The 573,995-nt window shown below is 48.5% G+C and overlaps 5 protein-coding genes and 1 non-coding gene across 9 annotated transcripts in view; 1 reads left to right on the forward strand and 5 right to left on the reverse strand.

The window, feature by feature from the left end:
• Positions 1–59,392: 59,392 nt before the first annotated feature.
• On the reverse strand, positions 59,393–59,465 carry trnak-uuu (transfer RNA lysine (anticodon UUU)). The gene has a single exon. It is a non-coding gene; the product is annotated as a tRNA-Lys (tRNA).
• A 33,967-nt stretch (positions 59,466–93,432) lies between these two features.
• On the reverse strand, positions 93,433–96,846 carry coa4 (cytochrome c oxidase assembly factor 4 homolog). The gene is made up of 2 exons (XM_078222886.1): positions 96,713–96,846; positions 93,433–94,407 (listed from the first exon to the last, which is right to left on the reverse strand). The coding sequence occupies exon 2, from the start codon at positions 94,385–94,387 to the stop codon at positions 94,136–94,138; it is 252 nt and encodes an 83-aa protein (XP_078079012.1). The 5' UTR covers positions 94,388–94,407; positions 96,713–96,846; the 3' UTR covers positions 93,433–94,135.
• Positions 96,847–106,346: 9,500 nt separating this feature from the next.
• LOC144499481 (uncharacterized) lies at positions 106,347–110,521 on the forward strand. The gene is made up of 2 exons (XM_078221471.1): positions 106,347–106,403; positions 109,244–110,521. The coding sequence occupies exons 1-2, from the start codon at positions 106,347–106,349 to the stop codon at positions 110,519–110,521; spliced, it is 1,335 nt and encodes a 444-aa protein (XP_078077597.1).
• Positions 110,522–117,085: 6,564 nt separating this feature from the next.
• Positions 117,086–274,927, reverse strand: LOC144499945 (beta-arrestin-1). 2 transcript variants are annotated; one of them, XM_078222661.1, is made up of 15 exons: positions 274,722–274,927; positions 175,220–175,250; positions 159,364–159,424; positions 158,792–158,836; positions 155,677–155,873; positions 150,723–150,782; positions 146,440–146,507; positions 145,906–146,041; positions 144,330–144,414; positions 140,882–140,954; positions 137,700–137,837; positions 135,675–135,758; positions 126,386–126,456; positions 125,003–125,054; positions 117,086–121,326 (listed from the first exon to the last, which is right to left on the reverse strand). In XM_078222661.1, exons 1-15 carry the CDS (start codon positions 274,739–274,741, stop codon positions 121,215–121,217), a joined length of 1,233 nt encoding a protein of 410 aa, XP_078078787.1. In that variant the 5' UTR covers positions 274,742–274,927; the 3' UTR covers positions 117,086–121,214. The 2 variants fall into 2 exon arrangements, with proteins under 2 accessions (XP_078078787.1, XP_078078788.1); XM_078222662.1 differs by lacking the exon at positions 125,003–125,054.
• A 10,722-nt stretch (positions 274,928–285,649) lies between these two features.
• LOC144499943 (autophagy-related protein 16-1-like) lies at positions 285,650–394,856 on the reverse strand. Of its 3 annotated transcripts, none has more exons than XM_078222657.1 (18): positions 394,731–394,856; positions 377,366–377,444; positions 370,487–370,571; positions 365,143–365,216; positions 360,431–360,682; positions 356,820–356,885; positions 349,362–349,448; positions 345,777–345,839; positions 339,997–340,090; positions 334,643–334,748; positions 327,386–327,456; positions 319,305–319,376; positions 315,210–315,330; positions 302,799–302,904; positions 298,300–298,449; positions 297,619–297,666; positions 289,324–289,425; positions 285,650–287,582 (listed from the first exon to the last, which is right to left on the reverse strand). In XM_078222657.1, exons 1-18 carry the CDS (start codon positions 394,834–394,836, stop codon positions 287,489–287,491), a joined length of 1,776 nt encoding a protein of 591 aa, XP_078078783.1. In that variant the 5' UTR covers positions 394,837–394,856; the 3' UTR covers positions 285,650–287,488. The 3 variants fall into 3 exon arrangements, with proteins under 3 accessions (XP_078078783.1, XP_078078784.1, XP_078078785.1); XM_078222658.1 differs by lacking the exon at positions 394,731–394,856 and adding an exon at positions 380,353–380,448; XM_078222659.1 differs by lacking the exon at positions 345,777–345,839.
• Positions 394,857–413,385: 18,529 nt separating this feature from the next.
• pde2a (phosphodiesterase 2A) overlaps positions 413,386–573,995 on the reverse strand; it is a 284,382-nt gene continuing 123,772 nt past the window's right edge. Inside the window, 27 exon segments of the mRNA XM_078222653.1 lie at positions 413,386–414,021; positions 420,835–420,941; positions 421,787–421,825; positions 441,280–441,389; positions 446,000–446,099; positions 447,093–447,167; positions 460,846–460,893; positions 463,473–463,560; positions 476,431–476,553; positions 484,035–484,105; positions 490,485–490,607; positions 493,939–494,016; positions 497,871–497,983; positions 503,929–504,106; positions 505,414–505,492; positions 507,837–507,900; positions 512,818–512,857; positions 520,621–520,732; positions 537,427–537,557; positions 538,607–538,675; positions 542,886–542,927; positions 551,738–551,812; positions 561,360–561,412; positions 563,215–563,356; positions 565,310–565,369; positions 569,251–569,306; positions 569,691–569,800. Of these exon segments, the coding sequence (XP_078078779.1) occupies positions 413,793–414,021; positions 420,835–420,941; positions 421,787–421,825; positions 441,280–441,389; positions 446,000–446,099; positions 447,093–447,167; positions 460,846–460,893; positions 463,473–463,560; positions 476,431–476,553; positions 484,035–484,105; positions 490,485–490,607; positions 493,939–494,016; positions 497,871–497,983; positions 503,929–504,106; positions 505,414–505,492; positions 507,837–507,900; positions 512,818–512,857; positions 520,621–520,732; positions 537,427–537,557; positions 538,607–538,675; positions 542,886–542,927; positions 551,738–551,812; positions 561,360–561,412; positions 563,215–563,356; positions 565,310–565,369; positions 569,251–569,306; positions 569,691–569,800 (2,515 nt within the window). The 3' untranslated portion in view covers positions 413,386–413,792.

The following is a 573,995-nucleotide window of genomic DNA, read 5'->3' on the forward strand; positions in this document are numbered from 1 at the left end:
GGGCCGAGGAATTCTCTCTCTGGCGTCCTGGTCAATGTTAATTTTTAAAACATTTCTCTTCAACGGATGTGTGTGTGACTGGCTGGCTTTCTGTGGCTCTGGAGTGACACGTAGACCAGACCAGGTAAGGAAGACAGATTTCCTTCCCTAAAGGACATTAGTGAACCACTTGGGCTTTTATCCAATCAGCAATGGTTTCACAGTCACCATTAGATTCTTAATTCCAGATTATCCCTCAGTTCAAGTTAAAGTTTATTTATTAGTGTCACAAGTAGGCTTACATCAACACTGAAATGAGGTTACTGTGAAAACTCCCTAGTCGCCACACGTCAGCACCTGTTCGAGTACACTGAGGGAGAATTTAGCACGGCCAATGCACCTAACCAGCACGTCTTTCAGACCATGGAAGGAAACCGGAGCACCTGGAGGAAACCCACGCAGACACGGGGAGAATGTGCAAACTCCGCACAGACAGTGACCCAAGCCAGTAATCAAATCCAGGTCCCTGGCACAGTGAGGCAGCTGTGCTAACCACTGTGCCACTGCGCCACCCCTCAGTGTACCCGAACAGACGCCGGAGTGTGGCGATTACGGAGTTTTCACAGTAACTTCATTGCAATGTTAATGTAAGCCTACTTGTGACACTAATAAGTACACTTACGCACACTTGGTTCGACACCACCCTGAGCCGCCTTGTGTTTGTGAGAGGCTCTGTGTAATGCAATTCACAACCTCAATATCTTCTTTGATGTCCCCCCTCCTACCCCCAGCTCAGCTGCTTACCCCAAACCCTCTCCCTCGCAAAGACCCCAAACCCTCTCCCTCGCAAAGACCCCACACCCTCTCCCTCGCAAAGACCCCATACCCTCTCCCTCGCAAAGACCCCACACCCTCCCCCTCGCAAAGACCCCACACCCTCTCCCTCGCAAAGACCCCACACCCTCTCCCTCGCAAAGACCCCACACTCTCTCCCTCACAAAGACCCCATACCCTCTCCCTCGCAAAGACCCCACACCTTCTCCCTCGCAAAGACCCCACACCCTCTCCCTCACAAAGACCCCATACCTTCTCCCTCGCAAAGACCCCATACCCTCTCCCTCACAAAGACCCCACACCCTCTCCCTCGCAAAGACCCCATACCCTCTCCCTCACAAAGACCCCATACCCTCCCCCACGCAAAGACCCCACACCCTCTCCCTCGCAAAGACCCCACACCCGCTCCCTCGCAAAGACTGCCACAACCTCACCTCCCCTGCAACCCTCGCCTACGTCTTTGTCAGCATAATGCACTCCTGCGCCATCCTCTAACCCGTGCCAACTCGTGTTTAACTCACTGCCACTTCTCTTCTTCAGGGAATGTGTTCCTTGAAGAAATACTGCTCTGCTCTCCAACAGAATTGCCGTTTGTCTCTCTCACCCTATGCACCGTCACTGCTTTCCGTTACCCTCTGGGAATTTGACAAGGTGTTTACCAAGACTTGTTTTCCTTCTGCACTGTAGAAACCCTACAGTGCAGAAGGAGGCCATTCGGCCCATCGAGTCTGCACTGACCACTATCCCACCCAGGCCCTATCCCCATAACACCATGTATTTACCCTGCTCGTCCTCCTGACACTAAGGGGCAATTAGCATGGCCAATCAACCTAACCCGCACATCTTTGGGAGGAAACCGGAGCACACGGAGGAAACCCATGCAGACATGGGGAGAATGCGCAAACTCCACACAGACAGTGGCCCAAGCTGGGAATCGATCTGGGTCCCTGATGCTGTGAGGCAGCAGTGCTAACCACTGTGCTACCGTGCCACCCTCTGTACCTCTGTCCTGCCATTCTCACTTAATGGACACTTTTTAAAATTCATTCGTGGGACATGGGCGTCGCTGGCTGGTCAGGATTTATCGCCCATCCCTGGTTGCCTGAGGGCATTTGAGAGTCAACCACATTGCTGTGGCTCTGGAGTCACATGTAGGCTAGACTGGGTAAGGATGGCAGATTTCCTTCCCTAAAGGACATTAGTGAACCTGATGTGTTTTTCCGACAATCGACAGTGGTTTCATGGTCCCCTTATCTCCATTCTACCTCTGTCCCATTTCCCCCGCAACATCGCTGTCTCAGTTTACAGCTTCTTTGCTGATTGGCCATTCACACACTTTATTCTCTCTGTGGACAGATTTTAGCAGCCATTTCCCCTGGTTTCTGTGGCTATGACTCATCTTTCATTTCCTCTCCCTGCAGTATAAATATCTCCCACTTTCTCTGCCTTTTAGCTTTGACAAAGGGTCATCCGGACTCGAAACGTCAGCTCTTTTCTCTCCTTCCAGATGCTGCCAGACCTGCTGAGATTTTCCAGCATTTTCTCTTTTGGTTTCATGGTCATCAGTAGATTCTTAATTCCAGATATTTTTTATTGAATTCAAATTCCACCATCTGCCGTGGCGGGATTCGAACCGGGGTCCCCAGAACATGAGCTGAGTTTTTGGATTAACAATCTGGTGATAATTCCACTAGGCCATCGCCTCCCCATAGCACCTTTTCAACCTTCTGTATCCTCATTTACATTCCTTTTGTCCAATTCCACACCCCCTCCCCTCCAACCCCACCCCAATAGTGTAAATCTCTGCTCCTTCTCAGCTCTGACAAAGGGTCATCTAGACTCGAAACGTTGGCTCCATTCTCTCCCCACGGACACTGTCAGACCTGCCGAGATTTCCCAGCATTTTTGGTTTTTGTGTGAACTTCTCGCTGCTGGCAGGGCTGTGAACACCTCCATACCCCTTCCCTGGAAGCAGGAGACGGACAGAACAATCCCAACCACCTCCGACAATAGATTGTAGCACGCAGTCAAAAGCAACTGAGAAACAAGGCTTCTCTGAGCCACAATGTTGTTGTAGCGTCCGTAGGATAATGCAGAGTGAGTGATACTGAGAGTGCTGAAGTAGCAGTTTGGGAAGTTGTTATTTCAAAAGCAGAGAACTCTTACTGGCAAATGGTGAAAGCAATTCACGGAAACGCGGACACTGTTTGTGTGCAGTGACCTCTGGATTGCTACCAGGTTTATGCTGCAGATGGAAAGCAGATGGCATGTTTAATGGTCAGGGTTTCAATGAGTCATAATATCAAGTATTGGCCAATCAGTAACGAGCCAGGATCGGGGGGGATGGCAGAGTGGGGGCAGAGGGGGGGAGGGGGTGGATGGGGTGGATTATAGCAGCGATAACCGGGAGCTGAGGTGAGTCCTGTGAAGAGAATCTTTGAAGTTTTTTTTCCAGTTTATTCATTAGGTAGGCTTACATTAACACTGCAGTGAAGTTACTGACATTCTGCGCTTGCCCAATGACAGCTGGTGATTGTGGGAGCAACTCCCCTCCAGTGTGAAGTGGGAGGCTGGGAGGTGGGGAGGGGGTGGACAGCGGAAGCGAAGACCGGATGGCTCCCACACTGTTGAGATCATAGAATCCCTACAGTGCAGTAAGAAGCCATTTGGCCCATCAAGTCTGCATTGACAACAATCCCACCCAGTTCCTATCCCTGGAACACCACATATTTATCCCCCTAATCCCCCTCACAGTAAGGGGCAATTTAGCATGGCCAATCCACCTAACCTGCACATCTTTGGAGTGTGGGAGAAAACTGGAGCACCCGGAGGAAACCCACGCAGACACAGGGAGAATGTGCAAACTCCACACACAGTTACCCTATGAAATTCTATGATTCTTTGAAATCAAAAACCAGTGTATGGGGTGGCACAGCAGCACAGTGGTTAGCACTGCTGCCTCACAGCGCCAGAGACCAATTCCGGCCTCGGGTCACTGTCTGTGCGGAGTTTGCACATTCTCCCCGTGTCTGCGTGGGTTTCCTCCAGGTGCTCCGATTTCCTCCCACAATCCAAAGATGGCCATGCTAAATTGCCCCTTAGTGTCAGGGGAGGTTAGCAGAGTAAATGTGAGGGGTTACGGGAATATTGCCCGGCTCCTGGCGGTTGGGTGAGGTCATGTGATGGTATGGCCTTGTTCTGCAGACAACTGCCTGAGAAGATAAGCTGAGTCCAGCTGCGATCACTTGTTATCATGCGAGTGTTCTGTGTTGCAGCGTCTGTGCACAGAATGTGACTGGCCAGTGAAGGTCAGCACGAGGAGCGCACAAAGCATTATTATCCTCTGATTGGTAACGAGTATATTGGGGCTATAGCTGGGAGGCTATCGGGTCGCTTGCATGCGTTAGAAAAAAAGTATTTGTATTGTACCGAAACAAATAAGTGTGTTCAGTCTCCCCTGAGGGGTGCAAGCTTTGTCAGCCTGCATCATTAAGGAAGACTGACTCAACGTCGTAACATAATGAAATAAAGAGGTTGATTAAACATCTGGAGTTGAATCGATTTGTTGTCGAACCAAGCCTGATAGAGTGAACTTTGAGAGTATCACCTTGGCCAATACGATCCCTTCACTGAAAGAGTTTATCTGATGCATTATCCATAAGACCATAAGATATAGGAGCAGAATTAGGCCATTCGTCCCATCGAGTCTGCTCCGCCATTCAATCATGGCCGATTGTCAGCCCCATTCTCCTGACTTCTCCCATAACCCTTGATCCCCTTATTGATCAAGAACTTATCGATCTCTGTCTTCAATACACTCAATGACCTGGCCTCCACAGCCCTCGGTGGCAATGAGTTCCACAGATTCAACACCCTCTGGCTGAAGAAATTCCTCCTCACCTGTAGTGCAGAAGGAGGCCATTTGGCCCATCAAGTCTGCACCGACCACAATTCCACCCAGGCCCTATTCCCGTAACCTCACATATTTACCTTGCTAACCCCCTGACACTAGGGCCAATCAACCTAACCTGGACTGTGAGAGGAAACCGGAGCACCCGGAGGAAACCCACGCAGACACTTGGAGAATGTGCAAACTCCACACAGACAGTGACCCGAGGCCGGAATTGAATCCGGGTCCCTGGCGCCTGTGGGAGCTTGCTGTGCACAAATTGAGAGCCCTGTTTTCTGAATTACAACAGGTGCATTATGTACTTCATTTGCTGACAAATGCTTCAGGATGTCCTGAAGGTGAAAGGCGCGACACAAGTGCATGTTTGCTTTGCGATTAGCTTTGCAATTAGCTGACAATGGATTTCCAAGCCTTGTCGTGGAACAAAGCATTGTGAGCAGCTTGTCTTGTGACGGGAAACTACTACAGCTGTGAGGAAGCGTGGTCACCCCCCCCCCCCCCCCCGGTCACCCCCCCCCCCCCCCCCCCCCCCCCCCCCCCACCCCCCGGTTCACATGGTATCCGCTTTCCTTCCTGTTCAGAGTCTGGCACCAGTTCCAAGTACCTTCGACCGAAGACAGTAACATAGAAATGGCTTAGCTCAGTCCCTGTGAGGTGTTTTTCCAATCTGTACCGACAGGCTTGGTCAAAAATTGGATATTAATCACTCGGAATCAGTTTGCTGACATGAATGCTGTAGTCTTCATGTTGTGTGCAGAAGCTGAAAACTGAGAAATTGAGATAAACAGAGGCTGCTATTCCCAATAATATACACAGGGACTGCTATTCCCCATAGTATACACAGGGACTGCTATTCTTTATAACATACACAGGGGCTGCTAGTCTCTATAATATACAGAGGGACTGCTATTCATAGAACATAGAACATAGAACAGTACAGCACAGAACAGGCCCTTCGGCCCACGATGTTGTGCCGAGCTTTATCTGAAACCAAGATCAAGCTATCCCACTCGCTATCATCCTGGTGTGCTCCATGTGCCTATCCAATAACCGCTTAAATGTTTCTAAAGTGTCTGACTCCACTATCACTGCAGGCAGTCCATTCCACACCCCAACCACTCTCTGCGTAAAGAACCTACCTCTGATATCCGTCCTGTATCTCCCACCACGAACCCTATAGTTATGCCCCCTTGTAATAGCTCCATCCACCCGAGGAAATAGTCTTTGAACGTTCACTCTATCTATCCCCTTCATCATTTTATACACCTCTATTAAGTCTCCCCTCAGCCTCCTCCGCTCCAGAGAGAACAGCCCTAGCTCCCTCAACCTTTCCTCATATGACCTACCCTCCAAACCAGGCAGCATCCTGGTAAATCTCCTCTGCACCCTTTCCAGCGCTTCCACATCCTTCTTATAGTGAGGTGACCAGAACTGCACACAATATTCCAAATGTGGTCTCACCAAGGTCCTGTACAGTTGCAGCATAACCCCACGGCTCTTAAACTCCAACCCCCTGTTAATAAAAGCTAACACACTATAGGCCTTCTTCACAGCTCTATCCACTTGAGTGGCAACCTTTAGAGATCTGTGGATATGGACCCCAAGATCTCTCTGTTCCTCCACAGTCTTCAGAACCCTACCTTTGACCCTGTAATCCACATTTAAATTAGTCCTACCAAAATGAATCACCTCACATTTATCAGGGTTAAACTCCATTTGCCATTTTTCAGCCCAGCTTTGCATCCTATCTATGTCTCTTTGCAGCCTACAACAGCCCTCCACCTCATCCACTACTCCACCAATCTTGGTGTCATCAGCAAATTTACTGATCCACCCTTCAGCCCCCTCCTCTAAGTCATTAATAAAAATCACAAAGAGCAGAGGACCAAGCACTGATCCCTGCGGCACACCGCTAGCAACCTGCCTCCAATCCGAAAATTTTCCATCGACCACCACCCTCTGTCTTCGGTCAGACAGCCAGTTACCTATCCAATCGGCCAACTTTCCCTCTATCCCACACCTCCTCACTTTCATCATAAGTCGACCATGGGGGACCTTATCAAACGCCTTACTAAAATCCATGTATATGACATCAACTGCCCTACCTTCATCAACACACTTAGTTACCTCCTCAAAAAATTCTATCAAATTTGTGAGGCACGACTTGCCCTTCACGAATCCGTGCTGACTATCTCGGATTAATCCGCATCTTTCTAAATGGTCGTAAATCCCATCCCTAAGGACCCTTTCCATCAATTTACCAACCACCGAAGTAAGACTAACCGGTCTATAATTACCAGGGTCATTTCTATTCCCTTTCTTAAACAGAGGAACAACATTCGCCATTCTCCAGTCCTCTGGCACCATCCCCGTGGACAGCGAGGACCCAAAGATCAACGCCAAAGGCTCTGCAATCTCATCCCTCGCCTCCCACAGAATCCTAGGATACATTTCATCAAGCCCAGGGGACTTATCAACCTTCAGTTTATTCAAAACTGCCAAGACATCCTCCCTCCGAACATCTATTTCCTCCAGCCTATTAGCCTGTAACACCTTCTCTTCCTCAAAAACATGGCCCCTCTCCTTGGTGAACACTGAAGAAAAGTATTCATTCATCACCTCGCCTATCTCTACTGACTCCATACACAAGTTCCCACTACTGTCCTTGACCGGCCCTAACCTCACCCTGGTCATTCTTTTATTCCTCACATAAGAGTAAAAAGCCTTGGGGTTATCCTTGATCCGACCCGCCAAGGACTTCTCCTGTCCCCTCCTAGCTCTCCTAAGCCCCTTTTTCAGCTCATTCCTTGCTAACTTGTAACCCTCAATCGAGCCATCTGAACCTTGTTTCCTCATCCCTACATAAGCTTCCCTCTTCCTTTTCACAAGACATTCCACCTCTTTTGTGAACCATGGTTCCCTCACTCGGCCATTTCCTCCCTGCCTGACAGGAACATACCTATCAAGGACATCCAGTATTTGTTCCTTGAAAAAGTTCCACTTTTCATTAGTTCCTTTCTCTGACAGTTTCTGTTCCCAACTTATGCCCCCTAATTCTTGCCTAATCGCATCATAATTACCCCTCCCCCAATTGTAAACCTTGCCCTGCCGTACGGCCCTATCCCTCTCCATTGCAATAACAAAAGACACCGAATTGTGGTCACTATCTCCAAAGTGCTCTCCCACAACCAAATCTAACACTTGGCCCGGTTCATTTCCCAGTACCAAATCCAATGTGGCCTCACCTCTAGTCGGCCCATCCACATATTGTGTCAGGAAACCCTCCCGCACACACTGCACAAAAACTGCCCCATCCAAACTATTTGACCTACAGTACATTCCCCATAGTATACACAGGGACTGCTATTCTCTATAATATACAGAGGGACTGCTATTCCCCATAGTATACACAGGGACTGCTATTCTCTATAATATACACAGGGACTGCTATTCTCTATAATATACACAGGGACTGCTATTCTCTATAATATACACAGGGACTGCTATTCTCTATAATATACACAGGGGCTGCTATTCTCTATAATATACACAGGGGCTGCTATTCTCTATAATATACACAGGGACTGCTATTCTCTATAATATACACAGGGACTGCTATTCTCTATAATACACACAGGGACTGGTATTCTCTATAACATACAAAGGGGCTGGTATTCTCTGTAACATACACAGGGACTGCTATTCTCTATAACATACAAAGGAGCTGCTGCTTCTCTATAATATACACAAAGGCTGGTATTCTCTATAATATACATAGGTCCCGATTTTACCATTGCGTCATGCCCATTTTCGGGAGCGAAAACATGGTAAAGTTGGATGAGAGGCCATTAACGCGATCCGCGCCCGTGTCCACGCAGATTGCCACTTTACCGAAACCCGAGAATGGCCGCGATCCGATTCACAAACGGGTGCAACGGTGATTTAAATGTATTTGCATGCATTTGAATTGGATTAATGAACTGCCCGCCCGACTTTATCAGCATTTCCCCCTTTACCACCGCGTTCGCCGGTCCGGAATCGCGCCAAAATGAACCTGCTGAATAAAAGTCTGTTTTCGGCGCTCCAGCTGCTGAAGAGGTAAGTTCAGCGCTTCCAACGGCTCTCTGACTCAGATCGGTGGTAGAGAGGGGGGTTGGGGGGGGGGGGGGGGAACAGGCGGGCCAGTTCATTCTCTGGTGAGGGGGGTGAGGGAGGAAGGAGGCCCGATGATTGTCTGGTTGGTGGAGGGGAGGAGGAGGGCAAATCGTTGTCGGGTTTGGGGGGGCGAGGGGAGGAGGGCAGATCGTTGTCTGGTGAAGGGGTGGGGAAGGGGAGGAGCCGGGTCAGATGTACCTCTGGGGGGGTGGGGGTTGGGGGCGGGGAGGGGAGTGAGGCCAGATCGTTCTCTGGTTTGAGAGGGGGGGGAGGAGGAGGTGGGTAAGATGCATCTCGGTCGGGGGGGGGGGGGGGGAGGCCTGATCGCTTACTGATGGGGGGGGGGGTGGAGGCCAGATGGATCTCTGATGGGGGAGTGGGGGGGAGGGGGGTCAGGGGGGTCCGCTGCCACTCTGCGGGCAATCGGTGTGGGGGAAGGGGACAGGGGGTCACGATCGGTCTGGGTAGTGGGGGGGTGGCTGGGTGGATAAGGGGGACAGTGATGTCTGTGGGGGTCATCGCTCCCGGACCGCTTTCTCCTCTTTCTGCGGCCCGGGATCGATCTGACACAGGCGCGCTTTTTGAAATTGTTTTCCTCACTGCTCATGCGCAGTTCAGAGCTCCAATCGTTTTGGGCGCGATAAGCCCCGCCCATAGTGCGATTCAGCCCTGTGATTTTTTTTTTCAGGCTAAGTGCGCATGGGGGCGCCTGAAAGCAGATTTCCAAGTCGCATCTGAATTGCGCCCCGATTCAGCACTTAGGATGAAAATGGTAAAATTGGGCCCATTGAGACTGCTGTGCTCGATAATATAGAGAGAGGTTTAGGAAAAGTGAGAGGGAGAGGTATTGGGAGAGGCACCTCACCTTGATGCTGAACCAGTGTTTACCATAACATCCTCGCTCTTGTACTCTGTGCTGCTACTAATAAAGCCCACAATGCTGTGTGTCTTATCAACTGTGCTCTCAATCTGTCCTGCCATCTTCAATGACTTTTGCACGTATACACCCAGGTAAAGTAAAGTAGAATTTATTTATTAGTCATAAGTAATCTTACATTAACACTGCAATGAAGACCCTCGTCAGACCCCACTTGGAGTACTGTGCTCAGTTCTGGTTGCCTCACTATAGGAAGGATGTGGAAAAGATTGAAAGGGTGCAGAGGAGATTTACAAGGATGTTGCCTGGATTGAGTGGCATGCCTTATGAGGATAGGCTGAGGGAGCTCGGTCTTTTCTCCTTGGAGAGACGAAGGATGAGAGGAGACCTAATAGAGGTGTATAGGATGTTGAGAGGCACAGATCGGGTGGACTCTCAGAGGCTTTTTCCCGGGGTGGAAATGTCTGCTACGAGAGGACACAGGTTTAAGGTGCTGGGGGGTAGGTACAGGGGAGATGTTAGGCGTAAGTTTTTCACATAGAGGGTGGTGGGCGAATGGAATCGGCTGCCGTCAGTGGTGGTGGAGGCAAACTCAATAGGGTCTTTTAAGAGACTCCTGGATGAGTACATGGTGCTTAATAGGATGGAGGGTTATAGGTAGGTCTAGAAGGTAGGGATATGTTCGACACAACTTGTGGGGCCGAAGGGCTTGTTTGTGCTGTAGTTTTTCTATGTTTCTATGTTTCTAAGTTACTGTTAAAATTCCCAAGTTGCCACACTCTGGCGCCTGTTCGGGTACACTGAGGGAGAATTTAGCACGGCCAATGCACCCTAACCAGCACGTCTTTCATGGGAGGAAACCGGAGCACCCGGAGGAAACCCGCACAGACACAGGGAGAACTTGCGAATTCCAACAGAGAGTGACCCAAGGTAGGAATCAAACCCGGGTCCCTGACGCAGCGATGTAGCAGTGCGAACCACTGTGCCACTGTGCCACCCTTCAGGTCCCTCTACTCCTGCACCCCCTTTAATATTGTACCCTTTAGTTTATATTGTCTCTCCATGTTCTTGCCACCAAAATGAACTCTACCTTGAACTCTGCTTTTTTACTGGGAAGACAAGCGGAACTCCCTGAACAATTCCTCACATCACAAAGCCAGGAAGCGCAGTTAAAACACTGCATTAACAGTTGTACTAATCCCTCATACTCTCCTAAGGGCTTCAGTCTCCTCTGGCCCATTCTTGGTTTACATTGGCTGATGATTACATTCATGTCTTTCTGATTATTCAGAAATACTGAGAAAAAACTTGGACTTGATTTTATTTCCCACAATAAGTGCCATATTGGGCCAGATGCTTTAAAATTCATGGAATCATTGAATCACTACAGTACAGAAGGAGGCCATTCAGCTCATCGAGTCTGCACCGACAACAATCCTACCCAGGCCCAATCCCACATAACTGCATGTATTTACCCTGCTAATCTCCCTGACACTAAGGGGCAATTTAGCATGGCCAATCCGAGGAGATTTACCAGGGTGCTGCCTGGTTTGGAGGGAAGGTCTTATGAGGAAAGGTTGAGGGAGCTAGGGCTGTTCTCTCTGGAGTGGAGGAGGCTGAGGGGAGACTTAATAGAGGTTTATAAAATGATGAAGGGGATAGATAGAGTGAACGTTCAAAGACTATTTTCTCGGGTGGATGGAGCTATTACAAGGGGGCATAACTATAGGGTTCGTGGTGGGAGATATAGGAAGGATATCAGAGGTAGGTTCTTTACGCAGAGAGTGGTTGGGGTGTGGAATGGACTGCCTGCAGTGATAGTGGAGTCAGACACTTTAGGAACATTTAAGCGGTTATTGGATAGGCACATGGAGCACACCAGGATGATAGGGAGTGGGATAGCTTGATCTTGATTTCAGATAAAGCTCGGCACAACATCGTGGGCCGAAGGGCCTGTTCTGTGCTGTACTATTCTATGTTCTAATCCACATAACCAGCACATCTTTGGACTGTGGGAAGAAACCGGAGCAGCCGGAGGAAACCCACACACACAAGGAGAGAACGTGCAAACTCCGCACAGACAGTTACCCGAGGCCAGAATCGAACGCGGGTCCCTGGCACTGTGAGGCAGCAGTACTAACCACGGTGTTACCATGCCACCCATGAGTTCTTCAGGAGTCCCTTAGCAGTTGGAATTCAGGGAGAATTACTACAAGTCAGGATTGGAATACAGGTAAAATATGGGTGATGCAGCTAGATTACATTGAATTACACAGTATGTACAACATCAGAAGAGCCCATTCAGCCATGTCCGTGCCTTTGCTGCTTTTATACATTCTCACATCTTTCCTCATCATTCCCCATCAGAACAACTCTCTATCCCCTTCCCTCTCATGTGGGTCTCCAGATTCCCCTTAAATTCATCTGAACTATTCACCTCAACCAATCCCTATCGGAGTGAGTTCCACACTGTCATCACTCTCTGGGCAAACTCTGTCTGAATTCACTATTTGGTTTACTGGAGACACTAATCATTCTGATGCTGTTGGTGTACAGTCCAGTTCTCACTACAGTACAGGTTGTGATGACAACAGCATCGGAGGCAGTTCAGAGGAGGTTCATAGATTGATTCCAGAGATGAAGGGTTTGTCGTATGAAGAGAGATTGAACAGTTTGGGCCGATACTCTCTGGAATTTAGAAGAATGAGGAGAGATCAAATTGAGGTATACAATTTGATAAAAGGTATGGATAAAGTAGATGTGGAGTGGATGCTTCCTCTTGTGGGGCATTCTAGGACGAGAGGTCATAGTCTTAGGATAAGGGGTAGCAAACTTAAAGCAGAGTTGAGTCGAAACTACTTCTCTCAAAGATTTGTGAATCTGTGGAATTCGCTCCCCCAAAGTGCGGTGGATGCTGGGACAGTGAGTAAATTTAAGGAGGACTCAAGTGAGAAGGAGTACAGGTGCTAAATGCATGCATTTGTAAAGAAGCTAGGGGCAAGTCGACTTATAAGTAAAGTTTAGAAATTTGCATTAAGAGATAGAGAGGGATTTGGCTTTTTCAAAAAATCATAGAATCCTACAGTGCAGAAAGAGGCCATTCGGTCCATCAAGTCTGCACCAACCACAATCCCACCCAGGCCCTATCCACATATCCCTACATATTTACCCACTAACCCCTCTAACCTATGCATCCTGGGACACTAAGTGGCAATTTAGAATGGCCAATCAACCTAGCCCGCACATCTTTGGACTGTGGGAGGAAACCGGAGCACCCAGAGACACACGCAGACATAGGGAGAATGTGCAAACTCCACACAGACAGCGATCCGAGCCGGGATTCGAATCCAGGTCCCTGGAGCTGTGAAGCAGCAGTGCTAACCACTGTGCTACCGTGCCGCCCATTAAATTCAGCCATTAAATATCAAAGTGGAGTGAAAGGCTTTTAAAGTTTGCAACTGTTTCAGGAGTAAACAATGGAAGGTTATTTAAATTTTATTTGACCCAAAAGGGGAGGCAATCGGGAAAACAGGAAAGATTTTTATACTTTGGAAAAGTTACATTCAAAGAGTTGCTGGTGGTGAAAAGGAAAAAAGGGGACTTAAGGAGAGATGTTGAGCTGAGCTGGGTTGGCCGTGTGGGGAAGAGGTTCTGGGAACAGCTCTGTGCTAAGAGCAGATGCAAAGTTAAATTTAGCTATCCAATCGAGACAGAAAAGCCTTGAACTTCAGATGCTGTTCTTGAAGGGCACAATTGAAATGTGGAACTTGTTCAAGAAACAGCTGCTACGCTGTTTTGGTAGAAATAATGTAGGGAGGAGCTATACAATAAATGGCAGAACCATAAAGGGTGTAGATACGCAGAGGGACCTGGGTGTGCAAGTCCACAGATCCTTGAAGGTGATGTCACAGGTGGAGAAGGTGGTGAAGAAGGCATATGGCATGCTTGCCTTTATAGGACGGGGCATAGAGTATAAAAGTTGGGGTCAGATGTTGCAGATGTATAGAACGTTGGTTCGGCCGCATTTGGAATACTGCGCCCAGTTCTGGTCGCCTCAGTACCAGAAGGACGTGGAGGCTTTGGAGAGAGTACAGAGGAGGTTTACCAGGATGTTGCCTGGTATGGAGGGGCTTAGTTATGAGGAGAGATTGGGTAAACTGGGGTTGTTCTCCCTGGAAAGACGGAGGATGAGGGGAGACTTAATAGAGGTGTATAAAATTATGAAAGGCATAGATAGGGTGAACGGTGGGAAGCTTTTCCCCAGGTCGGTGGTGACATTCACGAGGGGTCATAGGTTCAAGGTGAAGGGGGGGAGGTTTAACACAGATATCAGAAGGACATATTTTACACAGAGGGTGGTGGGGGCCTGGAATGCGCTGCCAGGCAAGGTGGTGGAGGCGGACATACTGGGAACGTTTAAGACTTATCTAGATAGCCATATGAACGGAGTGGGAATGGAGGGATACAAAAGAATGGTCTAGTTTGGACCAGGGAGCGGCACGGGCTTGGAGGGCCGAAGGGCCTGTTCCTGTGCTGTATTGTTCTTTGTACGCGTCCTTGATAAATATGTACCTGTCAGGCAGGGAGGAAGCAGACGTGTGAGGGAACCATGGTTTACGAAGGAGGTTGAATCTCTTGTGAAGAGGAAGAAGGAGACTTATGTAAAGGTGAGACATGAAGGCTCAGTTAGGGAGCTTGAGAATTACAAGTTAGCCAGGAAGGACCTAAAGAAAGAGTTAAGAAGAGCCAGGAGGGGACATGAGAAGTCTTTGGCAGGTAGGATCAAGGAAAACCCTAAAGCTTTCTATAGGTATGTCAGGAGTAAAAGAATGACTAGGGTAAGATTAGGGCCAGTCAAGGACAGGAGTGGGAAGTTGTGCGTGGAGTCTGAAGAGATAGGAGAGGCACTAAATGAATATTTTTCATCGGTATTCACACTGGAGAGGGACAGTGTCGAGGGGAGTACTGAGATGCAGGCTGTGGAATGGATGGGATTGATATTCATAAGGAGGAGGTGTTAGCAATTCTGGAAAAGGTAAAAATAGATAAGTCCCCTGGGCCGGATGGGATTTATCCTAGGATTCTCTGGGAGGCTAGAGAGGAGATTGCAGAGCCTTTGGCTTTGATCTTTGGGTCGTCATTGTCTACTGGAACAGTGCCAGAAGACTGGAAGATAGCAAATGTTGTTCCCTTGTTCAAAAAGGGGAGTAGGGACAACCCTGGTAATTATAGACCGGTAAGCCTTACTTCTGTTGTGGGCGAAGTATTGGAAAGGATTATAAGAGATAGGATTTATAATCACCTGGAAAGGAATAATTTGATTAGGGATAGTCAGCACGGTTTTGTGAAGGGTAGGTCGTGCCTCACAAACCTTATTGAGTTCTTTGAGAAGGTGACCAAAGAGGTGGATGAGGGTAAAGCGGTTGATGTGGTGTATATGGATTTCAGCAAAGCGTTTGATAAGGTTCCCCATGGTAAGCTTTTGCGGAAAATACGGACACATGGGATTGAGGGTGATTTAGTGGTTTGGATCAGGAATTGGCTAGCTGGAAGAAAACAGAGGGTGGTGGTTGATGGGAAATATTCATCCTGGAGTTCAGTTACTAGTGATGTACTGCAAGGATCTGTTTTGGGGCCACTGCTGTTTGTCATTTTTATTAATGACCTGGATGAGGGCGTAGAAGGATGGGTTAGTAAATTTGCAGATGACACTAAAGTCGGTGGAGTTGTAGACAGTGCGGAGGGAAGTGGCAGGTTACAGAGGGACATAGATAAGCTGCAGAGCTGGGCTGAGAGGTGGCAAATGGAGTTTAATGCGGAAAAGTGCGAAGTGATTCACTTTGGAAGGAGTAACAGGAATACAAGAGTACTGGGCTAATGGTAAGATACTTGGTAGTGTGGATGAACAGAGGGATCTGAGTGTCCATGTGCATAGATCCCTGAAAGTTGGCACCCAGGTTGATAGGGTTGTTAAGAAGGCGTACGGTATGTTAGCTTTTATTGGTAGAGGGATTGAGTTTTGGAGCCAGGAGGTCATGTTGCAACTGTACAAAACTCTGGTGCAGCCGCACTTGGAGTATTGCGTACAGTTCTGGTCGCCGCATTATAGGAAGGGTGTGGAAGTGTTGGAACGGGTGCAGAGGAGATTTACCAGGATGTTGCCTGGCATGGTGGGAAAATCGTATGAGGAAAGGCTGAGGGGCTTGAGGTTGTTTTCGTTAGAGAGAAAAAGGTTAAGAGGTGACTTAATAGAGGCATACAAGATGATCAGAGGATTAGATAGGGTGGATAGTGAGAGCCTTTTTTCTCGGATGGTGATGGCTAACACGAGGGGACATAGCTTTAAATTGAGGGGTGATAGATATAGGACAGATGTTAGAGGTAGGTTCTTTACTCAGAGAGTAGTAAGGGCGTGGAATGCCCTGCCTGCAGCAGTAGTAGACTCGTCAACATTAAGAGCATTCAAATGGTTATTGGATAAACATATGGAAGATATTGGAATAGTGTAGATTAGAGGGGCTTTAAATTGGTTTCACTGGTCGGCGCAACATCAAGGGCCGAAGGGCCTGTACTGCGCTGTAATGTTCTATGTTCTATGAAGTCTCTTGGATTTCCACATTTTGATTTGATTTGATTTGATTTATTATTGTCACATGTTTAGGTATACAGTGAAAAGTATTGTTTCTTGCATTCTCTCCAAAGCATACCTTACATAGAGAAGGAAAGGAGAGGGTGCAGAATGCAATGTTACAGTCATAGATAGGGTGTAGAGAAGGATCAACTTAATGCGAGGTAGGTCCATTCAAAAGCCTGCTGGCAGCAGGTAAGAGTGGAAGAGAGTTATAGATATTGTGTGGTATATCTTTACTACAGTAACAGCAGTTTTCCCTCAGGTAATATTACAGCATTTTTATCATTAAACGTCTGTAGGGAGTGTTGCCTGAATGGTGTTTACCTGGGGGTCTGACTAAGTAGGGTTGTTTGAGGGGTGAGAATGTTTATAAGACTATTTTAACTGTGTAACTGTAATCTTGTGTGCTTATGTTTTCTTTTAGCTATTAAATCATTTGAAATTATTATTAAATCATTAAAATCTCAAAAAGTGGTCCAGGAATTCTATGCTGCTGAGACCAGTAGGTTTCTTCGCATTTTCAGAATATGGAAAAAAGGTTATGATCCATGAGTCAGGTTTCCCGCTGGGATTTGGTTTCAGAATCATAGAACCTTACTGTGTAGAAGGAGGCCATTCAACCCATCGAGTCTGCACCAACCACAATCCCACCCAGGCCCTATTCCCATAAGCCCAAACATTTACCATAGCTAGTCTCCCTGACACTAAGGGACAATTAAGCATGCCAATCCACCTAACCCACACATCTTTGGACTGTGGGAGGAAACCCACACAGACACAGGGAGAATTTGCAAACTCCACACAGACAGTGACCCAAGTCGGGAATCGAACCCGGGTCCCTGGTGCTGTGAGGTAGCAATGTTAACCACTGTGCCACCGTGCCGCCCACAGCAATTAACATCTACTGTGGTCATAACAATTGACAATGGTTTCATGGTTGCCATTACTGAGACTAGCTTTATATTCCAGATTCATTCATTGCTGCGGTGGTGATTTGAACCCGTGTCCCCCAGAGCATTAGCCTGAGCCTGTGGATTACTAGTTGAATGATATCATCACCACACCAGCATCACTCCTTACCTTGTCGAGCTCTTTCTTGTCAATCACTGCTGTAATTTGTAGAAGGCTAATGTGGCACAGCTGATCTGGTGAGGGGATCTCCTCGTCAATGGTGGCCTTTTGACAGGCCAGGTAAGGACAGCAGATTTCCTTCCCGAAAGGACATAAAGGAAATTTGGCATGTCCGCTACGACTCTCACCAACATTTACAGATGCACCATAGAAAGCATTCTTTCTGGTTGTATCACAGCTTGGTATGGCTCCTGCTCTCCCCAAGACCACAAGAAACTACAAAAGGTCATGAATGTAGCCCAGTCCATCACTCAAACCAGCCTCCCATCCATTGACTCTGTCTACACTTCCCACTGCCTTGGCAAAGCAGCCAGCATAATTAAAGACCCCACGCATCCCGGACATTCTGTCTTCCACCTTCTTCCGTCGGGAAAAAGATACAAAAGTTTGAGGTCCATGGACGAGATCCCCACACTAGATCAGCTTTGCCACCTCAGCCTTCTACAAACTACGTCAGTGATTGACAACAAAGACATCCACAAGATAAGGAAGGATGCTGGTGTGGTGATGATATCATTCAACGAGTAATCCACGGGCTCAGGTTAATGCTCTGGGGGACATGCGTTCCAGTCCCACCATGCCAATGAATGAATCTGGAATATAAAGCTAGTCTCAGTAATGGCAACCATGAAACCATTGTCGATTGTTATGACAGTAAGAAGTCTCACAACACCAGGTTAAAGTCCAACAGGTTTATTTGGTAGCAAAAGCCACTAGCTTTCGGAGCGCTGCCCCTTCATCAGGTGAGTGGGAGTTCTGTTCACAAACAGGGCATATAAAGGCACAAACTCAATTTACAAAATAATGGTTGGAATGCGAGTCTTTACAGGTAATCAAGTCTTAAATGTACAGACAATGTGAGTGGAGAGAAGGTTAAGCACAGGTTAACCCAACATTCCCATCATTATTTTGTAAATTGAGTGTGTGTCTAAGTGAAAAAACTGCCCCATTGGACCCTTTTGTAATTCTCCCCTCTCACCTTAAACCTATGCCCTCTAGTTTTAGACTCCCCTACCTTTGGGAAAAGATGTTGACTATCTCGCTGATCTATGCCCCTCATTATTTTATAGACCTCTATAAGATCACCCCTCAGCCTCCTATGTTTCAGGGAAAAAAAGTCCCAGTCTATCCAGCCGTTCCTTATAAATCAAACCATCAAGCCCCGGTAGCATCTTAGTGTTAGTCTCAGTTTCAAAAATTTCAGTTCAAAAACTTCAATCTCAGCAGCTTATTTGGGGGAAGAGAATTCCAATTTCCCAATATCCTTTGTTTGAGGAATTGCTTACTGCTGAATGTTCTGCCTCTAATTTTAAGGTTATGTGTCATTGTTCTCGACTCTTCTCCCTTCACCTAGTAGCAAAGGTGGTCTTCCTACCTGCGAGAAAATCCTTGGACAAAAGTGTAGGTTTTAAGGGGCATTACAATGGAACGGAGGGAGGTTCAGAAGTGGAGAGGTTCAGAAGGGAACATGATGTACTCCACGCCCTCAGTTTTATCAGGAGAAGTTGGATAAACTTGGTTTGTTCTCAATGGAACGACAGAGGTTGAGGGGTGACCTGATAGAGGTTTACAAGATTATGAGTGGCATGGACAGAGTGGATAGTCAGATGCTCTTTCCTAGGGTAGAAAAGTCAAGTACTAGGGGACATGGGTTTAAGGTGCGTGGGGAAAAGTTTAGAGGAGATGTGCAAGGCAAGTTTTTTACACAGAGGGTGGTGAATGTCTGGAACGCGCTGCCCGGAGAGATGGTGGGAACAGGTACGATCGCGGAATTTAAGGGGCAACTAGACGAATACATGAGAAGAATGGGAATGGAAGGATACAGACTCTGTAAGTGCATTCGGTTTTAGTTTAGGCAGGCATCATGATCGGCGCAAGCTTGGAGGGCCGAAGGGCCTGTTTCTGTGCTGTACAGTCCAAAGATGTGCAGGTTAGGTTGATTGGCCATGCTAAATTGACCTTGGTGTCAGGGGGATTAGCAGGGTAAATGAGGGTTATGGGAATAGAGCCTGTGTGGGATTGTGGTCAGTGCAGACTCGATGGGCCGAATGGCTTCTTTCTGCACTGTAGGATTTTATGATTCTACTGTTCTTTGTATTTTGTTAGGAGAGCTGCATGTGTGAGAAATCAGGCGAAGAATGCAACTCATCTAATCAACCAAACAGTGAGTCATTTAATCTAGGTGTTGTGAAATGATGCAGGTGAATCATAGAATCCCTACAGTACAGAAGGAGGCCATTTGGCCCATCAAGTCTGCACCAATCACAAACTCACCCAGACCCTATCTCTGTAACCCCATGTATTTACCCTAGCTAGTCCCCCTGACACTAAGGGGCAATTTAGCATGGCCAATCAACCTAGCCTACACATCTTTGGACTGTGGGAGGAAACCAGAGCACCCGGAGGAAACCCATGCAGACACGGGGAGAACGTGCAAACTCCACGCAAACAGTGGCCCAAGGCCGGAATTGAACCCGGGTCTCTAGCACAGTGAGGCAGCAGTGCTAGCCACTGTGCCACCATGCCGCCCGTGACTAAAAGCCAAGTAGTCTGGAACAAGACATGTTAATACATTGGAATCAGTTCAGTTATGATAAGGTTCACTAATGGAATGATGCAGATGAGGGGCTGAGGTGATAGACAAAGAAATGTTTGCATTTATATAGCACTGTTCAAGAAGGCTGGGTTCCCAAAGTGCCTCTCAGCCAATTCCACACAAGTGCAGTCACTATTGAGCCGTGGAAGATCCTGAGGGGATTGGACAGGGTGGATGATGTTCCCTTATTGAAGCCAAGAACTAGGGGGGACACAGTTTAAAAATTGGGGGATTCCCATTTAAGATGGAGCTGAGGAGAATTTTATTTTTCTCTCAGAGGGTTTTTAGTCTGTGGAATTCTCTAACCCAGAGAGCAGAGGATGCTGGGTCACTGTGTAACTCAGTCTTAGATATATTCAGAGTTGTGATCTACAGGGGAGTGCAGAGTTATGAAGGACAGGCAGGTAGGTAGAGTTGATACCACAAATACAAAGAACCACAGATCTGTTCGCTTTCCATCAGGGAAAATGATAGAATCTATTATAAAGGATGTGATAAATGGACACTTGGATAATAATGATTAGGAAACATGGATTAAGGAATGGAAATAATGTCCAACAAAACTGGTGAAGTTTTTTTGAGAATGTCTCTGACAGGATTGACAGATTTCTCAATGTCAATGAAGGAAAGGGAGGTGGGGATAGTGTGGGGCAGAAAAGACATTGAAGTGGGAGATCAGTCATGATCTTATTGGATGGCAGCACAAGCTCGGCTGAATTACCTACTCTTGCTCCTATCTTCCGTTGATTTGATTTGATTTATTGTTGTCACATGTATTAACATACAGTGAAAAGTATTGTTTCTTGCGCGCTAAACAGACAAAGCATACCGTTCATAGAGAAGGAAAGGAGAGAGTGCAGAATGTGGTGTTACAGTCATAGCTAGGGTGCAGAGAAAGATCAACTTAATGCAAGGTAAGTCCATTCAAAGGTCTGACAGCTGCAGGGAAGAAGCTGTTCTTGAGTCGGTTGACCTCAGACTTTTGTATCTTTTTCCCGAAGGAAGAAGGTGGAAGAGAGAATGTCCGGGGTGCGTGGGGTCCTTAATTATGCTGGCTGTTTTGCCGGGGCAGCGGGAAGTGTAGACAGAGTCAATGGATGGGAGGCTGAATTATGGCGCAGGTTTGAGGGGCTAAATGGTCTATTCCTGATCCTAATTGTCAGGAACTTGAGGCTAAATCTTACCAAAAAATGATGTGGAGATGCCGGCATTAGACTCGGGTGGGCAGAGTAAGAAGTCTCACAACACCAAGCTAAAGTCCAACAAGTTTATTTGGAATCACGAGCTTTTCGAACGCCGCTCCTTCACCAGGTGATGGATCAGGGATGAAGGAGCAGCGCTCCGAAAGCTCGTGATTCCAGATAAACCTGTTGGACTTTAATCTGGTGTTGTGAGACTTCTTACTGTTACCAAAAAATGGCAGGGCGGTGTTTCTGGCGCAAAAACCGGCGTGCTTTTCTCTAGAGAAACCAGCAAAGCCCGACTGCCAGCGATCAGGATGCCATTTTTAAACGGTACCCCAATCATAACCTGCATTAAACCCCTTCCAACTCATCACGGAGGGTTAGGTTGATTGGCCATGCTAAAGTGTCAGGGGGACTAATTAGGGTAAATGCATGGGGTTATGAGGATAGGGCGTGGGTGAGATTGTGGTCGGTGCAGGCTTGATGGGCCAAATGGCCTCCTTTTTGCACTGTAGGAATTCTATGGTTCATTGATTCGCCTACATCATCTCCCCACCCTGATTGGAGTCGTCCCCTTCTCCCAACCCCTCCCACACAATCCGAGCCAGCACCCACCTCCCCCTCCTCCTCCACCCCACTCCGCCCTCAGCATTTGCCGGCATCCCCAGCTCCCCTGTCTGCTTTTGGCCACCGCCACATCTAAAGGGATCTCTCCTTTCCCCCATGAGGCTCCCACTGGAGCCCTCCCCTTGGCACAGGTTAGCACTGCCAAGTTGGTATGGGCATGAGTGCTGGGTCATTGCCACGGCACTACCTGGCCATGCCGCCCTCCCCCAGGGGCTATACTTATGTTTACACCCCTGGGAGGGGTCCCCACGATAGGTTCCTGTTTGTGTAAACCTATTGTAAACCACGTCAATGTGACGTCACACCAGCACGGTGTCAATATCGAGCGGAGTTGGGGATAGGTATCAGAATTTGGTGAGAGGTCAGGCTAATAATTTTTAAATCCAATCAAATTCATGTGCAGTAGGTTCATGGCCGTTGTGGATGTGAACCTAACGACCCCTCAACGAGGGGCAAGCAAGAACTGCAACTTCCAGATCTTCAACTGCTGGAAGCATTTGCACGGGCAGCAAACGCATGGGCTCAAGATCGGCCCCTTGGCAGCCAATTTGCGCACAGTACTATCCCACAAACAACAATGAGTCAATGAATGCATGGTCTGATTTATCAATGATGTTGATTGAAGGGATAAATATTTGCCCAGGCAACAATGAGTCAAGCACGTCGATATGGTGTGCAGTGAGAAAGTAAAGTTGGCAAATCTCAACCACTCAGTCAACACAACAATTTCTATTATGTTCCCAAGTGTTAGTCATGTCAACCTGCGGGCTTTCTGCCTGAGAAAAGTTTCATTGTTTTGACAGCAAACCAACCTCTCATTCATTGACTCTGTCTGCACTTCCCGCTGCCTCGGAAAAGCAGCCAGCATAATTAAGGACCCTACGCACCTCACACATTCTCTCTTCCACCTTCTTCCTTCGGGAAAAAGATATAAAAGTCTGAGGACGCGTACCAACCGACTCAAGAACAGCTTCTTCCCTGCTGATGTCAGACTTTTGAATGGACCTACCTCGCATTAAGTTGATCTTTCTCTACACCCTAGCTAAGACTGTAACACTGCATTCTGCACTCTCTTGTTTCCTTCTCTATGAACGGTATGCTTTGTCTGTATAGCGCACAAGAAACAAGACTTTTCACTATGTTAATACATGTGACAATAATAAATCAACTCAAATCAAATCAAAAGATGTACAGACCTGAATTAACCATTTACTCCCAGGCCTCTTCCATCGAATGGACAGCAGAGGAACAAATGCCAGAATTCCCATCTGATATCAATGTCCATGTTATTCTCTCTTTAAAAAAAAACTTACTTAAAAAAGAACAATTTATATTTATATGGCACTTTTAATTTAGTTAAACTCCCCAAGGTGCATTCCGAGAGCATTGTCCAACAAAATTTGGTGCTGAATCGCAAAGGAAGATATTTGATCTTCAGAATCGGCTGAAAAGGTTCATTTTTACAGAGTCATAGAGGTTTACAGCATGGAAACAGCCCCTCCAGCCCAACTTCTCCATGCCGCCCTTTTTTTAACCACCAAACTAGTTCCAATTGCCCGCATTTGGCCCATATCCCTCTATACCCATCCTACCCATGTAACTGTCTAAATGCTTTTTAAAAGACAAAATTGTACTCCCCTCTACTACTACCTCTGGCAGCTCGTTCCAGACACTCACCACCCTCTGTGTGAAAAAATTGCCTCTCTGGACACTTTTGTATCTCTCCCCTCTCAACTTAAACCTATGCCCTCTCGTTTTAGACTCCCCTACCTTTGGGAAAAGATATTGACTATCTAGCTGATCTATGCCCCTCATTATTTTATAGACCTCTATAAGATCACCCTTAAGCCTCCTATGCTCCAGAGAAAAAGTCCCAGTCTATCCAACCTCTCCTTATAACTCAAACCATCAAGTCCCAGTAGCATCCTAGTAAATCTTTTCTGCACTCTTTCTAGTTTAATAATATCCTTTCTACAATAGGGTGAACAGAACTGTACTTAAAGGGCATCATGAGAATAGAATGGAGAGAATTCCAGAGATTAGGAATCCAGGCAGCTGCAGGTACAGTTGACAATGGAAAAACTCAGCAGGTCTGGCAGCATCTGCGGAGAGAGAAACAGAGTCCCTATAACTCATCTTCAGAGCTCTTTGGAACTGGATCAAAATATTAACTTGCACAGATAATACCAGACTAAGTGAGGAGTTAGAAGGTGCAAGGGGGAGGGGGACTGATTCAGCAACAGAGCGTCACTGACTCTGAAACAGACCACCCCTCATGTTTACTAAAAACCAAACCAGTTCAGGCACAAACTGGCCAACAGCAAGCACTCAGGGCTGCTGTCTCCAAAAGTAGGCACAGTAAAAAGTCTCACAACACCAGGTTAAAGTCCAACAGGTTTACTTGGTAGCAAATACCATAAGCTTTCGGGGCGCTGCCCCTTCGTCAGATGGAGTGAAAATCTGTTCTCCAACAGTGCACAGAGACACAGAAATCAAGTTACAGAATACTAATTAGAATGCAAATCTCTACAGCCAGCCAGGTCTTAAAGGTACAGATAATGTGGGTGGAGGGAACATTAAACACAGGTTAAAGAGATGTGTATTGTCTCCAGACAGAACAGCTAGTGAGATTCTGCAAGATCAGGGGGAAAGCTGTGGGGGTTACTGATAATGTGACATAAATCCAACATCCCGGTTTAGGCCGTCCTCATGTGTGCGGAACTTGGCTATCAGTTTCTGCTCAGCGACTCTGCGCTGTCGTGTGTCGTGAAGGCCGCCTTGGAGAACGCTTACCTGAAGATCCAAGGCTGAATGCCCATGACTGCTGAAGTGCTCCCCCACAGGAAGAGAACAGTCTTGCCTGGTGATTGTCGAGCGGTGTTCATTCATCCGTTGTCGTAGCGTCTGTTGGATGTTGGATGTTGGATTTATGTCACATTATCAGTAACCCCCACAGCTTTCCCCCTGATCTTGCAGAATCTTACTAGCTGTTCTGTCTGGAGACAATACACATCTCTTTAACCTGTGTTTAATGTTCCCTCCACCCACATTATCTGTACCTTTAAGACCTGGCTGGCTGTAGAGATTTGCATTCTAATTAGTATTCTGTAACTTGATTTCTGTGTCTCTGTGCACTGTTGGAGAACAGATTTTCACTCCATCTGACGAAGGGGCAGCGCTCCGAAAGCTTATGGTATTTGCTACCAAATAAACCTGTTGGACTTTAACCTGGTGTTGTGAGACTTCTTACTGTGCTTACCCCAGTCCAACGCCGGCATCTCCACATCCAAAGGTAGGGCCAGTAACCTCGACCTTGGCTGGAAGGATACACTTGAAAGAATTTCTCCTTCTGCTCCACCCCTCCAACGCGATGGGAAAATGCCAGTGCGTGATCACACGAACGAGGAGGCTACAGGACAGAGGAAGAGAAGCACAGAAGGAGGTACGAGGAACTGTGAAGAAGCATTGTCTTCTCTTGGCAGAAACCTGGGCCAGGCAGGAAGTTGACACCAAGAGGGGACAGCGCAGTGTGCTGTTTTAATTGAAATCCCAGCTCTGCGACTGCTACATCAGGTGCACTGGGAGGCTGACAGTGAACCTTCGCGTCCTCTCCTCCTGTACAGATGAGCGCCATCTTGTCGAGCAATGTTTGGAGAGAGTGGAGGCAGCGATTGCGTCCATGTGAATTCGTAACTGAGTTTGTTTGCTTGCTGCAGCGTAACAGGTGCCTTGGGAAGTAACTCAAGACTCTGAGTAATACAAGGGAGCTTCTCACAGTGAAGGGGTTCCCTCCTTTCCAAGGCAATGGTGGTGGGAGACCCATTGGGTGCACTGGTGGTAATGGAGGCCACCGGCAGTTAGTGAAAGTCAATTCGGACTCCTCCATCACCAGCATCCACAATTCTGACCCCAACTCCATGAACAATGTCTCTCGGGTATTGTCAGGCTTTCCCGGGGCAAAGCCAACCACCGCAGATGGTGCTGCTGGCACTCAGCTGGGAATGTACCATACATTTGTAACACCATCACATCGCTCTTAAAGCACAATATCCTTTGTAAAATTCAAATAAAATCATATTGAGGAAGAAGCCAAAATGTTTAAAGTTTATTTATTAATCACAAGTAAGGCTTACATTAACACAGCAATGAAGTTACTGTGAAAATCCCCTAGTCGCCACACTCCGGCGCCTGTTCGGGTACACTGAGGGAGAATTTAGCACGGCCAATGTACCCTAACCAGCAGGTCTTTCAGACTGTGGGAGGAAACCGGAGCACCCGGAGGAAACCCACGCAGACACGGGGGAGAACGTGCAGACTCCACACAGACAGTGACCCAAGTCGGGAATCGAACCCGGGTCCCTGGCGCTGTGAGGCAGCAGTGCTAACCACTGTGCCACCGTGCCGCCCCTAGTGTTTGGTAGCAACTGGCATTTATCATAAAATACTCACTGACTTCTTTTTATTATCTGTTCATGGGATGTGGGTGTCGCTGGCGAGACCAACATTTATTGCCCATTCCTAATTGCCCCTTGAGAAGGTGGTGGTGAGCTGCCTTCTTGAACCCGCTGGAGTCCATGTGGTGTAGATACACCCACAGTGCTGTTAGGGAGTGAATTCCGGGATTTTGACCCATCGATTGCGAAGGAACGGCGATATATTTCCAAGTTCGGAGAGTGAGTAACTTGGAGGGAAACCTCCAGTTGGTGGTGTTCCCATGTATCTGCTGCCCTTGCCCCTCATGATGTGGAGATGCTGGTGTTGAACTGGGGTGGACAAGACGAGAGGTCACATGACACCAGGTTATAGTCCAACAGGTTTATTTGAACTCACACCTGATGGTGTTGTGTGACCTCTCATCTTGTCCCCCTGGATGGTAGAGTGGAAGGCGCTGTCTAAGGAGCATTGGTGAGTTCCTGCAATGCATCTTGTAGATGGTGCACACGGCGAGGGGGTGGAGGGAGTGGATGGTTATTGTGGTATGTGGCCAAACGGCCCACCTAAGATGGTGGTTTGCAAGAGCACGCTGGGATAATTGGACAGGCACTGAAACAGACAGGCTGCAGCCTCAAAAGAAATTGGACAGAGAGAAACAGGCTGCAGCTGCAGGCACTGGAATACACAAGATATCGGCCATCTCCAGGACAAAGGACACTTTCTGGTCAAACTGGGTTGTTTACTGGACAAAGGGGTGCCTTACCCCCTTACTTGGGTGGTTGGTATGTGACCTATGTGCCTCCAGCACCTACAGGCATGGCCGTTGGGGACGCGGTAAGAAGTCTCACAACACCAGGTTAAAGTCCAACAGGTTTATTTGGTAACAAATACCATAAGCTTTCGGAGCGCTGCTCCTTCGTCAGATGGAGTGGAAATGTGCTCTCAAACAGGGCACAGAGACACAAATCAAATTACAGAATACTGATTAGAATGCGAATCCTACAGCCAGCCAGATCTTAAAGGTACAGACAATGTGGTGGAGGGAACATTAAACACAGGTTAAAGAGATGCGTATTGTCTCCAGACAGAACAGCTAGTGAGATTCTGCAAGCCCAGGAGGCAAGCTGTGGGGGTTACTGATAATGTGACATAAATCCAACATCCCGGTTTAGGCCATCCTCATGGACGCACCCAGAGATCGGTGTGGCAGCACCTGATCGGACTTTATCGATCAAGCTGATCAAGTCCTGATCGATTGATTGGCAATGGCCAAAAAGGACACGAAACCAGCGGGGTATAAAGGGTGTTGTGCAACAGAAGAATCTCTCTCCCTCTCTCTCCCCATGAACGAATGACAACAACGGTGACCATCACCAGCAACCACCAGCGCGAGGAGAGCCACCCCACCCAAGAAGGAAGAGCCAGGGTGTCAGACCAGACCGAAGGATCAGACTACGCAGAGGACTACGGAGACCAACACGTGGATAAAGGCCAATATCTACCTGGGCAGTTGCCAGTCACGCTAACATTAAGTCAAGGTCGAGTATTGGACTTGAACTTTAGTATTCTGTAAGGTAACCTATTGTCAATTGGGTGGGTGACTAATAATTGTGTGTGAATAAATATTATTGTATTAACAAGAGGTCTATTCGCAATTCTTTGTCCGCCGTACAAGGGTTAAAACAAACTGTGCAGCAGGCGCAGCAACAGGTAGGGGGAGTGCCAATCAAGTGGGCTGCTTTGTCTTGGATGGTGTCGAGCTTCTTGAGTGTTGTTGGAGCTGCACCCATCCAGGCAATGGAGAGCATTCCACCACACTCCTGACTTGTACCTTGTAGATGATGGACAGGCTTTGGGGAGTCAGGAAGTAAGTTACTCTCTGCAGGATTCCCAGCCCCTGACCTGCTCCTGTGGCCACAGTGTTTATATGGCTGGGTCCAGTTCCGTTTCTGGTCAATGGTAGCCCCCAGGGTGTTGTTAGTGGGGAATTCAGCAATTGTAATGCCATTGAATGTCAAGGGGTGATGGTTAGATTCTGTCTTGTTGGAGAACTTCTCTGCTGAGAAAAATGAAACATTAAAGTTACTGAATGAAAGTACGCCTTGAATGAAAATGCACTTGTACAGCTGTGAAAATTCTTGACAGTCTGTTTCTCAAGTGATAAGCCTGAGGGCTTGAAGAAGTCTGGCGGAAATCCAATCTGAGCTTTTCTTAGTAAAATATTGTCATAAAAATTAAATTGAAGACACGTTTTAAATGTTTCCATGGCTCTTGACGTGAAGAGGACGAAAGGATATGGGGGGGAAACAAACTATTGAGTTGGATGATAAGCCATGATCATAATGAATGGTGTAGCAGGCTCGAAGGGCTGAATGGACTACTCCAGCTCCTATTTTCTATGTTTCACTGACAAATGTGTTTAAGCAGCGAAATTTGCTTTAAGGAAAACATAGAACATAGAACATTACAGCGCAGTACAGGCCCTTCGGCCCTCGATGTTGCGCCGACCAGTGGTACCAATCTAAAGCCCCTCTAATCTACACTATTCCAATATCATCCATATGTTTATCCAATAACCACTTGAACACTCTCAACGTTGACGAGTCCACCACTGCTGCAGGCAGGGCATTCCACGCCCTTACTACTCTCTGAGTAAAGAACCTACCTCTAACATCTGTCCTATATCTCTCACCCCTCAATTTAAAGCTATGTCCCCTCGTGCTAGCCAACACCATCCGAGGAAAAAGGCTCTCACTATCCACCCTATCTAATCCTCTGATCATCTTGTATGCCTCTATTAAGTCACCTCTTAACCTTCTTCTCTCTAACGAAAACAACCTCAAGCCCCTCAGCCTTTCCTCATACGATTTTCCCACCATACCAGGCAACATCCTGGTAAATCTCCTCTGCACCCTTTCCAACACTTCCACATCTTTCCTATAATACGGCGACCAGAACTGTACGCAATACTCCAAATGCGGCCGCACCAGAGTTTTGTACAGTTGCAGCATGACCTCCTGGCTCCGAAACTCAATCCCTCTACCAATAAAAGCTAACACACCGTACGCCTTCTTAACAACCCTATCAACCTGGGTGCCAACTTTCAGGGATCTATGCACATGGACACCCAGATCCCTCTGTTCATCCACGCTACCAAGTATCTTACCATTAGCCCAGTACTCTGTATTCCTGTTACTCCTTCCAAAGTGAATCACCTCACATTTTTCCGCATTAAACTCCATTTGCCACCTCTCAGCCCAGCTCTGCAGCTTATCTATGTCCCTCTGTAACCTGCCACTTCCCTCCGCACTGTCTACAACTCCACTGACTTTAGTGTCATCCGCAAATCTACTAATCCATCCTTCCACGCCCTCATCCAAGTCATTAATAAAAATGACAAACAGCAGTGGCCCCAAAACAGATCCTTGCAGTGCACCAGTAGTAACTGAACTCCAGGATGAATATTTCCCATAAACCACCACCCTCTGTTTTCTTACAGCTAGCCAATTCCTGATCCAAACCACTAAATCACCCTCAATCCTATGTGTCTGTATTTTCTGCAAAAGCTTACCATGGGGAACCTTATCAAACGCTTTGCTGCACTCCATATACACCACATCAACCGCTTTACCCTCATCCACCTCTTTGGTCACCTTATAAGGGATAGGATTTATAGTTATTTGGAGAGTAATGAATTGATAGGTGATAGTCAGCATGGTTTTGTGGCAGGTAGGTCGTGCCTTACTAACCTTATTGAGTTTTTTGAGAAAGTGACCAAGGAGGTGGATGGGGGCAAGGCAGTGGACGTGGTATATATGGATTTTAGTAAGGCGTTTGATAAGGTTCACCATGGTAGGCTTCTGCAGAAAATGCAGATGTATGGGATTGGGGGTGATCTAGGAAATTGGATCAGGAATTGGCTAGCGGATAGGAAACAGAGGGTGGTGGTTGATAGTAAATATTCATCATGGAGTGCGGTTACAAGTGGTGTACCTCAGGGATCTGTTTTGGGGCCACTGCTGTTTGTAATATTTATTAATGATCTGGATGAGGGTATAGTTGGGTGGATTAGCAAATTTGCTGATGACACCAAAGTCGGTGGTGTGGTAGACAGTGAGGAAGGGTGTCGTAGTTTGCAGGAAGACTTAGACAGGTTGCAAAGTTGGGCCGAGAGGTGGCGGATGGAGTTTAATGCGGAGAAGTGTGAGGTAATTCACTTTGGTAGGAATAACATATGTGTTGAGTATAGGGCTAACGGGAGGACTTTGAATAGTGTGGAGGAGCAGAGGGATCTAGGTGTATGTGTGCATAGATCCCTGAAAGTTGGGAATCAAGTAGATAAGGTTGTTAAGAAGGCATATGGTGTCTTGGCGTTTATTGGTAGGGGGATTGAATTTAGGAGTCGTAGCGTTATGTTGCAACTGTACACAACTCTGGTGCGGCCGCACTTGGAGTACTGTGTGCAGTTCTGGTCCCCACATTACAGGAAGGATGTGGAGGCTTTGGAGAGGGTGCAGAGGAGGTTTACCAGGATGTTGCCTGGTATGGAGGGGAGATCCTATGAGGAGAGGCTGAGGGATTTGGGATTGTTTTCGCTGGAAAGGCGGCGGCTAAGAGGGGATCTTATTGAAACATATAAGATGATTAGAGGTTTAGATAGGGTGGATAGTGATAGCCTTTTTCCTCTGATGGAGAAATCCAGCACGAGGGGGCATGGCTTTAAATTGAGGGGGGGTAGTTATAGAACCGATGTCAGGGGTAGGTTCTTTACCCAGAGGGTGGTGAGGGATTGGAATGCCCTGCCAGCATCAGTTGTAAATGCGCCTAGTTTGGGGGCGTTTAAGAGATCCGTAGATAGGTTCATGGACGAAAAGAAATTGGTTTAGGTTGGAGGGTCACAGTTTTTTTTTTAACTGGTCGGTGCAACATCGTGGGCCGAAGGGCCTGTTCTGCGCTGTAATGTTCTATGTTCTATGTTCTATGTTCTCAAAGAACTCAATAAGGTTTGTGAGGCACGACCTACCCTTCACAAAACCGTGCTGACTATCCCTAATCAAATTATTCCTTTCTCAGTGATTATAAATCCTATCTCTTATAATCCTTTCCAATACTTTGCCCACGACAGAAGTAAGGCTCACCGGTCCATAATTACCAGGGTTGTCCCTACTCCCCTTCTTGAACAAGGGGACAACATTTGCTATCCTCCAGTCTTCTGGCACTGTTCCTGTAGACAATGACGACACAAAGATCAAAGCCAAAGGCTCTGCAATCTCCTCTCTAGCCTCTCAGAGAATCCTAGGATAAATCCCATCTGGCCCAGGGGACTTATCTATTTTTACCCTTTCCAGAATTGTTAACACCTCCTCCTTATGAACATCAATCCCATCCAGTCCAACAGCCTGCATCTCAGTACTCCCCTCAACAACACTGTCCCTCTCCAGTCTGAATACCGACGAAAAATATTCATTTAGTGCCTCTCCTATCTCTTCAGACTCCACGCACAACTTCCCACTCCTGTCCTTGACTGGCCCTAATCTTACCCTAGTCATTCTTTTGCTCCTGACATACCTATAGAAAGCTTTAGGGTTTTCCTTGATCCTACCTGCCAAAGACTTCTCATGATAAATGCGAAGTGATGCATTTTGGTGGGAATAATGTAGGGAGGAGCTACACGATAAATGGAAGAACCATAAAGGGTGTAGAGACGCAGAGGGACCTGGGTGTGCAAGTCCACAGATCTTTGAAGGTGACGTCACAGGTGGAGAAGGTGGTGAAGAAGGCATATGGCATGCTTGCCTTTATAGGACGGGGCATAGAGTATCAGAGTTGGGGTCTGATGTTGCAGATGTATAGAACGTTGGTTCGGCCGCATTTGGAATACTGCGTCCAGTTCTGGTCGCCACACTACCAGAAGGACGTGGAGGCTTTGGAGAGAGTACAGAGGAGGTTTACCAGGATGTTGCCTGGTATGGAGGGGCTTGGTTATGAGGAGAGATTGGGGAAACTGGTGTTGTTCTCCTTGGAAAGATGGAGGATGAGGGGAGACTTAATAGAGGTGTATAAAATTATGAAAGGCATAGATAGGGTGAACGGTGGGAAGCTTTTCCCCGGGTCGGTGGTGACGTTCACGAGGGGTCATAGGTTCAAGGTGAAGGGGGGGAGGTTTAACACAGATATCAGAAGGACATATTTCACACAGAGGGTCGTGGGGGCCTGGAATGTGTTGCCGGGCAAGGTGGTGGAGGCGGACACACTGGGAACGTTTAAGACTTATCTAGACAGCTATATGAACGGAGTGGGAATGGAGGGATACAAAAGAGTGGTCTAGTTTGGACCAGGGAGCGGCGCGGGCTAATTGTTCCTTGTTTCTCGTTTCAAGGCTTCATTCTACGATTATCTTGCTGGTGCCAGTACAGAGTGAGACTGCGGATAGTTGGGAACCTGTCTCGGGGGCAGGGAATTCATATGGTGTTCGTGGAAGTGGAAATGACTAGGGTTGGGAAGCATTTTCCGATCGGGGCCATTGTGATCTCCTGGACTCGTTTCGATCGCCTCAGGGGGTCGGAGAGGAATTTCCCAGATTTTTTTTTCCTCATATTGGCCCTGGGGTTTTTCACTCTGGGTTTTCGCCTCTCCCTGGAGATCACATGGTCTGGAATGGGGGGGTGGGGGTAAGTTAATAGGTTGTAATGAACAAAGCATCGTAGCTGTGAGGGACAGCTCGGTATGTAGATAGGCTGGAAAATTGGGCGGGGATCCTGGATTCAGGATTCAATCCTGGACCGGGGAGCGGCGCGGGCTTGGAGGGCTGAAGGGCCTGTTCCTGTGCTGTATTGTTCTTTGTTCTTTGTTCTTTGTTCCCTCCTGGCTCTTCTTAACTCTTTCTTTAGGTCCTTCCTGGCTAACTTGTAACTCTCAAGCGCCCTAACTGAGCCTTCACGTCTCATCTTAACATAAGTCTCCTTCTTCCTCTTCACAAGAGATTCAACCTCCTTAGTAAACCACGGTTCCCTCACACGTCTGCTTCCTCCCTGCCTGACAGGTACATATTTATCAAGGACGCGTAGTAGCTGTTCCTTGAACAAGTTCCACATTACAATTGTGCCCATCCCCTGCAGTTTCCTTCCCCAACCTATGCCAGCTAAATCTTGCCTAATCGCATCATAATTTCCTTTCCCCCAGCTATAACTCTTGCCCTTTGGTATATACCTGTCCTTTTCCATTGCTAAAGTAAACGTAATCGAATTGTGGTCACTGTCACCAAAGTGCTCACCTACCTCCAAATCTAACACCTGGCCTGGTTCATTACCCAGTACCAAATCCAATGTGGCCTCGCCTCTTGTTGGTCTATCTACATACTGCGTCAGGAAGCCTTCCTGCACACACTGGACAAAAACCGACCCCTCTAAAGTACTCGAACTATAGCTTTTCCAGTCAATATTTATAAAGTTAAAGTCCCCCAGTACAACTACCCTGTTACTTTCGCTCCTATCCAGAATCATCTTTGCAATCTTTTCCTCTACATCTCTGGAACTTTTCAGAGGTCTATAAAAAACTCCCAACAGGGTGACCTCTCCTTTCCTGTTTCTAACCTCAGCCCAAACTACCTCAGTAGACGAGTCCTCATCAAATGTCCTTTCTGCCACCGTAATACTGTCCTTGACTAACAATACCACACCTCCCCCTCTTTTACCACCTTCCCTGCACTTACTGAAACATCTAAACCCCGGAACCTGCAACAACCATTCCTGTCCCTGCTCTATCCATGTCTCCGAGATGGCCACAATATCGAAATCCCAGGTACCAACCCATGCTGCAAGCTCACCCACCTTATTCCGGATGCTCCTTGCGTTGAAGTATACACACTTCAAACCACCTTCCTGCCTGCCAGTACACTCCTGCGACCCTGAAACCTCATCCATGACCTCACTACTCTCAATCTCCTGCACACCGGAGCTACAATTCAGGTACCCACCCCCCTGCTGAATTAGTTTAAACCCTCCCGAAGAGCATTAGCAAATTTCACCCCCAAGATATTGGTACCCCTCTGGTTCAGGTGCAGACCATCCTGTTTGTAGAGGTCCCACCTACCCCAGAAAGAGCCCCAATTGTCCAGGTATCTGAATCCCTCCCTCCTGCACCATCCCTGTAACCATGTGTTCAACTGTTCTCTCTCCCTATTCCTCTCCTCACTATCACGTGGCATGGGTAACAAACCAGAGATAACAACTTTGTTTGTTCTAGCCCTAAGCTTCCACCCTAACTCCCTGAATTTCTGCCTTACATCCCCATCCCTTTTCCTACCTATGTCGTGAGTGCCTATGTGAACCACAACTTGGGGCTGGTCCCCCTCCCCGTTAAGGATTTCGAAAACACGATCCGAGACATCGCGGACTCTGGCTCCTGGGAGGCAACACACCGACCGTGAGTCTCTCTCGTTCCCGCAGAATCTCCTATCCGTCCCTTTAACTATGGAGTCCCCAATGACTAATCCTCTACTCCTCTCCCCCCTTCCCTTCTGAGCCACAAGGACAGACTCTGAGCCAGCGACCTGTACACCATTGCTTACCCCTGCTAAGTCATCCCCCCAACAGCATCCAAAAGTGTACTATCCCCAATTTCTACGACATTTTTTGTTTCTCCCCCCACTAGGACGGCTCCCTGTACCCTGGTGCTGTGGTCAGTTTGTTCACCCTCCCTTTCCCTCCCCTTCTGAGCTGCCGGGCCGGACTCTGTGCCGGAGGCACGGCCACTGTTGCTTCCCCCAGGTAGGCTGCTCCCCCCAGCAGCACTCAAACAGGAGTACTTATTTTTAAGGGGCACAGCCACTGGGGTACTCTCTAGTACCTGACCTTTCCCCTTCCCCTTCCTAACCGTGACCCACTTGTCTGTCTCTCGTGGCCCCGGTGTGACCACCTGCCTCTAACTCCTATCTACTCCTAAAAGTATAAATAAGAGCTGGAAATCTGTAAAATATATATTATTTAAAAAAGTGACACTATTGCATGGCCAATGCACCCTAACCAGCACGTCTTTCAGACTGTGGGAGGAAACCGGAGCACCCGGAGGAAACCCACGCAGACACGGGGAGAATGTGCAAACTCCACACAGACAGTGACCCAAGACGGGAATCGAACCCGGGTCCCTGGCGCTGTGAGGCAGCAGTGCTAACCACTGTGCCATCCCATTAGGTAGCCAATGAGGTTAAACTGAGGCTTTACCTGATGCATTGTTTCAAAGCCATTACAACCTTTTGGCTAAGATGAAGCTTAATCAGGCCCAGGAAGGGGTGCATTGCCTCATCCTGTCAGCTTGGACCTGGTTTGTCCCTCATGTGGGAACCACGATTGGACTTAATTTGAACTGGCTTTTTGATTAGAAATAAATTACTGTGTGGTAGCAAAAAAAGAGCATTAGTGAACCAGATGGGTTTTTATGACAATGGTCATCAGTAGATTCTTAATTCCAGCTTTGTATTGAATTCAAATTTCACCATCTGCTGTGGTAGGATTCGAACCCAGGTCCCCTAAGTATCAGGCTGGGTCTCTGGACGACTAGCCTAGCAACAATATCACTAGGCTATCACTTCCCCTTAAACTGCTGCTTCTTAACAAATTTGAAAAAGAACCTTCAAATCATTCGTGAGTTCTGGACTGTCGACTTTGGGTGATCTGTTACTCACAAATCATGAAAACATATGGAGAATCCATCTATCCACGCAGATAGTCCAAAAGGATCATGGTACTATTACAGACTGGAACGGAGGAGTTCTCCGCGTTGTCCAGTTAATGTTTATCCCTCAACGTGACTGAGAAAACACGGATTATCTGGTCATTATTACATCGCTGTTTATGGGATCTTGCTGAATGTGTGCAAATTGGCTGCCACAATCCTGCATTACTGCAGACACTACACTTCACGAGCACTTCATTGGCTATAAAGAATTTTGGACATCCTGAGGTCCCAAAAGGTGCTACATAAACGTAAGTTTTTTCCTTCTTTGATGCTAACAAAGCATGAACCTTCAAATTATATCTGCCCTATCAAACCCCGTCAATCGATAGTGACCTCTCTCAGGTCACCTCACAGGCTAAAGAAGTCAGGTCCAGCAAAAGTCTTTCTGAGGTTGTTCAAGGGCCAAGCTGAGTAAAAGTGAAACCCCAGCTATAATTTAATAGTCGACTGAAAGCCAAACACAGCTGACAAAGAGACTAATGGGAAATGTTCCAGATTTAGACAGATTCTGGTCTGTGTTGCAAATCTCCCGTAAACACACATGAGACTCGTTCAGCAAGGAGCTGGCAAATTATTTTCAAAAGGAGGGTTTGCATTGATTTGACAATTTCTGAGGGTCCCAAAGTGCTTTTGAATCTCACAGAATCCCAACTGTGCAGAAGGAGGCCATTCAGCCCATTGAGTCTGCACCAACTCTGACAGAGTATCTTACCCAGGCCCTCTCCACTGACCTATCACTGTAGCCCCACACATTTACCACGGCTAATTATCCTAACCTACACATCTTGGGACACTAAGGGGCAATTTGGCATGGCCAATCCACCTAACCCTACGCATCTTGGGGCCCTAAGGGGAAATTTGGCATGGCCAATCCGTCTAACCTGCACATCTTGGGACACTATCAACTGGTCACAATCAACTGGTGCATTCTCCATGGCAACACCTCTACCACTCGGACTCCACTTGGCAACCAATCAACACTCTCTTCTCCTGACATTGGCATTCTTGTGATTGTCTTGATGAGTGCAAGGTGAAAAGCTTTGACGAGATATAATTCTTCTGCAATACTAAAGCTTACTGAAGAAACAATATAATTGCAATGGAAGCTGTTCAGAAGTGATTCGCGGGACTAATTCCTGGGATGAATAATGAAGATCGGTTGAGTCTGTATCCATTGGAGTTCAGACGCATGAGAGGGTACTTACTGAAACATTCAAGATCATGAGGGGACTTGACAGGGTGGATGCTGAAAGGATATTTCCCCTTATGGGTGAGACCAGAACTGGGGGGGTGGTCGGGGGTGGGGGTGGGGGGGGGGCACATTTTAAAAATAGGAGATTCCCCATTTAAAACAGAGATTAAGCAAAATCTTTTCTTTCCGAGGGTTGTTAGTGTTTGGAATTCTCTTCCCCAGAGAGCAGTGGAGGCTGCGGTCACTGAATATTTTTTGCGGTTGAGATAGATAAGGTCTTGGTTGACCAGGGGGTCAAAGGCTTTAGGGGAAAGACAGGAAAATCAAGTTGAGGCCACAATCAGCTGTGCCATAGTCTGCCACACCAGATGGCACGGTGGCACAATGGTTAGCACTGCTACCTCTCAGTGTCAGGGACCCGGGTTCGATTCCGGCCTTGGGTCACCGTCTGTGTGGAGTTTGCACATTCTTCCTGTGTCTGCATGGGTTTCCTCCTGGTGCTCCGGTTTCCTCCCACAGTCCGAAAGACCGTTCGGTGCATTGGCTATGCTAAATTGCCCCTTAGTGTACTGGGATGCGTAGGTTAGAGGGATTAGCGGGGTAAATATGTGGGGTTCCAGGTTAGGGCCTGGGATTGTTGCCAGTGCAGACTCAAAAAAATGCTAAATTGTCCAATAGTGTCCAAAGACGTGTGGGTTCGGGGGATTATTGGGGTAAATGTGTGGGTTACAGGGAAAGGCTGGGGATGAGGGTCTGGGTAAAATGCTCTGTCAGAGATTCGGTGCAGACTCAATGAACCAAATGGCCTCTTTTGCACTGTAGGGATTCTATGATTCTATAGACTAACAACCTCAAGGGACTGAATGGCCTACTCCTGATCCTAATTCGGAGTATTTATGTTCGTAAGCCATGCTAAACCTTTACAATTTCCTGGTTCATGTCAATTCTTGGAACCGCGCTTTTGGGGTGGAAAGGGGTGAAAGAGGAGATTTACCATGGCTGAGTAACTTCAGTGTGTGCTTACCCCAGTCCAACGCCGGCATCTCCACATCATGACTTCAGTGAAGCAGAGAGATGACCATGAAACCATCTTCGATTGTCGTAAAAACCCATCTGGTTCACTAATGTCCTTTAGGGAAGGGAATCTGCCGTCCTTACCCAGTCTGGCCTACATGTGACTCCAGAGCCACAGCAATGTGGTTGACTCTCAACTGCCCTCGGGCAATGAGGGTCGAGCAATAAATTCTAACCAGCCAGCAACGCCCATGTCCCATGAATGAAGAAAAAAAGTGGGTCTAATTGAGTCACTCCCTCAAAGAGTTAGCACTTCCACAATGGGCTGAATGGTCTCTTTCGGTGTCATAAAACTTTGGGATTCCATTACTCTAATAATAGTGCAGTCACTGCTGTAATGTAACAAAACAGATTGCACAAACCAGGCTCCTACTGTAGTAATTGGATAATTTGCAGACAATCTGGTTTTCTGATGTTGTTTCGGGAGGAAGGACGGGGGGGGGGTGGATTTGGATAATATCCAAACAGCTGTGGCATCTGGGATTGGGGGAAGTAATGACATGTTCTGTTCTGTCGTTTGAAATGGCTGTTACCAGTCACATCAATAACATGCGAACCAGCAGCCTCACAGAGCTCGGAGTCAGCAACAAGCACTTGCAGATACCGCACAGAGAGGAAGCAAAGCGCTTTCACATTGACCCCAATCTTGGAAGGGCACTTTGAACTGTATCACTTTCCAAAAATCCCCTCTCCCACATCATTTCGTGATTGTTTGTTGCAAATAGTCACATATATTTCAGCTTGGGATGTGGGCAACGCGGTGTTTACATAGCGTTTTCAACCTTTCAGGTCATCGCAAAGCATTTTACAGCCAATCAAGTGCTTTTGAAATGTAGCCACTTGTTGTAATAGACAATAGAAATCATACAATGCTGAAGGAGGCCATTCGGCCCATTGAGTCTGCACCAACCATAATCCCACCCAGGCCCTTCCCCCGTAATGTAAGAAATAATGTCGGGAGGAGTTATACAATAAATGGCAGAGTCATCAGGAGTATAGAAACACAGAGGGACCTGTGTTTCTATACTCCTGAGGTGTGCAAGTCCACAAATCCTTGAAGGTGGCAACACAGGTGGAGAAGGTGGTGAAGAAGGCATATGGTATGCTTGCCTTTATAGGACAGGGTATAGAGTATAAATGTTGCAGCTGTATAGAACGCTGGTTAGGCCACATTTGGAGTACTGCGTCCAGTTCTGGTCGCCGCACTACCAGAAGGACGTGGAGGCGTTAGAGAGAGTGCAGAGAAGGTTTACCAGGATGTTGCCTGATATGGAGGATCTTAGCTATGAGGAGAGATTGGGTAAACTGGGGTTGTTCTCCCTGGAAAGACGGAGAATGAGGGGAGATCTAATAGAGGTGTACAAGATTATGAAGGGGATAGATAGGGTGAATGGTGGGAAGCTTTTTCCCAGATCAGAAGTGACGATCACGAGGGGTCACGGGCTCAAGGTGAGAGGGGCGAAGTATAACTCAGATATTAGAGGGATGTTTTTTACACAGAGGGTGGTGGGGGCCTGGAATGCGCTACCAAGTAGGGTGGTGGAGGCAGGCACACTGACATCGTTTAAGACTTACCTGGATAGTCACATGAGCAGCCTGGGAATGAAGGGATACAAACGATTGGTCTAGTTGGACCAAGGAGCGGCACAGGCTTGGAGGGCCGAAGGGCCTGTTTCCTGTGCTGTACTGTTCTTTGTTCTTTGTAACTCCACATATTTACCCGGCTAATCCCTCTAACCTACGTGTCCCGGGACACTAAGGGGCAATTTAGCATGGCCAATGCACTTAACCCGCACATCTTTGAAGTGTGGGAGGAAACCAGAGCACCCGGAGGAAACCCACGCAGACACGGGGAGAATGTGCAAACTCCACACAGACAGTGACCCAAGCCGGGAATCGAACCCGGGACCCTGGCGCTGTGAGGCAGCAAAGCTAACCACTGTGCCACCGTGCCACCCTAAGACAATAAGATATAGGAGCAGAATTAGGCCATTCAGCCCATCGAGTCTGCCCTGCCATTCAATCATGGCCGATATGTTTCTCAACCCCATTCTCCTGCCTTTTCCCCATAACCCCTGATCTCCTTACCGATCAAGAACCTGTCTATCTCTGTCTTAAATATGCTCAAAGACCTGGCCTTCACAGCCTTCTGTGGCAAAGAGTTCCACAGATTCACCACCCTCTGGCTGAACAAATTCCTCCTCATCTCTGTTCCAATTTATTGTGTGGATAAATTGTGTTCTCCTGCGTGGGAATCCAGAACAAAGGCATAACCTTAATATTAGGATAAATTAAGTTCAGATACAGATGATTTATTTCCTTGAATGACGGAACAGGCTTGAGGGGCTGAATGGCCTGCTCCACTTCCCTTATTCCTTTTACAGGTCAGTTACCTTTCATCAGAAGTTATCTGCTCTTGTCAGAATGTGAAGTTAAGGAGAGTCTTTAACATTCAATTTACTCAATTCACAGGCAAGAGATCAAACATGCAAAATCTCAATTTACCAGCTGAAAAAATATTATATTCAAATGTTATTAATGGCTATGTCGAGACATTAGCAGCTAATGTGAACCCATTAGCGACCTTATCCTAATACATTCGGAGCCAGAGATAACATTAGTGTGTGAACCCATGATGATACTGCCATCTAGTGTATTAACTAACGTCTGCCTTCCAACACTGAGAATTTCAATTTATCTTTTAAACTGAGTCTAGTTACACTAGTTAAACTAGTTCAAAAAGGCCAAGTTCAAAAAGGCCAATGTTGTATTGAGGGGTACAAAGAGTGAGAGAAAAGGTGGAGAAGTAAAATTAAAAATTAAAGTAAAGTTTATTTATTGGTCACAAGTAAGGCTTACATTAACACTGCAATGAAGTTACTGTGAAAATCCCCTAGTCGCCACACTCCGGTGCCTGTTCAGGTCAATGCACCCTAACCAGCACGGCTTTCAGAATGTGGGAGGGAAACCGGAGCACCCGGAGGAAATCCACGCAGAAGAGACGACTTCAAAGTGGAGGCGTAATGGAATTGGCACATGTATGCTAAAACGGGGTGGGTAACATCAAAGGGACAGAATGATACATCCATAGCACAATGACTGGAGAAAGCGACACAGTAGCAGCAGCTTTCATCACAGCCACACCCAATCACAGAGAACAATCTCCCCTGAAAACAAGTTATTCCCAAAAAGAGCAGTCGATGAAAATCCAAAACTCGAACTGAGAAGATTTTGCCTTAGCTTTTTTAAAATTCATTTGTGGGACATGGGCGTCGCTGGCTAGCCAACAATTATTGCCCATTCCCAGTTGGCTTTGGAGAGCAGTTGAGAGTCAACCACATTGCTGTGGCTCTGGAGTCACATGTAGGCCAGACCGGGTAAGGGTGGCAGATTTCCTTCCCTAAAGGACAGTGAAGAAAGTTATCTCCAATTGCAATGGGATCTTGACCAATTGGGCCAGTGGGCTGATGAATGGCAGATGGAGTTTAATTTAGACAAATGCGAGGTGATGCATTTTGGTAGATTGAACCAGGGCAGGACTTACTCAGTTAATGGTAGGGCGTTGGGGAAAATTATAGAGCAAAGAGATCGAGGGGTACATGTTCATAGCTCCTTGAAAGTGGAGTCACGGGTGGACAGAGTGGTGAAGAAGGCATTCAGCATGCTTGGTTTCATTGGTCAGAACATTGAATACAGGAGTTGGGATGTCTTGTTGAAGTTGTACAAGACATTGGTAAGGCTACACTTGGAATACTGTGTACAGTTCTAGTCATCCTATTATAGAAAGGATATTATTAAACTAGAAAGAGTGCAGAAAAGATTTACTAGGATGCTACTGGGACTTGATGGTTTGAGTTATAAGGAGAGGCTGGATAGACTGGGACTTTTTTCTCTGGAGCATAGGGGGGTGAGGGGTGACCTTATAGAGGTCTATAAAATAATGAGGGGCACAGATCAGCTAGATAGTCAATATCTTTTCCCAAACGTAGGGGAGTCTAAAACTGGAGGGCACAGGTTTAAGGTGAGAGGGGAGAGATACAAAATTGTCCAGAGGGGCAATTATTTCACACAAAGGGTGGTGAGTGTCTGGAACAAGCTGCCAGAGGTAGTAGTAGAGGCAGGTACAATTTTGTCTTTCAAAAAGCATTTAGATAGTTACATGGGTAAGATGGGTATAGAGGGATATGAGCCAAATGCGGGCAATTGGGATTAGCTTAGGGGTTTTTTTTAAAAAAGGGCGGCATGGACAAGTTGGGCCGAAGGATTTAACTATGGTATAACTCTCTATTCATTTTCTTTTCATTCATTCGTGGGACATGGGCGTCACTGGCTGGGCCAGCATTTATTGCCCATCCCCAGTTAGAGTCATAGAGTCACAGAGTCATAGAGGTTTACAGCATGGGAAAAGGCCCTTCGGCCCAATTTGTCCATGATATCCTTTTTTTTAAACCCCGAACCTAATCCCAATTGCCCGCATTTGGCCCATATCCCTCTATACCCATCTTACCGATGTAACTATCTAAATGCTTTTTAAAAGACAAAATTGTAGCTGCCTCTACTACTACCTCTGGCAGCTTGTTCCAGACACTCACCACCCTCTGTGAAAAAATTGTCCCTCTGGACACTTTTGTATCTCTCCCCTCTCACCGTAAACCTATGCCCTCTAGTTCTAGACTCCCCTACCTTTGGGAAAAGATATTGACTATCTAGCTGATCTGTGCCCCTCATTATTTTATAGACCTCTATAAGATCACCCCTCAGCCTTCTACGCTCCAGAGAAAAAAGTCCCAGTCTACCCAGCCTCCAACCATCAAGTCCCGGTAGCATCCTCGTAAATCTTTTCTGCAATCTTTCTAGTTTAATAATATCCTTTCTATAATAGGATGACTAGAACTGTACACAGTATTCCAATTGTGGCCTTACGAATGTCTTGTACAACTTCAACAAGACGTCCCAACTCCTGTATTCAATGTTCTGACCAATGAAACCAAGCATGCCGAATGCCTTCTTCACCACTCTATCCACCTGTGACTCCACTTTCAAGGAGCTATGAACATGTACCCCTAGATCTCTTTGTTCTGTAACTCTCCCCAACACCCTACCATTAACTGAGTGGCTTGCCAGGTCATTTCAGAGGGCAGTTGAGAGTCAACCACATTGCTGTGACTCTGGAGGCATATGTAGGCTAGATCAGGTAAGGCCGGCAGATTATCCTTCTCGAAAGGACATTAGTGAACCAGATGGGTTTTTCCGACAATTGACAATTGTTTCACGGTCATCAGTAGATCCTTAATTCCAGATTTTTTAAATTGAATTCAGGGCGGCACGGTAGCGCAGTGGTTAGCACTGCTGCTTCACAGCTCCAGGGTCCCGGGTTCGATTCCCGGCTTGGGTCACTGTCTGTGTGGAGTTTGCACATTCTCCTCATGTCTGCGTGGGTTTCCTCCGGGTGCTCCGGTTTCCTCTCACAGTCCAAAGATGTGCGGGTTAGGTTGATTGGCCAGGTTATAAATTGCCCCTTAGAGTCCTGGGATGCGTGGATTAGCGGGTAAATATGTGGGATTGTGGTCGGTGCAGACTCGATGGGCTGAATGGCCTCCTTCTGCACTGTAGGGTTCTATGATTTCTATCTGCCGTGGTGGGATTTGAACCCGTGTCCCCAGAACATGAGCATATAATCTGGATTAATAGCCTAGCAATAATACCACTCGGCCATCACCTCCCTCCTCTGAACCTAGCTAGCCTCCTGGTAAATACATTCACTTTGTTGTGGACTGGATGGATATGGGGATATTGCGGGTAAGTGGAAGATCAGCCATGATCACGTTGATTGGCAGAGCAGGCTTGAGGGGCCGAATGGCCTTTTCCCGCTCCTGTGACTGAAGTCCTTTGGCAGCAAGTCCCGCACTCTCACCCCTCTCGGGATAAAGAGATTTCTTTGGAATTTCCTACTGGATTTGATTAGAAGGTTTAATGGTCTTTTTTTAACTCACTGGTTCTTTATGTTGCTGTTGTTCCATCAGTTAGCACTGTGACATCAGCACACTTCCTGATGGCATGTAACATTGGACTCTGTTTAATGTTGGCTGGCCTTTCACCAGGGACACAGTGGAAAATCGTTCAAGGTCTCTCCAGCTCTGAACAATCGCAGAAATCTCCAGAAGAGATTATTGGGAAATAAAATGCGCTCTGGGGATTTGGACACATTTCTTTTCCAACATTCCGACAGCTTTTTTTTCTTTAAAAGACATTTCTGGGAATTCAGATACAAACTCTGCAGCCAGTGTGACCGAGTTAAAGGCAGAATTTCATCGTAAACTGACAGCTCTCTGGGATAAAATAGGTGGTGGCTTCTCCGAAACAGCAATTGTGGCTCTACAGACTGTTCCTTTATTGTGGGGCGGCACGGTGGCACAGTGGTTAGCGCCGCTGCCTCACAGCGCCAGGGACCCGGGTTAGATTCACAGCTCGGGTCACTGTCTGTGTGGAGTCTGCACGTTCTCCCCGTGTTTCCTCCACGTGTTCCAATTTCCCCCCCCTTCACAGTGCTGGTTAGGTGCATTGGCCGTGCTAAATTCTCCCTCGGGGTACCCGAACAGGTGCCGGAGTGTGGCGACCAGGGGATTTTCACAGTAACTTCATTGCAGTGTTAATGTAAGCCTACTTGTGACATTAATAAATAAACTTAACTTTAAAAAAAAAACTAAACTGTACCACCATCTCTCACTACACGGGCCAATCACTTTGCTGTGGTCTGGAGTCACATATATGTTCAGGCCAGGTATTGAAGGGAAGTTGTCAAGATATTTCACAGTAACTTCATTGCAGTGTTAATGTAAGCCTTACTGTGTCTAAGAAATAAACTTTAACTTTAACTGTAAAACAAGCCTGTTGTTTCATGCTCACATCACTGAGACGAGTTTTATATGAGAGATTTCATTTAATTAACTGGATTTAATTTGCCTCGGTGGCATTTGAACGCATGGGCTAAAGTTTCTCAGCATCATGGAAGCCCTGATGCCGGGACTGAGGAGGAGAGGTAATTCCACACTGGCGGGTGAGGGGCTGCGTCCTGTCAGCAGTGGCAATTACTGCCTGAGCTTTGTGCGTACCATTCTGAAAGTCATCACCATCTAATTAATCAGTCAGTCAGGATCGATTGAGTTTAAACAGAGTTTCAAGATGGGCTACAGCACACTGGTTACACGGTAGTACAGTGGGTAGCGTCACTATCTCGGAGTCAGACACTCCAGGTTCAGGTCCCGCTTCAGCACTTCATGGCTGTGGAAGGTGTGTTCACAAAGTGGCCAAAAGGATTGATTATCAGCCTGTCAATCCTTCCAGCACTGCCTAAACAGGAGAGTTTCCAGGTCAGCCACACTGCAGAGGGCAATGGCAAACCACTGCGGTACTTTGCCAACCATTGGATTGGCCCATGGGTGGTTATGATTGGGCATGGTGCCTGAAGGAGGAAGAGTTATACCGACGCACAGTGGCAGCCGTGTGTACCATCTACAGTATGCACTGCAGCATCTCACCAAGGTTTCGTAGGCAACACCTTCCAAATCCACAACCACTACCCTCTAGAAGGACAAGAACAGCAGACACATAGGAACACCACCACCTGGAGATTCCCCACCAAGCCATTCACCATCCTGACTTGGAAATATATTGCCGTTCCTTCACTGTTGTGGGGTCAAAATCCTGGAACTCTCTCCCGAATAGCTCTGTGGGTGTACCTACACCACAGGGACGACAGCAGATCAAGGAGGCAGCTCGCCACCACCTTCTCAAGGGGCAATTGGGGATGGGCAATAAGTGCTAAACTGACCAGCAACACCCACATCCCGTAAATGAATAAAAAATTCTTGCGCTGAAAATAAGGAGCCTAACATGCTGGCTGCCCTGGGGGTGAGGTGCTCCAGCAATGAGCTCTCACTCCTCCTCCCACATGCCTCTCATAGGTATGAGAGTGTGGTGGAGACAGATTCACACAGTGAGTGGTTAGGATCTGGAATGTACTGTCTGAGAGTGTGGTGGAGACAGATTCACACAGTGAGTGGTTAGGATCTGGAATGTACTGTCTGAGAGTGTGGTGGAGACAGATTCACACAGTGAGTGGTTAGGATCTGGAATGTACTGTCTGAGAGTGTGGTGGAGACAGATTCAATCATGGGTTTCAGAAAGGGAATTGGAATGTTATCTGGAAAGGAGTGTGCAGGGTTACAGAGAGAAGGTGGGAGAATGGCACAAGGTAAATTGCCCCTTCAGAGAGCAAGCATGAATGGGCTGAATGGCCTCTTCCTGTTTTGTAAACATGCTAATCATTGTGTATGAAATGGCAGTGTACTCCATCTGTGAGACTACAGAATGGGGCAGGCATGTTTAATATCAGGAAATGTGCTGGGAAGCTTTGTATCGCATTATTCAATAAACCAACAGTTGACTCTCACAGCAAGGGATAATCCTATCAAAGGTTATTAACTCCAAAACAAAATAGCACAGAGAATAACATAATGCACAATAATCAGGCAGCAAATGAGTGTGCAGCTCCCTCAGTAAGCAGACTTTGCATGATTCACTGACTCAAACAGCACAGGCTCAGTTTAATTCTCAATCCATTTGTGTTGTGTCTGATTGGATTATTGGTACAACACACCTCGTTATTGGGACAATTAGATCTCTGACAAATGCATCAACAATTGTTTTCTGCTAATCGCCATCTGTAAACTCTCAATTCCATTTCCTTCCAGGAGGTATCTAATGCGATGTCCCATTTCCATTTTCCAGAACCTTCTGTCTGACACACAAAGCTCCTAAACACAGAAGAAACAGGAGCTGAGGTTGGCCATTCGGCCCCTCGAGCCTACTACACCATTCAATAAGATTATAGTAAGAAGTCACACAACACCACCAGGTTAAAGTCCAACAGGTTTATTTGGAATCATGAGCTTCATCAGGTGAGTGGAGAGTTGGGTTCACAAGCACGGCATATATAGACAGAGACGCAAGCGCAAGATAATGGTTGGAATGCGAGTCTTTACAGGTAATCAAGCTTAACCTGTGATTATCCCTCTCTCCACTCGCATTGTCTGTACCTGTACTGGCATTTTCACATCAGTAAGATCATGGCTGATGTTTTACCTCAACTCCACCTTCCCACACTACCCCCATACCCCTCAGAGTCCAAAAATCCTTCGACCTGAATCTACTCAATAATTGAGTATCGCTCTGGGGTAAAGGATCTCAAAGATTCACAACTACTTGAGAATGAAGAGATTCTGCCTCATCTCAGTCCGAACTGGCCTTCCTCTTATTGTGAGACTGTATCCCCTGGTTCCAGACTCACCAGCCAGGGGAAACAACCTCTCAACATCTGAGTCACAATAAACTCAAAACGTTAACTCTCATTCCTCTCTCCACAGATCTGCTGAGTTTTTCCAGAATTTTGTGGAATTTTTTATTGCAGTGTTAATGTAAGCCTTGGGCGTTGGGGAGAGTTACAGAACAAAGAGATCTAGGGGTACATGTTCATAGCTCCTTGAAATTGGAGTCACAGGTGGACAGAGTGGTGAAGAAGGCATTCGGCATGCTTGGTTTCATCGGTCAGAACATTGAATACAGGAGTTGGGACGTCTTGTTGAAGTTGTACAAGACATTGGTAAGGCCACACGTGGAATACTGTGTGCAGTTCTGGTCACCCTATTATAGAAAGGATATTATTAAACTAGAAAGAGTGCAGAAAAGATTTACTAGGATGCTACCGGGACTTGATGGATTGAGTTATAAGGAGAGGCTGAATAGACTGGGACTTTTTTCTCTGGAGCGTAGGAGGCTGAGGGGTGACCTTATAGAGGTCTATAAAATAATGAGGGGCATAGACAAGGTAGATAGTCAATATCTTTTCCCAAAGGTAGGGGAGTCTAAAACTAGAGGGCATAGGTTTAAGATGAGAGGGGAGAGATACAAAAGTGTCTAGAGGGTGGTAGTGTCTGGAACAAGCTGCCAGAGGTAGTAGTAGAGGCGGGTACAATTTTATCTTTTAAAAAGCATTTAGATAGTTACATGGGTACGATGGGTATAGAGGGATATGGGCCAAATGCGGGCAATTGGGATTAGCTTAGGGGTTTTTTTTAAAAAGGGCGGTATGGACAAGTTGGGCCGAAGGGCCTGCATCCATGCTGTAAACCTCTATGACTCTATGACTTGTGGTTAGTGGTTAGCACTGCTGCCTCACAATGCCAGGGACCCGGGTTCGATTCCCAGCTTGGGTCACTGTCTGTATGGAGTCTGCATGTTCTCCCCGTGTTTGCGTGGGTTTCCTCCGGGTGCTCCGGTTTCCTCCCACAGTCCAAAGATGTGCGGGTTAGGTGCATTGGCCATGCAAAATTGCCCCTTAGTGTCAAGGGGATTAGCAAGGTAAATATGTGGGGTTATGGGGATAGGGCCTGGGTGGGATCGTTGTCGGTGCAGGCTCGATGGGCCAAATGGTCTCCTTCTGTACTGTAAGGATTTTATCTCCAGCACCAGCAGCGTTTAACTTTTATCTCAAAATTTTAATTTGCAGAGCTGTCTTGGAACTTTAGATGCTTCAATGAGATCACCTCTGATTCTTCTAAACTACGGGGAACATAGTCTACTCAATCCCTCCTCCTCAAACAATTTGCCATCCCAAGAAACAGTCTGGAGAACTATTGTTGCTCCCTCTGGAGCAACATCACAACGTGGATGTGTCATCAGGGGGAGTAGAGGTGAAGTCATAGAGGTTTACAGCATGGAAACAGGCTCTTTGGCCCAACTTGTCCAAGCTGCCCCAGTTTTAACCACGAAACTAATCCCAATTGCCCACATTTGGCCCATATCCCTCTATACCCATCTTACCCATGTAACTGTCTAAATGCTTTTTAAAAGGCAAAATTGTACCCGCCTCCACTACTACCTCGGGCAGTTTGTTCCAGACAGACTCAAAAGTAAAAGTTTATTTATTTATTCGTCACAAGTAAGGCTTACATTAACACTGCAATGAAGTTACTGTGAAATTCCCCTAGTTGCCACAGTCTGGCACCTGTTCAGGTCAATCCACCTAACCAGTATGTCTTTCAGAATGTGGGAGGAAACCGGAGCACCCGGGGGAAACCCACGCAGACATGGGGTGAACGTGCAAACTCCACACAGACAGTGACCCAAGCCGGGAATCGAACCCAGGTCCCTGGCGCTGTGAAGCAGCAGTGCTAACCACTGTGCTACCGTGCTGCCTCATGCCTCCACTCCCTGTGTGAAAGAATTGCCCCCCTGGACCCTTTCGTATCTCTCTCCTCTCACCTTAAACCTATGCCCTCTAGTTTTAGACTCCCCTACCTTTGGGAAAAGATATTGACTATCTACCTTGTCTGTGCCCCTCATTATTTTATAGACCTCTATAAGATCACCCCTAAGCCTCCTATGCTCCAGAGAAAAAAGTTCCAGTCTATCCCGCCTCTCCTTATAACTCAATCCATCAAGTCCCAGTAGCATCCTAGTAAATCTTTTCTGCACTCTTTCTAGTTTAATAATGTCCTTGCTGCATGAAATAGGTGATTTCAGACTGGACATACATCTGTCCTGATTTTCATCCCCGTCAAGGACCGTGGCTTCACGGCTGGTCCAAATCGACACCATGTCAGATTGGCAGGTTCTCTTTGCACCATTGGTGTATCGGTCTCACATGGCGATGGTTGCGTCACATCAACATGGAGCCGACCTCAATTTTAAAATTGCTTTCCGATTCCTCTGCAGCCTCCTCCACCTCCCCTCCCCCTCTGTGTTCCTCCAATTCCAGACTCTTGCACAATTTCGATTTTCATGACCACTGCATTGGCAGCCTTCAGCTGCCGAGGCCCCAAGCTCTGGAATTCCCTCCCTAAACCTCTCTAACTCCCTCTTCTCCTTAAGGTGCTCTTTCAAGTCTTCAACTGAGCTTTCATTCCCTAATCTTTCCTTCTGTGACTCAGTGTTAAATTTTATCTGATAACTCACCTGCAATGTGCCTGGTAACGTTTAGCTATTAAAGGTGTTATATAAATGCAAGTTCTTGTACGATTGTGCAGTGATGAAGTCACTGGGCTGGTAATCCAAGATATTAACACTGAATAGCCAGGGAACTTTCAGCTGGAATCCCACCCACAACATCTTGAGGTCAGTTTACAAGTCTGGACATGAAAGATCGACCAGAAAATTGTTTGATTATTGTAAAAAAAACAAGGGCTCACTCCAGAAATGTGGTTAGCACTGCTGCCTCACAGCGCCAGGGACCTGGGTTCGAATCTCCGGCCTTGGGTCACTGTCTGTATGGAATCTGCACGTTCTCCCCGTGTCTGCATGGGTTTCCTCCCACAGTCCAAAAGACGTGCTGGTTAGGTGCATTGGCCGTGCTAAAGTCTGGACAGTCCGGGGCTGCACGGTAGTACAGTGGTTAGCACTGCTGCTTCACAGCTCCAGGGTCCTGGGTTCGATGCTCGGGTCACTGTCTGTGTGGAGTTTGCACATTCTCCTCGTGTCTGCGTGGGTTTCCTCCGGGTGCTCCGGTTTCCTCCCACAGTCCAAAGATGTGCGGGTTAGGTTGATTGGCCAGGTTAAAAATTGTCCCTGAGATGTGTAGTTAGAGGGATTAGCGGGTAAATATGTGGAGGTAGGGCCTGGCGTGGGATTGTGGTCGGTGCAGACTCGATGGGCCGAATGGCCTCCTTCTGCACTGTAGGGTTTCTATGTTCTATGTTAAATTCTCCCTCAGTGAACCCGAACAGGCGCCGGAGTGATTTGATTTGATTTATTATTGTCACGTGTATTAACATACAGTGAAAAGTATTGTTTCTTGCGCGCTACACAGACAAAGCATACCGTTCATTGAGAAGGAAACGAGAGAGTGCAGAATGTAGTGTTACAGTCATAGCTAGGATGTAGAGAAAGATCAACTTGATGCAAGGTAAGTCCATTCAAAAGTCTGATGGCAGCAGGAAAGAAGCTGTTCTTGAGTCGGTTGGTACAAGACCTCAGACTTTTGTATTTTTTCCCGATGGAAGAAGGAGGAAGAGAGAATGTTCGGGGTGCGTGGGGGTCCTTAATTATGCTGGCTGCTTTGCCAAGGCAGCGGGAAGTGTAGACAGAGTCAATGAATGGGAGGCTGGTTTGTGTGATGGACTGGGCTACATTCACAACCTTTTGTAGTTTCTCGCAGTCTTGGGCAGAGCAGCAGCCATACCAAGCTGTGACACAACCAGAAAGAATGCTTTCTATGGTGCATCTGTAAAAGTTGGTGAGAGTTGTAGCTGACATGCCAAATTTCCTTAGTCTCCTGAGAAAGTAGAGGCGTTGGTGGGCTTTCTTAACTAAGTGTGTTGACTAGGGGAATTTCACAGTAACTTCATTGCAGTGTTAATGCAAGCCTACTTGTGACATTAATAAATAAAATAAAACTCAAGAAATTTGAACAGAACAGTCTCGGTTGATGCTCCAGTGCAGTACTGTAAAGGGTTAATGTTAATTTGATAAACAGAGTCTACATCATCAGTGATGTAAGATCACATGACAGCAGAGCTTGCTGAGAGATAGTTCTATGTGTAGCCTCGTGTTAACCTTGTGTAATAATTCGAGGGAGACTCGATGTGGCCTCAAGTATAAAAGGGTTTATAGCCAATGATAACTAATTATTTACAAGCAAGGGTGTGACAGAACTATCTTTGTAACTATTCTCCACTCGTCCAACTGAGGATCCATCCCGACCCGGGACACACCCCCTTGCTCCCAATTGGCTCAGCTTCATACAAAGAACAAAGAAAATTACAGCACAGGGACAGGCCCTTCGGCCCTCCAAGCCTGCATCGACCATGCTGCCCGACTTAACTAAAACCCCCTACCCTTTCCGGGGACCATATCCCTCTATTCCCATCCTATTCATGTATTTGTCAGGACGCCCCTCAACGCTCCATATTGTCCGGCCCAATTACATGGCCCTCGGGAATCGCCCCCTTAAAGAGGCCGCACTACCACACCTTGTATCAGCAGAATGTTTAATAAAGGTTTAGTAACAGCCTGGCCTCCACGACGGCCTCAGCTCAGACCCTCAATGACGACAGCAGACTGTTGAGGGAGTGCCGCACTGTCAAGGGTTCCATCTTCTGGACAATGCGTTATGCTGGGACCTTGTCTGCCCCGTCTCAGGAGAATATAAAAGTTCCCATGGCCTCTACCATCATAGAATCCCTACAGTGCAGAAGGAGGCCATTCAGCCCATCGGGTCTGTACCGACAACAATCCCACCCAGCCCCTATCCCCACAACCACACATATTTACCCTAACTAGTTCCCCACACTAAGGGGCAATTTACCGTGGCCAATCCACCTAACCTGCACACCTTTGGACTGTGGGAGGAAACCGGAGCACCCGGAAGAAACCCATGCAGCCACGGGGAGAATGTGCAGACTCCACACAGACAGTGACCCAAGCCGGGAATCGAACCCGGGTCCCTGGTGCTGTGAGGCCCGCTGTGCCACCGTGCTGCCCTTGGAAGAGGAGCAGTGAAGTTCTCCCGTGGTCCTGGGCCCAAGATTTATCCCTCAACCAATGTCACCGAGAAAACATTTATCAGCCGGCTGTTTGTGGGATCTTGCTGTGCACTAATTGGCTGCTGCGTTTTCTCCCTTGCGGCATGTTTTCCCTTAAATCCACTGTACTGTTTTCATTGGGGTTTCATTGGGGTTTCATTTGAGTTCCAACTTCTCTCTAGCATCTGGGGTAAGGCAACTGATTTTCTCAGTGGTTAGCACTGCTGCCTCACAGCACGAGGGACCCGGGTTCGATTCCCGGCTTGGGTCACTGTCTGTGTGGAGTCTGCACGTTCTCCCCATGTCTGCGTGGGTTTCCTCCGGGTGCTCCGGTTTCCTCCCACACTCCAAAGATGCGTGGGTTAGGTGGATTTGCCATGATAAATTGCCCCTTAATGTCAGGGGGACTAGCTAAGGTAAATGCATGGTGTTATGGGGATAGGGCCTGGGTGGGATTGTGGTTGGTGCAGACTCGATGGGCCAAATGGTCTCCTTCTGCACTGTAGGATTATATGGATTCAAAGGGGAATACTGAGTGAGGGAGGGGTTACTGAGTCGAAAGTAAAGAATTATATTGTCAGAACACCGTGAAGCACTTTGCTTCCTAAATCTGAAAGTAAATTGCTTTTAAAATGCCCAACTCTGTCTTCTGTGAACCTATCCTGTCCAGGCAATGAGGCCCATTTCTCACACGCAGTGCACTGCACTGACACCCCAATTCATCAACATTCCCAGAGCGACCTTGCTGTGCGTTGGGAAGTGCAGGAATCCAATTTCCTGGGCCGCAAAGATTCCAAACACTGAGAATAAAACCTCACAGCACAGAATGAGGCCGTTAGGCTCATCGTGCTTGTGTCAACCCTTTGAAACAACTATCCAATCATTCCCTCTCTCCCTGCTCTTTCTCCCACAGTCCTGCAAATGTTTCCTATTTGAAAATTTCTCCAATTCCCTTTGGAAAGTTATTATTGAATCTGCTTCCGCCGCCCTTTCAGGCAGTGCCTTCCAGAACAAGGGGAACTTGTGGATGTACTGTATTTAGATTTCCAGAAAATATTTGATGCAAAATCGGGCAACTGGGACTAGCCTAGTCATTAACAAAATAGGGGGGGCATGGGCAAGTTGGGCTGAGGGGCCTGTTTCCATGCTGGAAACCTCTATGACTCTATGAACTCGCTGTGTAAAGAGTAACTTTTTCCATGAATCACCTTGAATCCGAACTCCTTGGTCACCAATCAGATGAGCAATGTTTCTGCTTACCTTATCAAAATGCTTCATAGAATCCCAACAGCACAGAAGGAGGCCATTCAGCCCATCAAATCCGTACCGACCGCATCCCACCCAGGCCCTATTCCTGTAGCCACACATATTTACCCTCCTAATCCCCCTGACACTAAGGGACAATTTAGCATTTCCGATCCACCTAACCCGCACATCTTTCGGACTGTGGGAGGAAACCGGAGCACCCGGAGGAAACCCAACGCAGACACAGGGAGAATGTGCGAACTCCACACAGACAGTGACCCAAGGCCAGAAATTGAACCCGGGTTCCCTGGCGCTGTGAGGCAGCAGTGCTAACCACTGTGCCACCGTGCCACCCTGAGCAATTAGATTCTGAGCACCTCTAATAACTCTCCACTGAATCTCTTTTGCTCTAACATACGATTTAGGAGCAGGAGTCGGCCGTTCGGCCCCTCAAGCCTGTTCCACCATTCAACAAGATCACAATTGATCTGATTAGTTTAATTAGTTTTTTTGTTTATTTTGTGTCACAAGTAGGCTTACATTAACACTGCAATGAAGTTACTGTGAAAATCCCTAGTCGCCACACTCTGGCGCCTCTTCGGGTACACTGAGGGAGAATTTAGCATGGCCAATGCACCTAACCAGCACATCTTTTGGACTGTGGGAGGAAACCGGAGCATCCGGAGGAAACCCACACAGACATAACAAAGAACAATACAGCACAGGAACAGGCTCTTCGGCCCTCCAAGCCTGCACCGATCATGTGTTCCTAACTAGACCATCCGTTTGTATCCCTCTATTCCCAGTCTGTTCATGTGGCTATCTAGATAAGTCTTAAATGATCCTAGCGTGTCTGCCTCAACCACCTTGCTTGGTAGTGCATTCCAGGCCCCCACCACCCTCTGTGTAAAATACGTCCCCCGCATATCTGTATTGAACCTTGCCCCCCTTACCTTGAACTTGTGACCCCTTGTGTTTGTCATTTCTGACCTGGGAAAAAGCTTCCAACTGTTCACCCTATCTATGCCCTTCATAATTTTATAAACTTCTATTAGGTCGCCCCTCAACCTCCGTCTTTCCAGGGAGAACAACCCTAGTTTACTCAATCTCTCCTCATAGCTAATACCCTCCAGACCAGGCAACATCCTGGTAAACCTTTTCTGCACTCTCTCCAAAGCCTCCACGTCCTTCTGGTAGTGTGGCGACCAGAACTGGACGCAGTATTCCAAATGTGGCCTAACCAACGTTCTATATAACTGCAACATCATATGCTAACTTTTATACTCTATGCCCCGTCCAATAAATGCAAGCATGCCATATGCCTTCTGCTGCCACCCTTAAGGATCTGTGGACTTGCACACCCAGATCCCTCTGTGTGTCTATACTCCTGATGGTTCTGCCATTTATTGTATAGCTCCCCCTTACATTAGATCTACCAAAATGCATCACTTCGCATTTATCTGGATTAAATTCCATCTGCCATTTCTCCGACCAATTTTCCAGCCTATCTATATCCTGCTGTATTCTCTGACAATGTTCATCACTATCCGCAACTCCAGCAATCTCTGTGTCATCCGCAAACTTATTAATTAGACCAGCTACATCTTCTTCCAAATCATTTATACATATCACAAACAGCAGAGGTCCCAGTACAGAGCCCTGCGGAACACCACTAGTCACAGACCTCCAATCAGAAAAAGACCCCTCCACTGCTACCCTCTGTCTTCTATGGCCAAGCCAGTTCTGTACCCATCTAGCTAGCTCACCTTTGATCCCGTGAGATTTAACCTTTTGCATCAGCCTGCCATGAGGGACCTTGTCAAATGTTTTACTAAAATCCATGTAGACGACATCCACGGCCCTTCCCTCGTCAATCATTTTTGTCACCTCCTCAAAAAACTCAACCAAATTTGTGAGGCATGACCTCCCTCGTACAAAACCATGTTGTCTATCGCTAATGAGACTATTCAGTCCTAAATGTGTATAGATACTATCGCTAAGAATCGCCTCCAACAATTTCCCTACCACGGACGTCAAGCTCACTGGCCTATAATTACCCGGGTTACCCTTGCTATCCTTCTTGAATAATGGGACCACATTTGCTATCCTCCAATCCTCTGGGACCTCACCTGTGTCCAATGAAGAAACAAAGATTTCTGTTAGAGGCCCAGCAATTTCATCTCTTGTCTCTCTTAGTAATCGAGGACAGATGCTATCTGGTCCTGGGGATTTGTCTACCTTAATGCTTCCTAAAACACCTAACACTTCCTCCCTTGTAATTGAAATTTGTTCTAACAGGTCTGCACATCCCTCTGAGACACTACCAATCAATGTGTCCCTCTCATTTGTGAATACTGATGCAAAGTATTCATTTAGGATCTCACCTACTTCCTTGGGTTCCAAGCATAATTCCCCTCCTTTGTTCTTGAGAGGTCCGACTCTTTCTCTGACAACCCTCTTGTTCCTAACGTATGTATAAAATGCCTTGGGATTCTTCTTAATCCTGTCTGCCCAGGACATTTCGTGACCCCTTTTTGCCCTCTAACTCCCTGTTTGAGTTCTTTTCTACTTTCTCTGTATTCCTCCAGTGCTTCATCTGTTTTTAGCTGCCTGGACCTCATGTATGCCTCTTTTTTCTTTTTTGATTAGACCCACAATTTCTCTGGTTATCCACAGCTCTCGAATCCTACCTTTCCTGTCCTTCCTTTTTACAGGCACATGCCTGTCCTGCACTCCTATCAACTGCTCCTTAAAAGACTCCCACATGCCAGATGTGGATTTACCCTCGAACAGCCTGTCCCAATCAACAGCCACCAAATCCTGCCTAATCCGGCTGTAGTTAGCCTTCCCCCAATTCAGCACCTTACCCATAGGACAACACTCATCCTTTTCCATGACTATCCAAAAGTTTACAGAATTGTGGTCACTGTTCACCACATCTTCCCCCACTGAAACTTTGATGACCTGCCCGGGCTCATTCCCCAGTACTAGGTCCAGTATAGCTCCCTCTCTAGTTGGACTATCAACATATTGTTCCAAAGAACCTTCCTGGACACATTTTACAAATTCCTCCCCGTCCGGGCCCCCAGCCCTAAGGGATTTCCAGTCTATATAAGGGAAATTAAAGTCTCCCACTACAACAACCCAATTTTTTCTGCACCTGTCCAGAATCTCCTTACATATCCGTTCCTCAACTTCCCGTGGGCTGTTGGGAGGCCTGTAGTATACCCCCAGCATAGTGACTGCGCCTTTCCTGTTTCTGAGCTCTACTCACAATGACTCGTTACATGATCCTTCTAAATTGTCCACCCTCTGTACCGCTGTAATATGCTCCCTAACCAGTATTGCTACTTCCCCACCTCTTCTAGCCCCTCCTCTGTCTCGCCTAAAACACTTATACCCCGGAATATTCAGCTGCCAGACCTGTCCTTCTTTTAACCAAGTCTCCGTCACTGCAACCACATCCAAGTTTCGCACAAGCATTAAGGCTCTAAGCTCGTCTGTCTTGCCCGTTACGCTCCTTGCATTGAAGCAGATGCACTCCAGTCTTCCAGGCCCACTGAGTTCATCCTCCCCCAGATTGCTCTTCCTCTTAGATAGCCTTGTCTTGGCCCCATGCTCATCCTCAGTCTCTACGCTTGTTGACCTATTGTTCTGATCCCCACCCCCCTGCCACATTAGTTTAAACCCACCCGAACCACACTAGCAAAACTCCCAGCCAGGATATTGGTGCCCCTCCAGTTCAGGTGTAACCCGTCCTTCTTGTACAGGTCCTATCCTCCCCGGAAGTCTTCCCAGTGATCCACGAATCTGAAACCCTCCCTCCTGCACCAGTTCTTTAGCCACGTGTTCAGCTGCACAATCTCCCTGTTCCTAGCCTCACTAGCACGTGGCAGGGGAATTATCCAGAGATTGTTACCCCAGAGATCCTGCTTTTTAGCCTTCTACCTAACTCCCTAAATTGTTCTTGCAGAACCTTCCTGCTCTTTCTGCCTACGTCATTTGTACCAATGTGGACAATGACATCTGTCTGGTTACCCTCCCCTTTTAGGATGCTTTCTACCCGCTCAGAGACATCCAGGACCCCGGCACCAGGGAGGCAGACTGCCATCCTGGAGTCTCGTTCGCACCCACAGAACCGCCTGTCTTTCCCCCTAACTATTGAGTCCCCCACTACTATTGCTCTCCTATTCTCCCCCTTTCCCTTCTGAGCCACAGAGCCCGACTCCGTGCCAGAGACCTGGTCACCGTGGCTTACCCCTGGAAGGTCATTCCCCCCCCCCCACAGTATCCAAAACGGTATACTTATTTTGGAGGGGAACAACCACAGGGGATCCCTGCACTGACTACTTCCTCCCCTCCCCTCTCCCAGCGAGCATTGTTTCTAGGTGATACCACTTCCCGATAACTGCTACCTATCACCCCCTCTGCCTCCCGAATGATCTGAAGTTCATCCAATTCCAGCTCCAATTCCCTAAGGTGGTCTGTGAGGAGCTGGAGCTGGGTGCACCTCCCACAGGTGAAGTCAGCAGGTTCACTAATGGTGTCCCTTACTTCCCACATCCTGCAAGAGGAGCATTGAACTGCCCCAACTGCCATCCTCTGCACCCAAACTCCCAACATGGGGAGAACGTGCAGACAGTGACCCAGTTTAGTGCCACTTTACCTTCCCGCTCCTTTCAGGAGCTGCTTGTTCCCCCTCTGGCAAGGTGGCTTTAGCCTCCAACATGGCCGCCACATTCTCTTTCTGCAGGCGTCAGGCTAGCAGCTCCCGCCTCCCCACGGTGCATGATGACACTGATTGGCCACCCTCCTAGCTTCCTGTCCAATCAGACCATTCACATTTAAAAACAATATCGCCAGCACGATGACGTCCAGTTGGGGCCTTTGAAATTTGACATTCTTGCATCTGTCCTGATGTGTTCAAGATGAAAAGATTCAGCAACACGTCTCATTTCTCAGTGATAAGGCAGAAAGCTTCCTTATGGAGGAGGACAGGTGTAATATCTCCACGGAGGCAAAGGTCCCATCACCAAGTTACTTTATTTACACCATACACCTGTACACAGCCAGCTCTCCAGTTGCTCCCTGCTGAATGCAGGCTGGGAGTCTGACACACCTGCTTTAAATAGGGAGCATGAGGCTCCCTGATTTAACCATCAATTAGGACTCATCAGGTATCTCTTTTTATGAGCTGGACCAAAAGCATCGCCCGAACAGGGACTTGAACCCTGGACCCTCAGATTAAAAGTCTGATGCTCTACCGACTGAGCTATCCGGGCTCATGGGACTTATCAGGTAGTTCGTCCTCTAGCAAGCCAACCTCATTAGCCTGGCTGAAGTCATCACAACAGGATCTGTGGAAATCTGCAATTCCCTTCCCAATCGTTCAAAACCCCCTCCCAGTTAAAATCCCCAAACATACGAGTGAGAGAGAGGGAGAGAAAGACACCGAGATAGACAGGGAAACTCATTCTCTACTTCAACCCTAGTCCTTTTCAAGAATTATTGACTAACTCAACCATCGCCAGTAAATTGTGCCCAGTTTGTGTTAATAACCCATTCTATTCCACCTCTGTCACTCTGCTGGACAGAAATATGGAGACAGTACAGCAGTCACTGATAACACAATCACCCCGCTGTTTGAACCAAGCTTTGAATTGCCAATCACCCCGACTCTAATATATTAGAATGGAGCAACGATAAAAAATATTTATTACAAAAACCTCAGAATGATTTCCCTCTTTTAATCAGTCAGCAGGCCAGAGAGCGTATCTTTCAGAATAAACCCAGACCAGCGCAGTCATCAATAAACACCGCAACGCTGCCTCAGTGACCTTGACGAGGTTATAACAGAGTGTTCGAGGGTAATGATTTATCCCCTGTCACTGAGCCGACCACATGCCTCACTCAGTGACATTGGTGCCACATAAATCATCTCTCGATGAGTGTTCAGCCGGCGTCCTGGCTGTGCCCGTGTCAGTCGTGGCTTGGTGGAGAGCGCACTCACTTCTCCAGAGACCGCAGCCCACATAAACGAGGCTGGCCACCCCATCACCGGTACGGAGGGAGCCCTGCACTGCCTTGCAGATGCAGCATTAAACCCCGCCTGCCCTCTCGGGTGGATGAAAAGATGCCACTCTCACTGAGGGGTGGGGTTGGGGGGGGGGTGCTCTCCCCAATGTCCTTGACTAAGGTCTGTGACTCAGTCAACACCCACCAAAGACAGATCTGACCATTATCACACTGATGTTTGTGGGTGCTATATATTTAAAAGGTTGCATGATTGCTTTAAGAGCTGATCACATGATTTGCTGGTGATGTCATTAGACTGTTTGCACAGGCTGCTGTTTTACTTTCAGCTTGGACTGGGAATAGGCAAGGCCTCCTGGAATAAATCTGCCGCGTGTTAGTTAAATCCATGTGTGCAAACCATGTTCTTTTCTTTTTGTTAAAACCCACAACCCCGCGCATAGTTGGTACATTCCACAAAAGAGGGAGCTTGCTGTGTGAAAATTGGCTTCCCTGTTTCCCACATCCCAATAGCCATTACACGTCAAAAGTACTTCATTGGCTGTTAAGCAATTTGGGACATCTGAGGGTTTTGAAAGGTGCTATAGAAATGCAAGTTCTTGCTCTCACATAAAGAGGGAGTCAGTTTGGCAGTATTTCATAGAATCCCTACAGTGCAGAAGGAGGCCATTCAGCCCATCAAGTCTGCACCGACCACAATCCCACCCAGGACCTATCCCCATAACCCCATCCATTTACCCTGACACTAAGGGGTAATTTAGCATGGCCAATCAACCTAACCCGTACATCTTTGGACTGTGGGAGGAAACCGGAGCACCCGGAGGAAACCCACGCAGACATGGGGAGAACGTGCAAACTCCACACAGTGACCCAAGCCGGGAATTGAACCCGTGTCCCTGGTGCTGTGAGGCAGCAGCGCTAACCCCTGTGCCACTGTGCCGCCCAGGTGGGGATGAATAATAAAATATTTATTATTCATCCTCAATTGCCCTGAAAGAATGATGATGGCCTTTCTCCTTGAACACTTAGACCATAAGACCATAAGATATAGGAACAGAATTAGGCCATTCGGCCCATTGAGTCTGCTCAGCCATTCAATCATGGCTGATATTTTTCTCATCCCCATTCTCCTGCCTTCTCCCCATAACCCTTGGCCCCCTTGATTGATCAAGAACCTATCTAACTCTGTCTTAAAGACACTCAGTGACCTGGCCTCCACAGCCCTCTGTGGAATGAGTTCCACAGATTCACCACCCTCTGGCTGAAGAAATTCCTCCTCACCTCAGTTTTAAAGGAGCGTCCCTTCACTCTGAGATTGTGTCCTCGAATTTTAGTCTCTTCCCACTAGTGGAAACATCCTCTCCAGGTCCACTCTATCTGGGCCTCTCAGTATTCTGTAAGTTTCAATTAGACCCCCTCTTCATCCTTCTAAACTCCATCGAGTACAGACCCAGACTCCTCAACCACTCCTCATATGACAAACCCTTCATTCCTGGGATCATTCTTGTGAACCTCCTCTGGACCCCCCTCCATGGCCAGCGTATCCTTATGGGGCCTTATGGTATGGGGCCCAAAACTGATCAGAATATTCCAAACGGGGTCTAACCGGAGCGTTACAGTTGAGTGGCCTGCTAATTGGGCCAGAGCACATTCGGTGCAGGGCTGGAGTCACTTATCGTCCCAGGCTGAATAAGAATAGCTACTGGGAGTTAAGAACTGATTCATGGTGTAGACATTTTTGAGCATTGTATCAAAGTCTGCAAATAAAGTTCCTGCTTCCTCAGAAACTAATGTCATCTTTGGCATTGATTGCTTTCCCGAAATAAACGAGAGAACCAATTAAATTTTTACAACAGTTCCTGCAGCTTCATCACCGCTTTTATTGATTCCAGCTGTTTAACTTCCAGACCTTTAAAACCAGAATTCAAATTACAACGATGGGATTCTGAATGCACATTGCAGGTTTTGTAGTTAGCACTGAAGGAGGTGGTTACCATGGTGACAAATCCCGTTGGTATATTTTATATGTCTGAATTTCCTTATTTCAATGCCAAGATGACATTAGTTTCTAAGGAAGCAGGAACTTTATTTGCAGACTTTGATACAATGCTTTTAAAATGTCCACGCCATGAATCAATTCTTAACTTCCAATAGCGCCTGTGTATTAATAAGGACATAAGAACTAGAAATCATAGAAACCCTACAGTACAGAAAGAGGCCATTCGGCCCATCGAGTCTGCACTGACCACAATCCCACCCAGGCCCTACCCCCATACCCCTATATATTTTACCCACTAATCCCTCTAACCTATGCATCTCAGGATACTAAGGGCAATTTTTAGCATGGCCAATCAACCTAACCCGCACATCTTTGGACTCGGAGCAGGAGTCGGCCATCTGGCCCCTCGAGCCTGCTCCGCCATTCAATAAGATCATGGCTGATCTTTTCATGGACTTAGCTCCACTTACCCGCCCGCTCACCATAACCCTTAATTCCTTGACTGTTCAAAAATTTATCTATCCTTGCCTTAAAAACATTCAATGAGGTAGCCTCAACTGCTTCACCGGGCAGGGAATTCCACAGATTCACAACCCTTTGTGTGAAGAAGTTCCTCCTCAACTCAGTCCTAAATCTGCTTCCCCTTATTTTGAGGCAATGCCCCCTAGTTCTAGTTTCACCTGTCATTGGAAACAACCTCCCTGCTTCTATTTTATCTATTCCCTTCATAATCTTATATGTTTCTATAAGATCCCCCCTCATTCTTCTAAATTCCAATGAGTATAGCCCCAGTCCACTCAGTCTCTCCTCATAAGCCAATCCTCTCAACTCGGAATCAAAATAGTGAATCTCCTCTGTAGCCCCTCCAGTGTCAGTATATCCTTTCTCAAGTAAGGAGACCAAAACTGTACACAGCACTCCAGGTGTGGCCTCACCAGCACTTTATACAGCTGCAACATAACCTCCCTGTTTTTAAGCTCCATCCCTCTAGCAATGAAGGACAAAATTCCATTTGCCTTCTTAATTTCCTGCTGCACCTGCAAACCAATGTTTTGTGATTCCTGCACAAGGACAGCCAGGTCCCTCTGCACTGCAGCATGCTGCAATTTTTTGCCATTTAAATAATAGTCTATTTTGCTGTTATTCTGACCAGGATGGATGACCTCACATTTACCAACATTGTACTCCATCTTGCCCACTCACTTATCTATATCCCTCTGCAGATCTTCAGCGTCCTCTGTACACTTTGTTCTACCACTCGTCTTAGTGTCATCTACGAACTTTGACACACTACACTTGGTCCCCAACTCCAAATCAGCGATGTAGATCGAAATTGTCTGTTTGGTTTTCTCTGAGTCAACATCCGGGCTTAACCCATCAACACTCACATAATCAAACAGAGAACAATTGAACACTACATACCTACAGACTTTTAGTTGAGCTGTGAGCAGCCAATTATTTCACCTTGCATCTGATCCAGTATAATGTCTGATCTGGTGCAGAGTGTGATCTGGTGCAGAGTGTGATCCAGTGCACAGACTGATCCAGTGCATAGATGATCCATAGAAACATAAAAAATAGGAGCAGGAGGAGGCCATTCGGCCCATCGAGCCTGCATCACCATTCAATATGATCATGGCTGATCATGCACTCTCAGTATCTCACTCCCACTTTCTCTCCACACCCCTTGGTCCCTTTAGCCACAAGGGCCACGTCCAGCTCCCTCTTGAACATATCTAACGAATTGGCCCCAACAGCTTTCTGTGGGAGAGAATTCCACAGGTTCACAATTCTCTGAGTGAAGAAGTCCTTCCTCATCTCAGTCCTGAATGGCTTACCCCTTATTCTTAGACTGTGAACCCTAGTTCTGGATTTCCCCAACATTCTTCCTGCATCCAGCCTGTCCAGTCCCATCAGGATTTTGTGTTTCTATGAGATCCCCTCTCATTCTTCTAAATTCCAGTGAGTACAAGCCCGGTCGATCCAGTCTCTCTTAGTATGTCAGTCCTATCACTCTGGGAATCAGTCTGGTGAACCTTCGCTGGACTCCCTCAATAGCAAGAATGTCCTTCCTCAGATTAGGAGATCAAAACTGCACACAATACTCAAGGTGTGGCCTCACCAAGGCCTTGTATAACTGCAGCAAGACATCCTCACTCCTATACTCAAATCAAAGAACAAAGAACAAAGAACAATACAGCACAGGAACAGGCCCTTCGGCCCTCCAAGCCCGCGCCGCTCCCCGGTCCAGGATTGAATCCTGAATCCAGGATCCCCACCCAATTTTCCAGCCTATCTACATCCTAATATCCTATCCACCGAGCTGTCCCTCACAGCTACGATGCTTTGTTCATCACAACCTATTAACTCACCCCCACCCCCCCATTCCAGACCATGTGATCTCCAGGGAGAGGCGAAAGCCCAGAGTGAAAACCCCAGGGCCAATATGGGGAAAAAAAATCTGGGAAATTCCTCTCCAACCCCCTGAGGCGATCGAAACGAGTCCAGGAGATCACACTGGCCCTGATCAGAAAATGCTTCCCAAATCCTCTTGCTATGAAAGCCAGCATGCCATTATCTTTCCTCACCGCCTACTGTACCTGCATGCCAACCTTCAGTGACTGTTCCACCATGACACCCAGGTCACATAGCACTTCCCCTTTTCCTAAACTGCCACCATTCAGATAATAATCTTCCTTCCTGTTTTTGCCACCAGAGTGGATAACCTCACATTTTTCCACATTATGTTGCATTTGCCAAGTATTTGCCCGCTCAGCCAGCCTGTCCAAGTCACCCTGCAGCATCTCAGCATCCTCCTCACAGCACACACTGCCACCCAGCTTAGTGTCATCTGCAAATTTGGAGAAATTGCATTCAATTCCTTCATCCAAATCATTAATGTACATTGTGAATAGCTGGGGTCCCAGCACTGAACCCTGTGGTACCCGAGTATCACTGCCTGCCACTCTGAAAAGGACCTGTTTATTCCCACTCTCTGCTTCCCGTCTGCCAACCAGTTCTCTATCCACATCAATACGTTACCCCCAATACCATGAGCTTTAATTTTGCTCACTAATCTCCTGTGTGGGACCCTGCCAAAAGCCTTTTGAACGTCCAGATATACAACATCCACTGATTCACCCTTGTCCACTCTACTGGTCACATCCTCAAAAAACTCCAGAAGATTTGTCAAGCATGGTTTCTCTTTAGTGAATTCATGTGAACTTGGACCAATTCTGTCACCGCTTTCCAAATATGCAGTTATTCCATCCTTAATAATTGACTCCACTAATTTCCCCACCATCGATGTCAGGCTAACCGGTCTATCATTCCCCATTTTCTCTCTCCCTCCTTTTTTAAAAAGTGGGGTTCCATTAGCTACTCTCCAATCCACTGGAACTCTTCCAGAGTCTATAGAATGCTGGAAAATGATCACCAATGTGTCCACTATTTCTGAGGCCACTTCTTTGAGTACTCTGGGATGCAGAGCATCAGGCCCTGGGGACATGTCGGCTTTTAATCCCAGCAATTTCCCCAAGAAAATTTCCTGACAAATAAGGATTTCCTTCAGTCCCCTAGTATTTCTGGAAGGTTATTTGTTTCCTCCTTAGTGAAGACAGATCCAAAGTATTTGTTCAGCTGGTCTGCCATCTCTTTGTTGCCCATTATGAATTCACCTGATTCAACTGATCCAGTGTGGAGCGTGGTCCAGTGCGGAGCGTGGTCCAGTGCGGAGCGTGGTCCAGTGCGGAGCGTGATCCAGTGCGGAACGTGATCCAGTGCGGAGCGTGGTCCAGTGCGGAGCGTGGTCCAGTGCGGAGCGTGGTCCAGTGCGGAGCGTGGTCCAGTGCGGAGCGTGATCCAGTGCGGAGCGTGATCCAGTGCGGAGCGTGGTCCAGTGCGGAGCGTGATCCAGTGCGGAGCGTGGTCCAGTGCGGAGCGTGGTCCAGTGCGGAGCGTGATCCAGTGCGGAGCGTGATCCAGTGCGGAGCGTGGTCCAGTGCGGAGCGTGATCCCGTGCGGAGCATGGTCCAGTGTGGAGCGTGGTCCAGTGCGGAGCGTGGTCCAGTGCGGAGCCTGATCCAGTGCGGAGCGTGGTCCAGTGCGGAGCGTGGTCCAGTGCGGAGCGTGATCCCGTGCGGAGCGTGGTCCAGTGCGGAGCGTGGTCCAGTGCGGAGCGTGGTCCAGTGCGGAGCGTGGTCCAGTGCAAAGTGTGATCCAGTGCGGAGCCTGGTCCAGTGCAGAGCCGGATCCAGTGCGGAGCCTGATCCAGTGCAGAGTCTGACCCAGTGCGGAGTCTAATATACCAACAGTGATCGTTAATAGACTCGATACTCGTTCTTTCATCGCCTGTTCTTCTCTTCTTGTTCCATGACCTCACAAGTATGGGATTTTGTCTCTTCTTTGGTCTCCCCAAAACGGTGAGAGGGATGAGGAACCTCAGTAAATGTGGAGAGACTGGAGAAGCTGGGACCATTCTCTCTTTGGAGCAGAGAGGTTTAAGGGGGAGGTTTAATAGGTGCCCAATTAGGAAGAGTATTGATAGAGTAAATAAGGGGAAACCTCACTGTATCTGGAGGCTGAGTTAACCAGAGGGACACAGATTTAAAGTGATTGTCAAACAAACCAGAGGGAGACAAGAGGAGAGTATTTTTCTGCGCAAGTTGTGCTCTGGCACACGCTGTGTGAAAGGATAAACAGGTTTCATGGCAACATTTGAAAGACAATTGAGAAAATATTTGGAGGGGAAACATTTACAGTCCTAAAGGGAAAAGGCAGAAGAGTGGGATTGGTTGGATAACTCTTTCAAAGAGCTGGAACAAGAATGATGGGCCAAATAGCCTCCTCCTATGCTGGATGAAGGTTCCTTTCCTCATACAATCTGTAGGTTTCGAAAACCCAAGCTTGGTGTCAACTCTTGCTTCCCCTCGTCCTTTCTCTCCTTTTCTTCTTCTTCCAACATTTGTGGTATTGCAGAAAAAGGAGACATGCTGTCAAAGTTTTTCACCTTGTACTCATCAGGACAGATGCAAGAATATCAAATTTCAAAGCAGCAATAATGTAGGCTGCATGTAAAAAAGGTGCTGATTGCTTGATCTGTTTGATGTGTTACCATGGAGAATGCACCATGTAATTATTGTCCTGAATGCTTTAGTTTAATTCAACAATGCTGCAATGCCCGTACATATCCCTTTAGCCTGCAGAGGACAGGTGCTTGCATATGAATAGAAGTTACATGTATGGAGCAACAATCGGAGTTGACTTGCCAACCAATCAACACCCTTTTCTCATGCAATATAAATTGTTGCTCCCTTTGAAATTTGACACTCTTGCACCTGTCCTGAGGAGTGCAAGGTGAAAAGCTTTGACAGCATGGCCAGAATTCTCTGGCCGTTCACCGTTATGGGATTCTCCAGTCCTGCCGGCAATGCACCCCCGCCTGCGGGTTTCCCACCAGCTTGAGGTGACATCAATAGCAATTCCCATTGACAGTGGTGGGACCAGAGAATCCCACCACTGGTAAACAATGTGCCCCCTCCTGTCGGCAGGAAACACACAGCTGGGAGGCCGGAGAATCTCGCCCTATGTCTCTCTTTTTCAGCAATGCTCAAGGTGTGTACTATGAAGTACTTTCAGCTTTTGTTGAAGTCTCACTCTGATTTCCTCAATATCATAGAATCCCTACAGTGCACAAGGAGGCCATTCGGCCCATCAAGTCCGCACCAACCACAATCCCACCCAGGCCCTATCCCCATAACCCCATGCATTTACCCTAGCTAGTCCCTCTGACACAAAGGGGCAATTCAGCATGGCCAATCAACCTAACCCACAGGTCTTTGGACTGTGGGAGGAAACCGGAGCACCCGGAGGAAACCCACGCAGACACGGGGAGAATGTGCAAACTCCACACAGACAGTGACCCAAGCCGGGAATCGAAACAGGTCCCTGGCGCTGTGAAGCAGCAGTGCTAACCACCGTGCCACCGTGCCGCCCCGTGTCTGTCTGCTGGGTTTGTCAATCTTTTCAAAAACAAATGCTGTTTATTTGAGCCTGGACTGCTGCTGATGAACAACTGGAGTTCCAAGGCTAAGACCGTCTCTCCAATCATCGATGCCCCTTTGGGTGACTCGATGCGTTTCCAATCTCTGATTTAGATGCGAGATCACCTCAATCGATCTGGCCCGGTGCAATGGGAGGAGGCTTGACTCTCTGACATTGCTGGGGAATTTATCGGTGGCTGTGATTTGGCAAATCAATGTCCCGTCATTAACCTGTCACCAGTGGTAATGAGTCAGTTGTGCAATCTGGTACCAGGATGCAAAATACTGCCAATAGCATCTTGTAATTACTTTTGGCATCACAAAGCAATCCTGGAAGTGAAGTTGCATTAGACTGTGAGAATGTTGAAATGATAGCTTGGATTTACCATTGCCTCCATCCGCTATATTGTTGTTGTTGTTTCAGATTAATCCTGGATCCACAAGCCTTTTTATTTTCCCAATCCATTGGCAAAGACAAGTTAATTATTTTTTAAAATTTGTTCATGAGATGCGGGAGTGACTGGCTCGGCCAACATTTGTTCACCATCCCTAATTGCCCCTTGAGAAGATGGTGGTGAGCTGCCTTCTTGAACGGCTGCAGTCCCTGTGGTGTAGGTACATCCACTGTGCTGTTAGGGAGGGAGCTCCAGGATTTTGACCCAACGGCAGTGAAGGAATGGCCCAGATATTTAGTCAAGCTGGCGAGTGACTCGGAGGCTGTAATATCCGAACTGTGTTTGGTGTTGTGGGTTTTAAACATGATGTGGAGGTGCCGGCGTTGGACTGGGGTGGGCACAGTAAGAAGTCTCACAACACCAGGTTAAAGCCCAACAGGTTTATTTGGTATCACGAGCTTTCGGAGAACTGCTCCTTCATCAGGTTTTGGGTTTTAAACAAAAAGGAAAAGATGTAGTTTGCACAGGTATTTTTAAAATAAGAACATGACAGGTTTATTGATCAAAGTGTTTCCTACACAGGGCAGAAACTGAAACTAACAGCAGCTTGCGAATGACATCACCATCAAATCATGTGATCAGATCTTAAGCCAATCATACAACCACTTAAATATATAACAGAGGGGAACTTCAAGATGGTGGTATCTGCTGCCCTTTCCTTTCTAGATGGTAGAGGTCGTGGAAGGTGCTGTCTAAGGAGCCTTGGTGCAATACATCTTGTAGATGGTACTCATGGCTGTCATTGTGCGTTGGTGGTGGAGGGAGCGAATGTTTGAGATAATGATGGAGTAATTTTATTTCTTTCCTGATGCTATTGACTCATTCGGAATAAGAGGAGGCCATTCATCCCCTCACATCTGTCCTGTCATTTAGTTAGACTATGGCAGGCCCTTACCATGACTCCATTTACCCACCTTAGCTCCTTTTTATCTATTGAGTGTTTGGAAAGTGGAACTTATTACCACAAGGAGGCGACCAGCACAGATCCATTTAATTTAGGTTAGCACACTCAAGAGGAAGGAATCAAGGTGGCACAGTGGTTAGCACTGCTGCCTCACAGCGCCAGGGACCCGGGTTTGATTCCGGCCTCGGGTCACTGTCTGTATGCAGTTTGCACGTTCTCCCCGTGTCTGCGTGGGTTTCCTCCGGGTGCTCCGGTTTCCTCCCACAGTCCAAACCTGTGCAAGTTGGATTGATTGGCCATGGTACATTGCCCCTTAATGTCAGGAGGACTAGCAGGGTAAATACGTGGGGTTACAGGGATAGACTCTGGGTGTGATTGTTGTTGGTGCAGACTCGATGGGCCAAATGGCCTCCCTCTGCAATGTGGGGATTCTATTGATTCAATGAGGGTTACACAAGGATGGTTATTTGTATGGAACAGAAACACTGACATAGACATGTTGAATGTTCCTGTGCTTCACATATTCGCCTTGCTTTCGGAAAAATGTTATTAAACTGGAGAAAGCGCAGAAGAGATTTTCAAGGATGTTGCCAGGACTCAAGGGACTGAGTTATAGGGAGAGATTGTTCAGGCTAGGACTTTTTTCTTTGAGGCGTAGGAGACTGAGGGCTGATCTTATAGAGTTGTATAAGATCATGAGAGGCATGGATAGAGTGAATGCACTCAGTCTTTTTCCCAGGCTTGGGGGAATCGAGAACCAGAGGACCCAGGTTTAAGTTAAGAGGGGAAAGAATTAATGGGAACCTGAGGAGCAACTTTTTTACACAGAGGGTGGTGCGTGTGTGGAATGAGCTGCTGGAGGAAGTGGTTGAGGCAGGGACATTGACAACATTTAAAAGGCATTTGGACAGATACATGGATAGGAAAGATTTAAAGGGATATGGGCCAAATGCAGGCAAGTGCGGTTAGCTTATATGGGCTTTTTGGTCAGTATGGACCAGTTTGGGCCGAAGGGCCTGTCTCCGTGCCGTCGATTCTATGATTATGTATCCTTAAACAATCAATATCTATAATGAAAGCTCCAACTGACCCCCCCCCCGGCACTCAGAGACATTTGGCAAAGAGAGGTACAGATCTCCACCACCCTGTGGGTGAAGACATTCTCCCTGGTTTCTCTCCCAAATGGCCTGGTTCTCAGTCTAAGATAATATTCATCATTGTTGATTTTCCCCATTATTTGAGAGGCTCTGCTTGCACTAGAAGGCCGACCTACATTTATATCGAGTCATTAATGTAAGTGCTTCACAAGCATGTACTTAAACAGAAATTGGATAAAAGCAAATTACTGTGAATACTGGAATCTGAAACCAAAAGAGAAAATGCTGGAAAATCTCAGCAAGTCTGGCAGCATCTGTAAAGAGGGAAAAGAGCTGACGTTTCGAGTCCAGATGACCCTTTGTCAATTAAAGTAAAGATTATTTATTAGTGTCACAAGTAAGGCTTACATTAACACTGCAGTGAAGTTACTGTGAAATTCCCCTAGTTGTCACACTCCAGCGCCTCTTTGGGTCAATGCACCCTAACCAGCACGTCTTTCAGAATGTGGGAGGAAACCGGAACACCCGAAGGAAACCCACGCAGACACGGGGAGAATGTGTAAACTCCACACAGACAGTGACCCAAGCCGAGAATCAAACCTGGGTCCCTGGTGCTGTGAGGCAGCAATGCTAACCACTGTGCCACAGTGTCCCAAGATTGAAGTTGATTTAAAGTTTTAGGAGGGAGGGTGTCCAAAAACCTGGCCACATAAATAGATTTAACACACGTCTTAAAGGAGGAGAGGTTTAAGAAGGGATTCCAAATCCCTCTGAATGTCTGAAGGAACCTCTGCCAATAACTGCATGGAGTTACGTCGACAGCACAGTACCAGGCCATTCTGTCCAACTAGTCCGTACCAATGTTTATACACCTCATCAATCTCTTCCCATCAACTATCAGGTCTCAGCAGTTTCACCATATCTTTATATCCCCTATTCTCCCATCCAGTTTCGTTTTGATAGCATCCATACTTTTTATTCTGTCATGGGCCATAGGCCTCGCTGGCAAGACCAGCATTTGTTGACCATTTGAATTGAGTGTCTCACTCAGCCATTTCAGAGGTCAGTTAAGAGTCAACCGCATTGCTGCGACTCTGGAGTCACCTGTAGGCCAGACCAGGTAAGGACGGCAGATTTTCTTCCCTAAAGGGACACTAGTGAACCAGATGGGTTTTTACGACAATCGACAATGGTTTCCCAAATGGCCTGGAATCTGAAACCAAAAGAGAAAATGCTGGAAAATCTCAGCAGGTCTGGCAGCATCTGTAAGGAGAGAAAAGAGCTGACGTTTCGTCATCATTAGACTTTGAATGCCAGATTTTCATTATTAAATTCAGATTTCACCCTCTGCTGTGGTGGGATTCAAACCCGGGTCCCCAGAACACTGGCCTGGGTCTCTGAATTACTAATCCAGTGACAATACCATTGCACCAACACCGCCCCTAAGGGAACCAGATTGCTTTTTACAACAATCAATGATAGCTGCATAGTCACAATGAGACTAACTTTATATTATAGATTAATAAATAGAATTTAAATACCCCAGTGATAGTACTTGAACCCAGACCAGAGCCTCTAGATTACTAATCCACTGACATGACCAGTTGTGTCATCATCTCCCCAGTGGTCGTAAGTCGCAGATCCTAAATACTCTGAGTGAAGAAATTGCCCCACTGGAAATATCAGTAACCTTCTTGTATTCTTGGCTCCAAAGTTTTAGATCTTCCAAGAGGTGGAAACATTGACCTTGTCCAATCCATTCCTGAATTTAAAGACCTCGTTTAAATCTCCTCCAAGGGATGGCACAGTGATTAGCACTGCTGCCTCACAGGGTCCTGGGTTCGATTCCCAGCTTGGGTCACTGTCTATGTGGAGTTTGCACATTCTCCCCGTGTCTGTGTGGGTTTCCTCCCACAGTGCAAAGATGTGCGGGTTAGGTGAATTGTCCATGCTAAGCTGCCCCTTAGTGTCAGGGGGACTAGCTAGGGCAAATGAATGGGGTTATGGGGATAGGGCCTGGGTGGGATTGTGATCGATGCAGACTCAATGGGCTGAATGGCCTCCTTCTGCACTGTAGGATTCTGCGATTCTAAGTCATCCTCTTTTCAAAAGAAAAATACCCCAACCTCTCCAATCTTTCCCAATTGCTGTAATCTCTCTGTTATATTAACACCCATGTTACTTTATCCACTGTTATTATGTCCATCTTATAGTCTGGAGACCAGAACTGTGGACAGAATTGCCAGCATAGTTTAACCAGAGTCCACAATATGCTGGAAATTGGTTCAGTGACATAGAACAATGCCGCTTTATGTATTTTTGCAAACTATATAATCCCTTGCTTGCTATGTTCATGAATCGCAGAATGTCGGTAGGCAGGTGCAGCACGTAATAAAAATGGCAAATGGGATGTTGGCATTTATTGCAAAGGGACTGGAGTATAAAAGCAGAGAAGTGTTGCTGCAATTGTTTTGGGTGTTGGCGAGGCCACATCTGGAGTGTTGTGTCCAGTTTTGATCTCCTTATTTGAGGAAGGATGTTGCGGCATTGGAGGCAGTTCAGAGGAGATTCACCAGATTGATTCCGGGGATGAAAGGGTTGATGTATGAGGCGAGATTAAACAGTTTGGGTTTGTACTCGCTGGAGTTTAGACGGATGAGAGGGGATCTGATCGAGGTATATAAAATTTTAAAAGAGATTGATAAAGTAAATGAAGACCAAATGTTTCCCCGTGTGGGGCAATCTGGAACAAGAGGTCACAGGTATAGGTTGGGAGGCGGGAGATTTAAAACTGAGATGAGGAGGAACTACTTCTCGCAGAGGGTGGCGAATTTGTGGAACTCGCTGCCCCCACAGCCCAGTGGAGTCTGAATCATTGAATGGCTTCAAGAAGGAGATAGATATATTTCTAATAAAAAAGGGATAAGGGGAACAGGTGGGGAGGTGGATTTGAGACCAGGGAGAGATCAGCCATGATCTGATTGAATGGTGGAGCAGGCTCGAAGGACTGAATTTGCCGACTTCTGCTCCTAATTCCTATGTTCCGAGGTGTCACTGACGAAGCCAGTATTTATTGTCCAACCCTAATTGCCCTTGAGAAGGTGGTGAGCTGTCTTTTTCAACAGCTGCAGTCCATGTGGTGTAGAAACACTCACAGTGCTGATACTACTCATCGCAGTCTGTCCTCAGCTCACTGAATGCTCCCACATTCATAATGAGACCCGGGGGGGGGGGGGGGAGAGAGATGGTGGTGTCATATTAATGCCACTGAACTAATTACCCAGAGGCTCAGGCGAATGCCCTGGTGACATGAGTTAAAATCCCACTGTGGCATTAAGTTTAAATTCAATTAATAAATCTGGAAAATATATCTTTTTTTAAAAGCCAGTTGGTAACCATGGAACCATTGTCGATTGTCATAAAAACAGAGGCTGTATAAGGCTCTGGTCAGACCCCATTTGGGGTATTGTGAGCAGTTTTGGGCCCCATATCGAAGGAAGGATGTGCTAGCCTTGGAAAGGGTCCAGAGGAGGTTCACAAGAATGATCCCTGGAATGAAGAGCTTGTCGTATGAGGAAGGTTGAGGACTCTGGGTCTGTACTTGTTGGGAGTTTAGAAGGATGAAGGGGGATCTTATTGAAACTTACAGGATACTCCGAGGCCTGGATCGAGTGGATGTGGAGAGGATGTTTCCACTAGTAGGAAAAACTAGAACCAGAGGGCACAATCTCAGGCTAGAGGGGCAATCCTTTAAAACAGAGATGAGGAGGAATTTCTTCAGCCAGAGATTGGTGAATCTGTGGAACTCTTTGCCGCAGAACATTGTGGAGGCCAGGTCACTGAGTGTCTTTAAGACAGAGATAGATAGGTTCGTGATTAATAAGGGGATCAGGGGTTATGGGGAAAAGGCAGGAGAATGGAGATGAGAAAAATATCAGCCATGATTGAATGGGGGAGCAGACTCGATGGGCCGAGTGGCCTAATTCTGCTCCTTTGTCTTATGGTCTTATGGTCTAACCCATTCATTAATGTCCTTTAGGGAAGGAAATCTGCCATCCTTACCCGGTCTGGCCCACATGAGACTCCAGAGCCACAGCAATGCCCTCAAGGATGGGTAATAAATGCTGGCCCAGCCAGCGACACCCACAACCCCTGAACGAATAAATGAAAAAAACAATTAGATCAGTTCATAGCAATCAAGTCAGTGCAGACTCGAAGTTGAGCCCGGGAGATCCTGGTCCTCTCGGCCCCTCCCAACTCTTTAATCTTCGGCTCGATTTAGTTTGAATGAATGGATAATTTTAAATTTATCAAAACAAAATGCAAAAACATTCACATTGATGCACCTGCTCCCTGCATCATTTTACAGCCACTTTTAATTAGTCTAAATACGACGAGTTGCACTCACATTTACAACGAAACGACATGGTGGCCGGAATTCTCCGATCTGGCACACCCCGCCATCGCTGCCAGCGGGGGACAGGAGAATTTGGTGCTCAGCCCCATCGCCGTTCACTGCAGCGGGGCTGGAGAATCCCAGCTGCGGGTGAGGTCAGAGAATTCCGGCCAGTGTGTACAATTACCTAACGACTAATGCAGCTTCAAAACGCACCACAGCTCTGTCAGTATCTGTAAAGAGAAAAGGTTATTTAAATGCTGCAAATACCAAACTGTGCTCCCACATCTACCCAGTCACCTCTGTTCAAATGTCCATGGTTTTCTTTATTGCCATTGGTACTTAAGTAACTTTAGTGGGGGGAGGCGATGGCCCAGTGGTATAATCACTAGACTATTAATCCAGAATGTTCTGGGGACCCGGGTTCGAATCCCGCCACGGCAGATGGTGGAATTGGAATTCAACAAAAAATATCTAGAATTAAGAATCTACTGATGACCATGAAACCATTGTCGATTATCAGGAAAAACCCATCTGGGTCACTAATGTCCCTTTAGGGAAGGAAATCTGCCGTCCTTACTTGGTCTGGTCTACATGTGACTCCAGAGCCACAGCAACGTGGTTGAGTCTCAACTGCCCTCGGGCAACGAGGGATGGGCAATAAATGCTGGCCAACCAGCAACGCCCATGTCCCACGAATTAATTTTAAAAAGTCACATTTTCAAGGATCTAATGGGAGTCAGCAAATTCAATAAAACGCAAATGCTTTCGAAAATGAAGAAATGACTGATAAATCCTGAGATGTTGCCTGGATCAGTTGGTAACACTCTATCTGAGTCATATGATGCTGGGTTCAAATCCCACTCCAAGGCTTGGGTACGAAAATCCACGTTGACACACCTATGCAGTAGTGAGTGGGTGCTGTACTGTTGGACGTGTTGGCCAGAATTTTCCCATCCTGCTCGCCACTGGAATTCTAGCGGGCGGGGGTCAGACCATGTAAAGGTCCATTGAAGCCGATTGAGGGTGACTCGGTGGCACAGTGGTTAGCGCTGCTGCCTCACAGCGCCAGGGACCCGGGTTCAATTCCCGGCTTGGGTCACAGTCTGTGTGGAGTCTGCACGTCCTCCCCGTGTCTGTGTGGGTTTCCTCCGGGTGCTCCGGTTTTCCTCCCACAATTCAAAAGGTTAGGTGCATTGGCCATGCTAAATTCTCTCTCTTTTAAATCCACTTCAGAGTGGAGATAGCATCTCATCCAAAAGATGGCATCGCCAACAGTACAGCGCTCCCTCAGTCCTGCACTGGGAGCTTCAGCCTGGAGATTATGCTCAGGTCACTTGGGTTAGACATAAGCCCACAGCGTTCTGACTGAGAGGTGAGAGTGCCACACACCATAGAATCGTAGAATCCCTGCAGTGCAGAGGAGGCCATTTGGCCCATCGAGTCTGCACCGACACCAATTCCACCCAAGTCCGATCCCCGAACAGGCGCCGGAGTGTGGCGACTAAGGGATTTTCACAGTGACTTCATTGCAGTGTTAATGTAAGCCTACTTGTGACGAATAAATAAACTTAACTTAATTAAGTCAGGTGGGAATTTGCCAGTTTTCAAGCGAGCGCGGCCAGAGAATCCTGCCCGTTATCTTTAGGAAGAGACGTTGAACCAAAGGCCCCGTCGACTTGCTTGTGTGGGTGTGAAAGGTCCCATGGTGCGATTTCAAAGTGTCCTGGCTCAATAGTTATCCCCCAGTCCCCAAAACAAACAGATCATTCAGTCATTATCACATTGCGGTTAGTGGCAGTATGCTGTGCACAAACTGGCTGCTGTCCTTCCTACATTAAGTATTTCATAGCATGTAAAGTGCTTTGAGACATTGAGTGCGAGATCAAAGCAATTCTTTCTTTTCTTCCTTTAGTCATTTGAAATATTTAGAAAAGTCTCCAGGCCACAGCAAATGAAACATCAATGCAAAGAACAAACCTGCATTTATATAGCACCTCTCACAACTCGAGAATGTCGCAACTGAAGCATTAAAGTGTGGTTGCTGTTGTAATGAAGGGAACGCTACAGCCAATATGTGCACAGTAAGATCCCACGAACAGCACCGTGATACTGAACGGTTTAGAGGTAACACTGGCTGGAACACCAAAGAGAACTCGACTGCTCCTTGTGAAGTAGTGACCGTGGGATCTTTTAAATCCACTTCAGAGTGGAGATAGCATCTCATCCAAAAGATGGCATCGCCAACAGTGCAGCGCTCCCTCAGTCCTGCACTGGGAGCTTCAGCCTGGAGATTATGCTCAGGTCACTTGAGGTAGACATAAGCCCACAGCGTTCTGACTGAGAGGTGAGAGTGCCACACACCATAGAATCATAGAATCCCTACAGTGCAGAGGAGGCCATTTGGCCCATCGAGTCTGCACCGACACCAATTCCACCCAGGTCCTATCCTCGCTTAGCTGCCCTGCTAATCCCTCTAACATCCCGGGACACTAAGGGGCAATTTAGCATGTCCAAACAACCTAACCCGCACATCTTTGGACTGTGGGAGGAAATCAGAACACCGGAGGAAACCCGCGCAGACATGGGGACAGTGACCCAAGCCGGGAATTGAACCCGTGTCTCTGGAACTATGAGGCAGCAGTGCTAACCACTGTGCCACCGTGCCACCCAAAACCACAGCTAACACAAAGAAACAAGTTATCAACTCAGGTGGGATTCATCGATGGAACTACTGAGGGGTACCGAATCGTGCGATCTCCTCAAACATTGAGGCGGCACAGTGGTTAGCACTACTGCCTCATAGTTCCAGAGACACGGGTTCAATTCCGGCCTCGGGTGACTGTCTGTGTGGAGTTTGCACATTCTCCCCGTGTCTGCGTGGGTTTCCTCCGGGTGCTCCGGTTTCCTCCCACTTTCCAAATATTTGCAGGTTAGGTGGATTGGCCGTGATAAATTAACCATCGTGTCGGGGGATTAACAGGAGGGGTTACAGAATAGGGCCTGGGTGAGATTGTGGTCGGTGCAGACTCAATGGCCTCCTTCTGCACTGTCGGGATTCTATGATTAACCTGTCAACACCTGACTGGCCACCTTTACAATCCAGCATTTATTGCATTTCATCAGACCTCCAACATTCAACACTTATTTTTTTTTACATCTTCTTAACGTGAACAAGAATTCAGTGTCTCAGAGCGTCCTCTTGTGAGGCACGAAACAGTCAAACTCTTCATTCCAGTTTTTTTATATTTAACAGGAGCAGCAGACTGAATGCAGAAATGGATCTGTTGCTGTACACAGGCCAGGCGAGGGAAAATCATCCAACGGGAAGACCTCCTTCTTTTGTTTCCAAAAATCAGAATATTTCAGCTGATCCCTGAACCTCACAAAGCCACAAATCCTCCGCTCTGTTTACAGAGCTGTTAACACCCCGTGTGCTTGCAGTATTGTTGACACAGAGTGCACAGGAGACATCTTAAAGTACCCGATCACATTATTCACAAAGCTGAGATCTAGAAAGCGTTGTTGATGCAGAGTGAGTTGAGGAAACAGGCTCCACACCCTGCCGCAACAATGAAAAACAACCAGGCTAAAACACATAATTGTAGCCGTCATCAACATGGTAAATTGAAAAATCTCGCAAGTTCATTACATGCACCGATCCATATATTACACAATAATACCTTAGCGAAAGCACAAAGTTTGTTGGTGTTGTTTCGACCTTCTTTGACCAATTGAAACATACTTGATTCTTTGTTGGAGTTTGTAGAGAGAACAACACTTGCTGAGGAACACCATCAACCCTTCTTCTTGTGACCAGGCTGGGCTAGACTACAGTGGTAACACTAGTCAGCCTGGACCCAGAATCCAGCTCGTATCTGTATTCGTAACCTTCCATCGGATCATGGCAAGCCTCTCGGAAAGTTCTGGCCCATCCCTTTATACCTCTCCTGTTCAGGTACAAGACCATGACGAAGGTGGCTCCAATGAGAGCCAGGACAATGCCAAGGAATACGTAAGAAGCAGCCGTATCTTCCAGGCACTCAAGGTCTTTGAGTCTCAGTTGGTCCAGGATGCTTCCGTTCAAGGCCTCTGGGCCGAAGCAAGTGAGATGTTGCCCATCCCCAATCTGAGATGTGTTCTTTAGCCACCAGTACACGGGCTGCAGCTCACAATCGCACATCAGTGGGTTGGAGGACAAGTAAACTTTAAGCTTATCGTGGTTCTGCCAGGTGGAGATAGTTCCTCTCCCAATACGCTGAAATAAGTTGCACCTTAGATCCAACAGTTCCAAACCGGAGCTCATGGATGTTCCTTCTGAAAGGCGGGTCAGATAATTCCCGACCAGCTGGAGCTGGCTGAGGTTGGGGAGATTACTGGGATGCAACGCTGTCCAGAGATGGTCCTCCAGTGATGCCTCAAGGGCATAGTTCATACTTAAACTGTGCAACTGGAAAAGGCCGAGGAAGGCATCAGCGGCAATGGACGCCAGTGCGTTGCCGCTCAAGTTTAAGGTCCTGAGGTTGGCTAAGCCTTCAAAGGCGCAGGGCCCAATGCCTCGGATCTGGTTACCCTGGAGAGAGAGGGTTCCCAAGTGAGCAAGCCCGGAGCCATTACCCGTGAAAGCTGACTCCCTCAAGATCGAGATGTTGTTACCGGTGATGAGCAGGTTCTGAGCCCAAAGCGGGATTCCTTGTGGGATCTGGGTCAGGTTTGTGTTCCTGCACTCCACCAGCCTCGCCTTGTCCGTGCATCTGCATTCCGGTGGGCAGGGGCAGACCCCAGCCCAGGACACCAGGACGCCGAGCACGGCTAGGGAGACGGGCCATGTCATTGGAGGTGCCCTGTCTCTGTCGCAGTAATTGCTCCACTGCTTAGTTCCACTCATCCTTCAACAAATCCAGCACGGTAAACAACAAGCAACCCTGATACACAGGGGGGAAAAAAAATCCTCTTTGCCTTTACAGATTGAGTCCCAGAAGGCAAACGATGAAAACTTAACCCAAGTCAGTCTGTTACTGACTGAGGCTAACTCTGCAACACCTAACCGCCAATCAGTCACCTGCCCGACCCAACGACTCGCCCGCTCGGCCACGGCTCCTGCTAATTTTGTCGGTACAGGTTTGAAAGTCTCGGCGGCCGCATTGAGATCACCTCACGCGTTAGACCACTCGATGCTGAGAGCCTTCCCTTCAAAGGGGTTGAATGTTGCCAGCTTTATTTCCAAGGCTGTGACAGATTTGCTCCTGCAAGTGTTTTGTTGTTGTTGAACAGATTACTGCCTGCTTGATGACCCAGCTCCACCTCCTGCAAGCCATTTATCAGAACTATTAGATTTCCTCCACAATTGATTTATTCACTAGCATTTCCCCTGATGCACATTCTCAGGATTCATCACCAGCAGCGTTCCAAGTTGGGTAATAGACCACACAGCACAGCACAGAAACAGGCTCTTCGGCCCAACTGGTTCCTGCTGGTGTTCATGCCCAACCCAAGTTTCCTCCCTCGCCCTCTCAGTATATTCTTATATTCCTTTATCCCTCGTGTGTTTATCCAGTTTCCCTTAAATATCTCTCTTCAATTCACCTCACCCACTCCCCTGCTGGAGCGAGTTCCACTCTCCCTACTCTCTGGGTGAGGCAGTTTCTCCATTCTTTATTGGATTTATTAGTGACTATCGCACCCTCAAGTAGAAACATCTTCAAGTAGAGCACAAAGTGGAGCTTTCTCAAACACTGCTGCCTCACAGCCCCAGGGACCCGGGTTCGATTCCGGCCTTGGGTGATTGTCCGTGCGGAGTTTGCACGTTCTCCCCGTGCCTGTGTGGGTTTCCTCCGGGCGCTCCGGTTTCCTCCTCCCAGTCTGAAAGATGTGTAGGTTAGGGGAATTGGCCGTGGTAAATTGTCCCTTAGTGTCCAAAGATGTGTAGGTTAGATGGATTGGCCATGCTAAATTGTCCCTTAGTTTTCAAAGATGTGTAGGTTAGATGGATTGGCCATGCTAAATTGTCCCTTAGTGTTCAAAGATGTGTAGGTTAGATGGATTGGCCATGCTAAATTGTCCCTTAGTGTTCAAAGATGTGTAGGTTAGGTAGATTGGCCAATAGTAAATATGCGCAGTTAAGGGGATAGGGCCAGTGAGGGGTTGGGGAGCCTGGATAAGATGTTCTTTAGGAGAGTCGGTGCAGACTCAATGGACCAAATGATGACCTCCTGCATTGGGGGGAAGCTATGGAAAAAAAGAGTAGATCCCAACTCTATGAATTATTTCAAATTGGAAATCAAGATGCTTAAGCTAACTCAGGAAACCAGCAATAGAGCAGGTGATCAGCCATGATATCATTGAATGGAGGAATGGTCTCAATGGGCTGTATGGCCTCCTTGTGATCCTAAAAGGGAAAGACTTGCATTTATATAGTGCTTTAGTGAATTAAGTACTTTGGAAGTGTATCCACTGTTATAATGTAGGAAATAACACAATAAATTTGCGCACAGGAAACTCGCACAAACAGCAATGTGATAATGATCAGATAACTTGTCTTGTGGCATTGTTTATGGGATAAATACCTCACTAAATCTCTTTATCATTTTAAGACATCAACTAGTTCACCTTCCCAACTTTCGTTTTGGTGGTCGACAATTGAAAGTTGTTCCAAAGGATTTCTCTCACAACCTCCCTCTCCAAACCCTGGGTTTCTTCTGACTCAAGCAAGAAAACAGCCTGAAATAAAGACTTATTCAGTGGCAATATTGCATCAGTTCTGGGCACCACACTTTGCGAAACATGCAGAGGCTTTCAGAGTCTACAAAAGATTCTCAAGACTGGTTCCAGGAATGAGGAACTTCAGTTTTGTTGATGGATTGGAAAAGTTGGGACAGTTTTCCTTGGAGAAGGTTGAGAGGAGATTTGACAAGAGGTGTTCAAAATCACGAGAGAGTGTGGGAAGGTGGAGGGGAGGCAAGTTCAACCAAAGAATTCAAGAAGGAATTAGACTATCATGAAAGGAAGAATGGACAGGGCGACAGCGTGATGGTGCAGGGAGTGGCACGAGGTGAAATGCTCCTTCAGAGGGACAGCATGATAATGATGAGGGCCGAATGGCCTCCTTCTCTGCTTTAACCATTCAATGATTCTATGATTTATCCAACACGACCATGTTTTGTGGTTTTCAGACTCTTCCTTTGATCATTGGACAACACCCACGTAAAATAAAAGCCAAATACTGCAGATGCTGGAAATCTGAAATAAAAACCAAGAGTGCTGCAAAAATGCAGCAGGTCAAACACCAAATGTTAAGAGAGGAACAAAATTAACGCTTCAAGTCGAATATTGCTCTTCAGAATGAAATAGTAAACGCAAATTGAATTTTTCATGCTTTAAAAAAACTCCAACAATAACTAAATTCTGAAGGAATGAGACTCTACACTTGTAAAATTAAAATGTCAGGGCCAGAGAGGTTGTATGGCAATAATTAAGACTTATCACATTGGGGCGGCATGGTGGCACAGTGGTTAGCACTGCTGCCTCACAGCACCGGGGACCCGAGTTCGATTCCCGGCTTGGGTCACTGTCTGTGTGGAGTCTGCACATTCTCCTCGTGTCTGCGTGGGTTTCCTCCAGGTGCTCCGGTTTCCTCCCACAGTCCAAAAGACGTGCTGGCTAGATGCACTCTCTCAGTCTACCCGAACAGGTGCCGGAGTGTGGCGACTAGAGGATTTTCACAGTAACTTCATTGTATTGTTAATGTAAGCCTACTTGTGACACTAATCACGAAACAGTTACAAGTTCACTTACACTCAGGTACACCAGCCCGATCTTTATCTGGCCTGTTTCGTGGATATCTACCATAGCTTCGTGCCTTTTGTTCTTGATTGGTAAGGGGATTAAGGGTTAGGGGAAAAAGCAAAAATGGGTTTGTGAAACCTATCAGCCACGATTGAATGGTGGAGCAGACTTGACAGGCCGCATGGCCTAATTCTACTCATATATCTTAATGTGTTACAATCCAAATCTCTCAACCTGATACCCGTCAAGCTTGGGGAAGAGCAAGGCAACTTGAATGCCAGCTTGCTGACTTCCATGGTTCACTGCATATAAGTGGGTGCCAGGGTTGATGCCTGATTCATTCCTTAATAACAGTCAGCACTCAATCTCACCGTTGTTCCTCAGTTTATTTGATTTATTTTAATTGGTTATTCGACTTGCCTCAAAATAGGGGACAACCTCATCATTATTGACACAAGGTCTGGTCCATTGTATAACTGTCCATAATCATACATTCTGTGCCTTGCAAAACCCTCAGCAGCGATTTCTCAGCCAAATCAGGACTGTTCAGCAGGATTGTGAATGACTGGTGCAGGGAGATATCGAGGGTTCTGGGTGCAAGGCAGGTGGCTGGAGTTAAGGTAAAGATCATCCCCTGATATCATTAAATGGCAGAAGAGGCTCGAGGGGCTAAATGGCCTCCTCTTGTTCCTATGGGCCACTGGGTTATGGATATTGGTTTGATTTGATTTATTGTCACATGTATTGGAATACAGTGAAAAGTATTGATTCTTGCGCGCTATACCAAGCATACTGTTCATAGAGTACAAAGGTTTGTGGCTCCCAGATACCTGCAGATTAGAGCAGTTCAAGAAAATGTGATAAACAGGGTGGGACTGTAGCTATAAGTTACAAGAAACTAGAAGGGATAGAATGTTCCTCTCACGAGCTGTGACCTACTGCATCAAACCATCTTCTGTAAAATGTTGGGTAAAAGCTTAATCAACATGCAGACAGCACCACACCACCCAACTCCAACTCATCATCTGCACCTTTGTTAACTCCAGAATTCACCATTCCAGCTATAATAACTCCAGGAGTCAGTATAAAGGAAGTGCTTTATTGCACAAAGTAAAGCAAAAACCACATGCCTGTGGCGAACACAAGATAATGGATCTACTCAGGGGCTTGCTTTATACAGGGCTCCATGTACGGGCTCCACCTGGTTGGTTAATTACTAATTCCCAGGGAGCTCGTATTCAAGGAGTAGGGAGGTCAGTCAGCGATTCCCCAAGTCATGGGGGTGATTACACCAACACACTCCCAGCTCCTCTCTTAATGTTCCACTCTCCGTGAATTTATCATCTGAATCTCTGCTGCCCATGTCTCCCCTCACAACAAGTCCCACTCACCCGTCAACCCCTGCGCTCACTGACCCGCATCGGCTGCAGGTTCAAGTAACACATGGATTTTAAAATTCTCATCCTTGTCTTCAAATCCCGCCACAGCCTCACCTCTCCCTACCTCTGTAATCTCTGCCACCCCACAACCGTCGAGATAGCAACACGGTGAGATGATAGTAATGTCGCTGTCCAAAGATGTGCGGGTTAGGTTGATTGGCTATGTTAAATTTCGCCTTAGTGTCAGGGGGATTACTGGGGTAAATACATGGGGTCACGGGAATAGGGCCTGGGTGGGATTGTTGTCAGTGCAGACTCGATGGGTCGAATGGCCTCCTTCTGCACTGTAGGGATTCTATGAACTAGTGATCCAGAAGTTTATGCCCTGGGGACAGGGGTTCAAATTTCACCAAGGCAGTCGGGAGAATTTAAATTCAATCAATAAATCTGGAATATAAAGCTAGCCTCAGTAATGATGACCATGAAACCATTGTCGGGAAAACCCATCTGGTTCAATGTTGTCCTTTAGGGAAGGAAATCTGCCATCCTTACCCGGTCTGGCCTACATGTGACTCCAATGTGGTTGACTCTTATCAACCCTCTAAAATGGCCGAGTGAGACACTCAGTTCTAGGGCAGTTAGGGGTAGGCAATAAATGCTGACCCAGCCAGTGACACCCACACCCCATTAAATAAAGAAAAAAATCATCTAATTCTGGCCTGTTGAGCATCCCCGATTTTAATCGCTCTGCCATTGGCGGCCGTGTCTTCAGCTGCCTGGGCCCCCAAGCTCTGGAATTCCCTCCCGAAACCTCACTCCTCTTTTCAGACACTCCTCCTTGACCCATCGTTTATCACCTGACTGACCTGTCTCGGTGACAGATTTTGTTGAATAGTTCTCCTGTGGAGAGTGCCCAGGAGGCTTTACAATGTTAAAGGTTCTGATATAAAACACATTGTTGGTGCTGCCACTGCCAGCATTTGACTCAAATTCATGTTTTGGCAAACAGAGGGCAGGAGCTTTCAAAGTTTAAAAGTTTAAGTTTATTTATTAATGTGACAAGTAGGCTTACATTAACACTACAATGAAGTTACTGTGAAAATCCCCTAGTCACCTCACTCCGGCGCCTGTTTTGGTACACTGAGGGAATATTTAGCACAGCCAATGCACCTAACCAGCACGTCTTTCAGACTGTGGGAGGAAACCGGAGCACCCGGAGGAAACCCAGGCAGATACGGGGAGAATGTGCAGACTTCGCACAGTGACCCAAGCCGGGAATCGAACCCCGGCCCCTGGTGCTGTGAGGCCATTGTACCAGCCTCTTATGTACATGGCAGCACAGTGGCAAGCACTGCTGCCTCACAGCGCCAGGGACCCTGATTCAATTTCCAGCTTGGGTCACTGTCTGTGTGGAGTTTGCACATTCTCCCCATGTCTGCGTGGGTTTCCTCCGGGTGCTCCGGTTTCCTCCCACAGTCCATAACATGTATGGGTCAGTTTCTTGTAAATTGAGTTTGTGTCTATATGTGCCCTGTTTGTGAACACAGCTCCCACTCACCTGATGAAGGGGCGGCGCTCCGAAAGCTTGTGATGTGTGCTACCAAATAAACCTGTTGGACTTTAACCTGGCGTTGTGAGACTTCTTACTTAATTTGATTGGCCGTGCTAAATTGCCCCTTAGTGTCAGAGGGATTAGCAGGGTGGATGCATGCGGTTATAGGGATAGAGCCTGGGTGGGATTGTGGTCGGTGCAGACTCGATGGGCCGAATGGCCTCCTTCTGCCCTGTAGGATTCTATGATTCTATGTAGTTGGCAAACAACTCAAAACGAAGGGTCGTGGAGTGGGTTAAAATGTGAATGCAATGCCTGCTCCCTGAATGATCCAGTAGGTAATGGAATTGAGAGCCGAAGGTCCCACAGCTGAACTGAGGGTGAACCGATCGGCTCAATAATTAAATTTCAGAGTCCACGAGTGAGTGGAGAAAGCAGCCGGTGTCTTTAACTCACGATCGCCATCCGGTGGTTATCTCCGGACTCTCACCCACCACCTCTGCTCTACAGGCCCAAATCACTGGATTCAACCCTGAACCCAGTCAATGTTTTTTCGGTCTCCAGAGTTCTGCTCTCCATGAACACACTGAGGATACTAGCTCCACCTCACCAACTGATCCACCCCACCAAGTTGTGGATGAACCAGTTTTTCAGTTGGGATAATTTTTCTGGTCGTTGCTGGTTTAGACGGCACAGTGGTTAGCACTGCTGCTTCACAGTAAGAAGTCTCACAACACCAGGTTAAAGTCCAACAGGTTTATTTGGTAGCAAATACCATAAGCTTTCGGAGCAATGCTCCTTCGTCAGATGGAGGAATAAAAACCTGATTTAAATGGTGAAAGATTGAGGTGCAGAGGGATCTGAGTGTCTGAGGAATGAGGGAAGGTTGGAGAGGTTAGATTTGTATCCACCAAAGTTTGAAAGAGTAAGAAGCGACTTGATTGAAACCTATTGGGCACTGACGGGATGGATGTGGAGAAGATGTTTCCTCTTGTGGGAGAATCTAGAACGAGGGGGTCACTGTTTAAAAATATGGGGTCACCCATTTAAAACCAGAATTAGGAGAATTGTTCTCTGAGGGTTGAGGGTCCCTGAATACTCTTCCCCAAAAGGCAGTGGAAGCAGAGTCTTTGAACAGGTCCCTGAACGACGTAATCAACACAACCCTATCACCACGGTGAAGGTGATGTATATTTGGTGCGTGTGATTAGCTGTCGTTACGTTTTTTTTAGAATCCCTACAATGCAGAAGAGGCCACTCGGCCCATCAAGCCTATACCGACTCTGACAGAGCATCTTACCCAGGCCCTATCCCCGTAATCTCACATAGTTCCCATGGCTAATCCGCCTAGCCTGCACATCTTTGGAGTGAGAGAGGAAACCGGAGCACCCGGAGGAAACCCACGCAGATGCGGGGAGAACGTGGAAACTCCACACAGACAGGGAATTGGAGCCGGGTCCCTGGCACTGTGAAGCCGATGGTAGTCATGATGTGGAGATGCCGGCGTTGGACTGGGGTAAGCACAGTAAGAAGTCTCACAACACCAGGTTAAAGTCCAACAGGTTTATTTGGTAGCAAATACCATAAGCTTTCGGAGACCGAGATCCAAGTGGCCTCTTCTGCATTGTAGGGATTCTAAAAAAAACGTAACGACAGCTAATCACACGCACCAAATATACATCACCTTCACCGTGGTGATAGGGTTGTGTTGATTACGTCGTTCAGGGACCTGTTCAAAGACTCTGCTTCCACTGCCTTTTGGGGAAGAGTATTCAGGGACCCTCAACCCTCAGAGAACAATTCTCCTAATTCTGGTTTTAAATGGGTGACCCCATATTTTTAAACAGTGACCCCCTCGTTCTAGATTCTCCCACAAGAGGAAACATCTTCTCCACATCCATCGCGTCAGTGCCCAATAGGTTTCAATCAAGTCGCTTCTTACTCTTTTAAACTTTGGTGGATACAAATCTAACCTCTCCAACCTTCCCTCATTCCTCAGACACTCAGATCCCTCTGCACCTCAATCTTTCACCATTTAAATCAGGTTTTTATTCCTCCTGCTAAAATGGACAATTTCACATTTTCCCACATTATACTCCATTTGCTAAATCTTTACTCACTCACTTAACCTATCCATGGGGGTGGCACGGTGGTGAGTACTATGGCCTCACAGCGTCAGGGTCCCGGGTTCGATTCCCAGCTTGGGTGACTTTGTGTGTGGAATTTGCACGTTCTCCCCATGTCTGCGTGGGTTTCCTCCGGGGTGCTCCGGTTTCCTCTCACACTTTAAAGATGTGTGGGTTGATTGGTCGTGCTAAATTGTCCCTTAGTGTCAGGGGGATTAGCTAGGGTAAATGCATGGGGTTATGGGGATAGGGCCTGGGTAGGATTGTGCTCGGTGCAGACTCGAGAGGCCTTTGTAGCCTTCTTATGTCCTCTTTCACAACTTCCTTTCCTATCTAGCCTTGTGCCATCAGTAAATTTAGCAACCATACCTTTGGTCCCCTCATGCAGGGCATTGATATAAATTGTAAACAGTTGAAGTCCCAGCACTGATCCCTGTAGCACACCACTCATTACATCTTGTTTTCCAGGTTGTCAATTTTCTATTCACACCTATATGTTACCTAAACTTTTATTTTCTGCAAATCCTTTGATTTTGCATCTCATCAAATGTCTTCTGGAAATCTAAGTACAGTACATCCACAGGTTCCCCTTTATCCACAGCTTGGTTACTCCTTCGAAGAACTCCAATAAACTGCTTTAACATGGTTTCCCTTTTACAAAACCATGTTGACTCTGTCTGATTATCATGAGTTTTTCCAAGTGCCGGCTATAACATTAGTAATAAAAGCTTTTAACATTTTCTCTGTGACAGATAGAGCAGTGAAGGCAGGTCATTGAATCCATTCAATGGGCGGCAGGGTGGCACAGTGTTTAGCACTGCTGCTTCACAGCGCCAGGATTCAATTCCGGATCCCTGTGGCACGGATTCAATTCCGGCCTCGGGTGACTGTTTGTGCAGAACTTGCATGTTCTCCCAGTGTCTGCGCGGGTTTCCTCAGGTTTCCTCCCACACTCCAAAGATAGGCAGGTTAGGATGATTGGCCATGCTAAATTACCCCTTCGTGTCAGGGGGATTAAGAGAGTAAATATGTGGAGTTACGGGAAAGGGTCTGGGATTGTTGTCAGTGCAGACTCAGTGGGCCCAATGGTCTTCCTCTGCACTGTAGGGATTCTACGGTTCAACGTTTAGTTAGACCGACCATTCATTGACAAGGGTTATGGAGACATCAGGAAAGCTGTGTTAAAGTCACATTAGAACAAAGAACAAAACAGCACAGGAACAGGCCCTTCGGCCCTCCAAGCCTGCGCCGCTCATGTGCCCAACTAGACCATTCGTTTGTATCCCTCTATTCCCAGTCTGTTAATGTGGCTATCTAAATAAGTCTTAAACGATCCCAGCGTGTCCGCCTCAATCACCTTGCTTGGCAGTGCATTCCAGGCCCCCACCACCCTCTGTGTAAAATACGTCCCCCTGACATCTGTGTTGAACCTTGCCCCCCTCACCTTGAACCCGTGACCCCTTGTGTTCGTCACCTCCAACCTGGGAAAAAGCTTCCCACTGTTCACTCTATCTATGCCCTTCATAATTTTATACACCTCTATAAGGTCGCCCCTCATCATCCATCTTTCCAGGGAGAACGACCCCAGTTTACCCAATCTCTCCTCATAGCTAAGACCATCCTGGTAAACCTTTTCTGTACTCTCTCCAAAGCCTCCACGTCCTTCTGGTAGTGTGGCGACCAGAACTGGATGCAGTATTCCAAATGTGGCCGAACCAACGTTCTATACAGCTGCAACATCATATGCCAACTTTTATATTCTATGCCCCGTCCAATAAATGCAAGCATGCCATATGCCTTCTTCACCACCCTCTCCACCTGTGCTGCTGCCACCTTTAAGGATCTGTGGACTTGTACACCCAGGTCCCTCTGTGTGTCTATACTCCTGATGGTTCTGCCATTTATTGTATAAGCTCTCCCTTCACATTTATCTGGATTAAATTCCATCTGCCATTTCTCCGCCCAATGTTCCAGCCTATCTATATCCTGCTGTATTCTCTGACAATGTTCATCACTATCCGCAACTCCAGCAATCTTTGTGTCGTCTGCAAACTTACTGATCACACCAGCTACATCTTCCTCCAAATCATTTATATATATCACAAACAGCAGAGGTCCCAGTACAGAGCCCTGCAGAACACCACTAGTCACAGACCTCCAACTGGAAAAAGACCCCTCCACTGTTACCCTCTGTCTTCTATGGCTAAGCCAGTTCTCCACCCATCTAGCTAGCTCACCTTTTATCCCGTGAGATTTAACCTTTTGCACCAGCCTGCCATGAGGGACCTTGTCAAACGCTTTACTAAAATCCATATGGACGACATCCACGGCCCTTCCCTCGTCAATCGTTTTTGTCACCTCCTCAAAAAACTCAACCAAATTTGTGAGGCATGACCTCCCTTGTACATAACCATGCTGTCTATCGCTAATGAGATTATTCAGTTCTAAATGCGCATATATCCTATCTCTAAGAATCTTCTCCAACAATTTCCCTACCACGGACGTCAAGCTCACTGGCCTATAATTACCCGGGTTATCCTTGCTACCCTTAAATAACGGGACCACATTTGCTATCCTCCAATCCTCTGGGACCTCACCTGTGTCCAGCGAAGGGACAAAGATTTCTGTTAGAGGCCCAGCAATTTCATCTCTTGCCTCCCTGAGGAGTCTAGGATAGATGCCATCTGGCCCTGGGGATTTGTCTGTCTTAATGTTTCCTAAAAAACCTAACACTTCCTCCCTTGTAATTGAGATTTTTTCTAACGGGTCAACACATCTCTCTGAGACACTACCAGTCAACATGTCCCTCTCCTTTGTGAATACTGATGCAAAGTATTCGTTTAGGATCGCACCTACTTCCTTTGGTTCTAAACATAATTCCCCTCCTTTGTCCGAGAGGTCCGATTCTTTCCCTAACAACACTCTTGTTCCTAACGTATGTATAAAATGCCTTAGGATTCTCCTTAATCCTGTCTGTCAAGAACATATCGTGACCCCTTTTTGCCCTTCTCCCTGTTTGAGTTATTTTCTACTTTCTCTGTATTCCTCCAGTGCTCCATCAGTTTTTAGCTGCCTGGACCTCATGTATGCCTCTTGTTTTTTTTTGATTGGACCCACAATTTCACTGGTTATCCACAGCTCCCGAATCCTACCTTTCCTATCCTTCCTCTTTACAGCCATATGCCTATCCTGCCCTCCTATCAACTGCTCCTTAAAAGACTCCCACATGCCAGATGTGGATTTACCCTCGAACAGCCTCTCCCAATCAACAGCCACCAAATCCTGCCTAATCCGGCTGTAGTTATGCTTCCCCCAATTCAGCACCTTACCCACAGGACAACCCTCATCTTTTTCCATTACTATCCTAATGTTTACAGAATTGTGGTCACTATTTGCCACATGTTCCCCCACTGCAACTTTGATGACCTGACCGGAATCATTCCCCAGTACTAGGTCCAGTATAGCCCCCTCTCTAGTTGGACTGTCAACATATTGTTCCAAAGAACATTCCTGTATGCATTTTATAAATTCTTCCCCGTCCAGGCACTCAGCCCGAAGCGATTTCCAGTCTATGTGAGGAAAATTAAAGTCTCCCACTACAACAACCCTGTTTTTTCTGCACCTGTCCAGAATCTCCTTACATATCCGTTCCTCAACTTCCCGTGGGCTGTTGGGAGGCCTGTAGTATACCCCCAGCATAGTGACTGCGCCCTTCCTGTTTCTGAGCTCCACCCACTGTGACTCGTTACCTGACCCTTCTAAATTGTCCACCCTCTGTACCGCTGTAATATGCTCCCTAACCAGCATTGCTACTCCACCTCTCCTCACCCCTCCTCTGTCTCGCCTAAAACACTTATACCCCGGAATATTCAGCTGCCAGTCCTGTCCTTCTTTTAACCAAGTCTCCGTCACTGCAACTGCATCCAAGTTCTGCGCAAGCATTAAGGCTCTAAGCTCGTCTGTCTTGCCCGTGACACTCCTTGCATTGAAGCAGATGCACTCCAGACCTCCAGGCCCACTGAGGTCATCTTCCCCCAGAATGCTCTTCCTCTTAGATAGCCTTGTCTTGGCCCCAACCTCGTCCCCAGCCTCTACGCTTATTGACCTATTGTTCTGATCCCCACCCCCCTGCCACATTAGTTTAAACCCACCCGAACCACACTAGCAAAACTCCCAGCTAGGATATTTGTGCCCCTCCAGTTTAGGTGTAACCCGTCCTTCTTGTACAGGTGCCATCCTCTCTTGAAGACTTCCCAGTGATCCACAAATTTGAAACCCTCCCTCCTGCACCAGTCCTTTAGCCACGCGTTCAGCTGTACAATCTCCCTGTTCCGAGCCTCACTAGCTTGTGGCACTGGGAGTAGTCCAGAGATCGCTCCCCTAGAGGCCCTGCTTTTCAGCCTACTGCCCAACTCCCTGAATTGCTCTCTCAGGACCTCCCTGCTCTTTCTGCCTACGTCATTTGCACCAATGTGGACAATGACGTCTGTCTGGTTACCCGCCCCTTTTAGGAGGCTTCTTACCCACTCAGAGACACCCAGGACCCCGGCACCAGGGAGGCAGACTACCATCCTGGAGTCTCGTTCACGCCCACAGAACCGCCTGTCTGTGCCTCTAACTATTGCATCCCCACTACTATTGATCTCCTGGTTCCCCTCTTTCCCTTCTGAGCCACAGAGCCCGATTCCGTGCCAGTGACCTGGTCACCGTGGCTTACCCCTGTAGAGTCATTCCCCCCCCCCCCCCCAGTATCCAAAACGGTATACTCATTTTGGAGGGGGACAACCACAGGGGATCCCATCACTGACTGCTCTCTCCCCTCCTCTCTCCTGTCTGTCACCCATCCCTTACTGTTAAGGGGGACAACCACCGGGGTACTCCCTGGTACGTGACCTTTACCCTTCCTAACCGTGACCCACGTGTCTTCCTCCCGTGGCCCTGGTGTGACGACCTGCCTGTAACTTCTCTCTATTAACTTCTCATTTTCCCTGACTAGACTAAGGTCATCGAGCCTATAGGGGATGAAGCTATCCCCAATAGGATTAGCTCATCCTATAGGGGATGAAGGGCACACTGCTGCTCTTCTTTCCATAATCTTGTGTTCTGATGTATCACTTCACACTTCCAGCCTGAATAACCAGGATTTGACACACATTCCAGAAACATGATGATGATGCGTCTTCCAAACCCATGATCACTGTCATCTCGGACAAGAGAAGAGATACCTGGGAACACCACCACCTGCAAGTTCCCCTCCAAGTCACTCACCATCCTGACTTGGAAATATATCGGCCATTCCTTCGCAGTCGCTGACACCACATGGACTGCAGCGGTTCAAGAAGGCAGCTCACCACCACCATCTCCAGGGCAACTAGGAATGGGCAATAAATGCTGGCCAGCCAGCAACGCCCATGTCCCACAAATGAATTTTTTAAAAAAGCAACGTCAGCTCAGGCACAGAATGAAGACAGCACAGGACAAATTTTGGAAACATGATAGAGTTTTATTCACCACTGCAAGTCTTGGCATTAAGTTGTGTGTTTGTAAAAACCAGCTCATGGATATTAGGTGGTCTCTGTTGGTGCTGAGATTTCCAGTTCTCATAGAACAATTTCCAATCACTGACACCCTCGTTTTCCATTTGCCCTTGTCCAAAGAAAGGTTGAATCGAAGGCAACCTTAATCCTGACCAACTGGAAACCAGGCCTCCACTCAATCCACCTGCTTTGGACGTCTCCCTTTACCAACGATAGGCCTGTAACCAACAGGATTTCATCCCTCATGTTCTGAGCCTCTCTCCAAACAAGCCAGGTTGTGAGGGGCAGAATCTAGCAGTACAAGCTCATAGTGCCGAATTCCACACTTCAAGCTTTCCTGAAAGGCAGTAGGCATGACTCGTAGCTCCATTGGAACAGGGAGACATTACTGAATGAGGTCTTGAGTTCATGTTCCATGTACTTTTTAAGCAAAAGGGGCTGGAGTGCTGCTTACAGAACACTGTTGACCAGTTGAGTTGAGTGGATTGTTTCTGAGCCGAACAAGACACCAACATTCACAGCTTCAGCCAAGGTTCTTGCAAAATGTTTCCCTCATCACTTCATGAAACTTCACGAGCTTTTATTACTTTGGATCGAAAGGGGCAAAGAGGAGGGGGTTGGTGATCCTCGAAGTGCGTTGCTCAGATTTCAGCTCGCGGCCGGGCTGGGTTTGTGTTTGCCAAGCTGGTTGGCTCGCCCTCGCTGGTATTCTGCCATGCACTGCTGGAAGTCGTGCACAGACTGCTGGCACTGGCGCCAGTCCTGGTGTTCTGCCATGCAATCCTGGACGGCGTGGTGGAAACTCGCACAGCCCGTCCTGGAAATCATCTGATCCACCGGATCCTCCTCCTCCTCTGACTTTCTGCTCCAGTTGTGGCCCTGGGAGGGAGGAGCCGACATTTCAGAAACACCCACCTTAACTGCAAGAGAGAAAGACTTTATTTGTATTTCAAACAGGGGCATTGCAGAGTTCGACCTTTCCAGTTCAACTTCTTCCCATTTCTCACTTCCGACAGCAGCAGGAGATTGTGGACAGGGGCCATGAGTCAATTAGGGTGAGAAGAAGAAAGGAGTATGGGAGTGGTTGGGGGGGGGGGGGGGGGGGGGAGTGGTTGGGGGAGGGGAATAGAGAAGAGATTTTAAAATTGGTGTCAGGAGTTGAGCTCCACTGGACCCATCACCCATGGACACCCAGGCTAACGCTCTGGGCTCAAATCCCATCATGGCAACTGGTGGAATTGAAACTCAATTACTAAATGTGGGAGATAAAGTTAGCCCCAGGGGGCTGTAATTGTGGCCGAGAGGTTAAGGCAGTGGCTGTAAAATCCACTGAGGTCTCGCCGTGCTGCTTCAAATGTTCGAGGGGTTGTCACTATTCCTGAAATGACCCAGTTGCCCACACAATTAATTATTGCTTCAATAGAAGTGAAGCTAGTCCAAGTAATGTTGACCAGGGCAACCATTACTGATTGCTTTAAAGACCCATCTGGGTCACTAATGTCCTTTTGGGAAAGAAATCTGCCATCCTTACCCGGTCTGGCCTACGTGTGATTCCAGAGCCACAGCAATGTGGTTGGTGCCCCCACCCCCGCTTCACTGACCCGAGGAACAGCTAACTTCCTGTGTCGCGTCAAAATCCGCCCCAGGAAGCTGAAGTGTGCAACACCAGAAACGGAACCGGTGTGAGAGGGCACGTGCGCGGGGGAAGGATAGGAATATTCAGACCTCCAACTGTGTCTGTCGCGCTTTTGTTATTCACAACCCAACGCGCCCATTTAAATCCGTACAGCCAGGTGGCTGAAGTCTTTATTGCTGCCACCAATACCCGGGATGGATGAACAAAAAAACAGCTAAATTAACAAAAAACACGAACGATCGCAGGTGGGAAATCGAGCAAAGGCAGAGCAAAATTTACTTTTATGTTTCCTGTGCCTTTGGCTGATTCCCGGGCAGCTGTATGTTAAGCTGACCTTTCTCTACACTGTAGCTGCAACACTATATTCTGCATCCTCTTCTTAAAAAGCATCCTTTCTGGATTATTAAACAGCTTTTCGTGGCTCCTGCTCTCGAGCAAGAGGCAAAGGTTGTGAACGAGGACCAGTCCATCACACAAACCAGCCTCCCATCTATTGACACCGTCTACACTTTCCGCTGCCTCGGAAAAACAGCCAACATAATAATCAAAGACCCCCACGCACCCTGGACATTCTCTCTTCCACCTTCGTCCGTCGGGAAAAAGGTACAAAAGTCTGAGGTCACATCCCAACCAACTCAAGAACAGCTTCTTCCCTGCTGCCATCAGACTTTTGAATGGACCTACCATATATCAAGTTGATCTTTCTCTACACCCTAGCTATGACTGTAACACTACATTTGGCACCCTCTCCATCTCCCGTATGTACTCTATGCTTTGTCTGTACAGTGCTAGAAACAATACTTTTATAGAAACATAGAAACTAGAAGCAGGAGTAGCCATTCGGCCCTTTGCACCTGCTCTGCCATTCGGCCATTTTGATCATGACTGATCATCAAATTCAATATCCTGATCCCCCCCTTCCCCCCATATCCCTTGATCCCGTTAACCCCAAGAGGTATACCTAATTTCTTCTTGAAATCAGACACACATTTTGGCCTCAACTACTTTCTGTGGTAGTGAATTCCACACATTCACCACTCTCTGGGTGAAGAAATTTCTCCTCACCTCAGTTCTAAAAGGTTTACCCCTTATCCTCAAACTATGACCCCCTAGTTCTGGACTCCCCCACTATCAAGAACATTCTTTCCAAATCTCCCGTTAAGTTTCTATGAGATCCCCTTTCACTCTTCTAAACTCCAGTGAATATAATCCTAACCGATTTAGTCTCTCCTCATATGCCAGACCTGCCATCCCAGGAATCAGCCTGGTAAACCTTCGCTGTAATCCCTCTATAGCGAGGACATCCTTCCTCAGATAAGGACACCAAAACTGTACACAATATTTCAAGTGTTCACTGTATCTCAATATACGTGACAATAATAATTCAATCTTTGTCCTGGCCTCTCAGACTCTCAGGGGCTTTGGGGCCGGAATGGCGGCAGCTGCTCCCAGGATGCAGCGCGGCTGGGAAAGTGCCCTATCCCGGGAGCCCCCACGCATGCGCCCATCCTTCCTCCAGCAAAATACTCCAGCGGCCTCCCCTTTTCCCGCCGCGCTGTGAAACATCGCCGCTCGGAAAGAAAACTAACTTTTCCAGCCTCAGAAACACGAATCGATTCCTTCCACCAACTTCTGGCTGCGCGCCTGCCCACGACCCGCGTCCGGACCGGCCGACAACAAGATGGCCGATCAGGCAACGGCTTCCGGTGCGTGCACCCAACCCCGTCCTCCCCCACCACCGGAAGCGCGCGCAACCGGTAATGAGTCCGGGTAGCAGAGTGCCGAGAGTTCCGCTTACAATAAACAGCAGAGCAGACACAGGGAAAGAAAGACCCTAAATTACCCCCCTCTTTCTTAGCAGGCACTCTTTAGATTTAAATAGCACCTTCATGTCATAAAGAGTCCCAAGGCGCTTAGAATCATAGAATGGAATCATTACAGTTCAGAAGGAGGTCATTTGGCCCATCAAGCTTGCACCGACCACAATCCCACCCAGGCCCTATTCCTGTAACCCCACATATTTACCCTGCTAATCCCTCTGACCCTAAGGGGCAATTTAGCATAGCCAATAAACCTAACCTGAACGTCTTTGGACAGTGGGAGGAAATCGCAGCACCCGGAGGAACCCCATGCAAACACCTAACTCACTGGAGAATTAATAACACGAAATTTGACACCAAGCCATATAAGGAGAATGAAAGCTCTTGTCAATAAATTGTATTTTAATGCTGTAAGGGGAAAAATTCTAATAGGTTACATTTTTAAACCATTAGACATTAAGACACAGACAGAACTACCAGCATTGAGTTAAATGGCTTTAAAACAGATTTATTAGCTAACAAGAAAGCGGTTTACACACATATGAAATGCAGTAAGAGATTTAAGCAAGTGATTATGATTTAAAAACACGTGCTGATATTTTGAATGTATTAATGTATTTTTAAGAATTATTGCTCATTTCGCCAAAGGCAAACTGCCGCAAAGCATCATGGTAAAGGGCATTAGAGTTTTAACAACACCAGGTTAAAGTCCGACAGGTTTATTTGGTAGCAAATACCATTAGCTTTCAGAGCGCTGCTCCTTCGTCAGTTGGAGTGGAAATCTGCTCTCAAACAGGGCACAGAGACACAAAATCAAGTTACAGAATACTGATTAGAATGCGAATCTCGACAACCAACCAGGTCTTAAAGATACAGACAATGTGAGTGGAAGGAGCATTAAGTACAGGTTAAAGAGATGTGTATTGTCTCCAGACAGGACAGCCAGTGAGATTCTGCAAGTCCAGGAGGCAAGCTGTGGGGGTTACTGATAGTGTGACATAAAGCCAACATTTTGTGTCTCTGTGCACTGTTTGAGAGCAGATTTCCACTCCATCTGACGAAGGAGCAGCGCTCCGAAAGCTAATGGTATTTGCTACCAAATAAACCTGTTGGACTTTAACCTGGTGTTGTTAAAACTCTTACTGTGTTTACCCCAGTCCAACGCCAGCATCTCCACATCATAAAGGGCATTAGGACAGAGCCATATTGTAAGGTGGTGTAGGGGGGCTAGAATAGGCTAACAAAATACAGAACATTGGGTTTAGGAATACTATCACAATAGTGACTTAAGAGTGAATGATCTTAGGAAATGGAGAGCGCTGACAAGGGGCTGTTGCTATAGAAGACAGCTCTATATGAATAACAAGTATTTCTCAATTAAAACATATATTTTGAATTTATAAAGTGGATACAGTTTGCTTTTAGTGACATTTTGTGAAAGATTCAGCCAATGGCAAAATGTATCAGTGTACAGTGAAAAGTATTGTTTCTGCGCGCTGTACAGGCAAGGCATACCATTCATAGAGAAGGAAATGAGAGAATGCAGAATGTAGTGTTACAGTCATAGCTAGGGTGTAGAGAAAGATCAACTTAATGCGAGGTAGGTCCATTCAAAAGTCTGATTGCAGCAGGGAAGAAGCTGTTCTTGAGTTGGTTGGTACGTGACCTCAGACTTCCGTATCCTTTTCCCAATGGAAGAAGGTGGAAGAGAGAACGCCATTCCTTCACTGTTGCTGGGTCAAAATCTTGGAACTCTCTCTAACAGCACCACGGGTGTACCTACACGACATGGACTGCAAACGGTTCAAGAAGGCAGCTCACCACCACCTTCTCAAGGGCAATTAGGGACATCTTTTAGAGGGGCAATAAATGCTGGTCTAGTCAGTGACACCCACATCCCATAATTGAGTAGAAACACTGTTGGATAAGCAGTCTGATACTTTTGAGAGAGTGGAGGAGTCTGAGCTGGTGGGGGGGGGTTCAGCATACGTGTGAAAACTAATCTGTGCCTCAGATGATGTCACTGAGGAGCAGCGTGTAAACGAGAAAAAGGAGGGTCAAGGATGGATTACCCAGCTTGACCTCACCAGCAATTCTCCTCCATTGTCCCTGAATTGTCAGTCTCCTTATCCAACATCCAGTACTGGATAAGCAGAAAATTCCTCCAATTAAAGGCATTGCTTTCAGTCCTCACTCCATTCCCTAGCAACCAACACCATTCCCGACCCTGGCAACAGTCTGATATTAAACAAAACCTTTTTGAATCGGGTTGTATTTGTCCTATTTTTTTGTGTACAGGACATAGTTGGGCAAGTTTCCACGTTGCCAGGTAGATGCCAGTGTTGTAGCTGTATTGGAACAGCCTGGTTAGGGGCGCGGCAAGTTCTGGAGCACAAGTCTTCAGTACTCTGCAGCATCCAGTGCCTTCAGCCATTCCTCGATATCACGCAGAGTTAATCAATTCTTTAAAAAATATTCTTTCATGGGTGTCGCTGGCTGGGCCAGCATTTATTGCCCATCCCTAATTGCCCTTGAGGAGGTGGTGGTGAGCCGCCTTCTTGAACCGCTTCAGTCCATTTGGTGTAGGTACACCCACAGTGCCGTTAGGGAGGGAGTTCCAGGATTTTGACCCAGTGACAGTGAAGGAACGGCGATATATTTTCAAGTCAGGATGGTGAGTGACTTGGAGGGGAACCTCCAGGTGGTGGTGTTCCCATGCGACTGCTTTGAGGCTGAATTGGCCAAAGACTCTGTGATGCTGGGAACCTCAGGAGAAGGTTCTGTGCCATCTTTGATTGGTTATGTATTGCTGTTTGTCTAACTCTCTGTCTCTTTTTATCTTATGAACATACAAACATATGAATTAGGGACAGGGAGTAGGCCACCCAGCCCCTCGAGCCTGCTCTGCCATTCAATAAAATCTTGGCTGATCTGATTGTAACCTCAACCCCCACATTCCTGCTGACCCCAAATAACCTTTCACCCCCTCGTTAATCAAGACTCTATATTGCACTGCCTTAAAATTATTCGAAGACTCTGCTTCCACTGCCTTTTGAGGAAGAGAGTTCCAGAGACTCACAAACTTCAGAAAAATTTCACCTCATCTCTGTTTTAAATGGGTGTCCCCTTATTTTTAAACAGTCACCCCCAAGTTCTAGATTCTTCCACAAGAGGAAACATCCTCTCCACATCCAACCTGTCAATACCCCTCAGGTCTCTCTCTGTCTCTCTCTCTCTTTCTGGGTGGCACAGTGGTTAGCACTGCTGCCTCACAGCGCCAGGGATCCGGGTTCAATTCTGACCTCCTGTGTGTGTGGGTTTCCTCCAGGTGCTCCGGTTTCCTCCCACACTCCAAAGATGCGCAGGTTGATTGGCCAAGATAGATCACCCCTTAGTGTCAGGGGGATTAGCAGGATAAATATGTGGGGTTACTGGGATAGGGCCTGGGTGGGATTGTTGTCAGCGCAGGTTCGATGGGCTGAATGACCTCCTCCTGCCCTGTTGGGATTCTGTGATCTTAAACGTTTTGATCAAGTTGCCTCTTACTCTTCTAAGCTCTCTAAACATAGCCTGTTCACCCTTTCCTCATAAGACAACCCGCCCAATCCTGGTATTAATCTAATAAACATTCTCTAAACTGTTTCCAACACATTTACATTGTTCCTTAAACAAGGAGACCAATACTGTACACAACACTCCAGATGTGGTCTCACCCTGTACAGCCCTGAAGCATAACCTCCATACTTTGATATTCAATTCCTCTCACAATAAACAATCACATTCTCTTAGCTTTCCCAATTACTTGCTGAACCTGGATACTAGCCTTTTGTGATTCAAGCACCAGGACACCCAGATCCCTCTGCGTCTTTGCAATCTTTCCCCATTTAGATAATAATTTTTCATTCCTCCTGCCCAAATGGATAATTTCACATTTGCCCACATTATTCTCCATTTGCCTGATTTTTGCCCACCGACCTAACCTCTCTCTGTCCCTTCGTAGCCTCCTTATGCCCTCTTCACAACTTAGTTTCCACTTATCTTCGTGTCATCAGCAAATTTAGCAACCAAACCTTTGGTTCCTTCCTCCAAGTCATTGATATAAATTCTAAACAGTTGCGGTCCCAGCACTGATCCCTGTGGCACACCACTCATTACATCTTTCCAACCAGGAAAATACTCATTTATGCCTACTCTCTGCTTCCTGTTAGCCAGCCAATCATCTATCCATGCTAATATGTTATGCCCGATATCATGAGCTTTTATTTTCACAATAACTTTTGATGTGGCACCTTATCAAATTCTTTTCTTCTCTCTCTGTCTCCCTGATCTCTGTCCTGCCATCACTCACTTCTCTGTCTCATTATCTCTCACTTGGTCTCTCCCTGTCTGTCTCTATCTATGTACCTGCGTGTCTCTCTCTTTCCCTCTCTATGTGTCTTTCTCTCTCGGTCAACCTCTCTGTCTTTCTCTCTCCAGTACTGTTGAGTTTTATTCAGCTCTCCCTGTTTCTCTCTCTTAATTTCTCTCTATGGCCCACTCTCTCTCTCTGTCTCTATCTCTGTGTGTGTGTGTGTCTCTTTCTCTGTGTTTCTCTCTCTGCCTCTGGGCCTTTCTCTATATCTATCTCTATCTCTGGGTCTCTATGATGTGGAGATGCCGGCGTTGGACTGGGGTGAACACAGTAAGAAGTACTTTAACCTGGTGTTAACAAAGAACAAAGAACAGTACAGCACAAGAAACAGGCCCTTCGGCCCTCCAAGCCTGTGCCGCTCCTTGGTCCAACTAGACCAATCGTTTGTATCCCTCCATTCCTAGGCTGCTCATGTGACTATCCAGGTAAGTCTTAAACGATGTCAGCGTGTCTGCCTCCACCACCCTACTTGGCAGCACATTCCAGGCCCCCACCACCCTTTGTGTAAAAAACGTCCCTCTGATATCTGAGTTATACTTCGCCCCTCTCAGCTTGAGCCCGTGACCCCTCGTGATCGTCACCTCCGACCTGGGAAAAAGCTTCCCACTGTTCACCCTATCTATACCCTTCATAATCTTGTACACCTCTATTAGATCTCCCCTCACTCTCCGTCTTTCCAAGGAGAACAACCCCAGTCTACCCAATCTCTCCTCATAGCTAAGACCCTCCATACCAGGCAACATCCTGGTAAACCTTCTCTGCACTCTCTCTAACGCATCCACGTCCTTCTGGTAGTGCGGCGACCAGAACTGGACGCAGTACTCCAAATGTGGCCTAACCAGCGTTCTATACAGCTGCATCATCAGACTCCAGCTTTTATACTCTATACCCCGTCCTATAAAGGCAAGCATACCATATGCCTTCTTCACCACCTTCTCCACCTGTGTTGCCACCTTCAAGGATTTGTGGACTTGCACACCTAGGTCCCTCTGTGTTTCTATACTCCTGATGACTCTGCCATTTATTGTATAACTCCTCCCTACATTATTTCTTCCAAAATGCATCACTTCGCATTTATCCGGATTAAACTCCATCTGCCACCTCTCCGCCCAATTTTCCAGCCTATTTATATCCTGCTGTATTGCCTGACAATGCTCTTCGCGAGCCGCAAGTCCAGCCATCTTCGTGTCATCCGCAAACTTGCTGATTACACCAGTTACACCTTCTTCCAAATCATTTATATATATCACAAATAGCAGAGGTCCCAGTACAGAGCCCTGTGGAACACCACTGGTCACAGACCTCCAGCCGGAAAAAGACCCTTCGACCACTACCCTCTGTCTCCTATGGCCAAGTAAGAAGTCTCACAACACCAGGTTAAAGTCCAACAGGTTTATTTGGTAGCAAATACCATAAGCTTTCGGAGCACTGCTCCTTCGTCAGATGGAGTGGTCTCTGTTCTCAAACAGGGCACAGACACAGAAATCAAATATTTGATTTCTATTTGATTTCTATTTGATTTCTGTGTCTGTGCCCTGTTTGAGAACAGAGACCACTCCATCTGACAAAGGAGCATTGCTCCGAAAGCTTATGGTATTTGCTACCAAATAAACCTGTTGGACTTTAACCTGGTGTTGTGAGACTTCTTACTGTGCTTACCCCAGTCCAACGCCGGCATCTCCACATCATGACTCCTATGGCCAAGCCAGTTCTCCACCCATCTAGCCACTTCTCCTTGTATCCCATGAGCCTTAACCTTCTTAACCAATCTGCCATGTGGGACTTTGTCAAATGCCTTACTGAAATCCATATAGACGACATCCACAGCCCTTCCTTCATCAACCGTTTTTGTCACTTCCTCAAAAAACTCCACCAAATTTGTAAGGCACGACCTCCCTCTCACAAAACCATGCTGTCTGTCACTAATGAGATTGTTCCGTTCTAAATGCACATACATCCTGTCTCTAAGAATCCTCTCCAACAACTTCCCTACCACGGACGTCAAGCTCACCGGCCTATAACTTCCTGGGCTATCCCTGCTACCTTTCTTAAACAACGGGACCACATCCGCTATCCTCCAATCCTCAGGGACCTCACCCGTGTCCAAAGAAGCGACAAAGATTTCCGTCAGAGGCCCAGCAATTTCATCTCTCGTCTCCCTGAGCAGTCGAGGATAGATGCCATCAGGCCCTGGGGCTTTGTCAGTTTTAATGTTCCCTAAAAAACCTAACACTTCCTCTCTTGTAATGGAGACTTTTGTAACACAGTAACACAGTAAGAAGTACTTTAACCTGGTGTTGTGAAACTTCTTTCTGGGTCTCTATACATAGCAGTCATGATGTGGAGATGCCGGCGTTGGACTGGGGTAAACACGGTAAGAAGTCTCACAACACCAGGTTAAAGTCCAACAGGTTTATTTGGTAGCTACCAAATAAACCTGTTGGACTTTAACCTGGTGTTGTTAGCCTTCTTACCGTCTCTATACATAGAACAGTACAGCTCAGTACAGGCCCTTCGGCCCTCGATGTTGTGCCGAGCTTTGTCCGAAACCAAGATCTCTTTCTATCTCTCTCTCTATCTCTCTCTCTATCTGTCTCTCTCTGTTTCTATATCTCTGTCTCTCTCTGTGTTACTCTCTTTGTCCATCTATTTCTCTCTTTGTGTCTCTCTACAGTCCACCCAGCTCTGTCTGTCTCTCTCTGTCTCTATCTATCTCTGTCTCTCATTGTCTCTCTTTCTGTCTCTCTCTCTCTCTGTCTTTCTCTATCCATCTCACTGTCTGTGTGTGTGTGTGTGTCTCTCTATGTCCTCCACGCCTCCCACAGTCCGCAGCAGCGCCGGGGCCGGAGAACAAAGCGGAGAGACCGAGACCGAGACAGCGGCGGAGCGCAGAACCAGGAGTCCAAGAACCGTAACCCAGTCCCGGAGCCTCGGGAACAGCTTCAGAAGCTCAGGCAGCGGAGAGAACAGCCTGGAATCTGGGTAATAGATCCACAGAGAGAGAGAGAGAAATGGAGAGAGAGAGAGAGAGAGTGAGTGTGAGAGAGACAGAAATGGAGAGAGTGAGAGAGACAGAGAGAAATGGAGAGAGAGAGAGATAGAGTGTGAGAGAGACAGAGATGGAGAAAGAGAGTGTGAGAGATACAGAGAGAAATGGAGTGACATTGTGACAGACAGAGAGAAATGGAGAGAGTGTGAGAATGGAGGGAGAGTAAGAGAGACAGAGAGAAATGGTGAGAGAGAGAGAGAGAGAGAAACAGAGAAAAAATGGAGAGAGTGTGAGAGAGACAGAGAGGCGCTGTGGCACAGTGGTTAGCACTGCTGCCTCACAGCACCAGGGACTCGGGTTCAATTCCTGGCTTGGGTCACTGTCTGTGCGGAGTCTGCATGTTCTCCCCGTGTCTGCGTGGGTTTCCTCCGGGTGCTCCGGTTTCCTCCCACAGTCTGAAAGACGTGCTGGTTAGGGTGCATTGACCCGAACAGGCGCCAGAGTGTGGCAACTAGGGGAATTTCACAGTAACTTCATTGCAGTGTTATTGTAAGCCTTACTAATAAATAAACTTTACTTGAGTGTGAGAGAAATGGAGAGAGTGTGCAAGAGTAAGGGAGGGAGACAGTAAGTGTGTGAAAGAAAGGGAGGGACAGAGGCAGAGAGATGGAGAGAGTATAAAAGAAGGGGAGACAGAGAGAGAGAGATGGAAAGGTGTGAAAAAGGAATTCAGAAAGACAGGGTGAGAGAGACAGGTACAGAGTGAGAGATAGAGGAAGTGAGATAGACTGGGATATAGAGAGAGACAGAGTGTGAAGAGAGAGACAGAGTGTGGGAGGGAGCACAGAGTGTGGGAGAGAGAGACAGAGTGTGAGAGACAGAACAAAACAGAATGTGGGAGAGAGAGACACAGAGTGTGGGAGAAAGAGATGGAGAGAGACAGAGCGGGATAGTGTGGTGGAGAGAGTGTGGGAGAGAGAGATACAGAGTGTGGGAGAGAGAGACAGAGTGTGGTGGAGAGAGATACAGAGTGTGGGAGAAAGAGATGGAGAGAGACAGAGAGGGATAGAGTGTAGGGGAGAGACGGAGAGAGAGACAGAGAGAGACAGGGTGTAGGAGAGAGAGATACAGAGTGTGGGAGAAAGAGACGGAGAGAGACAGACAGAGACAGAGTGTGGGAGAGAGAGACAGAGCGATACAGAGTATGGGAGAGTGAGACAGAGTGTGGGAGAGAGAGACAGAGCGATACAGAGTATGGGAGAGTGAGACAGAGTGTGGGAGAGAGATAGAAGGGGTGGTGGAATATGGGTTGTTGGAGCGTGCAGGGCTTGGTAGAGGGCCTGAGCAGCAGAGTTTAGAATGAAAGTTTACAGAGAATCGAATGTGGGAGAGCAGGCAGGAATCCACAGGAATACTCAACTCTGGAGGTATCAGAAGCAACAAAGAAGTTTCAGTTAGTGAGGAGCTCAGTGGGGTGGAGTAGGATAACGTCGCAGTGGTGGGAATAATCTGTCTTTGTGACAGGTCTGAAGCTAATCTTGGCAGGGTCAAATATTACACCAAGCTACCAGGAACAGGGAGTGGAGTTAGTTGCTCTGGGGCGATGTTTGAAGCAGGGACTGAACACAATGGCTTTGGATTTCCCAATATTGAATTGGAGGAAATTTCCGTCCATCCAGTGTTGGATATGGGATAAACAGTCGGATCATTGAACAACAGAGGAGAGAGGTGGGGGGGAGGTAGAGCTGGGGGGGGGGTTCAGCATCCGTGTGAAAACTGACGCTCTGCTTTCGGATGTTGTCACTGAGGGGGCGGCGAGTGGATGAGGAATAGGAGGGGCCAAGGATGGATCCTTGGGGGACTCCAGAGGAAATGGTGGGGGTCAGGGAGAGAAGCCATTGCCAGTGATTCTCTGGCTGTCATTGGACAGAGAAGAATGGAAGCAGGGGTGGGCAGTGCCACCCAGCTGGGCGACAGGGGAGGGGGGGGGGCGTCGTAGGAGGATGGGGGGTCACCGGGTCAAAGGCTGCAGACAGCTGGAGAAGGACAAGGAGGGAAAGGTTCTCCCTGTCGCCCTCACATAGGGTGTCAGCTGGGAGTTTGATAAGAGCCCTTTCCACACTGTGACAGGAATCTGATTGGAGGGATTCAAACACGAAGTTCCGGAAGAGATGGGAACGGATTTGGGAGGTGACAACACTTCCCGGGGAGGAGAAGGAAGGTGGAGATGGGACGCTGGTTTCCAAGGTCGGAGGGGCTAAAGGTCAAAGTTTGAGGATCGGGATGATGTCATGATTTAAAGGAGAGAGGGACAAGACAGGAAGAGAAAGAACCGTGAACAATATTGGGGAAGATGGTGACCGGGAGAGAGATTGGGGATCAGCAGCTCTGTGAGAATAGGATCGAGAGAGCGGAAGGTCAGACTCATGGACAGGATAAGCTCAGAGAGGATATGAGGAGAGATGGAGAGAAATAGAGAAAGATGTGAGGTCAGGGTTATGGTGGGGTGAGGGAGCAGGGGGGGGGTGGGGCGGGGGGGCGGGGGGGTGGTGGCATTAATGGAGGTTTGACCTGGTGGGTGAGTAGAAGGGAGGGAAGTGACAGACATGGCCATCTTATCCATGTAACTGCCTAACTGCTTTTTAAAAGACAAAATTGTACCCGACTCTACTACTACCCCTGGCAGCTTATTTCAGACACTCACCACCCTCTGTGAAAAAGTTGCCCCTCTGGGCCCTTTTGTATCTCTCCCCTCTCACCTTAAACCTATGCCCTCTAGTTTTAGACTCCCCTACATTTGGGAAAAGATATTGACTACCTAGCTGATTTGTGCCCCTCATTATTTTATAGACCTCTACAAGGTCACCTCTCAGCCTTCTACGCTCCAGAGAAAAAAGTCCCAGTCTATCCAGCCTCTCCTTATAACCATCAAGTCCTGGTAGCATCCTAGTAAATCTTTTCTGCATTCTTTCTAGTTTAATAATATCCTTTCTCTAATAGGGTGACCAGAACTGTACACAATATTCCAAGTGTGGCCTTACCAATGTCTTGTACAACTTCAACAAGACGTCCCAACTCCTGTATTCAATGTTCTGACCAATGAAACCACGCACGCCGAATGCCTTCTTCACCACCTTGTCCACCTGTGACTCCACTTTCAAGGAGCTATGAACATGTACCCCTTGATCTCTTTGTTCTGTAACTCTCCCCAATGCCCTACCATTAACTGAGTAAGTCCTGCCCTGGTTCAATCTACCAAAATGCATTACCTCACATTTGTCGAAACTAAATTCCATAAGTATACACTCCATGTAGTGTTACAATCACAGCTAGGGTGTAAAGAAAGATCAACTTAATATAAGGTAAGTCCATTCACAAGTCTGATGGGAGAGATTGGAGGTGTAGTGGACAGTGAGGAAGGCTTTCAAAGCTTGCAGAGGGATTTGGACCAACTAGAAAAATGGGCTGAAAAATGGCAAATGGAATTTAACGCAGACAAGTGTGAGATATTGCACATTGGAAGGACAAGCCAAAGTAGAACGTACAGGGTAAATGGTAGGACTCTGAAGAGTGCAGTTGAACAGAGGGATCTGGGAATACAGGTACAGAATTCCCTAAAAGTGACATCACAGGTGGATAGGGTCGTAAAGAGTGCCTTTGGTACATTGGCCTTTATAAATCGGAGTATCGAGTATAAAAGTTGGAGTGTTATGGTAAGGTTATATAAGGCATTGGTGAGGCCGAATTTGGAGTATTGTGTACAGTTTTGGTCACCTAGTTACAGGAAGGATGTAAATAAGGTTGAAAGAGTGCAGAGAAGGTTCACAAGGATGTTGCCGGGACTTGAGAAACTGAGTACAGAGAGAGATTGAATAGGTTGGGACTTTATTCCCTGGAGCGTAGAAGATTGAGGGGAGATTTGATAGAGGTGTATAAGATTTTGATGGGTATAGATAGAGTGAATGCAAGCAGGCTTTTTCCGCTGAGGCTAAGGGAGAAAACAACCAGAGGGCATGTGTTAAGGGTGAAAGGAGAAAAGTTTAAAGGGAATATTAGGGGGGGCTTCTTCACGCAGAGAGTGGTGGGAGTGTGGAATGAGCTGCCGGATAAAGTGGTAAATGCGGGGTCACTTTTAACATTTACGAAAAACTTGGACGGGTTCATGGATGAGAGGGGTGTGGAGGGATATGGTCCAAGTGCAGGTCAGTGGGACTAGGCAAAAAATGGTTCGGCACAGACAAGAAGGGCCAAAAGGCCTGTTTCTGAGCTGTAATTTTCTATGGTTCTATGGATGAAGAAGAAGCTGTTCTTGAGTCGGTTGGTACGTGTCCTCAGACTTTTGTATCTTTTTTCCGACAGAAGATGATGGAAAAGAGAATGCCCGGAGTGCGTGGGGTCCTTGATTAATTGAGGGGCAGTGCAAATAACTTTGGATGAATAGAGGAGTCTGGTCATGGAATTAGTTTGAGATTGTGATTGGGATTTAGTTTGAGGTGGCACGGTAGCACAGTGGTTAGCACTGCTGCCTCACAGTACAGAGACCTGGGTTCGGTTCCCGGCTTGGGCCACTGTCTGTGTGGAGTCTGTACGTTCTCCCCGTGTCTGCATGGGTTTCCTCCGGGTGCTCTGGTTTCCTCCCACAATCTGAAAGACGTGCTGGTTGGGTGGATTGGCCATGATAAATTCTCCCCCAGTGTACCTGAACAGGCACTGGAATGCGGCGACTGGGGGATTTTCACAGTAACTTCATTGCAGTGTTAATGTAAGCCTACTTGTGACTAATAAATAAACTTTACTTTAAAGGATTGTGGTGAGAGAGGGCCAGCATTGATTCGATGGGCTGAGTGGACTCGGTCTTTGAGCATACTCTATTTCTCGGTTTTGTTTTCATTTGTTGCAGGGACCCCTGACCCATGAAGCAGTGATGGAGGGAGAGGAGGTTGCAGAACGTGGAGAAGAGATGGCGAGAGATCGAGAGGAGGATGTGATCACTGGAGGTGGGGAAGAGATTGTGGGGAACGGTGGAAATGAGATCAAAATGGCTGGATATGGAGATGAGAATGTGAGAGCAGATAACGGAGAGAAAATAACCATCGCTGGATGGAGAGAGGAGATCGTGATTGGAGGATGTGGAGGAGAGATTGCGATTGGAGGACATGGAGGGGAGATTGCGATTGGAAGATGTGGAGGAGAGATTGTGATTGGAGGATCTGGAGGAGAGAGGCCTGGATTGGTTGAGCCCTGTGCTGTATCGTGTCCCCTCCCAGATTCTCGACCTTTCAAGTGCTTTGCCTGTGAAAAGAGCTACGCGCAATCCTGGCACCTACGGACGCACCTGAGAGTTCACACCGGAGAACGGCCTTTCCCTTGTGTCCAGTGCGGCAAGGCCTTTTCCCGCTCATCCTCACTGGTCATGCACCGCAGGGGACACACAGGCGAGAGACCGTTTCCCTGCGCCCAGTGTGGCAAGGCCTTTGCCACCTCGACCCAGCTCCTGTATCACCAGCGAGTCCACACGGGCGAGAGGCCGTTTCCCTGCACCCAGTGTGGCAAAGCTTTCACCAAATCCTCGCACCTGCTGTACCACCGGCGCACACACACGGGCGAGAGACCGTACCAGTGTGGACAGTGTGGCAAGGGATTTGCCCAGGCCTCCTCGCTGACTGTCCATGGACGCACCCACACAGGGGAGAAACCGTACGGCTGCAGGCAGTGTGGCAAGATCTTCAGCTGCCCATCGTCACTGGCGGCGCACTGCCGGTTACACGCTGGGCTCCGGCCCTACGGCTGCTCCGTCTGCGGGAAGTCCTACACCCGCTCCTCACAGCTCCGTCACCATCAGCGTGGCCACACGGGACTGCGGCCCTACCGGTGCCCGCAATGCACCAAAACCTTCGCTGACTCCTCGGCGCTCCTGGTACACGGGCGCACGCACAGCGGCGAGAGGCCATTCCGATGCCATGACTGTGGCAAGTCCTTCGCGCACTCCTCCTACCTGACGGTCCACCAGAGGCGGCACAGTGGGGAGAGGCCCTACCCCTGCCTCATCTGCGGTAAAACATTTGTCTGCTCCTCCTCACTCACCGTCCATCAGAGAGTCCACGCAAAGAACCAACTCCACACAATGAGCCAAACACTGCCACAACCACCCACTGGCACCAGGTCCTCAACACCCTGAAATAACCAGTAATCAAATCACGAGAGACACCAGTCAGTGTACAGATATCTCCCTGAGAGAGAGGACTGAGAGACACCAGTCAGTGTACAGATATCTCCCTGAGAGAGAGAGAGGGGACTGAGAGACACCAGTCAGTGTACAGATATCTCCCTGAGAGAGAGAGAGGGGACTGAGAGACACCAGTCAGTGTACAGATATCTCCCTGAGAGAGAGAGAGGGGACTGAGAGACACCAGTCAGTGTACAGATATCTCCCTGAGAGAGAGAGAGAGGACTGAGAGACACCAGTCAATGTACAGATATCTCCCTGAGAGGGGACTGAGAGACACCAGTCAGTGTACAGATATCTCCCTGAGAGAGAGGGGACTGAGAGACACCAGTCAGTGTAGAGATATCTCCCTGAGAGAGAGGACTGAGAGACACCAGTCAGTGTAGAGATATCTCCCTGAGAGAGAGGGGACTGAGAGACACCAGTCAGTGTACAGATATCTCCCTGAGAGGGGACTGAGAGACACCAGTCAGTGTACAGATATCTCCCTGAGAGGGGACTGAGAGACACCAGTCAGTGTACAGATATCTCCCTGAGAGAGAGGGGACTGAGAGACACCAGTCAGTGTAGAGATATCTCCCTGAGAGAGAGGACTGAGAGACACCAGTCAGTGTAGAGATATCTCCCTGAGAGGGGACTGAGAGACACCAGTCAGTGTACAGATATCTCCCTGAGAGGGGACTGAGAGACACCAGTCAGTGTACAGATATCTCCCTGAGAGGGGACTGAGAGACACCAGTCAATGTACAGATATCTCCCTGAGAGGGGACTGAGAGACACCAGTCAGTGTACAGATATCTCCCTGAGAGAGAGGACTGAGAGACACCAGTCAGTGTACAGATATGTCCCTGAGAGAGAGGGGACTGAGAGACACCAGTCAATGTACAGATATCTCCCTGAGAGAGAGGGGACTGGGAGACACCAGTCAGTGTACAGATATCTCCCTGAGAGAGAGGGGACTGAGAGACACCAGTCAGAGTACAGATATCTCCCTGAGAGAGAGGGGACTGAGAGACACCAGTCAGTGTACAGATATCTCCCTGAGAGAGAGGGACTGAGAGACACCAGTCAGTGTACAGATATCTCCCTGAGAGAGAGGGGACTGAGAGACACCAGTCAGTGTACAGATATCTCCCTGAGAGAGAGGGACTGAGAGACACCAGTCAGTGTATAGATATCTCCCTGAGAGGGGTCTGAGAGACACTTGTCAGAGTACAGATATCTCCCTGAGAGAGAGACTGAGAGACACCAGTCAGTGTACAGATATCTCCCTGAGAGAGAGGGGACTGAGAGACACCAGTCAGTGTACAGATATCTCCCTGAGAGAGAGGGGACTGAGAGACACCAGTCAGTGTACAGATATCTCCCTGAGAGGGGACTGAGAGATACCAGTCAGTGTACAGATATCTTCCTGAGAGAGAGAGACTGAGAGACACTAGTCAGTGTACAGATATCTCCCTGAGAGAGAGAGAGGACTGAGAGACCCCAGTCAGTGTACAGATATCTCCCTGAGAGAGAGACTGAGAGACACCAGTCCGTGTACAGATATCTCCCTGAGAGAGAGGGGACTGAGAGACACCAGTCAGTGTACAGATATCTCCCTGAGAGAGAGAGGACTGAGAGACACCAGTCAGTGTACAGATATCTCCCTGAGAGAGAGGGGACTGAGAGACTCCAGTCAGTGTACAGATATCTCCCTGAGAGAGAGGGGACTGAGAGACTCCAGTCAGTGTACAGATATCTCCCTGAGAGAGAGAGGGGACTGAGAGACACCAGTCAGTGTACAGATATCTCCCTGAGAGAGAGGGGGGACTGAGAGACACCAGTCAGTGTACAGATATCTCCCTGAGAGAGAGAGACACCAATCAGTGTACAGATATCTCCCTGAGAGAGAGAGAGAGACACCAATCAGTGTACAGATATCTCCCTGAGATAGAGGGGACTGACAGACGCCAGTCAGTGTACAGATATCTTCCTGAGAAAGAGAGGACTGAGCGACACCAGTCAACATGCAGATATCTCCCTGAGAGAGGGGGAACTGAGAGACATTCCTTCAGAGGGTTGTGAATCTTTGGAATTCTCAACTCCTGCGAGCTTATGGATGCTCACTCATAGAGTCATAGAGGTTTACAGCATGGAAACAGGCCCTTCGGCCCAACTTGTCCATGCCGCCCTTTTTTTTTAAAGCCCTAAGCTAATCCTAATTGCCCGCATTTGGCCCACATCCCTCTATACCCATCTTACCCATGTAACTAACTGCTTTTTAAAAGACAAAATTGTACCCGCCTCTACTACTACCTCCAGCAGCTCGTTCCAGACACTCACCACTCTCTGTGTGAAATAATTGCCCCTCTGAACCCTTTTGTATCTCTCCCCTCTCACCTTAAACCTATGCCCTCTAGCTTTAGACTCCCCTACCTTTGGGAAAAGATATTGACTATCTAGCTGATCTGTGCCCCTCATGATTTTATAGATCTCTATAAGATCACCTCTCAGCCTCCTACGCTCCAGAGAAAAAAGTCCCAGTCTATCCAGCCTCTCCTTATAACTCAAACCATCAAGTCCCGGTAGCATCCTAGTAAATCTTTTCTGCACTCTTTCTAGTTTAATAATATCCTTTCTATAATAGGGTGACCAGAACTGCACACAGTATTCCACGTGTGGCCATACCAATGTCTTGTACAACTTCAACAAGACGTCCCAACTCCTGTATTCAATGTTCTGACCAATGAAACCAGCAAGCTGAATGCCTTCTTCACTCACTGAGTAAATTCAAGATTGAAATTGATAGATTATTGTAATTGAAGGAAAACAAAAGATCGGGGTTGGGGGGAGAGGAGTGGGAGAGGTGCTGAAGGGGGCTGGTGTGGGGGAGCAGTGTTGGGGTGAAAGATCAACAGAAGAGGCTAAGGGACAAAATGGTCGACTGCAGCTCCACTTTCTCTCACTCACACCTCGGCTAACACAACTGGACACATTGCTCATAGAAACTAGAAGCAGGATTCGGCCCTTCGAGCCTGTTTCGCCATTCATTTTGATCATAGCTGATCATAAATTCAACATCCCGATCTCCTCTTCCCCCCATCATCCTTTGATCCCTTTAACCTCGAGAGCTATATCTAATTTAGTGGCAGCTCAGTGGTTAGCACTGCTGTCTCACAGCACCAGGGACCTGGGCTCGATTCCCAGTTTGCGTCAGTGTCTGTGTGGAATCTGTACGTTCTCCCCGTGTCTGCGTGGGTTTCCTCCGGGTGCTCCGGTTTCCTCCCACAGTCCAAAGATGCACGGGTTAGGTGGATTGGCCGTGCTTAATTGCCCCTTAGTGTCCTGAAATGCATCGGTTAGTGGGATTATAATTGGGGGTTACGGGGAGAGGGCCTGGGTGGGATTGTGGTCAGTGCAGACTTGATGGGATGAATGGCCTCCTTCTGCACTGTAGGGATTCTATGATTCTATGAATTTCTTCTTGAAATCAGATAATGTTTTGGCCTCAACTACTTTCCGTGGGTGTGAATTCCACACATTCACCACTCTCTGGGTGAAGACATTTCTCCTCACCTCAGTTCTAAAAGGTTTACCCCTTATCCTCAAACTATGACCCCTAGTTCTGGATTTCCTCACTATCGGGAACATTCTTTCTGAATCTACCCTGTCTAACCCTGTTAGAATTTTATAAGTTTCTATGAGATCCCCTCTCACTCTTCTAAACTCCAGTGAATATAATCCTAACCGACTTAGTCACTCCTCCTATGACAGACCTGCCATCCCAAGAATCAGCCTGGTAAACCTTCGCTGTAGCAAGGACATCCTTCCTCAGATAAGGACACCAAAACTGCACACAATACTCCAGATGCTCGCGAAAGCATTGCAGCGCACACAAATGAAGAGAATCTCAAAGATAAACTATGATCATTTATTATACTTCAAAGAGGTTTCGTACATCACAGTTCATGTAAAACCATGGAGGAAACAAAGATATGACATTGGTGAATGGGACTGAGCCCTAACAACCCAGCGTACAAAAAGACGTCACATTCAAGATACAAGTGTCCCACAGGCGGGTAGAAGTCTGACATTGGGAATTCATTAACACTAATACAGATTGTGTTATCAAACAGGAATTACATAAAGTCTATCTGCATAATAAATTAAAAAAAACAAGGCATTCATTCCATCAATAAAAATGAAGGTGATGTTATTAATAGACACTGCTAAAGGAGGCTCAAACATCCTTAACTGGCAAAGGATCTTTATTAAAAATACAATCACTGTCCTTTGAGTTGATTCAATCACTTGGTCCCTGGTGTAGCTGCACAGCCACATGTTCAACGTTTGATCACCTTGGGCACTGAGTCACACACGGGGCACTCAGTTAGAAATGTCTCCTCACACTGCTCATTAGACCACGGGCTCGAGAGATTCGTCTTTAGGTCAGGCTTGGGAAAGGGGGCCTGGCTTTGAGGCCGGGGCTTGGTGCAGCAACTCTGTACCTTCTTTCAAGAAGCATCAACGGTCACGGAACCTAGATTTACACTCCATGTGCAGACAGTGTAAACCAAAGGGTACAAGTCTGAAGAGGGTGCGGGAACTGGGGAAACTTTATGGCTGGAAATTCACTGGCACGCCCACTCCGGAATTGGGGCAGGCAAGGCTCACTGAACAACATTCCCTGAAAATTCCAGCATATATATTTATCGTTGATGTAATGTGGATGTCACTGGCAAGGTCAACATTAATTACCCATCCCTAATTACACTTGAACTGAGTGTCTCGCTCGGCCATTTCAGGGGGCAGTTGAGAATCAACCACATTGCTGTGGCTCTGGAGCCACATGTAGGACAGACCGGGTAAGGGCGGCAGATTTCCTTCCCTAAAGGGACATTAGTGAACCAGGTGGGTTTCTCCGACAATGGTTTCACGATCACCATGAGACTGGGTAATTCCAGCTTTTTATTGAATTCAAATTTTCCCTTATCCTAAGGTGGGATTCGAACTCGAATTGCTAATCCAATGGCAACACTACTGCCTCCTGCCCCCTCCGCCCCCCACCCCCCCACCCCCCTGCATGTGCAAATCATTGGAGGTTGCAGGGCAGGTACAGAGCAGGGTTACTAAATATATTTAAGGAGGTATCAAAGGGTATGGGGAGAGCGCTGGAGTACGCTGTTGATATGGACAATCAAGCTTGATTATAATGAATGGCGGAGCAGACTCTAAGGGCCGAATGGCCTACTCCGACGTTCCGTGTTTAATAAGGCAAACAGAATATTGGGCTTAATCATAACATAGAGCAGCAAAGCAAGGCGGTTATGTTAAACTTGTATCACTGTTTCATTCTCAGCTGGAGCATTGTGTTCAGTTATGGGTGCAGCATTTAGGAAGGATGTGAAGCTATTGAGACAGAGTGCAGAAAAGATTCACAAGAATAGTTCCAGTGAGAAGGAACTTTGGTGATGTAGATAGTTTGGAGAAGTATGGACTATTTTCCTTAGAGAAGAGAAGGTTAAAAGGTTTGCGGGAGGTGTGCAAAATCATGAGGGCTCTGGATAGAGCAGTGTGGTGAACCATAGATGGTTACCACTATGGGTACTGAACCATAGATGGTTATCACTATGGGTACTTGTACATATGTTACTCTTGTTACTGTTGGGGTTAGGGTTGGGGTGTTCCACCTGTTGGTATTGTTCTGTGGTACACTCCGGTTGACTCCGCCTATCTATAGGAGTATAAAGGTCACTGCACTTCCTAGTGACCCTTTAGTCTGGGATTGTATTGTTAAGCAGTATGCTCCATTCTTGTTACTAATAAAAGCCTTTATTTCCCGGGTACGATCCAGCCTCCTGAGTGAATTAATCGCGCATCAAGCAGATAGAGAGAAATTCAATTAATTTGGCAAAAGAAGCAATGGAGACACGAGGAGAACCATTTCCACACAGTGAGTGGTTAGGATCTGGAATGCACTGTCTGAGAGTGTGGTGGAGACAGATTCACACAGTGAGTGGTTAGGATCTGGAATGCACTGTCTGAGAGTGTGGTGGAGACAGATTCACACAGTGAGTGGTTAGAATCTGGAATGTACTGTCTGAGAGTGTGGTGGAGACAGATTCACACAGCGAGTGGTTAGGATCTGGAATGTACTGTCTGAGAGTGTGGTGGAGACAGATTCACACAGTGAGTGGTTAGGATCTGGAATGTACTGTCTGAGAGTGTGGTGGAGACAGATTCACACAGCGAGTGGTTAGGATCTGGAATGTACTGTCTGAGAGTGTGGTGGAGACAGATTCACACAGTGAGTGGTTAGGATCTGGAATGTACTGTCTGAGAGTGTGGTGGAGACAGATTCACACAGTGAGTGGTTAGGATCTGGAATGTACTGTCTGAGAGTGTGGTGGAGACAGATTCACACAGTGAGTGGTTAGGATCGGGAATGTACTGTCTGAGAGTGTGGTGGAGACAGATTCACACAGTGAGTGGTTAGGATCTGGAATGTACTGTCTGAGAGTGTGGTGGAGACAGATTCACACAGTGAGTGGTTAGGATCTGGAATGTACTGTCTGAGAGTGTGGTGGAGACAGATTCACACAGCGAGTGGTTAGGATCTGGAATGCACTGTCTGAGAGTGTGGTGGAGACAGATTCACACAGCGAGTGGTTAGGATCTGGAATGTACTGTCTGAGAGTGTGGTGGAGACAGATTCAATCGAGGCAATTAAAGAAGAATTTAAAGGAAACTGAGGGAAAGAAATGACATGGCTGCAGATTGCCGGAGGATGGGAGGGACTTGTTAAATTGCTGTTTCTCAGACTGGGCACAGACGTGATGGATCGAATGGCCTTACTCCGCTGTCACAATTTTGCTGTGCACCATAAATGATGCTTGGCTGTCTGCTGTTCCACCCTTTCAGCTGGGTTGTGATGAGGTAAGGATTGGAAACTCTAGTCAGATGACTGAATAGTGCCAGAGACTCAATGTCACAGGGAGTTAGACTCGGGTTTAAATTTCAGCAGGAGACTCTCCACCGCTCCCTCACGCAGATGGAATTAACGTACAGATCCGTGCCAATCCAACTGGCTGGAGGAATGGGCTGGATGGGCTGAATGCCCTCCTGCTTTTCTTATGTTCCTGCAAAAGCCAAATGCTTAATCTGTTTTCCTCGTTAACTGCTTAGCGTGACTTTCTACCCCATTGGACAACCCCGATTTAGTTGCCTCCTAAGAGATTTTCTTTCAAACACCTTGAGGCTGCGGGTTCTGCGCTTTGTAAACCATCCTCCTACTGAGTGAATTAACCAGAATGTTCCATGCTCATCTGAAAGTGAACATTGTTAACCAGATCCCACATAAAAACAGTTCAGGCAGGATGATTTCTTTAAACAATCATTCTTCGGAATTGAGTGTCACTGGCTGGGCCAGCGTTTATTGACCATCCCTCATTGCCCCTTGCAAAGGTGGTGGTGAGCTGCCTTCCTGAACCACTGCAATCCATGTGGTGTATGTATACCCACAGTGCTGTTAGGGAGGGAGTTCCAGGATTTTGATCCTGTGACAGTGAAGGAACGCCGATATATTTCCAAGTCAGGATGGTGGGTGACTTGGAAGGGAACTTGCAGGTGGTGGTGTTCCCATGTGTCTGCTGCCCTTGTCCTTCTAGATGGAAGTGGTCGTGGGTTTGGAAGATGCTGTCTACGGAGCCTTGGTGAGTTGCTGCAGTGCATCTTGTAGATGGTACACACTGCTGCTACTGAGCGTTGGCGGTGGAGGGAGTGGATGTTTGTGGATGTGGTGCCAATCAAGCGGGGCTGCTTTGTCCAGGATGGTGTTGAGCTTCTTGAGTGTTGTTGGAGCTGCACCCATCCAGGCAAGTGGGGAGTATTCCATCACACTCCTGACTTGTGCCTTGTAGATGGTTGACAGGCTTTGGCGCAGTCAGGAGGTGAGTTAATCTCTGCAGGATTCCTTTGACTTGCTCTGGTAGCCACAGTATTGATATGGCTGGGTCCAGTTCAGTTTCTGATAAATGGTAACCCCCGGGATGTTGATGCTAATTGCGAACCGACCCCTTCCCCCGCCCCCCGCCAACTCATAGCAACAATCCCTCTTAAAAATGGTCAAGAGACAACCCAGGTGACCAGTCAACTTAGTGGAGTGTGCAGCCACTGAATCTCTCTCTTTATAAGTACTCAGGCACAATCTATAGCAACTTAAAATCATGATCGCTCTGACAGAGGACATGGAAAAGCCAACAGAGAAGAGCATGCTCAGTGCGATAGTAAACAGTTAGCTTGCCACTAAATGACAAAGATGGCACTATTATAACGTTCCCAATAAACTGGTACAGTGTGATCTCACGTTGCTTAACTTCAAATCCAGCGCTTTTGGTTTGAGAAAGCAAAGTTTTGATTTGCTTGTTAGTGCACATCAATGTGAGTGATCTCAGGTGTGACAAGCTTTGTTGCATCACGTTTTGATATCGTGCATCCACACATTGGGAAAATGTAAAACTCCCTCAACACACTGTCCCCCATCAAACACTCCCAGGACAAGTACAGCACAGGGTTAGATACAGAGTAAAGCTCCCTCTACACTGTCCCCATCAAACACTCCCAGGACAGGTACAGCACGGGGTTAGATACAGAGTAAAGCTCCCTCTACACTGTCCCCCATCAAACACTCCCAGGACAGGTACAGCACGGGGTTAGATACAGAGTAAAGCTCCCTCTACACTGTCCCCCATCAAACACTCCCAGGACAAGTACAGCACAGGGTTAGATACAGAGTAAAGCTCCCTCTACACTGTCCCCATCAAACACTCCCAGGACAGGTACAGCACAGGGTTAGATACAGAGTAAAGCTCCCGCTACACTGTCCCCATCAAACGCTCCCAGGACAGGTGCAGCACGGGGTTAGATACAGAGTAAAGCTCCCTCTACACTGTCCCCATCAAACACTCCCAGGACAGGTACAGCACGGGGTTAGATACAGAGTAAAGCTCCCTCTACACTGTCCCCATCAAACACTCCCAGGTCAGGTACAGCACGGGGTTAGATACAGAGTAAAGCTCCCTCTACACTGTCCCCATCAAACACTCCCAGGACAGGTACAGCACGGGGTTAGATACAGAGTAAAGCTCCCTCTACACTGTCCCCATCAAACACTCCCAGGACAGGGTACAGCACGGGGTTAGATACAGAGTAAAGCTCCCTCTACACTGTCCCCCATCAAACACTCCCAGGACAGGTACAGCACGGGGTTAGATACAGAGTAAAGCTCCCTCTACACTGTCCCCCATCAAACACTCCCAGGACAGCTACAGCACAGGGTTAGATACAGAGTAAAGCTCCCTCTACACTGTCCCCCATCAAACACTCCCAGGACAGGTACAGCACGGGGTTAGATACAGAGTAAAGCTCCCTCTACACTGTCCCCATCAAACACTCCCAGGTCAGGTACAGCATGGGGTTAAATACAGAGTAAAAGCTCCCTTTACACTGCCCCCATCAAACACTCCCAGGCAGGTACAACACAGTGTTATATACAGAGTGAAGCTCCCATACATTATCCCCATCAATTACTCCCAGGACAAGTATACACGGAGTTAGATACAGAGTAAAGACCCCTCTACACTGTCCCCAACAAACACTCCCAGGACAAGTACAGCACGGGGTTAGATACAGAGTAAAGCTCCCTCTACACTGTCCCCAACAAACACTCCCAGGACAGGTACAGCACGGGGTTAGATGTTAAAAGCTAGAAGGAGGAATATCTCCAGCTGGAATTGGAAACATTACTATCTGGTTGGCAGAAAGGTGTGACTCTGAAAACAAACTGGGGTGTCAGGCCTGTGAAGGAAGTGGATGAGTTCAAGCCCTAATGTCACCCTTAATCACTTCACCCACAACTGACACAACACTGTGTGATATGGATGTCACTGGCAAGGTGGACATTTACCACCCACCTTGACTTGCCTTTGGGAAAGTCTATTTGGCCGTGAATTAGGATCATTATATCCAGTACTTGGCGACTGGCGGAGAAGCGTTTGGTGGAGAGAAGCAAATCTTGAACAAAGGTATAGCTTGCTGAGAATTATCGTGTCTCTCTCTGCTTCATAATTTTGGCTTTTGATTGAGAATATTCAATTTCAGCTCAGACTGCTCATGGGAATGAGCTTGGGTTGAGTGGGTTGTCAACTCAGTTTGGACCCCTGGAGGTTAACCCTCCAAAAGCCCTGGGAAAATTAACAACCTTCCAGCCACCCCCACATTTCCAATACTTCTACAGTTAATAAACAGAAACAAAATTGTCGATAGAAAATGCTTCAAGCTCCCTGTGATTATTCACAGCCGGGTGTTTTGGCGTCAGCATGCAGGTTAATCTGGAAATTCCTAGGCGCCTTCAGCAGGGCAATCCTGGAGAAAGTCACCCAATACCGGTGAGGCCTACGGAAGGCTTCACTCCTGAAGAGGCCGTGAAGGAACTGACATCATCATTGTACCAGTCTACAGCTTGGTTTAGGCTCGAGATCCTCGAGAATCCTCAGTCATTTTATCCCCGAACAGAAACAAGAAGGAAAAATAAACAAAACAACAGCAGCTTTCCACGGACCCAGAAATCCGCCGTGTTTCCGCGGCGACCAGAGGCTGTGGCGGTTTATCGGTCATTGTGCTGCGGGGAGTTCACCCCGTCCTCATCTTCGTCATTGTCGTCCTTCAATCCTTTCAGCCTCTGACGAGCAAAATCCTCAAAGACAATATCATCGTCACTGGGAAAGGGAAGAGGATTGAGAAGGGAGTGAGCTGGCCTAGCGACCCATGTTACACCCAACCTCAGTTCATTCATTGAAAGCCTAGAGACACTGGGGTGGAAAGAGATTGGCCGAGGCCCAGAGGGTTTGGATCAGAGAGAAGATGTTTCCTACTTGATGGCGGCGAGGGGAATGTGAGAAAGCGAATGGGCATCGAGAGGAAGGTCATTAATAAATCCTATAGTAGTTACGAGGGAGCTGGAAGGAAAGGAAGCTGGAAAGGGCGGCATGTGGCACAGTGGTTAGCACTGCCGCCTCACAGCGCCAGGGACCAGGGTTCAATTCCGGCCTCGGGTCACTGTCTGCGTGGAGTTTGCACATTCCCCCCGTGCCTGCATGGGTTTCCTCCGGGTGCTCTGGTTTCCTCCCACAGTCTAAAAGAGTTTAAGTTTATTTATTAGTGTCCCAAGTAAGGCTTACATTAACACTGCAATGAAGTTACTGTGAAAATCCCCTAGTCGCCACACTCCAGCGCCTGTTCAGGTACACTCAGAGGGAATTTAGCACGGCCAATGCATCTAACCAGCATGTCTTTCGGATTGCGGGAGGAAACTGGAGCACTCGGAGAAAACCCATGCAGACACGGGGAGAATGTGTAAACTCCACACAGACAGTGACCCGAGCCGGGAATCCTGGCGCTGTGAGGCAGCAGTGCTAACCACTGTGCCAAAGTGAACCATGGGGAGGAGTGCGCAAAACTTCAAAAGACAATGGACAAGTTGGTGGAATGGGCAGATAGGTGATAGATGATGTTCAATGTGGAGAAATGTGAAGTGATTCATTTTGATAGATGTGCGGGTTAGGTGGATTGGCCGTGCTAAATTGCCCTTTAGTGTCAGGGGGACTAGCTAGGGTTAATGCATGGGGTTATGGGGATAGGGCCTGGGTGGGATTGTAGACGGTGCAGACCTCGATGGGCCGAATGGCCTGCTTCCGCACTGTAAGGATTCTTTGATTCTATGAAAGGGGATTGCCATCCTGATCCCGGGCTTCAGGCCAATTCGAAAGCTTTGCCGTTTTAGCAGCACCAGTTTGAGCAGTGGCCGCAATAGGGACTGCAGGGTGGGATTTTCCGGTCTTGGGGCAAGCGTGGCTGGAAAATCCTGCCCACGGAGGCTGGACTGAAGAAAGGACCAGGGTACTGGTGGGGGCTGCCTGGCTGAGTGGAGTGAGGGGGGTGAGGTGCGGAGTGTTAATGGGGTGTAAAGCCTTGCGGGGGTGGGTAAGGGGGGGTGGGGTGTCTCTGATGGGCACAGGTAACCCCCCTAAAAGGAGATACACCTCCGATTTTGCCCATGCAGCCAAAGCTGCCAAGCTAACCACCTGCCAGGTGCCTGCCCCTGCCACAGGTAACATAGCAGCAGAGGGTTGTTTTTTATTCATTTGTGGGACATGGGCATCGCTGGCTGGGCCAGCATTTATTGCCCATCCCTAGTTGCCCTTGAGAAGGTGGTGGTGAGATGCCTTCTTGAATCGCTGCAGTCCACGTGCTGTGGGTTGACCCACAATGCCGTTAGGGAGGGAATTCCAGGATTTTGACCCAGCGACTGAGAAGGAATGCCAATATACTTCCAAGTCAGAAGGGGAACTTGCAGGTGGTGGTGTTCCCATGTATCTGCTGCCCTTGTCCTTCTAGATGGAAGTGGTCGTGGGTTTGGAAGGTGCTGTCTAAGGATCTTTGGTGAATTGCTGCAGTGCATCTTGTCGATAGTACACACTGCTACTACTGAGCGTCGGTGGTGGAGGGATTGAATGTTTGTAGATGTGGTGCCAATCAAGCGGGGCTGCTTTGTCTTGGATGGGGTCAAGCTTCTTGAGTGTTGCTGGAGCTGCACCCATCCAGGCAAGTGGGGAGTATTCCATCACACTCCTGACTTGTGACTTGTAGATGGTGGACAGGCTCTGGGGAGTCAGGAGGTGAGTTACTTGCCGCAGTATTCCTAGCCTCTGACCTGTTCTTGTAGCCACAGTGTTAATGTGGTGAGTCCAGTTGAGTTTCTGGTCAATGGTAACCCTAAGGATGTTGACAGTGGGGATTCAGTGATGGTTACACCATTGAATGTCAAGGGGTGGTGGTTGGGTGTCCCTTATTGGTGATGGTCATTGTCTGGCATTTGTGTGCCGTGAATGTTATTTGCCACTTGTCAGCCCAAGCCTGGATATTGTCCGGATCTTGTTGCATTTGAACATGGACTGCTTCATGGTCTTTCAGGGGATTTAATTGGCTACTTGAGGCCCCAATTGGCCCAAGGACAGGCAGGACGCTTCATGCCTCCCCCAACCCCTTGTGAATTTCAGAGGGTTGGTGAGAGGTGGGGAGGTGGCGGGTTATCTGCCACTGTGTTTTACAAGCTACCCCTGTTGGTGGGGACTGTACAATCCAAACCCGGCATGGGCCTGCAGGGCCGAATGGCCTGTTTCGGCACTGTAATATTCTTTGACTGTCTCTAATACATTTGAAGTATTTTGCTGCACTTTACACCCAGTTTGCAGCAGTCCAGGAACCGTGTTGAGCCAGGGAGAGCTCTGTGTACAATCCCTGCCAGGGAGAGCTCTGTGTACAATCCCTGCCAGGGAGAGCTCTGTGTACAATCCCTGCCAGGGAGAGCTCTGTGTACAATCCCTGCCAGGGAGAGCTCTGTGTACAATCCCTGCCAGGGAGAGCTCTGTGTACAATCCCTGCCAGGGAGAGCTCTGTGTACAATCCCTGCCCGCAGCTCAGGCACAACAGGGGGTTGTAACTGGACAGGGGACTCATCCCAATCCAGAGAAAAGGGGGGATGGGCACAGAATGCTGCAGCCAAAAGTAACTTCCATTATCCTGTAAACAAAGTCAGGACAAACACACACACACACACACATGTACACATACACGCATACACACACTCTCTCACACACACACATATACACAAACAGATTTACACACATACATGCAAACACATGTATACACACACACACACACACACACACACAGGGACCCGGGTTCGATTTCCGGTTTGGGTCACTGTCTGTGTGGAGTTTGCACATTCTCCACGTGTCTGCGTGGGTTTCCTCCGGGTGCTCCGGTTTCCTTCCACAGTCTGACCCAAATTGACCCGAACAGGTACCGGTGTGAGGCGACGAGAGGAATTTCACAGTAACTTCATTGCAGTGTTAATGTAAGCCTTACTTGTGCTAATAAATAAACTTTAAACATACACACATTCACACACACAAATTCACTCACACACACATATACACACACACATACACACACACACAGATACACTCACACACATATACATACATACACACACACACAAATTCACTCACACACATATACACACACACATACACACACAGATACACACACACATATACATACACACACACACACAAATACACACACAAATTCACTCACACACACAGATGCACTCACACACACACAAATTCACTCACACACATATACACACACACACAAACACACACACACATACTCTCACACACACATGTACATACATACACACATACACACACAAATGCACTCACACAAATACACACACAAATACACTCACACACACACACACATGGAATGTTGAACAAGAACATGCAAGAACACGGCATCAATTTCATGCTTAAATGAAGGAGGACCTACTTGGTGTCAAACTCAATCAGATTGGTGTCGATGGGAACCTCATTCTCAGGAACTGTAAGAAGAACATTCACACGTCAGGGAGATGTCTCCAGCAGAGCTTCAAGTTTACTCATCACCCTGGACAGACTCTCTTATCCTTGTTATTGCTGGAACAGACCACTAGAGGTCACTTCACCTCCATCTCTATCCCTCCCCTCTTGCCTTCCCTCCATCTCCCTCCCACTCCCTCTTTCCCCTACACACCCTTCGTGCCCCCTTCCCCTCCCTCTCTCCCTCCCTCCTTTCCCCCATTGACCACCTTTGCTCCCCCAATTCCCTCGCTCCACCCTTCTCCCAACCTCATAGAATCATACAGTGCAGAAGGAGTCCATTTGGCCCATCGAGTCTGCACCGACCACAATCCCACCTCGGCCCCATCCCCATAACTTCATGCATTTACCCTAGTTAGTCCCCCTGACACTAAGGGGCAATTTAGCACAGCCAATCCACCTAACCTGCACATCTTTAGACTGTGGGAGGAAACTGGAGCACCCGGAGGAAACCCATGCAGACATGGAGAGAATCACCGCAGTCAGTCACCTGAGGCCAGAATCGAACCCAAGTCCCTGGTGCTGTGAGGCAGCAGAGCTAACCACTGTGCCACCGTGCCGCCCCAAGCCCTCCTTCCCAATCCCTTTCCTCCATCCCTCGCCCTTTGCCTTTCCTCAACTCACCAGGGTAAGGGTACTATGGAAGTCATTAGAACTAAAAGCTGACCAGGCCCCAGATCCTAAAGTAAAAACAGAAGGTTCTGGAAAAACTCAGTGGGTCTGGCACTATCTGTGAGGAAACATATTCTGCACCCTCTCCTTTCCTTCTCCCCTCTGAACTCTATGAACGATATGCTTTATCTGCATGGCGTGCAAGAAACAATACTTTTTGCTGTGTCCTGATACATGTGACAATAATAAATCAAAGCAGATCAAACAGAGTTAATGTTTCGAGTGTGTATGATTCTTCTTCAGAGCAAGTCTTGGGGTCTTGGTGGGCTTCACCCTTGCGCCATGGAGTCATAGAGTCGCGGGGAGGAATATTCCAGCCACGCTCACCCCAAAGCCGGAAAATCCCATCCATGGTCCGTCTCCCGCCTGCTATGATTCCCGTGGAGGGTGGGACGGGAAAATTCTCCCCATGGAGTTTGACGGAAAGAGGCCTTTCGGCCCAGTGTGACTGTGTCACCCATCAAGACCTATCTATTTGTTGTACTTCGGGGAATTGAAGTGGTTGCTCTGATAATAGACGCTCTGGTTTGAATTTTCCAAAAGATACTGTGCGTCTCTAAGCCTTTTCTCTGCAGAGAGCTGTTTCTCTCCATCCTCAATTGTATCCTGTTGATATTCTTACCTTCTCTGTAAAAGGCCTCTTCCTCGGGTTTTGCGTGCATCAGCGTGAAAGGCAGCTCAAGGATCACATCACTGAAAGGTAGTTGGAGACAGGATCATTCATGTGGATGGGTATGTTTGCAGCAAGTCCTTCCCCAACCCCTCCATCGCACCCTCACAAGCAACCCCCCCACCCCCCCCCACCCACCCCCCCACCCCCCCACCCCCCCCCCCCCACCCCCCCCCCCCACCCACCCCCCCACCCCCCCCCCCCCCACCACCCCCCCCCCCACCCCCCCCACCCCCACCCCCCCACCGCCCACCCACCTCCCCGGCTGGTGCCCACCCACTGGCCTGGACGGTTAAGTTTATGTTTAAGTTTATTAAGTTCAAGTTTACTTATTAGTGCCACAGGTAGGCTTATATTAACACTGCAATGAAGGGTGGCACGGTGGCACAGTGGTTACCACTGTTGCCTCACAGCGCCAATTCGCTGTGTAGAAACATTCTCCCTCACATTCCCCCTGTATCTCTCCCTCAAAACCTTAAACCTGTCTCCCCCTGAGCTCCTGGGAACAGTTTGTCTTTGTCTACCTTACCCAATCCTGTCATTATCTTGTCCACCTCGATCAAATCTCCCCTCACTCTCCGTCGCTCCAAAGAGAACAACCCCAGCTTCTCCAATCCCAACCTTGTAACTAAAATCCCCTCCATCCCTGGAACCATTCTGGTAAATCTCCCTCCACACCCTCTCAAAGGCCCTCACATCCTTCCTAAAGTGTCGTCATCTAGAACTGGACTCAATACTCCCATGGGGGCCTAGCCAGAGCTTTAGAAAGGGGTTCGATTCCCGGTTTGGGTCACTGTCCAACATCCCACTTTTATACTCAATGTCTCTATTTATGAAGACCAGGATCCCAGATGCTTTGCTAAGAACTCTCAACATGGATTTCAGCAAAGCCTTTGACAAGGTCCCACATGGGAGACTTGTAAAGAAGGTAAATTCACATGGGATACAGGGTAATTTGATCAAGTGGATTCAAAATAGGTTGAGTTGTAGGAGACAGAGGGTGATGACAGAAGGTTGCTTTAGGGACTGGAGACCAGTGTCCAGTGGCGTACCACAGGGATCTGTGTTGGACCCCCTATTGTTCGTCATTTATATAAATGACATTGATGACTATGTGGGGGGTGGGATTAGTAAGTTTGCGGATGACACAAAGATTGGCCGGGTGGTTAACAGTGAGGTGGAGTGTCTTGGGCTATAAGAGGATATAGACAGAATGGTCAAATGGGCAGATAAGTGGCAGATGAAATTTAACCCTGAAAAGCGTGCGGTGATACACATTGGAAGGAGTAATTTGTCAAGAAAATACTCAATGAATGGTAGGACAGTAGGAAGTTCTGTGGAACAAAGGGACCTTGGCGTGTTTGTCCACAGGTTTGTCCACGGAAGGGTGGTGAAAAAGGCATATGGGACACTGGCCTTTATCAATCGAGGCATAGATTACAAAAGCAGGGAAGTCATGTTGGAGTTGTATAGAACTTTGGTGAGGCCACAGCTGGAGCACTGTGTGCAGTTCTGGTCACCACATTATAGGAAGGACGTGATTGCACTGGAGGGGGTGCAGAGGAGATTCACCAGGATGCTGCCTGGGATGGAACCTTTAAGTTATGAAGAGAGGTTGGGTAGGCTTAGGTTGTTTTTCTTGGAGCAGAGAAGACTGAGGGGCGACCTGATCGAGGTGTACAAGATTATGTGAGACACGGAAAAAGTGGATAAGGAGCAGCTGTTCCCCTTAGTTGAAGGGTCAGTCACGAGGGGACATAGGTTCAAGGTGAGGGGCAGGAGGTTTCAGGGGGGATGTGAGGAAAAACTTTTTTACCCAGAGGGTGGTGAGGGTCTGGAATGCGCTGCCTGGGAGGGTGGTGGAGACGGGTTGCCTCACATCCTTTAAAAAGTATCTGGATGAGTACTTGCCACATCATAACATTCAGGGCTATGGGCCAAGTGCTGGCAGATGGGATTAGGTGGGAATTCAGGTGTTTCTAATGTGAGAAAGTACAGTTCAGATAGAACAGTACAAAGAACAAAGAACAGTACGGCACAGGAAACAGGCCCTTCGGCCCTCCAAGCCTGTGCTGCTCCTTGGTCCAACTAGACCAATCGTTTGCGTGGCATGCCGCAGGGATCGGTACTCGGGCCGCAACTATTTACCATTTATATAGATGATCTGGAGGAGGGGACGGAGTGTAGGGTAACGAAGTTTGCAGACGACACAAAGATAAGTGGAAAAGTGAATCGTGTGGAGGACGGAGAAGATCTGCAGAGAGATTTGGACAGGCTGAGTGAGTGGGCGAGGATATGGCAAATGGAGTATAACGTTGATAAATGCGAGGTTATACACTTTGGAGGAAATAATAACAAATGGGATTACTATCTCAATGGAAACAAGTTAAAACATGCTACCGTGCAAAGGGACCTGGGGGTCCTTGTGCATGAGACGCAAAAGCCCAGTCTGCAGGTACAACAGGTGATCAAGAAGGCAAATGGGATGTTGGCCTATATTGCGAGGGGGATAGAATATAAAAGCAGGAATGTCTTGATGCACCTGTACAGGGCATTGGTGAGGCCGCAGCTGGAATACTGTGTGCAGTATTGGTCCCCTTATATGAGGAAGGATATATTGGCATTGGAGGGAGTGCAGAGAAGGTTCACCAGGTTGATACCGGAGATGAGGGGTTTGGATTATGAGGAGAGGCTGAGGAGATTGGGTTTGTACTCGTTGGAGTTTAGAAGGATGAGGGGGGATCCTATGGAGACTTATAAGATAATGCGGGGGCTGGATAGGGTGGAGGCGGAGAGATTCTTTCCACTTAGTAAGGAAGTTAAAACTAGAGGACACAACCTCAAAATAAAGGGGGGTCGGTTTAAGACAGAGTTGAGGAGGAACTTCTTCTCCCAGAGGGTGGTGAATCTCTGGAATTCTCTGCCCACTGAGGTGGTGGAGGCTACCTCGCTGAATATGTTTAAAGCGCGGATGGATGGATTCCTGATCGGTAAGGGAATTAAGGGTTATGGGGATCAGGCGGGTAAGTGGTACTGATCCACGTCAGATCAGCCATGATCTTATTGAATGGCGGGGCAGGCTCGAGGGGCTAGATGGCCTACTCCTGCTCCTATTTCTTATGTTCTTATGTTCTTATGTTTGTATCCCTCCATTCCCAGGCTGCTCATGTGGCTATCCAGGTAAGTCTTAAACGATGTCAGCGTGCCTGCCTCCACCACCCTACTTGGCAGCGCATTCCAGGCCCCCACCACCCTCTGTGTAAAAAACATCCCTCTAATATCTGAGTTATACTTCGCCCCTCTCATCTTGAGCCCGTGACCCCTCGTGATCGTCACTTCTGATCTGGGAAAAAGCTTCCCACCGTTCACCCTATCTATCCCCTTCATAATCTTGTACACCTCTATTAGATCTCCCCTCATTCTCCGTCTTTCCAGGGAGAACAACCCCAGTTTACCCAATCTCTCCTCATAGCTAAGACCCTCCATACCAAGCAACATCCTGGTAAACCTTCTCTGCACTCTCTCTAACGCCTCCACGTCCTTCTGGTAGTGCGGCGACCAGAACTGGACGCAGTACTCCAAATGTGGCCTAACCAGCGTTCTATACAGCTGCAACATCAGACTCCAGCTTTTATACTCTATACCCCGTCCTATAAAGGCAAGCATACCATATGCCTTCTTCACCACCTTCTCCACCTGTGTTGCCACCTTCAAGGATTTGTGGACTTGCACACCTAGGTCCCTCTGTGTTTCTATACTCCTGATGACTCTGCCATTTATTGTATAACTCCTCCCTACATTATTTCTTCCAAAATGCATCACTTCGCATTTATCCGGATTAAACTCCATCTGCCACCTCTCCGCCCAATTTTCCAGCCTATCTATATCCTGCTGTATTGCCCGACAATGCTCTTCGCTATCCGCAAGTCCAGCCATCTTCGTGTCATCCGCAAACTTGCTGATTACGCCAGTTACACCTTCTTCCAAATCATTTATATATATCACAAATAGCAGAGGTCCCAGTACAGAGCCCTGCGGAACACCACTGGTCACAGACCTCCAGCCGGAAAAAGACCCTTCGACCACTACCCTCTGTCTCCTATGGCCAAGCCAGTTCTCCACCCATCTAGCCACTTCTCCTTGTATCCCATGAGCCTTAACCTTCTTAACCAACCTGCCATGTGGGACTTTGTCAAATGCCTTACTGAAATCCATATAGACGACATCCACGGCCCTTCCTTCATCAACCGTTTTTGTCACTTCCTCAAACAACTCCACCAAATTTGTAAGGCACGACCTCCCTCTTACAAAACCATGTTGTCTGTCACTAATGAGATTGTTCCGTTCTAAATGCACGTACATCCTGTCTCTAAGAATCCTCTCCAACAACTTCCCTACCACGGACGTCAAGCTCACCGGCCTATAATTTCCTGGGTTATCCCTGCTACCCTTCTTAAACAACGGGACCACATTCGCTATCCTCCAATCCTCAGGGACTTCACCCGTGTCCAAAGAAGCGACAAAGATTTCCGTCAGAGGCCCAGCAATTTCATCTCTCGTCTCCCTGAGCAGTCGAGGATAGATGCTATCAGGCCCTGGGACTTTGCCAGTTTTAATGTTCCCTAAAAAACCTAACACTTCCTCTCTTGTAATGGAGATTTTCTCTAACGGGTCAACACCTCCCTCCGAGACACTCCCGGTTGACACGCCCCTCTCCTTCGTGAATACCGATGCAAAGTATTCATTTAGGATCTCCCCTATTCCCTTGGATTCTAAGCATAATTCCCCTCCTTTGTCCCTGAGAGGTCCGATTTTCTCCCTGACAACTCTTTTGTTCCTAACGTATGAATAGAATGCCTTAGGATTCTCCTTAATCCTGCCTGCCAAGAACATCTCGTGACCTCTTTTTGCCCTTCTTACTCCTCGTTTGAGTTCTTTCCTACTCTCTCTGTATTCCTCCAGAGCTCCATCTGTTTTCTGTTGCCTGGACTTAACGTACGCCTCCCTTTTCATTTTAATCAGATCCCCAATTTCCCTGGTTATCCACCTTTCCTATCTTTCCTTTTTACAGGCACATGCCTATCCTGCAGCCTTATCAATAGTTCCTTAAAAGACTCCCACATGCCAGACGCGGACTTACCCTCGAACATCCTCTCCCAATCAACATCCACCAATTCCTGCCTAATCCGGCTATAGTTAGCCTTCCCCCAATTTAGCACCCTGCCCGTAGGGTGGGACTGGGACACTGACTGTGTCAGTGCAGACTCGATGGGCCAAAGGGCCTCTTCTGTGCTGTATGATTCTGTGATTCTATATGTCCTGCCACCTTCAAAGATCAAGTCACACACACCCCCAGCTCCCTCTGTCCCTTTTTGGAACTGTGCTATTAAATTTATATTGCCTTTCCCTACCCTTCTGTCAAAATGTATCACCTCACATTTCTCTGTATTAAATTCCATCTGTCACTTGTCTGTCCATACCCTGAGTCTTGTTAGAATGTAACCAATGATAACATTGGATCTGCTGTCGTGTGACCAATGGTAACATGCTGTAAGGGTCAGCTGACCCAGTAAACTATGTAACCAATGGCAAAATGTATTTGTTCATTCGTGGGACATGGGCGTCGCTGGCAGGCCAGCCTTTATTGCCCATCCCTAGTTGCCCTTGGAGGGTAGTTGAGAGTCGACCACATTGCTGTGGCTCTGGAGTCACATGTAGGTCAGACCAGGTAAGGATGGCAGATTTCCTTCCCTAAAGGACATTAGTGAAACAGATGGGTTTTTCCGACAATCGACAATGGTTTCATGGTCATCGGTAGATTCTTGCAGATATTTTTTATTGAATTTAAATTCCACCATCTGCCGGGAATCGAACCCGGGTCCCCAGAATATAGAACCCATAGAAGCATATAGTTCAGAAGGAGGCCATTCGGCCCATCGAGTCTGCACCGACCACAATCCCACCCGGGCTCTATCCCCATAACTCAATGCATTTGTTCAAGCTAGTCTCCCTGAGAATAAGGGGCAATCCACCTAACCCGCACATCTTTGGACTGTGGGAGGAAACCGGAGCACCCGGAGGAAACCCACGCAGACACGGGGAGAATGTGCAGGCTCCACACAGACAGTGACCCAAGCTGGGAATCGAACTCGGGTCCCTGGCGCTGTGAGGCGGCAGTGCTAACCACTGTGCCGCCGTGCAGAGTTTCTAGATTAATAGACGGGCGATAATACCACGAGGCCATCACCTCCCCTTGCTTCTCTAGACTACAGTTCAGGCATTGACAGGGAGGGTGATGTGTAGGAGAGCAGTGCTGCCAAATGCAAGGGGAAACAAGGGCCAATTCAAGATGAGGCAAAATTGCGAATGAGTGATGGTCAAAATCGTCACCATTTACCTTGTGGCAAGATCTCCCAAAAGGCTGGCATTAAAATAAAGAGTGAGAGAGAGAGAGGTTTGACAACAAATCAGCAGCTTAGTGAAGGAAACACATCCTATATAAATAGAGAGTGTAAAACGATCAAACAGTATTTAACTATGAACTCCTCTGACTCAAGTTAAAGTACAATGTTAGCATCGGTTCAGTGGCTTGAGTCAGAAGGTTGTGGGTTGCCAAGAATTGGAGCTGTAGCTCAGACTGCCACTGCAGTACTGAAGGAGTGCCACGCTGTCAGAGGTGCCATCTTTTAGATGGGATGTGAAACCAAGGTCCCATATACTCCGGGAAAGATCCACTGTTTCGAGAAAGGGCAGGAGGTTTAGCTCTGGTATCCTGACAAATCCCTCGCTCGAGGTGCCTAAAGCCAGATGATGTGACAATTATCACATTGCTGTCTCCAGTATCATGCACCATGTATTTTGATTGCTGAGTTTCCTACACCTCAAATTGTCTGTGAAACACCTCCCGCAGTGGTGACAGAATCCACAGACTCCGTGTCGGATGCTCAAGCTTAGAGCGAACCAGCTGGGGCCAACAGCGAGGCGATGGTAAAACAGTAAACCTCAGAGATGAAGAGGGTTTAGAGCCGGGATGGCTATTCCATAGGGGGGACGCCATGGGTCAGTGATGGGACAGGGGCATCTCCATTGGTTAGTGATGGACGCCGTGGGCTGGGTTTGATGGCTGAAAATGGGCAACCCCTGAGCCCCCACCCCCCCCCCCCCCCCCCCCCCGATCCCACCCCATCGCACCGCTCCCTCCCCTCCCCGCTCCTCACTCCCCTCCCCGTCACACTAATGTAAAATATGGCTTGGTGATACCAAGTTGGCAACTTGATGTCATCTCGCCAAACTCTGATATTACAGAAGGACGGGCAGGTGCCAAAGCGAAAGCCCGTCAGGCCGATGTTTAACAAGGAGTTGACCATGTTAAAGACCCAATTTCCCAGTGCCAGCCCCTGTTCCAGAGATTGGACAGGAAAACGTTTGGGAGTGGCTTATAGCAGGAGGCAGCACGAGGGCAGAAGCAAGAGTCTGTCGCAGGGACCACGGCTGCATGGAGCAGCAGATTCTGCTGGTGAGGGTGGAGGTGTCCGAATGCTTCTAGACTTTATTGATTCACTGTTTTTACGCTTCCATCAAAAATAAAGAGCGAGTGAGAGGGCCTTTAAACTGGAAACTGTGACTGACCTCTGTCCCAACCTCTGTCCCAACCTCTGCCCCAACCTCTGCCCCAACCTCTGTCCCAACCTCTGTCCCAACCTCTGCCCCAACCTCTGCCCCAACCTCTGCCCCAACCTCTGCCCCAACCTCTGCCCCAACCTCTGCCCCAACCTCTGCCCCAACCTCTGCCCCAACCTCTGCCCCAACCTCTGCCCCAACCCATCTCCCATCTGACATCCCGGCCTAGTCTCCTGATTGGGCACTGAACCTCTTCCTTGCACTGCAAATTGGACATCCTCCCAATAGTTGGATTCGAGTTTCGAGTTTATTTGTTGGTGTTGTCACATTTAGGCTTACATTAACACTGCAATGAAGTTACTGTGAAAATCCCCTAGTCGCCACACTCCGGCGCCTGTTCGGGTACACTGAGGGAGAATTTAGCACGGCTAATGCACCTAACCAGCATGTCTTTCGGATTGTGGGAGGAAACCGGAGCACCCGGAGGAAACCCACGCAGACACGGGGAGAACGTGTAGACTCCGCACAGACAGTGACCCAAGCCGGGAACTGAACCCGGATCCCTGGAGCTGTGAGGCAGCAGTGCTAACCGCTGTGTCACCGTGCCGCCCCACAAGATGGTTGCTAATTGGCGGTCCAGCATTTGATTCGCCAAGCTGAGATGGGGGCGGGAGGGGGGGCTGCGAGAGCAAGCGGACCACTCACTCTCTGTTCCACTACCCTCAGCCTTCCAAAAACCATAACATCCAGCCCGAGGGATTCTATGGGTTAGTGACAGATTCTCAGGGTCAGTGAGATATTTGGGCATCCTCACCACCCCATGTCTCTCCCCACATCCGATGTACTCTTCCAACCCATTGGTTACTCAGTGGCAAGGAGCTTCCCCACACTCCTCCTGCCTCAACCACTAGCCTTGGGGCACTGAGGCCAACTCTAGCAGGCCCCATCTCCATTTGACAGAGATAAATTCATTCAGAGTAATTAACTCAGAGACAAAATCTTGGCCCAATAGCAGAGTGGGGGGAGAAACTACCGACTTAAACCATCAAGTGATGTGGAGATGCTGGCGTTGGACTGGGGTGGGCACAGTAAGAAGTCCCACACACCAAGCTAAAGTCCAACAGGTTTGTTTGGTACACAAGCTTTCGGAGAGCTGCTCCTTCACCAGGTGAGTTAACACTGCAATGAAGGTACTGTGAAAATTCCTGAGTCGCCACACTCCGGCACCTGTTCGGGTACACCGAGGGAGAATTTATCAGAGCCAATGCACCTAACCAGCAGGTCTTTCCGACTGTGGGAGGAAACCGGAGCACCCGGAGGAAACCCATGCAGACACAGGGAGAATGTGCAAACTCCACACAGACAGTGACCCCACTCACCTGATGAAGGAGCGACACTCCGAAAGCTTGTGCTCCCAAATAAACCTGTTGGACTTTAACCTGGTGTTTGTGAGACTTCTTTCTAAAACCATCAAGGAAGACTGGACCATCATCCCCACGTGACAGCTGGATGGTGGTTCTTTGACAAACACTCTTTCTACTTGACCAATCCAACTGCAATACCTAACAGCGATACAGCTCATGGAAATAGTAACGCTGCGATGTGAAATCTCTGCACTCACCCCCCTCTCGAAACCACCAACTTCACTTTGACTTTGTACGACACCATGATGCCAAGAATCTCCTTGCTTGCTCCATCTCTCAGTCTGTGGGGAAAGAGCAATACCAAAGTCAGTGGGAAACTCACTGGCTGGACTCACTCCAATAACACAAGTTCATAAGTTCATAAGATATAGGAGCAGAATTAGGCCGTTCGGCCCATCGAGTCCGCTCCGCCATTCGATCCTGGCTGATATGCTCCTCATCCCCATTTCCCTGCCTTCTCCCCATAACCCTTCAACCCATCACCATGCAGCCGAGGAGGAGGAATTGGGGACACTTACTCTCTGTCTCCGCCTGGAATCCACGGGCTCACCAACGCTGGCGACGCACCAGTCTCAATATTTTCTGGGATCTTCCTGCTCCTTAGGATTCCACAGGTGAATGTTGAAAGGGGGAGAGACACGCTTATACATACCTGATGTAGCCCAAATTCCTCAAGTCATCAAATCCATGGGAATAGATAAATCCAGAACAATGGGGTCTAAATTAGAGCTAGGTCAGTCAGGAGTGAATCAGGAAACAGTTTTCACAAGAGGGAATGCAGAAATCTGGAATTCTGTCCAGGCAGTGGACACAGGGTGGGGTGGGGGCGCTCATTCTCAAGGCTGAGATCAATAGATAGATCAGCATTTATTGCCCATGCCTAATTGCCCCTTGAGAAGGTGATGGTGAGCCAACTTCTTGAACCGCTGTAGTTCCTGAGGTGTAGGTACACCCACAGTGCTGTTAGGGAGGGAATTCCAGGATTTTGACCCAGCAACAGTGAAGGAACGGCGATATATTTCCAAGTCAAGATGGTGAGTGACTTGGAGGGGGACTTCCAGGTGATGGTGTTCCCAGGTATCTGCTGCCTTTATCCTTCTAGATGGCAGTGGTTGTGGGTTTGCAAGGTGCTACCTAAGGAGCCTTGGTGAGTTGATGCAGTGCATCTTGTAGATGGCACACACGGCTGCCATTGTGCGTCGGTGATGGAGGGAGTGGATGTTTGTGGATGGGATGCCAATCAAGTGGGTTGCTTTGTCCTGGATGGTGTCAAACTGGCAACTAGAGAGTATTCCATCGCACTGCTGACTTGTATCTTGTGGATGGTGGACAGGCTTTGGGGGGTCGGGAGGTGAGTTACTGACCACAGAATTCCCAGCCTCTGACCTCTTGGTAGCCACAGTATTTGTCTGACTAATCTAGCCAATGGTCTGGTCAATGGTCTTTCTGCACTGTAGCATTCTATGATTCTAATGGTAACCCCCTGGATTTTGATAGTGGGGGATTCAGCAATGGTAACACCATTGAATGTCAAAGGGAGATGGTTATATTCTCTCTTGTTGGAGATGGTCATTGCCTGGCACTTGTGTGGTGCGAATGTAACTTGTCGCTTATCAGACTAAGCCTGAATGTTGCCGAGGTCTTTATATTAAACCTCCTGTGACAACAGTGAGTGAACAAGTCCTCTTGTCTCATTTTCCTACAACCCCTGACAATTCATCCACTGCAGGAAACCCAGACTGTTGTGCTTGAATTGACTGTGTTATGATGGCCACGGGGGACCGTCAGTAGATCTCCCTGTGGGTCTCATGGAATACGAGCAACCTTATGAGGTGAGTGGAGGCTCCCCCAATGGGGAAGGAGCAGCCGGAGGTTTAAAACCAGCTGGCTCCTCTCGGGCCAGCGGTTGAAGGAGTTTGGGACTTTAGCCACTGAGCAGCACTTTGAGCTCGTTGTAATAAAGGATGATGGTGACGGGAGACTGGCCTTGGCGAGATCATGACAGACTGCCTACCATCAGGTTATCCAAGGGTAAAACCAGCAATGGGCCGAATGGCCTCCTTCATGCTGCACCATTTTCTTATTTGACACTGAATATTGCAACAAATTGCAGCACTCACAAAACTTTTCAAAATCAACGTGAGACTTTTTTTTTGCTTTCCAATTTTGATGCAGAAATGGATGTTCAAACATCTTACGAGTGATATGTCCAGTATGCTTACAGGGTGCTGGAGGCAAGGTTAGTGTCCTCATGCTTCAGCTTCCCATCCAGAGCCAGGCCACGTTTCTCTCGGTTATTCGCGAGGTACGGCGTCAGTGTGTACACTTTGCAAAACGTAGAACTCGGAGCCACAATGTCACTGGAAGCACAGAGAGAGAGAGAGAGAGAGACAGAAAGAGACAAAGAGAGAGAGACAGAGAGAGACACACAGAGAAAGAGAGACAGAGACAGAGAGAGAGACAGAGACAGAGAGAGAGACAGAGAGACAGAGACAGAGAGACAGAGAGTCACAGAGAAAGAGAGGCGGAGAGAGAGAGAGAGACACAGAGAAAGAGAGACAGAGAGAGAGAGAGACAGACAGAGAGACAGAGACGGAGAGAAAGAAAGAGAGAGAGACACAGAGACACAGAGAAAGAGAGACGGAGAGAGAGAGAGACAGAGACAGAGAAAGACAGAGAAAGACAGGGACAGAGCGAGACAGAGAGAAGAAGACCGAGTGAGACACAGAGAGAGAGACATAGAGAGAGAGACAGAGAGAGAGAGAGACCCAGAGGGACAGACAGAGAGAGACAGACAGAGAGAGAGGGAGAGAGAGTCAGAGGGAGAGAGGTTTACTTTTCTCCAAGTCAACACACAGGCTTTATCAATCAAGCACAGTGAGCATAGACTAGTTACCAGATAAACATGATCAAACACAGAACAATTGACCATTGAACACCACAAGGAGAACTGTTTTGATCTGAAAAGGTGGTGGAAGCAAATTCTATAAATACTTTTAAAAGAGAGATGTGCCTGAACTTCTGGGGGACAAAAAGCATTGGGTGTTGGACTAAGCACAACTGCTCTTTCAAAGAGCCAGTACAGCCATGGCAGACTGTAAGGATGCACTTCCACAAAAGATATTTATTGATAAGAATTGTACAGAAGCCTGTTAGTGTGCCGGACCAAAACCCCAAGGTATATTATGAAGCCAGACCAGATCCCAACAATTTATTAATTTGGCATTAATGTGAAGACAGGATATTTCCTCCAGGAATAATTCCACTGACAAGATCAGCCATGATCTTACTGAATGGTGGAGCAGGCTCGAGGGGCCAGATGGCCAACTCCTGCTCCGACTTCTTATGTTCTTATAAATTAAGGACCTTTTACAGTGAAACAAACACCATCACTGGTACACTACCAGCCACAGATTAGTCTTCTCTGCAGGGGCAAGAGAGCGGGAGAGATGGCTGTAGCTGGTAGTGTACCAGTGATGGTGTATCCCTTTACAGGCCCAGCTTGGTCCTTCTCCAGTGTCTCCTCTTAGACTTGTACTGATCTTGCAGCCGGTTTTCATGTGGATCCACTGTGGAATCGGCCGGTTCTGCTCCGTCTTCTTAGCGAGGAATCGCTTCATCCTGAAGGTTTTGTGGGATGGCATGGCCGCACGTCCACTCCGGGAGGAGGGATCGGCCGCAGACTGGCAGCGGAACCCCCCCCCCCGACCAGAGGATGAGACGTCACTCCCCCTCTCCTCCCCACCCACCCATCCCCACCCCCCCAGGGGATGATCGGTCACACACCCTCTCCTGCCACCCCGCCCCCTCTCCCAGGGGATGAGACGTCACACCCCGTCTCCTCCTCCCACCCCCCTCCACCCCCCAACCCCCCCCCCAACCCCCCGACTAGAGGATGACCTGGGTCAGAGAGCCGTTGCAGTCTCTGACCCCACTATTCGGAGGCTGCAGCGGTGACTTCGGACTTTCATTCGGCAGGTCGGTTACAGCGCGGACGTGGATCGGGACAGAAGACGGTAAAGTAGGATTTGGCGGTAGAGTTTGGCGCGCGGTTCATTAAATCAATTTAAATGCATGCAAATGCATGTAAATTGTCGGGCCGCCTGATTCGGGCACGGGCCGGACCCGCGCCCGAATCGGGTGTCGGTAAAGCTCGGATTCGGGTGCAGATCGCGGTATAGGCCCGACGCCCAACTTTACCGTGGTCGGGCGCGAAGCTTTGGTAAAATCAGGCCCATTGGCTCTATTCTCTCTCCACAGATGCTGTCAGACCTGCTGAGATTTTCCAGCATTTCCTGTTTTTGTTTCAGATTCCAGCATCTGCAGTATTTTGCTTTTATCAGGCATAAATCAAATCCACTTTTAAATCAACAGTGAGCTGACTCGAGCACACTTGCTTTAACATTTGTTAACAGACTTGAAGCTTTCAGAGAGCGATAGAGTTCCAGAAACCTGGAAAATCCCTCCAACTTCAACCAGGCCACAGCTGCAAACTAAACTGCTTTCTGCAAAAGCCTTTTTCCCTCTGCTACAGACACAGGACTGCACATTAACCACATCATCACATGACCCTGTCAATCACTCTAATCATAAATCCTAAGGGATCTTAAGTCAACAAAAGTCCATTAGCTCGACTTAACATAATCACTTGCGAGGTTGAAATGAGTAATTATCCTGCTCTCACAAAATCTGAGCTTTTTTAGTTCTTTTTCTATTCATTCGTGGGACATGGGCATCGCTGGCTGGCCAGCATTTATTGCCCATCCCTAGTTGCCCTTGTTCAGAGGGCAGCTGAGAGTCAACCACATTGCTGTGGCTCTGGAGTCACATGTAGGCCAGACCGTGTAAGGAGGCAGATTTCCTTCCCTAAAGGATGTTAGTGAACCAGATGGGTTTTTCCAACAATCGACAATGGTTTCATGGTCATCAGTAGATTCTTAATTCTTAATTTATTGAATTCAAATTCCACCACCTGCCATGGCAGGATTCGAACCGGGATCCCCAGAGCATTAACTGAGTTTCTGGATTAATAGTCTAGCGATAATTCCACGAGACCATTGCTCCACCACCTCGCCCCATGGCATTCCCGCCAGACAAACCGGCTGCCTGTAGCATAAAGCTAAAGTTTTAGACACTTCCCCTTAAATACAAATATATATCCATATCAATTGCACTCCTATCATCACAAGCCTCATGGCTGTAACTAGCTCCCAAAATGTCTCTGCCTTGGAGCCCTATCACCCTGGCATGATTCCACACTCTGAATTGGTCACCCTGCCCATGTGACCCTTACTCTGCTGTGTTGCCCTCAAAGGGACAACGGCCTTACGGGCCAAACAGCCTCCTTCTGTTTTATAAATTCTTATGATTCCATGATTGCAAAGGCTGGCAATGTTGTACTCACTCTGCTTCTGCCGTGGCGACTGGGCACTTGTACTGGGCTGTGTTAAACAGGCAGATGTCTGCATACTGTCGGACTGTAAAACAAGAGGCACATGTTTGAGCAACAAAACGTCAAGTGGCAGCTCTGGGCATTTGATGCAATTCAACAACCCAACATCAGTTGGTGCAGTGAATCCCTTCCGATGTGGGTTTTGATTGTCTCGAGATTGCCCTCACCTCCTGCTCTAACCCTGACCAGATTCCACTGGCATCAGTTAGATAGACACATCCCTGAAGTGTCTCAATCCTCGCCTGGCACTCTTCAAGGCCATGCGTGCTGGCACATTGTTGGAACGTAAAGGAAGGGCTCACAACTCAACCCCATCTTAATATTACAACTGCGGCCTTCTTACTTATTGGCGTCATACAACTTAATCATTAACTGAATTTTGCAAAAAAGAGAGGCACATTGTTGAAGCTTTTAGTCTTGCACTCATCAGAACAAATGCAAGAATGTCAAATTTCATAACAAAAAGAAAGATTTATTTGAAGTTTATTTATTAATGTCACAAGTAAGGCTTACATTAACATTGCAATGAAGTTACTGTGAAAATCCCCTAGTCATCACACCCCGGTGCCTGGTCATAAGAACATAAGATCTAGGAGCAGGAGTAGCCATCTGGCCCCTCGAGCCTGCTCCACCATTCAATAAGGTCATGGCTGATCTTTTCGTGGACTCCGCTCCACTTACCCGCCCGCTCACCATAACCCTTAATTCCTTTACTGTTCAAAAATTTATCTATCCTTGCCTTAAAAACATTCAATGAGGTAGCCTCAACTGCTCCACTGAGCAGGGAATTCCACAGATTCACAACCCTTTGTGTGAAGAAGTTCCTCCTCAACTCAGTCCTAAATCTGCTTCCCCTTATTTTGAGGCTATGTCCCCTAGTTCTGGTTTCACCCACCAGTGGAAACAACTTCCCTGCTTCTATCGTATCTATTCCCTTCATAATCTTATATGTTTCTATAAGATCTCTCCTCATTCTTCTGAATTCCAATGAGTATAGCCCCAGTCTATTCAGTCTCTCCTCATAAGCCAACCCTCTCAACTCCAGAATCAACCAAGTGAATCTCCTCTGCACCCCCTCCAGTGCCAGTGTATCCTTTCTCAAGTAAGGAGACCAAAACTGTACACAGTACTCCAGGTGTGGCCTCACCAGCACCTTATACAGCTGCAACATAACCTCACTGTTTTTAAACTGCATCCCTCCAGCAATGAAGGACAAAATTCCATTTGCCTTCTTAATTACCTGCTGCACCTGCAAACCAACTCCTTGAGACACCCAGGTCCCTCTGTACAGCAGCATGCTGCAATTTTTTACCAATTAAATAATAGTCCATTTTGCTGTTATTCCTACCAAAATGGATGACCTCACATTTACCAACATTGTACTCCATCTGCCAGACCCTCGTCCACTCACTTAGACTATCTATATCCCTTTGCAGACTTTCAGCGTCCTCTGCACACTTTGCTCTGCCACTCATCTAAGTGTCATCTGCGAATTTTGACACACTACACTTGGTCCCCAACTCCAAATCATCTATGTAAATTGCAAACAATTGCGGTCCCAACACTGATCCCTGAGCCACACCACTAGTCACTGATCGCCAAGCAGAACAACACCCATTTACCCCCACTCTTTGTTTTCTGTTAGTTAACCAATCCTCTATCCATGCTAATACATTACCCATAACACCGTGCACCTTTATCTTATGTAGCAGTCTTTGGCGCGGCACCTTGTCAAATGCCTTCTGGAAATCCAGATACACCACATCCACAGGTTCCCCATTGTCCACTGCACATGTAATGTTCTCAAAGAATTCCACCAAATTAGTCAAACATGACCTTCCCTTCATGAACCCATGCTGCATCTTACCAATGAAACAATTTCATATCCAGATGTCTCGCATTTTCCCTACTACAGAAGTTAAGCTAAGCGGCCTATAGTTACCTGCCTTTTGTCTACCTCCTTTTTAAAACAGTGGCGTCACATTTGCTGTTTTCCAATCTGCGGGAATCATCCCAGAGTCCAGCGAATTTTGGTAAATTACCACTAGTGCATTTGCTATTTCTCCTGCCATCTCTTTTAGTACCCTGGGATGCATTCCATCAGGGCCAGGAGACTTGTCTACCTTTAGCCCCATTAACTTGCCCAACACTACCTCTTTCCTGATAATGATAGTTTCTAGGTCCTCACCTGCCATAACCTTCCTGTCATCAATTTTTGGCATGTTATTTGAGTCTTCCACTGTGAAGACCGACACAAAATACCTGTTCAATGCCTCAGCCATTTTCTCATTTCCAGTTATTACATCCCCCTTCTCATCCTCTAAAGGACCAATGTTTACCAATGTTCGGGTACACTGAGAATTTAGCATGGCCAATGCACCTAACCAGCACGTCTTTCGGACTATGGGAGGAAACCGGAGCACCCGGAGGATACCCACGCAGACACAGGGAGAACGTGCAAACTCGGCACAGACAGTGACCTAAGCCAGGAATCGAACCCAGGTCCCTGGCGCTGTGATGCAGCAGTGCTAACTACTGTGCCACCGTGCCACCATACTATAAGAGATTAGCACTCTTTTCTTCTGTTGTCCAAATTGTTGTGATTGTTTGAAACTTTGTATTCTTGTGTTTGTCCTGATGAGTGCACGATGAAAAACACTGACAACATTTCTCTCATTTCAATGATAATCATCACGTCTTTGCACGGTGGCACAGTGGTTAGCACTGCTGCCTCACAGGGACACGGTTCGATTCCCGGCTTGGGTCACTGTCTGTGTGGAGTCTGCACGTTCTCCCCGTGTCTGCGTGGGTTTCCTCTGAGTGCTCCAGATTCCTCCCACAGTCTGAAAGACGTGCTGGTTAGGTGCATTGGCCATGCTAAATTCTCCCTCAGTGTACCCGAACAGGCGCCGGAGTGTGGCAACAAGGGGATTTTCACAGTAACTTCATTGCAGTGTCAATGTAAGCCTACTAATAAATAAACTACCCTAAGCCCTGTTTGTGTGTCCAAAATAGTAATCTTGTATACATTACATTTAAAGAAGCCTCACAACTCCAGGTTAAAGTCCAACAGTTTATTTGGAATCACGAGCTTTCGGAGCGCTGCTCCTTCATCAGGTGATGAAGGAGCAGTGCTCCTAAAGCTCGTGATACCAAATAAACCCGTTGGACTTTAACCTGGAGTTGTGAGACTCCCTACTGTGCCCACCCCAGTCCAACGCCAGCATCTCCACATCACATCACATTTAAACAGCAAATCTGTGTCAAAATCGCAATTCTGCTCCCATCAGTAACATAACCTGATGAAGTACACATGCTTGTTAATATTGCAGTAAAATGATCCAACTCCCATCGGAATATTGAGAGGCAGGGAGCTGAGGTACGATACACATTTCCCTACCTGCAATCTTTAGCTTCTTGACAGTCTTGTTGGTGTTATTGGTGACGTGAACATTGACATTTATTGCTTCTCCGTGATAATAAATCTGGAACGGCAAAAATGTTCACAGCTTTTAAAACACAGAACCCTCCAAGATACAGAGTCACCCAGATCCCAGGGAGGATCACTGGTTGCAAAGGACATCGCTGTGTTCAAACAATTCTTTGATAACTCCGTTCACATGTGAAATGTACCTTTCAGTCGGGGTTTACAGTTCAAACAATTTCCAATCAAAGGTCCTCCACTATTCACACTTTTGTCACTCAAATGAATGTGGAAGTCACAAAGGCACAGAACATAGCTTAAAGTTCAGACTGCATCTAATCATGGAGGTGGCACGGTGGGTAGCACTGCTGCCTCACAGCGCCAGGGACCCAGGTTCGATTCCCGGCTTGGGTCACTGTCTGAGCGGAGTTTGCACATTCTCCCCGTGTCTGTGTGGGTTTCCTCCGGGTGCTCTGGTTTCCTCCCACAGTCCGAAGATGTGCTGGTTAGGTACATTGGCCATGCTAAATTCTCCCTCGGTGTATCCGAACAGGCGCCAGAGGGGTTCGGGGTGGTTTATATATAGGGGATATTCACTCTGGCGCCTCTGTAACCTTGTTGCAGTGTTAATGTAAGCCTACTTGTGACTCATAAATATACTTTAACAGAAACCCAGGAAATAGTTACACACTGAAATCTAATCGAGAAGTTTATATGTAGAATAACAGATACCCGGAAGTGAGCTACAGACTGGAATCTAATCGAGGGGTTTATATATAGAGTGACAGATACCCGGAAGTGAGTTACAGACTGGAATCTAATCAAGGGGTTCGGGGTGGTTTATATACAGAATAACTGATATCCGGCAGTGAGTTACAGACTGGAATCTAATCGAGGGGTTCGGGTTGGTCTATATATAGAATAACAGATACCTGGGAATGAGTTACAGACTGGAATTTAATCGAGGGGTTTGGGGTGGTTTATATATAGAATAACAGATACCCGGGAGTGAGTTACAGACTGGAATCTAATCGAGGGGTTCGGGGTGGTTTATGTATAGAATAACAGATACCCGGGAGTGAGTTACACACTGGAATCTAATTGAGGGGTACGGGGTGGTTTATATATAGAATACAGATACCTGGGAGTGAGTTACACACTGGAATCTAATTGAGGGGTACGGGGTGGTTTATATATAGAATAACAGATACCCGGGAGTGAGTTACACACTGGAATCTAATCGAGGGGTTTGGGGTGGTTTATATATAGAATAACAGATACCCGGGAGTGAGTTACAGACTGGAATCTCATCGAGGGGTTCGGGGTGGTTTATATATAGAATAACAGATACCCGGGAGTGAGCTACACACTGGAATCTAATCGAGGGGTTTGCCTAGTTTATAGAACAACAGATACCCAAGAGCTAATAAAAGCAAACCTTTGAGTGAGATTACGGAGTTTTGCTCAGACAGAAAGCTGAAGCTAAAGTGATCCTTTTGTACCTCTGGCTGGCGATGCCTTTGTGCGACTCACCTCTCCCACAGACCCTCACCTCTTTGTCCAGTGATGCCTCCAGGTGGAGGGGTTTGTCAGACATGAGGAACTGTCTCGTGGTTTCCGCCATGGGTTGTGGTCCAGGTTTCTCTGGGGCGTATTGCACCTTACGAATCACCAGCCTTACTGAGTTCCTGCCAGCACAGGGTATGAAGTGTATGATAAGATTCATCCTAACACCATCAACAATAACCAACAGAAGCTCAGGACAATGCCCAGTAAATTGGGCAGAATTCTTATCTCCGAGGTAGAGGAGAAGGAGTGATAATTTGGTGGCGTGGTGGACATTCCCTTTTTTGGAAACTCCCTGGACCCACCTTCTCTACTTGACACATTCAATATCCAAGCAAGTCCATGCTAGTTCCCCTCCAAGGGCAACTAGGGATGGGCAATAAATGCTGGCCAGCCAGCGACAGCCATGTCCCACGAATGAATAACAAAAAAACTTGCTTGACAATGTGTTTCTGCAACCCCACCCTCCCCCACACCCAACGTTCATTTTCCAGAGTCAATGAAGAGGAAGGGGCTTTACCTTTTATGAATTTTCTCTTCCAGGTTCTCTGCGCAGTATGTTTTCACCTCAAAATCCACCCCACAAGCCTAGGTGAAGATAAAGAGGAAAACCATCCGTGAGTATCAGAAAATGGAAGCTTCACCCAAATAGAATGAGGCAAGGTGGTTGGTTAGCGGGTCCATCAATGCCAGTCAGTGCAGGGAGCTAACTCCTTTACATAGAGGCAATGAACGTCGATGGAGACGGGAGAGGTGCCGGAGGATTGGAGGATTGTGGATGTGGTTCCTATGTTCAAGAAGGGGAATAGGGATAGCCCAGGTAATTACCGACCGGTGAGTCTAACCTCAGTGGTTGGTAAACTGATGGAGAAGATCCTGAGGGACAGGATATATGAGCATTTAGAGAGGTTTAGTATGCTCAAGAATACTCAGCATGGCTTTGTCAAAGGCAGATCGTGCCTTACGAGCCTGGTGGAGTTCTTCGAAAATGTGACTAAACACATTGACGAAGGGAAGGCGGTAGATGTGGTTTATATGGATTTTAGCAAGGCGTTCAATCAGGTCCCCCATGCAAGGCTTCTAGAAAAAGTGAGAGGGCATGGGATCCAAGGGGCTTGCTGCCCGGTGGATCCAGAACTGGCTTGCCCAAAGGAGGCAGAGAGTGGGTATAGATGGGTCTTTTTCTAAATGGAGGTCGGTCACCAGTGGTGTGCCCCAGGGATCTGTTCTGGGATCCTTGCTGTTTGTCATTTTCATAAATGACCTGGATGAGGAAGCGGAGGGATGGGTTGGTAAGTTTGCCAACGACACGAAGGTTGGTGGGGTTGTGGGTAGTCTGGAGGGATGTCAGAAGTTACAGAGGGACATAGATAGGATGCAAGACTGGGCGGAGAAGTGGCAGATGAACTTCAACCCAGATAAATGCGTCGTGGTCCATTTTGGTAGGTCAAATGGGATGAAGGAGTACAATATAAAGGGAAAGACTCTTAGTACTGTAGAGGATCAGAAGGACCTTGGGGTCCGGGTCCATAGGACTCTAAAATCGGCCCCACAGGTGGAGGAGGTGGTTAAGAAGGCGTATGGTGTGCTGGCCTTTATCAATCGAGGGATTGAGTTTAGGAGTCCGGGGATAATGATGCAGCCATATAAGACCCTCGTCAGACCCCACTTGGAGTACTGTGCTCAGTTCTGGTCGCCTCACTATAGGAAGGATGTGGAAAAGATTGAAAGGGTGCAGAGGAGACTTACAAGGATGTTGCCTGGATTGAGTGGCATGCCTTATGAGGATAGGCTGAGGGAGCTCGGTCTTTTCTCCTTGGAGAGACGAAGGATGAGAGGAGACCTAATAGAGGTATATAAGATGTTGAGAGGCATAGATCGGGTGGACTCTCAGAGGCTTTTTCCCAGGGTGGAAATGGCTGCTACAAGAGGACACAGGTTTAGGGTGCTGGGGGATAGGTACAGGGGAGATGTTAGGAGGAAGTTTTTCACACAGAGGGTGGTGGGCGAGTGGAACCGGCTGCCGTCAGTGGTGGTGGAGGCGAACTCAATAGGGTCTTTTAAGAGACTCCTGGATGAGTACATGGAGCTTAATAGGATGGAGGGTTATAGGTAGGTCTAGAAGGTAGGGATGTGTTCGGCACAACTTGTGGGTCGAAGGGCCTGTTTGTGCTGTAGTTTTTCTATGTTTCTATGTTAACTGGTGCCAGCAATACACATTGTTCATCATTTCCATGGAATCTAATACAGAGAGGTGTGAGGCCATGCATTTTTACAGAAAGGATAGAGAGAGGTAAGATAGGCTCAATGGGCAGAATCCTGTGCCCTTCCCGAGTGGGTAATTTAGTCAGTCTGGTGGCTGGTGATGGAGCTCCCACCACCTCCCAGTGCCTGACCCCAATTAGCCATTGGTGGGAAGATCCTTGGATGGCCTTGCTGCCCCTCTGCCAATAGAGACCAGAAGAGTGGCACGATGGCACAGTGGTTAACACTGCTACCTCACAGCTCCAGGGACCCGGGTTCGATTCCCGGCCTCGGGTCACTGTCTGTGTGGAGTTTGCAAGTTCTCCCCGTGTCTGCGTGGGTTTCCTCCGGGTGCTCCGGTTTCCTCCCACGGTCCAAAGATGTGCGGGATAAGTGCATTGGCCGTGCTAAATTGTTCCTTAGTGTCCCGGGATGCGTAGGTTAAAGGAATTAGCAGGTAAATATGTAGGGATAAGGGCTTGGTGGGATTGTTGTTGGTGCAGGTTCGACGGGCCGAATGGCCTCCTTCTGCACAGTGGGGTTTCTATGATTTCTATGAGCCAATTAATACCCACCCAAGAGATCTCATCCCAGTATTAACCCAATGGTAGGCAGTGGGCTGACCACGTGGGGAGCATGGCAGGCAAACCCTGGCGTGTTATTGAGGGCTCGCAAGTGAGACGGGACTAAGTGCCTGATCAAGCAGCATCAGGAAAAGGGGGGGTGCTGCTGGGTGTTACCACTCTGCTCTTGTTGCTCACCCCCCCTCACACTCCCCATCCATCGTGACCCCCCAATCCTGCAACCTTCCCTCTGCCATCATTCAGCTATACTGGGGTCCGGGGCCTAGTGTGTGTCAGATCAGCAGCAACCACCGCCCTCCCCAAGAGAAGATCTGTTGGCCTCTTATTGGCCAGCTCCTGGGGCCCTCGATCCTGGTAGTTGGCCCAGTCACTGCCTGAGTGGTACAGGATGTGACGGACCTTCCCAAAAAGAGGCAGCAAAAGGTCTTGACAAGCTCTCCAGCCAATGGCTGTGATTCCTGTGGCCTCTAGAAGACTCAGGGCTGAGTTTTTAATGACTCTGAGGTCAAAGGGTGGGAGGTGAGGAATGATCAGTAGCGTCACGGGGAGCCTGATCAGATTGACTCCCCGACATGATCCCCCTTTGTCGGGGTATTTTGCTGAAGTGGATGGTCTGCCTGCCCCAAGTAGGTCGATAACTAATTTAAATATGTAAATGAAGATCTTGTCAAGGATCATTAGAATCATAGAATCATAGAACCCTACAATGCAGAAGGAGCTCATTCAACCCATCGAGTCTGCACCGACCACAATCCCACCCAGGCCCTATCCCCATAACTCCACAGATTTACCCTAGCTAGTCCCCCTGACACTGAGGGAGAATTTAGCATAGCCAATCCACCTAACCAGCACGTCTTTCAGATTGTGGGAGGAAACCGGAGGAAACCCATGCAGACACGGGGAGAATGTGCAAACTCCACACAGACAGTGGCCCAAGCCGGGAATCGAACCTGGGTCCCTGGCGCTGTGAGGCAGCAGTGCTAACCAGTGTGCCACCGTGCTGTCCACAATTTTGACCCCGATTAGAATATTGAGCCCAGTTCTGGTCACCACACTGAAGGAAGGATCTAAGGGTCCTTGAGAGGGAGGGAGGGAGGGAGATTTACTAGAATGGTTCCAGGGATGGGGGATTTTATTGGCAAGGTCAGGTTGTAACTATTCTACCCTTCAATACTATCTTTCCAGAAACAACCTCAAGTTGTCTATTCATTTCTCTCTATGCAGTTAGAAAATGGGTGAGTGTCTTTCACTGTCTCTACCCACCCAGTTACAAAGCAGACCTTTGTAAACTTTCAGCAAAACCTCCCTGCTCTCATGCTCAACACCTTTTGTACTCAGGTACTCCAATGGGGAGATGATGGGTGAGATTGAGGAAATCTAGGGGATGATGGGTGGGATTGACGGATATTGGCAGAAGGTGGGGACAGGTTGTTGAATCACTCAGTCAATGTTTTCCATTCCATTCTGTGAACACAGGACATGAACAAGAGGAACAAACGACATCGAGAAAAAACAGTGAACAGGGGAGGAGGCTGAGGGGAGAGAAGGAGCAAGAAAAAGGGAGAAAGAAGGTAGGAAATAGAGGACAAAAGAGACAAGGAGAAAAAGAGAGGGTATAAAGGAGGATAAAAGGGTTGGGGGATCGAGAACTAGAGGGCATAGGTTTAAGATAAGAAGGGAAAGAATTCATGGGAACCTGAAGAGCAACTTTCTTTACACAGAGGGTAGTACATCTGTGGAATGGGCTGCCGGAGGAAGTGGTTGAGGCAGGGACATTGACAACATTTAAAAGGCATTTGGACAGATACATGGATAGGAAAGGTTTAGAGGGATATGGGCCAAATGCAGGCAAACGGGGTTAGCTTTAGATGAGCTTTATGGTCGGTATGGGACAGTTTGGGCCGAAGGGTCTGTCTCCGTGCCGTAGATTCTATGATTCTTTGACAAGAAATTGCAGGGAGGATGGCAGTTATACCTTTCCTGTGTCTTCCGGTCCTGGTTGCAATGTGACTGAACAAGGTAAGTTGGGAGGAATCTGGAAAACAAGGAATAAAAATCTCCCGATCAGTAGCAGCATCTTCACTGTGTCTGTGAGAACATTCAACTCCTCATCACCTGATCGACAATCACAGCACCATTGTTGTCAGTTGTAGCTGAGAGTGGAGCACACTCTGAATCACAAAGACTCCAAATTCAAGACCCACTTCAGGACTCAAGTGTAACAAATCAACACTGACACTCCAGTATTCTGGACAATATTACTCCTTCAGCCCTCAGTCAACATCATAACTCTGGTTATCTGGTCATTATCGCATTCTTAAACACGTTCATTAAGAAATGGTGGCAGAATATGGATGCTAATTTGTGGTGGCAACACAACCAAAGCAGAAAACAACTGATACAAAAACATAAAAATGCTGGAAAATCTCAGCAGATCTGACCTTCTCAGAAGATTAAGGAAATTTGGCATGTCCGCTACAATTCTCACCAACTTTTACAGATGCATCATGTAACCAGCATTCTTTCTGGTTGTATCACAGCTTGGTATGGCTCCTGCTCTGCTCAAGACCGCAAGGAACCACAAAAGGTCGTGAATGTAGCCCAATCCATCAGTCAAACCAGCGTCCCATCCAATGACTCTGTCTACACTTCCCGCTGCTTCGGCAAAGCAGCCAGCATAATTAAGGACCCCACGCACCCCGAACATTCTCTCTTCCACCTTCTTCCGTCGGGAAAAAGATACAAAGGTCTGAAGTCACGTACCAACCGACTCAAGAACAGTCTGCTGCTGTCAGACTTTTGAATGGATTTACTTCGCATTAAGTTGATCTTTCTCTACACCCTAGCTATGACTGTAACATTACATTCTGCACTCTCTCCTTTCCTTCTCTATGAACTGTATGCTTTGTCTGTATAGCGCGCAAGAAACAATACTTTTCACTGTATGCTAATACATGTGACAATAATAAATCAAATCAAATCAAACAGCATCTGTGGAGAGAGAGGAGAGCCAATGTTTCGAGTTTTCGTCAGAGCTTTGACGAGGTGTCATCCAGACTCGAAATATCGGCTCTATTCTCTCCCCACAGATGCTGTCAGACCTGCTGAGATTTTCCAGCATTTTTCTGTTTTTGTTTCCGATTCCAGTGTCCGCATTATTGTGCTTGAATGTTATTATTACAGAAACAGTTGATGAGTGGCGCACAAGTGTGTCGACAGCACTCACCACGGCTCGTAGCAACATCCGTGAAATCGGGAGGTGTTTGTCCATTAAGTCACCACAGATTCAGATTCAGATTCAACCAAAGCAACAATTTGGCTTCAGCAAGGATACAAATCCAATCAATTACGTTTTGCACAAACATATTGATATTTTACGGGAATAATTAACTGAACTGGGAAGCTAAACTCAGCAGGAAAGATCAGCAATTTTAAAAATCTCATCCTTCTTTTCAAACTCCCTCCATTCCCTTGTCCCTTGTTCCCAACGCTGGGGGAGTCCAGAACCAGGGCTCATAGTTTGAGGATAAGGGGTAAACCTTTTAGAACTGAGGTGGGGAGAAATGTCTTCACCCAGAGGGTGGTGAATGTGTGGAATTCACTACCACAGAAAGTAATTGAGGCTAAAACATTGTCTGATTTCAAGAAGGAATTAGATATAGTTCATGAAGCTAAAGGGATCAAGGGATATGGGGGGGGGAATCAGGATATTGATTTTGGTGATCAGCCATGATCAAAATGAATGGCGGAGCAGGCTCGAAGGGCCGAATGGCCTCCTCCTGCTTCTAGTTTCTATGTTTCTTTCCATCACTGTAACCTCTGAGATCTTCATTCTCTTCCAGTCCAGGCCTCTTACGCATCACCAATTTGATGCATCTTATGCATCACCACTGACCCGATGAAGGAGCAGCGCTCTGAAAGCTCGTGATTCCAAATAAACCTGGTGGACTTTAACCTGGTGTTGTGAGACTTCTCACTGTGATCATCAGCCTTCAGCCGCTGGGTCCACATTTCTGGAATTCTCTCCCAAAATCTCTCCGTCTGTCTCTCTCCCTCCTTTATTTGAACCTCTCAAACCTACTTCTCTGACCAGGCTTTTGATCAGTCCCTAACATTTCCCCACGTGGTTTGATGTGAAAGGTTTGTTTGATCACGTATCTGTGAAGAACTGTGGGATGTTTCAAAATGTCCCGAGGCACCTCACAGGGACTGTTAATGAAACAGGGATTAGACACTGAGTCAAATAGGGAGATATTAGGGACAACGTCTGAAAACTCAGTTAAAGAGTAGGTTTTTTATTTATTAGTCGCAAGTAGTCTTACATTAACACTGCAATGAAGTTACTGTGAAAATCCCCTAGTCGCCACACTCCCATGCCTGTTGGGGTAGCACTGCTGGTTAGCCCTGCTGCCTCACAGCACCAGGGACCCAGGTTCAATTCCGGCCTTGGGTCACTGTCTGTGTGGGGTCTACACATTCTCCCTGTGTCTGCGTGGGTTTCCTCCGGGTGCTCCGGTTTCCTCTCACAGTCCAAAGACGTGCTGGTTAGGTGCATTGGCCGTGCTAAATTCTCCCTCAGTGTACCCGAACAGGCGCCGGAGTGTGGCGACTAGGGGATTTTCACAGTAACTTCATTGCAGTGTTAAAGTAAGCCTACTTGTGACTCATAAATAAAATTTACTTCACTGAGGGAGAATCTAGCACGGCCAATGCACCTAACCAACACGTCTTTTGGACTGTGGGAGGAAACCGGAGCACCCGGATTAAACCCAAGCAGACACGGGGAGAACATGCAGACTCCACACAGACAGTGACCCAAGCCAGGAATTGAACCCGGGTTCCTGGCGCTGTGAGGCCGCAGTGCTAACCACTGTGTGCTGCTGTGCTGATTTTAAGGAGAGTCTTACAGGAGGAAAGTGAGGGAGAGAGGATGAGAGAAGCTGAAGTTCTGATCACCAACGGTGGAGTGACTATAATTGGGAATGCACAACAGGTCAGAACTAAAAGTTCATATTGGAGGGCTCTGGGGCTGGAAGAGTTGGGGTGAGGGGGAGGGGGTTGGATTTGACACTCCTCGTTGCTGGGTTTGAAGGTGGAGGTGGCCTTCCGGCTCAGGTGCTAGTTAAGACAGAGACATCCAGAGTTTTTCGATGATCTCTAGCTTACAGAGGATAGAATGTTGTAGAGCAGTCTGGGGAATGTTGCGATGGTGCTTAATTGGTGCCACATCCACAAACATCCACTCCCTGCACCACCGACTCTCAGTAGCAGCAGTGTGTACCATCTACTAGATGCACTGCAGCAATCCACCAAAGATCCTTAGACAGCACCTTCCAAACCCACGACCACTTCCATCTAGAAGGACAAGGGCAGCAGATACATGGGAACACCACCACCTACAAGTTCCCCTCCAAGCCACTCGCCATTCTGACTTGGAAATATATCGCCGTTCCTTCACTATCACTGGTTCAAAATCCTGGAATTCCCTCCCTAACGGCATTGTGGGTCAACCCACAGCACATGGACTGCAGCGATTCAAGATGGCAGCTCACCGCCACCTTCTCAAGGGGCAACTAGAGATGGGCAATAAATGCTGACCAGCCAGCGACGCCCATGTCCCACGAATGAATAAAAAAAAGTCCAGTCTGGAGATAAGAAGGTCAGGATGAGGGCTTCAGCAGTCGATGAGCTGAGGCAGGATTGAAGCTGGGTGAAGTTATTACAGAAATGGCAATAGGCGGTCTTAGTTAAAGGTGCTATATAAACACATGTTGTTGAATAAGTCTTGCATAATTATAGAAAGAAGTCTCACAACACCAGGTTAAAATCCAACAGGTTTATTTGGAATCATGAGCTTTCGGAGCGCTGCTCCTTCATCAGGTGAGTGGAGGATGAATTCACAAACACGGTATATATAGACAAAGACACAATTGCAAGATAATTACAGATTGGAATGTGAGTCTTTACAGGTAATCAAGTCTTTACAGGTATAGACAATGCGAGTGGAGAGAGGGATAATCACGGATTAAAGAGGCGTGAATTGTCTCAAGTCAGGACAGTTAATCTGCAAGACGTGCCAGATCGTCGACATGGATGCCATCATTTCACGTGAGAACACCATCCACCAGGTACATGGTACATATTCTTGCGTCTTGGCCAACGTTGTCTACCTGATACGCTGCAGGAAAGGATGTCCCGAGGCATGGTACATTGGGGAGACCATGCAGACACTACGACAACGGATGAATGGACACCGCTTGACAATCACCAGGCAAGAGTGTTCCATTCTTGTCAGGGAACACTTCAGCAGTCATGGACATTCAGCCTCTGATCTTAAGGTAAGCGTTCTCCAAGGTGCCTTCACAACACACGACAACGCAGAGTCGCTGAGCAGAAACTGATAGCAAAGTTCTGCACACATGAGGACGGCCTCAACCGGGATCTTGGGTTCATGTCACACTATCTGTAACCCCCCATCATTTGGCCTGGGCTTGCAATATCCTACTAACTGTCCTGGTTTGAGACAATTCACACCTCTATAACCTATGATTATTCCTCTCCACTTACACTGTTTGTACCTGTAAAGACTTGATTACCAGTAAAGATTCTCATTCCAACCATTCTTCACATTCCAATCTGTAATTATCTTGCAGTTGTGTCTTTGCCTATAAGTGCCATATTTGTGAACCTACCTCTCCACTCACCTGATGAAGGCTCTGAAAGCTGGTGATTCCAAATAAACGTGTTGGACTTTAACCTGGTGTTGTGGGACTTCTTACTGTGCCCCACCCGAGTCCAACACCAGCATCTCCACATCATTGCATAGTTATGGATGCAAGATGGTCTCTCTTATTCAGCTCACATGCTTGTCTCCGCAATAAACTCCACCCTTAGTGTTTGGCATCAGGGCTGTAAATCAGGGGACTAACCTCGAAGGTGAAAGGATAAGCGTGTTCACCCAGCTTTTTGATCAGACGTTCCTGGAGGCGAGTTAAGGGTTTCTTCTCCTCGGCCACTGGCGGAAAAGCTTGGACATTAGCGACAAAGAGATCCTTCCGGAAGGTCAACCCCAGCACATCCAAATCCTCCCGACCGTACCGGAAGGCACAGGTCAAGGTGACAAACACTGCGAAGATGGGGAAGAGTTATCAGTTGGTTACACTGTCCACCTGTAAACAGGGCTGGGCCAACATGTCTCTGCAGCAGTCACTCCAGGGCAGCACAATGCTGACAATCCATCGCCAATATCCAATTTGCAACTTATTCTGATGTTGTGACAGAGCAGAACAATTTTGACACGAGCCCTGTCATTTCTTCACTCCCTCCATTCTGATCTACGCTCACTCCACTCCCCCATCACTGACTCAACGCACACATATAATCCACTCCCACACCCCATGTACACTCCCGCCCTATCACTGATTCTACCCACCCATTCCCCCTCCCACACCCCATGTACACTCTCCCCCATCACTGACTCTACCCACCCATTCCCCTCCCACACCCCATGTACACTCTCCCCCTATCACTGACTCTACCCACCCATTCCCCCTCCCACACCCCATGTACACTCCCGCCCCATCACTGACTCTACCCACCCATTCCCCCCTCCCACACCCCATGTACACTCTCCCCCGATCACTGATTCTACCCACCCATTTAATCCCCTCCCACATCAAGACCGCAAGGAACTACAAAAAGTTGTGAATGTAGCCCAATCCATCATGCAAACCAGCCTCCCATCCATTGACTCTGTCTACACTTCCTGCTGCCTCGGCAAAGCAGCCAGCATCATTAAGGACCCCACGCAACCCGGACATTCTCTCTTCCATCTTCTTCTGTCGGGAAAAAGATACAAAAGTCTGAGGTCACGTACCAACCGACTCAAGAACAGCTTCTTCCCTGCTGCTGTCAGACTTTTGAATGGATCTACCTCGCATTATGTTGATCTTTCTCTACACCCTAGTTATGATTGTAACACTACATTCTGCACTCTCTCGTTTCCTTCTCTATGAATGGTATGCTTTGTCTGTATAGCGCACAAGAAACAACACTTTTCACTGTATGTTAATACATATGATAATAATAAATCAAATCAAATCAAATAAAAGTCACACCCCCATGTACACTCTCCCTATCACTGACTCTACCCACCCATTCCCCCTCCCACACTCTCATGTACACTCTCCTCTATTTAACCAATCACGTCTTTGTATATACGCTTGCTGATCTTCAAACAGATTTGAGACTGGCACGGGAATAAGAACATAAGAACATAAGAACATAAGAAATAGGAGCAGGAGTAGGCCATCTAGCCCCTCGAGCCTGCCCCGCCATTCAATAAGATCATGGCTGATCTGACGTGGATCAGTACCACTTACCCGCCTGATCCCCATAACCCTTAATTCCCTTACCGATCAGGAATCCATCCATCCGCGCTTTAAACATATTCAGCGAGGTAGCCTCCACCACCTCAGTGGGCAGAGAATTCCAGAGATTCACCACCCTCTGGGAGAAGAAGTTCCTCCTCAACTCTGTCTTAAACCGACCCCCCTTTATTTTGAGGCTGTGCCCTCTAGTTTTAACTTCCTTACTAAGTGGAAAGAATCTCTCCGCCTCCACCCTATCCAGCCCCCGCATTATCTTATAAGTCTCCATAAGATCCCCCCTCATCCTTCTAAACTCCAACGAGTACAAACCCAATCTCCTCAGCCTCTCCTCATAATCCAAACCCCTCATCTCCGGTATCAACCTGGTGAACCTTCTCTGCACTCCCTCCAATGCCAATATATCCTTCCTCATATAAGGGGACCAATACTGCACACAGTATTCCAGCTGCGGCCTCACCAATGCCCTGTACAGGTGCATCAAGACATCCCTGCTTTTATATTCTATCCCCTTCGCAATATAGGCCAACATCCCATTTGCCTTCTTGATCACCTGTTGTACCTGCAGACTGGGCTTTTGCGTCTCATGCACAAGGACCCCCAGGTCCCTTTGCACGGTAGCATGTTTTAATTTGTTTCCATTGAGATAGTAATCCCATTTGTTATTATTTCCTCCAAAGTGTATAACCTCACATTTCTCAACGTTACCATTTGCCATATCCTCGCCCACTCACTCAGCCTGTCCAAATCTCTCTGCAGATCTTCTCCGTCCTCCACACGATTCACTTTTCCACTTATCTTTGTGTCGTCTGCAAACTTCGTTACCCTACACTCCGTCCCCTCCTCCAGATCATCTATATAAATGGTAAACAGTTGCGGCCCGAGTACCGATCCCTGCGGCACGCCACTAGTTACCTTCCTCCAACCGGAAAAACACCCATTTATTCCGACTCTTTGCTTCCTGTCGGATAGCCAGTCCCCAATCCACTTTAACACACTACCCCCAACTCCGTGTGCCCGAATAGTTGTCCATTCTCACACCACTACCAATGACTCTTGTTCCCGGGTACAGGAACCACCATACTCTGTGGAACACAAACAGAAAATGCTGGAAAATCGCAGCAGGCCTGAAAGCATCTATTAGGAGAGAATAGAACCAACGTTTCGAGTCTGGATGACCCTTCCTCGGAGCTTATAGGAGTCTACAAGATTATGAGGGGTATGGACAGAGTGGATAGTCAGAAGCTTTTTCCCAGGGTGGAAGAGTCAATTACTAGGGGGCATACGTTTAAGTTGCGAGGGGCAAGGTTTAAAGGAGATGTATGAGGCAAGTTTTTTTTACACAGAGGGAGGTGGGTGCCTGGAACTCGCTGCCACAGGTGGTAGTGGAAGCGGATACGATAGTGACTTTTAAGGGGTGTCTGGACAAATACATGAATAGGATGGGAATAGAGGGATATGGTCCCCGGAAGGGTAGGGGGTTTTAGTTCAGTCGGGCAGCATGGTCGGTGCAGGCTTGGAGGGCCGAAGGGCCTGTTCCTGTGCTGTAATTTTCTTTGTTCTCTGTTGGCTATTTCTGTGCTTTGAGGTTGGTCTCTGGTCACAGATACCAGTCAGAAATCTCCATACCTGTGAGGGAAGTGTTCTCAATCCCTACCTTTCCTTTCCTTCAGATATTCTGGATCCACCAACACAACGCCATCTGTGGAAGGAGAGAGAGGAAACTTGACATGACCCAGTGTTGACGCTTCAAGACTGGTGTTCATAGTGCTGGATTTTACATTCCTAAATTAGGCCCATTACTGCCTCCACCCCCACACCCACCCTCACGCCCACCCCACCCCCATCACCACCCCCACCCTCAACCCCTGCCCCAAACCAAAATCCCGACAGTGCAAGAGTCTATTCGGCCTATCGTGCCTGCACCGACAACAATCTCACCCAAGCCCTATTCCCACAACCTCATATATTTACCCTGCTAATCCCCCTGACACTGAGGGGCAATTTAGCCTGGTCAATCCATCTAACCCGCACATTTTTGGACTGTGGGAGGAAACCGGAGCACCCGGAGGAAACCCGCGCAGACACGGGGAGAATGTGCAGACTCCACAGAGATAGTCATCTGAGGCAGGAATCGAACCCGGGTTCCTGGCGCTGTGAGGCAGCAGTGCTAACCACTGTGCCACCGTGCCGTGATTCTTATCGGTAGAAATTGCAGTGGCCACTCACCAACGGGTTCCACAAAGTCCACATGGTCGACAAAGTCCCTTTTTCCAAGGTAGACGGTGAGCTGGGGAAGGGTAAGAGAAGCAAGAGATTGTGTTTGTTTGGTCATACAGAGCTCAAGTGTTGCTGAAAATATAAACATGCTGTCAAAGCGTACGTCCCATTGCCTGGTGCATTGTGCCGAGCAGCCTGCCCCATCGGCTGTTCACAATAGGCTATGTTCCCCCACTGACCATAACTCAATCAAGCCTGAGCCTGCAAATCTCTGAACTTAATGTCCAACGCCAGGTGTGATTCTGCTATTGTGCAGCACTTGCTGAACATTCCCGAGTGTGCTAAGAATCACACTAACAACCAATTTAAGATTATCAATTGGACTCATAAACATAGAATCCCTACAGTGCAGAAGGAGGCCATTCGGCCCATCGAGTCTGCACTGACCACAATCCCATCCAGGCCCTCACCCTATAACCCCGTGCATTTACCCGAGTTAGCATGGCCAATCCCCCACATCTTTGGACTGTGGGATGAAACCAGAGCACTCGAAGGAAACCCACGCAGACACAGGGAGAACGTGCAGACTCGACACAGGCAGTAACCCAAGTCGGGAATCAAACCGAGGTTCCTGGAGCTGTGAGGCAGCAGTGCTAACCACTGTGCCATCGTGCCGCCACTGTGGCCCACTTATGCTTGCTGGAAGCTTCGTATATTCATATGTAGGGAACTGTCCGCTGCAGACAAAAGGAATATGTCTGGGTATAAATGAATAAATTGAATTAAGAAAAAGCATGGTGGATCTGCTGCATTCTCTATGGCAAAGCTTTAACCAATCAGAGCCAACTTGCCAATTTTTCAGCACCACTTTCTCCTATATTATAAATTGCTGCTCCTTTTGAAATTTGGTATTCTTGTGAATTTATCCTGATGAGTGCAAGGTGAAAAGTTTTGACAGCATGTCTCTTTTTCAGCAATATTCAAGATTATATTTGATGCAATAATTACGTAGCATTTCACAGCATTGGCACCAGAAAAACAGGCCATTCAGCCCGCCTGCTTCCTGCTGGTGTTTAATCTTCACATGAGCCTCCTCTCACCCCTCTTCATCTCATTCGTTCACAATATCCTTCTATTCCTTTCTCCCTCAAGTGTTTACCCAGTTTCCCCTTAAATACATCCATACAATTCTGAGGTAACGGGTTCCATGTTCTCACCACTCTCTGGGTAGGGAAGTTTCTCCCGAATTCCTGACTGGATTTATGAGCGATTGTTTTATGTCTACGGCTTTCCTGGTTCTGGTCTCACCTGATAAGTGGAAACATCTCTCTGTCTACCCTCCCAAACCCTTCCATGATCTCGATTACCCCTTCCAGAGGAAAGAGCCCCAGCCTGTTTAATCTTCCAATTAATAAAAAGGAAACAAAATTGATGCAGGTTCTGTTCAGTGTGATTCTGTTTGATCTCCTGTGGCATTGTTCATCATTACAGCAGCAGACATCATTCTGTGTATTGCACCCTGTATTATTTTGTTTCTAAGATCTATCTCTCTTTAACTGGTGTATCTGTTTAAGGTCCCAGGTGGCATTGCCACTTCCCTAGTTTTCTCATGTTTCAGTTGCCACACTCAAATTTCAGTGTTGCATTTGTCTAATTTCACATTTTGTCAAATTTCACATTTCAAAACCAAGAATAAACATTTGGAATACAAAATGGAGGAGCTGGAACCCTGCCTCTTAATATCTGCAACCTCCTCCAGACCTTACAACCCTCCATATCTCTGTAACCCCTCGAGCCCCTCTCTAACTCTGTAACCTCCTCCAGCCCCTTCACCCCCTCCCTATCTCTCTAACTTCCTCCAGCCCCTAGACCTCTCCCTATCTCTGTAACATCCTTCAGTCCCTACACCCCTGCCTATTGCTGTAACCTCCTCCAGTCCCTACACCCCTCCCTATCTCTGTAACCTCCTCCAGTCCCGACACCCCTGCCTATCGCTGTAACCTCCTGCAGTCCCTGCACCCCTGCCTATTGCTGTAACCTCCTTCAGTCCCTACACCCCTCCCTATCTCTGTAACCTCCTCTAGCCCCTACACCCTGCCTATCTCTGTAACCTCCTCCAGTCCCTACACCCCTGCCTATCGCTGTAACCTCCTCCAGTCCCTCACCCCTCCCTATCTCTGAAACCTCCTCCAGCCCCTTCACCTCTCCCTATCTCTGTAAGCTCCTCCAGCCCCTACAGCCCTGCCTATTGCTGTAACCTCCTCCAGCCCCTACACCCCTCCCTATCTCTGTAACCTCCTCCAGTCCCTAAACCGCTGCCTATCGCTGTAACCTCCTCCAGTCCCGACACCCCTCCCTATCTCTGTAACCTCCTCCAGTCCCGACACCCCTGCCTATCGCTGTAACCTCCTCCAGTCCCTGCACCCCTGCCTATTGCTGTAACCTCCTCCAGTCCCTACACCCCTCCCTATCTCTGTAACCTCCTCCAGTCCCTACACCCCGCCTATCTCTGTAATCTCCTCCAGTCCCTACACCCCTGCCTATCGCTGTAACCTCTTCCAGTCCCTACACCCCTCCCTATCTCTGAAACCTCCTCCAGCCCCTTCACCTCTCCCTATCTCTGTAAGCTCCTCCAGCCCCTACAGACCTGCCTATTGCTGTAACCTCCTCCAGCCCCTATACCCTTCCCTAACTCTGTAACCTCCTTCAGTCCCCTACAACGCTGCCTATCTCTGTAACCTCCTCCAGCCCCTAAACCCCTCCCTATAAAGAACAAAGAACAAAGAACAATACAGCACAGGAACAGGCCCTTCGGCCCTCCAAGCCGATGCCGCTCCCTGGTCCAAACTAGACCATTCTTTTGTATCCCTCCATTCCCACTCCGTTCATATAGCTGTCTAGATAAGTCTTAAACGTTCCCAGTGTGCCCGCCTCCACCACCTTGCCTGGCAGCGCATTCCAGGCCCCCACCACCCTCTGTGTAAAATATATCCTTCTGATATCTGTGTTAAACCTCCCCCCCCTTCACCTTGAACCTATGACCCCTCGTGAACGTATTGAACCTATGACCCCTCGTGAACGTATCTCTGTAACCTCCTGCAGCCCCTACACCCTCCTTATCTCTGTATCCTCCTCCAGCTCTTTCAAGTTTCCCTGTCTCTGTGACCTCCTCCAGCACCTACACCCATCCCTAACTCTGTAACCTCACCAGCCCCTACACTCCTCCCTACCTCTGTAACCTCCTCCAATCCCTACATCCATCCCTATCTCATAACCTCCTGCAGCCCCTAAACCCCTCCCTATCTCTGTAACCTCCTGCAGCCCCTAAACCCCTTCCTATCTCTGTAACCTCTGCAGCCCCTACGCCCCTCCCTATCTCTGTAACCTCCTGCAGCCCCTATACCCCTCCCTATCTCTGTATCCTCCACTAGCCCCTACACCCTTCCCTAACTCTGCAAACCGTCCTCCCCTTTAGAATCTGAAACAAAAACAGAAAATGCTGGTAAATCCCAGCAGGTCTGACAGCCTCTCTGGAGAGAGAATGAGGAGGCGATGGCCTAGTGGTATTATTGGTAGACTATTAATCCAGTAATTCAACTGATGTCCTGGGACCCTGGGTTCAAATCCCGCCACGGCAGATGGTGAAATTTGAATTCAATAAAAAATATCTGGAATTGAGAATCTACTGATGACCATGAAACCATTGTCAATTATCAGAAAAACCCATCTGGTTCACTAATGTCCCTTTAGGGAAGGAAATCTGCCGTCCTTACCTGGTCCGGCCTACATGAGACTCCAGAGCCAAAGCAGTGTGGTTGACTCTCAGCTGCCCTCTGAAATGGCCGAGTGAGACACTCAGTTCAAGGGGCAATTAGGGATGGGCAATAAATGTTGTGAATAGAACTCCCACTCACCTGACAAAGGAGCAGCGCTCCGAAAGCTAATGGCGTTTGCTACCAAATAAACCTGTTGGACTTTAACCTGGTGTTGTTAGACTCCTTACTGTGTTCACCCCGGTCCAACGCCAGCATCTCCACATCAATAAGTGTTGGCCCAGCCAGCGACGCCCATGTCCCATGAATGAATTTTTTAAAAGTAGGGCCAAGGTATCAAGTCTGGAAGACCCTTTATCAGAGTAGAGACTTGACTAGGGATGGCCACTGGATATCTGGAGAGAGGTAAGTTGGCGATCACAGGGAGAGGGTCGCCAGTGATGAGGGGCGGCGGGGTGGGTGTGAGGTTGGAAGCTCTTAGCAGGCGTTCTTCACCCCTCCTTGACCCACTACACAATGTCAGGTGAGCGCCTGTGAATGAGGAACAGTTTGGTAGGCCGCAGGAAACTCAAGAGGCAGCCTTCTGAATGCAGAGGAGACACAAGCAAGTCTGGCTTCATCCCTCAATGTGGTGGACTTAGTCATAATTGGTTTTAAGTGGCTCATTAACCAGTCTAGTCCCTTCCTGCCGCTGGTGGGTGGTTTTCCTGCCTTGCCCCTTCCCACCGCTCAGTAAATTCAGAACTGTTTTCCCACTGCCATGAACAGGATATGGGGCCTCTCCGAGCAGAGTCCAGCCCTGTTCACCATCTCAGCTCTCCCGGCCCTGCTGAATTCCATCCCACACATGGGCTTCTCTCCAAAATATTTCCTGATTTTCAGACAGGGAAATCCATTCAACTCTGGGCAGAAGAATAACGCGTTGAGTTTCTCCTGTGGAAAACAAAACATTCTCGGACTGACTGTGAACAGGGATTGTTCCAATAACCGATTATAAATGATGCATCTGTGCAGGCAGTGGCGAGAACAGCACACACACTCCAGGTGGGCTCCACAGTTCAATGCATTTGAAGCACATCCTTTCCTTTTGTATTCCAACTCCCTCGAGAAAAAGGCCGACATTCCATCAGCCGCTTTGACTGCTTCCCACATTGTTCAGTAACTTCCAGTGATTTATGTACACAGAACTGAGTCCCTCAACTTCACAATGGATTCTCATCCATCTTTGTCTGTTGCCCTTTGTGACATTCTGCACCTCCAAAAGTAACTGTGCATGCAATGCGAGGCTACTCACCCAGGGGAAGTCTCGACCTGAATTTTTACTCTGCAAGAAACTTGAATTACAACTTGAAAAGAAAGCTAGACTCCACATTTAACCCCATGCTCTACCTGTCATGGGAGTGTTTGATGGGTGGCTGTCCTGTCTGGAGACAGTACACATCTCTTCAACCTGTGCTTAATGCTCCCTCCACTCACATTGTCTGTATCTTTAAGACCTGGCTGGCTGTAGAGATTCGCATTCTAATCAGTATTCTGTAACTTGATTTTGTGTCTCTGTTTGAGAGCAGATATCCACTCCATCTGACGAAGGAGCAGCGCTCCGAAAGCTAATGGCATTTGCTACCAGATAAACCTGTTGGACTTTAACCTGGTGTTGTTAAAACTCTTACTGTGTTTACCCCAGTCCAATGCCGGCATCTCCACATCAGTGTTTGATGGGGATAGTGTAGAGGGAGCTCTACTCCGTATCTAACCCCGTGCTGTAACTGTCCTGGGAGTGTTTGAGGGGGACTGTGTAGTGGGAGCTTTACCCTGTGCTGTACCTGTCTTGGGACTGTTTGATGGGGACAGTGTAGAGGGAGCTTTACTCTGTATCTAACCCCGTGCTGCACCTGTCCTGGGAGTGTTTGATAGGTATAGTGTAGAGGGAGCTTTACTCTGTATCTAACCCTGTGCTGTGCCTGTCCTGGGAGTGTTTGATGGGGACAGTGTAGAGGGAGCTTTACTCTGTATCTAACCCCGTGCTGTACCTGTCCTGGGAGTGTTTGATGGGGACAGTGTAGAGGGAGCTTTACTCTGTATCTAACCCCGTGCTGTGCCTGTCCTGGGAGTGTTTGATGGGGACAGTGCAGAGGGAGCTTTACTCTGTATCTAACCCCGTGCTGTACCTGTCCTGGGAGTGTTTGATGGGGACAGTGTAGAGGGAGCTTTACTCTGTATCTAACCCTGTTGGTTTTTGATTCTATTTGATTTGATTTATTAATGTCATGCGTATTGGGATACAGTGAAAAGTATTGTTTCTTGCGCACTATACAGACAAAGCATACCGTTCATAGAGAAGGAAAGGAGAGAGTGCAGAATGTAGTGTTACAGTCATAGCTAAGGTGTAGAGAAAGATCAACTTAATGCAAGGTAGGTTAATTCAAAAGTCTGATGGCAGCAGGGAAGAAGCTGTTCTTGAGTCAGTTGGTACGTGACCCCAGACCTCTGTATCTTTTTCCCGACGGAAGAAGATGGAAGAGAGTCTATAAAATAATGAGGGGCATAGATCAGCTAGATAGTCAATATCTTTTCCCAAAGCTAGGGGAGTCTAAAACTAGAGGGCAGAGGTTTAAGGTGAGAGGGGAGAGATACAAAAGTGTCCAGAGGGGCAATTTTTTCACACAGAGGGTGGTGAGTGTCTGGAACAAGCTGCCAGAGGTAGTAGTAGAGGCGGGTACAATTTTGTCTTTTAAAATTTTTTCTCCCAGAGGGTGGTGAATCTCTGGAATTCTCTGCCCACTGAGGTGATGGAGGCTACCTCGCTGAATATGTTTAAAGCGCGGATGGATGGATTCCTGAGCGGTAAGGGAATTAAGGGTTATGGGGATCAGGCGGGTAAGTGGTACTGATCCACGTCAGATCAGCCATGATCTTATTGAATGGCGGGGCAGGCTTGAGGGGCTAGATGGCCTACTCCTGCTCCTATTTCTTATGTTCTTATGTTCTTAAAAGCATTTAGACAGTTACATGGATACGATGGGTATAGAGGGATGTGGGCCAAATGCGGGGAATTGGGATTAGCTTAGGGGTTTAAAAAAAAAGGGCGGCATGGACAAGTTGGGCCGAAGGGTCTGTTTCCATGCTGTAAACCTCTATGACTCTGTGAGAGAATGTCCGGGGTGTGAGGGGTCCTTGATTATCCCGATACAGAGAAAATCTCCCTCTACACTCACTCTTGGTTGCCTGTAAAGTGCATTGGAATATCTGGAGGCTGTAGAAGGTTATAAAAATATTTCTGTCCTATTTAATCTCATTGGATTAATAATTATATTCAAACTCGGAATAGAACATAGAAAGATAGAACATAGAACAGTACAGCACAGAACTGGCCCTTCGGCCCACGATGTTGTGCCGAGCTTTATCTGAAACCAAGATCAAGCTATCCCACTCCCTATCATCCTGGTGTGCTCCATGTGCCTATCCAATAACCGCTTAAATGTTCCTAAAGTGTCTGACTCCACTATCACTGCAGGCTGTCCATTCCACACCCCAACCACTCTCTGCGTAAAGAACCTACCTCTGATATCCTTCCTATATCTCCCACCATGAACCCTGTAGTTATGCCCCCTTGTAATAGCTCCATCCACCCGAGGAAATAGCCTTCGAACGTTCACTCTATCTATCCCCTTCATCATTTTATAAACCTCTATTAAGTCTCCCCTCAGCCTCCTCCGCTCCAGAGAGAACAGCCCCAGCTCCCTCAACCTTTCCTCATAAGACCTACCCTCCAAACCAGGCAGCATCCTGGTAAATCTCCTCTGCACTCTTTCCAGCGCTTCCACATCCTTCTTATAGTGAGGTGACCAGAACTGCACACAATATTCCAAATGTGGTCTCACCAAGGTCCTGTACAGTTGCAGCATAACCCCACGGCTCTTAAACTCCAACCCCCTGTTAATAAAAGCTAACACACTATAGGCCTTCTTCACAGCTCTATCCACTTGAGTGGCAACCTTTAGAGATCTGTGGATATGGACCCCAAGATCTCTCTGTTCCTCCACAGTCTTCAGAACCCTACCTTTGACCCTGTAATCCACATTTAAATTAGTCCTACCAAAATGAATCACCTCACATCTATCAGGGTTAAACTCCATTTGCCATTTTTCAGCCCAGCTTTGCATCCTATCTATGTCTCTTTGCAGCCTACAACAGCCCTCCACCTCATCCACTACTCCACCAATCTTGGTGTCATCACCAAATGTACTGATCCACCCTTCAGCCCCCTCCTCTAAGTCATTAATAAAAATCACAAAGAGCAGAGGACCAAGCACTGATCCCTGTGGCACTCTGCTAGCAACCTGCCTCCAGTCCGAAAATTTTCCATCCACCACCACCCTCTGTCTTCGATCAGATAGCCAGTTACCTATCCAATCGGCCAACTTTCCCTCTATCCCACACCTCCTTACTTTTATCATAAGCCGACCATGGGGGACCTTATCAAACGCCTTACTAAAATCCATGTATATGACATCAACTGCCCTACCTTCATCAACACACTTAGTTACCTCCTCAAAAAATTCAATCAAATTTGTGAGACGCGACTTGCCCTTCACGAATCCGTGCTGACTATCCCGATTAATCCGCATCTTTCTAAATGGTCGTAAATCCCACCCCTAAGGACCTTTTCCATCAATTTACCAACCACCGAAGTAAGACTAACCGGTCTATAATTACCAGGGTCATTTCTATTCCCTTTCTTAAACAGAGGAACAACATTCACCACTCTCCAGTCCTCTGGCACCATCCCCGTGGACAGTGAGGACCCAAAGATCAAAGCCAAAGGCTCTGCAATCTCATCCCTTGCCTCCCAAAGAATCCTAGGATATATTTCATCAGGCCCAGGGGACTTATCGACCTTCGGTTTATTCAAAATTGCCAGTACATCCTCCCTCCGAACATCTATTTCCTCCAGCCTATTAGCCTGTAACACCTTCTCTTCCTCAAAAACATGGCCCCTCTCCTTGGTGAACACTGAAGAAAAGTATTCATTCATCACCTCGCCTATCTCTACTGACTCCCTACACAAGTTCCCACTACTGTCCTTGACCGGCCCTAACCTCACCCTGGTCATTCTTTTATTCCTCACATAAGAGTAAAACGCCTTGGGGTTTTCCTTGATCCGACTCGCCAAGGACTTCTCATGTCCCCTCCTAGCTCTCCTAAGCCCCTTTTTCAGCTCATTCCTTGCTAACTTGTAACCCTCAATCGAGCCATCTGAAGCTTGTTTCCTCATCCCTACATAAGCTTCCCTCTTCCTTTTCACAAGACATTCCACCTCTTTCGTGAACCATGGTTCCCTTACTCGGCCATTTCCTCCCTGGCTGACAGGGACATACCTATCAAGGACACCCAGTATTTGTTCCTTGAAAAAGCTCCCCTTTTCCCTGACAGTTTCTGTTCCCATCTTATGCCCCCTAATTCTTGCCTAATCGCATCAGAATTACCTCTCCCCCAATTGTAAACCTTCCCCTGCTGTACGGCCCTATCCCTCTCCATTGCAATAACAAAAGACACCGAATTGTGGTCACTATCTCCAAAGTGCTCTCCCACAACCAAATCTAACACTTGGCCTGGTTCATTTCCCAGTACCAAATCCAATAGTCACTTGAATTGTCAGAAAGCTTGCAGCATGTTTCCAATTAACACATTCTGCTCAGTGCCGTGTGTGAGAAGGTGCTGTTACTGTGTTCACATTCCATAAAAGGTAGTGAGAACGCACTTGTAGGATGTTGTTAATGAAACAGTCAGACACAATCTATGGGTGTGAGATTCAGGCAGAATGAGGTGGATAAACTTGTTTCCCTGCTCTGCCTCCCACCTGTAGCTCCCCCACCCTGAGCTTGTCCAGAGCCCTGCTGCCCCTGTTCTAACCTGCACTAAATCCCGTTCCCCCCCCACCCCCTGTGCTCACTGACCCACACTGCCCCCCCGTTTCCCCCCCCCACTCCCTGTCCTCACTGACCCACACTGCCCCCCGTTTCCCCCCCCCCACCCCCTGTGCTCACTGACCCACACTGCCCCCCGTTTCCCCCACCCCCTGTGCTCACTGACCCACACTGCCCCTCGTTTCCCCCACCCCTGTCCTCACTGACCCACACTGCCCCCCGTTTCCCCCCCCCACCCCCTGTGCTCACTGACCCACACTGCCCCCCGTTTCCCCCCCCCACCCCCTGTGCTCACTGACCCACACTGCCCCCCGTTTCCCCCACCCCCTGTGCTCACTGACCCACACTGCCCCCCGTTTCCCCCACCCCCTGTCCTCACTGACCCACACTGCCCCCGTTTCCCCCCCCCCCACTCCCTGTCCTCACTGACCCACACTGCCCCCCGTTTCCCCCCCCCACCCCCTGTGCTCACTGACCCACACTGCCCCCCGTTTCCCCCACCCCCTGTCCTCACTGACCCACACTGCCCCCCATTTCCCCCACCCCCTGTCCTCACTGACCCACACTGCCCCCCGTTTCCCCCCCCCACCCCCTGTGCTCACTGACCCACACTGCCCCCCGTTTCCCCCACCCCCTGTCCTCACTGACCCACACTGCCCCCCGTTTCCCCCACCCCCTGTCCTCACTGACCCACACTGCCCCCTGTTTCCCCCCCCACCCCCTGTGCTCACTGACCCACACTGCCCCCCGTTTCCCCCCCCCACCCCCTGTCCTCACTGACCCACACTGCCCCTCGTTTCCCCCACCCCCTGTCCTCACTGACCCACACTGCCCCCCGTTTCCCCCCCCCCACTCCCTGTCCTCACTGACCCACACTGCCCCCCGTTTCCCCCACCCCCTGTCCTCACTGACCCACACTGGCCTTCAGTCTAACAATACCTAGATATTGAAATTCTCATTGTCTTCCAAACCCCTGCACCCCTCCCTATGTCTGGAATCTCTTCCACAACAACAACACTCCGAGCTCTCTGCCCTCTTCCACTGTTGGCCTCCCGAGTATCATTGAGAAAGATGGCGGACATCGATGCTGACAGCTGAGCGATGGTTATGACCTTGGAGAGGTGGACTGTTTGGAAGAGCATTGGGAGGGGGAAGGGGAAATGGTGGGGAGGGGCAGCACGGTGGCACAATGGTTAGCGCTGCTGCCTCACAGCACCAGGGACCCAGGTTCGATTCCCGGCTTGGGTCACTGCCTATGTGGAGTCTGCACATTCTCCCCGTGTCTGCGTGGGTTTCCTCCGGGTGCTCCGGTTTCCTCCCACACTCCAAAGATGTGCACGTTGGATGGATTAGACATGCTAACTTGCCCCGTAGTGTCCCAATACGTTAGGTTATCGGCATTAGCCCCACAGTGGCACAGTGGTTAGCACTGCTGCCTCACAGCACCAGGGACGCAGGTTCGATTCCTGGTTTGGGTTACAGCCTGTGGGGAGTCTGCACATTCTCCCCGTGTCTGCATGGTTTCCTCCCATAGTCCGAAAGACGTGCTGGTTAGGTGCACTGTCCATGCCAAATTCTCCCTCAGTGTACCCGAACAGGCGCCGGAGTGTGGCGACTAGGGGATTTTCACAGTAACTTCATTGCAGTATTAATGTAAGCCAATTTGTCACACTAATAAATAAACTTTAATTAAATTGCCCCTAAGTGTCCAACGACATGTGGGTTAGGGGGGATTAGTGGGGTAAATGCATGGGGTTACGGGGAAATGGCCTGGTGGGCCTGGGTAAGATACTCTGTCGGTGAGTCGGTGCAGATTCATTGGGTGGAATTTTACCGGCACGTCCGCCCAAGGTTCATACGACTCCGCCCGAAGCCAACGGAGAATGCCATTCTCCGAGCCTTGCCCACCCCCAGAATCGGGGCCGGCATGCCAGTAAAATTCCCACCAATGGGCCAAATGGCCTCCTTCTGCACTGTAGGGGTTCAATGAAAGACTCAACTGGTCAAAAGGAGGCCCAGAGAGACCAGGAGCCAGGGAATCCTGCACCCACTCAGCGCACCTTCTTCCTTTGCAGTAAATGCCGGAGTGAGTCCTTTTACAAGGATGTTGCCTGGATTGAGTGGCATGCCTTATGAGGATAGGCTGAGGGAGCTCGGTCTTTTCTCCTTGGAGAGACGTAGGATGAGAGGAGACCTAATAGAGGTGTATAAGATGTTGAGAGGCATAGATCGGGTGGACTCTCAGAGGCTTTTTCCCAGGGTGGAAATGGCTGCTATGAGAGGACACAGGTTTAAGGTGCTGGGGTGTAGGTACAGGGGAGATGTTAGGGGGAAGTTTTTCACACAGAGGGTGGTAGGCGAGTGGAATCGGCTGCCATCAGTGGTGGTGGAGGCAAACTCAATAGGGACTTTTAAGAGACTCCTGGATGAGTACATGGGACTTAATAGGATGGAGGGTTATAGGTTGGCCTAGAAGGTAGGGATATGTTCGGCACAACTTGTGGGGCCGAAGGGCCTGTTACTGCTGTAGTTTTTCTATATTTCTATGAGTCCCCTGAGTGGCGACACAGTGTAGACCACCAGGCCGCAAGCCATCACCTCACGTGACAGGAGGAGCTAGCTGCCACAAGGTTGGGGAGGAGATGTGTCGGCCTTTATTACTCTTTGCGAATGGTGGCGTATATTTCTGAACCACAGCTGTTTCTCTCAGCTGTGTGCTTCTTTGAAATAGCTCTCGGTCCATTACTATCCTCCCAGATAAAACCTTCCCCGTGTTAATACATAAGAGTACAGCCAAACTGAGTCAGCTGAAATTCACAGCAGTCAAGAGGCATTAATAAATTATAATTCAGGCACGGCATGCCCTAAAATCTCTCAATGCTACGTCTGAGTGATTATCAGAAATAAAAATTAATATCAGCTCACTGCTGACAGTAAAATATTCCATGTGTTAAACTTGTATAGAAACTTGGTCAGACCATATTGAAGAGTTGGATATAGTTAGAATTATAGAATCCCTACTGTACAAAAGGAGGCCATTTGGCCCATCGAGCCTGCACCGCCAACCCACCCAGGCCCTATCCCTGTAACCCCACACATTTACCTTACTAATCCCCCTGAAACTAGGGTCAATTTAGATTGGCCAATCCGCCGAACCCACACATCTTTCGGACTGCGGGAGGAAACCAGAGCACCCGGAGGAAACCCATGCAGACACGGGGAGAACGTGTAGACTCCACACAGACAGTGATCCAAGCCAAGAATTGAACCCGGGTCCCTGACACTATGAGACAGCAGTGCTAAAGGAAATCCCTATTACTCAGGAAACTGTACCGGGGAAATTGCTGGGATTAAAACCCGATCAGTCCTCAGGGCCTGGTGCTCTACATCCCAGAGTACTCAAGGAGGTGGTCCTAGAAATAGTGAACACATTGGTGATCATTTTCCAGCATTCTATAGACTCTGGAAGAGTTCCAGTGGATTGGAGAGTAGCTAATAGAACCCCACTTTTTAAAAAAGGAGGGAGAGAGAAAATGGGGAATGATAGACCGGTTAGCCTGACATCGGTGATGGGGAAATTACTGGAGTCAATTATTAAAGATGCAATAACTGAGTATTTGGAAAGCAGTGACAGGATTGGTCCAAGTCAGCATGGATTCACTAAAGGGAAATCATGCTTGACAAATCGTCTGGAATGTTTTGAGGATGTGACCAGTAGAGTGGACAAGGGTGAACCAGTGGATGTCGTGTATCTGGACTTTTGAAAGGCTTTTGGCAGGGTCCCACACAGGAGATTAGTGAGCAAAATGAAAGCTCATGGTATTGGGGGTAATGTAGTGAGGTGGATAGAGAACTGGTTGGCAGACGTGAAGCAGAGAGTGGGAATAAACGGGCCTTTTTCAGAGTGGCAGGCAGTGACTAATGGGGTACCATCGGGACCCCAACTGTTCACAATGTACATTAATGATTTGGATGAAGAAATTGAATGCAACCTCCAAATTTGCAGATGACACTAAGCTGGGTGGCAGTGTGTGCTGTGAGGAGGATGCTAAGAGGCTGCAGGGTGACTTGGACAGGCTGGCTGAGTGGGCAAATACTTGGCAAATGCAATGTAATGTGGATAAATGTGAGGTTATCCACTCTGGTGGCAAAAACAGGAAGGAAGATTATTATCTGAATGGTGGCAGTTTAGGAAAAGGGGAGGTGCTACGTGACCTGGGTGTCATGGTGGAACAGTCACTGAAGGTACAGCAGGCAGTGGGGAAAGATAATGGCATGCTGGCCTTCATAGCAAGAGGATTTGAGTGTAGGAGTGAGGATGTCTTGCTGCAGTTACACAGGGCCTTGGTGAGGCCACACCTTGAGTAACGTGTGCAGTTTTGATCTCCTAGTCTGAGGAAGGACATTCTTGCCATTGCGGGAGTCCAGTGAAGGTTCACCAGACTGATTCCCGGAATGGCAGGACTGACATGAAGAGAGACTGGATCGACCGGGCTTGTACTCACTGGAATCTCCTATGAGGGGACCTCATAAAAAACATTCTCCCACAGAAAGCTGTTGGGGCCAGTTTGTTAGATATGTTCAAGAGGGAGCTGGAAGTGGCCCTTGTGGCTAAAGGGATCAAGGGGTGTGGAGAGAAAGTGGGAGTGGGATACTGAGAGTGCATGATCAGCCATGATCATATTGAATGGTGGTGCAGGCTCGAAGGGCCGAATGGCCTACTCCTACACTTCAAGAACAAAGAGCAGTACAGCACAGGAACAGGCCCTTCGGCCCTCCAAGCCTGTGCCGATCATGATGCCCTAACTAAAAAAAAAACCTTCTGTCCTTTCTCGGTCCGTATCCCTCTATTCCCTCTCTATTCTTGCACCCATCCAGATGCCTCTTAAATGTTGTTAATGTTCCTGCTTCCACCGCCTCCTCTGGCAGTGCGTTCCAGGCACCCACCACTCTCTGCGTGAAAAGCTTCCCCCGCACATCTCCCTTAAACTTTTCCCCTCTCACCTTGAACCTGTGCCCCCTGTAATTGACACTTCCATCCTGGGGAAAAGCCTCTGACTCTCCTATTTTCCATGTTTCTATGTAACCAGTGTGCCACCATGCGCCCACATCACCATCGTAGGCCTACTCACTGTCCTATATTTGGGACATTTCAGTACTGGAGAAAAATAGACAGATTGGCAAGGACAGAAGTTTCAGAAAGCAAAAGGGAAAATGCTGGATAATCTCAGCAGGCCTGGCAGCATCATAACTCAGTCTACACTTTGCCTCGGCGAAGCAGCCAGCATAATTAAGGACCCCACGCACCCCAGACATTCTCTCTTCCACCTTCTTCCTTCGGGAAAAAGATGCAAAAGTCTGAGGTCACGTACCAACCGACTCAAGAACAGCTTCTTCAGATTTTTGAATGGACCTACCTTGCATTAAGTTGATCTTTCTCTACACCCTAGCTATGACTGTAACACTACATTCTGCACCCTCTCCTTTCCTTCTCCATGGATGGTATGCTTTGTCTGTATAGCGCGTAAGAAACAATACTTTTCACTGTATACTAATACATGTGACAATAATAAATCAAATCAAATCAGATCAAATCTGTAAAGCGAGAAAAGAGACAACGTTTCAAGTCCAGATTTTCAGCCCTTTGCCAACACAGAAAATGGGGAAGAAAACCACAGAGATCCTGGGATGCTGTTCAGCCCATCATGCTGGTGCTGGCATTGAATCATAGAATAGAATCCCTACAGTGCAGAAGGAGGCCATTCAGCCCATCGAGTCTGCAACAAAAACAATCCCACCCAGGCCCTATTCTTGTAACCCCACATATTTACCCTGCTAATCCTTCTAACCTATGCATCCCAGGACACTAAGGGGCAATTTATCATGGCCAATCAACCTAACCTGCACATCTTTGGACTGTGGGAGGAAACCGGAGCACCCGGAGGAAACCCACGCAGACACAGGGAGAATGTGCAAACTCCACACAGACAGTCACTCTACCTGGGAATCGAACCTAGGCCCTGGAGCTGTGAGGCAGCAGAGCTAACCACTGTGCCACTGTGCATTGAGCTATCTAAACTAATCCCATTTCCCCTTTCATTGGCACCCATAAACATGGGAGAAATGTTTATTTGTTGGCAAACTGGTGAATTGGGTATGTCTTACCTTTCCATTGGGGCTGGACTTCTTAAAGACTCTGCAAAACAGAGAGAGAGGGAGAAAAGAATGATTGTCAGTATGCACAGAGATACAACCAACTTGCATTTCTACCATTTACAGAATACCTTCGGTCCATCCGCAAGCAAGACCCAAACCTCCCTGTCGCTTGCCATTTCAACACACCATCCTACTTATCAGCACTCTTCTTAAAAATGGGCACCGTAAGAAGTCTCACAACACCAGGTTAAAGTCCAACAGGTTTATTTGGAATCACGAGCTTTCGGAGCGCTGCTCCTTCTTCAGGTGAGTGGAGAGTTAGGTTTCACAAACACGGCATATATAGACAAAGACACAAGATAATGGTTGGAATGCAAGTCTTTACAGGTAATCAAGTCTTTACAGGTACAGACAATGTGAGTGGAGAGAGGGATAATCACAGGTTATCGAGGTGTGAATTGTCTCCAGCCAGGACAGTTAGTGAGATTTTGCAGATAGTGGGTTACAGATAGTGTGACATGAACCCAAGATCCCGGTTGAGGCCGTCCTCATGTGTGCGGGACCTGGCTATTCTGCTCGGCAATTCTATGTTGTCGTGTGTCTTGAAGGCTGCCTTGGAGAACGCTTACCCGAAGATCAGAGGCTGAATGCCTGTGACTGCTGAAGTGCTCCCCTACTGGGAGGGAACACTCCTGCCTGGTGATTGTCGCACGGTGTCCGTTCCTCCGTTGTTGTAGCATCTGCATGGTCTCATCGATGTACCACATCTTGGGACATCCTTTCCCGCAACGTATCAGGTAGACAATGTTGGCTGAGACGCATGAGTATGTACCGTGTACCTGGTGGATGGTGTTCTCATGTGATGGTGGTATCCGTGTCGATGATCCAGCACGTCTTACAGAGGTGGCCATGGCAGGGTTATGTGGTCTCTTAAAAATGATCACCAGCAATTATATTCCCTTTGTCTTTATGTCCATGGCATCTTTGTCAATGTCTCCCTTGCCTCCACTGGCCTTCTATCTAACTTGCTTCACCCCAATCTGCCCAACAACAGTACAAATCTCATCCTATTTCCAATTTTCTGATGAGGGCCATTGAGACTCAAAATGTTGGCTCTATTCTCTCTCCACAGATGCTGTCAGACCCGCTGAGATTTTCCAGCACTGTGTTTTTGCATTTACACATCATCTTGAGCACAGGGAAAATCTCCAAAGGCCTTTCTCAGTAACATTATTGAATAAAATCTGACACCCAGGCGTGGGCGGGATTTTCCAGCTGTGCTCACCCCGAAACCGGAAAATCCCACCCGAGGTCAACGGACCTTTCCACAGTCCGTCCCTCACCTGCTCCGACTCCCGGGGTGGGCGGAACGGGTAAAGTCCCCCCAGGATGTTAGCAGCAAATACTCTCAGTTTAGTTTGGGGAAGGGCCACATTTTCCACTTATTAATTCAGGAACATGAGGCTCTTTGGCAAGGGCTGAGGTTTACTGCCCCTTGCAGTAGTTGCCCCTTGCGGAGGTGATGGTGAGCAGCATTCCCCAATCCCCGCGGTCTGTGTGCAGAAGGTGCTGTGAGGGAGCGGAATCCAAGGATCACAGACTCACCAAAGGTGATGGAACAGTCCATATATATGTCTATCACTGAGGGGAACTTGCTATCAGTGGTGACACTCTCACGTTGCTGTTCTTGACCTTCTTGGTGTGGGAGTTGACTCGGATATCTGGCTGCAGTCAGTGCAGTCAGAGCTTGACTTCCTTAAAGTTTACTTATTAGTGTCACAAGTAGGCTCACATTAACACTGCAATGAAGTTACTGTGAAAATCCCCTAGTCGCCACACTCCGGCGCCTGTTCGGGTACACTGAATCATAGAATCATAGAATCCTACAGTGCAGAAGGAGGCCATTCAGCCCATCGGGTCTGCACCAACCACAATCCCACCCAGACCGTATCTCCATAACCCCATGTATTTACCCTAGCTAGTCCCCCTGACACTAAGGGGCAATTTAGCATGATGTGGAGATGCCGGCGTTGGACTGGGGTAAACACAGTAAGAAGTCTCACAGCACCAGGTTAAAGTCCAACAGGTTTATTTGGCAGCACAAGCCACAAGCTTTCGGAGCGCTGCCTCTTCATCAGGTGAGTGGATAGACACAAACTCAATTTACAAGATAATTGTTGGAATGCGAGTCTTTACAGGTAATCAAGTTTTAAAGGTACAGACAATGTGAGTGGAGAGAGGGTTAAGCACAGATTAAAGAGGTGTGCATTGTCTCCAGACAGGACAGCTAGTGAGATTTTGCAAGCCCAGGCAAGTCGTGGGGGTTACAGATAGTGTGACATGAACCCAAGATCCCAGTTGAGGCCGTCCTCATGTGTGCGGAACTTGGCTATCAGTTTCTGCTCAGCAATTTAGCACGGCCAATGCACCCTAACCAGCACGTCTTTCAGACTGTGGGATGGAACCGAAGCACCCGGAGGAAACCCACACAGACACGGGGAGAACGTGCAAACTCCACACAGACAGTGAGCCAAGCCGGGAATTGAATCCTGGCGCTGTGAGGCAGCAGTGCTAACCACCGTGCTGTGTCTTGTTGAGAGTTGCAGGGTTTACTGGGGTAAGGCGGGATGGGAAGCGGTAGAGGGAGTGGGAGTGGGGAGGGGGGGCGGATTTGGGTTTGACTGATGCACTATGGCAACCATTCACGTGCTTTGTGCTGGGGGACCTGGGGAAGCCCTTGCATTCCCACAAGACCAGGTCCCCCCAGACTCCAGCTGCAGTATGTCGATTCTGGGGAGGGTGGAAATCGAGTCTTCTGGCTGGTGTTAGTGATGAGGGGGCGCTGTGGGTGGACAAGTTGTTCAAACAACTCAGCCACTTGTTCCTGGATGATGTCGAACTTCTTGAGTGTTGTTGGAGCTGCACTCGGGAAGTGGAGAGTATTCCATCACATTCCTGACTTATGTCCTGTCGATGGTGGACAAGCTTTGGGGGAGTCAGCAAGCTGTTTAAGTGCTTTGTTTATCTCACAGTACGCTTGCCATCTCCTTCATATCCTGTCTCGACATGTTGGATCTGATTTACTTCATTCTTTATCCTGTGTATTGTCCAAACTGGACACATAATGGAACTGTGATGAATGGCACAACATAAACGGATTAAGACATCACTTGCAGAAGCAGAAAGTTAGATCGTGTTGCGTTGTTCAACTTCCCAATTCAACAAGCGCAGTCAACAAGAAGTTCCATTTATATAGCGCCTTTAACATCAGCAAATGTTTAAGTCTATTTATTCGTGTCACAAATAGGCTTACATTAACACTGCAATGAAGTTACTGTGAAAATCCCACAGTTGACACACTCCGGCATCTGTTCGGGTACACTGTGGGAGAATTTAGTATGACCAATGCACCTAACCAGCACATCTTTCGGACTGTGGGAGGAAGCACCCGAAGGAAACCCACGCAGACACGGGGCGAACGGTGGCACAGTGGTTAGCACTACTGCTTCACAGCGCCAGGGACCCTGATCGGTAAGGGAATTAGGGGTTATAGGGATCAGGCGGGTAAGTGAAACTGATCCACTTCAGATCAGCCATGATCTTATTGAATGGCGGGGCAGGCTCGAGGGGCTAGATGGCCTACTCCTGCTCCTATTTCTTATGTTCTTATGACCCAGGCTCAATTCTGGCCTCGGGTCACTGTCTGTGTGGAGTCTGCACGTTCTTCCCGTGTCTGCGTGGGTTTCCTCCGGGTGCTCCAGTTTCCTCCCACAGTCCAAGGAGGAGCAGGTTAGGTGGACTGGCCGTGCTAAATTGCCCCTTAGTGTCAGGGGGATTAGCAGGGTAAATATGTGGGGTTGAGGGGATAGGAACTGGGTGGGATTGTGGTCGGCGAAGTCTCAATGGACCGAATGGCTTCTTTCTGCACTGCAAGGATTCTATGACTCTCTGATTCTATAAACGTGCAAACTCCACACAGACAGTGACCTAAATTGGGAATTGAACCCGGGTCCCTGGCACTGTGAGGCAGCAGCGCTAAGCACTGTGCCACCGTGCCACCGTTCCAGGGTGCTTCACAGCATCAGTACCAATCAAAATCTGACATCAAGCCACAGGACATCGAATCACACTGAGTCAGTCCGACTAGTCCATGCTGGTGCTTGTATTTCACACTAATCTCCTCCGATCATATCTAATTTATCAACATACCTTTCTGATTCTCATCTGCTGAGCCTGTGTGTGGTTTGCTTTATTTATGCGAAAGACTTCACTTTAAGATATTTCTGCCTATGTAACTAACTCTGCTAAGCTTTAACGCCATCTTAGCCACATTTTAAAACTCAGCTGGGATGCTGAGATTAGCTTAGAAATTGACTGCATTCTTTGAAATTGCAATGCTAGCAGAAACGGCTTTCTCATCAGCCGAAACAAAGCCTTCATGGCCACAGCTGCAAATTGTTTATGAAAGTTAGAGACACTGCTTGTACCAAGTAATTTCATAACACAGGTAACTGAAAAGTTCCAATGCCCTCCATAGCTATGTGTGGGCAGTGTAAGGTTTAGATCAGGTCTGTGTTAGGACTAACTTTTGCTGGGATCTCTCTCTCTCTTCTCCCTCTCTCCCAGTAAATCAGTTTTTTGCTTTCTGCAGTGGGAGTGGGAATGGAGAGATACAAAAGAATGGTCTAGTTTGGACCAGGGAGCGGCACGGGCTTGGAGGGCCGAAGGGCCTGTTCCTGTGCTGTATTGTTCTTTGTGCAACGTGTTAATTTTAAGTGCTGCTCAATAAAAGGGGTTCAACTTCCTATCAGTGCCTTCTACGTCTATACTGAGGAATGAACGGACCCTACATTATCTCTCCTGAACCTATCTGGCTTCCTCCTGAACCTTTCATAGAAACCCTACAGAGCAGAAAGAGGCCATTGGGCCCATCGAGTCTGCACCGACCACAATCCCACCCAGGCCCTACCTCCATATCCCTACATATTTACCCGCTAATCCCTCTAACCTACACATCTCAGGACACTAAGGGACAATTTTTTTAGCATGGCCAATCGACCTAACCCGCACATCTTTGGACTGTGGGAGGAAACCGGAGCACCCGGAGGAAACCCACGCAGACACGAGGAGAATGTGCAAACTCCACGCAGACAGTGACCTAAGCCGGGAATCGAACCCAAGTCCCTGGAGCTGTGAAGCAGCAGGGCTAACCACCGTGCTACCGTGCCACCCTTTCTATTCTATTTACCTTCATTACATAAACTGTAGGTGGAAAAGACTCAATGTGGAAATTTGGAGACACATTCATCAGAACACAGAAGGATAGGAAATAGATAGACAGCCAGACTGGAAGGGGTGGAATGAATTTACTACAAATAGTTTTTATTCTTTGATGGGATGTGGGTGTTGATGTCAAGTCCAGCATTTGTTGCCCATCCCTAATTGCCTGAATCGAGTGTCTCGCTCGGCCATTTCAGGTGGCAGTTTAGAGGCAACCACATTGCTGTGGGTCTGTGTGAGTCACATGTAGGCCAGACCCTGTAAGGACGGCAGATTTCCTTCCCTAAAGGACATTAGTGAATCAGATGGATTTTTACAACATTGGGTCATTATTGGTCAGTGATAGGGGGAAAGTGTACATGGGGTGTGAGAGGGGATTAAATGGGTGGCACAGTGGTCAGCACTGCTGCCTCTCAGCGCCAGGGACCCAGGTCCGATTCCCGGCTTGGGTCACTGTCTGTGTGGAGTTTGCACATTCTCCCCGTGTCTGCGTGGGTTTCCTCCGGGTGCTCCGGTTTCCTCCCACAGTCCGAAAGACGTGCTGGTTAGGATGCATTGGCCATGCTAAATTCTCCCTCAGTGTACCCGAACAGGCGCCGGAATGTGGCGACTAGGGGATTTTCACAGTAACTTCATTGCAGTGTTAATGCTAGCCTTACTTGTGACTAATAAATAAACTTTAATAAACTTAAACAAAATTTTAGAGTCAGTGACAGGGGAGAATGGACTCCGGAAAAGTAGGATTGTTGAGTGGTTCTAATGTTAAGTCTCACAGTAATGGTTGTCAAGGTAGCTCAACAGATAAATACAAGGCAATGACTTCATTACAATGCACTGGCAAATGGAAAAGTTTTGTTGAGTTTGCAGAATGGTCCTGAGTTGGTGATAGTCAGCCAGACAATGTCCAGTTGAAATTGCTGCTTCGTATATTTTCATAGATTTATGGGATGTTTGCAGAACACACTCACTTATCTTTGAGATGAATGATTTAGATACTGTCCTTCAAGTTACCATCATTGAAACCTTTTTGTCTGAGCCACATTAACTGCTTTCTGTTGTTTTGCAAATCTTTCACCCAGGCTGCCAGCAAAGGAAGAAAGAGTTGCATTTATGTAGCACCTTACATGACCTCAGGACTCCTCCCCAGCTCCTCACCCCATCAATGCTTTAGGCCCCACGCAATACTTTCGATCATTGTTGTAAAGTACGCAATGCAGCAGCCCATTTCTGCGCAACATGGCCCTACAAACAGTCAGATAATCTTCCTGGCACCAGTTACTGCCACTCTTTTGTCAGCGTTCTGAAGGGACCCTCCCCCCTGTGATATCCTGGTGCTCTCCTCGATCGGCCCCCACATCCCATCCTCACTGCGCCTTCCCATGCAAGCACAGGAGCTGCATCAGCTGCCCTTCGACCCCCTCAAGGGCGGCACGACGGCACACTGGTTAGCATTGCTGCCTCACAGCGCCAGGGACCCGGGTTCAATTCCTGGCTTGGGTCACTGTCCATGCAGAGTTTGCACGTTCTCCCCGAGTGGGTTTCCTCCGGGTGCTCCGGTTTCCTCCCACAGTCCGACGATGTGCAAGGGGAGGCGATGGCCTTGTGGTATTATCGCTAGACTATTAATTCAGAAACTCAGCCAATGTTCTGGGGACCTGGGTTCAAATCCCGCCACAGCAGATGGTGGAATTTGAATTCAATAAAACATATCTGGAATTAAGAATCTACTGATGACCATGAAACCATTGTCGATTGTCGGAAAAACCCATCTGGTTCACTAACGTCCTTTGGGGAAGGAAATCTGCCGTCCTTACCTGGTCTGGCCTACATGTGACACCAGAGTTACAGCAACGTGGCTGAGTCTCAACTGCCTTCGGGCAACTAGGGATGGGCAATAAATACTGGCCCAGCCAGCGACACCCATGTCGCATAAATGAATAAAAAAAGGTTAGGTGGATTGGCTATGTTGAATTGCCCCTTAGTGTCAGAGGGCATTAGCAGGGTAAATATCAGGGGTCACAGGGGTAGGGCCTGGGTGGGATTGTTGTCAGTGCAGACTCGAAGGGGCGAATGGCCTCCTTCTGCACTGTAGGGATTCGATGTATCTAAGAGGCAGCACGGTGGCACAGTGGGTTAGCACTGCAGCCTCACAGCTACCAAATAAACCTGTTGGACTTTAACCTGGCGTTGTGAGACTTCTTACTGTGCCTCACAGCGCCAGGGACCCAGGTTCGATTCCCGACTTGCGTCACTGTCCGTGTGGAGTTTGCACGTTCTCCCCGTGTCTGCATGGGTTTCCTCCGGGCGCTCCGGTTTCCTCCCACAGTCCAAAGATATGCGGGTAAGGTAGATTGGCTGTGCTAAACTGCCTCTTAGTGTCAGGGGGACTAGCTGGGGTAAATGCTTGGGGTTATGAGGATAGGGCCAGGGTGGGACTGTGGTTGGTGCAGACTCGATGGGCCGAATGGCCTTCTTCTGCACTGTAGGATTCTATGATTGACTGTCTCCCACCCCCACCCCAACCCCCACCACTCCTTCCATTAGAAGCATTCATTTACTTCTCTCCGCTTTGTTTCCCGTGTTGTCTGCCACCTCCTTTCACCCTGGGGAAACAAGGAGCAGATTGGGTCACCGCCGTTCAGTGCACCAGCATCGGCCCCGAGACTCCAATCGCTTCTCATTTTAATTCCGCACCTTGCCCTCGAGCTGACGTTTCTCCCTCCGGCCCCGCTGCTGCGGCATTCTAACGAAGCTCTGTGTAAGCTCGAGGAACTGCATCTCACCATTCACTTACACATTTCACAGCCTCGAAAGCTCACCACTGAGTTCAGCAACTTCCAAACCAAACCAGTGCTAACTTTTCAGATGCTGTGACGGTGCAGCGGGGTTATTTGAACTCCTGATCGCGACCCATCGTTCTTTCTGTCCGCCCCCCCCGCCCCGCCCCGCAAAGATATAATAAAATTGGTAACAGCACATTGTTAAAATATCTCAAATGGGAAATGGCGGAGAGTGCAGCGAGATGTAATTTCTCACGGCCTGAGCTGCCATTGGAACTGCAATGTTCTTGATATTCAGAATGTTAATTCCATGTCAGGCATTGAGCCTGACACGAGGGGTTCGACACAGTTACTATCCCCTTGGTGTCCTGTGGCTGGACAGCGACCTTCCCCCATTGTTTGATTTGAGGACCAGGGTTCGATTCCCGGCTTGGGTCACTGTCTGTGTGGAGTCTGCACGTTCTCCCCGTGTCTGCGTGGGTTTCCTCCGGGTGCTCCAGTTTCCTCCCACACTCCGAAAGACGTGCTGGTTAGGGTGCATTGGCCGTGCTAAATTCTCCCTCAGTGTACCCGAACAGGCCCTGGACTGTGGCAACTAGGGGATTTTCACAGTAACTTCATTGCAGTGTTAATGTAAGCCTACTTGTGACACTAATAAATAAACATAAACTTAAACACCATCCTTTCTTGTCAGTTCAGCAGTCTTGCTGCCTGCCTTGAGCCTGTCACAGTGGTGTTCATGTGTCACACATCACCCAGGCACTCTGAGTTGCTGCAGCACCATGGATATTGCGGTTTGTAGTGATCAGAGTGGTGATAGAGGCTCCAACTTGCTTTCCATTACCTGGCTGACCAGGAATCTCTTGGATCCTGGAGAATCTGCAGGAATCTCTCCAGTTTTTAACCGCCTGTCATTGGCACGTGTTGGAAGGATCTGCAGATTAATCCACATTTTGCTTGGCCACATTCTGAAAGCATCTTCCTTGGCATCTTCCTTGGCATCTTCCTTGGCATCTTCCTTGGCCAACCAGTCCTGAAGTGGAGCTTTTGACACCCGGAACTTCTGGCTCAGAGGCCGGGACATTACCCATTGTGCCACAGGGACTCCCATCGAGCCTAAAGCCACAGAAACCCTACAGTGCAGAAGGAGGCCATTTGGCCCATCAAGTCTGCACCAAACACAATCCCACCCAGGCCCTACCTCCGTAAACCCATGCATTTACCTTCCTAATCCCCCTGACACTAAGGGGCAATTTAGCTTTGCCAATCCACCTAACCCATACATCTTGGGACTGTGGGAGGAAACCAGAGCACTCGGAGGAAGCCCACGCAGACACGGGGAGAACATGCAAATTCCACACACACAGTGACCCAAGGCCGGGAATCGAACCCGGGTCCCTGGTGCTGTGAGGCAGCATAAGACCATAAGACCACAAGACATAGGAGCAGAATTAGGCCACTCGGCCCATCGAGTCTGCTCCGCCATTCAATCATGGCTGATATTTTTCTCATCCCCATTCTCCTGCCTTTTCCCCATAACACCTGATCCCCTCATTAATCAAGAACCTATCTATCTCTGTCTTAAAGACACTCAATGACCCGGCCTCCAAAGCCTTCTGTGGCAAAGAGTTCCACAGCTTCACCACTCTCTGGCTGAAGAAATTGCTCCTCGTCTCTGTTTTAAAGGATCGTCCCTTTAGCCTGAGGTTGTGCCCTCTGGTTCTAGTTTTTCCTCCTAGTGGAAACATCCTCCCCACGTCCACCCTATCCAGGCCTCGCCGTATCCTGTAAGTTTCAATAAGATCCCCCCCCTCATCCTTCTAAACTCCAGCGAGTACAGACCCAGAGTCCTCAACCATTCCTCATACGACAAGCTCTTCATTCCGGGGATCATTCTTGTGAACTTTTCAAAGCCAGCACATCCTTCCTTGGGGTCCAAAGCTGCTCACAATACCCCAAATGATGCTAACCACTGTGAAACCGTGGCGAACAACTTTCATCCCGGGGCAGAACGGGGCCCAGATTGAACATCTGATCTGAATGGTGACAGATCCGACAGTGCGGAGCAATCTTCAACTCAACCATTCTGACTCAGATAGGGCACCACTGAGCCAAGGTCAATTAGAGGGCAGCAAAATGTTCATCACAATTAGCCGCTTACATTCGAGACACTTGATAAGATCTTGCTTACGCAGAAAGCATATTTACAGCTTCCTGTTAATTGGCAGCAAACTGGAGGCAAGAGGTGTTGAATCAGGAGGAATACAATCAAATCGTAATGTCTGCAACATCCTCCAGGTAACTGACAGCTACCAGAGTGTCATAAAATTACAGCCACCTTGTGAAAGGCAGAAAATACAAAGCCAGCTGCCTCTTCATTTTCACTTATTTTCAGTGTTATCCACCACCCCGCCCCCTCCACTCCCCACTCCCCCCTCCCCCCCCCCCCCCCCCCCCCCCCCCCAACCATCACTACCACCATCTCTGAGAGATAAGACTTAGTGTTGAGAACGTTACCACATCAAATGCTCCCAGGACAGATACATAGAACATAGAACATTACAGCACAGTACAGGCCCTTCGGCCCTCGATGTTGCACCGACCAGTGAAACCAATCTAAAGCCCCTCTAATCTACTCTATTCCAATATCATCCATATGTTCATCCAATAACCATTTGAATGCTCTTAATGTTGACGAGTCCACCACTGCTGCAGGCAGGGCATTCCACGCCCTTACTACTCTCTGAGTAAAGAACCTACCTCTAACATCTGTCCTATATCTCTCACCCCTCAATTTAAAGCTATGTCCCCTCGTGTTAGCCATCACCATCTGAGGAAAAAGGCTCTCACTATCCACCCTATCTAATCCTCTGATCATCTTGTATGCCTCTATTAAGTCACCTCTTAACCTTCTTCTCTCTAACGAAAACAACCTCAAGCCCCTCAGCCTTTCCTCATACGATTTTCCCACCATATCAGGCAACATCCTGGTAAATCTCCTCTGCACCCTTTCCGCCACTTCCACATCCTTCCTATAATGCGGCGACCAGAACTGTACGCAATACTCCAAGTGCGGCCGCACCAGAGTTTTGTACAGTACAGCACGGGATTAGATACAGAGTCAAGTTCCCTCTACACTGTCCCCATCAAACACTCCCAGGACAGGTACAGCATGGGGTTAGATACAGAGTCAAGCTCCCTCTACACTGTCCCCATCAAACACTCCCAGGACAGGTACAGCATGGGCTTAGATACAGAGCAAAGATCCCTCTACAATGTCCCCATCAAACACTTCCCGGACAGGTACAGTACAGGGTTAGATAGAGAGTAAAGTTCCCCCTACACTGTCCCCCATCAAACACTCCCAGGACAGATACAGCATGGGGTTAGTTACAGAGCAAAGATCCCTCTACACTGTCCCCATCAAACACTCCCAGGACAGGTAAAGCACGGGGTTAGATACAGAGTAAAGCTCCCTCTACACTGTCCCCATCAAACACTCCCAGGACAGATACAGCATGGGGTTAGATACAGAGCAAAGATCCCTCTACACTGTCCCCATCAAACACTCCCAGGACAGGTACAGCACGGGGTTAGATACAGGGTAAAGAACCCTCTACACTGTCCCCATCAAACACTCCCAGGACAGGTACAACACAGGATAGATACAGAGTAAACCTCCCTCTACACTGTCCCCATCAAACACTCCCAGGACAGGTACAGCACGGGGTTAGATACAGAGTAAAGCTCCCTCTACACTGTCCCCATCAAACACTCCCAGGATAGCTACAGCACGGGGTTAGATACAGAGTAAAACTCCCTCTACACTGTCCCCATCAAACACTCCCAGGACAGTTACAGCACGGGGTTAGATACAGAGTAAAGCTCCCTCTACACTGTCCCCATCAAACACTCCCAGGACAGGTACAACACGGGATAGATACAGAGTAAAGCTCCCTCTACACTGTCCCCATCAAACACTCCCAGGACAGGTACAGCACGGGATTAGATACAAAGTAAAGCTCCCTCTACACTGTCCCCATCAAACACTCCCAGGACAGGTACAGCACGGGGTTAGATACAGAGTAAAGCTCCCTCTACACTGTCCCCATCAAACACTCCCAGGACAGGTACAACACGGGATAGATACAGAGTAAAGCTCCCTCTACACTGTCCCCATCAAACACTCCCAGGACAGGTACAGCACGGGATTAGATACAGAGTAAAGCTCCCTCTACACTGTCCCCATCAAACACTCCATACTGCCTCCATAGCCGAGAGGCTGCAAAAGTTGCGCTATATTTTGGGCTATATATGGGTAGGTTTTCCACCCCCCCCCGCCCCCCCCCCCCCCGCCCCCCCCCCCCCCCCCCCCCCCGCCCCCCCCCCCCCCCCCCGCCCCCCTGCTTAACGTTTAACTCTTATTTCTTCCCCTGCGGAATCTGAGGAAAAAGGGATATATAGATGTGAAGCCAGCTTGCTGTGCTCAGTGCTGGATGTGGGAGGTCGTGGAGTCGCCTAACCTCCCAGAGGTGCATATCCGCGCTGGGTGTATTAGCTGCGGCTCCGAAGGGACTGAGTTAGGGAACTGGAGCTGCAGGTCGAGGGAAAACGTCTGGTCAGGGAAAACGAGGAGGTGATAGATAGGAGTTATAGGCAGGTGGTCACACCGGGGCCACAAGGATCAGGTGAGTGGGTCACAGTCAGGAAAGGGAAAGGTCAGGTGGTAGAGAGACCCCAGTGGTTGTGCCCCTTAAAAATAAGTACTCTTGTTGAGTACTGTTGGGGGCGACAGCCCACTTGGGGGAAGCAGCAGCGGTCGTGCCTCCTGTGCGGAGTCCAGCCCTGTAGCAAAAAAAGGTAAGGAAGGAGTAGGAAGGCAGTGGTGATTGGGGACTCCACAGTGAGGGGGTCAGACAGGCGTTTCTGTGGAAGAAGTTGAGAAACGCGGATGGTGGTTTGCCTCCCTGGAGCCGGGATCAGGGATGTTTCCGACAGGGTCCAAGAAATCCTTAAGTGGGAGGGAGAGGAGCCACAGGTCATGGTGCATACTGGTACCACTGACATAGGCAGGAAAGGGGAAGGGGTTATGAAAAGAGAATATGGGGAATTAGGTCGGGAGTTAAGTAAAAGGAACGCTAAGGTAGTAATCTCAGGATTGCTGCCTGTGCCATGAGACAGTGAGGGAAGGAACGGAATAAGGTGGAGGATGGATGAGTGGCTGAGGGATTGGAGCAGGGGTCAGGGATTCAGGTTCCTGGATCATTGGGACCTCTTTAGGGGCAGGTGCGACCTGTACAAAAAGGACGGGCTTCAGGGGGACCAATATCCTGGCGGGAAGGTTTGCTAAGGTTACTGGGGAGTGTTTAAACTAGAATGGTTGGGGGGTGGGAATCAAAATGTGGTGACTGGGAGAGAGGAGGTTAGAGTAAAAATAAGAGAGGCTGGTCGGCAGTGTGAGAGGGAGGATAGGCAGATGACGGAGAAGGGGAGCGCTCAGACCGATGGGTTGAGATGTGTTTATTTTAACGCAAGGAGTGTAGTGAACAAAATGGATGAGCTAAGAGCGTGGATCGCTGCTTGGAAGTGTGATGTGGTGGCCATTACAGAGACTTGGTTATCTCAGGGTCAGGACTGGGTACTTCAAGTGCCGTGTTTCAGATGTTTTAGGAGGGACAGGGAAGGAGGCAAAAGAGGTGGGGGAGTGGCACTGTTGATCAGGGATAGCGTCACAGCTGTAGAAAAGATGGATGCCACGGAAGGATTGTCTACGGAATCTCTGTGGGTGGAGGTTAGGAACAGGAAGGGGTCGGTAACTTTACTGGGTGTTTTCTATAGGCCGCCCAACAGTAGCAGGGATGTGGAGGAGCAGATTGGGAAGCAGATTCTGGAGAGATGTGACAATAACAGAGTGGTCGTGGTGGGAGATTTTAATTTCCTAAATATCGATTGGAATATCCCTAGGGTAAGGGGTTTAGATGGAGGGGAGTTTGTTAGGTGTGTTCAGGAGAGCTTCCTGACACAGTACGTGGATAAGCCTACAAGAGGAGAGGCTGTGCTTGGTTTGATATTCGGGAATGAACCTGGGCAGGTGTCACATCTATCAGTGGGAGAGCATTTTGGGGATAGTGATCATAACTCTATCTCCTTTACATTAGCATTGGAGAGAGATAGGATCAGTCAAGCTAGGAAAGTGTTTATCTGGAGTAAAGGCAACTATGATGCTATTAGGCAGGAAATTAGAGGCATAAATTGGAAGGAGGTTTTCTCAGGGAAATGTACGGAAGAAATGTGGCAAATTTTCAAGGAAAATTTGTCTGGAGCTCTGCACGGCAACGTTCCAATGAGACAGGGGAGTTATGGTAGGTTACAGGAACTGTGGTGCACGAAAGCTGTAACGGATTTAGTCTGGAAGAAAAGAAGAGTACAAAAGGTTCAGGGAGCTAGGTAATGTTAGAAATCTAGAAGAGTATACGACTAGTAGGAAGGAACTTAAAAGGGAAATTAGAAGAGCCAGGAGGGGACATGAGAAGGCCTTGGCAGACAGGATAAAGGAAAACCCCAAGGCATTCTACAAACAAGTGAAGAGCAAGAGGATAAGATGTGAAGGAGTAGGACCTATCAAATGTGACGGTGGGAAAGTCTGTATTGAACCGGTTGAAATAGCAGAGGTACTCAATGAATACTTTGCTTCAGTATTCACAATGGAAAAGGATCTTGGCAGTTGCAGTGCAGACTTGCAGTGGACTGAGAAGATTGAGCATGTGGGCATTAGGAAAGAGGATGTGTTGGAGCTTTTGAAAAGCATCAAGTTAAATAAATCACCGGGACCAGATGGGATGTACCCCAGGTTACTGTGGGAGGCGAGGGAAGAGATTGCTGATCCTCTGGCGATGATCTTTGCGTCGTCAATGGAGACGAGAGAGGTTCCGGAGGATTGGAGGATGGCGGATGTGGTTCCGTTATTCAAGAAAGGGAGAAGAGATAGCCCGGGAAATTATAGACCGGTGAGTCTAACCTCAGTGGTCAGTAAGTTGATGGAGAAGATCCTGAGAGGCAGGATTTATGAACATTTGGAAAGGAATAGTATGATCAGAAGTAGCCAGCACGGCTTTGTCCGAGGCAGATCATGCCTTACGAGTCTGATTGAGTTTTTTGAAGATGTGACTGGACACTTAGATGGGGGAAGAGCGGTAGATGTGGTTTATATGGATTTCAGTAAGGCGTTTGATAAGGTGCCCCATGCAAGGCTTATGGAGAAAGTGAAGTGGCATGGGATACAAGGGGACATTGCTTTGTGGATTCAGAACTGGCTTGCCCACAGAAGGCAAAGAGTGGTTGTAGATGGGTCTTTTTCAGAGTGGAGGTCGGTCACCAGTGGGGTGCCCCAGGGATCTGTTCTGGGACCCTTGCTCTTTGTGATTTTTATAAATGACCTGGATGAGGAAGTGGAAGGATGGGTTGGCAAGTTTGCTGATGACACAAAGGTTGGTGGTGTTGTGGATAGTGTAGAGGGATGTCAGCAGTTGCAATGAGACATAGATAAGATGCAAGACTGGGCGGAGAAGTGACAGATGGATTTCAACCCAGATAAGTGTGTGGTGGTTCATTTTGGCTGGTCGAATAGGATGGAAGAATATAATATTAAGGGTAAGACGCTTAGCAGTGTGGAAGAACAGAGGGATCTTGGGGTCCGGGTTCATAGGACGCTCAAAGCGGCGTCGCAGGTAGAGGCTGTGGTTAAGAAGGCGTATGGAATACTGGCCTTCATCAATAGAGGAATTGAGTTTAGAAATCGGGAGATAATGCTGCAGCTGTATAGGACCCTGGTCAGACCCCACCTGGAGTACTGTGCCCAGTTCTGGTCACCTCATTACAGAAAGGATGTGGAAGCCATAGAACGGGTGCAGAGGAGATTTATGAGGATGTTGCCGGGATTAAGTGGTATGCCTTATGAGGATAGGTTGAGAGAGCTCGGTCTATTCTCCTTGGAGAGGCGAAGGGTGAGAGGTGACCTGATAGAGGTGTATAAGATATTGAGAGGTATTGATAGAGTGGATTCTCAGAGACTTTTACCCAGGGCTGAAATGGTTGTCACAAGAGGCCACAGGTTTAGGGTGCTGGGGAGTAGGTATAGAGGAGATGTTAGGGGTAAGTTTTTCACTCAGAGGGTGGTGGGTGCGTGGAATCGGATGCCGGTAGTGGTGGTGGAAGCGGATTCGATTGAGTCTTTTAAGAGACTTTGGATAGGTTCATGGAGGTTAGTAAGATAGAGGGTTATAGATGAGCCTAGAAGGTAAGGAAATTGTTCGGCACAACTTGTGGGCCGAAGGGCCTGTTTGTGCTGTAGCTTTTCTATGTTCTTTCTATGTTCTATATTCTCTGGAGTTAAAAGAATGAGAGACAATCTCAATGAAAGGCAAAGTTCTGAAGGAGCTTACTATGGCGGATGGTGAGAGGTTTCCGCCTGATTGGGGAATCTAGAACATTCTCTGGATAAGGTCCGGTCATTTCAGATTGAGATGAGGAAAGATTTCTTCAAAGGGTTGTGAATCTTTGGGATTCCCTATCCCAGAGGGATATAGATGCTCCACCATTGAATATATTTTCTGCTGGGACAGACAGCTTTTTGGGTTCTCTGGGAATTATGGGATATGGGGAGTGTGTGGGAAATGGAGTTGAAAGCCCAAGATCGGCCATGATGGTATTGAATGGTGGAGCAGGCTCGATGGGCCGAATGGTCTACTCCTGCTTCTTCTCCTTGTGGTCTTGTGTACACTGTCCCAGTAAATGTTTTTTTAACTGAGCCATCCAATTCACAATGGAACGCAACAAAAAATTAATCACTTTGGTTAGAATCACTTTGGAGGGATACAAATGATTGGTCTAGTTGGACCAAGGAGCGGCACAGGATTGGAGGGCCGAAGGGCCTGTTTCCTGTGCTGTACTGTTCTTTGTTCTTTGTAATCACAGAACCCCTACAGTGCAGAAGAAGGCCATTCAGCCCATTGAGTCTGCACAACTACAATCCCACCCAGGCCCTCTCCCTACAAAACTATGTATTTACTCTGCTAACCCCCTGACACTAAGGGGCAATTTAGCTTGGCCAATGCATCTAACCCGCACATTTTTGGAGTGTGGGTAGAAACCGGAGCAATCCCATGCAGACACGGGGAGAATGTACAGACTCCGCACATGCATTCACTCAAGCCGGGAATCGAACCCAGGTCCCTGGTGCTGTGAGGCAGCAGTGCTAACCACTGTGCCACCGTGGTTTATTGGTTGCTTCCAGCTCTGTTCATGGCAATACATCAGCTTCCCAGACCTGGTTCTTTGGTCCACACTAGAAAGACAAGGATAACTATCTCCCAGGTTCCCGTCCCGTTCACCATCACCATCTCACTTTGGACATATATCGGTGATTGCTTCATGGTCACTGCGTCCAAAGGCCTGGCATTCACTATCTTCACCATTACAGCAGTTCTTTTTCTTCCTTTATTCTTTCATGGGATGTTGGCATTACTGGCGAGACCAGCATTTGTGGCCCATCCCTAACTGCCCTTGAACTGAGTGTCTCACTCGGCCATTTCAGAGGGCAGTTAAGAGTCAACCACATTGCTGTGGCTCTGGAGTCACATGTAGGCCAGGCCAAGTAAGGATGGCAGATTTCCTTCCCTAAAGGACATTAGTGAACCAGATGGGTTTTTACAACAATCGATGATAGTTGTCATGGTCACCATTACCGAGACTAACTCTCATTTCCAAATTTTAGAATTGAAATTCCACCAGCTGCCGTGGTGGGATTTGAATCCATGTCCTCAGGGCATGATCCTGGATTACTAGGCCAGAGACATGACCACTACACCACCATGATGCAGGGAGGATGTTCCCGATGGTGGGGGAGTCCAGAACGAGGGGGTCACAGTCTGAGGATTCGGGGTAGACCATTTAGGACGGAGGTGAGGAGACATTTCTTCACCCAAAGAGTGGTGAGCCTGTGGAATTCATTACCACAGGAAGTAGCTGATGCCAAAATATCGAATGTATTCAAGATATAGCACTTGGGGCGAATGGGGTCAAAGGTTATGGGGAGAAAGCAGGATTAGGCTATTGAGTTGGACGAACAGCCATGATCGTGATAAAAGGCGGAGCAGGCTCGAAGGGCCAAATGGCCTCCTCCTGCTCCTATCTTCTATGTTTCTATCTCCCCACTAGACTGAAAGGGCCCACCAGCACCTTCCCATGGGGAGGGGTGGTGGTGGAGGGAGGGGGAGGTTCCAATGGCAGCGTAGCCTGGATTAGGACAAGCAGCAAAAGCAAAAGTTTTTGAAAATTATTTGTTCATGGGATGTGGGCGCCTTTAGCTTTTAGTGCCTGCCCCTGTGTCGCAACAGGCAATTAAAATCGATCGACAGATTCGGGCATCAAAGGGCCTGGCTGTTTCCCTCTCTAAGGGATTTTGAGAATTATCTAAAGAGGGAAAGCAGGAGGAGGGGTGGGGGGAGGGGAGGGACGTGATGGCTAAAAGCGAAGAGTGGGCAGTTAGAGTTGCCCACGTACAGACACCACACACACAGCACACGCACTGTGTGTAGCCACTCTCTCAATCCAAGGTAATCAAACATTTTGGTCTCACTCTCAAGATCTCTTGGTGCCAAATCAGAGTGATTCGAATGTTTCTAATTGTTCCTTTACTCTGATGAAAATCGAATGTTTCAACAAAAGGAAACTGATGGCGATCTCCACTGTGGAGCTAAAAACCTCTCACTCAGATCTCCCTGCTTTGATTTGCTGTTGTCTTAGCAACGCACGGCCCACATCAGGCGCTGCTCACTGACAAGGGTTCAGATTAATTACAAGAATCCCTTTGATGCCCTAATGCTTTGGAACTGAGTTAGCTTCAAAGAGCGCTCAGCTGTGACTGGGAGTTAGCTGCATTCTCCAGGTGACATGACCTCACTCATAGGGGCGTTTGTGGGTGATGTGGGTCACATCATGATTAGGGAATGTCGTACGTCCACCAGAAGGATAATCTACATCGAGTTACTTTGCGTCTAAAGCACAGAAACAGGTCATCCGGTCCAACTGGTCCATGTTGGTATTTATGCCCTTCACAAGGCTCTGATCCCTGTTCATTTAAGTTCATCAATAAATCACTCAATTCCTTTCTCCATCTCTTAAATACACTTACACTATTCATCGCAGCCACTCCTTGTGGCAACGAGTTCCACATTCTCGCCACTCCCTCAGTAAAGTAGTCTCTCTTACATCCATAGGTGGATTTGATCCATAACTAACTTCTATTTGTGGTCTGTAGTTTTGGGCCTGACATTCCAGTGCAGTATTGAGGGAGTGCTGCACTGTCAGAGGGTCAGTACTGAGGGAGTGCTGCACTGTCAGAGGGTCAGTACTGAGGGAGTGCTGCACTGTCAGAGGGTCAGTACTGAGGGAGTGCTGCACTGTCAGAGGGTCAGTGCTGAGGGAGTGCTGCACTGTCAGAGGGTCAGTACTGAGGGAGTGCCGCACTGTCAGAGGGTCAGTACTGAGGGAGTGCTGCACTGTCAGAGGGTCAGTACTGAGGGAGTGCTGCACTGTCAGAGGGTCAGTGCTGAGGGAGTGCCGCACTGTCAGAGGGTCAGTACTGAGGGAGTGCCTCACTGTCAGAGGGTCAGGACTGAGGAAGGGCTGCACTGTCAGAGGGTCAGTACTGAGGGAGTGCCTCACTGTCAGAGGGTCAGTACTGAGGGAGTGCTGCGGTGTTGAATGAGCTGTCTTTGGGGTTAAAAGGTGGCCCCATCACGACCATTATTACTTGGGTAAAAGATCTCCTGGTCACTCAGGGAGTTCTCCCTGCTGTCCCATCAGGCCGCTGTTCGAGAGACCTTGCAAATTGGCTGCCGTGTTTCTTATGCTGCAATTGCAAACATTTCCAGAAGTGGCCGTAAAAGCAAATGCAAGACTTTGCTTTTTTTTTTAAGACAAGTGGAGACATTACCTTCAAGAAAATTTTAGTCTCACCCACGGTGGCCAGGGGTGGCACGGTGGCACAGTGGTTAGCACTGCTGCCTCACAGCACCAGGGACCCGGGTTCGATTCCCGGAATTCAAATTCAATAAATAAATCTGGAATATAAAACTAGTCTCAGTAATGGTGACCATCAAACCATTGTCAATTTTTATTAAAAACACATCTGGATTCACTTTAGGGAAGGAAATCTGCCGTCCTTACCCAGTCTGGCCTACATGTGACTCCAGACCCACAGCAATGTGGTTGACTCTTAAGTTGGTTGAGGCTAAAATACTCAACTCATTTCAAAGGAACCTGGATGTGTATCTGAAGAGCTGGAACCTGCAAAATCTACGGACCAGGTGAAGGAAAATGGGATTAAAGTGAGCGGCGAGTTTCTGGGGAAGACATGATGGGCTGAATGGCCTCTTTCAGCACTGTAACCTCTCTATGATTCTATGGTTTAATGGTCTCACAAACCACTCAGTTCAAGGACAAATAGGGATGGGTAACAAATGAAGGCCCAGCCGGTGACGCCTACATCCCATGACAAGAACAAATAAAAAGTACCAATGAAATGTCTCTTTCCACCATCGCTCTGTTCTGCGCTGGAATGAGGTGATCACAAGTGTGTATTTCACACTGGATCAGTTGCACACATTGAGCTAAAGATCGCGATGCGGTGTGTCAGCTCTGACTTCTTGAGCTGAAGGTTATGGATTCAAGTTCCACTCCAGAGACCAGAGCACAGAATCTTGAGGATTCCTGGTGCAGTACTGAGGGAGTGCCGCATTGTCAGAGGGTCAGTGCTGAGGGAGTGCTGCACTGTCAGAGGGTCAGTGCTGAGGGAGTGCCGCACTGTCAGAGGGTCAGTGCTGAGGGAGTGCCGCACTGTCAGAGGGTCAGTGCTGAGGGAGTGCTGCACTGTCAGAGGGTCAGTGCTGAGGGAGTGCTGCACTGTCAGAGGATCAGTACTGAGGGAGTGCCGCACTGTCAGCGGATCAGTACTGAGGGAGTGCCTCACTGTCAGAGGATCAGTACGGAGGGAGTGCCTCACTGTCAGAGGATCAGTACTGAGGGAGTGCCTCACTGTCAGAGGATCAGTACTGAGGGAGTGCTGCACTGTCAGAGGGTCAGTACTGAGGGAGTGCTGCACTGTCAGAGGGTCAGTGCTGAGGGAGTGCTGCACTGTCAGAGGGTCAGTACTGAGGGAGTGCCGCACTGTCAGAGGGTCAGTACTGAGGGAGTGCTGCACTGTCAGAGGGTCAGTGCTGAGGGAGTGCCGCACTGTCAAAAGGTCAGTACTGAGGGAGTGCCGCACTGTCAGAGGGATGTACTGAGGGAGTGCCGCACTGTCAGAGGATCAGTACTGAGGGAGCGCCGCACCATCAGAGTGTCACTACAGAGGGAGTGCCGCACTGTGAGAGGGTCAGTACTGAGGGAGTGCTGCACTGTCAGAGGGTCAGCGCTGAGGGAGTGCTGCACTGTCAGAGGGTCAGTGCTGAGGGAGTGCCGCACTGTCAGAGGGTCAGTACTGAGGGAGTGCCTCACTGTCAGAGGATCAGTACTGAGGGAGTGCCGCACTGTCAGAGGATCAGTACGGAGGGAGTGCCTCACTGTCAGAGGATCAGTACTGAGGGAGTGCCTCACTGTCAGAGGATCAGTACTGAGGGAGTGCTGCACTGTCAGAGGGTCAGTACTGAGGGAGTGCTGCACTGTCAGAGGGTCAGTGCTGAGGGAGTGCTGCACTGTCAGAGGGTCAGTGCTGAGGGAGTGCTGCACTGTCAGAGGGTCAGTGCTGAGGGAGTGCTGCACTGTCAGAGGGTCAGTGCTGAGGGAGTGCCGCACTGTCAGAGGGATGTACTGAGGGAGTGCCGCACTGTCAGAGGATCAGTACTGAGGGAGCGCCGCACCATCAGAGTTTCACTACAGAGGGAGTGCCACACTGTCAGAGGGTCAGTACTGAGGGAGTGCTGCACTGTCAGAGGGTCAGTGCTGAGGGAGTGCTGCACTGTCAGAGGGTCAGCGCTGAGGGAATGCAGCACTGTCAGAGGGTCAGTACTGAGGGAGTGCCGCACTGTCAGAGGGTCAGTATTGAGGGAGTGCTGCACTGTCAGAGGGTCAGTGCTGAGGGAGTGCCGCACTGTCAGAGGGTCAGTACTGAGGGAGTGCTGCACTGTCAGAGGGTCAGTACTGAGGGAGTGCCGCACTGTCAGAGGGTCAGTACTGAGGGAGTGCTGCACTGTCAGAGGGTCAGTACTGAGGGAGTGCCGCACTGTCAGAGGGTCAGTACTGAGGGAGTGCCACACTGTCAGAGGGTCAGTACTGAGGGAGTGCCGCACTGTCAGAGGGTCAGTGCTGAGGCAGTGCCACACTGTCAGAGGGTCAGTACTGAGGGAGTGCCGCACTGTCAGAGGGTCAGTACTGAGGGAGTGCCGCACTGTCAGAGGGTCAGTGCTGAGAGAGTGCAGCACTGTCAGAGGGTCAGTACTGAGGGAGTGCTGCACTGTCAGAGGGTCAGTACTGAGAGAGTGCAGCACTGTCAGAGGGTCAGTGCTGAGGGAGTGCAGCACTGTCAGAAGGTCAGTACTGAGGGAGTGCCACACTGTCAGAGCGTCAGTACTGAGGGAGTGCTGCACTGTCAGATGGTCAGTGCTGAGGGAGTGCCGCACTGTCCGAGGGTCAGAGCTGAGGGAGTGCCGCACTGTCAGAGGGTCAGTGCTGAGGGAATGCCGCACTGTCAGAGGGTCAGTACTGAGGCAGTGCCACACTGTCAGAGGGTCAGTACTGAGGGAGTGCTGCACTGTCAGAGGGTCAGTACTGAGGGAGTGCCGCACTGTCAGAGGGTCAGTGCTGAGGCAGTGCCACACTGTCAGAGGGTCAGTGCTGAGGGAGTGCAGCACTGTCAGAGGGTCAGTACTGAGGGAGTGCCGCACTGTCAGAGGGTCAGTGCTGAGGGAGTGCCGCACTGTCAGAGGGTCAGTGCTGAGGGACTGCAGCACTGTCAGAGGGTCAGTACTGAGGGAGTGCTGCACTGTCAGAGGGTCAGTGCTGAGGGAGTGCAGCACTGTCAGAGGGTCAGTACTGAGGGAGTGCAGCACTGTCAGAGGGTCAGTGCTGAGGGAGTGCAGCACTGTCAGAGGGTCAGTACTGAGGGAGTGCCGCACTGTCAGAGGGTCAGTACTGAGGGAGTGCTGCACTGTCAGAGGGTCAGTGCTGAGGGAGTGCTGCACTGTCAGAGGGGCAGTACTGAGGGAGTGCCGCACTGTCAGAGGGGCAGTACTGAGGGAGTGCTGCACTGTCAGAGGGTCAGTGCTGAGGGAGTGCAGCACTGTCAGAGGGTCAGTGCTGAGGGAGTACCGCACTGTCAGAGGGTCAGTGCTGAGGGAGTGCTGCACTGTCAGAGGGTCAGTACTGAGGGAATGCTGCACTGTCAGAGATGCCATCATTCAGATGGGATGTTGAGCTGTGGCCATCCATGGTGGTAGATGTTAAAGATCTCAGGGCCACTCTTTCGAAGAAGAACGAGAGCAGCAGCCACGGGCAGTCCCGCCCAACATTCATCCCTCAGCCAACATTGCAAAAACCGATATAGAAGCATCCAAAGTCGGCCATGTTCACCTGGCAGGAAGGATACTCCAGTTGCAAGCAATAAAAGAACTAACTTCACAAAGTAATTCAAAGAGCAGTACAGCACAGGAACAGGCCCTTCGGCCCTCCAAGCCCGTGCCGATCATGATGCCCTAACTAAAATTTAAAAAACCCGTCTGTCTTTACCCGGTCCGTATCCCTCTATTCCCTCCCTATTCATGGCTGGAATTGCGGATAGCGAAGAGCATTGTCGGGCAATACAGCAGGATATAAATAGGCTGGAAAATTGCGCGGAGAGGTGGCAGATGGAGTTTAATCCGGATAAATGCGAAGTGATGCATTTTGGAAGAAATAATGTCGGGAGGAGTTATACAATAAATGGCAGAGTCATCAGGAGTATAGAAACACAGAGGGACCTAGGTGTGCAAGTCCACAAATCCTTGAAGGTGGCAACACAGGTGGAGAAGGTGTTGAAGAAGGCATATGGTATGCTTGCCTTTATAGGACGGGGTATAGAGTATAAAAGCTGGAGTCTGATGATGCAGCTGTATAGAACGCTGGTTAGGCCACATTTGGAGTACTGCGTCCAGTTCTGGTCGCCGCACTACCAGAAGGACGTGGCGGCGTTAGAGAGAGTGCAGAGAAGGTTTACCAGGATGTTGCCTGGTATGGAGGGTCTTAGCTGTGAGGAGAGATTGGGTAGACTGGGGTTGTTCTCCTTGGAAAGACGGAGAATGAGGGGAGATCTAATAGAGGTGTACAAGATTATGAAGGGTATAGATAGGGTGAACAGTGGGATGCTTTTTCCCAGGTCGGAGATGACGATCACGAGGGGTCACGGGCTCAAGCTGAGAGGGGCGAACTATAACTCAGATATCAGAGGGACGTTTTTTACACAGAGGGTGGTGGGGGCCTGGAATGCGCTGCCAAGTAGGGTGGTGGAGGCAGGCACGCTGACATCGTTTAAGACTTACCTGGATAGTCACATGAGCAGCCTGGGAATGGAGGGATACGAACGATTGGTCTAGTTGGACCAAGGAGTGGCACAGGCTTGGAGGGCCGAAGGGCCTGTTTCCTGTGCTGTACTGTTCTTTGTTCTTTGTTCATGCACCCATCCAGATGCCTCTGAAATGTTGCTAATGTGCTGCTTCCACCACCTCCTCTGGCAGCGCGTTCCAGGCACCCACCACTCTCTGCGTGAGAAACCTCCCCCACACATCTCCCTTCAATTTTATTAAAGAAATATCATTCCACCACCACTTGTGCCACACCCTGGGCCACACAAGCTCCCCACAATCCCCATCTGCTTTCTATTTATACCAGGTTCAATTCCCAGCTCGGGTCACTGTCTGTGTGGAATTTGCACGTTCTCCCCGTGTCTGCGTGGGTTTCCTCCGGGTGCTCCGGTTTCCTCCCACAGTCCAAAGATGTGCGGGGTTAGGGTGCATTGACCTGGACAGGTGCCAGACTGTGGCGACTAGGGGAATTTCACAGCAACTTCATTGCAGTGTTAATGTAAGCCTTACTTGTAACTAATAAATAAACTTTAACTTTAACTTTACATTGTCTACCGGGTCAGCTGACCCTCACGGCATGTTATCATTGGTTGTATTATAAAAATAATAGACCACTCGGCCTCTCGGGGCTGCTTCGCCGTTCAATACGACCGCGGCTGATCTGATTGTAACCTCCACCCGACATTCCTGCCGACCCCCCGATAACCTTTCACCCCCTCGTTAATCAAGAACCTATGTAGCTCTGCCTTAAAAATGATGTAACATGACTGTGACACGACATTCTGCACGCTCTCCTTTCCTTCTCTATGAACGGTATGCTTTGTCTGTATAGCGCGCAAGAAACAATACTTTTCACTGTATGTTAATACATGTGACAATAATAAATCAAATCAAATCAAATCAAATTGTACCCGCCTCCACTACTACCTCTGGCAGCTCGTTCCAGACACTCACCACCCTCTGTGTGAAAAAATTGCCCCCTGGACACTTTTGAATCTCTGCCCTCTCACCTTAAAAGAACAAAGAAGAAAGAAAATTACAGCACAGGAACAGGCCCTTCGGCCCCCCAAGCCTGCACCGACCATGCTGCCCGACTGAACTAAAACTCCCTACCCTTCCGGGGACCATATCCCTCTATTCCCATCCTATTCATGTATTTGTCCAGACGCCACTTAAAAGTCACTATCGTATCCGCTTCCACTACCTCCCCCGGCAACGAGTTCCAGGCACCCACCACCCCCTGTGTAAAAAAACTTGCCTCATACATCTCCTTTAAACCTATGTCCTCTAGTTTTAGACTCCCCTACCTTTGGGAAATTATATTGACTATCTAGCTGATCTATGCCCCTCATTATTTTATAGACCTCTATAAGATCACCCCTAAACCTCCTACACTCTGGTGAAAAAAGCTCCAGTCTATCCAGCCTCTCCTTATAACTCAAACCATCAAGTCTGATCTTTGTGGGAGCTTGCTGCGCATACATTGGTCCCTGGCCTTCCTATATTCCATAAGGAGTCTAACAACACCAGGTTAAAGTCCAACAGGTTTATTTGGTAGCAAACGCCACACAAGCTTTCGGAGCGCTGCTCCTTCGTCAGGTGAGTGGGAGTTCTGTTCACAAACAGGGCATGTAAAGACACAAACTCAATTTACAGAATAATGAATAATGATTGGAATGTGAGTCTTTACAGCGAATCAAGTCTTAAAGGTACAGACAATGTGTTCCAATATTCCAACAGTAACTACTCCTCAGAGGTTTCACATTAGTCCCAATGCCGAGAGGTCACGGCATTGACTGAAACTGCTATTTCTGCTACTTTATGACTACATTCCTGGAAATTTCAATTATTTTTGTGTAGAATGATTAAAATGGAAAATACCTCACCTAAGCGAGCTGAATAGTATTTCATATCAAATGCTCAATTAATAGTCTAGCAGGGTTGCATGAAAAATTAATGGCTCCAGAATCAAATTTTATGCCTTGCAGTCTCCACTGCAACCACTGAAAGCCAGCCTGGGTCGTAATCTTTAGTTAGAATGTCGATATTGCGTAGCGACTGAATCTCAGCAGAGCAGTGTGGTTAGTCCATGGACATGACAGCTTTACTGAGCCGCGGTGAAGGAATGCTTGCTTATATTCGCTTCTGCCTCCCAGTTCGGACATGATGTGGCGATGCCGGCGTTGGACTGGGGTGGGGCACAGTAAGAAGCCTCACAACACCAGGTTAAAGTCCAACAGGTTTATTTGGAATCACGAGCTTTTGGAGCGCTGCTCCTTCATCAGGTAAGTGGAGGTTAGTTCACTAACACGGCATAAATAGGCAAAGACACAATTGGAAGATAATCCAATCTGTAATTATCTTGCAGTTTTGTCTTTGTCTATATATGCTGTGTTTGTGAATCTACCTCTCCACTCACCTGATGAAGGAGCAGCGCTCCGAAAGCTCGTGATTCCAAATAAACCTGTTGGACTTTAACCTGGTCAGGTTAGGACAAGCACAGGTGGACACTGCAATCAAGCTCAGTGGTCTCCGTGCTACCTTGAGTCAGTGGAATGGAAATCCATTTACTGATTTAACAGGCTCGACACCATCCTGGACAAAGCAACCCGCTTTATCAGCACCCCATCACCACCATTTACATCCACTCCCTCCACCACCGACACTCAGTGGCAGCCGTGTGTACCATCTACAAGATGCACTGCAGCAACTCACCAAGGCTCCTTAGACAGCACCTTCCAAACCCACGACTGCTACCATTTGGAGGACAGGCGGTGGTATTGTGTTATTTTCACTGGATTAGTAATCCAGATACCCTGGGCAAGATCTGGGAACCGGGGTTCAAATCCCACCACAGCAGATGGTGATATTTGAATTCAGTAAAAATCTGGAATTAAGAGCTTAAGGGTGACCATGAAACCATTGTCGATTGTCGGAAAAACCCATCTGGTTCACTAATGTCCTTTAGGGTAGGAAATCTGCCGTCCTTAACTGGTCTGGCCTACATGTGACTCCAGACCCACAGCAATATGGTTGATTCTCAACTGCCCTCTGAAATGGAGGGTAGTTAGGGATGGGCAATAAATGCTGGACCAGCCACCGACACACACATCCCATAAATTATTTTTTTTTAAAGGCAGTAGATACATGGGAACACCACCACCTGGAGATTTCCCTTCAAGTCGCTCACCATTCTGACTTGGAAATATTTTGGCCGTTCCTTCATTGTGACTGGGTCAAAATCCTGGAACTCTCTCCCTAACAGCACCGTGAATGTAAGTGTATCTACACCTCAGGGACTGCGGCGGCTCAAGAAGGCAGCTCACCACCGCCTTCTCAGGGGCATCTAGGGATGGGCAATAAATGCCGGCCTAGCCAGCGACGGTGAATGTGACCCCCATAAAGGCCGTTGGTTTTTTTCACTTGCAGTGGTAGATGGAAGTCCTTAAATGGCCATTCAGCCATTAGTTGTCCCAAGGCCTGGCTGGCTGTGTTAGCTCCCAAATCCTAGTATCTTGCACTCTCTCTGTTCACTCACTGCTGTTTCGAACTGTCTGCTTGTTTTACTATGATAACTTTATTTCTCTTTGGCACTGTAACCTCTGCGGTGTAAGCTTTCTACAAGTATGTCAATTCAGGACAAACATCTCACTGAAACATTAACACTCACTCATCTGAGGAGGTTAGTGATGGGTCAAGGCCCATTAGCAACCATTTTGAAACTACTCCGTGTAGAGTATCTTGCAAAAACCGATGTGTTCCTGAGGAAACCTTTGCAAATACAATTACCCTCCTGAGGCAGAGATTCCCTGTAAATATTGATACTCTCCCGAGGGAGATTCCTTGTAAATGTCAATATATTCCATGGGAGAATTTCTGGTTAAATATTGCGACATTCCAGAGGGGCAATCGCTGCAAGTATCAATACAATCCAGAGGACAGAGAGGGTTCTTGTAAACATTAATACACGCATGAATGAGACTCCAGTCAAATAATAATCAACTCACTGGGGAAGAATCAACTACAAAATATTGATAACACCTCAGGAAATGCTCACTGGTAACATTGAAGAATGATGTGGAGATGCTGGCGTTGGACTGGGGTAAACACAGTAAGGAGTCTAACAACACCAGGTTAAAGTCCAACAGGTTTATTTGGTAGCAAAAGCCACACAAGCTTGTGTGGCTTTTGCTACCAAATAAACCGGTTGGACTTTAACCTGGTGTTGTTAAACTTCTAACAACATCAAAGAATGACAGGTGAGAATCCTTGCAGATATTGAGCTATGGAGGAATCCGAAAAAATATTGATACTAATGAGCGGATCTTTTAAAATTCACAATTGAAACTACCTCCACCACACTCTCAGACAGTACATTCCAGATCCTAACCACTCGCTGTGTGAATCTGTCTCCACCACACTCTCAGACAGTACATTCCAGATCCTAACCACTCGCTGTGTGAATCTGTCTCCACCACACTCTCAGACAGTGCATTCCAGATCCTAACCACTCACTGTGTGAATCTGTCTCCACCACACTCTCAGACAGTACATTCCAGACCCTAACCGCTCGCTGTGTGAATCTGTCTCCACCACACTCTCAGACAGTACATTCCAGATCCTAACCACTCGCTGTGTGAATCTGTCCCCGCCACACTCTCAGACAGTACATCCCAGACCCTAACCGCTTGCTGTGTGAATCTGTCTCCACCACACTCTCAGACAGTACATTCCAGACCCTAACCGCTCGCTGTGTGAATCTGTCTCCACCACACTCTCTGACAGTACATTCCAGACCCTAACCGCTCGCTGTGTGAATCTGTCTCCACCACACTCTCTGACAGTACATTCCAGATCCTAACCACTCGCTGTGTGAATCTGTCTCCACCACACTCTCAGACAGTACATTCCAGACCCTAACCGCTCACTGTGTGAATCTGTCTCCACCACACTCTCAGACAGTACATTCCAGACCCTAACCGCTCGCTGTGTGAATCTGTCTCCACCACACTCTCTGACAGTACATTCCAGACCCTAACCGCTCGCTGTGTGAATCTGTCTCCACCACACTCTCAGACAGTACATTCCAGATCCTAACCACTCGCTGTGTGAATCTGTCCCCGCCACACTCTCAGACAGTACATCCCAGACCCTAACCGCTCGCTGTGTGAATCTGTCTCCACCACACTCTCAGACAGTACATTCCAGACCCTAACCGCTCGCTGTGTGAATCTGTCTCCACCACACTCTCTGACAGTACATTCCAGACCCTAACCGCTTGCTGTGTGAATCTGTCTCCACCACACTCTCTGACAGTACATTCCAGATCCTAACCACTCGCTGTGTGAATCTGTCTCCACCACACTCTCAGACAGTACATTCCAGATCCTAACCACTCACTGTGTGAATCTGTCTCCACCACACTCTCAGACAGTACATTCCAGACCCTAACCACTCACTGTGTGAATCTGTCTCCACCACACTCTCAGACAGTACATTCCAGATCCTAACCACTCACTGTGTGAATCTGTCTCCACCACACTCTCAGACAGTACATTCCAGACCCTAACCACTCACTGTGTGAATCTGTCTCCACCACACTCTCAGACAGTACATTCCAGATCCTAACCACTCACTGTGTGAATCTGTCTCCACCACACTCTCAGACAGTACATTCCAGATCCTAACCACTCACTGTGTGAATCTGTCTCCACCACACTCTCAGACAGTACATTCCAGACCCTAACCACTCGCTGTGTGAATCTGTCTCCACCACACTCTCAGACAGTACATTCCAGATCCTAACCACTCACTGTGTGAATCTGTCTCCACCACACTCTCAGACAGTACATTCCAGACCCTAACCGCTCACTGTGTGAATCTGTCTCCACCACACTCTCAGACAGTACATTCCAGATCCTAACCGCTCGCTGTGTGAATCTGTCTCCACCACACTCTCAGACAGTACATTCCAGACCCTAACCGATCGCTGTGTGAATCTGTCTCCACCACACTCTCAGACAGTACATTCCAGACCCTAACCACTCACTGTGTGAATCTGTCTCCACCACACTCTCAGACAGTACATTCCCGATCCTAACCACTCACTGTGTGAATCTGTCTCCACCACACTCTCAGACAGTACATTCCAGATCCTAACCACTCACTGTGTGAATCTGTCTCCACCACACTCTCAGACAGTACATTCCAGATCCTAACCACTCACTGTGTGAATCTGTCTCCACCACACTCTCAGACAGTACATTCCAGATCCTAACCACTCACTGTGTGAAGACGTTTCTCCTCATGTCTCCATTGCTTCTTTTGCCAATTGCCCTAAATCTGTGCCCTGTGGTTCTCAATCCTTCCACCAATGGGAAGAGTGGGCCAGCGTTTGTTGCCCATCCCTAATTTCCCTTGAGCTGAGTGGCCCGCTCGTCCATACCAGCCACATTACTGCAAGTCTGCAGCGGCTGGAGGCCAGACTGGGTGAAGGACGGCTGATGTATTTGCCTCAAGTGACATCAATAAACAAGATGAGTCTTTACAACAATTAATGACAGCTATCATGGTCACAGTTGCTAAACCTAACTTTAAATTTCACCAGCTGCCGTGGTGGGATTTGAACCCATATCCCTGGAGCATTAGCCTGGGCTACTGATCATCACTGCTGTGCCACCGCCACCCCTGTGTACTCTGCGCCTCAGTTACAGAGCTCAGGTTCATTATGCTTTCTTCATGACTTTCTCAACCTGCCCTGCCATCTTTATTGTTTTGTACGCAGGATGGAACGCTGACACTTGGATACAATTCTGGGCTGTCCCTGCCATGTCCCTCAGGTGTACTGATTCAAGTACCATAGAACTATAGAATCCCGACAGTGTAGAAGGGGTCATTTGGCCCATTGAGTCTGCACCAACTCTCCGAAAGGGCATCTTACCCAGGCCCACCACCTCATCAATCCCCATGACCCCACTCATTTACCATGACTGACTAATCCACCTAACCTGCACGTCTTTGGACATTAAGGGGCAATTTAGCATGGCCAAACCACCTAATCTGCATATCTTTGGAGTGTGAGAGTTCGCAGACAACACAATAATTGGTGGAGTTGCGGATAGTGAAGAGGATTGTCAGAGGATACAGCAAGATATAGACCGGTTGGAGACTTGGGTGGAGAAATGGTAGATGGAGTTTAATCTGGACAAATGTGAAGTAATGCATTTTGGAAGGTCCAATGCATGTAGGAATTATGCAGTAAATGGTAGCACCCTTACAGGTATTAACAGGCAGAGAGATCTGGGTGTACAGGTACACAAATCACTGAAAGTGGCAACGCAGGTGGACAAGGTGGTCAAGAAGGTATACGACATGCTTGCCTTCATCGGTCGGGGCATTGAGTACAAAAATTCGGAGGTCATGCTGCAGCTGTCCAGAACCTTAGTTAGGCCTCATTTGGAATATTGTCGCCACACTACCAGAAGGATGTGGATGCTTTGGAGAGGGTGCAGAAGAGGTTTACCAGGATGTTGCTTGAACTGGAGGGAATTAGCTATCAGGAGAAGTTTGATAAACTCGGTTTGTTCTCACTGGAAGGATGGAGGTTGAGGGGCAAGATTACGAGTGGCACGGACAGAGTGGATAGTCAGATGCTCTTTCCTAGGGTAGAAAAGTCAAGTACTAGGGGACATAGGTTTAAGGTGCGTGGGGAAAAGTTTAGAGGAGATGTGCGAGGCAAGTTTTTTACACAGAGGGTGGTGAATGTCTGGAATGCGCTGCCCGGGGAAATGGCGGGACAGGTACGATAGCGGCATTTAAGGGGCATCTCGACGAATACATGAATAGGATGGGAATGGAAGGATACGGACTCCGTAAGTGCGTACGGTTTTAGTTTAGACAGGCATCATGATCGGCGCAGACTTGGAGGGCTGAAGGGCCTGTTCCTGTGCTGTTCTTTGTTCTTTGAAACTGGAGCACCCGGAGCAAACCCATGCAAACACAGGGAGAACATGCAGACTCCACACAGGGACCCACATCAATAACTCCATGTCTATTTCCTCAGGCTGATTGACAAACATACCAGAGGCCACACGAGGTCACACATTTTAATGCAAAATGAATCGTTACAATGTGGAGTGCACGTTGAATAATAGTTTAAAAAAGGGAATTTGAGTTCTGGGGGGAGGGTGGGAGAGTGGGGTTAATCGAATGGCTCTTTCGAAAAGGCTGCACTACCACAATGGACTGAAAGGTCACCTTCTGTGCGGTATTATCCTGGGTTTTATGTCATAAAACAAGCAGGGATCAGCAGGTCCCACTGAAAGTCAATGGCCCTTTGATTAGGCCCCAAATCTCCCACAGAGGGGCCCACCACCATGGGGCTAGAATATTCCGGCCTATGACTTTTCCATGACTTGAAACTCGGAGAGAATTGCGGGCTCAGTAAAGGTTTGAGGGTATTGGATATTACTGACTGTATCACCATACTCGGCCAAAGTGTCCACAAAACCTCTTTAGATGGCTGCAACAAAGCATGTGACTTTGGACAGGACAGAGATAGAGAATCTGGTGCAACGACAATAATCTCTCCCTCAAAGTCAACAAAACGAATAAGATGTCATCGACTTCAGGAAGTATAGTGGACAACATGCCCCTGTCTACATCAATTGGGATGAAGTAGAAAGGGTCAAGAGCTTCAGGTTTTTAGGTGTCCAGATCACCAACAACCTGTCCTGGTCCTCCCATGCTGACACTATAGTTAGGAAAGCTCACCAACGCCTCTACTTTCTCGGAAGGACTAAGGAAATTTGGCATGGCCGCTACAACTCTCACCAACGTTTACAGATGCACCATCGAAAGCATTCTTTCTGGTTGTATCACAGCTTGGTCTGGCTCCTGCTCTGCCCAAGACCGCAAGGAATGACTAAAGGTCGTCAATGTAGCCCAATCCATCACCCAAACCAGCCTCCCATCCATTGACTCTGTCTACACTTCCCGCTGTTTTGGCAAAGCAGGCAGCATAATTAAGGACCCCACGCACCCCAGACATTCTCTCTTCCACCTTCTTCCTTCGGGAAAAAGATACAAAAATCTGAAAACACGTACCAACCGACTCAAGAACAGCTTCTTCCCTGCTGCTGTCAGACTTTTAAATGGACCTACCTTGCATTAAGTTGATCTTTCTCTACACCCTAGCTATGACTGCAACACTACATTCTGCACTCTCTCCTTTCCTTCTCTATGAATGGTATGCTTTGTCTGTATAGCGTGCAAGAAACAATACTTTTCACTGTATGTTAATACATGTGACAATAATAAATCAAATTTAAACTTGGACAGAATTGGATTCTGTGTCCAATATTTAGTTCTGATTGTGGAGATGCCGGCGTTGGACTGGGGTGGGCACAGTAAGAAGTCTCACAACACAGGTTAAAATCCAACAGGTTTATTTGGAATCACGAGCTTTCAGAGCGCTGTTCCTTCATCAGGTGACTCAGGTGTTATGAGACTTCTTACAACATTTAGTTCAACATAGATCTGAATAGGGTACTGGGCAGCCACATCTTAATTTAAACATCTCACTGTGTAAGGATAAACAAGCGTTTGAAGATTATGAGACCTTTAGACTGTTGGTCCAGAGAGCCATATTGAACAAATGAGACTATGTGAGGTCATTGGGACAGAAGTAAGAGTGAATGATCATTGCCAACTGCTATTGCATCAGGCTGGCCTGGACCCCGGGATCATTAACCCTGCATCATATGACTGAAACTGACTTTCAGAAAAGATATTCTCAACAAAACATGTCAAGCAACACATAGGGGAGGCAATGGCCGAGTGACATTATCATTATCCAGAAACTCAGCTCATGTACTGGGGACCCGAGTTCGAATCTCGCCACGGCAGATGGTGGAATTTGAATTCAATAAAAAAGGATCTGGAACTAAGAATCTACCGATGACCATGAAACCATTGTCAATTGTTGGAAAAACCCATCTGGTTCATTAATGTCTTTTCGGGAAGGAAATCTGCCGTCCTTACCCAGTCTGGCCTACATGTGACTCCAGGGCCACAGCAATGTGGTTGACTCTCAACTGCCCCTGGGCAACAAGGGATGGGCAATAAATGCTGTCCCAGCCAGCGATGCCCATGATCCACAAATGAAGAAAAAAAACCAAAGAAATGTCAGAAACATCAGAACAGAAAGTCTTCTAATATTCTATTTGGAATACTGCGTCCAGTTCTGGTCGCCACACTATCAGAAGGACGTGGAGGCTTTGGAGAGAGTACAGAGGAGGTTTACCAGGATGTTGCCTGGTATGGAGGGGCTTAGTTATGGGGAGAGATTGGGTAAACTGGGGTTGTTCTCCCTGGAAAGACGGAGGATGAGGGGAGACTTAATAGAGGTGTATAAAATGATGAAAGGCATAGATAGGGTGAACGGTGGGAAGCTTTTCCCCAGGTCGGTGGTGATGTTCATGAGGGGTCATAGGTTCAAGGTGAAGTGGGGGAGGTTTAACACAGATATCAGAAGGACATATTTTACACAGAGGGTGGTGGGGGCCTGGAATGTGCTGCCAGGCAAGGTGGTGGAGGCGGACACACTGGGAACGTTTAAGACTTATCTAGATAGCCACATGAACGGAGTGGGAATGGAGGGATACAAAAGAATGGTCTAGTTTGGACCAGGGAGCGGCACGGGCTTGGAGGGCCGAAGGGCCTGTTCCTGTGCTGTATTGTTCTTTGTTCTGTTCTTTGTAATACAGCCAGAGCGCTGCACTTGCTCACAGATTCCAAGTCCACCTGAGAACCAATCTCCTGGCAATTTGTCAACAAGTGGCTTTACAGCTCCATGTTAATCTTTTGTTTCTTAAGGACCTGCACTCCAACTAAAGGGTCAATTCAACCGAGGAAAACTATCCGGCTGCACCAACATGCAGCCTGAGTGATGAAACCCGAATTTATAATAACTGCTTTCACCACAACTGTATCTCACCTTTGCATGTGTGAGAGTGAGATTGCACATTTGTTTTCTACAGCCAGGGCAAGTCTGTGGTAATAAATAACCTTCTTCATTTCTAAAGTTACCGCAAGTTATTTGCTGGCAGTTATTATAAACTATGAGAATCAGTCTGAGGGTGAGGAAACATGCAAACTGTATATACAAACATCCTGTGGATGAGATGGAAGGGACCACACAAACTCAGCCTGTAACAGAGTCATCTGATTTCACAAAGATTGCGCAAATACTTGTTGTCTAACATTGTTATAAAGTTTAAAGTTTATTTATTAGTGTCATAAGTAGGTTTATATTATCACTGCAATGAAGTTACTGTGAAAATCCCCGAGTCGCCACACTTCGGCGCCTGTTCGGGTACACTGAGGGATAATTTAGCATGGCCAATGCATCCTAACCAGCACGTCTTTCGCACTCTGGGAGCACCTGGAGGAAACCCACGCAGACACGGGGAGAACATGCAAACTCCACACAGATGGTGACCCAAGCCGGGAATCGAACCCAGGTCCCTGGCGCTGAAGGCAGCAGTGCTAACAGTAAGCTTACATTAACACTGCAATGAAGTTACTGTGAAAATCCCCTAGTCGCCACACTCTGGCGCCTGTTCGGGTACACTGAGGGAGAATTTAGCATGGTCAATGCACCCTAACCAGCACGTCTTTCAGACTGTTTATTTATTAGTGTCACAAGTCAGCTTACATTAACACTGTAAAGTTACTGTGAAAATCCCCTAGTCGCCACACTCCGGCAGTTGTTCAGATATATTGAACGAGAATTTTCTATGGCCAATGCACCCTAACCAGCACGCCTTTCAGACTGTGGGAGGAAACCGGAGCACCCGGAGGAAACCCATGCAGACGCGGGGAGAACGTGCAGACTCCACACAGACAGTGGCCGGGAGTTTACAACCTTGGTCGGGCGAGGCTCGTAAAATCCCACCCGAGGCCAATGGAGAATTCCGTTCTGCCAGCCTCGCCCGCCCCAATTCCGGGCCAGGCGTGCCCGTAAAATTCCAGTCAGTGACTCAAGCCAGGAATCGAATCCTGGACCCTGGCGCTGTGAGGCAGCAGTGCTAACCACTGTGCCACCGTGCCGCCCCAACCACTGTGCCACCGTGCCGCCCCAACCACTGTGCCACCGTGCCACCTGTCAAAACAAGGGAGACTCCTTTTAGTTCCTGCCTCCACTTAACCTAATTCATGGCAAGGTTATTGTGGAAAATAAGAGCTGGTGTTGTCGGGATAACAAAGTGACACAGTTAAAAGATTGGCTAGCTAAGAGGAAACAGTTGGCACAAATGGATCTTATTCTAATTGGTCAAATGTAATGAGTGGTGTGGCACAGGGATCAGTGCTGGGGTTTCAATATTATATAATTTGTATAAATCACTTGGATAAAGGGACTGAAGGAAATGGTTATAAATTTGCTGATGACACAGAGATGGGTAGGAAAGTGAGTTGTGAAGTGGACATAAAGGGACGATTCTCCCATCCCGCTGCGTTGCTTTTTTAGGATGTGGAGATGCCGGCGTTGGACTGGGGTAAACACAGTAAAGAGTTTTAACAACACCAGGTTCTTGGTGGATATTTCTCCACTCCACCTGACGAAGGGACAGCCTGTTCCGAAAGCTTGTGTGGCTTTTGCTACCAAATAAACCTGTTGGACTTTAACCTGGTGTTGTTAAACTTCTTATTGCTTTTTTAGCACAGCGGGCCGTGAGACTCGAGCGGGGGCCGTTTCACGGGCTCCCCGCTGGATGCCCGGGCCTGAGCACGTCTCCCAGCGCTAGATTTCCGACGTCATCAGCGCCACATAATTTATGGTAATGTGAATTTAAATATAATTTAAATGTCATTCCTGGGCCCAGGACTGAACCCAGGATTGGTTCAGTCCAGCGGGGATTACTATCGCTTCCCACTTGTGGGGAGCTGGTAGCCCGACCCCGCTGGAGAGAAGGGGGCCAGTCGAGGCCCCCCAGGGGGTGGGGTCTCTGTGGGGAATCGTTGGGTGTCCCGTTACATCAGACTGCATGATGCATGTAGCCACAGTCCCGCTGCCACTCTGCAGTTGGGCTGAGTGAGGGAGGGAGGGAGGCCAGCGATCGGGACTGGCATATATGATACTTTTCATTGTATACTAATACATGATAATAAATCAAATCAAAATCTAAAAAATCAAATCAAAGAAAAAAGGAATGTCTGTAAATGTTGGCACCACCACGGGAGACATCACTGTAAATATTGATATTTTTGAGGGGGATTTCCTGCAAATATGCAAAGATATGCAAATTTCCTTTTGGGGATTGCTTCTGAATATTGATACATATCCGAGGGGAAAATTGCTGTTTAAAAACTGACACAACATGGCACGGAATTCTGCAAGTATTACCACATTTCCGATTAACCTCCTTGCAAATGTCGATACAGTCCCAAGGGGAATTCCTGCAAATACTGATACGACCTCAAGGGACACTCCCTGCAAGCATTAATGCAGCTTGGGAGGGAATGTCCCCAAGTACTGACAAGGGCAAACATTGTACTTGGAAAGGAATCAATCCCTGCAAATACTGATTTAACCCTGAGGGGAAATCCTTGGAACTAACCGGGAGTGTCTCGGAGGGAGGTGTTGACCCGTTAGAGAAAATCTCCATTACAAGGGAGGAAGTGTTAGGTTTTTTAGGGAACATTAAAACTGACAAAGCCCCAGGGCCTGATGGCATCTATCCTCGACTGCTCAGGGAGACGAGAGATGAAATTGCTGGGCCTCTGACGGAAATCTTTGTCGCTTCTTTGGACACAGGTGAGGTCCCTGAGGATTGGAGAATAGCGAATGTGGTCCCGTTGTTTAAGAAGGGGAGCAGGGATAATCCAGGAAATTATAGGCCGGTGATCTTGACGTCCGTGGTAGGGAAGTTGTTGGAGAGGATTCTTAGAGACAGGATGTGTGTGCATTTAGAATGGAATAATCTCATTAGTGACAGACAGCATGGTTTTGTAAGAGGGAGGTCGTGCCTTACAAATTTGGTGGAGTTTTTGAGGAAGTGACAAAAACGGTTGACGAAGGAAGGGCCGTGGATGTCGTCTATATGGATTTCAGTAAGGCATTTGACAAAGTCCCACATGGCAGGTTGGTTAAGAAGGTTAAGGCTCATGGGATATGAGGAGAAGTGGCTAGATGGGTGGAGAACTTGCTTGGCCACAGGAGACAGAGGGTAGCGGTCGAAGGGTCTTTTTCCGGCTGGAGGTCTGTGACCGGTGGTGTTCCACAGGGCTCTGTACTGGGACCTCTGCTATTTGTGATATATATAAATGATTTGGAAGAAGGTGTAACTGGTGTTATCAGCAAGTTTGCGGATGACACGAAGATGGCTGGATTTGCGGATAGCGATGAACATTGTCGGACAATACAGCAGGATATAGATAGGCTGGAAAATTGGGCGGAGAGGTGGCAGATGGAATTTAATCCGGATAAATGTGAAGTGATGCATTTTGGAAGAAATTTTTTTTTTAATACTTTTCCAATTCAATCAAATCAAGTCCAATTCAGAGTCTCAACAAGTTGAGACATTTCCGATCCAGGCTGGCAAGACAGGGCATGCAATCCTCTACCCTGTCTTGGGCCTGATCTACAGGAGCCAAGCTGATTGGAGCAGGAGGAGAATTCCTCCTCCAAGGCTTGATCTCATTTGCATCTTAGCCAAAAGGCCGAGATACCGCTTTTAAAAATTGCTTCACATGAAACATATGAAGCTTATAATGTGACCCAATGACCACTACCAAGCGCAGCATCAGCAGACTACACTTGATCTTAGCCAAAAGGCCGAGAAGAAATAATGTAGGGAGGAGTTATACAATAAATGGCAGAGCCATCAAGGGTATAGAAACACAGAGGGACCTAGGTGTGCAAGTCCACAAATCCTTGAAGGTGGCAACACAGGTGGAGAAGGTGGTGAAGAAGGCATATGGTATGCTTGCCTTTATAGGACGGGGTATAGAGTATAAAAGCTGGAGTCTGATGATGCAGCTGTATAGAACGCTGGTTAGGCCACATGTGGAGTACTGCGTCCAGTTCTGGTCGCCGCACTACCAGAAGGACGTGGAGGCGTTAGAGAGAGTGCAGAGAAGGTTTACCAGGATGTTGCCTGGTATGGAGGGTCTTAGCTATGAGGAGAGATTGGGTAGACTGGGGTTGTTCTCCTTGGAGAGACGGAGAATGAGGGGAGATCTAATAGAGGTATACAAGATTATGAAGGGTATAGATAGGGTGAACAGTGGGAAGCTTTTTCCCAGGTCGGAGGTGACGATCACGAGGGGTCACGGGCTCAAGCTGAGAGGGGCGAAGTATAACTCAGACATCAGAGGGACGTTTTTTACACAGAGGGTGGTGGGGGCCTGGAATGCGCTGCCAAGTAGGGTGGTGGAGGCAGGCACGCTGACATCGTTTAAGACTTACCTGGATAGTCACATGAGCAGCCTGGGAATGGAGGGATACAAACGATTGGTCTAGTTGGACCAAGGAGCGGCACAGGCTTGGAGGGCCGAAGGGCCTGTTTCCTGTGCTGTACTGTTCTTTGTTCTTTGTTCTTTGTTCTAACCGGGAGTGTCTCGGGGGGAGGTGTTGACCCGTTAGAGAAAATCTCCATTACAAGGGAGGAAGTGTTAGGTTTTTTAGGGAACATTAAAACTGACAAAGCCCCAGGGCCTGATGGCATCTATCCTAGACTGCTCAGGGAGACGAGAGATGAAATTGCTGGGCCTCTGACGGAAATCTTTGTCGCTTCTTTGGACACAGGTGAGGTCCCTGAGGATTGGAGAATAGCGAATGTGGTCCCGTTGTTTAAGAAGGGTAGCAGGGATAATCCAGGAAATTATAGGCCGGTGATCTTGACGTCCGTGGTAGGGAAGTTGTTGGAGAGGATTCTTAGAGACAGGATGTGTGTGCATTTAGAACGGAATAATCTCATTAGTGACAGACAGCATGGTTTTGTAAGAGGGAGGTCGTGCCTTACAAATTTGGTGGAGTTTTTGAGGAAGTGACAAAAACGGTTGACGAAGGAAGGGCCGTGGATGTCGTCTATATGGATTTCAGTAAGGCATTTGACAAAGTCCCACATGGCAGGTTGGTTAAGAAGGTTAAGGCTCATGGGATACGAGGAGAAGTGGCTAGATGGGTGGAGAACTGGCTTGGCCACAGGAGACAGAGGGTAGCGGTCGAAGGGTCTTTTTCCGGCTGGAGGTCTGTGACCGGTGGTGTTCCACAGGGCTCTGTACTGGGACCTCTGCTATTTGTGATATATATAAATGATTTGGAAGAAGGTGTAACTGGTGTTATCAGCAAGTTTGCGGATGACACGAAGATGGCTGGACTTGCGGATAGCGATGAACATTGTCTGACAATACAGCAGGATATAGATAGGCTGAAAATTGGGCGGAGAGGTGGCAGATGGAATTTAATCCGGATAAATGTGAAGTGATGCATTTTGGAAGAATTTTTATTTATATACTTTTCCAATTCAATCAAATCAAGTCCAATTCAGAGTCTCAACAAGTTGAGACATTTCCGATCCAGGCTGGCAAGACAGGGCATGCAATCCTCTACCCTGTCTTGGGCCTGATCTACATGAGCCAAGCTGATTGGAGCAGGAGGAGAATTCCTCCTCCAAGGCTTGATCTCATTTGCATCTTAGCCAAAAGGCCGAGATACCGCTTTTAAAAATTGCTTCACATGAAACATATGAAGCTTATAATGTGACCCAATGACCACTACCAAGCGCAGCATCAGCAGACTACACTTGATCTTAGCCAAAAGGCCGAGAAGAAATAATGTAGGGAGGAGTTATACAATAAATGGCAGAGCCATCAAGGGTATAGAAACACAGAGGGACCTAGGTGTGCAAGTCCACAAATCCTTGAAGGTGGCAACACAGGTGGAGAAGGTGGTGAAGAAGGCATATGGTATGCTTGCCTTTATAGGACAGGGTATAGAGTATAAAAGCTGGAGTCTGATGATGCAGCTGTATAGAACGCTGGTTAGGCCACATTTGGAGTACTGTGTCCAGTTCTGGTCGCCGCACAACCAGAAGGATGTGGAGGCGTTAGAGAGAGTGCAGAGAAGGTTTACCAGGATGTTGCCTGGTATGGAGGGTCTTAGCTATGAGGAGAGATAGGGTAAACTGGGGTTGTTCTCCCTGGAAAGACGGAGAATGAGGGGAGATCTAATAGAGGTATACAAGATTATGAAGGGTATAGATAGGGTGAACAGTGGGAAGCTTTTTCCCAGATCAGAAGTGACGATCACGAGGGGTCACGGGCTCAAGGTGAGAGGGGCGAAGTATAACTCAGATATCAGAGGGATGTTTTTTACACAGAGGGTGGTGGGGGCCTGGAATGCGCTGCCAAGTAGGGTGGTGGAGGCAGGCACGCTGACATCGTTTAAGACTTACCTGGATAGTCACATGAGCAGCCTGGGAATGGAGGGATACAAACGATTGGTCTAGTTGGACCAAGGAGCGGCACAGGCTTGGAGGGCCGAAGGGCCTGTTTCCTGTGCTGTACTGTTCTTTGTTCTTTGTTCTTTTGTTCAAAGCCTCAAGGAAATCGTTGAATCACACTGCACTGAATGAGGCCAATCAGCCCTTCTTGTCTCTTCTGGCCCTTTGAAAAATCTACCATGTTCTTGGCCAGTCCTCTATCCGGCAACTTTCTCCTTTCAAAGTATTTCTCCAACTGCCTTTGGAAAGTTATTATTGAACCTGTTGCCACCGCCCTTTCAGGCAACACCTTCCAGATCACAACTCCAGCATAAAGAGTCACTGTTCAACATGCAAATTCTGTTTTGATTTGCTTTATTATTGTTACATGTATTGGTATACAATGAAAAGTATTGTTTCTTGCGCGCTGTACAGACAAAGCATACCATTCATAGAGAAGGAAAGAAGAGAGTGCAGAATATAGGCCGTTCATAGGCCGGAATTTTACCACCCCGCCCGCCACGGGATCAGAGTGGGCGAGGGGCGGACAATGAAAAGGTCCATTGATCTCGGGTGGGACTTTATGGTTTCGGGACGAGCGAGATCGTAAAATCCCACCCATTGAGCACATGGGGGGAAGGAAAGGAGAGAGTGCAGAATGTAGTGTCATAGCTAGGGTGTAGAGAAAGATCAACTTAATGCAAGGTAGGCCCATTCAAACGTCTGACAGCAGCAGGGAAGAAGCTGTTCTTGAGTCGGTAAGAACGTGACCTCAGACTTTTGTATCTTTTTCCCAATGGAAGAAGGTGGAAGAGAGAATGTCCGGGGTGCATGGGGTCCTTAATTATGCTGGCTGCTTTTCCGAGGCAGCGGGAAGTGTAGACAGAGTCAATGGATGGGAGGCTGGTTTGCGTGATGGACTGGGCTACATTCACAACCTTTTGTAGTTCCTTGCGGTCTTGGGCACAGTAGGAGCCCATACCAAGCTGTGATACAACCAGCAAGAATGCTTTTTGTGGTGCATTTAGGCCTGGATTTTGTGCCCGCCATTCGCCCTGGACGCAAATGGCGATGTGGGCACAACTTCCCTTCAGAGTCAGAAAAGGAGAATCTCGCCGGCCATCAGATTTAACCCCCTCCCCACCAACCTCCACCAGTGAAGTCACGATGTTTCTATCCAGAAAGGTCGTGAACCTCGTTTATATAAATTATGATAACATTAAAGGGCTTCCCCACCGTACCGTTCCCACACATTGGGATCTCCCCGCTCACCGATGTAAAGTCACATGGGGGGGGGGGGGGGGCGGAGGTGAGGTGGGGGGTGGCGGGGGGGTGGAGGGGGAAGGAGGCTTTGCCCATATACGTGGCAGGATGCTCCGACTTTGTTTTGTTAACAGAGATTGGGATGCCCTTTAAAAATGGAGCTGCACTGCTTGTGTAATCCATAGCCAAGAGGAAAGAGAATGGTATCCTCATTCCCAGGAACATCTCGGGATGGACTTTCACAAGCTCAAGGGGAAGACATTCCTCATTGATTTTGACTGTTGCTCCAGATGGTCCGAGATTAAATGTCTTAGTGTTACCTTAGAGTCAGTCATCAACTCACCGGAAGAAATGTTTGCCTCTCATGGCATTCCGATCTTGTCATTTCAGACAACAACCACAATTCATCAATGAATCGTTCAGCAAATTGGCAGAAGACAAAGGATTTGCCCAAACCATTTACCCAGCAAATGGAGAGGGTGGGAGGGGAGTAAGGACAGTGAAATGCTTTGTTGAAAAGAAAATGATGTTATCAACTTAGCACTGTTGACTTACTGTCCAACGCCACGTCAGAATGGATTGGCACCGTCAGAACTTCCGTTGGGAAGAAGGCTCTGACCTTAACTTCGGGCGGCACGGTGGCACAGTGGTTAGCACAACTGCTTCACCACGCCAGGGACCCAGGTTCGATTCCAGCCTTGGGTGACTGCCTGTGTGGAGTTTGCATGTTCTCCCTGTGTCAGCGTGAGTTTCCTCCTGTTTCCTCCCATAGCCCAATGATGTGCCGATTGGGTGGATTGTCCACACTAAATTGCTCCTCAGCGTCCCAAGATATGTAGGTTAGGGGGATTAGTGGGGTAAATACGTGGGGTTATGGGGGTGGGAGCCCAGGTGGAATGCTCTGTTGGAGAGTTGGTACAGACATGATGGGCTGAATGGCCTTCCTTCTGCAATGTAGGGATTCTATGGTTCTACGTCTAAAAGCAGCAGATGAAGAGAGAGTGAGTGAAAAGGAGAAACATGGAAATTGAAGCAGAAAGTACAATGAATGCCATCACGTTCATGATCGACCAGGTGAATGAGATTGGAGATCAGAGTCGAGAAAGTCAGGTACGGGAAAAGAGAAAAAACAGGATCTTCTCTTGTTGGGTGAGAAGGAACAGAAATGCAATTATTTCTACAAGAAGAAGACTATCGGTGGAATGGACTAATGATCCATTTGACCTGAACAGAGAACCAACCGTCTCTGTGGATTCACACACTATTCCACTCAGTGTCAGAGAGAACCGGGAGAACTTGAATTCTATGCAACCTCCAAGAGAGATGAGAACAAGGAGATTGTTGGAACCACCACAAAGCCCACCTTTGCAATCCAGGAGTGAAGGCAGAGACTTTGGGGGAAGATGCAGGGTAACACATACAGTATTTATGGGAGTTGTGGATTGGGGGAGATGTAGTATAAAGGGTTCATGTTGACTTTGTATATATAGCCTACATTATCAGTTTCATAAGATCACATGACAAAACCGCATGGAGAGAGGTAGCTCTATGTAAAGCCTTGTGCAGAGTCTGTACTGGACATAGCAGAATGTTCAATGAAAGGTAAGGTTTTCCACCAGTCTTGCCTCCAGCAGTATCTTTAAGTGCAGGTCATGAACAACTCCATCCAAGACCCCAAACAACAATAGCATTAAGATCTCACATTAAGTTGATCTTTCTCTACACCCTAGCTATGACTGTAACACTACATTCTGCACTCTCTCATTTCCTTCTCTATGAACGGTATGCTTTGTCTGTATAGCGCGCAAGAAACAATACTTTTCACTGTGTACTAATACATGTCACAATAATAAATCAAATTAAATCAGAACAACAATTCACTGTGCAAGTATTATTCTCCACATCTTCCCTCTCATTCTTTTGTCAGTTACTGTGCCTTGTGTCTGTCTGGTCACCTACCCTCGACACCCCGATTTACTTTGTCAAACTCTTCATCATTTTAAATATCTCTGATTTGATTAGAATTGAACGTCTGTCCTGCTGGAGCAGAGACTGTGGGCCGAATTTTCCTGGAGGATCTCAGGTTCTGCTTTTGAGGTCACAAGAAACACCAGCTCCCCACGTCCCCCCCACACATGATATGACGCACCCATCAGAGGAAAATCGTGTGATTGGCTAACTCCACATTTGGCGTCCCTTTGAGAACAGCAGGGGGCCAGGGAAGCAGGAAGTCCAATGGAAGGGTCCACAGCGGCACTGTCGCAAAGGCAGCCCCACCAGGAAAGGTGAGCACCGTGGGAGGAGTGGGGGTGCCGAGGTGAGTGGGGGGGAAGGACCTCAGAATTTGCCATTTATGTAGCCTCCCTCTTCATTGCTGAATAACAGGGCTAATTACAGCAAGGGAGCCTCAGAGGAGGAGGGTTAACCCCTCGGGAAGAATGTGGCACATCCTGCACCCCTTGATTTTGTGGGCACACCAGACTGGGTCAGCATTTATTGCCCCTTGAGAAGGTGGTGGTGAGTCGCCTTCTTGAACCGCTACAATCCATGTGGTGTAGGTACACCCACAGTGCTGTTAGGGAGAGAGTTCCAGGATTTTGACCCAGCGGCTGTGAAGGAACGGCGATATATTTCCGTGTCAGGGCGGTGAGTGACTTGGAGGGGAACGTCCAGGTGATGCTGCCCTTGTCCTTCTAGATGACAGTGTTCGTGGGTTTGGAAGGTGCTGTTGAAGGAGCCTTGGTGAGTTGCTGCAGTGCATCTTGTAGATGGTAGACATGGATTTGAATATTTTATGGTCACTATCACTGAAACTAGTTTTATTTTGCAGCTTTATTCACTGAAATTAAATTGCACCAGATGCCATGGTGGGATTTGACCTCATGTCCCGGGAAGATTAGTCCTGACCTCTGGATACTAACCCTGGGGTATTAGCACGACACCACCCTCTTATCCAATCTAAAGGGACAGGGGATTTTCGACTTGAATATTTTTGTCAATCCTTGTCCTCCTCCCAATCCACACATCCTTCACAGTGAAGTGTACTGGACTATTCAACTCCAGAGGAATCATAGCACCATTCGATCCTTTCCTCACCTCTTGTTCCATGGTGGGTTTTCTGAAAATTGAAGGGGGGATGACGGATTATTTGTGGCGTCAGCCTTTCCTCCTCAGCATTCTCGCCACGTCATCAGAGTGTTCAAATGCCACTCCAGCGCCCCAGCCCAATGACACAGGCTGATGTTCCCAATGCACCACTGAGGGAGTGCTGCATTGTCCGAGGTGCCACCGTTTGGATGAGACACTGAACAGAGCCCCTAGCTGCCCTCCGAGGTGCTTACTGGAAAGAAGAGTAAGGGAATTCTCCCCAGTGTACCAACCAAAGAACAATTCCTCAGTCAACAGCACTGAAATCAGATGTGTCTTTGTCACATTGATACTTGTGGGATCTTGCTGTGCACAGATTAGCTGCTGAATTTCCTACGTGACGACGGTGACCATACTTTAATAAGGTTATTCATGAAGGCCATGCCATCTCAACCTTGCCTCTTGCCCCGTCATCTAAACCTTGCCCCTTACCCTGCCATCTAAACCTTGCACCTTGCCCCGTCATCTAAACCTTGCCCCTTACCCCGTCATCTAAACCTTACCCGTTGCCCTCCCATCTAAACCTTGTCCATTGCCCCTTGCCCCGCCATCTCAACCTTGCCCCTTGCCCCGCCATCTCAACCTTGCCTCTTGCCCCACCATCTAAACCTTGCCCCTTGCCCCGCCATCTCAACCTTGCCCCTTGAGTTGGTGATCCTCAAGTTAAATCGCCATCAGTCAGCAACTTTACCATTGCTTTTTATTTTAATAAGTTAATAAGTATTTCACTGGCAGCACAGTGCTTTTGGAGGATGGAAAAGGTGCTGTATAAATGTGCAGCAATGTGACCTGATCTCAGTCCTCATCCATTTGTGACACCTTGGATCAGAAATCAGAGTGGGCAGAGCTGTGTTTTCACTGCTGGGAACGCAGCACTGAGCACACGTTTCCTCCTTACAATGCAGCGAGAGTGTCGCTGTGATTCACTTCAATTAGCCCCTTGTAAAAGAAATGGTTATTGCCTTTTATCCAGCTGCCATTGAGGGGGATACGGGGAGATGGTGGGTGGGAATGAGGGATACGGGGAGATGGTGCGTGGGATTGAGGGATACAGAGAGAAGGTGGGTGGGATTGAGGGATATGGGGAGAAGGTGGGTGGGTGGGGTTGAGGGATAAGGGGAGAATGTGGGTGGGTGGGATTGAGGGATATGGGATATGGGGAGATGGTGGGTGGGATTAAAGGATACAGAAAGAAGCTGGGTGGGTGGGATTGAGGGATATGGGAAGTGGGTGGGTTTGAGGGATATGGGGAGATGGTGGGGGAATTGAGGGATACGGAGAGAAGGTGGGTGTGTGGGATTGAGGGATAAGGGGAGAATGTGGGTGGGTGGAATTGAGGGATATGGGAGGTGGGTGGGATTGAGGGATACAGAAAGAAGCTGGGTGGGTGGGATTGAGGGATATGGGGAGATGGTGGGGGAATTGAGGGATACGGAGAGAAGGTGGGTGGGTGGGATTGAGGGATATGGGGAGATGTTGGGGGAATTGAGGGATATGGGGAGAGGGTGGGTGTGTGGGATTGAGGGATACGGAGAGAAGGTGGGTGGGTGGGATTGAGGGATATGGGGAGAGGGTGGATGGGATTGAAGGATATGGGGAGATGATGGGTGGGATTGAGGGATGGGGTTTAAAGTTGTAGCGTGTGAGGTTTGAAGGTGCCCCCCCCCCCACCCTCCCCCCTCCCCACCCTCCCCCCCCCCCCCATCTGACCTGGAACCAGGAAAGCTGTCAACTGCAGCAACATGAGGCTAAATTTGATTAAACACTCGTGTGAGATGCTGGGGCGTTGACCGCTGTTGTTGCTCAGAGGGTAGAACCCTGGCCTTTAAATCCCATGATTCTGGGTTCAAGACCTACTCCACGGACCTCAGCACAAATTCCAGGCTGACCAACACTCCCATCTCCGCACTGCGGGAGTGCTGCAGTGTCAGTGACGGAGTCTTCTGGTTGAGGCATTAAACCAGGGTTCCATCTGCTTGCTCAGATGGGGTGGAAGGTCCCATTTCTCGTTCCCCCAGTGTTTTGGCCAATATCCGTCACATGACACCCCCCCCCCCCCCCCGACATACTGAAACCAGGCTGTTTGGTCATTTATCACCTTGCTGTTTGTGGGATCTTGCTGTGTGCAAATTGGCAGCTGAGTTTCCTCAATCTCAGCATTGAAATTGCTGTGAGATGCTCTGGGGCAGCCTGAGGTTGCGAAAGGTGCTTTGGAAATGCAAATTCTTCCTCTCTTTTCAAGGAACTGTACCCTGGAGAGGAGTGGGAAATATGTTCTGCTGAGAGAGGAGACTGTGCGTAAACCTTGTGGAGGCAGTGAAATGGCCCACAGGAGATGGAGGAATTGAAGCGTTTAGTCACTAGCTCAGCGGGAGGGAGACGTTCTGATTGCTTCAGTCCCTAATGAAAAGTCAAAACACTCGGCTAACGCCATCGCAGCGCTGCTTTCACAACCTCTGCTCCCAGTTCTCTTCATTTGTATTCACTGCAGCCTCCTGAATCGAGGAGGCCTTGTGGTTACCCCTGGCAACCAATCTCACCGCTGGTAAAAGATCCATTCCCTAAACTGAGTGCTTGGATGGAGTTCTACCCGAACATTTCTGTGGCCTCAGCATTACTGCCACACATTGCTCAGTCGAAGGCCAACCAGAGGATTGTCGGGTGTGGGGTCCAGCGCCCAGAGGGCATCTTCACAACGCCATCTCAGAACTGGGCGCTGAGAGACAACCAACCCCAGAACAGGAGCGGCAAGTCATTCACGAGCGGGCTTGGCACACGCCCACTTGGATTGTGGTTAAATGGGACTAACAGGGTTAAAGTACGATGACAGATTGCATCGACTGGATTTGTACTCCCTGGAATATACAACAACGGAAATAATAACTTATATAACGCCAGGAATGTAATGAAATGAAAACAAAACAAGATTACGAAATGAAATTTGACAACAGGAGATAATAGGAGCGGTGTGCAAAAGCTTGAGGGATTGTCTAATTGAAGTGTTACAGATGATTATAGGAGTTGATAGGGGAGATTGAGATTTTTTTGCCCTTGGTTGGGTTCAGTCCAGAACAAAGGTGCATAATCTTAAAATTAGCACCAAGCAGTCTCAGGAGCGATATCGAGAAAGACTTCCTTCACACAAAGGGGAGTGGAAATAAAACATGGTCTGTTGCAACACATCCGGAGGACATTCAGCCTGACATGTCTGTGCTAGCCCTCTGAAGGAGGAATTTACCGAGTGCCATTCCCTCACCCTGGGTGGGATTTTCCGGCCCTGTTCGCTGCAAGACCGGAAAATCATGCCAGAGGTCAACAGACCTTTGCATGGTCCGTGTCCCGCCCGCTGTGATTCCCGTGGCGGGCAGGGTGGGAAAATTCCACCTCTTCTCTCCATAATCCTGCACATTCTACCTTTCCAGATAACAATCAAATTCCCTTTCTCATGTTTCAATTAACCCGTGCTCCACCACAACCTCAGACAGTACATTCCAGACCCTAACCACTCACTGTGTGAATCTGTCTCCACCACACTCTCAGACAGTATATTCCAGATCCTAACCTCTCGCTGTGTGAATCTGTCTCCACCACACTCTCCGACAGTACATTCCAGATCCTAATCACTCACTGTGTGAATCTGTCTCCACCACTCTCAGACAGTACATTCCAGACCCTAACCAATTGCTGTGTGAATCTGTCTCCACCACACTCTCAGACAGTACATTCCAGATCCTAATCACTCACTGTGTGAATCTGTCTCCACCACACTATCAGACAGTACATTACAGATCCTAATCACTCACTGTGTGAATCTGTCTCCACCACACTCTCAGACAGTACATTCCAGATCCTAACCACTCGCTGTGTGAATCTGTCTCCACCACACTCTCAGACAGTACATTCCAGATCCTAATCACTCACTGTGTGAATCTGTCTCCACCACACTCTCAGACAGTACATTCCAGATCCTAACCACTCGCTGTGTGAATCTGTCTCCACCACACTCTCAGACAGTACATTCCAGATCCTAATCACTCACTGTGTGAATCTGTCTCCACCACACTCTCAGACAGTACATTCCAGATCCTAACCACTCGCTGTGTGAATCTGTCTCCACCACACTCTCAGACAGTGCATTTTGGATCCTAACCACTCGCTGTGTGAATCTGTCTCCCCCAAATTCCCCAGGTCCCTGGTGCTGTGAGGCAGCTGTGCTAACCACTGTGCCACTGTACTGCCCACTTCATTCCTGAAATCTTTCCCATGAATGTTTTCTGGACTTTCTCTGAAACCTTCACATCCTTCCGAAGGTGTGCTGCCGGGAAACCCACGGCGGGGGTGCGCTGACGGCTGGACCACAAAATGGTGGAAGATCTCGTCCATCGGATCTTGCAGCACAGGAGGTGGACATTCTGTCCATCATATCTGTGCTGATACTTTGAAAAGCTGACCAATTAATCTCACCTGCCACTCTTTCCCCATAACCCTGCAAATTCATTCTCTTCAAGTACATGTCCAATTGCGTTTTGAATGTTCCTATAAAATCTGATTTTACTTTCCTTCAAGCGGAGGCAGTGGTATTATTGCTGGACTATTAATCCAGAAACTCAGCTAATATTCTGGGGTACCCGAGTTCGAATCCTGCCACGGCAGATGGTGGAATTTGAATTCAATAAAAAATATCTGGAACTAAGAATCTACTGATGACCATGAAACCATTGTCGATTGTCGGAAAAACCCATCTGGTTCATTAATGCCCTTTAGGGAAGGAAATCAGCCATCCTTACCCGGTCTGGCCTACATGTGACTCCAGAGCCACAGTCTTAACTGCCTTCGGGCAACTAGGGATGGGCAATAAATGCTGGCCAGCCAGTGACACCCATGTCCCATGACTGAACAAAAAAGCTTCCATTTTAGGCAGTGGATTCTATATATTAACAACCCTCTGTCTGAAGAAATTTCTCCTCATTTCCCATCTATTTCTTTTGACAATTATTTTAAATCTGTGGACTGCTGTATGGTTGTACAGTCCTTGAATGGATCTGAAAAAAGAGACATGTTGCCAAAGTTTTTCATCTTGCACTCATCAGGACAAATGAAAGAATGTCAAATTTCAAATGCTCGCAACACTTTATACTAGAGGAGAAAAGAGTGCTGATTGTATAGCAAGCTGACTCTGATTGGCCGAGGATCCTGCAGAGCCTATAGTTTCCCATTGCTTTCCCCAAGGCAAACTCGGCCAATTAGAGTCAACTTTCCAACCAATCACAGCACCCTTTTCTCCTGTAGTAGAAGATTGTTTTGATTGTTTGAAATTTAGCATTCTTGCACTCAGTCCTGCTGAGTGCAAGATGAAAAACTTTGGTGACACATTTCTCTTTTCAGTAAATTGAAAACTATAATATCTAATAAACAGCACTTGCCGGAGGAAACACTTTCACCAGAATTTTCCCGTCCCGCCCACCACGGGAATCGCTGCAGGCAGGGGTCGGACCATGTAAAGGTCTGTTGACCTCGGGAAGGATTTTTCAATTTTGGGGCGATCACGGCCAGAAAACTCTCGCCCTTTGGCCCAGGTTACTTCATCAAAAACACCCTCAACATTCTGGACAAATCTCCCCCATGTCCTCGAAGGGGAATAAATCCCAGCTTCTTCGGACACTATGGATACGTGTGGGGGTCACAGGGTAGTTGTCATGGGGGACTTTAACTTTCCAAATATTGATTGGAACCTTTGTAGGTCGAATAGTTTGGATGGGGCACTTTTTGTGCAGTGTGTGCAGGAGGGTTTCCTGACACAATATGTGGATAGGCCGACAAGGGGTGAGGCCACATTGGATTTGGTACTGGGAAATGAACCGGGCCAAGTGTTAGATTTGGTTGTGGGAGAGAACTTTGGAGATAGTGACCACAATTCGGTGTCTTTTATTATTGCAATGGAGAGGGATAGGGCCGGACGGCAGGGCAAGGCTTACAATTGGGGGAGAGGTAATTATGATGCGATTAGGCAAGAATTAGGGGGCATAAGATGGGAACAGAAACTGTCAGGGAAAGGCACTGATGAAAAGTGGAACTTTTTCAAGGAACAAATACTGGGTGTCCTTGATAGGTATGTCCCTGTCAGGCAGGGAGGAAATGGCCGAGTGAGGGAACCGTGGTTCACAAAAGAGGTGGAATGTCTTGTGAAAAGGAAGAGGGAAGCTTATGTAGGGATGAGGAAACAAGGTTCAGATGGCTCGATTGAGGATTACAAGTTAGCAAGGAATGAGCTGAAAAAGGGGCTGAGGAGAGCTAGGAGGGGACATGAGAAGTCCTTGGCGGGTCGGATCAAGGAAAACCCCAAGGCTTTTTACTCTTATGTGAGGAATAAAAGAATGACCAGGGTGAGGTTAGGGCCGGTCAAGGACAGTGGTGGGAACTTGTGTATGGAATCAGTAGAGATAGGCGAGGTGATGAATGAATACTTTTCTTCAGTGTTCACCAAGGAGAGGGGCCATGTTTTTCAGGAAGAGAAGGTGTTACAGGCTAATAGGCTGGAGGAAATAGATGTTCGGAGGGAGGATGTATTGGCAGTTTTGAATAAACTGAAGGTCGATAAGTCCCCTGGGCCTGATGAAATGTATCCTAGGATTCTTTGGGAGGCGAGGGATGAGATTGCAGAGCCTTTGGCTTTGATCTTTGGGTCCTCGCTGTCCACGGGGATGGTGCCAGAGGACTGGAGAGTGGCAAATGTTGTTCCTCTGTTTAAGAAAGGGAATAGAAATGACCCTGGTAATTATAGACCGGTTAGTCTGACTTCGGTGGTTGGTAAATTGATGGAAAAGGTCCTTAGGGATGGGATTTACGACCATTTAGAAAGATGCGGATTAATCCGGGATAGTCAGCACGGATTTGTGAAGGGCAAATCGTGCCTCACAAATTTGATAGAATTTTTTGAGGAGGTAACTAGGTGTGTTGATGAAGGTAGGGCGGTTGATGTCATATACATGGATTTTAGTAAGGCGTTTGATAAGGTCCCCCATGGTCGGCTTATGATGAAAGTAAGGAGGTGTGGGATAGAGGGAAAGTTGGCCGATTGGATAGGTAACTGGCTATCTGATCGAAGACAGAGGGTGGTGGTGGATGGAAAATTTTCGGACTGGAGGCAGGTTGCTAGCGGAGTGCCGCAGGGATCGGTGCTTGGTCCTCTGCTCTTTGTGATTTTTATTAATGACTTAGAGGAGGGGGCTGAAGGGTGGATCAGTAAATTTGCTGATGACACCAAGATTGGTGGAGTAGTGGATGAGGTGGAGGGCTGTTGTAGGCTGCAAAGAGACATAGATAGGATGCAAAGCTGGGCTGAAAAATGGCAAATGGAGTTTAACCCTGATAAATGTGAGGTGATTCATTTTGGTAGGACTAATTTAAATGTGGATTACAGGGTCAAAGGTAGGGTTCTGAAGACTGTGGAGGAACAGAGAGATCTTGGGGTCCATATCCACAGATCTCTAAAGGTTGCCACTCAAGTGGATAGAGCTGTGAAGAAGGCATATAGTGTGTTAGCTTTTATTAACAGGGGGTTGGAGTTTAAGAGCCGTGTGGTTATGCTGCAACTGTACAGGACCTTGGTGAGACCGCATTTGGAATATTGCGTGCAGTTCTGGTCGCCTCACTATAAGAAGGATGTGGAAGCGCTGGAAAGAGTGCAGAGGAGATTTACCAGGATGCTGCCTGGTTTGGAGTGTCGGTCTTATGAGGAAAGGTTGAGGGAGCTGGGGCTGTTCTCTCTGGAGCGGAGGAGATTGAGGGGAGACTTAATAGAGGTTTATAAAATGATGAAGGGGATAGATCGAGTGAACGTTCAAAGACTATTTCCTCGGGTGGATGGAGCTATTACAAGGGGGCATAACTATAGGGTTCATGGTGGAAGATATAGGAAGGATATCAGAGGTAGGTTCTTCACGCAGAGAGTGGTTGGGGTGTGGAATGGACTGCCTGCAGTGATAGTGGAGTCAGACACTTTAGGAACATTTAAGCGGTTATTGGATAGGCACATGGAGCACACCAGGATGGTAGGGAGTGGGATAGCTTGATCTTGGTTTCAGATGAAGGTCGGCACAACATCGTGGGCCGAAGGGCCTGTTCTGTGCTGTAATGTTCTATGTTCTATGTTCTATGTTCAGTCTCTCCACATCAACTGAAGTGTGAGACATTACGTTGGAGAAAAATCAACTCCTTCACGAGATGAAGATTGGTGAGAAAACTGATGCAAAATGGAACGGGTGTGAGGCAGTATTTTTGGGTACAAATTAATCACACTGCGCTGTGCTCGTAATATCCAGAAAGTATTAACCAGACATATTACAGAAGAGGCAAGCTGTACAACAAAGTGGCAGTCCAATCAAGTTTCACAGTGAAAGGACAAGCTTACAGAAGCGATAGCAACCTTGCATTCCATTATCCTGTCTCCTTCTCATTAATTCTCCCTTGAATAGCACTGACAGCGACTTCGACAGCAACCTTGGGATATACCAATAGTTCATTCACTAAAGGCAGTAGGGCCTGAGACTTCAGCGCAGGCACTGGAGAATGGCATTCAAAAGCGAAAAGAAAGCAAAACAGACTGGCATTTACACAATGCCACAGCGTGATAGAAGAAATCACTGTCCCCATTGCATCATCGCAGTGTGAAATCAACATTGCAAAGTGCTTCAACAGAGACAAGAGTCGGAACTCAGGAATCCAGGAGCCTTAGTCGAACCATTCAGCCCCTCGAACCTGGTTTTTTTAAAGTTTATTTATGAGTAGGCTTACGTTAACACTGAGCCTACTAAGTGTCAAGTAGGCTTATGTTAACACTGAGGTGGAGGTGCCGACGTTGGACTGGGGGGGGGGGGGGGTGGGGGGGAGGGGAGGGGGGGGTACAGTAAGAAGTCTCACAACACCAGGCTAAAGTCCAAAAGGTTTATTTGGAATCACGCACTTTCGGAATGTCGCTCCTTCATCAGGTGAGTCATGAGCTGAAGGCTGAAAGCTCGTGATTCCAAATACCTGGTGTTGTGAGACTTCTTACTGTACATTAACACTGCAGTGAAGTTACTGTGAAATTCCTCTAGTCGCCACACTCCGGCGCCTGTTCGGGTACACTGAGGGAGAATTTAGCACGGCCAATGCACCCAATCAGCACGTCTTTCGGACTGTGGGAGGAAACCGGAGCACCCGGAGGAAACCCACGCAGACACGGGGGAGAATGTGCAGACGCCGCACAGACAGTGACCCAAGCCGGGAATTGAACCCGGGTCCTTGACGCTGTGAGGCAGCAGCGCTAACCCACTGTGCCACCGTGCTGCTCTGCAATTCAACAAAGTCATGGCCAATCATCTACTTCAACTCCGCCTCCCCACATTATTCCCATATCTTTTACCACCCCCCCCCCCACCCCGAAAGATCTATTGAACTCAGTCTTGAATATATTCAATGACTGAACATACGGCCCCTGGAACTGGCACAGTGGAATGGACAGAGTAGATAGTCAAATGTTCTTTCCGAGGATAGAAAAATCAAGTACTAGGGGACATCGGTTTAAGGTGTGCAAGGCAAGTGTTTTACACAGTGGGTGGTGAATGTCTGGAACGCGCTGCCCGGGGAGGGGGTGGGAGCAGGTACGATAGCGGCATTTAAAGGGGCAACTGGACAAATACATAAATAGGATGGGAGTGGATGGATACGAATTCCGTAAGTGCAGTTAGTTCAGGCGGGCATCATGGTCGGCGCAGGCTTGGAGGGCCGAAGAGCCTGTTCCTGTGCTGTACTGTTCTTTGTTCTTTGTTATCGGGCAAAGGGGTGGGATGGGGGTTTGGGTGGGATGTGAATAACATGAGGGGGATTAGAGGAATTGCCTGGGTATACTGTGAAAGGGATAGAAGGGCGAAGCAGTGAAGATACTGATTTCACCTCAAATAGTTTGAGACTCGAGTGTATTAAGAATGACATTTTTTTGCTATGAAGCCATGGTTTGTGACTGAACTTGCTCCAGGGGAAAGAGCCCATTAAGTGAAGAACAAAATGAGATTAGGGCAATTTCTCAACCTGGCACCTTTTCTTTCTGACATATTTTTGCCCAAGCAATGAGAGCAGCCTTCAATTCACATTAAATCCAGGCGAGAAAGTGTCAAGATTTTATACTCTAACCTCAGGCAAGGTGAGTCTTCCAAACTGCTTATCTGCCCCTTTGCAAACATTTATCTGAAAAGACTATCATCCCAACCACTATCAGCCCCCTCACCCCCAACCTCCCCCCCACACAGCACCATCCACAGCCAAGCGTCTTCCCATATCCTTACACAGGGGTAGGTTGAAAGAAGTTATCTCCAGCCCCATGTCTGAATGCATTAAGCAGCTACATTGAGGTAAGTAGTGTGTCATCTGGTCATTACAGATCATTGAATCAAGGATCCCCACAGTGCAGAAGGGGGCCATTCAGCCCATCGAGTCAGCACTGACTCTCTGGCAGAGCATACCACCTCGGCTCCATCCCCGTAGCCCCATATATTTACCCCACTAATCCCCCTAACCGACACATTTTGTTTGAAGTTTATAACACTGCAATGAAGTTACTGTGAAAATCCCCGAGTCACCACACTCCAGCGCCTGTTCGGGTACACTGAGGGAGAATTTAGCATGGCCAATGCACCTAACTAGCACGTCTTTCGGATTGTGGGAGGAAGCTGGAGCACCCGGAGGAAACCCACGCAGACACGGAGGTGACATATACTGTAACACCGTGCCGCCCCTTGGAATGTTTGGGGCAATTTAGCATGGCCAACCCACCTAACCAGCGCATCTTGGGACAATAAGGGACAATTTAGTCAATCTACACATCTTGACCTAACCAGATCAGTTTTAGAATCTTACAATACAGAAGGAGGCCATTGAGCCATTGTACCTGTCCTCTCCCTTTGAAAGAACCAGTTAATCAATCCCACATCCCTGTTCTTTAACCTTAAACATCGTCCGACAAATGTTTCTATTTCAAGTTATGTATCCAATTCCCCTTTACAAAAGTTAAAATTGAATCTGCTTCCCGATCAGGGACCACAACAACTCGCTGTGCTAAAACATTCACCTCATCTCAAAACTTCTCCTCGTCTCCCCCTCTGGTTCTTTTCCCAATTCTCTTCAATCTATGCCCCTCTAGTTACCCAGCCTCCTGCCATTGGAAACACTTTCTTCCTATTTACTCTACCAAAGCCCTTCATAATTTTTAAGATCTCAGAATCATAGAGTCATAGAGGTTTACAGCATGGAAACAGGCCCTTCGGCCCAACTTGTCCATGCCGCCCTTTTTTTTTAAACCCCAAAGCTATTCCCAATTGCCCGCATTTGGCCCATATCCCTCTATACCCATCTTACCCATGTAACTATCTAAATGCTTTTTAAAAGACAAAATTTTACCCGCCTCTACTACTACTTCTGGCAGCTTGTTCCAGACACTCACCACCCTCTGTCTGAAAAAATTGCCCCTCTGGACACTTTTGTATCTCTCCCCTCTCACCTTAAACCTATGCCCTCTAGTTTTAGACTCCCCTACCTTTGGAAAAAGATATTGACTATCTAGCTGATCGATGCCCCTCATTATTTTATAGACCTCTATAAGATCACCCCTCAGCCTCCTACACTCCAGAGAAAAAAGTCCCAGTCTATCCAGCCTCTCCTTATAACTCAATCCATCAAGTCCCGCTAGCATCCTAGTAAATCTTTTCTGCACTCTTTCTAGTTTAATAATATCCTTTCTATAATGGGGTGACCAGAATTGCACACAGTATTCCAAGTGTGGCCTTACCAATGTCTTGTACAACTTCAACAAGATATTCCAACTCCTGTATTCAATGTTCTGAGCAATGAAACCAAGCATGCCGAATGCCTCCTTCACCACTCTGTCCACCTGTGACTCCACTTTCAAGGAGCTATGAACATGTATCCCCAGATCTCTTTGTTCTGTAACTCTCCCCAACGGCCTACCATTAACTGAGTAACTCCTGCCCTGGTTCAATCTACCAAAATCCTCGCATTTGTCTAAATTAAACTCCATCTGCCATTCGTCAGCCCACTGGCCCAATTGATCAAGATCCCATTGCAATTGGAGATAACTTTCTTCACTGTCCACTATGCCACCAATCTTAGTGTCATCTGCAAACTTACTAACCATGCCTCCTATATTCGCATCCAAATCATTAATATAAATGACAAATAACAGTGGACCCAGCACTGATCCCTGAGGCACACCGCTGGTCACAGGCCTCCAGTTTGAATAACAACCCTCTACAATCACCCTCTGGCTTCTGTCAAGAAGCCAATTTTGTATCCATTTAGATACCTCACCCTGGATCCCGTGAGATTTAACTTTATGCAACAACCTACCATGCGCTACCTTGTCAAAGTCCATGTAGACAACATCAACTGCACTGCCCTCATCTACCTTCTTGGTTACCCCTTCAAAAAACTCAATCAAATTTTTGAGACATGATTTTCCACTCACAAAGCCATGCTGACTGTCCCTAATCAGTCCTTGCGTCTCTAAATGCCTGCAGATCCTGTCTCTCAAAATACCTTACAACAATTTACCCACCACAGATGTGAGGCTCACTGGCCTGTAGTTCCCAGGCTTTTCCCTGCAGCCCTTTTTAAACAAAGGCACAACATTTGCCACTCTCCAATCTTCAGGCACCTCACCCGTGACTATCGATGATCCAAATATCTCGGCTCGGGGACCCGCAATTTCCTCCCTCGCCTCCCACAGTGTCCTGGAATATACCTCATCAGATCCCAGGGATTTATCTACCTTGATGCGCTTTAAGACTTCCAGCACCTCCTTCTCTGTAATATGTACACTCCTTGATTAAATTTTTTCTTTGTTGGCCAACACAGACTTGATGGGCTGAATGGTCTCCATTTGCATTGCTAATTTTCTTTGGTTCAATAATTCTCTGGTTTAAATCTCCACCTTAACCTTCTCTGCTCCCAGGAGAAAAATCCCAGTTTCTCCCAGTCTCTCCACATTGACTGAATCCCCTCATCCCTGGACCCATTTGAGTGAACCTCCTCCGCACCCTCTCCAAGATGTTGTCACCCTTCCGAAAGCGTGGGGCCGAGGATTGGCTCCAAAAGAGATCTGCCCATTTACACGGGATTGCCAACATTTCGGCTGAACCTGTTGTAATGTGTGGAACACTGCAGCAGCCAGTTTACACACAGCAAGCTCCCAGATCGTCTGCGTTAGTGACACTGGCTGAGGGATGAATATTGGTCAGAAAAGTTCTACCCTGCTCTTGGTCTAAACAGTAGCAATGGGATCTTTCCCAGCCTCCTGAAAGATGGAGCCTGAAAGGTGGCACATCTGGCAGTGTTGCACTCCCTCAGTACTGCACTGACGATGCCAGCCAAGATGATGTGGTCAAATCTCTGGAATGTTCAAATCTCTCACCTCAAATTGTGAGTAAAGGGAGGGAGGGAGGGAGGGAGGGAGGGAGGGAGGGAGGGGAGGGAGGGAGGGAGGGAAGGAGGGAGAGAGGGAGAGAGGGGTAAAGTGCTGCTCTCGGGAAACAGCATGATGGACGTTCCTGGATAATGGATAAGTAATTAAGAAGGACAATGCAAATTATTGATTTATTTATTTCCCAAAGACCAATTACCGCAAAAAAAACGTGGCTTGTAAACTCTTAGCACATCTTTCCCAATCTTCTTCCTCACTCTCACCCAATTCACTCCCCTCCATTCTCACCACTATACCCCTCACTCACCGCCTTTCCCCCACCCCTCCCCCCTACCCCCCACTGCCCCTCCCCCACTACACCCCTCGCTGACTGCCCCCCCCCCCCCGCTCCTCCCCCACTACACGCCTCGCTCACTGCCTCTCTTCCCTGCCCCACCCCCACTGGCCCTCCCCACTGCCCTCCTGCCCCTCCCCCACTGCCCCTACCCCACCACCCCTCCCCCACTGTCCCCCCCACCGCCCCTCCCCCACTGTTGCTCCCCCACTGCCCCTCCCCCACTGCCCCTCCCCCACTGCCCCTCTCCCCACTGTCCCTCCCCCCACTGCCCCTCCCCCACTGCCCCACCCCCACTGCCCCTCTCCCCCACTGCCCCTCTCCCACTGCCCCTCCCCATGGGCCCTCCCCCATTGCCCCTCTCCCCCACTGCCCCTCCCCCCACTGCCCCCCTCCCCCAACTGCCCCTTCCCCCACTGCCCCTCCCCCACTGCCCCACCCCCACTGCCCCTCTCCCCCACTGCCCCTCTCCCCCACTGCCCCTCTCCCCCACTGCCCCTCCCCATGGACCCTCCCCCCATTGCCCCTCTCCCCCACTGGCCTCCCCCGCTGCCCCTCCCCCGCTGCCCCTCTCCCCACTGCCCCTCCCCCACTGCCCCTCCGTCACTGCCCCACCCCCACTGCCCCACCCCCACTGCCCCCTCCCCCACTGCCCCTCCCCCACTGCCCCTCTCCCCACTACCCCTCCCCCACTGCCCCTCCCCACTGCCCCTCCCCCACTGCCGTTCCCCCACTACCCCTCCCCTCACTGCTACTCCCCCACCGCCCCTACCCCCACTGCCCCTACCCCACTGCCTCTCCTCCCCCACTGCCCCTCCCCCACTGCCCCTCCCCCACTGCCTGATCCCTGCGGTAACTCACTAGTCGCTGCCTGCCACTTGGAAAAAGACCCGTTTATTCCTACTCTTTGATTCCTGTCTGCCAACCGGTTTTCTATCCATCTCAATACATTTCTCCCAATCCCATGCGCTTTAATTTTACATGCCAATCTTTGTCGAAAGCCTTGATGACCCCTTCCATCGCTTTACTGATGATCATGAGCAGACGGATAGGGTGGTAATTAGGCCGGGTTGGATGTGTTCTGCTCTCTGTCAACGGGTCATAGGTTGGGGAAGGAAACTGCAGGGGACGGGCACAATTGAAATGTGGAGCAGCTACTGCGTGTCCTTGATAAGTATGTACCTGTCAGGGAGGAAGTGGTCAAGCGAGGGAACCGTGGTTTACTAAAGAAGTTGAATCTCTTGTGAAGAGGAAGAAGGAGACTTATGTAAAGATGAGACGTGAAGGCTCAGTTAGGGCGCTTGAGAATTACAAGTTAGCCAGGAAGGACCTAAAGAGAGAGTTAAGAAGAGCCAGGAGGGGACATGAGAAGTCTTTGGCAGGTAGGATCAAGGAAAACCCTAAAGCTTTCTATAGGTATGTCAGGAATAAAAGAATGACTCGGGTAAGATTAGGGCCAGTCAAGGACAGGAGTGGGAAGTTATGCGTGGAGTCTGAAGAGATAGGAGAGGCGCTAAATGAATATTTTTCATCAGTATTCACGCAGGAAAAAGACAATGTTGTCGAGGAGAATACTGAGATACAGGCTATTGGACTAGACGGGATTGAGGTTAATAAGGAGGAGGTGTTAGCAATTCTGGGAAGTGTGAAAATAGATAAGTCCCCAGGGCCGGATGGGATTTATCCCAGGATTCTCTGGGAGGCTAGGGAGGAGATTGCAGAGTCTTTGGCTTTGATCTTTATGTCGTCATTATCAACAAGAATAGTGCCAGAAGACTGGAGTATAGCGAATGTGTCCCCTTGTTCAAGAAGGGGAGTAGAGACAACCCTGGTAATTATAGACCAGTGAGCTTTACTTCTGTTGTGGGCAAAGTTTTGGAAAGGATTATAAGAGATAGGATTTATAACAATCTAGAAAGGAATAATTTGATTAGGGATAGTCAACACGGTTTTGTGAAGGGTAGGTCGTGCCTCACAAACCTTACTGAGTTCTTTGAGAAGGTGACCAAAGAGGTGGATGAAGGTAAAGCAGTTGATGTGGTGTATATGGATTTCAGTAAAACGTTTCATAAGGTTCTCCACGGTAAGCTATTGCAGAAAATACAGACGTATGGGATTGAGGGTGATTTAGCGGTTTGGATCAGGAATTGGCTAGCTGTAAGAAGACAGAGGGTGGTGGTTGATGGGAAATGTTAATCCTGGAGTTCAGTTACTAGTGGTGTACCACAAGGATCTGTTTTGGGGCCACTGCTGTTTGTCATTTTTATAAATGACCTGGATGAGGGCGTAGATGGATGTGTTAGTAAATTTGCAGATGACACTAAAGTCGGTGGAGTTGTGGACAGTGCGGAAGGTTGTTGCAGGTTACAGAGGGACATAGATAAGCTGCAGGGCTGGGCTGAGAGGTGGCAAATGGAGTTTAATGTGGAAAAGTGTGAGGTGATTCACTTTGGAAGGAGTAACAGGAATACAGAGTACTGGGCTAATGGTAAGATACTTGGTAGTGTGGATGAGCAGAGAGATCTTGGTGTCCATGTGCATAGATCCCTGAAAGTTGGCACCCAGGTTGATAGGGTTGTTAAGAAGGCGTACGGTGTGTTAGTTTTTATTGATAGAGGGATTGAGTTTCAGAGCCAGGAGGTCATGTTGCAGCTGTACAAAACCCTGGTGCGGCCGCACTTGGAGTACTGTGTACAGTTCTGGTCGCCGCATTATAGGAAGGATGTGGAAGCATTGGAAAGGGTGCAGAGGAGATTTACCAGGATGTTGCCTGGTATGGTGGGAAGGTCTTATGAGGAAAGGCTGAGGGACTTGAGGTTGTTTTCGTTAGAGAGAAGAAGGTTAAGAGGTGACTTAATAGAGGCATACAAGATGATCAGAGGATTAGATAGGGTGGATAGTGACAGCCTTTTTCCTTGGATGGTGATAGCTAGCACGAGGGGACATAGCTTTAAATTGAGGGGTGATAGATATAGGACAGATGTTAGAGGTAGGTTCTTTACTCAGAGAGTAGTAAGGGCGTGGAATGCCCTGCCTGCAACAGTAGTGGACTCACCAACATTAAGGGCATTTAAATGGTCATTGGATAAACATATGGATGATATTGGAATAGTGTAGATTAGATGGGCTTTAGATTGGTTTCACTGGTCGGTGCAACATCGAGGGCCGAAGGGCCTGTACTGCGCTGTAATGTTCTATGTTCTATGGGTCATACCTGGGCAATTTTCCACTTTGCCGGGTAGACGGTGGGATTCGAACTGGGGTCCCCACCCAGGGTCTCTGGAAACAATATTAATGTGCCACCATCTCCCCTTGTGTGCCTATGAACCTGACTATGGAATAGGGAACAGAATGGCGCTAATTGGTTGTTTGTCACTGTGGGGGGAGGTATGCCGTCTTTTCGGGTTAGCTTTAGAACAACAGCTCTGTCTGATCTGTATTGAAGGCCAGAACTGGATATACCAGGCAAATTTCAAATGTTGCAGATGGCACAGAGTGAATATGCAGTGAGGAGTCTTGAATGGGGCTTAGACAGATGGTGAAATGGGCAGGCACACGGCAGATGACGTTTAACACAGGGAAGTGTAAAGTGGTTCCGTTTGATAGGAATTCTATATGTCTGCTGATTTTTTCACACAGAGGGCGGTGAGTGTCTGGAACAAGCTGCCAGAGGCGGTAGTAGAGGTGGGTACAATTTTGTCTTTTAAAAAGCGTTTAGACAGTTACATGGGTACGATGGGTATAGAGGGATATGGGCCAAATGCGGGCAATTGGGATTAGCTTAGGGGTTTAAAACAAAGGGCGGCATGGACAAGTTGGGCCGAAGGACCTGTTTCCATGCTGTAAACCTCTGTGACTCTATGACTGTATGTAGAATCCTTACAGAGTAAAAAGGAGGCCATTCGGCCCATCGGGTCTGCACCGATCACAAGCCCACCCAGGCCCTATCCCATAACCCCATGCACTCACCCTAGCTAGTCCCCCTGACACTAAGGGACAATAGAGCACGGCCAATCCACCTCACCCGCACATCTTTGGACTGTGGGAGGAAAGCGGAGCACACGGAGGAAACCCACGCAGACACGGGGAGAACGTGCAAACTCCACACAGACAGTGACCCGAGCCGGGAATTGAACCCGGGTCGCTGGCGCTGTGAGGCAGCCTAACCACTGTGCCACCGTACCTCCCCAAACTGAGTGTGTGAATTGAGTGATATAAACTGAGTGAGTAAATGAGGAGTAATTGTTTTCACTGACAGGCATAAACCAGAGGGACACAGATTGAAGCGAATCGGGGAAAGAACCAGAGGGAGAGATGAGAAGAATGTTTTTTTTTAAACACAGCGAGTTGCTGTGATCTGGGAAGGCACTGCCTGAAAGGCCGGTGGAAGCAGATTCATAGGATCATAGAATCATAGAAACCTCACAGTGCAGAAGGAGGCCATTCAGCCCATTGAGTCTGCACCGACAACAATCCCACCCAGGCCCTATTCCCGTAACTCCACACATTTACCCCACTAATCCCTCTAACCTACATATCCTGGGACACTAAGGATCAATTTAGCATGGCCAATCAACCTAACCCCCACATCTTTGGAGTGTGGGAGGAAACCGGAGCATCCGGAGGAAACCCACGCAGACACGGGGAGAATGTGCAAACTCCACACAGACAGTGACCCAAGCCGGGAATCAAACTCAGGTTCAATCATAACTTTCAAAATATGAATTAGAAAAATAGCTGGGATGGGGTGGGGGAGGAAATTTTGCAAATCATTGGGGAAAGTGGAGGACAAGCGGGACTAACTCGTTCAAAGAGGCGCTACAGACACAATGGGCCAAATGGCCTCCTTCTGTGCTAAATTGTTCTACAATTCTGTCCTTGAGCATTTTGTACAAAATCCCACTTTACAATGCATTTCTGACGCTTTGATGCTTCTTGCTGATGTTTAATTAGCTTGATCCAATCATTCTACTTGCTGACAGGCTGGAAAGAGTCAAGCCATTTGGAAAGTGAAGGGGAACTCATTATCAGTCATTAACCAGCTCGATGGAATCGTGTCAATGATGTGCATTAACTCGATCTCCTTTGCAATTTCCCAAAAAGCATCATCAGCATCTACTGCGCAAATGAAGTGAAAAAATCCATACATCATGGCAGATCCAGAGTTCTGTTACTAGCTAACAAGGATCACATCTTCTCATTACTCTCACCTCACCTCATAGTGTTCAGCTCTTTTGTCCTTGTTTGAGCCAAGGTTGTAATGAGGTCAGGAGCTGAGTGACCCTGGCGAAACCCAAACTGGGCGTCACTGAGCGGGTTATTGCTGAGCAGGTGCTGCTTGATAGCGCTGTCGATGGCCCCTTCCACCACTTTACTGATGATCGAGAGTGGACTGATTAGGAGGTAATTAGATCACAGAATCCTACAGTGCAGAAGGAGGCCATTCGGCCCATCACATCTGCACCGACCACAATCCCACCCAGGCTCTATCCCCATAACCCCATGCATTTACCCTAGCTAGTTCCTGACACTAAAGGGCAATTTAGCATGGCCAATCCACCTAACCTACACATCTTTGGAATGTGAGAGGAAACCAGAGCACCCGGGGGAAACCCATACAACCACGGGGAAAATGTACAAACTCCACACAGACAGTGACCCAAGCCAGGAATCAAACCCAGGTCCCTGGCATTAATGGCAGTGCTAACCATTGTGCCACCGTGCCACCCCTTTCGGCTGGGTTGGATTAGTCCTGTTTCTTGTGTACAGGACATACCTGGGCAATTTCCCACATTGTCGGGTAGATGCCAGTGTAGTAGCTGTACTGGAAGAGCTTGGCTAGGGGAGCAGCAAATTCTGGAGCACATTTTGATGTGCTCCAGAACATGTGATGTGCTGAACACGTTTTGAATGCTTTTGCCGGAATGTTATCAGGGCCCATTGCCTTTGCAGTATCCAGTGCCTCCAATTGTTTCTTGATATCATATGGAGTGAATCGAATTGGCTGGAGACTGGCATCTGAGATGCTGGGGACCACTGGAGGAGGCCGAGATGGACCATCCACTTGGCACTTCTGGCTGAAGATTGCTGCGAATGTTTCAGCCTCATCTTTTGCTCTGATGTGCTGGGCTCCTCCACCATTGAGGATGGGGATATTTGTGGAGCCTCCTCCTCCTCCAGTGAGTTGTTTAATTGTCCACCACCACATTCACAGCTGGATGTGGCAGGACTACAGAGCTCAGATCTGATCCATTGGTTGTGCGATCGCTTAGCTCTGTCTATTACTTGCTGCTAATGCTGTTTGTCATGTAAGTAGTCCTGAGTTGTAACTTTATCAGGCTGACACCTCATTTTTAGGTGTGCCTGGTGCTGGTCTAAACTGAAAAGAAGAGCTTCTTTTCCAAAGTGCCTTTTAGCACCTCTGGATGTCCGAAAACATTCTGCAAATCGAGCTGTGGGAATGTTATGTCCACATGAGGTAGCAGACCGGGGTGATTGTCAGGCCACTATTACCGGCTGCACTGTAGTAGTTACTTTACTGGATTAAAAATCCAAAGAATGTCAGTTTAAATCCTAGTATGGTTCCCTGAGAATTTATATGCAGTTTCAAATAAACTCTGGAAAGAGAAAATTTGACCAGAGTAAAAGTGATCACGAAGTTCTTGAGTGTCACAAAAAGCCATCGGATTCACTAATGTCCCCTAAGGAATATTAACCAAAAAAAGAGACACACTGTCAAAGTTTTTCACCTTGTACTCATCAGGACTTGGGCAAGAATACCAAATTTCAAAGAGAGCAACAATTTATACTGCATGAGAAAAAGGTGCTGATTCATTAGTAAGTCAGCTGTGATTGGTCAAAGCATTGCCATGAAGAACAGAAAGAAGGGTATCGTACATAGAGAAGGAAACAAGAGGGTGCAGAATGTTGTGTTACAGTCATAGCTAGGGTGTAGAGAAAGATCAACTTAATGCAAAGTAGGCCCATTCAAAAGTCTGATGGTAGCAGGGAAGAAGCTGTTCTTGAGTAGGTTGGTATGTGTCCTCAGACTTTTGTATCTTTTACCTGATGGAAGAAGGTGGGAGAGAGCATATCCAGGGTGTGTGGGATCCTTAATTATGTTGGCTGCTTTTCCAAGGCAGTGGGAAGTATAGACGGAATCAATGGATGGGAGGCTGGTTTGAATGATGGACTAGGCTTCATTCGCAACGCTTTGTAGTTTATTGTGGCCCTGGGCAGAGCAGGAGCCATACCAAGCTGTGATACAACCAGAAAGAATGCTTTCTATGGTGCATCTGTAAAAGTTGGTGAGAGTTGTAGCTGACATGCCAAATTTCCTTCATCTTTTGAGAAAGTAAAGGCGTTGGTGGGCTTTCCTAACTATAGTGTCGGCATGGGGGGACCAGGACAGGTTGTTGGTGATCTGGACACCTAAAAATCTGAAGCTCTCGACCATTCATCCCCATTGATGCAGACAGGGGCATGTTCTCCTTTACGCTTCCTGAAGTCGATGACTATTTCTTTCGTTTTGTTGACATTGAGGGAGAGATTATTGTCGTCACACCAGTTCACCAGATTCTCTACCTCTTGATGCCAAGATGCATATTTCAAGAAAAGGTAGAAGGACAATGATAGAAGGAGAGAGAGAGAGAGAGGACACATGGGGCACAGTGGGGTTATAGAGAGAGAGAAAGCAAGAAAGAGTTGACAGAAAGGAAAAATGAACAAGAGAGAAAAACAGAGGGAAAGGAAGAAGAAATGGGAAAAAAAGGAATAAAACCCAGACTGCAAGGGAGAAGAAAATAAGAAACGGACAGAGAGTGACAAATTGAGAAAGAGAGAGGGAGGGAAGAAACAGGGAGAGGGAGAACGAGTGAGACAGACATAGAGGGAGACAGAGAGAGAGAGAAAGAGGCTTGTTTATGCGAGATACAGATTGTGAAATGGTTATGCTTGTATTATAGACCGAATCAAAGTAAACTCTGAGTCTTATACAAAGCTGTCTCTGGTACATAAAGGGTTAATCTTCAATCCAGAGCATTCCTTTAAAACTGAGACAAAATATCTGTTTATTCAGAGCCTCCCCTGATATGGTGAGAAATTAATTCTTACTGAACAGTTCCAGGTCTCCACTATCAATGATGGATTATTGCAACAATTAGCTTGAAGAGAGATTTAATAAATATGTATTTTCCCTCAGATGATGTTACTGTCTAGTTTCCAGGAGTTAATCATTGCCGGCAATTGAAAAATAAGCTAACTGATTAATACTTTCTGTGGCAGACATCCAATGCAAAGAAAACCTCAACTGAGATTTTAAAAAGGGTATCTCCCCGTCAGAGACGCCTGCGAAAGAGAGATTCTTCCTTGGAACCTCTTTAAAAGAGGAATTCATAGAGTCCCTACAGTACAGAAGGAGGCCATTCAGCCCATCAAGTCCATACCAACCACAATCCCACCCAGGCCCTATTCCCGTTCATCCACATATTTACCCTGCTTAAACCCCCTGACACTAGGGGGCAATTTAGCATGGCCAATCCACCTAACCTGCACATTTTTGGACTGTGGGAGGAAACCGGAGCACCCAGAGGAAACCCATGCAGACACGGGGAGAACATGCAAACTCCACACAGACAGTGACCCGAAGCCAGAATTGAACCAGGGTCCCTGGCTCTGTGAGGCAGCAGTGCTAATCACTGTGCCACCGTGCTGCCCTTACTCTCCCCTATCGGGGACCCCTTTGAAAGAGAAATTCTCCCCAGCAGAGATCCCTTTGAAAGCGGGAGTCTCAATACCAGGGACTTCTTTTCCATCTAGAAGGACAAGGGCAGCAGACACATGGGAACTCCACCACCTGGAGGTTCCCCTCCAAACCACTGACCATCCTGACTTGGACATACATCGCCGTTCCTTTACTGTCGCTGGTTCAAAATCCCGGGAATGCCCTCCCTAACAGCACTGTGGGTGTACCTACACAGTAAGAAGTCTCACAACACCAGGTTAAAGTCCAACAGGTTTATTTGGTAGCAAAAGCTTTTGCTACCAAATAAACCTGTTGGACTTTAACCTGGTGTTGTGAGACTTCTTACTGTGTTTACCCCAGTCCAACGCCGGCATCTCCACATCAGGTGTACCTACAGCACAGGGACTGCAGCAGGTTCAAGAAGGCATTTCACCACCACCTTCTCAAGGGGCAATTAGGGATGGGTAATAAATGCTGGGCCTAGCCAGCGATTCTGTAAAAGAACAAAGGATAAGAGGCAGTCTGATCACCAGGGCCCAGGTTAACACATTGAGTGCAGTGGGATCCAGTTTGACGTGCTTTTGGATATTTTTCAGTATTTTTCTGACACGAGTGACATTATTAAGAGGAATGACTCAAAGCAGCAACTATACCCACCGGGATTGCAGGAATCTAATTAACACAAAGAGACCTGAGCCAGGAGTGCCTGAATTAAACGATGATATCAACTCCTGTCAGCACTGCTCCACTGCACAGGTGTGAACAGGAATTTTTTGATTTGATTTGATTTGATTTATTATTGTCACATGTATTAACATACAGTGAAAAGTATTGTTTCTTGCACGCTGTACAGACAAAGCATACCGTTCATAGAGAAGGATACGAGAGAGTGCAGAATGTAGTGGTTACAGTCATAGCTAGGGTGTAGAGAAAGATCAACTTAATGCGAGGTAAGTCCATTCAAAAGTCTGACAGCAGCAGGGAGGAAACTTTCTTGAGTCGGTTGGTACATGACGTCAGACTTTTGTATTTTTTTTCCCGATGGAAGAAGGTGGAAGAGCGAATGTCCGAGGTGCGGGAGGTCCTTAATTATGCTGGCTGCTTTGCCGAGGCAGCGGGAAGTGTAGACAGAGTCAATGGATGGGAGGCTGGTTTGCGTGATGGATTGGGCTACATTCACGACCTTTTGTAGTTCCTTGCGGTCTTGGGCAGAGCAGGAGCCATACCAAGCTGTGATACAACCAGAAAGAATGCTTTCTATCTATGCTGCATCTGTAAGAGTTGGTGAGAGTCGTAGCTGACATGCCAAATTTCCTTAGTCTTTTTTCTTAACTATAGTGTCGGCATCATAGAAATCATAGAAACCCTACAGTGCAGAAGGAGGCCATTCGGCCCATCGAGTCTGCACCGACCACAATCCCACCCAGGCCCTACCCCCACATATTTACCCGCTAATCCCTCTAACCTACGCATCCCAGGACTCTAAGGGGCAATTTTTAACCTGGCCAATCAACCTAACCCACACATCTTTGGAGTGTGGGAGGAAACCGGAGCACCCGGAGGAAACCCACGCAGACACGAGGAGAATGTGCAAACTCCACACAGACAGTGACCCGAGCCGGGAATCGAACCCAGGACACTGGAGCTGTGAAGCAGCAGTGCTAACCACTGTGCTACCGTGCCGCCCCGTGGCATGGGGAGACCAGGACGGGTTGTTGCTGATCTGGACACCTAAAAACTTGAAGACTGTCCCAGCAAGCGACCCTTCATCCCCAACACTCTGTCTGCTCTGCAAACTCAGCTGGAGGTAAAAGATGACACGACCACTATTGCGGAGGAGAGCAGGGGGAGTTTTCCCCAGTGTCCTGGCCAAAGAGAAAAAATTCAGCACTCAAGCAACATCACATTGGAACAGATCACTAGATCATTATCACATTGCTGTTTGTGGGTACACACCTCACACCAATGGCCTGAGGTTACGCAAGGTGCTATTTAAATGCACATCCTCCCTCTACTCTCGCTCAGGTGGTACAGTGGTTAGCACTGCTGTCTCACAGCGCCAGGGGCCCGGGTTCAATTCCCGGCTTGGGTCACTGTCTGTGTGGAGTTTGCACGTTTCTCCCCGTGTCTGCGTGGGTTTCCTCCGGGTGCTCCGGTTTCCTCCCACAGTCCAAAGGTGTGCAGGTTAGGTGGATTGTCCATGTTAAATTGCCCCTTAGTGTCAGGGGGATTAGTGGGGTAAATACATGGGCTAACAGGGATAGGGCCTGGGTGGGATTGTGGTCGGTGCAGACTTGATGGGCTGAATGGCCTCCTTCTGCACTGTAGGGATTCTATGATACTTCATCTTGTGGTTTGCTGACTCTACACAATTAACCTACACCAAAGACTGGTCTCAGTGAGTGTTTAGACATTGAGGTAAAGATTTTGGTTTTTCATCAGATCACCCGTGCATTTTAAAGGATCCATCCATTGTTATATATAGGCTTTGTTTGACAATAAATGCCCCAAAATCTAGTTAGTGCACCTTTTACCATCTTCTCCATCATTTCACACAATGGTAATGGAATGGCCTACTAACCACAGCCATTAACTTTTATCACCTGGCAACTAGTGTGATCGACAAGTTTGTGCTAAATTCCTTTGAGTGAAACAGAGCTGGACCTGTTCCTGTCTCAACCTGAGATCACCTCATACATGAGGCAAGTATTAGTCCAATGACCAGCTAGCCTGGATGTTGTATATTCACCTGCGTGTTTTATATATTTAGGAGCTATACGGAGTTGATACTGGTTTCTAACTGAGCGACAGGTTTATTTACTAGTTTTAAAATATCTCTGCAATCACAAAATGTCTGCACTCGTGTTTACAGCACAGTTTCCAGTCACTTCTGCAGTATTTGTTTACTTTACTCTGAGTCCACACTCAAGCTTAACCAATCAAGCACAGTGAGCATACATCAGTTATCAGATTCACATACCACAATCCAGAGAGGAATTTCCCAGGCTCTGTTCGATTGGCCCGTGTTTGCACCTGGTTTTTCACCTCACTGACTGCTAACTGCCCTCTGAAATGGCTTAACGCACAGTATTCAGGAAGGTGACTCACCTCCACCTTCTCCGGGGCAATTAGACATGAGCAATCAATCATCAACCAACTACAAGATGCACTGCAGCAACTCACCAAGGCTCCTTCAACAGCACCTTCCAAACTCACAACCTCTATGGGCAGCATGGTGGCACAGTGGTTAGCAATGCTACCTAACAACGCCAGGGATCTGGGTTCGATTCCCATTTGGGTGACTGTATGGAGTTTGCACGTACTCCCTGTGTCTGCATAAGTTTCCTCCGGGTGCTCCAGAGGACGTGCTGGTTAGGGTGCATTGGCTATGCTAAATTCTCCCTCAGTGTACCCGAACAGGTGCCAGAGTGTGGCAGCTAGGGGAATTTCACAGCAACTTCATTGCAGTGTTAATATAAGCCTACATGTGACGCAAATAAATAAACTTTACCACCCAGAAGGGCAAGGGCAACATACACATGGGAACACCACCACCTGGGGGTTTTCCTCCAAGTCACTCACCATCCTGGCTTGGGAATATATCACCGTTCCTTCACTGGGTCAAAATCCTGGAACTCCTTCCCTAACAGCACTGTGGATGTACCTACACCTCAGGGACGGCAGCGGGTTCAAAAAGGCGGCTCACCATCACCTTCTCAAGGGGCAATTAGGGATGGGTAATAAATGCTGGGTCTAGCCAGCGACACCCACATCCCATGAAAGGAAAAAGCAATGTTGGCTTTGCTGATGACACCCACACCTTATAAACACATTTCAAAAAACAAACTGTGATAATCAAGAGAATTTTATTGAACAATAAATAAACATTCGAATAATTAATGATAATATAACAGACTGACAGCAGGAACAACAAACATTCACAATCTCTCTGATCTATTGCTATTTTATTTAGATCAATATTCTATGCAAACAGTAATTCCTTTCTGCCCTTTCGCTCCATCCAGGGAGCGGCTCTCCCCCGACCTAACCTTCCCAGGTCACAAACTAATTACATCTGATCGAGCAATTTAACTTTTAGAAATGTTAGATAGGAAATATACATAAATGGCAGAACCCTTAAGAGTATTGATAGGCAGAGGGATCTGGGTGCACAGGTACACAGGTCACTGAAAGTGGCAATGCAGGTGGAGAAGGTAGTCAAGAAGGCAGACGGCATGCTTGCCTTCATCGGCCGGGGTATTGAGTTTAAAAATTGGCAAGACATGTTGCCGCTTTATAGAACCTTAGTTAGGCCGCACTTAGAATATAATGTTCAATTCTGTTTGCCACACTACCAGAAGGATGTGGAGGCTTTGGAGAGGGTACAGAAAAGATTTACCAGGATGTTGCCTGGTATGGAGGGCATTAGCTATGAGGAGAGGTTGGAGAAACTTGCTTTGTTCTCACTGGAACGACGGAGGTTGAGGGGAGATCTGATAGAAGTCTACAAGATTATGAGAGGCATGGACAGAGTGGATAGTCAGAAGCTTTTTCCCAGGGTGGAAGAGTCAATTACTAGAGGGCATAGGTTTAAGGCGTGAGGGGCAAGGTTTAAAGGAGATGTACGAGGCAAGTTTTTTACACAGAGGGTGGTGGGTGGCTGGAACCCGTTGCCGGGGAAGGTAGTGGAAGTGGATACAGTAGTGACTTTTAAGGGGCGTCTTGACAAGTACATGAATAGGATGAGAATAGAGGGATATGGTCCCCAGAAGGGTAGGGGGTTTTAGTTCAGTCGGGCAGCATGGTCGGTGCAGGCTTGGAGGGCCGAAGGGCCTGTTCCTGTGCTGTAATTTTCTTTGTTCTTTGTCCTTTGTCACAGAAACATTTGCTGAGCACCCTCACGTTTTAAAAAAGCCAACAACTCAATTCAGCGAGAAGCAATCGGTTAAACCTCCGTCCTTCACCCCGGATCAATACAACACAGCATTGCTCAGAGGTTCGAACACCCTGGCTAGACTCTTCTCCCAGCGGGAGACAGAAGGGGTCGGCCGACCTGACTGCCTGCCCCTCTACCGCGACTACATTCGTGGCCGGTAGTCCCTGGAGAGGGAGCATGCAGTGTCCACGGGCACTGTTGAGGCGCAAGAGCTGGGGTTTACTATCGACCCCTTTAATCACCGCTCCCCCCCTCTTTTAAAGTTCTGCCCCTTTCACTTTGTCCCTGAGTTCATTTGATTTCGCTTATTTAATGTGCCAAAAAGATTGGCTCGGCTCCTCTCCCCAGCCTTGAAACTAAGTGAACAGCAACCTTGAAATACACATGCCCAACTTAACCCGGGGTTTTAACCCCAAATTTTATTAAAGGTTCCACTGAACCCCTGCAGCGAGAATCCAGAGGTGCACCTATTGAGTCTGGAGGGTGCAGAGATTCAGAGTCCCTCAATCCACAGCATCGTGGGTAAGGGTGACCTACTTGGAAAGTTCTGGGACAGGATTGTACATTTTTGGGGGGGTGACACCACCCCCTCCCCCCTCCCCCACGCTGGTCAGGATCAGTCACCAGGCAGCGATTCTCCCCAAATTAACATATTACTGGACAGAACGCCCGCTGGTCATCCAATCGAAGGATGCTTGGACAGGTCTCGAAACTGAAGGGCCAATCGAAGGTCCTCAAGCACAAAAGCAGCTGTAACCCGCTGCTGCAATAAGACAGAGGGGGTGTGTGGGGGGGTGGGAGGAGGGGAAGGTGGGGTGGGTGGGGGGGAAGGTGGGGTGGGAGGGGGGGAAGGGTGGGGTGGGAGGGGGGGGAAGGTGGGGTGGGTGGGGGGGAAGGTGGGGTGGGAGGGGGGGAAGGTGGGGTGGGAGGGGGGGAAGGTGGGTGGGGGGGGAGGAAGGTGGGGTGGGAGGAGGGGAAGGTGGGTGGGAGGAGGGGAAGGTGGGTGGGAGGAGGGGAAGGTGGGTGGGAGGAGGGGAAGGTGGGTGGGTGGGGGGGGAAGGTGGGTGGGAGGAGGGGAAGGTGGGTGGGTGGGGGGGGAAGGTGGGTGGGTGGGGGGGAAGGTGGGGTGGGTGGGGGGGAAGGTGGGGTGGGTGGGGGGGAAGGTGGGGTGGGAGGGGGGGAAGGTGGGTGGGGGGGGAGGAAGGTGGGGTGGGAGGAGGGGAAGGTGGGTGGGAGGAGGGGAAGGTGGGGTGGGAGGAGGGGAAGGTGGGGTGGGAGGAGGGGAAGGTGGGGTGGGAGGAGGGGAAGGTGGGTGGGAGGAGGGGAAGGTGGGTGGGTGGGGGGGGGAAGGTGGGTGGGAGGAGGGGAAGGTGGGTGGGTGGGGGGGGAAGGTGGGTGGGTGGGGGGGGAAGGTGGGTGGGTGGGGGGGAAGGTGGGTGGGTGGGTGGGGGGGAAGGTGGGGTGGGAGGAGGGGAAGGTGGGTGGGAGGAGGGGAAGGTGGGGTGGGTGGGGGGGAAGGTGGGTGGGGGGGGAAGGTGGGGTGGGAAGGGGGGAAGGTGGGTGGGGGGGGAAGGTGGGGTGGGAGGAGGGGAAGGTGGGTGGGGGGGGAAGGTGGGGTGGGAGGGGGGGGAAGGTGGGGTGGGAGGGGGGGAAGGTGGGGTGGGAGGGGGGGAAGGTGTGGTGGGAGGGGGGGGTAAGGTGGGGTGGGAGGAGGGGAAGGTGGGTGGGAGGGGGGGAAGGTGGGTGGGAGGGGGGGAAGATGGGTGGGTGGGGGGGGAAGGTGGGGTGGGAGGGGGGGGGAAGGTGGGGTGGGAGAAGGGGAAGGTGGGGTGGGTGGAGGGTCTCCGATAGTAAAGTGCCCTTTCAGCAACTGTAATGAATTTGAATTTAAGCATGGCCACAGCCCCCGAGCCACCATTATAGAGGGGGACCCCTCAACTGGCGGCATGGTGGCACAGTGCTTAGCACTGCTACCTCACAGCGCCAGGGACCCGGCTTCAATTCCGGCCTTGGGTCACTGTCTGTATGGAGTTTGCACGTTCTCCCCGTCTCTGCGTGGGTTTCCTCCGGGTGCTCCGATTTCCCCCCACAGTCCAAAGATGTGCGGGTTAGGTTGATTGGCCGTGCTAAATTGGCCCTTAGTGTCAGGGGGATTTGCAGGGTAAATATGTGGGGTTACGGGAATAGGGCCTGGGTGGGATTGTGGCCGGTGCAGACTGTGGGCGGCACGGTAGCACAGTGGTTAGCACTGCTGCTTCACAGCTCCAGGGACCTGGGTTCGATTCCCGGCTTGGGTCACTGTCTGTGTGGAGTTTGCACATTCTCCCCGTGTCTGCGTGGGTTTCCTCCAGGTGCTCCGGTTTCCTCCCACAGTCCAAAGATGTGCGGGTTAGGTTGATTGGCCGTGCTAAAAAAAAATTGCCCCTTAGTGTCCTGAGATACGTGGATTAGTGGGTAGGATATGGGGGTAGGGCCTGGGTGGGATTGTGGTCGGTGTGGACTCGATGGGCCGAATGGCCTCTTTCTGTACTGTAGGGTTTCTATGATTTCTATGACTGGATGGGCTGAATGACCTCCTTTTGCACTGCAGGGATTCTATGGGATTCTATGAAGAGTCCACTGTTGTATATTCTGAATCTTTGATTTGTCTCCAAGATATGCAGAGATGACACTGTTTCTATGTAAGCAACAGATTTATTTACATGGCTTTGAAATGTCGGTGCAGTCACAAGTGTCTGTACTCATTCTTATTCCAGCTCAGCTTCTAGAAGGTTCTGTGGTGTCCATTTACTTTGTTCTGGGTAAACATCCAGGTTTAACCCAATCAAGCGCAGTGAGCATGAATAAGTTACCAGTCTCACATAATCAAACACAGAACAGTTGAACGATTGAACACTGCAGCCATCTTCAAGGAGCTTTCTTCCCCAACGCCCACATTGTTCGAGTTCATTGGCCTCTGATCATTGACCTTAATTGACCCTCATTAATTGACCTGCTACTTACCTCTGGGATTTGATTTGATTTATTATTGTCACATGTATTAACATACAGTGAAAAGTATTGTTTCTTGCACGCTATACAGACAAAGCATACCGTTCATAGAGAAGGAAAGGAGAGAGTGCAGAATGTAGTGTTACAGTCATAGCTAGGGTGCAGAGAAAGATCAACTTAATGCAAGGTAGGTCCATTCAAAAGTCTGACAGCAGCAGGGACGAAGCTGTTCTTGAGTCGGTTGGTGCGTGACCTCAGACTTTTGTATCTTTTTCTCGATGGAAGAAGGTGGAAGAGAGAATGTCAGGGGTGCGTGGGGTCCTTAATTATGCTGGCTGCTTTGCCGAGGCAGCGGGAAGTGTAGACAGAGTCAATGGATGGGAGGCTGGTTTGCGTGATGGATTGGGCTACATTCACGGCCTTTTGTGTAAGGGCAGAGTGACATTATGTGCCAGTCTGCCTCCATTCTCAGCCTCAAGGCTGAAGATTCCACCCTTGATTTACCCAACTCAATTGGATGTTGTGAATCTGCTGTCTTTACCCAATCCCGGCCTATGGACCCGGGTTCATAGAAGCCACCATAGTATCCCTACAGTGCAGAAGGAGGCCATTCAGCCCATTAAGTCTGCACTGACAACAATGCCACCCCAGGCCCTATCCCAGTAACCCCACACTTTTACCCCGCTAATCCCTCTAACCTATTCATCCCAGGACACTATGGGCAAACAAGCCGGGAATCGAACCCAGGTTCCTGGAGCTGTGAGGCAGCTGTGTTAACCACTGTGCTACCGTGCTGCTCACTTCCAACCTTGGGTCGCTGTCTGTGTGGAGTTTGCACGTTCTCCCCGTGTCTGTGTGGGTTTCCTCCGGGTGCTCCGGTTTCCTCCTACAGTCCAAAGATGTGCGGGTTAGGTGGATTGGCCATGCTAAATTGTCCCCCCGTGTCCCGAGATGCATACATTAGGGGGGAATTAGTGGGGTAAATACGTGGGGGTTATAGGGATAGGGCGTAGGTGGGATTGTTGTCGGTACAGGTTCGATGGGCTGAATGGCCTGCTTCTGCACTGTAGGGTTTCTATGATTCTGTGCACGACTCCAGTTCCACGTACCAACCAGCTGCCTCTTAACTAAAGTAAAGCTTCTTTTAAAGTTTAATCATAAGTCACAAGTAGGCTTACATTAACACGGCACTGAAGTTACTGTGAAATTCCCCTAGTCGCCACACTCCAACGCCTGTTCGGGTCAATGCACCCGAACCAGCATTGGTTTACTCCCACATTCAGAATAGCCAATCCACCTAACCCGCACATCTTTGGACTGTAGGAGGAAACCGGAGCACCCGGAGGAAACCCACACAGACACGGGGAGAACGTGCAAACTCCACACAGACAGTGACCCAAGGTTGGAAGTGAGCAGCACGGTAGCACAGTGGTTAACACAGCTGCCTCACAGCTCCAGGAACCTGGGTTCGATTCCCGGCTTGTTTGCCCATAGTGTCCTGGGATGAATAGGTTAGAGGGATTAGCGGGGTAAAAGTGTGGGGTTACTGGGATAGGGCCTGGGGTGGCATTGTTGTCAGTGCAGACTTGATGGGCTGAATGGCCTCCTTCTGCACTGTAGGGATACTATGGTGGCTTCTATGAACCCGGGTCCATAGGCCGGGATTGGGTAAAGACTGCAGATTCACAACATCCAATTGAGTTGGGTAAATCAAGGGTGGAATCTTCAGCCTTGAGGCTGAGAATGGAGGCAGACTGGCACATAATGTCACTCTGCCCTTACACAAAAGGCCGTGAATGTAGCCCAATCCATCACGCAAACCAGCCTCCCATCCATTGACTCTGTCTACACTTCCCGCTGCCTCGGCAAAGCAGCCAGCATAATTAAGGACCCCACGCACCCCGGACATTCTAAACCAGAGCACCCAGAGGAAACCCACCAGACACGGGGAGAACGTGCAGACTCCACACAGACAGTGACCCGAGCTGGGGATCGAACCCCGGTCCCTGGCGCTGTGAGGCAGCACTGCTAACCACTATGCCACCATGCCACCTTCTAAAGTGAACCCAGCCAAGCACTCGTGTTCTCTGCCCAACTGAGTGATCAGTGGGTAATAAATTCTGATCCTGTGCTGCAAAGTTGAGTTTGTGAAGTTGGGATTTGATGTTGGTAAAGGTGTAAAAAAGTGTAAAAATTGCTGGAGGAAAATAAACATTGTGTGGTCCCTTTCAAAGCTGGTATTTTGTTTCAGTGGCTGGAGGTTTAAAATGCAAAGTACACACAGAATCCCAGACTGAAACATTTGTGTCAAAAAGTCAAGCAGTAGTCTTGACAAGACACACTATTTAAAAAAAAATTTGCCCAATCAATTTAAAGCAGCTGCCAGCAACCTATAACATTTGAATTTGATGGGTGTTGACAAAAATCGGACCAATCCTATTGTAGGAAAATTGATAGGTCATCGCAGGTATAAAAGAGAGTGTCGGGGGGGAAACAGGAGAGCATCAGAAGAACTGCCACCTCTCAAGCCTCGAGAGGGAGCGAGCAGCTCTCCACTCTGCCAGCTACAGATATCTCTTAAGAGAGCGCACCATCTAACTAGTGAAAGGAACCAAATCAGTAAGAACTTACAGACAGAGAAATCAGCAGAGGAACTCCAAAAGTTTCTGAAAGCCACAAAACCCGGTTGTATTTTTTGAGAGTGACTGAATTCTATTATTTTGTTAACGAACGAGTATTGTATTTATTTGAACAGCATTCCAGTGAAATCTTATTTCATTCGGTGTGTTACTTGTTTAGTTAAAGTGTTGATGTTAAAGTGAGTGTGGGGTATTTCTATTAGTTACCCACTAAACGTAACTGAAGGACAGTTCACACCTTCCCACACACTTATAACAGATTACGAGGTGAGGTATTCCTCTCGGTGTGGCTCCTCAAAAGGGGACCAACCTCTGCATCGTAACACCTGTCAATGAGGCCTACATGTTGAGAATGGGGAGATTGGAAACATGGGCAGTGCGGGGATAGAAGGAAGCAGCGGACAGACAGTCAACTCCATTGTAGGAAGAAGGGATATTGAGGGAGGTCAGTCTGGAGGTACATTCAGCCTTGAGTTTCAACCCAACAAGATTCCAGGTATGGCGGCAATATGAGGGAAATATGAGAGGAAAGTGAAGAGGAAATACATTCTAATATTGATAAAACATTGAGAGAAGAAACTAGCAAGAGAGAAAGAGAAAGACAGGTACATTGATAGGTTGGAACTTTATTTCCTGGAGCGTAGAAGATTGAGGGGAGATTTGATAGAGGTGTATAAGATTTTGATGGGTATAGATAGAGTGAATGCAAGCAGGCTTTTTCCGCTGAGGCTAGGGGAGAAAAAAACCAGAGGGCATGGGTTAAGGGTGAAAGGAGAAAAGTTTAAAGGGAATATTAGGAGGGGCTTCTTCACGCAGAGAGTGGTGGGAGTGTGGAATGAGCTGCCGGATAAAGTGGTAAATGCGGGGTCGCTTTTAACATTTAAGAAAAACTTGGACGGGTTCATGGATGAGAGGGGTGTGGAGGGATATGGTCCAAGTGCAGGTCAGTGGGACTAGGCAAAAAATGGTTCGGCACAGACAAGAAGGGCCAAAAGGCCTGTTTCTGAGCTGTAATTTTCTATGGTTCTATGGTTCTATGATGTGCTTGCATACAGTTAAGCAGAGAAGGTTAAGGGATAAACTCACCAAGGCGGTTAAGCTGACTAACGTGCTGTTCGGGTAAAGTAAGATAAACAGTTTCCTCTGTTGGGTAGAGTCCAGAACTGGGAGGCAGAACCTTGAAGTTACTGCCAGGCACTTCAAGGGTGATGCCAGGAAGGACTTTGTCACATGAAGGCCGGGATTTCCACTCCTGAGGCAGATGCGCTGAACTGGGAGATTTCACGGGGGATCAACTCTGGCCCATCCCCGCTGGACACTGATTGGAGGCAGCAACAGGGACTATTGTTTCATTTTCTTCAACATTAGGCTATCTAGACCTCACACTTTACACCCTATCATTCACCACCCACTCCCTCTGCCATTATATGCCAATATATGCCCTCACCCACCACCTTTTGCCCTTAAACCCTCCCGTACCAACTCACAGTATTCACCATGGGCAGATCTCAGGAACCATGCTGAGGTGAAATATAATTCTAAATATACATTTCACCATGTATATAAAAGACAGACTTCACTTTGTGGAAAAAACACTCCCATTCATGAAACCCGTTCAATACATTTGAATTTCCTTAAGTACTTAATTTCTTATAAAAATAAGCATTTGGGTTTATAATACTCCCCCACATGAAAGACAGCTAATCCTTTAACAACTTATTTTAGTTATCAATCAAACTGTGAATTCACAGCACCCTACTATGATAATTATAGGTTGTGAAAAGCAGTCAAGAAATAATAATACTTCGGTGATAGCACTTCGGGTTATATCAACAAACAGCTGTTGAAACAGTTGGAACATTTTTTCATTCCCACAGACAGAGGTAGGCAGTTTTGTTTCAAATTTTGAAAAGACTGACCATCCAACAACTTGACGGATTGAGAGTTGTACAATCCATCCTCGTGAGCATTTATGTCTTGTCTAAACATAGGCAATTCCAACACCTCAGGATAAAGCCCTAGCTGTGGTAAAAATGGGATATGTTTGAACTCAGTACTGGGCATGGGGTGGGACCGCTGGACCTGGGATCTGTCCATCATTTTAGATTCACCCCACGGAGTATCCATGAAAATTGAGGCCAAAGTGCAGCGGAAATCTGGAACATTCTCCAACCCCAAAATCCCGTTGAGATTTTGAATCAATCAATTTCCAAACTGAGACTGATAGATTTTTGTCAGGGCTTATTAGGGCTTATGGAGACACATCCATTATCACATTGAATGGTGGGACAGTCCTGAGGGGCTGAATGGCCTCCATCCATTCATGTATGTAAAGTAAAACTCTCAATAACTACATAACAGTGATGGGAAAGTGAACCAGTTAACAGGAAAATTGCTCATTAAATTATTGGTAAGGGAGCAAGGTAGTGGTTTTAATTATTGCAAGAACATATGGGTTATCAAGCAGGAAAGATTAGATTAAAAAGTTATTAAAAAGTTGGAGTGAAAACCACACATTTGAAATTTGACTCATGTCTAATCAGTCCAGTACAGTAAGTGTGAGATTGTAATGTGTTTAGAACTTCCTGACAAAACTAATTACAAGCTTTTGTTCAAAGGGTAACTTTAATTATTGCCAACAATAATCGTAAATAAAATTTTGCTCCCTGCGTCCTGTCTTCATCCAGCTCCCACAGCCTGTGGGGCTTCAAATTCTCATCCTGCCTTTCATTCTTATTTCCTTAGACAGTACCTTGCAAACCTGGGGCCTCTGTTGCCTCACAGCGCCAGGGACCCAGGTTCGATTCCAGCCTTGGGTGACCGTCCGTGTGGAGTCTATACATTCTCCCCATGTCTCTGTGTGTTTCCTCCGGGTGCTCCAGTTTCCTCCCACACTCCAAAGATGTGCAGGTTAGATGGATTGGCCGTGCTAAATGGCCCCTGAGTGTCCCAAAATGTGTAGGTTAGGTGGATTAGTGGGGTAAATGTTCACGAGCAGAGGAGAGGGCCCGGATGGGACACTTTTTTAAAGAGACGGTACAGGCTCGATGGGCCGAATGGCCTCCTTCTGCACTGTAGGGATTCTATGGTTCTCTGGACAAGAGCAGCAGATAAATGGGAACACCACCACTGCAGCTTCCCCTCCAAGCCACTCACCATCCTGACTTGGAAATGTATCGCCGTTCCTTCACTGCCGCTGGGTCCAAATTCATTCGTGGGACATGGGTGTCGCTCGTTGGTCGCATTTATTGCCCATCCCTAGTTGCCCTTGGAGGGCAATTGAGAGTCAACCACATTGCTGTGGCTCTGGAGTCACATGTAGGCCAGACCGGGTAAAGACGGCAGATTTCCTTCCCTAAAGGACATTAGTGAACCAGATGGATTTTTCCAATAATCGACAACGGTTTCATGGTCCTCAGTAGATTCTTAATTCCAGACTTTTTTTATTGAATTCAAATTCCACCATCTGCCGTGGCGGGATTCGAACCCGGGTCCCCAGAACATTAGCTGGATTAATATTCCAGCAACGATACCACTCGCCTCCCTTAAAATCCTGGAACTCCCTCCCTAACAGCACTGTGGGTGTACCTACACCACATGGCCTGCAGCAGTTCAAGAAGGCAGCTCACCACCTCCTTCTCAAGGGGCAATTAGGGATGGGCAATAACAGGGCTGACCGGGGCAACAATCCCCAGGCCCTGTGGAAAGACTAAAGAAAAATCCCCTCCACAATCTTGTGTGCCTCCCTATCTTTATAAACCCCTTCAGTCCGCACAACTCTCGAAGATATCTGCACTCCTCCAATTCTGGCATCTTGGGCATCTCTGATTTTAATCACTCCACTGCCTTTCGATTTCTGGGCCCTGATAGCTGGAAATCCCTCCCTCTGTCTCCTCACCTCGCTACCTCACTTATCCCTGTGGCAGCTCATCTTAAACCCGACCTCTTTGACCAAGCTTTAAGGCATCTGACCGAATGGACGGGATTTTCCGGCTGCGCTCGCCCGAGGTCAAGGGACCTTTGCACGGTCTGCCAAATCTTCCGTCCCGCCCGCTACAATTCCTGTGGCAGGCGGGACGGGAAAATTCCACTCTCCACGCGGCCTGATGTCAGATTATGTCTGAAAGCACCCCAATGAAGTGGCTTGAGATGGTTTACTACAACATAGGCACTATACAAATGCAGGTTGATGTTGTTGCCAACATAATGGACCTGTGAGTACCTGACATTGATGGCTGGGAGGCATATTAATTTGAGGAGTAGATTAGAATGAAGAATACCCAGCCTCCAGGAGCAGTAAGATTGAGAATCTAAACCCCAGGGGGGGTCACACTGAGGAACACCAGGAAATGGGACTGAGAGGCGGATAGGCAGTGACAGGCAGAGATAGATGATGTGATAACTAGCCAGTGATAATTACTGAAAAAACAAGTGATTGTAAAACACAGATAGAGAGCGGGGAGTCAGGGAAGGTTGAATAGGCTATGCGATGTCTGGACAGTGTTTTTCTAAGATTATGCCGGGATCTAGACAGGGTAGATGTGGAGAAGATGTTTCCACTTGTGGGGAGGGAGCTGAGGATTCATTGTAGCAAGACAGTCACTCACCAATCCAATTGAGAATTCAAGAGAAACTCTTTATCCAGAGAGTGACGAGAATGTGGGATTCACTCCCATGGGGAGTGGGGAGAATGTGGGACTCGCTCCCACAGGGAATGGGGAGAATGTGGGATTCACTCCCACAGGGAGTGGGGAGAATGTGGGACTCGCTCCCACAGGGAATGGGGAGAATGTGGGACTCCCTCCCACAGGGTGCGGGGAGAATGTGGGACTCACTCCCATGGGGAGTGGGGAGAATGTGGAACTCGGTCCCACAGAGACTGGGGCAAATGTGGAACTCGCTCCCACAGGGAATGGGGAGAATGTGGGACTCGGTCCCACAGGGAGTGGGGAGAATGAGGAACTCATTTCCACAGGGAGTGCAGAGAATGAGGAACTCACTCCCACGGGGGTGGGGGGAATGTGGAACTCACTCCCACAGGGGGTGGGAAGAATGTGGGACTCGCTCCCACAGGGAGTGGGGAGAATGAGGAACTCATTTCCACAGGGAGAGCAGAGAATGAGGAACTCACTCCCATGGGGGTGGGGAGAATGTGGAACTCACTCCCACAGGGAGTGGGGAGAATGTGGGACTCACTCCCACAGGGAATGCGGAGAATGAGGAACTCACTCCCACAGGGAGTGGGGAGAATGTGGGACTCACTCCCACAGGGAGTGGGGAGAATGTGGGACTCGCTCCCACAGGGCGTGGGGAGAATGTGGGACTCGCTCCCACAGGGCGTGGGGAGAATGTGGGATTCACTCCCACATTGCCCTGGGTATGTGGAGTTTGCATTTTCTCCCCGTGTCTCTGTGGGTTTCTCCGGGTGCTCCAGTTTCCTTCCACAGTCCAAAGGTGTGCAAGCATGATAGTTAGACCATAAGACACAGGAGCAGAATTAGGCCACTCGGCCCATCGAGTCTGCTCTGCCATTCAATCATGGCTGACATTTTTCTCATCCCCATTCTCCTGCCTTTTCCCCATAACTCCGATCCCCTTATTAATCAAAAACCTATCTATCTCTGTCTTAAAGACACTCAGTGACCCGGCCTCCACAGCCTTCTGCGGCAAAGAGTTCCACTGATTCGCCACTCTCTGGCTGAAGAAATTCCTCCTCATCTCTGTTTTAAAGGATCATCCCTTTAGCCTGAGATTGTGCCCTCTGGTTCTAGTTTTTCCTACCAGTGGAAACATCCTCTGCACATCCACTCTCTCCAGGCCACGCAGTATCCTGTAAGTTTCAATAAAATCCCCACTCATCCTTCTAAAGTCCAGCAAGTACAGTCCCAGAGCCCTCAACCATTCCTCATACGACAAGCTCTTCATTCCAGGGATCATTCTTGTGAACCTCCTCTGGAGCCCCTCGAATGCCAGCACATCCTTCCTTAGGTACTGCTCACAATACCTTGAATAGGGTCTGACCAGCCTTATACAGCCTCAGAGGTACATCCCTGCTCCTGTATTCTAGCCCTCTTGACACGAATGCTAACATTGCATTTGCCTTCCTAACTGCCGACTGAACCTGCACGTTAACCTTAAGAGAATCTTGAACAATGACTCCCAAGTCCCTTGTTGCAGGATTTTGACCCAGTGACGGTAAAGGAATCGGTGTTGTAACGGATAGCAGCATGATTCACTGACCTTCAAGTGATGTCATGCTTTTGTTTAAAGGCATCAAAGAACAAAGAACAAGGAAAATTACAGCACAGGAACAGGCCCTTCGGCCCTCCAAGCCTGCACTGACCATGCTGCCCGTCTGAACTAAAACCCCCTACCCTTCCGGGGACCATATCCCTTTATTCCCATCCTATTCATGTACTTGTCAAGACGCCCCTTTAAAGTTACTACCGTATCTGCTTCCACTACCTCCCCCGGCAACGAGTTCCAGGCACCCACTGTGTGTGGGTGGGTACTCTCTGTGTAAAAAATCTGCCTCTTACATCTCCTTTAAACCTTGCCCCTCGCACCTTAAACCTGTGTCCCCTAGTGATTGACTCTTCCACCCTGGGAAAAAGCTTCTGACTATCCAAGGAAGTCAAGGAAGCCCATCCAGGAGGTCAGTTTGAAAAGCAGATCATCATATCAGAATCTTTGTGACCTGATATTCTTCAATAACTTCATCACTCACATGTGACTCGGAAGACTCACAGGTCTATCCGTTGGGCATAAACAATGACACTGAAGTCGTCATCAAGAGGTGTGAGGCATGTCAGGGTCATATGTCAAGCCAGCACAAAGAACCATTGATTCCATGCATGTTTCTGCCCATCCTCAGTCCATAATCACATCCAACCTCTTTTATGTCAAGGGTACTGACTTCATCATCATCCGCTCCTACTTTACCAATGTCCCATTATTCGACAATTGCACGATACATCAGGCACAAATACTGCGCACATTCTAAGCGCTATTTTCAGTTTATTTGGTGTGCTTAGAGAGATCGTTACGAATCACGGTCCTTAATTTATCGGTAAGACATTTCAAGGTATATGTGAGAAGTGGAGTATCAATCGCACTACTTCTTCCCCCCAGTGGCCAAGTGAAACAAATTATTTGTACTGTGCAATTCCTAATTCTGAATGTAGACAGACCAAGCAACAATACACATTGTGATGTTACATCTGAGAGCGGCACCTTTAAGTACAACTATCCCACTCATGTTTGGCAGGCTAAGGTGCACCAATATACCTCCTCCTACCCACTCTACTCTCTCAGAAACTAGAGAAAACATTCTAAATCTGCAAGAGAAAATTGCCAATGTGCACGCTAAAAATGCAGGTATAGGATTGCCAAGTTTACAACTGGGACAATGAGTTCACATCCAGGATTCCCTAGAAGGTTATGAAGCAACCTGTCGATGTGATGGGGATTTGTTCAGAATCAAGATCCTGTGAAGTCATTACACACAAAGACGCAACGGAGAGACGTAACCGAGGACAAATCAAATCCATTCCAGTTCCTCAGCTACAGTGAAATTCTACTGTGGGATGTTGGCATTTATTGCAAAGGGACTGGAGTATAAAAGCAGAGAAGTGTTGCTGCAATTGTATAGGGCGTCGGTGAGACCACATCTGGAGTATTGTGTCCAGCTTTGGTTTCCTTATTTGAGGAAGGATGTTGCGGCATTGGAGGCAGTTCAGAGGAGATTCACCAGATTGATTCCGGGGATGAAAGGGTTGACGTATGAGGAGAGATTAAACAGTTTGGGTTTATACTCGCTGGAGTTCAGAAGGATGAGAGGGGATCTGATCGAGGTATATAAAATTTTAAAAGGGATTGATAAAGTAAATGTAGACCAAATGTTTCCCCGTGTGGGGCAATCTGGAACAAGAGGTCACAGGTATAGGGTGAGAGGCGGGAGATTTAAAACTGAGATGAGGAGGAACTACTTCTCGCAGAGGGTGGTGAATGTGTGGAACTCGCTGCCCCATCGCGCAGTGGAGTCTGAACCATTGAATGGTTTCAAGAAGGAGATGGGTGGCACAGTGGTTAGCACTGCTGCCTCACAGCGCCAGGGATCTGGGTTTGATTCCCGGCTTGGGTCACTGTCTGTGTGGAGTTTGCACATTCTCCCCGTGTCTGCGTGGGTTTCCTCCAGGTGCTCTGGTTTCCTCCCACACTCCAAAGATGTGCAGGTTAGGTGGATTGGCCAAGCTAAAATTGCCCCTTAGTGTCCTGAGATGCGTAGGTTAGAGGGATTAGCGGGTAAATGTGTAGGGATATGGAGGTGGGGCCTGGGTGGGATTGTGATCGGTGCAGACTCGATGGGCCTGATGGCCTCATTCTGCACTGTAGGGTTTGCATGATTCTATGATTCCAAAGATGTGCTAACTAGGCAGATTGGCCGTGCTAAATTGCCTCTTAGTGTCAGGGGAACTAGGAGGGTAAATATGTGCAGTAACGGGGATAAAAACCTGGGTGGGATTGTTGTCGATGCAGGCTCGATGGGCCGAATGGCCTTCTTCTGCACTGTAGATTCTGTGATTCTATGAGATAGATATATTTCTTATGAAAAAAGGGATAAGGGGAGATGGGGAACAGGTGGGGAGGTGGGTTTGAGACCAGGGAGAGATCAGCCATGATCTGATTGAATAGCGGAGCAGGCTCGAAGGGCTGAATTGCCTACTTCTGCTCCTAATTCCTATCTTCCTATGTTCCTCTGTTTCGAGGACTAGATCCCAAATGAAACCAGGAACAACATCCAAGAATGACAACCCGGCAGATCACTGAGTCATTAAAGAAACCTCCAGACAGGGTTCCCATTATAAGCTCTGGGCGCACCAGCAGATTATCTCCATGTTTTAGAGACTCAGAGATTCATCAGTTCTGTACATTTGTGTAATGGCAACTAAATGTAAACATGTATTGTAAATAATTATGTTTTGGAATGGTGGCAAAAGTATCTTTGAAAAGAAAGGGGAATATTGTACTCTGCCTATAATGGATCAATCCAATGGACCAATCCAATCGAAGGCCAAGGTCACCAACGCCCTCTTCGGGCCTGGTACCTAAAGGAGGAAAAAGTAAAGTTTATTTATTTATTAGTCACAAGAAAGGTTTACATTAACACTGCAATGAAGTTACTGTGAAATTCCCCTAATCGCCACACTGCGGCGCCTGTTCAGGTACACTGAGGGAGAATTTAGCATGGCCAATGCACCCTAACCAGCACATCTTTCGGACTGTGGGAGGAAACCGGAGCACCCGGAGGAAACCCACGCAGACACGGGGAGAACGTGCAGGCTCCACACAGACAGACAGTGACCCAAGCCGGGAATTGAACCTGGGTCCCTGGCGCTGTGAGGCAGCAGTGCTAACCACTGTGCCACCGTGCCGCCCCAAGGGTAGAGGAATCCAATAGAAGGGATCCTGCTTGAAATCAGAAGGCAGTGGAGTGATTTGAAATAGATATTTTTAAAGTTTGGAACGGTTTTCTCAGAGTAGACACAGAGAGAGTGCTTCTATTTGAGGGGAAGAACAAAACAGGAGACCACCAAAAAATTCAGTTGGGAATTCGGGAGAAACGCCTTTATCCAGAGAGCGGTGAGAATGTGGAAGTCACTCCCACGGGGGGTGATTTAAGCGGACAGTGCAGTTGCACTTAAGAGCATCAGAAGAGACCAGCTGCCTCTGTGCAGCCAACCTCTGTCACTGGAGCCACAGTACAAGACCCTTATGCCCTTCAGAAGAGACATAAACAACACTGCTCATTACCAAGGTATATCCCCTGTGCAGAGTAATGACCTTAAACACAACAACTGAGGAAACTAATGCTTGGCTTCGGGGGTTTGCATTTGCTAAATAATAATAATAATAGTAATGATGTACAAGGAGGAAGTTGGATGAACACATGAGGGAGAAGGGGATAGAAGGCTACAATGAGGGATTTAGATGAGCAACGATGGGAGGAGGCTTGAGTGGAGCAGAAATACCAGCATAGACTGGTTGGGCCGAATGGCCTGCTTCTGTGCTGCCTGTCCTAAGTCATGTAATTCACATAATACTATACTATAATATTAAACATTTTTTTATTCATTCATGGGACATGGGCGTCGCTGGCTGGGCCAGCCTTTATTGCCCATCCCTAATTGCCCTTGGAGGACAGTTGAGAGTCAACCACGTTGCTGCAGCTCTGGAGTCACATGTAGGCCAGACCAGGTAAGGACGGCAGATTTCCTTCCCTAAAGGACATGAGTGAACCAGATGGGTTTTTCCGACAATCGACAATGGTTTCATGGTCATCAGTAGATTCTTAATTCCAGATATTTTTTATTGAATTCAAATTCCACCATCTGCCGTGGCGGGATTTGAACCCGGGTCCCCAGAACATTAGCTGAGTTTCTGGATTAACAGTCTAGTGATAAAACTCTTAGGCCATTGCCTCCCCATAATTGAAGAAAATGTGTCAACATGCAACTTTGCCCAAGGCATCATATTCCTCATCGCCAAACACCGTTAACCAGGGCTAACATTCACCTTTAACTTGACGGGTTTGAGAGTGGGGAATGGGAGAGGGGATATGTCAGCCAGGTCTCCTTCGCCAATCAATAGCCAGTCTAATCACTGGCACTCATAAGAACATAAGAACTCGGAGCAGGAGTAGGCCATCTGGCCCCTCGAGCCTGCTCCGCCATTCAATAAGATCATGGATGATCTTTTTGTGGACTCAGCTCCACTAACCCGCCCGCTCACCATAAACCTTAATTCCTTTACTGTTCAAAAATTTATCTATCCTTGCCTTAAAAACATTCAATGAGGGAGCCTCAACTGCTTCACTGGGCAGGGAATTCCACAGATTCACAACCCTTTGAGTGAAGAAGTTCCTCCCCAACTCAGTCCTAAATTTGCCTTCCTTTATTTTGAGGCCATGCCCCCTCGTTCTAGTTTCACTCATCATCCAACCTAACATACAGAGAGATACCAGAGATTGTCAGTGCCCTCGGAATAGAAAGACAGTGAGAAATGGCAAAAGAGGAAGTGAAAATGGGGAGGGGTGGGTGGAAAGGAAAGGGAAGAAAGAGAGAGAAAGAGAGAAAGGAAGGAGAGAATGGAGGCCAGAGAAAGAGAGACGAGAGAAAGAAAAAGCGAAGGATCTCGAGAAAGATAAAAAAAGAGAGAGAAAGAAAAAACAGACAGAAAGAGAGAAAGAAAAAGAAAGAGAAAGACAAAGAAAGAAAGAAGGAAAGAAAGAAAAGAAAGAATGAAGGAAAGAAAGAAAAGAAAGAAAGAAGGAAAGAAAGAAAAGAAAGAATGAAGGAAAGAAAGAAAGAAAAGAAAGAATGAAGGAAAGAAAGGACGAAAAAAAGAATGAAGGAGAGAAGGAATGAAGGAAAGACGGAAAGAAAGGATGATTTCTGTGACCAGACAAGGATATCTATGTCGTTAAGAAAAGGTTTAAAGGGAAGAAGTCTATTGGCTTTTTGGAAAGACCCATTCCATTACGACAGAAACAGATGTTGCTTTATGTGTAGCAGATGGTTCCTGTGCATTCTGATCAACACACGAAACTTTGCCAAGAATTGACGCCTTTGATTCAGGATTACGCAGGGCTGGGAATATCTCAGCTGGTTATTCACTAAATGTAACAAAGAGAAGAAAAACTCGCTCTGATGGGTAATCGTCTCCACCTCAGCACTTGTTTGATCAACAACACTCCAAGCCAGCCTGGACTCGTACTGGAATTCAGAAAATCTTTCTCACACGGCCCTTTACAAGATGAGTACTGATTGATTGTCTGAATCATCCACTCATCAAGGTCAGGATGAGGCCATTCAACCCAGCGTGACTGTACTGGCTCTTTGAAAGAGCTATCCAACAAGTGCCACTCTTGCCCCATGGCCTTGCCAATTTCCAGTCTAATTCCGAGGACAGTCTGTTCAGTCTCGTCTTCATAGAATCCCTGAACTTTAGGAGATTAAGGGGGTGATCTAACTGAGGCATTACAGAATGTGAATGTTTAAATAGAGAAACAAAACTATTTTCTCTGCAGGGGGAGACCAGAACAGCCTGAAAATGAGAGCCATGCTGTACGGGGTGATGTCAGAGAGCACTGCCTCACACAGAGGGCTATGGAAATTTGGCATGTCAGCTACGACACACCAACTTTTACAGAAGCACCATAGAAAGCATTCTTTCTGGTTGTATCACAGCTTGGTATGGGCTCCTGCTCTGCCCAAGACCGCAAGAAATTACAAAGGGTCGTGAACGAAGCCAAATCCATCACGCAAACCAGCCTCCCATCCATTGACTCTGTCTACACTTCCCGCTGCCTCGGCAAAGCAGCCAGCATAATTAAGGACCCCACACACCCCGGACATTCTTTCTTCCACCTTCTCCCATCGGGAAAAAGATACAAAAGTCTGAGGTCACGCACCAACCGACTCAAGAACAGCTTCTTCCCTGCTGCTGTCAGATCTTTGAATGGACCTACCTTGCATTAAGTTGATCTTTCTCTACACCCTCGCTATGACTGTGACACTACATTCTGCACTCTCTCCTTTCCTTCTCCATGAACAGTATGCTTTGTCTGTATAGCGCGCAAGAAACAAGACTTTTCACTGTATGTTAATGCATGTGACAATAATAAATCAAATCAAATCAAATGAAAATGTGGAAGTCTCTCCCCCAATGGCTGAGGCTGGGGCGTAACTGAAAATTTCCAAACTGAGCTTGACTGGCGTTTGCTTTGTGAGGGCAGTGTGGGTTATGAAACCCTTTGGGAACAAGGACCAGGGTGTTAATTATAGTGTTAAGGTAGACAGGTGAATGGCATTGTTGAATGAAGGGTTTGGCGGGGAGGGAGGAGGAACTCCGTGTGAACCTGTTACAGGGCCAGGTGGAGGTGGCCATTAACAGGCCCAGGGCGGACGAGGTGGGGGTCATAGAAACTACGGAGCAGGGATAGGCCATTCGGCCCTTCGAGCCTGCTCCGCCACTCATCACGATCATGACTGATCATCAAATTCAATATCCTGATCCCCCCCTCCTCCCCCATATCCCTTGATCCCTTTAGCCCCAAGAGCTATATCTCATTTCTTCTTGAAATCAGACAATGACCTAGCGACTGTCTGCCCCTCTTCTGTGGCAATGTTTGTTGTTGTGTGCCCCTGGAGAGGGAGCAGTGGTATCCATTGGTTGTGCTTGAGGCATTTCATGGCCAGTGGGCACCACAGGAGGCTGGAGGGCATTGTCAGCCCAGGAAACGCCAGTTTAATTTAATTATGTGAGGTTTATCTTAATTCTGTTGCAGTGTCCCGTCAGTGGCTGATACCCCCTTTGTCAGTTTACCTGACTGATCATTGATTTTTTTATAGCAGCCTATCGACAGGGGGCAGTTGGGGCATTGGGTATGTGGGAGGGCAGAATGTGACTGCACAGAAGTCAACAAACCCTCTCAGAGAATAACTCTGTGTCTTGATTTGGACTTCCCTAACCGACTTGGATTCTTTTTTTTATTCATTCGTGGGACATGGGGTGTCGCTGGTTGGGCCAGGATTTATTGCCCATCCCTAGTTGCCCGAGGGTTGTTGAGAGTCAACCACATTGCTGTGGCTCTGGAGTCACATATAGGCCAGACCAGGGGTAGCATGGTGGCACAGTGGTTAGCACTGCTGCTTCATAGTGCCAGGGACCCAGGTTCGATTCCCGGCTTGGGTCACTGCCTGTGTGGAGTTTGCACGTTCTCCCCGTGTCTGCGTGGGTTTCCTCCGGGTGCTCCGGTTTCCTCCCACACTCCAAAGATGTGCGGGTTAGGTGAATTGGTCATGTTAAATTGCCCCTTAGTGTCAGGGGGACTAGCTAGAGTAAATACATGGGGTTATGGGAATAGGGCCTGGGTGGGATTGTGGTTGGTGCAGGCTCAATGGGCTGAATGGCCTCCTTCTGCACTGTAGGATTCTATAAATAAAAGGTAAGGAAGACAAATTTCCTTCCCTAAAGGACACGAGTGAACCAGATGGGTTTTTTCCAACAATTGACAATGATTTCATGGTCATCAGTAGATTTTTAATTCTGGATATTTCTTTTTATTGAATTCAAATTCCACCATCTGCCGTGGAATCCTGGGTCCCCAGAACATTAGCTGAGTTTCTGGATTAATAGTCTAGCGATAATACCACTAGACCATCGTCTTTTCTTAACACCAGAGGAGATAGGTTTAATGTTTTGAGGGAGAGATACAGGGGGAATGTGAGGGAGGATGTTTCTACACAGCGAGTGGGAATGAGCTGGAACTTGCTGCCCACGAGAGGGGTGGAAGCGGAGACATAGAACATAGAACAGTACAGCACAGAACAGGCCCTTCGGCCCACGATGTTGTGCCGAGCTTTATCTGAAACCAAGATCAAGCTATCCCACTCCCTATCATCCTGGTGTGCTCCATGTGCCTATCCAATAACCGCTTAAATGTTCCTAAAGTGTCTGACTCCACTATCACTGCAGGCAGTCCATTCCACACCCCAACCACTCTCTGCGTAAAGAACCTACTTCTGATATCCTTCCTGTATCTCCCACCACGAACCCTATAGTTATGCCCCCTTGTGATAGCTCCATCCACCCGAGGAAATAGCCTTTGAACGTTCACTCGATCTATCCCCTTCATCATTTTATAAACCTCTATTAAGTCTCCCCTCAGCCTCCTCCGCTCCAGAGAGAACAGCCCTAGCTCCCTCAACCTTTCCTCATAAGACCGACACTCCAAACCAGGCAGCATCCTGGTAAATCTCCTCTGCACTCTTTCCAACGCTTCCACATCCTTCTTATAGTGAGGTGACCAGAACTGCACACAATATTCCAAATGTGGTCTCACCAAGGTCCTGTACAGTTGCAGCATAACCCCACGGCTCTTAAACTCCAACCCCCTGTTAATAAAAGCTAACACACTATAGGCCTTCTTCACAGCTCTATCCACTTGAGTGGCAACCTTTAGAGATCTGTGGATATGGACCCCAAGATCTCTCTGTTCCTCCACAGTCTTCAGAACCCTACCTTTGACCCTGTAATCCACATTTAAATTAGTCCTACCAAAATGAATCACCTCACATTTATCAGGGTTAAACTCCATTTGCCATTATTCAGCCCAGCTTTGCATCCTATCTATGTCTCTTTGCAGCCTACAACAGCCCTCCACCTCATCCACTACTCCACCAATCTTGGTGTCATCAGCAAATTTACTGATCCACCCTTCAGCCCCCTCCTCTAAGTCATTAATAAAAATCACAAAGAGCAGAGGACCAAGCACTGATGAATGATTTCATCGGATGGGCTCTTGAGGGAAATAAACTGACAGAGTTACGGGGATAGGGCGAGGGGAATGGGACTGACTGGATTACTGTACAGAGAGGCAGCATGAACCCGATGGACTGAATGGCCTCATTCTGTGCCGCATGAGCATCTATGACAACGAAGGTGGATGGAGATAAGATATGGATCAGCCATGATCTAAAATGAGTAGTGAACAGGGTTGATGGGCTGAATGGCCTCCTCCATTCCTGATGTGCCAATGTTCCCCCAGAGGAAGTTAACACGTCAGAATGTCTGAACCGCCCTGAAATGAAAAGACATCAGTTCAGATACAACTGACCTTATCTCACAGCGAGGTCACTGAGGATGGACATCAGTCGCTAGAGTGGAGACTTTGTCTGTTCATGAAAGAAGGCCATTCTGCCCATCGCAACTGCCCCCACTCTTGGAAAGAACCATCCAAATACTTCCACTCACTCTTGAACTTTCTCCATAGCACTATTTTTTCTTGTTTCTTCAAGTACTTACCCAATTCTCTTTGGAAAGCTCCCGTTGAATCTACTTCCATTGTCCTTTCAGGCAGTGCCTTCCAGATCACAACAACTTGTCACTTAATCTCGTCCTCTGTTTTTTAACGGATTCTCTTCAATCTGTGTCCCCTCTGGCTATCAGCCCCTGCTGCCACTGGATACAGTTTCTCCTGATTTGCTCCATTAAATAATCCTGCATAAATTTCAATTCCTCGATTAAATTGCCCCTTATCCTTTTCTGCTCCAATTGAGGTGTACCAAATTATGAGGGACATAGATAGGGCAGATAGGAAGGAACATTTCCCCTTAGTACATAAGAACATAAGAACACAAGAACATAAGAACTAGGAGCAGGAGTAGGCCATCCGGCCCTTGGAACCTTCTCTGCCATTTAATAAGATCATGGCTGATCTTTTCGTGGACTCAGGTGCACTTACCTGCCCGCTCACCATAACCCTTAATTCCTTCACTGTTCAAAAAGTTACCTATCCTTGCTTTAAAAACATCCAATGAATCATAGAGTCATAGAGGTTTACAGCATGGAAACAGGCCCTTCGGCCCAACTTGTCCATGCCGTCCTTTTTTTTAAATCCCTAAGCTTGTTCCAATTGCCCGTTGTTGGCCCATATCCCTCCAAACCCATCTTACTCCTGTAACTGTCTAAACGCTTTTTAAAAGACAAAATTGTCCCCGCCTCTATGACTACCTCTGGCAGCTTGTTCCAGACACTCACCACCCTCTGTGTGAAAAAATTGACCGTCTGGACACTTGTATCTCTCCCTTCTCACCTTAAACCTATATCCTCTAGTTTTAGACTCCCCTGTCTTTGGGAAAATATATTGACTATCTAGCTATGCCCCTCCTTATTTTATAGATCTCTATAAGATCTGTGGAATTCCCTACCTCTATGAGGTAGCCTCAATTGCTTCACTGGGCAGGGAATTCCACAGATTCACAAGCCTTTGTGTGAAGAAGTTCCTCCTCAACTCAGTCCTCAATCTGCTCTCCCTTATTTTGAGGCTATGCCCCTTAGTTCTAGTTTCACCCGCTGGTGGAAACAACCTCCCTATTTCTATCTTATCTATTCCGTTCATAATTTTATATGTTTCTATAAGATTGCCCCTCATTCTTCTGAATTCCAATGAGTATAATCCCAGTGTACTCTGTCTCTCCTCATAAGCCAACCCTCTCAACTCCAGAATCAACCCAGTGAATCTCCTCTGCACCCCCTCCAGTGCCAGTATATCATTTCTCAAGTACACAGTACTGTATACAGTACTCCAGGTGTGTCCTCACCAGCACCTTATACAGCTTCAACCTAACCTCGCTGTTTTTAAACTCCATCCCTCTAGCAATGAAGGACAAAATTCCATTTGCCTTCTTAATTACCTGCCGCACCTGCAAACCAACTCCTTGAGATTACCGCACAAGGACACCCAGGTCCCTCTGCACAGCAGCATGCTGCAATTTTTTACCATTTAAATAATAGTCTATTTTGCTGTTATTCCTACCAAAATGGATGACCTCACATTTACCAACATTGTACTCCATCTGCCAGACCCTCGCCCACTCACTTAAACTATCTATATCCCTTTGCAGACTTTCAGTGTCATCTGCACACTTTGCTCTGCCAGTCATCTTAGTGTCATCTGCGAATTTTGACACACTACACTTGGTCCCCAATTCCAAATCATCGATGTAAATTGTAAATTGTAAGTTTACATAGTAGAGGGTCAATAACCAGGGGCAGAGATTTACGGTAAGGGGCAGGAGGCTTAGAGGGAATTTGAGGAAAAATGTTTCCACCCAGAGGGTGGTGGGAATCTGGAACTCAGTGCCTGAAAGGGTGGTAGAGGTGGGAACCCCCACAACATTGAAGAAGCATTTAGATGAGCACTTGAAATGCCAAAGCGTACAAGACTATGGACCAAGTGCTGGAAAATGGGATTCGAATAGAGTCATAGATTCATAGAGTCATCCAACGTGGAATAGGCCCTTTGGTCCATTGAGTCTACACCAATAATAACCAGCACTAAAGCTAATCCCATTTTCCTGCACTTCCCATATCCTTGAATATTACATTTCAAGTGCTCATCCAGATATCTTTTAAAGGGTGAGATAGGTGCTTGATGGCTGGCGCAGAGATGATGGGCCGAAGGGCCTCTTTCCACGCTGTAACACTCTATGACCATAAGGAGAGTAATCACAGCGTCTCCAGTCTCACACCTCTGGTTGCCTCTCCCCCCACCATCCTCGAAGAAGATTTTCATTTATTTTTAAGTATGCACCCAGCTCCCTTTTGGAAGTTATTGGTGATTCTCCTCTTCATTTGAAACAGCGCAGATAAGAAACATTCTTCCAGTGTATGTCCCTGCAGTCGGCAACTGGGGTGATACCGCTCCCAGCTACGAGAAGGTATCTTGTCTGTACTTTTCCCAGCGGGTGCGATCCCAGAATGTTATCAGGGCTCCAAGGATTAGATTATAAGGAAGATTGGACTGGACCCTGTACACCCTGCCCATGGAAGGTTAAGGCATGATTTAATTATGATTTTTAAAAACAATTTGGACGGAAGTGATTGAGCGAACCTCCTCCAGTGATGTGAGGCAGTCTGGAACAAGAGGACATAAATCTTAGAATCAGAGCCAGTCTATTCAGGAGGGGGAAATCAGGAAAAGTTCCTCCGCACAGAGGGTAGTCGAAATCATAGAATCCCTACAGTGTAGAAGGAGGCCATTCAGCCCCTTAAGACTACACCAACAACAATCCCACACAGATCCTTTCCCTGTAACCTCACATATTTACCCTGCTAATCCCCCTGACACTAAGGGGCAATTTAGCAATGGCCAATCAACCTAACCCGCACATCTTTGGATACCGAGGAGCAATTTAGCCTGGCCAATCGAGCTAACCTGCACATCTTTGAACATTGAGGGGCAATTTAGCATGGCCAATCCACCTAACCTATTCATCTTTCAGAGTGTGGGAGGAAATCGGTGCACCCGAGGAAACCCACACAGACATGGGGAGAAGGAGCAGACTCCACACAGACAGTGACCTGAGGCTGGAATTGAACCCGGGTCCCTGGTGCTGTGAGGCAGCAGTGCTAACCACCGTGCCACCATATGGAATCCTCTCTGCAAGAGGCAGTGGCTTTTAGCTTGATTAATCATCTTAAATCCAGGATCAATAGATTGGTGCTACTCAAGCTTACAAAAGGATGTGGAGACAAAGCAGGTTGATGGAGCCGGGATACAGATCAGCCATGATCCTTTCGAATGACAGATGAGACTCGAGGGGCTGAATGGCATCCTCTTGTTCCTCTGACAGTCCCTTTTAAGTTCCTGCCTTCTCGGTCAGAAAACCCCAAGAAAGGAAGTGATTTGACTCATTTGGAATTTTTGGATTGGGAAATGCTAAAGTGCAAAAATGAGGGAGAGGAGGGAATGGGGGGGGGAGGCAACGCCAGATGGGACCACCTAGCCATTCAGGACACGGTGAACAGGAATCAAAGGGAAACGATTGAAGAGGGGAGGGGTGGTTTCCTTCGAAACAGTGCTCTGACAAATCCCAATTCATCCCTCCAACCCCCCCAACACACTCCTACAATAATCTCTGTTTTAAGTTGAACACAAGCAGCAGCTAATCTCTCGGTCACAGCACACAATTCCATTTCAAACAACAGGCATCATTGCAGTGGAAGCAGATAGATAAATATTACCAACGCAGGAAACGTTCAACTCAAGAGCAACCGAAAGATTTGTCAACAAGAGATAACAGTGGTGCTGATCGACAGAGTGCTTTAGATTGAGAGAAGCGAGGGATAGTCAGTCCCTTTCCCAGTTAGCAGCACCGACTCAACACTGGAGCTATAACCCAGCCTCTATCCATTCCTCTCCCAATCCAACACTTACATCAGCAAACATTTAGAATACACGAGAGATGGAAATCTCACAAACCTTGTGCCTTTGTCACTCATTATCCGGCAGCTTTCCCTGTAGCAGAGAGCTCTTTTGTGGAATGTCAGATGGGGATCCAAGTCCAGCCCTCAGCATCTACAGCTGAGATTTAATTCAGGGATTCCTGCTGTCACCTCTCTCTCTCTCTCGCAGCCGGTTTTAATCTTGTCCACTCCCCTTTCTGCACAAATTCCTTTTTTTTTCACACAAGCACGCACCCTCCCCCTTCCCGACTTCCGATATTAAATGGATAAAGGGTGAGGATCCCCAGATTCCTATTGCTCCGTTACACCGTCATTCCTGACTGTAGATAGGGGAGATTTACACACACACTCACACAGTCCCTCGACTCCTCGCTCACACACATCCCCACGCCTAGCTCTGCTTAAAGCGGCACCACCTCAACATCCGACTGACTGATACTGGCAAATCCTCTGCTCACTATTACAGAATTACAGCAATTAATGTCTGATCCCAGGATTGGGAGGGAGGCTGGGTAAGGGGATTAATGATACACAGACATGGATAGAGAGGTAGTTAGTTACTCTAGACAGATACACAGACATGGATAGACAGTTGGTTACATTAGACAGACATACAGACAGGGGAATTTCAGAGTAACTGCATTGCAGTGTTAATGTAAGCCTTACTTGTGACTAATAAATAAACTGTAAAAAAACATGGATAGGCAATTGGTTAGACTAGACAGACGCACAGACATGGCTAGACAGTTGGTTACATTAGACAGATACACAGACTATCATAGAAGAAAAGAATCCCTACAGTGCAGAAGGAGACCATTCGGCCCATCGAGTCTGTACTGACCACAATCCCACCCAGGCCCTATCCCCATAACCCCATTCATTTACCCGAGCTAGTTCCCCCCTGACCTAAAGGGGCAATTTAGCACGACCAATCCACCTAACCTGCACATCTTTGGACACTTAGGGGCAATTGAGCACGGCCAATCCACCTAACCCGCACATCTTTGGACTGTGGGAGGAAACCAGAGCACCCGCAGACACAGGGAGAATGTGCAGACTCCACACACACAGTGACCCAAGCTGTGAATTGAACCCAGGTCCCTGGCGCTGTGAGGCAGCAGTGCTAACCACAGTGCCACCGTGCCACCCATGGATAGACACATGGATATGACATGGATACACAGTTGGTTAGACTAGACAGATACACAGACATGGATAGACAGATGGTTACAATAGACAGATACACAGACATGGATAGACAGATGGTTACAATAGACAGATACACAGACATGGATAGACAGATGGTTAGACTAGACAGATACTCAGACATGGATAGACAGATGGTTAGACTAGACAGATACACAGACATGGATAGACAGATGGTTACAATAGACAGATACACAGACATGGATAGACAGATGGTTGCATTAGACAGATACACAGACATGGATAGACAGATGGTTACAATAGACAGATACACAGACATGGATAGACAGATGGTTACAATAGACAGATACACAGACATGGATAGACAGATGGTTAGACTAGACAGATACACAGACATGGATAGACAGATGGTTACATTAGGCAGATACACAGACATGGATAGACAGATGGTTACATTAGACAGATACACAGACATGGATAGACAGATGGTTACATTAGGCAGATACACAGACATGGATAGACAGATGGTTAGACTAGACAGATACACAGACATGGATAGACAGATGGTTACATTAGGCAGATACACAGACATGGATAGACAGATGGTTACATTAGGCAGATACACAGACATGGATGGAGAGATTTTCTGTAAATTATTGAGAGTAGGCCTATGAGGTGGTAACTGACCAAATTGGATTTGTCCTGTTTTTTGTGTACAGGACATACCTGGGCAATTTTCCACATTACTGGGTAGATGCTGGTGTTGTAGCTGGAACAGCTTGGCTAGGGCAGCGGCAAGTTCTGGAGCACAAGTCTTCAGTACTATTGCTGGAAAATGGTCAGAGCCCATTGTCTTTGCAGCATCCAGTGTCTTCAGCCATTCCTTGATATCATCCACTCGGCACTTCTCCTTGAAGATTGCTGCGAAAGCTTCAGCCTTATCTTTTGCTCTGATGTGCTGGGCTCCTCCATCATTGAGGATGGGGATTTTTGTGGAGCCTCCTCCCCAAGCGAATTGTTTAATTGTCCACCACCATTCACAGCTGGACGTGGCAGGACTGCAGAGCTTAGATCGGATCCATTGATTAGGGGATTGGTCATCTCTGGATCTTACTTGCAGCTTACACTGTTTGGTGTGCAAGTAGTCCTGTGTTGTAGCTTCATCAGGTTAGTGCTTTATTTCTAGGTATGCCCGGTGTTGCTCCTGGCAGCAATACTGCATTCTTCAGGTTGATCCCCTGGCTATGGTAGAATGGGGGATATGCCGGGCCATGAGGTTACAGATTGTGGTTGAGTACATCGACTTCAGTGTAGAGAACATGCCCCTGTCTACATCAACAGGGGCGAAGTAGAAAGAGAGCTTCAAGTTTTTAGGTGTCCAGATCACCAACAACCTGTCCAGGTCCCCCCATGCCGACACTTTGGTTAAGAAAGACCACCAACATCTCTACTTTCTCAGAAGACTAAGGAAATTTGGCATGTCAGCTACGACTCTCACCAACTTTTACAGATGCACCATAGAAAGCATTCTTTCTGGTTGTATCACAGCTTGGTCTGCCTCCTGTTCTGCCCAAGACCGCAAGGAACTACAAAAGGCCGTGAATGTAGCCCAATCCATCACGCAAACCAGCCTCCCATCCACTGACTCTGTCTACACTTCCCGCTGCCTCGGCAAAGCAGCCAGTATAATTAAGGACCCCACGCACCCCGGACATTCTCTCTTCCACCTTCTTCCATCGGGAAAAAGATACAAAAGTCTGAGGTCACGTACCAACCGACTCAAGAACACCCTGCTGCTATCAGACGTTTGAATGGACTTACCTTGCATTAAGTTGATCTTTTCTACACCCTAGCTATGACTGTAACACTACATTCTGCACTCTCTAGTTTCTTTCTCTATGAACGGTATGTTTTGTCTGTACAGCGCGCAAGAAACAATACTTTTCACTGCATGTTAATACGTGACAATAAATCAAATCAAATCAGATCAATTCTGCTGATGGCCCACAGCGCCTCATGGATGCCTAGTCCTGAGTTGCTAGATCTGTTCAAAATCCTAATGTCATTGAATGTCCAGGATAGATGTTTAGATTCTCTCTTGTTTGAGATGGTCATTGCCTGCTTTTGTGTGGCAAGAATGTTACTCGCCATCATCAGCCCAAGCCTGCATATTGTCCAGGTCTTGCTGCATTTGGACAAGAACTGCTTCAGTATCAGAGGACTCACGAATGATACTGAACAGACACACAAGTCTGAGGTCACGTACCAACCGACTCAAGAACAGCTTCTTCCCTGCTGCTGCCAGACTGTTGAATGGACTTACCTCGCATTAAGTTGATCTTTCTCTACACCCTAGCTATGACTGTAACACTCCATTCTGCACTCTCTCCTTTCCTTCTCTATGAATGGTATGCTTTGTTTGCATAGCGCGCAAGAAACAATACTTTTCACCGTATACTAATATATGTGACAATAATAAATTAAATCAAATTAAATTGTGCAAACCAGCGAACATTCCCATTTCTGAATTTATGATAGAAGGAAGGTCATTGATGAAGCAGCTGAAGATGCGGAGTCTGCACGTTCTCCCTGTGTCTGCGTGGGTTTCCTCCGGGTGCTCCGGTTTCCTCCCACAGTCCGAAAGACGTGCTGGTTAGGTGAATTGGCCATGATAAATTCTCCCTCAGTGTACCCGAACAGGCACCGGAGTGTGGCGACGAGGGGATTTTCACAGTAACTTCATTGTAGTGTTAATGTAAGCCTACTTGTGACACTAATAAATAAACATTTAAAACATTCCCAGGTCCACCCTCTTGCTCCTTATCCCCATAACCCCACACATTTACCCCGCTAATCCCCCTAACCTTGATTTGATTTATTGTCACATGTATTAACATACAGTGAAAAGTATTGTTTCTTGCGTGCTGTACAAAGCATACCGTTCATAGAGAAGGAAAGGAGAGAGTGCAGAATGTAGTGTTACAGTCATAGCTAGGGTGTAGAGAAAGATCAACTTAATGCAAGTTAAGTCCATTTAAAAGTCTGACAGCAGCAGGGAAGAAGCTGTTCTTGAGTCAGTTGGTACGTGACCTCAGACTTTTGTATCTTTTTCCTGAAGGAAGAAGGGGGAAGAGAGAATGTCCGGGGTGTGTGGGGTCCTTAATTACACTGGCTGGCTTTTTCGAGGCAGCGGGAAGTGTCGACAGAGTCAATGGATGGGAGGCTGGTTTGCGTGATGGATTGGGCTACATTCATGACCTTTTGTAGTTCCTTGCAGTCTTGGGCAAAGCAGGAGCCATACCAAGCTGTGATACAACCAGAAAAAATGCTTTCTATGGTGCATCTGTAAAAGTTGGTGAGAGTCGTAGCTGACATGCCAAATTTCCTTAGTCTTCTGAGAAAGTAGAGGCGTTGGTGGGTTTTCTTAACTATAACGTTGGCATGGGGGGACCGGGACAGGTTGTTAGTGATCTGGACAACTAAAAACTTGAAGCTCTCGACCCTTTCTACTCCATTGATGTAGACAGGGGCATGTTCTCCTTCACGCTTCCTGAGGTCAATGGCAATCTCCTTCGTTTTGTTGACATTGAGGAAGAGATTATTGTTGCCGCACCACATACAACTTACACATCTTTGGACACTAAGGGGCAATTTAGCATGGCCAATCCACCTAACCTGTACATCTTTGAACTGTGGGAGGAAACCGGAGCGCCCGGAGGAAACCCACGCAGACACGGGGAAAACATGCAAACTCCACACAGACAGTGACCCAAGCCGGGAATTGAACCCGGGTCCCAGGCGCTGTGAGGCAGCAGTGCTAACCACTGTGCCACTGTCCTGCCAATCCATCCAAACAAGCCAAAGGCTGGCGCTAAGAGCGGGAGAGACACCTGGTCAGCCTTGCTTGATGTGGAGTGGCGCCTCCTAAAGATGTAAGCCCCTGGCAGCAGATTAGTGACCTGTTCTGGGAATTGCTCGCTATGGAAACGGACAAAACTGCCTCAGTGCACCACTCGGAACCACTGGAACTAAACTCCGAGAAGGAGGCATACCATCAGTGCAGGAGGGCTGAAATTGTTAGAGAACAAAACTGTGGAAATTATGGGCGGAATTTTACGGTCTCACTCGCCCCGAAACCCATTCACAGGGGGAACGGGAGAATCCGCCCCTCTTTGTGGATGGAATTTATAAAGAACATCATTCAATCACTGAGAAAGTGAAACATGATTTTATTTAGTTTAACAAATATACAAAAGCCATGAACTTTAATATTAATAGAAATAGAGTACTTTTACAAGAAATAAATTCTTTACAATGTTTTAAAGCACGTAAACATGTGAATCTAGCAGGTATTAAGATGAGCAGGTACCTCGTACAACCAGGAGCCCTCAGTCAGCACAACACCCTCACAAGAGCTGCAATCATTAATCAAAGGCGTGGGGTGATCTCCAACTCAGGGCTGTTAACCAAAGGTATTATAGGATAGGAACATAGAACATGGGAGCAGGAGGAGGCCATTCGGCCCTTCGAACCTGCTCCGCCGTTCATTATGAGCATGGCTGGTCATACAACTCAATAGTCTAATCCTGCTTTCTCCCCATAACCTTTGATCCCATTCGCCCCAAGTGTTATATCCAGCCGCCTCTTGAATACATTCAATGTTTTGATATGAGGCTAAGGCGGGTCTATGGATAAGGTCGCAGGTCAGCCATGATCTCACTGACTTAGCACATAGAACATAGAAAAAATACAGCACAAACAGGCCCTTCGGCCCACAAGTTGCGCCGTCATGTCCCTACCTACCTAGGCTTATATATAGGCTTACCTATAACCCTCAATCCAATTAAGTCCCATGTACTCATCCAGAAGTCTCTTAAAAGACCCGATCGAGTTTGCCTCCACCACCACTGACGGCAGCCGATCCCACTCACCCACCACCCTCTGAGTGAAAAACCTACCCCCGACATCTCCTCTGTACCTACCCCCCAGCACCTTAAACCTGTGTCCTCTCGTAGCAGCCACTTCAGCCCTGGGAAAAAGCCTCCGAGAATCCACCCGATCTATACCTCTCAACATTTTGTACACCTCTATCAGGTCACCTCTCATCCTTCGTCTCTCCAAGGAGAAAAGACCGAGCTCCCTCAGCCTATCCTCATAAGGCATGCCACTCAATCCAGGCAACATCCTTGTAAATCTTCTCTGCACCCTTTCAATAATGCGGAACGTGCTCGAGTTTCTGAATCACCTCCCCTTGTACCTATCTATCTGTGGATTAATTTTCAAGTCTTTTTTTAAAATCATGGAATCACAGAATCCTACAGTGCAGAAGGCCATTAGGCCCATTGAGTCGAATAATCCCCTTTCCACATTATTCTGTCACAGTGAGGGTTCGGAGCAGAGAATTCCACATTCTGAAGATATTGGGGTCGGTATTGATGGTTATAGAGTCATAGAGGTTTACAGCTGGAAACAGGCCCTTCGGCCCAACTTGTCCATGCCGCCCTTTTTGTTTTAAACCCTTAAGCTAATCCCAATTGCCTGCATTTGGCCCAGATCCCTCTATACCCGTCTTACCCATGTAACTGTCTAAATGCTTTTTAAAAGACAAAATTGTACCCGCAATTTTCTGGGTTCTGGGGCCTTTCGACCCACTGGTAAATCACGTGCTGCATCGTTGGGTGGGGGAAGGGGAGAGGGCAAACTGCTGAACTCTCTGTTATTCCAACAACCCCTGAGCCAGGATCAGGAACATCCGCTCCATTTTCTCCTCATGTACGAGAAACAGGAATGGTCTGATCCCTTTTTCGGAATTCCAAAACAGTCACTGGATACTTCAATAGATACTCAACAATACTTGTCCATTAGTACTCATACCAAGAGTAGGGTGGCTGAATGAATCCCAACCTATTTAGTAATAGGCTAGGTATAGTGATCCTGTGAAAGATTTATCAACATTGATTTAATAAATACTGCACAAAGACATTGGAGAAACAGCTGCATTTACATAGCGCTTTTCACAACCATCTCATACCACCTTACAGCCAATTAAGCATTTGTTAAAGTGTCCTCATTGCTGTAATGGAAGAAATTCAGCTGCCAATTTGTGCACAGCAAGCTCCCACAAACAGCACTGTTACAATGTCCAAGTAATCTGTTTCTTTGTGATGTAGGAAGCAGGAGGTTTAGGGGGAATGTGGGGGAAAAACCTTTTTAACCCAGGGAATGGTGAGGGTCTGAAATGTGCTGCCCAGCAGGGTGGTGGAGGCAGGTTGCCTCACATCATAGAATCCTACAGTGCAGAAGGAGACCATTCAGCCCATCGAGTCTGTACCAACCACTATCCCACCCAGACCCTCTTCCATAACCCATATTTTTACCCTAGCTAGTCCCCCTGACACTAAGGGACAATTTAGCACAGCCAATCAACCTAACGCGCACATCTCTGGACTGTGGGAGGAAACTGGAGTACCTGGAGGAAACCCACGCAGACACGGGGAGAATGTGCAAAGTCCGCACAGACAGTGACCCAAACCGGGAATCGAACCCGAGTCCCTGGCGCTGTGAGGCAGCAGAGCTAACCACTGTGCCACCGTGCTGTCCTTCAAAAAGGGACATCATAACATTCAGGGCTATGGGCCAAGTGCTGGCAGATGGGAGTAAGTGGGAGTTTGGGTGTTTCTAATGTGTCGGTGTGGACTTGGTGGGCCAAAGGGCTTCTTCTGCACTGTATGATTCTCTGATTCTATGATGGTTGAGTGATAAATATTGACCAAGATATCAGGGACAAGTCAATATAGTGCCGTTGGGTCTTTTACATCCAGCCAAGGTCTCGGTCTGACATTCTGAAAGATGGTGCCTCCACCTGTGCAGGGCTCCCGTACTGCGATGGATCATCAGCCTTGACCTTCGTACTCGGGTCTTGCCTGGAGATTGTGAACAGAGGACCTTGTGACTCAGTGGCAACCGAGCCAGGGTTGACAAAGCAAGGCTGAGTATTGGGAACCATTGGATGGGATTCACTGGCCTCCCCACAGCACGTTCCTCTGTGGTGGGGAGAAGCTGTGTTGGTGGTGACTGTATCTTCTGCTCCTGCCACTACTGGTGGGTTTTCCCTATTGAACCCACCCCATACCGACGGGAAACCCACAGCAGGGACGTGCTGTCCCTTCTGGTCCCACGGTAGTGAACCCGCCGGAAGATCTCGTCCATTGGAGCGAGTGCAGGGATTTACCGGAGCTTTATCGGGGACGTCAGTTGATGCGGAGAGAGAGTGGAGAAGTTGGGATTATTCTCCTTAGAGTAGAGGGGGTTACATAGTGATTTCATGGACGTGTGAAAATCTTTACAAGAGTGAAGAAGGAGAAAGTGTTTGTTGTGACACGGGAGACGGTGACTGGAGAGATTGAAGAGAATTGGTGGAAATTGAGACAATGGCAGACAATGAATGACCTTTAGGTATTGAGTTCCTCTGAGAGTAAGAAGTCTCACAACACCAGGTTAAAGTCCAACAGGTTTATTCGGAATCACGAGCTTTTGGAGTGCTGCTCTTTCATCAAGGGAGTGCCTGAGAATGACTCACCTGATGAAGGAGCAGCGCTCCGAAAGCTCGTGATTCTGAATAAACCTGTTGGACTTTAACCTGGAGTTGTGAGACTTCTTACCGTCCCTACCCCAGTCCAACGCTGGCAACTCCATACCATTCCTCTGAGAGGACATATATATAATATATATGTGTAAAATAATATATATATATAGTGGGCAGATAATGAAGACTACAGGCAGGGGGTACAGTATCAGTAGCTTTGTGTTATGCATGGACTGGGAAGAGTTAAGACTATTCACTCACGCGTGTGTGGAATACAAAGAACAAAGAACAGTACAGCACAGGAAACAGGCCCTTCGGCCCTCCAAGCCTGTGCCGCTCCTTGGTCCAACTAGACCAATCGTTTGTATCCCTCCATTCCCAGGCTGCTCATGTGACTATCCAGGTAAGTCTTAAACGATGTCAGCGTGCCTGCCTCCACCACCCTACTTGGCAGCGCATTCCAGGCCCCCACCACCCTCTGTGTAAAAAACGTCCCTCTGATGTCTGAGTTATACTTCGCCCCTCTCAGCTTGAGCCCGTGACCCCTCGTGATCGTCACCTCCGACCTGGGAAAAAGCTTCCCACTGTTCACCCTATCTATACCCTTCATAATCTTGTATACCTCTATTAGATCTCCAGAGTGTAATGATGTCCAGAGTGTAATGAAGACATCAAAACCCACATGGTCTCCTTAAATCATATAACACAGCGGCAGGCCATTCTTCCCATCAAGCCCATACTGGCTCTTTGTAATATCTATGCAATCAGTGCCGCTCCTCTGCTCTATCCTCAGAGCTCTGCAATGTTTTTCCACTGCAATAATTTATCCAATTCCCTTTTAAAAGTTCCTCTTGAATCTGCTTCCACCGCCCTATCAGGCAGCGCCTTCCGGATCACAACAACCCAGCTGTGTAAAAGCATTCTGCATAAGATCAGAAGAAATGGGAGCATGAGGCCATTCAGCCCCTCGCGCCTGCTCTGTCATTCAGTAAGATCATGGCTCAGTGGATTGTGGCCTCCACTCCACTCTCCTGTCTGTCCCCATAACTCTCGACCCCCCGTCAATCAAAACTCTGTCTAACTCGGCCTTGAATATATTCCGTGACCCCCACTGCTCTCTGGGGGAGAAAATTCCAAACACTAACTACCCTTGGAGAGAAGAAATTCCTCCCCATCTCCACCTTAATGTTTTCCATGATTGCTGCCTGAACAGCTGACTTTTGTTTGCAGAGGACAACTCCCTGCATGTGAATAAATGCAGCTTCTAACAAGTGTAAGTGAGACGCGCTGAGCACCTGACTGATCATCTTAGCTCCCTGGTACATTCTCCATGGTAATGCCTCGACCAATCAGAATTGACTTCCCACCCAACCTGCAATACAAACTGTCGCTCCCTTTGAAATTTGGTATTCTTGTGTCTGTCCTGATGCGGGCAACATGCAAAACTTCGACAAAATGTCTCTTTTTTTGGCAGTGATCAATTTGTATACTACTAGGCGACTGGGTGCAAGCTCTCTCTTGTACCATTCCACAGTTGCTGCACAGACCTCCTGGAATGCTGTGGTACCATCCCGGGATAAAGCATATAAGAAATAGGGGCTGGAAAAGGCCATTTGGCCCTTCGAGCTTGTTCTGTCATTCAACTAGATCATGGCTGCTCTTCAACCTCAACTTTGCCTTCCTGCACAATCCCCATAATCCTTTAATCTCCTAGTACCCTCAAAAGGTTTTAAAGTTTATTCATTAGTCACAAGTAAGGCTTACATTAATACTGCAATGAAGTTACTGTGAAATTCCCCTAGTCGCCACAGTCCAGCACCTGTTCGGGTCAATGCACCCTAACCAGCACGTCTATCAGAATCTGGGAGGAAACCGGAGCACCCGGAGGAAACCCACGCAGACACGGGGAGAACGTGCAAACTCCACACAGTGACCCAAGCTGGAATCGAACCCGGGTGCCTGGCGTTGAGAGAGGCAGCAGTGCTGACCACTGTGCCACCGTGCTGCCCCCTACTGACCAACGTCTAGAATATATTCAATGACAGCATTCACGTCACCCTGGGTTAGAGAATTCCAAAGATTCAGAACCCTTTGTGTGAAAACATTGCTCCTCATCCGAGTCTGAAACAGCCGACACCTTATTCTGAGACTCTGCCCCCCCCCACCCCCACCCCCCGCCTCATGTTCTAGGTTCTCCAGCCAGGGGGGGAAGCATTTCCTCAGCATAGACCCTGTCGAGCTCCCTCAAGAATGGTGTCATTGGGAGTATAACATCTCAGGTGAACACTGATGAAGTGCTGCACTATCGGAAACATTTGCCACTCAGGCCAGACGTTAAAGCCCTTTCTGTCCCTCAGGTGGATAGAAAAGATCCCATCGTGCTATTCCTAAGAAAAAAAATGGCTACAATATTTCTCCTTTAATCAACTTCTCCATGAAGTAGATGAAAGCTAATTACCGCGGATGCTGAAATCAAACGTAAGCAGAAAGTGCCGAGAAGTGCTCTGACAAAGGGTCATCCAGATTACAGTGCAGAAGGAAGTTTGGGGCGGTACAGTGGCAAGCACTGCTGCCTCACAGTGCCAGGAACCCTGGTTCAATTCCCGGCTTGGGTTACTGTCCGTGTGGAGTCTGCACGGAGTCTGCACGTTCTCCCCGTGTCTGCGTGGGTTTCCTCTCACACTCCAAGGATGTGCTGGTTAGGTGCATTGGCCAGGCTGAATTCTCCCTCAGTGTACCCGAGCAGGGAGTGTCAAAACTGTCAAGGAACTGCCTAACAATACCAGGTGAGTTGGCATGGAGGTGTAAAGGTAAGGTTTGGTGGGTGGGAGGCATGGGGCTTGGCATGAGTTGGCAGTGTGTTAGCATGAAGATATAGGGCTTTAGGATCCAGCCAACTCAATCTGTGATGGTTCGAGCGAGCCACTCTTAAAAGTTTAACGTTTATTGATTGGTGTCACAAGTAGGCTTACATTAACACCAGAATGAAGTTACTGTGAAAATCCCCAAGTTGCCACATTCCGGCGCCTGTTTGGGTACACAGAGAGAATTTAGCATGGCCAATGCACCTAACCAGCACGTCTTTTGGACTGTGGGAGGAAACCGGAGCAGCCAGAGGAAACCCACGCAGCCACGGGGAGAATGTGCAGACTCCGCACAGACAGTGACCCAAGCCGGGAATTGAACCCGGGTCCCTGGTGCTGTGAGGCAGCGGCGCTGACCACTGTGCCACCGTGCAGTAATTTTGTCAATTAACTGATGACAAAGTGCATTCTGAGTGCACAAGGCTTTGTACAAGACATAGTTCCATTGCTTCACAAACCAAGCAACCCGGCTCAATCTTCCAGACATACATCTAGTTGTGGGTGCATCAACCAAATCCCTTCATTTCAATCCCTTTGCTCCACAGATGCATCCTGACTCACTAAGTTTGCAGAATGCTGTGTTTTTATTACTAATCTCATTGTCCCTTGAATCCTTTCACCTCCCATGTCCCTTCCTGTGACTTATTTCACATACTGACCGTTTGTTATGAATAATCCAGAATAATTCCCTTCTCATTCCTCTCCCCCCCCCCCCCCCCCCCCCCCCCCCCCCCGCGCCCCCAGCAAAGAATTCGACGCAACCTCTGCCGAGGAAGGAAAGCTTTGTGTGTGACTCTTGCCTGGGGTTTCCAGTCACGAAGCGGGGCCTGGGCGAATTCTTCTCTCCCTCTGAGAGCCACAAGTGCAGGTGTTGGATAAGATACCAGATAAATACCTCACAGGAGGTAATGGGGCCTTCCTCCTCCTTGTTGCGTCTTTGTGTGATGTCTTGCCCACCCGTTGCCGTGGAACCAAAGTGGGCGTGGGAAGTTTGCGGGGGGGGGGGGGTGTTGTTTGGCGGAAACACTCCCCTGTTTAGAAAATTACATTTTTTGAACCCGAGTTCTGGAACGCTTGACGTATTATTTTTTACTCTGGGACTGATGGCCCTTGGTCCACTGGCGGTCAGGGGCCACACAAATGGCGGCATCATCACTGTGAGCGGGGTCAGCAGTCGGCCCAGAGATTGGCCATCTTGGTTCGATCCACACTCACCACGTACTCTCCTGACAAAGACCAGGAAACCGCATTAATGGACGATCTAAAAAACGAGAGAGATAGAGACAGAGAGTGAGAGAAAACTATTCCTGAGAAGAGAGAATAAGATTTTAATCAGGGGGGAAAATGCATTGTGCGGAGAGGTGGGAGAGTTCGTCGAGGATACACCATAGGGTGGCACAGTGGTTGGCACTGATGCCTCACAGCGCCAGAGACCCAGGTTCAATTCCCGGCTCGGGTCACTGTCTGTGTGGAGTCTGCACATTCTCCTCGTGTCTGCGTGGGTTTCCTCTGGGTGCTCCGGTTTCCTCCCACAGTCCAAAGATGTGTGGATTGGGTTGATTGGCCATGCTCAATTGCCCCTTAGTGTCAGGGGTGTCTAGCTAGGATAAATATGTGGGGTTACGGGGGATAGGGCCTGGGTGGGATTGTTGCCCGTGCAGACTCAATGGGCCGAATGGCCTCCTTCAGCACTGTAGGCATCCTAAAACATTGGAGGTACAGACTTGGATGGGGGTGGGGCAGGGGATGGATGGTGGGCAGGATTTTCGGCTGATCAGGGGTGGGAGTCTGGAGTTCCTGGGGTTACCAACCCTCCAGAATTAGCCTGGAGTCTCCAGGGATTGAAGATCAATCTCCAGGACACTGCTCTGTGTGCAACTCTGGAGAAAAATCATCGGGACATTAAAAATAGTGTCACTTTCTTTGAATATTTCTCTTTACTTGATGTAAAAATATTGACAATGAGGTTAAAAAAAGGCTGATTGGCTGACAGGCAAGCAGCATCCAGTTGGCTAATGAGTCTTCTTGTTTTCCAATTGGTCGAGGAGGGCAGTCTGTCACAAGGGTGGATGTGTTGGCCGAGGAATGGCCGGAGTGTGGCATTCCGACATTGCAGAGACAATGGCCAGTGTTTTACTGTGCTGCCCGCCACGGGAATCAGAGCAGGTACAGTGGCACAGTGGTCAGCAGTGCTGCCTCATAGCACCAGGGACCCGGGTTCGATTCCGGCCCTTGGGTCACTGTCTGTGCGGAGTCTGCATGTTCTCCCAGTGTCTGCGTGGGTTTCCTCCGGGTGCTCCGGCTTCCTCACACATTCTGAAAAATGTGCTGGTTAGGGTGCATTGGCCGTGCTAAATTCTCCCTCAGTGTACCCGAACAGGCGCCGGAGTGTGGCGACTAGGGGATTTTCACAGTAACTTCATTGCAGTGTTAACGTAAGCCTACTTGTGACAATAATAAATAAACTTTATTAGTAATGCGCTAAATGTTCAGATCTGTGTAGAGTTTGAACATTCTCCCCGTGTCTGCGTGGGTTTCCTCCGGATGCTCCGGTTTCCTCCCACAGGCCGAAGGATGTGTGGGTTAGGTGGATTGGCCATGCTAAATCATCCCTCAGTGTCAGGGGAACTAGCTGGACATACACGAGGGGGACGGGGATAGGGGATTGAGGTTGGTGCAGACTCGATGGGCCGAATGGCCTCCTTCTGATTCTATGATTCACTGACCTCGGGCGGGATTTTACGCTTTCGGGACAAGCCATGGAACCTTGCCCAGTGGGTCAAAGGATCAATGGTTGTAAGGGTTTGGGATGTCCCAAAGTCGAATAAGGTGCTACAGAAAAGCAACTTGTTTTATTTCATGATTCTTCATGGTTTCCGATCTTAAAGGCACCGAATCAATGGGAGGTGTGTCTCTTTTGGTCGGGAATTAATTTCGCTCTCTGAAGTGGAGGCACCCCAGGTAGGAAGTCGGAACAGCCAGCGTGCACTCTCTCCACATACCTGTGTTGCCCAACCAAGGACCTCTCCAACTTCCCAGTGAGGGTGTCCCAGACGTAGAGAACTCCGTCAGAGGATCCAACAACAGCATAGCACCCATCCGGGCTAAAAACACAGGAAAAGACAAATCCATTATCACCCTCCCACACTGCAGTGGGGCTTTTCACTGCTTAAATTAAAACGATTATCCAAGTATGAAGACCCGTCCCCATCTCATGGCAACCTCCTTCACCTTTACATGGACTTGCCTCAGGGTCAATGGGTCACACGCCAGTGACTTACCCCCATAATTCAGAATGACACACGCAGTGCCAATACTAAGGGAGTGCCGCACTGTCAGAGGGTCAGTACTGAGGGAATGCCGCACTGTCAGAGGGTCAGTGCTGAGGGAGTGCTGCACTGTCAGAGGGTCAGTACTGAGGGAGTGCCGCACTGTCAGAGGGTCAGTACTGAGGGAGTGCCGCACTGTCAGAAGGTCAGTACTGAGGGAATGCCGCACTGTCAGAGGGTCAGTGCTGAGGGAGTGCTGCACTGTCAGAGGGTCAGTACTGTGGGAGTGCCGCACTGTCAGAGGGTCAGTACTGAGGGAGTGCCGCACTGTCAGAGGGTCAGTGCTGAGGGAGTGCCGCACTGTCAGAGGGTCAGTGCTGAGGGAGTGCCTCACTGTCAGAGGGTCAGTGCTGAGGGAGTGCCGCACTGTCAGAGGGTCAGTGCTGAGGGAGTGCTGCACTGTCAGAGGGTTAGTACTGAGGGAGTGCTGCACTGTCAGAGAGTCAGTACTGAGGGAGTGCTGTACTGTCAGAGGGTCAGTACTGAGGGAGTGCCGCACTGTCAGAGGGTCAGTGCTGAGGGAGTGCCGCACTGTCAGAGGGTCAGTACTGAGGGAGTGCCGCACTGTCAGAGGGTCAGTACTGAGGGAGTGCCGCACTGTCAGAGGGTCAGTGCTGAGGGAGTGCCGCACTGTCAGAGGGTCAGTACTGTGGGAGTGCCGCACTGTCAGAGGGTCAGTACTGAGGGAGTGCCGCACTGTCAGAGGGTCAGTGCTGAGGGAGTGCCGCACTGTCAGAGGGTCAGTGCTGAGGGAGTGCCTCACTGTCAGAGGGTCAGTACGGAGGAGTGCCGCACTGTCAGAAGAGATCACATGGTCACTATTTTAAAGTAGAACAGGTTTCTTCCCGATGTCCAGATCAATATTCATCTCCCAACTAACACCACTTCAGGACAGGTGGCCAGGTCATTGTCACATTGTGGGATCATGCTGTGTTTAATTTGACCGGGGCATTTCACATCTTTCATTGGCTGTAAAACACTTTGGGAAGTCTGCAGGGTGTGAAAGGGACAAGAGTGGTGAACATTGGTCTTTCTAACCTGGTGCTTGTAATAATATCATGGAGAGGTTGGGGTTGTTCTCCTTGGAGCGATGGAGAGTGAGGGGAGATTTGATCGAGGTGGACAAGATAATGACAGGATTGGATAAGGTAGACAAAGACAAGCTGTTCCCATTGGCTGATGGTGCAGGGGCTCAGGAGGGAGACAGGTTTAATGTTTTGAGGGAGAGTTACGGGGGAATGTGAGGGAGAATGTTTCTACACAGCGAGTGGGAATGAGCTGGAACTCGCTGCTCACGAGGGGGGTGGAAGCGGAGACGATGAATGATTTCGAAAGGAAATTGGATGGGCTCTTGAGGGAAACAAACCGGCAGAGTTACGGGGATAGAGCGGGGCAATGGGACTGACTGGATTACTCTGCAGAGAGTTGGCATGAACTCAATGGGCTGAGTGGCCTCTTTCGACAACATAAGCGACTCGATGACTATCAGTTCCCTTTCCACAGTATTGCTGTGCACCCCCCCCCAATTCTCCCACCCCCTCCCCCGCACACACACTCTTTAGCCCAGGTGCAACCTCCCTCCCTGCTCCTCAATGGGAGATTCCCCCGTGACCCCCAGGGGGGAAACAAGCCCATCAATCATTCTAACCTGGCCCCCTGAGAATTCCCAAATAAATCTCCCCCATCTGTTTATAAAATGATGAAGGGGATAGATAGAGTGAACGTTCAAAGACTATTTCCTCGGGTGGATGGAGCTATTACAAGGGGGCATAACTATAGGGTTCGTGGTGGGAGATATAGGAAGGATATCCGAGGTAGGTTCTTTACGCAGAGAGTGGTTGGGGTGTGGAATGGACTGCCTGCAGTGATAGTGGAGTCAGACACTTTAGGAACATTTAAGCGGTTATTGGATAGGCACATGGAGCACACCAGGATGATAGGGAGTGGGATAGCTTGACCTTCAGATAAAGCTCGGCACAACATCGTGGGCCGAAGGGCCTGTTCTGTGCTGTACTGTTCTATGTTCTATGTTCTATGTTCTATGTTCTGTCTCCCGACCACCAGAACCAGGCTCTGGCTCTCTGTTCCCCAATTGGATTGGCCGTTGCTCAGTCAACCTCTCTCTCTCTGGTATTTTTAGGTTTAAGATTTGAAAAGCAGAATAGCAATAGGCAGATGTGTGTGTGCAGGATTTTTCACCCAGGTGTTTCTGCTGCTAGCCGTGTCCTGGAGATTAATCTCCAATTCCCAGAACGCTCCAAGGAATTCATAGGATATTAGAATCCCTACAGTACAGAAGGAGGCCATTCAGCCCATCGAGTCTACACCAACAATAATCCCACCCAGGCCGTGTCCCCGTAACCTCATGTATTTACTCTGCGAATCCCCCCCTGACGTTAAGGGGCAATTTAGCATGGCCAATCAACCTAACCGCACTGTGGAAGTAAACCGGAGCACCCAGAGTGGCACAGTGGTTAGCACTGCTGCCTCACAGCTCCAGGGACCTGGGTTCGATTCCCGGCTCGGCTCACTGGCTGTGCGGAGTCTGCACATTCTCCCCATGTCTGCGTGGGTTTCCTCCGGGTGCTCCAGTTTCCTCCCACAGTCCAAAAGATGTGCTGGGATGTGCATTGGCCGTGCTAAATTCTCCCTCCGTGTACCCGAACAGGCGCTGGAGTGTGGCCACCAGGGGATTTTCACAGTAACTTCATTGCAGTGTTAATGTAAGCCTTTCTTGTGGCTAATAAATAAAATAAACTAAAATGGAGGAAACCCATGCAGACACGGGGAGAACGTGCAGACTCCACGTGGGCCGTCACCTGGAATTCTTGGAGGGAATTGGCAAAGTCCAGGAAGACTTGGGAAGGGGCAGAGTGAGTCAGCGCTGTAAACCACTTGTGCGGTTACAGTTAAAACATTTGCTTTTCCTCGGGGACCCAGAACAGAAGCCAAATGGATGAAAACTGGCCGCACGCCATCGCTGTAAATGGTGAATTGAATTTAGAAACTCCAAACCCAATTTCCGCACATCTTATTTAGCAGGGTTTTTGAATAAAGAGGAAGGTTACTCTGGTGAGGAAAAGTTCACTGACACATTATGTAGCAGTGACCTGGGAAAGCTGCCACAAATTAATTTCACAAATTACTGAAAGTATCATTGCAAGATTTGAGTGGCCATAAACAAGTAATGAAAGTAACGCTCGCACCGGACAAGTGCCAGACCATCACCATCTCCAACGAGAGAGGAACTATCCCACCTCCGCTTGACAATCAATGGCATTACCATCAGTGAATCCCCCACCATCAACATCCTGGGGGTTACCATGGGCAGCATGGTGGCACAGTGGTTAGCACTGCTGCCTCACACCGCCAGGGACCCGGGTTCGATTCCCGGCTTGGGTCACTGTCTGTGCGGAGTTTGCACCTTCTCCCCGTGTCTGCGTGGGTTTCCTCCGGGTGCTCCAGTTTCCTCCCACAGTCCGAAAGACGTGCTGGTTAGGTGGATTGGCCGTGCTAAATTCTCCCTCAGTGTACCCGAACAGGCGCCGGAGTGTGGCGACTGGAGAATTTTCACAGTAACTTCATTGCAGCGTTAATGTAAGCCTACTTGTGACACTAATAACTAAACTTTAATACCATTGACCAGAAACTGAACTGGAACCAGTTATATAAATGCTGTGGCGATCAGAGCAGAGCACGGGCTGGGAATGGAAGTATCTAAGATCCTGAAACGTCTTGACAAAGTGGACATGAAAAGGATGTTTCCTCCTGTGGGGGAATCCAGAATTCTGGGCACAGTTTTCAAATTAGGGTTCACCTATTGGGGACACAGACGGAGGAGAATTTTTCTCTCTGAGGGTTGTGCAACTTTGGAACTCTCTGCCTCAGGAGGCGGTGGGTGTGTTGACCGGGGTGGGGGGAGGAGGATGTCACTGAATAATTTTAAGGCAAAGTTCGATGGATTCCCCAGCAGAACGAGACTCTAAGGACATCAGCGTTAGATGGGAATGTGGGACTCGAAACACAAAACATGTCAGCAATGATCTGATTGGGTGTCGGAGCATGCTCGAGAGACTGACTTCGACTCGTATTTCATACGGTTGTAACCGTGCGGCGAGTAACTCACCCTCCTGACTGCCCAAAGCCTGTCCACCATCTACAAGGCAGAAGTCAGGAGTGTGATGGAATACTCCCCACTCGCCTGGATGGTGCAGCTCCAACAACACTCAAGAAGCTCAACACCATCCAGGACAAAGTTGCCCACTTGATTGGCACCCCATCCACCATTTTAAATATTCAATCCCTCCATCACCGGTGCACAGTGGCAGCCGTGTGTACCATCTACAAGATACACTGCAGCAACTCACCAAGGTTCAGAGTTCCGCACTGTCAGAGGGTCAGTACTGAGGGAGTGCTGCACTGTCAGAGGGTCAGTACTGAGGGAGTGCCGCACTATCAGAGGGTCAGTACTGAGGGAGTGCCGCACTATCAGAGGGTCAGTACTGAGGGAGTGCCACACTGTCAGAGGGTCAGTACTGAGGGAGTGCCGCACTGTCAAAGCATCAGTACTGAGGGAGTGCCGCACTGTCAGAGGGTCAGTGCTGAGGGAGTGCCACACTGTCAGAGGGTCAGTGCTGAGGGAGTGCTGCACTGTCAGAGGGAGTGCTGCACTGTCAGAGGGTTAGTACTGAGGGAGTGCTGCACTGTCAGAGAGTCAGTACTGAGGGAGTGCTGTACTGTCAGAGGGTCAGTACTGAGGGAGTGCCGCACTGTCAGAGGGTCAGTGCTGAGGGAGTGCCGCACTGTCAGAGGGTCAGTACTGAGGGAGTGCCGCACTGTCAGAGGGTCAGTACTGAGGGAGTGCCGCACTGTCAGAGGGTCAGTAGTGTGGGAGTGCTGCACTGTCAGAGGTGCAGTGCTAATGGGGTGCAGCACTATTGAAGGTCTGAAGCTGAGAAGTTAGATCAAAGCCCTGTCCACCTTCTTCGTGTCATCCGCATTAGTAAGTTTGCGGATAAGACGAAGATTAGTGGAGTTGCTGATAGTGCCGAGGATTGTCAGAGGATACAACAGGATAGAGATAGATTGGAGACTTGGGCACAGAAATGGCAGATGGAGTTTAATCCGGACAAATGTGATGCGGTGCATTTTGGAGGATCAAATTTAGGTGTGAATTATACTGTAAATGGCAGAACCCTGAGGAACATTAACATACAGAGGGATCTGGGTGTACAGGTCCATAGTTCCCTAAAAATGGCAACACACGGTGGCCAAGGTGATTAAGAAGGCATATGGCATGCTTTCCTTCATCAGCCGGGGCATTGAGTACAAGAGTTGGGAAATCATGTTGCAGCTATATAAAACCTTGGTGAGGCCGCATTTGGAGTATTGCGTGCAGTTCTGGTCACCCAACTACTAGAAGGACGCGGAAGCTTTGGAGAGAGTGTAGAGAAGGTTCACCAGGATGCTGCCTGGTCTCGAGGGTGTTGGCTACGAGGAGAGGTTGAATAAACTCGGATTGTTTTCACTGGAAAGACGGAGGCTGAGGGGAGACCTGATAGAGGTCTAGAGAATGATGAGAGGCATAGACAGGGTGGATAGTCAGAGACTTTTTCCCAGGGTGGAAGTGTCAATTCCAAGGAGGCACAGGTTCAAGGTGAGAGGGGGAAAGTTTAAGGGAGATGCGCGGGGGAAGTTTTTCACGCAGAGTGTGGTGGGTGCCTGGAACACGCTGCCAGAGGAGGTGGTGGAAGCAGGCACATTAACAACATTTAAGAGGCATCTGGATGGGGCCATGAACAGGGAGGGAATAGAGGGATACGGACCGAGTAAGGGCAGAAGATTTTTTTAAAATTTAGTTAGGGGATCATGATCGGCACGGGCTTGGAGGGCCGAAGGGCCTGTTCCTGTGCTGTACTTTTCTTTGTTCTTTGTTCTATCCTATGGCACTATTTCTAAGAGGAACAGGGGACCTCACCTTGAATCAGCCTTTATCGAAACAGAGTATCGTGCATTGTCTCGTGTGTGATCTGTGCACAAATTGGCTGCTGCATTTTCTATATTACAACAGTGGCTACATTTCATTGGCTAAAAGCAACTGAGGATGGCACGGTGGCACAGTGGTTAGCACTGCTGCCTCACATCTCCAGGGACCCGAGTTTGATTCCCGGTTCAGGTCATTGTCTGTGTGGAGTTTGCACGTTCTCCCTCTGTCTGCGTGGGTTCCCTCCGGGTGCTCCGGTTTCCTCCCACAGTCCAAAGGTCAGAGAATCATACAATCCCTACAATACAGGAGGAGGCCATTTGGCCCATCAAGTCTATACCGACAACAATCCCACCCAGACCCTATTCCCATAACCCCACACATTTACCCTGCTAAACCCCCCTGACTCTAGGGTCAATTTAGCATGGCCAATCAACCTAAACTGCACACCTTTGCAGTGTGGGAGAAAACCGGAGCACCCGGAGGAAAGCCACGCAGACACGGGGAGAAAGTGCAAACTCCACACAGACAGAGACCCAAGGCCAGAATTGAACCTGGGTCCCTGACGCTGTGAGGCAGCAGTGCTCAGCACTGTGCCTCACAGCGCCAGGGACCCAGATGTGCGGGTTAGGTTGATTGACCATCCTAAATTGCCCCTTAGAGTCCAAAGATAGAAACATAGAAAACTACAGCACAAACAGGCCCTTCGGCCCACAAGTTGTGCCGAACACATCCCTACCTTCTAGACCTACCTATAACCCTCCATCCTATTAAGCTCCATGTACTCATCCAGGAGTCTCTTAAAAGACCCTATTGAGTTCACCTCCACCACCACTGACGGCAGCCGATTCCACTCGCCCACCACCCTCTGTGTGAAAAACTTACCCCTAACATTTCCCCTGTACCTACCCCCCCAGCACCCTAAACCTGTGTCCTCTCGTAGCAGACATTTCCACCCTGGGAAAAAGCCTCTGAGAGTCCACCCAATCTATGCCTCTCAACATCTTATACACCTCTATTAGGTCTCCTCTCATCCTTCGTCTCTCCAAGGAGAAAAGACCGAGCTCCCTCAGCCTATCCTCATAAGGCATGCCACTCAATCCAGGCAACATCCTTGTAAATCTCCTCTGCACTCTTTCAATCTTTTCCACATCCTTCCTATAGTGAGGCGACCAGAACTGAGCACAGTACTCCAAGTGGGGTCTGACGAGGGTCTTATATAGCTGCATCATTATCACCGGACTCCTAAACTCAATCCCTCGATTGATAAAGGCCAGCACACCATACGCCTTCTTAACCACCTCCTCCACCTGCGGGGCCGATTTTAGAGTCCTGTGGACCCGGACCCCAAGGTCCTTCTGATCCTCTACAGTACTAAGAGTCTTTCCCTTTATATTGTACTCCTCCATCCCATTTGACCGACCAAAATGGACCACTACGCATTTATCTGGGTTGAAGTCCATCTGCCACTTGTCTGCCCAGTCTTGCATCCTATCTATGTCCCTCTGTAACTTCTGACATCCCTCCAGACTATCCACAACCCCACCAACCTTCGTGTCGTCGGCAAACTTACCAAACTTACCAACAAAATGTACAGATTAGGGGGATTAGTGGGGTAAATATGTGGGGTTACAGCTATAGGGCCTGGGTAAGATGCCCGGTCGCAGAGTCGGTGCAGACTCGATGGGCCAAGTGGTCGCCTCCTGCACTGCGGGGATTCTATGATTCTCCGCCCTGCGATTATAGAAGGTGCTATCTGAATATAACATCTTTCAATGAATGCAAGCTAAACATTCTCCACATTCCCTCCACATTGGGATTGTAGGCAGCTCTGCCTCTCTGCTCTGCCCCCTCACAGTAACATCCTTCTTCAGGACAGGACAGCTCTGGCTGACATTTCTTACACAATGGCTGTCCAATGGCATTGCACAAACAGCGAGACGCAGGACAAATCAGCACTCGCGCAACGCAGCGTAGAGACTCACCTGAAAATCGCCTTGGTCCAATCAGCTCCGCATTTAAACCCTTCAGCTCTGGAATACACAGAAACAGGAAAGGTGTGAGGACTTCAATCAGGCCACTGAGGTGGGCCAATCAGGGAGACTTTACTTTGTATTTAAACAGGAGTGTCAGTTCCTCTGGCACACCCCAAGGGTAGACTGCTGACCGAGAGCACTCTGTGTACTGCTGTTGGAATTGTAAATAAGGGGATTTTGGTGAAGGGACTTCTGCCTCCAAGGACTTATTGCAAAAAGCTAAGAAAGTCCGTTTGCACTCCTCAAATTTACTCACTGTCCCAGCATCCACCGCACTTTGGGGTAGCGAATTCCACAGATTCACAACCCTTTGGGAGAAGTAGTTTCTCCTCAACTCTGTTTTAACTTTGCTATCCCTTATCCTAAGACTATGACCTCTCGACCTAGAATGCCCCACAAGAGGAAGCATCCGCTCCATGTCTACTTTATCCAGACCTTTTATCATCTTGTATATCTCCATTTGATCTCGCCTCATTCTTCTAAATTCCAGAGAGTATCGGCCTAAACTCTTTTCATACGACATGCAGGGCAAAACCTCCAGGTTATTCATTTCAATAAATCTCCTGACGGCTCAGCGGAATGGAAAGGTCGGACAGTTGGGATAGTTCCGGGCCTTGCCGCTCACCATACCTGAGCTCCAGCCTCGTCTCGTTCATGCGCAGGTCTGTCACATTCAGCAGGTCGTCCCGGGAGCAGCTGAGTAGCTGGGTCCGGTCCGAGTTAATGTCCAAGGATGTCACCTTCCCCTGTAGTGGAATCTCGCTGGTCTTCAGCCCCGCCCTATGGAGTGACAAACAACAACAACAACTTCAGGCTAAGTGGCGCCATCAACACAGTGAACCATCACGTCGCACTCCCCAGGAAGGATGATCGAACGCAACTTGACGTCGTGCCACCTGAGGAGATATTGGGACAAGTGACCAAAAGCTGGGTCCAAGAGCTTGGCTTGACGGAGCATCTTAAAGTTGGAATGAGTGGGGTGGAGGGGTTTGGGGAGGGAATTCCAGACCTCGGGGAGCGATTACAATCCGAGATGCTCAAGAAGGCAATCTTTGAAGAGAGCAGAGATCTCAAAAGGTTGTGGGGCTGGAGGAGATTCCGGAGATAGGGAGGGAGGGGGACAAGGTCATGGGAGGGATTTGAAAACAAGGGCGCAGGGTTTTCAAATCCGAGATCAGGATTTTTATAATGGCGACGCTTTCCTTCCCACGGTCGGAGGAGTCCGCGGGGGAACATATCTCCACAGGTACTGCCAGTCCCACACCCATTTCCCACCCCAACAAGTGGTAACTGGTTGGAGGCAGGACTGCCACTGCTCACTGCTGCCAGAAACCGCAGTGGACAGGACTGGGACTGCAAGCGGTCAAAGAACAAAGAAAATTACAGCACAAGAACAGTCTCTTCTGTCACTGTCCCAGCATCCACCGCACTTTGGGGGAGCGAATTCCACAGATTCACAACCCTTTGGGAGTAGTAGTTTCTCCTCCACTCTGTTTTAAATTTGCTACCCCTTATCCCAAGACTATGACCTCTCGACCTAGAATGCCCCACAAGAGGAAGCATCCACTCCACGTCTACTTTATCCAGACCTTTTATCATCTTGTAAACCTCAATTTGATCTCCCCTCATTCTTCTAAATTCCAGAGAGTATCGGCCTAAACTGTTCAATCTCTCTTCATACGACAAACCCCTCATCTCTGTCCTGGGAGGCGAGGCCTGGGAGGAGGAAGGGAGTTGAGGCCCAGGGAGGTGAGGCTGGGAAGGCAGATGACAGGGTTGGTGGAGAAGCTGTAAGGGAGGGAGCACCTGCAAGGGCCATATCTTTTGCGCCATATCAGGTGCCAGAGTGTGGCAACTCGGGGATTATCACAGTAACTTCATTGCAGTGTTAATGTAAGCCTACTTGTGACACTAATAAATAAATTAACTTTAAACTTTTGCGAGGGGAGTGGGGGAACCCCGATAAAGTTGCTGATATATGCCCCACTCCAAACCCCCAATTTCTGCCCAAGGCTTGGGTAGGGTTACTTTTCGAGCTTTCCTCCTGCCCTCCTAAGAATTGAAGCTGGATAGGAAAGGGTCTTTCAGTGGTCAACAATTGGGATGAGGCCTTGGGTGTCCCACTGTAAGATTGCAGAGAGGGGTCAGGGCAGATGAAAGCTACCCACAACAACACCCCCCCCCACCCCACCCACCCCCCCCCCCCCCCACCCCACCCCCCCCCCTCCCCCCCCCCTCCCCCCTCCCCCCTCCCCCCTCCCCCCTCCCCACCCCCCCCCCCCCCCCCCCCCCCCCCCCCTCCCCCCTCCCCCCCCCCTCCCCCCTCCCCCCTCCCCCCTCCCCTCCCCCCCCCCCTCCCCCCTCCCCCCCCCCCTCCCCCCTCCCCCCCTCCCCCCCTTATCCTCAAACTATGATCCCTATGATCCAAAGAGCTTCTACAAATACATAAAGGGCAAAAGAGTAACAAGGGAGAGAGTAGGGCCTCTTAAGAATCAACAAGGTCATCTATGTGCGGATCCACAAGAGATGGGCGAGATCCTAAATGAATATTTCTCATCAGTATTTACTGTTGAGAAAAGCATGGATGTTGGGGAACTTGGGAAAATAAATATTGATGTCTTGAGGAGTGTACATATTACAGAGAAGGAGGTGCTGGAAGTCTTAAAGCGCATCAAGGTAGATAAATCCCCGGGACCTGATGAAGTATATCCCAGGACGTTGTGGGAGGCTAGGGAGGAAATTGCGGGTCCCCTAGCCGAGATATTTGAATCATCGATAGTCACGGGTGAGGTGCATGAAGATTGGAGAGTGGCAAATGTCGTGCCTTTGTTTAAAAAGGGCTGCAGGGAAAAGCCTGGGAACTACAAGCCAGTGAGCCTCACATCTGGTGGGTAAATTGTTGGAAGGTATTTTGAGAGACAGGATCTACAGGCATTTAGAGATGCAAGGACTGATTAGAGACAGTCAGCATGGCTTTGTGAGTGGAAAATCATGTCTCACAAATTTAATTGAGTTTTTTGAAGGGGTAACCAAGAAGGTAGATGAGGGCAGTGCAGTTGATGTTGTCTACATGGACTTTAGCAAGGTCTTTGACAAGGTACCGCATGGTAGGTTGTTGCATAAAGTTAAATCTCACGGGATCCAGGGTGAGGTATCTAAATGGATGCAAAATTGGCTTCTTGACAGAAGCCAGAGGGTGGTTGTAGAGAGTTGTTTTTCAAACTGGAGGCCTGTGACCAGCGGTGTGCCTCAGGGATCAGTGCTGGGCCCACTGTTATTTGTCGTTTATATTAATGATTTGGATGAGAATATAGGGGGCATGGTTAGTAAGTTTCCAGATGACACCAAGATTGGTGGCATGGTGGACAGTGAGGAAGGTTATCTCCAATTGCAGTGGGATCTTGATCAATTGGGCCAGTGGGCTGACAAATGGCAGATGGAGTTTAATTTAGACAAATGCGAGGTAACGCATTTTGGTAGATTGAACCAGGGCAGGACTTACTCAGTTAATGGTAGGGTGTTGGGGAGAGTCACAGAACAAAGAGATCTAGGGGTACATGTTCATAGCTCCTTGAAAGTGGAGTCACAGGTGGACAGAGTGCTGAAGAAGGCATTCGGCATGCTTGGTTTCATCGGTCAGAACATTGAATACAGGAGTTGGGACGTCTTGTTGAAGTTGTACAAGACATTGGTAAGGCCACACTTGGAATACGGTGTGCAATTCTGGTCACCCTATTATAGAAAGGATATTATTAAACTAGAAAGAGTGCAGAAAAGATTGACTAGGATGCTACTGGGATTTGATGGTTTGAGTTATAAGGAGAGGCTGGACAGACTGGGATGTTTTTCTCTGCAGCGTAGGAAGCTTAGGCATGATCTTATAGAGGTCTATAAAATAATGAGGGGCACAGATCAGCGAGATAGTCAATATCTTTTCCCAAAGGTAGGGGAGTCTAAAACTAGAGGGCACAGGTTTAAGGTGAGAGGGGAGAGATACAAAAATGTCCAGAGGGACAGTTTTTTCACACAGAGGATGGTGAGTGTCTGGTACAAGCTGCCAGAGGTAGTAGTAGAGGCGGGTACAATTTTGTCTTTTAAAAAGCATTTAGACAGTTACATGGGCACGATGGGTATAGAGGGATATGGGCCAAAAGTGGGCAATTGGGACTAGCTTAGTGGTAAAAAAAAACGGGTGGCATGGACAAGTTGGGTTGAAGAGCCTGTTTCCATGCTGTAAACCTCTATGGCTATGATTCTTAAGTGGCTGTGAAGCACTTTGGGGCATTCTGAGTGGGTGTAAAAGGCGCTATAGAAATGTAAGTTCATTCCTCATTACACGGCGTTGAACTTGGATGGGTTTTTCCACAATCCGTTCCATTCAACAATGCCTCGCCAACCCAGAGACCCTCGCCACCCCAGAGCCCTCGCCAACCCAGAGACCCTCCCAACACCCAGAGCCCTCGCCAACCCAGAGACCCTCCCAACACCCAGAGCCCTCGCCAACCCAGAGACCCTCCCAACACCCAGAGCCCTCGCCAACCCAGAGACCCTCCCAACACCCAGAGCCCTCGCCAACCCAGAGACCCTCCCAACACCCAGAGCCCTCGCCAACCCAGAGACCCTCGCCACCCCAGAGAGCCTCGCCAACCCAGAGACCCTCCCAACACCCAGAGCCCTCGCCAACCCAGAGACCCTCCCAACACCCAGAGCCCTCGCCAACCCAGAGACCCTCCCAACACCCAGAGCCCTCGCCAACCCAGAGACCCTCCCAACACCCAGAGCCCTCGCCACCCCAGAGAGCCTCGCCAACCCAGAGACCCTCGCCAACCCAGAGACCCTCGCCAACCCAGAGACCCTCGCCAACCCAGAGACCCTCGCCACCCCAGAGACCCTCGCCACCCCAGAGAGCCTCGCCAACCAGAGACCCTCGCCAACCCAGAGACCCTCGCCACCCCAGAGACCCTCCCAACACCCAGAGCCCTCGCCAACCCAGAGACCCTCCCAACACCCAGAGACCCTCGCCAACCCAGAGACCCTCCCAACACCCAGGGACCCTCCCAACACCCAGGGACCCTCCCAACACCCAGGGACCCTCCCAACGCCCAGGGACCTTCGCCAAAGCATCTTACCTGGAATCCCACAGGCGTATTTTCTGGTCAAAGTGGCCACTGATGATGAAGGAATCTGAACAAACAACGTCGCTGCAGCGAGACAGGACTGCGATTGAGTTGACACCTGGCACAACAGGAAGGAGAAACAGATTGATCAGAAAGGAAAGCTCTACATTGAATTCAGACTCTCATCTCAAACACACTCAAACCCAGGAAGCTGCAATCACTCCTGAGTTATCGGCAGCCCCAAGAACGAAACCTTCAAAATTAATCCCACGGAACATGAATCATTTCCCTGGGAAAGGCTGGAACTCATTAGCAGCACTTCTCCACTCCGGGGTAATGTACACCAGGCAGCAATCTGCAATCTTATGAAAAAGTTTGAATGATTTATGTACAAGATATTGGATTCCTGACAGCACGTCCAAAACTCAAATCTAATTGTGACCGATGAAAGGTGTTGGATTATTAATTTATCTGTAAAATTGGTGGATATCTGGGACTAAGTGATTAACAAGAGGAGGCCGTTCAGCCCCTCAAACTCATTGCATTGTTCAGTGAAGTCTACACACACACACACACGTGCAGACACAGGGGCGCGCGCAAAGACAGGGGCGTGCGCACAGACAGAGGTGTGCGCGCACAGACAGGGGCGCGCGCACAGACAGGGGCGCGCGCGCGCACAGACAGGGGCGCGCGCGCGCACAGACAGGAGCGCGCACCCAGACAGGGGCGGGCGCGCGCGCACAGACAGGGGCGCGCACACACACACAGACAGAGGCGCGCACGCACAGACAGGGGCGCGCGCGCGCACAGACAGGGGCGCACGCGCGCACAGACAGGGGCGCGCACACACACAGACAGGAGCGCGCACCCAGACAGGGGTGGGCGCGCGTGCACAGACAGGGGCGCGCACGCACACACAGACAGGGGCGCGCGCACAGACAGGGGCGCGCGCGCGCACAGACAGGGGCGCGCGCGCGCACAGACAGGGGCGCGCGCGCGCACAGACAGGGGCGCGCGCACGCACAGACAGGGGCGCGCGCACGCACAGACAGGGGCGCGCGCGCACAGACAGGGGCGCGCGCGTGCACAGACAGGGGCGCGCGCGCGCACAGACAGGGGCGCGCGCGCGCACAGACAGGGGCGCGCGCGCGCACAGACAGGGGCGCGCACACACAGACAGGGGCGCGCGCGCACAGAGAGGGGCGCGCGCGCACAGACAGGGGCGCGCGCATGCGCACAGACAGGGGCGGGCGCGTGCGCATGCACAGACAGGGGCGCGCACGCGCGCACGCACACACAGACAGGGGCGCGCGCGCGCACAGACAGGGGCGCGCGCGCGCACAGACAGGGGCGCGCGCGCGCACAGACAGGGGCGCGCGCGCACAGACAGGGGCGCGCACGCACAGACAGGGGCGCGCGCGCACAGACAGGGGCGCGCGCGCACAGACGGGCGCGCGCATGCGCACAGACAGGGGCGGGTGCGTGCGCATGCACAGACAGGGGCGCGCACGCACACACAGACAGGGGCGCGCGCGCGCACAGACAGGGGCGCGCGCGCACAGACAGGGGCGCGCGCGCGCACAGACAGGGGCGCGCGCGCACACAGACAGGGGCGCGCGCGCACACAGACAGGGGCGCGCGCGCACACAGACAGGGGCGCGCGCGCACACAGACAGGGGCGCGCGCGCGCACAGACAGGGGCGCGCGCGCGCACAGACAGGGGCGCGCGCGCACAGACAGGGGCGCGCGCGCACAGACAGGGGCGCGCGCGCGCACAGACAGGGGCGCGCGCGCACAGACAGGGGCGCGCACACACAGACAGGGGCGCGCACACACAGACAGGGGCGCGCGCGCACAGACAGGGGCGCGCGCATGCGCACAGACAGGGGCGGGCGCGTGCGCATGCACAGACAGGGGCGCGCACGCACACACAGACAGGGGCGGGCGCGTGCGCATGCACAGACAGGGGCGCGCACGCACACACAGACAGGGGCGGGCGCGTGCGCATGCACAGACAGGGGCGCGCACGCACACACAGACAGGGGCGCGCGCGCACAGACAGGGGCGCGCGCGCATGCACAGACAGGGGCGCGCGCACAGACAGGGGCGCGCGCGCACAGACAGGGGCGCACACAGGCACGCACAGACGCGCACAGACACGCACACACGCGCACACACATGCACAGGCACACACACAAAGGCACGCACGCACACACACAGATACAGAGGCTCCCTATGTGGGCGGCACGGTGGCACAGTGGTTAGCACTGCTGCCTCACTGCACCAGGGACTCGGCTTCGATTCCCGGTTTGGGTCACTGTCTATGCGGAGTTTGCACATTCTCCCCGTGTCTGCATGGGTTTCCTCCGGCTGCTCCGGTTTCCTTCCACAGTCTGAAAGACGTGCTGGTTAGGGTGCATTGGCCATGCTAAATTCTCCCTCAGTGTACCCAAACGGGCACCGGAGTGTAGTGACTGGGGGGTTTTCACAGTAACTTCATTGCGGTGTTAACGTAAGCCTACTTGTGACACTAATAAATAAATCTGATTGCATGTAGCATTCATAGCAAACAGATGAATGCAAAATAGAAATGAATATATACGATTTGATAACCATTACGGAGACATGTCGACAGGATGACAAAGACCGAGGACAGGGTTTTCCGGCCACCCTCTCCCCAAAGCCGGAAAATCCTGCCCAACGTCAACTGCCCTTTGTGTGATCCTGTCCCACCGCTCCGATTCCCGTAGCGGGCGGGATGGGAAAACTCTGTCCCAGGACTTCAATATTCAATGACAAAGGAGGCAGTCGTGGTATTGTCACTGGGCTAGTAATCCAGAGACCCAGGGTAAAGCTCTGGGGAACCGGGTTCGAATCCCACCACGGCAGATGGTGGAATTTGAATTCAATAAAAAGAAATCTGGAATTAAAAGTCTAATGGTGATCATGAGACGATCATCAATTGTTGTAAAAACCCATCTGGTTCACTAATGTCCTTTAGGGAAGGAAATCTGCTGTCCTTGCCCCGTCTGGCCTACAAGTGACTCCAGAGCCACAGCAATGTGGTTGATTCTTAACGACGGTTAAGGATGTATCTAAGGGAAGGATGTACCATCTGCGGCTAATTAAGGAAATAAAGATAGTTTCAAATTGAAAGAAAAAACATATAACTCTGCAAAGATGAGTGACAGGTCAGAGGATTTTTTAAATTCATTCGTGGGACATGGGGTGTCGCTGGCTGGCCAGTATTTATTGCCCATCCCTAGTTGCCCGAGGGTAGTTGAGAGTCAACCACATTGCTGTGGCTCTGGAGTCACATGTAGACCAGACCAGGTAAGGACGGCAGATTTCCTTCCCTAAAGGACATTAGTGACCCAGATGGGTTTTTCCGACAATCGACAATGGTTTCATGGTCATCAGCAGATTCTTAACTCCAGATATTTTTCATTGAATTCAAATTCCACCATCTGCCGTGGCGGGATTCGAACCCGGGTCCCCAGAACATTAGCTGAGTGTCTGGATGAATAATCTAGCGATAATTCCACTAGTCCATCGCCTCCCCTGAAAGAAAGGACAGCAAGAATGACTAAAAACTTAACAAAGAAGGAGAAATTAGAGTGTGAGAGGAAGCTGGTTCGAAATATAAATGATGTGGAGATGCCGGCGTTGGACTGGGGTGAACACGGTAAGAAGTCTCTTTAAGAAGACTTTAACCTGGTGTTGTGAGACTTCTTATCGAAATATAAAGGCAGACAGTCAGGCCCAGATTTTCACCATGGTGATGGGTGCACAGTCATGGCAAAAAGGTCAGAAATTATGGAAAGTTCTAAGTCCCGCCTCCGAACCCGGCGTTTCCCATCTTTGTGGGGCGGGGCTGGAGTCAGGCCAGAGTTCATGCATGCACGAATCATGGAGTCAGCTTTCAATTCAAATCACTAGCTGGTTCCACGGATGTGGATGTTAGAAGAACAGGAATGTGAAATCCGGAATGTGCGGATCAGAACAGGAAAGAGGAGGTCGAAATTTATTGATTTGATTTATTATTGTCACATGTATTAGCATACAGTGAAAAGTATTGTTTCTTGCGCATTATACCGTTCATAGAGAAGGAAAGGAGAGAGTGCAGAATGTAGTGTTACAGTCATAGCTCGGGTGTAGAGAAAGATCAACTTAATGCAAGGTAAGTCCATTCAAAAGTCTGACAGCAGCAGGGAAGAAGCTGTTCTTGAGTCGGTTGGTACCTGACCTCAGACTTTTGTATCTTTTTCCTGAAGGAAGAAGGTGGAAGAGAGAATGTCCGGGGTGCGTGGGGTCCTTAATTATGCTGGCTGCTTTGCTGAGGCAGCAGGAAGTGTAGACAGAGTCAATGGATGGGAGGCTGGTTTGAGTGATGGACTGGGCCACATTCACGACCCTTTGTAGTTTCTTGCGATCTTGGGCAGAGCAGGAGCCATACCAAGCTGTGATACAACCAGAAAGAATGCTTTCTATGGTGCATCTGTAAAAGTTGGTGAGAGTCGTAGCTGACATGCCAAATTTCCTTAGTCTTCTGAGAAAGTAGAGACGTTGGTGGATTCATTTGAATTGCCCAGCTACCCCTCGGGAGAAGTAAGGTACACTCTTGGATAGGGTACACTTTGGGAGAGATAAAGCACTCTTTGGAGTTATTTAAATGTGAACACGATTGTGCACTTTTTATGTGCAAACTTATTGGAACTGTCCAGTTGTCAAGCTTGTCCAGGAAGTGTCAAAACTGTCAAGGAACTGCCCAACAATACCAGGTGAGGTGGCATGGAGGGGGTAAAGGTAAAGTTTGGTGGGTGGGGGGCATGGCTTGGCAAGGGCTGACAGTGTGTTAGCATGGAGGTATAGGGCTTTGGGATCCAGCCAACTCCGTCTGTGATGGTTCTAGCGAGCCACTCTTAAAAGTTTAAAGTTTATTTATTAGTGTCACAAGTAGGCTTGCGTTAACACTGCAATGAAGTTACTGTGAAAGTCCCCTAGTCGCCACACTCCGGCGCCTGTTCGGGTACACGGAGGGAGAACTCAGCATAGCCAATGCACCTAACCAGCACGTCTTTCGGACTGTGGGAGGAAACTGGAGCACCCGGAGGGGACCCACGCAGACACGGGGAGAACGTGCAGACTCAGCACAGACAGTGACCCAAGCCGGGAATCGAGCCCGGGTCCCTGGCGCTGTGAGGTAGCAGTGCTAACATCATTATTCAAGAATGAAGGAGTAAGCCGTCTCACAACATCAGGTTAAAGTCCAACAGGTTTATTTGCAATCACGAGCTTTCGGAGCACTGCTCCTTCATCAGGTGAGTGGCCCACCACTCACCTGATGAAGGAGCAGCGCTCCAAAAGCTCGTGATTCCAAATAAACCTGTTGGACTTTAACCTGGTGTTGTGAGACTTCTTGCTGTGCCCCACCCCAGTCCAAAGTCAGCATCTCCACATCAAGAATGGAGGAGTCAGAAAGCAGGAAACTATAGGCCAGTTAGCTTAACATCTGTCTTCGGGGAATTGCTGGAATCTATTATTGAGGAGGTTATAGCGAGGCATTTAGAACATCTCCATCCAATCAGGTAGAGTCAACATGATTTTGTGAAAGAGAATCCAGGATGAGGTATCTATATGGATACAAAATTGGCTTCTGTGTGGTTGTAGAGGGTTGTTTTTCAAACTGGAGGCCTGTGACCAGCGGTGTGCCTCAGGGATCAGTGCTGGGTCCACTGTTATTTGTCATTTACATTAATGATTTGCATGAGAATATAGGGGGCATGGTTAGTAAGTTTGCGGATGACACCAAGATTGGTGGCATAGTGGACAGTGAAGAAAGTTATCTCCAATTGCAACGGGATCTTGATCAATTGGGCCAGTGGGCTGGCAAATGGCAGATGGAGTTTAATTTAGACAAATGCGAGGTGATGCATTTTGGTAGAATGAACCAGGGCAGGACTTACTCAGTTAATGGTAGGGTGTTGGGGAGAGTTACAGAACAAAGAGATCTAGGGGTACATGTTCATAGCTCCTAGAAAGTGGAGTCACAGGTGGACAGAGTGGTGAAGAAGACATTCAGCATGCTTGGTTTCATTGGTCAGAACACTGAATACAGGAGTTGGAACATCTTGTTGAAGTTGTACAAGACATTGGTAAGGCCACACTTGGAATACTGTGTGCAGTTCTGGTCATCCTATTATAGAAAGGATATTATTAAACTAGAAAGAGTGCAGAAAAGATTTACTAGGATGCTACTGAGACTTGATGGTTTGAGTTGGAAGGAGAGGCTGGATAGACTGGGACTTTTCTCTCTGGAGCGTAGGAGGCTGAGGGGTGATCTTATAGAGGTCTATAAAATGAGGGGCACAGATCAGGTAGATAGTCAATATCTTTTCCCAAAGGTAGGGGAGTCTAAAACTAGAGAGCATAGGTTTAAGGTGAGAGGGGAGAGATGCAAAAGTGTCCAGAGGGGCAATTTTTTCACACACAGGGTGGTGAGTGTCTGGAACAAGCTGCCAGAGGTAGTAGTAGAGGCGGGTACAATTTTGTCTTTTAAAAAGCATTTAGACAGTTACATGGGTAAGATGGGTACAGAGGGATATGGGCCAAATGCGGGCAATTGGGACTAGCTTCGGGGTTTAAAAAAAAGGATGGCATGGACAAGTTGGGCCGAAGGGCCTGTTTCCATGCTGTAAACCTCTATGACTCTGTGACAAATTTATTGGAGTTCCTTGAGGAAGTAACATGTGCTGTGGATAAAGGGGAACCAGTGGGTGTACTGTACTTAGATTTCCAGAAGACATTTGATAAAATGCCACATCAGTAGTCACTACGCAAAATAAGACCTCAAGCTGTCGGGGGTACCATTTTGGCATGGATTTGTTAAGTTTGTTTTTTATTTTTATTATTTGTGTCATAAGTAGGCTTACATTAACACTGCAATGAACTTACCGTGAAAGTCCCCTAGTCGCCACACTCCGGCGCCTGTTCGGGTACACCCAGGGAGAATTTAGCATGGCCAATGCACCTAACCAGCACGTCTTTCAGACTGTGGGAGGAAACTGGAGCACTCAGAGGAAACCCACGCAGACACGGGGAGAACGCGCAGACTCCGCACAGACAGTGACCCAAGCTGGAAATCGAACCCGGGTCCCTGACACTTTGAGGCAGCAGCGCTAACCACTGAACCACCGTAACAGGAAACAGAGAGTAGATATAAATCGGTCATTTTTGGATTGGCACAATGTAATGAGTGGAGCGCGACAGGGGTCAGTGCTGAAGCATTAACCATTTACAATTCATATCAATGACTTAGGCGAAGGGACCAAAGGTTTGGTTGCTAAATTTACTGATGATGAAAAAGTGGGTAGGAAAGTAAGTTGTGAAGTGGACACAAAGAGGCTGCAAAGGAACACAGTGAATTAAATGAGAGGATGAGAGAGAGAAGGGGAAGTGTGAGAGATAAAGGGGAAAAGGGCAGAGAAGGGTGATGGGGAGGAGATGGGAGGTGGAGGAGAGAGGGAAGGAGGGAGGAGAGGCAAAGGGATTGAAGGGGAGATGAAAGGTGTGAGTGTAGAGGCCAAGTACATACAGGCGGAAAGGAATGAATTTCTGGTGCAGATGGAGGGGGAGAAAGTAGGGTCCCAAACCACTGTCCTCTGCTTGAACAGAGGGAAGTACGATAGGATGAGGGCTGAATTGGCGAAGGTGGACTGGGAGAGCAGACTGGTAGGTAGGACAGCTGAGGAACAGTGGAGGATTTTTAAGGAGATCCTTTTCAGTACTCAGCAAAAATATATCCCGGTGATAAAGAAGGGTTGTAAGAAAAGGGATAGCCAGCCGTGGATAACAAAGGAAATTAAGGAGAGTATTAAATTAAAGACCGATGCGTACAGAGTGGCCAAAAATAGTGGAGACTTAGAAGATTGGGAAAGCTTTAAAAAACAACAAAGAATGACTAAGAAAGCAATAAAGAAAGGAAAGATAGATTATGAAACTAAACTAGCTCGAAACATAAAAAATAATAGCAAAAGTTTTTACAAATATATAAAAAGGAATAGAGTGGCTAGAGTGAATGTTGGACCCTTGGAGGACGAGAGGGGGGATTTAATAGTGGAAAACGAGGAAATGGCTGAGACTTTAAATAGGTTTTTTGTGTCAGTCTTCACGGTGGAGGACACAAATAGTTTACCGAATATTAACGATAGAGGGTTGGTAGGAGGAGAGGTACTCAATACAATTAATGTTCCCAGGGAGGCAGTGCTTGGTAGACTAACGGGACTGAAGGTGGACAAGTCCCCGGGCCCGGATGGAATGCATCCCAGGGTACTGAAAAGAATGTCAGAGGTAATAGCAGATGCGTTAGTGGTTATTTATCAAAATTCACTGGACTCTGGGGCAGTGCCGGCTGATTGGAAAACGGCTACTGTTACGCCGCTGTTTAAAAAAGGAAGTAGACAAAAGGCGGGTAACTACAAGCCGGTTAGCTTAACATCTGTAGTTGGGAAAATGCTGGAATCCATCATTAAGGAAGAAATAGCAGGCTATCTGGATAAGAATGGTTCGATCAAGCAGACGCAGCATGGATTCATGAGAGGAAAGTCGTGTTTGACGAACTTACTGGACTTTTATGAAGATGTGACTAGTGCGGTTGACGGAGGGGAACCGGCGGATGCGGTGTTTTTGGATTTCCAAAAGGCATTCGATAAGGTGCCTCACAAAAGGTTGCTGCAGAAGATTGGGGCACATGGAGTTGGGGGTAGGGTGTTAGCGTGGATTGGGGATTGGCTGTTCGACAGGAAACAGAGATTTGGAATAAATGGGTGCTTTTCTGGTTGGCAGATGGTGACGAGTGGCGTGCCACAGGGATCGGTACTGGGGCCTCAACTATATACCATTTATATAGACGATCTGGAGGAGGGGACTGGGTGTAGGGTAACAAAGTTTGCAGACGACACGAAGATAAGTGGGAAAGTGAATTGCGTGGAGGAAGCGGAAGGTCTGCAGAGAGATTTGAATAGGCTGAGTGAGTGGGCGATGGTCTGGAAGATGGAGAACAGAAAGATGGGAACAGAAACTGTCAGGGAAAGGCACTAATGAAAAGTGGAACTTTTTCAAGGAACAAATACTGGGTGTCCTTGATAGGTATCTCCCCGTCAGGCAGGGAGGAAATGGCCGAGTGAGGGAACCATGGTTCACGAAAGAGGTGGAATGTCTTGTGAAAAGGAAGAGGGAAGCTTATGTAGGGATGAGGAAACAAGGTTCAGATGGCTCGATTGAGGGTTACAAGTTAGCAAGGAATGAGCTGAAAAAGGGGCTGAGGAGGGCTAGGAGGGGACATGAGAAGTCCTTGGCGGGTCGGATCAAGGAAAACCCCAAGGCTTTTTACTCTTATGTGAGGAATAAAAGAATGACCAGGGTGAGGTTAGGGCCGGTCAAGGACAGTAGTGGGAACTTGTGTATGGAATCAGTAGAGATAGGCGAGGTGATGAATGAAAACTTTTCTTCAGTGTTCACCAAGGAGAGGGGCCATGTTTTTGAGGAAGAGAAGGTGTTACAGGCTAATAGGCTGGAGGAAATAGTTGTTCGGAGGGAGGATGTACTGGCAGTTTTGAATAAACTGAAGGTCGATAAGTCCCCTGGGCCTGATGAAATATATCCTAGGATTCTTTGGGAGGCAAGGAATGAGATTGCAGAGCCTTTGGCTTTGATCTTTGGGTCCTCACTGTCCACGGGGATGGTGCCAGAGGACTGGAGAGTGGTGAATGCTGTTCCTCTGTTTAAGAAAGGGAATAGAAATGACCCTGGTAATTATAGACCGGTTAGTCTTACTTCGGTGGTTGGTAAATTGATGGAAAAGGTCCTTAGGGATGGGATTTACGACCATTTAGAAAGATGCGGATTAATCTGGGATAGTCAGCACAGATTCGTGAAGGGCAAGTCGTGCCTCACAAATTTGATTGAATTTTTTGAGGAGGTAACTAAGTGTGTTGATGAAGGTAGGACAGTTGATGTCATATACATGGATTTTAGTAAGGCGTTTGATAAGGTCCCCCATGGTCGGCTTATGATGAAAGTAAGGAGGTGTGGGATAGAGGGAAAGTTGGCAGATTGGATAGGTAACTGGCTATCTGATCGAAGACAGAGGGTGGTGGTGGATGGAAAATTTGCGGACTGGAGGCAGGTTGCTAGAGGAGTGCCACAGGGATCAGTGCTTGGTCCTCTGCTCTTTGTGATTTTTATTAATGACTTAGAGGAGGGGGCTGAAGGGTGGATCAGTAAATTTGCTGATGACACCAAGATTGGTGGAGTAGTGGATGAGGTGGAGGGCTGTTGTAGGCTGCAAAGAGACATAGATAGGATGCAAAGCTGGGCTGAAAAATGGCAAATGGAGTTTAACCCTGATAGATGTGAGGTGATTCATTTTGGTAGGACTAATTTAAATGTGGATTACAGGGTCAAAGGTAGGGTTCTGAAGACTGTGGAGGAACAGAGAGATCTTGGGGTCCATATCCACAGATCTCTAAAGGTTGTCACTCAAGTGGATAGAGCTGTGAAGAAGGCCTATAGCGTGTTGGCTTTTATTAACAGGGGGTTGGAGTTTAAGAGCCGTGGGGTTATGCTGCAACTGTACAGGACCTTGGTGAGACCACATTTGGAATATTGTGTGCAGTTCTGGTCACCACACTATAAGAAGGATGTGGAAGCGCTGGAAAGAGTGCAGAGGAGATTTACCAGGATGCTGCCTGGTTTGGAGGGTAGGTCTTATGAGGAAAGGTTGAGGGAGCTAGGGCTGTTCTCTCTGGAGCAGAGGAGGCTGAGGGGAGACTTAATAGAGGTTTATAAAATGATGAAGGGGATAGATAGAGTGAACGTTCAAAGACTATTTCCTCGGGTGGATGGAGCTATTACAAGGGGGCATAACTATAGGGTTCGTGGTGGGAGATATGGGAAGGATATCAGAGGTAGGTTCTTTACGCAGAGAGTGGTTGGGGTGTGGAATGGACTGCCTGCAGTGATAGTGGAGTCAGACACTTTAGGAACATTTAAGCGGTTATTGGATAGGCACATGGAGCACACCAGGATGATAGGGAGTGGGATAGCTTGATCTTGGTTTCAGATAAAGCTCGGCACAACATCGTGGGCCGAAGGGCCTGTTCTGTGCCGTACTGTTCTATGGAGTTGGCAAATGCGAGGTTATTCACTTTGGAAGAAATAATAGCAAATTGGATTATTATTTAAATGGTCAAAAATTACAACATGCTACTGTGCAAAGGGACCTGGGGGTCCTTGTGCATGAGTCGCAAAAACTCAGTCTGCAAGTACAACAGGTGATCAAGAAGGCAAATAGGATGTTGGCATTTATCGCAAGGGGGATAGAATATAAAAGCAGAGATGTCTTGCTGCATCTGTATATGGCATTGGTGAGGCCGCAGCTGGAATACTGTGTGCAGTTTTGGTCCCCTTACTTGCGAAAGGATATATTGGCCTTGGAGGGAGTACAGAGAAGGTTCACCAGGTTGATACCGGAGATGAGGGGTGTAGATTATGAGGAGAGACTGAGCAGATTAGGTTTGTACTCGTTGGAGTTTAGAAGGCTGTGGGGTGATCTTATAGAGGCATATAAGATAATGAAGGGGCTGGATAGGGTAGAAGTGGAGAGATTCTTTCCACTTAGAAAGGAAGCCAGAACTAGAGGGCACAGCCTCAAGATAAAGGGGGGTCAGTTTAGGACAGAGTTGAGGAGGAACTTCTTCTCTCAGAGGGTGGTGAATCTCTGGAATTCTCTGCCCACTGAAGTGGTGGAGGCTACCTCGTTGAATATGTTTAAATCACGGATAGATGGATTCCTGATCGGTAGGGGAATTAAGGGTTATGGGGAGCAGGCGGGTAAGTGGAACTGATCCACTTCAGATCAGCCATGATCTTACTGAATGGCGGGGCAGGCTCGAGGGGCTAGATGGCCTACTCCTGCTCCTATTTCTTATGTTCTACTCGGGCACATGTAGAGACATTTACTGACAGAGAAATGGAGTGGAGTTGGGAGGGAAATACCTGTAAAGCTTCACTCCATGAATAAATCTGTTCCACATTAAGACTGGTTTTAGTTTCTTAAATCACCGATCATGAGGAATATAGCAGTGGGGGCGGAGGAAGGGGTCAGAGGGTGAAGGGATTTGGAAAGGGGGAGGAGAGGCAGGGGGTGTGGGGTTCCGGGGAGGAAGAAAAGAAAAAGCTGAAACAAGTGGAGCTCAAGAGTTGAAAAGTGATGAGAGACCCAGTGAGAGAGATGAGAAATAGCTGGAGAAGGTCAGCGCCAAGGTGAGAATTGAGCAAACGGTTTGCGGTGCAGAATGAAGAACATTCTCATCCTTTCTGGTTAAGAATTTATAAAAGCAGGAACCAAGGAAACTTACTCACAGGCAGTTTTGTTCAGGTCCCAGATCCGGATTGTTCTGTCATGACTTCCTGTTACAGCTTCTCGATAATAAGACTTGAACTTTGCCGCTGTGACCTTTGCACTGTGACCTGACAAAGCGCACTGGACAGAAAACAGGAAGCAGAACGAAAAAAAACCCAACATAAATTGTTAAATACAGAAATCTAGAATGGAATCAAAACACAGAAGGGAGGGACGAGGGAACTCAATCAAATAGCATCTGGACCGAGACTCTGGCACCTGTTCGGATACACTGAGGGAGAATTTAGCACGGCCAATACACCCTCACCAGCACAGTCTTTCGGACTGTGGAAGGAAACCGTAGCACCCGGAGGAAACCCACGCAGGCACGGGGAGAATGTGCAGACTCCTCACAGTGACCCAAGCCGGGAATCGAGCCCGGATTCCTGGCGCTGTGAGGCAGCAGTGCTAACCACTGTAGATTGTGGCGACTCGGGGATTTTCACAGTAACTTCCTTGCAGCGTTAATGTCCGCCTGCTTGTAACTAATAAATAAACTTTCCTTTTTTTAAAAAAACTCATTTAACTTTATTACTGTGTAGTTTGTTAACCTCTGCTCTGGAATCACTGGATATGTGACTGGCAGATTATTATTGCGCTGTTAAATCCATCAGTCCCAGATCTCTCTTCGCCTGAAAGAACTCAAAATCATTCATTAAGATGGAAGGAGCCAGTGGTGCAGTGGTACTGTCACTGAACTAGTCATTGTTATAAAGCAGAGGTGGACTCCCCCCTCTCAGAACTGACACCGAAACACCTCAAAAGGAGTACTTCACCCTATAATCTGTAAAATGGGTGTGTGAAGTGGTGCGACCTGCTCTTCAGCACCTCCTAGTGGTTAAATACAAAATAAATCCCCGACATTCTCTCTAAAATCAACATGTAACAATTTATTTATCGAACCATCAGTGAACACATGAACTAAACTATTAACAAACCGAATAAAACACAATTCTAATGGAATGTTGTTCCAATGAATACAATTCCCACTCATTCCACAAAAAAAATTGAATTTTAGTCACTCCCTAAATTGCAGCCAGGTTTTGTGTCTTCCGGAATATTCTGGGCTTTCTCTGTTGATTCTTCTTTCCTCTTTGGTACCTTTGCTATCTGGATGAGGCTTTGAGCTAAGAGCTGTGAGCTGTGGCAGGCGGCAGTTAATCTTTGCCTTTTGTCCCTCTGCCCTCTTCTTTTATACCTGTGATGACGTATCGATATTTCCACAAAAGAATTGGTCCTAGGTTGCCAAAGCCGTCAGATTTAAATTTAATAGGTTCTTGGTATCCAAGTGCCGAGTTCAAATTTATTGGCCAAATTCAAAAAATTCAAAAGCCTGTTGCCTTGGTAACCCTGCTGCTTGGCCTTTTGATACAAATGCTTCATTTTTTTGGCACTCTATGTGCTTGCAATTTTAACCTCCAAGCACAACTTTGCAACATCATCCAGAGACCCAGGGTAATGCTCTTACTGATGACCATTCTTGATTAGTGTAAAAACCCATCTGGTGCACTAATGTCCTTTAGGGAAGGAAATCTGCCGTCCTTACCCGGTCTGGCCTACATGTGACTCCAGACCCATAGCAATGTGGTTGACGCTCAACTGCCCTCCAAGAGCAACTAGGGATGGACAATAAATGCCATGGATTTTTTAAAAAGCCATTTTAGCTCAGTTATCAATCTCGCCTTCCATTCAGATCAAAGCAAAATACCGCGGATGCTGGAATCTGAAACAAGGGATAAAGGAGGACCCTACAAGGGATCGTCCAGAACTCAAACTCTCTCCACAGATGCTGTCAGACCTGCTGAGATTTTCCAGCATTTTCTGTTTTTGTTTCACTTTCCATTCAGGTGGCTTTGTGCTCACTGACCTTCATCAGCTCCTAGTCGAGCCGATCCTTGTTTACAAATAGCTTTGCCTCCTCCTTATCTCTGTCATCTCTTCATAGAATCACAGACTCACAGAATCCTACAGTGCAGAAGGAGGCCATCCGGCCCATCGAGTCTGCACCGACCACAATCCCGCCCTGGCCCCATCCCCATAACCCCATGCATTTACCCTAGCTAGTCCCCCTGACACGAAGAGGCAATTTAGCGTGGCCAATCCACCTAACCCGCACATCTTTGGACTGTGGGAGGAAACCGGAGCACCCGGAGGAAACCCACGCAGACAGTGACCCAGGGCTGGGACTCTAACCCGGGTCCCTGGTGCTGTGAGGCAGCAGTGCTAACCACTGTGTCACCGTGCCGCCCCATACCTCACAATCCTCTCAGATCCCTGCGCTCCTCCGATTCCGGCCATCCCGATTTTAATTGTTTCACTATTGGTGGCCATGTCTTTAGCTGCCTGTGTACCCGAGTTCCGGAATTTCCTCCTCAGCCTCTCCCCCCTCTTCCCCCTCTCTCAAATGTTGTTTGAAACCTGCTTCTTTGATGAGACTTTGGGTCATTTGTCCGAATAACTCACTCATGTTGCTCGGGTGACAAATTGTTTTTGATGACCATTCCCATGATGCACCTTCACAGATTTGGCTATGGTAAGGTTACTACACAAATGAAAGTTGTTGGTCACATAGGATCACATCGGGCAAGGACGGCAGATTTCCTTCCATAAAGGGACATTAGTGAATCAGATGGGTTTTTACAATTGACAATGATTTCATGGTCACCTTTTAACTCCAGATTTTTATTGGATTCCAGTTTCACCATCTGCTATGGTGGGATACGAACCCGGGTCCCCAGAGCATCACCCTGGGTCTCTGGATTTACAAGTCCAGCGACAATGCCACTACACCACTGCCTCTCCGATCTCTTTATTATTATAGTGTTGTTTGTGGGAGCTTGCTGTGCACAAAATGGCTGCTGAGTTTCCTACATTATGACAGTCAGTTTAAAAAAGCACTTATTTATCAGTGTCATAAGTAGGCTTACATTAACACTGCAATGAAGTAACTGTGAAAATCCCCTAGTCGCCACACTCCGGCACCCTGTTCGGGTACACTGAGGGAGAATTTAGCACAGCCAATACATCCAACCAGGGAGGAAACCGCAGCACCCGGAGCAAACCCACACAGACATAGAATCCCTACAATGCAGAAGGAGGTCATTCAGTCCATCAAGTCTGAACCAACCACAATCCCACTATCCCCATATCCCCATGCATTTATCCTAGCTAGTCTCCCTGATACGAAGGGGCAATTAGACATGGCCAATCCACCTAACCACACAACTTTGGCCTGTGGGAGGAACCAGAGCACCCGGAGGAAACCCACGCATACACGGGGAGAATGTGCAGACTCCACACAGACAGTGACCAAGCCAGGAATTGAACCCAGGTCTCTGGCGCTGTGAGGCAGCAGTGCTAACCACTGTGCTACCGTGCCGCCCCACATTGACGATGCTTCAAGAGAAACTCTATTGTTTGGGAAATGCTACTTGATGCCCTGAGGGTGGGAAAGGTGTTATATAAATGCAAAGTCTCTCTTTTTAAGAACATAAGAACTAGGAGTAGGCCATCTGGCCCCTCGAGCCTGCTCCGCCATTCAATAAGATCATGGCTGATCTTTTTGTGGACTCAGCTCCACTTACCCGCCCGCTCACCATAACCCTTAATTCCTTTACTGTTCAAAAATCTATCTATCCTTGCCTTAAAAACATTCAATGAAGCAGCCTCAACTGCTTCACTGGGCAGGGAATTCCACAGATTCACAACCATTGTGTGAAGAAGTTCCTCTTCAACTCAGTCCTAAATCTGCTTCCCCTTATTTTGAGGCCATGCCCCCTAATTCTAGTTTCACCCGCCAGTGGAAACAACCTCCCTGCTTCTATCTTATCTATTCCCATCATAAGCTTATATGTTTCTATAAGATCTTCCCTCATTTTTCTGAATTCCAATGAGTATAGCCCCAGTCTACTCAGTCTCTCCTCATAAGCCAACCCTCTCAACTCCGGAATCAACCTAGTGAATCTCCTCTGCTCCCCCTCCAGTGTTGTTCCGATGTTAATTGTCAGGGGAATAGACAAGCTGACAATGTTCAAACACAGTTTAATTGGACATACCTTCAGCTCACAGCTCCTCAGACTCCACAAGCGGGCAGTATTATCGTACGATCCTGCAAGGAGCTGCACACCCTACACCGAGAGGAGAAAGGCAAAAAATCAGATTAATTGAAGATCAGATTTCAAAACCTATCACCGATGTGTCATAAACACAGTGGCGACCAGAGCAGGGCCAGAGGCTGGAAATTCAGCAGAGTAACTCACATCCTGACTCCCCAAAGCCTGTCCACCATCTACAAGGCACAAGTCAGGGGTGTGATGGAATACTCTCCACTTGCCTGGACGGGTGCAGCTCCGACACTCAAGAAGCTCAACACCATCCAGGACAAAGCAGCCCCGCTTGATTGGCACCCCATCCACAAACATCCACTCCCTCCACTACCAACACTCAGTAGCAGCAGTGTGTACCATCTACAAGATGCAGTGCAGCAACTCATCAAGGTTTCTGAGGGAGCACCTTCCAAACCCACAACCACGACCATCTAGAAGGGCAAGGGTAGCAGACACATGGGAACACCCCCACCTGGAGGTTCCCCTCCAAGTCACTCACCATCCTGGCTTGGAAATATATCACCGTTCCTTCACTGTCACTGGGTCAAAATCCTGGAACTCCCTCCCTAACAGCACTGTGGGTGTACCTACACCACATAGACTGCAGCGGTTCAAGGCGGCAGTTCACCCCCACCTTCTCAAAGGGAAATTGAGGATCAGAATCACAGAATGGTTACAGCACAGTGGGAGGCCATTCGGCCCATTTTTCCTGGCTCGCCCCAAGGAGCAAATCATCTCATGCTGCACGGGCAGTGAATTCCAACCTCTTCAGCGACTGTCCCATTCCAAGAATCAATTTTTTAAAATATTAAAACATTCTTGGTGTTACAGGTAGACTGGTTAAACCAGGCAAGGAAACATAACATAGAACAGTACAGCACAGAACAGGCCCTTCGGCCCACGATGTTGTGCCGAGCTTTATCTGAAACCAAGATCAAGCTATCCCACTCCCTATCATCCTGGTGTGCTCCATGTGCCTATCCAATAACCGCTTAAATGTTTCTAAAGTGTCTGACTCCACTATCACTGCAGGCAGTCCATTCCACACCCCAACCACTCTCTTCGTAAAGAACCTACCTCTGATTAAATTCTCTGGGGAGAATTTAAACTAGATAGGTTGGAGGGAGGGGAGCTAGAAGAGTTGACTAGGATCAAGGAACTAATTGATGGGGGGGAGGATGCAGGGGTAAGGGGAATTACAAAATTAATGGTAGAGGAGAGGGTGCAAGTGAATGAAGGCGGTAATTTAGATAAGGGAGTAGAGGGAGACGGTGTTCGCGACTCATCAAAGCGGGTCCAGATAAAAGCTGGAATAAGGACACTTTGCCTGAATGCACGAAGCATTCGGAACAAGGTGAATGAGTTGATGGTGCAAATCAGCACAAGTGGGTACGATCTAGTGGCCATTACAGAAACGTGGCTGAAAGGTGACCAGGACTGGGAGATGAATATCCAGGGGTATCAGGCGTTTAGGAAGAATAGACAGGAAGGAAAAGGTGGTGGGGTCGCGCTATTAATAAGAGATAATATCAGGGTAGTACTGAGGGATGACATAGGCTCTGAGGAACAAAACGTGGAATCATTATGGGTAGAGATGAGGAATAGTAGAGGGAGAAAGACACTAGTAGGTGTGGTATATAGGCCCCCAAATAATAATGTTGAGGTAGGGAGGGCTGTAAACAAGCAGATAAGGGATGCGTGTAAAAACGGAACGGCAATAATCATGGGGGACTTCAACATGCACATTGACTGGCAGACTCAAGTCGGTAAGGGTGGAATGGAGGAAGAGTTTTTAGAATGCTGTCGGGATAGTTTCCTTGAACAGCATGTTACGGAACCGACGAGGGAACGAGCTATTTTGGATCTGGTATTGTGTAACGAGGTAGGTAGAATTAAGGATCTTATTGTGAAGGACCCTCTTGGGTCTAGTGACCACAATATGGTCGAATTTCTGATTCAGATGGAAGAGGAGAAAGTTTGGTCTCAAACCAGTGTCCTCTGTTTGAACAGAGGGAAATATGATAGGATGAGGGATGAATTGGCTAAGGTAGACTGGGAGAGCAGGCTGGCAGGTAGGATAGCTGAGGAACAGTGGAGGATTTTTAAGGAGATCCTTTTCAGTTCTCAGCAAAAATATATTCCCGCAAAAAACAAGGATTGTAAGAAAAGGGAGAACCAGCCGTGGATAACGAAGGAAATAAAGGAGAGTATTAAAATAAAAACAGCTGCGTACAGAGTGGCCAAAAATAGTGGAGAAACAAGTGATTGGGAAAAATTTAAGAAACAACAAAGAGAGACTAAGAAAGCGATAAAGAAAGGAAGGATAGACTATGAAGCTAGGCTAGCAATTAATATAAAAAATGATAGTAAAAGTTTTTATAAATATATAAAAAGGAATAGAGTGGCTAGAGTGAATGTTGGACCCTTGGAGGACGAGAGGGGGGAGTTAATAGTGGGAAATGAGGATATGGCTGAGTCTTTAAATACGTTTTTTGTGTCGGTCTTCACGGTGGAGGACACAAATAGTTTGCCAAATATTAACGATAGAGGGTTGGCAGCAGGAGAAATACTTAATACGATTAATGTTACCAGAGAGGCAGTGCTGGGTAGACTAATGGGACTGAAGGTGGACAAGTCCCCGGGTCCGGATGGAATGCATCCCAGGGTATTGAAAGAAATGTCAGAGGTAATAGTGGATGCGTTAGTGATTATTTATCAAAACTCGTTGCATTCTGGGGTAGTGCCGGTTGATTGGAAAACGGCTAATGTTACGCCGCTGTTTAAAAAAGGAAGGAGACAAAAGGCGGGTAACTATAGGCCGGTCAGCTTAACGTCTGTAGTAGGGAAAATGCTGGAATCCATTATTAAAGAGGAGATAGCAGGGCATCTGGATAGAAATGGTTCGATCAATCAGACGCAGCATGGATTCATGAGGGGAAAGTCGTGCTTGACGAACATGTTGGATTTTTATGAAGATGTGACGAGGGCGGTTGATGGAGGAGAACCGGTGGATGCGGTGTTTTTGGATTTCCAAAAGGCGTTTGATAAGGTGCCCCATAAAAGGCTGCTGAAGAAGATTAGGGCACACGGAGTTGGGGGTAGTGTGTTAAAGTGGATTGGGGACTGGCTATCCGACAGGAAGCAAAGAGTCGGAATAAATGGGTGTTTTTCCGGTTGGAGGAAGGTAACTAGTGGCGTGCCGCAGGGATCGGTACTCGGGCCGCAACTGTTTACCATTTATATAGATGATCTGGAGGAGGGGACGGAGTGTAGGGTAACGAAGTTTGCAGACGACACAAAGATAAGTGGAAAAGTGAATCGTGTGGAGGACGGAGAAGATCTGCAGAGAGATTTGGACAGGCTGAGTGAGTGGGCGAGGATATGGCAAATGGAGTATAACGTTGAGAAATGCGAGGTTATACACTTTGGAGGAAATAATAACAAATGGGATTACTATCTCAATGGAAACAAATTAAAACATGCTACCGTGCAAAGGGACCTGGGGGTCCTTGTGCATGAGACGCAAAAGCCCAGTCTGCAGGTACAACAGGTGATCAAGAAGGCAAATGGGATGTTGGCCTATATTGCGAGGGGGATAGAATATAAAAGCAGGGATGTCTTGATGCACCTGTACAGGGCATTGGTGAGGCCGCAGCTGGAATACTGTGTGCAGTATTGGTCCCCTTATATGAGGAAGGATATATTGGCATTGGAGGGAGTGCAGAGAAGGTTCACCAGGTTGATACCGGAGATGAGGGGTTTGGATTATGAGGAGAGGCTGAGGAGATTGGGTTTGTACTCGTTGGAGTTTAGAAGGATGAGGGGGGATCTTATGGAGACTTATAAGATAATGCGGGGGCTGGATAGGGTGGAGGCGGAGAGATTCTTTCCACTTAGTAAGGAAGTTAAAACTAGAGGACACAGCCTCAAAATAAAGGGGGGTCGGTTTAAGACAGAGTTGAGGAGGAACTTCTTCTCCCAGAGGGTGGTGAATCTCTGGAATTCTCTGCCCACTGAGGTGGTGGAGGCTACCTCGCTGAATATGTTTAAAGCGCGGATGGATGGATTCCTGAGCGGTAAGGGAATTAAGGGTTATGGGGATCAGGCGGGTAAGTGGTACTGATCCACGTCAGATCAGCCATGATCTTATTGAATGGCGGGGCAGGCTCGAGGGGCTAGATGGCCTACTCCTGCTCCTATTTCTTATGTTCTTATGATATCCGTCCTGTATCTCCCACCACGAACCCTATAGTTATGCCCCCTTGTAATAGCTCCATCCACCCGAGGAAATAGTCTTTGAACATTCACTCTATCTATCCCCTTCATCATTTTATACACCTCTATTAAGTCTCCCCTCAGCCTCCTCCGCTCCAGAGAGAACAGCCCCAGCTCCCTCAACCTTTCCTCATATGACCTACCCTCCAAACCAGGCAGCATCCTGGTAAATCTCCTCTGCACTCTTTCCAGCGCTTCCACATCCTTCTTATAGTGAGGTGACCAGAACTGCACACAATATTCCAAATGTGGTCTCACCAAGGTCCTGTACAGTTGCAGCATAACCCCACGGCTCTTAAACTCCAACCCCCTGTTAATAAAAGCTAACACACTATAGGCCTTCTTCACAGCTCTATCCACTTGACTGGCAACCTTTAGAGATCTGTGGATATGGACCCCAAGATCTCTCTGTTCCTCCACAGTCTTCAGAACCCTACCTTTGACCCTGTAATCCACATTTAAATTTGTCCTACCAAAATGAATCACCTCACATTTATCAGGGTTAAACTCCATTTGCCATTTTTCAGCCCAGCTTTGCATCCTATCTATGTCTCTTTGCAGCCTACAACAGCCCTCCACCTCATCCACTACTCCACCAATCTTGGTGTCATCAGCAAATTTACTGATCCACCCTTCAGCCCCCTCCTCTAAGTCATTAATAAAAATCACAAAGAGCAGAGGACCAAGCACTGATCCCTGCGGCACACCGCTAGCAACCTGCCTCCAATCCGAAAATTTTCCATCGACCACCACCCTCTGTCTTCGGTCAGACAGCCAGTTACCTATCCAATCGGCCAACTTTCCCTCTATCCCACACCTCCTCACTTTCATCATAAGCCGACCATGGGGGACCTTATCAAACGCCTTACTAAAATCCATGTATATGACATCAACTGCCCTACCTTCATCAACACACTTAGTTACCTCCTCAAAAAATTCTATCAAATTTGTGAGGCACGACTTGCCCTTCACGAATCCGTGCTGACTATCTCGGATTAATCCGCATCTTTCTAAATGGTCGTAAATCCCATCCCTAAGGACCCTTTCCATCAATTTACCAACCACCGAAGTAAGACTAACCGGTCTATAATTACCAGGGTCATTTCTATTCCCTTTCTTAAACAGAGGAACAACATTCGCCATTCTCCAGTCCTCTGGCACCATCCCCGTGGACAGCGAGGACCCAAAGATCAACGCCAAAGGCTCTGCAATCTCATCCCTTGCCTCCCAAAGAATCCTAGGATACATTTCATCAGGCCCAGGGGACTTATCGACCTTCAGTTTATTCAAAACTGCCAAGACATCCTCCCTCCGAACATCTATTTCCTCCAGCCTATTAGCCTGTAACACCTTCTCTTCCTCAAAAACATGGCCCCTCTCCTTGGTGAACACTGAAGAAAAGTATTCATTCATCACCTCGCCTATCTCTACTGACTCCATACACAAGTTCCCACTACTGTCCTTGACCGGCCCTAACCTCACCCTGGTCATTCTTTTATTCCTCACATAAGAGTAAAAAGCCTTGGGGTTATCCTTGATCCGACCCGCCAAGGACTTCTCCTGTCCCCTCCTAGCTCTCCTAAGCCCCTTTTTCAGCTCATTCCTTGCTAACTTGTAACCCTCAATCGAGCCATCTGAACCTTGTTTCCTCATCCCTACATAAGCTTCCCTCTTCCTTTTCACAAGACATTCCACCTCTTTTGTGAACCATGGTTCCCTCACTCGGCCATTTCCTCCCTGCCTGACAGGAACATACCTATCAAGGACATCCAGTATTTGTTCCTTGAAAAAGTTCCACTTTTCATTAGTTCCTTTCTCTGACAGTTTCTGTTCCCAACTTATGCCCCCTAATTCTTGCCTAATCGCATCATAATTACCCCTCCCCCAATTGTAAACCTTGCCCTGCCGTACGGCCCTATCCCTCTCCAATGCAATAACTGCCTCTTCTCCATTTGACAAACTGTTTCCCAATGAGAGAGCCCCAGACATTCTCCCTACACTTCAGTACTTGGCAGAAGGCTAACTTAAGATCGTAACAAATAGGAGCAGGAGGAGGCCGCTCGGCCCCTCAGGCCTGTTCTACCATGCAATAAGATCGTGACTGATCGGATTGTTACCTTATCGTCATTTTCCTGTCTGTTCCCCATAACTCTCAACTCCCTCAATCAAGAACTCTGTCTAACTCAGTGACCCGCCGCCCCCACTGCTCTCTGAGGGAGAGAATTCCAAACACTAATCAGTCGGAGGGAAGAAATTCCTCCTCATCTCCGTCTTAAATGGGAGACCCCGTATATTGAAACTGTGCCCCCTAGTTCTAGATTAAAGTTTAGAGTTTTAAAGTTTATTTGTTAGTGTTACAAGTAGGCTTACATTAACACTGCAATGAAGTTACCAATGGTCTCTCCCAAAATGTCCAGACCCTTTGGATGAGTCACTGTTTGGGCTAGATGTCCGAATTAACCCCTTGCTGCCCGGCCGCCTCTTGGTTTTTGTCCTTCTGATCGCGAAGTCGAAACATGCGCACGGGTTTGAAATTTATATTCCATAAATCTTCCAGTTGGAGAGGGTACCAATACTTTAGGGGGAATCACGGTGGCACAGTGGTCAGCACTGCTGCCTCACAGCACCAGGGACCCAGGTTCCATTCCCGGCTTGGGTCACTGTCTGTGTGGAGTTTGTACATTCTCCCCGTGTCTGCGTGGGTTTCCTCTGGGTGCTCCGGTTTCCTCCCACAGTCCGAAAGAGGTGCTGGTTAGTTGCATTGGCCGTGCTAAATTCTCCCTCAGTGTACCCGAACAGGCGCTAGAGTGTGGGGACTAGGGGATTTTCACAGTAACTTCATTGCAGTGTTAATATAAGCCTACTTGTGACTAATAAATAGACTTTTAATCGGACATTGGAACAATAGGAAATGTGCTTTGGGATATCTGAATTAAATTATTGTCAAAGACAAACACATCAGAGTATCCGGGCTGCAGTCGGAAGGAGAGTTGAGGCTGGTGTCCTTGACTCAGGACAGCTATAAGACTCACACTCAATGTATACAGTGAATATTACATATACCACGGAATCATAGAATCCCTACAGTGCAGAAGGAGGCTATCCAGCTGTGGGATCCTGTGTATACTTAGCCTGGTTTGCTTCAGTCTATGTAAATACTTCAGTTTAAGGTATTTCTGCCTGTGTAACTAACTCTGCTGACTTGACTGCATGTAGAATCAGAAGGCTAAAGGTTAGCTAGAAATTGACTGCATTCCTGAAGGGTACACACTGCAGGCAAACAAGTTTTTCATAACAGCAGCTGCAAGGATTGTTTTTCTAAGACGGAGACAAATTGCGAAAAACATTTCCAATAACAAGATAAGGGTTAAAATATAGTTTGGATTTTAGCGTGTGTGTTTTCAGTTTTTTTCCCCCCCGAGATCCAGTTCAGTGTGTTAAAGTTCAGTACAGGGCCAGGCTGAGAAGACAGTCTCCAAGCTTGCTTTTCTGCTTCTGTTATGTTAATCTTTCAAGTTCTGTTCAATAAAGAAAGCTATTTTTAAAACTCGTCCCAAGTGTCGTCCCCTCATCTGTTCGAACAAATGAATGGACCCAATTCGGCCCATCGAGCCTAACTGACTCTCCAACAGAGCATCAGGTGTCAGTTTGGAGAGGGTAGGGGGAGGGGCCAAGAGCCCACAATCCATGTTTGGGCACACCGTCACCTACACCATTATCCGACCCGCCTGTGTTCCCAAATCCTCTTCACTCACCGAGGGGTCGAACTCAATGCTGGTCACTCCATCGTTGCTTCCCTCCAGGATTTTCTGTTTCTGCAGCATTCCTGATGGAGGGAAGTGGACACACAGGATGAGCAGGAATCAAAACCCCGCCACTCATCATCAAATCAACAGAGCAAACATCCATTCTGACACCAAAAAATAAAACAACTTGCATTTATATAGCACCTTTAACAGAGTCACACTCCCAGCTGAGCGACCAGCAAACAGAACTGGGCCAAGTCCGGGGATATTAACACAGGGAGAGAGGTGGAGAGGGTTCGGTTATTCTGGGGATGAATCATGGAATCAAGAATCCCTACAGTGCAGAAGGAGGCCATGTGGCCCATCAAGTCTGCCCTATCCCCCCAACCCCATCTATTTACCCTGCTAGTCCCCCTAATGCTAAGGGGCAATTTAGCATGGCCCATCAACCTAATTTGCACATCCTTGGACTGTGGGAGGAAACCGGAGCACCCGGAGGAAACCCACACAGACACAGGGAGAACTTGCAGACTCCACACGGACAGTGACCCAAGCCGGGAATCGAACCCGGGTCCCTGGCGCTGTGAGGCAGCAGTGCTAACCCACCGTGCCATTGTACCGTCCCAGGTCTTCACCAACAGACAGTATATGTTTTGTACCTCTAACTGACATGAGACACCAGCGCCAGAAACCTCAGACCTCGTCCGCAGCTGGTGTTCTCCAGTCCCGCCGCAGTGAATGGAGTTTGGCTGGGCGCCAAATTCTCCAATCCTGCTGGCAGTCTGGCGGGAATGGACAAAGTATGAGAATCTGCCTCCTCCCCATGTACTGGGTCCAAGGAACCTTGCTGTAGTTTCCCCTTGAACTGGACTAGAAACAAGAGGTGATGAGCCCAGATTACACAGTCCCAGCAGCTGGTGCAGAGGGAGGGACAGGAGGGTGAGGAGGGCAATAAGGGCAGGAAACCCGTTCTCCTCCATAACGACCTCCAGAGCTGCGTCTGAGAGCCCGCACCCCCCCTCCCCCTCATTCCCTGAGCCATTGTGAGCCAACCAGAGCACTCCAGACCATCATCTCTGTTTTAAATCTGCTACCCCTTCTCCTAAAACTATTACCTCTTGTTCCAGATTGTCCTACAAGAGGAAACATCCTCTCTACATCTACCTCGTCAGTCCCCTGTAGCATCTGGGCGGCACGGTAGCACAGTGGTTAGCACTGCTGCTTCACAGCTCCAGGGACCTGGGTTCGATTCCCGGCTTGGGTCACTGTCTGTGTGGAGTTTGCACATTCTCCTCGTGTCTGCGTGGGTTTCCTCCGGGTGCTCTGGTTTCCTCCCACAGTCCAAAGATGTGCGGGTTAGGTTGATTGGCCGTGCTAAAATTGCCCCTTAGTGTCCTGAGATGCGTAGGTTAGAGGGATTAGTGGGTAAAATATGTAGGGATATGGGGGTAGGGCCTGGGTGGGATTGTGGTCGGTGCAGACTCGATGGGCCGAATGGCCTCTTTCTGTGCTGTAGGGTTTCTATGATTCTACACCTCAATTAGATCTCCTCTCATTCTTCTAAACTCCAGGGAGTGAACTGTTCAATCTCTCTTCAGACGACAGACCCCTCATCTCTGGAATCAATCTCGTGAACTGCCTCTCATGTCATTACACCCTTCCTCAAATAAAGGGACCAAAACTGTGCACAATACTCCAGGTGCGGCCTCACCAATACCTTGTATAGTTGCAGCAATACTCCCTTACTTTTATACTCCATTCCTTCAACGATAAATGCCTCAATCCCATTTGCTTTCTTTATGACATGCTGTACCTGCATACTAGTTTTCTGCGACACATGCACAAGGACACCCAGATCCCTCTGCACTGAAGCACTCTGAAGTTTCTCCTCATTTAGATTTAGATAACAAGTTGCCTTTCCGTTTCTCCGATCGGTATGGATAACCTCACACTTATCCACATTAAACTCCATCTGCCACATGTTGGCCCACTCACCTGGTCCATCCATATCCATCTGTAAATTTCTTATTTCCTCATTGCTTCTTGCTCTCCCACCTACTTTAGTGTCATCTGCAAATTCTGCTATAGTACATTCTATCCCTATATCCCAGTCATTAATATGGATTGTAAATAGTTGGGGCCCGAGGACTGAACCCTGTGACACTATTTACATCTTGCAACCAGAAAAAGACCCATTTATCCCCACTCTCTGCCTTCTGTCAGTTAGCCAGTCTTCTACCCAAGCTAATAAATCACCCCTAACCCCATGTGATCTTACCTTGTGTATTAACCTTTTCAGCATCTTATCAAACACCTTCCTGAAATCTAGCCAGATATATTACAAAGGGTCATCTGGACTCGAAACGTCAGCTCTTTTCTCTCCTTACAGATGCTGCCAGACCGGCTGAGATTTTCCAGCGTTTTCTTTTTTGGTTTCACATTCCAGCATCTGCAGTAATTTGCTTTTATACTACATCTACAGGATCTCCGTTAGCCACTTAGCTTGTTACATCTTCGGAGAACTCCAGCAAATTAGTCAAACATGATTTTCCCTTCATAAAACCATGATGACTTTGATGGATTGCGTTTTGACTTCCCAAATATCCCGTTACTACTTCCTTAGTAATGGATTCTAACAATTTCCCAACAAGAGATGTTAAACTAACTGGTCTGTAGTTTCCTACTTTCTGCCTTCCTCCCTTTTTGAATAAGGGCGTTACATTAGCATTTTTCCAATCCACTGGGATCTTTCCCGCATCCAGGGAATTTTGGAATATTCTAACCAATGGATCCACTATCTCCACTGCCACTTCCTTTAATACCCTAGGATGTAGGTCATCAGGCCCTGAAGACCTGTCTGCCTTCAATTCCAATAGTTTGTTGACTACTATTTCCCTATTCCCTAGGGGATTTTCACAGTAACTTCATTGCAGTATTAATGTAAGCCTACTTGTGACACTAATAAGTAAACTTTGTTTTTTTCCGAAATCTACTGATTATGCTAGTTCTAAGTTCCTCCCTTTCTATTACCTCTGGATTACCTGTTACTATTGGGATGGTTCTCGTGTGAAAACTGAGGCAAAATATTATTATAACATCTCCACCATTTCCATGTTCCCCGTTATTAACTCCTGGTCTCATCCTCTAAGGGACCAATATTCACTTTAGCTACTCTCTTCCCTTTTATACACTTGTAGAAGCTTTTACCATCCATTTTTTAATATTTGGTGCTAGTTTTCTTTCACAATTTACCTCAATTTACCTCCACTCTTTTTATTTTTTAGTGACCCTTTGCTGATCTTTAAAAGTTTCCCAATCTTCCAGCCTGTCACTGGCCTTTGCAATATGGTGTGCCTTAGTTCTTGTCTTTATGTTGTCTTTACTTCCTTGCTTAGTCAAGGATAAGTTCAGTTGTGTCAAACAGCATGAACCTTTGTGTTCCTCAAAGTCAAAGGGAACTTGTCCTGGCATTGTGTCTATTCGATTGATCAAAGGTTTGGAGGACACGGTTCCCTGGTGCATTTACCATGCTATGTTTTAAACAATCACAATCATCTTGTCTTTTTGAATTTAAAATCATGGGGTAACTATTCCTGGAGCCCACTTGCCAACAAATCAGCACTTTGTTTCTCATGCAATGTACATTGTTATTCCCTTTGAAATTTGGCATTCCTGCAACTGTCCTGATGAGTGCAAGATGAAAAGCACGTCTCTTATGAATTATTTGGAGAAGTGCAGCTATTAATCACAGGAAGTGGAGTTTACATTTTAATGACTTCTTAAAGATATGTTGAGAAAGTTCATTTGCATTTTCAAGTTTATTCATTACTGTCACAAGTAGGCTTACATTAACACTGCAATGAAGTTACTGTGAAAATCCCCTAGTCGCCACACTCCAGCGCCTGTTCGGGTACACTGAGGGAGAATTTAGCATGGCCAGTGCACCTAACCAGCACGTCTTTCGGACCGTGGGAGGAAACCGGAGCACCCAGAGGAAACCCACACAGACATGGGGAGAATGTGCAGTCTCCGCACAGAGAGTGACTCAAGCCGGAATCGAACCTGGGTCCCTGGTGCTGTGAGGCAGCAGTGCTAACCACCGTGCCGCCCTATGACTTCGTTGAGACTTTTCTAGACCTGAAGATGAACTTGGGGTCTTGGCAGGAAAGAAATGGTCACCTGGCCTTACAACTCCATTTTGTTTCACAGGAAGAGTGCCCATTTCAGATTTACACGTCACAAGTTTATACTTATGGCTCAGAAGTTCATATTGCTTAAGCATGACAACATCCAATCAATACCAGATTCCTCGACCTGCAGGTCGAGTGTTGCTGGAGCTGCGCTCATCCAGGCAAGTGGAGAGTATTTCATCACACTCCTGACTTGTGCTTTGTAGATGGCGGACATGCTTTGGGGAGTCAGGTGAGTTACTCACTGCAGGATTCCCAGCGTCTGACCTGCTCTAGTAGCCACAGTAATTATATCATAGAATCCCTACGGTGCAGGAGGAGGCCATTCAGCCCATCGAGCCTGCACTGACAACAATCCCATCTGTTCTCCATCACCGCATATATTTACCCTGCAAGTCCCCCTGACACTAAGGGGCAATTTAACATGGCCAATGCACTTAACCAGTACGTCTTTCGGACTGTGGGAGGAAACCGGAGCACCCGGACGAAACCCATGCAGACACAAGGAGAACGTGCAGACTCCGCATAGACAGTGACCCAAGGCCGGAATTGAACCTGGGTCCCTGGCGCTGTGAGGCAACAGTGCTAACCACTGTGCCACCGTGCTGCTCTGGTCCAGTCCAGTTCATTTCCTGGTCAATAGTAAACCCCAGGATGTTGATGCTGGGGGATTCAGTGATGGTAATACTATTGAATGTCAAGGGCTGATGGTTATTGTAACACCCATTTAGCCCCTTTGCCTAAAGCTAAGCCCCTAGATGTCTATTAAAACACATCGGCCTGTATCTGTGCTGTAAACAGTTTGCAAACTTCGTGCCCAGACTGCATACCTCACCCGGACCTTGGAAAAGCTCTTCTATCAGAGAATTGCCACCCACTCTCCCCACAAGAGGAATAGTTCAGCCAGACACAAAGCTGCCAAGAAGATAGATTCTGTGCAATCTGTCCCTGGTTCCCCGAAGTAATGAAAGAAATAATTCCACAAAGATTACATCCCACATCCATGACCCTGACAGCACAATAAAAGCCACGTCCCGCGGGGAATTCGAGCCCTGAACTCCATCCGTTAATTGACTTCTTAAGTAGATTGTTCATTAAATAAAAAGGGAGAAGTCTTCATTGTTGCAAGCTCGCTGGGGAAAGTAATTTCTAATCTGGTTGAGAACTCGCTGCTGTTGTGTTCTTGTCTCAGAGAGGGTCCAACAAAGTTTCTGTTGATTTATTCCAGGGACGGGGAGGGCTGCCCTCTCATAGGGTAAATGGGTCACATTCCAAAGAGTTTAGAATACTGAGAGGTGATCTCATTGTAATGTATAAAATTCTTACTGGGTTTGATAGCATAGACATTGTACTCACTGGCTGAAGAGGCTAGAATGGTAATGATATGTTAATTATATTGTTAAGATGCACAGCTGAAGGGCATTGTTTAATTAAGCACCTAGGGCACATGTAAAGAGGGACTGCTGGGACACTGGGCATGTGGGAGGCAGACATACGTCATATTGCATCCTGTAAAAGCCCACCAACACCTCTATTTTCCCAGGAAGCTAAGGAAATTTTGGCATGCCCGCAACGACTCTCACCAATTGTTACGGATGCACCACAGAAAGCATCCTTTCCAGATCTATCACAGGTACGGCTCCTGCTCTGTCCAAGACCACAAGAGACTACCAAGGGTTGTGAACATCATACACACACTCGCAATCACACACACATTACCACAAACATACAAAATCATATACACACACACACACAAACACACATAATCATACACACTCTCACATGCACACACGCAGTCATACACACACACATGCAATCATACGCACACTCTCAGCACATACACAATCATACATACACTCTCTCACACACGCATGTACTCATATACACATCACTCACAAACACATACACATGTAATAGCCCAGTCCGTCTCTCAAACCAGCCTCCCATCCATTGACTCTGTCTACACTTCCCGCTGCCTCGGAAAAGCAGCCAGGATAATTAAGGACCCCACGCACCCCGGACATTCTCTCTTCCACCTTCTTCCATCGGGAAAAAGATACAAAAGTTTGAGGTCACGTACCAACCAACTCAAGAACAGCTTCTTCCCTGCTGCCATCAGACGTTTGAATGGACTTATATTAAACTGATCTTTCTCTACACCCTAGCTATCATCAAGGAAGAAATAGCGATACATCTGGATAGAAATTGTCCCATTGGGAAGACGCAGCATGGGTTCATGAAGGGCAGGTCATGTTTAACTCATTTAGTGGAATTCTTTGAGGACATTATGAGCGCGGTGGACAACGGGGAACCGGTGGGTGTGGTGTATCTGGATTTCCAAAAGGCATTTGACAAGGTGCCGTACAAAAGGCTGCTGCATAAGATAAAAGTAAGAAGTCTCACAACACCAGGTTAAAGTCCAACAGGTTTATTTGGTAGCAAATACCATAAGCTTTCGGAGCACAGCTCCTTCGTCAGATGGAGTGGATATCGAAACTTGACAGATATCCACTCCATCTGACGAAGGAGCAGCGCTCCGAAAGCTTATGGTATTTGCTACCAAATAAACCTGTTGGACTTTAACCTGTGTTGTGAGACTTCTTACTGTGCTTACCCCAGTCCAACGCCGGCATCTCCACATTAAGATAAAAGTAACATACACACTCTCACATGCAAAATCATACAAAAAATGCACACACATCATACACATGCTCTCAACATAACACACACGAAAACATGCAAAATCATACACACACACAAACGCACTTAATCATACACACTCTCACATGCACACACACAGTCATACACACACACAAACAAGCAATCACACACACACAATCATACATACACTCTCTCACATATACATGTACTCATACACACATCACTCACAAACACATACACACATAACCATATACAAACACACTCCCACACATTTGAGCCGCTCCTACTCCCAGTTCTTTCGATGTACTCGGATTCCAACTCTTTTTCTTCATTTTGCTTGTCCCCAGTGTTACTTCAGTGACTGGTTTATTTCACACTCTGTTTGTTACCCAGGGGGAGTTCCCGTTGTTCTCACCTCCAACCACATCCCAGAGCCTCACTCTCCGATCACTGCCTCCTGTGGCCAACACTTTGGAGTTTGGAGAAAACTTGACAGCATTAACCTCGCCATCGTGGACTTCCTGGGGGAAAGAGCAAAAAAAACAAAGATTCAGAAATGATTGTTTTGTCTTGAATTTGGGTAGTAACAGACTTCAGGAAGACACAGGCAGACTGCGGGGACCAGTGACAGACACAATCCAAAGCACAGATGATATAATTTGGGAAGAAGATCATAGAGAGGTAACAGAAAATAAAAGGCTCAGAACTAGAACATTTCTGTAAAGAGATACATGTTTTCAAAGATGCACTCATCAGGACAAACACAAAAATACCAAATTTCAAATGATCACAGCAAATTGCATGACAGATTAAAAGGGGGCTAATCAATTAGCATGATTGGGGAGGTGATGGCCTAGTGGCATTATTGCTAGACTATTAATCTAGAAACTCGGCTAATGTTCTGGGGACCCGGGTTCGAATCCCGCCACGGCAGATGGTGGAATTTGAATTCAATTACTAGATTTACTAGGATGCTACTGGAACTTGATAGTTTGAGTTATAAGGAGAGGCTGGATAGACTGGGACTGTTTTCCTCTGGAGCGTAGAAGGCTGAGGGGTGATCTTATAGAGATCTATAAAATAATGAGGGGCATAGATCAGCTAGATAGCCAATATGTTTTCGCAAAGGTAGGGGAGTCTAAAACTAGAGGGCATAGGTTTAAGGCGAGAGGGGAGAGATTCAAAAGTGTCCAGAGGGGGAGTTTTTTCACACAGAGGATGATGAGTGTCTGGAACAAGCTGCCAGAGGTGGTAGTAGAGACGGGTACAATTTTGTCTTTTAAAAAGCATTTAGATAGTTACATGGGTACGATGGGTATAGAGGGATGTGGGCCAAATGCGGGCAATTGGGATTAGCTTTGGGGTTTAAAAAAAAAGGGCGGCATGGACAAGTTGGGCTGAAGGGCCTGTTTCCATGCTGTAAACCTCTATGATTCTATGACTATATCTGGAATTAAGAATCTACTGATGACCATGAAACCATTGGCAACTGTCAGAAAACCCATCTGGTTCACTAATGTCCTTTAGGGAAGGAAATCTGCCGTCCTTAGCCGGGATTGCCTACATGTGACTCCAGAGCCACAGCAATGTGGTTGACTCTCAACTGCCCTCAGGCAACTAGGGATGGGCAATAAATTCTGGCCAGCCAGCGACACCCATGTCCCATAAATGAATTAAAAAATGATTGGTTAGCCATCCGTTCCAATGATTGGCTGGCTGAATCAAACCTGTTGCTTTGGTTGTTTGTACAGCTGAGCTCACAAAACTCAAAACAAAATGTCTGCTGGTAGATATGATTTCACCATTGGACAGCACTTGCTGAACAATCCTGAGTGTGTTAATAGCTGCACAAACAACCAAGTTAAAATAACCATTCGTGCTGTAACCTGGCGAGAAGCAACGCACAGTCAGGGATCTGTCCTCTGCAAACAAAAGGAATCTGTCCAAGCCTTGCACCTTTCTTGAAATAGTGGGAGTTTCGGGGGCCTATAGTGTCGTGGTTCTTTCTCCATGGCAACATCTGGGCCAATTAGAATTGTCATGCTAACCATCCAGCATCATTTCTTCGCCATAAATTGTTGTCATGGTTTGAAATTTGGTATTTTTGCATTTGTCTTGATGAGTGCAAGATGAAAAGTTTCAGCACCATGTCTTTTCAGTGATGTAAAGAGAATGATTCTAAAGGAGATAGAATCATAGAATCCTACAGTGCAGAAGGAGGCCATTCGGCCCATCAAGTCTACACCGACCATAATCCCACCCAGGCCCTATTCCCGTAACCCCTGATATTACCCTGTTAATCCCCCTGACACTGCGGTCAATTTACCATGGCTAATCAACCTAACCCGCACATCTTTGGTGTGGGAGGAAACCGGATCACCCGGAGGAAACCCACGCAGACACGGGGAGAACATGCAAATTCCACACAGACAGTGACCCGAGCTGGGAATTGAACCCGGGTCCCTGTGCTGTGACACAGCAGTGCTAACCACTGTGCCACCGTGCCACCCTGGCTGTTTGTCAGTACCATTTAAATAAAGTAAAAGTAAAGTAAAGTTTATTTATTAGTGTCACAAGTAAGGCTCACATTAACACTGCAATGAAGTTACTGTGAAATTCCCCTAGTCGCCGCACTCTGGCGCACGTTCGGGTACACAGAGGGAGAATTTAGCATGGCCAATGCATCTGGCCCGCACATCTTTGGACTCTGGGAGGGGGGAAACCGGAGCACCCGGAGGAAACCCACCCAGACACAGGGAGAATGTGCAAACTCCACACAGACAGTGACCCAAGCCGGGAATCGAACCCAGATCCCTGGCATCCCTGGCGCTGTGAGGCAGCAGTGCTAACCACTGTGCCACCCCAAATGCAGGGCCAGAGAGAGCCTGAGGTGCATAAATCATTAAAACAAACAGGATGATAATAAGGCTGGATGAGACTCTGGACTTTATAAACAGAGGCATAGAATACAAAAGCAAGGAAGCTGTGATAAAGCTTTACAAAGCTCGACCTCAGCTGGAGAATTGCGTCCAATTCTCAGTGTCTCAGAGATGATGAGAAGGAGATTTACCGGAATGGTACCAGGGAGTGGGGGGGACTTCAGTTCACGTGGAGAGACTGGATGAAGCTGGGATCATTCTCCTCGGAGCAGGGGAGGTTAAGGTAGAGATTCAACAGAGGCGTTCAAAATTCTGAGGGGGTTTTGATAGGTGTGACGACTTTAGCCAGGCTAATGAGGTTGGCTTGCTAGAGTATGAACTACCTGATGCGAATTCCCTGCCCCTCTATCGCGGCTATATTCGCGACCAGTAGGGTACATTAGGAGAAACTGTTTCCAGTGGCAGGAGGGTTGAGGGACACAGATTGGAGAGAATTGGCACAAAAGCGAGAGGGAGATGAGGATTTTTTTTTGATGAAGTGATCTGGGATTATGTTCCTGAAGGAGGATGGGGAACAGAGTCAGTCCGAACGATGCAAACAGAATTGGATATTTGAATTCATTGACAGAATGTGAGCATCGCTGGCCATTCAGCCTCCATCAATGGTTGCCTTTGAGAAGCTCCCTCCTTGAATACAACTGAATGTATAACTGCTCAGCCATTCCAGAGGCCAGTTAAGGTTTAACCACATTTCATTGGGTTCCATGTAGGCCAGACCAGGTAAGGACGGCAGATTTCCTTCCCTAAAGGACATTAGTGAACCAGATGGGATTTTCTGACAATCGACAATGGTTTCATGGTCACCAGTAGATTCTTAATTCCAGATTTTTTTAATTGAATTCAAATTCCACCGTCTGCCGTTTTTCCGACAATCGATAATAATTCCATGGTCACCATTACTGAGGTTAACTTTATATCCCAGATTTGATTACATAATTTGAAATGTCTGAAATGTAGGTCTAAGGGGTGAGAGAAAGGGTGTGCAATAATTGGATAGCTCTTTCAAAGAGCTGGCACAGTCACAATGGGCCAAATGGCCTCCCCCTTCTTCTCTGGACAGTGCATCTGGGTTACTGCTGGCTGGAGTCACCTGTAACTCACTGCTGCGTCCATTCTCCCGGTGTGAGCCTAGGCAGGCTGTTTGACCATGGGGGTTTCACATGGGGAGGCGCTGGGATAGTGGTCTTATTACTGGACTGGTAATCCAGACACCCAGGGCAAGATCCAGGGAATCGAGTTCAAATCCCGCCACGGCAGATGGTGGACTTTGAAATCAGTGAAAATGTGGAATTCAGCCTCCCATCCATTGACTCTGTCTACACTTCCCGCTGCCTCGGCAAAGCAGCCAGCATAATTAAGGACCCCACGCATCCCGGACATTCTCTCTTCCACCTTCTTCTGTCAGGAAAAAGATACAAAAGTCTGAGGTCAGGTACCAACCGACTCAAGAACAGCATCTTCCCTGCTGCTGTCAGACTTTTGAATGGACTTCCCTTGCATTAAGTTGATCTATCTCTACACCCTAGCTCTGACTGTAACACTACATTCTGCACACTCTCCCTTCCTTCTCTATGAACGGTATGCTTTGTCTGTGTAGCGCGCAAGAAACAATACTTTTCACTGTACACTGATACATGTGACAATAATAAATCAAATGGTGGCACAGTGGTTAGCACTGCTGTCTCACAGCACAAGGGATCCAGGTTCGATTCCTGGCTTGGGTCACTGTCTGTGCCGAGTTTGTACATTCTCCCCGTGTCTGCGTGGGTTTTCTCCGGGTGCTCCGGTTTCCTCTCACATTCTGAAAGACGTGCTGGTTAGGGTGCATTGACCCGAAGAGGTGCCGGAGTGTGGCAACGAGGGGAATTTCACAGTAACTTCATTGCAGTGTTAATGTAAGCCTTACCTGTGACTAATAAACTTTTTAAAAAATTTTACACATCCTATGAATTAATTAATTAATTTTTAAAAACCCGCCATTTAAAGTTAAAGTTTTTCACAAGTAAGGCTGACATTAACACTGCAATGAAGTTACTGTGAAATTCTCCTAGTCGCCACACTCCAGCGCTTGTTTGGGTCATTGCACCTAACCAGCACGTCTTTCAGAATGTGGGAGGGAACCGGAGCACCCGGAGGAAACCCACGCAGACATGGGGAGAATGTGCAAACTCCACACAGACAGTGACCCAAGCCGGGAATCGAACCCAGGTCCCTGGCGCTGTGAAGCGCTTACTGTGCACACACGGGCATGACTCAACATCAATCAAGAGAGGCAGGTTCCCTCTTCCTGGACAAGGGTCAGAGGTCAAATTATAACCAAGCCAGGCTTGGGAATAAACCTGGACTCTCCCCGGACTGTGTGGTTGGATGCTGTGTAATGATTGGGAGTAAGTACATCAGGACCAGCCTTTGGCAATGCAATGATTGGAACCACACTGTTGGAAAAAAGTATCTTCCTTTGCTATGGAGCCTGGAAACATCCCAAATGACTTTCCAGCCAATGAAGTGCTTCGGAAGTGGAGTCACCGTTGGAAAGCCAATTTTCACACAGCAAGATCCCACAAACAGCAATGTGCAAATCTGTTCTTGTTATAATTATACTTTCCCTCATTACGGCACCGGGAATGTCAGCCTGGACCTTGCACCGAACTTTCTGGAAGGAGCATTGAACCCACAACCTTCAGAGGTAAGAGAGAGTGCGAGCTGGCCAGCTGTCACAGGGCTGATAGATAGGAGCTGGCTGATGGTGCATGGATCACACGTGGAGAGATCCTCCGCCCCACACCGCTCCCCAGGCTGCCAGCACAGTTAACAATTCACCGCCACTTACCAAGCCGTGCCGCACTCTGGCCGGGACTCTCGCAACCGAACAGAAATTGGTTGGGCTGCAGTCAATCTCACTGAAACACGTGCTCGACCGTTTCCTGTCAGAATTCAGAAGAAAGGAACACATAAATACACACATGTACACACACGTGTACACAGGTACGCACATAGACGTCACACACAGATGACACACACATACGCACAGTCACATAGATGCACACACAGACATACACATGAAAACATATATGCACACATGTAAACACAGACACACAAACACACACACGAACCGTCCACAGGCACACACACATAGACATCACACACAGATGCCAAACACACAGACACACACACACAGACAGACACACATGCACACGTAAGCAACAGGCATACACACACACACACACACACACACACAGAGGCAACACACACACATAGACACAGTTAAGTGTGCCTGTCACAATTACAAGATTAGACAGAGATGATGTGGAGACACACAGGCTAACTGGAGATAGGAAATGAGGGAATGGCAACATTCAACAGTTAATAAATAAGTTAAATAAACTGGATGGAAAGTTTATCCTATTTGGAAAAATAACTGTTTCATCCAAAGAGACAAATGAATTTACTTTGACGACTGGTAATGTAGAGACTGACACACAACGTTGTTTTGTACTGAATGTAGTTTGAATATAAACACAGCTAGTTGAATGATAAAACAAAATGTTCACTGCTGGAATGTTTACACAATCATCCACATTCCACCGAGAATTCCTCTCTGCCTCACTTTCTCCAAACAGAAATTGTATTTATTTATTATTAGTGCCACAAGTAGGCTTACATTAACACTGCAATGAAGTTACTGTGAAAATCCCCTAGTCGCCTGTTCGGGTACACTGAGGGAGAATCTAGCATGGCCAATTCACCTAACCAGCATGTCTTCCGAACTGTGGGAGAAAACCGAGTACCCGGAGGAAACCCACGGTGACATGGGGAGAACGTGCAAACTCCACACAGACAAAGCCGGGAATCGAACCCGGGTCCCTGGCGCTGTGAGGCAGCAGTTCTAACCACTGTGCCACCGTGCCGCCCCAGTATGATAAAGTTTCCTGTGAAAAGCCTTGGAACATTGTACCACATTGAAGTCACTATATAAATACGAGTTGCTGTTGTTAATCCAGACCAGATACTTGTCCCCAAGAGGGATGACAATTCTCCCTGTCAACCTAATGCCTGTAGAATTCACACCACCCAGATCGCACAATGCCATCCATGCTCTGTGTTGAGTCCAGCAGGCTTAGTTAAGCTAACATTGTCATGGGGATCACATAGCACCAGAAAAGGGCCATTCTGCCCATCATGCCTATGCCTATGCTTTGAAACAGCTACCCCATTAGTCCCGCTTTCCAACTCTCTTCCCATCGCCTGGAAAATGTTTCATTGAATCATAGAATCCTACAGTGCAGGAGGAGACCATTCGGCCCATCGAGTCTGCATCGACCCCAAAGCTCGGCACAACATCGTGGGCCGAAGGGCCTGTTCTGTGCTGTACTGTTCTATGTAAACCATAATATCCCCATGACCCCATGCATTTACCCTAGCTAGTCCCCCGGACACCAAGGGACAGTTTAGCATGGCCAATCACCTAACCCGCACATCTTTGGACTGTGGGAGGAAACAGGAGCACCGGAAGGAAACCCACGCAGACACAGGGAGAACTCTGCACAGACAGTGACCCAAGTGATCAGTGACCTCTTCAAATATTTATCCAAATCCCTTTGGAAAGTTATTATTGAATCTGCTTCCGCCGCCCTTTCAGACAGCATCCTCCAGATCACAACTCACTGTGTTTAAAAAAAAATTCTCCTCATCTCCCCCTCTGGTTCTTTTCCCGATTCTCTTCAATCTGTGTCACTTTGGTGACCAATGCCCCTGGATACAAGGAACATTCTCTCCTTTTTTCTTCCATACAAGTCCTTCTTGATTTTGAACACTTCCTTTCAATTTCCCCTTAATCTTCTGATCTCAAGAAATCAAGCCCATCTTCTCCGGTGTATCCTTACCATTGAAGTTCCTCATCCCTGGTGATACCAAGCTGGTAAATCCCCTCAGCACCCTCTACAAGGCCTTGACTATCAATGGTACCTCAATTATATTGTTAAGATACATGGGCAAAGGGCATTGTGTAATTAAGTCCATCGAGCACTAATATAGAGAGACTGTTGTGACGCTGGGTAGGGGGCAGAGAGAAGTTATGCTGAACTCTGCGAATAAACCCACTATCAAAAAACAGCCCGGTTCTACACTTAACCAACTGGCTCGGGATCGATAGAACATTGACATCCTTCCTAAATTCCCAGAATTAGGCTCAATATTCCATCTATGGCTAAACCAGCTATTGACACAGATGTACCAGAACCTGTCTGCTTTCATACACTAGGGACGCAATGCTCCCACTCATGGACATTGTGATCCCCTGCAGGCAACGGGAGCATCCCCAACCCTTGACTACAGAGGAGCAACCTTCACCCACACTGCTAAACGTTCGGGTAACCTTTCCCGACACACATACACCATGCAGGCATCAGGGTGACCCCCCCTTCCCACCCCCCACATCCTCGCCAGCATCGGGGCATCAGGCTCACCCACCAAGTGACCGGCACTCTGCTATGGGGTTGCCAAAGACCCTGCCCCTTCAGACCCCACCAGTGCTAACCTGGCACTTCCTCCTGGCGCCCTGACAGTTCTAACTTGGCAGTGCCAGTGTGCCAGGGGGCAGTGGCAGGTCACTGTCCAGCCATGTCTCTGACCACCCGGGGGGAGGAGGGAGAGGGGTGGGGGGGGGCTACAAAGATCTCTTAGCCTCTGCTCTGACGAAGGGTCAGCCAGACTCTCTCCACAGATGCTGTCAGACCTGCTGAGATTTTGCAGCATTTTCTGTTTCTGAGTCTGAGCCACTTGGCTTGGTCATCATGTCGACGCAGAGAATTCTACAGTCACTGTGAGAAGGTCCTCACTGGGGAACTCTTGGACTTCAATATTTTGAGTTGTGCCAGCTGCTTGAGTTGGTTAAAAACAGCCTCCAATAACGGCATACTGGTCAGGTATAAGAGTTAGAAAAAAAATCCCCTTAATAAATGAGTTCAGACTGAACAGCTGTGCTTTGGAGGAAGCACTTCAGAATTAACGGACCGCGAGGAGCTACATAAACAATGATAATCCCCCTTTGAAACAGCCAGGAGCTCTCCCTCAAGGGAGTTGTAAAAGTTGATGGGACATGAAATGGAAGGTGCACAAAGCACTTCAAAGCTTATAAATGCTATAGAGAGAAGAATCCGTGCATCCCCCATCCCAGGGGGGACCCCCAACCTGTCCCCCTCCAACTCAGAGTGGTACTCACCGCCTTGTTCCCCTTTAGGGGTGCATTGTGCCAGCTCCCCACTTTTAAGGACCTTCACTGACTGGCACCGGGGTGACTTCCCACTGGGGGGAGGGGAGGGGGGGGCATACCGGGAGGCCGCTGCATTCAACTTTAATCTCAGGAATGAGATCAGAATTGGTACAGATGAGACTGGAACAGGTTCTCACCATGTGGGTGGCACAGTGGTTAGCACTGCTGCCTCACAGCGCCAGGGACCCGGGTTTGATTCCCAGCTTGGATCACTGTCTGTATGGAGTCTGCACATTCTCCCCGTGTCTGCGTGGGTTTCCTCTGGGCGCTCCGATTTCCTCCCACACTCCAAAGATGTGCAGGTTTGGTGCATTGGCCATGCTAAATTGCCCCTTAGTGTCCCAGGATGGATAGGTTAGAGGGATTAGCGGGGTAAATATGTGGGGTTATGGGGATAGAGTCTGGGTGGGATTGGGGTCGGTGCAGACTCGATGGGCCGAATGGCCTCCTTCTGCACTGTAGGGATTCTATTATTTCTGGGCAAAATCCCAATCACGCCAGGTGGAATGAGCGGCAGCATCGGAAACCGTTTAACACCCGGCACAAATCCCGTTTCAGGCCTCTCACCAAATTCACCGGCCCAGCGGGATTTGCGCCCGGGGTTATCGGGGCTGGAGAATCACCCCCTTCCCCACCCCCCTCCCTTCAACCCCCCCCCCCCTCCCCCCCAACCCCATCTCTATTTATAAAGCCAAATGTCCCGTGTGTATTTAACTGGCCCTGCGACTTGTTCTTCCAATTTCCCCCCGGTCTCTCACTCTCTCTTCCTGCTCGCCCTTTGAAAATTTGACAATTTTAATTGAAATTCCCTCTCCTCATTCCTGCCACCAAAACGCGTTGCTCTGTCACAGAGACCAATGCCCAGAGTACCTAGCGGACTAGCATGGATACTGCTTGTCCAAGGCCCCATTCCCAATCCCAATCCAGGAACCCCTGCTGGAAGAATTGACAATTGTGTTTGTCTATACATCACTGCTATCGAATCCGCCCACGTGACTGGCTGCCCGCGTGGACATGGAGAGAGGGCAGTTGTGAAATCGAAGAACACTCGGAATAGATTTCCAACGGGAAGGTCTCGCTTGACCATCGCAAATTCTTTGTAGAGGTATCAGAGAGGGTAGACAAGGGTTATGCAGTCAATGTAATATACTTAGATATTCAAAAGGTCATCAAGAAGGAAACCGACGGCGGACTAAGGTGAGAAAAGATGCAGCCAAGAAAGAAGCAGCAGAAATGAATAGGAAGCTGACGACAAACTCTAAAACAGAGAGTAAGGATCACTCTTCGAAAGGACGAGAATTCCAAAGCAGGAAAGAGGTGTTGAAGCTGTACTGGAGTGTGATCGAGGCACAGCTGGAGTTACTGAGCACAGTCCTGATCCTCACACTCAGACAGAAAAAAGATTTACAAAGATGATGTGAGCACCCTGAGATTCGAGCTACTCGGAAAGATTCAACAGGCTGGAGCTCATTTCCCTCAGACTGACAAAGCTGAGGGAGCAACTGATAAAAATATTCCAGATTATGCAGTAATTCAGCGGTGTAGATACAGAGAGGATTATTTCCACCTTTTGGAGAGTTCAAAACTCACCGTCATCAATATCAAACAGTCCCTAATAAATCCACTCAGGAGTTCGGGAAAAACTCCTTTACCCAGAGTGGGGAGAATGCGGGACTCGCTGCCACGGGGAGTGGGGAGAGTGCAGGACTCGCTGCCATAGGGAGAGCGGAGAGTGCGGGACCCGCTGCCACGGGGAGTGGGGAGAATATGGGACTCGCTCCCACAGGGAGTGGGGAGAATGCGGGACTCGCTGCCACGGGGAGTGGGGAGAATGCGGGACCCGCTGCCACAGGGAGTGCTTGTGGTGAAAAGTGTTGATACATTTCAGGGGGAAGCTGGATAAACACATGAGGGAGAAAGGGATAGAAGGATATAGTAAGATGAAGAAGTGGTGAAAGGAGGCTCATGTGGGGCATTAGCACTAGTATGAACTAGTCGGGCCGAATGGCCTGCTTCTATGTCAGTAATAGCTATGTAATGTGTGAGTCAACGCTTTCAAGAGACAGTTGAGGAGAGAGAAAGTTGAAGACGATACATTCACTTGTAGTTTGGAAGGTGGAGGTTTAAAGGCTGGAGGGATGAACATCAAGAACAACTTCACACCCAGCCCTGAGCTACCCAGTTACTCAGTGACACAGTCCGATGGCTGGAATCTACCCTACGCTCCTCCCCAAGTGGAACGTAGATGTTGCAGCAAGCAGAGGCAGCGGCAGATCGTGAGATTAGAAAGCTGGGACTTAGCTGCCCAGGAACTATCAACACGGCAAAACACAACTCACCTGAAGATGCCTTTAAAGGATTGGAGAAACCTGGGGTGGGTTGAAAGAGTGAAGGAGGCTGACCTAAATAAAAACAAAAGCAAGATTCATGGCTGATCAGAGCTGACGCTCAAAGGAGGAAGACCCATCAGGCTCATCGAGTACTCAAGCCTGGTGTCCGACTGAACAGGCCCCAGCATCACCTGGCCCAATGTCAAGGACAACTCGCCAATGCCAAGGTCACATGACCCAATGTCAAGATATCCTGGGTTCGTGATACCTGTCCGTGCCACGGACAGTTCCAAAACCTTCAGTTAACCGCGGAACTCCAGATACCTCTGCAAGTATTGACCCAGTTCTGAGGACAGTTTGTGAATGTTAAAACCCAGGGATTCCCAGGGAAACCGCTCCCCCATGATTATTGACACTCTCTCGTGCATCTCACGTCAAAGTATTGGCATATCGCTGGGCGTTCTGCCTGCTAATGTTGACAAATGGGTGTCAAGCTAACAGATCCAGCTGTCTCTGACTTGTAAAATCTTTATACTCTCTCCCTCACTCTTGTACCAGCTCTCGCTCTACCTCCCATTCCCTCGGTGATAGAGCAACACCACAGCATTCAGAAGTCCTCCATACCTACCCCCGCCGGACAGTATCCAGTCCGTGAGCAATATGAGTCTCCCAACCAGCTGGTAGATGTGCCTCAATCATGTATAGTGTACAGATGGGAATGATGGAACAGCCATTCAGCCCCTCTAACCCATCTCGCCCACCGTTCGATGACATAATGGAAATCTGTCTCAAGGCTCCCATCACCTACCTTAGCATGCTCTCCCTCAACACTTGCCAAACAAAAACCAAACAATGTCAGCCTTAAAAGCTCCAACTGACACCCAGCATACACAGCTCCTGAACATACAAACATACATACGAACATACATACGAACATACATACGAACATATGAATCAGGAGCAGGGAGTAGGTCACTCGGCCCCTCGAGCCTATTCCACCATTCAATAGGATCATGGCTGATCTGATTGTAACCTCAACCCCACATTCCCACCTCACCCCCCGATAACCTTTCCCCCCCCCCTCGTTAATCCAGAATCTATTGGGCTCTGTCTTGACAATATTCACAGACTCTGCTTCCACCGCCTTTTGAGGAAGAGACTTCTAGAGACTCACCGCCCACTGAGTGAGAAAGATTCTCCCCATCTCTGTTCTAAATGAGTGACCCCTTATTTTTAAACAGTGACCCCCGAGTCCTAGATTCTCCCACAAGAGGAGAGAGAGAGAGAGTTCCATTACCCTGTGTGTGAAGAAATGCATCCTGGTCTCCCTCCTGAATAGCCTGGCATTAACTTTAAGGTTCATTGATCATAGAATCCCTACAGTGCAGAAGGAGACCATTCGGCCCATCGAGTCTGCACCGACCACAATCCCACTCAGGCCCGATTCCCGTAACCCCACATAATTATCCTGCTAATCTTCCTGACACTAAGGGGCAATTTTGCATAGCCAATCAACCTAACCCGCACATCTTTGGACTGTGGGAGGAAACCGGAGAACCCGGAGGAAACCCACGCAGACATGGAATGTGCAAACTCCACACAGACAGTGATCCGTGGCCGGGAATCGAACCCTGGTCCCTGACGCTGTGAGTCAGCAGTGCTAATCACTGTGCCACCATGCCACCCTGGTTCTGCTACCTTTTCTAGTGCCCGTCTCATCAAAACTCTTAAATCACTTAAAAGATCTCAACCAGGGTTAACCCCTTAACCTTTCAAACTCAAGGCAGGTTTATGTAATCTATCCTCAAATTAAAGCCAGTCAGACAAGATGGCAAGCTGCGTTTCCTTAGTAACTCACAATTACCTTCTCAAAGGGCAACTAGAATCGGGCACGAGATACCAAACTTGTCCACACCTTTGGAAAGTAATTGTAAAATATCAAAAGGCCACAGGGACATTACTTGACAGGTCTGGCATTAGACCTTATTCCAGTACAGTCTCAACATCCCTAATTATCCCTTGAGAAGGTGGTGGTGAGCTGCCTTCTTGAACCGCTGCAGTCCCTGTGGTGTAGGTACACCCACAGTGCTGTTAGGGAGGAAGTTCCAGGATTTTGACCCAGTGAAGGAACGGCGATATATTTCCAAGTCAGGACGGCGGGTGGCTTGGAGGGGAACCTCCAGGTGGTGGTGTTCCCATGTGTCTGCTGCCCTTGTCCTTCTAGATGGTACAGGTCATGGGTTTGGAAGGTGCTATCAAAGGAGCCTTAGTGAGTTCCTGCAGTGCACCTTGCAAATCAGAAGACCATATACTGACTTATCTTAATATCCCTTAACACCCCGACTGATTAACATCCTATCGATCTGTGTGATGATACTGTGCCTTTAAGAAATGTATTGATGTCATGTTTCTTGTGAGGGGTATGTTTAGAATTGTGCTCTGCATACACAGTGCCAATTTGTCTGCACCGGGCAGCTCCATGCTGAGAGTGCAGGAGAATAATTGATCTCAGCCAATGGGGTATTTGTTTTAAGCTGAGCTAATGCATTTTTGTTTATTTCTTTTTTTTCCCCCTGGGGTTTCAGAATAGGTTGATTGGCAGGAGACAGAGTCATGTGATAATGGGAGGAGTTAAGCTTTACAGAGAAAACTTAAAGCTCGGCACAACATCGTGGGCCGAAGGGCCTGTTCTGTGCTGTACTGTTCTATGTTCTAGATGATTGAATGGCGGAGCAGAGTCGATGGGCCGAGTGGCCTAATTCTGCTCCTATGTCTTATGGCCTCTCTCTCTCTCTCGAGGTGTTTAAAACTCTAAAACTGTTGAGAAGTAGAAACACGTAACACTGTTGTTTCCCAACTGATTTTGAAGAGGAGTTTATGTCTATGAGAGGAATATTGCTCGAATTGGAACTAATCGAGTTAGATTAGCAGTTAAGGATTGTATCTTGCCATGGTTAAGTATTTCAATTGGTAAATGTTACGCTAATTCATTTGTTATAGTTAAACTGTATTGTTAAATAAAGTTTGTTTTGATAAAAGCTCCCTCGTGTATCAATAGAATCACACCTGGAGTGAAACACCTTATCCTCACACTAGTGCCTAAATAGACAAACTGTTAGGGTCTAGTCAGGTTTCATGACGTACCCTAGGGTTTCTGATCTGGTCGCTAACAACTGGCTGAGGAATCTAAAAGACGAGGTCTCACTTTCATGATCAGGAGTCAAACATTTTGGACTGGGAGGAGAACTCCCTTCACTCGGAGTGGTGAATCTTTGTGGTTCTCTCAAGGCCAGCGGATGCTCAGTCGTTGAGAATATTCAAGGCAGAGATCGATAGATTTCTAGGCACTAAGAGGTTTGAAAGGCCCCTCCAGTTTTCTGATGTGGTAAAAACTGCTACAGCCACAGTCACACCCCCCCTCCCCGCCCCCCACCCCCCACCCCCACTCCCTCACCACCCCCCCAGCCTGGGCCCAGTTCCACAACACAGCCTCAATCAACAACTCCCAACTTCACTATCGCCTGTGCCCAGAGCCAGGGCTCTTTCCCAACTCCACCACTCGGCCTGGACTGCACAGGGAGATCCCACATTTACCTAAAACTCCGAAATGGTTTGAAGCTCTTGGTCTCCGGGTGTCCCGCTGCCTCGGTTGGCACTTTTTGCTCTTGGCGAAAGACATCTCTAAAAAATAAAATCAAGAGTTTATTAAGCGGCAGAATCAGTAAAATAGGTGCTAACAGCATGCAGGTGCAGCAGGCGGTAAAGAAGGCAAATGGTATGTTGGCCTTCATTGCGAGAGGTTTCGAGTGCAGGAGCAGGGATGTGTTGTTACAATTATACAGGACCTTGGTGAGGCCACACCGAGAGTATTGTGTGCAGTTTTGGTCTCCTTTTCCGAGGAAGGATGTTCTTACTCTCGAGGGAGCACAGCGAAGGTTTACCAGGCTGATTCCGGGAATGGCGGGACTGATGTATGAGGAGAGATTGACTCGGTTAGGATTGTTTTCACTGGAGTTCAGATGAATGAACGGGGATCTCATAGAGACTCATAAAATTCTAACAGGACTAGACAGGGAGGATGTTCTCGACGGTGGGGGAGTCCAGAACCAGGGGTCACAGTCTGAGGATTCAGGGTAGACTATTTAGGACGGAGATGAGGAGACATTTCTTCACCCAAAGAGTGGTGAGCCTGTGGAATTCATTACCACAGGAAGTAGTTGATGCCAAAACGTTGAATGTATTCAAGAGGCGGCTGGATATAGCACTTGGGGCGAATGGGATCAAAGGTTATGGGGAGAAAGCAGGATTAGGCTATTGAGTTGGATGATCAGCCATGATGGTGATGAATGGCAGAGCAGGATTGAAGGGCCGAATGGCCTCCTCCTGCTCCTAACTTCTATGTTTCTATGTTAACTCATTTTGTACCATCGATGGGAGTAAAGGGTGAATATACCCCTCACTCTGTGTGGCACATGGGACCGGGTTGACAGGAGTGAAGGGTTAATATGTTCCTTACTCCGTACTGCACACAGGGGCTGGTTAACCAGGAGTACAGGGTTAATGTGTTGCTTATTCTGTATTGTTGACAGAAGTCAGTATTATCAGGAGTAAAGGACCAATAAGTTCCTCATTCTGTACCAAAACAGGGATGGTGTTATCATGGGTAAAGGGTTCATATATTCCTTAAAAAAAGCAAATTACCGCGGATGCTGGAATCTGAAACCAAAAGAGAAAATGCTGGAAAATCTCAGCGGGTCTGGCAGCATCTGGAAGGAGAGAAAAGAGCGGACGTTTCGAGTCCCGGTGACACTTTGTCAAAGTCTGTTTATTAGTTCGTTCATTAGCTAGTTCACTGTTGGAAAAATCCAACTGGTTCACTGATAGGTTTAACTGAAGGAACGCTGGGCCTGGCCTATATGTGACTCCAGTCCCACAAGGTAGTTGGCTCTTAACTGCTCTCTGCAGTGCCCAGAGAGCCATTCCGTTTTAGCAAATGTCTGGTCTGCTCACCGCTACCCTCCCAGAGATGGGTCGCCTTGTCTGTAACACCAGCATCCCAAGACTGGGACAGAAAGTGGGAGGAACTGCACTCAGTCTCCTCCCCCACACCAATGGTTGGACACAGAATAGTAGCTCATAGAGCCATAGAGTAGAGGTTTACAGCATGGAAACAGGCCCTTTGGCCCAACTTGTCCATGCCATCCTTTTTTTTAAACCCCGAAGCTAGTCCCAATTGCCCGCATTTGGCCCACATCCCTCTATACCCATCGTGCCCATGTAACTGTCTAAATGCTTTTTAAAAGATAAAATTGTACCCGCCTCTACTACTACCTCTGGCAGCTAGTTCCAGACACTCACCACCCTCTGTGTGAAAGAATTGCCCCTCTGGACACTTTTGTATCTCTCCCCTCTGGTTTTAGATCTATGGCTAGTTTTAGACTCCTCTACATTTGGGAAAAGATATTGACTATCCAGCTATAATGCCCCTCATTATTTTATGGACCTCTATAAGATCACCCCCTCAGCCTTCTACGCTCCAGCGAAAAAAGTCCCAGTCTATCCAACCTCTCCTTATAACTCAATCAATCAAGTCTCGGAACATCCTAGTAAATCTTTTCTGCACTCTTTCCAGTTTAATAATATCCTTTCTATAATAGGGTGACCAGAACTGTACACCGTATTCCAAGTGTGGCCTTACCAATGTCTTGTACAACTTCAACAAGACGTCCCAACTCCTGTATTCAATGTTCTGACCAATGAAACCAAGCATGCCGAATGCCTTCTTCACCACTCTGTCCACCTGTGACTCCACTTTCAAGGAGCTATGAACACGTACCCCTAGATCTCTTTGTTCTGTAACTCTCCCCCAACGCCCTACCATTAACTGAGTAAGTCCTGCCCTGGTCCAATCTATCAAAAAGCTCATAATCCTGGAGGAACTGGAGGAGTTGGGATTGTTCCCCTCAGAGTCGAGGAGTTCTAACTGAGGCTGGGTGCCAAATTCTCCATTCTCACTGGGAGCGATGGCGGGGAGTGACGGCCAGAGAACGCCAGCCCCAATGGGGCCATTCCAGTTGATTCGATGGATATGGGGCTTGTGGCTGCTATTCCTCGCAGAGCCACCTGGTGACGCTACTGAGCCAATCCCTGTCGAGAAACACAGAACTTTGGTTCAGTCCAAGACCGGGGGCCAAGGGCAAAGGGCAGAGTTAGTCGCTGTGCAAAGAGACCGAGGGCAGAGGGCAGAGGGCAGAGTCGGTGCAAAGACTGTCCACAGGTTCTGCTGGATCACATGTTTCACCTGCAGTGCTTTTCAAATCACTGAAGAATCAAATAAACACATTTTGTGGCAGGTGGCAAAACTCAGACAAAATGTCCTTCAACGGGAAATGGTGTGGGGGGGGCGAGGAGAGCGGGGGGGGCGAGGAGAGCGGGGGGGGCGAGGAGAGCGGGGGGGGCGAGGAGAGCGGGGGGCGAGGAGAGCGGGGGGGGCGAGGAGAGCGGGGGGGGCGAGGAGAGCGGGGGGGGGCGAGGAGAGCGGGGGGGGCGAGGAGAGCGGGGGGGCGAGGAGAGCGGGGGGGGCGAGGAGAGCGGGGGGGGCGAGGAGAGCGGGGGGGGGCGAGGAGAGCGGGGGGGGCGAGGAGAGCGGGGGGGGCGAGGAGAGCGGGGGGGGCGAGGAGAGCGGGGGGGGCGAGGAGAGCGGGGGGGCGAGGAGAGCGGGGGGGGCGAGGAGAGCGGGGGGGCGAGGAGAGCGGGGGGCGAGGAGAGCGGGGGGGGGAGAGGAGAGCGGGGGGGGCGAGGAGAGCGGGGGGGCGAGGAGAGCGGGGGGGGCGAGGAGAGCGGGGGGGGCGAGGAGAGCGGGGGGGGCGAGGAGAGCGGGGGGGGCGAGGAGAGCGGGGGGGGCGAGGAGAGTGGGGGGCGGCGAGGAGAGCGGGGGGGGCGAGGAGAGCGGGGGGGGCGAGGAGAGCGGGGGGGGGCGAGGAGAGCGGGGGGGGCGAGGAGAGCGGGGGGGGCGAGGAGAGCGGGGGGGGCGAGGAGAGCGGGGGGGGCGAGGAGAGCGGGGGGGGCGAGGAGAGCGGGGGGGGGCGAGGAGAGCGGGGGGGGCGAGGAGAGCGGGGGGGGCGAGGAGAGCGGGGGGGGGCGAGGAGAGCGGGGGGGGCGAGGAGAGCGGGGGGGACGAGGAGAGCGGGGGGCGGCGAGGAGAGTGGGGGGGGGCGAGGAGAGCGGGGGGGGGCGAGGAGAGCGGGGGGGCGAGGAGAGCGGGGGGCGGCGAGGAGAGTGGGGGGGGGCGAGGAGAGCGGGGGGGGGCGAGGAGAGCGGGGGGGGGCGAGGAGAGCGGGGGGGGCGAGGAGAGCGGGGGGGGCGAGGAGAGCGGGGGGGGCGAGGAGAGTGGGGGGGGTGAGGAGAGCGGGGGGGGGCGAGGAGAGTGGGGGGGGCGAGGAGAGTGGGGGGGGGCGAGGAGAGCGGGGGGGGGCGAGGAGAGTGGGGGGGGGCGAGGAGAGCGGGGGGGGACGAGGAGCTGGATAAACAGTTGAAAAGGAGAATGTTGCCGGGTTCTGGGGAAGCAGTACAAGGCATGATCCTTCTCAATGATCTTCTTTCTGATCTGTTTGTTCTCCTGCCGGAAGCCAAATTGTGAAGTACGACAGCTAACGTTGTCAGGAAAATATCAAGATAGGGCGACACTGTGGCACAGTGGTTAGCACTGCTGCCTCACAGCGCCAGGGACCTGGGTTCGATTCCCGGCTTGGGTCACTGTCTGTGTGGAGTCTGCACATTCTCCCCGTGTCTGCGTGGGTTTCCTCCGGGTGCTCCCACAGTCTAAAAGATGTGCTGGTTAGGGGGCATTGGCCATGCTAAATTCTCCCTCAGTGTAACCCGAACAGCTGCCAGAGTGTGGCAACGAGGGGACTTTCACAGTAACTTCATCGCCGTGTTAACGTAAGCCAACTTGTGACACTAATAAGTCAAAAGATATGATTGCAAGTCGTGATAAGGATAAAAGTAGTTAAGCGTTTGACAGCCTTAAACCTGGCCTGTCGAACACCTCAAACTGAAACAGCAACTACAAAGTATTGTGTTTTTATAGAAACTAGAAGCAGGAGGAGGCCATTCGGCCCCTCGAGCCTGCTCTGCCATTCATTTTAATCATGGCTGATCATCGAATTCAATATCCTGATTCCCCCTCCCCCCCATATCCCCATGATCCCTTTAGCCCCAAGGGCCAAATCTAATTCCTTCTTGAAATCAGATAATGTTTTGGCCTCAACTACTTTCTGTGGGAGTGAATTCCACACATTCACCACCCTCTGGGTGAAGAAATCTCTCCTCACCTCAGTTCTAAAAGGTTTACCCCTTATCCTCAAACTCTGACTCCCTCGTTCTGGACTCCCCCCACCATCGGGAACATTCTTTCTGAATCTACCCTGCCTAACTAGAATTGTATAAGTTTCAAAGTGAGCAAGTCAGCATGTTGAGTAACAGATTAATGGTGTAACGATATGTATCAATGCCTCGGGAAAGCACATCTCGTTGCATAGCTTGGGAAATGTTTCAAACGTGTTGTACAAGTGAATGTTTTGAAACGTTCTGTGGAATTGAGACCTTCGCAATTTTCTGTAACAACTGTGAAGGAGGGAAGCGGGGGAGAGGCGGGTGGGGGGGGGGGGGGGGGGGGACCCAGGGAGGGAGCCTGTCAGGGTCTGAGGATGAAATGTAAAGAGATTAGACGGCACAGTGGGTTAGCACTGCTGCCTCACAGCGCCAGGGGCCCGGGGTTCAATTCCCGGCTTGGGTCACTGTCTGTGCGGAGTTTGTACGTCCTCCCCGTGTCTGTGTGGGTTTCCTCCGGGTGCTCCGGTTTCCTCCCACTGTCCAAAGATGTGCGGGTTAGGTTGATTTGGCCATGCTAAATTGCCCCCTCGTGTCAGGGGGATTAGCAGAGTAAATACATGCAGTTACGGGACTAAGATCTGGGTGGGTTTGTGGTCGGTGCAGGCTCTATGGGCCAAATGGCCTCCTTCTGCAGTGTAGGGATTCTATGATTCTTCTCTGAATCCAAGGAAGTCACATGGACTTGAAAGGTTAACTCTGTTTCTCTCTCCACAGCTGCTTCCAGACCTACTGAGGCGTTCCAGCATCTTCTGTTTTTATAGAATGCTCCCTGTGCCACCAGAAAGGAGGATCCAAGGCTTCACAACATCGCTGCACACTGATCAGCCAACGGAACACTTGAAGAGTCGGTGTCACAGCTATCCGACAGGCAGCTGCTAGAGTCACAATGACACAGCTGTATACTGCTGTTTAATGAGCACTGGTTAATGAATCTATTTATTATCACAGCTTGGATCCATGTGGTCCCGAATCAGTCACAGACCAGTCTCAAATCCATGAAGCACTGGGATTAATTGGTTAGCTCTTTCAAAGAGCTAGCACAGGTACAATGGGCCAAATAGCCTCCTTCTGTATTATATTTTGTTATGAGAAGGATGCACAGCAGTATACACACAGACACACACCCATACGCATATACACACACATATACACACAGACACACACACAGACACACACACAGACACACACACAGACACACACACAGACGCATATACACACAGACACACACACACAGACACACACACACACAGACACACACACACAGACACACACACACAGACACACACACACAGACACACACACACAGACACACACACACAGACACACACACACAGACACACACCCATACGCATATACACACACAGACACACACACAGACACACACACACACACAGACACACACACACACACAGACACACACACACACACACACACAGACACACACACACACACACACACACACAGACACACACACAGACACACACACACAGACACACACACACAGACACACACACACACAGACACACACACAGACACACACACAGACACACACAGACACACACACAGACACACACACAGACACACACACAGACACACACACACACCCATACGCATATACACACAGACACACACACAGACACACACACAGACGCATATACACACAGACGCATATACACACAGACGCATATACACACAGACGCATATACACACAGACACACACACACAGACACACACAGACACACACACAGACACACACACAGACACACACACAGACACACACACAGACACACACACAGACACACACACAGACACACACCCATACGCATATACGCACACAGACACACACACAGACACACACACAGACACACACACAGACACACACACAGACACACACACAGACACACACACAGACACACACACAGACACACACACAGACACACACACAGACACACACACCCATACGCATATACATATATACACACAGGTGCACAAGTATACACACGCGTACACACACATACACATGCATGTATACACACATGCTTACATGTCCACAAGCATACACATGTGCATATACACATGCACATACACAGACATACAATAATGCACATATCAAACATGCTTATATGTACACAAATAATACACAAGCACACACATACATGCATGCATGCAGACACATGCACGTCCATACACACATGCGCACACGCCACAGTGCACAATCATGTACCCGCACATATACAAACATGCTTATGTGTGGGCGCATGCATGTATATGTGTGCAAGCATATACCTGCACACATACATCCATGCAACCATATGCATGTACACACAGTGGGCAGGATTTTGTGGCCCACCCCAAGGTGTGTTTCTTACAGAGAAGGGCAACCCTCCGTTCACCAGTGATGGGATCATCTGGTGGGATTTGCCATTGAATCCACCCCACGCTGCCAGAATTGGAGGGGGCGGGGGGGGGGGGGGTGCAGGGGGCGGAGTAGGAGGGGTGCTGTTGGTGGGGGGGGGGGGGTGCAGGGGGCGGAGTAGGAGGGGTGCTGTTGGTGGAACCGGAACATGAGAGCGGTGTGAACAGCTGGAAGATCTTGCCCAATTGTGGCTGCAATTAACCCCTCACACACTGACTGACCAGGAAGCAAGACTCACTCACGTGTCCATTGTGATTGGCACAGTGGAAATAACGGCCAAATCCTTCTCCAAATTCTTTTGCTTCACCCTGAGAACGAAACATGGAAAGATCACCACAATTTATCACTGCAGAAAATATTTCTGCATCCACCCTGCACCGCCTCACCCATAGGAACACACCGCCCCATTCTTCACCAAAACCTAACCCCATGCTGTACCTGTCCTGGGAGTGTTTGATGGGGACAGTGTAGAAGGAGCTTTACTCTGTATCTAACCCCGTGCTGTACCTGTCCTGGGAGTGTTTGATGGGGGCAGTATAGAGGGAGCTTTACTCTGTATCTAAACCCATGCTGTACCTGTGCTGGGAGTGTTTGATGGGGTGGAGGTGCCGGCATTGGACTGGGGTAAACACAATAAGAGGTCTCACAACACCAGGTTAAAGTCCAACAGGTTTGTTTGGTAGCAAAAGCCACTAGCTTTCAGAGCACTGCTCCTTCGTCAGGTAAGTGGGAGTTCTGTTCACAAACAGGGCATATAAAGACACAAACTCAATTTACAAAATTACCTGTAAAGACTCGCATTCCAACCATTATTTTGTAAATTGAGTTTGTGTCTCTGTATGCCCTGTTTGTGAACAGAACTCCCACTCACCTGACGAAGGAGCAGCGCTCCGAACGCTAGTGGCTTTTGCTACCAAATAAACCTGTTGGACTTTAACCTGGTGTTGTGAGACTTCTTACTGTGTTTGATGGGGACAGTGTAGAGAGAGCGTTACTCTGTATCTAACCCTGTGCTGTACCTGTCCTGGGAGTGTTTGATGGGGAACAGTGTAGAGGGAGCTTTACTCTGTATCTAACCCCGTGCTGTACCTGTCCTGGGAGTGTTTGATGGGGACAGTGTAGAGAGAGCGTTACTCTGTATCTAACCCTGTGCTGTACCTGTCCTGGGAGTGTTTGATGGGGGACAGTGTAGAGGGAGCTTTACTCTGTATCTAACCCCGTGCTGTACCTGTCCTGGGAGTGTTTGATGGGGACAGTGTAGAGGGAGCTTCACTCTGTATCTAACCCCGTGCTGTACCTGTCCTGGGAGTGTTTGATGGGGACAGTGTAGAGGGAGCTTTACTCTGTATCTAACCCCGTGCTGTACCTGTCCTGGGAGTGTTTGATGGGGACAGTGTAGAGGGAGCTTCACTCTGTATCTAACCCCGTGCTGTACCTGTCCTGGGAGTGTTTGATGGGGACAGTGTAGAGGGAGCTTTACTCTGTATCTAACCCCGTGCTGTACCTGTCCTGGGAGTGTTTGATGGGGACAGTGTAGAGGGAGCTTCACTCTGTATCTAACCCCGTGCTGTACCTGTCCTGGGAGTGTTTGATGGGGACAGTGTAGAGGGAGCTTTACTCTGTATCTAACCCCGTGCTGTACCTGTCCTGGGAGTGTTTGATGGGGACAGTGTAGAGGGAGCTTTACTCTGTATCTAACCCCGTGCTGTACCTGTCCTGGGAGTGTTTGATGGGGACAGTGTAGAGGGAGCTTTACTCTGTATCTAACCCCGTGCTGTACCTGTCCTGGGAGTGTTTGATGGGGACAGTGTGGAGGGAGCTTTACTCTGTATCTAACCCCATGCTGTACCTGTCCTGGGAGTGTTTGATGGGGACAGTGTAGAGGGAGCTTTACTCTGTATCTAACCCCGTGCTGTACCTGTCCTGGGAGTGTTTGATGGGGACAGTGTAGAGGGAGCTTCACTCTGTATCTAACCCCGTGCTGTACCTGTCCTGGGAGTGTTTGATGGGGACAGTGTAGAGGGAGCTTTACTCTGTATCTAACCCCGTGCTGTACCTGTCCTGGGAGTGTTTGATGGGGACAGTGTAGAGGGAGCTTCACTCTGTATCTAACCCCGTGCTGTACCTGTCCTGGGAGTGTTTGATGGGGACAGTGTAGAGGGAGCTTTACTCTGTATCTAACCCCGTGCTGTACCTGTCCTGGGAGTGTTTGATGGGGACAGTGTAGAGGGAGCTTTACTCTGTATCTAACCCCGTGCTGTACCTGTCCTGGGAGTGTTTGATGGGGACAGTGTAGAGGGAGCTTTACTCTGTATCTAACCCCGTGCTGTACCTGTCCTGGGAGTGTTTGATGGGGACAGTGTGGAGGGAGCTTTACTCTGTATCTAACCCCATGCTGTACCTGTCCTGGGAGTGTTTGGTGGGGACAGTGTAGAGGGAGCTTTACTCTGTATCTAACCCCGTGCTGTACCTGTCCTGGGAGTGTTTGATGGGGACAGTGTGGAGGGAGCTTTACTCTGTATCTAACCCCATGCTGTACCTGTCCTGGGAGTGTTTGATGGCGACAGTGTGGAGGGAGCTTTACTCTGTATCTAACCCCATGCTGTACCTGTCCTGGGAGTGTTTGATGGCGACAGTGTGGAGGGAGCTTTACTCTGTATCTAACACCGTGCTGTACCTGTCCTGGGAGTGTTTGATGGGGACAGTGTAGAGGGAGCGTTACTCTGTATCTAACCCCGTGCTGTACCTGTCCTGGGAGTGTTTGATGGGGACACTGTAGAGGGAGCTTTGCTCTGGATCTAACCCCGTGCTGTACCTGTCCTGGGAGTGTTTGATGGGGACAGTATAGAGGGAGCGTTACTCTGTATCTAACCCCGTGCTGTACCAGTCCTGGGAGTGTTTGATGGGGACACTGTAGAGGGAGCTTTGCTCTGTATCTAACCCCGTGCTGTACCTGTCCTGGGAGTGTTTGATGGGGACAGTGTAGAGGGAGCTTTGCTCTGTATCTAACCCCGTGCTGTACCTGTCCTGGGAGTGTTTGATGGGGACAGTATAGAGGGAGCTTTACTCTGTATCTAACCCCGTGCTGTACCTGTCCTGGGAGTGTTTGATGGGGACAGTGTAGAGGGAGCTTTGCTCTGTATCTAACCCCGTGCTGTACCTGTCCTGGGAGTGTTTGATGGGGACAGTGTAGAGGGAGCTTTACTCTGTATCTAACCCCGTGCTGTACCTGTCCTGGGAGTGTTTGATGGGGACAGTGTAGAGGGAGCTTTACTCTGTATCTAAACCCGTGCTGTACCTGTCCTGGGAGTGTTTGATGGGGACAGTGTAGAGGGAGCTTTACTCTGTATGTAACCCCGTGCTGTACCTGTCCTGGGAGTTTTTGATGGGGACAGTGTAGAGGGAGCTTTACTCTGTATCTAACCCCGTGCTGTACCTGTCCTGGGAGTGTTTGATGGGGACAGTGTAGAGGGAGCTTTACTCTGTATGTAACGCCGTGCTGTACCTGTCCTGGGAGTGTTTGATGGGGGACAGTGTAGAGGGAGCTTTACTCTGTATCTAACCCCGTGCTGTACCTGTCCTGGGAGTGTTTGATGGGGACAGTGTAGAGGGAGCTTTACTCTGTATCTAACCCCGTGCTGTACCTGTCCTGGGAGTGTTTGATGGGGACAGTGTGGAGGGAGCTTTACTCTGTATGTAACGCCGTGCTGTACCTGTCCTGGGAGTGTTTGATGGGGACAGTGTGGAGGGAGCTTTACTCTGTATGTAACGCCGTGCTGTGTGAGGAATGTCAATGGCAGTGTATCTCCTGCACAGATGTGCCTGCGCAGAGTGAGGGGGTTTGTAATGTTACCTCTTTGGCTTCTCATTGGAGTAATTCAGGTTGGCCGCTGCTTGAACCTTGATGTCGATCATGCTCTGGATCAGTTCCGAAGCCTCCACCTCCTTCTTCCGGAGCTGCTCCCACAGAGTGCGATAAAGCTGCTGGAGGCTGTCGTATTCCGCTTTCACCTCACCGTTCGCCTTGTCCAACTCATCGATCTGAGTCTGCAGTCGACCTCGCTCCACCTCCAGCTCCCCCAGCTTCACTTCCAACTCACACAACCTGTACACAGCACCGAGAGTGACAGAGGGCATCATACCGTGACTCAGTGGGCAAATTAGGGCAGCACGGTGGCACAGTGGTTAGCACTGCTGCCTCGCAGCGCCAGGGACCCGGGTTTGATTCCCGGCTTGGGTCACTGTCTGTGTGAAGTTTGCACGTTCTCCCCGTGTCTGCGTGGGTTTCCTCCGGGTGCTCCAGTTTCCTCCCACACTCCAAAGATGTGCGGGTTAGGTGGATTGGCCATGCTAAATTGACCCTTAGTGTCAGGAACTAAGCAGGGTAAATATGCGGGGTTAAGGGAATAGGGCCTGGGTGGGATTATGGTCTGTACAGACTCGATGGACCGAATGGCCTCCTCCTGCACTGTAGGGATTCTATGTTTCTATGAACCACGGAGTGGACACTAATGCCTCCACAATGAAGAGACTGAATAGACTGGGACTATACTCATTGGAATTTAGAATCATAGAATCTTTACAGTGCATAAGGCCATTCGGCCCATCGAGTCTGCACCGACCACAATCCCACCCAGGCCCTATCCCATAGCCCCATGCATTTACCCTAGCTAGTCCCCGACACTAACGGGGAATTTAGCATGGCCAGCCCACCTAACTTGCACATCTTTGGACTGTGGGAGGAAACTGGAGCACCCGGAGGAAACCCACGTAGACACAGGGAGAACGTGCAAACTCCACACAGGCAGTGACCCAAGCCGGGAATCGAACCTGGGTCCCCGGCGCTGTGAGGCAGCAGTGCCAACCACTGTGCCACCGTGCCGCCATTTAGAAGAATGAGGGGAAATCTTATAGAAACATATAAAGATTATGAAGGGAATAGATAAGATAGAAGCAGGGAAGTTGTTTCCACTGGTGGGTGAAACTAGAACTGGGGGCATAGTCTCAAAATAAGGGGAAGCAGATTTAGGACTGAGTTGAGGAGGAACTTTTTCACAAAAAGGGTTGTGAATCTGTGGAATTCCCTGCCCAGTGAAGCAGTTGAGGCTACTTCATTGAATGCTTATAAGGTAATAGATTTATGAACAGTAAAGGAATTAAGGGTTTTAAAAATTTATTTATTTTTCACAGGTAAGGCTGACATTAACGTTGCAATGAAGTTACTGGGAAGATCCCCTAGTCACCACATTCCGGTGTCTGTTCGGGTCAATGCACCTAACCGGTGAGCGGGCGGGTAAGTGGAGCGGAGTCCATGAAAAGATCAGCCATGATCTTATTGAATGGTGGAGCAGGCTCGAGGGGCCAGATGGCCTCCTCCTGCTCCTAGTTCTTATCAGAGTCTCTTGGCAGTCGTGACCAGAAAGCCCAATTCCTGCCTCTGAACGCTGCACTTGTCATTACCACGGGGATGGGCGGGGCTTCCCACAGCTCACGGAGCCAAGTGGACATTTCAGTCAGGTTTCTGTGTTGCTGAGGTGTGAAACATGGAGTGGGAAGTTTAGACCAAGTCAGAGCAGATCCGAACTCAGTGATAAAAGAAAATTGCACAGATGCTGCAATCTGAAAAAAAAAACAGAAAATGCTGGAAAGTCTCAGCAGGTCTGACAGCGTCTGTGGAGAGAGAATAGAGGCAATGTTTCGAATCTGGGTGACACTTCGTCAGAGCTGAACTTGGTGAATTTGTTTGGAGAGCCTATCAGAGAGGTAATGGATCCCTTTGGATCTGGTCCTGGGACATCTTTAGGAATGATGAGGTGCGCACTGGTCAGGGACCCTTTGGAATTATTAAAACTAGACATTAATGCACGTAAAAGCTTCATAAACTTAGAATCATAGAATCCCTACAATACAGGAGGCCGCCATTTGGCCCATCATGTCTGTACTGACACCCAGGCCCTATTCCCATAACCTCATTTCATAGAGAAATCATAGAATCATAGAAACCCTACAGCACAGAAAGAGGCCATTCGGCCCATCGAGTCTGCACCGACCACAATCCCACCCAGACCCTACCACCATATCCCGACATATTTACCCATTAATCCCTCTAACCTACGCATCTCAGGACACTAAGGGCAATTTTAGCATGGCCAATCAACCTAACCCGCACATCTTTGGACGGTGGGAGGAAATCAGAGCACCCGGAGGAAACCCACGCAGACACGGGGAGAATGTACAAACTCCACACAGACAGTGACCCAAGCCGGGAATCGAACCCGGGCCCCTGGCGCTGTGAGGCAGCGGTGTTAACCACTGTGCCACCGTGCCACCCCACTGTCTCCTCCTATTAACTGTCATGTTCATGGGGAAGCGGCTTAGTGGTATTTTCACGAGCCTCGTAACTTAGAGATCCAGGGTAATGATCCAGGAACCTGGGTTCAAATCCCACCACAGCAGCTGATGGAATTAGAATTCAAAATAAATTCTGAAATTAAAAGTCTACCGATGACCATGAAACCATTGTCAATTGTTGTAAAAACCCATCGGGTTCACTAATGCCCTTTAGGGAAGGAAATCTGCAGTCCTTACCTGGTCTGGCCTACATGTGACTCCAGACCAATAGCAATGTGGTTGACTTTAACTGCCCTCTAAAATGACCAAGCGAGGACTCAGTTCAAGGGCAATTAGGGTTGGGCAACAAATGCTGACCCAGCCAGCGACACCCATATCCCATGAAAGAATAAACAATAAAGCTCATTGGAACTGCTAACAGAACTGTCAGAGCTGTCAAGAGGACTGTCAAGACAAACTGGCAAGAGGGACTTGTCAAGGCATTTAAAAGTTCTGCCCTTTAGATTTTTGAAAAACATGACTGGAGTGCTAGAAAAGAACAACGCTTGCAGCGGTTGCTTAGATTTCCCAAAGGCATTTGACAAGGTGCCAAATCAAAGCTTACTATAAGAACATAAGAAATAGGAGCAGGAGTAGGCCATCTAGCCCCTCGAGCCTGCCCCGCCATTCAATAAGATCATGGCTGATCTGAAGTGGATCAGTTCCACTTACCCGCCTGATCCCTATAACCCCTAATTCCCTTACCGATCAGGAATCCATCTATCCGTGATTTAAACATATTCAACGAGGTAGCCTCCACCACTTCAGTGGGCAGAGAATTCCAGAGATTCACCACCCTCTGAGAGAAGAAGTTCCTCCTCAACTCTGTCCTTAACCGACCCCCCTTTATTTTGAGGCTGTGCCCTCTAGTTCTAGTTTCCTTTCTAAGTGGAAAGAATCTCTCCATCTCTACCCTATCCAGCCCCTTCATTATCTTATCGGTCTCTATAAGATCCCCCCTCAGCCTTCTAAATTCCAACGAGTACAAACCCAATCTGCTCAATCTCTCCTCATAATCAACACCCCTCATCTCCGGTATCAACCTGGTGAACCTTCTCTGCACTCCCTCCAAGGCCAATATATCCTTCCGCAAATAAGGGGACCAATACTGCACACAGTATTCCAGCTGCGGCCTCACCAATGCCCTGTACAGATGCAGCAAGACATCTCTGCTTTTATATTCTATCCCCCTTGTGATATAGGCCAACATCCCATTTGCCTTCTTGATCACCTGTTGCACCTGCAGACTGGGTTTTTGCGTCTCATGCACAAGGACTATGCAAAATAGGAGCCCATGATGTAGGGTGTAACAAATTAGCATGGGCAGAGGATTGGCTAGCTCAGAGGGAACAGAGAGTAGGCTTAAATGGGTCATTTTTGGGTTGGTAAGATGTGAGGAGTGGAGTTCCACAAGGATCAGTGCTGGGACCGCAACTATTTACAATCTACATCAACAACCTGGATGAAGCCACTGAATGTGTCATTGTTAAATTGCTGATCACACAATGGTAGGAAAGTAAGTTGTGAAGTGGACATAAAGACTCTGCAAAGGAACACAGATAGGTTAATGGAGTGGGGAAAGAGGGAGAGAAAGGGGGAGGAAGGGAGGGAGAGGAAGGAAGGGTGGGGGGAGGGGAGAGAGAGAGAGAGGGGGGGGGAAGGAGATAGTGAAAGAGAAACAATGGAGATTAAAAAATGCAAGAGGGAGAAAGTGAGAGAAAGAATCTACATTTATATAGCACCTTTCACAACCCCTGGGCATGGGAAAGTGTTTGGCAGACAGTGAATTGTGTTCTTTCTGAAGTGGAGTTGCTGTGATGTACAGCAGCCAATAAACACACAAACCTCAGCAAACAGCAATGCCTTTGTGTGATGGTGATTGGGGGATAAATATTGCCCAGGTGTCTGTTGTGAACTGCCCTGCTCTTCCAAACAGTGGCCATGGGATCTTCTGTATCCACTCGAGAGGAGAGATGGTCCCTCTGAGAATGCAGCACTCCCTCAGTGAAGCACTGGGAGCATCAGCCTGGACTGTGTGATCGAGTGTCTGGGGCCGGAATGTGAATCCGTGACATTATTTTCCCCTTTGTGTCCCGTGTCGTCGTTGTAACCCACGTGTTTACCACTCTGGAAGTTTGGCAGCCAATGAGGACCCTCCCCAATGGCCTGTCTCACCTGCTCTGGGTCGCCTGGAGTTCCTGCTCCTTGCGTTTGTTCAGTTTGCTCAGTTCAAACACCTCCTGTGCAAGCTGTGAGAGGTGGGGGAAGGGGGGAAGAGAATGAAGAATGTCACATGAGATAAACCAGAATAGGAGTGGGCCATTCAGCCCCTCTAACCTGCTCCGCCATTCGACAAAATCCTGGCTGATCTTTTTATTCATTCATTCGTGGGTCATGGGCGTCGCTGGCTGTGCCAGCATTTATTGCCCATCCCTTGTTGCCCGAGTGTAGTTGAGAGTCACCCACATTGCTGTGGCTCTGGAGTCACATGTAGGCCAGACCGGATAAGGACGGCAGATTTCCTTCCCTAAAGGGACATCAGTGAACTAGATGGGTTTTCCCGACAATCGACAATGGTTTCATGGTCATCAGTAGATTCTTAATTCCAGATATTTTTTTTTAGTGAATTCAAATTCCACCATCTGCCGTGGTGGGATTCGAACCTGGGTCCCCAGAACATTAGCTGAGTTTCTGGACTAATAGCCTAGCGATAATTCCACTAGGCCATTTCCATCCTCAACTGCAAAACGTCTAACGTACAGTTGAAGGGAACCAGAGGTCAATTCTTACTCAGTTTTAGATTCAATCACAAAGTGAAACATTCCACACTCGATGGGCTGAATGGCCTCCTTCTGCACTGTAGGGATTCTATGTATAGCACTGAACTCTACAATTTGATCACCAACATCAATTGGGTGGTTAGCACTGCTGCCTCACAGGGCCAGGGACCTGAGTTCGATTCCAGCCTCGGGTCACTGCCTGTGTGGAGTTTGCACATTCTCCCCGTGTCTGCGTGGGTTTCCTCCGGGTGCTCCGGTTTCCTCCCACAGTCCAAAAATGTGCGGGTTAGGTGGATTGGCCATGCTAAATTTCCCCTTAGTGTCAGGAGGACTAACTAGGGTAGATGCAGGGGGTTATGGAGATAGGGCCTGGGTGATATTGTGGTCGGTGCAGACTCGATGGGCCGAATGACCTCCTTCTGCCCTGTAGGATTCTATGATCAATGCATAATTTTTATATTTTTTAAAAGTGTAAATAGACGGATTAACCAATTGAACAACTCCCAAACTGGATACTATAACTGTAACAAAAACATTTGAACAGAAACGGATCAAATTGAGATATCATTCCTGAGGTTGATGAGACACTGCACCCCCTGTGGGCCCCTCGGGTCTCGGAAAGCCTCCAGAATCCCGATGCACAGCTTGTGCTCACAGCCTACGGGTGGGATGCTCCGGTCACACTCGCTCCAAAACCAGAGAATCCCACCCAAGGTCAATGGACCATTGCATGGTCCGCATCCCAACGCCGCCCCCCCCCCCCCCCACCCCCCACCCGCCCGCTACGATTCCCGTGGCAGACAGGACGGGAAAATTCCCCCCATATTCTTTTCAGCAACCCCTTAAAGGAGTAAGAATTGAATTTTATTGGGAAACGCATTCCACAGAATGAGGGCCGGGGAAGCCCAGAATCGAACCAAGGACTGTCAGGTTTTCAGTCTAACACTCTTCCGACTGGGCTGTCGTGTGCAGAAGTAATTATCCAATGACTGTACAGAATGTGGAGATGCCGGTGTTGGACTGGGGGTGGGGCACAGTAAGAAATCTCAACACCAGGTTAAGGTCCAACAGGTTTATTTGGAATCACGAGCTTTCGGAGCGCTGCTCCTTCATCAGGGGGTTTGAGGAGAGCCATTTCCAAACCGTGACAGGAACCTAATTGGAGGGATTCAAACGTGGAGTTCCAGGAGAGATGGGAATGGATTTGGGAGGTGACAACACGTTCCGGAAGGAGATAGAGGGTGGAGATGGGACGGTCGTGGAGGCAACAGGGGACAAGGATCCTGACTCGTTGGCAAGTCGGGATCTGGAACGTTCTACAGGAAAGGTAGGTGGAAGACAATTCTTGGAAGGGAGTTGGACAGATTCTCATGGATTTACAAAGTTACAAAGACCAAAGGGGAATCTAAAGATGGCTGCTCAACTAAAGGTTAGCCTAGCCACAATGGGCCAAATGGCCTCACTCTGTGCTGGGTATATTTAACTGGCTGCTGTGAAAGGTTTGCCAGAGTGAGAGCTGGCAGGACAGAAAGGAACTAAGTGTATTATCAAGGGAGAACTCAGATATTTTACTGAGGGAAGTATGAGGTTGAAACCAGCTTGGTAACCATGGAAATTGCCTCATAAATGCTCAGAAAGCAGAAGTGGGACAGAGGTGGATTTCGTCGTCCAAAACGTAACAACCATCGCTTCCTGCGCTGTGGGAAAACTCTGCTGAGAATCTGAGGAGGGTGCAATGGGGGGATTCACTCCGATACGGAGGGGCGGCACGGTAGCACAGTGGTTAGCACTGCTGCTTCACAGCTCCAGGGACCTGGGTTCGATTCCCGGCTTAGGTCACTGTCTGTGTGAAGTTTGCACATTCTCCTCATGTCTGCGTGGGTTTCCTCCGGGTGCTCCGGTTTCCTCCCACATTCCAAAAACAGATGTGCGGGTTAGGTTGATTGGCCATGCTTAAATTGCCCCTTAGTGTCCTGAGATGCGTAGGTTAGAGGGATTAGTGGGTAAAATATGTAGGGATATGGGGGTAGGGCCTGGGTGGGATTGTGGTCGGTGCAGACTCGATGGGCCGAATGGCCTCTTTCTGTACTGTAGGGTTTCTATTAAAAAAAAAGATACGCTCCCTCACAAGATAGCGAATGCTGGGGTGGCGGTAATGTCACTGGGCTGGGAATCGAAAGGCCCGGGATAATACTCTTGGGGCACAGGTTCAAATCCCACCACGGCAGCTGGTGGAACTCAAATTTACAGGGACACGGGATTTCGGAGTAGGCCATTCGGCCCATCAAGCCCATTCTGCCATTCAATAAGATCCTGGCTAATCTGGCTGTGACCTTAACTCCACTTTCCTGTCTGTCCCCCATAACTCTCGACTCCCTTCTCTACCAAAACTCTATCGAACTCAGCCCTGAATATATTCAGTAACCCACAGCATCCACCGCTCCCTGGGGCAGAGAATTCCACCCTCCAGCGACCCTTTTGGGAGAATATCTTTGCCCCATTTCTGTTTTCACAGAACGTTACAGTGCAGAAGAGGCCCTTCGGCCCATCGAGCCTGCACTGATGCATGAACGGCCCAGACCTGCCCACCTCATCCCACCTGCCAGCACTTAGCCCATAGCCTGGAATGTTCTGGCACGCCAAGTACTCATCCAGGCACTTTTTAAAGGATGTGAGGCAACCCGCCAAAATTAGGGTGGGTGTTCAGAGTTAAGTTACAGATTTTACATAATTTAAACAATGTCTCTTCGTTTTAATCTCCCTCCCAATTAATAAATCTGGAATATAAAGCTAGTCTCAGTAATAGAGTGATAGAGTCATAGAGGTTTACAGCATGGAAATAGGCCCTTTGGCCCAACTTGTCCATGCCGCCCTTTCTTTTTTAAAACCCCTAAGCTAATCCCAATTGCCCGCATTTGGCCCATATCCCTCTATACCCATCGTACCCATGTAACCATCTAAATGCTTTTTAAAAGACAAAATTGTACCCGCCTCTACTACTACCTCTGGCAGCTTGTTCCAGACACTCACCACCCTCTGTGTGAAAGAATTGCCCCTCTGGACACTTTTGTATCTCTCCCCTCTCACCTTAAACCTGTGCCCTCTAGTTTTGGACTCCCCTACCTTTGGGAAAAGATATTGACTATCTCGCTGATCTATGCCCCTCATTATTTTAGAGACCTCTATAAGATCACCCCTCAGCCTCCTACGGTCCAGAGAAAAATGTCCCAGTCTATCCAGTCTCTCCTTATAACTCAAACCATCAAGTCCCGGTAGTAATGGTGACCATGAGACTATAATCGATTGTCCTATAAACCCATCTAGTTCACTAATATCTTTTAGGGAAGGAAATCTCTGTCCTTACCCTGGTCAGGCCCACATGTGACTCCAGAGCCACGGCAATGTGGTTGACTCTTAGCTGCCCTCTGAAATGGCCGAGCGAGACACTCAGTTCCAGGGGCAATTAGGGATGGTCAACAAATGCTGACCCAGCCGGCGATGCCCACGTCCCATGAAAGAATAAAGAAATAAAGGGTGCAATAACTATCTGAACAGATTGAAGAGGCCAGGGCTCTTCTCCAGATAGAAAAGACTGCAGAGGTCTTTAAATTCTGAAGGGAAATGACAAAGTAGACTTTGCAAATATGTTTTTAGTTCGAGGCAAAGGCAGAACTCAGGACGCATAACTCACCTCCTGACTCCCCAAAGCCTGTCCACCATCTACAAGGCACAAGTCAGGAGTGTGATGGAATACTCCCCACTTGCCTGGATGGGTGCAGCTCCAACAACACTCAAGAAGCTCGACACCATCCAGGACAAAGCAGCCCCGCTAGATTGGCACCACATCCACAAACACTCTCTCCCTCCACCTCCGACACGCAGCGGTGTGTACTATCTGCAAGGCACACTGCAGAAATTCACCAAAGATCCTTAGACAGCACCTTCCAAACCCACGACCACTTCCATCTAGAAGGACAAGGGCAACAGATACATGGGAACACCACCACCTGCAAGTTCCCCTCCAAACCACTCACTGTCCTGACTTGGAAATATATCAAGTAAGGAGTCTAACAACACCAGGTTAAAGTCCAACAGGTTTATTTGGTAGCAAACGCCACTAGCTTTCGGAGCGCTGCTCCTTCGTCAGATGGAGTGGAAATATTTCCACTCCATCTGATGAAGGAGCAGCGCTCCGAAAGCTAGTGGCATTTGCTACCAAATAAACCTGTTGGACTTGAACCTGGTGTTGTTAGACTCCTTACTGTGTTTACCCCAGTCCAACGCCGGCATTTCCACATCATTGGAAATATATCGCCGTTCCTTCGCAGTCGCTGGGTCAAAATCCTGGAATTCCCTCCCTAGCGGCATTGTGGGTCAACCCACAGAACATGGACTGCAGCGATTCAAGAAGGCAGCTCACCACCACCTTCTCAAGGGCAACTAGGGATGGGCAATAAATGCTGACCAGCCAGCGACACCCATGTCCCACGAATGAATTAAAAGTAACATATAACAAACTAAAATGGGGGATTGACAACACTTAAAGAGAGCGAGCACGGCATTTGGGGGGGGCAGACAGCAAGCGTGAGGGAGGAAAGAGCAAAGGTGTGTGAAAAACCGATGGACAGCGAGATACTGAGCAAAGGAATATGGGAGAGAGTGCAAGTGAAGGAATGTGAGCGAGTGCGGGGGAGTGAGAGATTGAGGAAGGTGATGTCAGTGCTGTGTGAGAGACTCACCTCACCATTTGCCTGATAGAGTTTGTTCACCTTCTCTTGGTGCCTGATCTGTATTTTCGTCACATTTTCAGGTTCAGGAGATAAGCTGGAAGATAAATAACAGATGCAACAAAACCTCGTGAAATCAACGGTGCGAGCGTCGCCTGGATACGGAGGCCCAATCCATGCTTTACACCTGCCCTGCTCCCCAGAGTTCTAACATCCCCTTTAAATCCCATCCCGCTACATCCTTTAACCTTTTCTGCTCCAAAGACAACAAATCCAGCTATTCCAATCACTCCTGATTAACTGAAGACAGTTTGGCACGGTGGCACAGTGGTTAGCACTGCTGCCTCACAGTGCCAGAGACCTGGGTTCAATTCCCACCTTGCGTCACTGTCTGTGTGGAGTCTGCACATTCTCCCTGTGTCTGCGTGGGTTTCCTCCAGGTGCTCCGGTTTCCTCCCACAGTCTAAAGATGTTTAGGTTAGGTGCTATGGCCATGCTAAATTGCTCCGGATGAATAGGTTAGAGAGATTAGCAGGGTAAATAATGTGGGGTTACGGGGATAGGGCCTGGGTGGGATTGTGGTCAGTGCAGACTCGATGGGCCGAATGGCCTCCTTCTGCCCTGGAGGATTCTATGATTCTATGAAGCCCCTCACCCCTGGCACTGTTCCAGTAAATCTCCTCCGCACCCTCTCCAGGGCTCTGACATCCATAGAACCATAGAAAATTACAGCTCAGAAACAGGCCTTTTGGCCCTTCTTGTCCGTGCCGAACCATTTTATGCCTAGTCCCACTGACCTGCACTTGGACCATATCCCTCCACACCCCTCTCATCCATGAACCCGTCCAAGTTTTTCTTAAATGTTAAAAGCATTTACCACTTTATCCGGCAGCTCATTCCACACTCCCACCACTCTCTGCATGAAGAAGCCCCCCCTAATATTCCCTTTAAACTTTTCTCCTTTCACCCTTAACCCATGCCCTCTGGTCTTTTCCTCCCCTAGCCTCAGCGGAAAAAGCCTGCTTGCATTCACTCTATCTATACCCATCAAAATCTTATACACCTCTATCAAACCTCCCCTCAATCTTCTACGCTCCAGGGAATAAAGTCCCAACCTATTCAATCTCTCTCTGTAACTCAGCTTCTCAAGTCCCGGCAACATCCTTGTGAACCTTCTCTGCACTCTTTCAACCTTATTTACATCCTTCCTGTAACTAGGTGACCAAAACTGTACACAATACTCCAAATTTGGCCTCACCAATGCCTTATATAACCTTGATGTGGAGATGCCGGCGTTGGACTGGGGTAAACACTAACCTCCTTGAAAAACTCTAATAGATTGGTCAAACATGACCTACCACGCACAAAGCCATGTTGACTCTCCCTAATAAGCTTTCGGAGCACTGCTCCTTTGTCAGATGGAGTGGAATTTCCACTCCATCTGACGAAGGAGCAGTGCTCCGAAGGCTTATGGTATTTGCTACCAAATAAATCTGTTGGACTTTAACCTGGTGTTGTGAGACTTCTTATTATATAACCTTACCATAACACTCCAACTTTTATACTCGATACTCCGATTTATAAAGGCCAATGTACCAAAGGCACTCTTTATGACCCTATCCACCTGTGATGTCACTTTTAGGGAATTCTGTACCTGTATTCCCAGATCCCTCTGTTCAACTGCACTCTTCAGAGTCCTATCATTTACCCTGTACGTTCTACTTTGGTTTGTCCTTCCAAAGTGCAATATCTCACACTTGTCTGCGTTAAATTCCATTTGCCATTTTTCAGCCCATTTTTCTAGTTGGTCCAAATCCCTCTGCAAGCTTTGAAAACCTTCCTCACTGTCCACTACACCTCCAATCTTTGTATCATCAGCAAACTTGCTGATCCAATTTACCACATCATCATCCAGATCATTGATATAGATGACAAACAACAATGGACCCAACACCGATCCCTGCGGCACACCACTAGTCACAGGCCTCCACTCAGAGAAGCAATCCTCCACAACCACTCTCTGGCTTCTTCCATTGAGCCAGTGTCTAATCCAATTTACTACCTCCCCATGTATACCTAGCGACTGAACCTTCCTAACTAACCTCCCATGAGGGACCTTGTCAAAGGCCTTGCTGAAATCCAGGTAGACAACATCCACCGCCTTCCCTTCATCCACTTTCCTGGTAACCTCCTCGAAAAACTCTAATAGATTGGTCAAACATGACCTACCACGCACAAAGCCATGTTGACTCTCCCTAATAAGTCTCTGTCTATCCAAATATTTGTAGATCCTATCCCTTATCACACCTTCCAATAACTTGCCCACCACCGACGTCAAACTTTAAGTTTAAAATGGGCTGGGTGTTCAGAGTTAATTTACAGATCTTACGTAATCTAGCTGAACGGCAGAACAGGCACGAGAGGCTGAATGGATTTAGCCAGTTCCTACGGTTCACAGAATTACAGAATTGTGACAGGTCAGAAGGAGACCATTCGGCCCATCGTGTCTTCCCTGGCTCTCTAAACGGGCATCATGACTTAGTGCCCTTCCCCTGCCTTTCCCCCGTACGCCTGCACATGTGTGGCACGGTGGCACAGTGGTTAGCACTGCTACCTCACAGCACCAGGGACCGGGTTCGATTCCCGGCTTGGGTCACTCTCTGTGTGGAGTTTGCACGTTCTCCCCATGTCTGCGTGGGTTTCCTCCGGTTTCCTCTCTCAGTTCAAAGATTAGGTTGATTGGCCGTGCTAAATTGCCCTTTAGTGTCAGGGGGACTCACTAGGGTAAGTGCATGGGGTTATGGGGATAGGGCTTGGGTGGGATTGTGGTCGGTGCAGACTCGATGGGCCAAATGGCCTACTTTGGCACTGTAGGGATTCTATGGATTCTATGATTGCTTTTATTCAAGTAATCATCTAACGCCCTCTTGAATGCCTCGATTGAACCTGCCTCCACCTCACTACCAGGCAGAACATTCCAGACCCCAATCACTCGCTGGGTGAAAAAGACTTTTCACACATCACATTTGCTTCTTTTGCAAATCACTTTTAAATCTGTCTCCCTCTCATTCTTAATCGGTTTCTCCCTCTCTGCTCTGTTCAGCCCCCTCACGATTTTGAACATCTCTATCGAATTTCCTCTCAGCCTTCTTCACTCTGAGGAGAACAGTCCAAACCTCTCCAATCTAAAGTTAAAGTAAAGTTTATTTATTAGTCACAAGTAAGGCTTACATTAACACTGCAATGAAGTTACTGTGAAAACCCCCTCGTCGCCACACTCCGGCACCTGTTCGGGTACACTGAGGGAGAATTTAGCATGGCCATAGCACCTAACCAACACTACCGGTGCCACGTGATAGCGAGTTGAGGAACAGGGAGAGAGTGCACTTAAACATGTGGTTGCAGGGATGGTGCAGGAGGGAGGGTTTCAGATACGTGGATAATTGGAACACGTTCTGGGGAAGGTGGGACCTCTACAAACAGGACGGGGTGCACCTGAACCAGAGGGGCACCAATATCCTGGGAGGGAAATTTGCTACGGCTCTTCAGGGGGATTTAAACTAATTTGTCAGGGGAGTGGGAAAAGGAGTTGTAGTCCGGAAGTCAGTGTTGAGGGTGGTGAGGTATTGGGGAAGGTATCAAGGTCAAGGGTGGGTACCGGTAGACAGGAAGGTGGGTTGAAGTGTGTCTACTTCAATGCAAGGAGCATCCGGAACAAGGTGGATGAACTTGGGGCATGGATTGCTACTTGGGACTACGATGTTGTGGCCATTACGGAGACGTGGGTAGAACAAGGACAGGAATGGTTGTTGGACGTTCCGGGGTATAGATGTTTCAGTAAGTGTAGGGAAGCTGGTAAAAGAGGTGGAGGAGTAGCATTGTTAATCAAGGATAGTTTAACGGCTGCGGAAAAGCACTTTGAGGGGGATATGCACACTGAGGTAATATGGGCTGCAGTTAGAAACAGGAAAGGAGCGGTCACGTTGTTAGGAGTTTACTATAGGCCCCCAAATAGTAATAGAGATGTGGAGGAAGAAATTGCTAAGCAGATTATGGATACGTGTGGGGGTCACAGGGTAGTTGTCATGGGGGACTTTAACTTTCCAAATATTGATTGGAACCTTTGTAGGTCAAATAGTTTGGATGGGGCACTTTTTGTGCAGTGTGTGCAGGAGGGTTTCCTGACACAATATGTGGATAGGCCGACAAGGGGTGAGGCCACATTGGATTTGGTGCTGGGAAATGAACCGGGCCAAGTGTTAGATTTGGTTGTGGGAGAGAACTTTGGAGATAGTGACCACAATTCGGTGTCTTTTGTTATTGCAATGGAGAGGGATAGGGCCGGACGGCAGGGCAAGGCTTACAATTGGGGGAGAGGTAATTATGATGCGATTAGGCAAGAATTAGGGGGCATAAGATGGGAACAGAAACTGTCAGGGAAAGGCACTGATGAAAAGTGGAACTTTTTCAAGGAACAAATACTGGGTGTCCTTGATAGGTATGTCCCTGTCAGGCAGGGAGGAAATGGCCGAGTGAGGGAACCGTGGTTCACAAAAGAGGTGGAATGTCTTGTGAAAAGGAAGAGGGAAGCTTATGTAGGGATGAGGAAACAAGGTTCAGATGGCTCGATTGAGGGTTACAAGTTAGCAAGGAATGAGCTGAAAAAGGGGCTGAGGAGAGCTAGGAGGGGACATGAGAAGTCCTTGGCGGGTCGGATCAAGGAAAACCCCAAGGCTTTTTACTCTTATGTGAGGAATAAAAGAATGACCAGGGTGAGATTAGGGCCGGTCAAGGACAGTGGTGGGAACTTGTGTATGGAATCAGTAGAGATAGGCGAGGTGATGAATGAATACTTTTCTTCAGTGTTCACCAAGGAGAGGGGCCATGTTTTTCAGGAAGAGAAGGTGTTACAGGCTAATAGGCTGGAGGAAATAGATGTTCGGAGGGAGGATGTATTGGCAGTTTTGAATAAACTGAAGGTCGATAAGTCCCCTGGGCCTGATGAAATGTATCCTAGGATTCTTTGGGAGGCGAGGGATGAGATTGCAGAGCCTTTGGCTTTGATCTTTGGGTCCTCGCTGTCCACGGGGATGGTGCCAGAGGACTGGAGAGTGGCAAATGTTGTTCCTCTGTTTAAGAAAGGGAATAGAAATGACCCTGGTAATTATAGACCGGTTAGTCTGACTTCGGTGGTTGGTAAATTGATGGAAAAGGTCCTTAGGGATGGGATTTACGACCATTTAGAAAGATGCGGATTAATCCGGGATAGTCAGCACGGATTTGTGAAGGGCAAATCGTGCCTCACAAATTTGATAGAATTTTTTGAGGAGGTAACTAGGTGTGTTGATGAAGGTAGGGCGGTTGATGTCATATACATGGATTTTAGTAAGGCGTTTGATAAGGTCCCCCATGGTCGGCTTATGATGAAAGTAAGGAGGTGTGGGATAGAGGGAAAGTTGGCCGATTGGATAGGTAACTGGCTCTCTGATCGAAGACAGAGGGTGGTGGTGGATGGAAAATTTTCGGACTGGAGGCAGGTTGCTAGCGGAGTGCCGCAGGGATCGGTGCTTGGTCCTCTGCTCTTTGTGATTTTTATTAATGACTTAGAGGAGGGGGCTGAAGGGTGGATCAGTAAATTTGCTGATGACACCAAGATTGATGGAGTAGTGGATGAGGTGGAGGGGTGTTGTAGGCTGCAAAGAGACATAGATAGGATGCAAAGCTGGGCTGAAAAATGGCAAATGGAGTTTAACCCTGATAAATGTGAGGTGATTCATTTTGGTCGGACAAATTTAAATGTGGATTACAGGGTCAAAGGTAGGGTTCTGAAGACTGTGGAGGAACAGAGAGATCTTGGGGTCCATATCCACAGATCTCTAAAGGTTGCCACTCAAGTGGATAGAGCTGTGAAGAAGGCATATAGTGTGTTAGCTTTTATTAACAGGGGGTTGGAGTTTAAGAGCCGTGGGGTTATGCTGCAACTGGACAGGACCTTGGTGAGACCGCATTTGGAATATTGCGTGCAGTTCTGGTCACCTCACTACAAGAAGGATGTGGAAGCGCTGGAGAGAGTGCAGAGGAGATTTACCAGGATGCTGCCTGGTTTGGAGTGTCGGTCTTATGAGGAAAGGTTGAGGGAGCTGGGGCTGTTCTCTCTGGAGCGGAGGAGATTGAGGGGAGACTTAATAGAGGTTTATAAAATGATGAAGGGGATAGATCGAGTGAACGTTCAAAGACTATTTCCTCGGGTGGATGGAGCTATTACAAGGGGGCATAACTATAGGGTTCATGGTGGGAGATATAGGAAGGATATCAGAGGTAGGTTCTTCACGCAGAGAGTGGTTGGGGTGTGGAATGGACTGCCTGCAGTGATAGTGGAGTCAGACACTTTAGGAACATTTAAGCGGTTATTGGATCGGCACATGGAGCACACCAGGATGGTAGGGAGTGGGATAGCTTGATCTTGGTTTCAGATGAAGGTCGGCACAACATCGTGGGCCGAAGGGCCTGTTCTGTGCTGTACTGTTCTATGTTCTATCTTTTGGACCATGGAAGGAAACCGGAGCACCTGGAGGAAACCCACACAGACACAAGGAGAATGTGCAAACTCCACACAGGCAGTGATCCCAAGCGGGAATTGAACCCGGGTCCCTGGCGCTGTGGGGCAGCAGTGCTAACCACTGTGCCACCCCAATCTCTCCTCTTCACTGAGGTTTCTCATCACTGGGACCATTCTTGTGCTTCCCGGCTTTTCGGAACCGAATCGGTATTCCAGGCTGGAAGAGGAGTAAGTACGCTGAGATGACGGGACTGATGTGGAGGAGGTCACAGGGAATCCACCTGATGGCCTTTAATCAGAACACAGCTCAGAAAGAGAAAATTCCAGGTTACCTGACAGCCGAGGGCAAGTGGGGGTCACGCTTGTCTCTCCAGAACTGAACAATGTCAGATTTTGTGAGCAGCTGGTTGTCTGTTAGTGGAAAGAAACACAATAACATCAGCTCCAAAGCACAGGAGTCAAAGCTACGCTGTGTCCGAACTCCCTGATCATTGCACGGTGGGGGGATTCTCCCCTGTGTCCTGGCCAATGTTCATCCCTCAACCAATAAATCAAAACCAGAGGACCACATCTGCTCATCATCGCACTGTTGTTCCTGGGACTTTGCTGTGGGCTAATTGGCTGCCACATTTCCAACATGGTTACAGTGACTATACATCAATAACACCTTTCTGCCTGTGACGTACTTTGAGATCTTTCTCTGCTTTTCCAGCAACTGTTTGCTCTCAAGCCGAATAGGAGAGACAATGGATGGGATTTTCCAGCCCCTCCCCCCCATTCACCCACACTGGTTTTCCAGCAGAGGGAGCAGCTCAGCATTTACCCCAGGTGGGAACTTCCAGTCCCGCCGATGTCTACGGCATTTTGTGTGGCTCGCCCACACCACCACCGAGGAACCACATTCTCCACACTCCCCGTGGGAGCAAGTCCCGCATTCTCCCCACTCCCCGTGGGAGCGAGTCCCCCATTCTCCCCACGGGAGCGAGTCCTGCATTCTCCCCACTCCCCGTGGGAGCGAGTCCCACATTCTCCCCACTCCCCATGGGAGCGAGTTCCACATTCACCCCACTCAATATGAACAGGACTGATTCTTGATCTCAATGCCATACTCCCACTCTCTCCCCACATCCCTTGAAACAATTAAAACATAAAAAATGATCGATCACTTTCTTGAATACATTCAGTGACTTGGCCTTGACAGCCTTGCCTTTTGTGGGAGAGAATTCCACAGGTTCACGCCCCTCTCAGTGAGGAAATCTTTCCTCATCTCAGTCCTAAATTTGTTGCGCATCCTAAGTCTGTCCATCCGCTGGTTCTAAAGGAAGTGGAGGTGGAGATAGTGGAAGGGTTTATCTCTCAATACAGGACAGAGGATTGGAGAGTGGCAAATGTGACACCCTTATTCAACTGACCCGGTAGTTTAACATCATGGCTGGGTAAGATTTTAGAATCCAAAACTCAGTGAGAAAAAAATCAACTCGGTGAAAATTCAATTAAGGAAAGCCAGTAGAGTAAGCGTGCAGGTACAGCAGGCAGTAAAGAAGGCAAATGGTATGTTGGCCTTCATAGCGAGAAGATTTGAGTATAGGGATAGGGGTGTTTTGCTGCAATTGTATAGGGCTTTGGTGAGGCCACAATAATAGAAATCATAGAAACCCTACAGTACAGAAAGAGGCCATTCGGCCCATCGAGTCTGCACCGACCACAATCCCACCCAGGCCCTACCCCCATATCCCTACATATTTACCCACTAATCCCTCTAACCTACACTTGAGTATCGTGTGTCGTTTTGGTGTCCTTATCTGAGGAAGGATGTCCTTGCTATAGAGGGAGCACAGCGAAGGTTTACAGGCTGATTCCTGGGATGGCAGGTCTGTCATATAAGGAGAGATCAAGGTGGATCGGATTATATTCACTGGAGTTTAGAAGAGTGAGAGGGGATCTCATACAAACTTATAAAATTCTAACAGGATTAGACAGGGCAGATTCAGAAAGAATGTTCCCAATGGTGGGGGAGTCCAGAACTACGGGTCATAGTTTGAGGATAAGGGGTAAACCTTTTAGAACTGAGGTAAGGAGAAATTTCTTCACCCAGAGGGTGGTGAATGTGTGGAATTCACTGCCACAGAAAGTAGTTGAGGCCAAGATGTTGTCTGATTTCAAGAAGAAATTAGATATAGCTCTTGGGGCTAAAGGGAATCAAGGGATATGGGGGGAAGGGAGGGATCAGGATATTGAATCTGATGATCACCCATGATCAAAATGAAGGGCCGAATGGCCTCCTCCTGCTTCTAGTTTCTAGGTTTCTGTTTATAAAAAGCAGATTGAGCTTGACCAGTCTAATTGAATTTTTTGATGAAGTAACGAAGGAGGCTGATGAAGTGTTGTCTTGCTGCAATTAGACAGGACCTTGGTGAGGCCACACCTGGAATATTGTATGCAGGTTTGGTCTCCTTATCTGTGGAAGAATGTTCTTCCCATAGAGAGAGTACAGCGAGGTTTACCAGGCTGATTCCAGGGACGGCAGAACTGACCTATGAGGAGATATTGAGTTGATTAGGATTGGATTTGCTGGAGTTTAGAAGAATGATGGGGGGGCTCTCAGAGAAACATATAAAATTCTAACAGGACTAGACAGGGTAGATGCAGGGAGGGTATTCCCGATGGTGGGGGAGTCCAGAACCAGGGTCACAGTCTGAGGATTCAGGGTAGACCATTTAGGACGGAGGTGAGGAGACATTTCTTCACTCAAAGAGTGGTGAGCCTGTGGAATTCATTACCACAGGAAGTAGTTGAGGCCAAAACGTTGAGGCAAAGGGGATCAAAGGATATGGGGGCAAAAGTGGGGTCAGGCTGTTGAGTTGGATAAAGGCAAAATATTGCAGACGCCGGAATCTGAAACAAAAACAGAAAATGCTGGAAAATCTCAGCAGGTCTGACATCATCTGTGGGGAGAGAATAGAGCCAATGTTTGGAGTCTGGATAACCCTTTGTCAGCGCTGAGTTGGACGATCAGACATAATCATAACAGATGGTGGAGCAGGTTCGAAGGGCCGAATGGCCTCCTCCTGCTCCTATTTTCTATGTCTCTAACCCAACATTGAAAATAAAATTACTTATCCCTGGAACCATCCTGGTGAATCTCCTCTGCTGCCTCGCAAGGACCCTCACATCCTTCCTGAAGTGTGGTGGCCAGAACTGGCCACCCTCTCTCTGTGTTGTGAATCACTCGATGATTCTTGCCAAATGGCTGAAATAACTCAAGTTTCAGCTCTTGATGTGTATCTTGCCTCTCTCTCAGGACACTCTCATCACTTACATTCTTTTTCCAAGATATCCAAAGCATTCTTCATTAATCCCATGTTTCAAAAGCTTCTGTTGCGTGCAGTCAGGTTTCCACAGCCACACAGAATTGCTGACCAGACAGAGTGTTTCAGCAAACATTTTCTCATGCTCCGCTTATTCTCTTTGTTGGTGAATGAATCAAATTCAATTTGTTTAAAGCAACCCCCATCCCCCCACTCCGAGCAACAATAACTTTCTTGTGGTTAGAATATGGAACTGGTTACCACATGGATAACTGAATACGGAGAGAGGCAAGGGAGGAAATTGCTGGGGCCTTGGGAGAAATCTTTGTATCCTCACTGGCTACAGGGGAGGTCCCAGAAGACTGGAAAATAGCCAATGTTGTTCCTTTGTTTAAGAAGGGCAGCAAGGATAATCCAGGTAATTACAGGCCTGTGAGCCTTACATCAGTGATAGGGCAATTATTGGAGAGGATTCTTCGAGACAGGATTTCCTCCCACTTGGAAATAAGTGGACGTATTAGTTAGAGGCAACATGGTTTTGTGAAGGAGAGGTCGTGTCTCACGAACTTGATTGAGTTTTTCAAGGAAGTGACGAAGATGATTGAGGAGGATCGGGCAGTGGATGTTGTCTATATGGATTTCAGTAAGGCCTTTGACAAGGTCCCTCATGGCAGACTGGTGCAGAAGGTGAAGTCACATGGGATCAGAGGTGAGCTGGCAAGGTGGATACAGAACTGACTCAGTCATAGAAGACAGGGTAGCAGTGGAAGGGTGTGTTTCTGAATGGAGGGCTGTGACAAGTGGTGTTCCTCAGGGATCAGTGCTGGGACCTTTGCTGTTTGTAATATATATAAATGATTTGGAGGAAAATGTAACTTGTTTGATTAGTAAATTTGCAGACGACACAAAGGTTGGTGGATTTGCAGATAGCGATGAGGACCATCAGAGGATACAGCAGGATATAGATGGTTGGACACTTGGGCGGAGAGATAGCAGATGGAGTTTAATCCAGACAAATGTGAGGTAATGCATTTTGGAAGGTCTAATACAGATAGGAAATATACAGTCAATGGCAGAACCCTTAAGAGTACTGATAGGCAGAGGGATCTTGGTGTACAGGTACACAGGTCACTGAAAGTGGCAATGCAGGTGGAGAAGGTAGTCAAGAAGGAATACGGCATGCTTGCCTTCATTGGCCAGGACATTGAGTTTAAAAATTGCCAAGTGATGTTGCAGCTTTATAGAACCTTAGTTAGGCCGCACTTGGAATATAGAACATAGAACATAGAAAGCCACAGCACAAACAGGCCCTTCGGCCCACAAGTTGCGCCGATCACATCCCCACCTCTAGGCCTATCTATAGCCCTCAATCCCATTAAATCCCATGTACTCATCCAGAAGTCTCTTAAAAGACCCCAACGAGTTTGCCTCCACCACCACCGACGTCAGCCGATTCCACTCACCCACCACCCTCTGAGTGAAAAACCTACCCCTGACATCCCCCCTGTACCTACCCCCCAGCACCTTAAACCTGTGTCCTCTCGTAGCAACCATTTCAGCCCTTGGAAATAGCCTCTGAGAGTCCACCCTATCCAGACCCCTCAACATCTTGTAAACCTCTATCAGGTCACCTCTCATCCTTCGTCTCTCCAGGGAGAAGAGACCAAGCTCCCTCAACCTATCCTCATAAGGCATGCCCCCCAATCCAGGCAACATCCTTGTAAATCTCCTCTGCACCCTTTCAATGGCTTCAACATCTTTCCTGTAATGAGGTGACCAGAACTGCGCGCAGTACTCCAAGTGGGGTCTAACCAGGGTCCTATAAAGCTGCAGCATTATCTCCCGACTCCTAAACTCAATCCCTCGATTAATGAAGGCTAGTACGCCATACGCCTTCTTGACCGCATCCTCCACCTGCGAGGCCGATTTAAGAGTCCTATGGACCCGGACCCCAAGGTCCTTCTGATCCTCTACACTGCTAAGAATGGTACCCTTCATTTTATACTGCTGCTCCATCCCATTGGATCTGCCAAAATGGATCACTACACACTTATCCGGGTTGAAGTCCATCTGCCACTTCTCCGCCCAGTCTTGCATTCTATCTATGTCTCGCTGCAACTTCTGACATCCCTCCAAACTATCCACAACACCACCTACCTTGGTGTCGTCAGCAAACTTACCAACCCATCCCTCCACTTCCTCATCCAGGTCATTTATGAAAATGACAAACAGCAAGGGTCCCAGAACAGATCCCTGGGGCACTCCACTGGTCACTGACCTCCATGCAGAGAAAGACCCCTCCACAGCCACTCTCTGCCTTCTGCAGGCAAGCCAGTTCTGGATCCACAAGGCAACAGCCCCTTGGATCCCATGCCCTCTCACTTTCTCAAGAAGTCTTGCATGGGGGACCTTATCGAACGCTTTGCTGAAGTCCATATAGACCACATCCACCGCTCTTCCTTCGTCAATGTGCTTGGTCACATTTTCAAAGAACTCAACCAGGCTCGTAAGGCACGACCTGCCCCTGACAAAGCTGTGCTGACTACTTTTGATCATACTAAACTTCTCTAGATGATCATAAATCCTGTCTCTCAGGATCCTCTCCATCAACTTACCAACCACTGAGGTTAGACTCACCGGTCGGTAATTTCCCGGGCTGTCCCTGTTCCCTTTCTTGAATATAGGGACCACATCCGCAATCCTCCAATCCTCCGGAACCTCTCCCGTCTCCATCGACGATGCAAAGATCATCGCCAAAGGCTCCGCAATCTCCTCCCTCGCCTCCCACAGTAACCTGGGGTACATCCCATCCGGTCCCGGCGACTTACCAACCTTGATGCCATTCAATAGTTCCAACACATCCTCTTTCTTTATGTCCACATGCTCGATCCTTTCTGTCCTCCGCAATCCAGCAGTACAACCACCCAGATCCCTTTCCACCGTGAATACCGAGGTAAAGTATTCATTAAGCAGCTCCGCCATTTCTAACGGTTCCGCACAAACTTTTCCCCCTTCACCTTTTAAGGGTCCTATGCCTTCACATCTCATCCTTTTACTCTTGACATATTTGTAGAAAGCCTTGGGATTCTCCTTAATCTTACCCGCCAAGGTCTTCTCATGACCCCTTCTCGCTCTCCTAATTTCCTTCTTAAGCTCCTTCCTACATCGCGTATACTCCTCTAAATCCTTAACACCTCCTCGCTCTCTGAACCTTCTGTACGCCTCTCTTTTCTTATTTACCAGGTTCATCACAACCTTCGTGCACCACGGTTCCCGTACCCTACCAACACCCCCCTGTCTCATCGGAACGTTGTCATGCAGAGCTCCAGACAAACATTCCTTGAAAATCCTCCACTTTCCTTCGGTACTTTTCCCCAGGAATGCCTCCTTCCAATTTACCCGTCTAATTTCCTCCCTGATGACACTGTATTTCCCTTTACTCCAGAGAAACACTTTCCTAGCCTGCCTGACCCTATCTCTTTCCAATGCTATCGTGAAGGAGATAGAATTATGATCGCTATCCCCAAGATGCTCACCCACCGAGAGATCCTCCACCTGTCCAGGTTCATTAGCCAGCACCAGATCAAGAACAGCCTCTCCTCTAGTAGGCTTATCCACATACTGTGTCAGGAAACTCTCCTGGACACACCTAACAAACTCCTCTCCATCCAAACCCCTAGCCCTAGGGATATTCCAATCTATGTTTGGGAAATTAAAATCTCCCATCACGACAACTCTGTTATTCCTACATCTCTCCAGGATCTGTTTCCCCATCTGCTCCTCAACATCTCTGTTACTATTGGGCGGCCTATAGAAAACACCCAGCAAAGTTACCGACCCCTTCCTGTTCCTAACCTCCACCCACAGAGATTCCGTAGTCAGTCCCTCCACGGCGTCCACCTTCTCTACAGCCGTGACACTATCCCTGATCAACAGTGCCACTCCCCCCCCTCTCTTGCCTCCCTCCCTGTCCTTCCTGAAACATCTAAAACCCGGCACCTGAAGCACCCAGTCCTGTCCCTGAGACATCCAAGTCTCCGTAATGGCCACCACATCACAATTCGAAGCAGCAATCCACGCTCCAAGCTCATCCACTTTATTCACTACACTCCTGGCATTAAAATAGACACATCTCAGACCTTCAGCCTGAGCACTTCCCTTCTCCCTCACTCGTCTAACCTCCCTCTTACCCTGTCTACATTCCTTATCTATTTGCGAGCTAACCTCCTCGCTCTCAGTCCCCTCATTTCGATTCCCTCCCCCCAACCTTTCTAGTTTAAAGTCTCACCAGTAGCCTTAGCCAACCTTCCCGCCAGGATATTAGTGTTCAATTCTGGTCGCCACTCGACCAGAAGGATGTGGAGGCTTTGGAGAGGGTACAGAAAAGATTTATCAGGATGTTGCCTGGTATGGAGGGCATTAGCTATGAGGAGAGGTTGGAGAAACTTGGTTTGTTCTCACTGGAATGACGGAGATTGTGGGGCGACCTGATAGAAGTCTACAAGATTATGAGGGGTATGGACAGAATGGATAGTCAGAAGCTTTTTCCCAGGGTGGAAGAGTCAATTACTAGGGGGCACAGGTTTAAGGTGCAAGGGGAAAGGTTTAAAGGAGATGTACGAGGCAGATGTTTTACATAGAGAGTAGTGGGTGCCTGGAACTCGCTGCCAGGGGAGGTAGTGGAAGCAGATACGATAGTGACTTTTAAGGGATGTCTTGACAAGTACATGAAGAGGATGGGAATAGAGGGATATGGTCCCCGGAAGGGTAGAGGGTTTTAGTTCAGTCGGGCAGCATGGTCGGTGCAGGCTTGGAGGGCCGAAGGGCCTGTTCCTGTACTGTAATTTTCTTTGTTCTTTTATGGGATGGTTCAGATGAGCAACAATCAAAGGGGAAACTGGATAATCAAACGAGCGACAGGGGAATGTGTCGATGGGGGAGATGAAGTGGGAGGAAGTTCGAGTGAGGGCCAGACAGATCCACTGGATCAAACACACAAGAAATTGAGAGCTTCAAGTTTTTAGGTGTCTAGATCACCGACAACCTATCCTGGTCCCTCCAATGTAGATTGGGGGCAGATGTTTGAGGGCAAATCAACATCTGGCATGTGGGAGGCTTTCAAGTGTAAGTTGATAGGGATTCAGGACCGACACATTCCTGTAATGATGAAGGATAAGTATGGCAAGTTTTGGGAGCCTTGGATAACAAGAGATATTGTGAGCCTAGTCAAAGAGAAAAAGGAAGCATTTGTCAAGGCTAGGAGGCTGGGAACACACGAAGCAAGTGTGGAATACAAGAAAAGTAGAAAGAAACTTAAGCAAGGAGTAAGAAGGGCTAAAAGGGGTCATGAAAAAGCATTGGCCAGCAGGATTAAGGAAAATCCCAAGGCTTTTTATACATATATAAAGAGCAAGAGGGTAGCCAGGGAGAGGTTGGCCCACTCAAGGACAAGGGAGGGAATCTATGTGTGGAGCCAGAGGAAATGGGCGAGGTATTAAATGAGTACTTTGCGTCAGTATTCACCAAAGAGAAAGACTTGGTGAATGATGAGTCTGGGAAAGGGTGTGTAGATAGTTTGAGTCATGTTGAGATCAAAAAGGAGGAGGTATTGGGGTTCTTGGGAAACATTAAGGTAGACAAGTCCCCAAGACCTGATGGGATATACCCCAGAATACTGAGAGGCGAGGGAGGAAATTGCTGGGGCCTTGAGAAATCTTTGTATCCTCACTGGCTACAGGGGAGGTCCCAGAGGATTGGAGAATAGCCAATGTTGTTCCTTTGTTTAAGAAGGGTAGCAAGAATAATCCGGGTAATTACAGGCCGGCGAGCCTTATATCAGTGGTAGGGAAATTATTGGAGAGGATTCTTCAAGACAGGATTTATTCCGACTTGGAAATAAGTGGACGTATTAGTGAGAGGCAACATGGTTTTGTGAAGGGGAGGTCGTGTCTCACGAACTTGATCGAGTTTTTTGAGGAAGTGACGAAGATGATTGATGAGGGTAGGGCAGTGGATGTTGTCTACATGGACTTCAGTAAGGCCTTTGACACAGAGAGTGGTGGGTGCCTGGAACTCGTTGCCGGGGGAGGTAGTGGAAGCGGATGCGGTAGTGACTTTTAAGGGGCGTCTTGACAAGTACATGAATAGGATGGGAATGGAGGGATATGGTCCCCGGAAGGGTAGGGGGTTTTAGTTCAGTCGGGCAGCATGGTCGGTGCAGGCTTGGAGGGGCGAAGGGTCTGCTCCAGTGCTGTAATTTTCTTTGTTCTTGTTCTTTGATACAATTTAACGGGAGCACCTTCACATTTTCCAACAAGGACAGTAATGGCTCAAATCGAAGGCCCAGCTACCTGCTTCTCGGGTGGCTACAAGTGGACAATAAGCTGCCAGCCTTGCCAACGATGCCCTCGTTCTGGTTTCAGAAATTGCTGTGAAATCTGTTTGACGCAAACCTGCTTAAAACGAACACCAGGACGTTAAAGTTTAAAGTTTTAAAATGTAAAGTTTATTTATTATTGTCACAAGTAGGCTTACATTAATACTGCAATGAAGGGCAGCCCGGTAGCACAGTGGTTAGCACTGCTGCTTCACAGCGCCAGAGACCTGGGTTCGACTCCCAGCTTGGGTCACTGTCTGTGTGGAGTTTGTACATTCTCCCCGTGTCTGCGTGGGTTTCCTCCGGGTGCTCCGGTTTCCCCCCACAGTCTGAAGGACGTGCTGGTTAGGGTGCATTGACCCGAACAGGCGCCGGACTGTGGCAACTAGGGGAACTTCACAGTAACTTCATTGCAGTGTTAATGTAAGCCTTACTTGTGACACTAATAAATAAACTTTTACTTATTTTTTTAAGTTACTGTGAAAATCTCCTGGTCGCCACACTCCGGTGCCTGTTTGGGTTACACTGAGGGAGAATTTAGCATGGCCAATGCACCCTAACCAGCACGTCTTTTGGACTGTGGGATGAAACCGGAGCACCTGGAGGAAACCCACGCAGACACGGGGAGAACGTGCAGACTCCGCACACACACAGTGACCCAAGCAGGGAATTGAACCCGGGTCCCTGGCGCTGTGAGGCAGCAGTGCTAACCACTGTGCCACCGTGCCACCCCATTAAATTAAATTAAACTGACTTGTCCTGACACCGCCACCCCCCCCCCCCCCCCCCCCTCCTCCTCCATATCACCCCACCACCCCGGAGCAGGGATATTGCTTCTGGCAACCTCTATCTTGTTCAGATGATCTTGGTGAGGTTATATAACCTGCAAATGCCCAGTGCAGTAAATAAATCTGATGCTCCCTGCAAGAACAATTTGACACGCAGGTTGGAAAATGTTTCAGTCAGCTCAGCCTTCTGAGGAATGCACACTGCCAGTCACAGTGTGGTCACAGATACAGGCCTGTGGCTCATGGCACCCTGGCGCTCATGGCACCCTGGCGCTGCCTGTTTCTGGAAGCTGCCCTCAGGCTTTGTACTGCCCACCTTTCAAAAACACTGCTCGACTTAGAGAAGTCATGATGTGGAGATGCCGGTGTTGGACTGGGGTAAACACAGTAAGAAGTTTAACAACACCAGGTTAAAGTCCAACAGGTTTTGCTACCAAATAAACCTGTTGGACTTTAACCTGGTGTTGTTAAACTTCTTACTGGACTTAGACAAGCACAGACGTCAGCATCGTGTTGCACCGTGCTGTACAAAATGGCCCATTGCTCGCAATTCTTTCCCGTGCTTTTTCATAGAATCCCTACAGTGCAGAAGGAGGCCGTTCGGCCCATCGAGTCTGCACCAACCACAATCCCACCCAGGCCCTACCCCCGCAACTTCACACATTTACCCTGCTGGTCCCCCTGACACGAGGGGACAATTTAACATAGCCAAGAAATCCAATCTGTACAACTTTGGACTTTGATGATCCAGAGAAGGACTTGAATTTCTACAGCATCTTTCACAGCCTGAGAGCAGCATTTTACAGCCAATGAGATCAAAGAACAACAGAGAACAGTACAGCACAGGAACAGGCCCTTCGGCCCTCCAAGCCTGTGCCGATCATGATACCTGCCTAAACTAAAACCGTATGCACTTAGAGTCCGTATCCTTCCATTCCCATCCTATTCATGTATTCGTCTAGTTGCCCCTTAAATGCCGCTATCGTACCTGCTCCCACCCCCTCCCCGGGGCAGCGCGATCCAGACATTCACCACCCTCTGTGTAAAAAGCTTGCCTCGCACATCTCCTCTAAACTTTTCCCCGCGCACCTTAAACCTATAGACATTTGGACAAACAGCTACTACTCTGATCAAAGGCAAAGGGAAAGTCGCCATTGTCCCAGAGGATCATAAGCTGCTCTCTCCCTTTGAGGGGGACTGGGTGGTGATTTCATAAAATCCTTACAGTACAAAAGGAGGCCATTCGGCCCATCGAGCATGCACTGACAACCCACACGAGCCCTAAACCCGTAATCACCCTGCTAATCCCCCTGATCCTAAGGGGAAATTTAGCACGGCCAAACCACCTAACCTGCACATCTTTGGACTGTGGGAGGAAACCGGAGCACCCGGAGGAGTGGGGAGAAGGTGCAGACTCCACACGGACAGTGACCCAAGGCTGGAATCGAACCCGGCTCCCTTGCGCTGTGAGGCAGCAGTGCTAACCCACTGTGTCACCGTGACACCCCTTAATCTGATGGTCACTACACCTCAGGCCCCGACCACAACTCCTTACACAACTATGTCTGCGCGGCCAAATTCCCCTCCAGTTCGATATTCAAGTTTGCTGAAGACACCACCGTAGTGGGTCGGATCTCAAGCAATGATGAGTCGGAGTGCAGGAATGAGATAGAGAATCTGGTGAACTGGTGCGGCGACAATAACCTCTCCCTCAATGTCAACAAAAGAAAGGAGATTGTCATCGACTTCAGGAAGCGTAAAGGAGAACATGCCCCTGTCTACATCAATAGGGAAGAATTGGAAATGGTCGAAAGCTTCAAGTTTCTCGGTGTCCAGATCACCAACAACCTGTCCTGGTCCCCCCATGCCAACGCTATAGTTAAGAAAACCCACCAACGCCTCTACTTTCTCAGGAAGCTAAGGAAATTTGACATGTCCGCTGTGACTCTCACCGACTTTTACAGATGCACCATAGAAAGCATTCTTTCTGGTTGTATCACAGCTTGGTCTGGGGCTCCTGCTCTGCCCAAGATCGCAAGAAACTACAAAGGGTCGTGAACGAAGCCCAGTCCATCACGCAAACCAGCCTCCCATCCATTGACTCTGTCTACACTTCCCGCTGCCTCAGCAAAGCAGCCAGCATAATCAAGGACCCCACGCAGCTGGGCATTCTCTCTTCCACTTTCTTTCACAGTAACTTCATTGCAATGTTAATGTAAGCCTTACTTGTTACTAATAAATAAATAAATAAACTTTCCTTTGGGAAATGGGTACAGGAGCCTGAGGTCACGTACCAACCGTCAAAAACAGCTTCTTCCCTGCTGCTGTCAGACTTTTGACTTTTCAGACTTTTGAACGGGCCTACCTTATATTAAGCTGATCTTTCTCTACACCCTAGCTGTGACTGTAACACTACATTCTGCACTCTCTCCTTTCCTTCTCTATGAACGATATGCTTTATCGGTATAGCGCACAAGAAACAATACTTTTCACTGGTGACGTTTCGAGTCCAGATGTCTGGACCCGAAATGTCAGCTCTTTTCTCTCCTCACAGATGCTGCCAGACCTGCTGAGATTTTCCAGTATTTTCTCTTTTGGTCAAAGGTTGAGAATTGGCTATTCTTCATGAATAACCTCAGCTGGTACAGGAATTGAACAAGAACAAAGAACAAAGAAAATTACAGCACAGGAACAGGCCCTTCGGCCCTCCAAGCCTGCACCGACCATGCTGCCCAACTTAACTAAAGCCCCCTACCCTTCCGGGGACCATATCCCTCTATTTCCATCCTATTCATGTATTTGTCAAGACGCCCCTTAAAAGTCACTATCGTATCTGCTTCCACTATCTCCCCCGGCAACGTGTTCCAGGCACCCACCACCCTCTGTGTAAAAAACTTGCCTCGTACATCTCCTTTAAACCTTGCCCCGCGCACCTTAAACTTATGCCCCCCAGTACTTGACTCTTTCACCCTGAGAAAAAGCTTCTGACTATCCACTCTGTCCATGCCCCTCATAATCTTGGAGACTTCTATCAGGTCTCCCCTCAACCTCCGTCATTCCAGTGAAAATAAACCAAGTTTCTCCAACCTCTCCTCATAGCTAATGCCCTCCATACCAGGCAACATCCTGATAATTTTTTTCTGTACCCTCTTCAAAGCCTCCACATCTTTCTGCTAGTGTGGCGACCAGAATTGAACATTATATTCCAAGTGCGGCCTAACTAAGGTTCTATAAAGCTGCAATATGACTTGCCAATTTTTAAACTCAATGCCCTGGCCGATGAAGGCAAGCATGCTGTATGCCTTCTTGACTACCTTCTCCACCTGCGTTGCCACTTTCAATGACCTGTGTACCTGTACACCCAGATCCCTCTGCCTATCAATATTCTTGAGGGTTCAGCCATTTACTGTATATTTCCTATCTGTATTAGACCTTCCAAAATGCATTACCCTTCTTAAAGGAACAAAATTGGCTGTTCTCCAATCCTCTGGGACCGCCCCAGTAAATAAACCTGTTGGAATTTAACCTGGTGTTGTTAAACTTCTTACTGTGTTTACCCCAGTCCAACGCCGGCATCTCCGCATCATGACCGCCCCTGTAGCCAGTGAGGATACAAAGATTTCTCTCAAGGCCCCAGCAATTTCCTCCCTGGCCTCTTTCAGTATTCTGGGGTATATCCCATCAGGCCCTGGAGATGTGTCTACCTTAATGTTTCTCAAGACCTCCAATACCTCCTTCACCATTTGCAGTCAGCCAAGCCTCTTGTTTTAGAATTCCATCTCTAAACCTCTCCACTTCTGACTGGCTATTTTTAAAAACTTGTTCCTGGGGTGTGGGCATCGTTGGCTGGGGTCAGCCCATCACTAATTGCCCTTGAACTGAGTGGCTGGCTAGGCCATCCCAGAGGGCATCCAAGGAGGAATTGGTAGGGCTAGGGAACCGTGGTGCACCAAAAAAGTTTCTTTGTTGGTTAAAAAGAAAAAGGAGGCTTATGTTCGGATGAGACGTGAGCACTCGGGTAGTGCACTAGAAAGCTTTAGATTGGCTAAGAGGGAGTTGAAGAGCGAGCTTAGAAGGGCTAAAAGGGGACATGAGAAGACTTTGGCGGATAGGGTTAAAGAGAATCCTAAGGCGTTCTATAGGTATGTCAAGAACAGAAGGTTGGTTAGGGCAAGTTTAGGGCCAGTTATAGATGGCAGAGGGAAGTTATGTGTGGAACCGGAGGAGATTGGTGAAGCATTGAACCAATATTTCTCTTCGGTGTTCACGCAAGGGGACATGAATATAGCTGAGGAGGACACTGGGTTGCAGGGGAGTAGAATAGACAGTATTACAGTTGATAAGGAGGATGTGCAGGATATTCTGGAGGGTCTGAAAATAGATAAATCCCCTGGTCCGGATGGGATTTATCCAAGGATTCTCTGGGAGGCAAGAGAAGTGATTGCAGAGCCTCTGGCTCTGATCTTCAGGTCGTCGTTGGCCTCTGGTATAGTACCAGAAGATTGGAGGTTAGCGAATGTTGTCCCATTGTTTAAGAAGGGGAACAGAGACTTCCCCGGGAATTATAGACCGGTGAGTCTCACTTCTGTTGTCGGCAAGATGTTGGAAAAAATTATAAGGGATAGGATTTATAGTTATTTGGAGAGTAATGAATTGATAGGTGATAGTCAGCATGGTTTTGTGGCAGGTAGGTCGTGCCTTACTAACCTTATTGAGTTTTTTGAGAAAGTGACCAAGGAGGTGGATGGGGGCAAGGCAGTGGACGTGGTATATATGGATTTTAGTAAGGCGTTTGATAAGGTTCACCATGGTAGGCTTCTGCAGAAAATGCAGATGTATGGGATTGGGGGTGATCTAGGAAATTGGATCAGGAATTGGCTAGCGGATAGGAAACAGAGGGTGGTGGTTGATAGTAAATATTCATCATGGAGTGCGGTTACAAGTGGTGTACCTCAGGGATCTGTTTTGGGGCCACTGCTGTTTGTAATATTTATTAATGATCTGGATGAGGGTATAGTTGGGTGGATTAGCAAATTTGCTGATGACACCAAAGTCGGTGGTGTGGTAGACAGTGAGGAAGGGTGTCGTAGTTTGCAGGAAGACTTAGACAGGTTGCAAAGTTGGGCCGAGAGGTGGCGGATGGAGTTTAATGCGGAGAAGTGTGAGGTAATTCACTTTGGTAGGAATAACAGATGTGTTGAGTATAGGGCTAACGGGAGGACTTTGAATAGTGTGGAGGAGCAGAGGGATCTAGGTGTATGTGTGCATAGATCCCTGAAAGTTGGGAATCAAGTAGATAAGGTTGTTAAGAAGGCATATGGTGTCTTGGCGTTTATTGGTAGGGGGATTGAATTTAGGAGTCGTAGCGTTATGTTGCAACTGTACACAACTCTGGTGCGGCCGCACTTGGAGTACTGTGTGCAGTTCTGGTCCCCACATTACAGGAAGGATGTGGAGGCTTTGGAGAGGGTGCAGAGGAGGTTTACCAGGATGTTGCCTGGTATGGAGGGGAGATCCTATGAGGAGAGGCTGAGGGATTTGGGATTGTTTTCGCTGGAAAGGCGGCGGCTAAGAGGGGATCTTATTGAAACATATAAGATGATTAGAGGTTTAGATAGGGTGGATAGTGATAGCCTTTTTCCTCTGATGGAGAAATCCAGCACGAGGGGGCATGGCTTTAAATTGAGGGGGGGTAGTTATAGAACCGATGTCAGGGGTAGGTTCTTTACCCAGAGGGTGGTGAGGGATTGGAATGCCCTGCCAGCATCAGTTGTAAATGTGCCTAGTTTGGGGGCGTTTAAGAGATCCGTAGATAGGTTCATGGACGAAAAGAAATTGGTTTAGGTTGGAGGGTCACAGTTTTTTTTTTTTTTAACTGGTCGGTGCAACATCGTGGGCCGAAGGGCCTGTTCTGCGCTGTAATGTTCTATGTTCTATGTTCTATGTTCTAAGAGTCAACCGCACTGCAGTGGATCATGTAGGCCAAACCGGGCAAGAATGGCAGAGAACCCAAGCTAATGGCATCGCTCTGCACCATAATATTCTAATATAGCAAACATGACAGCCAATTTGCACCTGGGAAACTCCCATCAACAGAAATGCAATGTGAGCAGAAAATCCGGTTTTGTGACATTAGTTGGGGGATAAATATTTTGACCACGAGGTTCAGGGGGATTACTCACTGAGATACAGCAGAGGAGGCAATGGGGGCACCATCACCTCCAGGTAACACAGCATCCCAATGCAAAAATATGTCACTAAAATAACAAAAAAATACTGCGGATGCTGGAGATTGGAAATCAAAAGAGAAAATGCTGGAAAACCTCAGTGGGTCTGGCATGGTCTGTGGAGAAATAGAGTTAACATTTCACAAGTTCATAAGTTCATAAGATACAGGAGCAGAATTAGACCATTCGGCCCATCAAGTCCGCTCTGCCATTCGATCATGGCTGATATGCTCCTCATCCCCATTTTCCTGCCTTCTCCCCATAACCCTTCAACCCCATTACCAATTAAAAATCTGTCTAACTCCACCTTAACTTTACTCAATGTCCCAGCATCCACTGCACTTTGGGGTAGCGAATTCCACAGATTCACAACCCTTTAGGTATGGCTCCTGCTCTGTCCAGCATTCTGAAGAAGAGTGAAATGGACTCAGAACATTGACTCTGTTTCTCTCTCCACAGACGCTGCCAGATCCGCTGCATTTTTCCAGCATTTTCTGTTTTTATACTGAGACTGTATCAAGCTGGGTCAAAATCCTGCAGCTCCACCCCCTCCCTCCCTCCCTCCCTAACAGCACTGTGGGTGTGCCTACACTTCAGGGACTGCAACGGTTCAAGAAGATGGCTCACCATCACCTTCTCAAGAGGCAATTGGGGATGGGCAATAAATGCTGGCCTTGCCCACAGCCCCGAGAAAGACTCCGGGAGGGGGGGCGCTAACATGCCAAGTAGCAACACCAAGTGAAAGACTCAGACTAACAAAGTTTAGCAGAAAGGGGACTCAAAGGGATTTGATTGGTGTTGTTTAGCACTGACCACAAAGACATGATGAATGCAAAACTAGGGGGGGGACTAGATTAGGGGCAGCAGCCTAGGTTAAAATAAAGCACACTTAGCGATCGCTAAGGAGTTAAAAATCACTAAGTTGCAAGGGTGGTGGTTGTATTAAACGAGGGCGTGTGCATCAGGGGCAAGACAAAGGGTTATAGCAGTGTGCTCACAGGACAGGATGAGACCCTCGAAGTGCAGTTTCTGGTACCGGTCACGGTGCTGGAGCTGGAGAATGATGTCCCTCCTCCAGTTGTACTGCGCGCTGGGAGACGCCATGGCTGAAAGTGACAAGAGAAATTGGCAACAGCAAATTGTAACAGTGCGGCTGACGTCACCGCGCCAGGGAATCCCCGATCAGGAAGAGCCTGGGCAAGGCAGACTCAGGGCAAGAACTCCCCCAGCCCCTCAAACTGCACCAGACACCCACAGATATACCCCAACACATTCTGTAGCACGGCACTGGCTGCAGCCGAGGTCCACCGCCCATGGGGAGGGGGAGAAGTCCAATTTGGAATGCACCAAATATTTAAAATCCACCCATCGCGGCCAGGGGTGGTTTGTCTCCCATTCGCTGTTGGAAATCGAAAGTTAGAAGGGTTTAACCCTTGCCGTTCTTCGCACAATTCCTCCACAAGTGTCTCCACACATCCCCACCCCCCCCCCCTACCTACCCCAAGTAACACCTGCAGTTCCAGGATATCAGCCTCAGGGCTAAGAGATTGGATAAAGTCTCCCCCAAGGAGCAAGGGTTCCAGTTATAATTTGCTCTGAAAAAAAGCAAAAGGCTGTTGTGGGTTCTGGGGATCTCATAGAAACTTATAAAATTCTAACAGGGTTAAACAGGGTAGATTCAGAAAGAATGGGGGCAATTCTCCCACCGCGACCCACAACTTTTCTGGCGGGTCGGACTGGGAGATGCGCGTCGTAGAATCTCTACACTGCAGAAGGAGGCCATTCGGCCCATCGAGTCTGCACCGACTGCTATCCCACCCAGACCCTATCCCCGTAACCCCATGCATTTACCCTAACCGATGGAAAAAGAGGTAAGTCATTTGAATCTTTTTTTAATGTAGTTTAAATATGTTTTCAATGTCATTATCGGGAATTTGCCGGATTGAATCTCCCACCCCGCCAGGAGTACTTCATTCCAGCGGGGTTTAGAGTAGCTCCCCACATTCGGGGAACTAGCAGAAGACCCCAACGGAATGAAGGAGGGGCAATCGGGACCCCCAAGGGGTCAGGTGGTGGTGGGGTGCCCCCTGGGCATGGGCACCCTGGCACTGCCAGCCTGTGCCCCCTGGCACTGTCCAAGGGCCAAGGTGTCCATGCCCAGGGGGCACCTTGGCACTGCCCACTGGGCAACGGGCAGTGCCAAGGGGGCGGGGCCTACTGTGGGCAGGGCCTAGGGGCGATCGATGGGGGTGGGGGGTCCCACTGCCATCTGCGTGGGAATCAGTCTGGGATGGAGGGAGGGCAGCGATTGGGGCGAGCCGGGGTGGGGGGGGGGGGGGGTTGGTCTGCCGGGGGGGAGCCTGCCTCCCGGAGGGGGAGGTCTGACCCAGGAAGGGGGGGGGGGGGGTCAGGGTTGGCCTGGGAATTGTTGCGAGGGCCGCGATTGGGCCATGTGGTGGGGGGGTTGGAGGAGCAGCACTGCGGGGGGCACGGGCTGGCCAGCGATTGAGCTGGCAGCAAACGGGGAGTCTGACAGATCGGAGCCACCGCGCATGCGCAGAGTTCCAGAACTGTCCACTCTGGTGCAAATAGGCCCCGCCCGCCTGGGTTTCTAATGAGATTCACGATTGGGACCTCTGCAGTGCACAGAGAGCGGAGATTCCAGTGTGAAGTTGAACTGAGCAAACAGTTGTGATCTGGAACAGTTTTCTCACCAATTCAGCACTTCTGGGAGAATCGCCCCCAATGTTCCCGATGGTGGGGGGAGTCCAGAACAAGGGGTCATAGTTTGAGGATAAGGGGTAAACCTTTTAGAACTGAGGTGAGGAGAAATTTCTTCACCCAGAGGGTTGTGAATGTGTGGAATTCACTCCCACAGAAAGTAGCTGAGGCCAAAAAGCTGTCTGATTTCAAGAAGAAATTAGATCTAGCTCTTGGGGCTAAAGGGATCGAAGGATATGGGGCAAGGGGAGATCAGGATATTGAATTCGAGGAAAGCCATGATTAAGATGAATGGCGGAGCAGTGGCTTGAAGGGCTGAATGGCCTTCTCTTGCTTCTATTTTCTATGTTTCTATTAACCTGGATAGAACATAGAACATAGAAAGCCACAGCACAAACAGGCCCTTCGGCCCACAAGTTGCGCCGATCACATCCCCACCTCTAGGCCTATCTATAGCCCTCAATCCCATTAAATCCCATGTACTCATCCAGAAGTCTCTTAAAAGACCCCAACGAGTTTGCCTCCACCACCACCGACGTCAGCCGATTCCACTCACCCACCACCCTCTGAGTGAAAAACTTACCCCTGACATCCCCCCTGTACCTACCCCCCAGCACCTTAAACCTGTGTCCTCTCGTAGCAACCATTTCAGCCCTTGGAAATAGCCTCTGAGAGTCCACCCTATCCAGACCCCTCAACATCTTGTAAACCTCTATCAGGTCACCTCTCATCCTTCGTCTCTCCAGGGAGAAGAGACCAAGCTCCCTCAACCTATCCTCATAAGGCATGCCCCCCAATCCAGGCAACATCCTTGTAAATCTCCTCTGCACCCTTTCAATGGCTTCAACATCTTTCCTGTAATGAGGTGACCAGAACTGCGCGCAGTACTCCAAGTGGGGTCTAACCAGGGTCCTATAAAGCTGCAGCATTATCTCCCGACTCCTAAACTCAATCCCTCGATTAATGAAGGCTAGTACGCCATACGCCTTCTTGACCGCATCCTCCACCTGCGAGGCCGATTTAAGAGTCCTATGGACCCGGACCCCAAGGTCCTTCTGATCCTCTACACTGCTAAGAATGGTACCCTTCATTTTATACTGCTGCTCCATCCCATTGGATCTGCCAAAATGGATCTGCAAGATAAGGAGGGGGCAAAATTCTTAAATTGCATCCAGAGAACTTTTTTAGCTAGTACGTAGAAAGCCCAATGAGGGAGGGGGCAATTCTGGACACATATTTGGAAATAAACCCAGGGGCAGGTGGAAAGCGTATCAGCAATGTGGTTGGCTCTCGACTGCCCTCTGAACAAGGACAACTAGGGATGGACAATAAATGCTGGCCTGCCAGCGACGCCCATGTCCCAGGCATGAATAAAAGGAAGGGAGCTAGAGTATTGGAAATAGTGACCGTAATTCAGTTAGATTTAGGATAGTTATGGAAAAGGATAAGGATGGGCCAGGACTAAAGGTTTTTAAATGGGGAAAGGCTAATTTTACTAAGTTAATTTCATAGAACCCCAGCAGTGCAGAAGGAGGCCATTCGGCCCATTGAGTCTACACTGATCACAATCCCACCCATGCCTTGTTTCTGTAACCTCACATATTTATCCTGCCAATCCCCTGACGCTAAGGGCAATTTAGCACGGCCAATCAAACTAACCTGCAAATCTTTGGATTGTGAGAGGAAACCAGAGCACCCGGCAGAAACCCACGCAGACACAGGGAGAAAGTGCAAACTCCACACAGACAGTGACCCGAGGCCGGAATTGAACCCGGGACTCTGGCGCTTTGAGGCAGCAGTGCTAACCACTGTGCCACCGTGCCGATTCGGCCCCCGTGGACTGGGAGCAGCTACTTGCAGACAAAACCGTCAGAGCGGTGGGAGGTCTTCAAGGAGGAGATAGCGATAGTGCCAGGCAAATATGACCCGGTAAAGACAAAGGGTAGACCAGGGAAACCGGGAGATCAAAGGACATAAAGGTCAGAATTAAGAACAGAAATAGAAGCAGATACGAATGGTGGCAGAGTCCTGAGAGGAAGATAGAAGGGGGAGGCGAAGGCCGAGTGGTATTATCGCTTGGTTATTAATTCAGGAACTCAGCTAATGTTCTGGGGACCCGGGTTCGAATCCCGCCACGGCAGATGGTGGAATTTGAATTCAATTTTTAAAATCTGGAATTAAGAATCTACTGATGACCATGAAAGCATTGTCGATTGTCGGAAAAACCCATCTGGTTCACTAATGTCCTTTAGGGAAGGAGATCTTCCATCCTTACCCGGTCAGGCCCACAAGTGACTCCAGAGCCACAGCAATGTGGTTGACTCTCAACTGCCCTCCAAGGGCAACGAGGGATGGGCAATAAATGCTGGCCCAGCCAGCGACGCCCATGTCCCATGAATGAAAAAATATAAAGTGCAGGGGGAATTTAAAAAGGAAATTAGAAACACAACACTGGTACTGTGGTTAGCATTGCTGCCTCTCAGAGCCAGGGACCCGGGTTCAATTCCAGCCTCGGGTCACAGTCTGTGTGGAGTCTGCACATTCTCCCCGCGTCTGCGTGGGTTTCCTTCGGATGCTGCAGTTTCCTCCCACACTCCAAAAATGTGCAAGTTAGATGGATTGGCCCTGTTCAATTGCGCCTTAGTATCCCAAGGTGTGTAGGTTAGGGGTGGATTATTGGGGTAAATGCATGGGGCTGCAGGGATAGGGCGGGTGATGGGGGGGGGGGGGGGGGGGGGGGTGGGACTGGGAATCAGCCCACCTGATATCTTAAGGATATTTGCAATGTCTTCCACGGTGAAAACTGTTGCAAAATATTTATTCAGCATGTCCGCCATTTCTTTGTTTGTGATCAATTCCTCAGCCTCGTTCAGTAGAGGTTCCACATTTATCTTTTCCGCCCGCTTCCTGTTTATATATCCATAGGAACACTTTGTTTGCTGCGTGCAAGCTTCCTCTCAAAATTCATTTCCTCCTCCTTCTGAGCTTCAGTGTGATTTGGACAGGCTGAGTGTGCGGTTATCTGCATGGCAGATGCAGTATAATGTGGATAAATGTGAGGTTATCCACTTTGGTAGCAATAATAGGAAGACAGATTATTATTTGAATGGGTGTAAATTGAGAGAGGTGGATACTCAAAATTTTCCCAAATTTTAATCAGTTCAGTGGTGGTGGCCATGCCTTCAGCTCCCTGGACTCTAAACTCTGGAATTCCCTCCCTAAATCTCTCCTCTTATCTCTTCTCCTTTCAGAGGGTCCTTTGATTAGGTGTCCGAATATCTCCTGAAATCGTTCGATGTGAATTTTCTTCCTTTCCCGCACTCCTGTGAAGTGTCTTTGGAATGTTTTATGATGAAGGAAAGTGCAGTTGTTGTAATGAAATGTCTGTGAACAGATTTCCCTGGTGTTAGACCATCAGACATAGGAGTAGAATTAGGCCACTCGGCCCATCGAATGTGCTCCGCCATTCAATCATGGCTGATATTTTTCTCATCCCCATTCTCCTGCCTTTTCCCCATAACCCCTGATCCCCTTAGTAATCAGGAACCTATCTATCTCTGTCTTAAGTACACTCAGTGACCTGGTCTCCACAGCCTTCTGTGGCAATGAGTTCCACAGTGTTGGGGGAAGTGGAACCTTTACTCCCTGTCAGCAGGTGGGTGGTGCCAGGTAAAGGTTAAAGGCCAACATTTCTTCCCGGAAGACAACAAGATAAAATCCTTTCTGTTTAACCAAAGGCCAATTTCTGTCCGGAGGTTGGGTGGGGTGGGGGTGGGGGTGGGGTGGGGTGGGGGGGGGGGGGGCGGTGGGGGGGAGTGGTGCACATGGGCATTTTCGAGGTGTTTTCATTCTGCACTTAATCCAAGGGAACTCGCCTCAGCTTTTCCCACCCCTTTCCCCATTTCCTGGGGTGGATGGTAGCATAGTGGTCACTTTGCTGGGTTAATGATCCAAAGGCCTGGACTATTCCAGAGAGACGGTGTTTTATTTCGGGGGGGGGGGGGGGGGTGGTGGTGGGAGAGGGGATCTGGAATTAATGGGGCCCAAGTGCAGTGGGAAACATGGTGTCCCAGCCCACTTAATCCCTAATCATGGGAGAAGTTCCATATCATTCTCCCAAAAGTGGCAATCCCCCCCCCTCCCCCCACAATTTGTGGGAGTACGGGAGGTGCTGTTAGGGGTTCTTGGCTGTGGCAATGAGATGTCAATTGGACTCATTAAGGAGCCATTTGATACTCATTATCCCTCAGCCCACCATGGTTGCTCAGGGATGAAATGGGCATCGCACGGATTTCCCACGCCCTTGGAAGGTCGCCCAACTAAACCTGTTTGAGAAGGGCCACCCGGGAAGTGGAGCAGTGGTGCACAGGGAGGAGAGGGGGGGCTGTTGGGCAGGATAGGGGGTATGGTGGGGGAGGGGGAGGCTGGTCCATCATTATCAGACACACTGTGACCAATTGGAAAGGGCTGGGGTCACTGAAAGCTACCCGCCTCTTGCCCTCACCGCTGACCACCATTCTCCCTCTGCCCACCAGTGCCCCATCTCCTGCAACCTCCCGTCCCACTCTCACTCACTTTTGTCTGGGGTCCTTCAATGATCCCAGGTCTCTGCGGGTGCAATCCCACCAGCAGCCACCACTCCCACTGCCACTGCTGGCAGTGAGGAGTTGCTGGCCTCAGATAGGACCAGGGTTCAAATCCTGCCACAGCAGCTGGTGAAATTTTAATTCAATTTTAAAAATCTGGAATTAAAAGTCGACTGATGACCATGAAATCAGTGTCGGAAAAACCCATCTGGTTCACGAATGTCCTTTAGGGAAGGAAATCTGCTGTCCTTACCTGGTCTGGCCTACATGTGACTCCAGAGCCACAGCAATGTGGTTGACTCTTAACTGCCCAATGACAACTAGGAATGGGCAATAAGTGCTGGCCCAGCCGGCGACGCCCATGTCCCATGAATGAGTTTAAGAAAAGCAATTCATTGAGAGGGCAACATGTTCAACGTGAATGGAGGGATTTCAATTTACCAGGAAACATCGGACACTTGGGAATTCTCATGCCTGAATGTGTTCTCAAACACACTCAGTTCTGGTGTTGCTCATCCTCCAAGTTTGCCCGGAACTCTCCAGAAAGTCATGATTACAAAAAGACAAAAGAAGGAATATTGCTGAGAGACATGCTGTCAAAGTTTTTCATCTTGCACGCATCAGGTCAAACACAAGAATGCCAAATTTCAAACAATCGCAACAATTAATACTACAGGGGAAATGAGCGCTGATCGGTTGGCAAGTCGACTCTGATTAGCCAAACAAAAGGAATACATTTGAGTCATGAACCTTCCTTGAATTACCCCAGACCTTGTGGAGCCAATATTTAGTCATTGCTTTCATCATGGCAATGCCTCAGCCAATCGTAGTCAACCAATCAGCAGCCTTTTCTCCTGCAGTAGAAATTGTTGTGATTGTTGGAATTTGGCGTTCTTGCATTTGTTCTGATGAGTGTAAAACAAAAAACTTCAACAACATAGAAACTAGAAGTAGGAGGAGGCCATTCGGCCCTTCAAGCCTGCTCTGCCATTCATTTTGATCATGACTTGATCATCAAATTCAATATCCTGATTCCCCCCTCCCCCACATATCCCTTGATCCCTTTAGCCCCAAGAGCTATATAGAAACATAGAAAAGCTACAGCACAAAACAGGCCCTTCAACCCCACAAGTTGTGCCGAACATATCCCTACCTTCTAGGCCTACCTATAACCCTCCATCCTATTAAGTCCCATGTACTCATCCAAGAGTCTCTTAAAAGACCCTATTGAGTTTGCCTCCACCACCACTGACGGCAGCCGATTCCACTCGCCCACCACCCTCTGTGTGAAAAACCTCTCTCTAACATTTCCCCTGTACCTACCCCCCAGCACCTTAAACCTGTGTTCTCTCGTAGCAGCCATTTCCACCCTGGGAAAAAGCCTCTGAGAGTCCACCCGATCTATGCCTCTCAACATCTTATATACCTCTATTAGGTCTCCTCTCATCCTACGTCTCTCCAAGGAGAAAAGACCGAGCTCCCTCAGCCTATCCTCATAAGGCATGCCACTCAATCCAGGCAACATCCTTGTAATATCTAATTTCTTCTTGAAATCACACGTTTTGGCCTCAACTACTTTCTGTGGTAGTGAATTCTACACATTCACCACCCTCTGGGTGAAGAAATTTCTCCTCACCTCAGTTCTAAAAGGTTTACCCCTTATCCTCAAACTATAATCCTAGTTCTGGACTCCCCCACCATTGGGAACATTCTTTCTGAATCTATCCTGTCTAACCCTGTTAGAATTTTATATGTTTCTATGAGATCCCCTCTCACTCTTCTAAACTCCACTGAATATAATCCTAACCGACTTAGTCTCTCCTCATATGACCGACCTGCCATCCCAGTAATCAGCCTGGTTAACCTTTGCTGTACTCCCTCTATAGCAAGGACATCCTTCCTCAGATAAGGACACCAAAACTGCACACAATACTCCAGGTGTGGCCTCCCCAACGCCCTATACAATTGCAGCAAAACATCCCTATCCTCAAATCCTCTCGCTATGAAAGCCAACATACCATTTGCCTTCTTTACTGCCTGCTGTACCTGCGCGCTCACTTTCAGCGACTGATGCACGAGGACTCCAAGGTCTCGCTGAGTATCCACCTCTCCTAATTTACACTCATTCAAATAATAATCTGTCTTCCTATTATTGCTACCAAAGTGGAAAACCTCACATTTATCCACATTATACTGCGTCTGCCATGCACTCAGCCTGTCCAATTCATGCTGAAGCATCTCTGCATCCTCCTCACAGCTCACCCTCCCACCCAACTTTGTATCATCTGCAAATTTGGAGATAATACATTCAGTTCCCTCTTCCAAATCATTAATACATAATGTGAACAGTTGGGGTCCTAGCACAGATCCCTGCGGAAACCCACTAGTCACTGACTGCCAATCAGAAAAAGACCATTTATGCCAACTCTTTGCTTCCTATCTGCTAACCAGCTTTCTATCCATCTCAAGATATTATCTGCAATCCCAGGTGCTTTAACTTTACATAGTAGTCTGTTATGTGAGACCCTTTGAAAGTCTAAATAAACCACATCTACTGTTTCTCCTCAGTCAACTAAGAACATAAGAAACAGGAGCAGGAGTAGGCCATCTAGCCCCTCGAGCCTGCCCCGCCATTCAATAAGATCATGGCTGATCTGAAGTGGATCAGTTCCACTTACAAGCCTGATCCCTATAACCCCTAATTCCCTTACCTGATCCCTATAACGCCTAATTCCCTTAACTCTACTAATTACATCCTCAAAAAATTCCAATAGATTTGTCAAGCATGATTTCCTATTTATAAATCCATGCTGACTTTGTCTGATTATATCACTGCTTTCCAAATGCCAAGTTATGAAATCCTTAATAGACTCCAGCAACTTCCCCAGTACTGACATTAGGCTCACTGGTCTATAGTTCCCTGTTTTCTCTCTACCTCTTTTTTTGAATAACGGGCTTACATTAGCTATCCTCCAATTTGTAGGAACATGTCTCTTTTCCTGAGGCCTGAAGCACCTCAAACAGTGCCACATGTGATAGGGTGGCATGGTGGCACAGTGGTTAGCACTACTGCCTTACAGCACCAGGGATCCAGGTTCAATTCCGGCCTCGGGTCACTGTCCGTGTGGAGTTTTCACGTTCTCCCTGTGTCTGCGTGGGTTTCAAAGAAAAAGAACAAAGAAAAAGAAAAGTACAGCACAGGAACAGGCCCTTCGGCCCTCCAAGCCTGTGCTGATCATGATGCCCTAACTAAACTAAAAAAACCCTTCTGCCCTTACTCGGTCCGTATCCCTCTATTCCCTCCCTATTCATGCACCCATCCAGATGCCTCTTAAATGTTACTAATGTGCCTGCTTCCACCACCTCCTCTGGCAGCGCGTTCCAGGCACCCACCACTCTCTGCGTGAAAAGCTTACCCCGCACATCTCCCTTAAACTTTTCCATTCTCACCTTGAACCTGTGCCCCCTTGTAATTGACACTTCCACCCTGGAAAAGGCCTCTGACTATCCACCCTGTCTGTGCCTCGCGTCATTTTGTAGACCTCTATCAGGTCTCCCCTCAGCCTCCATCTTTCCAGTGAAAACAATCCTAGTTTATTCAACCTCTCCTCATCGCCGACACCCTCGAGACCAGGCAACATCCTGGTGAACCTTCTCTGCACTCTCTCCAAAGCTTCCACGTCCTTCTGGTAATGTGGTGACCAGAACTGCACGCAATACTCCAAATGCTGCCTAACCAAGGTTTTATATAGCTGCAACATGATTTCCCAACTCTTATTTTCTCCCGGTGCTCTGTTTTCCTCCCACAGATGTGGAGATGCCGGCGTTGGACTGGGGTAAGCACAGTAAGAAGTCTCACAACACCAGGTTAAAGTCCATCGACTTTAACCCCATGGACTTTAACCTGGTGTTGTGAGACTTCTTCCTCCCACAGTCCAAAGATGTGCAGGTTAGGTGGATTGGCCATGATAAATTGCCCTTTAGTGTCCCAAGACTTGTAGGTTAAATGGATTAGCCATGGTAAATAGGTGGGGTTACAGGGATAGGGCGGGGGAACAGACCTGGGTAAGATACTCTGTCAGGGAGTCAGTGCAGACTTGATGGGCCGATTGGCCTCCTTCTGCACTATAGGGATTCTATGATTCATCACCAATACTAAAGTGGACGGGGCCTCGGTCTATCTCTTCAGAAAGGTGGCACCTCTGACAGTGCAGCACTCCCACGGTATTGATCTGGGAGCGTCAGCCTAGATTTGGAGCTGAAATCTCCAGGAAAAGGCTTGAACCCACAACTGGCCGACAGGGGTGTAACCCACTGAGACACTCAACAATAAATCTCCGAGTTGCTGCGAAAAGTCTGACCCTGGAAAAAAGTCATGGGGTTATTTTAAAAAATGGCAGCTCCGTTTTTCAATGAATTTGCTCGGTCCAGTCCGATCGAAAAATATCGGCAATGAGGAAAAATGGCTGAATGATTATCCAGCCATCCAATCAGATTAAGGAAGAATCAGTTTGTTTCCTGATTGGGCATGAGAGGGCACTGTGATGATGGACGTGTCAGTTAACCAATGGCAGGAGTTTTTATTCCCCTTTACTCTCGTGGGACATGGGCGTCGCTGGCTGGGTCAGCATTTATTGCCCATCCCTAGTTGCCCTTGGAGGGCAGTCGAGAGTCAACCACATTGCTGTGGCTCTGGAGTCACATGGAGACCAGACCGGGTAAGGACAGCAGATTTCCTTCCTTAAAGGGACATTAGTGAACCAGATGGGTTTTTCCAGTTCATTATGTAATAAATTGAATTCAAATTCAGCAGACTGCCATGGTGGGATTTAAACCTGTGTCCCCAGAATATTAGTGTTAAAGTTTGAAGTTTATTTATTAGTGCCACAAGTAGGCTCACTTTAACACTGCAATGATGTGACTGTGAAAATCCCCCTAGGCCGTGTATTTGGATTGCGAGGCCAGTAACATTATTACCACTGTTGTCTGGGGAGGTGGGTGTGTGTGTTGGAGGGTGGAGGTGGGGGGGGTACAGGGTGGTGTGGTTGGGGGGGTACAGGGTGGGGATGGTGGGTGGGGGTACCGGGTGGGTTGGGGTACGGAGTAGTGGGGGTGGGGGGTATGGAGTGATGGGGTGGGGGGTACGGGGTGGGGGGTACGGGGTGGTGGGGGTGTGGGTATGGGGTGGTGGGGTGAGGGGTATGGGGTCGTGGGGGGTACAGAGTGGTAGGGTCCGGGTTGGGTGGGGGTGGGGGGTTCGGGGTGGTGGGGTACAGGGTGGTAGGGTACGGGGTGGGGGGGTACAGGGTGGTGGGGTGGAGGGGTATGGTGTGGTGGGTATGGGGTGGTGGGGTGGGGGGCATGACGTGATGGGGGTGGGTGGGGGTCCCAGTGGGTTGGTGTACAGGATGGGGGGATGGTGGGGGTGGGGGGGTACGGGGTGGTGGGGTGGGGGGTATGGGGTGGTGGGGTGGGGGGTATGGGGTGGTGGGGTGGGGGGCACGGGGTGGTAGGGTACGGGGTGGGGGGATACAGGGTGGTGGGGTGGGGGGGTATGGTGTGGTGGGGGTGGGGGGTATGGGGTGGTGGGGTGGGGGGCACGGGGTGGTTGGGTGGGGGTGGGTGGGGGTCCCAGTGGGTTGGTGTACAGGATGGGGGGATGGTGGGGGTGGGGGCGTACGGGGTTGTGGGGGTAGGGAGGTTACGGGGTGATGTGGGTGGGGGGGCTGATGGAGGTGGAGGGATGCTGGGGATGGGGATATTTCCCTCACTGTCACAACCAGTGCGAAGGCAGTCGCTCCCTCGGCTCCCAGTAACAGAATTGAAACAAGGACGTACAGAACACAAAAACAGAGTTTATTCAGAAACATAAAGGTTTTTCTTCTCTCTATTTACAATAAGCAGACATCTCGGACTACCCAAATAGTGCCGAGTGGGTGATATGTTGACAAAGCCTCCAACACGTCGCAAATGCCCCCTGATACACAGTTACAAAGCACTTCCTGCCGAAGGATTTGTTGGGATTAAACTGCAGAATGTTTGGTGTCTCTCGGGCTCTTACTGTGTGTTCTGCTGGTCAGAATCGTCAGTACTGGGAGTTGTATGTGGAGGAAATGCAGGAAGCGGGAATGAAATGGTTAACAAACTCATCAAGAGCTCGACATTGTCCTTGATTCAGAGCACATCTGGTGTAATAAAGCCCCTTCTCACTGCAGATGTTACTGGAGCACAATTATACAAGTGTAAAATTGGAGAAATGTTTATAACAACCTGGCTACAGCGAAACCATCCCCTCAACTCCATCAATAAGGAGCAGGTCTGCGATCAGGCACACCTATCAGTCTCAGGCCCCCTTCCTTTCAAAACTCCCATTCAGTGGAATTTACTTCTCAACAGAATCGACAACATTCAATAAAAGTGTGAGAATAAAATACTTTCAGACATGTTAGACCACATTCTACACTGTCCCCCATCAAACACTCCGAGGATACGTACAGCACGGGGTTAGATACAGAGTAAAGCTCCCTCTACACTGTCCCCATCAAACACTCCCAGGACAGGTACAGCATGGGGTTAGATACAGAGTAAAGCTCCCTCTACACTGTCCCCGTCAAACACTCCCAGGACAGGTACAGCATGGGGTTAGATACAGAGTAAAGCTCCGTCGACACTGTCCCCCATCAAACACTCCCAGGACAGGTACAGCACGGGGTTAAATACAGAGTAAAGCTCCCTCTACACTGTCCCCATCAAACACTCCCAGGATAAGTACAGCATGGGGTACGATACAGAATAAAGCTCCCTCTACACTGTACCCATCAAACACTCCCAGGATAGGTACAACATGGGGTTAGATATAGAGTAAAGCTCCCTCTACACTGTCCCCATCAAACACTCCCAGGACAGGTACAGCATGGGGTTAGATATAGAATAAAGCTCCCTCTACACTGTCCCCATCAAACACTCCCAGCACAGGTTAGATACAGAGTAAAGCTCCCTCTACACTGTCCCCCATCAAACACTCCCAGGATACGTACAGCACGGGGTTAGATATAGAGTAGAACATAGAACATAACAGCGCAGTACAGGCCCTTCGGCCCTCGATGTTGCGCCGACCAGTGGAACCAATCTAAAGCCCCTCTAATCTACACTATTCCAATATCATCCATATGTTTATCCAATAACCATTTGAATGCTCTTAATGTAGAGTAAAGCTCCCTCTACACTGTTCCCCCATCAAACACTCCCAGGATAGGTACAGCATGGGGTTAGATACAGACTAAAGCTCCCTCAATACTGTTCCCATCAAACACTCCCAGGACAGGTACAGCACAGGGTTGGATACAGGGTAAAGTTCTCTCTACAATGTCCCCATCAAACACTCCCAGGACAGGTACAGCACGGGGTTAGATACAGAGTAAAGTTCCCGCTACATTGTCCCCATCAAACACTCCCAGGCCAGGTACAGCACGGGGTTAGATATAGTGTGAAGCTCCCTCTACACTGTCCCCATCAAACACTCCCAGGACAGGTACAGCACAGGGTTGGATACAGAGTAAAGCTCCCTCTACAATGTCCTTATCAAACACTCCCAGGACAGGTACAGCACGGGGTTAGATACAGAGTAAAGCTCCCTCTACACTGTCCCCCATCAAACACTCCCAGGACAGGTACAGCACGGGGTTAGATACAGAGTAAAACTCCCTCTACACTGTCCCCATCAAACACTCCCTGGACAGGTACAGCACGGGGTTAGATACAGAGTAAAGCTCCCTCTACACTGCCCCATCAAACACTCCCAGGACAGGTACAGCACGGGGTTAGATACAGAGTAAAGCTCCCTCTACATTGTCCCCATCAAACACTCCCAGGACAGGTACAGCACGGGGTTAGATACAGAGTAAAGCTCCCTCTACATTGTCCCCATCAAACATTCCCAGGACAGGTACAGCACGGGGTTAGATACAGAGTAAAGCAGCTCTTTGTTGAGGACTGTGTAGAAGGAATTTTTTGACTTTCTACTGCTGATACCTCACGTACACGTTGTGATTTGACCACATTGCTGTGCACTCTCTCTCCGTGTTTTGTCATGTGAGTGATATTGTTTGATTAATGTGTACACATTAGAAAGTAGGTGGTGCTGGCCCTTCCCTTGGAGCTCCCAATCTCACTATAGACACCAGCAATGGTGATTTGCACCGGATTGCTATGGACTGATACAGTAGAGAAAGTGATAAAAATGAGAGGAATAGGAGAATTGCAAAGAAACAGCTGTGTGCAGGGATAACGTGCTAACGGAACATCAAATGAGATCTCATGAGTTGAACTGAGGGGCAAAAAATGGGCAATCTCACAATTGGGAGTGTCCTGTCGACCCCTGAACATCAGAGTGAAAAAGAAGAGCAAATCATTCAGCAAATTGTTTAAAAGTACGGAACCAATCGGGTCGTAATGGTTGTGGATTTCAGCTACTTGAATGTAAACTGGGATAGAATCAGTGTAAAATGTACAGAAGGTGGAGAGTTTTTAAAACTTACCAATCGGAACATAGATTACAAAAGCAGGGAAGTCATGTTGGAGTTGTGTCGAACTTTGGTGAAGCCACAGCTGGAGCACTGTGTGCAGTTCTGGTCACCACATTATAGGAAGGACGCACTGGAGGGGGTGCAGAGGAGATTCACCAGGATGCTGCCTGGGATGGAACATTTAACTTATAAAGAGAGGTTGGATAGGTTTGGGTTGTTTTCTCTGGAGCAGAGAAGACTGAGGGGCGACCTGATTGAGGTGTTCAAGATTATGAGGGACATGGACAGGGTGGATAAGGAGCAGCTGTTCCCCTTCGTTGAAGGGTCAGTTACGAGGGGACACAAGTTAAAAGTGAGGGGTGGGAGGTTTAGGGGGAATTTGAGGAAAAACGTTTCTATCCAGAGGGTGGTGACGGTCTGGAATGCGCTGCCTGGGAGGGTGGTGGAGGCGGGATGCCTCACATCCTTTAAAAAGTACCTGGATGAGCACTTGGCACATCATAACATTCAGGGCCAAGTGCTGGCAAGTGGGATTGTGGACAGGTCAGGGCCTTTCCTGCGTCAGTGCAGACTTGATGGGCCGAAGGGCCTCTTCTGCACTGTAGTATTCTGTGATTCTGAAAATGGATTTAGAGGAACTTTTTTTGTCACCAAATAGCAAACCCAACAAGAGAAGTGGGCGGCACGGTAGCACAGTACTGCTGCTTCACAGCTCCAGGGACCTAGGTTCGATTCCCGGCTTGGGTCACTGTCTGTGTGGAGTTTGCACATTCTCCTCGTGTCTGCGTGGGTTTCCTCCGGGTGCTCCGGTTTCCTCCCACAGTCCAAAGATGTGCAGGTTAGGTTGATTGGCCATGCTAAAATTGCCCCTTAGTGTCCTGAGATGCGTAGGTTAGAGGGATTAGTGGGTAAATGTGTAGGGATATGGGAGTAGAGCCTGGGTGGGATTGTGGTCGGTGCAGACTCGATGGGCCAGATGGCCTCTTTCTGCACGGTAGGGTTTCTATGATCTTTTCTAGTTCTTGAGTTAATATTGAGAAATGGATCTGGACAAGCGGAAAGAGTATCAAAGGACAAGCATTTTGGCAGTAGTGATCTTAATTCAGTTAAAATTAGAGAAGTTATGGAAAGGATAAGGAATGGATTTCCTATCCTTACCCAGCCTGACTCCAGATCCAGGGTAACATGGTTAACACTGAACTGAAACAGAGGGCAAGTCACTCAGTCCCAGGGAAAAAAGTCCCAGTCTGTTCAGCCTCTCCTTATAATTCGAACCACCAAATCCCGATAGCATCCTAGTAAATCTTTTCTGCACTCTTTCTAGTTTAATAATATATTTTCTATGATAGGGTGACTAGAACTGTACACAGTTCATATAACTCCAGAGCCACAGCAATGTGCTTGTCTCTTACCCATCCCTCTGAAATGGTCCAGCAAGCCAAATGCTGGCCCAGCCAATGACAAGAAGCACAAGAAGAATACATTTAAAACAATATGAGCAGCTAAGACAGAGTGGATGGAAAGGTCTTATTTCCCTGTGGCAAAGAGATCAATAAAGTTTAAAGTTTATTTATTATTGTCACAAGTAGGCTTACATTAACATTGCAATGAAGTTACTGTGAAAATCCCCAAGTCGCCACACTCTGGTGCCTGTTCGGGTACACTGAGGGAGAATTTAGCACGGCCAATGCACCTAACCAGCACGTCTTTCGGACTGTGGGAGACTTATAAAATTCTAACAGGGCTAGACAGGGTAGATGCAGGGAGGATGTTCCCGATGGTGGGGGAGTCCAGAACCAGGGGTCACAGTCTGAGGAGTCAGGGGAGCCCATTTAGGATGAAGATGAGGAGACATTTCTTCACCCAAAGAGTGGTGAGCCTGTGGAATTTATTACCACAGGAAGTAGTTGATGCCAAAACATTGAATGTATTCAAGAGGCGGCTGGATATAGCACTTGGGGCGAATGGGATCAAAGGTTATGGGGAGAAAGCAGGATTAGGCTGTTGAGTTGGACGATCAGCCATGGATCGTGATGAATGGTGGAGCAGGATTGAAGGGCCGAATGGCCTCCTCCTGCTCCTATCTTCTGTGTTTCTATGAAACCGGAGCACCCGGAGGAAACGGGGAGAACGTGCACACTCCGCACAGACAGTGACCCGAGGCGGGAATTGAACCCGGGTCCCTGGCGCTGTGAGGCAGCAGCGCTAACCATTGTGCCACCATGCCAACCCTAATCGGGGGTTGTAGATTTAATGTAATCAGGAGAGGGATTAGACTGAGGTTGAGGTGCAACTTTTTCACCCAGAGGGTGGTGGGACCTCACTGGAGCTCGCTGTCTGAAAAGGTGGTGGGGGCAGAGAGTCTCATAACCTTTGAAAACATTTAAGTTTTTGAAGGGCTGTGGAGCGGGAACTTAGAAATAGAATCCCTTTTAGTGACCAGCACAAGCACGATGGGCTGAATAGCCTCCTTCACCAACATCTGTGGCTTCAAACATAGAGAATCTACAGCAGCCATGCTCGATTATGAAAGTTTATCCATTACCGTAACCCAAACCCAAGCGCTGAGCAGTTGTAGAAAGATCATTTCATCCTGGATGAAATGGCACCCCAAACTTCAGCGGATTAGCTGACTGGTCTGATTACCTGACCTGGTGGTCAGGTTCTGTGGCTTAGTTGGTCAAAGCGCCTATGTGGTAAACAGGAGATCCTGGGTTCAGATCTCAGCAAAGCCTAATCCCTTTGAAGTGACCTATGCAATTACACTCCCAAGTCAGAAGGTTGTGGCAGGTGGCAGAGATTGGAAGGAGATGTCTCTGGCCGCGATTTTAAAAAAAACCTTTGGCAGGCGGTGGGGTGGAAGTGGAGAAGCGCGGCTCCCAGATCAGGTTAACTATCAAGAGGAAGGTGGAGAAAGGCTCTCTGGTGCAGACAAAGTCCACTTGTAACTGACCCCACAACCAAGGGAACAGCTGCTCCCTACTCATCCTGTCCATACTCCTCATAATCTTAACTCTATAGACAGGTAAGATGGGTATAGAGGGATATGGGCCAAACGCGGGCAATTGGGACTAGTTTAGGGGCTTAAAAAAAAGGGCGGCATGGACAAGTTGGGCCGAAGGGCCTGTTTCCATGTTGTAAACCTCTATGACTGCAGGAGCTTGGTCGTTACTGGGTGAGGAACCGAAGAGTTCAGACTCTTGTCAACGAATGAAACGCAACTCCCCATCTGCAAGGTGACCCCTGCAAATGACCCCAGGCACTGGGGAACCTGCTGTCCACAGCTCACCCTGACTAAAGGAAATCTAATCACACACTGCACGTGTAATACTGGCTTAGATATTGGTGTGTGATGGGACAGGAGTGTGTGGGGGAACGGGGGGTCACTGGGGCTATTCCAAAACTTTCCCGCTTTCCCGACCAGACTCCCGTGTTCACCACCCTCGGTAAACCGGAGCTCATCCAAAGATCATTCCCCCCGCTCCCCACTCCCCCCGCCCCCCCCTGGAAAGTGACGTTTCCATGCTGTAAACCTCTATGACTCTAAGTCTCGTTCAGCCACCACAACCCTCCAAACCTCCTGTGTTTGCTGCTCTAGGCTGGCTCCTCAATACCTCAATGTGGTACCTCAATACCTTGACCTTCCATGGCCTTGAGCAATCAATCCCCCACCTCGCTGCCCCCTCCCCACCTCCTCCCTACCCACCCCCCCCCCCCACCCCCTCCCACACTCCCTAACCCTGTAAACCCCTCCAGCCCCCCACAACCCTCCAAGATCTCTGCCCTCCTCCAAGCCGGGCCTCTTGAACATCCCCCAAGTTTAATCACTCCACCATCGGGCGTGCTTCCTGGGCTCCAAGTCTCTCTCCATCTCCTTCCAGATGCTTCTTCAGAACCTACCTCGTTGAGCGAGATGTCCATCGCCGCTCCTGCCAACGCGCCGATGGGAATCAGATTCAGTTTGATAACACTCCCTTATAGCAGAGTGAGATGTTACTTTTACCACCAGAACGGTTCTATATAAATGCAAATCTTTGTTTCTGTTAAGTGCAAACGTCAAAAAAAAAGATAAGATTGAGAAAGAGACAAGGGGAACAACCACTCAGTTAATATTCAAGCCTATAAAAAATAAATAAATTTAAACGATGCCAATGTCTGCTGTTGTCTGTCGCTTCCTTGACTTTTTTTTTGTATTTTTTTTCTGTTCTTTTAAACGGAATAAAAATTATCAGTGAGTAGAAGTGGCTTTCGGGTCCTCTGGTACGATACGCTGAGTCTGTGGGGAACTGTTTGGTGGGGTTATTACATCTGTAGCCTCTTCGTCTAGAAAGTCCAGGGAGTTGTCACTCGGAAGCCCCGTTGAGGTGAACCTGGGGGCAACCTTAACCCAAAGGTCCCGGTTCGCCTCCACTTGTTGGTAGACAGATCCCGCCTGAGGCATGAGGTCCTTCAGGAGCCTGTCCAGAAAGAAAATCACAGAGTTAACCTTGACTGAGGTTCCAGAGGACACCAAACCTCACCCTACAGACAAGCAGCTTGGGGCACCCAGCACCCACTAGGCGATGGCCGAGTGGTATTATCTATCACTCTAATATTAATCCAGAAACTCGGCTCATGTTCTGGGGACCCGGGTTCGAATCCCGCCACGGCAGATGGTGGAATTTGCATTCAATAAAAAAAATCTGGAATTAAGAATCATGAAACTGTTGTCGATTGTTGGAAAAACACATCTGGTTCACTACAGAGAACAGTACAGCACAGGAACAGGCCCTTCGGCCCACCAAGTCTGTGCTGACACAGCTGCCTCTCTATTCTAATATTTTCTTGCCTCTCCGTGGTCCATATCCCTCTATTCTCTGCCTATTCATGTATCTATCCAGATGCCTCTTGAATGTTGTTATAGAATCCGCTTCCACCACCTCCTCCGGCAGCGCCTTCCAGACATTCACCACCCTCTGTGTGAAAAACTTGCCCCATACGTCTCTTTTAAACTTTCCCCCTCTCACTTTCAGCCTATGCCCCCGAGTAATTGACCCTTCGACCCTGGGAAAAAGACTCTGACTATCCACTCTATCCAAGACTTGGAAACCTCTCTCAGGTCCCCCCTCATCCTCCAACTCTCCAGTGAAAACAATCCAGGTTTGTTCAACCTTTCTTCATAGTCCATATCCTCCAAACTAGGCAACATCCTGGTAAATCTCTTCTGCACCCTTTCCAATGCATCAACATCCTTCCGGTTGTGTGGCGACCAGAATTGTACAGAATACTCCAAACGCGGCCGAACCATAGTCTTATACAGCTGCAACATGATGTTCCAATTTCTATACTCAACTCCCCGACCGATGAAGGCCAGCATGCCTTAAGCCTTCTTGACCACCTTATCCACCAGAGTTGCCACCTTCAGGGAACTGTGGATCTGCACGCCCAGATCCCTCTGTATGCTAATATTTCTAAGGGCTCTACTATTTACTGAATACTTTCCTTCGGCAGTAGACCTTCCAAATCACATCACCTCACATTTGCCCGGGTTAAATTCCTTCTGCTATCTTTCAGCCCAGGTCTCCAGCTGATTTATACCCTGCTGTATCCTCAGACAATCCTCCTCACTATCCGCTACTCCCCCAGTTTTTGTGTCATCCGCAAATTTACTATTATGACGACCTACATTTTCCTCCAAATCATTTATATATATTACAAATAACAGAGGCCCCAGCGTTGATCCTTGTGGAACACCCCTCGTCACAGACCTCCAGTTAGAAAAGTACCCTTCCACTGCTACTCTCTACTTGCTATACCCAAGCCAGTTTTGTACCCATCTTACCAACTCACCTCGGATCACATATAACTTCACCTTCTGTATCAGCCTGCCATGAGGAACCTTATAGAAGGCTTTACTAATGTCCATGCATACTACATCCACTAATGGTCTTCAGGGAAGGAAATCTGCCATCCTTATCTGTTCTGGCCTACATGTGACTCCAGATCCACAGCATCATGGTTGACTCTCAACTGCCCTCGAGCAACGAGGGATGGGCAATAAGCGTTGGCCAACCAGTGATGCCCGTGTACCACGAATGAAAAAAAAACTCCAGAGACCTGAGTCTCATAATCCTGGCGGAGGAACCACATTAGAGGAGCGCCAGTATTGAGGGGGTCCTGCACTGTCAGAGGGTCAGTACTGAGAGAGTGCCGCACTGTCAGAGGGTCAGTGCTGAGGGAGTGCCGCACTGTCAGAGGGTCAGCACTGAGGGAGTGCCGCACTGTCAGAGGGTCAGTGCTGAGGGAGTGCTGCACTGTCAGAGGGTCAGTACGGAGGGAGTACCGCACTGTCAGAGGGTCAGTGCTGAGGGAGTGCTGCACTGTCAGAGGGTCAGTACTGAGGGAGTGCTGCGCTGTCAGAGAGTCAGTACTGAGGGAGTGCCGCACTGTCAGAGGGTCAGTGCTGAGGGGCTCCTGCATTGTCAGAGGGTCAGTACAGAGGGAGTGCCGCACTGTCAGAGGGTCAGTGCTGAGGGGCTCCTGCACTGTCAGAGGGTCAATACTGAGGGAGTGCCGCACTGTCAGAGGGTCAGTACTGAGGGAGTGCCGCACTGTCAGAGGGTCAGTACTGAGGGAGTGCCGCACTGTCAGAGGGTCAGTACTGAGGGAGTGCCGCACTGTCAGAGGGTCAGTACTGAGGGAGTGCCGCACTGTCAGAGGGTCAGTACTGAGGGAGTGCCGCACTGTCAGAGGGTCAGTGCTGAGGGGCTCCTGCACTGTCAGAGGGTCAGTACTGAGGGAGTGCCGCACTGTCAGAGGGTCAGTGCTGAGGGGCTCCTGCACTGTCAGAGGGTCAATACTGAGGGAGTGCCGCACTGTCAGAGGGTCAGTGCTGAGGGGCTCCTGCACTGTCAGAGGGTCAATACTGAGGGAGTGCCGCACTGTCAGAGGGTCAGTACTGAGGGAGTGCCGCACTGTCAGAGGGTCAGTACTGAGGGAGTGCCGCACTGTCAGAGGGTCAGTACTGAGGGAGTGCCGCACTGTCAGAGGGTCAGTGCTGAGGGGCTCCTGCACTGTCAGAGGGTCAATACTGAGGGAGTGCCGCACTGTCAGAGGGTCAGTACTGAGGGAGTGCCGCACTGTCAGAGGGTCAGTACTGAGGGAGTGCCGCACTGTCAGAGGGTCAGTACTGAGGGAGTGCCGCACTGTCAGAGGGTCAGTACTGAGGGAGAGCCGCACTGTCAGAGGGTCAGTACTGAGGGAGTGCCGCACTGTCAGCGGGTCAGTGCTGAGGGAGTGCCGCACTGTCAGAGGGTCGGTGCTGAGGGAGTGCCGCACTGTCAGAGGGTCAGTACTGAGGGAGTGCTGCACTGTCAGAGAGTCAGTACTGAGGGAGTGCTGCACTGTCGGAGGGTCAGTACTGAGGGAGTGCTGCACTGTCAGAGGGTCAGTACTGAGGGAGTGCTGCACTGTCAGAGGGTCAGTACTGAGGGAGTGCTGCACTGTCAGAGGGTCAGTGCTGAGGGAGTGCCGCACTGTCTGAGGGTCAGTACTGAGGGAGTGCCGCACTGTCAGAGGGTCAGTACTGAGGGAGTGCCGCACTGTCAGAGGGTCAGTACTGAGGGAGTGCCGCACTGTCAGTCAGTACTGAGGGAGTGCCGCACTGTCAGAGGGTCAGTACTGAGGGAGTGCCGCACTGTCAGAGGGTCAGTACTGAGGGAGTGCCGCACTGTCAGAGGGTCAGTACTGAGGGAGTGTCGCACTGTCAGAGGGTCAGTACTGAGGGAGTGCTGCACTGTCAGAGGGTCAGTACTGAGGGAGTGCCGCACTGTCAGAGGGTCAGTACTGAGGGAGTGCTGCACTGTCAGAGGGTCAGTACTGAGGGAGTGCCGCACTGTCAGAGGGTCAGCTCTGAGGGAGTGCTGCACTGTCAGAGAGTCAGTACTGAGGGAGTGCTGCACTGTCAGAGGGTCAGTACTGAGGGAGTGCTGCACTGTCAGAGGGTCAGTACTGAGGGAGTGCTGCACTGTCAGAGGGTCAGTACTGAGGGAGTGCTGCACTGTCAGAGGGTCAGTGCTGAGGGAGTGCTGCACTGTCAGAGGGTCAGTACTGAGGGAGTGCCGCACTGTCAGAGGGTCAGTACTGAGGGAGTGCCACACTGTCAGAGGGTCAGTGCTGAGGGAGTGCTGCACTGTCAGAGGGTCAGTACTGAGGGAGTGCTGCACTGTCAGAGGGTCAGTACTGAGGTAGTGCTGCACTGTCAGAGGGTCAGTACTGAGGGAGTGCCGCACTGTCAGAGGGTCAGTACTGAGGGAGTGCCACACTGTCAGAGGGTCAGTGCTGAGGGAGTGCCGCACTGTCAGAGGGTCAGTACTGAGGGAGTGCCGCACTGTCAGTCAGTACTGAGGGAGTGCCGCACTGTCAGAGGGTCAGTACTGAGGGAGTGCCGCACTGTCAGTCAGTACTGAGGGAGTGCCGCACTGTCAGAGGGTCAGTACTGAGGGAGTGCCGCACTGTCAGAGAGTCAGTACTGAGGGAGTGCTGCACTGTCAGAGGGTCAGTACTGAGGGAGTGCCGCACTGTCAGTCAGTACTGAGGGAGTGCTGTGCTGTCAGAGATGTGGAGATGCCGGCGTTGGACTGGGGTAAACACAGTAAGAAGTTTAACAACACCAGGTTAAAGTCCAACAGGTTTATTTGGTAGCAAAAGCCACACAAGCTTTCGGAGCTCTAAGCCCCTTCTTCAGGTGGCTCTGTTTGTGAACAGAATTCCCACTCACCTGAAGAAGGGGCTTAGAGCTCCGAAAGCTTGTGTGGCTTTTGCTACCAAATAAACCTGTTGGACTTTAACCTGGTGTTGTTAAACTTCTTACTGTCAGAGGGTCAGTACTGAGGGAGTGCTGCACTGTCAGAGGGTTAGTGCTGACGGAGTGCTGCACTGTCAGAGGGTCAGTACTGAGGGAGTGCCTCACTGTCAGAGGGTCAGTACTGAGGGAGTGCCGCACCGTCAGAGGGTCAGTACTGAGGGAGTGCTGCACTGTCAAAGGGTCAGTACTGAGGGAGTGCCGCACTGTCAGAGGGTCAGTACTGAGGGAGTGCCGCACTGTCAGAAGGTCAGTACTGAGGGAGTGTCGCACTGTCAGAGGGTCAGTACTGAGGGAGTGTCGCACTGTCAGAAGGTCAGTACTGAGGGAGTGTCGCACTGTCAGAGGGTCAGTACTGAGGGAGTGTCGCACTGTCAGAAGGTCAGTACTGAGGGAGTGTCGCACTGTCAGAGGGTCAGTACTGAGGGAGTGCTGCACTGTCAGAGGGTCAGTGCTGAGGGAGTGCTGCACTGTCAGAGGGTCAGTACTGAGGGAGTGCTGCGCTGTCAGAAGGTCAGTGCTGAGGGAGTGCCGCACTGTCAGAGGGTCAGTACTGAGGGAGTGCCGCACTGTCAGAAGGTCAGTACTGAGGGAGAGCTGCACTGTCAGAAGGTCAGTACTGATGGAGTGCCGTACTGTCAGAGAGTCAGTGCTGAGGGAGTGCTGCACTGTCAGAGGGTCAGTACTGAGGGAGTGCCGCACTGTCAGAAGGTCAGTACTGAGGGAGAGCTGCACTGTCAGAAGGTCAGTACTGAGGGAGTGCCGCACTGTCAGAGGGTCAGTACTGAGGGAGTGCCGCACTGTCAGAGTGTCAGTGCTGAGGGAGTGCTGCACTGTCAGAGGGTCAGTACTGAGGGAGTGCTGCACTGTCAGAGAGTCAGTACTGCGGAAGTGCTGCACTGTCAGAGGGTCAGTACTGAGGGAGTGCCGCACTGTCAGAGGGTCAGTGCTGAGGGAGTGCTGCACTGTCAGAGGGTCAGTACTGAGGGAGTGCCGCACTGTCAGAGGGTCAGTACTGAGGGAGTGCCGCACTGTCAGAGGGTCAGTACTGAGGGAGTGCCGCACTGTCAGAGGGTCAGTACTGAGGGAGTGCCGCACTGTCAGAGGGTCAGTACTGAGGGAGTGCCGAAACAATACTTTTCACTGTATCCCAATACATGGTCTCGAGGGTGTCGGCTATGATGTGATTGAATAAACTCGGATTGTTTTCATTGGAAAGACGGAGGCTGAGGGGAGACCTGATCGAGGTTACAAAATGATGAGAGGCACTGACAGGGTGGATAATCAGAGGCTTTTCCCCCAGGGTGGAAGTGTCAGTTACAGGGGGCACAGGTTCAAGGTGAGAGGGGGAAAGTTTAAGGGAGATGCGCGGGGGAAGTTCCTCACACAGAGAGTGGTGGGTGACTGGAACACGCTGCCAGAGGAGGTGGTGGAAGCAGGAACATTAACAACATTTAAGAGGCATCTGGATGGGTCCATGAATAGGGAGGGAATAGAGGGATACAGACCGAGTAAGGGCAGAAGGTTTTTTTTAGTTTAGTTAGGGCATCATGATCGGCACAGGCTTGGAGGGCCGAAGGGCCTGTTCCTGTGCTGTACTTTTCTTTGTTCTTATATGACAATAATAAATCAAATCAAATCAAATCAACTCGCCAAGGCTCCTTCGACAGCACCTGCCAAACCCATGACTGCTACTGTCTAGAAGGACAAGTGAACAGATACCTGGGACCACCACCACCTGGAGATTCCCCTCCAACTCACTCACCATCCTGTCTTGGAAATATATCGCTGTTCCTTCACTGTCGCTGGTTCAAAGTCCTGGAACTGCCTTCCTAACAGCACTGTGGGTGTACCTACACCACAGTGACTGCAGCGATTCAAGAAGGCAGCTCACCACCACCTTCTCAAGGTGGCCCAGCCAGCGACACCCACATCTCATGATAGATTTTTTTTTAATGCCCTCAGGACATGAGCGCTGCTTGTTGTAATGGGCAGACTGTGGGTTAGTTGTCAAGGGCTTTTGTGGTGTGTTTTCATGTCCACTGCATGGTTTAAGGCCACGGGAAGTGGCAGGCCAGCAAGTGGTGCCTTGGCTGATTGTGACCCTCTGTTCAGTTCCTCTGACTGGGCTGTTCCTTTTGGCTGTGTTTGATGTTCCTGGGATCCATTGGCAGCTGCAATCCTGGGGAATGTTCCAGAACATTCCCCGTTTGACCCAGTGTGTCCATGCAGACTCACTGCAAGTGCTGCCCAGCTGACCAGCTTTCTCTCTCTTTCCCCTGTAGCCTTGCTAACCCTTTTCTCTCCAGATAATTATCCAATTCCAATTGGGAAATCCGTAGGAGCAATTCCAATACTCCCACCCGTTTATCCACTATCTACTGATTTGTCAGCTCGAGCGGAGGAGATCCTTGTCCTTGGGACTTACTGGTAGGTTGGCATGGCGATGTGCTCCATGAAGCTGATCTGGAGTTCTGGGACAAAGGCCTTTTCTCGATCCATCATCTCGAGCGGATTATTCCCCATTGCTTTCTCCTGCGAACAATGAGGAAAACACAAAAGGTCAAAGGTCGTTGAGGGTGACAGCCACTGTGGGAAAGTTGCATTGTCTCACCGGCCTGGACACTATCCGAGGTTGAACCAGACTGGCACGGTGGCACAGTGGTTAGCACTGCTACCTCACAGCGCCAGGGACCCGGGTTCAATTCCCGGCTTGGGTCACTATCTGTGCAGAGTCTGCATGTTCTCCCCGTGTCTGCATGGGTTTCCTCCGGGTGCTCCGGTTTCCTCCCACAGTCCAAAAGACGTGCTGGTTAGGTGCACTGGCCATGCTAAATCTCCCACTGTGTAACCAAACAGGCGCCGGAGTGTGGCGACTAGGGGATTTTCACAGTAACGTCATTGCAGTGTTAATGTAAGCCTACTTGTGACACTAATAAAACTTCACTGCCTTAACTAGCACCAAATCCCAAAGGAGGGTGGTGGTGCAGTGGGAATGCCACTGGACTGTAATCCAGAAAGCGGCTGCTCGGAGGTTCAAATCCCACTCCAGCAACTGTTAATAAATCTGAAATTGAAAAGCTCATCTCAGTAATGGTGACCCATGAAACTATTGTCGACTGTTGTAAAAACCCATCTGGTTCACTAATGTCCTTTCGGGAAGGAAATCTGCCGTCCTTACCCGGTCTGGCCTACATGTGACTCCAGAGCCACAGCAATGTGGTTGACTCTCAACTGCCCGCTGAGCAAGGGCAACTAGGGATGGGCAATAAATGCTGGCCAGCCAGCGATGCTCATGTCCCATGAATGAATAAAAAAATTCAATAAGCAGCATACTGAATCCCACTGGAATTAGATAACATTTGCAAGTATTGACTTACCAGATCTCCTTGTGAAAAGAATTCTTTGTATATCAGTTCCTAGGGGAGAAACAAAGTAAAGATCGTATGAGCAAGGGGCTTTCTGCAGTTTCTGCAGTAGACAGAGAGAGGAACAATTAGCCTCACAATGGATGAAGAAGGTCAACAATGCACAGACATTCATAGAAAGGTGCAACATCAAAATAAGCTGTTGCATCTATCCTGCTGCTGTTCGCCCTTACAGCAGCAAATAGCTCATACTGCTTCCACCCAGCCTGTTTTCACATCACTTCATCCACCTACTGCCCAAGACTGCAAGAAACTACCAAAGGTAAAAGCAAATTACTGCGGACGCTGGAATCTGAAACCAAAAGAGAAAATGCTGGAAAATCTCTGCAGGTCTGGCAGCATCTGTCAGGAGAGAAAACGTCAGCTCTTTTCTCTCCTCACAGATGCTGCCAGACCTGCTGAGATTTTCCAGCGTTTTCTCTTTTGGTTTCAGAAACTACAAAGGGTCGTGAATGTAGCCCAGTCCATCACACGAACCAGCCTCCCATCCATAGACTCTGTCTCGGCAAAGCAGCCAGCATAATTAAGGACCCCACGCACCCCGGACATTCTCTCTTCCATCTTCTTCCGTTGGGAAAAAGATACAAAAGTCTGAGGTCACGCACCAACCGACTCAAGAACAGCTTCTTCCCTGCTGCCGTCAGACTTTTGAATGGACCTACCTTGCATTAAGTTGATCTTTCTCTACACCCTAGCTATGACTGTAACACTACATTCTGCACTCTCTCCTTTCCTTCTCTATGAACGGTATGCTTTGTCTGTATAGCGCGCAGGAAACAATACTTTTCACTGTGTGTTAATAAATGTGACAACAATAAATCAAAACAGACCTACACAATCTCATCTTGACTGTTGACAGAGCTCCTGCCCCTGGTGGCTTTGGAGGGCGTACAGCAAAGGTTCACCCGGACTGCTTCCTGGGATGAAGGGACAGCGCGATAGGGAGGAAATTGAGGAGATGAGCTCAGTGTTCTCTGGAGTTTAGGAGATGAGGGGAGATCAAGTTGAAACATTCAATTACTGAAGGGCTTGGCAGGGAGGCTTCTCTCCTCCTGCTGGGGAATCCAGGAACAGGATAAACACCAGAATGGCAAATTTCAAACAATGACAGCAAGCTCGATTCTGGGGAGAAAATGGTGCTGATGGGCTGGTGAATAGGTTGATTCAATCTGATTTGATTTATTATTGTCACATGTATTAGTATATAGTGGAAAGTATTGTTTCTTGTGCGCTATACAGACAAAGCATACCGTTCGGCACGGGGCGGCACGGTAGCACAGTGGTTAGCACTGTTGCTTCACAGCTCCAGGGACCTGGGTTCGATTCCCGGCTTGGGTCACTGTCTGTGTGGAGTTTGCACATTCTCCTCGTGTCTGCGTGGGTTTCCTCCGGGTGCTCCGGTTTCCTCCCACAGTCCAAAGATGTGCAGGTTAGGTTGATTGGCCATGCTAAAAATTGCCCTTAGTGTCCTGAGATGCGTAGGTTGGAGGGATTAGTGGGTAAATATGTAGGGATATGGGGGTAGGGCCTGGGTGGGATTGTGGTCGGTGCAGACTCGATGGGCCGAATGGCCTCTTTCTGTACTGTAGGGTTTCTATGATTTCTATGATTTCATAAAGAAGGAAAGGAGAGAGTGCAGAATGTAGTGTTACAGTCATAGCTAGGGTGTAGAGAAAGATCAATTAATGCGAGGTAGGCCCATTCAAAAGTCTGACGGCAGCAGGGAAGAAGCTGTTCTTGAGTCAATTCCTTTTTCCTGACGGAAGAAGGTGGAAGAGAGAATGTCCGGGGTGCGTGGGGTCTTTAATTATGCTGGCTACTTTTCCAAGGCAGCGGGAACTGTGGACAGTTTGATTGGCAGATGTGTTACTATAGAGATAGCAGCAGGGAATGATAGATATCAATAATTGTTTTTGGTTATCAGTAGTTATCTCTAGTTATCAGTAGTTATCATTAGTTATCATTACTTATCTCTAGTTATCAGTAGTTATCTATTGTTTTCTCTGTTCCTCACAGTCCATTTGTTGATTCCTGTCCTATTACCACCTCTGTTGCCTTTGCACCACCTTCTCTGTTGTTATCTGATCACTCTCCCCGCCTCGGTACTTGTTTAAAACCTGCTACTTCCCCAACCTTTTGCACTTCAGCCACAGAGCTGAAAGGTTCACTCTGTTTCTCTCTCCACCGGCCGAGTATTTCCAGCGTTAGTCACTTTTGTCACTCTATTGCGGACACATGGTCATCTGTGACACCTCGAGATGCAGCAAGTGGGAAGGACCAATCCTTGAACTGCATCTCAGGCCACGGACTGATGCTCAACCCCCAGCCCAGCCACCCCAGCCCCCCCACACACCCACTCTGAGTATCTGATCTCCCCAAGGCCTTTCTCCCTCTGAGGGTGCTGGATGCCATCCCATTCAACTGGAAGCGGAGCGAACTTCGCAGCCAATCGTTTACCTGCTCTTGTCTAGACAAGAGCAGGTAAATGATTGGCTTGCCAAGTAAGCAAGCGGGTTCACCAGACACCAATGGTGGTGATATGAGAATCATATCAGCCATGATTGGTATGACGGAGCAGACTCGATGGGCCAAATAGCCTAATTCTGCTCCTGTATTTTATGGTCTTATGGAGAGGAAGAGGAGTCGGTGGGGGTGGAGGTGGTGGGGGGGGGGGGGGGGGGGGAGATGGGGGGAGGGGGAGGGGGGTGCGGGAGTGGGGGTGGTGGGGTGGGGGGAGGTGTGGGGGGAGGGGTGAGAGGGGAGGGGTGGGGGGAGGGGTGGGGGAGAGGGGGTTCAGAGGGGGTTTTCAATTCTCCACATAGTGTTAATTATTTGTATTTTTTCCTATTGGCTGACTGGAGTGTTGCTGTATTAATGGACGCTCCAGTAATGATGTGATAGACCTAGCGTGGAAAACAGAGAAGCAGCAGCAATGGAAGAGATCACACACCATTAATAACGCTCCGTTCATTTTTAACCAGAGTCTGTCCCCCGTACCACACCTCCAACACACAACAAAAACTGGCAACGAGGACGACTAACGTGTGCTTGCTTGCTAGTCCGAATGAAAACTGTCACGCGTGCTATGTAGACTGAACAGCTCGGTGGACAGGAGTAAAGGATACTCTGAAAGCAGATGATCGAACTGGCTGAGCTTTTTGATTTGATTTGATTTGTTGTCACATGGATTAGCACAGTGAAAAGTATCATTTCTTGCGCGCTATACAGACAAAGCATACTGTTTATAGAGAAGGAAAGGAGAGAGTGCAGAATGTACTGTTACAGTCATAGCTAGGGTGTAGAGAAAGATCAACTTAATGCAAGGTTAAGTCCATTCAAAGGTCTGACAGCAGCAGGGAAGAAGCTGTTCTTGAGTCGGTTGGTACATGACCTCAGACTTTTGTATCTTTTTGCCGACGGAAGAAGGTGGAAGAGAGAATGTCCGGGGTGCGTGGGGTCCTTAATTATGCTGGCTGCTTTGCCGAGGCAGCGGGAAGTGTAGACAGAGTCAATGGATGGGAGGCTGGTTTGAGTGATGGATCGGGCTACTTTCATGACCTTTTGTAGTTCCTTGCGGTCTTGGGCAGAGCAGGAGCCATACCAAGCTGTGATACAACCAGAAAGAATGCTTTCTATGGTGCATCTGTAAAAGTTGGTGAGAGTCGTAGCTGACATGCCAAATTTCCTTAGTATTTTGAAAAAGTAAAGGCGTTGGTGGGCTTTCCTAACTATAGTGTCGGGGCCCAGGACAGGTTGTTGGTGATCTGGACACCTAAAAACCTGGAGCTCTCGACCATTTCTACTTCATCCCCGTTGATGTAGACAGGGGCATGTTCTCCTCAACGCTTCCTGAAGTCGATGACAATCTCCTTCGTTTTGTTGACATTGAGGGAGAGATTATTGTTGCTGCACCAGTTCACCAGATTCTCTATCTCATTCCTGTACTCTGTCTCGTCATTGTTTGAGATCCGACCCACTACGGTGGTGTCGTCAGCAAACTTGAAAATCAAATTGGAGGGGAATTTGGCCGCACAATGATAGGTGTATAAGGAGTAAAGTACTAAATAAGAGGCTGAAACTCGATTGAGTTACTCGCGTGCAAGAAAATCGAGGTAGCTTCTGGAAACGTGGGTGTGAAACATGCAGACAGGAAAGCTGCAGAAGTGAAAAAATGGTGGGAGTTTTCGATATCGTGGGAGCCTTTGACGAAAATGGAGCTCTTACACCGAGCGTTTTAACTATTTTGTGCAGACAAGCAAAATAGCTGAAGATATTATATGATGCCCACTTCGTGATCATGATGGAGGGAGGGACTTGTAATCTCCTCCATAGTTTAGTGCAGCCTGACAAACCCGGCAATAAAATTTACAAACAGGTTGTGGACATTCTGAAAGTGCAGTTTTCACCGAAACCCTTAGTAATTGCAGAGCGCTTTCTACCTGTGGTGAACCATCGTTGGTTCCCACTAGATAGTACTGAGCCAGGGTCTGGCCAGTACTACGAGTATGTATATATGTTGCTGTTGGGGTTAGGGATGGGTTGTTACACCTTGTATTATAGTTATTGTGGTACATCCCAGTCGGGTTCCGCCTCCTGGGAGAGGTATAAAGGTCTCTGTTCTGTCTGGGACCCCTCAGTCTGGGATCGTGTATATAATTAGTAGCTGCCTTGTTACAGCAAATAAAAGCCTTTATTTCCTGAGCATCAAGCCTCATGTGTGATAACGCGCATCACCACCAAAGAATACAAGAGGAGAGGGGAGGATCAAACACGCAATTCTTGGCGGTGCAGCATATTGAGAGTTTGGAGATGTGCTGAATGATACCATTCAGGATCGATTTGTTTGCGGTTTGCACTATGAATGACACAAAAATGTCTGTGAACTGAGAGCAATCTTACTCTGCAGAAGGCCATAGAAATTGTTGTTTCTATGGAACTGGCTGCAAAGGAAGTCCAGCAATTGAGTCTGTGTACCCGAGTACACAGCCATCAAAACTCATATACACCGGTGTACAAAGCCAGAGCATTCTGCTGCTGAATGACCGTGTAAAGAGATGAAATGTCAATGATGTGAAAAAAAGTTTATTTATTAGTGTCACAAGTAGGCTTACGTTAATGAAGTTACTGTGAAAATCCCCTAGTCGCCACACTGCGGCGCCTGTTCGGGTACACTGAGGGAGAATTTAGCGTGGCTAATGCACCTAACCAGCACGTCTTTGGACAGTGCGAGGAAACCGGAGCACCCAGAGGAAACCCACGCAGACACGAGGGGAATGTGCAAATTCCACACAGGCAGTGACCCAAGCTGGGAATTGAACCCAGATCCCAGGCGCTGTGAGGCAGCAGTGCTAATCACTGTGCCACCGTGCCCGGGTCCCTGGCGCTGTGAGGCAGCAGTGCTAACCACTGTGCCACCATGCCGCCCATAAAAAGGACACATACACTGGAATTCTCCTGCCCTGCCCACCACGGAGTTGGAGTGAGCGAGGGGCAGACAACGGAAATGTCCGTTGACCTCAGGCGGGATTTTCCGGTCTCGGGTCGAGCGAGGCTATAAGATCACTCCCACAGAGCGTGACTTCAGGAAGGAAGGGAATTGTCCATGTTGTACAACAGGGTCAAAAAAGAGTGAAGAGACAGAGTCAGAGGAGGAATTATCCCTGACTGTGCGAGTTATCGCTGGTCCTACCAGATCCTGGGTCACCCCACAGCTGGATGGACAGCCGGTAAGGACGGAAGTTGATACTGGGGCAACAGTCTCACTGGTGCCAGAGACTAAATGAGAAACTCTCGCACATTGCTTTAAGGTCATGAAAGATCGTGCTGAAGACGTACACAGGTGAAGTTATTCCTCCGAAGGGCTGCATCGAAGTGGCTGTGAATTCAATGGGCAAACAGCAGACCCAAGCTGGGAATTGAACCCAGATCCCAGGCACTGTGAGGCAGCAGTGTCCATTGTGCCACCGTGCCAGCCATAAAATGGACACATGCACTTCACATGGTGAAGGGAAACATTCCAGTGTTGATGGGTTGTCCATGGCTGGAGAAGCTTCATCTGAACTGGGATGAAGTCAACATGATGACCAGTGGAGAATCAGGCTTCATAAAAACTCAAAAGAAACACTGGTGTTTTCGATGGCGAATTAGCGAGCACGAAGAACATTACAGTCCAACTGGGTGTACAGGTACACAGGTCACTGAAAGTGGCAATGCAGGTGGAGAAGGTAGTCAAGAAGGCAGACGGCATGCTTGCCTTCATCGGCCGGGGCATTGAGTTTAAAAATTGAAAAGTCATGTTGCAGCTTTATAGAACCTTAGTTCGACCGCACTTGGAATATAGTGTTCAATTCTGGTCGCCACACTACCAGAAGGATGTGGAGGCTTTGGAGAGGGTACAGAAAAGATTTGCCAGGATGTTGTCTGGTATGGAGGCCATTAGCTATGAGGAGAGGCTGAAGAAACTTGGTTTGTCCTCACTGTAATGACAGAGGTTGAGGGACAACCTGATAGAAGTCTACAAGATTATGAGGGGCATGGACAGAGTGGATAGTCAGAAGCTTTCTTCCAGGGTGTAAGAGTCAGTTACTCGGGGGCACAGGTTTAAGTGTGAGGGGCAAAGTTTAAAGGCGATGTACAAGGCAAATCTTTTACACAAAGGGTGGTGGGTGCCTGGAACTCGCTGCCGGGGGAGGTAGTGGAAGCAGATACGATGGTGACTTTTAAGGGGCGTCTTGACAAATACAGGAATAGGATGGGAATAGAGGGATATGGTCCCCAGAAGGATAGGGGTTTAAGTTCAGACAGGCAGCATGGTTGGTGCAGGCTTGGAGGGCCGAAGGGCCTGTTCCTGTGCTGTAATTTTCTTTGTTCTTTTATGGGATGGTTCTTTGTCTTTGTTCTTTGTTCTTTGAAAATTACCACAGGAAGTAGTTGATGCCAAAACATTGAATGTATTCAAGAGGCGGCTGGATATAGCACTTGGGGGCGAACGGGATCAAAGGTTATGCGGAAAAAGCAGGATTAGGCTGTTGAGTTGGACGATCAGCCATGCTCGTAATGAATGGCAGAGCAGGCTCGAAGGCCGAATGGCCTCCTCCTGCTCCTATCTTCTATGTTTCTATGAAAATGAAAGATGGAAGCCATGAAAATTCTTGACGGCAAATTCTGTACCAAATGCTGTTAGGCTGAAGGGGGAGGCTGACTTGAGGTGGCTTGTGAAGACTGTGGAACCTATCAGCATCAGTGAATGGACCAGGCCCATTGTTCCAGTCATCAAAAAAGATGGATTTGCAGAGACCTCATGGATCCAGTGTTCAGTGCTGAACAACCCGTCACCCCACATCAATGACCTGTTTGCGACGCCAACATTTCAGCAAAATTGACCCGAGTCATTTGCAGATGAACGTGGACAGGAAGTCACAGGAACTTCTGACAATCGTGAGACACAAAGGCTTGTTCCGGTATCGAAGATTGCCGTTTGGTATCACCTCTGCTCCTGTGCTGTTTCAAAGGGCAATGGGTCAGGTCCTGAGTGGATTGAATGGAGTCCAGTGCTCCCAGTGCTACCTGGATAGTATCCTAGTCACTGAAAGAGATGAAGAGGAACATCTTTGAAGCTTGGACGCCAATCTCCAGCGATTCAAAGACTCCAGTCTGAGGGTTGGCATGGACAAATGTGAGTTCATCCAATCCTCCGTTGAGTATTTGAGGCATGTGATTGATGCCACAGGTCTCCACAAATCTCCTTCTAAGGAAAAGCCGATACTCTAGTTAAAAATGGTTGAGAGCTTCCAGTCTTTAGGGGTCCAGATCACCAAAAACCTGTCCTGGTTCCCCCTGCCGACACGATAGTTAAGAAAGCCCACAAACGCCTCTACTTTCTCAGAAGACTAAGGAAATTTGGCATGTCAGCTACGACTCTCACCAACTTTTACAGATGCACCATAGAAAGCATTCTTTCCTGGTATGGCTCCTGCTCTGTCCAAGACTTCAAGAAACTGCAAAATGTTGTGAATGGAGCCCATTCCACCACTCAAATCAGCCTCTCATCCATTGACTCTGCCTACACTTGCCTCGGAAAAGCAGGCAGCATAATTAAGGACCCCACGCATCCCGGACATTCTCTCTTCCACTTTCTTCTGTCGGGAAAAAGATACAAAAGTCTGAGGTCACGTATCAACCGACTCAAGAACAGCTTCTTCTCTGCTGCCATCAGGCTTTTGAATGGACTTATCTTGCATTAAGTTGATCTTTCTCTACACCCTAGCTATGACCATGACACGACATTCTGCACTCTCTCCTTTCCTTCTCTATGAACGGTATGCTTTATCTGTATAGCGCACAAGAAACAATATTTTTCACTGTATACCAATACATGTGATAATAATAAATCAAATCAAATCAAATCAAAACACCCGCACATCAAAACATAAGTCAGTTATGTTCTTTTCTGGGATTGTTCAACTATTATAATGTTTATTTGTCCCAAACCTGGTAACAATGCTGAAACCATTACATCACCAGAACAAGAACATAGAACATAGAACAGTACAGCACAGAACAGGCCCTTCGGCCCACGATGTTGTGCCAACCTTCATCTGAAACCAAGATCAAGCTATCCCACTCCCTACCACCCTGGTGTGCTCCATGTGCCTATCCAATAACCGCTTAAATGTTCCTAAAGTGTCTGACTCCACTATCACTGCAGGCAGTCCATTCCACACCCCAACCACTCTCTGCGTGAAGAACCTACCTCTGATATCCTTCCTATATCTCCCACCATGAACCCTATAGTTATGCCCCCTTGTAATAGCTCCATCCACCCGAGGAAATAGTCTTTGAACGTTCACTCGATCTATCCCCTTCATCATTTTATAAACCTCTATTAAGTTTCCCCTCAATCTCCTCCGCTCCAGAGAGAACAGCCCCAGCTCCCTCAACCTTTCCTCATAAGACCGACACTCCAAACCAGGCAGCATCCTGGTAAATCTCCTCTGCACTCTTTCCAGCGCTTCCACATCCTTCTTATAGTGAGGTGACCAGAACTGCACGCAATATTCCAAATGCGGTCTCACCAAGGTCCTGTACAGTTGCAGCATAACCCCACGGCTCTTAAACTCCAACCCCCTGTTAATAAAAGCTAACACACTATATGCCTTCTTCACAGCTCTATCCACTTGAGTGGCAACCTTTAGAGATCTGTGGATATGGACCCCAAGATCTCTCTGTTCCTCCACAGTCTTCAGAACCCTACCTTTGACCCTGTAATCCACATTTAAATTTGTCCGACCAAAATGAATCACCTCACATTTATCAGGGTTAAACTCCATTTGCCATTTTTCAGCCCAGCTTTGCATCCTATCTATGTCTCTTTGCAGCCTACAACACCCCTCCACCTCATCCACTACTCCACCAATCTTGGTGTCATCAGCAAATTTACTGATCCACCCTTCAGCCCCCTCCTCTAAGTCATTAATAAAAATCACAAAGAGCAGAGGACCAAGCACCGATCCCTGCGGCACTCCGCTAGCAACCTGCCTCCAGTCCGAAAATTTTCCATCCACCACCACCCTCTGTCTTCGATCAGATAGCCAGTTACCTATCCAATCGGCCAACTTTCCCTCTATCCCACACCTCCTTACTTTCATCATAAGCCGACCATGGGGGACCTTATCAAACGCCTTACTAAAATCCATGTATATGACATCAACCGCCCTACCTTCATCAACACACCTAGTTACCTCCTCAAAAAATTCTATCAAATTTGTGAGGCACGACTTGCCCTTCACAAATCCGTGCTGACTATCCCGGATTAATCCGCATCTTTCTAAATGGTCGTAAATCCCATCCCTAAGGACCTTTTCCATCAATTTACCAACCACCGAAGTCAGACTAACCGGTCTATAATTACCAGGGTCATTTCTATTCCCTTTCTTAAACAGAGGAACAACATTTGCCACTCTCCAGTCCTCTGGCACCATCCCCGTGGACAGCGAGGACCCAAAGATCAACGCCAAAGGCTCTGCAATCTCATCCCTCGCCTCCCAAAGAATCCTAGGATACATTTCATCAGGCCCAGGGGACTTATCGACCTTCAGTTTATTCAAAACTGCCAATACATCCTCCCTCCGAACATCTATTTCCTCCAGCCTATTAGCCTGTAACACCTTCTCTTCCTGAAAAACATGGCCCCTCTCCTTGGTGAACACTGAAGAAAAGTATTCATTCATCACCTCGCCTATCTCTACTGATTCCATACACAAGTTCCCACCACTGTCCTTGACCGGCCCTAACCTCACCCTGGTCATTCTTTTATTCCTCACATAAGAGTAAAAAGCCTTGGGGTTTTCCTTGATCCGACCCGCCAAGGACTTCTCATGTCCCCTCCTAGCTCTCCTCAGCCCCTTTTTCAGCTCATTCCTTGCTAACTTGTAACCCTCAATCGAGCCATCTGAACCTTGTTTCCTCATCCCTACATAAGCTTCCCTCTTCCTTTTCACAAGACATTCCACCTCTTTTGTGAACCACGGTTCCCTCACTCGGCCATTTCCTCCCTGCCTGACAGGGACATACCTATCAAGGACACCCAGTATTTGTTCCTTGAAAAAGTTCCACTTTTCATCAGTGCCTTTCCCTGACAGTTTCTGTTCCCATCTTATGCCCCCTAATTCTTGCCTAATCGCATCATAATTACCTCTCCCCCAATTGTAAGCCTTGCCCTGCCGTCCGGCCCTATCCCTCTCCATTGCAATAACAAAAGACACCGAATTGTGGTCACTATCTCCAAAGTTCTCTCCCACAACCAAATCTAACACTTGGCCCGGTTCATTTCCCAGTACCAAATCCAATGTGGCCTCACCCCTTGTCGGCCTATCCACATATTGTGTCAGGAAACCCTCCTGCACACACTGCACAAAAAGTGCCCCATCCAAACTATTTGACCTACAAAGGTTCCAATCAATATTTGGAAAGTTAAAGTCCCCCATGACAACTACCCTGTGACCCCCACACGTATCCATAATCTGCTTAGCAATTTCTTCCTCCACATCTCTATTACTATTTGGGGGCCTATAGTAAACTCCTAACAACGTGACCGCTCCTTTCCTGTTTCTAACTGCAGCCCATATTACCTCAGTGTGCATATCCCCCTCAAAGTGCTTTTCCGCAGCCGTTAAACTATCCTTGATTAACAATGCTACTCCTCCACCTCTTTTACCAGCTTCCCTACACTTACTGAAACATCTATACCCCGGAACGTCCAACAACCATTCCTGTCCTTGTTCTACCCACGTCTCCGTAATGGCCACAACATCGTAGTCCCAAGTAGCAATCCACGCCCCAAGTTCATCCACCTTGTTCCGGATGCTCCTTGCATTGAAGTAGACACACTTCAACCCATCTTCCTGTCTACCGGTACCCACCCTTGACCTTGATACCTTCCCCAATATCTCACCACCCTCAACACTGACTTCTGGACTACAACTCCTTTTCCCACTCCCCTGACAAATTAGTTTAAATCCCCCTGAAGAGCCGTAGCAAATTTCCCTCCCAGGATATTGGTGCCCCTCTGGTTCAGGTGCACCCCGTCCTGTTTGTACAGGTCCCACCTTCCCCAGAACGTGTTCCAATTATCCACGTATCTGAAACCCTCCCTCCTGCACCATCCCTGCAACCACATGTTTAAGTGCACTCTCTCCCTGTTCCTCAACTCGCTATCACGTGGCACCGGTAGCGTACCAGAGATGACCACATGTTTTGTCTTTGCTCTCAGCTTCCAGCCCAGCTCCCGGAATTCCTGTTTTAAATCCCCGTCCCTTCTCTTACCTATGTCGTTGGTACCAATGTGTACCACGACTTGTGACTGTTTCCCCTCCCCCTTAAGAATCCGGAAAACACGGTCCGAGACGTCACGGACCCTGGCATCCGGTAGGCAACAAACCATCCTCGAGTCTCTTTTGCTGCCACAGAACCTCCTATCTATCCCTCTAACTAACGAGTCCCCAATAACTATTGCCCGCCCGCTCTCCTCCTTACCCTCCTGAGCCACAGGGACGGACTCAGTGCCGGAGATCCTCTCACTGCGGCTCACCACTGGTATGTCGTCCCCCTCAACCGTATCCAAAGCGGAATACTTATTGCTAAGGGGAACGACCACAGGGGATCCCTGCACCGACTGCTTCTTCCCAGCCCCTCTCACCGTCACCCATCTATTTTCATTCCGCGGAGTAACTGTATCCCTGAAGCTTCTGTCTATGGCCATCTCTGCATCCCTAATGATCCTAAGTTCCTCCAACTCCAGCTCCAGTTCCCTTACACGGTTTTGGAGGAGCTGCAGATGGATGCACTTCTCACAGGTATAATCAGCAGGGACACTGACGTCGTCCCTCACCTCGAACATAGTGCAAGAGGAACATTGCACTGCCTTCACACCCATCCCCTCTAGATACCTTGCCAGTACCAGGTAGAAACAGCAAAAAATGAATTAACTCACCCCTGCTCGCCCAAGCCCTGTGAGCCAAAGCCCTACAGCTTTCACTCTGCCTCCTGCTCACTCTGCTGCCCACTAACGACGCTGCCCGCTCAAAAGTGCGGCCTACTTTTAAACCCTCCAAAAACCTTCCCAGACTCCTGCTGGGCCCACTTCCTGTTTTGGAAAAAAAAACCTCCGATTTTTTTACACAAATTTAACTTAAAATAAATAAATAAATGTAGTGAACAAACCAACTGCCTTCTCCTCAGCCTGGTCCTGTGGAACAATGAAGTGGAAGTGTTTGCAATAATGCCTTCACACAAGCCAAAGAAGCATTGCTTATGCCTGAAGTTCCCACGCATTTTGTTCCTACTCTAAGCTTACATTTAGCATGTGACACATCCCTTTATGGTGTGGGAGCAGCAGTGTCCCACATCATGCCATCAGGTGAAGAAAGACCCTTCTTGAACCTTGAGCAAACCTGAAAGTAAGAAGGTGATGGCCTTGTGGTATTATCGCTAGACTATTAATCCAGAAACTCAGCTAATATTCTGGGGACCCGGGTTCGAATCTCACCACCGCAGATGGTGGAATTTGAATTCAATTAAAAAAAAATCTGGAATTAAGAATCTACTGATGACCATGAAACCATTGCCGATTGTCAGGAAAAACCCGTCTGGTTCACTAATGCCCTTTAGGGAAGGAAATCTGCCATCCTTACCTGATCTGGTCTCCATGTGACTCCAGAGTTACTATTCCTTTACTGTTCAAAAATTTATCTATCCTTGCCTTAAAAACATTCAATGAGGTAGCCTCAACTGCTTCACTGGGCAGGGAATTCCACAGATTCACAACCCTTTGTGTGAAGAAGTTCCTCCTCAACTCAGTCCTAAGTCTGCTTCCCCTTATTTTGAGGCTATGCCCCCTAGTTCTAGTTTCACCCGCCAGTGGAAACAACTTCCCTGTTTCTATCATATCGATTCCCTTCATAATCTTATACGTTTCTATAAGATCTCCCCTCATTCTTCTGAATTCCAATGAGTATAGCCCCAGTCTACTCAGTCTCCCCTCATAAGCCAACCCTCTCAACTCCGGAATCAACCTAGTGAATCTCCTCTGCACCCCCTCCAGTGCCAGTATATCCTTTCTCAAGTAAGGAGACCAGAACTGTACACAGCACTCCAAGTGTGGCCTCACCAGCACCTTATACAGCTACAACATAATCTCGCTGTTTTTAAACTCTATCCCTCGAGCAATGAAGGACAGAATTCCATTTTCCTTCTTAATTACCTGCTGCACCTGCAAACCAACTCCTTGAGATTCCTGCACAAGGACACCCAGGTCCCTCTGCACAGCAGCATGCTGCAATTTTTTACCATTTAAATAATAGTCCATTTTTCTGTTATTCCTACCAAAATGGATGACCTCACATTTACCAACATTGTACTCCATCTGCCAGACCCTCGCCCACTCACTTAGACTATCTATATCCCTTTGCAGACTTTCAGCGTCCTCTACACACTTTGCTCTACTTAGTGTCATCTGTGAATTTTGACACACTACACTTGGTCCCCAACTCCAAATCATCTGTGTAAATCGTAAACAATTGCGGTCCCAACACTGATCCCTAGGCACACCACTAATCACTGATCGCCAACCAGAAAAACACTCATTTACCCCCACTCTCTGTTAGTTAACCAATCCTCTATCCATGCTAATACATTACCCGTAACATTGTGCACCTTTATCTTATGTAGCAGTCTTTGGTGCGGCACCTTGTCAAATGCCTTCTGGAAATCCAGATACACCACATCCACAGGTTCCCCAATGTCCACTGCACATGTAATGTTCTCAAAGAATCCCACCAAATTGTCAAACATGACCTGCCCTTCATGAACCCATGCTGCGTCTTACCAATGGGACAATTTATATCCAGATGTCTCGCTATTTCTTCCTTGATGATAGATTCAAGCATTTTCCCTACTACAGAAGTTAAGCTAACCGGCCTATAGTTACCCGCCTTTTGTCTACCTCCTTTTTTAAACAGTGGCGTCACATTTGCTGTTTTCCAATCTGCGGGAACCGCCCCAGAGTCCTGCAAATTTTGGTAAATTACCACGAGTGCATTTGCTATTTCTCCCGCCATCTCTTTTAGTGCCCTGGGATGCATTCCATCAGGACCAGGAGACTTGTCTACCTTTAGCCCCATTAACTTGCCCAACACTACCTCTTTCGTGATAATGATAGTTTCTAGGTTCTCACCTGCCATAGCCTTCCTGTCATCAATTTTTGGTTGACCCTTAACTGCCCTCCAGGGCAACTAGGGATGGGCAATAAATGCTGGCCAGCCAATGATGCCCGTGTCCCACAAATGAATTAAAATAAACTATGGCCAGGTTAAACGGGAAACTTTGGGGTTTTGGAATAAAGAAATGTCCTGTCTGTGAGAGAGTTTGCAGTGTTGACAGACCATCGCCCACTCACTTCTGCTTTTGGACCAAACACGGGAATTCTGTTACTTGCAGCAATTAGAATGCAAAAATAAGCATTGCTTTTATCTCCACAAGTTTACACCAACAGTCATGTCTACATGGTAATGCGAATGAACTTTCAGGATTGCCTCTGCCAGGCAGTTCTTGGACTGCTCGGAGGGGAATATTTTCCACTTGGAACAAATAGACAACTGGCAAGTGAGGAAACTCTCTCGGAGCGATCCTGTATTCTGAGAGGTGATGGATCTGGTTTTACGAGGAAAAGCTTCGGGGCGGCACGGTGGCACAGTGGTTAGCACTGCTGCCTCACAGCGCCAGGGACCCGGGTTTGATTCCGGCCTCGGTCACGCTCTGTGTGGAGTTTGCACGTTCTCCCCGTGTCTGCGTGGGTTTCCTCCAGGTGCCCCAGTTTCCTCCCACAGTCCAAAGATGTGTGGGTTAGGTTGATTGGCCATGCTAAATTGAGCCCAGTTTCGGGGGGATTAGCAGAGTAAATATGTGGGGTTACGTGTGAGGTAGGATTGTTGTCGGTGCAGGCTCGAAGGGCTGAATGGCCTCCTTTTGTACTGTAGGGATTCTATGAACTAACTCCTAACCTGAAACCCTACTACTCTGGGGGGCAGTCAGGATGTTTTCTATGGGGGCTCAGAGAGATTATTCCATCACCATTGGGAAAGTGGGTGTTAGAGAAGCTACATAGGGTCATTGCGGAATTGTACGTGTGAAGGAAATAGCGAGGAGTTATTTCTAGAGGCCTGGATTGGATGCGGAAATGGAAGAGAAAGCTGGAATGTGTCCCTCCTGTGCAAAGGTAAGAAACCTGCCACCCTCAGCACTGCTATACCCATGGGAATGGCCTGAAGGGACTTGGCAATGAGAGCATGGAGGTTTTACAGGGCCTTTCGAAGGACAGTATCTTCTTAGTAATAGTTAATGCTCACACCAAATGGCCAGGAGTTGTTGTGATGACATCTACCTCATCTGAGAAGACTATTGAGAAGCCGGAAGTAAGGATTTAGTCGCTCTGGATTTCCTGAACAACTGGTAAGCGACAATGGACTTCAATTTGTCCCACAGGAATTTGGGAACTTCCTCCAAGAAAACTGTATTCAACACAATACATCTGTATCGTTTCACCCTGCTACTCATGGACTAGCAGAACACTTCGTCCAAACCCTGAAATACACCTTGAAAGTAACCAAGGAACAAGGTTTGCTTATCAAACGCCTTAACAAATTCCGACTGGTCTACTGGATTACCACATGTTCCGCAACCAAGACCTCTCCTGCCTTACTCATGGTAAAAAGCCAGCTGTGTTCCCATTCAATCTGCTGAAACCTCCAAAACTGAGGAGATTATGTGATAACAGCAAGCACAAGTGGAAATCATAGAAACCCTACAGTGCAGAAGGAGGCCATTCGGCCCATCGAGTCTGCACCAACCACAATCCCACCCAGGCCCTATCCCCACATATTTACCCGCTAATCCCTCTAACCTACACATCCCAGGACTCTAAGGGGCAATTTTTAACCTGGCCGATCAACCTAACCCGCACATCTTTGGACTGTGGGAGGAAACCGGAGCACCCGGAGGAGACCCACGCAGACACGAGGAGAATGTGCAAACTCCACACAGACAGTGACCCGAGCCGGGAATCGAACCCGGGACCCGGAGCTGTGAAGCAGCAGTGCTAACCACTGTGCTACCGTGCCACCCTGGAACTGTGGGAAAGAAAGACAAAACAGTTTTCCACCAAGGGCAGCACGGTGGCACAGTGGTTAGCACTGCTGCCTCACAGCACCAGGGACCCGGGTTCAATTCTGGCCTCAGGTCACTGTCTGTGTGGAGTCTGCATGTTCTCCACGTGTCTGCGTGAGTTTCCTCTGGGTGCTCCAGTTTCCTCCCACAGTCCAAAAATGTGTGGATTAGGTTGATTGGCCAAGTTAAATTGCCCCTTAGTGTCAGGGGGATTAGCAGGGTGAATAGGTGGGGTTACTGGAATAGGGCCTGGGTGGGATTGTTGTTGGTGCAGACGCGATGGGCTGAATGGCCTCCTTCTGCATTGTAGGGATTCTATGACAAGGAGTTTTGGCTTGGGACTACTCCACAGGGAAGAAGTGGGTTCCTGCCACAGTCCCTGCACACACTGGACCTGTCTCTTACACTGTCCAGACCAGGGATGGCATTACCTGGAGGAGACGTGCAAACCAGTTACCGGCTGGGAAAACAGCCAGATCTGGAGCCTGTTGAACATTCAGGATCAGACTTACAAAGTCCTGACTAGAACCTTCCTACAAACCCTACAATGCCAGACACTGTAGAGGAAAGCAACACCTCATCTTCTGTTCAGACACAAAGACAAGCTCTAGTTCCTGTGTCAATGCCGGTTAAACCAACCACTGATGGTGACAGTGCAAAGGTGCCAGAGGTTCCCATCAGAGTGAAGATGATATCAGAGGTTCATCGTCTATCGTTCCAAGAGCAATGACCTCCAGGCCATCTGACTTATTAACAGTGACTGATTATTGACTATGGCTCACGTTGAACTTGTTTTGAATTTGTTTTGGGGACGTTCAATTGAAGGGGGGAAGGAAGTGTTATGTATTTGTATTTATTCCTATTGGCTCACTGGAGCGATGCTGTATTAATGGATGCTCCAGTAATGATGTGATAGACCGAGCGCGGGAAACAGAGAGAGAAGCAGCCATGGAAGAGATCGCACACCATTAATAACGCTCCGTTCATTCACCAACAACCTGTCCTGGTCCCCCCCATGCCGACACTATAGTTAAGAAAACCCACCAACGCCTCTACTTTCTCAGAAGGACTAAGGAAATTTGGGCATGTCCGCTACGACTCTCACCAACGTTTACAGATGCTGCATAGAAAGCATTCTTTCTGGTTGTATCACAGCTTGGTCTGGCTCCTGCTCTGCCCAAGACTGCAAGGAACTACAAAAGGTCGTGAATGTAGCCCAATCCATCACACAAACCAGCCTCCCATCCATTGACTCTGTCTACACTTCCCACTGCCTCGGCAAAGCAGCTAGCATATACAGCCCGGACATTCTCTCTTCTACCTTCTTCCGTTGGAAAAAAGATACAAAAGTCTGAGGTCATGTACCAACTGACTCGAGAACAGCTTCTTCCCTGCTGCCATTAAGACTTTTGAATGGACCTACCTACATGGAGGTTTTCCATGCTGTAAACCTCTTTGACTCTATGACTCTGCCTTGCATTAAGCTGATCTTTCTCTACACCCTAGCTATGACTGTAACACCACATTCTGCACCCTCCCCTTTCCTTCTCTATGAACGGTATGCTTTGTCTATATAGCGTGCAAGAATCAATACTTTCTATTGTAGACTAATACATGTGACAATAATAAATCAAATCATATCAAATAATTTTTAACCAAAGTCTGTCCCCTGTAATCACATCTCCAATACACATTACATAGCCTTAACCCTTCCCTATCTCTGCAACTTCCTCTAACCACAATGCTCCAAAATCTCAGCATCCCTCACCTCGGGCCATTTCAACCTCCCTGATTTTAATCGCTCCACTCATGGTGGCTGTGCCTTCGGCAGCCTGGTCTCCAAGCTCTGGGACTCCCATCTCCTCCCTCCTCCTTTGCGGATATCAGAGTCTTGGTCACCTGGGCCACGTGAAGGTTTTACACAATAACACTGTCGACAGATGCACAATTCCTAACAGACATGGGGTGGCACGGTGGTTAACACTGCTGCCTCACAGCGCCAGGGACCCGGTTTCGATTCCCAGCTTGGGTCACTGTCTGTGCGGAGTTTGCTCATTCTCCCCGTGTCTGCGTGGGTTTCCTCCGGGTGCTCCGGTTTCCTCCCAGAGTCCAAAAGACGTGCTGGTTAGGCGAATTGGCCATGTCAAATTCTCCCTCGGTGTACCTGAACAGGCGCCGGAGTGTGGCGACTAGGGGATTTTCACAGTAACTTCATTGCAGTGTTAATGTAAGCCTACTTGTGACTAATAAATAAACTTTTGACACCAAATCCCATTCCCAACCCCTGTGTTCCCCACATTGATTCCCGGCTAATCTCAAATTGCAGAATTCTCATCCTCATTTTCATCATCCCACAATGGTCTTGCCCACATTCCGCTCTGGTGACCAACTCCAATCTCCCACCCCCGAACATCTGCAACTTTAATGGCTCCACCAATAGGGGCGGTGCTTCCAGCTGCCTGGACCCCAAGTTCTGGAATTCCCTCCCTAAACATTTTCACTCTTCCTTCACTCCTCCTTCAGCACAGTCTTGGTAAACTATCTCTCAGGCCAAGCCCCGAATCACCTCAAACCCCAGTATCTACTCTGTTGGCTTGATGGTGAATCTTACGTGGTAACTTAGCGAAGCGACTTGTGACATTTCATTCATCTTGTACCTTGGAGATGCTATGCAATAATGCTGAGGTGGTTGTTGCGGATTTGGGCTCTGCCGCTAACCCCCTTACCGCTATCTTTGTCGTTGTCTTCCATCCTTTTGTCTGATCGTTGAGATCGCAGGCAGTCATTAGCAGACAGAGCAGCAGTGTGTGATGGTCGGGATTCTCCGTCTCGTAACCTGTTGTAAGATAAAGGAGGTTAATGGGGAAGCATTCCGGGTTGGGATGGGGGCATTGGGGGAGATGCAGGAGAAGCTGTCATTGGATGAAACCTTCCCGAAAGTCCACCAGGTGCAAGAATCAAAAGATACAAAAGACCTGCATTTACATGCAATGGCCGAGGGGTGGCACAGTGGTTAGCACTGCTGCCTCACAACAAGAAGTCCCACAACACCAGGTTAAAGTCCAACAGGTTTATTTGGTAGCAAAAGCCACTAGCTTTCGGAGCGCTGCTCCTTCATCAGGTGAGTGGGATTTCAGTTCACAAACAGGGCATATAAAGACACAAACTCAATTTACAAAATAATGGTTGGAATGCGAGTCTTTACAGGTAATCAAGTCTTAAAGGTACAGACAATGTGAGTGGAGAGAGGGTTAAACACAGGTTAAAGAGATGTGTATTGTCTCCAGCCAGGACAGTTAGTGAGATTTTGCAAGCCCAGGCAAGTCGTGGGGGTTACAGAAAGTGTGACATGAACCCAAGATCCCGGTTTAGGCCGTCCTCATGTGTGCGGAACTTGGCTATCAGTTTCTGCTCAGTGACTCTGCGCTGTTGTGTGTCGTGAAGGCCGCCTTGGAGAGCACTTACCCGAAGATCAGAGGCTGAATGCCCGTGACTGCTGAAGTGTTCCCCAACAGGAAGAGATTGTCGAGTGGTGTTCATTCATCCGTTGTTTGTGAACAGAACTTTGTGAACAGAACTCCCATTCACCTGATAAAGGGGCAGCGCTCCGAAAGCTAGTGGCTTGTGCTACCAAATAAACCTGTTGGACTTTAACCTGGTGTTGTGAGACTTCTTACTGTATTTACCCCAATCCAACGCCGGCATCTCCACATCATGGCTACCATCGGCCTCACAGTGCCAGGGACCTGGGTTCGATTCCTGGCTTGGGTCACTGTGTGGAGTTTGCACATTCTCCCCGTATCTGCGTGGGTTTCCTCCGGGTGCTCCGGTTTCCTCCCACAGCCCAAAGGGGAATTTCACAGTGACTTCATTGCAGTGTTAATGTAAGCCTTACTTGTGACTAATAAATTAATTTACTTTACTTCACAAAAGGCATGCTGGTTCGGTGCATTGGCCATGCTAAATTCTCCCTCAGTGTACCCGAACAGGCGCCGGAGTGTGGCGATTGGGAGATTTTCACTGTAACTTCATTGCAGTGTTAATGTAAGCCTACTTGTTACACTAATAAATAAACTTTTAAAAATTATCGCTAGACTATTAATGCGGAAATTCAGCTAATGTTCTGGGGACCCGGGTTCAAATCCCACCACAGCAGATGGTGGAATTTGAATTCAATAAAAAATAATCTGGAATTAAGAATCTACTGATGACCATGAAACCATTGTCGATTGTCGGAAAAACCCATCTGGTTCAATAATGTCCTTTAGGGAAGGAAATCTGCCGTCCTTACCCGGTCTGGCCTACATGTGACTCCAGAGCCACAGCAATGTGGTTGACTCTCAATTGACATCCAAGGGCAACTAGGGATGGGCAATAGATGCTGGGTAGCCAGCGACGCCCATGTCCCATGAACGAACAAAATAAAATAGCACCTGGCACATCCTCAGGAGGTCCCACGCTACTTTATGACCAATGAAATACTAGTTGAAGTATCCTCATTGTTGGAAATGTAGGAAATGCCAATTTGTGCACAGCAAGCTCCCACAACAGCAATGAGCAATGAGCTGACTAACTGTTGTGGTTGGGGTGATTAGTATTGGCCACAGGACACCGGAGATTAGTCCCCTGATTTTACGGGACCACGCAATTCTAGAGTGTGGGAGGACATTCTGTCCATCTAAACTGTGCGAGTTCTTTGAAAGAGCGATCCAATTAGACTCACTGCCCCCACACCTTCCCCATTCCCCCGCATCTTTTTAATTTTTCGAGTAAATAATCAACTCTTGTCTGAGAGTTATTACTGAAAATTAATCACAGAATACTACAGTGCAGGAGAGGCCCTTCAGCCCATCGAGTCTGCACCAACACGCGAAAGGCCCTGACCTGCCCACCTAATCCAGCACTTGGCCCATAGCCCTGAATGTTCCGACGCGCCAAGTACTCATCCAGGTACTTTTTAAAGGATGTGAGGCATCCCGCCTCCACCACCCTCCCAGGCAGCGCATTCCAGACCCTCACCACCCTAACAATCTCATTAGTGACAGACAGCATGGTTTTGTAAGAGGGAGGTCGTGCCTTACAAATTTGGTGGAGTTTTTTGAGGAAGTGACAAAAACGGTTGATGAAGGAAGGGCCGTGGATGTCGTCTATATGGATTTCAGTAAGGCATTTGACAAAGTCCCACATGGCAGGTTGGTTAAGAAGGTTAAGGCTCATGGGATTCAAGGAGAAGTGGCTCGATGGGTGGAGAACTGGCTTGGCCATAGGAGACAGAGGGTAGTGGTCGAAGGGTCTTTTTCCGGCTGGAGGTCTGTGACCAGTGGTGTTACACAGGGCTCTGTACTGGGACCTCTGCTATTTGTGATATATATAAATGATTTGGAAGAAGGTGTAACTGGTGTAATCAGCAAGTTTGCGGATGACACGAAGATGGCTGGACTTGCGGATAGCGAAGAGCATTGTCGGGCAATACAGCAGGATATAGATAGGCTGGAAAATTGGGCGGAGAGGTGGCAGATGGAGTTTAATCCGGATAAATGCGAAGTGATGCATTTTGGAAGAAATAATGTAGGGAGGAGTTATACAATAAATGGCAGAGTCATCAGGAGTATAGAAACATAGAGGGACCTAGGTGTGCAAGTCCACAAATCCTTGAAGGTGGCAACACAGGTGGAGAAGGTGGTGAAGAAGGCATATGGTATGCTTGCCTTTATAGGACGGGGTATAGAGTATAAAAGCTGGAGTCTGATGATGCAGCTGTATAGAACGCTGGTTAGGCCACATTTGGAGTACTGCGTCCAGTTCTGGTTGCCGCACTACCAGAAGGACGTGGAGGCGTTAGAGAGTGTGCAGAGAAGGTTTACCAGGATGTTGCCTGGTATGGAGGGTCTTAGCTATGAGGAGAGATTGGGTAGACTGGGGTTGTTCTCCTTGGAAAGACGGAGAATGAGGGGAGATCTAATAGAGGTGTACAAGATTATGAAGGGTATAGATAGGGTGAACAGTGGGAAGCTTTTTCCCAGGTCGGAGGTGACGATCACGAGGGGTCACGGGCTCAAGGTGAGAGGGGCGAAGTATAACTCGGATATCAGAGGGACGTTTTTTACACAGAGGGTGGTGGGGGCCTGGAATGCGCTGCCAAGTAGGGTGGTGGAGGCAGGCACGCTGACATCGTTTAAGACTTACCTGGATAGTCACATGAGCAGCCTGGGAATGGAGGGATACAAACGATTGGTCTAGTTGGACCAAGGAGCGGCACAGGCTTGGAGGGCCGAAGGGCCTGTTTCCTGTGCTGTACTGTTCTTTGTTCTTTGTTCTTTGTTCTCTCTTTGTTCTCCCAGGCAGCGCATTCCAGACCATCACCACCCTCTGGGTAAAAACGTTTTTCCTCAATCCCCCCCTAAACCTCCCACCCCTCATTTTTAACTTGTGTCCCCTCCTAACTGACCCTTCAACTAAGGGGAACAGCTGCTCCCTATCCACTCTGTCCATGCCCCTCATAATCTTGAACACCTTGATCAGGTCGCCCCTCAGTCTTCTCTGCTCCAGAGAAAACAACCCAAGTTCATCCAACCTCTCTTCATAACTTAAACACTCTTTTTAAAAGTGTTTTTTAGTTTAGTTTATTTACTAGTGTCACAAGTAGGCTTACATTAACACTGCAATGAAGTTACTGTGAAAATCCCCTAGTCACCACACTCTGGCACCTGTTCAGGAAAAATTAGGGAGAATTTAGCATGGCCAATGCAACATCTTTTAGTCAACATCTTTTCCCAAAGGTCGGGGAGTCTCAAATTAGAGGGCATAAGTTTAAGGTGAGAGGGGAGAGATACAAAAGGGTCCAGAGGGGCAATTTTTTCACACAGAGGGTGGTGAGTGTCTGGAACGAGTTGCCAGAGGCAGTAGTAGAAGCGGGTGCAATTTTGTCTTTTAGACAGTAACATGGGCAAGATGCGGGCAAGTGGGACTAGCTTAATGGTTAAAAAAAAGGGGCGGCATGGACAAGTTAGTCTGAAGGGTCTGTTTCCATGCTGTAAACCTTTATGATTCTATGAGTTTAATTTATTTACTAATGTCACAAGTAGGCTTACATTAACACAGCCATGAAGCAACTGCGAAAATCCCCTAGTCGCCACACTCCGGCGCCTGTTCAGGTACACTGAGGGAGAATTTAGCATGGCCAATGCACCCTAACCAGCATGTCTTTCGGACTGTGGGAGGTAACCAGAGCTCCCGGAGGACACCCACACAGACACGGGGAGAACGTGCAAACTCCACACAGACAGTGACCCAAGGATTCTTCCAAACTCTAAAGAGTTTAGCTTATGTATCACTTATTCTACTAAAGATGATATCGAAGCAATAAATGTTTCTATATGGGTGGAGGTCTGTACGGTTGGAAGCTTGTTGTCCTGTAACTCTGGTTATTGGAACAAGCGCTGGTACCTTTGACCATTTCCTGCAGTTGAGGGAAGATGCGTAGATGATGAGCCATGTCAGTCGCTAGAATAATGTCTCGCATCAAGTCCAACATTCTCTGGTAATCCTGCGAACAAAGCAAAGAACAGGATGTGAATTTGGGCATTCGGATACAGGGCCACTGGGATGCAAGGAACACTGCAAAAAGGAATATAGTGGAATGAGGGAACACTGGGCTCGGGCAAGGATGGGAAAAAGGGATGCTGGGATATAGGGAATACTGCAACTTAGGAGATACTGGGATTCAGAGGTCTCACACCATCAGGTCAAAGTCTAACTGGTTTATTTGGAATCACGAGCTTTCGGAGCTCCTTCATCAGGTGAGTGAACAAGTTGAGTTGAGTTGAGGAGGAACTTCTTCACTCAAAGAGTTGTGAACCTGTGGAATTCCCTGCCCAGTGAAGCAGTTGAGGCTACCTCATTGAATGTTTTTAAGGCAAGGATAGATAATTTTTTGAACTGTAAAGGAATTAAGAGTTATGGTGAGCGAGCAGGTAAGGGGAGCTGAGTCCACAAAAAGATCAGCCATGATCTTATTGAATGGCGGAGCAGGCTCGAGGGGCCTGATGGCCAACTCCTGCTCCTAGTTCTTATGTTCTTATATTCTTATGAACTCCTTCACCTGATGAAGGAGCAGTGCTCCAAAAGCTGGTGATTCCAAATAAACCTGTTGGACTTTAACCTGGTGTTGTGAGACTTCTAACTGTGCCCCACCCCAGTCCAACGCCGGCATCTCCACATCAGGGATTCAGAGGATAATGAGATACAAGGAAATGGGGAAAACTGCAATTTAGGAGATATCAGGATTCAGAGGCAATTGGGATATGGGGTGGGGTGGGGGTGGATGGGGGTGGGGGGGAGCTGATAGAGAATAAACGCATAAAATCAACATGACTACCAAGTCCCGGATGTCCCTTTTCAGCAATGGCCTACAGAGCTGTAATGTGTTCCCCCCCTTTTCTCACCCCCAATCCCCCCACACTGCAAACTCACCCTCTCCACCCTTCCCCCTCCCTTACCCTCTCCAGCTGACCCTGACTCTCCGAGGTCGCACGCTCACCTTCCGAGAGAAATGCTCAAAGATGTTGCATCCGTCAGAGTTCAGGATGGCGATGGCTTGTGCAAAGTGGTGCCTCTGACAGAGAGAAGGAGACAGTTAGGAGCTGTAAGGGCTTTGGCTTCTTCTTCACATTCAGGGCCATGCAGGGCCTCAGGATCTGTGTAGCCTCCCAAATAGGCCCACAAATCCCAACCGCGCGTGCCCCAACCACTATCACTGCATCCACTCACTCTGTCCACTCTGACCTCCTGTCCAGCCTCCTCTCCCATGTCTCCATTCATGCAATACTCCAATCCCTTGTGGCTCAACGAGGAGCACTCCCGTCTCGGAATCAGAAAGGTTGGGTGGCAGTGGTTAGCACTGCTGCCTCACAGCACCAGGAACCCAGGTTCAATTCCGGCCTCGGGTCACTGTCTGTGTGGAGTTTGCACGTTCTCCCCGTGTCTGCGTGGGTTTCCTTTGGGTGCTCCAGTTTCCCCCCACAGTCCAAAAATATGCGGGTTAGGTGGATTGGCCATGCTAAATTGCCCCTTAGTGTCAGGGGGACTAGCTAGGGTAAATGCATGGGGTTATGGGGATAGGGCCTGGGTGGGATTGTGGTCGGTGCAGACCCGATGGGCCAAATGGTCTCATTCTGCACTGTAGGATTCTATGATCCTGATTGATTCTGTCGGACCCCTCCCTGAGGCTAAAAGTGGAAATCAATAGTTACTGACAATGATGGATGTGTTCTCCAGACTTCCAAAAGAGAGACCTTTTCAGGAGAATCACAGCAAAGAGAATTGTCGAGGAGTTAACCAACAAGATATGGATCACCAAAGAAAATCAGTTAGGTGAGGGTTTGAATTCCATGTCATAGCTATTTAGAAATGTAATGAGCAGTCTAAGAAGAAAGCAATTTAGGTTGTCAACATATCACGCTGAATCACAGGGTGTATTAGAGAGGTTACACCAAACTTTAAAAACTATGATTAGAACCCATCATCAAAACTACCCACAGGGTTGGGATTGAGGGATTCCATTCTTGTCGCTTGCTATTAGAGATGCCCTCAATGAGTCAACAGGGTTCTGTCCTTTTGAGTTAATTTCTGGTCAAGAAGCAAGGGGAACACTCAAATTGATCCCGGGGAAATTAGTGAGTCAAGGTTCAGAAACTACTAGAACAAAGAACAAAGAAAATTACAGCACAGGAACAGGCCCTTCAGCCCTCCAAGCCTGCACTGACCATGCTGCCTGACTTAACTAAAACCCCCTACCCTTCCGGGGACCATATCCCTCTATTCCCATCTCATTCATGTACTTGTCAAGACGCCCCTTAAATGTCACTATCGTATCCGCTTCCACTACCTCCCCCTGGCAACGAGTTCCAGGCACCCACCTCCCTCTGTGTAAAAAATCTGCCTCGTACATCTCTTTTAAAACTTGTCCCTCGCACCCTAAACCTATGCCGCTAGTAATTGACTCTTCCACCCTGGGGAAAAAGCTTCTGACTATCCATTCTGTCCATGCCTCTCATAATCTTGTAGACCACTCTCTTGGATTATGTGATAAAATTCAGAGAAAGACTGAGCAGAGTATGTGAGCTAGCTGGGGAATTTTAAAGATATCCCAGCAAGTGATGAAGGCAAATGTGGATAAAAGGACAAAGGTTTGTAGTTTTGTGGCCAGAGTAAAGGTTTTGTTCCCAGTGTAAGAAGTAAAGTTTATTTATTAGTCACAAGTAAGGCTTACATTAACACTGCAATGAAGTTACTGTGAAATTCCCCTAGTCGCCACATGTCGGCGCCTGTTCAGGTCAATGCACCTAATGCACGTCTTTCGGACTGTGGGAGGAAACCGGAGCACCCGGAGGAAACCTACGCAGGCACGGGGAGAATGTGAAAACTCCGCACAGAGAGTGACCCAAGCTGGGAATCGAACCCAGGTCCCTGGCGCTGTGAGGCAGCAATGCTAACCACTGTGCCACCAGGTGTCAGGTGAACTGTAAAGCGAGGTGCAGTGGAGCTTCCCAGGCCAAAAAGAGACTGGTTGGAATTCTCCAGCCGTTCACACCCCGCTGCTGCTGCCGGTGAGAATGGAGAATTTGGCACCCAGCTTCAAGCTTTTAGTGTCCAGATCACAACAACTCCCGGTTAAGTACAAGGCAAACACTTCCTGATTGGCCCATCAATTGGATCCTAAATCAGGGAGTTCATACTCCAATAGGCCAACCTCGATGGCCTGATTATAGAGTCATAGAGGTTTACAGCATGGAAACATGTCCTTCGGCCCAACTTGTCCATGCCGCCCTTTTTTTTAAACCCCTAAGCTAGTCCCAATTGCCCACATTTGGCCCATATCCCTCTATACCCATCGTACCCATGTAACTGTCTAAATGCTTTTTAAAAGACAAAATTGTACCCGCCTCTGACTGAAGTCATTACAATTCCAATGGACACAAAAATGTCAGACTGCATTTGACGGCTTGCATTTTCACTCACCACCATACCTGTTCCAGCAGCACCTGACTATACAAAGCAATTTTAAAATGTCTGTTGATGCCAGTGATGTAGGAGTTAGTGTAGTGTTTCCCACGAACTTGAGAAAAACAGTCTGGTATTTCTCATGGAAGTTGACCGTATATCTGAGAAAAAATTCACCTCAAGAAAAAGAGGCTGAGAGTTTGGTTTTAGCTCTGTATCATGTTGGAGTTTAAAGTTTATTTATTAGTGTCACAAGTAGGCTTACATTAACACGGCAATGAAGTTACTGTGAAAATCCCCCAGTCGCCACAGTCTGGCGCCTGTTCAGGTACACTGAGGGAGAATTTAGCATGGCCAATGCACCCTAACCAGCACGTCTTTCGGACTGTGGGAGGAAACCGGAGCACCCGGAGGAAACCCTCGCAGAGACGGGGAGAATGTACAGACTCCGCACAGACAGTGACTCAAGCTAGGGAATTGAACCCAAGTCTCTGGTGCTGTGAGGCGGCAGTGCTAACCACTGTGCAGTGCATACGTAGAAGTATATATTGCAAACAATTCTTCAGAGACAGTTACATATACTGATCATAATCCTTTGAAGTTTCTGGAGGAATTTTGGGATGAAATGCCAGATTGTTCCAGTGGAGTTTGTTCTTGCAATATTCAATTGAGAAATGACGCATGTGGCTGGAAGAGAGAATTTAATTGCGGATGTATTGTCAAGAGCTTAAACTCAAAAGGATTCCAGGAAATTGAGAATGGACAGGAATTAATGTCATTCTTACAAAAGATTTGCATTTATTTTCATGGCTGATGAATGCACAGCAATGTGTAACAGTGTTTTTGGATAAGGAAGTACTGTCAGCAACACAAAGTGGGTTGCAAAAATGAAAACATCTTTTTAATATATAACATTTTATTTTTCTGCAGTGAGGGAGGTGTGATCATGGAATCACAGGACCCAGTGCAGAAGGAGGCCATTCAGCCCACCAAATCTGCACCAACAACAATCCCACCCAGGCCCTATCCCCGTAACCCCACATAGAGTCATAGAGGTTTACAGCATGGAAACAGGCCCTTCGGCCCAACTTGTCCATGCCGCCCTCTTTTTTTAAAACCCCTAAGCTAATCCCAATTGCCCGCATTTGGCCCATATCCCTCTATACCCATCGTACCCATGTAACTGTCTAAATGCTTTTTAAAAGACAAAATTGTACCCGCCTCTACTACTACTTGTGGCAGCTTGATCCAGACACTCACCACCCTCTGTGTGAAATAATTGCCCCTCTGGACACTTTTGTATCTCTCCCCTCTCACCTTAAACCTGTGCCCTCTAGTTTTAGACTCCCCTACCCTTGGTTTTACACATATTTACACTGCTAAATCCCCCTGACACTAAAGGGCAATTTAGCATGGCCAATCAACCTAACCCGCACATCTTTCGGACTGTGGGAGGAAACCGGAGCATCCGGAGGAAACCCACGCAGACACGTGGAGAACATGCAGACTCCATACAGACAGTTACCCAAAGCCGGAATCGAACCCAGGTCCCTGGCGCTGTGAGGCAGCAGTGCTAACCACTTAACAGAGAGAGCTTGTCTGTCAGAGCTGAGAGGTAAAAGGGTGAGGTTCCAGGTTCATGCATTTGTAATGAGAGGCTATGGTGAGGTTGAGTTTACAAGTAAATAGACTGGGGTTAAAGTTTGCATTAGGAGATAAGTAGGGACCATGCATTTCAGCTGTTAAATTACAGGGATGAATTTAGAAGGAACAAAGAGGTTTCTACAACTGATTAAGATTTCATATGTAAACAGGGAAAGGTTAATACACTTCCTTTGACCCAAAAGTGGAGGCAACGGGAAAGCATGAAATATCATCACAGAATCATAGAATCCCTACAGTGCAGAAGGAGGCCATTCAGCCCATTCTATCTGCACCAACCACAATCCCACCCAGGTCCGATCCCTCTAACTCCAAGTATTAACCCTGCCAATTCCACTAATCTACACATCTTGTTCACTAAGGGGCAATTTAGCATGGCCAAGCCACCTAATCTGCACATCTTTGGAGTGTGGGAGGAAACCGGAGCACCTGGAGGAAACCCACGCAGACACGGGGAGAACGTGCAGACTCCACACAGACAGTGACCGAAGCCAGGAATTGAACCCAGTTCCCTGGCAAGTGCTAACCACTGTCCCACCGTGCCACCCTACTGTGCCACAGAGCCCTCAAAAGGGAAGAGAGTAGCTAAAGTGAATGTTGGTCTCTCAGAGGATGAGATCGGTGAGTTAATAATGGGGAACACAGAAATGGCAGTGATGTTAAATTAATATTTTCAGTTTCCACGGAGGAGGATACTGGAATCACCCCAATAGTAACAGATAATGCAGAGGGAATAGAAAGGGAGGAACGTGGAAATATCCATCATCAATAGGGAACTAGTACTCAACAAACTATTGGGATTGAAGGCAAACAGAGTCCCCAGGACTGATGGCCTACATCCTAGGCTAATCCTAGAGAATCATAGAATCATGGAATCCCTACAGTGCAGAAGGAGGCCATTTGGCCCATCAAATCTTCACCAACTCCCCGACAGAGCACCCCACCCAGGCCCCACCAGGTGAATTAAACATGTGGCTCAAAGAGCGGTGTGGGGGGGGAAGGGGTTTCCATTCGTGGGCCACTGGCACCAGTGCCGAGGAACGATGGAGCTGTTCCGCCGGGGTGGGCTCCACCTAAACTGGGCTGGGTTCAGTAACCAGGTCGAGTTTTACACTAACGGGGAGCAGGGAGGAGTGGGGGGAGGGGGCCAGTCGAAGGAAATTTAGAAACCCAAAGTGAAAAATCAAGGCAGAAAATCAGTGATTTGATTGAAAACAAGACGAGGGGAATTGGAAAGGGACAGACAGGTGAGGTCTGACCCAAGGCCGGAATCGAACCCGGGTCCCTGGCGCTGTGAGGCAGCAGTGCTAACCACTGTGCCACCTGTTGGCAAATAAGAATAATTATAATTTGGAAAAGCTGAGATGCTGGTAACAATGGAATCTGAGATGTAAAGGGGTGAGTGTTGAGCTGAGTGGGGAAATGTCCTGAGGCCTGTACTGGACTAGGAGAAGGTGTGACATTTGAAACAATCATCCAGTTCTCAAGCCGGGAGCCACTAATTCAGAAAATGATTTGTTTCTGAATTCTCCTGGATTTCCACAGCAGAGTGCACTGGTTTGAGAAGTTGTGTGGTATACGTTTATTAAAGTGACAGCAGTTTTTGCCTTGGGTAATATTACTGGATTTTTAAATTTAACAATCTATGACAGAGTTGCTGCTCAGAAGGTAAATATTTTACTTGTGTGTTTGGATCAAGTGGGTTTTTTTGGGTGGATGTTTGGTGAGACTATTTTAACTGCGTAACTTTAATCTTGAACGCTGATTTTTTTTGTGAATAAATCATTTATCTTTTTAAAATCTTAAGGTTGTTACTGGAGTTCTATGCTTCTGGGGTCAGTCGCTTTTTCCTCCCTGTTTTCCAAAAAAAAGGTTATGACCGGTCAGACGGGTTTCCCACTGGGATTTAGCAAATAACCCCTGCTGCGGTCATAAAACTATAATCGTGTTACATATTGTGTTTACTTGTTTAATTTGTATTGTCATCACAGTTCAGCAGTTGACACCATGGGCTTTCTGTCTGTATGCCTGCCTGTCTGTCTGCCTGTCTGTCTGGCTGTCAGACTGCCTGCCTGTCTGTCTGCCTGTCTGTCTGGCTGTCAGTCTGCCTGCCTGTCTGCCTGCCTGCCTGTCTGTCTGCCTGCCTGCCTGCCTGTCTGTCTGTCTGCCTGCCTCTGTGCCTGTCTATCTGCCTGTCTGTCTGTCTGCCTGTCTGTCTGCCTGCCTGTCTGCCCATCTGTCTGCCTGCCTGCCTCTCTGCCTGTCTGCCTACCTGTCTGTCGATCCATCTATCTATATACCTGTTTGTCTGTCTGTCTGTCTATCTGTCAGTCTATCTACGTGTCTATCTGTCTATTGATGGATCTGCTTGTCCATCTGTCTGCCTGTCTGCCCGGAGGTGGCACAGTGGCACAGTGGTTAGCACTGCTGCCTCATAGCACCAAGGGTTCGATTCCCAGCTTGGGACACTGTCCGTGTGGAGTTTGTACATTCTCCCCGTGTCTGCGTGGGTTTCCTCCGGGTGCTCCGGTTTCCTCCCACAGTCCGAAAGATGTGCTGGTTAGGGTGCATTGGCCGTGCTAAATTCTCCCTCAGTGTACCCGAACAGGCGCCGGGGTGTGGCAGCTAGGAGATTTTCACAGTAACTTCATTGCAGCGTTAACGTAAGCCTACTTGTGACACTAATAAATAAATTAATTAACTTTCTGTCTGCCTGTCTGTTGGCCGCACTGCTAGAAGTGGCCATTGCTGAGGCTCTCAGGGGGAGTAGGATATGTCTCCAGACACAGGCACCCACAAAGGGGCAGCAAGATTTTTAAAATAATCTTATGGATGCTGGAAATCCTGTGGATGCTGGAGATTTTCACAGTAACTTCATTGCAGTGTTAATGTAAGCCTACTTAGAACATAGAACATAGAACATTACAGCGCAGAACAGGCCCTTCGGCCCACGATGTTGCACCGACCAGTTAAAAAAAAAAACTGTGACCCTCCAACCTAAACCAATTTCTTTTCGTCCATGAACCTATCAACGGATCTCTTAAACGCCCCCAAACTAGGCGCATTTACTACTGATGCTGGCAGGGCATTCCAATCCCTCACCACCCTCTGGGTAAAGAACCTACCCCTGACATCGGTTCTATAACTACCCCCCCTCAATTTAAAGCCATGCCCCCTCGTGCTGGATTTCTCCATCAGAGGAAAAAGGCTATCACTATCCACCCTATCTAAACCTCTAATCATCTTATATGTTTCAATAAGATCCCCTCTTAGCCGCCGCCTTTCCAGCGAAAACAATCCCAAATCCCTCAGCCTCTCCTCATAGGATCTCCCCTCCATACCAGGCAACATCCTGGTAAACCTCCTCTGCACCCTCTCCAAAGCCTCCACATCCTTCCTGTAATGTGGGGACCAGAACTGCACACAGTACTCCAAGTGCGGCCGCACCAGAGTTGTGTACAGTTGCAACATAACGCTACGACTCCTAAATTCAATCCCCCTACCAATAAACGCCAAGACACCATATGCCTTCTTAACAACCTTATCTACTTGATTCCCAACTTTCAGGGATCTATGCACACATACACCTAGATCCCTCTGCTCCTCCACACTATTCAAAGTCCTCCCGTTAGCCCTATACTCAACACATCTGTTATTCCTACCAAAGTGAATTACCTCACACTTCTCCGCATTAAACTCCATCCGCCACCTCTCGGCCCAACTTTGCAACCTGTCTAAGTCTTCCTGCAAACTACGACACCCTTCCTCACTGTCTACCACACCACCGACTTTGGTGTCATCAGCAAATTTGCTAATCCACCCAACTATACCCTCATCCAGATCATTAATAAATATTACAAACAGCAGTGGCCCCAAAACAGATCCCTGAGGTACACCACTTGTAACCGCACTCCATGATGAATATTTACTATCAACCACCACCCTCTGTTTCCTATCCGCTAGCCAATTCCTGATCCAATTTCCTAAATCACCCCCAATCCCATACATCTGCATTTTCTGCAGAAGCCTACCATGGTGAACCTTATCAAACGCCTTACTAAAATCCATATATACCACGTCCACTGCCTTGCCCCCATCCACCTCCTTGGTCACTTTCTCAAAAAACTCAATAAGGTTAGTAAGGCACGACCTACCTGCCACAAAACCATGCTGACTATCACCTATCAATTCATTACTCTCCAAATAACTATAAATCCTATCCCTTATAATTTTTTCCAACATCTTGCCGACAACAGAAGTGAGACTCACCGGTCTATAATCACCGGTCTATACTTGTGACACTAATAAATAAATTTTAAACTTAAATCCTGAAGATCCTGGAAAAACTCAGCGGGTCTGGCAGCAACTGTGGAGAGAGAAACAGAGTTAACGTTTCGAGTCTAGAAATAGAAAGAAATAGAAATCATAGAAACCCTACAGTGCAGAAGGAGGCCATTCGGCCCATCGAGTCTGCACCGACCACAATCCCACCCAGGCCCTACCCCCACATATTTACCCACTAATCCCTCGAACCTGCGCATCTCAGGACTCTAAGGGGCAATTTTTAACCTGGCCAATCAACCTAACCTGCACATCTTTGGACTGTGGGAGGAAACCGGAGCACCCGGAGGAAACCCACGCAGACACGAGGAGAATGTGCAAACTCCACACAGACAGTGACCCGAGCCGGGAATCGAACCCGGGACCCTGGAGCTGTGAAGCAGCAGTGCTAACCACTGTGCTACCGTGCCGCCCTAATACAACTCATCAGCCGATGTTAAGGAGGTGGGAATGTGACGGTGTGTATCCAGAGAGGAGAACTCCCCCCATTCCTCCCCACACCCCCCCCCCCCCCATCCCCCCAATCAGGGTGACATTGGGACTGCACCTCAATATACCTGGCTGTCTCTCCACACACTGGGAAGCCAGCCCCATGCAGGTTAAATACCGTTCTGGGGGTAAAGCGGCCATTAATAGACCAGTTTGTTGGATTATTTTTGAGAAAAGCGAGACGTGTTGTGGAAACATTTAATCTTGCGCGCAACAGGACAAACACGAGAAAGTCAAATTCAAATCGGACAATCGACACCGCAAGAGAACAGGGGCCTGACCTGTTGGCAAATCAACGCTGAGACATTGCCATGGAGACAGCAATGGGGAACTACAGGTTCGCTGAGCTCCTGGGTGACTCAAAGAAGGTACAAGGCTTGAAGATATCCCTGTTGTTTGCAGAGATTGGGTCGCTGTGTGTGAATAATGTCTCTTCTAACCAGCGTAAGTGAGTTAGGTTATGAGTGAGATCATTTATCTTAAATTAGTTGTTAGTGCAGCTATTAGTGGATATTCAACCAACCCACACTTACATAACTTAAAATAATTTTTTTTAAATTCATTCGTGGGACATGGGCGTCGCTGGCTGTCCAGCATTTATTGCCCATCCCCAGTTGCCCTTGTTCAGAGGGCAGTTGAGAATCAGCCAGATTGCTGTGGCCAGACCGGGTAAGGACGGCAGATTTCCTCCCCTGAAGGACATTAGTGAACCAGATGGGTTTTTCCAACAATCGACAATGGTTTCATGGTCATCAGTAGATTCTTAATTCCAGATCTTTTTTTATTGAATTCAAATTCCACCATCTGCCGTGACGGGATTCGAACATGGATCCCCAGGACATTTGCTGAGTTTCTTTATCAATAATTAGGCGATAATACCACTGGGCCATTGCTCCCCTGTCTGCGGTAAGATGTGATTCTACGGTTGGGCAGCACTTTCTAAACAATCCTGAGTGTGCCAATTGTTACATTAACAACTGATTTAACATAATCAGGTTTGGATGGAGAGGAGTTTGTTAGGTGTGTCCAGGAGAGTTTCCTGACACAGTATGTGGATAAGCCTACTAGAGGAGAGGCTGTACTTGATCTGGTGCTGGCTAATGAACCTGGACAGGTGGAGGATCTCTCGGTGGGTGAGCATCTTGGGGATAGCGATCATAATTCTATCTCCTTCACGATAGCATTGGAAAGAGATAGGATCAGGCAGGCTAGGAAAGTGTTTCTCTGGAGTAAAGGGAAATACAGTGTCATCAGGGAGGAAATTAGACGGGTAAATTGGAAGGAGGCATTCTTGGGGAAAAGTACCGAAGGAAAGTGGAGGATTTTCAAGGAATGTTTGTCTGGAGCTCTGCATGACAACGTTCCGATGAGACAGGGGGGTGTTGGTAGGGTACGGGAACCGTGGTGCACGAAGGTTGTGATGAACCTGGTGAATAAGAAAAGAGAGGCGTACAGAAGGTTCAGAGAGCTAGGAGGTGTTAAGGATTTAGAGGAGTATACGGGATGTAGGAAGGAGCTTAAGAAGGAAATTAGGAGAGCGAGAAGGGGTCATGAGAAGGCCTTGGCGGGTAAGATTAAGGAGAACCCCAAGGCTTTCTACAAATATGTCAAGAGTAAAAGGATGAGATGTGAAGGCATAGGACCCTTAAAAGGTGAAGGGGGAAAAGTTTGTGCGGAACCGTTAGAAATGGCGGAGCTGCTTAATGAATACTTTACCTCGGTATTCACGGTGGAAAGGGATCTGGGTGGTTGTACTGCTGGTTTGCGGTGGACAGAAAGGATCGAGCATGTGGACATAAAGAAAGAGGATGTGTTGGAACTATTGAATGGCATCAAGGTTGGTAAGTCGCCGGGACCGGATGGGATGTACCCCAGGTTACTGTGGGAGGCGAGGGAGGAGATTGCGGAGCCTTTGGCGATGATCTTTGCATCGTCGATGGAGACGGGAGAGGTTCCGGAGGATTGGAGGATTGCAGATGTGGTCCCTATATTCAAGAAAGGGAACAGGGACAGCCCGGGAAATTACCGACCGGTGAGTCTAACCTCAGTGGTTGGTAAGTTGATGGAGAGGATCCTGAGAGACAGGATTTATGATCATCTAGAGAAGTTTAGTATGATCAAAAGTAGTCAGCACGGCTTTGTCAAGGGCAGGTCGTGCCTTACGAGCCTGGTTGAGTTCTTTGAAAATGTGACCAAACACATTGACGAAGGAAGAGCGGTGGATGTGGTCTATATGGACTTCAGCAAGGCGTTCGATAAGGTCCCCCATGGAAGACTTCTTGAGAAAGTGAGAGGGCATGGGATCCAAGGGGCTGTTGCCTTGTGGATCCAGAACTGGCTTGCCTGCAGAAGGCAGAGAGTGGCTGTGGAGGGGTCTTTCTCTGCATGGAGGTCAGTGACCAGTGGAGTGCCCCAGGGATCTGTTCTGGGACCCTTGCTGTTTGTCATTTTCATAAATGACCTGGATGAGGAAGTGGAGGGATGGGTTGGTAAATTTGCTGACGACACCAAGGTAGGTGGTGTTGTGGATAGTTTGGAGGGATGTCAGAAGTTGCAGCGAGACATAGATAGAATGCAAGACTGGGCGGAGAAGTGGCAGATGGACTTCAACCCGGATAAGTGTGTGGTGATCCATTTTGGCAGATCCAATGGGATGAAGCAGCAGTATAATATGAAGGGTACCATTCTTAGCAGTGTAGAGGATCAGAAGGACCTTGGGGTCCGGGTCCATAGGACTCTTAAATCGGCCTCGCAGGTGGAGGATGCGGTCAAGAAGGCGTACGGTGTACTGGCCTTCATTAATCGAGGGATTGAGTTTAGGAGTCGGGAGATAATGCTGCAGCTTTATAGGACCCTGGTTAGACCCCACTTGGAGTACTGCGCGCAGTTCTGGTCACCTCATTACAGGAAAGATGTTGAAGCCATTGAAAGGGTGCAGAGGAGATTTACAAGGATGTTGCCTGGATTGGGGGGCATGCCTTATGAGGATAGGTTGAGGGAGCTTGGTCTCTTCTCCCTGGAGAGACGAAGGATGAGAGGTGACCTGATAGAGGTTTACAAGATGTTGAGAGGTCTGGATAGGGTAAACTCTCAGAGGCTATTTCCAAGGGCTGAAATGGTTGCTACGAGAGGACACAGGTTTAAGGTGCTGGGGGGTAGGTACAGAGGAGATGTCAGGGGTAAGTTTTTCACTCAGAGGGTGGTGGGTGAGTGGAATCGGCTGACGTCGGTGGTGGTGGAGGCAAACTCGTTGGGGTCTTTTAAGAGACTTCTGGATGAGTACATGGGATTTAATGGGATTGAGGGCTATAGATAGGCCTAGAGGTGGGGATGTGATCGGCGCAACTTGTGGGCCGAAGGGCCTGTTTGTGCTGTGGCTTTCTATGTTCTATGTTCTATGTTCTATGTTCTATAATCAGTCAAACCCGCGCTAAGTATCACCCCAGCCACCACCACCCATGTAAAATGCAACCCATTAACTCTCGTTTCTCTCTCCACAGATGCTGCCTGACCAGCCTAGCATTTCCTGTTTCCATATCTCCAGCATCCACAGCCTTGTTATTAAGTATTTCCCTGAGTTTGCTTCAACTTTAACACTACTCCTTCGCTCTGTTCCTATCCTGCTCTCAGTCTCATCTCTCCTTTCCCAGAGTGAAAGAACTTTAATTGGAACCAACACAGTGGTTAGCATTGCTGCCTTACAGCACTAGGGGGCCTGGGTTCAATGCCGGCCTCAGGTGACTGTATGTGCGAAGTTTGCACATTCTCCCCATGTCTACCTCACCATAGCGTCACATTACAAATGCATGAACCTGGAACCTTACCCTTTTATCTCTCAGCTCTCACAGACAAGCTGTCTCTCTTACCCTTCCCAGTTTAATGAATCATGGACACTCACACTCACACACACATACACACACACAGCCACACAGCCTTCTTTACAGAATACCACCATGTTCCCAAATGTAATTTAAAAACAACATGCATCCTCATGGCACGGTGGCCCAGTGGTTAGCACAGCTGTCTCACAGCACCAGGGACCCGGATTCAATTCCGGCCTTGGGTAACTGTCTGCAAGGAGTTTGCACATTCTCCCCGTGTCTGCGTGGGTCCCTTCCGGGTGCTCTGGTTTCCTCTCACACTCCCAAGATGTGCAGGTTGCACGGATTGGCCATGCTAAATCACCCCTTAGTGTCCAAAGATGTGTAGGTTAGGGGGGGATTAGCAAGGTTATGGGGATAGGGCCTGGGTGGAATGCGCTGTCAAAGAAGCAGTGCAGACTTAACAGGCCGAATGGCCTCTTTCTGCCGTGTGGGGATTCTATGATTCAATGGTTTCACTTGAACTAGCTGTCAACCTGTGCAAGTCTGAACTGGAACCAGTTAGCATGTTAGCTGGTTCAACTGGATTCAATTCTTGGAAATGGGAGAATCCTGTTCATTGTGACCAGTAAGAAGTTTAACAACACCAGGTTAAAGTCCAACAGGTTTATTTGGTAGCAAAAGCCACACAAGCTTTCGAGGCTCTGAGCCCCTTCTTCAGGTGAGTGGGAATTCTGTTCACAAACAGAACTTATAAGACACAGACTCAATGTCTTATAAGTTCTGTTTGTGAACAGAATTCCCACTCACCTGAAGAAGGGGCTCAGAGCCTCGAAAGCTTGTGTGGCTTTTGCTACCAAATAAACCTGTTGGACTTTAACCTGGTGTTGTTAAACTTCTTACTGTGTTTACCCCAGTCCAACGCCGGCATCTCCACATTGTGACCAGGCACAGAAAGAGAAAAGTGGAATCGCATACCTCCATGACGGATCCCTCGGAGCTGTACAACGCAGCCAGCACAGACTTCTGCAGGTACAAGAGAAAATACACATCATTAAATAGGCCTGCTCTTTCATAAATAAACAGGACTACAGAGTAAGAATTCTCACAACACCAGGGTAAAGTCCAACAGGTTTACTTGGAATCACGAGCTTTCGGAGCGCTGCTCCTTCATCAGGTGAGTGGACCTGTGGATGATGAAGGGGCAGCGCTCCGAAAGCTCGTGATTCCAAGTAAACCTGTTGGACTTTACCCTGGTGTTGTGAGAATTCTTACTGTGCCCACCCCAGTCCAACGCCGGCATCTCCACATCAGGATCATAGAGAACAGGCCATTCAGCCATTCTCTGTTAGATTTTGCTGGTTAACATTTTTGGGAAGTACCTCGGGATGTTTTATCATGTTAAAGAAAGACTTGAATTTATATGGGAGGCACGGGTGGCATCGTGGCACAGTGGTTAGCACTGTTGCCTCACAGTGCCAGGGACCCGGGTTCAATTCCTGGCTTGGGTCACTGCCTGTGCGGAGTCTGCACGTTCTCCCCGTGTCTGTGTGAGTTTCCTCCGGGTGCTCCGGTTTCCTCCCACAGTCCGAAAGACGTGCTGGTTAGGGTGCATTGGCCATGCTATATTCTCCCTCAGTGTACCCGAACAGGCAGCGGAGTGTGGCAACTAGGGGATTTTCACAGTAACTTCATTGCACTGTTAATGTAAACCTACTTGTGACACTAATATTAAATAAGGAAATTAATATAGCACTTACCACAACCACAACACGCCCCACAGCGCAATATGGCCAATGAAGCACTATTCAAAGTGTGGTGACTGGTGTACTGTAGGAAACGCAGCAGCCAATCTGCGCACAGTAAGATCCCACAAATAGCAATGTGACAACATCTAGATAATCTGGTTTCGGTTTTTTTGAAGCTGACTAAGTCATAGTCATAGAAGTTTACAGCATGGAAACAGGCCCTTCGGCCCAACTTGTCCATGCCACCCAGTTTTTACTATTAAGCTGGTCCCACAATTGCCCGCGTTTGGCCCACATCCCTCTATACCCATCTTACCCATGTAACTATCTAAATGCTTTTTAAAAGACAAAATTGTACCCGCCTCTACTACTACCTCTGGCAGCTCGTTCCAGACACTCACCACCCTCTGTGGGAAAGAATTGTCCCTCTGGACACTTTTGTATCTCTCCCCTCTCACCTTAAGCCTATGTCCTCTAGTTTTAGACTTCCCTACCTTTGGGAAAAGATATTGACTATCTCGCTGATCTATGCCCCTCATTATTTTATAGACCTCTATAAGATCACCCCTCAGCCTCCTACGCTCCAGAGAAAAAAGTCCCAGTCTATCCAGTCTCTCCTCATAACTCAAACCATCAAGTTCCGGTAGCATCCCAGTAAGGGATGAATATTGATGACTATTAGCCAGGATACCAGGAGATCTCCCCGCTCATCTTCAAAATTCATGGGATGAGGGTGTCGCTGGGCCAGTATTTGTTGCCCATCTCTAATTGCCCTTGAATTGAGTGTCTCGCTCGGCCATTTCAGAGGGCAGTTAAGAGTCAACCACATTGCTGTGGGACTGGAGTCACATGTAGGCCAGGCAGGGTAAGGACGGCAGATTTCCTTCCCTAAAGGACATTAGTGACCCAGACGGGTTCTTACAACAATCGATGATGGTTTCATGGTCATGAGTAGATTCTTAATTCCAGATTTTTATTGAATACAAATTCCACCTCTTGCCGTGATGGGATTTGAACCCGGGACCCCAGAACATTACCCTGGCTCCCTGGATTACTAGTCCAGTGACAATATCAGGATACCACTGTCTCTCCAAGCAGGCAGATGGGGCCTCAGGTCAATGCCTTGTCTAAAGACAGTGCGGCACTCCCTCAATACTGACCCTCTGACAGTGCGGCACTCCCTCAATACTGACCCTCTGACAGTGCGGCACTCCCTCAGTACTGACCCTCTGACAGTGCGGCACTCCCTCAGTACTGACCCTCTGACAGTGCAGCACTCCCTCAGCACTGACCCTCTGACAGTGCGGCACTCCCTCAGTACTGACCCTCTGGATTTAGTATATCTGACGGCACTGTTTGGAAGGAGAGCAGGGACATTATCTCTGGTAGTTTGAACAATGTCAACCCTTCAATCGACATCACAAACACGGATTATCTGGTCATTATCACCGTGCACATTGTGGGAGCTTGCTGTGCACAAATTGGCTGCAGAATTCTGGTTTATGACAGTGACGCCACTTCACAAAGTACTTCATTGGTGCTTTGAGACGGGCAATGGGAACCCGAGGTGTTGTACACCTCAAAGTTAGTCTGTTTCTGTTCTAAATCCTGATTGGCTGGCCGTTTGTCTGCCTTGTTATTTGTCAGTTGCCTCATGTGCTGGTGGAGGCTGCGGCCTATTGGCTATTGGGGTGATTGGGGATATACAATGCCCCTCCCAAAAGGGGCAAATTCCTGCAGGCTGACCTCCCATTGAGATAGTTGAGGGAAGTTGGAGGTGCCCCACCCTGACCCCCCCCCCCCCCCCCCCCCCCCCACCCCCCCTCCCCCTCCCGTACTCTCCTCACCGACACTTACTGATACGACTTGGAAGGAGTTGGTGGTCCCTCGGTGGTCGAGATCATGACACATACATGATATAAATAACGCTAGAATCTCCATGTCCCTGCCAACACAACACAGGATCAGATGTTAGTGACGTCACGTAGGAAGAGAAGAGATTCCCCCTCCCACTGACTTCCAAAGTGAGCTCGCTATTCCGACATAATCCTGAACTCCTTCAGTGTCTGGGGCATCGAGGGCTGGAGGTTTATTGGCTGAGCTGTACAGAATGGTTTGTGATTAAAAGAGAAGATGTCAGGTCACATGACTCGTCAATGTTTCCAACGACATTGCATCAATTCAACACATTCACAAAGAACCCCATCGCATCCCTAAACACTCCTGCAGAATCCTCATGGAACAGACCCTTTCCCATTCACTCCCGCTGAATCCCAATGGAACAAACCGTTTCCCATCCACTCCCGCTGAATCCCAATGGAATAAACCCTTTCCCATTCACTCCCGCTGAATCCCAATGGTACAAACCCTTTCCCATTCACTCCCGCAGAATCCTCATGGAACAGACCCTTTCCCATTCACTCCCGCTGAATCCCAATGGAACAAACCGTTTCCCATTCACTCCCACTGAATCCCAATGGAACAAACCCTTTCCCATCCACTCCCGCTGAATCCCAATGGAACAAACCCTTTCCCATTCACTCCCGCTGAATCCCAATGGAACAAACCCTTTCCCATTCACTCCCGCAGAATCCTCATGGAACAAACCCTTTCCCATTCACTCCCGCTGAATCCCAATGGAACAAACCCTTTCCCATTAACTCCCACTGAATCCCGGGGAGTGACGGGAGGGGTCAGGGTTGGGGCTGAACCTGCACACATTCTGCGCGCCTCCGCCCCCTCCCCCCCCCCGCCACCCCCAAGAGCCGAGTGAGAGCTGACGGGCTTTGGCTCATCGGGCTTCGGTGTAAACAGGCAGAGGTGGGGTAGGTTTAGACAGTTTTTCCTGTGTCATTGGAAGAAAGGGGGAATTATGAGTGTGAGGCCAGTTTGTTGTTCTCAGTGTCGGATGTGGGAGGTCCTGGAGTCAGCTAGCCTCCCGGATGTCCATATCTGCACTAGGTGTGTTGAGCTGCGGCTCCTAAGGGACCGCGTTGGGGAACTGGAGCTGCAGCTCGATGACCTTCGTCTGGTTCGGGAGAATGAGGAGGTGATAGATAGGAGTTACAGGCAGGTGGTCACACCGGGGCCACGGGAGGCAGACAAGTGGGTCACGGTTAGGAAGGGGAAGGGGAAAGGTCAGGTACTAGAGAGTACCCCAGTGGCTGTGCCCCTTAACAATAAGTACTCCTGTTTGAGTGCTGCTGGGGGGAGCAGCCCACCTGGGGGAAGCAACAGCGGCCGTGCCTCCGGGGCAGAGTCCGACCCGGCAGCTCAGAAGGGGAGGGAAAGGGAGGATGAGCAAACTGACCACAGCACCAGGGTACAGGGTCCAAGTGGGGGGAGAAACAAAAAATGTCGTAGAAATTGGGGATAGTACACTTTTGGATGCTGTTGGGGGGGGACTTAGCAGGGGTAAGCAATGGTGTACAGGTCACTGGCTCAGAGTCTGTCCTTGTGGCTCAGAAGGGAAGGGGGGAGAGGAGTAGAGGATTAGTCATTGGGGACTCCATAGTTAAAGGGACGGATAGGAGATTCTGCGGGAACGAGTGAGACTCGCGGTTGGTGTGTTGCCTCCCAGGAGCCAGAGTCCGCGATGTCTCGGATCGTGTTTTCGAAATCCTTAAGGGGGAGGGGGACCAGCCCCAAGTTGTGGTTCACATCGGCACTCAAGACATAGGTAGGAAAAGGGATGGGGATGTAAGGCAGAAATTCAGGGAGTTAGGGTGGAAGCTTAGGGCTAGAACAAACAAAGTTGTTATCTCTGGTTTGTTACCCGTACCACGTGATAGTGAGGAGAGGAATAGGGAGAGAGAGCAGTTGAACACATGGTTACAGGGATGGTGCAGGAGGGAGGGATTCAGATACCTGGACAATTGGGGCTCTTTCTGGGGTAGGTGGGACCTCTACAAACAGGATGGTCTGCACCTGAACCAGAGGGGTACCAGTATCTTGGGGGGGAAATTTGCTAATGCTCTTCGGGAGGGTTTAAACTAATTCAGCAGGGGGGTGGGTACCTGAATTGTAGCTCCGGTGTGCAGGAGGTTGAGAGGAGTGAGGTCATGGATGAGGTTTCAGAGTCGCAGGAGTGTACTGACAGGCAGGAAGGTGGTTTGAAGTGTGTATACTTCAACGCCAGGAGCACCCGGAATAAGGTGGGTGAGCTTGCAGCATGGGTTGGTACCTGGGATTTCGATATTGTGGCCATCTCGGAGACATGGATAGAGCAGGGACAGGAATGGTTGTTGCAGGTTCCGGGGTTTAGATGTTTCAGTAAGTGCAGGGAAGGTGGTAAAAGAGGGGGAGGTGTGGTATTGTTAGTCAAGGACAGTATTACGGTGGCAGAAAGGACTTTTGATGAGGACTCATCTACTGAGGTAGTTTGGGCTGAGGTTAGAAACAGGAAAGGAGAGGTCACCCTGTTGGGAGTTTTTTATGGACCTCCGAAAAGTTCCAGAGATGTAGAGGAAAAGATTGCAAAGATGATTCTGGATAGGAGCGAAAGTAACAGGGTAGTTATACTGGGGGACTTTAACTTTACAAATATTGACTGGAAAAGCTATAGTTCGAGTACTTTGGAGGGGTCGGTTTTTGTCCAATGTGTGCAGGAAGGCTTCCTGACACAGTATGTAGATAGACCAACAAGAGGCGAGGCCACATTGGATTTGGTACTGGGTAATGAACCAGACCAGGTGTTAGATTTGGAGGTAGGTGAGCACTTTGGTGACAGGGACCACAATTCGATTACGTTTACTTTAGCAATGGAAAAGGATAGGTATATACCAAAGGGCAAGAGTTATAGCTGGGGGAAAGGAAATTATGATGCGATTAGGCGAGATTTAGCTGGCATAGGTTGGGGAAGGAAACTGCAGGGGATGGGCACAATTGTAATGTGGAACTTGTTCAAGAAACAGCTACTACGCGTCCTTGATAAATATGTACCTGTCAGGCAGGGAGGAAGCAGACGTGTGAGGGAACCGTGGTTTGTTAAGGAGGTTGAATCTCTTGTGAAGAGGAAGAAGGAGACTTATGTAAAGATGAGACGTGAAGGCTCAGTTAGGGCGCTTGAGAGTTACAAGTTAGCCAGGAAGAACCTAAAGAAAGAGTTAAGAAGAGCCAGGAGGGGACATGAGAAGTCTTTGGCAGGTAGAATCAAGGAAAACCCTAAAGCTTTCTATAGGTATGTCAGGAGCAAAAGAATGACTAGGGTAAGATTAGGGCCAGTCAAGGACAGGAGTGGGAAGTTGTGCGTGGAGTCTGAAGAGATAGGAGAGGCACTAAATGAATATTTTTTGTCAGTATTCACACTGGAGAGGGACAGTGTCGAGGGGAGTACTGAGATGCAGGTTGTTGGACTGGACGGGATTGAGGTTCATAAGGAGGAGGTGTTAGCAATTCTGGAAAGGGTAAAAATAGATAAGTCCCCTGGGCCGGATGGGATTTATCCTAGGATTCTCTGGGAGGCTAGAGAGGAGATGGCTTTAATCTTTGGGTCGTCATTGTCATTGTCTACTGGAACAGTGCCAGAAGACTGGAGGATAGCAAATGTTGTCCCCTTGTTCAAGAAGGGGAGTAGGGACAACCCTGGTAATTAAAGACCGGTGAGCCTTACTTCTGTTGTGGGCAAAGTATTGGAAAGGATTATAAGAGATAGGATTTATAATCACCTGGAAAGGAATAATTTGATTAGGGATAGTCAGCACGGTTTTGTAAAGGGTAGGTCGTGCCTCACAAACCTTATTGAGTTCTTTGAGAAGGTGACCAAAGAGGTGGATGAGGGTAAAGCGGTTGATGTAGTGCATATGGATTTCAGTAAAGCGTTTGATAAGGTTCCCCATGGTAAGTTTTTGCAGAAAATACGGACACATGGGATTGAGGGTGATTTAGTGGTTTGGATCAGGAATTGGCTAGCTGTAAGAAAACAGAGGGTGGTGGTTGATGGGAAATATTCATCCTGGAGTTCAGTTACTAGTGGTGTACCGCAAGGATCTGTTTTAGGGCCACTGCTGTTTGTCATTTTTATTAATGACCTGGATGAGGGCATAGAAGGATGGGTTAGTAAATTTGCGGGTGACACTAAAGTCGGTGGAGTTGTAGACAGTGCGGAGGGAAGTGGCAGGTTACAGAGGGACATAGATAAGCTGCAGAGCTGGGCTGAGAGGTGGCAAATGGAGTTTAATGCGGAAAAGTGTGAAGTGATTCACTTTGGAAGGAGTAACAGGAATACAGAGTACTGGGCTAATGGTAAGATACTTGGTAGTGTGGATGGACAGAGGGATCTGGGTGTCCATGTGCATAGATCCCTGAAAGTTGGCACCCAGGTTGATATGGTTGTTAAGAAGGCGTACGGTGTGTTTGCTTTTATTGGTAGAGGGATTGAGTTTCGGAGCCAGGAGGTCATGCTGCAACTGTACAAAACTCTGGTGCGGCCGCACTTGAAGTATTGCATACAGTTCTGGTCGCCGCATTATAGGAAGGGTGTGGAAGTATTGGAAAGGGTGCAGAGGAGATTTACCAGGATGTTGCCTGGTATGGTGGGAAAATCGTATGAGGAAAGGCTGAGGGACTTGAGGTTGTTTTCGTTAGAGAGAAGAAGGTTAAGAGGTGACTTAATAGAGGCATACAAGACGATCAGAGGATTAGATAGGGTGGATAGTGAGAGCCTTTTTCCTCGGATGGTGATGGCTAGCACGAGGGGACATAGCTTTAAATTGAGGGGTGAGAGATATAGGACAGATGTTAGAGGTAGGTTCTTTACTCAGAGAGTAGTAAGGGTGTGGAATGCCCTGCCTGCAGCAGTAGTGGACTCGTCAACATTAAGAGCATTCAAATGGTTATTGGATAAACATATGGATGATATTGGAATAGTGTAGGTTAGATGGGCTTTAGATTGGTTTCACTGGTCGGCGCAACATCGAGGGCCGAAGGGCCTGTACTGCGCTGTAATGTTCTATGTTCTATGTTCTATGGTGCTGTCACTGCTATTTGATTGGAGGAGGCTGCTCGGAGTGGCAGCGGGGGTGGAGGGGGGGAGTGTGGGATGGGGGGGGAGTGTGGGGGGAGTGTGGGGTGGGGGGGAGTGTGGGGGGAGTGTGGGGCGAGTGTGGGGGGAGTGTGGGGGGGTAGCGTGGGGGGAGATGTAGGGGAATTGAGTGGAGTGGGGGGTGCATGGGGGGAGTGTGGGGGGAGTGAGGGAATGGGGTGTGGAGAGTTGTGGGGGGTTGTGGGGGATGTGGTTGGAGTGTGGGGAGGGGGTGTGGGGAGTTGTGGGGGGAGTGGTTGGGGTGGAGGGTGTGGGGAGGGAGAGTGGGGGGAGGGGGTGGGGGATTGGGGGGAGGGGTGTGGGGGGTGTGGGGAGGGGGAGTGCGGGGGGCGGGGGGGTCTGTGGTGAGGATGTGGGGGAGTGTGGGGAGGGGGAGGGGGTGTGGGGAGTTGTGGGGGGAGTGGTTGGGGTGGAGGGAGGAGGGTGTGGGGAGGGGGAGTGGGGAGAGGGGGTGGGGGATTGGGGGGGAGGGGTGTGGGGGGAGGGGGGTGTGGGGAAGGGGAATGGGGGGGCGGGGGGTGGGGTGCCTGTGGTGAGGATGTGGGAGAGTGTGGTGGGGAGGGAGGTCTGAATTTATCACCACTCTGATCCTCTCTTCCCAATTGAGGAGTTGCCAATCCTGATTGGATACATTCCATCACATGACCTCCTTCCACCAATAATCCCAAAGCTGCCCCCCGCTTACTTTCCAACCATTTTGGTCAACTGAGAGGCACCCCAGCCCCAACCTCGCTGAAAGACGTGCTGGTTAGGGTGCAAAGGCTGTGCTAAATTCTCCCTTAGTGTTACCCGAACAGGTGCTGGAGTGTGGCGACTAGGGGGTTTTCACAGTAACTTCACCGCAGTGTTAATGTCAGCTACTTGTGACACTAATAAATAAACTTTAAACTTGACTTTGGCAGGGGGAACTTTCAATTGTGAGTGTCCCTGGGTTCAGGGTAAGAGGGGGATTCTCTTTGTTATGGGTGACCAGGTGTGGGGTTGCCAACTCTTCCCGGATTAGCCCAGAGTCTGGAAATTCAACATTAATCCCAGGGGAGGATCCAGGAAAAAGAGAAAGTCACTGAAGGGTTGATTGGTGATCTAAGGCCTTAGCCCCATATCACCTCAATCCCTTTATAACCTGCCAATCCCAGCATTCAAACATTATAATCTTAGACCGAGTGATTCGTGGAAGTTTCGTTCCTGGAAGCTCAGGCTGTAACATTGACTCAAAGGTTGCCAGTCATGGTGTTGTTAACCCGGTTGAATGGGTTCTCTCTGTCTCTCTATTCCCTCTTAACATTTTAAAAACTTTTATCAAATCAACTCTTTGCCATCTCAATGCCAGGGGAATACCACCCAGCTTTGTGTAATCCCTCCTTGTAATCCAAGTGTTGGAGTTCAGGAATCATCCTGATAAATCCATCCCAGGGCAATGGAGCCCAGAACCACTCACTGTAACTCCAGGTCGGCCTAGCCAGGGCTATTGTAGCTAAACCAAGTCTCCTACCCCCTTGCATTTTTGTCTTGTAGGAATCCAGAAGGAAAGTAGAGTCTTAGAGGTTTACAGCATGGAAACAGGCCCTTCGGCCCAACTTGTCCATGCCACCCTTTTTTTTTACCACTAAGCCAGTCCCAAATTCCCAGTTTGGCCCATATCCCACTGTACCCATCTTATCCATATAACTGTCGAAATGCTTTTTAAAAGACAAAATTGTACCCGCCTCTACTACTGCCTCTGGCTGCTTGTTCCAGACACTCACCACCCTGTGTGTGAAAGAAATGCCCCTCTGGACCCGTTTGTATCTCCCCCCTCTCACAGGGATGGTACGTTGGCACAGTGGTGGCACACTGATGCCTCACAGCGCCAGGGACCCAGGTTCGATTCCCGGCTTGGGTCACTGTCTGTGTGGAGTCTGCACGTTCTCCCCGTGTCTGCGTGGGTTTCCTCCGGATGCTCCGGTTTCCTCCCACAGTCCAAAGATGTGCAGGTTAGGTGAATTGTCCATACTAAATTCTCCTCCAGTGTACCCAAACAGGTGCCGGAGTGTGGCAACTAGGGGATTTTCACAGTAACTTCATTGCAGTGGTAATGTAAGCCTACTTGTGACTAATAAATAAACTTTAAAAAAACTTTTAAACCTATGCCCTCTAGTTTTAGACTCCCCTACCTTTGGGAAAAGATGTTGACTATCCAGCTGATCTGTGCCCCTCATTATTTTTTAGATCTCTATAAAATCACCCCTCAGCCTCCGACACTCCAGGGAAAAAAGTCCCAGACTATCCAGCCTCTCCTTATTACTCAATCCATCAAGTCCCGGTAACATCCTAGTAAATCTTTTCTGCACTCTTTCTAGTTTAATAATATACTTTCTATAATAGGGTGACCAGAACTGCACACAGTATTCCAAGTGTGGCCTTACCAATGTCTTGTACAACTTCAACAAGACATCCCAACTCCCAAGTAATCAACAGAAGTGATGAATAAATTGGGAGTTTGTTCTTTTCCCTCCAATGCCTGTGTCATTTCATTCTCGATATATTGGAAATGGGAAAGATAATGTGTCTGACTGAAGACAAGATCCATCCATTCTGTTAGTGAAGGGTCGACTCATTTTCCGATTGGCTGTGTTTAATTTTAAGTTTAAAACTATTTCTTCATGTCACAAGTAGTCTTACATTAACACTGCAATGAAGTTACTGTGAAAATCCCCTAGTCGCCACACTGCGGCGCCTGTTCGGGTACACTGAGGGAGAATTTAGCACGGCCAATGTACCTAACCAGCACGTCTTTCGGACTGTGGGAGGAAACTGGAGCACCCGGAGGAAACCCACGCAGACACGGGGAGAACGTGCAGACTCCACACAGACAGTGACCCCAGGCTGGAATTGAACCCAGGTCCCTGGCGCTGTGAGGCAGCTGTGCTAACCACTGTGCCGCCGATAGCAGCACACAGTGAGGAGGTTAAACCACTCCAGTGGGAGGTTCCTGAGGAGGGGGAGTGGCCAGAGTTAAACGTTTCAGGTCCAGGGCTGTGTGTCCCCCTGAGACTTCGAAATCCTTTGTGTTTCTCTCCACACAGACTCTCTGAACTGTTAGTAATCGGCCATCCCCTGCTTTTTCACATCTCCAGCACCTGCTGCATTTTAATAACAGGACATTCCCAATCTGTGTGCCCATTTCCTCTCCTGGAAAAGTTCCAGCAGGGGGATGTGATCGCCTGGGAACTTCCCGCGTCCTATTTGGAGCAAGCCTCTTTCATATCAACACAGACTCCTCAGAACTCACTGTCCCCGGGCTGTAATAGATTGAACCACTGGAGGGAGCCAGTCACCACTTTCTGATTCCCCTCACTGGCTCTCCTTCATAGAATCACAGAATCCCTACGGCACAGAAGGGGGCCATTCGGCCCATCGTATCCACCCCCACTCTCTGACAGATCATCTTCACCAGGCCCACACATCACCTCATCCCCGTAACCCCACACATTTACCCTGCTAATCCCCCCAACCTACACATCTTGGGACACTTTAAGGGCAATTTAGCATGGCCAATCCCCCTAACCTGCACATCAAAGGCTTCAGCGCCACTCTCTCCCCTCCTTATCCTTCCTTCCTACCATCCTCTCTCATCTCCACTCCCCCCCTCCCGCCCCCCTCCCCTGCCCTTCTCCCACTCCCCTGCCTCCTATCTCCATAGATTAATGATCTGGACGTGAGTGTGGGAGGTATGGTCAGTAAGTTCGCAGACAACACAAAATTGGTGGTGTGGTAAATAGTGAGGAGTAAAGCCTTAGATTACAGGACGATATAGACGCTCAGATGGGCAGAACAACAGCAAATGGAATTTAACCCTGAAAAGTGTGAGGTGATGCATTTTGGGAGGACTAACAAGGGAAAACATTCTCTGGAATTTAGAAGAATGCGGGGAGATCAACTTGAGGTCTACAAGATGATAAAAGATATGGATAAAGTAGACATGGAGTGGATGCTTCCTCTTGTGGGGCATTCTAGGTCGAGAGGTCATAGTCTTGGGATAAGGGGCAGCAAATTTAAAACAGAGTGGAGGAGAAACTACTTCTCCCAAAGGGTTGTGAATCTGTGGAATTCACTCCCCAAAGTGCGGTGGATGCTGGGACAGTGAGTAAATTTAAGGAGGAGTTAGACAGATTTTTAATTGGTAATGGGGTTGAAGGGTTATGGGGAGAAGGCAGGAAAATGGGGATGAGGAGCATATCAGCCATGATTGAATGGCGGAGTGGACTCGATGGGCCGAATGGTCTAATTCTGCTCCTATATCTTATGAACTTATGAACAATGAATGGTAGGACGCTGGGAAGTACGGAGGATCAGAGGTACCTTGGGGGTCATGAGCACAGATCCCTGAAGGCAGCAGGACAGGCAGACAGGTGGTTAAGAAAGCCTTTAAGAAAGGATACTTGCCTTTATTAGCCAAGGCATTGAACATAAGAGCAGAGAGGTTATGATGGAGCTGTATAAAACACTGGTTAGACCACAGCCAGAGCACTGTGTGCAGTTCTGGTCACCACACTATAGGAAGATTGTGATTGCACTGGAGGGGGTACAGAGGGGATTCACCAGGACGATGCCTGGGCTGGAGTGTTTCAGCTATGGAGAGAGGCTGGTTAGACTGGGGTTGTTTTCCTCAGAGCAGAGGAGGCTGAGGGGGGACCTGATCGAGGTGTACAAAATAATGAGGGACAGAAATATAGGGTAGACAGGAAGGAACTTTTTCTCTTAGCAGAGGGGTCAATAAACAGGGGGCAGAGATTTACGGTAAGGGGCAGGAGGTTTAGAGGTGATTTGAGGAAAACCTTTTTCACCCAGAGGGTGGTGGGAATCTGGGACTCACTGCCTGACTGGGTGGTAGAAGCAGGAGCTCTCACAACATTGAAGAAGCATTTAGATGTGTGCTTGTGATACCAATGCATGCAAGAGCTACGGACCAAGTGCTGGAAATTGGGACGAGAATAGTTGGCTGGTTTTTCATTGGCCGGCGCAGATGCAATGGGACAAAGGACATTTTTCTGTGCTGTAGACCTCTGTGACTCTATGTATGCCAGACCAGGTAAGGACAGCAGATTTTCCCCCACTTAAAGGGTGTTTCCAGTATCGCAAAAGAATAGAAGTCTACAAGATTATGAGAGGCGTGGGCAGAATGGATAGTCAGAAGCTTTTTCCCAGGGTGGAAGAGTCAATTACTAGGGGGCACAGGTTTAAGGTGCGAGGGGCATGATTGAAAGAAGGTGTACCAGGCAAGTTTTTTACACAGAGGGTGGTGGGTGCCTGGAACTCACTGCCGGGGGGAGGGAGTGGAAGCAGATACGATGGTGACTTTTAAGGGGCATCTTGACAAATACATGAATAGGATGGGAATAGAGGGATATGGTCCCCAGAAGGGTGGGGGTTTTAGTTCAGTCGGGCAGCATGGTCGGTGCAGGCTTGGAGGGCCGAAGGGCCTGTCCCTGTGCTGTAATTTTCTTTGTTCTTTGTCCATACAAGACTACGGACCAAGTGCTGGAAAATGGGATTTGAATAGATAGATGCTTGATGATCAGCACAGGTATGATGGGCCGAAGGGCCTCTCTGTGTGTTGTTATTCTCTGACACCTCTCTCTTCCCTCTCGACCCTCAGCTGGCTCTCTGCTCTCTCATTATTGATCTCTCTCTCTCCTATTGGCTTCCTCCTCTCTCCCCCTTTATTTTCCACCTCATCCCCCCCATGCCCCTCCTTTTACTGGGAATGCCAAAATCCCTGCTGGAGCCTCCAGGAATCAAAGATTAATCTCCAGAACTCGGCCCTCAGGGACCCTGGAGGAAAATCATCGGGACGGTAAAGAAGACTTGTCTTGTTTTGATATTTTCTGTGAACGTTTCTCTCTTTGCCAGATATAAAAATATTGAAAATCAGGTTCAATAGACTGATTGGCCAACAGTCAAACATCATCCAATTGGGTAATGAGTCTTTTTGCTTTCCAATTGGTGTAGGAAGGCCATTCCTGATTGGTGTGGGAAGGCAGTTCCTGATTGGTGTAGGAAGGCAGTTCCTGATTGGTGAAGAAAGGCCATTCCTGATTGGTGTGGGAAGGCAGTTCCTGATTGGTGTAGGAAGGCAGTTCCTGATTGGTGAAGGAAGGCCATTCCTGATTGGTGTAGGAAGGCAGTGCATCACAAGGATGGATGTGTTGGCCGAGGATTGGCTGAAGCATTGGAGGCAAGTCAAAGAACAAAAAACAAAGAACAAAGAAAATTACAGCACAGGAACAGGCCCTTCAGCCCTCCAAGCCTGCACCGACCATGCTGCCCGACTTAACTAAAACCCCCTACCCTTCCAGGGACCATATCCCTCTATTCCCATCTCATTCATGTACTTGTCAAGACGCCCCTTAAAAGTCACTACCGTATCCGCTTCCACTACCTCCCCCAGCAACGAGTTCCAGGCACCCATCACTCTCTATGTAAAAAATCTGCCTCATACATCTCCTTTAAACCTTGCCCCTCGCACCTTAAACTTATGACCCCTAGTAATTGACTCTTCCACCCTGGGAAAAAGCTTCTGACTATCCACTCTGTCCATGTCTCTCATAATCTTGTAGACTTCTATCAGGTCTCCCCTCAACCTCCGTCGCTCCAGTGAGAACAAACCGAGTTTCTCCAACCTCTCCTCATAGCTAATGCCCTCCATACCAGGCAACATCCTGGTAAATCTTTTCTGGACCCTCTCCAAAGCCTCCACATCCTTCTGGTAGTGTGGCGACCAGAATTGAACACTACATTCCAAGTGCGGCCTCACTAAGGTTCTATAAAGCTGCAACATGACTTGCCAATTTTTAAACTCAATACCCCGGCCGATGAAGGCAAGCATGCCGTATGCCTTCTTGACTACCTTCTCCACCTGCATTGCCACTTTCAGTGACCTGAAATGTGATGAATCCTCCAGGAATATGTTCAATCACAGTTGGCAACCTTATCTTTCTCACTCACCTTCCGTCCAGTTGCCCCCTCCTCTCTCTCCCTCCCTCCAGCTCTCTTCCCCTTCTCACCCCCTCACTTGTCTCCCCTCCGTCTCTTGCTCCTCAATGCCACACACTGTGCTCTCACCCACACCCCCATCTGAAGCCTCCCACTGTGGGCGGCACGGTGGCACAGTGGTTAGCACTGCTGCCTCCCAGCGCCAGGGACACAGGTTCAACTCCCGGCTCGGGTCACTGTCTGTGTGGAGTCTGCACGTTCTCCCCGTGTCTGCGTGGGTTTCCTCCGGGTGCTCCGGTTTCCTCCCACAGTCTGAAAGACGTGCTGGTTAGGGTGCATTGGCCGTGCTAAATTCTCCCTCAGTGTTACCCGAACAGGCGCCGAAGTGTGACGGCAAGGGGATTTTCTCAGTAACTTCATTGCAGTGTTAACGTAAGCCTACTTGTGAATAATAAATACAATAAATAATAACCCCCCCGCTGACCCCAACCCTCCCCCCACCCCCCCACTGACCTCTCCCTCCCAATGATCCTACACCTGAACCCCTCCCATGGGCGCCACCCTGTGGACCGACCCGCCTTGCGTTCCACCCACTGACCCCCCCTGCTCCACCCACTGACCCCCCTGCTCCACCCACCACCACCCCGCTCCACCCACTGACCCCTCCGCTCCACCCAGTGACCCCCCTGCTCCACCCAGTGACCCCCCCGCTCCACCCACTGACCCCCCCCGCTCCACCCACTGACCCCCCCCCGCTCCACCCCCCCCCCCCCCCCCCACCCCGCCCTCTGTACTTACCCAAGGAAATCGGTGAGTGGGAGGTTTTTGAAGAGTAGGTAGCAGAAGTGTGAGACAGAGAAAGCATGCATCCAGTTGTGGTAGGGAGGGTCTCTGTAACCTCGCCGAACCATCATACAAAACCTGCTGGGACACAAGGAACCATCAGAGAGCTTCCAAAGTCAAACTCATTTGAACAAGAGCTGCCACTAACTTAATCATAGAAAACAGAGGGAGGCCATTCAGCCCCTTGCTGGAGCTTTGAATGAGCTATCTGGTATTCACCCCATACCACTGCAAATGAATACCCTCCAAGTCGAATTGCCGTTTGAATGTTTGTGTAGACTGTCAGGGGAGACTTGGAGGGGATTTGAAGAAGAAGAAGGGAGATGTCCCCAGTGCCCTGGGGAAAAGCGGCGTCACATTTACTGACTCCATTGTGCAGGGATCATTGCTGAATTTAGGAAATTTCATACAGTCAGAGTCAGTGGAGTCATTATCCCTGCAGCCAATCTTTTAGTCGCTGAGGAAGTAGGCCATCCGGTCTTGGATCTTTGTCAGCTTTTAGTTACTTAAGACTTTCTAATACTTTGCTGAAATTAATTAATTTCTTCACCCTCGTCACCCCCAGGCTAACCCTGTATTTCTGAGACTGTGAAGACAGACAAAAAATGTCTGTTTAACATTTCTGCCATTTCCTCATTCCCCGTGATGACCTCTCCTCTCTTTATCTTTAAAGGACCAAGGTTTACTTTAGCTACTCTCCTCCTTTTTTATATATTTTGAATATTTATGAAATTTATAGTTACATTTTGGTGAATTTACTTTATATTCTATTTTCTTGATGGATCTTTGCTGGTTTATTAAACTTGTCCAATCCTTAAACTTGCTCCTATTCTTTGCAACATTAAAAACCTTGGGTGGAATTTTCACGTCCCGCCTACCACACGAATTGTAGCGGGTGGGACCAGAAGACCATAAGGTATAGGGGCAGAATTAGGCCATTTGGCCCATCAAGTCTATTCCGCCATTCAATTGCGGCTGACATGATTCTAATCTCCATTTCTCCTGCTTTCTCCCCGTAACCCCTGGTCAAGAACCAATCTCTCTCTGGGCAGATAACTGGACAGGACCATGCAAAGGTCCATTGACCTCGGGCAGGGTTTTACAGTCTTGGGGCGAGCACGATCGGAAAATTCCACCCACTGTCTTTTAGCCAATACTATCCTTAGCTTCCCTTGTAATCCACAAATGGATCTTTCTTGCTAAGAATTTTGTTCATCAATAGAATCTACTTTTGTTGAACATTTTGAATCATATCTGTAAATATTTTCCACTGTTTAAATATGTCTATCTGTTTTAGTTTATTTACCCAATCAACATCAGCCAGATCTCCCCTCATATCTCTATGTAATTAGTTTATCTTAAGTTTAAGATTGTATTTATGACTGGGGTATGTCATTTTCAAATCTCAATGTGGAATTCAATTGTGTTATGATCACTATTTCCTAGTGGATTTTTTACCGTGAGATTATTAACTAATCCTGCATCATTACACAATACGAGATTTAAAAAGGGTTTTTCCAAGTTGGTTCCACAATGTACTGCTCCACAAAACTTGGATTGCCCAGTCAACATGACGATTAAATCTCCCTACAATTATTACATTGCTTTTGCTACACGCTCCCTCCAATAGGGGAGGTAGTGGTTTAGTGATGTTGTCATTGGGGTATTAATCCAGAGACCCAGATGGCAGATGGTGAAATTTTTAATTCAATAAAAATCTGGAATTTAAAGTCTTAATGGGGACCATTAAACTATCATCGATTGCTGTAAAAATCTATCTGCGGTTGTCCTTTAGGGAAGGAAATCTGCCGCCCCTACCCGGTCCGGCCTACATGTGGCTCCAGACCCACAACAATGTGGTTGACTCTCAAATGCCCCTCTGAAATGGAGGGCAGTTAGACACAGATTCATGTCCCACCAAAATAAATTGAAAGAAATTACTATTTAATGCTCTGAACAACAATATAACTACTCTTGGAGAGCCTATAACCTACTCCCACCAATGTTTCTGGACTCTTGCCTTTCCTAATCTCCACACACACTATTTATATGTCTTGATCTGAACCAAGATCCTTTCTCACTAATGTGCTTATGTCATCCTTTGCTACCAGGGCCACCCCTCCTCCATTCTGCCTTGTCTTTTAGAAATATTGTGTACCCTGGAAGACTTAGTTCCCACCCTTGGTCACCTTGGAACCGTGTCTCTGTAATGATTAGATCCAAACTGTTTATCACTATTTTGGTTATAGTTCATCTAGTTTATTGCGGCTGTTTCATGCTTCAGGTAGAGCCTCACATTATATATACTTTTCGCACGGGCACAATTTCTGTAAACTCTCTGTCCCTCTCCAATTCCCCTCGCCTGGTTTTCAATCAAATCACTGATTTTCTGCCTTGACTTTTCTCTTCAGGTTTCTAAATTTCCCTTCGACTGGCCCCGCCCCTCCTCCCCGTTAGTGTAAAACTCCACCTGGTCACTGAACCCAGCCCAGTTTAGGTGGAGACCACCCCGGCGGAACAGCTCCATCGTTCCTCGGCACTGGTGCCAGTGGCCCATGAATGGAACCCCCTTCACCCTCCACACCACTCTTTGAGCCACATGTTTAATTCACCCGATAGGGCCTGGGTGGGATGCTCTGTCAGAGAGTTGGTGCAGACTCGATGGGCCAAATGGCCTCCTTCTGCACTGTAGGGATTCCATGATTTTCTATGAATAGCCCAGGATGTAGGCCATCAGTCCAGGGGCTCTGTCTGCCTTCAATCCCAATAGTTTGTTAAGTACTAGTTCCCTATTGATGATGGATAGTTCCATGTTCCTCCCTTTCTATTCCCTCTGCATTATCTGTTCCTATTGGGGTGATTCCAATGTCCCTACTCCGTGGAAACTGAAGCAAAATATTAATTTAACATCGCTGCCATTCCTGTGTTCCCGTTATTAACTCCCCGATCTCATCCTCTGAGGGATCAACATTCACTTTAGCTACTCCCCTTTTGAGGGCAGCACAATGGTTAGCACTGCTGTCTCACAATGCCAGGGACCCAGGTTCGATTCCTGGCTCGGGTCACTGTCTGTGTGGAGTTTGCACGTTCTCCCTGTGTCTGCGTGGGTTTTCTCCGGGTGCTCCGGTTTCCTCCCACGCTCCAAAGATATGAGAGTTAGGTGGATTGGCCATGCTAAATTGCCCCTTAGTGTCAGGAGGACTAACAGGGTAAATACGTGGGGTTACAGGGATAGGGCCTGGGTGGGATTGTGATTGGTGCAGGCTTGATGGGCCGAATGGCCTCCTTCTGCACTGTAGAGATTCTATGATTTAAAGAAGCTTTTGCTGTCCATTTCTCAATTCTGTGCCAGTTTTCTTTCACGATTTACCTTTGCTCGTTTTACTACTTTTTTCGATCTTAAAAACTTTGTTGATCTTAAAAAGTTTCCCAAACCTCCAGCCTGCCACTAGCCTTTACAATATGGTGTGCCTTAGCTTTTGTCTTTATGTCGTCTTTAACCTCCTTGCTTAGCCATGGATGTTTTCCCCCCTCTTATAATCCTTCTTCCTCTCTGGAATGGATCTGATTTGGGAGGAATTGAATATCTCTGTAAATAACTGCCATTGCTCATCCACTGTCCTCCCTTTTAGCTTCCCTGCCCAGTCCACTGGGGCCAAATCTGTCCTCGTGCCTATGTTATGGGACTCCAGTTTCTCACCCTGAAACTAAATTTCTAATTTTTATCATATTATGATCACTCTTCCCTAGAGGATCCTTAACTATGAGATCATTAATTAATCCCGACACAACACCAAATCCAGAATAACCTGCTCCCTGGTTGGTTCCACAACAAGAAACAATCTCTAATACATTCCAAGAAACAATCTGTAATACATTCAATTTTCTTGGGGAAAAGTACCGAAGGAAAGTGGAGGATTTTCAAGGAATGTTTGTCTGGAGCTCTGCATGACAACGTTCCGATGAGACAGGGGGGTGTTGGTAGGGTACGGGAACCGTGGTGCACGAAGGTTGTGATGAACCTGGTGAATAAGAAAAGAGAGGCGTACAGAAGGTTCAGAGAGCTAGGAGGTGTTAAGGATTTAGAGGAGTATACGCGATGTAGGAAGGAGCTTAAGAAGGAAATTAGGAGAGCGAGAAGGGGTCATGAGAAGACCTTGGCGGGTAAGATTAAGGAGAATCCCAAGGCTTTCTACAAATATGTCAAGAGTAAAAGGATGAGATGTGAAGGCATAGGACCCTTAAAAGGCGAAGGGGGAAAAGTTTGTGCGGAACCGTTAGAAATGGCGGAGCTGCTTAATGAATACTTTACCTCGGTATTCACGGTGGAAAGGGATCTGGGTGGTTGTACTGCTGGATTGCGGAGGACAGAAAGGATCGAGCATGTGGACATAAAGAAAGAGGATGTGTTGGAACTATTGAATGGCATCAAGGTTGGTAAGTCGCCGGGACCGGATGGGATGTACCCCAGGTTACTGTGGGAGGCGAGGGAGGAGATTGCGGAGCCTTTGGCGATGATCTTTGCATCGTCGATGGAGACGGGAGAGGTTCCGGAGGATTGGAGGATTGCGGATGTGGTCCCTATATTCAAGAAAGGGAACAGGGACAGCCCGGGAAATTACCGACCGGTGAGTCTAACCTCAGTGGTTGGTAAGTTGATGGAGAGGATCCTGAGAGACAGGATTTATGATCATCTAGAGAAGTTTAGTATGATCAAAAGTAGTCAGCACGGCTTTGTCAGGGGCAGGTCGTGCCTTACGAGCCTGGTTGAGTTCTTTGAAAATGTGACCAAGCACATTGACGAAGGAAGAGCGGTGGATGTGGTCTATATGGACTTCAGCAAAGCGTTCGATAAGGTCCCCCATGCAAGACTTCTTGAGAAAGTGAGAGGGCATGGGATCCAAGGGGCTGTTGCCTTGTGGATCCAGAACTGGCTTGCCTGCAGAAGGCAGAGAGTGGCTGTGGAGGGGTCTTTCTCTGCATGGAGGTCAGTGACCAGTGGAGTGCCCCAGGGATCTGTTCTGGGACCCTTGCTGTTTGTCATTTTCATAAATGACCTGGATGAGGAAGTGGAGGGATGGGTTGGTAAGTTTGCTGACGACACCAAGGTAGGTGGTGTTGTGGATAGTTTGGAGGGATGTCAGAAGTTGCAGCGAGACATAGATAGAATGCAAGACTGGGCGGAGAAGTGGCAGATGGACTTCAACCCGGATAAGTGTGTGGTGATCCATTTTGGCAGATCCAATGGGATGGAGCAGCAGTATAAAATGAAGGGTACCATTCTTAGCAGTGTAGAGGATCAGAAGGACCTTGGGGTCCGGGTCCATAGGACTCTTAAATCGGCCTCGCAGGTGGAGGATGCGGTCAAGAAGGCGTATGGCGTACTAGCCTTCATTAATCGAGGGATTGAGTTTAGGAGTCGGGAGATAATGCTGCAGCTTTATAGGACCCTGGTTAGACCCCACTTGGAGTACTGCGCGCAGTTCTGGTCACCTCATTACAGGAAAGATGTTGAAGCCATTGAAAGGGTGCAGAGGAGATTTACAAGGATGTTGCCTGGATTGGGGGGCATGCCTTATGAGGATAGGTTGAGGGAGCTTGGTCTCTTCTCCCTGGAGAGACGAAGGATGAGAGGTGACCTGATAGAGGTTTACAAGATGTTGAGGGGTCTGGATAGGGTGGACTCTCAGAGGCTATTTCCAAGGGCTGAAATGGTTGCTACGAGAGGACACAGGTTTAAGGTGCTGGGGGGTAGGTACAGGGGGGATGTCAGGGGTAAGTTTTTCACTCAGAGGGTGGTGGGTGAGTGGAATCGGCTGACGTCGGTGGTGGTGGAGGCAAACTCGTTGGGGTCTTTTAAGAGACTTCTGGATGAGTACATGGGATTTAATGGGATTGAGGGCTATAGATAGGCCTAGAGGTGGGGATGTGATCGGCGCAACTTGTGGGCCGAAGGGCCTGTTTGTGCTGTGGCTTTCTATGTTCTATGTTCTAACTCTCCCTAGCGACTACCCTTGCCAATTTGATTAATCCAGTCTATGTGCATATTAAATCATCCCTGGCTTTAACCGTAGCTTTCTTACAGGCCCCCAGTATTTCCTACTTTATACTGTGCCCCACTGTGGAACTACTGTTTGGGGATCTATGGATTACTCCCACCAGAGACTCCTTTCCTATACAATTTCTTATTTCTACCCAGACTGATTCTATCTCTTGGACTCCAGAGTTTATATCATTTCTCACTACAGCACTGATCTCTTCCTTCACTAGCAGAGCTACACCACCTCCTTTTGCTTTCTGTCTGTCCTTCCGAAATATTGAGTACCCTTGGACATTCGAGCGACACAGTGACAGAGTGGTTAGCACTGCGGCCTCACAGCGCCAGGGACCCGGGCTCAGTTCTGGTCTTGGGTCACTGTCTGTGTAGAGTTTGCACGTTCTCCCCGTGTCTGCGTGGGTTTCCTCCGGGTGCTCCGGTTTCCTCCCACAGTCCAAAGATGTGCGGGTTTGGTGCATTGGCCATGCTGAATTGCCCCTTAGTGTCAGGGGGACTAGCTAGGGTAAATGCATGGGGTTACAGGGATAGGGCCTGGGTGGGATTGTGGTCGGTGCAGACTCGATGGGTCGAATGGCCTCCTTCTGCACTGTGGGATTCTATGATATTTCTATGATATTCAACTCCCAGCCCTGGTCTCCTTGTAACCATGTCTCTGTAATCTCCACCAAATCATACCCCATTTGTCACTATTTGCGCTGTTGTTCTGAATGCTTTGTGCATTCAGACACAAAGGCCAGAATTTTACCGTTCCGCCCGCCACGGGAATCGGAGCGGGCGGGCGAGGGGCGGACCATGGAAAGGTCCGTTGACCTCGGGCGGGATTTTACAATTTCGGAGAAGCGAGCCTGGAAAATCCCACCCAAAACCTTTAAGTGTGTTCCATGATCAAATTTCCCTACTCTTGTACAAATTGACGTTCGCAGTTGCTGTCCCTTCCTTTTATTATCCGGTAACAATCCATCTCATCCCTAACCTTCTCCTTTCATTTTGGTTTTCTAATTTTCCATGCAGCTGAACCCTTCCCATAAGACCATAAGACATTGGAGCAGAATTAGGCCACTCGGCCCATCGAGTCTGCTCCGCCATTCAATCATGGCTGATATTTTTCTCATCCCCATTCTCCTGCCTTTTCCCCATAACCCCTGATCCCCTTATTAATCAAGAACCTATCTATCTCTGTCTTAAAGACACTCAATGACCTGGCCTCCACAGCCTTCTGTGGCAAAGAGTTCCACAGATTCACCACTCTCTGGCTGAAGAAATTCCTCCTCATCTCAGTTTTAAAGGATCGTCTCTTCAGCCTGAGGTTGTGCCTCTGGTTCTAGTTTTCCCAATTGGGGAAACATCCTCTCCACATCCACTCCATTTAATTTAACTCGACATGCAGTCACGGAAAATGATAACCCAAGGCCAGGGTGGTTCTGAAATGTCCTCCTCCGATGCCGGAACAGGACATTCTCACCCAGAGCCCGGGGGTGCGGAGCTCGGAGCTGAATCCTACCTTGCTAAAGTCTTTATGTCAATCTTGTAGGTCTTTATGAATCCCATATCCTCAGCCATACTCAACACAACCTGGAATCAGAAGAAACAGATCCACATTAATAACAAGGAGCATTGAGAGAGGGGAGCTGCCAGTCTACCCCCACTGTACTGGCACCTTCCAATTCCCACCTGTAACCGAGCCCGGAAGGGTCAGGAATCCTCATCGGGAAACCGGGGGCCATTCCCTCGGCTGGAGAGCGGTGAGCACGTGGAACTCACTGTCACATTAAATGGTGGAGTGGTTGGCACTGCTGCCTCACAGCGCCAGGGACCCGGGTTCGGTTCCCAGCTTGGGACACCGTCGGTGCGGAGTTTGCACGTTCTCCCCGTCTCTGCATGGGTTTCTTCCGGGTGCTCTGGTTTCCTCCCACAGTCCGAAAGACGTGCTGGTTAGGTGGATTGGCCGTGCTAAATTCTCCCTCGGTGTACCCGAACGGGCACCGGAGTGTGGCGACTAGGGGATTTTCACAGTAACTTCATTGCAGTGTTAATGTAAACCTACTTGTGACACCGATAGATAAACTAAAATAAACTGAAGAAGCTGGAATTTATTCATGAGCAGGTCAAAATATTGAATAAGGCAAAAACAATTGAATCCATTCTTCCCTCTGCTTCACCCCTCCTTCCTTCTCCTCTCCCACCTTCTTCCCTGACTCCATCCATCCTTCAAGGTGCAATGAGAAAGTGCACCTGGATGTCCTCAGGCTGGCATGGACAAGATGGGCCAAATGGCCTCCTTCAGTGTTGTAACTTTTTTATTCATTCGTGGGACATGGGCGTCGCTGGCTGGCCAGCATTTGTTGCCCATCCCTGGTTGCCCGAGGGCAGTTCATTGTCAACCACATTGCTGTGGCTCTGGAGTCACATGTAGGCCAGGCTGGGTAAGGACGGCAGATTTCCTTCCCTGAAGGACATCAGTGAACCAGATAGGTTTTTCGGACAATCGACAATGGTTTCATGGTCATCAGTAGATTCTTAATTCCAGATATTTTTTATTGAATTCAAATTCCACCATCTGCCGTGGCGGGATTCAAACTCGGGTCCCCAGAACATTCGCTGAGTTTCTGGACTACTTCTGAAGTCATGTTGGAGTTGTAGAGAACTTTGTCGAGGCCACAGCTGGAGCACTGTGTGGAGTTCTGGTCGCCACATTATAGGAAGGACGTGATTGCACTGGAGGGGGTGCAGAGGAGATTCACCAGGATGCTGCCTGGGATGGAACATTTAAGTTATGAGGAGAGGTTGGGGAGGCTGGGATAGTTTTCATTGGAGCAGAGAAGACTGAGGGGCGACCTGATCGAGGTGTTCAAGATTATGAGAGACATGGGACAGAGTGGATAAGGAGCAGCTGTTCCCTTTAGTTGAAGTGTCAGTCATGAGGGGACATAGATTCAATGTCGGTGCAGGAAGTTAGGGGGGGGATGTGAGGAATAACCTTTTTTACCCAGAGGGTGGTGAGGGTCTGGAATGCGCTGCCTGGGAGGGTGGTGGGGGCGGGATGCCTCACATCCTTTAAAAAGTACCAAGATGAGCACTTGGCACATCATAACATTCAGGGCTATGGGCCAAGTGCTGGCAGATGGGATTAGGTGGGAATTCAGGTGTTTCTAATGAATCGGTGCAGACTCGATGGGCTGAAGGGCCTCTTCTGCGTTGTATGATTCTATGATTCTATAAAGAAGACAATTGAGATAGCTCTATCATTGGATAATGCAGAGATAGGAGCTTCAGAACAACAGGGGATGTCAGATAACAGTGTCGTCTGATTGGGGGGGAGGGGCCTCAAGCAACATCCATTTCCCAACTGAGAGTGATGGTATTGGTAAAATATCCCAGAATCCCTTTCAGAGGTGGAACCCGAGTTGCCTCACCAGGCAGTCAAGGAAGATAGAGACAACCTTCAGACTTCAAGGTAGCATTTTCCAGAAGGTTGCAGGTGCCAAATGGTGGACTATCGCAAGTGCTGCAGAAGACCTCAATTGAGGCACAGTGGCACAGTGGTTAGCACTGCTGCCTCACAGCGCCAGGGACTGGGGTTCGATTCCTCGGGTCACTGTCTGTGTTGAGTTTGCATGTTCTCCCCGTGTCTGCGTGGGTTTCCTCCGGGTGCCCTGGTTTCCTCCCACAGTCCAAAGATGTGCGGGTTAGGTGGATTGGCCATGCTAAATTGCCGCTTCGTGTCAGGGGGACTAGCTAGGGTAAATGCATGGGGTTATGGGGATAGAGCTTGTGGTCAGTGCAGACTCGATGGGCTGAATGGCCTCCCTCTGCACTGTAGCTTCTCTATGATTCTGTAAGATAGGGATGGTCAAAATGGGTGCTATTTCGAGAAAAGGCCAAAGCCAAAACTGAACCGTACCTTGTATGTTTGCCCAAAACCAGGTAAAGAGGCGATGTATTTAAATCAGCAAAGGCTGCCCCCAGAATGGTGGAGTTGTTAGTAAATGGTCACTCGTTAAAAATGGAAGTGGATATGAGGCCTCCATAATTGGGGAGCAAACTTACAATCACCTTTGGGCTGATATTCAGCTCCTGAACTTCGAAGACACAATGGCCAGTCTGGCCAGCTACACGGGGCCAGATAAAGAGCACTGCAGTGACCCGAGTGACTGACAGACAACAGTGAGCTCCACTTCCACTCATCATTAGAACCTAGAGCTTCAGGTTTCCAGGTGTCCAGATCACCAACAACCTGTCCTAGTCCCTCCATGCTGATGCTATAGTTAAGAAAGCCCGCCAACCCGGTGGCAGGGATCCGGGTTCGATTCCCGGCTTGGGTCACTGTCTGTGTGGATTCTGCACATTCTCCCCGTGTCTGCGTGGGTTTCCTCCAGATGCTCTGGTTTCCTCCCACAGTCTGAAACACGTGCTGGTTAGGTACATTAGCCATGCAAAATTCTCCCTCAGTGTACCCGAACAGGGGCCGGAGTGTGGCGACTAGGGGATTTTCACAGTAACTTCATTGCAGTGTTAATGTAAGCCTACTTGTGATACTGATGAATAAACTTTTAAAACTTTAAACAATGCCTCTACTTTCTCAGGAGGCTAAGGAAATTTGGCATGTCCACTACAACTCTCACCAACTTTTACAAATGCACCATAGAAAGCATTCTTTCTGGTTGGTATGGCTCCTGCTCTGCCCAAGACCGCAAGAAACTACAAAAGGTTGTGAACAAAGCCCAGTCCATCACTCAAACCAGCTTCCCATCCATTGACTCTGTCTACATTTCCCGCTTCCTTGGCAAAGCAGCCAGCATAATCAAGGACCCCACGCACCCCGGAATTCTCTCTTCCACCTTCTTCTGTCAGGAAAAAGATACAAAAGTCTGGGGACACATACCAACCAATTTAAGACCAGCTTCTTCCCTGCTGCCATCAGATTTTTGAATGGACCTATCTTGCATTAGGGCAGCAAGGTGGCACAGTGGTTAGCACTGCTGCCTCACAGCGCTAGGGACCTGGGCTCGATTCCTGGCTTGGGTCATTGTCTATGTGGAGTTTGCACATTCTCCCTGTGTCTGCGGGGGTTTCCTCTGGGTGCTCCGGTTTCCTCCCACAGTCCAAAGATGTGCAGGTTAGATTGATTGGCCATGGTAAATTAATCCTTAGTGTCAAGGGGATTAGCAGGGTAAATACTTGATGTTACGGGGATAGGGCCTGGGTGGGATTGTGGTTGGTTCAGACTCAATGGGCCAAATGGTCTCCTTCTGCACTGTAGAGATTCTATGAAATTAAGTTGATCTTTCTCTACACCCTAGCTGTGACTGTAACACGACATTCTGCACTCTCTCCTTTCCTTCTCTATGAACAGTATGCTTTGTTGGGCATGCGCCATGTGTATCTCCAATTTAAATTGGACGAGCCTTCCCAGAAGTGCATGACATGTAATACGCACTAGGGCCAATACAAGGGCATTTGTCTGCCTTTTGGATTCTTGGCTGCGTGCACCATTTTTCAATGGACCATGGAGGACACACTCCAAGGGTTACCTCAGGTAAGGGTGTACCTGGGCAACGGCTTGGTCACAGGAACCTCAGAATGCGAACAATCTTGCAAACCTGGAAGAGGTCTTACGGCAATTTTCAGAGGTCAAGTGCACCTGAAAGGGGAAAAATGTGTCTTCCAAGCAAGTGCGGTGACCTGGGCGATCAGATGGATAGCAAGGACCTCAATCTGGTGGAGGACAAAGTGAGACCATTAAGAAGGCGCCAACTCCAAGGAACCTCATGGACATGAAATTCTTCCTGGGGTTAGTGAATTATTCCAGGAAATGTATTCCTAATTTCACTTCCTCATTGCCCCCCCCCCTTGCATCCCCGACTACGGAAATATCAAAGGTGGTTTTGAGGGGGGGGGAGCTGCAGCTGGAGGTTTTCAACAGCGTTAACCAGAAACTTTTGTCCTCTCATTTATCCGCCCACTTTGACCCTAAAAAGAACCTTCTCTGGACATGTGATGCTTCCCCTTATGAGGTTGGGGCAGTACTGGTACATCGCTGGAGAGATGGAGTGGAGAAGCCGAGTGTGTGTGTATGCATCTCGGACCCTTTGGGACACTAAGCAGTTATTCCCAGATCGAGAGGAGGGTTTGGTAGTTGCCGTTAAAAAAAATCCATCAATACATCTACTGTTCCTTGATGGCGCACTCAAACAAAGAACAATACAGCACAGGAACAGGCCCTTCGGCCCTCCAAGCCCGCGCCGCTCCCCGGTCCAGGATTGAATCCTGAATCCAGGATCCCCACCCAATTTTCCAGCCTATCTACATCCTAATATCCTATCCACCGAGCTGTCCCTCACAGCTACGATGCTTTGTTCATCACAACCTATTAACTCACCCCCACCCCCCCATTCCAGACCATGTGATCTCCAGGGAGAGGCGAAAACCCAGAGTGAAAAACCCCAGGGCCAATATGGGGAAAAAAAATCTGGGAAATTCCTCTCCGACCCCCTGAGGCGATCGAAACGAGTCCAGGAGATCACACTGGCCCTGATCGGAAAATGCTTCCCAACCCTATTCATTTCCACTTCCACGAACACCATATGAATTCCCTGCCCCCGAGACAGGTTCCCAACTATCCGCAGTCTCGCTCTGTACTGGCACCAGCAAGATGATCATAGAATGAAGCCTTGAAACGAGAAACAAAGAACAATTAGCCCGCGCCGCTCCCTGGTCCAAACTAGACCACTCTTTTGTATCCCTCCATTCCCACTCCGTTCATATAGCTGTCTAGATAAGTCTTAAACGTTCCCAGTGTGTCTGCCTCCACCACCTTGCCCGGCAACACATTCCAGGTCCCCACGACCCTCTGTGTAAAATATGTCCTTCTGATATCTGTGTTAAACCTCCCCCCCGTCAGATGCTGCCTTGATGAGAAAGGCAGTCACTCTTACATCATCTTAACTCATGCCTACAGCCATGTGACAAATTCTGATACATTTTATTTGTATCTTCATCACAATTCAGCACTTTCTGACATGACGATTTTACAGAGAAACAATTATCTATCTGTATATCTCTATACACAGTGGTTAGCACTGCTGCCTCACAGCACCAGGGACCCGGGTACGATTCCCAGCTTGGGTCACTGTCTGTGTGGAGTTCAGTACATGTTCAGTACATGTGCAGTTTGTACATTCTCCCCGTGTCCGCGTGGGTTTCCTCCGGGTGCTCCGGCTTCCTCCCACAGTCCAAAGATGTGCAGGTTAGGTTTATTGGCCATGCTAAATACCCCTTAGTGTCAGGAAGACTAGCTAGGGTAAATTCCTGAGGTTATGGGGATAGGGCCTGGGTGGGATTGTGGTCGGTGCTGCCTCGATGGGCCAAATGGCCTCCTTCTGTACTGTGGGATTCTATGATTCCGTTCTGCCTCACGCACTTAACTACTTTCCCTTCCAATGGATCGAATATTATTTGCTTTGACTGCACCTTGTGATAGGAAGTTCTCCATTCTTGTCAGTCTCTGGGTAGAGAATAAATCTTTTGTGTTGAGTAATGGGCAAGGACAAAGAACGATGGACCTGCATTTCATTCCTTTCTTTCACCGGATGTGGGCATCCCTGGCTGGTCAGCATTTATTGCCCATCCCTAGTTGCCCCTGGAGGGCAGTTGGGAATCAATCACATTGCTGTGGCTCTGGAGTCACATGTAGGCCAGACCAGGTAAGGACGTCAGATTTCCTTCCCTAAAGGACATTAGTGAACCAGATGGGTTTTTCCGACAATGGTTTCATGGTCACCATTACTGAGACTAGCTTTATATTCCAGATTTATTAATTGAATTACAATTCCACCAGCTTCTGTGGTGGGATTTGAACCCATGTCCCCAGAGTATTAGCTTGGAGCCTCTGGACCGCTAGTCCAGTGATAAGACCACAGCACCACCACCACTACCCCAGCAATAAGCTTACCATGGTCGTGTCTTCTTCAGGAATCGACCGCGGTGTGAAGAAGAGTTTGGAAAAGTCTTCGTGAATCTCATCAACGCGTTGTATGCCATATCTCAGCAATTTCATCACCTCCTCGTTTGTTACCTGTATTTAACACAAGACCCATTAACAACAGGAAAAGCTCGCTCGGCCCAACAGGAATGCCCCTCGTGAGTCCACGACCTTTGCGGACTCAACCCTTTCTCACTCCAAGAACAGCTGACCTAGCCGGCCTCCCCATCCTCCACCCTCTACAGATTTCCGTTCATCCAAAGATCAGCAGCCCTGAAGTTGCAGCAGGTCCCACCCGGGGACGCACACAGTTACATCAGCTCCAGCTCAGGGAACGCCCAGAGTTTTGAATTTTCATCCTTCATATCTTTTCCCCTATCTCGGTAATCTCCTTCAGCCCTCCAGTCATGGGAGGTACCTACACTCCTCCATTCTGCCCTCTTTCACTGCACGTGGTGAATCAGAACTGAAGGGATGCCGCACTGTTGGTGAGACTGAACAGAGAGTGCAGTACTAACTCTCCGACAGTGCAGCACTCCCTCAGTACTGACCCTCTGACAGTGCGGCACTCCCTCAGTGCTGACCCTCTGACAGTGCAGCACTCCCTCAGTACTGACCCTCTGACAGTGCGGGACTCTCTCAGTACTGACCCTCTGACAGTGCAGCACTCCCTCAGTACTGACCCTCTGACAGTGCGGCACTCGCTCAGTACTGACCCTCTGACAGTGCGGCACTCCCTCAGCACTGACCCTCTGACAGTGCGGCACTCCCTCAGTACTGACCCTCTGACAGTGCGGCACTCCCTCAGTACTGACCCTCTGACAGTGCGGCACTCCCTCAGTACTGACCCTCTGACAGTGCAGCACTCCCTCAGTACTGACCCTCTGACAGTGCGGCGCTCCCTCAGCACCGACCCTCTAACAGTGCAGCACTCCCTCAGTACTGACCCTCTGACAGTGCGGCACTCCCTCAGTACTGACCCTCTGACAGTGCGGCACTCCCTCAGTACTGACCCTCTGACAGTGCGGCACTCCCTCAGTACTGACCCTCTGACAGTGCGGCACTCCCTCAGTACTGACCCTCTGACAGTGCGGCACTCCCTCAGTACTGACCCTCTGACAGTGCGGCACTCCCTCAGTACTGACCCTTTGACAGTGCGGCACTCCCTCAGTACTGACCCTCTGACAGTGCGGCACTCCCTCAGTACTAACCCTCTGACAGTGCGGCACTCTCTCAGCACTGACCCTCTGACAGTGCAGCACTCCCTCAGTACCTACCCTCTGACAGTGCGGCACTCCCTCAGTACTGACCCTCTGACAGTGCGGCACTCCCTCAGCACTGACCCTCTGACAGTGCGGCACTCCCTCAGTACTGCCCCTCTGACAGTGCGGCACTCCCTCAGTACTGACCCTCTGACAGTGCGGCACTCCCTCAGCAGTGCCCTGTGTGTGTCAGTTTGGATTATTCTTCAATAAAGTAAGAAGTCTCACAACACCAGGTTAAAGTCCAACAGGTTTATTTGGAATCACAAGCTTTCGGAGCGCTCGTAATTCATCAGGTGAGTGGACCTGTGGATGATGAAGGGGCAGCGCTCCGAAAGCTCGTAATTCCAAATAAACCTGTTGGACTTTAACCTGGTGTTGTGAGAATTCTTACTGTGCCCACCCCAGTCCAACGCCCATCTCCAAACCCTGGTCTTCAACAGGTAAACACGGATAAACAACAGATTCAACACGGATGCCATCATCTCACGTGAGAACACCATCTACCAGGTACACGGTACCTACTCTTGCAACTCGGCCAACGTTGTCTACCTGATACGCTGTAGGAAAGGATGTCCCGAGGCATGGTACATTGGGGAAACCATGCAGACGCTACGACATCGGATGAATGAACACCGCTCGACAATCACCAGGCAAGACTGTTCACTTCCTGTGGGGGAGCACTTCAGCAGTCACGGGCATTCAGCCTTGGATCTTCAGGTAAGCGTTCTCCAAGGCGGCCTTCACGACACACGACAGCGCAGAGTCGCTGAGCAGAAACTGATAGCCAAGTTCCGCACACATGAGGACGGCCTAAACCGGGATGTTGGATTTATGTCACATTATCAGTAACCCCCACAGCTTTCCCCCTGATCTTGCAGAATCTTGGAGTTTAACGCGGACAAGTGTGAGATATTGCACTTTGGAGGGACAAACCAAAGTAGAACGTACAGGGTAAATGGTAGGACTCTGAAGAGTGCAGTTGAACAGAGGGATCTGGGAATACAGGTACAGAATTCCCTAAAAGTGACGTCACAGGTGGATAGGGTCGTAAAGAGTGCCTTTGGTATATTGGCCTTTATAAATCGGAGTATCGAGTATAAAAGTTGGAGTGTTATGGTAAGGTTATATAAGGCATTGGTGAGGCCGAATTTGGAGTATTGTGTACAGTTTTGGTCACCTAGTTACAGGAAGGATGTCAATAAGATTGAAAGAGTGCAGAGAAGGTTCACAAGGATGTTGCCGGGACTTGAGAAGCTGAGTTATAGAGAGAGATTGAATAGGTTGGGACTTTATTCCCTGGAGCGTAGAAGATTGAGGGGAGATTTGATAGAGGTGTATAAGATTTTGATGGGTATAGATAGAGTGAATGCAAGCAGGCTTTTTCCGCTGAGGCTAGGGGAGAAAAAAACCAGAGGGCATGGGTTAAGGGTGAAAGGAGAAAAGTTTAAAGGGAATATTAGGGGGGGCTTCTTCACGCAGAGAGTGATGGGAGTGTGGAATGAGCTGCCGGATAAAGTGGTAAATACGGGGTCACTTTTAACATTTAAGAAAAACTTGGACGGGTTCATGGATGAGAGGGGTGTGGAGGGATATGGTCCAAGTGCAGGTCAGTGGGACTAGGCATAAAATGGTTCGGCACAGACAAGAAGGGCCAAAAGAAATCATAGAAACCCTACAGTGCAGAAGGAGGCCATTCGGCCCATCGAGTCTGCACCGACCACAATCCCACCCAGGCCCTACCCCCACATATTTACCCACTAATCCCTCTAACCTACGCATCCCAGGACTCTAAGGGGCAATCTGAGCTGTAATTTTCTATGGTTCTATGGTTCTATGGTAATCTCACTAGCTGTTCTGTTTGGAGACAATACACATCTCTTTAACCTGTGTTGAATGCTCCCTCCACCCACATTGTCTGTACCTTTAAGACCTGGCTGGCTGTAGAGATTCGCATTCTAATTAGTATTCTTGTAACTTGATTTCTGTGTCTGTGCACTGTTGGAGAACAGATATCCACTCCATCTGACGAAGGGGCAGCGCTCCGAAAGCTTATGGTATTTGCTACCAAATAAACCTGTTGGACTTTAACCTGGTGTTGTGAGACTTCTTACTGTCTTCAAGAGATAAACACAGAGAGAAATACGCAGAAGTACGCTCACCTTCATGTGGTACATCATCATTTCATTGGCCAGGTGACTCCTGTACTGCGCTTCATTGACTTTCTTGTACAGCAGTGACTGGGTAGAGGGAAAGAAATGAACAGGAAATCAATGGCCCTCTCGCTAATTCCAAAGAAATGCAATCAAACATTCACAGTTTATTCCCTCGTTTATTCTGCCCACCGTTCAACTCTGGTCTCTTTGAGCACACCTAAACACATCCCATCCAACGCCTGTGCGTAATCGTCCTATCTGAGAAACTTACTACTCTTGAGGAGGCCATTCAGCCCAAATGCTAGCTCTTTGAACAAGCCATCAGTTTTGTCCCCATTCCCCTGCTCTTTTCCCCATTGCCCTGCGATTTCCTGCTTCATTTTCAAGTGTTTTTGCAATTTCAATTTTGAAATGAACCATCGAGCCATAGAATCCCGACAGTGCAGAAGGAGGCCATTCGGCCCATCGAGTCTACATTGGCTGACAGAATACCTGCTTTTTTTATCCATTCATGGGACATGGGCGTCGCTGGCTGGCCAACATTTATTGCCCAACCCTAGTTGAGAGTCAACCACATTGCAGTGGCTCTGGAGTCACATGTAGGCCAGACCAGGTAAGGACAGCAGATTTCCTTCCCCAAAAGGACATTAGTGAACCAGATGGGTTTTTCCGACAATTGACAATGGTTTCATGGATAGATTCTTAATTCCTGATATTTTTATTGAATTCAGATTCCACCATCTGCCGTAGCGGGATTCGAACCCGGGTCCCCAGGACGTTAGCTGAATTTCTGGATTAATATCCTAGCGATAATACCACTGGGCCATCACCTCTCCCGACCTTACCCAGGCGCTATCCCCGTAACCCCATGCATTTACCACGGCTGCTCCATCTAACCAACACACCCTGGGACATTAAGGGGCAATTTCCCATGACCAATCCACCTAACCTGTGCAGCTTTCAGACTGTGGGAGGAAACTGGATCACCCGGAGGAAACCCACGCAGACACGGGGAGAATGTGTGAACTGCACATCTGGATGAAGATTGGCTAACTGCACGCAGGCGATGGTTTTTCGTTGGACTGGTACCGGGTCACGTGTGGGACAGAGCTGCAGAACGGGAGACACTGCTCTTAGATTCACACAAAGTCCGATTGTGGACAGCGGGACTCCGTGTGAAACATTAACTCTGTTCCTCTCGCCATGGAAGCTTCCAGACCAGCTGAGCTTATCCAGTATTTTCCATTTTGATCACAGTCATAGAAATCATAGAAACCCTACAGTGCAGAAGGAGGCCATTCGGCCCATTGAGTCTGCACCGACCACAATCCCACCCAGGCCCTACCCCCACATATTTACCCACTAATCCCTCTAACCTACGCATCTCAGGACTCTAAGGGGCAATTTTTTTTTTTAACCTGGCCAATCAACCTAACCCGCACATCTTTGGACTGTGGGAGGAAACCGGAGCACCCGGAGGAAACCCAAACAGACACGCGGAGAATGTGCAAACTCCACACAGACAGTGACCCGAGCCGGGAATCGAACCCAGGACCCTGTTGGCCAGCTGTGAAGCAGCAGTGCTAACCACTGTGCTACCGTGCCGCCCCGTGCCGCCGCCGTGCCGTCGAGGGGTTGGGGATCTCGATCCGCAGTGAAGGTTCCGGGAGGTGGGGAACGGGGCGGCGGGGGGGGGGGGGGGGGGGGGGGGGGGGGAGTGGTGATGATTGTAAACTGTTCCACACTGCTGCCCTGCACACAGAGACTGCCAGACACTCGAGCCAATTGCCCAGGGGGGCAGTGGGTTATCAGACTGGGAGAGTAAGATATTGGAGTGGGAGAATGGGATATTGGATTGGGGGAGAGTGGGATATCAGACTGGGAAAGTAGTCCGATATCACACTTCCCCAGTCCAATATCCCACTCCCCCAGTTCGATATCCCACTCCCCCAGATCGATATCCCACTCCCCCAGATCGATATCCCACTCCCCCAATCTGATATACCACTCTCCCAGTATGATATCCCACTTTCCCAGTCCGATATCCAACTCCCCCAGTCCGATATCACACTCCCCCAGTCTGATATCCCACTCCCCCAATCCGATATCCCACTCCCCCAATCCGATATTCCACTCCCCCAGTTCGATATTCCACTCTCCCAGCCTGATATCCCACTCTCCAAAACCGATATCCCACTCCCCAGTCCGATATCCTACTTCCCCAATCCGATATCCCACTCTCCCAGTCTGATATTCCACTCTCCCAGTCTGATATCCCACTCCCCAGTCCGACATGCCACACCTCAGTCCAATATCCCACTCCCCAATTTGGATATCCCACTCCCCCAGTTCGATACTCCACTCTCCCAGTTCGATATCCCACTCCACCAGTCCAATATCCCACTCCCCCAGTTCAATATCCCATTTCCCCAATCCAATATCCCACTCCCCCAATCCAATATCCCACTTCCCCAATCCGATATCCCACTCTCCCAGTCCGATATCCCATTCCCTGAGTCCGATATCCCACTCCCCCAGTTCGATATCCCACTCTCCCAGTCTGATATCCCATTCCCCTAGTTCGATATCCCACTCCCCCAATCCGATATCCGACTCCCCCAGTTCAATATCCCACTCCCCCAGTTCAATATCCCACTCCTCCAATCCAATATCCCACTCCCCCAGTTCAATATCCCACTCCCCCAGTTTGATATCCCACTCCCCCAGTTTGATATCCCACTCCCCCAGTTTGATATCCCACTCCCCCAGTTCGATATCCCACTCCCCCAGTCCGATATCCCTCTCCCCCAGTTCGATATTCCACTCCCCCAGTCCAATATCCCACTCTCCCAGTCTGATATCCCACTCCGCCAGTTCGATATCCCCCTCCCCCAGTTCAATATCCCACTCCCCCAGTCCGATATCCCAGTCCCCCAATCCGATATCCCACTCCGCCAGTTCGATATCCCCCTTCCCCAGTTCAATATCCCACTCCCCCAGTCCGATATCCCACTCCCCCAGTCCGATATCCCACTCCCCCAGTCCGATATCCCACTCCTCCAGTCCGATATCCCACTCCCCCAGTTCGATATTCCACTCCCCCAATCTGATATCCCACTCCCCCAGTTTGATATCCCACTCCCCCAGTCCGATATCCCACTCTCCCAGTTCGATATCCCACTCCCCCAGTCCGATATCCCACTCCCTCAGTCCGATATCCCACTCCTCCAGTTCGATATCCCACTCCCCCAGTCCAATATCCCACTCGCCCAGTCCGATATCCCACTCCCCCAGTCCAATATCCCACTCTCCCAGTCTGATATCCCACTCCGCCAGTTCGATATCCCCCTCCCCCAGTTCAATATCCCACTCCCCCAGTCTGATATCCCACTCCGCCAGTTCGATATCCCCCTTCCCCAGTTCAATATCCCACTCCCCCAGTCCGATATCCCACTCCCCCAGTCCGATATCCCACTCCCCCAGTCCGATATCCCACTCTCCCAGTTCGATATCCCACTCCCCCAGTTCGATATCCCACTCCCCCAGTCCGATATCCCACTCCCCCAGTCCGATATCCCACTCCTCCAGTTCGATATCCCACTCCCCCAGTCCAATATCCCACTCGCCCAGTCCAATATCCCACTCGCCCAGTCCGATATCCCACTCCCCAATCCGATATCAGAATGTGAATGATATCACATTCCTCTCCTGAATCTCCTTTCTGGCTAATTCTGTTTTTTAATATTGATGGTCAAATGGACCGGAATGTTCCAACTGTTCACGCAGTCGGGAATTTTCCCATCTCGCTGTAGTGAACGAAGATTTGGCGTGTCTCTAAATTCTCCGAACTCGCTGCAGCGGGAGCGTGGCGTGAAGGGCCGGTAAGGGCCGGTTTGGGTGTCACTGGCAGAGTTGGCCTCAGTACCCGCGGTACTCACATGGGAAATACTGATGCCGCAGTAGATGGAGAAAGCCAGAGCCAAATCTTCATCAAACTTGGTGAACCAGGGTCCGTTGATCTTGTTACACAATTCAGCCACTCCGACAATCTCTGTGGGAAAACAGCAGAGAGAAATTGCAATGTGAATGGGAGCACAACTCGGGCTTGGGACATGCTGACTATCAAAAATCACCCCATTCCTTCGCAAGCTGACCCTGGCATCCATCAGCTCCGAATCGGTGTAATATTGTAATACTTAGAAAAACGATAGGGACAGAGGAGATTCACCAGGATGTTGCCTGGGACGGAGCATTTGAGCTACAAGGAGAGACTGAATAGGCTTGAGTTGTTTTCTCTAGAGCAGAGAAGGATGATTGAGGTGTATAAGATTATGAGAGGTATGGACAGGGTGAGGAGGGAGCACCTATTAGCGGAGATGATGGTCTAGTGGTATTATCACTAGACTATTAACCCAGAAACCCAGCTAATGTTCTGGGCACCTAGGTTCGAATCCTGCCACGGCAGATGGTGGAATTTGAATTCAAAAAAGAAATCTGGAATTAAGAATCTACTGATGACCATGAAACCATTGTTGGAAAAATCCATCTGGTTCACTAATGTCCTTTAGGGAAGGAAATCTGCCGTCCTTACCCGGTCTGGCCTACATGTGACTCCAGAGCCACAGCAATGTGGTTGACTCTCAACTGCCCTCGGGCAACTAGGGATGGGCAATAAATGCTGGCCAACCAGCGACACCCATATCCTACGAATGAATAAATAAAAGCTGTTCCCCTTGGGGTCAGTCACGAGGGGGGCATAGTTTTGGGGTGAGGGACTGGAGATTCAGAGGGGATTTGAGAAAAAAAGTCACTCAGAGGGTGGTGGGGATCTGGGACGCGCTGCCTGGAAAGGTAGTGGAGGCTGGAAACCTCACAACCTTTAAAAATATTTGGATGAAATATCATAACATTCAAGGATATGGGACAAGTGCAGGAAAATGGGATTAGTGCGACTTTAGTTATTGTCAGACTTGATGGGCCGAAGATCCTTTTCAGTGCTGTATGACTTTATGACTCTAGTTTGTGCACAGCAAGCTCCCATAAACAGCAATGGCCACCTTATTTGTTCTTGTGTGATGTTGATTGCGGGATAAATATTGTCCACGGCACCCAGGGGTGAACTCCCAGCTCTCCTTCGAAGTAGCTGTGGCAAGTTTCACATCCATTGGTCGATCTGCTTTGGGACACTCGGGTGAACTTCGCTTCCTCTTCAAAGCAGTGCAACAGGATCGCTTACAAACATAAACACCAACATAGGAAATAGGAGCAGGAGTAGGCCACTGGGCCCCTCCAACCTACTCCCCCATTCAATAAGGTCATGCCTGATCTGATTGTAACCTCAACCCCACATATCAATTTCTGCCTTCAAAATGTTCAAAGGCTCTCACCGGAATTCTATCGCCCCGCCCGGCATCGGGGCAAGCGCGGGACGGACAATGGAAATGTCCATTGACCTGGGGTGGGAATTGCCAGTCTCACTCAAGCGAGACTGTAAAGTCTCTGCTTCCGCTGCCTTTTGAGGAGGAGAATTTCAGAGACTCACTACCCTCAGAGAGAAAGAAATTCTCCTCATCTCCGTCTTATTGAGCGACACCTTATTTTTAAACAGTGACCCCCCCCGAGTTCTAGATTCTCCCACAAGGGGAAACATCCACTCCACATCCACCCTGTCAATACCCCTCGGGATCTTAAAGAATTTCCTCAAGTTGTTTCTTATTCTTCTAAACTCCAGTGGATACAAACGTGCTCTGCCCAAGACCACAAGAAACTACAAAGGGTCGTGAACGAAGCCCAGTCCATCACACAAACCAGCCTCCCATCCATTGACTCTGTCTACACTTCCCGCTGCCTCGGAAAAGCAGCCAGCAACCCACAACCACTGCCATCTTGAAGGGCAAGGGTAACAGACACATGGGGAACACCACCATCTGCAAGTTCCCCTCCAAGCCACTCACCATCCCAATTTAGAAATATATCGTGGTTCATTCACTGTTGCTGGGTCAAAATTCTGGAACACCCTCTCTAACTGCAATATGAGTGTACCTACACCACCTGGACTGCAGCAGTTCAAAAGGCAGCTCACCATCACCTTCTCAACGGGCAATGAGTGCCACAAATACAAATGACACTCCCATCTGAGGAATGAAGCAAAAGATCCTGCACTGAGCATGTCCGTCTGGATCCAGATTATGGGCTGGAACCCACAAACTTCTGACAGTGAACCTCACTATCCACACTACAGTTAAGGAAGCCCCACCAACAACCTCAACTTTCTCAGGAGACTAAGGAAATTTGGAATGCCCGCTACGACTCTCACCAACGTTTACAGATGCACCTTGAAAAGCATTCTTTCTGGTTGTATCACAGCTTGGTCTGGCTCCTGCTCTGCCCAAGACCACAAGAAAGAGTTGTGAATGAAGCCCAGTCCATCACTCAAACCAGCCTCCCATCCATTGACTCTGTCTACACTTCCTGCTGCCTCGGCAAAGCAGCCAGCATAATTAAGGACCCCACGCATCCCGGACATTCTCTCTTCCACCTTCTTCCATCGGGAAAAAGATACAAAAATCTGAGATCACGTACCAACCGACTCAAGAACAACTTCTTCCCTGCTGTGCCAGGTTGCTTCCCTCCAACTAATTTGCATAATCTCTCCTCATAACGGTGGCACGGTGGCACAGTGGTTAGCACTGCTGCCTCACAGCGCCAGGGACCCAGGTTCGAATCCCAGCTTGGGTCACTGTCTGTGCGGAGTCTGCACGTTCTCCCCGTGTCTGCGTGGGTTTCCTCCGGGTGCTCCGCTTTCCTCCCACAGCCTGAAAGACGTGCTGGTTAGGGTGCGTTGACTCGAATAGGTGTCAGAGTGTGGCGACTGGGGGAATTTCACAGTAACTTCATTGCAGTGTTAATGTAAGCCTTACTTGTGACAATAATAAATAAACTTTAAAAAAAACTTTAAAAACTTAACCCATGAAGTCCAAGTATCATTCTTGTAAACCTACTCTGCACTACCTCCAAGGCCAATATATCCTTCCTGAGGTGTGGTGCACCTTAGCACAGTGGTTCCAGTGGGGTCTAACCAGGGTTTTGTGTCACTGCAGCATAACTTCTGCATCCTTATATTCCAGTCCACTCAATATAAAGGACAGCGTCTCATTAGCCTTCGCAATTATTTTCTCTATCTGTTTGTGGCATTTTAAAGATTTTAAAGCATCTGAACCTCAAGTCTCTGTGAACACCCACTGTATTTAACTTCATCCCATCTAGAAAGTCCTCTTTTTTTTATTCATTAATGGACATGGGTGTCGCTGGCTGGCCAGCATTTATTGCCCATCCCTAGTTGCCCTTGAGAAGGTGGTGGTGAGCTGCCTTCTTGAATCGCTGCAGTCCATGTTCTGTGGGTTGACCCACAATGCCGTTAGGGAGAGAATTCCAGGATTTTGACCCAGCGACTGCGAAGGAACAGCGATATATTTCCAAGTCAGGATGGTGAGTGGTTTGGAGGGGAACTTGCAGGTGGTGGTGTTCCCAGGTCTCTGCTGCTCTTGTCCTTCTAGATGGAAGGGTTTGGAAGGTGCTGTCTAAGGATCTTTGGTGAATTGCTGCAGTGCATCTTGTAGATAGTACACACTGCTGCTACTGAGCGTCAGTGGTGGAGGGAGTGCATATTTGTAGATGTGGTGCCAATCAAGCGGGCCGCTTTGTCCTGGATGGTGTCAAGCTTCTTGAGTGTTGTTGGAGCTGCACCCATCCAGGCAAGTGGGGAGTATTCCATCACACTCCTGACTTGTGCCTTGTAGATGGTGGACAGGCTTTGGGGAGTCAGGAGGTGAGTTACTTGCTGCAGTATTCCTAGCCTCTGACCTGCTCTTGTAGCCACTGTGTTTATGTGGTGAGTCCAGTTGAGTTTCTGGTCAATGGTAACCCCAAGGATGTTGACAGTGGGGGATTCAGTGATGGTTACACCATTGAATGTTAAGAGGCGGTGGTTAGAGTGTCTCTTATTGGTGATGGTCATTGCCTGGCATTTGTGTGGCACCAATGTTATTCTGATCTGTCCTTTTTCAATCCAAAATGAATAACTTCACACTTACTTAGATTGAAAGACGTCTACAGTTTTGCCCATTCACCGAGTCCATCAGTATCCCTTTGTAATTTTATGCTGTCGTCTGCACTGTCCACAATGTTGCCTAACTTTGCGATCAGCAAATTTGGATGTATGACTTTCTACGCCATTACCCAAGTCCTTAATATGTAATGTGAATAATTGTGGCCTGTGACGGTTCTGTGCCTTTAAGAAATGTATTTTAATCATGTTTCTTTGAAGGTGTTTCAAGCCGGTCCAAGCATTTTATTGGTGCCATGATGTCTGTAACCGGTGTCCTCTAATTGTTACTGAAGCAATATAATGGACATGGTGTTTATTTTTAATTGGGGTTTTATGGTCTTTTGGAATTGCTGGGTGGAGCATGATTGACCAGGCCAGCTGTTGCCTGGGGACAGTAAAGCCCAAGGTTTTGGTTTTGGTTTGAGTTGCTATGAGAAGCTAGTGGAAGAAGGCAGTGTCCTTCTGTCTCTCTCTCTATAGGGGCATGCTGAGACTTCTGGGACTGGGGCGCCTCAGTTTTAATCCAACATTCAAAGGACCAATTCACAGCAGCTGGTTAGGGTTAGGGTTAGGATAAAGCTGCAAAAGCCAGCATCACGTGAGCATACTTGCTTTCTGTGCCAAGTCTAGAAAGGGGTGAATGTTTGTGGCGTGATGATTGACTTGGAACATCATAGATAGCCAGCTGTTAAGGTTTATACTGTGTTATGTATAATTCTTGTAAGTGGTAAAGGTTTTGCTAAATCTTTTTATTATAATTTAGCTGTGTTCTCAAATGAACTTTGTTTGATAAAAGATTCCTGGTGGGACATTTAAATCATACCTGGAGTGAAACACCTTCAGGAAGCATAATGGAGAACATGCCCCTGTCTTCATCAATGGGGATGAAGTAGAAAGGTTCGAGAGCTTCAAGGTTTTGGCTGTCCAGATCACCAGCAACCTGTCCTGGTGCCCCCATGCAGACACTATAGTTATAAAAGCCCACCAACGCTTCTACTTTCTCAGAAGACTAAGGAAATTTGGCACGTCCGCTATGACTCTCACCAACTTTTACAGATGCACCATAGAAAGCATTCTTTCTGGTTGTATCACAGCTTGGTATGGCTCCTGCTCTGCCCAAGACCGCAAGGAACTACAAAAGGCCGTGAACGTAGCTCAATCCATCACTCAAACCAGCCTCCCATCCATTGGCTCTGTCTACACTTCCTGCTGCCTCGGGAAAAGCAGCCAGCATAATTAAGGACCCCACGCACCCCGGACATTCTCTCTTCCACCTTCTTCCGTTGGGAAAAAGATACAAGGTCACGTACCAACCGACTCAAGAACAGCTTCTTCCCTGCTGCTGTCAGACCTTTGAATGGACCGACCTTGAATTAAGTTGATCTTTCTCTACACCCTAGCTATGACTGAAACACTACATTCTGCACTCTCTCTCCTTTCCTTCTCTATGAACGGTATGCTTTGTCTGTATAGCGCGCAAGAAACAATACTTTTCACTGTATGTTAATACATGTGACAATAATAAATCAAATCAAATCAATGCCAAATTCAAATGTTTAAACTCAGGGTCCAGGCTATCTTCATAAAACACCTTGGAGTTTCTGGCCTGTGCACAGGTTACCGCTGTGTTTCTGGCCCTGACACAATCTTCTTGGAGACAATACACCAGCAGAGGGTAACTCAGGGGTAACATCACACTCTCTGTCCCTGTTGAAAAAGCCATAATTCGCTGCTATTCATATCTCTCCGACTGCGGAAAAGAACATTACACACCCAATCTTCCAATTCTTTACCCCTTCCTGTGGCAGGGACTGATCTGTCCCTCTATCCTGAGACCTCTCTCGAGCATTGGGAGATGGAGCATTGGCGGGATCTTGCTCTGTACTCACGGTTGCTGTCATTAATGATGGGGAAGCACAGGATGTTCCTGGTCCGGAAGCCGGTGCTGTCGTCCATCCCCCGGTAGAATAGCGGGTGAGAGTAGGCGTCTTTGATGTTGAGGATCTCACCCGTTGTGGCCACGTAGCCAGCGATGCCCTGGTCAGCTGGCATCCGGAACTCAGCGGACTAGAGAGGCACAGGGAGTGAATGCTCATTACACTGACACCATGACGGGAGGGAGAGAGGGAGGGAGAGAGGGAGGGAGGGAGAGGGGAGGGGTAGAGAGGGAGGGAGAGAGAGGGAGGGAGGGAGGGAGGGAGGGAGAGAGAAGGAGGGAGGGAGGGAGAGGGGAGGGGTAGAGAGGGAAGGAGGGAGGGAGAGAGAGGGAGGGAGGGAGGGAGGGAGGGAGGGAGGGAGAGATGAAGAGAGGGGGGAGAGGGGTAGGGAGGGAGGGAGAAAGAGGGAGGGAGGGAGAGGGAGGGAGGGGGAGGGAGGGGGGAGGGAGGGAGGCGGAGGGAGGGAGGGAGGAAGAGAGGGAGGGAGGCAGGGAGGAAGGGAGAGAAAGAGGGAGAGATGGGGGAAGAGAGGGAGCGAGAAAGAGAGGGAGGGAGGGAGGGAGGGAGGGAGGGAGAGAGGGAGTAAGAGAGGGAGGAAGAGAAAGAGTAAGCGAGGGAGTAAGAGAGGGAGGGAGAGAGGGAGAGAGGAAGGAAGAGAGGGAGGGAGGGAAAGAGGGAGACATGGAGGGAGGGAGGAAGGTTAAGAGCTGGAGATAAGGAGGGAGGGAGGGAGAGAGTGAGTGAGAGCTGGAGGGGGAAGGAAGAGAGGGTGGGAAAGGGAGGAAGGGAGGGAGGTTAAGAGCTGGGGATAAGGAGGGAAGGAGGTGGAAAGAGAAGGAGGGAGAGAGAATGGGAGAGAGACAGGAAGGAAGGAGAGATGGAGGGAAAGAGCACAATGACATAAGGAATAGGAGCAGGAGTAGACCATTCGGCCCATCGAGCCCATTCCACCATTCAATACGATCATGGCTGATCTTGGGTTTCAACTCCACTTTCCCGCTCGCTCCCCATATCCCTTCATTCCCGAGAGACCGAAAATCTGTCTGTCCCAGCCTCAAACATATTCAGCGATGGAGTACCCACAACCCTCTGGTCGAGAATTCCAAAGATTCACAACCCTCTGAGTGAAGCAAGTTCTCCTCATCTCAGCCCCCAATGATCTGATTATAACTTCAACCTTGAGGGGCCACACTGTCATTTTAACTCGGGGATTCTCACCCAATAACTCCAGGGGTCAGGGGTCATTGTCATGGACCCACCCAGTATCACTCCATTTATCTGTCACATTATCATGGGAACAACCTTGTACCTGGCCTGGGTTTAACACTTTAACGGAGACCCTTCCCGCTGCCTCATCACCTCCCACCCACCCCCCCGCGGCCTCACCAATGGCCAGTGGGTGGCTGGAACCTCAGCCTTCGACAATCAGAGCCTCACCTCGTCAGCTACAAATCCCCCGTCGAACACCTTCGCGACCAGTTCCTTATTGTTCCGCTCCAAAAGAAACACAGAACAGCTGAAACCAGAAATGGGAAGGAAGAGAGAAAGAGAGAGAGAGAGAGGACATATTTATAATCTAGTACAGACTCAAATATACAAAGCAAAAGGAGACTCTCTCTTTAATTGGGGTCATTGATGGAGAGACTTCCTCTTTAATAGGGGTCCCTGACAGAGACACTCCCCCTTTAACAGGGTTCCCTGACAGAGATACTCCCCCTTTAACAGGGTTCCCTGACAGAGATACTCCCCCTTTTACAGGGTTCCTGATGGAGATACTCCCCCTTTAACAGGGTTCCCTGACAGAGATACCCCCCCTTTAACAGGGTTCCCTGACAGAGATACTCCCCCTTTAACAGGGTTCCCTGACAGAGATACTCCCCCTTTTACAGGGTTCCTGATGGAGATACTCCCCCTTTAACAGGGTTCCTGACAGACAAACTCACTCTTTAACAGGGTTCATTGATGGAGAGACTCTCTCTTTTACAGGGGTCCCTGACGGAGAGACTCTCTCTTTAACAGGGGTCCCTGATGGTGAGTCTTCGACAATAACAACTTGCTTTTACCCTTCATGTAGTAAGAAATCACAAGGTGCTTCATAGCAACATTATCAGACAAAATAATTTGTCACTGACTCACAGAAGGAGACATTAAGAGTGGTGATCGAAAGCTTGGCCAAAGATCTAGGTCATTAAGGAGAATCTCCAGAGAGGCCAATGACTTTTAAAAAGAAATTCGAACTTGGAGCTGAAGGAATGATACATCAAGAGTTCACATTTTAAGACGTCTCCTGTAACAAATGACTAAAACACTAGAAACTAAACAGTAACTTTGTCGGGCAACTTATGCTTTAATGCACGAAATGGAACACCAACCCCCCTCCTCTCAACACTGACCATTTCTTATTCTTAGCCCAACTGAATAAACATATTTCAGGTACCCGCAGATAGGTACACGTACAGATACACTTTATATTGCCTGTTATAGACATCGGCCACCTGGCAGAATATTAGGGCCCTGGCGAAGTAATCACCAATATAAATGGTCCACCGCATCCACGGTCTATAAAAACTTAGCCTGTCAATTTTCCAAGAATCAATCCAAAGTGATTTTTTTTAGATTATTCCTATTATTTTCTTTTCTCAGCTTGGTAACTTGTAATCTTAGAACTGCCTTTCACAGTGAGGTTTTCATCACCTGGAGGTTTTCTCTCTGGTCCAAGCTAGGCAACTCTTCCAGCCTTGTTTTATGTCCCCATTAATGCATTGTTTTTTTAGATGCAAGCACCAGCACCTCCCCTCATCAATGCACAGTGAAACATGGAGACTTTTACTGAACTCCAACTGCTCCCTCTTTCCCAGATCCAGGCACATTCCAAACACTATCTGTGACATTCAGGGATATTCCAGGAAAGCCTGTGGCCTGATCTTCCCAATGGCTTCCTCTGCTTCCTTCCTCATGGCAGTGTGAATCACATGGGACTTGTATCCAAGTCGAGATGGTCATTAAATATCCTTGAGAGCCCAACTCATTTTCATTTTGGAATTAAATGGACAGTTTAAAGCACAACGGTTTTCTTCTTGAAATCACACAATGTTTTGGCCTCAACTAATTTCTGTGGTAATGAATCCCACACATTCACCACCCTCTGGGTGAAGAAATTTCTCCTCACCTCAGTTCTAAAAAGTTTACCCCTTATCCTCAAACTATGACGCCTAGTTCTGGACTCCCCCATCATCAGGAACATTCTTTCTGAATCTACCCTGTCTAACCCTGTTAGAATTTTATTAGTTTCTATTATATTCCCTCTCACTCTTCTAAACTCCAGTGAATATAATACTAACTGATCCTAATCTCTCCTCATATGACAGACCTGCCATCCCAGGAATCAGCCTGGTAAACCTTCCCTGTACTCCCTCTATAGCAAGGACATCCTTCCTCAGATAAGGACACCAAAACTGCACACAATACTCCTGTTGTGGCCTCACCAACGCCCTATACAATTGTAGCAAAACATCCCTACTCCAGTATTCAAAACCTCAAAATAGCATGGTGGGATATGTCCACCTGAGCTGCTAACTAGGATATACCGAGCAGCTCTGCCAATGATCCTGGAAAGATCCTGAGGCACAGAAATTGACAAAGGGTGGACAAGGCCTCAGTTTAATATCTCACACGAGGAGTGGCACTTTGTCGCTACTCTCTCTGGGCCTCCAGTACGGGCTCAAGTTTCTGGGGTTTGCCTGGAACTCACAAACCCCGTGCTCCAGAGAGGGGAGGGTGCTCCCCACAATGTCACACTGACACCCCAGCATTGCAATAGCAGAGCACCCCCCCCCCATTTCCTCGCTTGTTAGACTCACCTCTCTGCGTTGGTAAGGTTACGTGCTTCTTGGATGATTTCTTGCAACAGGACTGAAACATTATCTGCAAAAGGTGAACAGAAAGGTATGAGGAACTCTAACAAACTTGTCAAAAGGAAACACTTCCCACTTCATTGTCTCACATTCCGAAGCTCCGGAACGGTTATGCAGACACCTGGGTCGGGATTCTCCGGTCTCGCTTGCCCCGTCACCGCTGCCAGCGAGAAAGGACAATTTGGCGCTCAGACAAAATTCCCTTCACCGCAGCGAAGACCGGAGAATCCCAGCCATGGGCGAGATTGGAGAATCCCAGCTGCGGGCGAGGTGGGAGAATCCCAGCCGCGGGCGAGATTGGAGAATCCCAGCCACGGGCGAGGTGGGAGAATCCCAGCCGCGGGCGAGATTGGAGAATCTCAGCCGCGGGCGAGGTGGGAGAATCCCAGCCATGGGCGAGGTCGGAGAATCCCAGCCGCGGGCGAGGTGGGAGAATCCCAGCCATGGGCGAGGTGGGAGAATCCCAGCCATGGGCGAGGTCGGAGAATCCCAGCCGCGGGCGAGATTGGAGAATCCCAGCCGCGGGCGAGGTGGGAGAATCCCAGCCGCGGGCGAGGTGGGAGAATCCCAGCCTTGATGTTGTCCAATGACCCACCCAAATGGCCGTTGTAACCGTGTAACGTCATATCACATTGTGACAACAGTGATAGATAACAGGATCCGATTTGAAAACGGAATTTCCCATCTTGGTTTCAGGGAGGGGACTCATTCCTTCTTCCAGCAGCCAACCCAGAGAGGCACAAAGACCTTGGCACAGTCAACAGATTGAGGATCCCCCTTTGCCCATCGTGTCTCTGCTGATCAGAGGGTTATCCAGTCCAAGTGGACCTTCCTGTTCCTGTCCTGTAGCCCTGAAGGTCAGTCCTCAGGGGCAGATTTTAGATGTGATGATGGTTCCTGCCTCTATCCCCAACTCCCCCTTCCGAGCAGCGAATTCCAGACATAAATTAATCAACTGCCCGCTCACCATTCAGCCAATCACTTTAAATCTCTGGCACTGGTTCATAGAATTATAGAATCCCTTCAGTGCAGAGGGAGGCCATTCGGCCCATCAAGTCTGCACCAACCACAATCCCAACCAGGCCCTATCCCCATAACCCCACATATTTATCCTGCTAACCCCCCTGACACCAGGATCAATTTAGCATGGCCAATCCACCAAACCCGCACATCTTTGGACGAGTGATCTCTCTGCTAATGGGAATGGATACTTTCGTATTTATCTATTTCCTTATTCTTTTCATGGAATGTGGGTGTCGCTGGCTGGGCCAGCATTTACTGCCCCATCCCTAATTGCCCTGGAACTGAGTGGCTCGCTCAGCCATTTCAGAGGGCAGTTAAGGGTTAACCACATTGCTGTGGCTCTGGAGTCACATGTAGCCATGATGTGGAGATGCCGGCGTTGGACTGGGGTAAACACAATAAGAAGTCTCACAACACCAGGTTAAAGTCCAATAGGTTTACCTGACGAAGGGGCAGCGCTCCGAAAGCTAGTGGCTCGTGCGACCAAATAAACCTGTTGGACTTTAACGTGGTGTTGTGAGACTTCTTACTGTGTCACATGTAGGCCAGACCGGGTAAGGACGGCAGGTTTCCTTCCCTGAAGGACATTGGTGAATGGGTTTTTACAATAATCAATATTAGTTTGATGGTCACCATTACTGAGATTAGCTTCCAATTCCAGATTTTATTCATTGAATTTAAATTCCACCAGCTGCCGTGCTGGGATTTGAACCCATATTGCTCTTCCCCCCAACCCTCCCAACACACCCCCTCCCCCCTCTCCTCCCCATCCCCCCTGCACCCCCCCCCCCCCACCCTGTCCCAAGCATTAGCCTGAGCCTCTGGATTACTGGTCCTGAGATATTACCACGAGGCCACTGTTGCCACCCACCCCACCACCACTTGCGAGGCCCCTCATTATATCATACACCTCAATTAAATCTCCCCTCAGCCTCCTGGATTCTGAAGAGACTGGAAGGTTCCTTCGTGGTGAAGACGTGCGCCCACGCCAAGGTGTCTCTGAGGAGGCAGGGTTTGAGAAATCTACAATATCAAAGGCAGACAGCCCGAAGCGGCTGGGAGAACATGAACAGCTTTCAATAACAATCAGATGGAAATGATGTTACTCTTTATCAGAGCGGTAAGGTATTAGCATAACATGAGCAATAAATAAAATTCCATCTGCCTCTTGACAGCTACAGCGCAGGGTAACAAAAATAATACAAATTAGACAATATGAGGCTGACAAACACAATGCATCATATAATAGATGACAGAGCTCCCGGCATCTCCCAGAGAGAGGCCTAATCACAGCAGGCCTGTGTCAGTAATAGGGTGCTGGAAAAGGAGGTCACATATTAAATAACACATGACACCCACCACCCACGCACAGTGGCAGCTGTGTGTCCCACCTATAAGGTACACTGCAGCAACTCACCAAGGCTCCTTAGACAACATCTTCCAAATCCATTGCCTCTACCATCTAGAAGGACAAGACGTCTCACACTACCAGGGTTAAAAGTCCAACAGGTTTATTTGGTACCATGAGCTTTCGGAGCGCTGATCCTTCATCAACTGATGAAGGACCTGATGAAGGAGCAATGCTCTGAAAGCTCGTGCTACCAGATAAACCTGTTGGACTTTAACCTGGTGTTGTGAAACTTCTTATTGTGCCCACCCCAGTCCAACGCCAGCATCTCCACCTCCTAGAAGGGCAAGGGCAGCAGGACCTGGGAACACCACCACCTGCAAGCTTCCCCCCCCAAGTCACTCACCATCCTGACGAGGAAATAAATCGGCCGTTCCTTCACTGGGTCAAAATCCTGGAATTCCCTCCCTAACAGCACTGTGGGTGTACCTACAACCTCAGGGACTGCAACGGTTCAAGATGGCAGCTCACCATCCGAGAATGAACTCATTACCCCAACATCCCACCTGCAGATAGACCCCCGGAATCTGGTCTCCCGATCAAGGTGGCCAGCACCAAAGGAGCCGGGGGTGTGGAGGGTGAATATGGTTTACCAAAGCTCTCCAGGATTGTCCCGGAGACTCCGAGAATTGAAGATTGGTCCCCAGGGATCTGTAGCCTGCAAAAGTAGCCAGGAAGAAGGTTAGCAGAAATTGTCAGGACCCTGACCTTCCGGTTGCTGCCATTTTAACACACGATCCTGCTCCCCGTGCCCACATGTCTGTCCTTGGCCCTGCTGCAGTGTTCCAGTGAAGCTCAACACAAACTGGAGGAACAGCATCTCATCTTCCGGCTCGGCACTTTACAGCCTTCCCGTCTCAACATCGAATTCAACAACTTCAGATGATTTGCTCTACCCCACCTCCACCCCTTTGTTTTCATTCTGTTTTATTTTTAAATGTTCTCTACCTTTTATTTCTTGATTGTCTTTCTTACCTTTTCTCCCCCTTTACTTCCCCTTTCCCCCCTTTTCTCAATTTTACCTCTCTCTTCCCCACCGCCCCCCTCCCCCACTTCTTCATCTGTCACAGTTTACCTTCTAATTTTAGCTTCTCTGCTGTTTGGCCATTCACACCCTTTATTCTTTCTGTGGGCTGCCATTAGCAGCCTTTCCCCTGGTTTCTGTGGCTATGACTCACCTATCATTCCCTCCCCCCGCAGTATAATTTTTTCCCACTTTCTATGCCTTTTAGAACAATGAACAAAGAAGAACAAAGAAAATTACAGCACAGGAACAGGCCCTTCGGCCCTCCAAGCCTGCACCGACCATGCTGCCCGACTGAACTAAAACCCCCTACCCTTCCGGGGACCATATCCCTCTATTCCCATCCTATTCATGTATTTGTCCAGATGCCCCCTAAAACTCATTATCGTATCTGCTTCCACTACCTCCCCCGGCAGCGAGTTCCAGGCACCCACCACCCTCTGTGTAAAAAAACTTGCCTCGTACATCTCCTTTAAACCTTGCCCCTTGCACCTTAAACCTGTGCCCCCGAGTAATTGACTCTTCCACCCTGGGAAACAGCTACTGACTATCCACTCTGTCCATGCCTCTCATAATCTTGTAGACTTCTTTCAGGTCGCCCCTCAACCTCCGTCGTTCCAGTGAGAACAAACCAAGTTTCTCCAACCTCTCCTCATAGCTAATGCCCTCCATACCAGGCAACATCCTGGTAAATCTTTTCTGTGCCCTCTCCAAAGCCTCCACATCCTTCTGGTAGTGTGGCGACCAGAATTGAACACTATATTCCAAGTGCGGCCTATCTTTGACAAAGTGTCACCTGGACTGGAAACGTCAGCTCCTTTCCCTCCTTACAGATGCTGCCAGACCTGCTGAGATTTTCCAGCATTTCCTCTCTTGGGAACAGAAATTATTTATTGGTTTTTAAAAATTTATTGGATTATTCTGAGCTTAATGTTATAAGAAGAAGTAGAAAATGGTGGAGACGGGGAGACATGGCTGTTCTTGACTTAGAGGTATCAACCAACCAATCAGCTCATGAAGAGTGTCATTCTCTCCTTATTGGCTGGGAGACACCATGGGAATGGGTGGGTCAGGTGATCAACGGCGGAAGAGTGGGGGAGGGGAGATGGGGCAGTTGGAGGCTGGGCATGGCGGGGAGGGGGGGTTCATGTGACAAAGCCTCCCGGAATACATGTGGCCTGAGTTGGCAAGTTGCTGGAAGAGGGAGATTGGTTGAGTGCTTCTCGAGGTGGAAGATCCAACGCAAGTCTGGTGGGATTCAGAACGGAACTCCACACAGAGAGCCCTCCTTCCCCCCACCCCCACCGCCTCGGACTATCTCTGACATCCCGGATCTAACTGGCTGTTTCCTCCTTGTTGACCAACACAGAATTTCCCGAAACATTCCATCTCTGATCAAGGTTGCTGGGAACCGTGGGTTTGCTCTTTTCACATCTCTTTGATCAGAGGGTGTGGTGAACAGGTTTAATTACCCAAATGTGTGAAGAGATTCCTCGCAACTTGAAGCAAAGCCTGCAGAGAGAGAGAGAAAACATTCAGCTGGGTGTTTAACAGGACAGATGGGTGTTTGGACATTTACCCAGAGTTTGCAAAAAGGACACACAGTGAGATGATTAGCTCTTTGATCTTATTCCATCTGGTGATTCCCTCTCTCTATCTCTCTGATTCTCCCTGGCAGAGGGGGGCACGGGTGGTTAGCACTGCTGCTTCACAGCGCCAGGGACACAGGTTCAATTCCCGGCTTGGGTCACTGTCTGTGCGGAGTCTGCACGTTCTCCCCGTGTCTGCGTGGGTTTCCTCCGGGTGCTCCGGTTTCCTCCCACAGTCTGAAAGACGTGCTGGTTAGGTGCATTGGCCGTGCTAAATTCCCCCTCAATGTACCCGAACAGGCACCGGAGTGTGGCAACTAGGGGATTTTTTCAGTAACTTCATTGCAGTGTTAATGTAAGCCTACTTGTGACACTAATAAATAAACTTTTGGGAGCAATTACTCAGCATTAGAGACACTGGGCACTTCCCCAGTGCTGGCCTCAGTCACCAGGTACAGAATGGCAGGCCGGTACTCACACTCACACACACGCTCTCTCTTCATAGACATTCTCACACACACACACACACACACACAAACTCACACTCATGCAAACACACTCACAGACACACACACAATCACACAGACACACACAGACATGCACACACTCACTCTCATACACACATTCACACTTGCACGGACACATTTCCCAGCACTAGTCAACTGATGACCTGCCTCGCTCTCTCATTTAATGTTTAGTAATGTTAATCACACTGAATTGTGAGTGTGTGTGTGAGTGTGTGAGTGTGTGTGTGTGAGTGTGTGTGTGTGAGTGTGTGAGTGTGTGTGAGTGTGTGTGTGTGTGAGTGTGTGTGTGTGTGACAGTGTGTGTGTGGCAGTGTGTGTGTGTGAGTGTGTGTGTCTGTGTGTGTGTGACAGTGTGAGTGTGTGTGACAGTGTGTGTGTGTGTGTGACAGTGTGTGTGACAGTGTGTGTGTGAGTGTGTGTGTGTGACAGTGTGTGTGTGTGTGTGTATGACAGTGTGTGTGTGTGTGTGTGTGTGTGTGTGTGTGTGTGTGTGTGACAGTGTGTGTGTGTGGGTGTGCATGAGTTTTTGCGTGTGAGTGTGTGTGACAGTGTGTGAGTTTTTGTGTGTGTGTGTATGACAGTGTGTGTGTGTGTGACAGTGTGTGTGACAGTGTGTGTGAGTGTGTGTGTGTGTGCTGGTGTGTCTGCACATGTGTGTGGCAATGCCTGTGCACAAAATCACAAAGAGATTTGATAGGGTTGACACGGAAAATTGATTTCTTCTGACGGGGGAAGTGGAAATCTAGAATCATAGAATCCCTACAGTGCAGGAGGAGGCCATTCGGCCCATCGAGGCTGTACTGTCTACAACCCCACCCAGGCCTTATCCCCATAAACCTATGCATTGACCCTGCTAACCCCCCTGACAATAGGGTCAATTTACCATGGCCAACCCACCTAACCCGCACATCTTTGGAGGGTGGGAGGAAACCGGAGCACCCGGAGGAAACCCATGCAGACACGGGGAGAAAGTGCAGTCTCCGCACAGACAGTGACCCAAGCCGGGAATCGAACCCGGGTCCCTGGCGCTGTGAGGCAACATTTGGAACTTTCTCTCCCAAAAAAGTCTTTGGTGCGGCAGAATCCAAAGTGAGAGTGCTGGATGTTTGTCAGGTTGGGGAATCCTGGGAAAATAGAGTTCAGACAGAGGTCAGCCATGATTTACTAGATCATAGAGGGGCCAAATAGCCTCCTGCATGTCCCTCTGCTCCAAGCTACCTTTGATCAGAGCTCTTTACTGGGTGCTACGTTTAATATTCATCACAACACTACTTATATTTATTCCCCACTATTGGGCAGCACGGTGGCACAGTGGTTAGCACTGCTGCCTCACAGCGCCAGGGTCACGGGTTCAATTCCCGGCCTTGGGTCACTGTCTATGCGGAGTTTGCACGTTCTCCCCGTGTCTGCGTGGGTTTCCTCCGGGTGCTCCGGTTTCCTCCCACAGTCCAAAGATGTGTAGGTTAGATGGATTGGCCATGCTAAATTGACCCTACTGTCAGGGAGATTAGCAGGGTAAATGCATGTGGGGTTACAGGGATAATAGGGAGGGAGGTGAAACCACAGAGGGTTCTGAGAGCGAAGGTGAGGGTGTCCAAATCCAGCTGTTGACGGGCCTGTCCAGCTGCAGATGACTCAGCAGCAGGTTCACAGCTGCTGCGGATCCCACACAAACCCCTGATGTTAATTATGCCTGGGAGCGGAGGCAGAGACTGTCAGAGGCAGTTTGATTCTTGTGGCTGTCTGGAGATATCTCCTGTGGGCTGTGAGGACCCGTCTATCTCGGGGAAACTCGAAACCTTTCAGAAATAGACAAGATTCTCGGATGACAAAGAACAAGGAACAGTACAGCACAGGAACAGGCCCTTCGGCCCACCAAGCCCGTGCTGACACATGATGCCTTTCTGAACTAAAGACCTTTTGCCTCTACGTGGTCCGTATCCCTTGATTCCCGGCCTATTCATGTATCTGCTAAGATGCCTCTTACACATGGCTCTTGTATCTGCTTCCACCATCTCCTCTGGCAGCACATTCCAGGCACTTACCACCCTCTGTACAAAGACTTAGAAAGAAGTCTCACAACACCAGGTTAAAGTCCAACAGGTTTATTTGGTAGCAAATGCCATTAGCTTTCGGAGCGCTGCTCCTTCGTCAGATGGAGTGGAAATGTGCTCTCAAACAGGGCACAGAGACACAAAATCAAGTTACAGAATACTGATTAGAATGCAAATCCCTACAGCCAGCCAGATCTTAAAGATACAGACAATGTAGTAACAAAGCTTATGGAATTTGCTACCAAATAAACCTGTTGGACTTTAACCTGGTGTTGTGAGACTTCTTACTGTGTTTACCTGAGTCCAACGCCGGCATCTCCACATCATAAAGACTTAGAGTCATAGAGTCATAGAGGTTTACAGCATGGAAACAGGCCCTTTGGCCCAACTTGTCCATGCCGCCCTTTTTTTTAAACTCCTAAGCTAGTCCCAATTGCCCGCATTTGGTCCATATCCCTCTATACCCATCTTACCCATGTAACTGTCTAAATGCTTTTTAAAAGACAAAATTGTACCCGTCTCTACTACTACCTCTGGCAGCTTGTTCCAGACACTCACCACCCACTGTGTGAAAAAACTGTCCCTCTGGACACTTTTGTATCTCTCCCCTCTCACCTTAAACCTATGCCCTCTGGTTTTAGACTTGCCTCTCACATCTCCTTTAAACGTTCCCCCTTTTACCGTAACCCTATGTCCCCACCATTCGCAACTCCTCAGATACTGAAGCAGTTCATGTTCAAATGCAGCAAGATCCGGGCAATATCCAGGCTTGGGCTGACAAGTGGCAAATAACATTCATGCCACGTAAACGCCAGGCACTGACCATCACCAATAAGAGACACTCTAACCACCGCCCCTTAACATTCAATGGTGTAACCATCACTGAATCCCCCACTGTCAACATCCTTGGGGTTACCATTGACCAGAAACTCAACTGGACTCACCACATTAACACAGTGGCTACAAGAGCAGGTCAGAGGCTGGGAATACTGCGGCAAGTAACTCACCTCCTGACTCACCAAAGCCTGTCCACCATCTACAAGGCCCAAGTCAGGAGTGCGATGGAATACTCCCCACTTGCCTGGATGGGTGCAGCTCCCAACAACACTTCAGAAGCTCAACACCAGCCAGGACAAAGCAGCCCGCTTGATTGACACCACATCCACAAACATTCACGCCCTCCACTACTGACGCTCAGTAGCAGCAGTGTGTACCATCTACAAGATGCACTGCAGCAATTCACCAAAGAATTTGATTGTTTTTTGAAGGGGTAACCAAGAAGGTAGATGAGGGCAGTGCAGTTGATGTTGTCTACATGGACTTTAGCAAGACCTTTGACAAGGTACCGCATGATAGGTTGTTGCATAAAGTTAAATCTCACAGGATCCAGGGTGAGGTATCTAAATGGATACAAAATAGGCTTCTTGACAGAAACTAGAGGGTGGTTGTAGAAGGTTGTTTTTCAAACTGGAGGCCTGTGACCAGCGGTGTGCCTCAGGGATCAGTGCTGTGTCTACTCTTATTTGTCATTTATATTAATGATTTGGATGCGAATATAGGGGGCATGGTTAGTAAGTTTGCAGATGACACCACAATTGGTGGCATAGTGGACAGTGAAGAAAGTTATCTCTGATTGCAACGGGATCTTGATCAATTGGGCCAGTGGGCTGACGAATGGCAGATGGAGTTTAATTTAGATAAATGCGAGGTGATGCATTTTGGTAGATTGAACCAGGGCAGGACTTACTCAGTTAATGGTAGGGCGTTGGGGAGAGTTACAGAACAAAGAGATCTCGGGGTACATGTTCATAGCTCCTTGAAAGTGGAGTCACAGGTGGACAGAGTGGTGAAGAAGGCATTCGGCATGCTTGGTTTCATCGGTCAGAATATTGAATACAGGAGTTGGGACGTCTTGTTGAAGTTGTACAAGACATTGGGAACACCACACTTGGAATACTGTGTGCAATTCTGGTCACCCTATCATAGAAAGGATATTATTAAACTAGAAAGAATGCAGAAAAGATTTACTAGGATGCTTCCGGGACTTGATGGATTGAGTTATAAGGAGAGGCTGGATAGACTGGGATCTTTTTCTCTGGAGCGTAGGAGGCTGAGGTGTGATCTTATAGAGGTCTATAAAATAATGAGGGGCACAGATCAGCGAGATAGTCAATATCTTTTCCCAAAGGTAGGGGAATCTAAAACTAGAGGGCATAGGTTTAAGGTGAGAGGGGAGAGATACAAAAGTGTCCAGAGGGGCAATTTTTTCACACAGAGGGTGGTGAGTGTCTGGAACAAGCTGCCAGAGGTAGTAGTAGAGGCGGGTACAATTTTGTCTTTTAAAAAGCATTTAGACAGTTACATGGGTACGATGGGTATAGAGGGATATGGGCCAAATGGGGGCAATTGGGACTAGCTTAGGAGTTTAAAAAAAAGGGCGGCATGGACAAGTTGGGCCAAAGGGCCTGTTTCCATGCTGTAAACCTGTTTGGCTCTATGACTCTATCCTTAGACAGCACCTTCCAAACTCACGACCACTTCCACCCAGAAGGGCAAGGGCAGCAGGTAAATGAGAACACCACCATCTGCAAGTTCCCCTCCAAACCACTCTCCATCCTGACTTGGAAATATATCGGACGTTAATTCGCAGTCACTGGTTCAAAATCCTGGAATTCCCTCCCTAACGGCATTGTGGGTCAACCCACAGCACATGGACTGCAGCGGTTCAAGGAGGCAGCTCACCACCACCTTCTCAAGGGGCAACTAGAGATGGGCAATAAATGCTGTGATGTGGAGATGCCGGCGTTGGACTGGGGTGGGCACAGTAAGAAGTCTCACAACACCAGGTTAAAGTCCAACAGGTTTATTTGGTAGCACAAGCCACTAGCTTTCGGAGCGCTGCCCCTTCGTCAGGTGAGTGGGAGTTCTGTTCACAAACAGGGCATATAAAGACACAGACTCATTATAAAATAAATGCTGGCCAGCCCGTATCCCTTAAAAAAAGATTGACATTTGTACCCTGGGAAAAAGACTCTGACTATTCAATCTATCCACTTGAGGGGTCTCTAAACCACAAAGGGGCCTGCGGAAGAGGTGGTAGAAACAGCTACAAGAGCAGTATGTAACAGGGATCTTGGCAGATACATGAATAGGCCGGGGATAGAGGATACACTCCGTGTAGAGGCAAAGGGTCTTCAGTTTAGAAAGGCATCATGTGTCAGCACGGGCTTGGTGGGCCGAAGGGCCTGTTCCTGTGCTGTACTGTTCCTTGTTCATTGTCACCCGAGAATCTTGTCTATTTCTGAAAGGTTTCGAGTTTCCCCGAGATAGACGGGTCCTCACAGCCCACAGGAGATATCTCCAGACAGCCACAAGAATCAAACTGCCTCTGACAGTCTCTGCCTCCGCTCCCAGGCATAATTAACATCAGGAGTTTGTGTGGGATCCGCAGCAGCTGTGAACCTGCTGCTGAGTCATCTGCAGCTGGACAGGCCCGTCAACAGCTGGATTTGAACACCCTCACCCTCGCTCTCAGATCCCTCCACAGCCCCTTGATCCCTGTCCTGTTCCTCTAATCTCTACCCACTCACAGCGGAATTCTTCTGTCCGTCTCATGGTGCCGGCGGGAATGGAGAATCTGGCAGAAGCCAAAATGTCAGAACTCGGCCAAGGTCAAGTCACGGAACAATTCTCCCAACGGGCCAGTTGGTCATCCATTGGCAGGTGGCGTGAATGCCATTTGCATCTCATGAATGCTAATTAAACCAGCTGCCCGCTGGCATCGTGCCAGGCTCCCCAACCTGCGTCATTCCAGCATGGAATTACGTTGGCACAAAACCTGATTCCTACCGAGTGACGTGCACAAGGCAGGTTCAGTACACCAGACACGCTGCCACAGTGCTGCACTGCTCCAGATGCTCTGCCCACTGCACTGCCAGGGGAGGCTGCTCCAGCCTTCCATCTCCATCTCCATCTCCATCTCCGTGCCAAGCAGCCCTTCACAAGCAACACCGTGCTGCTCATGACTCTCCGGTGTCACCGTTTCGGTTCACTCCTGCGCCTGCGGCTGGAGAGTACAGGCGTCTCCTTCTCCCTTCTACCACACATCAACATATAACTGGACAGAACAGTGCTGTGGGACTGACTTTGTGACAGTGCAGCACTCCCTCAGTACTGACCCTCTGACAGTGCGGAACTCCCTCAGTACAGACCCTCTGACACTGTGGCACTCCCTCAGTACTGACCCTCTGACACTGTGGCACTCCCTCAGTACTGACCCTCTGACAGTGCGGCACTCCCTCAGTACTGACCCTCTGACAGTGCGGCACTCCCTCAGTACTGACCCTCTGACAGTGCGGCACTCCCTCAGTACTGACCCTCTGACAGTGTGGCACTCCCTCAGTACTGACCCTCTGACAGTGCGGCACTCCCTCAGTACTGACCCTCTGACAATGCAGCACTCCCTCAGTACAGACCCTTTGACACTGCGGCACTCCCTCAGTACTGACCCTCTGACAGTGCGGCACTCCCTCAGTACTGACCCTCTGACAGTGCGGTACTCCCTCAGTACTGACCCTCTGACAGTGCGGCACTCCCTCAGTACTGATCCTCTGGCAGTGCGGCACTCCCTCAGTACTGACCTTCTGACAGTGCGGCACTCCCTCAGTACTGACCTTCTGACAGTGCGGCACTCCCTCAGTACTGACCCTCTGACAGTGCGGCACTCCCTCAGTACTGACCCTCTGACAGTGCAGCACTCCCTCAGTACTGACCCTCTGACAGTGCAGCACTCCCTCAGTACTGACCCTCTGACAGTGCGGCACTCCCTCAGCACTGACCCTCTGACAGTGCGGCACTCCCTCAGTACTGACCCTCAGACAGTGCGGCACTCCCTCAGCACTGCGTTGTGAGTTTCCACCTGGATTTTGTAGTCAGGGGGATTGGGGCTTGAACCCACATTGTCCTGACTCAGAGTCACGTGACCTGCCAGCTGGGTGCCAGCGAGGGAAAGGTCCTGGATGGTGGGTGGTGTGGGGGAGGGGTGTGGCCAGGCGGTTTGGGGGGACGGACAGCGATGGAATCTCTGAGCATATGCGGAAAGTCACCTGACATTCAATCTTGAGTTTCTGCTCCTTCTGGACCGACATGGTGCTGGTTAGCACGGTGGCTGTGTAACGGAAACAATGCTGGATTATCTGTTCGTCCACTTCTGTGAAGCTGCAACAGAGAAAACAGACACACCATTGGACAGTTCACTCACTTCGCTCAGTTTCATTTTCCCAATTTTTCCAGTGATTGGTTCACAAGATCCCAAGAGATAGGAGCTCGTGTCGACCCACCATCCTGCTCCATCACACAGAGCTATCACCTCACAGGAAGAGGCCATTCAGCCCGTCATGCCTGCACCAGCTCTCAGAGTGTGCAGTTCACTGAGTTCCAATCCCCGTAACCCTGAGCATTCTTCCTTCTCAGATAATAATCTTCAACGCAACCACAGAATCATAAAAGCCCGACGTGCAGAAGAGGGCATTCGGCCCATTGAGTCTGCACCGGCTCTCTGAGTACCTTACCCAGGCCCTCTCCCCCCCCCATCTCCTTAACCCCACACGTTTGCCATGGCTAATCCATCTGTCGTAATGTGGAGATGCTGGGGTTGGACTGGGGTAAACACAGTAAGAAGTCTCACAACACCGGGTTAAAGCCCAACAGGTTTATTTGGTAGCACAAGCTTTCGGAGCGCTGTCCCTTCATCAGGTGAGTGCAGGATTTGGTTCACAAACAGGGCATATATAGACACAAACTCAATTACAAGATAATGGTTGGAATGCGAGTCTAAACAGGTAATCAGGTCTTTACAGGTGCAGACAATGTGAGTGGAGAAAGGGTTAAGCACAGGTTAAAGAGTTGTGTGTGGTCTCCATCTGACATACACCTCTTGGGACACTAAGGGGCAATTTACCATGGCCAATCCACCTAACTTGCACATCTTTTAGCAACAAACAGCATGGTTCTGTATGAGGGAGGTCATGTCTCACTAATTTGATTGGGTTTTTTCAGGAGGTGACAAAAATGATTGTCAAGGGATGTTGTCTACATGGACTTTAGTAAAGCATTTGACAAGGTCCCTCATGGTAGGCTGGTGCAAAATGTTAAATCACACAGGATCAGGGGTGAACTAGTGAGATAGATTCAGGCTTGGCCATAGAAGTGGAGATGCCAGTGTTGGGCTGGGGTAAACACAGTAAGAAGTCTCACAACACCAGGTTAAAGGCCAACAGGTTTATTTGGTAGCAAAAGCCACTAGCTTTCGGAGTGCTGCTCCTTCATCGGGTGAGTGGGAGTTCTGTTCACAAACAGGGCATATAAAGACACAAACTCAATTTACAAAATAATGGTTGGAATGCGAGTCTTTACAGGTAATCAAGTCTTAAATGTGAGTGGAGAGAGCGTTAAGCACAGGTTAAAGAGATGTGTATTATCTCTTGCAAGAGTGTTCTCTTCCTGTTGGGCAACACTTCAGCGGTCATGGGCATTCGGCCTCTGATCTTCGGGTAAGCGTTCTCCAAGGCGGCCTTCACGACACATGACAACGCAGAGTCACTGAGCAGAAACTGATAGCCAAGTTCCGCACACATGAGGACGGCCTCAACCGGGATCTTGGGTTCATGTCACACTATCTGTAACCCCCACGACTTGTCTGGGCTTGCAAAATCTCACTAACTGTCCTGTCTGGAGACAATACACATCTCTTTAACCTGTGCTTAACACTCTCTCCACTCACATTGTCTGTACCTTTAAGACTTGATTACCTGTAAAGACTCGCATTCCAACCATTATTTTGGAAATTGAGTATGTGTCTTTATATGCCCTGTTTGTGAACAGAATTCCCACTCACCTGACGAAGGAGCGGCGCTCCGAAAGCTAGTGGCTTTTGCTACCAAATAAACCTGTTGGACTTTAACCTGTTGTTGTTAGACGTCTTACTGTGAACACCACTAGTTACAGCCCTCCATTCAGAAAAAAACCCTTCCACCTCTACGCTTTGTCTTCTGGTGTTGTTCGACTTCTTACTGTGTTTACCCCAGTCCAACGCCGGCACCTCCACATCATGACTAGTGGTGTCCCGCAGGGATCAGTGCTGGGACCTCTGTTGTTTATAATATATATAAATGACTTGGAAGAAAACCTAGCTGGTCTGATTAGCAAGTTTGCGGATGATACTAAGATGGGTGGAGTTGCGGATCGTGATGAAGATTGTCAGCAGGATATAGATAGACTGGAAAATTGGGCGGAGAAATGGCAGATGGAATTTAATCCGGATAAATGTGAGATGATGTATTTTTGTAGATCCAATTCAGGTGAAAACTATAAAATAAATGGCAGAACCATGAGGAGCATAGACAGAGAGATCTGGGACTACAGGCCCACAGGTCCTTACAAGTGGCAGCACAGGTGGAAAAGGTGGTGGAGAAAGCATATGGATTGCTTGCCTTCATCGGACGAGGCATTGAGTATAAAAGTTGGCAAATTATCTTGCAGTTATATGAAACTTATCTGGATAGACATATGAACAGATAGGGAACAGAGGGATACAAGCGGTTTGTCTATATAGGACAATGTGATTGGTGCAGGCTTGTTGGGCCAAAGGGCCTGTTCCTGTGCTGTACTGTTCTTTGTTCTTTGGACACTAAGGGGCAATTTACCGTGGCCAATCCACCGAACCTACTCATCTTTGGATCATGGCTGACCTTTGGTTTCAACTCCATTTCGTGCCTTCTCTCTCTAGAGGTTTATAAAATGATGAAGGGGATAGATAGAGTGAACGTTCAAAGACTATTTCCTCGGGTGGATGGAGCTATTACAAGGGGGCATAACTATAGGGTTCATGGTGGGAGATATAGGAAGGATATCAGAGGTAGGTTCTTTACGCAGAGAGTGGTTGGGGTGTGGAATGGACTGCCTGCAGTGATAGTGGAGTCAGACACTTTAGGAACATTTAAGCGGTTATTGGATAGGCACATGGAGCACACCAGGATGATAGGGAGTGGGATAGCTTGATCTTGGTTTCAGATAAAGCTCGGCACAACATCGTGGGCCGAAGGGCCTGTTCTGTGCTGTACTGTTCTTTGTTCTATCTCTTAACACCCCAACAGACCAAAACTCTGTCTGTCCCAGCCTTAAACATATTCAGCAATGGAGAACCACAACCCTCTGCGGGAGAGAATTCCAAAGATTCACAACCCTCTGAGTGAAGAAATTTCTCCTCATCTCAGTCCCAAATGATCGGCCCCTCATCCTGAGACTGCGCCCCCATGTCTTAGATTCCCCGACCAGGAGAAACAATGTCTCAGTGTCCACCCTTTCAAACCCCCTTTGGAATTTTGTTGGTTTCAATGAGATCACCTCTCATTGTCCCAAACTCCAGAGATTAAAAACCCAATTTACCCAACCTCTCCGTCTAGGACAACTCTCTCATCTCACACACTGGTCCAGAATCTCTCCGCCTCCACCCTATCCAGCCCCCGCATTAAAAGATAATGCGGGGGCTGGATAGGGTGGAGGCGGAGAGATTCTTTCCACTTAGTAAGGAAGTTAAAACTAGAGGACACAGCCTCAAAATAAAGGGGGGTCGGTTTAAGACAGAGTTGAGGAGGAACTTCTTCTCCCAGAGGGTGGTGAATCTCTGGAATTCTCTGCCCACTGAGGTGGTGGAGGCTACCTCGCTGAATATGTTTAAAGCGCGGATGGATGGATTCCTGATCGGTAAGGGAATTAAGGGTTATGGGGATCAGGCGGGTAAGTGGTACTGATCCACGTCAGATCAGCCATGATCTTATTGAATGGCGGGGCAGGCTCGAGGGGCTAGATGGCCTACTCCTGCTCCTATTTCTTATGTTCTTATGAACCTCTACTTCACCGTTTAAGGATATCCTTCCTTACATACACAGGGAGGCGATGGCTGAGTGGTATTATCCCTAGAGTATTGATCCAGAAACTCAGCTAATATTCTGGAACCCGGGTTCGAATCCCGCCACGGCAGATGGTGGAATTTGAATTCAGAAAAAAATATCTGGAATTAAGAATCTACTGATGACCATGAAACCATTGTCGATTGTCGGAAAAACCCATCTGGTTCACTAATGTCCTTCAGGAAAGGAAATCTGCCGTCCTTACCTGGTCTGGCCTACATGTGACTCCAGAGCCACAGCAATGTGGTTGACTCTCAACTGCCCTCTGAACAAGGGCAACTAGGGATGGGCAATAAATGCTGGACAGCCAGTGATGCCCATGTCCCACAAATGGATTAAAAAAAATACAGTTCACCATGTTGTGATATTAGGTGCATGCCATTGTAAAGCAAAGGTGCTTGGCAGAGCAAGGGTTAATGTGCGCCTGGAGCCTGGCGCTGCTCACGGTATGATGTATAGAATCACATAGTAATGGACTCAGAGAGCAAGCTACCTGCATGGGAGCAGCACCATGCATGCAGTAACCCGGGATCTGTTGACAGTTAATACACAAATTCGTGAAGCATTCCATATTTTCTTTATGGGCAGCACAGTGGCACAGTGGTTAGCACTGCTGCTCACAGCACCAGGGACACAGGTTCGATTCCCGGCTTGGGTCACTGTCTGTGCGGAGTTTGCATGTTCTCCCCGTGTCTGCGTGGGTTTCCTCCGGGTGCTCCGGTTTCCTCCCACAGTCCGAAAGACGTGCTGATTAGGGTGCTTTGGCCGTGCTAAATTCTCCCTCAGTGGACCTGAACAGGCGCCAGAGTGTGGCGGCTAGGGGATTTTCACAGTAACTTCATTGCAGTGTTAATGTAAGCCTACTTGTGACACTGATAAATAAACCTAAAACTTAAACTTAATTTAAAGACTAAGAATAAAGGTTCACGTTCAAACATATAATTCTCAAGATTACAACACACCGCTACAAACATTCACATCTTCTCGCTGCTCATCATGGAAGACCATTGGAACAGCAGGATAAATCAATGGGTGAGTGCAAGCATTTACGGTCTCTGAAAGCAAAGATTACTGCTCCGTATGAGCTGGGTAGAGATAGAAATCGGTTCCTGGAGGCACTGCTCGATAAACCATCGCAGATCTTTGATGAGATTCTGTGTTTTTAATAACCCACGCAATCATTAAATCAGTTCAGTTTTAGTGTTTCTCTGTGAGAAGATTAACTATCAATGTGTCCTCTTCAGCTCTGAGAGGATCTGCCAAACAAAAGGGAGACTGAAAGAGAGGAGGTGGAGATAGGGAGAGAAAGGTGGAAAAATTCAGAGAAAGCCAAAGTGAGGAAGAGCATGAGGGGAAGAGAAGGGGACAGCGAAGGTTGTGAAGGGACATACAGAAAGAGCAAGAGAGGAAAGAGAGAAGGAGAGAAGATGAGAGGTGTAGACAAAGAGGAATATGGAAAGGGCGAGAGAGAAAGATGTGGTGTTCATTTGTTCAGTTGTTCCGTGTTTGACTTTGTGAGTCTGGTAATTCATCGATGCTCACTGTGCTTGACTGGTTAAGCCTGGGTGTGGAATCGGAGCAAAATAAACGGACACCACAGAAGCTATTAGAAGCTGAGCTATAAGCATATGTGAAAACTCTTGTAAATAAACCCGGTCCCATTTATGAACAAGTGTTGTCTCTGTATAGCTCCGAAATATATCAGATATGCGGACGCTGGAACTATCCCAATAGTTAACAGCTAATGCAGAGGTTGTTGAAAAGGAGGAACTTAAAACCATCAACAGCACTCGGGATAAAGTTCTGAACAAGCGATTGGGATTGAAGACAGACAAGTCCCCAGGGCCTGATGGCTTTCATCCTTGGATCTTAAAGGAAGTGGCAGCGGAGATAGTGGATCCATTTGGGTTAGAATATTCCAAAATTCCCTGGATGTGGGAAAGGTCCCAGTGGATTGGAAAAATGCTAATATTCAAAAAGGGAGGGAGACACAAATTTGGAAACTATAAACCAGTTAGTTTAATATCTCTCGTTGGGAAACTTATAATCCATTACTAAGGAAGTAGTAATGGGACATTTGGGAAGTCAAAATGCAATCCATCAGAGTCAGCATGGTTTAATGAAGGGTAAATCATGTTTGACTAATTTGCTGGAGTTCTTTGAAGATGTAACAAGCCAAGTGGATAATAGGGCTCCTGTAGATGTAATATATCTGGCTGGATTTCAGGAAGGTGTTTGATAAGATGCTGAAAAGGTTAATACACAAGGTAAAATCACATGGGGTTTGGGGTAATTTATTAGCTTGGATAGAAGACTGGCTAACTGACAGAGAGTGGGGATAAATGGGTCATTTTTTGGTTGGCAAGATGTAACTAGTGGGGTGCCACAGGGTTCAGTCCTCAGGCCCCAACTATTTACAATCTATAGTAATGATTTGGATACAGGGATAGAATGTACTATAGCAGAATGACACTAAAATAGGTGAGAGAGCAAGTTGCAATGAGGAAATAAGAAATTTACAAGCGGATATGGATAGGTTGGGTGAGTGGGTCAGAAACTGGCAGATGGAGTTTAAGTGCGAGGTTATCAGTTTTGGGTGGAAGAATAAAAAGGCAACTTTTTTGTCTAAATGGGAAGAAACTTCAAAATGCTTCGGTGCAGAGGGATCTGGGTGTCCTTGTGCATGAATCACAGAAAACTGTTATCAGGTACAGCAGGTAATAAGGAAAGCGAATGGAATGTTGGCATCTATAGCTAAAGGAATAGAGAATAAAAGTAAGAAAGTATTGCTGCCACTATACAAGGCATTGGTGAGGCCGCACCTGGAGTATTGTGCACAGTTTTGGTCCCCGTATTTGAGGAAAGATGTAGGGGCATTGGAGGCAGTTCAGAGGAGGTTCACTGGGTTGATTCCAGAGATGAGGGGTTTGTCGTATGAAGAGAGATTGAAAAGTTTGGGCCAATACTCTCTGGACTTTAGAAGAATGAGGGGAGATCTAATGGAGTTGTATAAGATGCTACAGGGGATTGACGGGGTAAATACAGAGAGAGTATGTTTCCTCTTGTTGGACATTCTAGAATGAGAAACCATAGTTTTAGGATAAGAGATGGCAGATTTAAAACAGAGATGAGAAGGAATTACTTCAGTCAAAGGGTCGTGAATCTGTGGAATTAAGAACGGGCAGGAAAGTGGAGTTGAGGCTCAGACAAGATCAGCCATGATCATATTGAATAGTGGAGCAGGCTCGAAGGGCTGAATGGCCTCCTCCTGCTCCTCATTCTTCTGGTCGTATATTTAAGATTAAACAACAGACACCATAAAAGGGAGAAGGAATGAGAATGTAAGAAGGAAAAAAATAGGGAGAGAAGGGGTGAGGAGGGATCGATGGAGAGAGGAACAGTGAGAAAGAGAGAGAGTTAAACCAATCACTTGTGAAGAGCCACGCAAAGGCAGAAGACTCGCGATCTGATCCCTAGTTTGTGCTGGGTTAGTGATTCAGGGTGGGAGAGGGAGGAGACATGCTTGGGCTGTGTGCTCCCACGAGCAGGCCAGTGTTCCTGATCATTACATGAGATTGGTAAGGCTGGCAATGATGGTTGGGCCTCGGACACTCCCCTGAGGAACTCCTGCACTGATGGCCTGGAGCTGAGATAATTGACCTCCAACCTTCACAACCCCATCTTCCTTTGTGCCGGGTATGACTCCAACCAGCGGAGAGTTTCCCTCTGATTCCCATTGACTCCAGTTCGGGCTCCTTGATGCCACACTCAGTTCAGGAAAAAACAAAGTTATTGCTGCTAATTAGCTGATTGGTCAGATTTATGAGTGACTATAATATATTACTTAGCAAATGCAACATAATGTGGATAAATGTGAGGTTATCCACTCTGGTGGCAGAAACTGGAAGGAAGATTATTATCTGAATGGTGGCAGTTTCAGAAAAGGGGAGGTGCTACGTGACCTGGGTGTCATGGTGGAACAGTCACTGAAGGTACAGTAGGCAGTGGGGAAAGCTAATGGCATGCTGGCCTTCATAGCAAGAGGATTTGAGTGTAGGAGTGAGGATGTCTTGCTGCAGTTATACAGGGCCTTGGTGAGGCCACACCTTGAGTATTGTGTGCAGTTTTGGTCTCCTAATCTGAGGAAGGACATTCTTGCTATTGAGGGAGTCCAGCGAAGGTTCACCAGACTGATTCCTGGAATGGCAGGACTGACATATGAAGAGAGACTGGATCGACCGGGCTTGTACTCACTGGAATTTAGAAGAATGAGAGGGGAATCTCATCGAAACATATAAAACCCTGATGGGACTGGGCAGGCTGGATGCAGGAAGAATGTTCCCGATGTTGGGGAAGTCCAGAACTAGGGTTCACAGTCTAAGAATAAGGGGTAAGCCATTCAGGACTGAGATGAGGAAGAACTTCTTCGCTCAGAGAGTTGTGAACCTGTGGAATTCTCTCCCACAGAGAGCTGTTGGGGCCAATTCGTTAGATATGTTCAAGAGGGAGCTGGACGTGGCCCTTGTGGCGAAAGGGATCAAGGGGTGTGGAGAGAAAGCGGGAGTGGGATACTGAGAGTGCATGATCAGCCATGATCATATTGAATGGCGGTGTAGGCTCGAAGGGCCGAATGGCCTACTGCTGCACCAATTTTCTATGTTTCTATGAAGCGGAACAGTCAGTTTGTGCACAGTAAGATCCCACACACAGCAATGAGATAATAAGCACGAGGCAGGATTTCTGCCCCTCAGGGACAGGGTGTCCCGCCTCTGAGAACTGCCGGCCAATCTTTGACGAGATTTATTATTGTCACATGTATTAATATATCGTGAAAAGTATTGTTTCTTGCGCGCTATACAGACAAAGCATACCGTTCATAGAGAAGGAAATGAGAGAGTGCAGAATGCAGTGTTACAGTCATAGCTAGGGTGTAGAGAAAGATCAACTTAATCTAAAAGAGTTAGAAGAGAGTTTTAGAAGCAGAGAACAAGAGAAAAAATAGAATTAGAGGGTATGCTGGGCACAGCTCGCAAGAAGTCGCCTCGCTCCAGCGCCATCTTGGAAACCCGACATCATCTGTGAGGCAACACCCTGGTCAATCAGAGTCCACTTGCCAACCAATCAGCACCCTTTCTCTCCAGAAGTATGAATTGTTGTTATCGTTTGAAAATTGGCGATCTTGCATTTGTCCTGATGAGTGCAAGATGAAAAACTTTGACAACATGCCTTTCTTTTCAGCAATAGTTCTCTTAAAGGCATCTACACTATTCACCTCAACCAATCCCTGTTGGGAGCAAGTTCCACATTCTGACCACTCTCTGGGTAAACACGTTTCTCCTGAATTCCCGCTTGGGTAATTATATTCCATCTGCCATGTTTTTGCCCACTCACCTCACCTGTCTATATCCCTCTGGAGACTCTGTGACATCCTCACCACTTGCCTTCCCACCTATTTTAGTGTCATTCACAATCTTGGCAATAGCACATCACTTCCTTCGTCCAAGGCATTAATATATATTGTGAATAATTGTGTCCCCAGCACTGATCCCTGTGGCATTCCATTAGTTACAGGTTACCATCCTAAAAATGCCAGCCTTATCCCAACTCTTTGTCTTCTATCAGTCAGCCAATCCTCTATCCATGCCAATATACTAACACCATGGGCTCTTTATCTCATTAAAAGGGAGTATTATTAAAAGATGTGCGGTTAGGTGGATTGGCCATGCTAAATTGCCCCTTAGTGTCAGGGGGAGTAGCTAGGGTTATGGGGATAGGGCCTGGGTGAGATTGTGGTCGGTGCAGACTCGATGGGCCAAATAGCCTCCTTCTGCACTGTAGGATTCTATGATCTATGATCTATTAAGTAGTCTTTTGAGAGGTACCTTATCGAACACTTTTTTTGGGAAATCTAAGTCTATCACATCTACTAGTTCCCCTCTATCTATCCTGCTCATTACCACCTCAAAGAAATCGAATGAATTGGTCGGGCATGCTAACTCTGTTTGATTATATTGTGTAATTCTGAACACTCTGTTATTATATCCTTTATAATGGACTCGAACATTTTCCCAGTGACAGATGTTAAGCTGTATATAGTATATATATATATATATAGTTGTAAGCTGTATATATGGGCCTATAGTTACCTGATTTTGTCTCTCTCCCTTTTTGAATAAGGGGTTAAATTGAAAGCTTTCCAATCCTCTGGGACCTCTCAAAATTGAAGGATTATTGGAAGATTACTACCAGTGCATCCATTATCTCTGTCGCTACTTCCTTTAATATTCTGGGATGTAACCCATCTGACCCAGGGGACTTTTCGGCCTTTAGCCCCATTAGTTTCCCTAGTACTTTTTCTCTAATGATAATTATTGTATCTATTTTCTTGCCTCCTTCTGTCCCTTGATTATTTCGTACTTTCAGAATGTTATCAGTATTTTCCACTGTGGAGACTGACGCAATGTCCGCCATTTCCTGATTCCCAATTATTATTTCCCCAGTCTCATTCCCTAAGGGGCCAATGTTCACTTTGGCCTCTCCCTTCCTTTTTATACATTTGAAGAAACTCTCGCTGTCCGTATTCATCACATCGGCGAGTTTACCCTCAGTTTATCTTCTCCAAGTGTGTGGTGGTTCATTTTGGCAGGTCGAATAGGATGAAAGAATATAATATTAAGGGTAAGACACTTGGCAGTGTGGAAGATCAGAAGGATCTTGGGGTCCGGGTTCATAGGACGCTCAAAGCAGAGTTACAGGTAGGGGCTGTGGTTAAGAAGGTGTATGGAATACTGGCCTTCATCAATAGAGGAATTGAGTTGAGAAATCGGGAGATAATGCTGCAGCTGTATAGGACCCTGGTCAGACCCCACCTGGAGAACTGTGCCCAGTTCTGGTCGCCTCATTGCAGAAAGGATGTGGAAGCCATAGAAAGGGTGCAGAGGAGATTTACAAGGATGTTGCCTGGATTAGGTGGCATGCCTTATGAGGATAGGTTGAGAGAGCTAGGTCTTTTCTCCTTGGAGAAGCGAAGATGAGAGGTGACCTGATAGAGGTGTATAAGATGTTGAGGGGTATTGATAGAGTGGATTCTCAGAGGCTTTTACCCAGGGCTGAAATGGTTGCCACAAGAGGTCACAGGTTTAGGGTGCTGGGGAGTAGGTACAGAGGAGATGTTAGGGGTAAGTTTTTCACTCAGAGGGTGGTGGGGGCATGGAATCGGCTGCCGGTAGTGGTGGTGGAGGCGGATTCGATAGGGTCTTTTAAGAGACTTTTGGATAAGTTCATGGACGTTAGTAAGATAGAGGGTTATAGGTAAGCCTTGTAGGTAGGGACATGTTCGGCGCAACGTGTGGGCCGAAGGACCTGTTTGTGCTGTAGCTTTTCTATGTTCTATGTTCTATTTCTATTATTTTTGGTCATCTTTTGTTGGTTTTTAAACCTTTTCCAATTCTCTGGTTTACCACTAATCTTTGCCACATTGCATCTTTATTCTTTCATAGGATCTATAGAATCTTAGAATCTGCAGTGCAGAAGGAGGCCATTCGGCCCATCGAGTCTGCACCGACCACAATCCCACCCAGGCTTTATCCCCATAACCCCACGTTTTTACCCGAGCTAGTCCCCCTAACACTCAGGGGCAATTTAGCACGGCCAATCAACCTAACCCGCACATCTTTGGAGTGTGGGAGGAAACCGGAGCACCCGGAGGAAACCCACGCAGACACGGGGAGAATGTGCAAACTCGACACAGACAGTGACCCGAGGCCGGAATTCAACCCGAGTCCCTGGCACTGTGAGGCAGCAGTGCTAACCACTGTGCCACCGTGCCGCCCACATGCCACCATAGTTTAATACAATCTTTAACTTCCTTGGTTAACCATTGTTGATTTATCCCTTTCCTAGAATCCTCATTCCTCACTGGGATATATCTTTGTTGTGAGTCATGAACTATTTTCAGAAACATTTGTCACTGCTGATTAACCGTCTTTCCTGCTAAACTCCTTTCCCAGTCCACTCCAATCAAATCTGACCTCATTCCCTTGTAATTAATTTTATTTAAGTTTCGCACAGTTGTTTTTGACCCAGATTCTCACTCTCAAAACAAATGCTTATTTTACCATGTTATGATCACTGTTTCCTCGGGGATCTTTTACTCTGGGATTGTTTATTAAACCTGCCTCATTACCAGACCCAAAATAGCCTGATCCCTGATTGGATCCACCACATACTGTCCTGAATAAACTCTATGAATTCTTCCTCGTGGCTACCTCTACTATTATAATTTTCCCAATCTACATGAAGATTAAAGTCACCCATGATTAAAGTACTGCCTTTCTTACGTACCCTCATTGTCTCCTGATTTATTCTGCGTCCGACAGTATAGTTACTGTTAGGGGACCGATAGACTACTCTCACCAGTGTCTTCTTCCCCTTATTATTTCTTATCTCCACCCTTATGAATTTAGGGCGGCACAGTGGGTCAGCACTACTGCTTCACAGCACCAGGGACCCGGGTTCAATCCCAGCTTGGGTGACTGTCTGTGTGGAGTTTGCACATTCTCCCCATGTCTGCGTGGGTTTCCTCCGGGTGCTCCAGTTTCCTCCCACAGTCCAAAAATGTGCGGGTTAGGTGGATTGGGCATCCTAAATTCTCCAATAGTGTCAGGGGGATTAACAGGGTAAATATGTGGGGTCACGGGGATAGGCCCAGGGTGGGATCGTTGTTGGGGATAGGGCCTGGGTAGGATTGTGGTCAGTGCAGACTCGATGGGCCGAAAGGCCTCCTTCTGCACTGGAAGGATTCTATGATTCAATCATTGTACGTCTCCTGATCTAAGACCATTTCTTGCTATCATACTTATTCCATCTCGTACTAACAAAGCTGCCCCACCACCCTTTCCTTCCTGCCTGTCCTTACAAAAAGTCACACACCCCCTGAATATTTAGTTCCCAGTTTTGATCTCCTTCTAGCCACGTCTCTTTGTTTAACTGGAGTGAGAGTGGGGGAGAGAGTGGGGGACAGCCCAACTAGAGAGGGGGCTATACTGGACCTGGTGCTGGGGAATGAGCCCGGTCAGGTCTTCAAAGTTTTGGTCGGGGAACATGTGGCAAATAGTGACCACAATTCTGTTAGCTTTAGGATAGTGATGGAAAAGGATGAGTGGTGTCCCAAGGGTAAGGTGTTGGATTGGGGGAAGGCTAACTTTATTGGGATCAGGCAGAAATTGGCAGCTCTTGATTGGGAGAGGCTGTTTGAGGGTAAATCCACATCTGGTATGTGGCAGTCTTTTAAGGAACGGTTGTTAGGGCTACAGGACAAGCATGTGCCTGTAAAAAAGAAGGATAGGAAGGGTAGGATTAGAGAACCGTGGATAACCAGGGAAATTGAGGGACTGGTCAAAAGGAAAAGAGAGGCGTATGTTAGGTCCAAGCAGCTAAAAACGGAGGGAGCTCTGGAGGAGTATAATGAAAGTAGGAAAATACTCAAACGGGGAATTAGAAGAGCAAAAAGGGGTCACGAAATGTTCTTGGCAGACAGGATTAAGGAGAATCCCAAGGCATTTTATTCATACGTTAGGAACAAAAGGGTTGTAAGGGAAAAAATCGGACCTCTCAGGGGCAAAAGTGGGGACTTATGCTTGGAGCCCAAAGAGGTAGGGGAGATCCTAAATGAATACTTTGCGTCGGTATTCACTAAGGAGAGGGATGTGTTGACTGGGAGTGTCTCGGAGGGGAGTGTTGAACCGTTGGAGAAAATCTCCATTACAAAGGAGGAAGTGTTAGGTTTGTTAGAGAATATAAAGACTGACAAATCCCCAGGGCCTGATGGAATCTATCCAAGGCTGCTCAGGGAGACGAGAGGTGAAATCGTTGGGCCTCTGACGCAAATCTTTGTCTCGTCACTGGACACAGGTGAGGTCCCAGAGGATTGGAGGATAGCCAATGTGGTCCCGTTATTTAAGAAGGGTAGGAAGGATAACCCGGGTAATTATAGGCCGGTGAGCTTGACGTCCGTGGTGGGGAAGTTGTTGGAGAAGATTCTTAAAGATAGGATGTATGCGCATTTAGAAAGGAATAAACTCATTAACGATAGTCAACATGGTTTTGTGAGGGGGAGGTCATGCCTCACGAACCTGGTGGTGTTTTTTGAAGAAGTGACCAAAATGGTTGACGAAGGAAGGGCCGTGGATGTTGTCTATATGGATTTTAGTAAAGCATTTGACAAAGTCCCTCATGGTAGGCTAGTGAAAAAGGTTGGATCCCATGGGATAAAGGGGGAGGTGGCTAGATGGGTGGAGAACTGGCTTGGTCATAGAAGACAGAGGGTGGTAGTGGAAGGGTCTTTTTCCGGCTGGAGGCCTGTGACTAGTGGTGTTCCGCAGGGCTCTGTATTGGGACCTCTGCTGTTTGTGATTTATATAAATGATCTGGAAGAAGGAGTAACTGGGGTGATCAGTAAGTTTGCGGACGACACAAAACTGGCAGGACTTGCAGATAGTGAGGAACATTGTCAGAGGCTACAGAAGGATATAGATAGGCTGGAAATTTGGGCAAGGAAATGGCAGATGGAGTTCAATCCTGATAAATGCGAAGTGATGCATTTTGGTGGGAATAATGTAGGGAGGAGCTACACGATAAATGGAAGAACCATAAAGGGTGTAGAGACGCAGAGGGACCTGGGTGTGCAAGTCCACAGATCTTTGAAGGTGACGTCACAGGTGGAGAAGGTGGTGAAGAAGGCATATGGCATGCTTGCCTTTATAGGACGGGGCATAGAGTATAAAAGTTGGGGTCTGATGTTGCAGATGTATAGAACGTTGGTTCGGCCGCATTTGGAATACTGCGTCCAGTTCTGGTCGCCACACTACCAGAAGGACGTGGAGGCTTTGGAGAGAGTACAGAGGAGGTTTACCAGGATGTTGCCTGGTATGGAGGGGCTTGGTTATGAGGAGAGATTGGGGAAACTGGGATTGTTCTCCTTGGAAAGACGGAGGATGAGGGGAGACTTAATAGAGGTGTATAAAATTATGAAAGGCATAGATAGGGTGAACGGTGGGAAGCTTTTCCCCGGGTCGGTGGTGACGTTCACGAGGGGTCATAGGTTCAAGGTGAAGGGGGGGAGGTTTAACACAGATATCAGAAGGACATATTTCACACAGAGGGTCGTGGGGGCCTGGAATGTGTTGCCGGGCAAGGTGGTGGAGGCGGACACACTGGGAACGTTTAAGACTTATCTAGACAGCTATATGAACGGAGTGGGAATGGAGGGATACAAAAGAGTGGTCTAGTTTGGACCAGGGAGCGGCGCGGGCTAATTGTTCCTGGTTTCTCGTTTCAAGGCTTCATTCTACAATCATCTTGCTGGTGCCAGTACAGAGTGAGACTGCGGATAGTTGGGAACCTGTCTCGGGGGCAGGGAATTCATATGGTGTTCGTGGAAGTGGAAATGACTAGGGTTGGGAAGCATTTTCCGATCGGGGCCATTGTGATCTCCTGGACTCGTTTCGATCGCCTCAGGGGGTCGGAGAGGAATTTCCCAGATTTTTTTTTCCCCATATTGGCCCTGGGGTTTTTCACTCTGGGTTTTCGCCTCTCCCTGGAGATCACATGGTCTGGAATGGGGGGGTGGGGGTGAGTTAATAGGTTGTAATGAACAAAGCATCGTAGCTGTGAGGGACAGCTCGGTGGATAGGATATTGGTATGTAGATAGGCTGGAAAATTGGGCGGGGATCCTGGATTCAGGATTCAATCCTGGACCGGGGAGCGGCGCGGGCTTGGAGGGCCGAAGGGCCTGTTCCTGTGCTGTATTGTTCTTTGTTCTTTGTTCTTTGTCTCTGTAATGGCTATAAGATCAGACCCACTTGCCTCAATGTGTGCTGTTAAATCATTTATTTTGTCCTGAATACTCGATGCATTTAAATAAAGAGTCTTTAATGTTGCCTGGTTACCATTGTTTGCCTTTTGGACCCTATTTGTTGCTTGTATTTTTATGTTTGTACACTCTGTCCCTTCCTGTCACACTCTGGGTCTCATTACCAAAATAGCTGCTCTGCAATGCTGCCGTACCCTTTTGCTTTGGAAGCCGAGGCATCCCCTCTCCAGAACCACCCTCCCTCTATTTAGTTTAAAACCCACTCCACGTCCCTAGTCATGCAGTTTCCAAGAACTCTGGACCTTCTCTTTTCTGGGACAAAGAGTTCCAATCTGTTCAATCTTTCAGGATAATTATAAGGGGTGGGATTTTACGGCCTTCCAGTGACCCTTGTTTTATAGATGAAGATGCCGGCATTGGGTTGGGCACAGTAAGAAGTCTCACAACACCAGGTTAAATCACTCACCTGAGGAAGGAGCAGTGCTCCGAAAGCTCGTGATTTCAAATAGAATCATAGAAGAATCATAGAATCCTACAGTGCAGAAGGGGGCCTTTCGGCCCATCGAGTCTGCACCGACCACAATCCTACCCAGGCCCTATTCCCATAACCCCTGCTAATCGCCCTGACACTAGGGTTAATTTAACATGGCCAATCGATCTAACCCGCACATCTTTGGACTGTGGGAGGAAACCCGAGCACCCGGAGGAAACCCACGCAGACATGGGGAGAATGTGCAAACTCCACACAGACAGTGACCTGAGGCTGGAATTGAACCTGGGACCCTGGCACTGTGAGGCAGCAGTGCTAACCGCTGTGCCACCGTGCCGCCCTATATACCTAAGTAAACCTGGTGGACTTTAACCTGGTGTTGCGAGACTTCTCACTTGTTTTATAAGATGGAAGGCGGAGCCTATGCGCCACGCCCCAAGTTGTGACCAAGGCTGGAAACGGGTGAACAATAACCTCTCTCTGCTTTTCAATCCCAATCCGTCAGAAGGTAAGCCCAGTGCTTTGGTTGCATTATTTTTATGGCCTCTTTAAACATTTCAATTGCGACGTTGTACTCACTAATGGCCTGATCGCTTGTTAAATGCACAGCCCATGGCGACTACCTGCGAGGTTGCTCTCGAGATGACAGGAACACATAACATGGAGTAAACCTCGAATCCGAGGATGTTGTTGAGTCGCTGGTGCTGGTCCTAGGAGAAGATTGGAGAGAGATGTGAAGGAAAGGAGGAACATGCATTTCGACAGCAGCTTCCACAACATCCGGACCATCACAAAGTGTTCACGGCCAGTCAGCTATTTCCGAGGTGTAAGTAAGGTGGCACAGTGGTTAGCACTGCTGCCTCACAGCGCCAGGGTCCCGGGTTCGAGTCCCGGCTTGGGTCACTGTCTGTGCGGAGTTTGCACGTTCTCCCCATGTCTGCATGGGTTTCCTGCGGGTGCTCCGGTTTCCTCCCACAATCCAAAGATGTGCAGGTTGGGTGGATTGGCCATGCTAAATTGACTCTTATCCGATGGGCCAAATGGCCTCTTTCTGCACTGCAGGTATTCTATGATTCTTTGTTCTATGATCTACAAAATTCACTGCAGCAAGTGACCATGGGATTATCTGCATCTTAACCCCTTCCATCCACCTTGGTTCTGTAACTCTTAACTCCAGGTGGGGGCCTGGAATGCACTGCCAAGCAAGGTGATTGAGGCGGACACGCTGGGATCGCTTAAGACTTATCTAGATAGCCACATGAACAGACTGGGAATAGAGGGATACAAAAGAATGGGCACATGAGCGGCGCAGGCTTGGAGGGCCGAAGGGCCTGTTCCTGTGCTGTATTGTTCTTTGTTCTTTGTTCACCAAGTCTCATTCCAAACACATGACCACTACCACCTAGAAGGACAAGGGCAGCAGATACCTGGGAACACCAACACCTGGAGGTTCCCCTCCAAACCACTCACCATCCTGACTTGGAAATAAATCAACATTCCTTCACTGTTGCTGGGTCAAAATCCTGGAACTCCCTCCCTAACAGCACTGTGGGTGTACCTACACCACGTGGACTGCAGCGGCTCAAGAAGGCAGCTCACCACCACCTTCTCAAGGGGCAATTAGGGATGGGTAATAAATGCTGGCCCAGCCAGTGATGCCCATATCCAGTAAATGAATAAATTTCTTTATAAATAAACCTGCTGATGACAGGGATCCCGCAAAGAATTGCTTAAAGACTGAAGATCAGGCAACACTTACCAGAGTGATGTCATTCAGTGTCATCGATTTACTGTTTCCCTCTGACTGTTCAAACTCAGAAAACGACAGCTGCCAAACAAGAAAGACAAGATAAAGCTGAGAAGATTGAGAGTAACTCGACAGCTGATCCCCGCTGGCAGCCTCGCTATCGGCCAATTGTTCATCACATTTCCACAACAGAATCTCAAAAACATTACCGCACTGAAGAAGAATGTCTTCTGGCCCATTGTGTCTCCACCAGCTCTGAAAATGAATCAATGCACTTGGAGCCATTCACCCGCCTTCTCCCCATAACCCTGAACCGACTTCCTTTTCACATCATCCAACTGCCATTTTGAAAGCCTCGATTGACCCTGTCTCCACCACACTCTCAGACAGTACATTCCAGATCCTAACCACTCACTGTGTGAATCTGTCTCCACCACACTCTCAGACAGTACATTCCAGATCCTAACCACTCGCTGTGTGAATCTGTCTCCACCACACTCTCAGACAGTACATTCCAGATCCTAACCACTCGCTGTGTGAATCTGTCTCCACCACACTCTCAGACAGTACATTCCAGATCCTAACCACTCACTGTGTGAATCTGTCTCCACCACACTCTCAGACAGTACATTCCAGATCCAAACCACTCGCTGTGTGAATCTGTCTCCACCACACTCTCAGACAGTACACTCCAGATCCTAACCACTCGCTGTGTGAATCTGTCTCCACCACACTCTCAGACAGTACATTCCAGATCCTAACCACTCACTGTGTGAATCTGTCTCCACCACACTCTCAGACAGTACATTCCAGACCCTAACCACTCACTGTGTGAATCTGTCTCCACCACACTCTCAGACAGTACATTCCAGATCCTAACCACTCACTGTGTGAATCTGTCTCCACCACACTCTCAGACAGTACATTCCAGATCCTAACCACTCACTGTGTGAATCTGTTTCCACCACACTCTCAGACAGTACATTCCAGATCCTAACCACTCACTGTGTGAATCTGTCTCCACCACACATTCAGACAGTACATTCCATCTTCGAATGTAATGAAATATCACAGGGGCTTCAGGGGAACATTATAAGATAAAGTTTGACCCTGAGTCACTTAAGGATATTTTGTTTTATTCATTCGTGGGACATGGGTGTTGCTGGCTTATTTATTGCCCATCCCTAGTTGCCCTTGGAGGGCATTTGAGAGTCAACGACATTGTTGTGGCTCTGGAGTCACATGTAGGCCAGACCGGGTAAGGACGGCAGATTTCCTTCCCGAAAGGACATTAGTGAACCAAATGGGTTTTTCTGACAATCGACAATGGTTTCATGGTCATCAGTAGATTCTTAATTCCAGATTTTTTTTGTTGGAATTCAAATTCCACCGGATTTGAACTCGGGTTCCCAGAAAATTACAGATTAATAGTCTGGCGATAATACCACTAGACCATCGCCTTCCCTGTTAACCAATTAGACCGAAAGCTTTAAGGAGTGTCTTTGAGGAGGAGAGGGTTGGGAAGGCCAAGAGGTTTCAGGAGAGAATTACGGGGGAATGATGATGATTGGAGATGGACAGGGGGGCAGAATGGGAGGATCGTGGAGATCTCAGAGGGTTGTGGGGGCTGGAGGAGATTCCAGAGATAGGGAGGGTGAGGCCATGGAGTGATTTGAAAGCAAGGATGAGAATTTTCTGATCAAAGTGCTGCTTGAAGGGAAGGCAGTGTGACCGGGCGGGGGGGTCATGGACTCTCCTGCACCCCCTCCCCTCCTGCCCAGCCCACTGTGTTTGGCCATGATGTGGAGATGCCGGCGTTGGACTGGGGTGGGCACAGTAAGAAGTCTCACAACACCAGGTTAAAGTCCAACAGGTTTATTTGGTAGCACAAGCCACAAGCTTTTGGAGCACTGCCCCTTCATCAGGTGATTCGGCAGCAGTGGATGTGGCCCGCCATTTGCCGGCAGTGGGATCTTCTGGTCGTGTCACTGTCAATGGGCGGCACGGTGGCACAGTGATTAGCACTGCTGCCTCACAGCGCCAGAGACCCGGGTTCAATTCCCGGCTTGGGTCACTGTCTGTGTGGAGTTTGCACGTTCTCCCCTGTGTCCGCATGGGTTTCCTCCAGGGGCTCCGGTTTCCCCCCACAGGCCAAAGATATGCGGGTTAGGTGGATTAGCCATGCTAAATTGCCCCTTAGTGTCAGGGGGACTAACTAGGGTAAATGCATGGGGTTATGGGGATAGGGCTTGGGTGGGATTGTGGTCAGACCTGATGGGTCGAGTGGCCTCGTTCTGCACTGTAGAGATTCTATGATTCTAATGGTGTAATATCTCCACGGAGGCAAACGTCCCGCCACCAAGTTACTTTATTTACACCATACACCTGTACATAGAACATAGAACATAGAACATAGAAAGCCACAGCACAAACAGGCCCTTCGGCCCACAAGTTGCGCTGATCATATCCCTACCTCTAGGCCTATCTGTAGCCCTCAATCCCATTAAATCCCATGTACTCATCCAGAAGTCTCTTAAAAGACCCCAACAGCCAGCTCTCCAGTTACTCCCTGCTGAATGCAGGCTGGGATTCTGACACACCTGCTTTAAATAGGGAGCATGAGGCTCCCTGATTTACCCATCAATTAAGATTCATCAGGTATCTCTTTTAAGGTACCAACATAATAAACAAACTCAAATTAACTTAGGGACAAATTAAAAGGCGCAGCTCCCCAAAAGAAAAGGGGGAACAGCCCGAACCAAAAACAAAGTCGAAAGGAAACTTAAAACGTCAAACCAAAAGGTGATTATCGGGGTCGATAATACACCCCAGCCCCTGCGGCGCCCAGCGGTCACGGAAGGCGTCAACCGCGCCCGTGGACACCACATGGTCCCTCTCCAGGGACACCTGGCCGCGAATGTAGCCGCGGTAGAGGGGCAGACAGTCGGGATGGACGGCCCCGTCGATCGCCCGCTGCCTGGACCTATTGATGGCGCGTCTCGCCAGGCCCAGGAGCAGGTTCACGAGGAGGTCGGCATCCCGACCCGCCCCTCTCCGCACCAGGTGCCCGTAGATCAGGAGCGTGGGACTGAAGTGCAAACAAAACATCAGTAAAAGGTGTTTGAGGAAACCAAAAAGGGTGTGCAGCCTAAAACACAGAACGTAGACATGGTCCACGGACTCCACGAGGCCACAGAAAGGGCAGTCTCGGGAGCCCGTGAACCGGAAAAACCTACGGTTGTACGGCACTGCTGCGTGCAGCACCCTCCACCCCAGGTCCCCGAGATAATTGGGGGAGATCCCTCCGTAGAGGGACCTCCACTGGGGACCTCCGCCGCCCGGCGGCAACAAGGCCCGCCAAGGTGTATCCGGGCGACGGGCGAGGACGCGGTAGTGAAAGGTGTGCAGCAGCAGCCCGTACAGGAAACGCCTCCGCGTGGTGGAAAAGGGCACGGAGGGCATTTCCGCGAGGCGGCTCACGCAGTGGGGCACCTGACCCGGGGGGGGGGAGGTCTAGGCTTTGGGCCAATGTGAAATTCCGTCCGAGCAGGGGAACGCTCGGGCGGGATCCCACCGCACGCCTGCACCGCCTCCAGACCGCGTGCGCATTTGGGGCCGATCACGACCGTCCTAAGGTCTTGGATGGCTTTGGCCGCGCGCCAGACGGCCACCCCCGCGCGCTCAGCCAGCACGTGGGGGCTCATCCAGCCCGCCCCTCCGCCATCCAGCACGTCCCCGATCCTGGTCACCCCGGCGTCCACGGCCCTCCTCTCCGCCAGCCACCTGAAGTTGTAAGGCTGGAGGTGCGGATTCCTGAGCAGCAGCTCTCGCACGAGAGCCGCTACTCCTGACGGGGGAGAGCTGCGTCGCGAGGCGACCGCGTTCCAGACCGTAAGGAGGTCCTGGTAAAAGACGGGCAACTCCCGCAAGGAGGTCGGAATCATGCGGTATTTCATACTCTAGCAAGGCAACCTCATTAGCCTGGCTGAGATAATCACAAATGGCTTTTCCCATTGTTCACTGCTGGGGAACCCGTGGTAGGGGGGTGGGCTGGCTGTCAGCGGGACTGGAAGATCCCCCACGCGGGAGCGACAGGATGACTTGAGGCTTGGTGTGAGTGAAGGCACCGGCAGCAGAGTGTTAGCTGAGTTCAGGCTGAGGGGTGGGTGTTAACACGGCCAGGCCTCACAAAGGCCACGGACGCTGAGCTGACTCAGAGACTGGGGTGGAGTTAGTAAGTCAAATATAACTCAACTGTGACGGAACAGAAGTCAGTTGGTCAAGAACTCACCGGAAAAGTGATCTCTTCTTCCAGGATCTTGTCTCCAACAACCTAACGCAGAAAGAGAATGGGAGGAATGAGTTAGAACATTTATTCAGAAGGTCGCAAGGTCACCATGTTCCGGAAGGATGTGATCACGTGGGGGAGGATATAGAGGAGATTTATGAGGAATGAGGGACATCTTTTTGTATTCATTTATGGGATGTGAGTGTTGCTGGCTGGCCAGCATTTATTGTCCATTCTCGTGGGCATTTAAGAGTCAAGCTTTGACAAAGGGTCATCTGGACTCGAAACGTCAGCTCTTTTCTCTCCTTGCAGATGCTGCCAGACCTGCTGAGATTTTCCAGCATTTTTCCTTTTGGGTTGAAGAGTCAACCACATTCCTGTGGCTCCGGGGTCACATGTAGGCCCCTTTTCCAGTGGCATGGGGCAGTCGCTGCTGCACTGTCGGACCTGCTGACTTTGGGGTGAGATGCTAAACTGTGACCCTCTCTGCGCTCTCAGGTGGGAAGTGACGCAACACGGTTTGGAAGAAGAGCAGGCGAGTTCTCCCCCGGCGTCTCCGCCAATCTCTATCCCCCAATCAACATCACCAATTAAACAAATCACCATTCTCACATCGCTGTTTGTGGGATCTTGTTGTGCGCAAATTGGCTGCCCTGTTTCCTGCATTACATCAGTGACCACACTCCATTGGCTGTGGAGCACTCTGGGACATCCTGAGGTTTGGAAAGGCGCTGAGGAAATGCAAGTTCTCTCTGTTATGGATCCAATTGGATAACGAATTGGCCCGAGGGAGACAGCATGCGTGTGGGATGGACCAATGGTATAAGTGGCGGGGCGGGAAGGGTGTAGTTCCAGGCAGGAGGTCAGATGATCCAACCCCCATGAAGGCACCTGAGCAGAGTTAGCAACTGGAGGTGTTGGGAGTCCAAACCCCGCTGTCAATTGAAACGGAATGGAAGGAAGATAGAGATCTGCAGTGTCGCTGGAGAACCCTACCCCCAACTGTCCCAACACCCACCCTGCCCCTCACCACCCTGCCTCTCACCACCCTGCCTCTCACCACCCTGTCCCCAACACTCATTAGACCATAAGACCATAAGATATAGGAGCAGAATTAGGCCACTCGGCCCATCGAGTCTGCTCCACCATTCAATCATGGCTGATATGATTCTCATCCCCATTCTCCTGCCTTTTCCCCATAACCCCTGATCCCCTTATTAATCAAGAACCTATCTATCTCTGACTTAAAGACACTCAATGACCTGGCCCCCACAGCCTTCTGCGGCAAAGAGTTCCACAGATTCACCACTCTCTGGCTGAAGAAATTCCCTCTCATCTCTGTTTTAAAGGATCGTCCCTTTCGCCTGAGGTTGTGCCCACTCCCACCCTGCCCCTCATCCCTCCCAACACCAACAAGAAAGGGTCGAGAGCTTCAGGTTTTTAGGTGTCCAGATCACCAATAACCTGTCCTGGTCCCCCCATGCCGACCTATTGTTAAGAAAGCCCACCAACGCCTCTACTTTCTCAGAAGACTAAGGAAATTCGACATGTCAGCCATGACTCTCACCAACTTCTACAGATGCACCATAGAAAGCATTCTTTCTGGTTGTATCACAGCTTGGTATGGCTCCTGCTCTGCCCAAGACCGCAAGGAACTACAACAGGTCGTGAATGTAGCCCAATCCATCACGCAAACCAGCCTCCCATCCATTGACTCTGTCTACACTTCCCGCTGCCTCGGCAAAGCAGCCAGCATAATTAAGGACCCCACACACCCCGGACATTCTCTCTTCCACCTTCTTCCATCGTGAAAAAGATACAAAAGTCAGAAGCCACGTACCAACCGACTCAAGAACAGCTTCTTCCCTGCTGCTGTCAGACTTTTGAATGGACCTACCTCGCATTAAGTTAATCTTTCTCTACACCCTAGCTATGACTGTAAGACTACATTCTGCACTCGCTCCTTTCCTTCTCTATGAACGGTACGCTTTGTCTGTATAGTGCACAAGAAACAATACTTTTCACTGTATGTTAATAAATGTGACAATAATAAATCAAATCAAATCAAAACCTCACCATGCCCCTCACCCACCCCAAACCCCCACCCCAAGGCTTCAGAAGGGAATATAACCTGTCACCACAACTTGGCCGGAACTCACTGTGTGACTGTGTCTTAACACATGGAAAATTCCACTGCAGAGAAACACCATCCATTGCTCACCGCTGCCCAATGGATGGAGTAAGCTGGTAAGAGAACTCGGAAATCGGCCCGATTTCTCACCTCTTGAGATCTTACCGGCTCCGGATATTCTGTCGTGATCAGACTCTTAAGAGGCCCTACTCTCTCCCTAGTTACTCTTTTGCCCTTTATGTATTTGTACAAGATCTGTGGATTCTCCTTTACCTTATCTGCCAAAGCAATCTCGTGTCCCCTTTTTGCCCCCCTGATTTCTCTCAGGTTTCTAAGGCTTCTGCCATTTATTGTATACTTCCCGCCTGCATTAGTCCTTCCAAAATACATCACCTCGCATTTGTCCAGATGAAATTCCTTCGGCCATTTCTCTGCACAAGATTCCGTGTCGATATCACATAGAAACAGAGAAAACTACAGCACAAACAGGCCCTTCGGCCCCACAAGTTGTGCCGAACATATCCCTACCTTCTAGACCTATCTATAACCCTCCATCCTATTAAGTCCCATGTACTCATCCAGGAGTCTCTTAAAAGACCCTATTGAGTTTACCTCCACCACCACTGACGGCAGCCGATTCCACTTGCCCACCACCCTCTGTGTGAAAAACTTACCCCTAACATTTCCCCTGTACCTACCCCCCAGCACCCTAAACCTGTGTCCTCTCGTAGCAGCCATTTCCACCCTGGGAAAAAGCCTCTGAGAGTCCACCCGATCTATGCCTCTCAACATCTTATATACCTCTATTAGGTCTCCTCTCATCCTACGTCTCTCCAAGGAGAAAAGACCGAGCTCCCTCAGCCTATCCTCATAAGGCATGCCACTCAATCCAGGCAACATCCTTGTAAATCGCCTCTGCACCCTTTCAATCTTTTCCACATCCTTCCTGTAATGAGGCGACCAGAACTGAGCACAGTACTCCAAGTGGGAGTACTGTGCTCCTGCTGTATCCTCTGGTGATCCTCCGCACGATCCAAAGTTCCCCCAATCTATGCGTCTTCCATAAACGTACTCATCAGACCACCAACATTCTCCTCCAAATCATTTGTTACAGACAACAGAGGTCCCAGCACTGATCCCTGTCCACCATCTACAACGCACAGGTCAGGAGTGTGATTGAATACTCTTTACTTGCATGGATGGGTGCAGCTCCAACAACACTCAAAAAGTTTGACACCATCCAGGACAAAGCAGCCCCGCTAGATTGGCACCACATCCACAAACATTCACTCCCTTCATGGCAGAAAAATCATACAGACTTGGCTTAATGACAGAAGACAGAGGGTGGTTGTGGAGGGTTGTTTTTCAAACAACCCTCTACAACCACAATTGGATAAAAAACTGGTTGGCAGAGAGGAAACAACGAGTAGGAATTAATGGGTGCTTTTCAAATTGGCAGGCAGTAACTAGTGGGGAGCCACAGGGATCGTTGCTGGGATCCCAGCTACTCACAATATATATGAATGATTTGGATGAGGGAACAAAATATAACATCTCAAAGTTTGCAGATGATACCAAGTTGGGTGGGAGGGTGAACTGTGACGAGGATGCAGAGATCCTTCAGAATGATCTGGACAGGTTGGGTGAGTGGGCTAATCAATGGCAGCTGCAGTATAATTTGCATAAATGTGAGGTTATTCACTTTGGAAGCAAAAACAAGAAGGCAGATTAGTACCTGAATGGCTGTAAATTGGGAGAGGGGAGTGTGCAGCGGGACCTGGGTGTCCTTGTGCACCAGTCACTGAAGGTAAGCATGCAGGTGCAGCAGGCGGTAAAGAAGGCAAATGGTATGTTGGCCTTCATTGTGAGAGGTTTCGAGTACAGGAGCAGGGATGTGTTGTTGCAATTATACAGGGCCTTGGTGAGGCCACACTGAGAGTATTGTGTGCAGTTTTGGTCTCCTTTCCTGAGGAAGGATGTTCTTGCTCTCGAGGGAGCGCAGCGAAGGTTTACCAGGCTGATTCCGGGGATGGTGGGACTGATGTATGAGGAGAGATTGACAAGGTTAGGATTGTTTTTGCTGGAGTTCAGATGAATGAGGGGGGATCTCATAGAGACTTATAAAATTCTAACAGGACTAGACAGGGTAGATGCAGGGAGGATGTTCCCGATGGTAGGGGAGTCCAGACCCAGGGGTCACAGTCTGAGAACTCAGGGTAGACCATTTAGGACGGAGGTGAGGAGACATTTCTTCACCCAAAGAGTGGTGAGCCTGTGGAATTCATTACCACAGGAAGTAGTTGATGCCAAAACATTGAATGTATTCAAGAGGCAACTGGATATAGCACTTCGGGCGAATGGGATCAAAGGTTATGGGGAGAAAGCAGGATTAGGCTATTGAGTTGGATGATCAGCCATGATCGTGATGAATGGCAGAGCAGGCTCGAAGGGCCAAATGGCCTCCTCCTGCTCCTACCTTCTATGTTTCTATGTTTCTAAACTGGAGGCCTGTGACCAGCGGTGTGCCTCAGGGATCGATGCTGGGTCCACTGTTATTTGTCATTTATATTAATGATTTGGATGAGAATATACAAGGCATGGTTAGTAAATTTGCAGATGACACCAAGATTGGTTGCATAGTGGACAATGAAAAAAGTTATCCAGGATTGCAATAGGATCTTGATCAATTGGGCCAGTGGGCTGACGAATGGCAGATGAAGTTTAATTTAGATAAATGCGAGGTGATGCATTTTGGTAGATTGAACCAGGGCAGGACTTACTCAGTTAATGGTAGGGCATTGGGGAGAGTTACAGAATAAAGAGATCTAGGGGTACATGTTCATAGCTCCTTGAAAGTGGAGTCACAGGTGGATAGAGTGGTGAAGAAGGCATTCGGCATGCTTGGTTTCATTGGTCAGAACATTGAATACAGGAGTTGGAACATCATGTTGAAGTTGTACAAGACATTGGTAAGGCCACACTTGGAATACTGTGTGCAATTCTGGTCACCCTATTATAGAAAGGATATTATTAAACTAGAAAGAGTTCAAAAAAGATTTATTAGGATGCTCCCAGAACTTGATGGTTTGAGTTATAAGGAGAGGCTGGATAGACTGGGACTTTTTTCTCTGGAGCGGAGGAGGCTGAGGGGTGACCTTATAGAGGTCTATAAAATAATGAAGGGCATAGATGAGGTAGATAGTCAACACCTTTTCCCAAAGGCAGTGGAGTCTAAAACTAGAGGGCAAAGGTTTAAGATGAGAGGGGAGAGATACAAAAGGGTCCAGAGGGGCAATATTTTCACACAGAGGGTGGTGAGTGTCTGGAACAAGCTGCCAGAGGTAGCAGTAGAGGCGGGTACAATTTTGTCTTTTAAAAAGCATTTAGACAGTTCCATGGGTAAGATGGGTATAGAGGGATATGGGCCAAATGTGGGCATTTAGGATTAGCTTAGTGGTTTTAAAAAAAGGGCGGCATGAATGAGTTGGGCCGAAGGGCCTGTTTCCATGCTGTAAACCTCTATTTGTCTATGACTCTATGACCACGAGTCACAGATCTCCAGTCAGATAAATACCCTTCTGCCATTACTTCTCTGTCTTCTCTGTTAAGAATCCTTTCCACTACCTGTTCGGCATTCTTACTGAGTCTGTCAGGCAGTGCATTGGTTAGTCCTGGGAGATTTGAATCAGGAGCAGAGGGGCAGACAGCTGCTGAGACCATTATGAAGCAGAAAAGAGGAGACTGGAAGATGTATGTGCCGGTGTGCAGTGTGGTTCTGCTGAGAGGTTGGCCTTGAGTATCATTCTCAACCATGCTGAATGAAGAAGCACTTTATCTGAAGAATGTTAATGACTGTATTCATTGTAAGAGCTCAGCTATGATTGGAGTGTGCCTTCCTCTAAAAGAACAAATAAAGTAACACGTTTAAAACTGATGAAAGCTTTTCCTATTCAACTTCACAGCTCCTTCAGATAGACACTGAGGACTCATTATAAATTAACCTTGCAACGTGGATAGAATTGTCATAGCAACAGCCACAACAGCTTTCAATGAAAGATCTTGCTGCTTTAGAACACTGCTCAGGCATCCAGAGTGAGTCAGACACCCCCAGGACAGGTACAGCACGGGGTTAGATACAGAGTAAAGCTCCCTCTACACTGTCCCCATCAAACACTCCCAGGACAGGTACAGCACGGGGATAGATACAGAATAAAGCTCCCTCTACACTGTCCCCCATCAAACACTCCCTGGACAGGTACAGCACGGGGTTAGATACAGAGTAAAGCTCCCTCTACACTGTCCCCATCAAACACTCCCAGGACAGCTACAGCACGGGGTTAGATACAGAGTAAAGCTCCCTCTGCACTGTCCCCATCAAACACTCCCAGGACAGGTGCAGCACGGGGTTAGATGCAGAGTAAAGCTCCCTCTACATTGTCCCCCATCAAACACTTCCAGGACAGGTACAGCACAGGGTTAGATACAGAGTAAAGCTCCCTCTACACTGTCCCCATCAAACACTCCCAGGACGGGTACAGCGTGGAGTTAGATACAGAGTAAAGCTCCCTCTACACTGACCCCATCAAACACTCCCAGGACAGGTACAGCACGGGGTTAGATACAGAATAAAGCTCCCTCTGCACTGTCCCGATCAAACACTCCCAGGACAGGTACTGCAAGGGGTTAGATACAGAGTAAAGCTCCCTCTCCACTGTCCCCATCAAACACTCCCAGGACAGGTACAGCACGCGGTTAGATACAGAGTAAAGCTCCCTCTCCACTGTCCCCATCAAACACTCCCAGGACAGGTACAGAATGGGGTCTACCAAGTGACGCCTCTGAAGTGATTTTGATAAATGCGTCAACAGCGAGATGGAAACAGCAACATTTCCACCTGGAATTTGAACATCGGCCCATTCCAGATCTAAAGAAGGATGTTCTGGCAGGCAGTCACTATTGTGCTGTTGGAAACATTTCAGCTAATTTGTGCACAGGAAGATCCTGCAATCAGCATTGTTAAAGTGGCCAGATGATGCGCTTGAAGTGATTTGATTGAGAATAGAGATTGGCAGCAGAGTCTCCAGGTGTACCCTCCCTACTGACCCACCCCTTCTCACCCACTGAAATCACCTCATGCCATCTTTGAGCATCTCAGAACAGGAAAATCAGAGAATGATTTAAATTTCAAACATAGTGGCAGACCATTCAGCCCATCGCGTTAATACTGACCCACAAGTAGCCCTCCCACCCAATCCCACTCTTTCCAGCTCCTTGTCCATCGCCCTGTTTGTGACAAAGTGCATTTCCAAGTATTTTTGAAATAAGAACATAAGAACTCGGAGCAGGAGTAGGCCATCTGGCCCCTCGAGCCTGCTCCGCCATTCAATAAGATCATGGCTGATCTTTTTGTGGACTCAGCTCCACTTACCCGCCCGCTCACCATAACCCTTAATTCCTTTACTGTTCAAAAATTTATCTATCCTTGCCTTAAAAACATTCAATGAGGTAGCCTCAACTGCTTCACTGGGCAGGGAATTCCACAGATTCACAACCCTTTGTGTGAAGATGTTCCTCCTCAACTCAGTCCTAAATCTGAGAATATTCTGGCACTCTCTGCCTCTATCCACCTGTCAATCAGAGAGTTGCCGATTACCCATAATCCTCTGGTTCAGAAGATTCGAATCTCCTTTAAACCTCCTCCCTTTTACCCCATCCCCATGCCCATCAGTTAGAGACTCCTCAAATGATTGGAAGAAACCCTTCTCATCCACTCCATCTATCTCCCTGATCATCTCGTGCATTTCCCCTCAGTCTCCTCTACCCTAGATCAAACAAACCAGCAGGTCTGATCTTTCCTCATGACTGAAATCCTCCTGTCCCAGCAGCCCCCCTGTACCCTCTTCAAAGTGACCATCGCTTTCCAAATGCGGTGACCAGAACTGCAGCTGTGGTCTAACTAGCGTTTTCCACACTCCCACTACAGAATCATAGAATCCCAACAGTGCAGAAGAAGGCCATTTGGCCCATCAAGTCTGCACGACTCTCTGAAAGATTATCTTACCTAGGTCCATCCCCTCCCCGCCCTATCTCCGTAGCCCCATACACTTACCATGGCCAATCCACCAAACCTACATATCTTTGGACACTAAAGGGCAATTTAGCATGGCCAATCCACCGAACCCACGTGTCTTTGGACTGTGGGAGGAAACCGGAGCACCCGGAGGAAACCCACGCAGACACGGGGAGAACGTGCAAACTCCACACAGACAGTGATCCAAGCCGGGAATCGAGGCCGGGTCCTTGGCGCTGTGAGGTAGCAGTGTTAACACCATTCAGCCGCTAATGGGACCTTGGTTTAATGTCTTCTCGAAATCGCCCCCAATAGTGCAGCACCCAGTCAGTCCCCCGGTCTGGGAGCTGAGTGTTTCCACTCCACAACCTCTCTAATTGGGGAGTGAGAGCCTGGAAGCTCAGTGAGCCACAACAGGCACGAGGTCACAACTGACAGTGTGAAATTGTTCCCCTGTCCAGAGTTTCTTATCTGGATAGACACATGAGCAGACAGGGAGTAGAGGGATACAGGTGGTTGGTCTAGATTGGGTAACATGGTTGGTGCAGGCTTGGTTGGCCAAAGGGCCTGTTCCTGCGCTGTACTGTCCTTTGCACTCTTTGTTCTTTGTTCTAATTACAAAGACATTCTGACCAGCCCAAGCCCAACACTGACCCGGCAGAAGAGTTGGCTGTTGTCTTCCGATAGCACCAGCATGCAGCAACACATCGACTGAGTCTCCTGTTGCAACTGGAGGGAGAGCAGAACAAGCTTGCGTTAGTCATTTCCTACACGGCATTCATAGCATTGAAACAGTGTCACGGAGTGTGAGCACAGGGCACTGCAGTTACAATCTATCCCACCCTCCCCATCACCACCGCCCCCCCCGACCACCCCCCCCAACACCCCCCCCCCCCCCACCCGCCCCCCACCCCCCCACCCCACACATCGGCCAAGTGCTCATCTTTACTCCAATGAAAAGAGCCACGTTATCCATCGTAACTAATATCCCCACAGAATCATCTGAGTGAACCTGCGTTCAATCCACTGACAAGCCTCTTTGCAAAAGTGATCACTCACCCATCGCTTCCCCATTTTTGTTGAAGCTTTCACCTTGTACTCATCAGAATATTTCATAAGAATACAATTCTAAGGGAGACAATGGCCGGAATTTTACCGCCCCGCCTGCCGCGGAAAACGGGCGAGGGGCGGACAGTGGAAAGGTCCTTTGACCTTGGGAGGGATATTATGGTTTCGGGGTGAGCGAGGCTGTAAATTCCCGCCCTATACATTTATACTGCATGAGGAAAGAGTGCTGATTGTTTGGCAAGTGGACTCTGATTGGTGGAGGCATTCCCATGGAGAATGCACCAGTTGATGGGGACTAACAGTCAACTGCCAAGCAATACAAACATACTCATGTTGAATGAGCATATGGACTTGGCATTGCCATTCATATGGAAGCCCTGTAAGGTCTTCGCAAATCCTTCACTGTGGTAGACAATTTGCTCGAATCTGGTTATAGCATCTCGTCCAACTATTTGGTCAATTCACACTGTGTCGAACTGGTCAAGGACAAGATAAAGGTGTAAAGGGACATCACCTTTGTGTGTCTTGGGCAGCCCATACATACATGGACACAGTGAGCCGTGTGAATGACCCTCGTCACATAAACCACACAGTGGCCCATCATTCTTAAACAGGTCCAGTTAACATTTCTTTAACTCGCTTTCAAGCAAGGCTGTCCCTGCTGAGCACCAGGTCCAATGGGTACGACTTTGGAGCTGGCATTAAAAGTGGCACAGATTTTGTTGATAAATTTCATTTGTTCAAGCAGGGTGCCAGGGCACAGAGGTGGGCCTGACCCCCCTGCCCCCCTCCGCATCCGACAATCTACACACACACCCAGGAGCGCCCGCACTGAACCCCATTTCAAGGGTGTAGATACGCAGAGGGACCTGGGTGTGCAAGTCCACAGATCCTTCAAGGTGACGTCACAGGTGGAGAAGGTGGTGAAGAAGGCATATGGCATGCTTGCTTTTATAGGATGGGGCATAGAGTATAAAAGTTGGGGTCTGATGTTTAAGTTGTATAGAACGTTGGTTCGGCCGCATTTGGAATACTGCGCCCAGTTCTGGTCGCCACACTACCAGAAGGACGTGGAAGCTTTAGAGAGAGTGCAGAGGAGGTTTACCAGGATGTTGCCTGGTATGGAGGGGCTTAGTTATGAGGAGAGATTGGGTAAACTGGGCTTGTTCTCACTGGAAAGACGGAGGATGAGGGGTGACCTAATAGAGGTGTATCAAATTATGAAAGGCATAGATAGGGTGAACGGTGGGAAGCTTTTTCCCAGGTCGGTGGTGACGTTCACGAGGGGTCATAGGTTCAAGGTGAAGGGGGGAGGTTTAACACAGATATCAGAAGGACATATTTTACACAGAGGGTGGTGGGGGCCTGGAATGCGCTGCCAGGCAAGGTGGTGGAGGCGGACACACTGGGAACGTTTAAGACTTATCTAGATAGCCACATGAACAGAGTGGGAATGGAAGGATACAAAGAATGGTCTAGTTTGGACCAGGGAGCGGCGCGGGCTTGGAGGGCCGAAGGGCCTGTTCCTGTGCTGTATTGTTCTTTGTTCTTTGTTCAACCTTTCCCCAAAGTCCGACTGAAAATCCCAGCTGCAGGCAGGCGTTCTTGAAGGTCGGATTCACTAAGTCAGAAAATCCCCCAACTCAGCTATTCCCGACCTGTAGAAGGAAAGTGTGGATCTCCCTCTTTAACAGGGATCAGTGATGATGAACTCGGTGTCCTCAGTCCCTTTCTATACTTCTTATGCAACTATGACTGTGTGGCCAAATTCCCCTCCAACCCGATTTTCAATACCGTAGTGGGTCGGATCTCAAACAATGATGAGTCGGAGTACAGGAAAGAGATAGAGAATCTGGCGAACTGGTGCGGCAACAATAATCTCTCCCTCAATGTCAACAAAACAAAGGAAATTGTCATCGACTTCAGGAAGCGTAAAGGAGAACATGCCCCTGTCTAGATGCCCCCCTGTCCAGATCACCAACAAACTGTCCTGGTCCCCCCATGCCAACGTTATACTTCAGAAAGCCCAGGCGACTAAGGAAATTTGGCATGTCAGCTATGACTCTCACCAACTTTTACAGATGCACCAAAGAAAGCATTCTTTCTGGTTGTATCACAGCTTGGTATGGCTCCTGCTCTGACCAAGACCGGAGGAAACTACAAAAGGTCGTGAATGTAGCCCAATCCATCACGCAAACCAGCCTCCCATCCATCGACTCTGTCTACACTTCCCACTGCCTCGGAAAAGCAGCCAGCATAATTAAGGACCCCACACACCCCGGACATTTTCTTTCCACCTTCTTCCATTGGGAAAAAGATACAAAAGTCTGAGGTCACGTACCAACCGACTCAAGAACAGCTTCTTCCCTGCTGCTGTCAGACTTTTGAATGGACCCACCTTGCATTAAGTTGACCTTTCTCTACACCCTAACTATGACTGTAACATTTCATTCTGCACTCTCTCCTTTCCTTTTCTATGAACGGTATGCTTTGTCTGCATAGGGCACAAGAAACAATACTTTTCACTGTACACTAATACATAGAATCATAGAATCCGTACAGTAAAGAAGGAGGCAATTTGGCCCATCGAGCCTGAACCAACAACAATCCAACCCTATCCCCATAACCTCACATATTTACCCTGCTAATCCCCCTGGCACTAACGGGCAATTTAGCATGGCCAATCCACCTAACCCGCACATCTTTGGATTGTGGGAGGAAACCGGAGCACCCGGAGGAAACCCACGCAGACACTGGGAGAATGTGCAGACTCCACACAGACAGTGACCCAAGGCCAGGAATCGAACCCGGGTCTGGCGCTGTGAGGCAGCAGTGCTAACCACTGTGCCACCCCAAATGTGACAATCCCCACATGTGACAATAATAAATCAAATCAAAATCGTTAAAATAGTGATAGTGAAAGTTATTTTCTTCTTCACTCAAACACTGTGCACAAGGATCAGCTTTAGTTGCCCAATTACCCTTGTCAGAGCGTCAGTGTGGACTCGATGGGTCGAATGGCCTCCTGCTGCTCCGTAGGGATTGTGTGATTCCATAATCATCATTCCAGGCTGCTGGATCAATCCATAAGACATCAGACATAGGAGCAGAATTAGGCCACTCGGCCCATCGAGTCTGCTCCGCCATTCAATCATGGCTGATATTTTTCTCATCCCCATTCTCCTGCCTTTTCCCCATAAACCCCTGATCCCCTTATTGATCAAGAACCTATCTATCTCTGTCTTAAAGACACTCAATGACCCGGCCTCCACAGCCTCCTGCGGCAAAGAGTTCCACAGATTCACCACTCTCTGGCTGAAGAAATTCCTCCTCATCTCTGTTTTAAAGGATTGTCCCTTTAGCCTGAGGTTGTGCCTCTGGTTCTAGTTTTTCCTACTGGTGGAAACGTCCTCTCCACGTCCACTCTATCCAGGTCTCACAGTATCCTGTAAGTTTCAATAAAATCCCCACTCATCCTTCTAAACTCCAGCGAGTACAGACCCAGAGTCCTCAACCGTTCCTCATCCGACAAGCTCTTCATTCCAGGGATCATTCTTGTGAGCCTCCTTTGGACCCTTTCCAAGGACAGCACATCCTTCCTTAGATACGGGGCCCATCATCCAGCAACATAGCAACAACTCCACATGAAAGGGATTCTGCAGAAACATCTTCCTCAGAAGCCGCTGTAGAGAGTGCAGTGCGTCAGGGGGTGTGCTGATTTCAACAGCAGCCTGTCATCACTGGAATCTGGTGAACATCCAACATGGGAGCGCGCAGGTGGGGGTGAGGGACACAAAGCAGGGTCCGCTCACATAAATATTTGCCACAAGCCTTGGAGAGAAAGCTCCCAGCTGTGTTTACACGATGAAACCGCATTACACTGCTAAACACACAATATCCCGAGCAGTCACTGACAGAGAGTGACGGTGGGGGAAGAGAGGGCGAGGGAGGGGGTGTGCTAGTGGCAGGGGAGCTGGTGAGGGAAGCCCACCGACCTTATGCCCCCTTTCCATTCACGGTGCCTCGTGCAGCAAGCGTTACTGGCTAGATTAACAGTCTCCCACAATGTCTTCCAGCAGCAATGCTGGGGAGGAACACAAGGGATATCTGTGGTTAAAAAAAATAGAATCACGCGAGCGCGAATGTCCTCTTCCAGATTGTGGACGTGTCTCTGGCTCTCTGTGGGAGGCACTGAATGGTGTCCAAAGTCAGCGCCTGATCCAAGTTTATGTTTCCATTGCATGGCTGAGAAAGTATCGGAATTTCAGCAGCGAGAGGCCTCGTTTCCCATCACCCTGCCGGAACCCAGCAAAGATCACACACCCTCCCTTATACAACAAGGGTTAGACTCGCATTGGGATTGTTCAGTGGAAGGTTCACTGGGCTGATTCCTGGGATGAAGGGGTTGTCTTACGAGGAAAGGTTGAGCAGGTTGGGACTCATTGGAGTTCAGAAGAATGAGTTATTGAAACATAAGATTCTGAGGGGGCTTCACAGGGTGGATGCCGAGAGGATGTTTCCCCCTCATGGGGGAATCTAGGACAAAGGGGCACAGTTGCCTCAGAGGGTGATTGGAATGCTCCGTCCCAGAGAGCAGTGGGGGTTGGCTCATTCAAGACTGAGGTAGGCAGATTGACAAGGTGATCACAGGTTATTTGGGGGGCGGGGGGGGGGGGGGGGGGGGGGGGAATGGAGGGGGTGTGAGGACAGCAAGGTGGAGATAAGGCCACAATCAGATCAGACATGGTCTCCTTGACTGGTGGGCACAGCAGACCTGAGGGACCAAATGGCCTGCTCCTGCTTCTATTTCTTGTGTTCTCCTGGACCCAAAGACAGAGAAGGGATTCATCACAGGCCCACCCCCTAATTCAGAGGCAGCGACTGAGGGGGGCGGGGGGGAGCATTTATTGGGAGAACATGGCCTGATCTATTTTGTACCTTCCACAGGTCCCATCTTAGGGCCAAATGACTCTCAACCCTCCAGGATTGCCTCGGTTTCAGGACACTGCTGGGAGCAACACTCAGCACAAACACTTGTTGCGTAATTGGTGTCTGTAAAATTGCCTGCATAAAGGGAGTGTTTTTTCTGTAGATGTGCGCGCATATGCAGTACACAGACTAAAATAGTGTATCAAAAGCCAAACAGTCGTGTTTCCAAGACAACAGGCTGTTTTTGAATTTGAGCCAATCAATTTCAATTAGGCCCTTGGATAACAGTAGCCTATTAGATTTAAATTTGATGTTTTGGTAACCTGAGAACCAATCCTATTGAGGGGATTGTAAGGAATTTGTGTATTAACTGTCAACAGATCCCGGGTTACTGCATGCATGGTGCTGCTCCCACGCAGGTAGCTTGCTCTCTGAGTCCATTATTATGTCTACATCAACAGGGATGAAGTAGGAAGGGTCGAGAGCTTCAAGTTTTTAGGTGTCCAGATCACCAACAACCTGTCCTGGTCCCCCCATGCCGACACTATAGTTAAGAAAGCCCACCAACGCCTCTACTTTCTCAGAAGACTAAGGAAATTTGGCATGTCAGCTACGACTCTCACCAACTTTTACAGATGCACCATAGAAAGCATTCTTTCTGGTTGTATCACAGCTTGGTATGGCTCCTGCTCTGCCCAAGACCGCAAGGAACTACAAAAGGTCGTGAATGTAGCCCTATCCATCACACAAACCAGCCTCCCATCCATTGACTCTGTGTACACTTCCGGCTGCCTTGGAAAAGCAGCCAGCATAATTAAGGACCCCAGACATTCTCTCTTCCCAACTTCTTCCATTGGGGAAGAGATACAAAAGTCTGAGATCACGTACCAACCGACTCAAGAACGGCTTCTTCCCTGCTGCCATCAGACTTTTGAATGGACCTACCTTGCATTAAGTTGATCTTTCTCTACACCCTAGCTATGACTGTAACACTACATTCTGCACTCTCTCCTTTCCTTCTCTATGAACGGTATGCTTTGTCTGTATAGCATGCAAGAAACAATACTTTTCACTGTATGTTAATACATGTGACAATAATAAATCAAATCAAATCAAAATCAAATCAAATGTTGATATGTCACCAGGGGTATAAGAGACCGTTCTCAGCTCCAGAGACACAGCCAACAACTGTTCTCTGGCACAGCTAATAGCCTTTAGTTCAAAGCCTCCTCTGAATAGCAAAGGTACCAAAAGAAGCGATCCTGGATGAGCAGAAAGACAGAAGATTCCGGAAGAGGACAAACCCGATTGAAATTTTGAGAGTGGCAAAAAAATTCTATTGCCTTTTGCTAAGTGGGAATTGTATTTATCTGGACAGCATTGCATTAGAATCGTGGTTTATTGGGTTTGTTAATAGTTTCGTTAACCTGTTCACTGCTAGTTAGATTAATAAAGTGTTACTGATTTTGCAGAGAGAGTGTCAGCTGGTTATTTTGATTTAGCCACAAGAAGTTGGCGAAGAGCGGATGGTGCTATATCACACACTCACTTTAACAGATTATAAAGTGAGGTACTCCTCTTTGAGCGGTCAGGTGTTAGCTCTCAGAGAGGGATGAACCTCCGCTTCATAACAGACGAGGCGCTCATCCGGTATTGTACAAAAATATTCTTGTTTTATTTACCATTTTCTTTGACACAAAATCTTTCTCAATGGGGAATAAAAGTGCTGAAAGAGGGAGGGGGGATAGTTTAGTTTAAGGTAAGAGGCTGTATATTGAAACCTCCAGAGACCGAGATAGGTTAATTACAACACAGAATGAGGCCATTCAGCTCATTGAATCTTTGCTGTCTCTCTGTAGACTAATCCAGTCAGTCCCATTCCCCCGCTCTATCCCTGTAACTCTGCCGGTTTATTTCCCTCAAGAGCCCATCCAATTTCCTTTCGAAATCATTCATCGTCTCCGCTTCCACCCCCCTTGTGGGCAGCGAGTTCCCGCTCATTCCCACTCGCTGTGTAGAAAGAGCTTCACCCTGCCAGCCTTCACCTCCTTCTCAAACCCTTCAATCTAAGCCCCCTCCACCCCAGCCAATGGGAGCAGCTTTTCCTTATTGACCTTATCCAATCCTGTCATCACCCTGTGATCAAACCTTCCGGCCAAAGCGGGTTTCCAATCCCTGTTGACAGATTAAAGGCCGGACATTTTCTCAATGCCGTTCCCAGTCCGTCACATTTCTGGTGAGGTTTTAACAAAGCGCAGGGAGAGCCAAAAGGAACTCTCCTGAACATAAAGGCCCCCAAAACCCTGTAGGGAATTATCCCACCTCCCTCCCCCACCCCGATCCTCGGCCCAGGAGTAACTGTTTGAAAAATGAAGAAACGTAACGCTAAAACGCCTTGTGTCACATTGTGCTTACGCAAGCCCTTTCTCCACACTACAAATGGTGGGATTTTTGGAGCCATGGCACTGCATAGTGAGATCACCAAGCAGGGGAATTCATAAACTGAAAAGAGGCAATTATTTTGTCCAAGCGAATAAAATCGCAGCAGATATTGTAGTCCCAACTTTCCTGAATACATTGGGAGAGAAACATTCAGCCTCCTGAGAAGTCTGGTCCAGCCAGAAAAGCGAAGTTCGAAAACATATGAGGAGATAGCGGGAATATTTATCAGGGCCACTTCTCACCTAAACTTTTGGTCATCACCGAGAGGTTTAAGTTCCATAAGAGTAAGCAACAAGAAGGCGAATCAATCACACAGTTTGTAGCTAGCTACCTTGGAGAAATTAGCTGAATGCCGTGAATTCGGGAATGTCCTGAATGACGCTATTAGAGACAGACTAGTGTGTGGGTTAAGATGTGAAGCTCTCCAAACAATATTGTTAACAGAAAGCACCTAAACCTAAAGGAGGCTTTAGAATTTGCAGTCTCCACGGACTTGGCAGTTAACCAAGCTCACCAGTTAAGTTGGAGAACGAGAATCCATAAAATGTCGGCTGAGACTCAAACACAGGCTCAGGTTCAAAATTGTCATCAATGTGCAAAAACTGGGCAGCAGCAGCAGATTGCTGGAACAAAGACATAAAGTGGGGAAATTGTGGCAGAAAGGGGGACATCAAATGTGCTTGTTGGAGAAAGAAACAAGTTCCCAGCAAGAACTATAAAAAGCAAGAATCGAAAGCATCAAATGTGAAAACAAAATAGACGGAAAGGAATCCACATGATATAAAAAGGGCGCAAAAAAGACCAGAGTCACATTCAGAAGATGAGCTGTTGTAGAATGTACTAGCTATTGCTGATGCAACTAATCAATTCTGGGTCACTGTTTTACCAGACGGACAATCAGTGCAAATGGTGGTAGACACTGGAGCAGCAGTTTCATTGGTACCGGAAACTGTTCACCAATAAAAACGATGACAAATTGTCTACAATGTGAGGAGAATCGCGGTGGGAAAGAGGGACATTATGGGAAATGACTAGAACCAAACAAACGGTCTGCAAATCCACCGGGGGCAATGCTCTCTACATGAGCGCCCCGGCCACCAGCAGGTTCAAGAAGCTGCACCACTATTGGCCCGGCCCTGTGGGAGATCTGCCGCTATCAGAAGTCCACCGAACTACAGGTCCGCAAGCTGCCCTTCCAGCGCCGGGTGCGGGACATTGCTCAGGACAAGACCATCCTGAACTTCCAGAGCTCGACCGTCAGGGGCCTGCAGGAGGCTGGTGAGGTTTAGCCGCTGGGGCTGTTCGCGGACACCAACCTGGGTGCCATGCACACCAAGCGGGTCACCATCACACCCAAGGACAGCCAACTGGCACAGAAAATCCAAGAGTTCCTGCACCATCAGCCAATGGGAACAGCTTTTCTTTATTGAGCCTATCCAATCCCGTCATCGCCTTGTGACCAAATCTTGTTTCCAATCCCTGTGCACAGATGAAGCAGGGAAGTTTCTCGGTGCCGTTCCCAGTCCATCACATCCTGGTGAGGCTTTGGCAAATCACAGGAAGGGCCAATAGGAATTCTCCTGAACATACAGGCCCCTAAATTCCAGTGGGGAATTATTATTTTGGTCACCCTTTCCCAGCTTCTAAAACCTTCCAAACATCTGGCCAACCACTGGAGTGAACGGGACGAGAGAGGGATTCGAAACAACGGCCAGCAGTTTGAGTTCAGAGTGAACCCAGAAACCTGGGCAGCCAGAGGCGAAGGGTGGTTAAAGTTTAACAGGTTACAGGGAAGCCCGAGAGAATGTTGATGAAAATAAACTGTTTGAAGACTTACATAGTGAATAACCTTCAGCTGAAGCGAGGAAGCGTCCAGATCATAGAGTTCACCTAGAGGGCAACCAAAGGTTATCATCAACATTGACCAATCGTTGGTGATGAACAAGCTTTCCGACACAACACAACACAACACCCACCCACCTCACACCCCCACCCACTCAATACACACCCCCACCCAACAAACCCACCTAAACCCACCTCACACCCCCCACCACCCAACACACACCTCACCCATCCAACACACACCCCTCTACGCCCACCTCACACCCCCCACTGAACACACACCCCACACCCAATTCACACCCACCCAACATACCCACTACGCCCACCCAACACATACCCCCCTACACTCACCTCACTCCCCCCACTGAACACACATACCCCACACCTAATTCACACCCACCAACCTCACACACCCACAACCACAAAGCTCACACCCAATTCACACCCACCCAACACACCCCCCCTCACACCCCCCACTCACCCACTGTCTGATCAAACACTCTCAGGGTTGTGGACTTTAAGGAAGAAACACAAACTAATATTTCCAAGGCTGCTGATGACACCATCTTGTTGGGAATGTGAAAGTTTATTTCAAGTTTATTTATTAGTCACAAGTAGATTTACATTTACTGTGAAATTCCCCAGTCGCCACACTCCGGCACCTGTTTGGGTACACTGAGGGAGAATTTAACATGGCCAATGCAGCTAACCAGCACGTCTTTCAGACAGTGGGAGGAAACCGGAGCACCCAGAGGAAACCCACGCAGACACGGGGAGAACGTGCAGACTCCGCACAGACAGTGACCCAAGCCGGGAATTGAACCCGGGTTCCTGGTGCTGTGAGGCAGCAGTGCTAACCACTGTGCCACCGTGGTGAGGAGGATATTAATAGGCTTCAAGATGGTTTAGATAGGTTGAGTGAGTGGTCAAATGTGTAGCAAATATAGTCTGATGTGGATGAATGTGAAGTTATCCAACTCAGACTGAGAAACAGAAAGGCAGAGTATTTAACTGGTGAGAGATTGGGAAATGTTGATGTATAAAGGAGCTGGGTGTCCTCGTACACCAGTCACTGAAACAATCGTGCAGGTACAGCAAGGAGTGAGGGAGGCAAATGGTACGTTGGTCTTCATCGCTAGAAGACTTGAGTACAGGAGCAAGGATGTCTTACTGAGGCTCTACAGGGCCTTGGTGAGACCTCACCTGGGGTATTGTGTGCACTGTTGGTCTCCTTATCTAAGAAAGGATATACTTGCCGTCGAGGCAGTGCAGCAAGGGGTCATCAGACTGATTCCTGGGTTGGCAGGATTGTCATATGAGCAGAGATTGGGTTGACTGGGCCTGTAATTCACTGGAATTCATAAGAATGAGAGGGGAGATCATAGAAATGTATAAAATTCTGACAGGGCTGGGCAGACTGGACTTTTTTTCCCATGGCTGGGAGTGGGTGGTGTTTCTAGAACAAGGGTTCAAAGAGTAAATCTCCCTCTACAGTGTCCCCCATCAAACACTCCCAGGACAGGTACAGCACGGGGTTAGATACAGACTAAATCTCCCGCTACACTGTCCCCATCAAACACGCCCAGGACAGGTACAGCATGGGGTTAGAGACAGAGTAAAGCTCCCTCTACACTGTCCCCATCAAACACTCCCAGGACAGGTACAGCACGGGGTTAGAGACAGAGTAAAGCTCCCTCTACACTGTCCCCATCAAACACTCCCAGGACAGGTACAACACGGGGTTGATACAGACTAAATCTCCCTCTACACTGTCCCCATCAAACACTCCCAGGACAGGTACAGCACGGGGTTAGATACAGATTAATGCTAACACACACTCACACACGTACCACACAGTTTGAGGATTTTGTGGTCTAATTCATTGAAAGCATTCAGAGGCTCAGCATCAGCAGTGTAACTGTGGTGTAATCCGATGTGGCTCCAGCTCAGGGGGTTGAGGAGGTTCTGCACCCGTTTACAGGTGGCACAAATCTGCCAGAGAGAGGAGAGGAAGTACAGCGTGAGAGAGAGAGCGAGAGAGAGAGAGAGAGAGCGAGAGAGCACAGGGCGAGGCTGCAGCTGCCCGTGGGAGCAATCACAACGCTCGCACAAAGCTGCTGCCGTCTTTAATCAGAGCAGCAATCCGGTGTTACAGCGCTCAGCGTCCCCACTGACTGTGACACTCACACCCTGTCCCACTGCGGGCTGAGGGAGAGAGGACAAATGGCCTCCTTCTGCACTGTCGGGATTCTATTCTACAGTTCCATTCTATCCTATTCTATGATTCGATTCTGTGATGTTCGCTGATGATTGCACAATGTTCAGCACCATTCACCACTCCTCAGATACTGAAGCAGTCCATGTCCAAATGGAACAAGATCTGGACAATATCCAGGCTTGGGCTGACAAGTGGCAAATAACATTCATGCCACAAAGTGCCACACAATGACCATCACCAGTAAGAGGGAATCTGACCATCACCCCTTGAAATCCGACGGTATTAACATTGCTGAATCGCCCACTATCAACATCCTGGAGGTTACTATTTATCAGAAACTGAACTACATCAGCCGTATTAACACTGTGGCTACAAGAGCACGTCAGAGGCTAGGACTACTGTGGTGAGTAACCCACCTCCTGACTTCCCAAAGCCTATCCACTAAAGTCAGGAGTGTGATGGAATACTCCCCACTTGCCTGGATGGGTGCAGCTCCAACAACACTCAAGAAGCTCAACACCATCCAGGACAAAGTAGCCCCGCTTGATTGGCACCACATCTACAAACATTCACTCCCTCCACCACTGACGCACAGTGACAGCCGTGTGTACCACCTACAAGATGAACTGCAGGAACTCAGCAAGGCTCCTTCAACAGCATCTTCCAACCCACAACCACTGCCATCTTGAAGGGCAAGGGTAACAGACACATGGGGAACACCACCATCTGCAAGTTCCCCTCCAAGCCACTCACCATCCCAATTTAGAAATATATCGTGGTTCATTCACTGTTGCTGGGTCAAAATTCTGGAACACCCTCTCGAACTGCAATATGAGTGTACCTACACCACCTGGACCTGCAGCAGTTCAAAAGGCAGCTCACCATCACCTTCTCAACGGGCAATGAGTGCCACAAATACAAATGACACTCCCATCTGAGGAATGAAGCAAAAGATCCTGCACTGAGCATGTCCGTCTGGATCCGGAATATGGGCTGGAACCCACAAACTTCTGACAGTGAACCTCACTATCCACACTACAGTTAAGGAAGCCCCACCAACAACCTCAACTTTCTCAGAAGACTAAGGAAATTTGGAATGCCCGCTACGACTCTCACCAACGTTTACAGGTGCACCTTGAAAAGCATTCTTTCTGGTTGTATCACAGCTTGGTATGGCTCCTGCTCTGCCCAAGACCGCAAGAAAGAGTTGTGAATGAAGCCCAGTCCATCACTCAAACCAGCCTCCCATCAGTTGACACTGTCTACACTTCCCGCTGCCTCGGCAAAGCAGCCAGCATAATTAAGGACCCCACGCACCCTGGAAATTCTCTCTTCCACCTTCTTCCATCGGGAAAAAGATACAAAAGTCTGAGGTCATGTACCAACCGACTCAAGAACAGCTTCTTCCCTGCTGCTGTCAGACTTTTGAATGGACCGACCTCACACTAAGTTGTATTTTCTCTACACCCTAGCTATGACTGTAACACTACATTCTGCACTCTCTCCTTTCCTTCTCTATGAACGGCATGCTTTGTCTGTATAGCGCACAAGAAACAATACTTTTCACTGTATGTTAATACACGTGACAATAATAAATCAAATCAAATTACTGAGCTCAGCTGGAAGGGGGGAGTGAGGTTTGGGGGTAAGGGTGGCATGGCTGACATTGGATTGGCTGTTGAAGTGACTGGTCAGGATTTGGGAATATCGCTGAGTTGCATACTCACGTGTTTTTCCAGTAGATGGAGAGATGGTTCATCAGCAACATCCAGATGGCCACAACACACCTAGAAGAAAGATGAATGGCAAGGCAAAGATCAAAGAAAATGATATCTGGGGGATCACCATTCTCGTGGCGCAGTGGGTTGGTGCCCCTGCCTCTGAGCCAGGAGCTCCGGGTTCAAGTCCCACCCCAGGACTTGATGGTCAAGGAAAGTGTGTTCATAACACGGCCAAACACGATGAGTGCCAACCTGTAAATCCTTCCAAGTACTTCCCAGTAAGGACAGGAGAGAGTCCTGGTCAGCCACGCTGGATGTGGGGTGGCGCCCCTCAATCTATACGCCCCCTGGCGACAGACTTAGTGACTAGGTCCAGGAATTAATAGCGATGGAAACAGGCGAGAGTCTGCCTTAGAACACCACTGGGTGCAGGAAGAGAATTGGAAATTGGAAAGTAAGCATCACTGAAGAGGTAGCCTTTTTTTAATTGTTGATGGGATGTGGGTGTCGCTGACTGGCCAGCATTCATTGTCCATCCCTAATTGCCCCTTGAACTGAATGACTAGCTCAGACATTTCAGAGGGGCAGTTAGAAGTCAACCAGATAATCCTATCAGACTCGAAGCGTTAACTCTGTTTCCCTCGCCAGACTAGCTGAGATTTTCCAGCATTTTCTATTTTTATTTCTGATTTCCAGTATCCATAGTAACTTTCTTTCAGAGTTTAGATTTATTAGTGTCACAAGTAGGCTTACATTAACACTGCAATGAAGTTACTGTGAAAATCCCCTAGTTGCCACATTCCGGCACCTGTTCGGGTACACTGAGGGAGAATTTAGGATGGCCAATGCACCCTAACCAGCACAGCAACTTCATTGCAGTGTTAATGTAAGCCTACTTGTGACTTATAAATAAACGTTACTTTTCAGACTGTGGGAGGAAACGGGAGCACCTGGAAGAAACCCACGCAGACACGGGGAGAACATGCAAACTCCACACAGTGACCCAAGCCAGGAATTGAACCTGGGTCCCTGGCGCTGTGAGGCAGCAGTGCTAACCACTGTGCTACCGTGCCACCCATATAGAAGTCAACCACAATTGCTGTGGCTCTGGAGTCACATATAGGCCAGACTCAATAAAGATGGCAAATTTCCTTCCCTAAAGGACATTAATGAACCAGATGGGTTTTTACAACAATCGATGATAGTTTCATGGTCACCATTACTGAGACTAGCTTTATATTCCAGATTGTATTAATTGATTGTAAATTCCACCAGCTGCCGTGGTGGGATTTGAACCCACGTCCTCAGGGCATTAGCCTGGGATTACTGAATTGTAACTGCATTATCATGAGAATATAGGTGGCATGGTTAGTAAGTTTGCAGATGACACCAAGATTGGTGGCATGGTGGACAGTGAGGAAGGTTATCTCCAATTGCAGCAGGATCTTGATCAATTGGGCCAATGGGCTGACGAATGGCAGATGGAGTTTAATTTAGACAAATGCGGTGCATTTTGGTAGATTGAACCAGGGCAGGACTTACTCAGTTAATGATAGGGTGTTGGGGAGAGTTACAGAATAAAGAGATCTAGGGGTACATGTTCATAGCTCTTTGAAAGTGGAGTCACAGGTGGACAGAGTGGTGAAGAAGGCATTCGGCATGCTTGGTTTCATCGGTGTGAACATTGAATACAGGAGTTGGGACGTCTTGTTGAAGTTGTACAAGACATTGGTAAGGCCACACTTGGAATACTGTGTGCAATTCTGGTCACCCTATTATAGAAAGGATATTATTAAACTAGAAAGAGTGCAGAAAAGATTTACTAGGATGCTACCGGGACTTGATGGATTGAGTTAAGAGGAGAGGCTGAATAGACTGGGACTTTTTTCTCTGGAGCGAAGGAGGCTGAGGCGTGACCTTATAGAGGTCCATAAAATAATGAGGAGCATAGACAAGGTAGATAGTCAATATCTTTTCCCAAAGGTAGGGGAGTCTAAAACCAGAGGGCATAGGTTTAAGGTGAGAGGGGAGAGATACAAAAGTGTCCAGAGGGACAATTTTTTCACACAGAGGGTGGTGAGTGTCTGGAACGAGCTGCCAGAGGTAGTAGTAGAAGCGGGTACAATTTTGTCTTTTAAAAAGCGTTCAGACAGTTACATGGGTAAGATGGGTATTGAGGGATATGGGCCAAATGCTGGCAATTGTGATTAGCTTAGGGGTTTAAAAAAAATAAGGGCGGCATGGACAAGTTGGGCCGAAGGGCCTGTTTCCATGCTGTAAACCTCTATGACTCTATCACCACAGCACAGTCCCAGCACAATGAAAACTGGGTGGCCCATTGTGTGAGTGAAGTAGCTGGGAAGGAATATGGATATCAAACCCGGTCTGGCCTACATGAGACTCCAGAGCCACAGCAATGTGGTTGACTCTTGACTGCCCCCTGAAATGGCCGAGCGAGACACTCAGTTCAAGGGCAACTAGGGATGGGCAATAAATGGTGGTCTCGCCAGCGATGCCCACATCCCATAAAAGAATAATAAAAAAATAAAATAGCTTGTAGGGCTAACCACTGTGCCACCATGCACAGAGCTCTCAACACGGTGGCACAGTGGTTAGCGCTGCAGCCTCACAGCGCCAGGAACCCGGGTTCGATTCCTGGCTTGGGTCACTGTCTGTGTGGAGTCTGCACGTTCTCCCCGTGTCTACGTGGGTTTCCTCCGGGTGCTCCAGTTTCCTCCCACAGTCTGAAAGATGTGCTGGTTAGGGTGCATTGGCCATGCTAAATTCTCCCACAGTGTACCCGAACAGGTGCTGGAGTGTGGCAACTAGGGGATTTTCACAGTAACTTCATTGCAGTGTTAATGTAAGCCAACTTGTGACACTAATTAAAAAAATTTAAACTCTTTCCTTCCCTCTCTCCCTCCTTCCTGCTCTCTCACACCCTCTCATCCTACCTCTTTCCCTCCCTCTCTCTCTCTCCCTCTCTTTCTTTCCCTCCCCCCGTGCCTCTCACTCTCGCCCTCTATCTCCCTCCTTCCCTCTCCCTACCTCCCTCTCTTTCATCCCCCTTTCTCGCTCTTTCCTTCCCTCCCTCTTTCCCACTTTCTCTCTCTCTTTCCACTCCACCCTTCCCTCTCCCTCCCTCTCTCTCTCTCCCTCCCCCTCTCTCCGTCCCTCTCTCTCCCTCTCTCTCTCTCTCTACCCCCTCTCTCTCCCTCCCTTTCTCTCTCTTTCCCTCCCTCCCTCTTTCCCTCCCTCTCTCCCTCTCTCTCTCCCTCTCTCTCCCTCTCTCTCCCTCCCTCTCCCAAGCCTCCCTCTCCCCCTCCCTCCCCCTCCCTCCCCCTCCCTCTCTCCCTTCCTCCCCCTCCCTCTCTCCCTCCCTCCTTTTCTCCCTCTCCCCCTCTCTGTGTCTCCACCCCCTCTCTCTCTCCCTCCCTTTCTCTCTCTTTCCCTCCCTCCCTCTTTCCCTCTCTCTCCCTCTCTCTCTCTCCCTCTCCCTACCCTCCCTCTCCCCCACTCCTTCCCCCTCCCTCTCTCCCTTCTGCCTTTTCTCCCTCTCCCCCTCTCTGTGTCTCCACCCCCTCTCTCTCTCCCTCCCTTTCTCTCTCTTTCCCTCCCTCCCTCTTTCCCTCTCTCTCCCTCTCTCTCTCTCCCTCTCCCTACCCTCCCTCTCCCCCACTCCTTCCCCCTCCCTCTCTCCCTTCTGCCTTTTCTCCCTCTCCCCCTCTCTGTCCCTCCCTCTCTCTCCCTCCCTCTCTCTCTTTCCCTCTCCCTCCACCTCCCTCTTTCCCTTCCTTCCCCTCCCTCCCTCTTCCTCTCTCCCTTTCCCTCCCCCTCCCCTTCCACTCTCTCTCCCTCCCTCCCTCCCTCTGTCTCTCTCTCTGCATCGCGACTCACTCTCGCACAGACGAGCAGAAACCCGTGAAGAAAGAGAAAGTTCCTCTTACCAAAATCACCGCTATGACCCGCCCGCCATCGTCATCCACCACGGGGATAATTATCACTGTCAGAGAGAATGGAACAATGAAAGAGTGACTCTTTCACTGGCAAGGCAAAGGAGTGTGGGCAAATGGGTAACGGGGGGGAGGCGGGGAGGGGACAAAGAGGGGGATGGAGAGGAGGATGGGGGTGGGTTAGAGGAGGTGAGGAGGCAATGGGAAGGATTAGCAGTGGGGTGACAGTGGGAGGGAAAGGCAATGAGAGGATAGTGGGAGGATTCAGGGAGCAGTGAGGAGCTGGAGGGACATCAGTCGGGGTTGGGAAGCTGGGAGCTGGTGGGCGGGCAGACGCAGAGGGGTATCGGGTAGTGGGGGTGAGGGGAGGATGGAGCAGAGCTCGGGTGTGGGAGAGACGGAGATGATTTACTCGGGTGACGCGCTGAACGCACCTCGTTTGTCGCTTGGCAAAGGTGCCACCATGTGGCTCATCCTGGCCACCTGCACGTCCGTCTTGTGCAGCCCATTACACTCAATCCTCCTCTTGGTAATTACCGCTTCCCTGAAAGAGAGAAAACTCATCCGTTCAAAATATGCCAGGCAGCGTGCCTTAATGTCTGGTGGCTCTGACATCCATCATTATGAAGTGCTTCGAAAGGTTAGTCACGGCACGAATCATTTCCAGCCTCCCGGACTACCTGGATCCACTACAGTTTGCCTGCCGCCGCAACAGGTCCACAGCAGACACCATCTCCCTGGCCCTGCACTCATCCCTGGAACACCTGGATATCAAGGACACCTATGTCACACTCCTATTTATTGACTACAGCTCTGCCTTTAACACCATTATTCCCACGAAACACATCTCCAAACTCTGTGGCTTGGGCCTCGGCTCCTCCCTCTGCGACTGGATCCTGAACTTCCTAACTCACAGACCACAATCAGTAAGGATGGGCAACAACACCTCCTCCACGATCATCCTCAACACCGGTGCCCCACAAGGCTGTGTTCTCAGCCCCTTACTACACTCCTTATACACCTATCACTGTGGTGAAATTCCCCTCTAACTCGATCTTCAAGTTTGTTGACGACACCACCGTCGTGGGTCGGATCTCAAACAATGACGAGACAGAGTACAGGGATGAGATAGAGAATCTGGTGGCAATAATCTCTCCCTCAATGTCAACTAATGAAGGAAATAATCAGTGACTTCAGGAAGCATAGTGGAGGACATGTCCCTGTCTAGGTGTCTCCCTGTCCAGATCACCAACAACCTATCCTAGTCCCCCCCCCCATGCCAACACTATAGTTAAGAAAGCCCCACCAATGTCTCTATATTCTCAGAAGACTAAGGAAATTTGGCATGTCAGCTACAACTCTCACCAACCTTTACAGATGCACCATAGAAAGCATTCTTTCTGGTTGTATCACAGCTTGGTCTGGCTCCTGCTCAGCCCAAGACCGCAAGGAACTACAAAGGGTTGTGAATGAAGCCCAGTCACACAAACCAGCCTCCCATCCATTGGCTCTGTCTACACTTCCCGCTGCCTCGGCAAAGCAGCCAGCATAATTAAGGACCCCACGCACCCCGGACATTCTCTCTTCCACCTTCTTCCGTCAGGAAAAAGGTACAAAAGTCTGAGGTCACGTACCAACCGACTCAAGAACAGCTTCTTCCTTGCTATCATCGGACTTTTGAATGGACCTACCTTGCATTAAGTTGATCTTTCTCTACACCCTAGCTGTGACTGTAACACTACATTCTGCACCCTCTCCTTTCCTTCTCTATGAACGGTATGCTTTGTCTGTATAGCGCGCAAGAAACAATACTTTTCACTGTATGTTAATACATGTGACAATAATAAATCAAATCAAATTAAATCAATGTCCCAAGAGTCTAAAGCCCTCCCTCCTGCATTATCTTCCCAGCCTGGCACAGATCTCTCTTATTCTCCTGTTTCTGTGCGTGACACAGAGGACAATCTGGAGATTACTATCTTTGAGGTCTAGCCGGCTAATGTTCCATGTAGTTCCCTAAATTCAGACCACATCCCTATTTCTGCCTCTGTTATGGGTACCAGTGTGGACTATGACAGCTGCCAGTTCCCCTTCCCCCATTAAGTTGATCTTTCTCTACACCCTAGCTATGACTGTAACACTACATTCTGCACCCTCTCCTTTCCTTCTCTATGAACGGTATGCTTTATCTGTATAGCACGCAAGAAATAATACTTGTCACTGTATACTAATACATGTGATAATAATAAATCAAATCAAATCAAATCCTTGGTCCATCTGTTCCTCAACACTCCCCAGGGCCCTACCATTCACTGTATAAGTCCGACCCTGGTTTGACTTTCCAAAGTAGAATTGAGGTAGAGGATCAGCTGTGATCATATTGGACAGCAAGTCAGGTTTGAGGGGCTGAATGGCCTATTCAAGCTCACTTACAGAATCATAGAATCCTACAGTGCAGAAGGAGGCCATTCGGCCCATCGAGGCTGTGCCGACCACAATCCCACCCAAGCCCAATCCCCATAACCCCATGTATTTACCCTAGTTAATGCCCCTGACACTAAGGGGCAATTTAGCACGGCCAATCCACCTAACCTGGCACATCTTTGGAGTATAGGAGGAAACCGGAGCACGCGGAGGAAACCCACGCAGACACGGGGAGAACGTGCAAACTCCACACAGACAGTGACCCGAGCCGGGAATCGAACCCGGGTCCCTGGCAGCATGCTAACCACTGTGCCACCGTTACATTCTGGTGAATCATAATGAATCTGCCATTAGAGTTTGTGTCAATAATTATATGGTGTTAAATGGCGTTCCAGTAGGTCAGACTCTGAGAAAGGAGGAGGCTATATAAATAAAAATAAAACTTCCTGTCTTCACCTGCCCAGAGTTCCATTTACATAAAACAGCTTCATTATTTAAAAGATCCCTCAGGTTAATCGCTGACAGTTTTTAGATTCTGTACAAAAGGATAAAGAGGTAAGCGGCGTTGGAATCCATTGTTTCCATCAGTGAATTCAGATTAATCTCTCAGAGCAGACATGCCAGGGCAAATCCTTCAGAGAATCCTCACTGTACAATTGTTTCATTGACAGGAATAAGTACTCTCATTATCAAGGTTAGAGCTGTGAAACACAACTAGTTATCATTCCTTCCACAAAGCATTACCATCAAACACTCCCAGGACAGGTAAGGACGGGGTTAGATACAGAGTAAAGCTCCCTCTACACTGTCCCCATCAAACACTCCCAGGACAGGTACAGCACGGGGTTAGATACAGAGTAAAGCTCCCTCTACACTGTCCCCATCAAACACTCCCAGGACAGGTACAGCACGGGGTTAGATACAGAGTAAAGCTCCCTCTACACTGTCCCCATCAAACACTCCCAGGACAGATACAGCACGGGGTTAGATACAGAGTAAAGCTCCCTCTACACTGTCCCCATCAAACACTCCCAGGACAGGTACAGCACGGGGTTAGATACAGAGTAAAGCTCCCTCTACACTGTCCCCATCAAACACTCCCAGGACAGGTACAGCACGAGGTTAGATACAGAGTAAAGCTCCCTCTGCACTGTCCCCATCAAACATAGTAAGAAGTCTCACAACACCAGGTTAAAGTCCAACAGGTTTATTTGGTAGCAAATACCATAAGCTTTCGGAGCGCTGCTCCTTCGTCAGATGGAGTTTCCACTCCATCTGACGAAGGAGCAGCGCTCCGAAAGCTTATGGTATTTGCTACCAAATAAACCTGTTGGACTTTAAACGTGGTGTTGTGAGACCTCTTACTGTGTTCACCCCAGTCCAACGCCAGCATCTCCACATTATCAAACATTCCCAGGACAGGTACAGCACGGGGTTAGATACAGAGTAAAGCTCCCGCTACACTGTCCCCATCAGACACTCCCATGACAGGCACAGCATGAGGTTAGATACAGAGTAAAGCTCCCGCTACACCATCTTCCATCAAACACTCCCAGGACAGGTACAGCACGGGGTTAGATACAGAGTAAAGCTCCCGCTACACTGTCCCCCATCAAACACTCCCAGGACAGGTACAGCACGGAGTTAGATACAGAGTAAAGCTCCCGCTACACTGTCCCCATCAAACACTCCCAGGACAGGTACAGCACGGGGTTAGATACAGAGCAAAGCTCCCTCTACACTGTCCCCATCAGACACTCCCATGACAGGCACAGCATGAGGTTAGATACAGAGTAAAGCTCCCGCTACACTGTCCCCATCAAACACTCCCAGGACAGGTACAGCACGGAGTTAGATACAGAGTAAAGCTCCCTCTACACTGTCCCCATCAAACACTCCCAGAACTGGTATGGCATGGGTTTAGATACAGAGTAAATCTCCCTCTAAACTGTTCCCATCAAACACTCCCAGGACAGGTACAGCACGGGGTTAAATACAGAGTAAAGCTCCCGCTACACTGTCCCCCATCAAACACTCCCAGGACAGGTACAGCACGGGGTTAGATACAGAGCAAAGCTCCCGCTACACTGTCCCCCATCAAACACTCCCAGGACAGGCACAGCACGGGGTTAGATACAGAGTAAAGCTCCCTCTACACTGTCCCCATCAAACACTCCCAGGACAGGTACAACACGGGGTTAGATACAGAGTAAAGCTCCCTCTACACTGTCCCCATCAAACACTCCCAGGACAGGTACAGCATGGGGTTAGATACAGAGGGGGGATCGGGTACTGTTGGGTTGGGGGGTGGCCAG

The sequence above is a fragment of the Mustelus asterias genome, chromosome 10 (assembly GCF_964213995.1).
Source record: "Mustelus asterias chromosome 10, sMusAst1.hap1.1, whole genome shotgun sequence".
NCBI lineage: Eukaryota > Metazoa > Chordata > Chondrichthyes > Carcharhiniformes > Triakidae > Mustelus > Mustelus asterias.

Bases quoted from the DNA above. Each gene is read 5' to 3' on its own strand.
- LOC144499945 (XM_078222661.1), bottom strand. From the start codon at position 274,741: ATGAGTGACAAAGGCACAAG. The intron at 135,759-137,699 runs GTAAGCATACTG...CTTTCCCCACAG, and splicing joins AACCTTGCCTCCAGCACCCT to ACTGAGAGATGGAGCAAGCA. The intron at 121,327-125,002 runs GTAGGTCCTCCT...TCCCTTTCCCAG, and splicing joins CTGATTGAGTTTGACACCAA to TGACGATGATATTGTCTTTG.
- LOC144499943 (XM_078222657.1), bottom strand. From the start codon at position 394,836: ATGGCGTCTCCCAGCGCGCAGTACAACTGGAGGAGGGACATCATTCTC. The intron at 370,572-377,365 runs GTAACCTGGAAT...TTTATCTTCCAG, and splicing joins CACTTGCCCTCGGCTGTCAG to CTTATCTCCTGAACCTGAAA. The intron at 345,840-349,361 runs GTAAATGTGGGA...GTTTTTATTTAG, and splicing joins AAACCATTTCGGAGTTTTAG to GTCAGCCTCCTTCACTCTTT.
- LOC144499481 (XM_078221471.1), top strand. From the start codon at position 106,347: ATGGGGGGTCACCGGGTCAAAGGCTGCAGACAGCTGGAGAAGGACAAG. The intron at 106,404-109,243 runs GTTCTCCCTGTC...CATTTGTTGCAG, and splicing joins AGAAGGACAAGGAGGGAAAG to GGACCCCTGACCCATGAAGC.
- coa4 (XM_078222886.1), bottom strand. From the start codon at position 94,387: ATGTCGGCTCCTCCCTCCCAGGGCCACAACTGGAGCAGAAAGTCAGAG.